The following is a 475,429-nucleotide window of genomic DNA, read 5'->3' as shown; positions in this document are numbered from 1 at the left end:
GACTGTTTAATAGAAGGCGTTTGTTATTAAGATGATTTCAATATATCAGTGATCTGATTACTCTCGGATTTATGACAGTTTTCTTGATCGAGAACAATTTTATTAAGTTACGTATTTAGTTGAACATAAGGCATGTTATGCTGATTACCTAATAATTCAATCACTTGATTCATTTCGTGATTGCACGAGGATCAAGGTAGGTCGACTAGTAACATAAGTTTGAAGCTACCACAAGGCATTTAATTTGTGTTCTGCCAATGACATCTGACGTAGTTGTAGGTCTCTAAAATTAATTCCTCCGTAAATGTGTTCTACAGAATATTCCACTTTGACACAGATATCCGATAAATAATAATAATAGAATCATCTTGCGGTGATTGTATTTGTCTGTTATATATTTGACTGACTACATTCTATTTGAGTGTACAAAACAGTGTTATTACTAACAGCCTACTGCCAACCTAGTAATTTTATCTAAATTCGGAACAATTTTGTAATTTCGTCGTTTTTGTCACTCTGTACCTTAATTTTTAAAACTTTTTGGATATGTTAGAAAATATATTACGTTCATTAGTTTTCTAACGGCCCATTAAAAGGCAACATATTACGTGCTTCAAGTAAATTCATTCGCTGAGAGAGCTTGTTACTAAAGTTTGGTCCAACGAATAGTATCAAGTATTTAAGTTAAATCCACTTCATTAAAGTTCATCTGTGCCGTATTAGTTGTTGGCCAAAGTTAATCTGTAGAAGGAAAGTTGCAGTTACTTAAATCAAGACCAAATTTGTTGGAAGTGTAGCGATGGCGTGTTTGTTTATTTATTTTTACTACTTGAAAATTGATTGTGATTTCTATCTTTTAAAAAATAATATTAATTACGAATAAATAACAAAAAACCTCACTTGATTCTTACACTAGACATTAAAACCAACTAAGCTGGTTAATTATTTGAAAGTGCAATAAGTTTGTGACGTCTTTCGAAGGCGTGGGGTAGGACTTGGCATTTCATTGTTACAGAACTGAAATTGAATTTAAACGGTTCCACGTGTTCGAGCTCTGCGACACATTTTATACAAGGCACTGAAAAGGCTGTTTAAAATAGTTTAAATAGGATATTATCAGTCCATAAAACCTTATAGTTAGATGTTGTATAATTCATTCGTTGTTCAAATATTCAAATTGTCCAATGTATTTTAATATAAATTTCTATTTTTATATACTGACCCTTGTTCACGTCACAAAGCGATTTCGATAAGATAACTTCAACTTAATTAAAAAGTTCGTAAATACTTCGAAGGCGGACCGCATCAGGATCCTTTTAACTGAATTTGAGTTAGAAGCGAAGATAGCCTTGAGATTTGCATGATAATGAAGGTGTTTCTAGTCTATAGCTGTTCTTAAGTGCAAAGTATCTGATACTGAACAAACTCGCTTAAGTCGAAGAAGATAGTACTACTAGTACATTCTCCAAGTCCAAGGGGCATAAGACTGAAATGTGCGACAGTGTGACCCTAGAAGGTTCGCACATTTTCACTTCGTTTTTCATTTGCACAGCACGGACAAAATGAGAAAATCTTTTGTTTATTTAGTCAATATTGTAGTCGGGCGAAGTCGTGCGCTACGGTCGATAACGCCGAACGCGTAAATCCAATACCGGATCATGTTGACTAAATAAACAAAAGATTTTCTCATTTTGTCCGTGCTGTGCAAATGGAAAAAACGAAGTGAAAATGTGCGAACCTTCTAGGGTCACACTGTCGCACATTTCAGTCTTATGCCCCTTGGACTTGGAGAATGTACTAGTAGTACTATCTTCTTCGACTTAAGCGAGTTTGTTCAGTATCAGATACTTTGCACTTAAGAACAGCTATAGACTAGAAACACCTTCATTATCATGCAAATCTCAAGGCTATCTTCGCTTCTAACTCAAATTCAGTTAAAAGGATCCTGATGCGGTCCGCCTTCGAAGTATTTACGAACTTTTTAATTAAGTTGAAGTTATCTTATCGAAATCGCTTTGTGACGTGAACAAGGGTCAGTATATAAAAATAGAAATTTATATTAAAATACATTGGACAATTTGAATATTTGAACAACGAATGAATTATACAACATCTAACTATAAGGTTTTATGGACTGATAATATCCTATTTAAACTATTTTAAACAGCCTTTTCAGTGCCTTGTATAAAATGTGTCGCAGAGCTCGAACACGTGGAACCGTTTAAATTCAATTTCAGTTCTGTAACAATGAAATGCCAAGTCCTACCCACGCCTTCGAAAGACGTCACAAACTTATTGCACTTTCAAAATAATTAACCAGCTTAGTTGGTTTTAATGTCTGTGTAAGAATCAAGTGAGGTTTTTTGTTATTTATTCGTAATTAATATTATTTTTTAAAAGATAGAAATCACAATCAATTTTCAAGTAGTAAAAATAAATAAACAAACACGCCATCGCTACACTTCCAACAAATTTGGTCTTGATTTAAGTAACTGCAACTTTCCTTCTACAGATTAACTTTGCCAACAACTAATACGGCACAGATGAACTTTAATGAAGTGGATTTAACTTAAATACTTGATACTATTCGTTGGACCAAACTTTAGTAACAAGCTCTCTCAGCGAATGAATTTACTTGAAGCACGTAATATGTTGCCTTTTAATGGGCCGTTAGAAAACTAATGAACGTAATATATTTTCTAACATATCCAAAAAGTTTTAAAATTAAGGTACAGAGTGACAAAAACGACGAAATTACAAAATTGTTCCGAATTTAGATAAAATTACTAGGTTGGCAGTAGGCTGTTAGTAATAACACCTGTTTTGTACACTCAAATAGAATGTAGTCAGTCAAATATATAACAGACAAATACAATCACCGCAAGATGATTCTATTATTATTATCTTATCGGATATCTGTGTCAAAGTGGAATATTCTGTAGAACACATTTACGGAGGAATTAATTTTAGAGACCTACAACTACGTCAGATGTCATTGGCAGAACACAAATTAAATGCCTTGTGGTAGCTTCAAACTTATGTTACTGTCGACCTACCTTGATCCTCGTGCAATCACGAAATGAATCAAGTGATTGAATTATTAGGTAATCAGCATAACATGCCTTATGTTCAACTAAATACGTAACTTAATAAAATTGTTCTCGATCAAGAAAACTGTCATAAATCCGAGAGTAATCAGATCACTGATATATTGAAATCATCTTAATAACAAACGCCTTCTATTAAACAGTCTGTGCAGCCTCCTTCCCGCGTTATCCATTATTATTACCTCGAAACTTTCCCGACAGGGGCATTTGTTCGTAACTTTCTGACATTGTGTTTCCAACGGAAAACTCGAGCTAAAGTCAATTTGAGAATATATTTTAAGAATTGTACTATTAAGAAAAGAACATTTTGTAACTGGTAATGTCATGTCATGAATTTGAAGAGAAAATTTTGACACAATTATAAAGACTTTTTCGTTAAAAAAATATAGGAGGATTTATTTTTTTGACTGCACGGATGCTTGTTCTGAGTCTGGGTGTCCTTTTGCATGTGATTTGTATGTATGTAAGGCACCGAGACACAATTAATAAATACTTTACTGCGGAGGTTGTTTTTTAAATAAAAAAAATCCTCCGTTCGGATACGACGGAAAAGTCTTAAAATCGCTCGCAATATTTTAAGTTAAGCTCTTCGAATTCCTTTATGATAATATCCTCCTTACCTCGTAGACTAACAATGCCGTGTCCTCGTTTGTTCTCGGAAGTGTTTCAGGCATCTGAGGCACCATGCAGTCTGAATGCCTGCGACGTGTTCGAAATGTTTACCCGCGGCTCCCGGCCCGACTCCCCGCCGCACCCAGGTGCCTGCAATCCAGACCTTCATTGGCGACAACTGGATCGCCGGCTACGTGCTATCGAGCAACCCTGTAAATATTCACGTTTTTGCATGTTAACAAATTTTCTTTGTAAACGTGCATTGTTTGTAACTGTTAAAAGCTCGTGTTGCAAAATAAATTTTAATACTTTTACCTTAGTATCTAGCCACTAAATGTTTCCGCTGAATACCTTTTTGAACCATCATAAGATTTTATTGACGACCCGAAACTGTACGGTTCTACGTTTAAACGTTTTAGAAGTGTAGTAATTAAATTGTTTGAATATAAATAAACATAAATTATTCTTCAGCATATCTGAAACTGAACGCTACAGGTAAATACCCCAATCTGCATAATCAACGAATTCGTACAGATTATGTAGTTCGTAAATTATTGTTATTAACTTGCATCGCGCGCTCGCGACACGTGAAATGAAACCGTTCATAATTAACCAGCACCCACGGGGCTTGAGCAATAACTTAGTACACTGAGCTCGCTGAGAGCTAGACTGAGCTTAAACTGAGGATCTTATTTTATGCATAAATTCACTCTGGCTGCGTTCCCGTTTCTTATCTAAATGTACAATTCTATATTGTTCTTTATTTGCAGATAATTGATTAAGTATTGTATATCTAACATGTTTAATAATTGATTAGTTTAATATTTTTTTACTTTTGTAAAACGTACGAAAGAACTGGCCATGTCTGCGAAAGGTACTGATATGCCGTTGTTATTTTTTGAGAATAAACAGAAGTCACCACACTATGGGAGCCAACGGATGGACGGCGTCGTCGTGGGCGACCTAGGAAGCGGTGGCGAGACGACCTTAACGCTTACCGCGTAGGCTGGTTCCATGCGGCCCAGAATAGAGAGTCGTGGAAGGATTTGGGGGAGGCCTTTGCCCAGCAGTGGGACACAGTGGGCTAGAGAAAAAAAAAAAACAGAAGCCACGACAAAAGGACAGGACAAGTTCCAAAACCCATCGATTTATCATTCGAAAATTCTTGGATAAAGAAGGATTCTTCTCCAAGACGATATTCCATTTTGTACCTTCTGTTAACATCAAGGCAATTGAAATACATGACATATTTATTCTAAAAATTCGGTTTCAAAATATAAGTTTCTACAAAAGTTTTTTCTATTTCTAGGTTGTTACATAAGAGGGTCAAAACAAAACCCTATTACTAAGTCTCCGCTGTCTGCCTGTCTGTATGATGTATTACTTTTGCTGCTATAAAAACAAATATTAAAATAAAAATCGAGGTTAAGATCAAATTTAAAGGGGACTAGTTTTTTTTTAAACTTACTTTGCTCTAGCCTCAGATTTTATTCGTTTAATACTTTTATAAGAACAAAATGCATTAAATATTGATAGTCGATTCAAAACATGATATGAAATAGGACAGTATTTTACGCCAATTCGCTCAAACTTTTGTTTTAAATAGGTATTTGAAATGTGGTTGTGGTCGTGGCATCTATAATTTAATTAATTTGTAGTTACCGCACTGTTTCGCACATTGTACATAATATTGTATTAATTCAAACCCAAAGTGAAGCATGACAGAGCACCCAAATGTCTGTTAAATTATAATATTTTAATTACGAAGTTCTCCACTTGTTGACTGCATTTTGAAATTTTCTATATAACATTAAATACAAATTAATCCCTATAAATTAATTCTTCCAAGATCAGAAGTTTTATTCATTGATTTCTTAATTGGTTTCAAAGCTATTGTTTTCGTAGACTTAAAATAACTTTCTCTGCACAGCCTGGACAATCAGCTTCGGCCAATCTCGTTGGAGACAATGTTCGAAAAGCGCTTGCCGTTGCGATTCAGCCCGCCGTTCACTTAATTGCTGGAGGGCTGGGCTCACCACGCTTACCCCCGACTTGATCGTGCCCGCTGACTTGGTCAACATGTAAGTATTGGCATATTCATAAGGATCCTGACTCTGTAAAGAATACTGACTCCTATTCTGAAGCTCTTCAATCTGTCTGTCCATCCGTCGAAGGTATTCAAAACACGATACACATATTAGTGAACTTAGACTTCGAAACTAGTTAGTTAATAAAAAGAGTAAAGAATAATATCGAATTAAATCGAGCTCTTTAAAACATTACCTTGTCTGTTTTTTCTCTTATCGTGTTATCTTTGGTGAATTATTTTACATTAGTAGTCTCAATTGTTTGAAAACCTGATTTCGAGCATCCAAGAAAATATGATCCCTTTTGATGCCTAGAAAAGTTAGCTTAATCCTTGCATAAAGAAAGGATAGTAATCCCACGACAGCGACATATAAAACCAAGCTGTCATCTAGATATAGTATATGAATTATACTACTTTGAAAGAAATTCTTTTATTTTATAGCCGACTTTAAAATATTTTATTTTTTGTAATGACATCTAAAAATTGCTGTAATGAGACAAGTCAGACAAGAATCTCAATTTTTGATTGAGAACAGTTGTTTAAAAATATGTTTGCAGTTTTCGTGTTTTTGTTATAAGCAACATGTTTGTTGCTCCCAAACCTTTATAGGAGAACTAAAACCTTAAATTCTTTATAAGCCTATAACTACGGTCATGTGTCACTTTTACCATAATCATCTTTTTTGTCATTGCTACAGCTAAGTATTTACTTCGTCATCATTACACCAATCTTACGTATGTTAAATGGAGTGTGAATAGATGTAAGTTTGTCCCTTTGTCAGTCCAAACAAACCCTTTTGACAAGTAAGCGTCATTGTGACACGATTGAATAGAAGTCGTGTGCTTACGGTCATTTTAAGTATATTTGAAAGAGCCAACTTTGACTAAAGAAACATTAAGTTGTTATGCAACAAGACATTCGTATTTACGTCATGAATTTATTGAGGACTTTCTGGTACTGTATCCGAAAGGTAACCTGTTAACTAAAACCCATTACCTACTACTTAATATATTAGACCTCTATCACCTGGTCATCGAGCCTGACTCCAAGTTCTTCCACATGAATCATTACACACTTGAAGTTCTCGCAGATGATGAGTAGACTACAAAGTTTTCTTCTGAGAAAATCCTTGACATAAAATGAGGTCTCATCAATAAGAGATCAACAATGAAAACAAAAAATCCGTCTAATTCTAAATGCAATTTTGCTACGTCACCTAAATAAAAATCTTGCATGCAGATAATATATTACGAGATGCTATCTGAAGATGTTGTTATCTTATTCGGTTACTCTTACTTTACTGATAAACATGTAATCGTAGAAACATACTCGTACACACAGGTATGTGTGTACCAACGATTGCTGCTGTCACATGTGCATGTTGTGTGTTTTTTTTACCTCTTTACGACTGAACGGCTTCTCCGATTTTGAGAAAAAATGTGGTTTGATGAAAAAAATTAGCTGACATCTTGGTTTAACACATAGGGTACTTTTTCCTTTATCCTTTATCTTAAAGGAGGTTTAAGGATTTGTAGCGATAACCGACATCCAGGCGGTTGAAGCCACGGGCAAGGGTTAGATTAACATAAACATTGAAGTAAATGTAGACCTGCGTTTAATTTGTTCATTCATATAAATATTACTTTTACCCTATCCACAAATCTTCATTATTGTTACTTTATATTAATTGTTTCCAGTGACTTGGGCACCAACAAACTGCGGACGTTACATAAGACGACATTCAAAGGCATGCGTTCTCTGGCCGAGCTGGACATGTTTGACAACCATGTTGAATATCTACCATCCGGGATATTTGACTCTTTAGTCAATTTAAGGATTTTGTAAGTATATAAGTAGAGTATTGAAGAGTGTGAGTGTAGAAGAGAATTTTATTAGGTACTATTAACAAGAAACGTTATACATTATTAGAGATATTAATTAGGTTCGTATTATAAGAATTTACCTCATTAAAGTTCTTCATATAAATATTTATAACTTTTTATGCATGGAACGATTATTGCTTTTATACTACTTTAACAATAAAATTGTTTCAGACGACTTCAACGGAATTACCTGGAAGAAATTGATAGCGACGCGTTCAGATCCACGAAAAAACTATTCCACGTTGACCTATCTAATAATTTTTATACTCTCTCCCGGAAAAGCTATTTGCCAACAATTCGTTTTTAGAAACCATCGATATTTCAAATAACCATATCATATACATACCATCGGATAGCTTTGTCGGTCTCGAATCGTTACAAATATTAGATCTGTCTAAAAATAAAATTCAACCGAATCGAAAATGGTACTTTCTCCCTTAAGACGTTGCAAATATTAAAACTGTCAGAAAACCAAAATATGCAATATAAGTGAAAATGCTTTTGAGAGCCTACAAGCCTTGGAAACTTTATTGTTGGAGAGTAATAAATTACAAAGTATTCCAACACATCTGTTTCGAATTTGGATTGTTTGACCTTCCTTGACTTATCCAGCAATAGTCTAATGAGTGTAAGTTTCAATCTACATTTGTATATGTAAGTCTAGCTGTGACTCCTCGTTAATCAAACTCAAAGTGATGAAATTCTCCTTTTAATTTCAGTTGACTGGTGTTGAATTTGAAAACTTAAAACGTTTTACGCACTTTGGATTTGAAGAATAACGCCCTCACAGAGTTACCGGATTACGCCTTTACGAATTGTACTAATTTGGAGAAACTCGATTTGTCTAAAAATAAACTGAGATTCTTGAACGTCACCACTTTTCTTGGATTGGAAAATCTTACTTCCCTTTTGCTCTCTGATAACAAATTATTCGAAGTACATTTTAAAAACATTTTCAACTTTAAAGATCTTACTACTCTGTAAGTACCGTTGAGATTATTATAAGACAGTAAATATTTGCCGACTCTAATCTGGGAGTGCATAACTTAAATGAAATCTCTTCGTAGCAGATCTTTCCAGAAATAAATTAAAGTAAAAATCATGAAAATAAATCCTGACTATCCGTCATGTTCAAACCACAGAATTTATTCTTTGGAAATCGAATGAGGCCATTTGTCATGGCAAAGCCAATATTTTCTCGTAGATAAACAGCAAGTCATGAAAAGAAAGATCATCTTTTAAAAGCATTAGCTTACTCATAATCACAGGATGTTACATGTATTCATTAACTTTACTTCCAAAAGAAGCAATTATCTCCGTATAATACACCCGGATATTATTTTTCACTCAAAAATATTTTATAAAATCTTCTAAACGTTTATTAATCCGAAAAAAAGGTTTAAACATTTTTTCATTGCAGTCATTTGGACAACAACATGTTCCCCTCATTACCATCGAGGACTTTGGACTATATGCCCAAAATGGCAATCGTCAAATTATCCGGCAACCCGTGGCACTGCGACTGCCATGCATTGTATATTTCGGCGTAAGTATCTAACATTTCATATGCATGCGACATTATCTTCAGATGCAGGTCGCGAGCCCATTTCCGCTGCGCAACTGCAAACGTATCGCCAAGTTTGCATGCAGTCGCGCCTTAGCGGGACCGCCAGGGAAATTATACCAGACAATATGAAGCTCGAAAATAAATTAGAAGGTGAAACTAGAGTGGGTTACCGTCGATACGAACGTACGAATAAAAGGTAACGGTAATAGCGAATGGAAGATCCGATGTCTACTCATTCTGGAACTAGGTTTTATTTTTAAATCGACTCTCCAGACTTCGGTTTATTTTGTTCAGCATTTATTTTATTTTTCGAGCCATTTGTTTAAAGTAACTGCACGGTGGAAATTTAAAGGAATTCTAAAGGATTTAAATAGATTAAAAGATTTACGAGAAGTATCTAATAGTAATTAGCATTTAGCTCGGAATTCTACACACTTACCCAAAACGACCGTACGTAACAGAAACCGTATAAACAAGTTTTTAAATATATTTCCATTTTATTCAGCAATTTAATTTAAGTCTAGTCTTTTTCTGTATCCCGATCGTACTGTCATATTTTTGATCAGTTTAAAAGTAAGACTTTCTTAGCTTACTTTGAGAAACGATAAGGCTGCAAAAGGTTCCAACAAACAGTTTACATCGAAGGTTACTGTTGAACAAACATACGTCCTAGTCTAGCCTAAATAAATAAAGACAAAAACAATATTACAATTACATTTTGAAATCCTTAATAAAGCTACCAATTTCACATTGAAAATTGATGAGTAATTCGATTTATTTGAAAACATAAAACAATAGAATTTTAGTCTGCGTTAGAATGAATATTGATTAAATTGAATTTGATAACATACTTTTTGATTGGAAAGTTTTAAATGTTGTCGTATGTTAGATTTAACAGCAAGCAATTTAATAGTAATAAAAAAATATTTTAGTTTGATACATTTGTTGTTCAAATTATTTTTAACGTATAAAACACGGACTAGAATTAAATTAATTTTGGATGTCGCCCGGACTCGATATTGTTCATACGATTTACTGTTTAATTAACTAAAACATAAAAATGAAATTGAAAACTGTAAAAACAAATTTACTTCCAAATTTTCCTTATATATCAAAGCGGCTAAAATAATTTATCAATGATGCACGATGAATCAGGTTATGACATGTAAATTGTACTAATTGTCCGTAATATAATAGAGACTCAAGACATACAATAACTTAAATGAATTAATAGAAATAGCACTTTCGGTTACTACATTTTTCATATAAAAATCCAATTTCTGTTTCATATCCACCAAATACTATGTCAATGTTTCAGTTGGGTCCGTCTGAACGAAATTAAAATATGGGATTACTCTCCAACCTGCGTGTCGCCTTGGTACCTGGAAGGTCACTTTCTCAAGAAGCTCAAGTTCCCTGAACTGTGCGCCGGGCAGTGGGCGAGCATGGTCAACCTCTCACCCCGGCTACCCATACAACACCTCCTCGCTCTAAACGTCTCCGTCAATAGGAAACCTCAAGACAGCATGGAGCAAAACCATGACGTCACTACTATTGACACATGGCATTGACTCGCTTTGTGTTTTAAGGAAGTTTGAAAAGCCTTTTTATTGTATATTGTGTAACCTATTTCTATAACACATATTCCGTCATAACACAATGTCATAAGGCTTCTTTTGTTGTGCCAAAATAATCATATGTATCAAGTTCGTTAATAAAGTATTTGAAAATGTACCTTTTTATTAGTTATTAACGTTATCTATAGATAAACCTTCAATATCGACGATTATACAGTGACGTGTGAGGTAGATTCATAACCGCGGTAGATGAACTAAAGGAAATTAAGGCGTTATCAGTTGATAATTATTGAGATAACAATGTCTAAATGGCTCAATTATGTTGTTATTTATGCAAATGTGTTTTTTTATTGTGAGTCACTGTAATCAAGATTTAATTACATTCAATGAGATATAAAAATAGTTTTCTGATATTCGTTTTAAAATTAAACAATAATAAGCTAGAAATTAATGTTAAAGGGTTTTGCCATTTGCTAGGGTTTATCGGTTGGGAGAAAAACAATGCAGGTTGTAGTAAAACTAATAAGGAAAATTAAATGGCATACAACTCCTACGTAAACATGTTCCTTTTAAAAATGTAGCGACTAAGTACGGGGCGTTCCCTTTTTATTTGCCATAAATATGTACGTCGATTTTAGGCAAATATTAACTCTTCATATCTTTGTTGATGTCGTTATAATTGGTCTACAGATAATGATCATCGAATTTATTTAGGTACGTATAACATTCAAACTGTGCATACATATAAAACACCTATGGATGCTAATCACAGGTGCAAATGTAAGTATCACAATAATTATGCAAATTAATTCCTTCTCCTTTTAAAAATAACTCCAAACAATACTTTATTTCTTTACGATTCCGGATACCTAATGACATTGTTATCAGGATATTTTCGTTCAGATATCAATACCTAGATATTGTAATCATCAACATTCATTGATATTTATCAACAAAAATTCAGTTCTTTGTGAAGTTTTTTGTATATCTCACGTATACTTAAAACAAATATTTTCCGGGTGTGCAGTTTAAGTGATTGGCCACAAAGTATTAACTAACTTATATTTACTGAGCGATTAAAGCTTTTATGAATCGGTTTTTAAAGTGTTACAGGTAAGTTAGTGTGGCCACGAATGTTCAGTGAATTGTCAAGGTGCAGTGTGAGTAATACCAAGACATTGCACAACTTTTAGGAATGTACACAACTACGCACAAATAAGATATAGCAAGGATGGGGGTTCGGAGAAAAAGCGTTTTATTTACAACTGTACTGCTAGCATGCATCAACTGCAGCTATGGTAAGTCAGAAATTACGTTACCTATATTATTTTTGATAAATTCACTCATTTTTTCAATGAACACACGAACTTTACACATTTTTTTCATAGAAATTTCTTTTCATCGGGTTACTTAATGAATAACACATTCTTTATAAGATATACAGTATATAGTGTCCCCAAGAATATAACAAATATCTCAAATGTATGTGTCGCAATTTCTCTTAATCCACAGAAATACTTTATCAAGACCTTCTTTGTATATTTATACACCAGCAAAACAATACTTAATGCCGTACTTCCTGGTTTAACATACCTACTTCAATACAAATAACTATAATTTGTCCTTTGTATAAAACTCGTCACAACAACAAGTCTTTACTGAAAATTAAAGTCACCAAACATTAATTTTAGGATGTGCAGTCACAGGGGCCATCACTCCGACTCTATTTCTGACTAGTTTTAGAGATGTAGACAGAGGCACAATTATTGACACCGGTACAACAAATATCATAGGTAAGAAAGACTCATTTTAGAAGATTACATCCATATATAATTTCTTTAATAGAATATTGCTAGAGGAAATATATTGAACTAAGGAGTAGAAGTAGGTTTTGGACCAAAAATCTAACTACAAATTTTCAGGTATGCAGATCCCTAATTATGGCGTAGATCTGGGTGGAACTCCGTACATCGTGATAACCTTTGAAAATAATCGAGTGGTAGTTGTTACAAATCACAACTATGGAGATTACGAGAAGTATGAAACGGCCACGTTCATATCAGCCGATGTTACATTCACATGTGCTCCAGGAAGTCCACAAACAAGCCTAACTGTGGTATGGGTATTGATATTTTAAATAAATAATTAACTTTATTTCCTTCTTAGTATCTGATACAAATTTCCATAACGTCTATTTAAAGTTCCTATAAAATATTGAGTAAAAGAAATGAAACATATTTTCGCACAAATCTTAACAGCTGACACTAAGTGCCGTAACTATATACGGCATCAACGACCCAAAGGTCTATATTTCAAGCGCGACCTAGATTTTTGTACTAGATTTAACAAAAAAATCTTATCTGATCGTTGAATGTAAATCTTTATTTACCTTTAGAACTTCATTATGTATAGTGACAATGTTTTCAGACATTCAGGATTGATGTGGTAGATACGAACAATAATGCCCCAGAATTTATACCATCTAGTGGTGTTGTGTATACCATCTCAACGCCAGTGCCACCATACTACGAGATAACAGGTTGCGGTAACGAAATTGTGGTTCGTGATATAGATCTAACTACAAATGCAGTACATTTCACAGTAGACAATCCAGACTTTGAAATTCAGAGCGTAGTACCAACTGAGAGACCAAAAGAATTCAAAGCTATGTTAAGAACTACTACTTTAATCAGAAGTATTCCAGAGGACATCGTTTTGAGGATAACTGCAACCGTAAGAATTATTTGTTTTTATTTTCACATATTTAACCGAGAAATACTTATTTATCCATCGTTTAGGTTAGGATTACCTATTAATTTAAATGTCACAAGTATTTTTAACAAGCCTATAATAATGTACTTGTCTTGTAATTCTGTGTATATATATTATTTACACCGTGATTTTTTAGTCGTCTTGCAAAAGCAGCCCAGTTCATGTATCCAACGAGTAGAACGTTCATGATAAAAAATAGGTATTTATGAAATTTGAATATATTTAAAATGCAATTTTCAATATTATGATGCAATTCGTAGTTTTTTAGAAACACAGCCCTGTTGCGAGCGCGTTCCGAGCCTTGTAACAATGGTGAGGGGCGCGGGCGGCAGCGTTTTTATCATTTTTAAGAGTATATTTCAGATTTTTCTAGTTTAATTTTTCTTCGTACTTATTATCTTAGTTGACGATAAAAAAAAATCGCGCCTAGGGGTATTTTACGGCGGATACATGAACTGGGCTCCTTTTGTAAGAGGACTAAAAAATCACCGTGTATTTGTCTGTACGTCTGTCTAACGAGAAAACTCAAATATCGGAATATGAAATCAATCACTGTTATCACAATAACCATCATGTTTGTAATTATGTGTTTATTTTTTTAGGACGAAGATTTAACCGGAGATCCTCCTTTGACAACTGAAACTATGATTACCATCGCTGGCAACAGGGATTTCTTGATGCCCGATGAATTGGGTTTCTCTCAAACGTTTTATCAGCATAATTACGATATCAATAACAACGCCATCGTGCCTTCTCAACCTATTGTTCTGGAAAATGGTTTTGATGATAAAGTGGACATCTTCTTATATGGAGGTAAATAAAATGTTTAGTAATTGAGTAGCATCCAACATATATTATTATTCACCCTATATCTCGTTAAAAACGATACTTATCCAGAATGTTATAGTGACATAGCTTTGTCTATTAATGTACATGAATTATAAACAAGTGTAACGCTTGACAGGTTCTCAAATGCCAAACGAAGCCCGCTTTTTGTTGTTACACAAATTATGCTTCACTTCCTAACAGATTCGTACAGAATTATAAATTTATAGAAGCTCAATATAGCAAATGCTTCTTTAACAATACTTATTTGGAATTAACACACTTGAATCATCTGTGCATATATTTGCTTTTTCATTTATTTTTATTTTTCAGCAAAATACTTACCTTTTTATCTTAAAAACATAATCACTTAGTAACGATCTTTTAAATATAATATTTCACAAAATTGTTCATTCAAATATCATTTTTTCTTTATATTTCAGGATTATCAAACCACTTCAAACTCGACACAAACGGTAACACGGCAACACTTAGGCTGGAGACTGCTCTACCAGACAGTGTGTTCTCAAATCAGTACATCTTCTTTGAAGTAAGAGCTGAAAGAGAAGACACTATAGGAACTGCTGCCACGATAATAATACAACTACCTGAAGGTAATTATAATGAAGTGTTTAACGGTACTAGTTAACATTTTAAAGCATTTATCACTTTTAAAAATCCGGAACCAGGTCGTTTTTGCTTTAAGTCGACTTGCCCAGTTAAAAAGAATGCCACAAATGAAGAATAAAACCTGAGCTCTAAATCTTCGAACGTAGATTTTATGTAACCGGTCAAATCGACTCCAAGTTTTTAATGGCATTCTAAGAAACAATTTCAGAAAAAAATGTGTATCTGAAAAAAAATATTACGCCGTCAAATCTAATGACTAATTCAAGACAGTAAGTACGAATTACATACAAATACTTTTTACTGATTTAACGATATGAACTATAATGATAGATAGTAAAGACCGGTAATCATTTATTATCAAATATCCGGTATGATTTAATATGTAATTAAGTATTTGTATTTCGGTAAAGAAAAATTTAGAATCCTTTAATTATGATTAATACGGAAGAAATATAATTATTCTTTCAAACGAATACCACAGTAGTACCTACTTGTAAAAATGTGTTGTAAACTGTAAGTACTCATGCCATATTCTATGTTAAATCCATGGTAAGTTTTTAATAATGTTGCCATTATACAAATTGTATACAGCGCCGTCTTACTTTTGCTCTTTTCACTTTCCTCTATATTTCAATTTCTCTTTATTAATCGTGTCTCACTCTAGCCTATCCTATACAGTTCTGTAGACTTGTCTAGACTGTGCCCTTGCCTTACCTATTACAGCCAGAGAATTGATGTTTGAAGAATCATCTTACAGAGGAAGTATTCAGAACAATGACATAGCTCTTGGAAATATTCGACTAGCAGTTGGTTATGACGAGAAAGTAAAATTTGATCTTCATGGAGGTAAGTTTATTGTTTCCGTTAGTTATTAATTGAACTCATAGGTTAAATATACCTCTAGCCTGTACTTGTTTTATTTAATTACTTTCATTAATAGTTACAGATCTTACTGATGATAATGGAATTGGAAAAAAATAATAGAAATTTCGGCTCTATTTTATTGATGTAATTTTCAGAATTCTCAACCCACTTCACTCTAAACGACGAGAAGAACGGTCAAGTAACATTGAATGTAAACCCAACAATACCCGAAAATGTGATATTAGAAAACAACCTCATATATTTGACCGTCACGGCATCGGGGGTCAACGCAATAACGACAACCACAAGTATCCTTCTTGATATAATAAAGGCCGACCATACGACACCTGTGTTCAGTCGTAATATTTACTACGGTACATACTTGGGAAACACAATAGATATACAAAATATTAACCTCATACAGGGTTTCGATAAATACGTGAAGTTCAGGCTGGATGGAGGTAAGCAAACAGTTCAGAGGTCTAAATACTAGATCAATTGCCCTGATTCAGAAACCCGAACTGTTTTAAACTGTTATTATGTCATACGCATTTGTTATACTGTTCACAAATTTGTTGCCACATATCTTTATAACCTTATATGTTGCAGAGCATTCAAACTATTTCCAAATTTCTGGGGAAGACAACGATATGCAGTTGACTTTGCGTCCTGAAAACATACCGGAAGATGTAATTTTCAACGAGAAAGTTTTGGTGTTCAATGTTCTAGCAGAAAAAGCATTAACTGTTGGTGCTCACGCAGTTATTGTGATAAGATTCCCGCCGGGTAAATTAATTACTTTCTTTGAGTTTGTAAATTAAGTTCGTTACATCGTCTCGTGCGTGTAAAACTCACTCTGATGTCGCGAGTCGAGCTGGTTCATCAAACCGCTTAAAAACGTTAAAAACTCCTTTTAGGACCAGAACAAGTTGCGCGATCTGCTGTATTCAATAACTAGTCATGATATAATATTATAAGAGGAAAATAACCTATTCTCGTACCACATTTTAATGTAAGAACTAAAATGGTTTTACACCAGAATCTTTTATAAAAAGTAAAAAACACAACATAATGTAAGAGACTTAAATGTACGTGTACTCAAAAGTATATATGTATTTTTTTTTATGACTGCAGATTTAACAAACACGGCTATCATGTCGTTTTCACAAAACGCATATCTCGGAAAATATGAAAATAATGAACTCGAAGTGGATCAAGTGGTTCTAACGTCAGGATATGCTCCAGGCACTGAATTTATAATAACTGGGGGTAAGGTTATAACAACGAAATAAATACTTAACAAAGAACACTTTCTATAAAGTTACTTCATATAACGATATACTTATTTCAGAATACGAAACATATTTCCAAAGATCAGTAGAGGAAAATACAGTATCACTGGCTCTTGATAAAACTTTACCAACTGATACAATACCAGGCCCATTTATAGTGTTGGAAATAGAAGCTAGAAGGGAAAGGGCTGCATCAGTATGGACAAGTGTAATTATTAACATTGTAGAACAGGAAATTGTGCATCCTGTATTCACTAACGCTTATTATGTGGGTATTTATAATGCTGACACGGAAGTATTACAATTTGATGAAATAATTTCCTTATTTTCTGGCTTTGATGACACAGTAACGTTCCACTTGGAAGGAGGTAATCATTGTGTTAATAAGTCAATTAAATAACCTTGCTAAATGGTTTCATATGTCTGCTGCTATATCTTATTTTAATATTCTATTACAGAACACTCCGACCTGTTTCGATTGGTACCAGGTTCTGATACCAATTCGTACAAAATAGATACTAAAGAATCTTTACCAAAAGATCTACTACTCGATCGAGGACATATCATATTAACTGTCCTCGCCAGAAAGCCAGGAGCGAATGCTGCCCATTCTGCCATTGTCATTGAAATAAAAAAAGGTGAAATATACTTAAATGATTGATAGAACGTTACCTTTAGAACAATATATTTTCTTACACAGTTTGTTAGTGCAAACTGTGTAAGAAAATATATTGTTAACAGTAAGGATTTACGAGTACTTATTACAAAAACTTATTTTTAGAAAGTTTGCAATCTCCGATCATCAGGTTTGAAAGGGTATCTTACGTCGGTTCAATAGAGAACAACTTGGTGAATCTAGTGCCGATAAGACTGACCGAGGGGTACACGGACGACGTCCAGTTTGCTTTACACGGAGGTAAAATCATAACTACATACAAACAAATCGCTTTACTTCCGCCACCTATTAACCAAATCGTTTTATGCTTTTAGCACTTTCTGAATATTTCACGATTCCGAATGACGGACCCGTCATCAATTTACAATTGCCAACCTCCATCCCCGCCGACCTGATACCTGCAAGCAGTACCATTGTGCTCGACATCCGAGCGTCGTTACCGGAGACCGCTACCACGTTTGCCACCATCGTGCTCGACGTGATCACGGAGAACGACGAAAACCCAGCCGTCCAACTAGGCTTTGACGCGGTCTATTACACAGGATCGTACGGCACTAGTGGACTTTCTATGGATTCACGAATCGTTTTGTCGGAAGGATTCGAAGAAGGGGTCCACTTTAGTCTAGAAGGAGGTAAGCGTAAACCTTGGTTCTTACTCAAACACTTGATTATAAATGTAAACGAGTACACTGATTGATTTGTTACAGCCAATGCGCAATGGTTCCGTGTGGTCCCAACCCAGAATGTGGCAACTTTGGTTGTCCAAAGTGGTATACCAGAGGCGGTGCTCATTAGCAACCAGCAGCTCGTGTTCACCATTAAGGCTGAAAGACTTGGAAGCATCACAGCCCAAGCTGCGGTCGTCATTTCTCTGCCAGATGGTATGATCTTACAAATAACATAACAACGGCTTTTCCGTGTTTTGTAAAAGATTGGTTGTTTATAAACCAAAATTTAATCTCATAAAAGTACATGTGTGGAATTCGTTGAAATAATCTAGCTCATTTTTGGTGCGTTTGTAAGTAAACATTGTCGTAGTTTCGTAAAAATGCGAGCAAAACAAAGGAAGCGACACCCTTCACGGTACAAGCGAGTAATAATTAGAGAAACATCATCAAACGTCGATGTCAATACAATTATGTCTTTTAATGCGGAAACTTAATTCATGTAATAAAACACCCTAACTATATTTGCAGAAAATCTAGAAACCTCGACCATAGGCTTTGAAAGAGTATCTTACATCGGGTCAATAGAGAAGAACGTGGTGAATCTGGTACCTATAAGACTGACCGAGGGGTACACGGACGACGTCCAGTTGGCTTTATACGGAGGTAACAATTATCACAACTCATTACTAATTAAAAAAACATCGCTCTTGTGCCGTCATTTAGTGACGAAATCGTTTTTATGCTTTCAGCACTATCTGAATATTTCACGATTCCGAATGACGGACCCGTCATCAATTTACAATTGCCAACCCCCATCCCTGCCGACTTGATACCTGCAAGCGGTACCATTGTTCTCGACATCCGAGCGTCATTACCGGAGACCGCTACCACGTTTGCCACTATCGTGCTTGACGTGATCACAGAGAACGACGAAAACCCAGCCGTCCAACTAGGCTTTGATGCGGTCTATTACACAGGATCGTATGGCACTAGTGGACTTTCCATGGATTCACGAATCGTTTTGTCGGAAGGATTCGAAGAAGGAGTCCACTTTAGTCTAGAAGGAGGTAAGCGTAAACCCTGGTTCTTACTCAAACACTTGATTATTCATGTAAAAGAGTACACTGATTGATGATTGATTTGTTACAGCCGATGCGCAATGGTTCCGTGTAGTCCCAACCCAGAATGTGGCAACCTTGGTTGTCCAAAGTGGTATACCAGAAGCGGTGCTCGTAAGCAACCAGCAGCTCGTGTTCACCATTAAGGCTGAAAGACTGGGAAGCACCACAGCCCAAGCCGTAGTCGTTATTTCTCTGCCGGATGGTAAGATCCTAGAAATCACATATACATGGCTTTTCAGTATTTTATAAAAGATTGGTGGTTTATAAACCAAAATTTAAGCTCAGAAAAGTACGTACGTGAAATTTGTTGAAGTAATCTAGCTCATTTGTCGCGTACATAAATCACGAATCTCGTAAGAAGCCGAGGAAAAGGAAAGAACTTTCACCCTTCAGTAATAATAAGAAACAGACCCGCAAACATCGTTGTCAATGCAACCATGCCATTATTAAATGTGGCAACTTGCTTTATGTAACAAAATACCATAAGAAGTCTGCGGTCGCCAAACATGCTTAAGGCTCCAGCCATTATATTAGACTCCACCAACCACAGTTCCTTTCTAAAGAATCCAAATTCCTACCTAGGATGTTTCGCGAGGCTATTCAGATTAAAAAACACCCTGATTACAATTGAGAAGATGGCTGAAAGATATCACCTACTTGCTACCCAATAATAAATAAAGTCAAGGCCAAACCCAAGAGCAGCGCTACAAGACATCAAGACATAGTGAGCTCATACTGCGTAGGTCGGGCCACAAATAATTATTTAAGGAATGAAGGCAGAACGAGCAACATCTTCTGTCAAGACGAACGTCATCTCAGTCTGCCTGTGACCATGATACTGACGAAACGTCGGAAACTAAAACCTAAAATTAAACCGCGATGAACTCCATAAAAGTAGTTTCACTTCAATGTCTAACATTCGCGTAAACCTAAGAAACAACTAAAATACCAAAACTGTATTTGCAGAAAATCTAGAAACCTCAACCATCGGGTTTGAAAGAGTTTCCTACGTCGGGTCCATAGAAAACAACGTGGTGAATCTAGTGCCGATAACACTGACGGAGGGATACACGAATGACGTCCAGTTGGCTTTATACGGAGGTAAAAATCATAAAAAATCGTAACTATATACAAACAAATTGCTTTACTTCCGCTACCTATTAAAAAAAAATCGTTTTATGCTTTCAGCACTTTCTGAGTACTTCACGATTCCGAATGACGGACCCGTCATCGATTTACAATTGCCAACCCCCATCCCCACCGACTTGATACCTGCAAGCGGTACCATTGTTCTCGACATCCGAGCGTCATTACCAGAGACCGCTACCACGTTTGCCACTATCGTGCTCGACGTGATCACGGAGAACGACGATAACCCAGTCGTCCAACTAGGCTTTGACGCGGTCTATTACACAGGATCGTACGGCACTACTGGACTTTCCATGGATTCACGAATCGTTTTGTCGGAAGGATTCGAAGAAGGAGTCCACTTTAGTTTGGAAGGAGGTAAGCGTAAGCCCTGGTTCTTACTCAAACACTTGATTATTCATTTAACAGAGTAAACTACACCGATTGATGATTGAACTGTTACAGCTGATGCGCAATGGTTCCGTGTGGTCCCAACCCAGAATGTGGCAACCTTGGTTGTCCAAAGTGGTATACCGGAGGCGGTGCTCGTAAGCAATCAGCAGCTCGTGTTTACTATTAAGGCTGAAAGACTTGGAAGCATCACAGCCCAAGCCGCAATTGTTATTTCTCTTCCGGATGGTATGATTCTAAAAGTAAAATAAAAACGACTTTTTCCGTGTATCATAAGAGATTGTTGTGTAGCCAATACGATTTTTTGTTTGTTAACCAAAATAGAATGTCATAAACGAACATGCCTAGAATTCGTTGAGGAAATCTAGCTCGTATATGTTGCCTTCTTAAGTAATAAATGCCGGAGTTTCGTAGGAAGCCAAACAAAACGAAAGAAGATACACCCTTGACTGTTAAAGCAAGTAATAATAAAAGCAACACCAGCAGACGTCGTTGTCAATGCAACCATGCCTTTATAAAATACGGCAAGTTGCTTTATGTAACAAAACAGCATTTACTTTATTTGCAGAAAATCTAGAGACCTCGACCATCGGGTTTGAAAGAGTTTCCTACGTCGGGTCCATAGAAAACAACGTGGTGAATCTAGTGCCGATAACACTGACGGAGGGATACACGAATGACGTCCAGTTGGCTTTATACGGAGGTAAAAATCATAAAAAATCGTAACTATATACAAACAAATTGCTTTACTTCCGCTACCTATTAAAAAAAATCGTTTTATGCTTTCAGCACTTTCTGAGTACTTCACGATTCCGAATGACGGACCCGTCATCAATTTACAATTGCCAACCCCCATCCCTACCGACCTGATACCTGCAAGCGGTACCATTGTGCTCGACATCCGAGCGTCGTTACCGGAGACCGCTACCACGTTTGCCACCATCGTGCTCAACGTGATCACGGAGAACGACGAAAACCCAGCCGTCCAACTAGGCTTTGATGCGGTCTATTACACAGGATCGTACGGCACTAGTGGACTTTCCATGAATTCAAGAATCGTTTTGTCGGAAGGATTCGAAGAAGGGGTCCACTTTAGTCTAGAAGGAGGTAAGCGTAAACCCTGGTTCTTACTCAAACACTTGATTATTAATGTAAACGAGTACACTGATTGATGATTGATTTGTTACAGCCGATGCGCAATGGTTCCGTGTGGTCCCAGCCCAGAATGTGGCAACCTTGGTTGTCCAAAGTGGTATACCAGAGGCGGTGCTCATTAGCAATCAGCAGCTCGTGTTCACCATTAAGGCTGAAAGACTTGGAAGCATCACAGCCCAAGCTGCGGTCGTCATTTCTCTGCCAGATGGTATGATCTTACAAATAACATAAAAACGGCTTTTCCGTGTTTTATAAAAGATTGGTTGTTTAAAAACCAAAATTTAATCTCATAAAAGTACATGCGTGGAATTCGTTGAAATAATCTAGCTCATTTTTGTTGCGTTTGTAAGTAAACAATGTCGTAGTTTCGTAAAAAAGCGAGCAAACCGAAAGAAGCGACACCCTTCACGGTACAAGCAAGTAATAATTAGAGAAACATCAGCAAACGTCGATGTCAATACAATTATGTCTTTTAATGCGGAAACTTAATTCATGTAACAAAACACCCTAACTATATTTGCAGAAAATCTAGAAACCTCGACCATCGGGTTTGAAAGAGTATCTTACGTCGGGTCCATAGAAAAAAACGTGGTAAATCTAGTACCTATAAGACTGACTGAGGGGTACACGGACGACATCCAATTGGCTTTATACGGAGGTAACAATTATCACAACTCATTACTAAATAAAAAGAAATGGCTCTTGTGCCGTCATTTAGTGACGAAATCGTTTTTATGCTTTCAGCACTATCTGAATATTTCACGATTCCGAATGACGGACCCGTCATCAATTTACAATTGCCAACCCCCATCCCCGCCGACTTGATACCTGCAAGCGGTACCATTGTTCTCGACATCCGAGCGTCATTACCGGAGACCGCTACCACGTTTGCCACTATCGTGCTTGACGTGATCACAGAGAACGACGAAAACCCAGCCGTCCAACTAGGCTTTGATGCGGTCTATTACACAGGATCGTACGGCACTAGTGGACTTTCAATGGATTCACGAATCGTTTTGTCGGAAGGATTCGAAGAAGGAGTCCACTTTAGTCTAGAAGGAGGTAAGCGTAAACCCTGGTTCTTACTCAAACACTTGATTATTCATGTAAAAGAGTACACTGATTGATGATTGATTTATTACAGCCGATGCGCAATGGTTCCGTGTAGTCCCAACCCAGAATGTGGCAACCTTGGTTGTCCAAAGTGGTATACCAGAAGCGGTGCTCGTAAGCAACCAGCAGCTCGTGTTTACTATCAAGGCTGAAAGACTTGGAAGCATCACAGCCCAAGCCGCAATTGTTATTTCTCTTCCGGATGGTATGATTCTAAAAGTAAAATAAAAACTATTTTTTCAGTGTATCATAAGAGATTGTCATGTCGCCAATACGATTTTTTGTTTGTTAACCAAAATAGAATGTCATAAACGAACATGCCTAGAATTCGTTGAGGAAATCTAGCTCGTATATGTTGCCTTCTTAAGTAATAAATGCCGGAGTTTCGTAGGAAGCCAAACAAAACGAAAGAAGATACACCCTTGACTGTTAAAGCAAGTAATAATAAAAGCAACACCAGCAGACGTCGTTGTCAATGCAACCATGCCTTTATAAAATACGGCAAGTTGCTTTATGTAACAAAACAGCATTTACTTTATTTGCAGAAAATCTAGAGACCTCGACCATCGGGTTTGAAAGAGTTTCCTACGTCGGGTCCATAGAAAACAACGTGGTGAATCTAGTGCCGATAACACTGACGGAGGGATACACGAATGACGTCCAGTTGGCTTTATACGGAGGTAAAAATCATAAAAAATCGTAACTATATACAAACAAATTGCTTTACTTCCGCTACCTATTAAAAAAAATCGTTTTATGCTTTCAGCACTTTCTGAGTACTTCACGATTCCGAATGACGGACCCGTCATCAATTTACAATTGCCAACCCCCATCCCTACCGACCTGATACCTGCAAGCGGTACCATTGTGCTCGACATCCGAGCGTCGTTACCGGAGACCGCTACCACGTTTGCAACCATCGTGCTCGACGTGATCACGGAGAACAACGAAAACCCAGCCGTCCAACTAGGCTTTGACGCGGTCTATTACACAGGATCGTACGGCACTACTGGACTTTCCATGGAGTCACGAATCGTTTTGTCGGAAGGATTCGAAGAAGGAGTCCACTTTAGTTTGGAAGGAGGTAAGCGTAAACCCTGGTTCTTACTCAAACACTTGATTATTCATGTAAACGAGTACACTGATTGATGATTGATTTGTTACAGCCGATGCGCAATGGTTCCGTGTGGTCCCAACCCAGAATGTGGCAACCTTGGTTGTCCAAAGTGGTATACCAGAGGCGGTGCTCATTAGCAATCAGCAGCTCGTGTTCACCATTAAGGCTGAAAGACTTGGGAGCATCACAGCCCAAGCTACGGTCGTCATTTCTCTGCCAGATGGTATGATCTTACAAATAACATAAAAATGGCATTTCAGTGTTTTATAAAGATTGGTTGTTTATAAACCAAAATTTAATCTCATAAAAGTACATGCGTGGAATTCGTTGAAATAATCTAGCTCATTTTTGTTGCGTTTGTAAGTAAACAATGTCGTAGTTTCGTAAAAAAGCGAGCAAACCGAAAGAAGCGACACCCTTCACGGTACAAGCAAGTAATAATTAGAGAAACATCAGCAAACTTCATTGTCAGTGCAACCATGTCTTTAAATGCGGCAACTCACTTTATGTAACAAAACACCCTAACTATATTTGCAGACAATCTGGAAACCTCGACCATCGGGTTTGAAAGAGTTTCTTACGTAGGGTCCATAGAAAACAACGTGGTGAATCTAATGCCGATAAGACTGACCGATGGGTACACGAATGACGTCCAGTTGGCTTTATACGGAGGTAAAAATCATAACAAATCGTAACTATATACATACAAATAAATTGCTTTACTTTCGCCAACTATTAACCAAATCGTTTTATGCTTTCAGCACTTTCTGAATACTTCACGATTCCGAATGACGGACCCGTTATCAATTTACAATTGCCAACCCCCATCCCCGCCGACTTGATACCAGCAAGCGGTACCATTGTGCTCGACATCCGAGCGTCGTTACCGGAGACCGCTACCACGTTTGCCACCATCGTGCTCGACGTGATCACGGAGAACGACGAAAACCCAGCCGTCCAACTAGGCTTTGATGCGGTCTATTACACAGGATCGTACGGCACTAGTGGACTTTCTATGGATTCACGAATCGTTTTGTCGGAAGGATTCGAAGAAGGAGTCCACTTTAGTTTGGAAGGAGGTAAGCGTAAGCCCTGGTTCTTACTCAAATACTTGATTATTCATGTAACCGAGTAAACTACACCAACTGATGATTGAATTGTTACAGCTGATGCGCAATGGTTCCGTGTGGTCCCAGCCCAGAATGTGGCAACCTTGGTTGTCCAAAGTGGTATACCAGAGGCGGTGCTCATTAGCAATCAGCAGCTCGTGTTCACCATTAAGGCTGAAAGACCTGGAAGCATCACAGCTCGTGCTGCAATCGTCATTTCTTTACCGGATGGTATGCAAATGTGTTAAATATTTCGGACGGAATTCTTTTTTGCGATTATGTTACTTCTTTTGCTAGCAATTGTATTCTAAATCGTAAGATTTGAATAGCTTTATTAATCATTGTTTTTACAGACATAATAATTCGTAAATCATAATCAGCCTTCCAAATTCGTGATTAATAATTATAATAGTCTTTATTACTAACCTAACCTTACAAAACCTTTGCAGTTTACAGCTAAGAAGAAAATGATGCAACAACATTTATATAACGTTCGATATTCACGAATGATGATGTAAGGTACAAAACTGTATGTAGACCGGATACCGGGAAAGTGATCATTTTCCAAAAAAATCCTTTTTACTTTCTTTGACAACGACGATTTTATTTTTACGTTATGCTTCTTTCGTTTTGTGTTCTTCGTTAGAAAAAGGTTTTCTAAATCTACAGTTTTTCATGACATTTGTTAATTTTGCTGTGCTACTATTAATTTCAAGAATATTACTTTTCAGACATTTCTTTTATTGAAACATCGTGTCGTCGGCAATATGATGTGTATTTTTTATTTCAGGATCATACCATTTAACTTTAATGTACATCATATTTTTACAGAATTCTGTACTACTGTGGTTTTCGTTTAATAGGTCTATTCTTAGATAGATATTCACTCTTATTCGAAACGAGCTCTCAACCTCATTGGTATTCATATAGTGTGTGTTTTGTATCCCCACAGGATCGCAGTCAGGGGAAAATTTGACATTCGAAAAAGTTCTATATCGCGGCAGTATTCAAGACGGTCAAGTCGATCATGAGGATATTATAGTCTCGGGATTTGATGGAACTACTGTGACTATAATTGGAGGTAAGTAGAATCTGTTCATAAGTATGTATTACATAAAAGCTATGTTTAATTGATCTCTTCCTAGTCTGATCAGAGTTTTAAGGATATAGTAAGATTTTCCCCTACTACTCGAATATTAAGGGTACATACTATATTTCACTCTGATTATTCACAGAACATTCAGGTTTATTCGAGGCTACCGCGACGAATGGGATGGTGACAGTAAAAGCGCAGGGATCGCTGAACCTCCCAGCTGAAATCACACGAGTGGACCTTGAACTTCGTGCTGGCACAGCTAGAGCAGTGCTTCTCCTTAACGTTGGAGGTACTTATCATGTATATAATTGTTAGACTATCAAAGATAATGTTACTGTCTGATTACATATTTAGCTTCGAGGATAAAAAGTAATGTTTTCAGCTGCACTTTTCTAATAGATACAAAATATGTTTTCCTTTAAAGTATTTCTCTCAAGCAATTTGTGTACTGACTTTCTGCTATAAAACAAAGTAAACGGTTTATTAATTATTTCGTTACTATCACGAAAGAATACAAACTACACATTGCAGCACTACTATAATGTGTATCCAAGAAATTATTCCAGCATACTTAACTGAACCGATACCCTTCAGGCAGCCTTTAGGTCGCCACAAAAAAATACCAACTTATATATTTATCCTCTAATCATCCCTTTTGATAATACCAGAAACAGACCCTGTTCCTGCACCGCCACCTACAGTTACCTTCACTTCGGATTCCTATGCGGTATCTGTGGAGATCGTGCAGACTGGCATCATTGGCAGAGTGTTGGCAACTAGTGACAACGAGGAACCAATCACTTACTCACTGTCTGACCTCAACGGTAAGCATTGTGGCACAGGATCATAGAAACAACAACGGTTTGCACTCCAGGAGTGCCGGCAGAAGAGAAAACTTTAATATTAAGTTTGTGTATTTTTTAATGTTTTGGAATAATTTTCCGTGAATTGCAGTTAACTATCACTACTATCTTTTATGTGGCACACTAAAATATTTATTAATTGCGCTAATGATTAAGTGTTGCGCTAAAGAAGTTTTCATCTTACGAAACATCGAAGTATTAAAAAACTCGTTTCAATTTGTAACTAAAAAATAATCTTTTATGTATGGAGTCTACAAAAAATGGCAGGAATAGTGAACGAAAACGGTGCCTTGTTTTGTATTTATATCTCAAGGGATCAAACTTCACAAATCTGATTCACGGAATCTGTATGTTAATAACAATATCTTCCTACTGTTTGAATTGTTCGAGACAGATATTATAATATTCCTGATTGAAATTCAACTTAAGTAGGTATCCTTGGAGAATTTATTGCTCCTAAGTGAAATATATTTTATCCCTGGATTGTGTAGAACTTGTAAATATCGTAACCACATTAATTTTTAGGGGTAAAATATTCAAGGTGCGGTTATAATCAAATTACGCTGACTAAAATGAAAACCTTAACAATAGATTTCCTTTAGAATAATTTACAATGAAGACTTTTTATCACAATAATTATTTTAGGCGGAATATAAAAGAAAATAGTTCCATTTTTTCATTCCTTTTTTTATATTTTTTATTGATATGAGTTATATAAGTAGGTAACAGTAAAGAATTAAGCGCTATCGAGATTTTTTTATTTGTTAATATTTCTTATATCTCTCTATATTAAAAAAAAATCGTTTAGTTAGTCTTATTTACATTTCAACACATGTCGTTTACCGGGTATCAACGTGCTTTTCTTTGAGCGCGCCTTTAATTCTTTGCAAGCAATGATGGTCTGCTGAGCGACCGTTAGAAAACATTTTTAGGCGCTAACAAATGTATAGGTGCATGTGACTCATCGTAGCACTTTTTACTTGAAAACAAGATTTGAATATGATAGGTCAGAGACCTTCACCTCTGCAAAGGCAAATGAAATGCACCGTAAAATTTTATATTTTCTAGTTTGGTAATCATTTGGTAATAAAAAATCTCATATTGTTCCAGCACATCTTCAGTCTCGTCTCTCAATAAACAATGAGGGTGAACTGTTTTTGTCTGCCCCAGCCAACAGCGGGGTGTACACTTTCCGAGTTATTGCCACTACAGATACTACAGAAGCTACGGCCACAGCCACGGTATGACTTTTATAAGTATATAGTGTTCGTGTTAGTTTTAGTGAGAATGCAATTGACGTCGTAATAGTCTACTGCAAGTGTTTTGACAAGTAAAAGAGGCTATTATTACTTTGTTCTAAACATTTTTATTTTTATTAAGCGCAATAAAACACGAATGGGATACTGTACGGGATATTGATTTAGCCTCATAACGGCTCATCCATGAAACAAATTGTTATATTTGTATTTTTCCACAGGTTCATCTAACAGTGCAAGCTATCACGACATGTGGTGATGAAATTGTGGTGCCGCCGCTAATCACTTTGGACAGAGACGAGGAAGAGCCACACAATAAATTGGTTGTTCTTCAGCCAACGCTACACGCCGGCTGTCATTTCACTCTAAATAGCCTGTACCCGTCTGATCAAGACTGGCTATTTGTCGATGATAACGGACTTCACGCCAGAGTCATTGATAGAGAACACCCATCCATAGCTTTCATGACTCTATCGCAAGTTCAAGTAGAACTAATATTACATTGCGAGAGCGACAACAATATACGTACAAAACGATCAGAGCGAACAGATTGGTTCAGCGAAATCGACTACGGGACGAAAAATTGGATTCTTACGGATTCAATACCGTACAACTCAAGGCGAAGCTTAGTGAATCTAATAGTTAACGATATCAACGATAACGATCCGATATTTGTCGGAAAGGAACACGAACCTATTGCAGTAGGATACCCCATTGATGAGCTCGAAGAGAGAATATTACCTCGCTCCTTAGCTGAGCTAAAGGTGAGTTTATTTTATCCAAAATGTTTCGTATATCTCCGACATGAACATTGAAAGTCGTAAACTGTGTGTCTTGCATTTATATTTTACTTAAGGTTCCCACGTTGTAACATGATTCACGTCGAAAAAGAGGTTTATTTAAAAATATAAAACTGTCTCTACTGACTGAGTCATTGCCGCCCAATGCGATATTATAAAAGAGGTCACTTTATATTCAGTGATCCTCCACCTTCCTTACCCAACTTACCACATAAAATAATAGGTATTGAATTTTTCAATATGAGCCACATTATATTCAATCAATCTCGTCTGTCTAATTAATTACTGTTTAGCAACATCGTAATTTTTTTAAACAACGGTTTATGTCATTCTAATGTCAACGACACTCGATAGTCAACCTAAGTCAGGGTTGTCTGCTAACAGGTATTCAAAATCTCAAAACTTATTGCGGATTTGATTAAAAAGAAACAAAATCTTACGTCAGCATACCTTAGAAATCAGTGACCCGAAATTTCTTATTATAAACGCTTGCAGTAACTTTTATCATAAGCAAAATGACATGGAATGTAGAAAGCTCAATACATTGCGTTATTTGCGCAATAATAGGAAAAGTATAATTGTTATCTACAAATCTAAAATCACATTTATTTACAAAACAGGCAACGGACGCGGATATAGGATGGAATGCCAAGCTGCGGTACTGGAGTTCCGAGAGCGTATTAGCGGTGGCTCCTACCACGGGCTTTGTGCACGTACAAAGTTCTGCGAGCCTCGTGAACAACCAAATACTTACCGTGCATGCTACCGACCGCAACGGAGAAGGAAACTCTGGATCAATACAACTTGTGGTAATTATTTATGTTATTTAACGAGACATGTTTAGTGATACTTTGTGAGAGGTAGTTTGCGGCAAACAAGATCATTAAGTAGCATATAAACATAAATGTATTCTCACAAATAGTTATTAGACGATTTTAAATAATGATGATGATACCTTTGTATTCTTTTTAAAGTCATGACTAATTGAAAAATACCTGCATCTTCATATTTGATTGAACGTTCAGCAACTCACTACGGGAACGAAATCTAAGACCGTATGAATGTACAATTGGAATTGATTTATAACATTAAATTAAACAATATTATGTGCTGGTACATAATACGCACATCTTTTACGGAGTAGTTTGAAATCCGACACATTAAAAAAAAATTGGTTCGAGATGGATACGAAAACATACTAAATTTATGCACTGATATGTATGTAAATCCTAGCTTTACAATACTACTGAGTGTACACGATGTTCATTCTCTACTGAAAGCTTTTAGGCTTTTACAAAATATCTTACTTACTGTAGATACAACGGAGTATCTGTAACATCAGAGTCGAAAAATAAAACTATCTATTAAAGTAAGGTAGCCAGTAGCCATAGCCTTCCTTTAATAAATTGTCGCTAAACTTGATTTGGTGATTAAGAAAAATACGCGTCTTAGTATCCAATTAATTATCATTTGACTCAAGGTTAAGTTATCGTCGTTGAGTCACTGTTATCACAAATCAAGGTTTTATACGAAGCGGAAGTTTTAAAAACAAACAATTTTACAATCTTTTAAATACATCCTTTTTTTTATGATCGTTAAGCCCTGATATTGACCGGTATTCGTATGATATTTTTTTCTCTATTTAAATTGCATTCGTTTCATCCCTTGATACAAAATATACACAGTAAGATTCTCGTAACATAACGTCGTGTAAGAAACTCTTGCCATTAATTTAAAGTAAAATGTAAGTCTCTGTAGAGAAAAACGTCTTCAAAAGTTATTTATTGCTTTTATCCAGTTTTATAGGCCATTACATTTTTAAACGTTCTATTGTAAAGTTTTTACAAAAATATTTGTACATACATCTCAGTTCATTTGAGCATTAAAAGAAACTCATTTTTCTTCAAACTCTTCCGTCTTAGTGTTCATGTGATGATATCATCTTCAATTAACGTGTCCTCAGCAAGGTATTCCAAATACAAACAAACATACAACACACGTTTGTGTTGTATTTTTTTAACCAAAAAGTCAGTTCAACTTTTCGTAATTTGAAATCAGACACATTTTTCTTAAAACTTTATTACACGCGATAAACTTTTTGGAGTAGCCAATCAATGGTACACAAAGCCGACGAAAGGCTGCTCGGACGCTGTTAACAAGCCTGCCGGATGGATTTATACCCTGTTAATATAAAAGTAGTTCTACCACATTTAATTAAAACATAAAACGCTTATAATTTTATACCATCAAAATTAAATAACTAAATCACAAGTATCATAACATAGTTTATTCTAATGACACTCAAACCTACCTATGTATGATTCGGAACAAGTTAGTGACCTTAAATTTTATTAGCTTGCGCGCTTAGTATGATATGTTGTTTCCAGTGCGTTAACCTCATATTTCTTCACTCTCCCATACGCAGATGTCATGATAATATTTTTATTTCTAGGTAAAACTGTTAACTGCGAACAATATTGCTGTAGTGACGGTAAAAAATTCCTTCCTAGATCAAGAAGCTAGTATTTTGGAACGGTTAAGTGCAGCTGTCGGTTATGATGTTAAAACCTTGAGATCAGAAGTAATATCTGAGGATGCAGACCCCGGCCGTCAAGATTCAGGAGCAAGCCTGCAACTTTATGTGTATGGGTTGATCAGCAGAGAACCAGTTGCAGTAGAACTGCTTGTTGAGTAAGTATTTTAAGAAAAAATAAGTTTATTATACAGTTCAGTTAGTTATTTTAAAGGTCATGATAACAAAATATACATTATCTTTGCAGAAACATAAACAGCAATTCAGAAATTGTGAATGTAATAAGTACAGTATCTCTAGAAGATCATCTCGAAGATATTATCGTGATACAACGTAACAATGGCCTGTTGGCTTCTACCATAGCTCTTAGCATTCTACTCTTTATACTAATGGTGCTAATAGCCGTTTGGTACTACCTTAGATGGTAAGTCAACTGTTATTTAAATGCGCTCTTGTACATGTTTTATAAAACACACGCTGATTTACCTTTTCATACACAGGAGGAAAAACAAAAGCTACGACCAATTCAGTGACAAGAACAGTATAGCATCAAGGAATGAGTCACTCGGTGACCTGTCGAAGCCTGCCGAAATCCCGCCAGTTCCCTTGCAACCGAGGTTAAACATTGATGATCTGAAAAAAAGTGAAAGAAGGCTACAAGAAATGTTAGACGCTCCTATTGAAGCGGTCACAGTTGAACCAGTTCCATCGAGATCAGAGCCAACAGCTCCCCCTCTCGAAGCCATCCTTGATATTTCGATGCCTGAAATTAATGTTCCAATAGTCATCCAATCTATAGACAAGCTAAAAGATGCTGAAGAATCGGATGACGAATTTGGCGAAGTTGGTGAAGTTAGTAAAACACCAAGAAAATCTGTTGTGACGTTCAACGAAAACGTTGAAAAGATTATACACGTAGAAGACGATACTGACAATAGTTCTCAGTCCGGCTACGAAATTTATAAGTTTTAAGAACTTTTTCTATCTTCTACAGACTTGGTCAGGACAAGGTACATGGACAAGTCTACAGACTCTAAAAGCAAAAGTTGTTCAAATATTTAAGAAACAAACACAACATTGCTGATCGTGATAGTGATAAAGTAATCGAACTCTTTTTTTTATAATAAATATACAAAATATTAATCATAACCTCATTTTTTATTTACATTTAAAAGTACAACTAGAAAACTACTTATATTAACCATCAAAATGTTGAATGACGAACCCAAAAATAGACCTGCTTCTTTTTAATGAGACTATTAAACCAAATTTGGAACTTTGAGAGGCATTGTCCTATTTGAGTCCCACCTTCAGATGGTATCACACTTCCTAAAGTAATTTATTAAGATCTCTACAATAAACAAGTGTACTCGAGAAAGGCTTTTAGAAAAGTTGTTTGCGATTTCGTCCTGTTATTTTATGCCGTTGGAAAACGCATTTGAAAGTCAATAATGTTGTTTAGTCGATAGAAATATAGTTCGACAACATACGCTAGTGCACACTAATTACTTTCGGCGGTTTGAACGGTTAAAAATACGCTCACATCCTATATATTGTTATTCTGTCATGTTTTATTTATTGCCATTGTGAACAAATAGGCCGCAAGCGATTTTATTTAAAACACGACTGTCCTAAAACTTTACAAGTCTAGAATAAACGAGAGGTAGTGTTGTTGGGTGTAATCGGATACATTAGGATCTTTCCACTGGTCGGACGAGTTTTGGAGACCAACATAGCGAACAGACACAAACATGTACCAATATTATGACTAAACTCGTATTTACAGTTATCCTTCGGTGGACCGTTTTTTTAATGTTACCTACATATAGGATTTAATATTCAAGGCGCACTTGAGATAGTATCTGTGACATTTTCGAACACGGTTGATAAAAAGTGCGAGGCATGGATCATCCAGTACGCCCCCAGCCTGTTGAGTCGCGCTCTATCATTCTAAACTCCAAAACGGATAGTAATTGCTGTCATCATTCATCCTGTAAGACTAAACATTACTATTGTTATAAAATTCAAACAAAAAACTACGTCGATGCATAATTTAGAATCAATACATTATATTTTTTTGATGACATAACATTCCATAAAGAAATATAGGTGTAAAGAGCATTGTGACTGAAAAAACGCTTACATAATTTCGTGGTACTGATGTTAATATATTGTTTTGACAAATGTAAGGTTTACATCACTTCCTAGACACTATCATGACTTACGACATAGTAACTCGTGTTTAGACTATTTAGCGATGAAGCCTCTACCAACGCGTCCTAATTACAAATACAAAGGAATATACAAATATAGAATTACTTTTTCTCAGTATTTGTGGTTATTAGGAAGATTTTTTAGGTGAACATATTTCTGTTGTTTTCATGTGCTTACATAGTTCACATTCATGTATGGTGTTAAGTAATATAATATTTTACTTGCGAAAACTTGCTTCAGCGGCTTCTTTAATCTTAAATTTATAATCGAATTCTTCTCCTTATCACTTAGTATTAAAAGTAACGCTCCTCATTTTTAAATATTGGCAAGACCTGCTCTGTAAACTCCCCTGCAACTTACATTTTTTTTTGTATTTAGAGTGCTGTGGAGTAACAAAATTCGATCACTATTTTTAGCCGCTACAGAGTAAAAAAATCTTGATGTTTAGACTAAGAATTATTCCATTGTTGTCAAATAATTCTAGTCATGTAAAATGACTGCACGTGATACGCTACCTGAATTGAATGTACGAAAACCGGATGAAAGTAGCAAACTAAACCAGAATAAAGCCAAAATTATTAGAATACATAGATATATTTTAATTTTTGATCCTTCATAATATTGTGTTTTAAACATATTCAATCAAGCTTTAAGAAATAAGGTAGATTTTCTAACATTTATTGAACTTTTAAGAAATTAGGTCCAAAAATCATGAATTGATTGTTATTTTGTCAATGCGTTCGACTAATGATGCCAAATAATAAATAACAATGTAAGTAATCATAGTAACAAAAACTTTTTGTTGATTTAATTTATAAATAGCTGTATCTATGATAAATATTTTATTTAAGTTTATACCAAATTAAATTTTCTCAATTATTTTGTGATTCTCTACGGTTTTGTCAAAATATGTAATTAGAATTTAATAGTTACGTTATTATTTAGAATAAAATAAGAAAGAAAGTTATTCATTGCATTTCATTTTGCCCTGACAGACCATTACGCACACATTCATAAATGTTCCTGAAATAAACCATCATTCATGGTGAGTAAAGTCCGAGATAAAAATACCATTCTGTTGCTCTTTCCACCGTAATTAAAAGCAACAGAATGTATATTCATCATATTGTATAAAAATATCACAATTAATCACGAATTCCAGTAAAAAAACCAATAGAAAACGGTTTCGAATGTATTAAAAACTGCAACAATACAACCATACACGAGTATTTCAGTATACCATACCATACAGTCTACAAACATACGACCTCGTGGTATTTACATTCAACTCTTATTCAAAAACTGATATAGCACTGAGAAACAGCATCTAAGATATGAGCAACTCACAATAAGATGCCGAGCCGTTGACATACGTGATACGAGTACAGAGCCGATATTATGAGGACACGGAATGCACATCTCCATCCTTTAAACTCAAATGTTACGAGTATGTCGAGTATAACACTTTTCAAGAGCTGATTCTCTATTTTTAACTTGTATGTAGATATTTATGAATAGATATGAATGTTCTGGCTTTGTGGATCTTTTCTGATAATACCTTAGCAGTCTATTTTATTTAACTCCGAATTATTGTAAAGACCATTCATTAAATACTCGTTGGGTCCTCCAAAAAATCTTGCAGTATAGTCCCACAGCTCACAACAGAATACTAACACACCATCTACAGCGCAAATAATGTTTTTAAAACTTTTTTTTTATTAATACTAATGGTTACCCTGCCTTGGCAAGCGCCATCAGTTCTTCCGGCTTTTGTTGGAGAAATGTAAATATTTTGCAAAAAAAAAACCTTTTTTCAATTTGTAAAAAGACGGTGAAAGAAAAATTTATCTTAATGTATATGTTCCTTACATCAGTACCTACTAACTCTTGGTAGGGTGGATTTGTGCGCATAAGGTTGTAGATCATCATATACCAGGATGTTAACTATAAAACTTTTTAGACTAACATTTCTGTACAGTTATATCTTAGCTGACAACTGACTAATAATTTCTAGATTTCAAAACTTGTCTCGATACAAATTAACGGTTCAATGAACGGATTTATGTTCATGGATACAGGTTTGAACCCCCATTGTAATAGGACCAATATGAAATTATCGAAGTTGAATTAATTTACTGTGATAATTAATCTAAGATTCCGCCGATATTACTGAAGTGACCCTATGACCTCTTTGTTTCTTTCTATGACCTAAATACGTATTGATTTTGGGTTTGTGATCCAAGTTAATAGATAGATTCCAGGACAGAAAATTGATATCACCAGACGCGGTAAAAGGATTTTCGATATTCTTTTGATACATTTGTTTCTTTTGATACGACACAATTTTTTTGTATGTGACACAAAATACAGATACCGATTTTTCTGTCATTAAATTAATTTCGATTTGAAATTTGAGTGGAATAAAAATAGAATAATGAAGCCTGTCCTAAATTTAGCAATTCGGTTCCAGAAATTCTTTAATAATTTTGTATATGCGAAATCGTTTCAACAACAGTAAATTAGGACGTAACAAAATCCAATGAAAAATAATTTTGAGATTATTAACTACTTGAAGAAGAAGCGAAATAAGACGCAACTTGGTGACAGTAAAACTTCAACAGTGGGGTGTAATTATACTATATTTTAACAAATTTAGAAACTATAATTCATCTTTATACAATCTAAATAATACAAAATTACAATAATATTTTAAAATTAAGTGGTAAACACCAGCGGTATTTATATTATTCCCCTTATTTTAATACATAGGTATTTCAAATACGATACCACAAAAAACGGTACTTTAAAAATAACAAGTTTTTAAATACATAATTTACACGGCAGATCTTCGAACTCTCGCCGAAATAAAAAACATTAGCAACCCAAAGGTTTCGGGGCAACCATTAAGAATGTATGATAACTGTTAATTTAGAAATAATGGATAAACTCAGTATCTCATTAATCCGATGTTTAATTTTCAATTATACTAACTTCATTTGTTAATCATAGAAAATTAAGACAAAGTTAATACGAAGAAATTAAACGCAAATTATGCTCCTCCATGTCTTGGGTTCATAAGCTTCTTAGCATAATTTAACATGGTTTAACTTGAACGCGGCTACTGAACTTGGTCCCTCATGTGACTAAATAAGTAATGAACGATAATCTCCAGCTATCGTCTCGACAACTATTTACAAGATGAAAAAGGTCACGTTACTAACGCTGATATTCCTAGCGTCACTTATTGGCTAATTAAGGTCACAGGTTTCAACACACATCACCCTTGCAAAAACAGACGGCAAGTTATTTATTCAACTGTAAAACCTGCAAATTTGCTTTTATTTTTTCCATGATTATTACGGTTATACGGTGAAGTTCGATCCCAACGCGGGCAAAGTACTAATGTGACTTTTTCATAGTGTCTGTGAACTTTCTCAATTATTCGAAGGCGCACTGACAAAAGGTGAAGGAAAACATTGACCCTGGATCCCAAATACTGGCATCAGAAATCGCCGACCCGCAGCGAACTAGCGAGATGATCAATGCTCAACCCTTCCCTGCACGGTGAGAGGCCTGTGCACAACAGTGGAACATACATAAGCTGGTTTTATCATATTATATTACCTAGGTAACAGCAACATACTATTAAACTAAGAATTTTTTATAGAAGAATGTATTAAATTGTTGAATTATTTGAAAACGGATCTCGTTTTATTTGAAACAGTTACTCAAGCAAAATGGCTCTTTCACGACATTGCAAATGATGTTACATCTCACCAACAACCAAGGCCACTTCATAAAATGTTACTCAACCTTAGTTCCGTTTTCTAAAGCGGGGGAAATCACAGTGTTTTCATATACCTAAATTACTCTATTGGAATATTACGTTTATTGACGTTCGTGTTAGTAAGCCTAGGCCAGGGGGCTTTCCGCCATTCCTAGACTTTAGCAGTTGAGGAAGCAAGATAGCGCCATAGAATGTAGAATTGACGTCTTACTTCCACGACCACAATAATTAATTAGTATGTATGTTTACGGCTCTGTGTTAACATGCAAATATTAACATTAAATATTTCTCTATTCTTTTTCGATGTATGTTTTTCCTACTAATAAATATATTTCGGCTTACGTATTCTATAGAAGATCTTAGTCGTCCCCTGAGAAAGCACCGTAAGGAATTTTTACGATGTTTGTAGCGAAAACTCATATTATAATGCAAATGAATAGCTTTTTAATATTCATAATTTTGTTTACAAGTGTTTGGAATGGCTAGGATGTAATTTTAAATGTGAATTTATGGTAGGGCAATAATTCTGCCAATTCGTGCTACCGTTGAAGAATATGTTAAATCAATGTTCAATAACCTTACAAAGAATATTCCTGTCATAATATTCGCATCATTAATTAAAGTGTACTTAGATCAAATTTATCAAGGGCTGGAGTAGAAACACACGGAAGTTAAAGCTTCGGCCTTGGAAAGAGGAACAGGGAAGTTACTGTATTGACGACGGTCTGGCTCGTTAACATTATGGCGGTGAATATGATACGCACTTATAACTTAAGTTTATATAAATTGATAGTGCCTTAAACCTTAAGAACCTAATTTCGAATCGGCTCAACTGTCAACGACTTACAATACATCATTAAAGGTACATCTAGAGCTAAATTAAGTGATGCCAATGTCCCAAATATCAAAATATAACAAACCTAGGGTAGATAGACTAAAAATTAAAAAAAAAACAACCGACAATATACTCCATTCTTTCATTAGAATAAAAGTTATTAACTTCAGCACTAAGTTTAAAAATAAACAAAAGAATAACACCGTCTTATTCACAAAGCGGTTATTTTATTATTCAGTATTTACATAAATAATTATAGCGTGAGTCACAAGTGGGGATTAGCTAGATCTATTGCTTAAGAAAAGCTTTTCTAACCAGCGTGCATCACTGAATGTAGTGTTATTTATTAATATGCAAGTGACGTATATTTTTAGGCTATGATTACATCACTACTCAATATTAGTATCCGTATTTACTTTAATAAGTAGTATTTCGTGATTTTAATAGAAAATCTAACCATTAGTCTTCAAAACAGGTGTGGTATGTTGCCATCAATGTACAAAATTAGCGACATTTACACGAATTTCCTTGTCATGTTTTTACTTTAAAATATTGCACACTTAATTTCGGAGACGCGTCAATTTATTATCGAAATGTGCATAATGGTGAAGCAGCAACATACCAAAGGTGACATTTTAGAGAATATTCATAATTAAGTGTGTCCATAAGTCTGTTGCAATTTTTCCAGTTTTTACCGTTTTAATTGGAATATTTTATAACTTTTATTGAATTATATGGTTAGCTTGTTTGTAAGGTATCGTTAGCCTTCCGCTGATAGGTAACCATAAAGTTTTATAACTCAATACATAATATACAAAAATAGACACAATACTCGAAACGTGAGAGAAAATCTAGCGGAATTGACGCATTCGCTTGTTTGTAATAAGCTTCATACTGAACAGTAAGGCTAGAGCCAATCTTTATCTATAGGTACTAGTATATAAAGCTGAAGACTTTGTTTGTTTGAACGCGCTAATCTCAGGCACTACTGATTCAATTTGAGAAGTATTTTTTTGTTCAATAGACCATTGACCGAGGAAGGTTTTAGGCTATATTCAATCACGCTGCGACTAATAGGAGCGAGGATACAATGGACACAAATGTGGCAAAAACGGGGAAATATATTCATCTTCGAGGGCTTCCGTTAAAAAATTCCTAACTTATATCTTCTAACCACGCGGACGAAGTCGGGGGCAACAGCTAGTTAAACTATATTAAGATTTAAAGAGATTTTAAAGGAAAATATATTTTAAATATTTTAGGCTAAAACGTAACTTGTGTTGTTTGGAAAAAATATTGACTAGCGCTACAGTGGAAGGATATTGGTACGGATAGAAGAAGATCGAAAAGAGACGTTTAGAGTAGTAGGTAGAATAATGAAAACAATCAAAATCTCTAAAAACTACCCAAATATAAATCAAATCTCCTTTCATGATATAGCAATTAATTTTATTAAATATACTACAATAGTCAAATTCCTTAAAAAAAGTTATTCGGTCAATCATATCTGATGTAATTTTCACGATAATTAATAATAATAATATAATAAATAAATGCGGACAACATCACATACATCGTTCTGAACCCAAAATAAGTTGCTAAAAGCACGTTTGTTATGGAATTCAGATACAACGAAGGTACCACAAACACCCAGACCCGAGACAATGTAGAAATGTGAATTTTTACATTGACCCGACCGGGGATCGAACCCGGGACCTCAGAGATAGCGACACCTTGAAACCGGTGCGTACGCCACTCGACCAAGGAGGAGACAGTGTCGACAATACGGTCTTTTACTAGAAACATAATACAAAAGATTCTGCAAACGTATTAATACCAATTAAATTGACTGTCATACTTCATTAGTAACACTACGAATTACATAATTAGTGTAAATATTTCCATAAACCTCAGAGATAGCGACACCTTGAAACCGGTGCGTACGCCACTCGACCAAGGAGGAGACAGTGTCGACAATACGGTCTTTTACTAGAAACATAATACAAAAGATTCTGCAAACGTATTAATACCAATTAAATTGACTGTCATACTTCATTAGTAACACTACGAATTACATAATTAGTGTAAATATTTCCATAAACCTTCCCCTCAATGAAAAATAATAGTTTGATTTTCAGAAAAGTTTTTATACGTAAATATTTTTAATACCATAAGGTTTTAGACAGGTTAACAAATAACACAATTTATCGTCTAGCCAATAACAACGGTACCAAGGACCAAGCTATCAAATTTATATCTCTAAAATAATAGGTAGACAATTCCTTAAAAACGAATAAAAACATTTTTATTGGGGACCGTTAAATTGACCGTAACAGATTGATGGTGAAACACCAAACAGTAATAAAGAGAATAGCTAGTGGACCAGTCTACGAAAGCTGACTAAATAAAATTTAAAGCCCGATCTCTATATATAGGAAAACAATAAATTGAATTGGATATTTACTATGGTAAACTGAGAGTCGTTACGAGGAGTAGGAAGCTAGAAAGTCTGACAGCCAGTCTTAGGGGTCAGATAGACAGTCATGTAAAACACACTGGCATTTAGATGCTTTCGGTTGGACTGGAAGCCGCCCCCCTGAGCCGTCATACTTCACCAAACTAAAATAATATAGCTTTAGGACGTGGAGATTGGCCTCTTTTTAGCTTTACCAGCCAAAAACATGTATAAATACTAAAAGACTTGCATTACAAGCTAATTAAAATTCGGTGGATGTTACTGAAGGTACGATGCGTAATTACTATATTTGGTATAATATGTCAATAACGTAAAAATGTAGTGCGACAAAGAAGCGAATTGCACATCAAATGCAAAAAATATAGGTAATAATTTTATGGATTTACATATTTTGCTTAAAATTGGAATTTAAAAGACTGTTAGTCATAAAAGATTAGGCACAAAGAATAAACACTGTACAAAACCAACAGTAAATTATAAACCTGCAGTATTTATTATGATCGAATTTTCGAAACGACGTTTTCTTTCTTTCGGGCCTAGTGGAAAACTTTGAAATCGTTCACCATTTCCTTTGCAGTAGGCAAACGCATTCCACGATCCAGTTGTCATAAGGTTTCTCTTAATTACCGAGTTCTTGGAACGATACCAATGAAGTGTGTTATTCCACCTCCACAAAACATAGACGTCTCTACTTCATGAAGCGTAGCATTGCCACTTATTTCTGTGACTCTACCGTTCGAACAAAGTCAATAGCTAAACTTTCCTTTGGGCTAAATTCCTTTTAATTATAATAAAAGACTTTTATTAAAAAATAAAACAAAAATACTCTTCTAAATTTAAACGCGTTGAAATGAAATTACTAAAGTTACTCTTTTGTCATTGAATCTGACTGTCGAGACGTAAAAATTATTTTATCTCATATCTACCTACATACAGGATTTTACATATCCTACACGATATAATGTGCTGAGACGACCTGAACCACGTTTTTTTACCTGTTAGATAAAAATCTTGTCGCAGTTAAAATTGTTTACGGTCTACATCCTGGAGATTGCGGTTGTGGTTAAAAATGTCTAAGATTCAGCATAACATATCATAAATAAGGGAATCCTAACAAAATTTCCAACATTAATTTACAATTCAAAATAGTTGGATGTAGGTGGATACCCTCTTTGTCACCCGGGTCATTCAACCTCACAATCAACCGGTGAACATTAGTTGAACAATTTCTATCACGATAAATCGATCGCCAAGCTATTAAGGACCCGCTCACAACGGAACTGAGACGTTAAGCTTGACTTTATAACTGAATAACTATTCTGATGATATAATATATGAGCCTGTTTGTGGACCTAGCGTAAGATAAAAACTGCTTCTGTTATAGACTACGAGCTTACATAATATATAATCATACATTTTTTGGATATGCATTCTTCGTAAGATTTTTTTATCATTGAGTAAATTTCCTTTTACATTTTAAGGTACACTTTGACTTACGCTACAGTCACATAACTTGGTAACAGATAAGTAAGTGCATTCTTTATGAACGTTTGATAAGTTAGCAATTTCTTTGAATTTCAAATTATGTGAGTATCGCCGGTATCTCCGTTAATGGTACTGCGGACATTTTGAGAAAGGAATCTTTGTGAACAAGAGTTTAGAAACAGCATCCTCATTTATCACGCGCTTCAGGACTGCCTTGCGATATGTCGTGTCGATGACCCTTAACGACCATTGAGTGTTTTATTAAATTATATTTTTTTTAATACCACAATATTGAGTCGTCGTTTAATTTATTATCGACTTTAAATCCCTTTAAATAAATACGACCTGTCACCTGTATTATATACCTACCGACGTTGACTCATCTCAAGCCATCAACATACTTTAAATGAAGTCGATTAAAAACCAGAACGACCAGCTGCATAATACATTAAATTCGTATGAAGTGCAATAATTAAGATGAAGTGATTTTTACGCCGGTAAAGTAATTACCATTTAATTTTAGGACCTTGATAAATAATAAATTACTAATGAAACAAGTACTTAAAGGATTCAATAAAAGGAATTCGTTATAGTGAGGGGATACACTTTGTCGATATATTTTTTTAGTAAGTTTGACCACCTAATTGATAGTTATTGAAGTCCGGAACAGACATATTACGTCACTTAAATTCATAAAATCCCCTGAAAACAAAATCGTTAAAATAGCAGTCCGAGTGTAATAAACCGTTAGATTAGCTGGAACTTCGTGGGTGTCATCAAGACCCAAACGACAAAAAGTTTCAACCGTATCTCGACAAAAGGAACGTCATCTGTGTGACATTTCTTTTAATAAATGACTTACACCTTGCCATCGTTATCCATAATGTAGGCAATGAAGTGAAGTGCTAGTCGCTGAACGTGTGTATTGTATGTTTATATTCACGCCTTTACCCCTCGGGACTACATCGAGATGGATAAATCACACCCACTTTTTGCCAGACCCATGTAATGGGGGGCGGGCCTTTTACAATTTATCAAGCTGATTTCCTGCATCCGGGCGGTTATAGAGAATTTTCTACTAGAAAAACCATATTGGCATTTGGCAACCAGGGTATTCAACAATAGACATGAGTTATTATAAGAAACTTGTTTAAGCCTGCAGTAGGATGCATTATAATGGTGTCAAAACTACCAATGACCTTGAAATATTCCTATGCTGATATGATGATAAAACATTTCTACAAAGTTATCAAACGACTCTGTACATCACTAAACAAGCAGCTATTTACAGATGGTAAATACCATTTGACTCTCCTTTACACAAAACTGTCACAAAGCCCTTGTGTTACGTCACTATGTATAAACGCGAAGCCATTCAGGCACAGACTTCCTACTAGGTCTTTTATTCCGACATTCCGTGAGAATACAATGCATTATATCTCCAAGGACAAGTGTTATTATAGGAAAATGGCATTTTACTGCTGGTATAATAACTAATTATGAAAATGCTTAAGGTAAATTGACAACGGCGTGAAATTAACAATGTGTAGGCCTATTATGATACTAATAATTAAACTATTGTATGTAAGATAAGGTCAGGCTTAATGCGTATCGAAGGACAACCAAAAAGTATCAATTAAAATATACTTATCACAAACTGTTATATATGTTTCACAAAACATACACACACAAGAATTGAAAATGAATGCTACGGAATCAGTCATCATCAACGTCATTGATCGGAAACAATTATCTCTATTCACGATTACGTATTCCCTAAAATTAGAAATTTGTATTTGAACTTAATGACACAAACTTCACAAAAAGAAATCAGAATCGCGTTCAGTTCCATAAGTTAATCACACACTAAATTATTAAGACGTAACAAATTTATAAATAAAGCGTTAAGGGAATAAATTACCCGAAAAAAAGACGATCACGAATTGATTTACTTTAAACATGGAGCACGCAATCCGGCGGCGGATGCGATGGTTCTTTACAATCCCAGTTGCCAACCACCACGTCCTAAAGTAATAATACTGGACTTGTGGAAAGGTGACAGCACTCTTCACGGTCTAGATCGGCATCTCTTTTCCACATACGCAAAATTCTGAATTTCTGTTGTGTTTGTAAGTCCAGACCCTTTTTGTACCGCAGCGTCAAATATTACGAGCCTAAATTATTAAATGCCATTATTTAAGAAAAAATCCTTTTGTTAATGTGAATTTTGAAGCTTGCTTAGTAACATTTGAAAAATACCCTTTCTTTTATACCTTACTTACGTATTTCTTATGCATAAATAATGGTAATGTGGGTACATTTTAATAAATACTCCATCCACATTTTGGAACTTATTCATTCTTTTAAAATTCATTTTATAAGAAATACTTACCAGTGAGTCATTTGATTGTAGTCTCAAATATATTGAACGTTTATACCACGTAATCGTGAAATATTTTAACGAAATAATACTTTTCTCATTTCAATTATGGTATATTTATTTAAATTAGGATGCGAACAATTTATAAAACACTTATTTGGATAAAATTAGTATTTGGTAATTGTGTGTAAATTGTCAGTCTCTAAGTAGATTTTTAATAAATTATACTTACTTATTTTGTCCACAGTATTTGAGTGCAGCAAGAATCAGGAAAAGAATCAACTTAATGCTTATAATCTGGAACTGGAACGAATCCGGGTATTTTTTTATCAATTCGTAAATAAAGCGTATCCCAATTGCTACGCAAAAAACGACACAAACGTGTGTTTCCTAAAACGCTTGCAATTAAGCTATTTCAATCTTAGTATTTATAAAAAGTAGACATCTAATTTTTTTCTCATAAAAAGTCAAATTAGGCACAATAAATCTGGTTTAACTTCCTATATGAATAAACCTATTACAACGAAAAATCCAATTATGTATTTAAAGCACGACGAGACAGCGAATATCATTTTTTAGTAATATTCTTGTATATCCATAAATCCTATTTTTAATAAATCTAAAAAAGGTGTTTGTTAATCACGTAAGATGATTTACCAGAACAACTTCGGGCACAGTTCCAAATTGTTATTTCTGTAGATAAAACCGAAGAAACTTCATAAATGTTAGTATTTAATAAAAGTACGTATTTTATCAAAACTTTTTAACAACTTACTACAAAGACTGTTTCTTAGAGCCTCTTTACGAAACTTTTAAGTATTCAGACGCAAATATCGAAGAAGTTTATTATTAATCCGCTACCTTCACAATATTGTTGATATTTATCAAATTGGATGGCGTCAAAGTTAGGGTGAAAGTTTAACTAAGTTTAAGAATAACATTTAACACTACGACAAGTATGGCTCGAGGCGCCAGATATAGTTTTAATGGATTAAGGAATCAAAGATTTATCTTTCCCGACGAAAATACTTTAATTTCAACAGACTCGGATGTCTTTTGATAATGACTTCAAATAAGTTGAACGTAGGTAATTAAGACCTTAGTGTCTTACCTCATAGGTATAAGCATACTGAAAAACATAGATTTACTTAAAATGTTGTCTATATCCAGAGCAAAGAAAGCTCCTTAGTTAGACAAACTAAAATGATGCAATTTCTTATTCACGCGTGTTTTCGGGATTGCCCGACTAGTTCATTTAACCCTTGTGACATATAAGTATGAACCATATTCAAAAAATAAATGACAAAAAAATGATTTTCCCAAACGCTTCATTCCGTTATTCTTATACCTTAAATAATGTGTTTTGAAAGCAATACTTTCTGTTTACCCGAGTATAAAGAAACACGTCAATATCAGTCCTTTTTCTTTATTGTTGACAAAAAGGTCCTAACCATGTCTCGTTGAGGGAATAAGCATTAATCACCGCACACTGAGTACGCGTGGGTGATTTCAGGCCATTTCATCAAGATTCCTTTACGATTTTCCTTGTTTAAGAATAACTTAGAAAGTATTTTTTAACCTACCAATACCAAGACTGGTTAGCATGTGTGTCAAAAATGAAATAAACATAAAATGTTTTTATTTTAATTTAGGAATGGAGGAGTAACCGACCTGCGTGAGACAATATTTAAATTACGACCATCGATTCTCCTTTTTTTATTGGACGGTTGTTAAATGTTTTTTCGCGGTAGTTTTCATTACGTGCGTTACATTATGACGTTGGCCTGTAATACAAGGGAAAATAAGGTGATTTTAGCTGGTCCGAGTCCTTAACTCCGCGCCTTCGCAAGAGCAGAGAAACTTCATGAGGATTTCCCCGGGTACAAATAAGGTCATAATGTTATAATAACAAACGAAATACAATTTAAAATTTAAACAAGCTCAAGAAGAAGCAACTAAATCTATTTACTTCCAAAAAAAATACATAACAACAACAACGCAAGACGAACAATGTCTATTCTTGACTAGTTCTACTTTTAGCGTAAATACAACTTAAACTTGCCTAAATCCTGAGAGAGTTTGATATTATTAAATATTCAAAGGAATGGAAAATTTCATGTGATGATCGAACAGGCAACCTTACGAACACAATACATATCGGAAATAATTGGGGTTTGCATAACAATGTCAAGCCAGTTAGGAGCATTATAATAAAGATGGCGCTTTGTCCCCCTGTTCGACGGTGACACTGTACAGGTTTCCCGTACATACAGAATAAACAATTTGTGCTTTGTAACGGTAATTCCAGCACATTCCTCATTATTCACCTTACATGTAAGAGTAACTACAAAGTACATGTACACAAACATAACATACTGCTTACCTACTTTCTGTAAAACCGTTTGTCCTTAAAACGTTGTTTGTTTTTAAATGTTTTACAAAACAATGCAGTTCTTAGCTAATATTTTATGTGCATTCGTTTCATACAAGCCGTAAGACTTAACAAGGAGCTTTTTAATAACTTATTATTCAACGAAGCTCTATAGTGAACCATTAGTTAATGACTAGGGTATTGTTATTAAAATTAGTATAAAGCATCACATTTTGAAAGCCAAAAGCACAGATTGTATAGACAGCACCTAATCCACGTTTCTTCTCCGTTTCCTAAATGCTCTGGCTGTGAAGAGTAAAGTTTCTGCACAATTTAGTCTTCTGAATCGTGTAAATCTGGAGAAGCAGACCATTCTTCCACCAATTCGTACAAATAAAATAGGTCTGTTGTGTAGGTTTTATTATTGATAGTACATGTACAGTTTATTCTCGGTCACCAGACAGAAGCCATATGACAAAAAACAAAACCCATACGTGATTCTATTCGTCCATTGATAAAGATTCTTCTAAGAACAATACTGCTTTAAATATATTATGCGTTAACATACATAATTCCCACATGCATTAACGCCGGCACTTGCCAAAACAAAACAAATAGTTTGAATGATACCGATTTTAGCTCCAACAAAACTTCTGTACAGAAATCGCCAATTAACAACATCGATAAACTGGTTTTAACGAGTATTTAAGTTATAAAGAAAGTAAAATATCAGTTTGTTAGTAAAGTAACAAGATTTGATAAAATTCTGATCGCTTATCTTGATAACGTTAATGAGGCAAGACTTGAATTCAAGTTGTAATTTCATTGCCAAATAACCGCCAATTGGCTGGAGTAGCCAGTACGGTGGGATATTTCTTGTTTTTATTATAGCACAATCTCTCTTCATGTCCGCATTTAAATTGTTAACTTCTGGCCAGGAGGGCGGGTCTACATGCGAGGTCAACGTACTTACAAAAGGAGAGGAAAAAATCTTACATTTATTGAATCTTGCATTTCTCGTCCTCCAACTGCTTTCGAGGAATGGTCACGGACCCAAATTCATCGTGTTTTTCGGAAAATATACCGCTACCTCGTTGGGTCCCAAAATAAACGTTACACGATACACTATATGCACGAACACTGTAAAAGGGTATTATTTTAAAGAAAGGTATGACTGGTTTGTATTGTATGTCCATTCGTTATCGTTTTTGTCCTTCATAGTGACTTATATTTCTTCGAGCATTGTTCGAAAGTTCTGAATCTAGGTAAAATGATCTAAACGGGTCTAAGTTAAGTTTTGGGACTTGTGTACCTCTACCGAACTCATTTAAAAACAAAATATATGAGCAGCTTTATCAGTACGTAATGTTATTGTGATAGTATTTATCATATTTTATTTTAATCATATTTTAAACTTTTTTAATAATTACTTTTTAAATTTGTTAGAGTATTTGCAGACAGCAATACTTTAAGCGCCTTCAGTTTGGTCTCAAGAAACATCTGAACACGCGTTACATTACTCTCGTGGAGCTAGCTCCATGATAAAAATCTTGATAACACTGTGTAAGCCCATTCGCCGCAAAGTTCATAACGGCATCATACGCCTACGAACTTCGTAAATCTTTAGGTAAATTAATCCCTCCGTGTGTTTCTTTGATTTATAATTCTTTCTTTCTTTGATTTTTAATTTCTTCGCCATCTTTGAACTTTAAAATGGTGATAATATTTCCAACAAAACTGTTTTAATCGAGTTCGTGTCAGACATTTTGGACACAAAAATATTAATTTAGCTGTCTGTCACCACTTGAGAAGAATTTCGGATTTTTTACAAAGGTAATGACGTATCCAATGGCTCAACTATAAATACATGCTGAGTCATAGATTCCGTAAGCATAGACACATTATTACCTACTATAGGTAAACATTTTAAAAGGATTCCTCGTCAATATTCATAAGTAAACGACAATGTTACGTTCGGCAATAAGTATTACGCATACTGTAATAATTACAAATTATATTTAATGTTTACAGCGGTAGTGTCACGTAATATAGTGACAGAACTTATTGGAATCCAATATAGGCTTAATAAAACTATTGAGTTACGACCCTGTTCGTATTGTCACATAATACAAAAAATATACAGTGTGTCCATAATTACGAAAACAATGAGCTGAGTCAGCGGTTTGCGTCAAGACCCCTCACGTATGGAGATACCTGTCTCAGCGCTGTCAAGAGATCAAGCGGACCGTTGCGTTCGACCGCTCGCAATCGACATTAAGGCTGAATTAAAATCGAATGTAATCATGACCGTTGCAGGAATCAACGATAAAAGGAACCTAATTGCAGTAATTCTTGTTTTATTTAAATATGTTTTAATATTTATGAACTGCTAAATTAATTCTCCGTGGAAACATTCAATTAAATCTTAACATAAGACTGTTTCATCTTTAGTCAATGTATATTTTCTCTCTGATAAAAATAACATCACTAAATGTTATAAAGATGTACGTTCTAAATATTTTTCATGGAGTCTTAAATGTGTGTGAATTTTTTGGAGGTATAAATAATGCTTATGAAAAGTTACATGGGTACATGACAGGTTCGACCCTTTGCCTTGCGCTAAAGCGGTAAACTTTTGGCAGACCGTAAGTTTAGTACCTGTAAACTAACACCTACATACGTATATTTTAGACTTCCTTAATAATTTGAATTTAATTAAAAACCGATTTGATGTTTCTCTTCGCCAAAAAACATTGTATTAACAAAAGCCAATCATTATTTGTTATTCTAACTATAATAAATACATTACATACCTACAGTTTCTTTTTTACAAGTCTTATCATAGGACGGTAGATAATAGATCTACCGTCCTATGATTCTCGAAGTCTGATTCGCGTTCACTTTGAGTAAGGATCCGGATTTGGCTAAATTCCAAGGCGCTGGAAGCCAGCTTAGCTTAGGAGAGCTTTAAAAGTAAGAGCTGTAAGGATACATAAGATGAAAAAAGTAGTAATAACTATAGTACCTTACTCAAAAACCTTTCAAGTGCGAGCAGGACTCACGATACTGAGGATTCTATACAAATACGCGAATAATAAAAACAGTAAAATTTTGTTCACCTAATTTAAGGTTTTAAAGTGTTTGTAGATGAAGTATTTTTGCTAATGATGAAATGTTTATAAGTTTAATGAAATTTAAGAATACATTCCCAAAAAGCGCTGCAAAAAGCAACACAAAACATTTTAAACAAAGCAAATTCAAAATACTTAAATCAGGGTAACCGGAAATTTGTACCATGTTGAGATAAACCAACATTATGGAGTACCAAGATTATAATGAAGTGGCCCATAAAACTTGGGTTTTCATAATAACAGGATGACAAAATTATACTTCTAATTTATATAAATGTAGTTGCATTTAATTACACCTTCCGAAATTTAACGTTCAAAGCTTCTGAATAAATCTTATTTACATGTTATTGAACTAGATAAAAACAGCTAAACGGTTGTCTGTTAAAAATATGTATTAATTTATGCGTCCGCGCCGGCGGGCGGTACGGTCACGTTATTCGCGGTATAAGTTCAATATACCTATTTATTAAAACGATGCCAGATAAACAATTTCACCAGAATAGGTAAAGGACATTCTCGAATAAAAAAGTTTTGTGACGTATTTCATAGGATGACGTTTTTATTTTGTAGATCGGACCTACTTTAAAGCAGGATAGACGAAACAGCGACAGTATTTGTTTTTAATAAGAAGAAAATTACTAATTTATTAAATAATTATTATTTGGATGTCGGAAATAATGACTTAAACAAATATAATAATATATTTTAAAAATAATGACATAAATTATTTTTTTCGCCATTATATACTAAGGAAAGCTAAAGATCTGTAAATTGATTCTTCATTTAATGTGAAAAGACTATTACCTAGTTGGTCCGTATTTAATCAAATGAGTAACAATTACAAAACAATGTAATTGGCCAAATGGTTCCCACTTCATAACACATTTAATAAACATCTTCTTATGCGATAACACGAATGACAAAGGTATTTTTTACATCTCAAATGATATGGAACAACGCTCCTGGAATATTAAATGACTGATTTATCCGGCTAGGGGCCCTAAAATGTTAAGATATATCATTTCAAAGATAAAGTGAACACAAGCCTAAATCTGACTAAAATTTACATATCTAGACCATTACTTACTGTAATGGAAAGGTAAAAACAGATGATTAATAAATGAATTAGAGCGATAAGAGATTTACGTTTCTTACTTTAAAATATGGTAAAAGGACACATTCCCTAGCGCACACATTCGCGTGTATCGTTATCACGCGTGTCGCCAAATTCACACACACGAACGAATAATCGGAGGCTTCATCGCCGAAATACACCCACACATGCTCACGGAGCTACACCTATATGCCAAATACGTTGCGGTATCCGACGTTAACGTAAGAGGTAATATAAGAGGCGCATCTTCGGGTTTGCACATTTTAGTTTTAAAAGCCGGCCGTTGGAGAGCGGGTCATGTTAGCGAATTTTAGCGAAGTACATGCTTGATTGGCGCGGTTTAGGCTTAGCTTTGTGTTGTCGGGACTTTGTCACGCGGCAGCCGGCGCGAGCTCCTCGCAAGGCCTGAAGGGCCACCTCCCGTGCCATGGGGCCGGGAACTTTATTTTATTTTTTGGTAAGTCTTTATTTTTATTAGATTATTATTTACGCGAACCGCACTCATTAAAACATTAATTTTATTGAATATTATTCTATTTATAATCAACCAAACCATTGATTTAAATATAAAATGTCAGGTCCTTTTGTTTTATTTTATCATTTATAACTTTTGCATTAAATAATATTTTCTTATGAATCCACTTTTATATTTCACAATCTAGTGAAAACAACAAGATATATAGGTGGTTAGCTAACTTAATTCTTATTCTATGCAAGATTGCAACAAAAGTTTATCATATAACTTACCTAAATGCATAATATTTGAGTTGACCAATAATGTGAGATGTGACACTTTATAGAGCCCAGGGCCCATGCTGTGAACAGACATATAGTTTTGTGGAACATTATAGAATTATATTTTCTTGTGTTATTCGTATCATTAAAAGTCTCCCAATCCCTCAAAGCTACGAGGATGCTATAACTGAAATACAGGGGTAGTTTTTATCTAAAAAAGTAAATTTCATGAAAAGGGAATTAAAAAAACGGGGGTAATGTGTAAGTAGGGTGAAACCCAAATTTTCATTGTATTAATAGTTTAGTAAAAAAAAATTAAAACCCGACATTCGGTCACTAGACAGTAATAGTGTACACAACACAATAAAATAAATAGTTTCAATTCTGTTTACATCCAATACGAACTTAAATCATTCGGCTAATTGATGAGTTTGTTTTATTGAGTAAACACCCTCTGATACCGTTCAACGCGTTGCAGTTGCAATTCATTAACAGATTAAGCTTCAACTCTCATAACAGTTACTTTTTAATATTTTGTTTATAGCATAAAACAGTAAAATGTAATTTGTTTAGATGTGTGTTTGTTATTTTTACACACAAAAACGACTCTACCTTTTTGATAAATTTAGCTCCAATCTTGATTACATGATTATGCTAGAGCTTAACCAGTTGAACATTCCTTTGGGATAGTTCAGTATTTGATATACAAAATATTGATGTGTTGAAGATTTGAATATTAATATGCAGATTAACTACGGATCAGAACTATTCAAAATTCCTGTTACATGTATTCAATAACCCAAGGACATTGTCGAAGCTCTATATATTACTTTGAATATTAATGGCCATAAAACGATAAGTACTTTTTGGGATATACATACAATTCGTTAAAAAAATATGGTGAGGCAGTAATACATTCGTAAAAAGTACTCCAAATTTAAACTCAATTTAGAATGTGTACACTAAATAAAAAGCAAGTGTCAATTTCGACTTTTACGACCACTGTACACGTGACCGTTTTACTGATTCGCGGATCCAATAACTTAACGCCACTCAATAGGTAGATATATAAATAAGCCTCCTTTAATTTGAACTGGTTTAGAAAAGAAACCTGACTGTCGCACAATTTTAACATGTTTTAATGGTTATTTGACTAACTATTAATTCAAGTGTGACTTTCTGGTAAGAGTTTTAATGAGTATATGGAATTTTGATCTAAATTAGGCGTATTCGGGGTTAGTCTTGACACTCTTGCATTGAATATTATTAAAAAGTCGCCTTCATTAAAACTATTATGTTATAAGAATGACTGAAAAAGTTGAAACAGAATCAAACATAAATACCTATAAACTTTTGCAGTATCAATAAATTTTATGCTTCAAAATATCCACAGTTCTAATTTTAGAATAACTACCCTGTTTGGAATTAGTATCAGCGAGTAATGCAACATGCAGTTGGGGGCTTGATCTTAAAAGTCATGTTATTTTCGCGTTGTTTTATTTTGCTACAACTTTTTCAGCTAATTACCGACAAAGTACTTAATTGTTTTAGACGGGCGGATTTCAACTTAATCTGTTAAATTAATTCAAGGAATACAATAACGGTACTGATAATCATGATATACCTTTTTAAAAACCTTGTGTTAAGCCTTTTAATTAGATTAAGAATTAGAATAAAATAATCAGCTAAATTAATCTGCGTATTTAAGAACTAAAGTAAACGTAACACCGATATCGAGCGAAATATACAAAATAATGGCAAAAAAATCTGCTCGATTCTATAAAATAACACAACCAAAGCCAATGCATAGCTTACCATTTTAATTTGCACTTTGATCTAAACCAAGGTCGAGAAGCAAGGAGCTCTCTATATGGTGGTGGGAACGTGTACCACTTAAATAGAACCCGACACTACCGAAAAAGGCTCCCTTACCTATTAACGCAGCTGTGACGTTATTCTCACTTCTAAAAACAACTTATACGATATATTTTCCTATATTAATAAACTAAATGATATAAATTGAACTTACAAAATTGTCCTTGACCTTTCTGTAATACTAGTTTCAATATAGTGTTTGCTTAGAGTTTATCACTTATTTCTAATCAAAGTAGGCATAACATGGAAATTTATTTTTTTAGTTAGCTCTTAAAATTCTATAAATTTGGTCACACGCTAAGTAGCAATTACATAGAGGGGTTTAAACTAAAATCAAAACCAATTCCTATTTTCCATCTTGAATAATCTTGTAGGTATAGTCTGGCTGTTTAAGTTAAAATCGGTTGAAACACGATTGTATTACAAGGATCTCTGCTTCATAAAAGTCGCATTGTAGGAGTATTTGTTACAATGAGAATAAAACATCAAAATACGTAATTGTCATATACAACATGCTAAGGTATATGTATAGATGATTAAATGTAATTTTCATCGGAATGCTCGCCCGTCGGCGCCGGCGTATCAGGGGAGAAATTGAGAAATGATTGAATTCAAACGAGTTAAGATTTATGCAGAATTAGTATTTATGAATCTGTACATTTATTTCACGGTTTTTATAAGGACGACAATTCGTACCGAGTGACTCTTCAGAACTTTTCATAAAAAGTACCAAAAAGTTTATAACGACATAAAGTTATCAGCATTCCTTCATAACGACATGGATTTGTCATAATTCTTCAATAGTTTCTGATTCTTAACCTAACCTAGACACGATAGATTTTGTTCCAAGCAGTACCGTACCCTAAAAATATCATAAATTGCCAAAAAGTAAAGGTTTCTTAAACATCAAACTATTAAAAGCAGTAGTTAGTAAAACTAGAATAACCCGACCCAAATTACTTCGCCTGTGTTCGTCAAGTTAAATTGTATCGGCCATCTATGAACACCATTGTACTTAAAGACAAAGTATAACAGTGGTAACATCATCGATCAGAGTGACATTACTGTTTTAACGAATAAAGTTGAATGACCTTAGCTGTCAGAAACAGAGCATCGGAAGAGCGATGACATCAACTTTATGCGAATTAGGGATGTTTCGACCCACGCATTTTACTTTTGTAAGTTAATTCCGAAATAAACGTGTTCAATCAAAACGGACACCTACGGTAGAATGTGTTTAGGAATTTTGAAAATGGATGTGAGAACTGTATACCGGGAAAATAGGTTTCATGGTAACGGAAGGGTAGTTCAATTGAGTACATACTGAAAACAAGTTTTGTCCTCTTTCTACATAAAATTTTGGCTATTTGGTTCATAAAAAAAATCTTGCTAAACTGGCAAATGAAATTATCAATAAAAATAATGAAGGAACTTAATAATAAAATAAACAAAGCAATAGTGGTGTCTGACTTTCTTTTGTGTATTTTTGCGGATTTAACGAAATTTCCATTAGCTAAAATAGTAAATATAAAAATAGTATACACTTTTTGGGTTTTTTTATTAATTGACATTGTTCATAATTAATGTATTTTGATTTCAGTTATGGATTAGCTTTTTTCTTTGTTTCAAATTTGAATCATCGCTATCAAAACTTTTCCTCGTTGTTTCTGTTCCTTATAACAGATCGACTGAATTTCTTAATTATCTTCCCAGTGTAGCCGCTGTTGTCAGAGGTTTTTAAGCAAAAATCGAATGCTTCACAAGTATTGTATTTTTAACTGTAACAGTAATCACACACAAAAGCTTCTAAACATAGCAACATTAGTCATACCTGTTAGTTAGAACTCAGGCCGGTTTAGTTTTCTTAATTAGTGTGTCATTTTACAATAAAATAGAGATCAATATTTTAACTGGTAAACCCCAAGCAATATTAATTTAACATTGTGTTCACGGTGTAGTCGGGCTTTTCAGTGGCATTCAAACGAGGATTTTTTTCAATACATTCAAAGACAAAAGTGTAAAGAACTGGGTTGGTATCTTTGACATAGTATATCCCAACAGACATCATTAACTTAAACGTTACAACGCATTGTTTGGTTTACATAACAAATGATTGGATAGTGGAGCGTAGCGTCGGGGACTCCGGGACAATGGCACTCCGTTAAGACTGAGAACATAGATCAGTGATTTTGAACTCTATATAACTCATAATAATGACGAATTTCATCTGCACTTGTTCTATGGACTTCCACTCTCGTTGCTTGTTCTAAAATTCCACTTTAATGTGACCCCTCTCTAAAACATTCCCTCTTAAAACACTTGACCCTAACATCTTATTATTGTCCGTCTAATAAACAGGCGATTAATTAACTAGGCTGACCTTTGATTTTCTTGACTTCCTGTTATAAAATTTATATCTTACATTGAAAGATATTATAAAATAACATCTTCAAAACACTACCGCAACAATCAAAGGCTGTTTTAAGTTCAAGTTAAAACTGTAGTGTCTAATCATAATTAATGCGCAATATAAAGGTCGAACGAGTAATGTTGTGATTGGTGTGAAGATCCCTTTATATTATTACCAAAGAAGGTTATTGACATAGAGGTTGGTACAGCAGGACGTTGACATTGTTTCATCTTGAAGTAATACCATTAAGCGTTGTGATGCTGGCCGATGGAGATCTCTCTACTCCATTGTCCCGTCAATCATTTCGTCAAATGTCTTTGGCAGGTTTTAAATTGACTTAAAGCCCCGATTACCTTCACTGAACAAACACCATTTTAATATTATATCTCAATATTCGTTTTTTACTGCCATTTTCGATGTACAGAATGAGCAACATTATTGTCAGGTCCTTAATCAATCGGATTAAGTGCATTTTTAACTCGCTCATTTGAATCAAGGAAAAAGATTGCGTATGTTCTTTATGTATTATAATATTTTAACATTTCACATGAAGGTGAGTACAAAATGTATCTGAAGTTTTGATATCATACAATTCTTTGACAAAAATATTCGAAGCATTGTCAATGAATATTTTAGCAGGCTGCATTTGATACTACTTTTGTTTGCCTCTGTACAGGTTGAGTTAGACAAAATAAATGATGTCATACAAACATATTTAAATATAAAGATACATAAAATCATTTTTAAAAGGTCATCGATTGAGAATGATTTTAATTTATGGAAGGTCACGGGCATGGCCTACACAAAATGCCTCATTTCGTTTAAAAAAAGTTTATTTAAAATGAAGTATCGGAACATAATATGTAACACATTTTCATATTGCTAGGAAATACTTTCTATTTTATTTATTTTTCTAGAAACTGTGTCCAAAAAATAATGTGAGATATTAAGAACAAACTAAGTTTCACTGGGTCTTTCCTACTTACCGTTTTGCAAAGAAGATTTACCTATGAGATTTACTTTCTATTATGCAGGGTCACCGTTAAATTGTGTCATTCTGCACGTAGGAAACCTCTGCCAAGTGCCAACAGGATCCGTAATATCCATGATAAATTACCACTATTTATACAAATTACTAAAACATTGGGTCGCAATAAAAAAGGATTTATATAAAATTGACATTTAAATAACACTTGAAGAATGCGTATCGTTAGTCATCTCTACTTTTACAGTCGATATATAATACACGTGGTATACATCGCTACATGCTGTACAATATTCCATGTACTCGTATAAGGATGTGAATAGTTTAAAGGTTGAGGATACTAGTTCACCTGACATCGATCTTGGGTCACGGTGACGTCAGAGTCATCTTGCTGATGCGACTACAGCGGCCTTTCAAAATATTAACAGCTGAAGGTTCCGTCTAACACTTAGTGAACACCTGTTTAATATCTAACAAGTGCATCATAATTCAAGAGATGATCGACAATTTATTTACACACTTTGCTGATAAGTACCGGCGTTGTAACCTATTTGCTTAGGTACCAAAACTATTGATTTAACCTTTGGATTATCGCATCCTATATACATGCCGCTATTCCACAGTATAATAAACCTATGTAATCTTTGTATTAACAGCCCTCAATCAAAATGCAAAACGATTTCGTCATATCCTAAGTATGTAAACCTGTTAAATGGTTTTGTGAATCAAAATGGTTTTGTGCACACTTCAACGCATTTGAATTCAAATTGCCGAAGGTATTGATTACACAATTGTAATAGAAATAGTTTGACCTAAGTGTGTTGTAGTATGAATTTTAATATGTAAGGTCTAGAGTCCTTAATTATTAACTGAATTATTTAACAGGTCTTTGAAAGTGCATAAATTTAAAAGAAATATATATTGAACTGACGTCTCCTTAGACAGCAAGGGTCTCTTATGTCTAAAATTGATTGGACGACAGAGGGTTTATCAGTTTAGAAGAAAGACGTCGCTCTACGACGCGTAATGTGCTTTACGATGTCACGCTTCGAATCCACAACCATAATAACACAAAAATAGCTTAGTTATATTCATTCCTGGCCAGCGAAATTAAAAGTTTAAAAGCTATACTCATCTACGAACTACTATACAGAGGCCAACTAGGATGGTTAAGAATATTGGAACGAAACATATAGACATGTGCAGAGTAACTCACTTTAGGCGAACAAAAGACGTCTACAGAAAGTAATGTTATGCGAGGTCCATTCAGCCGTGGTCTGTAAATGTTCATTGAGTACAATTTATGCAGAAATTACTTGTGTCGGCACTCAATTAAAGTTCACCAATCTATATCAAAGTCATCGGAACTTTGACGAGCCATCTGTCAATTGTTCCAAAACAATTCGGAGTGAGCTGATGTCAAAATGTTTTAATCACTTCCTTGGAGTTAGGTTCTAATAACTATGTCCTAAATCATTTTCCTTAATCCAATTATAGCCCCCAACAAAACTTTTAGAGCCGGGCCTATTAACGGTGATAGTAAAATATTAATGACCAAACTTTTGACAACATTGAATCACTTAATTAAAACAAAATATAAGATAAGATTTTTTGTTTAGCATTTTAAAGCTATTTTGCAATTTTAAATAAGCAATCATTCACACGTGTTTATTAAAAACAATTTGATTACTTCGAATTGATGCAAAACGTTTTACGTTTTTATTATTCTAAATTTTGCATGAATATCATTACTTGACGGATTGTTTTTCACCATTACAATAGTGACTGACCACTCTGTGAAATTACTTATAATTGCCAAGTCAACTTGTCTGGTGCGGGATCACCATCCATGTCATGGTTGCTTTGTCCAAATCTGTAGTCTGAATTCAAAACACTTGGAAGCTCCAGCGTGAAGACCTCATTTTAGTTAATTAATCTATCTATGTTGATGCAAAATAAATTATTTTAAAACCAGAAATATAAGTATAGTAAACAGATTTTATCAGAAATAATTGGTTAAGTGAGGCAATTCTTTTAAGTTCTCACGCAACGCAGAACGATGTCAGATCGCTAGGTCGTTTTCTTTGGCCCATTCACCCACAGTTAGTGGGTCGGTTTGTACTAGACTAGACAACAATGTTAGGAAAATTGGACTAATCTGGGCGAAGTGTGTTCGCCATCGATCTGTGTAACATCGCAAGCATTATCGTGATCCCTAGTATTAAGCAATCACGTCCAATTCTCACGACGCAACGCCACTAAGACGTGCTGTTTGACCGTTATGAAATTCTTAATGTCCTCTTAATGAACAACGTAAGTAATGAGCAGACAAGGTTAAGTTTACGTCTTGTTTGTTGCTTGTTTATAATAATAAAGTATTAATAATTAATCATAAAGCTTCAGTCATCAAAATGATTTACCTATATAAATCATCAAGGTCCCAGCTGTGATAAAACTATTGACTATTAAATAAAGAATGCTCTTCAGTTCTTTTTTGTCTCCATATTTAATGGCATCTGCATAAAACAAACCGTTGAGAAGACAAATATTAGCTGCAAGCATCGTGAAAGGTCAGAATTAAAATCTCTTTCGTTGATGACTTCATATCTAAAGTTCAAATATCAAAAGAAACTTTATAAAATACCAAGGAACACCTCTAAAAATTACGACATTGGTAGCTGTGATTGACGACAAACATTTGCATAAGATATACGTAAGTGCACATAGTTAAATGTAGGTTACTAGGCGTAATTGGTGTATTGATATCAAAAGTGGTCAATAGCAAAGGTTACGAGAGTCCAACCACTTTCACTGTTAGTCACGGTGGCACGGTGTAAGTAAATAGGCGTGGATGGCGGAGCGGTATGGGTGCCGGGTGCCGGATGCACGCGACCTTCGATCGTTTGCAGTCATACTTAGCGCCTAGATTAGAGTCGCCCGGCGGAGAGTGTGTGACATAACCCAGTGACGTCACCCAACCGCACCTTGACATAATATACATACTGGTAGCCGTCTCGTGATCCAAAGTCTATTTATAATGAAGCTTTTTTACTGTATTTAATTAATCGTTACCAATTTAGATGATGTACATTTAAGATGAGTCAAGTGATAATTAAAATGAACTTAGCTTTACAAAATTCAATAAGATGTTACGAATTTCATAAATAAGCATTTGTCTTTGCTATGTTTAAAAAAGAGTCTGCTTGGAGTCCTTGAAGATTAGCCCAAAATATCTAATAAGCTAACTCAAGTGTTGACATTTGAACTCTAGCCTTAACACACCCATAGGCCATAGCTAATACTGATAGCTGGTTACGAAACCATACACATTGATTAATGACACAAAATTAAATGCTATGCAAAAATTAATATTTACTTTTCTATTATTAAAATAAATTCGTTTGTCAACTTTTATGATGCAATATTTTGGAATCCTTTGACCCTCTTGTTTTATCCGCGAAATATATTTCACAACACAAAAATCCCCCGCAATTTCAGTTTATGGCGAGGACTGTATAGGAATTCGTATTCTGCAATAAAGTATGGAAATCCTTTACAACCGAACTGTACACCGAAGAGCTATTGACGAAATAAAACGAAGTATTTCGTTACGTAAAAGATTAAATCTCGAATTATGTTTATTTTACCATTTATAACCGTTGCAGGCAAATCACGAGATAGCACAACCTATAGGATCGCAAATATTTTGTCGCAAACAATGTAAGAAACATTAGGTATGGTAATTAGTGATTCCACTTGCACAATGTTCGACACCCTCGGCTTAAAGAACATGTTGGTAATGATGCGTAAAATAATGACGTTGTTTAATGTCACGTTAAAGAAGAAAATCACAAACGCTCATAAAAGGTGTTTGCATTCATGAACCGTTTCAAGTTGCAATTAAATAAACACATAACGGCAATGAGCCGAGGCACGCGTGCCTTGAAGATCCGCCTCGAAATAAAACATAACTGAGCAGCCGCCATAAAGATGTCGGGATAATGCGACGTGTTTACTCTGAAACATTTCATATCTGCATGCTTAATAGTTACAACTTGCAGACACATATTGTATAATTGTTGTAACCTACACCAACAAGGAGTGATCGTAAAATTACAACTCACAACTGTTATAGGCTGATGTCACTCAGGCAGTATTCATTAATTCCGGTACCTTACTATCCGTTTTCAATGAATTGGTATGTTGTATGAATCCGACATGGATATTTTGTTGTTAGCTTTCAGCGAACAACTTTGATGATTACAGTGAAGTTGAAACGATCGTAAATTATGAGATATTAGACGAATTATTATGTATTGTTTGTAGAACATAAATTATACAAAGTTTTAACCCCACATACATATAGAGGAAAAACTAACCTTCTACAGAATACAATTAGAGCCAAGTTAACAAAAGATCAGGATATCTAATAAAGTCAATTGAGGCTTTGTTTAATAGTTCGTAGTGTTAAATTGTGGTAAAGATAAATTATAGTATACTCGAGAGGCTTGACATTTTAGTCATTAATTTAAACATGTAATTCCACGCCACGTGCCAGCGCTGTCCGCGATCACAATATCGCAAGTGTAGGTTTCTGTGTCAAACTATTGTTTTGCGATTTTTTCTCTTTAAAATTTCGACGTGACCTGCAAATCCTTTTTAAATGCTTACACGTTTATGTCCCAGATCAAAAAACAATTTGGTTCTGATGCTTGTCTTGTTCGTACGTGAGATTTAAACATAAGGCGACAGTTTTAGGGGGTTACGGTCACGGACAATGACGGACATTGCAAAAGTTTGAAGTGAACGTGATTTGCGTTACAAATGGGATGAATTTATAGACCTCAAACGTTAACTGAATATTGGCTTACTTTGACCGAGTTGATCTTAATCTAGACGATCAGATAACTTTACCAAAATAGAATTGGCACAAAAACAAAACTATTTGATTCGATTGACTTTACTCGCTGTCTAGATTAAGTGTTCGCAATAAATACCATTCACAAATATCACTCTTGATATTCATTAATATTTTTCCATAACCTACTAAACAAAGTTCGTGTTCCATTCACAATAATCCTGTTAGTAATCTCAAGAGATTATGTCAATAAGATGGTCCTCATCTTCAACAATAGCCGTGATAAGCTTACATTCACCACAACATTCATTACAACAATCTATGATAACACCCGTATTAGTACACAATACACGTCAATTTATTGAATATTAGCCAGCATTCAATCATAGCAAAATAATGTAGTTAGTACTAATGTTCCGTTTGTAAACAAATATGACTACATCGTAACTTGGTCAATAAACTTCGAGCAATAACTTGCATTACGTTGTTAAAGTAATATAGAACTAAAGGAAATAATAATTATATGATTTGTGCTACAATACTTAATGCAACGTGGAAGCAAAGTACCATTATTGGTACTTATTCATCAATAAAACGTATAGAGCTTAGCATTTGATATTTACAATGTACATAGCTAAGTGGATCCTTGACGGTTTTGCAATGTTGCCTTGCCTCAGTCTCATGTTAAACCAATGTAAACAAAAAACATTTTGAGATATCAACATTTTAACGCCTCTCTAATAATAAATCACTTGACGATCCTAATTATGTAGACATTGGGATTTCAGATCGGTTCCGAAACTTACCTTTCATTTTTAGTTATCGAAATATTTTATTTGCGGTCTTTTTGAGTGTAAGGACGGATTCCAATTGATTTCACACCCCGATGAGAAAATGACAAAACAAATTCTTTGGAGGACAACATATGTACCATGTTGAGATGACATAGTAGAGGTGCGTCTAGACAATCATATTTGTGAACGATTGCACAGCGCCTAACCCAATATATTTATTGTGCAAGTTGCTGTCGAAACCTGTCAGTACGTCTGAGTTTGACGAAATTCTTCACTTCATACAAACAAATAGACAAAAACATAAAATAAATATCACCTGCGCATGTTTTGAAATCATCATATAATTGCATTAAATCTAAATGCAACACAAAAACAAATATTTCTAAGTGAATATTTTATAGAATTTGATATATCCAGCATATATTTATTTCGTCAGTTTCAAATCATAACCGGATCTTTATAGTAGACTTTATTAGCATAACATTAACGTAGTAGCCAGTTACAAAAACGTCCTTATTTAGTCACACTAAACTTTTCTTTGGAAATGAAATATATTTTACGACGATTTTGATAATATTATCTTATGTTTTTATCTGGCTTAGCACAAATGTAATTATACAAATTTTCTAAATTCTCCTCTAAATTACGAGAACATTACCGGAGGTCCCAGTGACAAAATGTGTTCATAACTTACTAATTAATGTAGTGCAAAGTTATGTTGACCTGTAAACTTGATTAACACGCCAATTCGCGACATGTCACTTTATTACATTTAACAACACATACCTACTTACATTTGAACCGCTATTATAGCGGTTACAAATCGATAATATATGGTGATGAATAATTATTGTAACCAATTACTTTATTTTTTTTATAACTCTAAGAATATAATTATATTTTTTTTGGTATTGTAATCAAAACGCACATTAAACACAACGAATGACTAATATTATACTAATGAGAGCAGTTAGCCCACCCTCTGCGGTTTTCTCAACATTTTAAAACATACAATCCTAATTTAGCCGAACCTTTTTTGTTGCATATATTTTAATTACCTTTCTTTTTTACAGGCCGCACTGGCATTTACACAAGCCAGTGAGGATGTACCAAAGAAGCCAGTGAAAGATGACTCATTAGTATTAGAAGATGCGAGAGCAGCCCGGCAGTATGGTCCTTGGCAGGGTCAACCGGGTCAACCGGACAACGAAGTAGTCGTAGACATCGAAGATGAAGAAAAGAAACAGTATTATGAAACCAACTATGACACAAGTAAGCCATTCTGACGGCAATCGAACCGATAAATGCTGTTACATTTTCTTATAATTAGCAAGATTTTCAGCTGAAGTTCTTTTCTAAGCTGCAATCTCTCATAAATTAAGTTGATCCTCACATGCAGCATTTTTTTTTTGTTAAACATTATGAAAGTCTGCACGTGATTGGCCAGGACAACAATGAAACGGCTTCAAGATCACGTTACATATATTGATCTCATCCGCTCAAACCGGTATTCCTGTATGGCTGGTTACGTCTGTCTCGGATAATATTATATCACTAACAGATATACCTACAGATGAAGGGACTAAATTAGATGCATGAGGTCACCAAGCAGGTTTTATACTATCATTGCGGTTTAAAAAAATACCTCGCTTTTATTTTGGGTTCGGTGTGCAGGTAAGATTGGACGTCTGGAGCTTCTCGCTTTCTGACTCAGCAATGATTGATATTCCGTTAAAATTAGCTGTCTGACTCCAATAAAATATATATTGAAACGAAGTAAGCAGCCTGTCAACAGTTAAGGCGAATAGATTGTTTTTAAAATAAAAACTATTTTGAAGAATAAAGGCGTCACCGTTAAAGGAGAGGAATTTAATAATACTTTATTTATTCGACATTTATCATTTTAGTACGACTATAAAACAGTGTTGTCAGTAGTTAAATTTAAATAAGTATTTATATTTACGTTGTGCAATAAAACTATTATGTTGTATCCTTAAAAAAAAGCATTTAGCATGTTGTCGTTTACATGAAATTATAGTTTTATAATGAAAACATGTAATCGTCATTAAAGTAAACTCTTTTCGAACAGCCGAACGAAGGTTTTTAATTTAATCCATTGTCCCAGGTGGACAGAACTTAATTGTGGTCGAGATTCGTATTGTGAATTTTAATGAGACAGCTTGAAGTGGGTCCCACACGACGAAGCTACATAACATACCTTGCAAACCAAGAAAAATACATTTCGCGAGGAATCATGTTATACCTTTTTATTTTGTTCGACTCGCTGGAATTTAATTAAAACCGGTTTGTTTAAAATCGTTGGAGATATAAGTTTACAGTTGTGTCCCATTCCTCTGGCTTAATGTTATGCAAAATTACCGTTTTCTCCCTTATTTTATTTTTGTCGTCATTTATATATATAAACCCAAAATGAGAAGCCATTCAACTCAAAAAGACTTAAAGGGTTTTTTCTCAACAAACTCGGGCAAAAAGCTAGCTTGCTGACATCATTGCAACCAATGAAAGTTAAAGAGACTAACTCTATTCACAACACTATATAAAATATTATTTACCTTACAAATCTTACGCATGTCTACGCAGCTACAAGCTATTCTATAACTTTACTGACAAGCACTTACTCCATAACATAAAAGTTCAACTTTTACTGAACACTTGGCCCGTGTCAAGAAGCCTCGTTATTAGCAGTACTAGAGAATAGATATGCCACTTGATCACTCGAAACATGGACTTGATTGTCGCATTACCCACTGTTCATCTCACAAGGTGCAAACCGGTATACCTACATTGAATCTCAATACTTGCCAAACAGCTGGTTACGTGTGTCTCGAATATTAAATCATTGATGAGGACATATATAGCATATACTACACAATATATTTCGGAAAAGCCCGGTCATTCTGTTGTTGAAGAAACTTTCTTCATGAAAACTGTTCCCAAAAGTAAAATCTAGTTTAATAGTATACAACATGTTCTTATGTTTTGTATCCTTTGGGTTCAATGGATATATTTTCCTGAAGATTGGACATAATATTAATTTCTGGGAATCCTGAAACTCGTTTTTCTAACGTCTCTCGCGCTAAGAGATTTAATACTTGCTGTCGCGGAGGACTCACAAATAGACCGAACCCATGACACATCGTGCACAGTATACAACTCGGCTACGGTACAATCTATGCAGTCGCATTTCATAGATAAGCTTAGTAGAACATTATACCCCTGGAACCTGTGGGAGTAAGTCAAAGTCAGATTGTAATCGATCATCGGGACTCGCTCGCCTTGGGTGCACTCACTTCAAATGGCTTTTTCGACACACAGATAAAAAAATGTTCTTTCTTTTGAATTTTTGCACTTGGACGTAATAATTGATGATCTTTACGTTTTAGTAGGTTTAAAGAGGGTTTGTTTACGAAGCAATTCTTATTGGTAAATTTTATTACAAAAATTGTTAAAATAATAAAGTAACCATTGACAGTATTTGATTTTTAATAAAAGCTTTCGCGGTACGCTATATTCTTGGTATGCGGAAATTCTAAAGACAATAATTATCTCATATGTAAGTGAAAACCGCAGTTTAATTAAGATAAGGGAGCACTCAGTCACTGCGGCAGCCAAATCTTTATTAGCCGGCTCATTTTACATAAAATCTACGTAATAAAGTAAGTAATACCTAATCTTAGAATACCTGAAACAGCGTACCATAAGTTTGAAATTCATTCAAGAATGAACCATATAGCATTTATATTTCTAGAATAGAAACCAAGTCCTCGCAATCAATCTTATTACATACTTAGAGCGCGATACAATTGCGTTTGAAACATCTCGTTATTTTCAAATTGGATGAATACTGAGATATAAAATGTTATTAAGGCTATTACTGTAGAATGGGGCACATAAAATATACTAAGACAGGGTAACATAAATATGTATACGGGAGTAATTACACTCATCTGTCGTATTCCGAAGTAAGAGGTGCTTGTTGTCAAGTAACAGCTGACAACGTAATTATTTTGTCGTGGGACGTTTGTTACACCTCTATATAAACCAGGACAGGTTTAATGGCCCATAGTTTATATTGTATACAGTTGTAGGAACTCATCTAGCTACTTTTTATTGGCACTATGAGCTGTAGCGGTTGAGCAAAATCGATTCTGTTATAGAGTTTAATAAAGCTATGATCAGAATTAAAATTCAGTCCACTAAATTTAAATACAAGATCTTTGATGTCGCTTTGAATATAGGTTCAGACATGGTTAGATTTTTTACATTCCCAATATCTGAACGTTAAGCATATTTTTAGAATGACATAAGATACAATTTTATTTATTGTTGTGCCATTTATTTTTAGGTAACGTAGTCAACTTGCTATTCAAATATCTACAAATATGGGCAAACGTGTATTTTAAAACCTGTAAAACTAGATTCACAATTTCATAGACATTTACTATACCTACATAGCCTTGTCATTTGTTAAGTTTCGGCGATCATTGGATACGATCAATTTATTAAGTTCCTTCGTTTTAATTTTGTTTATAATAACACATTAAACTTATTAAAACACTTCCTGAAATATGCAAAATGGACTCATTAAGTCTTTTTTAGTAACAGTGTTTTTTTTTCTTTTTTAAAGGCCCTTCTAACTTCATCATTGTTATCCATAACAATGTTGTGCTAACTTTAAAAACTAAATTGGAACGAAACATTCGTTTTTAGCAATAAAAGCAGCCATTTATCATAGTGCACCGCCTGGCGTGATAAATGACCTAAATTCCTCATCACCCGGTATCCCTTGTATCTACTACAACCTTGTAACAAAAAGGTCACAATTAATTTCTACAAAAGCCGCAAGAAACAACTTAGGAATGTCGATTGCTAAATATCACCCGTCCAAACAGGTTTCGTAATACAATCGCTGTTTTCCATCACATTCTTATGTTTCCCTTCTGTTCCAGGCGCATACGGTTTCGGTTACGACGTTGGCCCTAACGGACAGTTCCACCACGAGAACCGCGGTCCGGATGGAGTCACGTACGGTTGCTATGGTTACGTCGACCCCGAAGGCTACCTCCGCGCCACTCACTACGTTGCTGACAGCCACGGATACAGAGTAGTGGAGCCAGAGAAGCCCGTCGAAGTGTTCCCAGATGAAAAATACGAGTACGATGAAGCGTAAGTATACTCAACAATAAATCATTATCCACTCATAAATCACCACTGCATCTTTCGGCTTCTTTTCGGCTTACATATTTACTAATATCTACCATCTAGGATTTAAAAAGGTTTGTTCTTGTTAAATGCTTAGAATGAAAGAAACTCAACCGGTATAGATTAATAACATAACAGATGCTTAAAAGTGCTTTAGGTAATTATATCTATTTTCAACATTTGGGTTGTAAAGCGTCTCAATTTAGAAAATAACTACCTATATTATCGTATTTCTCATAACATTGTATCAAATTACTACTGTGTAGTCATATTCTAAATACTCTTTCAGAACTGATGGACAAGCAGTAGACACGAAACCAGGCCAAGTTATTCCGTGGAAGAAGCTATACTTCCCCAAAGGATGTGGTCGTACACCTGGTGGTGTTCCAGCCAAGCCCCTACCTAAACCCACTCCGAAACCGAAACCACCACGCCCTGTAGACAGTACTGGCCAGGGTAGCATTGTTAAGCCAGTTCAAACTGGTACGTAACGACGTTGACTACTTAATTTCATGTTATTTTTCCAATCAATATACTATTTAAAACAGAATAACATAATTAACACAATATTTAATTTTCAGGACCCAATGGACCTGGAGGATCATGTAAGTTTCTAGATCATGCATTGTAAAAAAAATATAAAACAGATAAATTTAATATCAACAACACATAGATCAAAAGATAGATTAATTGGCTATAACATATTTACCGATGTAACGATAAAGATTACCTGTATTTAAATCCGTTTAACTAAAATGAATGCGGAAATATAAGTATTTTTGAATCCGTTCATATTAAATGATTTGCGCTATTCCTCTATTAATACCCTCTTTACCTCTATTCATATTATTTTGTTTTGTCTAGGGCAAGGCACCCCGGGCACTCCCGGATCTCCTGGCACACCCGGCACACCCGGCACTCCTGGCTCTCCCGGTACTCCCGGCTCTCCTGGCTCGCCTGGCGGACCAGGTACATACAATCCTCCTCACTATAGAACATTGAACATATGACTGGATTCACGCCCGCATTCAGGGTAGTCAGATAGGAAATGTCGGCTCCAGCGTTCTCATAAAAAGACATGTAAAAGTGATGAAATATCCTATTTGCAGAATAAATGATTTCATTTCATTTCCCTATACATGGTTATTTTTCAAAGACCATCCATTTTTTTTCACATAATTCCACAAGATCCACCCGAAAAAAAGTAAATTAAAAAAAAACATCGTCTTAACTATTTGGGAAATTTGGAAATGCATATTTTGTAATAATATCGATTCCATTACGATTCCATTTTAAAAGTTGATTAACAAATTCGTTTGTTTATTAGGTGGTCCAGGAGGCCCAGGTGGCCCGAACGGTCCCACGACTGGTGGATACTACCCAGGACAACCAGGCAGCCCAGACAGCCCAGGTAGCCCCGGCAGCCCAGGAGGACCCGGTTAGTATCTACCATCAGATGACTGTGTACTGTAACGTGTCATGTAGGATGGAAATATTCAACAAAAAAAAACTGGCTTCGTAAATCAGCACACTTAGAAAAGCTAACTTAAACTGAATTACAATTGGTTTATTGACATCAGTTAGGTAAATTAAAAAATATTTATAAGTGATCCTTTCTTATCACTTTAGTTTTCAAGTTGGAAAATGCACAGATCTGGTAAAAATATCCGCTTCAATCGCGGAATTTATATTTTTTGACTCTCATTTCGACCAGGTATTAAATACTGACTATGGTCTCTACAACTTTTATCATTTATTTGTATTCATTTTTCAGGAGGACCCGGAGGCCCAGGAGGCCCAGGGGGTCCAGGTGGACCTGGTAGTACAGATTATCCTAGCGGACCCTCAGGTGGAGTTTACCCCGGACAACCTGGCACGCCGGGCAGCCCCGGCAGCCCAGGATCACCAGGCACTCCGGGAGGACCAGGTTAGTACCGTTAAATAACAAAGCAATCAACTAACCCAAACTCTTTTATTGCGGGCGTTGTGTCAAATTGACATTTTTATTACCAAAATATTTAAATTGTTTTAACAACAAAAACATACGACTTCAAAAAAACTACTGAACCCAGCTTAATGAGATTTTTATGGGACCCACTAGCACCTATTTCACAAAAAAATCTGCAGATTCGTTACTTTCATTCGGAAGTTCTGAGGTAACAAACATAAAAAAATACAAACAAATTGAGCACCTTTCTGAAGTCGGTTATAATGTCTAGATGTGTTTTTTTATCACCATAACCATTTTGCATTTACAGTATGGGTCTTGTAGTGTTTGATTAAATTTAACTTTATTTCTTTCCAGGAGGCCCAGGAGGACCAGGAGGTCCAGGTGGACCCGGTAGTATAGATTACCCGACTGGACCCTCAGGTGGACTTTACCCCGGACAACCTGGCACGCCCGGCAGCCCCGGCAGCCCAGGATCACCAGGCACCCCGGGGGGACCAGGTTAGCGCCCTCATCAACACTCAAATATCAAAACAACCCATATATATATTTGCAAGCCATTGAAAAAAAATATGATTTCGATTACTATTTGTTTTTATTGCTTTTGTGCAAACGTAGTGATAGTAAATTGTGATCCTTGTTTCAGGAGGTCCAGGAGGTCCTGGTGGCCCAGGAGGCCCAGGTGGACCTGGCAGCATAGACTATCCTAGCGGACCCTCAGGAGGAGTCTACCCCGGACAACCCGGCACCCCCGGTAGCCCAGGCAGTCCGGGATCACCAGGTTATTATAGTTAAATAAATCAACACACTGTATTACGAGTATAAACATGTACACAGTGTACTCAAAACGGGGACGATTGTCGGCCATTGCAAAAAAATCAAACCGAAGTCAAACTGGCTTATCGGGAATATGTGGATAATACACGGTGATTTTTTAGTCGTCTTACAAAAGGAGCCCAGTTCATGTATCCGACGTAAAATACCCCTAGGCGCGATTATTAGATATTTTTTTATCTTCAACTAAGACAATAATTACGAAGAAACATTAAACAAGAGAAATCTGAAAATACTCTTAAAAATGATAAAAACGCCGCCGCCCGCGCCCCTCACTATTGTTACAAGGCTCGAACCGCGCTCGTAACAGAGCTGTGTTTCTAAAAAACTACGAATTGCATCATAATATTGAATAAAAATTGCATTTTAAATTTATTTAAATCTCATAAATACCATTTTTTTTATCATGAACGTGTTCTAGTCATTGGATACATAAACTGGGCTGCTTTTGTAAGACGACTAAAAAATCACGGTGTATAATTATGTTGTAATTCAATACAATACGAAAACTCTCTTGTTATCTCCTGACATACATTTCATAATGATTTATTCAACATACATGTTGTCTTGTGTTACTTAAAATAATGCTGCTTGCGTATAATTTTCAATATAAAATTAATTACCTATTTCAGGAACACCAGGAGGACCGGGAGGACCAGGTGGCCCAGGTGGCCCAGGTGGACCTGGCAGTACAGATTATCCTAACGGACCCGCAGGAGGCGAACAGTATCCAGGACAAGTTGGGACGCCCGGCAGCCCAGGCAGTCCAGGATCACCTGGCAGCCCAGGAGGACCAGGTTGGTAACACAGCTAAAAAATCTAGTTAAAAGATCAATTAATTCTATTATATCTACACCTGTTAAATACCTACTCAAGAAAATTTGACATATAAGCCAACAATTTTACAAAACATACAAAAATTTGGAAACGCTGAATCTAAATATTTTACAACTACATAAGAATTGTAAACAATTGTCACAGGAGGTCCAGGAGGCCCAGGAGGTCCTGGAGGCCCAGGAGGACCAAGTTACCCCGGAAATCCGGGACTACCGTCCAGACCAGGACAACCAGGATACCCAGGTCAACCCGGACAACCCGCTACACCAGGACAACCAGGATACCCAGGACAGCCCGGCACATCAGGACACCCAGGGCAGCCTGGAAAACCCGGTACACCAGGACAGCCAGGTTTACCTGGTGAACCAAGTCAGCCCGGGCAACCCGGCACGCCAGGATACCCAGGACAGCCCGGACAACCAGGATACCCAGGGCAGCCCGGACAACCAGGATACCCAGGACAGCCCGGACAACCAGGATACCCAGGACAGCCTGGACAACCAGGATACCCAGGACAGCCCGGACAACCAGGATACCCAGGACAGCCTGGACAACCAGGATACCCAGGACAGCCTGGACAACCAGGATACCCAGGACAGCCCGGACAACCAGGATATCCAGGACAGCCCGGACAACCAGGATACCCAGGACAGCCCGCACAACCCGGTACGCCAGGTTATCCAGGACAACCCGGTAAACCAGGACAGATTGGGGAACCAGGTCAGCCCGGGCAACCTGGCACACCAGGAAAGCCCGGACAATCTGGCACGCCAGGAAAGCCCGGACAACCAGGATACCCAGGACAGCCCGGACAACCGGGATACCCAGGACAGCCCGGGCACCCAGGATACCCAGGACAGCCTGGACAACCAGGTAGCTATTTATTCAACTTTAATTTCCCTAAACGTTTTAAATTCGGCTTTCTGTGTTTTATTCATTCATTCTCTTTTATATTCACAACGTGCTTTGCTTATTAGAAATAAAGAAAAAATTGTGCGAGATGTCATACTTTAATAAAACTTCTCTAAGGCATGAAAATAAATATATCAACAATGTACTGTAGATATATTTATTTAAGAAACGATTAGTGCCCTACTAGTAATACTAGTCAATGCAGCACACTGAGATATATTAATAAGCAGGAAAAGTAGAACAAACATAAACTTCCTTTTTTTATGGCAACCTCCTTAAATAAGATCGTCATTCTATTTTAGGTTACCCCGGAGAACCAGGTCAACCAGGGTCCTCTGGACAGCCTGGGCAACCAGGCACACCAGGACAGCCAGGACAACCTGGATACCCAGGACAGCCTGGACAGCCAGGATACCCTGGACAGCCCGGACAACCAGGAAAGCCAGGACAGCCTGGACAGCCGGGATACCCTGGCCAACCAGGTTAATATTTCCTTTATCAATAAGCTATGCGTACCTACTAGTTAGTTTCTGGCCGTTAAACGACTACGTTTAGCGAGTTCACTAGGCATAAGGGTATAAGATAAACTGAAACTTACCTCTGATGAATAAAAAAATAATAATTGTGTAATCTGACAAGGCATGTACGAAATAATGTGAACTGAACGAAGATATTTATCGCTCAGGTTTTGTACATTACAACGATAAAAGATGTCGATTCGTTTTGCATCTTCGATACCCTTACATAAGCCAGGGTTATTATAATACATGTTTAACATTGGTACAGTAATAACTTAAAGAGTCCTACACTCATGTATTCAACTTAAAATGCTCATTAGACACGAGAATAACTCTATTTACTGTCACTAAGAACATCACATAACTAGCCACTCATATTTTTACGAACAACCCTTAACGCATGAAGATTTCTAAAACTAAACAAAAACAATAATTTTGAAACTAATTCTCTGTTGACGTTATTATAACCGCTAACAGAATGCGGTATTAAAGAAAATTTGCCGGACCGGCCGTAATTTATATTTATTTAAGATGATTATTCATTCCATAAAAGTGTCTCGTTCGACACCTACTAAAGATGTATTCGAAAATATGCGAATAAGTTTCTTTCGAAATAGTACTTAGAAAAGCTTTTTTTTTTAGGATACCCCGGACAGCCTGGACAAACGGGACAACCGAGTAAGCCAGTACAGCCCGGTCAACAAGGAGGACCCGGTGAGCCAGGATACCCTGGACAACCAGGACAGCCAGGATACCCGGGACAACCTGGACAGCCAGGATACCCAGGACAGCCTGGACAACCCGGACACCCAGGAGAGCCTGGACAGCCAGGATACCCAGGACAGCCTGGACAACCCGGACACCCAGGAGAGCCTGGACAGCCAGGATACCCAGGACAGCCTGGACAGCCAGGATACCCCGGACAACCCGGACACCCAGGACAACCCGGTCACCCAGGACAACCAGGACAGCCAGGATACCCAGGACAGCCTGGACAACCCGGACACCCAGGAGAGCCTGGACAGCCAGGATACCCAGGACAGCCTGGACAGCCAGGATACCCCGGACAACCCGGACACCCAGGACAACCAGGACAACCAGGACAACCTGGTCACCCAGGACAACCAGGCAAACCAGGACAACCTGGACAGCCAGGACAGCCCGGCCAACCTGGATATCCAGGACAGCCCGGACAACCAGGCAAGCCAGGACAACCTGGTCAGCCAGGATACCCCGGCCAACCAGGACAACCAGGCAAACCAGGACAACCTGGACAGCCAGGATACCCCGGACAGCCAGGACAGCCTGGTCAACAAGGAGGCCCTGGTGAGCCAGGATACCCCGGACAACCAGGTGAACCAGGCTACCCCGGACAACCCGGTTACCCAGGACAGCCCGGACAGCCAGGATATCCCGGACAACCTGGACAGCCAGGATATCCCGGACAACCAGGACAGCCAGGCCAACCAGGCAAACCAGGACAACCTGGATACCCCGGACAGCCGGGAGAGCCCGGACAACCCGGTCAACAAGGAGGCCCCGGTGAGCCAGGATACCCCGGACAACCAGGCCAACCAGGCTACCCAGGACAACCTGGACAGCCAGGACAATCAGGACAGCAAGGCCTACCAGGCAAACCAGGGCAACCTGGACAGCCAGGCCAGCCAGGATACCCTGGACAGCCTGGACAACCAGGATACCCTGGACAGCCTGGACAACCAGGCTACCCAGGACAGCCAGGCAAGCCAGGACAGCCTGGATCCCCCGGACAACAAGGACAACCCGGCTACCCAGGACAGCCCGGACAACCCGGCAAGCCAGGACAGCCTGGATACCCCGGACAACCCGGCTACCCAGGACAGCCCGGACAACCCGGCAAGCCAGGACAACCCGGATACCCAGGGCAACCAGGACAGCAAGGCCAACCAGGCAAACCAGGACAACCTGGATACCCTGGACAGCCGGGACAACCAGGACAACCTGGACAGCCAGGATACCCCGGACAGCCAGGACAGCCCGGTCAACAAGGAGGCCCCGCTGAGCCAGGATACCCTGGACAGCCCGGACAACCAGGACAACCCGGGTACCCAGGACAATCAGGACAACCAGGCAAACCCGGACAACCTGGACAGCAAGGCCAACCAGGCAAACCAGGACAACCTGGATACCCCGGACAGCCCGGACAACCAGGACAACCAGGCAAACCAGGACAACCTGGACAGCCAGGATACCCTGGACAGCCAGGACAGCCCGGTCAACAAGGAGGCCCCGGTGAGCCAGGATACCCTGGACAGCCCGGGCAACCAGGCAAGCCAGGCCAGCCCGGACAACCAGGACAACCCGGATACCCAGGGCAACCAGGACAGCAAGGCCAACCAGGCAAACCAGGACAACCTGGATACCCTGGACAGCCAGGACAGCCCGGTCAACAAGGAGGCCCCGGTGAGCCAGGATACCCTGGACAGCCCGGACAACCAGGACAACCCGGCAAACCCGGAGAGCCTGGACAGCCAGGATATCCCGGACAACCAGGACAGCAAGGCCAACCAGGCAAACCAGGACAACCTGGATACCCCGGACAGCCAGGACAACCAGGTTACCCCGGACAGCCCGGGCAACCAGGCAAGCCAGGCCAGCCCGGACAACCAGGACAACCAGGACAACCCGGATACCCAGGGCAACCAGGACAGCAAGGCCAACCAGGCAAACCAGGACAACCTGGATACCCTGGACAGCCGGGACAACCAGGACAACCTGGACAGTCAGGATACCCCGGACAACCAGGACAGCCAGGCCAACCAGGCACTCCAGGACAACCTGGATACCCTGGACAGCCGGGACAACCAGGACAGCCAGGACAGCCCGGTCAACAAGGAGGCCCCGGTGAGCCAGGTTACCCCGGACAGCCCGGGCAACCAGGCAAGCCAGGCCAGCCCGGACAACCAGGACAACCCGGATACCCAGGGCAACCAGGACAACAAGGCCAACCAGGCAAACCAGGACAACCTGGATACCCTGGACAGCCGGGACAACCAGGACAACCTGGACAGCCAGGATACCCCGGACAGCCAGGACAGCCCGGTCAACAAGGAGGCCCTGGTGAGCCAGGATACCCAGGACAACCTGGACAACCAGGCAAACCAGGACAACCTGGACAACCAGGCAAACCAGGACAACCTGGACAGCCAGGATATCCCGGACAACCAGGACAGCCAGGCCAACCAGGCACACCAGGACAACCAGGATATCCCGGACAACCAGGACAGCCAGGAAAGCCCGGTCAACAAGGAGGCCCCGGTGAGCCAGGTTACCCCGGACAGCCTGGACAACCAGGCAAACCAGGACAACCAGGATATCCCGGACAACCAGGACAGCCAGGCCAACCAGGCACACCAGGACAACCTGGATACCCTGGACAGCCCGGACAACCAGGACAACCCGGATACCCAGGACAATCAGGACAACCAGGCAAACCCGGACAACCTGGATACCCTGGACAGCCGGGACAACCAGGACAACCTGGACAGCCAGGATACCCCGGACAACCAGGACAGACCGGTCAACAAGGAGGCTCCGGTGAGCCAGGATACCCTGGACAGCCCGGAGAACCAGGACACCCCGGATACCCAGGACAATCAGGACAACCAGGAAAACCCGGACAACCTGGATACCCTGGACAGCCGGGACAACCAGGACAGCCAGGACAGCCCGGTCAACAAGGAGGCCCCGGTGAGCCAGGTTACCCCGGACAGCCCGGGCAACCAGGCAAGCCAGGCCAGCCCGGACAACCAGGACAACCCGGATATCCAGGGCAACCAGGACAGCAAGGCCAACCAGGCAAACCAGGACAACCTGGATACCCTGGACAGCCGGGACTACCAGGACAGCCCGGTCAACAAGGAGGCCCCGGTGAGCCAGGTTACCCCGGACAGCCCGGGCAACCAGGCAAGCCAGGCCAGCCCGGACAACCAGGACAACCCGGATACCCAGGGCAACCAGGACAGCAAGGCCAACCAGGCAAACCAGGACGACCTGGACAGCCAGGATATCCCGGACAACCAGGACAGCTAGGCCAACCAGGCAAACCAGGACAACCTGGATACCCTGGACAGCCGGGACAACCAGGACAACCTGGACAGCCCGGTCAACAAGGAGGCCCCGGTGAGCCAGGATACCCTGGACAGCCCGGAGAACCAGGACAACCCGGATATCCAGGACAATCAGGACAACCAGGCAAACCCGGACAACCTGGATACCCTGGACAGCCGGGACAACCAGGACAGCCCGGTCAACAAGGAGGCCCCGGTGAGCCAGGATACCCTGCACAGCCCGGACAACCAGGACAACCAGGCAAACCAGGACAACCTGGACAGCCAGGATATCCCGGACAACCAGGAGAGCCAGGCCAACCAGGCAAACCAGGACAACCTGGATACCCCGGACAGCCCGGACAACCAGGACATCCAGGCAAACCAGGACAACCTGGACAGCCAGGATACCCCGGACAACCAGGAATGCCAGGACAACCTGGACAGCCTGGATACCCCGGACAACCTGGATACCCAGGACAGCCCGGACAACCAGGACAGCAAGGTCAACCAGGGTACCCAGGACAATACCCAGGTAAATGGTCCCCAAATGTCTAACTGTAACTTGACAATCAAATCACTAATAATCACTAAAAATAAAATTTATTGCACAACGTCAATTGTGAAAAAAAATCTTTATCCAGTTAATACTGTCTAGGTTTTTCAGCTGTTAGAAAATATTGGTAGACCGTACTTTATATTAAATGGCATGTTTTATTTGCCCTTAGATTCTGAAGGCGCACCAACGGGCACTGGTGTGCAGCCGCCTGCGACTGTGCCATCTGGACAAATGCCACCGTTCCCTATCTACGTTATCCCGTATCCACTACCCATTGTTCCAAGCCCTGGATCATGTCCATGCTATCTACTTAACCCAGGACAAAACGGAACAACAACACAAGGTCAGGTTTCTCCGCCACCCAACTATCAAAATCAACCACAGTATGCTCCTTACGGTATTATTGGGTTCGTCCCAGTAGTATTCATGCCATACTGCCCAGGTAACGGCTCAACCATGAATAGCGCTCAACAGAACTTCCCCAATGCAGTTCCGATGCAATACAACTGCGCTCAATGCCAAGCCAACAGTGACATTTACAGATATCTTGGCAGACAAAGCGGAGGACGTAGCACAGGTTTCAAAGATCTCAAAGAAATAAAATCCCTCTCCGAATTAGAGGACCTATTAAGAAATCAAATCAAACCGTTAAAAAAGAGCGTTCGCACAATAGGCGCTAACCCACGAATACTAGACGATCCGAAAACAGAGAACGATAAGTCAGAAAAGAAAAATGCCAAGAAAACTGAAAAAAACAAGCAGTAATAAAATGATAAAAATTTATTAGTTTCGTTGTAAGCCTAGAAGTTTGTTGCACTTTTTCGGGTAAACAACTAACAATTTTGAGACTGTCCGATGGTAAAATAATATTCTTGGACGATCCCAAAATTTAATGAATGACGTCGAAAATAATATTTATTTTTTAAATTTGAGCGTCATAGGATATAATTTTAGAAAGGTATTTAATTTTAGTACGTATATATTTTTATTATTTCACAATACGCTTCTGAGCGGCTTCTGTAATGTATTTTTTTATTGTATGTTGCCATTTAAATTTTTACTGAATTATGCAGTTTCTCATCTATAAGAAATGTAAAGAAATAATAAAGTATATTTTTGAATAATATTCTCAAAGTTCTATTATTTATGTCCTACGCAGAGCATTGTAACATTTATTCTAGTACAATGTTTTTTCGCATAACATAACACACGTCGGTATAAGTAGTATGTTAGGTATCATGCATTGTAAATTCTAACAGCCGTGACTTAAATGCATCGTCATGGGTCACTGCGAGGCACTAGACATTATACCATCATTTGCAGGGTTGTGTAAGGTACAAGAGGCAGTGGACACTACTATTTAAAACTTAAATTACATGTATTTAAAAAAGAAGTTCGCAAGCAAACCCTGTACTCGTAACTCCAATCAAATTTCTAAATGCAAACGATATCAGTGATTACAATAAGAAATGCTTTCCGTTTTCCAAGGGGATTGTGATTTGTGAGGTATATTTTTCCCTTCTAAAATACACGTACCACAGATCAGTTTTAGAGTACACTATCAATATTATGGTATATTTCCTTACAGATACAGCGATGCAGCGGTGTTTATTTTATGCTATTTGCATTTGTATAGGTAACTATGAACCCCTTTGATGCAGGAGCTCCTTGCAAATGCTATTCTTTATGGCTGCAATCAAATCCGATTGTTAGTATCGGTGTCAACTGCATGCAAATGTCATTCTAATGAAAATGAATATCTCTGAATATACATAAGTAATCAAAGATATTCGTTTGAGTATAATTCAGTAGCTGTATTTGTTATTTTCTAGTATACTACCCCATTAAGGGATTAGTAGTCGATTCGCCCAAATTTGATCCGCCCAAATCGGGCGAATGGACTACTTTCAATTTGAATATTATTTAGGGACAGAATCAGGTATACCAAAATTTTGTAAAGAATTTTTCGCCTAAAAACTATTATACCTCAGAAAATATAAATAGGACAGTTGTTCGCTTCGCCCGATCCGGGCGAATCGACTACTGAGCCAATTAAGTTCCAAATAGGACATATGTTAACGTAGATACTGAAAATAAAATAAAAACGAAATTAGTAGTTAAATATAATTAACGTTTCCATATTTAACACGCCAGAGTTCAGTTAGCCACTGTCAGTTACTAAATACTAGTATCTATAAATTGAACACATTAAAATGAATAAAACACAAGTTTCTTTTTTCCAGACGAAAATAACTTTTTTTAAACATAGCTATTAGGTACATAATATAAATAATGTTAGTCATGTCTTGGCCTTGTCCGAGACCACCATACTAAATCGTCCGCCATACTGTTTTTAGGTTTACTCACTCACATAATTGTCACACAAATTGTACAAAAACGACAATTTCGAGGAATTCACAAGATTATAATGACATTGTGCGTTGTTGAATGTATAAACACAAGTTGCTCAAAAATAAAAACATAATAATAATCATGAGACAAAATTTAGGACCCTTTACCTTGAAGCTACTACAACTTCAACTATTCAGATTCAAAGAACCCGTCTTAGCGTGAAACGTAATTTATCTCAGACACAGACTTCAAAAAGAGGAACCCCACGATTGAAAACTCCTACACAATGTGTAAGCCTCCATTCATTTTAAACCGTCCCATTCCAATTGTATTGAATAGAACACAGTGGAAAGTAATCAATTTATTGGAGGTACAGACATTATCTATTTGGGCAGACCGCTCATTACAGGAAACTGCGTAGGTACCTATCGTTTGATCTCAATTCAGTTTCATCTGTTAAATTGCGTTGCCTGCTGCTGTTAATGCAAACACGTTTCTGGCGCGTAATTGTTTCGTGCAAGTACAATTTTATAAATGTTTCAATTTATAAGGTCAATAATCGAAAAGTGAGATTGTACTTAAAAGTTATTTCGTCGGCTAGCTATTTTCTAGATTAAAGAGGCAACAAAAGAATTCGGGATAATAATTATCTTGGGTACGTTTCTTAAAATGCTTCGCTAGTTGCATGATATCGTAAGTACCATACAATGAGATGGTAGTAAAGTTATTTCTTTCTTCTTCTTTCATTGTAACTGCCGACTAAGCCTATGGAAAATGAAAATGCTGTGTATTTTTATTTCAATTTAATGGAGGCGGCTGATTTCACCTTTCTATATAATTTGTATACACGGATAGCTCAGTGTTGCGAGATCGATCCCTGTACAACTTTAATTACTAGTACAAGCATTTGTGTGATCCAGGAATGCTTCCTCATGGTCTGGGATTGTATTTGTGTATGGAACTTGAATGTTTGTAAACGTTTCCGATGCACTATTATCAAATGCCTCACTTCAGGAGTCGTTTCCGTAAATATAACAAGAAACAAAAAATAACTATCGGAATGTGGTAAAATTAGGTTTTTTGAGCATCCTTCACCAGAAACTAAAGAAACAATCGAACGTACGAGCAAGCAATCAATCATTATATTTAATTCATCGACCTATATAAGTAAATTGCACTCGTGTGAACTTTCCGACTTTACGCTTTGAAAATCTGAGTATTGACGATAATTTTTTATTTAAAGGTGTGGATATCAGATAAAACGCAAATTGTGCGTACAATTCATATTATACAATGAAATTAATGCCCATATCATTCCAGTCAGCTGCCCATTTAATCGATTTTTTGAATCAGTTCAATAACATAATGGCTCCTGATGTCGCGTAATTTAATTATACTTAATCGTTCCCAGAGAGTTATATAAAGGTACCTACATGTATACTTAAAGATATACATATCTAGAACAAAGTGCTTTGTTGAGTCACTCACAGTTTCGACAGTTCTTGTTAAGTTTATGTCGCAGTGGAAAATGTTTCCTCATTCACAATATACTGCTCATAGAAGTACATACTTAATTGGGTAATCCTAATAGGGAAACTGAAGACAACGCCCGTCTTTGTATCGTAACATTTAAAACAGAACAATGTGGCTTGTTGCAATGTGTGCATAAACACATACTTACCTACTAAGTAGTTACCTATTAATTAACGTCAACAACTCTAATGACGAATTCCTTAAAAAAGTTTGTTTGTACAAATGAGCCAAGGATGAGTATTGCCTCGTCAAGTCGACCTCCAACACAGCCAATCAACCGTATGAGTAGGTCCCATCTCTTTATGCCTTTCATCAAATGAATGTTAACAAAAACTATAATTATAGTTTTTGTAAATCTATAAACGCACAGTAACAAAAAAATATAAGAGTAGTAATTGAATTCGACATTTTACGACTTAACAGTTAAGGGCCCAACCGGAGTCCAGCAGACGTCTGGTACTGAGTAAATCGTTAGTAAATAAATAATTATAGAAGTGCCTCACGAATGTTAAAAATAAAATATGTACTATACCAGTCAAGTAACTCAAAAAAGTTAAATTTTAAGCTTGTGTTTTAATGAGTTTACCAATCTTCCAAAACAGTACTTACATCTAATTGTTGAAGTAGTAACTTCTAATGTATGATAAATTTATATATGGGTAATGCATATGTTTATGCATAATGCATACATATATCATCGTGATCATAATTTCTTAGTTAAAATCTATTAAGTATAGAAATTTAATTAGTATAGTCTATAAAGTGTAGGCGTAGAAAGTTAATTAAGATACAATTATACCAAAATTATAGATCGTCCTCCTAAAGGGATCTCCCCAAGGGTAAGTCATTTACGAGTGCGCAGGCAGCTATGACGTTAATCTGTTAATCTTGCGAAATGGCCTGAGATGATAGCCTAGACCGAAACGGTCACAATTCACACAATACCTTGCTTTAATGACTGTGATAACTCGCAAACTATTAGGTTCATGTCATACTTAATTTTCGCGGAAGCTATACTCTCTGATATCTGAAAATAAATACAATATATATAATATAGGTTTTGGTGTGTTAGTACGTATAGGTTAGGTAGGATCATATTATGTTAACACGTAATTGTTTTAAATATCGACTGCAATTAATAGCTGTTGACGCGTACTGCGGGTTCGGTACCGTGGGGCTTAAAGACAGCTAAAGTCTCATACTACGAAAATTACAAAAAATCACGGACGCATGGGGTGATTCGAGTACCTTTAAGTGTCTGCTATCACTGGGAAACAGGTGGTCGCTACTTCTACGAACACAATGTGTTTTCCTAAGAACTTAATTAATTTGAGGACCTGGGTTTACTCTCTTTTGATTCCACTTATATTCAAGAACTTCCATGGATGGGATGCCTGAATGAACCGATTATGTTGATTTTTTTTTTATCAATAATTTAAGGTGAAATTAGCCGTCAATTGGTACCATAAGAATTACTGCAAGTATGGTTCGGTAGTTTATATCGGTTGCATGTTCTTGTTGTCAATAAATATTATTAAATACCTACAGAAGCTTTTTTTAATCAATCAATATTTACTTAAAAAAACTTTAAGGTTTTTTTTTTGTTAAAAAAAATGACTGTTGCTTGGACTAAGATGACATAATAAGTAATTAACCGTACAACTTAATACAATAATTAATAAATTCCGGAAGTTAATAATATGATTTAATGGAAAATGTTAACAAAAGCATTATTTAATTCATAAAATTTCCTCACATATAAATATCATGTAAGTATTTTTATGCAACACGAACTGACAATGATATTAATATTAATAGCCGCTATTGTCCATTTCGTAGTCCCAGTGCGAGACTTCGTCAGGGTTAGACCCATCAAACTTCCGCATATTGTCGTGTTTGCAGTTTGGGACCACGCTGTCCTGTGAGAATAGAGGTGTCATTACATGTAGGTAGGTATAGTTATTATGATTGTGCTACGTTTACGTACGTATGCGTCAGTCTTCTTGCCAGAAGGACGAGCTGCCTACAAACGGACTCATTACCTCCCCAGTGACCATTGTCAATTACAAGACAAAAACTCCCACGGTTTATAAAGGTTGGAACGTACGCACGCGTACTCAGAGCGCATCTCCACTCAAAACACACTGCATGTGTTGTGATATACTCTTAGCTGTCTGTGGTACTTAATATATTTTATAAAGTTTTTGAAAAAATAAATCACGGTGAGTATTTCTACTTTTTTTACCGCTTGAGTTCAAATAATTACGATTTGCCCCTCTTCAAAATTGTATTCAAAACCGGTATGCCTCATAATCAGGTAGCATACGCACTTGCGGTAACTAAGGCATTATTCTTTAAGGATTGAGTTCATTTAAATTTTGTTTAACTACAAAAAAATATTAAGGAAAACAGCCAATGCTAATTTTTATTACTAACACTGTACATTATACTATCCGTACCGTAGAGTTTCAATAAACAGATTTGTGTTGATAACGCAAGTTCACTATCATTTTAATCGTTGTACGACACCATTGATACCCTAAATATCGGTGAATAAAGATATCATGATGCTGGGTCATGACGACACAGATTTTAAAAAATGTTTAATAATAATTTCGTTTACCGGCAAATCGGCACATGTTAATCATCAACTATCTCAAATGCTTCTCAAATCCGATGCATTCGGACGGGGGTAGCTACCAAGTACCAAGAATGGTCATCAAAACATTATATACAGGTATCGTATATACAGTTACTATGTATATCCAACAGTGTTTATCGGTTTTTACTTAAAAAATTCAACCAATTACTGCAATTCTACTAGTTCTAAAATGTTAGGTACCCTGATGGATCTACGTTTAAAATATCTACAGTGAAAGTGTTAAAAACAGGAGATCGTATCTATTAAGTGTTATTTATATTTTTTGTACTACCACTTCACTTTTACTTTGGTTCAGGTTAGTGCCAGAACATAATAAAAAAACATGAATTAATGGAATGTTCTCATTACTTATTACGACTGTAATTTGAATTCGTTACAAATCCAGTTTGCTTTATTTTGTTTATTACGTAAGACTTATTTAAAATAAAGTTAATTAACTTTCTCCTGCACATAAAAACATACCGAAGCTCAGGGTGGAATTCTCTAACGTTTAACTAAGGAAACCTATCAAGACCAAACATTATTCAAGAGCCTGGACTTTTGTCTGTTTCTGTTTTCCACATGAGTTCGGACAAGCAACAAACGCAAATGTGGATGAAAGATTAAATTTAGGGAATGACCCGTAAATCCCTTAACTCGGAGTAGGGGATAATACGATGAATCGAAAGGGAAGATTAATCTAAGTGCAACATCTCTAAATTTTACAGAATTTTACGTGTGACTCAGTTTAACACAATGCATGTGCCGTGTCTGTCCGGTCTTGAACCATGACAGTGAATCATTGGTGACTAGTTAAACGCTGGTGCCTGCCTGTTAAGGTTGCGTGAGAAATACATAGGTTACAAACAACGTGATCATTATTGTTTTGAGGGTCGGAAGTGTTCGCGTAATAAACCTTCACATGAAGCTAATTAACCTCCGGTCTCGTGGTTAGAAACGATTATTCTGGGTTCTGGGTTCGAATTCCTGAGTAAATATATACATACTTTCAGTTAAATCATCTATCTTTGGTATAATTTTCAACTATTTCCTCAAAAAACGTTACGTTCTTATCATAAAAACTAAATAAAGATAAACAAAAAATTGAGAATAAAACATTCTCCTTAGCAAAGAGTACATAAGACCCTTACTACAATATTATAAATGCGAAAGTAACTCTGTCTGTCTGTTACGCTTTCACATCTAAACCACTGAACCGATTTTAATGAAATTTGGTACAGAGATAGACTTGATCTTGAGAGAGAACATAGGATAGTTTTTATCCCGGATTGTTGAAGAGTTCTCTTGGAAACGCGATATAACCGACCTCGACGCACGCGAAGCCGCAGGCGAAAAGCTAGTGTATTATAAAAACAATTTAATGTTTGACATGCCATATATATTCATCGTTAATGTTGTTTGATTTACAGATGATCCGAGTCGTCTGTCTACTGGTAGCAGCCGTGCTACTAGAGCTGTCGTGTGCTGCACCAGCTAATGATGCTGCCGGATCTGTGAAATCTGTTGCAAGTTCTCAAGCGTTTGATGACGAAAAGGATGATCTGAAAACTGCTGCCAGTAGTGGATGTAAGGAAATATTGACTTAAAATATTTAATTTATATATTATTAATACCTTATGTTTATTTTCAACATTTCATAGAATCATTTCAAGTAGGTACAGTAGTGCCTTTTTGAATAATATATCACAATTGACATTTTACGTTGTATCTCATAAAGTAAAATTTTCAGAAGGTTTATATCTGTTGCCGATATAACATAACTATGATAAAAATATAAACTGAGGTTAAGCAGCGTTTGTACGGTCATACATTTAGTGGTCGACCAAATTCTTTTGGATATTTACCTCGTCTTACTTTTTCTTAACTATTACATCTTTAGCCTATTTGTTTAGAACCCTAAGTCTAGGAAGTCTCAATCGCACTTCTTAGGTTTTTAATGTTTGTTTTCCGGTTTTGAAAACCGTTGGGCAGCTTTATAATAATTTTACGGGCAGATACCTAATCTGACTTAATTTTAATGTAAGTAATTCTATTTCACAAATTTAGGAAGTGGAAACGCGGGGTCTACCACCTTTGCAACAAAACTAGTTGCGAAGTAAGTAGTTTTAAGAAGCTGGATAACTAATTATAAAAATCGTTCCAGATGCAGCCGATCGCTACTCAGACTGGGGTCGTTATCCCAGCTCAGGTGTAACGGGCTATGGATCAATAGACAGCAGATATAGTAACTATGGAGGCTATGGGGGTTACGACAACCCTTACGGGTACAATGGATATGACGGAGACTACTCAAGATACGGAGGCAGCGGTTACCCGGGAACCTCGGGTTACGGGGGATATAAGGGAGGATACAGCGGCTACGGCTACGGAGGCTACGGGGGCTACGCTGGCAATGGAGGACTCAACTCCTACTATGGCTATAGCAACCCTAACTATCAGGGCGCTAATCACTTAGGGTACGGCTATTATAAGAGACCTGGTTACGGCAATATCTACAGTAGTGGTATTACACCCAGTTTGGTTACAGGATATCGGGGTTATTCTAGAAAATGAAGACCGTCCAAATCTATACCCAAGTTACACCCAAAATAAAATTATTTATTTAGTTTTACCAAAGTACATCCAAAGCTAATCTCTAAGAATATTATATTGCTTAATTGTCATTCTCAATCATTCCATTAATGATATCAGTATTAACTAGATAGATGTATAATTTACTAAACTGAACAAAAAACCATCTCCGATTGGTTCTGAGGGCATAAACTGCGTTAAGCGTGCCTCTCGCGTGTCCATACAAAAACGACCCGCGCGTGCCCATGCGCGTGCACACGCTCGTGAGCCCGTCGCGTGATACTTCCGTGCAATGGGGCACGCATGCACGCGACGTGATCACGCATCACGTTGGACGGGTCCACGCGCGAAGCCCGCTAGCGGGTGCACGCGCGTGCTTGTTCAGTTGACAGCGCTATCTCGAACCGACCGCACGCGCGTGCCCGGCCCATAACAAAAAATTACAAATTTTGATACAGAAAGGGTAATTGTTGAAGTTCAGTGTCGTCCTGCCATATGGGACCAATCAAGCGAAATAATCGTCGTCGCCGTCGTCTTGATAAATAATACAACATTAATTTATCCATAATTACTCGACTGTACACCTCCAACGTCAAAATTGTACTGAGAAAACTGCGTTACGCGGATGCACGCGCCGATGCCCGCGCATAAGCACGCGAACGTGCTCACGTGCGTGCACCAGAAGCGTGGCCCGCGACGTGCTCACGTGCGTACACACGCGTAACGCAGTTTATGCCCTGAGACGCCAGCAGACATATGAAGTAGATGTACCTACAAAAAGAACGAGACGGCGATTTCAATGTAACATCGGTTTTGAAAGATTGATACTAGATGAAACTCGACGTTAAATGAGTTTTACTTTTATTTATGTAAGCAGGTACATTTTCTTGTCAACAGTTACTGTTGTAAATAAGTACAAGTTACATTTAATTAGCTGAATAAAATGAAGATGTATCTACGGTTTTCTTTTCCTACACTATCCTTAGCGTTTACTCCATTTGTTTAAGTGCTTAAGTACTTATTGAGTTTTTTTTAAACAAAATTATTCATAAGCGAAGATTGATTGTCTTCCTAAAGGTAAACTGTAATCAATATGGTGGCTCTATATAGACCCTAAGACAGCAGATCTAGGAACTCGTTAACTAGCAGTGAAGCATAACAAAGGTAAAATACATGGGAGGTTAAAATGAAACAACAATACACAATTAAAATCTTTATTACTAACAATGTGACATACACGTAATCTTAATTAAAATCATACATGCTATTTCATGTTTAAAATCGTAACGTACCATAAAATAAGACAAATATTCTAAGCCACTGAACCTCTCTGAATTCAGTTTTGTGAGCGCGGTGGTATAAAAGATTTTGGGCTAGTCAGACCCAGATGCACTAGTTTGTTTTTTCATTGATTTCAATGCTCTTTCGCGAAGCTTCTTTTCCAAATCTTCGTTATTCACTTTTCCCTCTTCCTCCTCCTCGGCTTCTTCACTGTCAGAAGAGTCATCCTTCTTTTTAGAAGCTTTCTTATGCTTTTTATGTTTCTTATGCTTTTTCGAGTGCTTCTTGTGTTTTTTAGCTTTTTTAGACTTTTTAGGCTCATCACTGTCAGACTCAGAATCGGACTCGGAAACCTTCTTTCTTGCCTTCTTTTTCGACACCTGGTCACTGTCAGATGAAGATTCCTCTTTCTCACGTTTCTTAGCTTTCTTTTCAGTATCGTCCCGAGACTTGGATTTTACTTCTTCGTGCTTTGTTTTTATTACTTTCTCCTCAGCTTTCCTGCTCTTTGTTCCGTCTGGTGAAGTAGCACGCTCTTTAGCGGGTTCAGTTTTCTTGGATCGTTTTGTTTCCTTCTCCGAACTGGAGGAGTCTCGTTTTACAGCTTTTTTCTTGGTTGACTTTTCGTCACTTTCAGATGTGTCATCGTGAGAGTCATCAGTGTTTTCAATTTTCTTGGATTTTTGTTTACTTTCACTTTTTTCCGACCTTGAATGGTCAATACTGGTATCTTTGTTACGCTTCTTTGATTTCTTGTCTACATCAGATTCCTCTGGAATGTTCTTTTGTTTCGATTTGGAACTCTTGTGCTTAACTTCTTCTTCTGAACTCGATTCAGAACTAGATGAACGCGCTCTCTTCTTGCGAGATTTCTTTGCTAATTTCTTTTTAGCATTCTTTTTATTTTTCTTCTTCCGGTCATCTTCAGAATCACTTGAAGAGCTATCTTCTGAATCACTCTCACTTGAAGAACTTTCTTTCTTCGGCTTTTTGGATTTTTTTGATGTTGCCTTATCTTTGCGTTTTACCTTTGCCTTGGTCTTAGCTTTCAACACTTCTTCGCTGCTCTCACTCTCTGACTCAGATTGTTGAGTTTTGCGTTTACCTTTCTTCACATCCCTTGGCTTAGCTTCTTCTTCATTTTGCTCTTTGACTGATACATCATCACCGGATCTGTCAGATTTTTTGTGTTCAATTTCATGTTTGCGCAAGAACGGCGATGGAGTACGGGATAAACTCTTAGAAAATTCTCGTAATGTAGGAATTGCAATGATATCTTCCTTCTCTTCGTCGTCGGATGACTGAACGGGTTTGGGTTGTTCATCGTTTTGCGGAACTGGCTTTTCATTAACTACGGATGATTCTCTACTCGAACTTGATACTGCTCGTTCTTTCGACTGCTCTCGTAACAAAGACACTCGCTCAGAAGACTTCTTATGCAGCTTGTCTAGATTTTCTATAAGACATAAAATTGTGTTTAGCCAAGAAATAAAGATAATACCAAGTGGTCCTTACACCACTTACAATATTGGATAAATTTCTTGAAATTGATAATTATGGGCGGAAGACTATAAAAAATGAAGTACAATGAAAACTTCATTACAATCAGATAATTACTATTTAAGATAAAAATTTGACTTACCTTTACGGGGAATGGAGACGGATTTTTCTAGCCGTTCTTTAATAATGTCACTAGATCTCCTGTCTCGTGATTTTCTATCCCGCGATCTCCTATCCTTAGTGCGATCTTTGGATCTCCTCTCCCTATAATTAAAACATCCAAGTCTTATAATTATCACTCATACTATTTCAAATGCAACGTGATTGACATACAAGAAAGTGTCATTCAATCGCAGGGCCGAACCGCGAACATTTTATAGCATGTATAATTGATTTAGAACAGTTCAGTTCAATTAAAAATTCTGTATCATAATCTCATCTCTGAATTTTACCTAGATCTATCTCTAGAGCGCCTATCCCTGGATCGTCGGTCCCTAGAGCGACGATCCCGCGAGCCACGACCAGAGCGGCGACGAGACCGGGACGCGGTTCGCCTGCGAGACCTCGAACGGCGACGATCACGAGACCTTACAAAATAAAATAAAAACTTAAATAATGAAGATACAAAAAATTCCATACGTATACACCGTGATTTTTTAGTCGTCTTACAAAAGCAGCCCAGTTCATGTATCCAATGACTAGAACACGTTCATGATAAAAAAATAGGTATTTACGAGATTTGAAAAAAAATTAAATGCAACATTTATTCAATATTATGATGCAATTCGTAGTTTTTTAGAAACAGCTTTGTTGAGAGCGCGTTTCTAACCTTGTAACAATGGTGAAGGGCGCGGGCGGCGGCGTTTTTATCATTTTTAAGAGTATATTTCAGATTTCTCTTGTTTAATTTTCTTCGTACTTATTATCTTAGTTGATGATAAAAAAATAATAATAATCGCGCCTAGGGGTATTTTACGTCGGATACATGAACTGGGCTGCTTTTGTAAGATAACTAAAAAATCACCGTGTATATAAATAATTAATTTCAAGTTATTTCACCTTTCCCGTGTTTGACGTCGTCTTGAACGTGACCGAGACCGTCTACGTCTCTCAAGTGAACGACGACGTTCTCGAGACCTACATTAAGAAAAAAAACAATACAATAACCAAATTTTATCAGAATGTTACAGGTATTTAAAACAAATGTAAATGCAATAACCTCTCTCTTCTTTCTCGTTCACGTCGTCTACGTTCCCTCTCACGTTCCCTCTCCCTTTCACGTTCACGCTCCCTATCGCGTCGTTCTATAGACCGACGGCGGCTGCTGCGACGACGTGACTTACTCCTGCAATAGGAATAGTTGGACGGCTCGATTACCCATTTTTTTTTTAAAGTTCCGATTCTTGTCATCAGAACTAATACTTATTGGGTAGGCTTACTATGTAACATGTTTTAAAAAATATTTCGTCTTACCTTTCTCGGCGTGAGCTACGTCTGGGACTAACGCTCGTAGACGAATCTCTGTTGGAACGATACTGGCGCTTCTTGTGTGATGATCTCTTCTTAGCACTACCGCCTACAACATTAACAATTCCAGTAAATAAAATAGGTAAATACTATAGAACAGTTATTCATCTTAATTGTGTGGATCAACGTCAACGAGGTTCAAAAGTGCCATATACTGGTTTAACTGTATTGAACTTACGTGATGATGCAGATGAAGAACGTCTTTCGCTAGACGAGCGTCTAGCTTTCTCAACTGGTTTTTCTTCAGTGGGTTTATCACCATTTGGCCTAAAAAAAGTATTGCGGTTTAAAAAAAACACCTTTTTGCATTATGAATTATAACAAAGATGGAGACATACTTTTCAGGTGAAGCAGACCGAGACTTATGCCCTTCATCTTCAGTTTTATCCTCCTTGAGGACATTCTCTTTGCTTTCGTCCTTAGAAGTATCATTTGAAGTATTGTGGTTGACTTCTTCTTTAACTTCATTATCTTCTTTCTTCTCAGGAGATTTCCCATTTTCTAATTGCAATTAAAAGTGACTTATTTAGAAACATTGACATTATAAAAGAGAATATATGAAAATACTACATATAAACATATGGAATGAAAAGGTACAATTTAACTGAAGAATTTGGAGGAATATGATCAAAATATTTTTTATCACCTTTAGGTTCAGCTGCCTTTACGTCTTCCACATGCGAAGACTTCGACTGGCTGCTCCTGTCCCGACTGCGCCTCCGCGACCGCCGCGGGCTGCCTCCGTTACGGTGTCTAGTGATACAACAACCCATTATTGAATTACTCTAAGAATTAGTTTAAACTAGAGTGGAAAGGCACAGTGAGCGTGCACACACGCGTCACATCAAAATATATGTGAGCCGCAGGACATTGTTAACTGTATTTTGACAATTGTGCCATTTCACCATTCAGATACCTCAGAAGGTGACTAAAGAATTTGTTTTTAACAGATAACAAATGTATTTTGTTTGTGTATATGAAAATGCTCACTTCCTGTCAGAAGAGCGATCTCGTGTCCTGGACCGCGAGCGCCGCCGCTCCCGCGAACGTCGCCGGGAACGCGACCGTGACCGCGACCTGCGACGATCCTTCTCCTTCTCCTTGTCCTTTTGCTGTTCCTCCTGTTGCAATGAATGAAATAACATGCTCAATTTGTATTTTGTGAATAATGAATGAATATTAAAAAATTACTTGACGTTATAAAATTGTTAATGAGTATTGCAAATGTATTTTACCATTCTTTTCTTGATCTCCTCTTTCTTCTGTTGGGTGAATGTCTCTGGAATCCCATTCTCGCTGGATTGAGCACTCAGCAACAGCTCCCACAGCTCGCCCATGAATAGTCGAGCATTTTTGCCATTCAAGAACCCAGTTAAGTTGATCTGCATTTTCTTTGGACAAGGGAACTAGGAGTCGAGGAAACGGGATCGGGAAAGAAAAGATCATATATTATTAATCCTCATCAAATTCGTTATTTTACACCCTAACTATTTGCCCATCTAGATATCTCCTTGCATTAATTTTATTCCTCTTAATCTTTCAGCAGATGTACAAAGTTTTAAGGAAAATAAAAATAGTTGAAAAGCCGCTGAGAGCGCGAACATAATAAAAGCACGAATAAAATAATCAGCACGGAATTGACTCGGGTAAGGAAGCTAGTGCTATGTACATGATATGTTAAAGTTTCATTAGTGCTGGAGCGGGAACAGCAACGACGCCGCGACGGCAGCGAGAAGACGCAGCGCAGCTCGCTGACTGCTACGGAGCTCAGCTAACGTACGCTACGGCGAACGGGGCCCGCCGCTCCACCACGCAGCGCGGTGGAGTTTCTTCTCTCTTTCTTGCATCTGTAAGGGTTTTGCGAACACAACCACATTATGCTGAACGCAAGGCCTAAAAACGGGACTTCCATACCTCGAGTCAAGTCAATCTCTGAACGGCTTTAACAAATCTCTTTCCAAATACATTTTAACATTTATCAGTCGCAAAATAGGGAACTCCACTGCATTTCGAGAGTTAGCATGGTTAAGTATTTAATTTCCCCGTAAATACCGATTGAGTATGCTAAGGGCCTCCGAAAGAGCGGAGCCGGCGGGCGGCGGCGGGGAGCTGGCGGCAGCGGGCTGAGGCGGCTTCGACGGCGCACTAACCGGTGTGGACCATAAAAATATCCATACGCAATCAATATACATTTGACATCATACTTCAATTGCAGTTTCTTTTAAACAGTGTTAGATTATATAAACTGTTTTTACTACTTTTTGAGCAATATAATCTAAAGTCTAACTGAAAAGAAACTGCAATGATTACATTTTGCTATTAATATAAATATTGAATGAAGTAGTGAAAGACTGGCACTCACCTTTTCCTCAAGCTGGTTGTTAACATAGTCAATGACTACATCATCTTCCATCTTGAGAATTTCTGTTATCTTCTGAGTTATCCATGGCTTCAGCACATCCAACTTCACCTTGGACATGTCCACCTAAATGTATAACTTAAATTGAAAATCCATACAGATAATTACAAGAACGTAACTTTTATAATGACTACATAAACAGGTTTCTTATTTGTTAGTAATTGTTTATTGAAAATAAAAACAAATTTATTGCTGAGAATGAAAGATTATTTTATCTTCTCTATAAATTCTCACCTATAAATTCCAAAATTCAGGAGATGCCCGTAAATAAAGAACAATATGTGAGTCTGGGAGTTGGTTTAAGTTGTCTATTAAATGTATGCGTGGAACACGTTTATTAAGCATAATAAAAAAACATGCAAATTCAATAGTATTTTTTGGAAACCATACCTGCTGAGTTAAACAATCACCAAACTTCATCTGCTTCATCAGCTTCTTCTCCTTGTCGCTGAAGCGGGTGTCCTGCTCCGTGCTTGTCCCCTGAAAACATAAGCATTCAATTATTTGTGTAACAGGCTAACGAAATGGGTATAACCTCATTATGCGGATTGCTGACCCTGTCATATACAACAAATGCTGTATCATACGGTATATTGCGAAATATTAAGCATAACCCAAAACCGCGGAAAATACTATGACCGTAAACACGAACAAAATTGACAGAGTACGTAAATAAAAACATCATAGATGGAACGGATTTATAATTTTATGAAACCTAACCACGGGTCTCATAATAATTTTAATCTATATTATGGAATTACGATCTAAAACACGCTACATTACTTGATTTCATTTATTTTTCGAAAGATATGAGACACTGCAAACAACAATGGCCATTATGATATAGAATTATTTACATCAAACAACAAAATAAGAGTAATGCTAACTTACCGTATACATCATCATTTTTTAGTTTAAAGAATAAAATCAATAATTCACACGATGGGGCCTAGGGTGAAGTTCCCCAAAGGTGTGAGGACGCCAAAGCCGCCCTCAAGAAAACTGCTACTACAGGATACTACAAATCTCCAAAAATCTGACGTGTTATTTTCTGCAAGTAATTGAAATTATTGTAAGCAAATTATTCGTACTATTTCACTGATTTACAACAAATTGCAAAGCGTAAAAATGTGACCAACCGCCATATTGGAGGAGACAGAGAGAATAATAATAGATAAAGAGAATAGAGGAGGCGGGGATGAGTTTTGTTCATTTAAAATGGCCGATGGCGGCATATCGCGTTGTTTGCAAACACCACAGACTACGCTGACTTTTAAATAAATACTAAAATAGTATTAAAATATAAAAAAAGTGTACATCAAATATTAATTCTAGTATCGATTTCTTTGTATCAATTAAATTCATCATATTTTCTGCTATAGTGCAACTTGCCCAAGTTTAATGATGAAAGAGATGAGAGACGAGCCTGATAAGAACTACTTATAATTTATAGATCCTTAATTTCCATTGTTAATGTATGTTACAATGATGACTTTAAACGAAGTTATTATTACTTTTAAATGGTCCAGCAAAAATTATCATTATACCTATGTCAGTTTAAATTACCGCTTACGCTATTTATAAAGCAGTCGTATAATTTATACTGAGCGTTAATGGGTTGTTTCGGGGCATTTTTTCTGTTTTTGTTAGTTACTTTAGTTAGTTGCTTAATTTTATCCAATTATATTCAAATCAAAATTATTCCGAAATTGCCCTAATTTTTTTAAAGTCATCTCAAGTGCCACTGCCAGAACTAATCCTGTCTGTCCATAGACTAGCCCATGACCACGGGCGATTTGATCGTGTATGAGGCTTAATTATTTTGATGAATTGATCTCTTTAGTACATTTTTAAGACAAGATTTAATTTTCAAGTAGCTAGCTGGGTTTGCAGAAGATTCCAATAAAAAACTACATAAAAGGGTGCAGAAGCAATACACTCGAACTAGCCTTATCAGACCACACAGCACAATTATTATTTTGTCCAGTGAAACATATGTATAAAAATAACTATTGGTACACTAGTAAGCGTGATTATTGTAAAGAAAATATGGAAAAGTTTATAAACTGCCTAAGCTCTCTTAAATTTAAAGAAATATATGACAGTGGTGACCCTAACGAGGCGTTTGATATGTTTCATGATTTATTTAAGCTATTCTATGATTTATGCTTCCCGATCATACGAATAAAAATATCACTTAGAAAACGTCCTAAATGGATCAGCAAAGGCATAAAACAATGCTCAAAACAGAAAAGAAGGTTATTATGGCAGTACAGGAGGACAAAAAATAAAATTGATAAATCTAAATTTAAAGCTTATTCCAAAAGACTCAATTTAATTATTAAACTTACTCAAAAATCCCAAAATAATTATCTTATAAGTACTGCATCCAACAAATCAAAAGCTACTTGGGAAATAATAAATAAAAATAAAACTAATCTACCACGGGATGTGATTAAACAAATAAAAAAGGATGGTAAAATAATTTCCGATCCTAGTGAAATTGCTGAAGAATTTAATAATTTCTTTATTAATCAAGTTAAACCTTTGACATTAAATATTTCAAATAAAAATAATGTACCAATCTATAATAATTGCAATTCTATTTTCTTAAATCCGACTACACCGAATGACATTAAACGCATTATTCTATCCCTCAAAAATACTAATAGTACAGGCTATGATGAAATCACTACTAAAGTATTAAAGCATGTTAGTAATATAATATCACCAATATTAAGTCATATATTTAATTTGTGTATTTTCATGGTATCTACCCTAATAAATTAAAAACCACAATTATCAAACCATTATTTAAGAAAGAGGACAAAGAGAACATGGCCTGCTATCGACCCATAGCACTCATCCCAATACTATCTAAAGTACTAGAAAAAGTTATATATGAAAATCTCAATAGCTACTTAGAGAGGAATAAAATTTTAGCAGAAGAACAAATGGGTTTTCGTAAACATAAATCTATTAATATGGCAATTATAAATTTTTAGCTAATATCACAAAGAAATTAGACTCAAAAACTCCTGTGTGTGCTTTATACATGGATTTAACAAAAGCCTTTGATTACGTAGACCATCAGATCCTAGAAAAAAAGCTTAACGCCTATGGTATAAGGGGCAACGCACTAGGCTTAATAATGTCCTACCTGAATGAAAGAAAACAAGTTACTGTAATCACAAAAATATGTCCAAGACAAAAGCAAGAACTAACATTTAAGTCTAATGTACAAAACATAAAATACGGTGTCCCTCAAGGGAGTGTATTAGGACCATTATTATTCCTCATTTATATAAATGACTTCCCCAGGTAATAAACTCTCTAATGGTCTTATTTGCCGACGACAGTACAGTTATGTTTTCAAATAAAGATTCTAAACTGCTGGAATCGGAAATAAATAATGGTTTAGTAAATATTATTGATTGGTTGAATGCAAATAACCTTGTTATAAACCTAAGTAAAACTAATTTGATGGTTTTCCGAAATACAGGTAATTCTTTTATACCAGACATTAGTGTAAATTATTGTGGTCAGCCAGTTAAAGAAGTTACGGTTGCAAAGTTCTTGGGTATAAATGTTGACTGCAATCTAAATTGGAAGATACATGTTGAGTCTGTATGTACCAAATTAAATAAATTCTCATATGCGTTACACATGTTAGCAAAAACAGTAAACACATCCACTATTCTGACAGCATACCATGCGTACGTAGTCTCAACTTTACGATATGGTTTAGTTTATTGGGGAAACTCAACAGATAGGCATGCCGCATTTATATCACAAAAGAAATGCATTCGCGCGATGTGTCAATTAGATAAATATGATAGTTGTAAATCTTATTTCCAGTCACTGAGAGTTCTTACATTGCCATGCTTGTATATTTTTGAAGTCATTGTATTTGTAAAAAATAATTTAAATTCATATGAAACACTGCGTAGTAATCGACATAGTCATAAAATAAAAGTACAACCTAGTAGAACCACTCTTTTAAATAAAAGCCTATTTTGCATGGCACCAAAATTGTATAATAAACTCCCCAATTCCATTGTGAAAATTGATACTATTGATAAATTTAAAAAAAGACTCAAAGAATTTCTTATTAGTAAATGCTACTATGATATTAGAGAATATTTAGAGGATAAGTTTTGACATTTGTTATTTTGCATTGTTATTGTTTTAGTTATATGTATTTGTCTTTAGAATTTGTATTTTATAGTTACTTTTGAACTTATTATTTTGTATTTTAATATTTAATATTTTGCATGCCTAATGGCGGAATATGTTATAGAACTATTTTAAACCTTAACATCTTTATTATGTACACATATTCGTAAAATAAATTATTTGATTTGATTTGATTTGATTTGAAACTTTGCACGTGATGATGGTATGAGACCGGCGCGCGACGTGTGTTTTTTTATTGTTCCCCCTGTTCAGCCATTAGTGGGATACTTTTCCACAGTTTCATCTTTATTACTTCTCGCAAATATAGCTATCCCAAATAGCTCGCAAATTTAGGGCTGAGTGGGTCGAGAGCCAAAACTCGTTAGAAAATATGCTGACCCCATAAAAGTATGGGATATCTTAAAAAAAATATGAAGTTTGTCGAATTACGTAGCTTTAGAAAAAATAATAAATTTAACACACTGATAAACTGTAAGCAGCTTGTCATTTGACCACTTCAGTTGCTGTCATTCATCGTCAAACTATAGTCGTACTTGCCTCATTGGTTTGCCTGCTGATAGTGCTGACACGTGACAGACGTCAGAATTCAATCAATTCAACTAATCAATCCAATGTGCGCCCACAACACATCAGACAGCGGCTGTAGGGTATCGTCGTATATATTAATATTTAATTCACTAATTAAATATTTGTCGATACACTTCTTGTTTCAGTTAAAATTGTAGTATACGAATGATGATTATTAAAAATGTACGTATCAAACTTACGAGAGTTCGTGCTTCTTACTTATGGTTTTAATTTTACTTAAAAACAGTAGAATACTTGCACATTTAAACATATATCAATAAAATGTAATAGTAACATAGGTAACCTGTGAGAGTGTAATAAGCACATGGCATTGTTTGAAAATTCAATAAGCTTCAATCAGGCTTCTATCCATAATAATATTGATAAAAATCCATCCATAAAAATTTCAATACCTTAATACATCAGCTTAATGAAAAAAAAAAAACAAATTTGAATAATATTTTTTTCTAGTTCATTTTATTCCATGTCTAAAATAAAAATGAACTAGAAAAATACAACAACACTACAGTACCTGTAATGTATAATATGGTGGTGGTCATAGGTAGTCATGACTTGCTTTTATTATTTAAAATATTTTAATGTTGGCAAAATATCTACCTTCTTTAACAATAGTAAAAACTACCTACTACTTCTCAAACTACCTAACTTGTCATGAATTGTTAACTATATACCTACAGGTAAATTTTCCCTGACACAATAGTTGTTATTGAGCTCCTAAAACTACTGTGTAAATGTAAATTGAGGGTACTTAATAATGGAATTGCATAAGCTAAAGTTGTTTGTCTTTATTTGTTACAGATAACATTCTGTAATTGATAACAATTGAACTTTGACATTGATGTAAGATATTTACAATCAACGTCTATGAACTTCATTCTACAATCATTCCAAATTTAGACTGTGATCAGTTAGTACACGAGTTCAGGATGTGCATATTAAGGTTTTCTCATCTGAAGCATTTAGTGCACATAAGACCAAGGAGATCCTTGAGAAATTAAAACTTGTTGATTCGGATGTAGCAGAACTTTCTACAGAACTCTGTTACCATGTGGAGTTGTGTGAAGGATGTGACTATCTCAACATCAATCAAATTAAGGTTCTCAAGTGGCTGCTCAGCTCACCTTTGCAGCCTCAAGCCTTAAAAAATGAAACTATTTACAAGAATGTAAAGGAAAATCAAGCTATCATTGAAATTGGGCCAAGGTATGTATTTATTTTACATTCTATTATTTATTAGTGATTTAATTGTGCACTAAGTATAATTATAATCATTATTTAAACATTACAGATTCAACTTTTCAACAGCTGACTCTAGTAATTCTGTCCAAATATGTGAAAGTGTGGGGCTGCGAGATGTTACTCGCTTAGAGGTGTCCACAAGATATCTCATTACCTTTAACAGAGCAAAAAATGTATCAGAGAAGTTATTTGAGTCCTTGGCAGCACCACTGCATGATAGAATGACCCAGTGTATCTATACAAAGGATAATCTGCCTAGGTCAAGTTTTAATGAAGGTTTGCCTAAAGATCTTGAGCCATGGTATGTAGTGCCACTACAAAAAGAAGGCAGACCAGCTATGGAGAAAGTCAATACAAAGTTAGGTCAGTGTTTTTTATACAATTGTGTATCTAATTGTTAGGGACAAGTTTGTAATATTTTTTTGTTTTTACCATTTTAGGGTTAGCTTTTGATTCTTGGGACATTGACTTTTATATGGACCTGTTTGTGAATAAATTGAAGCGTGATCCAACTAGTGTTGAGTTATTTGACCTTGCTCAGAGTAATAGTGAACATTCGCGCCATTGGTTCTTCAAGGTAAATAATTGTATTTAAGTCTCTTATCATTGTAAATACTTTTATATTACGGTCGTATAACATTCTTAAATGTTACAGGGAAAATTAATATTAGATGGAGAAGAGATAGATGAATCGCTTATTGATATGGTTGCATCCACTCAAGCAACTTCCAATGATAATAATGTTATTAAGTTTGGAGATAACAGCAGGTGCGTATAAATTCTAATATGTATGTATACGAAGAACAGTTGACAACAAGAGACTTATAATGCAGTCTCCTTTTCTATATGCCAGTTATTTTCAGTAACACGGAAGAATTGGTGTTTATGTTTAAAGCATTCTATGTCAAGTCTATTTTGTTACCTTATACCACAATAACTACTCTTTGAAATTGGCCTGGAACAGTGTGAAAATTGTGTTAACTGACATTTGACAAATACAATAATGAGGGGTTAACAAATGACTTATAAGCATTTTTGATTGCAGTGCCATCAAAGGCTTCAAACATACCAAATTACGGCCGACAAATGTTCGGGTGCCATCTCAGGTTGTTGAGGAACAGACTGAGTCGGACATCATATTTACAGCTGAGACACATAACATGCCAACAGCTGTTGCCCCATTCAGTGGAGCAACTACTGGTACTGGAGGTCGTATTAGAGACGTTCAGGGTGTAGGCCGTGGTGGGCACACCGTAGCTGGCACAGCTGGGTACAGTGTTGGCAATTTGCATGTTCCCGGTAAGTAAAGAGTAGATTAAAGCATAAATTCAAATATGTATAAGTAAAGGTATTATAGTTTGTCATGAAATCAAATTTGTGCATTGTAGGATATGAAATGCCTTGGGAGGACAAGGACTGGGAATACCCTAGCAATTTCGCAAGTCCCCTGCAAATTATCATAGAAGCCAGTAATGGTGCCTCGGATTATGGTAACAAGTTTGGAGAACCACTGATTACAGGTAATATAAATAATCATCTTTTGCACTCAATAAGGGATATTGTTAATAGTTTGCTAATTTGTTTATGTCAACATTTTAGGTTTTGTTCAATCTTACGGTTTGAAGAATGGCGACAATGTAAGGGAGGAATTTGTTAAGCCTATTATGTTTAGTGGTGGTATTGGATACATGCCTCACAATATGATTAAGAAGAATAATCCAGAGGAAGGTACGATGGTTTAAATTTTTTTATTTTTATAGTGATAGTTGACAAGGTAGTTTGCTTAAAATCAATGATAATTAATGGACAATCCATTCAAAAATCTTTTTGTATATTCACCTAGTTCTGAATTGATAGGCCGATAGGAATAAAATAATTCGAGATCTTTTGCATCTAGTTTAAATGTGGTCTATATAATTTAAAATACCATTCATATTGCTAAATACGTATCAGTAACGATTACGACGACGGGGTCACTGCCATTATCGGTAGGAGGTCCGATTGTATAAGCAACATTAAGATAAAGAAAGCTACATAACATATGTTTCTTATTAAAGCAAAAGTCGTTTTAAAAGTATTTTTGTACCTTTTGCCTGATCTATTTTAAGAATAACAGACTTAATGAAACTTCCCTTATACAATTTTTTTACTATTACTTATTATTCTGTTAGATGTAACATTCTAGGTTATAGCGAAATATGTAATAGTAAAAAATCAAAGTGATGTTAATATAATTTTGCAGGAATGATGTTGGTGAAGATAGGAGGGCCAGTCTACCGTATTGGTGTGGGTGGCGGCGCTGCGTCATCCGTTGCCGTGCAGGGTGGAGACTCAAGAGACCACGCACTAGATTTTGGAGCTGTTCAGAGAGGTATAACATCTCAGATGAGGAAATTTCATTGAAAAATTGTTAATGTTAATCTATTGGTCTTAATCTATAGCTAAGTGCATTCAACAGTGTCATATAGCTTTTTGAAATATCCACAGTGATGCAGAAATGGGCAATCGTCTGAATAGGGTAGTTAGAGGATGTTTGGAGGCGGATATTAATCCTGTCGAATGTAAGTACTGGATGAAAGCCTAAAATTTGTTGGCAGTTATAGAGCCATTCTCATTAATAAATACGTCACATATTCATTTATAGCTATACACGACCAAGGAGCGGGTGGCAACGGTAACGTTCTTAAAGAGTTGGTAGAACCAAAAGGTGCAGTTGTATACACGAAGGAGTTCCAACTAGGTGACCCAACTATCACCACGCTTGAACTATGGGGAGCTGAGTATCAGGAAAATGACGCTTTGCTTTGTTCAAAGAAAAACAGGCCTACTCTTGAAGGTGTGTAAAAATGTTTTCTTAGCGTATGTTTCTATTGTTTCAAAACGTCATAAATATTCCAATTGATTGATGTCTAACAAGACTTTATTTGCCAATAATTTATTTCAGCGCGCTAGGCTATTAATTTTTATGTCTTTTCAATTTATGTACAAAACATTTAATTAACAATGACTAAGATATAACGGGCCGGTTATTACCTCATCGTTATCATTAATATGATCTTTACTTTCAGATATTTGTCGTCGTGAAAGATGCCCCGTATCGTTCGTAGGGGAAGTTACGGGAGACGGTTACATGAGTCTTGTAGAAGATTCATACTCTGAGAAATACTTGGACAGGACCGAAAGATTGCGTGAGGCTAACAAGTCAAAGTTGCCCTATGATCTACATCTGGAAGCAGTATTAGGTATGTCATCATTGATGTTGTTTTTTGTTATTTACCACAACTATACCGTGTGACGAATGACGTTCGCGATAGTTACTTATTTTGCGTCACAGATCGTAAAACGAAACAATTCCATACGATAACAGTGTGGTTTGATAATCTAAAAATACGCTTTGCTTAATTATGAATAATTGTACATAATTATTATTGGCCATGTAAGTATGTATTGTGTACTATGTATTAAGATTGTACGTATTGTATACGAATGCAATCATAAAGTCGTAACGATACGACTGTTTGCTTATATTTTAACAATGGATTGTATGCCTGCCTTACCTGATCAATTGGACTCCTTTGTACCTAATTCCATTAGGTTTTCTGTTTTCATCGTCTGAAATAATGTTTTTATTCCATAGGTAACATGCCAAGGAAAACATTTGATTTAGTAACGGAGAAGAGAACCAAACTGCCGCTGACGTTGCCAGAAAACATTACTGTTCATGATGCTCTTGACAGGGTACTGAGACTAGTAAATGTTGCCAGCAAAAGATATTTGACCAACAAAGTAAGTAATTTACTTCAGATCCATGCATACCAAAAAGGTTATTTTATAATAACCTATGTTACGCCAGATTCCTTTCTTTCTTCTCCATTTTTGTCTCTTTTCGTCCTATATAAATCAATTTTCATAATTACAGGTAGACCGTTGCGTTACTGGGTTAGTAGCTCAGCAGCAGTGTGTGGGTCCACTGCATACGCCCCTTGCGGACTGCGCCATTATAGCTCTGTCTTATTACGACCTTGTTGGTTCAGCTACTTCCATCGGTACTCAGAATATCAAGGGGTTGTTGGACCCTGCAGCAGGAGCTCGTATGTCTCTTGGCGAAGCTTTGACAAACTTGGTAAGGACATGTTACAATTTTTTGGGATTTTTTAGTTACCCAGACCCTGATCACCAGCACCACAGTAATACACAACACTTGTTCAATCTTGGTGTGACTTCGAGTAACGACGAAAGCGAAATTCACAGTGCCTCGTCGATTTCGCTCTTTGCACTATACTATGCACTCCCCTTATATTCACGCACTGTGAAATGACGGTCACGGAAAAAATAGTCATATCTAATAATATGTTATTTGATGATGCCCTAGGTGTTTGCCGGCATCAGCTCGCTGGAGGACGTGAAGTGCTCGGGCAACTGGATGTGGGCGGGCAAGACGGGCGCGGAGGGCGGCGCGCTGCTGGCGGCGTGTCGCGGCGTCACGCGCGCCATGGCCGCGCTCGGCGTCGCCGTGGACGGCGGGAAGGACTCGCTCTCCATGTGCGCGCATGTGGCCGGCCAGAAAGGTAGCCAACACACTAGCTAGCACTGCCATGATTTCCACTATCAAAGATATTTGCAAGTGAGCCCGTACTATATATTCAGCGTCATAAATCCTTGAATGCTAACAAATGTACGCGTCGTTTAAAGGCAGCTTAATGCTGTAGGTTTTGAGTTTTGGAATAAAATAACTTATGGAGGTATCTATTTGGTGTATCCAAGTGTTTGAAGCCTGTAACAATACCAAAATACCATTTCAAGAAAATTCCATTAGGGTAAACTAGTAAGATAGGTAGGTGCCACATGAATCGTTTCTAAATACTCATATAACATATTTTGTTGTCACAGTTAAATCACCTGGGACTTTGGTCGTGTCAACCTATGCTCCATGCCCTGACATAAGAGTGAAAATTGAACCAGCTTTAGTAGAAGAAGGCTCAGCTCTCGTTTATGTTCCAGTGAGCTCTGGCAAATACAGGTTAGTAATATCATAGTTGAGGTTTTATTTAGTTTATATTAAATTAGTAGCAACGCCTTACATTTCATTATTTTGCCATAGACTCGGTGGATCTGCGTTGGCGCAGTGTTACAAACAACTCGGAGACAACCCACCAGATCTCGATGATCCAACTGTATTGAAATCTATGTTCAAAGTTACACAGAAATTGTTAAAGGGTATGTACTGACAAAAAATTCTCATACCATTTATTTCCATACCTGAGAATAAATATCATATAACTAAACTCATGCTATTACAGAGGGCAAGTTACTGTCTGGACATGACGTCAGCGAGGGAGGTTTTGTGACAACAGCTCTAGAGATGGGAATCGGTGGTATTCGCGGTTTGAATATCGATTTGCAAGTGGAATCCAATGTGTCAGCAATTCAAGCATTGTTTAACGAGGAACTAGGAATCATAGTTGAAGTGTCCCGCAACAACCTATCGAGTGTTCTGAGTGAATACAAAAACAATGGAGTTGATGCTAAACAAGTTGGTACTACCGGAAAGTACGGAATGAACTCTGAGGTCAGTATCATAATACCGAAAAATAAAATAAATATAAAAGATATAAGGATATAAATAGCTTATCTTAAATAATGATTCTAGGTAACAATCAAAGTCAACGGTGAAAAGGTTCTTAACACGAAATTGGTGGATGTGTTTAGAATGTGGGAAGAAACCAGCTACCGTCTAGAATGCTTGCAAGCTAACTCAGGATGTGTTACCCAAGAATGGAAAGGTAAAATAATAACGATATTTGTTTGAAAATGTTTTTGTATTTTAGATAAAGCTATTGTTATTAACATTCTAACTTTTTTTTAGGACTTGAGAAACGCAAGGGTGTCACTTACAATGTCACTTTCGATCCTTCATCAGCTATTATTAAAACGAAATCAATTAAGGTAGCAGTTCTTCGTGAGGAAGGTAATTACATACAGTACTTATAATTTTATGGTGACCTAATAAATATATTATTATAGCAATGTCGACACTTTAATTGATAGTCATGTTTTGGTATATTTTCTACCAATGTAAACGTTATCTATATCTATACATATAATAAATCTGTAGAAAAGTAATTTTTGTACATTGAAGAAATTTAAAAAAAAAATAGCCAGCGTGTGAAAAGATAAGTAAGAGAACCCATTTCCATCATTTTTGAAATTTTTGTCTGTTTGTCTGTTTATCTGTTTGTTTGTGCGCGCATCACGTAAAATCTACGAATTCAATGCAGACAATGTTTATATACAAAAATTATACGCAACTTGAGGTATAACTTAGTTTTTATTTCATCGAAATCGGTTCACTCTATCAAAAGATATGATTAATTTAGTGAGTTCAAGAAGTAAAATATTACGTTACGCAATTCAGTATAGTACTTGCAACGACATCTTAAGACTAAAAATAGAACTAATGTTGATAGTTGAAATCCAAATCCGATAGATGGCGTTGTGCAAATGACGTCATTTTCTGAATCGCGGTGTTAAGAGATTCCGCGCGAGAATCACGTGGACCGTGTTTACTTGAAAAATTGGGTTTCGTTTGGTGTCTTAAAAGTTCTGGAGTGTGTCGTAAAAGGTCTTAGGTTGCTTGGAAGATAATCGTTGTTCTAAATTGGTCGAAATATAAGTATTGGCTGTTTGGTTTCGTTTGGTCATTGGTTTGAAGTAGGAAAGTAGTATTTTATTTACTTCGTAGTTTGTATCGAATAGTGCCAATCGTTTTACAGTAACTTAGCCAATTCGTTGAGTCACGACCACGAACAGACGATTCGTTGTCATACTTAAGGCGCGTACGCACGTACGAACACGAACATAGCGAACACAAACACCAGACCCGAACATTTGGTTCGTACGTATGGACGGCATATTCGAACACGAACGCAAACATAGTTCGAGTCGAGTTCGCGAACAACAGTCGTGAACTCTATCTTAGTAGCCATGACGGCGCCGTTGGAAGTGGTCGATTGTGAAGTAGCGGAGAATTTTTTGATGTTCGCAGTGATTCACGAAATGTTGTTTCCTAAAGCGGATCCTAGATGGATCCGCACTGCGATAACGGGCCCGCACCCCGCCCAGATCTAGGTATACGAACAGTTTTGTTGCGTAACATTTATTAAAGCTCTTCGAACACCGTCCATACAGAACACACTACAAGGATCGCCGCGAACATGTTTGACGAACAGAGTGTTCGATGTTCGATAGTGGTACGCACGTGCGAACCAAGTTGTTGCGTATCATGTAACTCAACAAATTTGTTCGTACGTGCATACGCGGCTTTAGACTGTTCGACGCACCGTTCTTTTACGTTTGTAGGCTATTCGGTCATAAGTGTTGTTGGTTTTTTTATTGCTTAAATTTTCCTTGAAAATGTCTCAAAGAAAAAAACTAACCTTTCGCTGCATAGCCGAAATGCGAAAAGGATGAGACTTAGTAGGTCTCAGGAATCGGAAGAAGATCGTGAAGCACGGTTATCTGCTAACCGAGAGCACATCGCTCTTTCACGTGAATCTGAAACGTTCACCGAAAGGGAGTCACGTTTAAGTTCACAAAGAACACGGACCGCAACTTGGTGGTCTCAAGAGAGCATCGAGACGCAAACGACGTTGTTTTGTTCTCAACAACCACGCGAACGAAGTCGCGGGCACAGCTAGTGAATGAAAATAAACGTTATTTTATTTGGTCAAATTAGGTATTTATAACTATCTAATACTTAATTTTTATACCAGGAACGAATGGTGACAGGGAAATGATTGCCTCTCTGATGATGGCCAACTTTGACGTTTTCGACGTGACAATGAGCGACTTGCAAAGCAAGAAGATCACATTGGATGCGTTCCAAGGATTAGTATTCCCCGGCGGTTTCAGTTATGCTGGTAAATTATAAATTTTGTTTTATTTTTATTTGAACGTACTGGAATAGACAAATATGTGTGTGTTTTAATTACCAAAATAACTTTTACTTTACAGATACCCTTGGATCAGCCAAGGGATGGGCAGCCGGCATTTTATTCTCAGATTCTTTAAGCTCCCAGTTCGCCCATTTCAAAAACAGAACTGATACATTTTCATTGGGAGTGTGCAATGGATGTCAACTGATGGGCCTTCTCGGTTGGGTCGATCCAGAAACTACAACGAAAGGCGGCAACAGAACTCAAATCTTTTTGGACCACAATTCTTCGGAAAGGTGAGCAATGCTATTGCAATACGAGGCGACTATTTAGCTCACGGTTGCAAACAATTGGAGCAGTACGTACCGCGTTCTGTTCCGCCATCTTTCTACCTACATGTAAATATACATGGATAATTTTATTGCTTTAGATTTGAATGCCGCTGGAGTGCAGTCAAAATAACTGAAACGAAATCGGACGTATGGTTCCGCGGTATGGGCGGCAGTGTGCTCGGAGTGTGGGTGGCTCACGGCGAGGGACGGTTCACGGTGTCCGAGCCGCGCCTGCTACACAAACTGCAGGACAACGGACAAGTCGCCATGCAGTATGTAGACGATGATGGCGCACCTACTGAACAGTACCCCATGAATCCAAATGGAAGCCCAAGTATGTGGTTGTTTTTTTACTTAAGCATATTTTTACCAAATGAATCAATTAATTTGTCGTAAATTTAGGCTGTGTGCTTAAATTGTAAAAAACGAGAAATAACACGACATCAGATCTTATTTCAGCCACTAGTTGACCTGGTCTGTCTCATTCTCATTGTAACACAAGCTGCTTGCTGCAGCTCGATGCTGCCACTAGCAGGGCCGGATCTAGGGGCCCTTAGGCAACAAAGGAGTGGGGCCCCCTTGGTTCAAGTTATTTGCATTAAGTGAAAAATTTATCAAGCTTTTTTTTTCGATGACCCCTGGCCCCTGGTCATAGTGGGCCCCTAGGCACTGGCCTAAAGTGCCTTATGGATAATACGGCACTGGCCACTAGTAGTGAACGTGTATATAAGAACTTTCTACGAACTTACTAGGCACTTGGTGTAATAATAAATATTTTATTTGAAATTGATACATATTTGTGTCTGCAGTCGGTATAGCGGGCGTGAGGTCCCCGGACGGGCGCCACGTGGCCATGATGCCGCACCCGGAGCGCTGCGTGTTGCGCTGGCAGTGCAGCGTGGCGGCCGCCGCGCCGCAGGGCGCCGCCGACCCCGCCAGCCAGGCGTCCCCGTGGCTGCGCTTGTTCCAGAACGCGTATGCATGGTCATCACAGATATAGATAAGAAAAAATGTTTGGCTAGCTGTGGGTTCTTTAAGGCCAATTGCTTAATCATGTGTCTAAATCTAAATCAGGTGCTGTGATTGGTTGTTTTTCTTGTTACACTGTTACACAACCATCACAAATTTCCATAGACAAAAAAATCTGTCAACAGTTGTTCAGAATCCAGGGGTATAGGTCTTAAGGAGAAGGTATTTTATGTTATCGTTATAAGAATAGTTTGATAAGGAAACAAACATTTTTACTTGAAAAATATTTTTATTTTCTTATGCTCGAATATAGTGAAAAATATTGAGCAAAGCTCACTTTATTTTAAGTATACATTTACATTATTATTTTTAAGGTAAGTTTGTTTTTGAGCCATAGCTAAGTTATGGCAGCAAAGCATTTAAAGGTATTTTAAAAGTGCTTAGAAAAAGAAACAAAAGAGAAAAGGTCTTCCAGTTTACATTCCATGTCCAAAAGAAATTGTGCCTTATACATGCATTTTGCATATTTATTGTTAAGAATATACCTGTGTTGGTTATTATAAGTTTTATAAAATTAAATATTTTTATATTTTCCTGTAACTTGAGAACAGTTTTATAGTTATGTATACAAGTTGAGGCATGAAACCTGTTTATTACATATTTACTTAATCAAATAAAGAAAGATTAATCTATTGCTTTTGTTTCATTTATAGAGACTTGAACTCATATTTATATGATTCACATTATACTGGTCATACTTTCTACTAAATTTGATATGGATGGATGTTTCAGCATTTTCTTAGTAGTCAATCAACATATGTATGCGAAGAAAAATTAATGAAGCAGTTTTACTATAATTATTTAAAATATTTATTACTAAAAAAGTTTTATATTACTTTTATGATTTAACTTAACTTTTACTGCTTGAATTGCAGTGAAGTTCATGTTATTCTTTATTGAGTCGAAACTTGATTTATGCATGTAAACCATACTGCATTTTGAACCTAATACAAAAATATTACTTCTTCAAAGACAAAGTTAAATATTCATAGCCATTATATCCTGTATTGACCTGGCCAGGTCTTTTCTTCTACATTTTTCTAAGGCATCACAAAGGACAAAAAACCATCTTTGAGGATCTGCTCTGCTTTCAAAAGCATCCATCAATGCTTTAGCTTTGACAGCCAGAGTAGTATTTTGGAAGTCTATTTCATCAATTTTACTTTCTCGAATTTTCAAGTTTCTTCCTAAATCCCTCCAGAAACTGCCAATTTCTTCAATGATAGTTTCAAAAATCCTTTGCTTTTTCCTTTTGCTTAGAGTATTTGTTACTGGACAGCTAGTGAGAAAACTTTCTTCTATTGGTGGCTCTCTTTTAATATTTTGGGATGATGTCTCTGCAAGATGTTAATATTTGAATTATATATTTGTCAGCGGAAACTTGAATCATGTATCTATGTATACATCTAAATCTAGAAAAGGTTAAAAACAAATACCTTTAAACAATTACCAGAATAAAATATTCATTTTATTTGAAATACTTTTCATTTTGGAATTTTAAATAATAAACTAGAATAAAATTAAAAACAAGTGTAACTTACCATAATAATTGCCATATACTCTTGGAACATGAGAGTGTTCATAGTCCGTTATCTTCTGTATAACTTCCTTTGGGTTTGGAAGTTTTAAAGCTATGCTTTTCAGACACTCCACATTATCTTCAGACAAGAGATCTCGTATTTCTAAGACCTTAAGCAGTTGGCCAATGGTGTTTATTTGTTCAAACCTTCTTACTGAATTTATGGCTTCTCTAAATAACTCTTTCAATGAACTTAATATCATACTATGTCTTTCGTTTGTGCCAACTGAGAAGACTATGTATTGTTTTAATTGGGAATATTCTGATAAAGTCATTTTTTATTAACACTGGATGAGGAAAACTATAAAAGTACAAGTCTACACAAGCAAGTAAGAAATTTTATCGGAAACTTTTGAAAAAAAATATTATTTTCTATTGATTTAGAATAACATTAAAAAAAAAACCTTAGTTATTGCCAAATTACGTGTTTACTATTGCTTTACTTTCAAGGTACCTCCGTATCACAAACTATTAGCGACTGATAAGTTGACACAAAAGTGACACTGACATTTCAGATTATTTACATTCAAATTCACGCTAAGCAGCTTGTATCATGCTTGGCGACAATATTTTAGCAATAATAAATAATTTAAATTATTTTGAATGATCAGTTAATAATAATGCCATAACTAAATAAACACTACCAATTACACGATACTGACAAATACGATGTCGCTTGTAATTGTAGTGAGCACGTAAAAAGGAAATGCTTTAGATGAAAAGTTATTTACGAAAGGGGATTTCCCACTTTCACAAAACATATTACTGTATATTTTAAATTGTTGCTTTGTAAGTTATTCTTGTTTTTACAAACATTGACATAGGATCTCACCTACGAGTATAAAGTTACAATGTTTTTTTTCAACTTGATAATTATTAGAGACTCTTTTGTAGTTATTTAGGAAAACCACGGTAACGATGATTTAAAAGAATTCAATCCAATCTTTTTGCCCGTTAAATAATACATTTAGATTTTCTTTTACCAGAAACCTCTACCAGTAGATGAGCAATTAAGATGGTAACAATTGTGGATATTAAAACCATTTACCTACTTGGAGAAGACACTAACTTTGATTCTTATTAGAACATTCAAATGCAGGGGCACTACCAGTTACCTCGTTTAATAGAGGCAAAGAGTAAATAGCAACGCATTAGCTCAAAAATAGACTGCTGTAAATACTTATTCAATTCTTCAAACTCACTCAGGGCCTCAACTCCACCATTTACAATGTCCAATGGATTAATGGAAATTAAATTAAATTGGCACTATTCTATATTACTATTCTATACTAATCTAATCCTATGTCCATTAATTCATCAGCAGCGGTCTATATGTATTCTAACATTTTGAAAAATTAATGATAAATTAATGGTAATTTTACGGGTCGAATTCATACCTACTGGCTTGCCTATTAAACCGGCTAGGACAAGGTAAGAATAAACTAGATGTAATTTTCAATCAATAACTGTTCACAGTATCCACCCGTGCTCTTGATAATAATTATAATATCGTGGACCGCCACGCAGTTAACTTACCACGTACTTACCATTAGATCATATTTACAGCAAATTTGTAGTCATAGTTAATGTTATTTTCTAATCGTTAGTTAGCCAATATGATGATAATGACCCGGTTTATGACTACAATTGTTTACAACAAATAATAATTACTTACTTATAATATTTACTTATATCTCGTTATCTCCGTACCTACTTGAGAGTCGCTTTGACCCCTGTATCAGTACATCACTGTCGTTTTCGTAAGACGGACAATAAAATGTTCTATACATTTTAGTTCTTGAATAAATTTTAATTAATCAATATGTATAGATTTATAAAACGTGGTTTGGTCCCTAGAACTGCATTTGATCGATTGCAGAAAGACTTTTGCAATGAAAAGGTTTGGAAGCAAGGCGTGAGATGTATCACTCAGAGCACGAAGTCGGATAGTTTGTTTCCTGAGCGTGTAGATTTCCCGAGCAGGCATATCGGGCCCCGGGATCAAGATGTAGTGACTATGTTGGATTTGCTCGGCTATAAGGCAAGTATTAAGCACATGTAGGCTTTTTAGGTGATTTGATATTAAGATTTTGTGATTCGTTAACATTAACTTCTTTTCCAGAGTTTAGATAAATTGACAGACGATGCGGTTCCTAAGAAGATTCAACTACAAGGGCTTATGGATATCAGCGACCCTATGAGTAAGTACATACCTGAATAGTATTCCTCGTTATCTTTTACCATGTCTGCATACAGGACATAATTAAAATTGATGTGCAGTACTAAATATGATTTCTTTTTCTAGGTGAACATGATCTTATCGAAACAGTGCGCAAAATATCGGAAAAGAACCAAATATGGAGGTCTTATATCGGTATGGGGTATCACAACTGTTGCGTCCCACACAGTATAATGCGCAACTTGTTCGAGAATCCTGGATGGTAAAGCTTTGCGCACTGAAAGATGACATAAAAAAAATATTGCATGTGATTGGTAATTTGGGAATTAACCTTATTTTTTTCTAGGACCACACAATACACGCCGTATCAGCCTGAAATAGCTCAAGGAAGATTAGAAAGTCTTCTTAATTACCAAACTATGGTTAGCGATCTGACGGGATTAGACGTAGCCAATGCATCTTTATTGGATGAAGGCACTGCAGCTGCTGAAGCGTTATCACTGTGTCACAGGTACAAAAAAAAACTCTCTTATTTCTAAAGCCTAATTAAATTTCTCGTCCTTTCCTATCACTTTAGTTATTCTATCCTATTATTTTAGTTATCGTTATTGAATGTTTTTTTAAGGTATCTTCTATTTACACCTTTTATATTTTGTAGGCACAACAAAAGAATGAAATTCGTCGTCTCAGAGAGACTGCACCCGCAAACTTTAGCAGTAGTCCAAACACGATTGGATGCTTTAGGCTTAGAAGTGAAAGTAGTGCCTGATGTGCGTCAAGTAGATTTCGCCCAAAGAGATATTTCCGCAGTCTTACTACAGTGTCCAGACACCAGGGGCTTAGTTTATGACTATTCAGGTCTAGCGGCTGCGGCGCACGAACATGGCGTATGTACTTCTTTCAAATATTTTAGAATATATTTCTTAAGTACCATGTTTCTAAATGTATTTTATTATCTGTTATAGACTCTCGTGGTGGTTGCCACAGACTTGCTTGCTCTTGCTCTGCTTCGACCACCGGCGGAATGTGGTGCCGCCCTCGCTGTGGGCACTTCACAACGGTTAGGTGTGCCTCTTGGCTACGGAGGACCCCATGCTGGTTTCTTTGCGGCAGAACATCAGCTCGTGCGTCTCATGCCCGGTCGCATGGTTGGTGTGACTAGGGATGCCACTGGAAGGGATGCCTACAGGTCAGTATTTTATAAAGTTAAGAAGTTTTTGATGGTATAAAAAAAGTTGTGATAACTATGCAACTGTGCATTAACTTTTCCTTTAGTATAGTTAAGGTCTTTATGAACAAAACCATTCAAAATAAACTTTTTTATTTTTAGGTTAGCTCTTCAAACTAGAGAGCAGCATATCCGTAGGGATAAGGCGACTTCCAATATTTGTACGGCTCAGGCACTTTTGGCCAACATGTCTGCCATGTACGCAGTGTACCATGGCCCTCAAGGTTTAAGAGACATTGCGACCAGGGTCCATAACGCCACTCTGGTCCTCGATCATGGTAAGTTTTCACATACCTTAACATTAATATAATTCCGCTTTATATGAATGCCTTGGACCAATATTCACCACGGCGGCTAGTGTCATAGCCAACAGCAGACACTAACTTAGCTAGATATGCGGGACATACTAGTACATAATTATTACAGTGTACAAACATGGAAAAAACTTTCGCTTTTCGTTCCCTTACTCTTGTAGGACGAAGGGACGACAATCTGATACGACAGGAGAGAGCTCAGGCGTAACACTCACATTTTACCTGTTTTGATATTTCTTTGGGATCGAACTTAAGACCTTTGATTAGACAATCCTGCGGCCTTACCAGAACAACTTAAAATAAACGTGGGTAAAACAAATAGAAAAACTTTATTTTTATTTTACAGGTATCAGAAAACGTGGACACAAACAATCGAACGATGTGTATTTCGATACATTACACGTTGTACCTGTATCTGAACATGACGCTAGTGTGATAAAAACCCGAGCTCAGGAGAAGAAGATTAATCTGCGATACTTTGACGATGGGGCTGTGGGAGTGGCTCTGGACGAAACCACTACCATGGAGGATGTTAATGATCTGCTATGGATATTTGATTGCAAGCCTGTTGAAGAGGTTATACAAATAAAAATAACAGAAATAACGCTAGTGAGCTATACTCAAACGGACATGTTACTTATTGCATGAATTTTATGTACAGGTGACTAAGGCAAGTGACGAGGTTAAAGCCCGCAGTGTGCAGAAGGGACCATTCCGGAGGACATCTCCTTACCTCACTCATCCAGTCTTCAATATGCACCATTCCGAAACTAGAATCGTCCGATACATGAAACGACTGGAAAACAAAGACGTATCACTAGTTCACTCCATGATACCTTTGGTAAGTAGCTTTCAGAATTCAATCATACATCGATGAAGTCATTGTAATTATATCGGCTGACCTTTCAAAGACAAAATAAATATATCGAATGTACTTACTTATTTAAATACCTATTTTAAGATAAGAGGAACCAGTGGGGGTCTCGTTATCGTGTTTTGAGATTAAATTATGTTTTGTTGCTAAACGAATTTATTTTGCTTAGGTTTTGTACACTAAATCTCGATGTACATAATGTGAAGGTCGCAAATAACTCTTGTGAGCAAAAATACCCTATTCTATTTTTGTTTTTCTTTTCCAGGGATCTTGTACAATGAAACTAAACTCTACCACAGAAATGATGCCTTGTTCTTTCAAGCATTTCACTGAAATTCATCCATTTGCTCCATTAGACCAATGTCAGGGATACCATCAGCTTTTCGAAGAGTTGGCTAAAGACCTGTGCGCAGTCACTGGTTACGATAGGGTGTCCTTCCAACCCAACAGGTACGGAGTTTCCAAACTTTAATGAATTACAATGATTAGGTAGTAGTAACAGCAAATTACAATGAAATTATACATGTATATAGATACATAGGACTAACCTGCCCGAATCTTTGTTCTTGTGTTATATCATTTTTTTTACATAAATCTTTACAGTGGTGCTCAAGGTGAATACGCTGGATTGCGCACAATCAAGCGTTATCACGAGTTCCGTGGTGACACCGGCCGTAATATCTGCCTGATCCCGGTGAGCGCGCACGGTACCAACCCTGCGTCCGCGCACATGGCTGGTATGCGCGTCTGCGCTATACGAGTCACGCCCTCTGGCGATATCGATATGGCACATCTTCAAGAAATGGTAGGAACGATTCCATTGTTGCTCAGTTTTTAACATATAGCAACAAAAATATTTATAGTTAAAGTACTTTTCAGGTTGAAAAGCACAGTGAGAACATATCATGTCTCATGTTGACCTATCCAAGTACATTTGGAGTGTTTGAAGAGCGTGCCGCAGATGTATGCGCATTAGTTCACAAACATGGTGGCCAGGTTTACTTAGACGGAGCTAACATGAACGCACAGGTAACATTGAACTCTATTCAGTTAATGTGACCTTTTTTGAACCAAATCTTTTTTTATATAACTTATATACGAATACGTAATATCAGGTGGGGCTCTGTCGTCCTGGGGATTATGGAAGCGATGTTTCACATTTGAACTTACACAAGACATTCTGTATCCCGCACGGTGGGGGCGGCCCTGGTATGGGACCCATTGGAGTGTAAGTAAATGAGATTTTTTAACATTGACTAAAATCAAACTTTTTATAATAACTATCGTGAGACTGATTCATTATTAAATGATGTAACGGTTTACTCACGCGTATTTATCGGGGTAGCCCGACTAGTTTCGGACCCAACCGGAGTCCTTAATCATGAGCAGACGCGGCGGGATCGCGAGTCCCGCGAAACTAGTCGGGCTACCCCGATAAATACGCGTGAGTAAACCGTTACATCATTTAATAATAAAATCAAATTTTTCAATATGAATAAATGTGTTAACCAATTTTATCCATCCCTGGTATAGGAAGGCTCACTTGGCACCATTCCTGCCATCGCATCCAGTTGTTGACCCTCTCGCAGACTTAGGTGACGAAGCCCACAGTTTCGGCTCTGTAAGCGCTGCACCATTTGGATCATCTGCCATTTTGCCTATTTCTTGGGCATACATAAAGGTAAGATCAAAAGGGTATTAACAAATAAAGAAAATTACTTGGTTAGATATTAAAAGTACAAACTTGTTACTCTTTTAGATGATGGGACCTAAAGGACTTAGGCGTGCTACTCAGGTAGCTATACTCAATGCTAACTACATGTCGAAACGATTGGAAGGCCATTACAAAACATTATACAAGGGCGAAAGAGGACTAGTAGCGCACGAGTTTATTATTGACGTGAGAGACTTGAAAAAGACTGCTAACATTGAACCAGGAGACATTGCTAAAAGGCTTATGGACTTTGGTAAGACAGCCATTTCTTCAAGTTTTAATTGTTTTAGTTTCGTGCGACCTCACTAAGTCTTGCTTTTGCTACATTAAACTTTAAATATTTTTGCGATTCTATCAGGTTTATATCAACTTTCCAGGTTTCCATGCACCGACAATGTCTTGGCCTGTGGGTGGTACCCTGATGATAGAACCCACTGAGTCTGAAGATCTGCAGGAGATGGAACGGTTTTGCGAAGCCCTTATAGCTATCAGAAAGGAAATTAAGGACATTGAAGATGGAACTATGGACAAACGGCTAAACCCATTGAAGGTTTGACATTTCATTTAAACTTTTAGCCACTTATTAATAAAATAATATGAAAGGTTACCGTTAGACAGAAATAGTAAAGTTATATAATGAATGTCTGCATGTTTAGATGGCGCCACATACACAAGAGGAAGTCATTTCGGAAGATTGGAACCGGCCCTACAGTCGGGAACAAGCAGCTTTCCCTGCGGTAATAATTGCGTTCAAATATTTTTTTTCTATAATACTACATGATACAAGTAGTATAAATTAAAAATACAAAGAAAAAATCATGTAATCTTAAAAAATATATTTCTTTTTTTCAGCCATTTGTGAAGGGAGAGACGAAAATCTGGCCTACCGTCGGCCGTATCGACGACATGTACGGCGATAAGCATCTGGTGTGTACCTGTCCACCAGTGCTTGACGATTTCTAAATAAACAATTATTAAGTGTAATGTATTATAATAATAAATCTTACAAAATTGTTGATTAAATGTGGATGTGTTATAAAAAAGAAACATGTAGACCATCTGTCGCATTATGTATATTTCTTCAATATTGTTGTAGAATAAAATATCGTCTTCTAACAACATAATCTTCTTTTTGCATTTACATAATAAGAATATTATTCTATAGCAGTATAAACAAGTAATTGCCATAAATTATATTGACTTCAAACAGTAATCTATCTACCTTATAATTGTACAAATATTTTAATATTGCGAAGGATTATTATTTATTACGCATAACATTTAAATTGGATTCAAGGCAACGTGTTTGTTTTGTTACTAGCTCAAATAACTATTCGAAATACCAAAGGGTTCACATTTCATAACAATATTAATAATAATTTGTAAACTTCCCGTTTACACTTTATATTTGTGAAACATTTTGTATTTCAAATGTATGTATAATATTTCTAAACTGTAATATTAATAGAGCAAAACTTGCTGCTTTAAAGCTTATCAACCCAAAACGTTAATCAAAGTACGAAACTAGCAGCAGATAAGGTTTAAATTACAAAAAAAATCAAATAATATGTATAACAAACAAAATTAGATAAAACAATAAAAATCTAAAAATCGTACTGGTGAAGTTTTATCTAGATTTTCATTAAAGCAGAAAATATCATATAAAATTATTTTCACGTCATAAAATTAATCTTGAATGTACAAGAAAAAACAACCTTAAAATAGTGTATACCTATTCAATTACGTTTATTTTGGTGGAGAACTGATCACGTCCTTAGGATACATGCCTAACCTCACTCCTAATTCTTTAGGCATGCGCAGCACAGGGCGGGTTGGAAATGGGTGAAAAGATCCCGTTGAAGGGCTACGAGGGTAAGACAGAGAGGACAGAGTGTCTGTTTCTATTAGCGAAGTGATAGCACTACAAGTGTCGTCTGACTCCACTTTTGTCCTTTCACTTCTTTCTGTGTAGTCTTTGGGAATCGTAGGCGTATCTTTGCTCGAAAATATTTTAGGCGATATTGGTGTAGATACTTGATCTAAGGACGTGATTTGACACAAGGTATCACTTGAGTTACTTTTTGCTCCGGTGAGTGAGTCATCCTCTACGGATGGTTCATACGTGAAGCTTATAGAGGAAGTCACAACATGAGCAAAGTCACTAACTTGGCTGGTATCAGTCTTAGACAAATTTTCGCACACCTTCGGTCCTTGATCAACCGTTTTGCTACATATATCACTAGCTTTAGACAGCACAAAGTCATTGTATTTACTTGAAAATGGGTAATTATAATCATCTGATGTAAAACGCTTTTCGTACGTTGAGATATCATTCGGTGGTTCTGATGATGGTAATGTAACTGATGGTTTAGACTCACCAGAAAAGGAATGTCGAGCCCAATCTGGCGTAACCGGCTTGAGTTCCTTATTGGATAAATCACCGTAACTTGACAAGTCACTAGTTTTTCTTTTGTAATCAAATTCGAAGGTTTCTGATTTATCACACTTGGCCAGAAAGCCTTTATTTTCCCATCCATATAAATCGGTCTTATTACCTAAACATTCACTACTAGGACTTTTAGTATTTTTTATGGAAAATGCATCATCTCTAGAGGATCCAGTACGAACTTCTAAGGAAAAGGGATCATCTATCGAAATAGGTCTTATTCGTACAAAGTCATTATTTTCAGTTGTTCCTTGATTATTATTTCTCTTTCTGTAACCAATCCATGAATCAGAAGTAGACTCCTTTAACAGTGGTGAGTCTATTAATGTGCTTTCAACAGTTTTTTCAGGAGTTGTTTTATAGTATGTATCCATACTTCGTTGTTTTTCAAGCACGTTTTCATCACTTTTGGTCACTTGATATTTATTAGGGGGGCTGCTAGCTTCTGCAATATTCTGCTTTGTTAATATTCTACTTAATATTTTGGAATTTTCCTGAATTATTTGTAATGCTCTTTCACTATTTTTCCTCCCTGTTCGCAGTATATAATCCTTTGGTGAAAAAGATTCTTTAAACTCTTTGGTGGTGATTTCAGGCGTCACTTGTTTTGGAACAATGAAATCTTCATCGCTTTCTTTGTAATCTTCGGTAATTTTCTTTGTGAAGCTCTGTGGTAAAGAGGATGCTCTCTCTGCTTCCTCTTTGATAAGTTTGTCGTTATGGTTGGTTTGTAGAGTTAGTGAGTCTGGCTTTTTTGGCAGCCGGGAAAGTCTTTTGGTCGGCCGTCGATTAGGAATATCTATACTATTGGGGTCTGTCACTCGTGCCCCGAAGAACTCGGGACTGTGTTCAAAGTATTTATCAATTTTTAATGGTATCGGCGGTTCGTCTTCGCTGACTATAATACTTTCAGCACCAGGGCTCCTAGGAGGACTTTCAACATCGGATATATTCTTATCAGATAAATCTATATCAGGCACAAAATTGGGATACATCGTGAAGCTGTCGATTATATCTGGGGGTCTGCTCATAGGCTCAATTATTGGTGGTCGCTTAAAGTTAGTTTCAAAATCGTAGTCGTAAGGTGATTTACGACCAACACCACAGTGACACGGAGATAAGTCTATTGGACTCAGTTCAGTAAAATTTTTAGGAGACTTAGTAAAACTGGTAGGCCTAATCATATCTCGACTTGAAGAGTTTTCTTCATACATTGTTCTATTTAGCCGTTGCAATACTTCGTTTCTTTCAGAAGTTAATCGTGGTGAATCTAATATTTTACTAGTTTGTTTAAAAGTAGTAATATCATTACTATAAATCAGACTATCTTTTAGTTTACTTTCGAATCCATCTATATATGTACGCAGTGGTTCCCCAGCAGCTGAATCTAAGTATTCTGAAATATCTTTAATAGGCTGTTCGATAGGACTATTTTTGACTTCTATTTCGGGAGTAAGCGATAAAGCTGTGTTTGCGTTTTTCGCGGTAAGTGTATTACCCATTTTGGTAGTTTTTGTAATTGGGGAGTGTACGGATTTTTTATTCTTACTCTTTTTTTCTTTATCATCCTCAGGTAAATCTTGGTCAGAATCACTACCACGTTCATTTTCATCACACAAACTTGTATCTGTACTTGACTCACTGTGAGAAGAATAAGAGGAGGTTTCACTAGAACTACGAGAACGTACTGAAGCAATCATTTGATTGGCTTCGATTTCGGAAACAATAATGCCATCGCCAGTCTCATCTAAATCAATAGATGGTTTCCTTTCTTTTTCCTTCGTTTTCTCTTTCTTAATATCCTTCCATTTAACTGAATTTCGTCGGCTAAGTGACTTGCGGTGTTTTTCTTCATTCCAACTTATAGTATCGTCTAATCGTCCACGTGATTGGGATTCCATCTTATCCATAGTTGACGAATGCCTTGACGGTGGAACAGCTCCAGGAGGTGGACCTAGCCTACGACCTCTGGAACTGACTATTGCACTTTTTCCCAAAAGTAGGTTGTTGACTGTAAGCGACGTTGGTGAAGTCGGCACGCCCACTGCAACAAAATATTGTTAAGGTAGAAGAAAAGTTGTTATATTCGTATGGTACTAACTGTTTCGACTCTAAAACATGCCGATTCTACCTGCAGCATGACGAGCACAGGCAGCAGCTAAGATAACGTGGGCTTGTCTCTGACGTTCTCTAAGGCGAGCATATTGACGTTTTAAGGCACCAATATCCAAAGACAGCCTATCTCCTGCTGCTAGACGGTCCTCTCGTCTCGGTAAAACCTGAAATAGCCCAGGAAAAAATGAGAACAAACTTTTATTTCTATTAATTAATGGGCGATTTATTTTTGTGTAAAACAGTAAAAACTTACCGTCGTCAGAGCCATTTTACTTCCATCATCACTAGAGTCACCTTCATCTTCTGAATAGAACAACCGGAGCCCGCGTTTCGTCATTGACTGCATCTGGTATAAACAAATAGTAATTTCACACAGTAAGCAAACAGAATGTTTGTAAACATTCATTAATCTTATATTATTCTTTATTAAACTGACAGGAATGTGGTTCATTCTTGACCATTGGGAGTTGATCATGTCTATGGAGGGATCGATCAGTATATACCTACATTGAACCAAAGTATATAAACTACTTAAAATGGGACAGTTCTATATATAACTATTTGTAAAATAAATAACATATATTTACAGCGGACTGTAATGGTGGGTGGTATATAGGTGCAGAAGTGGGTGGTGCTGGCGGCGCTACACGGTATCTGTGCAGGCTGCGCAGCCGGGGCAACTCGGGCGCGGAGCCGAAGGCCACGACCCGTGCGACCAGCGCATCACCCGCCTCCCACACTGCGCCCGCACCTCCACCCATGCAGCTGTAGAACTCATCTGCTGAGCGTGCTGATAGAATACGACTGGAATTATAAAATTAAAAAAAATATTAGGGCGAAAAGTAAGAAAGAGTGTTGGAAACATTATGTATGGTTACTTACTTAATAAGTTAATTTAAATAAATTACTTAATAAGATGAATCCAGATTTCTTTTCTGAAGTTTGATTCCATTATAAATGATTTTTTTCTACCCTTAGGTGTAGTTCCTTTATAATATATGTTTCTTCTTCTAAAGATCTTAGCATACATTATCTCACCTACCGACAACATTGAGAAGGATTAAGAAAAATATCACTGTTGTACGTACTCCTGAAGCATGTCCCAAATGGCTAGCGCAGTAAGTAGAAGCACTTCGTTTCCATCCAAGAGCACAAGATCCCAAATCCGTAGCAGAACCTCTCTCGGCAGCCACGTAGCATACAGAGTTAGGAACCATTGCATAGTGAACACATCTGGTAAAGGAGGTTCAACACCGCCACCTGAAATGTTAATGAATTTGTAAGTTAAAATATTGAACCTTCTTGGAGGGATTTCACTTTTGAACGTGCTGTCCAACAGGTAAAGTTTTGACTCCAGTGAAGGATAGTAAAAGATAATGATGATGAATCAAAACCCAGTTCTTTTCAGATATTTGGGAAATTTTATAACCATCCATGGTTATAAACATCCTTGAAAGAAATTTGTGAAAGATCGCTGAGCTACAATGTCACAAATATAAGCCAAAATATAATAACATGTGATTAGAATTACCGTCTGATATTCTTTGCAGATGGTCCATGTGTTGCGCTAGTCGAGGCAGCCGAAGTCGGAGTAAGTCTCTGAACGCAGCCATATCAGCCGAGAGGCCGCGGAGATCATCAGCGAAGTAACCCTCGGGAAGAACGGCCTCCACCAGGTATATCATTACCTATTTTACGAATTGTTTTTTTATTTTCTCAAACACATTCAAATGTAGTGAAGTAAGTTACGTTAGTCTTGGGTGATCTAAAAAGTATTTTCTTTGTCGACAAACGACGTAGAAATTACAGTTGGCAACATTGCACTAAGCAAAAATATAGAAAAAAGATACAAAACGTAACAATTACCTTAAGGGAATCCGATTCAGACTTGTCCATAACTTCCAGTATGATAGCAGCCAACATATTGAAACCTTGACAGTAACCCACGTCTTTGTTCCATCTAAAATTAAATATAAGAAATTCGATTAGGTCTTGAACATGAAATTATTCTTAACGTAACTTTTTTGAAGTTTCGTCGTTTCTGCAGCAGCATATGACGTACCTTGCGTACGCTAACAGGACTCTTCGAAGCATAGCTTGATTTTCCCGCCCTTCAGTTCCGCAGAACAGGGAACATCCAGTGCGATGTAAATCCTGAAAAGTGTGAAAATTAATTGTTATTATTAAGTGTACTATTTCATCAAATACGAAATTCTATTATTTTCTAGAATGTTATGTTGACGGACAAAATTGTCATCAAAATCGTTGAAGTTTTGAACATTAACTAGTACACTTGCATCACTTTTTTCTATTTCTTTCTTTGTATTCTCACATGAACACTAAAAGATATAAATTACTGTTCTATAATAAATTATCAAAGTTTATTACTTTTAATATTTGCGCGCCAAGTTCTGTGTCATCGGGTTGTGCGGTGCCGCGGAAACAGCCGCGCTCTGCAGACGGCCAGTCGATTTTCCTCGCCGTCAGATGGCGGTCTGATAGTGTCAGCCATAACTGCGATCATAATCAGACACTCGTTAATTACAGGCAATTATATAAGGACAAAGGAGCTAACGATAATTAGTCTCAGTATTATAAGTACAAGGTTAGAAGAATCATTAATTCTTTTTAAAATCTTGCTGTTGCTGCTGTAGCTGTTGCCAGCGGGCCTGTCTGCTACAAATTGAAAATGATCTCTTGGGAACATAAAATGGAGAAAAGAACTCACTGATGTGATGTGTTAATTATGGTTATAAACTATCTGTGTACCAAGTTTCATCTAATTCGTTCAGTGGCTTTTTTGTGAAAGTGGAACAAACATACAAACTTTCGCGTTTATAATATTAGTAGGATTCTCAGATACAAAATACATATTTCGAAACTACTATTCAATGTTAAGTCTTACTTCTAAAAGGTCCATGTAGATCATAGTACCTATTTAAATGAAGCCGTTAGTCATTCAGTCCGTCCCGCGTCGGTTATTACAGTTTTAACAGATATTAACTTATCAGTCCTTATCAATTTTTGCTTATCCGATAACGATAATGCACAATGGGTACTTGGAATATATTGCACTTAGACCTTCGTTGGTTATAAATCTGTATTACCTATGTACGTGTATTTATCTTTTTTTATTGAATGCAGAAAGCTCTAGTCTCACAGAGTCGCATAAAGGACTTTTGTGTACAATTTGAGAGCTAATACACACAAAACAATGTGTATTCATTTTTAAAGTTAATTATTTCTAAATTTTACCATGACCAAAAGTACAAACTTTTTGTTTGTCTTGTTTACAACCCACACAACCTCTCGTGAAGACCCATAGAAGACATTGTTATTCATCCGTGAAATAAGGTAATTGATTAACCCCGCGATACTTGAACTTAAGATGAGTAAAAATAGACGTGACGTCAATTTTAACCTATAAATAAATGGACGATGTTTTTGAACTACGCAGATCATTTCTCGGAACTACTTGGAACTTTCAAGCTCAACTTTATGAAACAATTTTCTGTTGTGTCTTATCTTTGCGAAATCTTCAGTTTAGTAACATAAAGGCAATTAAATGTTTTCTTTTATAATAGGTTGGGGTACTATACAATAGAATGATAACAGTTTGATATTTAATGTATAAATTCGTTCAAATGTAAATAATTAAACATGCTCAAAAATTTTTACCCAACGTTGGACAAGATTCACAATAAATTTGTGCTAAATAGCGACGTTTAACCTTTTTTTTATTTAAATGATTGAATGAATGAAAATGATTCTTTAATCGACCAGTTTAACCAAGCAGTCCTAACACCAGTACTCAAAATTCATATTTTAGAATTTTCTCATTTAAAGGTTTGCTCATTGAATTGTATAAGGCACTATCCGCAAAGCATCATGTTGGAAATAAATAATGTATTCCACCTTTAAGTTCAGATAAAGATGTGTTACACAGATACTAAAGATGTACTTCTATATTTTCTTTTCATGTTTTACTTGTCTATTAGTTTGTTTGTCGACTTTGTGAAAACTGAAACAGCTATTACGAGCAAGTGCTACTGTATTAAATGTACGTTGTCTTAAGTGTAAGCATTTGAAAACAAAACATTCTCCACCTATCAGTCCAATCCTAGCTACCCTTTTATAATTCAGGAGGAGTTACCCCTCATCTTTGTGCTTTACAGTCTGACGTACACATCAAAGAATGTAGGTACGTATTGTACTTAGTAATGAATGGAGTAATGTTTACCTTTCGTCGGAAGTGTTGCGGTACGCCGGCGGGGAGGCGCGCAACCAGGCGCATCGCATGCAGCCACTCGGCGTACCCGCCCTCGCCGGGGCCCTCGCCGCCGCCCGGCGTCACGCCGAAACGAGCACCACTCTCGCCCGCTATTATAAATATAAAATAGAAATTTACTTTTAAAATTAGGTTGCTACATGCCTGTTTAGAAGTCGCTGACAACAAAGAGGTCCTTTTCTCTCGAGACTAATTACTATGCTAAGTATAGTATGTACGACATAACACAACAGATAGTGACACAATCTTTGCGACAAGTGACTATTTATTAAAGGTTCACAAAAAAACAAAGTAAACAGCTTTTCATCAATGTAAAATTAAAAACCATGCTAAAGTATTTTTAAACAAATCGAAGAACTAAAATGTAGTAAAAATAACAATTATTATTAGTAAATCAAACTCAAATGAGTTTGTAAGTTTATATGAAACATGTTTTTCAGTCGACGTACATTGATTTAACATAGTAGATTTACATTTGCGACATTACGCCATTGGTCATTAAAGGGACTCTATTCACGATAAATACATTATCATCAAAACGTATTTGCTCATACTTCGCTGCGCTTTATCAAGTTACTTGATAACTCAAATACATGGTAATAACTTGAATGCTCGTTTTTGTTACAGAAAATACTCAGTAATGTAAAAAAAATCAAAAAGCTCTTGTTTTCCCAGAGATCCTTGCGTCAACAATCAGAATAATTTCATAAGAGTTGTCGATGACAGCTACGTAACTATACATTTACATAATGAAGTTATTTAGCTCACACAATAAGAAGGAGCGTCTATGATATATGATAAACCCATCAACATAGTAAATGAAATATTACTATCGTGGAATTTACATCAATCATAACCATAAAACAACGATCACAAACGGTATACACAAGTAGGTACTTCAAAGGCTTCTTTAGTAATTTCTTAGGACACAATTTCAACAAATGAATGAACTTACCTGATCCGGCCTTCGATGCACCTGCCAAGCTCCTCAAAGAGTTTAGGAGTGCACTCATCTGTCTTGTAAGTGGCACGCATTTGACAATAAACGCATATCTTTAGAACTGCACTAAGCACCAAGTTAACGACCTGACAGTTTAAGGCTATGCAGTGGTACTGCAGGGGGATAAGGACGAGACATCCTTGCGCTAAGAGCACAGTTTACCACCGAGCTTCAGGACCGACGACACTGATGACTTAAAATGAAATCGCAAAAAATTATGTGCCATAATTTGAGAGCATTTGAGACTGCGTAGTCCACCAGCTGATGTGATGTTTACTGGGAAAGTCGTGAAACGAAGCGGCGGGGCTTCTATCCCCGTACTATTGTAGCGAATAAGACCTCCGTTTACGGTAACATAAACTGCTAGAGCCCTCAAAAGGGAAATAGACTCTTGTCAGGTTGTTTAGTGACAGTGTTTCGTGGTAGATGCCAGTGGGCATGCGCAAAGGGTTCCGGGAGAGTTGTCTGTGTGCGTAACGTATCGATTTAGCGCCGCTGTGTACGTCAGTTTTGGAAACAGATAGTCAGGAAAAGCACTTCATACCCAGTAAAGTTAGTATTGATACCAATGCGTAAATCTATTTTAAGATATCATGAATGAAACTTTCATGACGGTACTATTTTATGAATAAACGTTATTAAACATTAAAGTGCAAATAGGATTCTAGAATCAAATCTTTGTTCGGAACTTTGGATGTTAAACAAATTGTTTAATGCGTTTTTGTGACTCTCCTTTGTAGTTTATTATCAATAGCTAATGAAGTTACTCGATCCATTAACAGTAATAATTAGCTGAGGAAATGGATTCTAAGAGATACGGGGGCCCATAGGGACCGAGCCTGCTAATTACATTAGGTAATATGAAGAGTACGTCGGACATTACATCTAAATAACATCGTTTTACTCGCAGTTGTCAAGTTGGGCATAATACAGTTGCTATCGATCAGTGAACAAGTCATGTAGAAGTTAGTTTTATAGAAGACTGTCTGAAATGTGGAAGTTCGATTTAACGAGTTTGTCAGTTAAGAAACTGACGCAACAACAATGGCTGCAACTTTGGATTAGATTGAAATCTGCTTCAAAGTAGTTTCTCATGAAGCAAAATCGCTGTCGATTGAAAATTGAAAATTGAAAATGAATCGTATTTGTTTTAAATTGTGTCTATCACTAGATTTAGATAATTTGCAGTATAATATTATTTATAAAACTAAAGAAGTCTCTTTCCATTACTTAGTTCGATTGCCGCCAAGCCTATCTAATGCTAGCGGTTTTGATACTCCAACGGAATGAACATATCTGTGACCTATATATCCCAGTAAGCACTTACTAATGTGACGCAGTAGGACGGTGAAGGCTGCACAGAGCTTATTCTGTTGTCGGCGTAAACGATCTCGATATTTTACGTATTTCGCAAGACGTTCTCCTGCTGCTTGAAGTCTCTCTTCCCATTCAATTTTTTGTTCCCACAGGTCATTTATGTCTAAAACAATTTAATATTTGTGTAATATACCATAGCATATTTTTTTTCATTTACGGGATAACTTCATGGGATGAATCCCGATCCTTTAAAGGCGTGCAAGAACACACATTTAATTAGCTGAGATATCTACCAGGCATCATTCACATCCAAGCATCCCTATGCAGAATTATTGCATACTATGTGTGTTCTATTCTTACAATACGGTATTTTTCTAAGAGTTTACCTTTTATTCGGTAATATTAGATACATTATTTATTTTCCCGTGAACTTTTAGGAGTCTATCTCCTGAACGGTAATTGCAATATAAAGGTGCGATAAATCTGTTTTACCTAAATTTTCCAAATAACTTCGTTCGATAGCTTCCGTCTGTTCTCCGCAGTTAGATTGACAGGATGTGAGCGACGCCGCTGACGTAGACCTAGACATGTAAATCATAAGTTATTACTGCGGATTGTCTCTTGTTTATTGAGGCTACACGAGAATATTTGCTTTCTTTTTCAGAGAAATTGGGGAACATTTTTTGTTCAATAAATGTTTGATACCGACTATATTGGAGTCGTTAGTTCTACCTACTTATTCGTTTGATTTTATATCGTTAACAATTCATCAGGCGGGTATCCGCTAACTGTATCAGATGATTGAGATTGTAGGTATTTCCTGTTCCTATAAATTCTATATTCTATAAGTCAATGATACGTGCCAGTGCTATTCCGCCATTCCGATAAAAAGGTTTTTCCGATTAATAGACAAGACTAGAAATTTAAATTATAAACCTAATTATTTCGGAAGGAAAGATTTGTTCGTAATATAAATAAGATACATACCCATGACTATAATCTATCCCACTCTGACCGCTCCAGTCACGCTGATGCGCATATAGATCGTCGAGCAAATCTTCTACGAGGTCTTTAACACCCCTTTTCTGCGGGATTAATGAATGATAAATATCATAATCATCTTCAGCCATTCGTTATTATTCAGCAAGAAGCAAGATCAGAGAATAATCAAAATGAGATGGAATTGTTTTTCCAATAAATATTTTTAATTGAAGTATACGCAGTAACAACATTTTAAAATCTTGTGATTTTATAATTTAAAAATAACTTTGTAAAATACTACTGTTTAGATGACTGTTCCTTTCGTAAGATTTATATACTGGCTAATATTAAACTTGATAATATTATTTCTCCCAGTTTACGATGTATTATTTCATTACGTTGAAAAAGCAGTTTCGTACCTGTGATGTGTTTTTTAGCAAAGGCGGAGTCGGTATCGGAGATTGCTTTTTATTGTTGATCTTCGGTATCCTAATTTTCTTGGGTTTCTTATCCGGCCTCGGATTGTCGTCCACAAGTGAAGTAAAATCCAGTTCAAACCTCACAACTTTTAGATTAATTGGTTGCTGCACACTTATCGTTTGCATCTTGTACTTGATTTATACTTATTGATTACTTATTGATATAGATCTTCGATCACAGATCGGTAGACTAATTTATGGCAAAGCCTTGGTAGACTGTGCCAAGGTCAAGGTCGATAGACACTGTGATACGTTCGATAGATCAAGTAAACAAAAAATATTTGGTGATGTTCCACAGTTTATTGTGATTAATTTATGACTTACGTTTAATGACAGTGACGTTTGTTTACGTTGAACTATCTTTGACTGAAATGTTGCTTTTTAATTGGCTTCGTTTTGTGAACATCACTTTTTGTTATGCTTGAAAAAAAATAATTCAATGTTTAATTTTAAACTGATGTTGGTTGATGGCTGGGTAGTGAGTGACACAGCGTGGTGGCAGGAGGCGCGATAGTCACCCACTCGTTTAGTGTCGGTTGGCCCCTGATAGTGTTGATAAGGACTAATATATTCATTTGAATGCATGCCCAATGAGAATATAAGGTCGGCGTACTGTGGCAATGAAGAATAGGGGATTTCTACGAATTATAATAGAATACATAATTTTCGGTATGTTAAAATTTCAATTCAACTTTATTGCGGCATAAAAGTTTAGCAATAAATCATCTGTATCTGTAAATGGGATCTTATCATTTATGACGTACCTATCTATTTATAACAGCGTAGAAACTGACACACTACAACACTAATTACAATGAATTCATATATGTTTCAGAAAGTAACAAATCGATTTAACTTTTTAATTTTAATTATTTTGACTACTTGTAAGCTCTGTGAGCGTTGAGCCCAATATTTTAAGTGCGGAGTTCAGATAAAGGTGCGTGTTTCGCAGAACCCTACTTAATTATAAGCCTCCTTGACTTTCCAATATTTTTCCATCGAACTACGGCTTGAGAAATTTGTTTACTAGGTAGGTACTATTTTTTTTTCATATTTTTCTTGAGAAACTTTTGTACCTGTCAATAACAAGTAGGTAGTCTAGGAGCCAGTGTTAAATTTTGAAAAAAAATGCAAAATTTTCATTGAATTTCTTCTGGTAGAGATTTCTTAAGTTTTAATAAGCTGCACTCTTGTACATCTTGTTCTTGTATCTTGTTTGTTCCTTATAATTACTTAATGTGTCTTAATCAATTACTGAATAAGTTCGTTTCTGTGGCTTCAAACTAGTTGACTCGCTTGTTTTTCTTTAAAATGCGTAATCCAAAATGCAAGATATTATGTTAAATTAATTTTCCCCTCTTTTGGATAAAGCTGCGACTACGTGTTGTATCCAAGAGGTATAAATAATTGCAAATTGTATGAAATTAGGCAGTTTAACTGCTTTCCGAAGATTTATGTTATAGACCTCATAAACAATGACTAAACGGTCGATTGCACCATAAATGACCAAAAAGATTTTTAAACATAAATTTCGTTTTGGGTAGCTAACTCCCAAATAATTTCATAATCAGTTGCTAAGGAAAATAAATCCGTCAAGTTGTCAAGGTAACGCCTTTGTTTGCGGATCAATTGTCCCACTTTAGTGAAATTAATACGATATTCAGATTTTGATTTCGAGACGCTTCGGTGTCGTGTTTGCAAGTTTTTTTTTAAGGCTTTAAAGTAACAATGAGTGACCAGAAGGCGATAGAACCAGGAAAAATGGTCCCTGGGTACTGTTCCGCGACCTGCACTGATAAGGAGAGTATGAGAAAGGAAATTAAAAAGCCGGACGTTAAGACATCGGATTTATTTGTTACCTGCAACCTTCCGAAGAGATTCGAATATCCTCGTAAGTCAATATAGTACCATATCTAATTACTCTTTTCCTTTTTAAATAAAAGCTTTCAAAGGAATCTAATGGTATTAAATTTGGATAAACGTGTGATATCAAATGTGGGGCCTTTAAGGTGTTTTCTTTTTTAGTTTCTTAAACATTTCCTGAGTATTGCCAATACTTACCTTCCGCTAATTTCAGATCAATGAACTGAATGATCTGCTTTGGTAAAACGTGAATAATAATAGTAATTCTGGGAACGAGGATATTTCTGAAAAATCTATGAAACATAATTTGTCGGTGTCAGATTTCTTTGAATTACTTTAAAATTAATTTATAACAAGTTTTCGAAAACAAGGTTTATTAAATCGAATTTCATTCGCCACTCGACGGGACTTTCAAAAGTAATTACGGTTTCGTCCTTGTTTGCGGAGAAAAAAAACAATAATAAAAAAAAAATACCTGCCTTACTTTTAGAATATTTTTTTTTCTACTTTTCTTTACTCGAAAAAATTCTTACAAGTTTACAAAATGCTTAGTTCCTTTTACCTATTATAACTACTTTCATAATCTTATCTCTATAATAAAAGAACATAGTATACATCACCCTTTACCCTCATACATTGTATGTTAGGGTTGAGTACCTACTTAGATGCTTCGGTAAATTAACTGAAGTTTCTAAGTTATCACCATGACGGTCATAGTTTAGAACTGTCGCAAGATACAAGGGCCTTCCCGACAGAGTGACGCCCGTATTATGATACTGGCTTGTGAATGATACGGGAGCCTTGTCGTCACGCTATCGTTATGGGATATCAAAGATTCTAGTACATTAGTCGCGTGATCCTCGACTCCTTTAATAATAAATTGGCCACGGCCTAAATTAACTTTGTAGCCATTGGAACACTAACAACGTACTACACAGCGTAGATTGGCGTCTCTATATCATCATCATCATCATCAGTCTATATTCGTCCTCTGCTTGGCATAGGCCTCCCCAATAGCACGCCTTTGAGATCTATCTTCGGCTGCTCGCATATCACTTTACGACTTCATAATGTAGGGCGAAAGAACGACCCCTAAAACCTCTTAATACTGGCTGAAAAGAAAAGCAATCTTGTTTCTAATTTTTTTTCCTTTGTTATTCAGATAGGCATTACATACGCATTCGTGGTCATTGATCTTTACCCAAATGAAAACATGCGGGTTGTTACTTAAAATCGATATGAACGAAAAAAACGCGGTAGCATTTGTAAACCTAGTATTGTTCAATTTTAGGCAGATCTCTATGTAGCTATTGACTCATTCTTATCTAGTCTTAAGCATAGCTTAAAGAAAATCGTAGCGAATATTAATATTGTATTATCCTCATGTTTGCATGAATGTGTTCAATTGTCATTATTTTCATTATTGCTGTAAACCAGCTGTTAGTGAGTATACCTATTACAATGAAGTTTTCATTTCAGATTGGTTCAATGGTTACGGTTGCCAGGAGAGCAAACAACACCCGTTCTACAGAACAACTGCCAGCGAATACGGGTGGTATCCTCCAGGTAATCATTTATTATGATAATACGTTTTAAACACATATCATGTTCGATTTTGATATCAAGGGGCAATATCAAAAGATTAGAGTAACTAGAGTATTAGAGTAACTAGAAGGCTTTGAGGGCTTTACCTGATCGAGAATTAAATAGACAACTTGATATATGATACCTACTACTGCATATCATTGCTGCCATGTTATGGTATATTGTTAGTGTAATTTCGAAAGTCTTACTTCACCTAGTTAGGGTTCTTAGTATACATTAGAATCTAGACCAAGTTTAAAACGAATATTGTCAAACGTGACAGTAAGTAGAGAAAGCCTAATTAATATTAATATGTTTTTGTTCGCACTGGAAGGTGTGAACGGAACTTGCTCTACATTTATTTGTGACGACTCTCTAGGATACGTCGCGGATGTGTTTGAATATACCTTTAGCTAGATACATATGTATACGTTTAGAGCTGAAAGATTAGCAGTTCATGATGTAGTAGACTTTGACTTATGGTTATGTAGAGTTTGTTGCGCCGCGCGTCCCTTCTTCTTCACAGCTAGAGCATTTATTAGCGGCGTAGGCTGGACGAATGTAACCCATGTCCAATGTAACTGTTCTTCAATAAAGGCTACTGAGTAGCTTCCTTTGAACAAGGCATTTTATATAACCGTATTTAAATGAACATGCAAATTTGTAGAGAAAAGTGAAACATAAATGTCATATTTATTGAACCAGTTTCCCTTAAGTTTAATGAATATAAATGTCAAAATCTAAATGGTTTTTTTATCGTGTGGGCTAAAAACAGGCGCGTAGCAAACGTTAGATTAAATAACTAATGACTACAAGTGAGCAGTTACAAAATATCATTCCCATGGAGAGGAACCAGCAAGAAACTCCATCGGTTACTCTTTCAATAAAATCAATCCACTATTGCTGTTTCTACTGGTTTGGACAAAAGTAATCTCCAAATGTCAATCAATATTTTGTTGTTTATCATGGCAAAAAATATATTGCAGTTTTAGGAGATATGAGATGAGGCAACAAATATTAATTCTACATTTATTTGAAAATGTTTACTACAACGTATTTTTGATGACTGTTTTAGGTTATCATTCAATCCCCAGTGCGTATTACCCAAAAAGTCAACAGTTTTCGAATCATTTGGCTCAAGCTGGCATGTATCGGAATTACTCTCTGAACACTATCTGTGATAAACCGCCCTACAAATAAGGTTTTAATGGAGTGAAAAATTATAGAATATGGCACTTTTATGATAACATTTATCGCTTCTAACATTCGCAAATAGCTACGCCATAAATATGTTTGTTTATTGATATCACGACGCTTATTTAGTTTTGCCTTTATAAATTTTGGTTGTTAACTTCTTGGTTTTTATAAGCAGATAATGTTCTTTATCGGTCGTTTTTAATGCTCACAAGGGATGTAGAGTTTACTTAATACACTTATAGCTTTTTTTCACAAATTCTTTCCTAATAATTGTTATTTTTTGTTTTAATCCTGTGCGTTGCTACACCTGCAGGCAAGCAAACGTGGAAGTTCCGTTGGTTTTACGTTCTTTTGGTTTTCAGAACAGCTTGCCGTGTTTTTGTATGTACAGTTTCAGACACATTTGGATAGATGGCGCTATTCCCTATTATGGTTAAACTAACTTTTAAGTTTTAACTAGCTTTTTAGGAGAGTTATTTCTTTTTAAGTTTCAAGTTCTTATTTATATGTTTTTTATTTATTAGTTTAAGTTTACATGTTTACGTTAAAGAATTTAACTTAGGTAACTACCAAATATGATACTTTATGTGCATGTTATAATTTATTTTATGTTCAGTACGGGTTTTTAGCAATTTTGGTTATAAGTACTTACTGAAGCATGAAAACAATAAAGTTAACGCTCAAAATGTTTTTAAACAAAAAGTTGATATAACATATCATAAATTTAAGTTATAATTAATGTTTATGAATATACTCACTTAAAACATATGTAAGTTTGAAATTCAGAAGTTAAATTTTAGGTTATTTTATTTTAGGACCCCGTCTTAAAGTAATATTATTGCGGATGTGGAAAAGAGATGCAGGTCTACGCCGTGTATAGCGCTGTCCCGCTTTTACAACCATAACAATATTACTTTATGACTAGTTGGTAGACCCTCAGGAATGGTATTATGGAAAAACATTATATTTATCCCTTTTATAACCTACATTGTATTATTTTATTACAAATAAATTTTGCTTTCCTTCGTTTTTATTTCTTTTCTTGACGTAGAGTGTTATTCCATTTTCGTAGCTTATACAGCTTGCTTCATGACAGTGTGTGGTCACATACACCATGTAAAACACTGCTTCGATTGAGCTATCACGATCACCTTGTCCACCAGATAGATTTCCAAAAATCTTTGCTACGTACATATATATTTTTTCATGGCGCAATCAAGAAAGAATGTCAAGGATTAAGCTTGGGTCCGAAAATATCAGGCAAAATGTCTGCTATCCCGAAAAATGTGCTCAAGTAAACCGTTATTAAAAAAGAATAATGATACTGCAAGTTAAAATTTCGTGTGACGTCATTTGCCAGTAAAACTTGCAATGCAACGTTACTATAAGGAACTTCTACATGTTTCACTGTCTTCTTCATTTATTCGTTTTATCTTCGTATTATATATGTGAAATAAAAATGCGTACAAGATTGGATATGTTTTGGAAATCTTTCTACTGGACAAATTGAATTTCTTTCATCAAATATTTATATATATTCAAATACATTTTACTTTCCCCAGGGATATATTCCGTGCCGTCAGTATTCTACCCTGCCGGTCAGACGTTCACGAACCGGCTGGCTTCTGCCGGAATGTACCGGAATTACAGCCTGAACACCGGAATGGATCCCGTGGGATATCAGTAGAACTGACTAGGAGTAGGACCCATCTGCAAAATATTAACTAATTCATAAGATTAGTTTCAGCAAATTTACTGTGTCTTTACCACGTTGTTAATTAGTAGTAGAGAAAATATTCATATTTGGGGCGTATTCTGAAGCTTGCCATCAGCTATTGTTTTAAGAATAATCATAGCTTAAATAGGGCTATGGTTTCGTTATATAACCCAAGTTATTATTGTCGTATATATGTAGATGTGGAGTTTTGTATTTTGATATATTTCGTGCATTTTATTTCAGACATTTTTAAACGCTCATTAGTCGTAACAAAATCTACTTTTTGACTGTTTATCTTTTTACTTAAGGAGATGTTTATTTGGTTTATTAATATTAAAGACTTAATTAGGAGGTCTCGAATTTGTTATTTATCTACTAAGCCTTCTGAAATATTTGTCTTCAAACTAAAAATTACTAATGATAGATGTCTCCTTATTTTATTTGATTTTGATTCAGCAACGCTGATAAACAGCATATACTTTATACATACTATGTAGAATTGTAACAAAGAAACCATGTTTTTAGTCATATACGTTATTAATAAAACAATCATCCATAAAATATTGTTTCTTTTTGCGGGAGTAGGAAAGAAAATCACTCACATCGGTATAGACTTACCAAAAGAGGTATTTATTTATTATTCATATTATATAGATTAACATGCATTCAAATTCCATTAACATATTCCATCCGAACTAGGGCATGGATGCCACAATCACGAGAATTGCAAAAATTTCGTTATTATTTGATTGTCCATTTACCAACGCGTTTGGTAAAAGCGCATGACCGAGTATTTTTATCTCCTGTTGAAATGGATTTAATAAAGTCGTGACACTCCATGCCCATTATTATTACCTATAGAAGATTAAGCCACGATAATAAGATCAATAGGTAAAGGGGCCCTTAATCTTCAGGCCGCGCCCTTACCGTGACTATCTTAAAAAGATCCATCTTCCCATATTGAGTACATATTTGTATAACTTGTTAGCAACAACAACAACAGCATTTATATTAATTTGAGTGTTTATACTATACTCTTAACAATTAACAAACGTCAAAGTCTTCAAACGATACAAATTAAATAAATTATACTTATCTAAATTACAATTAAACCTTCGTACTAACTGATGACACCCACTCTAACGTAATGGAATCGAATCAAGTTTGAACATACATAAATGTATGTAATTAATTAATAATCATCGTAATATAAAATTGCGCATTTATAGACACGTACTTAGTAACACGTATCTACGTGGCTATCCATACTAAGGATTCGTGTCAAATCTAACTACCGGTGCAGACTATCGAGTAAATTATATATTTAGCTAAACGTAACCTAGGTACTATACAGGTCCGCCAGTACCGGGCGCCAACAACGAAGTTATCAAATATTATAAAGGTAACGAACTAAACACAGGTACCTATTGTTTTGCTCAAACTTAACGCCTGCTCCTATTACCACTGCCTTAACGTAATGAGTCATTTAACTTACATTTGTATACGTATATAACTATTTTCGTTGTAAAATCTACGATAACAAGTGGGCTTGGTTATAATATTATCTGTTTGTTATATAAAAACGCTTAAAATTTACTAGGTATTTTAATTTATAAATGTCCTACGAAAGTGTGATTAAATTATATTTCAACTACACATTGAAATGTCTACTTCGCATTAGCTAAAGAATAAGTATAACATTACTATAATGTTTAAAGTTTTAAACTTTGAATAGTTTGAAGCATAATGCACTCGCCGACGTGCGCTCCCAGTCATTCTGATATGACGATCCATCACACTTCGTTGACACACACCCAACAATCTAATGACTTGATTAAATATCCATAATCCATTCCAAATAAGAATAATCATGATATATATTGGAGTGCATACAATATGTAGGTAAAGCATACACATGTACATACAATATCATGACAAAGTAGCATAAAGTATATTGATTTGTCGATAACTAATACACGAAGCGTGATTCACACAGACGAAGATGTACATATGAGTAACAAGATTCTTAACACTATGAAATATAACTAGTAATAAGGTATATATAAAATGTGGATCAATTCTTGCGATTAACAATATTGTCTTCAATAGCATTGCTCATATCCCAATTGCCAACAATTTAAGATCTAACAGGACGACGGAGTAAGATCTTTTTAATGCTGATACAAAGTGATTATATCCAGCATCCAATTTTTAGAACATTTTATTGTTCATTCAAATTCCGAATTGTAAGTTATAAATAAATAATTTTGAAGAATCATTACACGTCGCCGTCTCCACATATCTCCATTTATTGCTTTATAATATTTGTCTTTCACAACAACTATTAATATAGAATAGTGTTAACATTAGCCCATCATATACTGGTCTTACGAAGGTGCAGCGAGTGTAGAAGAGTAGGAGATAGAGAAACACTACTACGCCGAGGCCGCGCGCCTCGCGGTTGCCGAACGGGTTCGATCACAATGCAGCTCAGTTGATTCGTACTTAAACTTATTGTAAAAATCTATCGTTATCATACATTAAACTATGCTTAGAATCCTGTTTCGTACATGGATGTGCTTAACACTCTCTGAGGGATGGTCCCTTCAAACAGTTGTACTTGGCTGGGACGTCCGCATCTTAGAACAACATAAACACATTCTGATTTTCGATCACATCTTATTAGAAGCCAAGTCTTGTCCAGATGTTTAATTTGTATGTTTTACAAGTAATTTTGTTTTATTCAAAACTTATTCCTACATCGAATACACTGTTAAATAACATGAGTACTTTACTAGTGGTTATTGCTGCGGGCAACAGACGTGTAGCGAACGTTTAATTACGTTGCAGGATGCATAAGGGTGCCTTAATTTGGTTCTGAGAAATTGTATTATGGTAATATTTTAGTTGGTTCCAGTACATCGTCTATTGTCCGTTAGTTCGGTAATTGATACGTTTTACATGTCGCCGAATATTCCGGCGAATGTTTTGCGTAGATTCTTCATTGTATCTTCGGCGTCTTCTGTGAGCGTGGCGCTGAGTGAGCCCTGGCGTGCGAAACCACCGCGACCAGAGGCCGAGCCCGAGTTGGGCGCAGCGGCCGCTGGCGCGGTGCTGCTCGCAGTACTTGGCGCAGCTGATACCGAAGACACCGTGGATGATTGAGATGCTGTAACAAAAGCAACGGCTTTTGTCAAGCTCATTATTTCGAGCTTAATACGACTGGAGTCGTAAATAACCATGACCTGATTGAAAGCATAAACGCGTGAGGACGTTCAGCTTGTTAGGGAAAATCCCTAGACCTATAAATGTTCAACTTAAGGCTATTCAAAATCGGGACTTTTTGTTGCATTATATTTCATTATATACCCTAATAAGTATCTTTGCGGCTAAAGTGTAATCCACGTATTTTGAAACCGTCTACGAAAATGATTTGGTTAATAGTTTACCCTGTGAATCACGACGAGTGAGCGGTGGGGGTGGTGGCTGCGATGGTTCGGCGGGTATTGGCGGCAGAGGGCGGTCGATACTGGCAGCAGACGCCAGCGGTGCGGGCGGCGGCACGCTCGGAGGCCCAGAAGTGCCGATTGGCGGAGCGCGCTCCTCCGTCGGCGAGCCAGCCGCTGAACTGCCAGATACTGAGCTCCGTGACGTAGTCTTCGTTATGCCGGGGCGACATACCGCCTGGAAAGTCGAAAATGAGAAATTATTATGATTTTAAGATTAAAGATTAGGATCAGTACATAAAGAGGTCGGCAAAAAAAGTTTTTAGTATAAGAAAATTACCAATGAAAAGAAATGTAATTTTCAAATTGAGTAGTATGTCGTGACATTTCATTCAGTTGAAGACAAAATCCTCCATTGAGTATTGTTAGAGTGTTATAATAATTAAATGCTAGAGCATTTTTAATTTTATCCCAAGGCTTCCAGTACCAACATAGAATACAACAAATAAGTAGGTCTTACCTGCATACGCTGCAACACAAGTTCAGCAAGATGGCGGCGGTCTTCCTCTTGTGTGTCTCCCATGAAAGAAGTAGCGGAGTCATTCAGCTCGATGATGTGCTCACGACCATCCTTGCCTACCACCAGCTCCAAAGCGCAGACTTCCAGACCTCCAAATATCTCGCTTACCTATAGAGAGTTAAAATACTAATCAAATTTTCAGCAATCTGGTACCATTTATTGTAGAATCTAAAAATACATTTTTATTATACATACGTACCTACTAAGTACTCAAAATAGCTAAAGTTTCTTATGTCGTCGATGCTTACCTACATTTTTATCATGCATAAACCACGTACATATCCTCATAAGTCGTGATTTGTCGAGTAAATACACACTCGAACTTTCCTTAATCATGCAGATATCTACGAGTACCTAATTACGAGCATGTCTAGTACTCCACTTAAGAATATTCTGTGTGCTTTCGATTCTCAGATCGAACTCGGAAGTTTTGAACACATAAATTGATATCGTTTGCTAACATTATGCAGCGTTTCTTACTTGAGAATTTATGTGAAATAAATACCAATTAGTCAGTAAATAGGTAAGTTAAACATGAAACCAATAAAACAAAGTTGCAGTTTCCGCGTGTTAATTAATTACTACAATATGAATGTTTATGTTCGCGCCCCTCTTAATAAAGCACGTTTTAAATAATAATAAGTCCCATTTATAATAATGTTTATGATTTTAATTGTAACTTGGACGTATCAAATACAATATAAGCCTATTAACTCTAACTACTACTACTATTACTAAGGTCGTGCTGCTGATATAGATCTGCCTCACGATCGATCAAGCTTTTGATAAAAATGTCAGAATGAAATATTAATCAAAAATATTGCTCAGATGATGGATTTCAAGAATCACAATATTTTTTATAAAAGAACTAGCTCTACAAAAGTAATATAAAAGCCTGACAGGTAGATACGCACCTCATCGATCCACATCTTGTATCTATCGTTCATCCCGATAGCTTCAAGCATCGCAGATCCCTGATTAGTTTTCCAATTTCCCGATATAGATTTGCGCCTGGAAAATGTTTACTTGGTGTTACTATTACCGATACCCAACGTGATATCGCACTTCACACGTCTCATTCATAAATATATGAACGTGTGTTTGCCAACATTCAGGACGCCTGCACTGTTTTGTTTGTAATCAGCATTGCGCATTACTTTGATCTTTACTGTAGGCGCCAGACGAAAATCGATTAAATTTAGTGTGACTGCACTTACATGAAGGCCTTGTAGTTAGTGCCGATTTTTTGTATGTGGATGTCGTATTTTGCATCGATGTATGGCTCCACCGTGCAGTAGGTGCCCAGCATAGCCACGACCCCGGCGATGTCCTAGAAATGGGGAAAACGAATACCTTTACTTCATGCTACAATGAATCACTATAACATTACTGCTAAATTCACTTACTCACCCCTTAAATATTTTACCTTATTTAAATTTTCTGAGTAAGAACAGACATGACATCGTGAGATACATAATGATCCGTGTTTGCGTTATGTCCACAAATAATGTAATGATGAGCATCGTTACCTGGAAGTCAGCCAGGGAGTCCACTTTCACCTTGGCGACGCCGGAGTGCGCGTGCCCTATCTTGATCACCACCGGGAACTTGGGCGCCGTGACCTGCGACAATGATACCGGTCGTTACGTCATTATCGTGATCACTGAGCTCAACCGACGGCTTGCCCGCTCCCTAGAGGACGTTTATCTGTTGCACTCGTATAGCCATTGTTTAAAAATGTATCCATGCAGAAACGTTGAGCACAAGTTTTCTCTTGCAGTTTGCGATTACAAATCGCATTTAAATACAAAATGGAATCTAAAGTCTAGAAGTGTAGTTTTTGGTATAATTCAAACAATCAATTAGTTGTGAAGTATTATTTAAATCCACGCTGTTTACTAGATTTCTCAACTGCTGCGCAAATCTCTTTGAGATCGTTAGTAAGATTTATGTTATGATTATTTTATTTTGACATGAATTATTATTCGATTTCACTTGTTATGGAGTGTGGAATTAATAGGTTTTCCTAATGGTATACAATATTTATAAATCGGGATTTTCCTGGTTCACGAAAAAGGAGTTTAGGAAAATTCCGTAATGCTTATAATAAAACCTATTTTTGAAGCGGTATTGAGAGTTGGCACTTCGAAGTATAATTTTATAGCATTGACATTTGTAAATTATGCGCCACGTGTATGATGTGAGCGTTTCATAACCTTCGGTTAATTTCATGAATACGATAATAATCTAAATAGCTTCATAGCACGACACGATCATACACGTATTGTCACTAGATGTTATCGTATCTGTTAATCTGCACCCGCCATTACGGTGAAAGCCGACTTTAAAACAAAATCTAACAAAACAGAAACACCCATTTACGTGAAAAGTAATTTCCGTTTCTATGAAAGAGTATTATAATGGTTTCTTGGCGAATAGTTATTAGTTACCCGATACCATCTCATTGTAAGGAAATAATACGTTCGGTAAATAAAAATGGTTTCGATCAGACATTTTGCGTGCTTTCTTTTTGTGTAGCTGAAAATTTGAGTTGCGTGCGTAAATACAAACGGAAGTTTTAAATGCAATTAAAAATACCTGTATTCCTATTTAGTTTCAAAATAGACTTAGATAATCAGGCTTAGTTAAGTATGCATATATATTTTAACAACCCAGCCTACATTTATTTCATATATAAATGTAGGCTATGTTTAGTTATATCCCTTAAACATTGAGGTTAGTAGACAGGAATTATGTTTACTAAATACCCGCCAATTACATTGTTTGGATTAAGCCTTACTAAGTACGAAATCTCAAAGATCTTTAAGATAAGCCAGCTTTCAATTTATCGATGTTTGCAGTGAAATTAATAGAGAGTAGGCTTTAGCCTATTAGTATGTTGTGTACTCGATTAGAAACTTAGTGCTCACACCAATATTAGATTAGTATCGGGTTTCACTTTGTCATGCTACTCATCATAATACAAAGTAGGTACACAAGCTAGAGTCGGCGTGCCTCTATCATTAATGCTTACTACGTTAAATTATTTTTAAAAGGAAACTACGTTATTACCGCCGATTAAATATTCAGATTGAATAAATTAAATATAATAACTGCCCACCCTTGCAGTACAAGTCATGCTGGAATAAATTGGCACGGCTTCAATGCATAATCGTTGACTATTTCCGTACGGATAATTTTATATGCATTGACAATTAGGCTGTAAATTGGAATCTTTACTATTTGTTATTGCACGTACCTTACTGTCGAATCTCCTTACTTTTATCAAAAGCAAGAATACCATTTCATTTATTAGTCATGTTTCTTATGTATTGATTAAGGTCGGGAAATGTACGAGAACGTGTAATTGGATCCGCAAATGTAGCGCTGGTTCGGCAATAGTGGTAACAACTGGAGACCGCTGCGGTTTGTTACTTAACGAGTAGTATTGGTTACTCCATAACATCAAACTGTATACGAATTATATTTTGGATGGGTTCGCGTTGACAGCTCCTTAGTTTTTGATATAATACAGCTTTTATTCCTTATAGTAAAGATTCAAAGAGTCCTCTGTAATTGTATTGTGATTCTGTTATTTGTTAAAATTAAAAAGTGTCATACCAATATGAAGTTGGGAAAGGACTGGATAGAAATATAGATAGGCAAGATCAAAGGTGTACGTCAAATTAGAAATTATGTAATCTCACAAATAACTCATGCTAGTCCCTAATATACTAGTATAATAAACTAATATGATAAACGGCCGGATTAGAGCAGTAGGTCGATACTTGCACGGGACAAATATTTGTCGGGCTAGATATAGACTACGGTGGGTGAGATTTATGTTTGAGAACGCACCTACGATAAACCAAGAGAATCCTAGATGTGGGTCACTATGTTGAAGTTACCTAAGGACATACTTGCATTGGTTGAGAAATTTTAAGATACTATTCTTGTAAGCAAGTGTCGTTAATAATTATAATGATCGTTCCTCAAGTGTCGAAAAGAACATGACGACTTGCAGTTCGGCAAGTTTACCTTAGTTTTTTTTTTGTTGTTATGTACGTAATAAAACTAACAATGTTAGGATAGAGACAATATATTTTTGCAAAAAATCTCAATCTCCGCTAAAGCAACATTTCAGTCTAAGCTTCCTAAAGGTATGGTGTGTAATGAATTTCTCTTTCCAGACAAACTCAACAACATGAGCTATAATTGTTCCATGAGCTATCCTAATCCTATATCGGTTTTTCGATCGGTCTGCATTACGTCTGGAGTTAGTATTAATGCGGTGTCAATCACGGTTAGTGCAGCGGTGGGGCGTCGCCGTGGGCGGCTCGACACAAGTGTTTGACTGTTCGCCTCACCAACACGCACTTCCTTCTTTGTACCGATGACGCACGATTCTTCAGCGTAAAAAATCTTGAGTACAATATAAAATACTATTTATGGACCGTCACCACAACTTTAGTGATGTATCTGCATAGTTTAGGGATTTACCATCACTCCTCAATTATTTTTTCCGTTTGGTTATTTGCGTTGGTCCTTTACTCAGAGTTTTGTGGTGTCAGCTTACATACAAATATGGTTAAGAAAACAGACAATGTTTATGAGTAATTGTTGTCAATATTAGTGGTGAGATAATGCTATTAATGTTTCCTATCTCTTTTGTGACGTTCTATGAGCAACGTTTGGTTGCGGAAAAGCCTGTTTTTGTTTCAAGTAAATCAATTTCTAGGCGCCACCGTGGAATGGCACTCATTGCAGCGGCATCATTTTATCTATAAGTTATCTGTTGATCAATCGAACTGATAGCAGCTTGGCGGCTGTGGAAGCATTCAATTCAAATATCGGTATACGCTCGCTGACAATAGTTCTTAATGATCATAAACAGGCGAGAAATAATATCGCACGGCGCTCGATGGTGTATTTATTGTCCGCTGAGGACAAGACAATAATAATTGTCATTTATCACTGTAATTGCCGCCTTTGAAGTTTGATGTTATCTCGCCGCCTTGTATGAATGCGATCATAAATCAGTTCTATGTGATCGGTGCTACATCAACGAAATTGAATGGCCGGCTATGTCATCTGTACCTGTATTCCTGTAATAAATCCGGTAATGGTATCATCGAGATCAATCACGGCTTGCCTTTGAATTTCAACAGCGATCGGATTCCTCTAGACATCATCTCGTGAAGGTATGAAAGTGTTTTCACAGAGCTGGGAAAGTTTATTAAAACCCTTCTTTGATGTAAATTCATAGTCCGTCCAGCGTGTCATTGGAATTCTATTGTCCATACCTTGGAGTGAGAACTTAGCGAGACAAAAGGAATAGAAAGCAGTATGGAAATTACCTGGTGAAATGGAAAATTCCGATGCCAGATTAAGTGCCTACATGAAATTCTGGGCACCTGAGTTATAAGTTTAACTACTCCTAAATTTCTTTGGCCAAGATAATGAGATAGAATTGTCATTTGTAGCAAAAAAGGTGCATATAAACATAGAAATTTGTTTCTTGATACAAAGAGGTAAAACGTCAAGTGTTTTCACTGAGCTATTGCCATTGTTTACTGTATGACAGAAGAAGCAACAGTATTATGGCTAATACATGGATGTGTTAAAGTAAATACTATAATTATTATGATTTAATCTTATAACTGCTGTTGACCTCGCTCAAGGTGAGATATGTATGTATGTGTTCATCGACAGTATTACGTTGGTCATTATCAATGCATATTACATTACGTACATTTCTTACATCGTTGTGTAATAGGTGTTAATTAGGCAAAAACACATGGCGCCAGTCTGTAATGTACAGTTTAGGGTTCTGTGCCCAGATGGTAAAAACAGAAGCCTATTACTAAGGCACGTTTTGTACGTCTGCCCATCGCCAGGCTGTATCTGAAGAAATGTGATAGTTAGATAGTTCAGTTGCTTAAAGATGATGAATTATTGTTGCCGTTAAAACAACAAATAAAAATCGTGTTTAGCGTTGGTTGATGCGGTCTTTAAATTTGTTAGGTGACCAATATTTTTTTCCAAATTTGCTTTTTATTAGCTTATTTGTACGGAGCCCTCAACTTTGCGAGTAAGAATCGTCTTTAGCCAGTTTTTATGAGCATGAAATAGTTATCCGGGATCCGAATGCTGTGATTGTGATATAGACTTCAAATGAGATCATTCATTATGTACTTTAACACGATGTAAAGTGATTACCCTTTGGACTCGCTTATTCGCCTTAAATTCTATCGTGTATGTATCTTAATAGACAGAATTTTTGCTTAACATGTATTAGAATTCGATGACGAGAATATAATAATATAATGTCTCAACCGAATAAACATGCTGAGCTAGTGAAAAAGTTATAAAAAGGTAATCTTTAAACAGGCTTTATTACAGAGATAAATAATGTTTCAAAACTAAAGCGCTATTTAACGTATCAAAAAGTTTATTAAATACAGGCTGTAAATCTTGTGTGGCTCCTTAGCATAACATTTTGAATTTGAAAATCAATCTCAACTGATTGTTAGTCGATAGGGACCATTGTTACATGAAAGCTTGTGTTAGCAGTATTGTATACAAAATAATTTGACAAAGGAGATACGGGCTAAATGTTTAATTATAATGAAAGTACAATGAATTAATGAACACACGCTGTAATTACATTGTGATCGCGTACAGAGATTGGAATGCAGCATTATCATTAATTTTATATGAAATTATTTGGTTTTGGCATTATCAGGACTTATGTTTTTTTTCAAAACACAACAAACGTTAATACCTACATTTGATTACGAATATTTTTTCTGTCGTCTATTAAGTTCTATATTGTCTGACCACGGAACGTATATATCATAATTCAATAATTTAATGTTGCAACCAATAATGAAACTGACTTGTAATTTTAACTCCTATTTTTTTTTCGTTTTAAAACTAATACTTTATTTAAAAAAATAACTTACGAAAGTCATTATTTGCAATTTATGCAAGGCACTGTATAGTAATACCTAATGGATTTTCCTTATTAAAGAATCGTATGAAAATTATTTCTATTGTTAATTCAAAAGGATTTTCCCATAACAGTAGCGGCGGTTACCTACTCTACAGCTTACAAATACAACCTCCATAGTTCAGTAGGTAACGTTTTGTGGTCTAGTTAATACAAGTATAATATAATTTAACTAGAAGACTTGGATAACTGTTATGGGCAAATCTATTAAAATAGAGTAATGAAATACCAATTCATTATATTCTATGCACAATAACAGATTTATATTTCATCATTCATACCCCTAAATGGAATTTCCTATGATAGAACGTTTAATATTACTTATTTAAGTTTTTGCACAATAATAATACGCGCTAGTAAATTATTTTCAAAGGATGCTATCTGTCAACCAAGCTTACTAAGCTGTGAGTAAACGATTTCTTTTCCCACAAATTTTTTTTTTCATTAGAAGTTTTCTATTCCGATTATAATAAAAGTAACACTTATCTTTCATGCTTAGTTAAGGCATATCAGCAGTTGATTTAAGGTCCATGTAGAAGTAACGAGAAATTTAAGTAAATAGCAATAACAGTTATTAATATTTTACATTAATTCCAAATACTAAAATCTCATCAAAATCATCAAATAAATTGGATCCAACGAGTTTATCAAACTGAAAATCAACGAGGAAAGAAATTGGTGTTCGGAATAGACCAATGCAAAACTAGCTTAAGCATCCATAATGTAGCTTTCTGATAGTATCTCCTTAATCGCTGTACGCAAAATAGGTTACCTACACTCGTACAATGCAAGGTACTTACTCCTGCTGTGCATGACTTCTAAGATACGGAATAGTCATGGTTGTACAGCGACCATGTCTATCTGATCTAAGCTGAATATTATTATTAACAGTGCAACTGGCATTTGACCCCCGCAACTCGATACTTGTGGAACACAAATACCGTAAAGCTAGATCTGCCAGCTTTTCAGCCTTTTGATGGTTACGACTGTCATAACCCCCAGGTATTCATATTACCATAGAAGATTACAAGCGAGACTAACAGCTAACTCTAACGGCGCACTCTTCCGATCCAAGAACACGCGAAAGATACCCCTCGTAAAGCCACCAAGCAAATCGAATTATTTCAGGTCACAATAATACAGGCTTGGTAACGTTGCACTATATGACAATAGCCTTATTCAGGGTCTAATACAAAGGAATAAGCATGTCTCAAACAAGCATAACCTTATTTCTCAAATTATATTCCTCAAATGTAGTCTCGGTCATATTGAAGCAAGTAAGTGGGAGGTTGAATATGAGAAATGAAAATAAAATTAGTTATTTAACCTTGCCCTGGAACTCTACAAATATTGGCAAATGGAATCTGAAGTCGTCAATTGTAGTCTCGTAAAAGATTGATGACTCACAACGTTTTCTGGTATTGACGCGAGCGCCGATCGACCGGAAACGAGTCGAACGAGAGCTATTAAGGTACCAATGGTGGCGGTAATCAACTCATATCCGAGATTAATAGGCCACCCGTCACCTGCGAATCCACGCGTCACTCCCACATAAAAGTGCCGTAACGACACGGCGGTTAAACAATATCCGAACAATAAAACCTAAATAATAAACTTAATTGGATTTCAGACTCTACATACGCGTGACGTTTCTTAATACAAAAATTTACTACCGTACACAGGTTTTCGGATATTAACCTTTTGGAAATTGCTGTTTTTCGCATTTTATGACTCGTAATAAAATTAAGATTTATATACACATCGCGTTTTAATTTACATTTTAATCAGAGCTTCTTGGTTTTGTGAATACGATTTCGTAGATCTTTAAAAAATACATTTTTAGGGAAAATTTCTAACCTTTGTGTACGTAACCTTAAAAAAAGAACCCTAGGCTTCATAGACGATGTATTTCTGTGGCTACTGTGACAACTAAACTCCCAGTGTAGCGACACCGACTCGCACTTGACCGCTTTTTAAATGTTTGTTCTAATGTTGGTAACTCAAGACCTTTTGTTTCCTTTATACGAGGATCGATTAAGGTACACATGCAGAAGGAAATGTTGCAGCAACTAGACTCGACCTACTATGATAAGAGATAGCTCGTGTCTGGAGACGGGCTAGTACTATGCGCATCGAGAAAATTATTGTGTCATTTGATATATTGCTCGTAATTATCGCGTTGCGTATAATTGCAAACTAAGTATCAATAAACGCTGAGACACGGACGCAGGAATTGTCGAATCACAATAATTGTTCCTTTTGTCTTGTGTGTTTTGTCTTTCTATTTGACCTTTTCGAACTTATATAATAATCCTACTAGTATTATAAACGCGAATGCTTCTATGTATATGTTTTTTATTTTTTCACACGAAAACCACTGAACATATTTTTTCGAAACTTGGTACATAGAAAGTATATTGCCCCGATTCACACAAACTATAGTTTTTATCCCGTTATGTCCCCGTAGGATTATTTTCGATTCGTAGCGGGCGGGCCCGTGAGCAACAGCTAGTTTAATATAAATGTTTCGTTAGAGGTTTAGTTCCCACATGAACTTATCAAAGAAAACCGTTTCACCTTCTTCGAATATAAATAACTGTGAAACGCTCTCCGATGCTCAAAATTACATGCTTTGTATATTCTAATGCAATAAATTACACACATGGCCTCACGGGTGCAGCTAGAAACTTCCACAAAGCATTTGGACAACACTATGATGCTCGTAGAGGTCAAAATTTATTGTTAAAATATAACAACAAAATAATATATTTCCTACATTTTGACGTGTTTTGGTACCTATACATTTTTTATGCCTATAACATAACATAAAGTCGAGGAACGCACGTAATATAGCACGTTCAAAATACAAAGCAATAAAAAAAGGTTAAAATAGATATGTTTATTTTTCTTATAAAATGCGCAAATACAAGGCATCGTATTGTCAGAAGGGGAACGGATTGTGTCAATGTCGGCATCAGACAGCTCGATATTCCTGCACAATGACCTACTTTCGATGGGTTTCCCTTTCATGGGACAATAAACAAGTCACACATCCTGTTCTTCGAAACAAACATGAAAGAAACAATGTTTTGGTCATTTAGCTCGAGAAACTTCCTTCCAGTATAAAACCCTAATCACACTAATGGATGCAAAGCGCAGTGCTCTGGAAAAGATATGAATAGCGAAATCGCGTGTGCCATAATTACGATGTACCACATTACAGGCGAGCTCACTAATTTAACACCGACGTAGATTGATTCTAAAATTTTAACGAAGTAGGTAATTTTAGTATATAGGCGAAGAACATTTTGTAAACGTCTAAAATTAAGCTTTACGGAAGCGGCAGTTAAGTAGGTAGAGCTCGTTATTGGTTTATAATGGGATCGTCAATCTTAAAATAATTGGAGAGGTAAAATACTTTACGTTAACTTTGGAAACTAATACTGTTGAAGATGACTTCATTGAGCGAAATGCATTGCCGAGCGAATTTTACGATTCACGAATGTTCAGTGTTTATACTTTCGAAAAACGCCTACGCTCCGCGCGTGTACTGTGTTAAGAACCTTAATCGTCTGTTACATTATTTTATTAAGTGTTGTCAAAGAAGGGACAGTGAAATAAATCTTTATTAGAGTTGAGTCAACTGTACTCTCGTACTAAAGCTACCTGTGGACCCTTTTATGGTCATACACATTAACACAGCTGTTAAAATAATGGTTATCTAAATAATTTATTGATTGATTCAGTGTTAACAATTATACAATTTAAATATAATAACATTATTATCGCGCCTATATTTATGACAGCGATTATAGTAAAATGAATTTATGTTTGCGTTATTACGGCACTGGCAGATTTCTCGTTATTACATTATTATTTATAGATCGCTATATACAGTATCAACAAATATAAGCCTATCCTTTAAGGAAAGTGCGCCAACTACGTTAGGAAAATACAAACGGTGTAATGGAACAACTTTCTATATGCAACTCTTTAATTAATGTTTTCTTCCTACTCCGCCCGATCTTATTAGTACAATATTTTTTCTAAACGATTTACGATTAGAAAAAATGTTACATTACGTATTGATTGCTTATTCTCCTATCAATTAGAGTTCAGACGTAGAAACGTTGTGGAAACTTAGAGTTTCTAAGAATTAAATTCACACATGGCTCAGACCAGACTAATATTTACGAAGCTCTTCGTAATACATGATACATAAGACAGGCGTGTTAGACGTAGTTGGTTCGCCGGTAAATAACATGAGCGTGCTGAAGCAGATCGGTTGTCCGCCACAGTATTGTTTACATTGGTCGCATAGCTCGGTGATGTCACAGGCGAAACCTAATTCTGATGAATCATGAGCTTTTTACAGGCGATGCACCGATAAGCGCGTTACCGTGCATGTGTGATATCACGTCGTGTCGGCCGACATCGCCGGACCCACGTGTTTGTGAAGTTATTGATGGCATCAGTGGGCGCATAATAACTCGTCCGACTCAACCAAACGTTCAGTTACTGATTGTCCGTTACGGGGAGCGCGTGTCGCCTGCGATACCGAGCCGGTGCGCGAGCGCATACACGATCCACATTTATTGACATTTAACAATTTGTTTGATCATCGATTTGACAGAGACCAGTGTGTCTTTGGCAGTGTATGTGCTTCTCATTGGATGAGTTGACCTGATCAGCTGAATCGAAACCCTACGAGTGCAGGTGCATTTGTTTACATATTTAAATTGCTGAATTGTTTTTGCTTTCTTGAAGGAATGTAGTGGCATTGTTTTACATCAAACGTTTATCTCAAGGTACAAGATGCAAGAATACTAGTACTAATACTAGGTCAGACGTGCTTTACAGTATTTATGTTTCATTATACTCGGTATTATGTACGCAAGTTTTTTTTTAAATAAATGCGATTCACACATATTTGCCTTCAGATAATCGCTGTATGTATGATGATGCAACGAAGATCCTTATTTTTACTATCGTATAATATGTTTATTTTACGTCGCAACTTGTAAAAGAACTTAAGGTTACCGAGCCCTAAAAAATCTAAAGATCGTGACGAAAATCTTTACCAGTCGAAATTCGTAAACCATGCCTTATTAACGCAATTTTGAGTTTGTTTTCTTTTCAATGTGTAATATTTCACTGGGCAGTTGTTACACAATAGAAAGCAATGTTTACTCTTAAATTATGCGACACTAACAATTTGTTCTTAATTACACAATTGTATGTGCATTCGAGAGTTGGCACCGGTTCGCACTGCAAGCAATCATAAAACCATAACGTCATAGGTAAATATTAGAACATGTCAGATTACATCGAAGAATAACATTTTGCACGCCTGACCGTGGGCCTACCTAATTATACAAATTCAAGGATTTGCTCTTCGGCGTATAAAAACCCACGTCAAACAATAATAAACGAACTATAAATAATATTAAACGTAATCTAATTAAGCTTGTAACTCTATCAGAGTCCGAAAGTGTTTGCGCAGTTGTAGTAACTGATCGTTACTTGTGAAGTGTACGTGATACATTTTGTAAACATCGTTAGCGTTTTGTTAGCGTCCTCGCGACTCTTACCTACTGCGGACTACAGGTTAACTACACACCGTACTTGTTTAGAAACACTACTTCATATCTACAAACAGGTGATATTCTTGGAATATGGTTACATGGTATTACGTGAACTCGATCTCAATACCACACTGCATGTTATCAATAATATACGCGGCTCTCCAGTTTATTACGTTTGAGCGATAATTTTGTGAGAAAATGTGTCGAATTGCCTTTTTATTACAATTCATAAAATATTTAAATGCTCTAGAGGCGCTCAATAAAATCGACTCAAGAATTTGCTGCCCATGAGTTTTCTATATCACATAAATATACATATTAAAATTCATATTTTTATTTGCGTATCATTACGTAAGCACAAAACAAATATTTAACAAAATTAAAACTAGAAAATTCACCTAAAATCTTTAACATTGTCCGATAAAAAAACATCATAGTAATTTGTCAAACCACATCTTAGTTATTATTCATATAACTAGTCGCCTACTAGACTGTAGTAATGGCATTGAATTCAATAAAAGCATAATATGAATCGTGAGAAGTCGAAGTTCTATTTATACGTCGTCGTTAAGTAGAGTCCTCAATTGCAGCGTCGAGCGGGTGCAGAACCCAGGATGATGTAGTAGCCCAATACAGGAGGAAGTGTGTCGTTAGCCGATTGTAGTGCCAGGATACTCTGCTCTATTGATTAATTCAAATGATTTTATTGCATAATGGCCACTTCGAGCGAATTGGTTGACTAGGCGTTTAGATCATCGTACTCTGTTTTCGTACATTGTGCATACACAATGTTTTGATTGTGTTCTGGCCTTTATTTGGGACATGTGTGACATTTACTACATCCGAATTTGGTTGACAGATGTAGATGCAATCTAATATCATTAAAAGTACATGTATACAAATATAAAGTGGCTTACGTCTAGCTTACCTTACGAGTCCGACAAATATGGCAGTTGACATAATGTTCATGTTACGTAAGTTTCATTTAACTCATGTCGCGCAAACTTATAGTACCTAAGCAAGAAGACGTTCTATCTAACTATATTTTAAAAGTAAAAATAATATAGTCGTATTCAAATTTATTGTTCATATTTCATTCTAGTCTAGTAAGAGGATAAATCTCCCTGATTTTCCTTCACCTCTGTAGTCTGGATCCTGCGCCGAAGCCAAGATTACATACATGAATTTAGCTATCAAATGAAATATTCATAGAAAGTTATACAAGGATGTTTCTTTTGTGGAACATTCTATATTGTTTAGGCGCTGAAATACAAAAAAAAACTATGGTCCTTCCTATACAAGTTCAGATGTATACCTAGAAGATCTGGCTTGCAAATACTATGGTTACTCAAAGGATGCTCGAAAAGTCTTTATATTGCATTGTATTTTATGAACCGAATAATTTTAATTGTTCTTCATACCCACGTTGTGTAAAAATAAAATAAGACTAACTTACATAAAACAAATCATAATTCCATTGTTAATCATAAATTATTCAAAAACGATGATGGATTAAAAAAATCCTTATTTGAAGTCATTATTTCAAGAGGGCACATCCTTAAGACTTCGACCTCTGTATTGTAAAGACGATGTGATCCGTAAAACAATGAGCCTTTGAGGAGCTATCAAGACAGATCTCTTATATCTAAATAAACGTATATACGTCAAGCCCTTAATCTTCGCTTCTCGTTAACCTTTAAATGTATCACGGACTCCATCTATCATTCAGTCATTCCGTCCATTTAATAACTATAAGAATCACGTTTCTTTGCCGTGACTTATCAGATGGAATAATTCCGCAGCCACATCATTTTATACATTAATAGAAATGATAACAATAGATGATAAGCTCTACAATTTGTCTACAAAATGTAAAACAAGTTCTTGAGCGATGGCGGTTCGAAGGAATTTTTTTATCTGTTAACGAGCAAACTGAAAGTAATGGGAGGGACTTTTTCTAATCGGAAGGAAAACATGGACCTAGTAATAGTACCATTGACATTGATATACAGGTTGTAGAGAAAAAGGCCTAACATTCCCTCTACTACAACTAATGGGTGTACATAGAAACGTCAAGCGAGCTTTTTCCATCAATTTAGCTGTCTTGCTCCCGACGGTATAAAATATGTTAAAACTAATTATTGCTTTCAGATTTCTCAACCCAATTATATTCATCCGATAAACTTTCTAACTACAATGTTTTATACAGACCAGCCTAGATACATGGTGTGTTTTATCCAAGTTAAACCTCGTTTATGTGTTTATTAAAATGTCCTAAAAGCTTTTGCTAATATATCTGTCAAAACAAAAAAAACGAAAACCTTTTTTCTAAAGCCACTATAATGTATCTCCCTTATAATCTTATCCGTTTTAACTTTATAAGGCCTTATGCAAATATAAAAGTAAAAAATCTCTGTCATTACCGGTCAGTAAATCTCAGAGATGAATAGAATGAACTGTTAAGATTGATTGACATGTTTACTGGTATAATTGAAATGTCACGAGTCAGTCTAAGGATAGGCCGATGGATTTATGTGGTTAGTATGTTCTTGTGACATGCGGACTGCTTCAAGGATGGTCGTTATACGTTGATAATGAACCACAATCTGCGATTGACGATCGGCGCCGTGTTGCGTAAATTACGAGTTGTACAATTGCACATTCGCAACACGGGAAATATTGTTTTAATTTCATATACATTTTCATTACCTCTAATAATCGTTACAGTTATAAATGCTTGCGACATTTATACTTATTAATAAAACCTATTGTGTGCTTCATAATAGGAATAATTGTCCATTACTTGGAAATGTATTTAGCTATTACAAGAAAAGTAATATAGCTGCTACCCATTTATTCAATAAACACATTATTTCTAATATACATTATATTTAAAGTTGATATTAATGAACCGTAAACTATTAAGAATTCCACGTACTTTTCCTCACACTTTCAAATAATATAGCTTGTAATACTCTATTTAAGTTAGGCAAACCGCAATTCAGATCACGCCTTGACCGAAAACCGCAGATTGTTGGTAACTTACATACATACATACAAATAACAGGCAGGTAAACATGAATGTATTACTGTTGAAAGGTCCTTGCGGAATACTCTCTCACATTTTCGAATTTTATCGAGAGTTACTAACCCGTCGATGTTATTACCCACTTACAACTTATTTCGTTTGTGACACTTCATTAAATATATTGGAATCATTTTTCACAAGGGATTTAGGTGGCCAGATATTTTTAGAAACTTTATATTATTGGTAGTATGTCATCTAAATAAGTTTTATTTACGAAACAAAGTCATTGTAACTGGTCGGCATTATGTTACTGGAAACAATAAAGCCATGTAACTATTGATTTGGACAGTGCGGTACCTTCTAGCGATGGTCTATATCAAAGTAAAATAACAGAAATATTTTAAAAATTGAATAATGAAATACCAAACACAGCTATGTGCCACTTAGTCAATCTCAGGTTCCGTGAAGGGACGTGGTCCAATTTGTTTCGACAGTGTCGCTACCGTAACACTACCTATCGATAAAAACACGTTTCAATCATGTCGTGTTCAACTTTTTATGCTAGTTAGCGAGCATGTAAAAAGTCCAACAAAAACTTGTTGATGGTTTGACAGCTAACATTGAACTATGAAACTAATATTGCATAGCATAAACAAGTAATAACTCACATCGTGCGAATTTTCGTATATTAAGCAAAAGTTTGCGTGCATTTGAGGAGGTTGGGGTCATTAGCATCGTCTAGAAAATCACGATTACAATACAATTTTTCTACAAGTAATCATTTTCAAATATTCTCCCATTTCTGCGTTCTTCCATGTTCCCGTTTCCGGGCAAATTTTGAAAGCTTTCGTAGTATATTCCTGTCAATTACAAACATTACGTGAACATGTTAATTGCCTTCATTCCATGATTCCACGTGTTCAGACTCCTTACAAACTCCCTGTACGTAAATAGCATAGGTATGCGACCACAAATCCGTTCGGAATCCGAGAGTTTCCGTCAATATTACCTCAAGACCGCTTATTGTACCGGTCTAAGAATTTCTAGCAGATTCTTGTGAGATATTTTCTTCGTTTAAACGTAAAAAGACCAAACATTCTACACCTACACTAAAATAAGAAAATAAAACTCACAGGTAAACAATGAAACATTATATTTTGTTGGAAAATTTGTGTTCCGCCGAATTTCTGACAGTAATTTTCCCTTATCACTCAAAAACATGAAACAAATACAAATTCGGATTTTAATCATGTATTCCAAATATACACGTAGTTTTGAAACTTTGAAGCGAAAGGAAATTGAAACATGATGTAAATACAAGACTTTATCACGTTTTCACTATCAATACCGATATCGCGACTTTCGAGTGCTTACAGTTTATAATGAACGAGTACATGACTGATCTTTTAAATCAATTTATAACGACATATAACTCTCACTGAATGACACACAAACATTAAAAGCCAGTGTATATAAAATTCCCCTGACATCTTTTGACCAGAAGACGAAATTGCATTCAATGCCCTTTTGTTCGAGTGTTTATAACCATTCAAAGAATGGTTAGGGTCAATCGTTTCTTGCACAAGTCCTAACAAAGCAATGGACATAAACCGCCGTGGCAAAATTAGAAAACAGACGTTTTACTGTGCAATAAACAGCAATGATATGTTATAAACACCAGTACCTACGTAAAGGGTTTTGGCAACTCTTGAACTACGATAAATATTTATATTGTGTGCGTAAAGATGTAAATGGTAATCACTAAGTAAAGGTATCGTATTGTTGGGAGCACAACGTGATCAAAGCTTCGGGTACATGGGAACACCGACCAAGTATAATGTGATTTCGATACTTTAACAAACGTGCCCACAGCGCGCTTTATGTTAGATGCCGGTAAACAACTATAAACACATAATGTCAACATTCACCTCAGGTTTCTCGACGAACCCTGACAAACGAGGTATTGTTGCACCGCCGCGCGGTCGGAACCACGGGTGCGACTATGGGAATGCACCCATAAAATTTCCGCATTGTGATTTTTATCCGAAATCTGTATACACGGCGCGATAACCGCACTACATCGTAGGGGTACAAAAGCCACGGCTGCAGCATTAATACGCAATCGGAAAGATACCACCGAACTGAGCGCACTGCGTTATGTGACTTCCAACTCGCGAGTATGTGAGTATGAATAATTTATTGTTGCAAAAAAGTGCACACTATACGTTTGAATAAACTTTAGGTACCTACCGACTTTTATTCAACATTAATTTAAATAAATACTTTCATTAAAAGAAATTCAAATACGCTTCGGACAATCTGACCCAATGTAGAGTTCTCTCAAACATACTAAACTATAATATTAATTTCACGACTCCTTAATCACCATCTAATTAATATTCGATAATTAATTTGTACGGAGCTACTAATTATTGCTAAACATAAAATATGTTTATTATTTAAGAATATATTGCGTGTCATAGCTAGTGTGTAATTAGTTTCATGAAGTTTGAATGCAAGAACATAGGTAACCTAAATTGTAAGTAAATGATTAATTAAGGAAGACGGTGAATCATGTTGGGTATAATTTGTCTTCGCTAGAAATTTATTTAAATTAAAACTATAAATTAAATAGATAATTATATAACAAGATCTTAAAATGTTTATTGCCGTGTAATTATTATAAAAACGCCTTTGTCATATAAATTATTCTTGTCACTTTTATTGACCAATTAACATTTATAGATGCATAGTTCAAATTGTATTTTTTATAGTTAAGATTTTTAGTTTTTATTTTGTAAAGACGTTTAAAAGGTTATATCGCGTGATGTAAACGTAATCAACTCCGGCGCATTTCCGTGCTCTACCGACGAGTCTGCCTCCCACGTAGGGTCCATAATAACTGGCTTATTGTTCCCGACTAAGCCTAATAACATATTATGCAACACTATAAAAAAACTTTGAAGCGTAAAGAGTATTTTAATCTTAAATAAACATTTTGTGAGCCCATCGTAATACGAGAATCAACAAATCTCATTCGCTACAATGTGCTCTTAATTCCAATGACAATATTTATTTTACAAACGTTAAGTAGATAATCCTTTGAGAATAGAATAAATAACAGGTCGTGAGTAATTCTAACCGAAACGGATTAACGTCAACAATTATAAAAGAAGTTCTCGAGTAACAATATCCGAGACAGATCGTACTAGTCAGCGATAAGCTTTAACAATCTTCACACAAAGCAACATGAACACGAGGTTATGACATGGCGGCACCGCGACGACAGCGTTTTATTCTCGTGAATGCGAAAAATAGTACGTAGTGCGGTATTAAAAATTTATCACCGCGTCGTAGAACAACAGTGTATCAATGGAACAAAAACAAGGCTCGCTCGTAATGTAGGTCACAAACATCAGCTCGCAGTAGCCCAGAGGTGGTTAAGCTAATAAATTATCCGTAACATGCTCTCGCTCCGGCGCGCCCCGATACAAATTGATGGGTTCCTTCGCAAACGTAATTAATTTAAAGTGTGAAGTCTTATATCATTACACGATTAGATTAAAATTCTTCAATAAACAGCTTTCTATTTAATTCATTGGAATATCGATCAATAGAATGTTATGAGATGTAACGAGATATGACGCTGTGTATCTATTCCGTGGACTTCGTACTTTAACTGTAATGGACAGTTTCAGGTTTCATTGAAATGTATTGAAACTTGCCATTTATATAAATATTCTCGCATTATTGGAATAGGAACAGTACTTGGAAAAGCCTACACGAAGACTGACGATCTACTCGTACCATAAACATGTATAGCGGTATTAATAATCCGGTTTCAGATTTGCTGACTGGTTAAGTTCTCACGATTACATGATCTAAGTAAAAAAAATATGTTCTCCCAAATTTGAATTAATTAGAATAAATACCGACGAACCGCCAAGCTTCAGTGACTTAAAATAAAACTAAAAAACACAACCTTCATAAAATATTAGTCGGTACAATCAAAAGAGACAGAAAATACCTAAATTTGAAGCATAAAAAGGATGTCGAGATTCAATTAGAGTTATTCAAGTTGTTAGAGCTCCGTTTTATGAGTGCGGTAGGATGATGACACTACAGATAGTCGCGCTGCGCCAAATTTGTGGCATCCCGAGATGGATCGTTAGCTACGAGTATATGGCATACCAAATGAACGTCCACAAGAATCGTAAACAGTGTTATTGTTTAGTCTCACCTATCTGATATTTACAATTAAATTTGCGTGATAAATGAACAGCAACGTATATAACAATGGTAGCCTGTCTTCGTTAGTATTGGAAGATATTGCGTGGGTTTTATGCAAAGGTCAGGTGTGATGATCTTACATGATGATCGTAGTTTTATTAATAAGTGTAGCAGTGGCCCCAATCAAAAGGCTTTCACACGTCCCGGACTGGAGTACGCATGGTACGGTTATCAATGTGTATTTTGTGTTTCTACGCTGCGTGATATATGGCCAACTGAAACTACCATATGTAAAGGGGCATCATATATTTAGGGACAGTTACAGAAAATACATATAACTGTGTACATTTGTTACAGATCATCAGATATAGCATGCTGACGAGGTGGTTGGCGCTGGCGCTGGTGGCGGCGAGTTATCGCCTCGCCGATGCCTGCACGTGCGCACCCGCGCATCCACAGACACATTTTTGTAACAGCGATTTCGGTATGTAGTAAAAATGTATTTATATAAAATTCCGAAAAACAAACAAGTTCTTCAGTAAGACATACATCTTGAATCTAGACTATTATAATAACTTTCGAAAGGCGGATTCATAATTTTCTGACGCGTATTTATCGGGATCGCCCGACTAGTTTCGGACTCGAACAGAGTCCTTAGGAATCTCTAGTTGTGTCCGATACCCGACAGCGGTCCCGATAAATATGCCTGACTAAACCCTCTATGGTACAGTATTGTTGTAAGAAATATAGTTTTTTAAATTAACTAAATATAAAAATCAGTCTGATTAAGGCATGAAAAACATACATAAAATCGTAAACGAACTAATCTGATTAGAATTCTGAGCATGTTTCAAACGCAATAAGTTTATCCACACTCCCCTTATGTATCCCCCTCTACGTTATTAGTTATTACAACCTTGTTGCGTGCGAGGCGTTCCGCGTAGTTAATTGCATCAGAACATCATACTCTCGTCGTTAAAAAACCGCTCCATCCTTATATTTTTGCAGACGTTATATTATTTGCAAAACGTCCGTACGTACTCGTCATCCGTCGACGTCATCGAACGTATGTCATCGTAGGTGCACTTTACGAAACAAATTATGACGAGATTTGTTTGAAGTGGCATTCCTGTTCCATATTGGTCTGAATAAGAAATTCACAAATTGATACTTTTCTTTCAGTTATCGTTGGAAGGGTACAGAAAACATTTCGAGGAAAAGACTTTTACGACGCATACAAACTGAAGATCCGAAACACTTACAAAGTAAGTATTCAACCACTTCACAGACTAGATACTATGACCACTTAGACAATTATATCTACAATTTGATAACGTGCCTATTATGCACTTGAATATAATAGGTTCTGAGGAAAATCGTATTTGGAAAACAAATGAAAGTTTAGAAAACATACATTATTGTTGTCGATGGGAAAATGGATAAGAATAGAATTCCCCTCTGTTACCCACCGGGAATGTAAACGCAATACTTAGGCGACGAACATATCGGGGGACTGTAGCCTCGATTAATAGCAATAGACTTGCCAACTACAAACGGGACACGAGGAGCGAACGTGGGAGTAAAATAAACTATAGATTCCTGAGCGAGGAAAACTCCTATAACCAACCAAGGATCGAACGAGTAAATAAACATTAGCCTTATGGAAACTAACCAAAATGTGTTTTTACAGGCGACTCCGAAAGCAAAGGTGGCCCTGCAATCAGGCCGCTTACTCACACCGTCACAAGACTCTTTGTGTGGGGTGAGCCTACAGCCGAGGGAGACCTATGTCATTACAGGTGAATATCCTCTCTACGACACGTTTCTAATGGTATTCTGATGTATGAGGAGCCAAGCCATAACAATAAAATGTTGCTACGTTGCGTGTTTGCAAGTCTACTATACAAAACAATCAATGTTCACCAAACACTGTAAAACAATTTGCTAACGATGCACTTGGACTTTGCCTAGAGAAACTCATGCAACGTATAAGTTATTGTGCAAGGAATTTAATTCGGACGTTACGTAAAACTGCTCATTAGATATTTTTAAGCTGACAGTTTTATTCCGAGAAAGTAAACAAGGCTTTAATGCCCGTCCGTATCTTGCTCCATTAGTATTTAAATTTGTAAGGCGCGATAAGCATTGCGGCTATCACTTAATATAGACATTGGAGCCTTTAAATACATTAAGCAATCGCATTAACATACTAGCAACTCTAGCAAGTCTCTATTATGCCGAAGACACAATACCTAATTGGTATGAATATAGTCATGAATTGGTTTCAAACTTTTAATTTATTTTCTGCCAACGTCTGTCTGTCGCTTTGAGAAGTCGGCCTATTTGTCCTGAATAATTTATTCATCGAAAAATTGAACTGATTCGGAATGAGCTTGTTCAATGGAATTGGTAAAATGAATTGGGAATAAATTAGTATTAAGATACTTTTGGAAAGTATCTGTCTGTTCTGCTTAAAATACATTTATTTAGTAAATTGTGTTTCTGGGTAACTACAATTTTGTATATATAGATATTTGTTTACAGTATGCAATACCAAGTCAGACACCATTATTTCTATCTAAACGTGAACTATAACATTTTCAGGTCGAGTAGTTCATTTAGAGGCTCATGTGCATTTGTGCAGCTTTATCAGCAAATGGCGTGACGTCACACCACGTCAAAGGAAAGGATTCCGCCTCCTCTACAAACAGGCTTGCACTTGCAAAGTAAGTCTATAAACTAATACGAACAAGTAATGCATATGTTAATGAACTCTATTTCTAACGAATCAAAGCTGGATTTCCAATAGCGTTCTTGTTGTGTTTCCGATTGCAGATTACATATTTCGATTAGTTAATAAATTGTAATAAACGTCTACGATAACGTAATTATAACATTCTTTTATATATTCATCTCTTACCCTGTTGAACTAGGATTGGGATTGTCTAATAAATACTAAGCAATTTTATGTAAAAATATACTTATCTCCGTACGCGTAGTATGTAATAACAAGTAGTAGGTAATACCAATTTCCTTCCCAACTCTTCAAATAAATACTATTTGAGCGGCATACACTTTCAGCCTTCGTTGTGTATCTACATATTGAACCCTTTATTTATTTTTAATAAGTTGCTTAGGGCCATCCAGTTTAAGCTCTTGTAGTTCCAAGACGATGTAAAGTCATCATTGCGTGATGTCTGCTTATATGATGACGTGATAGTAACTTGATCATGATATGATGACAGGTCCACATGAACCGGCGGCGGACCAAGTCCCCGAACGCCTGCGTGACCGGCTACGACGAGTGCTACGAGCGACATGGCATCTGTCTACACGACCGCGAGCATCGGTGCCGTTGGACAAGGTAGACAACTTAATACTACTAAAAACTTTATGTAGCAGACTCTTTGAATCAAAAATGAGATTAGTCACAGGTATTATCGATTCATGACCTAATGTCGAACATTAATATAGCTGCACCCATAAGGAAACAATAGGCCAATCCTACTACTATTATAAAGGCGAAATAGAAGGCAGATAGATAGATAGAAGACAGGTATAAATTATAACTTATATCTTCTAACCACGCGGCTGAAGTCGCGGGCAACAGCTAGTATGAAATAATGCGGCTCTCTAATTACTAAAACATACGATTCATAGACAATTATATCCATAAACAACCTTGAAAGGCATTACTAATTCGCACTCTATGTTCAAAGTAAGCTTAGTCATACAATGAACGATTTTATGCTCCCATTCAAAGCATCTGATAAACACTTTGCGGTGCATGCCGTAAATGTGAAGCAGTAGGATTTTCATTCCAAACAATATTAAAATGGAATAAACACCTACGTTGTCACTGTCCGTTTATAATACGGGAAACGAGGTACAGTCGTAAACATAAATCCGTTTGATGTTGGTGTACGTGTGGGCGCTGCTAATTGTCACTCAACACTTGTGTTTACATTCCAGGGCTCCCGCTCTCACGCGGTGCCTCCAAGCGACGCGCCTCAACAGCACTATGACTTGATTTACCCACTAAGTTGCACAAGTTTACTTTAAATGTACCTTTTGAACATCTCACGACGTCCGCGCGAAAAATTACAAGTTCATCCACATTCATCACTAATCGTACGAAACGAAGCAGCTGTTATACTAAACCAAACATTAATTATAATAACACTAGATTCATGTCGCGATTAAGTTATTTAGTTGAATGTCGTGTGTGTGAAGTTTAATTAGCCCATTGGCGATTGTAACGAATTTATTGGTTGAAAGTATTCGAAACATGTTACTTTGTGATTTTTCTTTTGGACGCTTCAAAATTGTTGTTTTGTCTTCGCAGACAAAAATAGTCGTAACGTTATTTTTGTATTATTTATTTTTAAGATAATGATTGTAAATTAACTAATTATAGTGATATATAGGTTAAAATAAACAAAATTTAAACGGATTATGTGCTGTTTGATTTATTGGGATTGAACCACCGCCTGATGTTAATTTAATAGCAAATCTGCACTGCAGTTGGAAGCTGATTCTTCACATATATACCGCTGTTGCATATGCAATCGAGTTCGCATCGACTGCTGAATTTAAAACAATTTAAGTATGAAAAGTATCTAGTTGCTTATACATATAGGGAGGACTTGGAAATCTTAATAATCTATGTACTCACCATATCGGTGTGATTATGGTAGTAAGTTTGCTCGATCAACGGGAAGTTTTCTCTGCCGAGGCGCCGTTGTAACTGGAGAAGATGGCCGAACACCCAAGGCCGGTCCTAAACAAACATATTCATATAAAAATGATCTCTCTTCTATATCGCAAACAAGGACTACCCTCGGAAACTATGATTTATAAGTTTCCGGACTCTCAACTCGACCCATCAAAATCTTTACGGCCAATTTGCGGAAAGATGTATATTTAGCTCACTGTTGGTAAAATAATTATCTAAAATTCTGGATGTATTTGTAAATGTGACAATATTTTGTGAAATATCTCACAACCCAAGTTGTAAATTCTTTAGCTCATGAGTCTTTGTCTCTGTCCTTTATAATACTGATCGAAATGTAGTATGGTGTTGTTATAATACCTGGAAGTGGTAAATGGAGTTGAGGCTGTTGATGGCCGGGACTCCGCCGAACTTGAGGCCGAGGAGCAGCGCTCGGTGGTCAGCGCCGGCGTCGCGCACGTTCTGCCTCACCAACACGAAGTCCGGCCTAACAGACATTATACGTTACCACACAGAGAAACTTTTATTTGCTGTTCCTTAGTATATAACTGAATTTCTTATAGTAATCAATAAATATGAATAGAAATGCTTGTAGGTATGCTCATAACATTTTATGGGTTTAGTGATTTTAACTTATAAAGAAATGTAACTTAACGGAGGATGAAAAATAGGGATAGAATAGAATTTGGTTAAATTTTGTTGTAATACTAACATAATTCAAAGAAGTAGTCCAAACAACATTAAAACTAGTATAACTGTTGGCAGGAAATAACAAGAGATAAAGTAAATAACTATTTTAAAGGAGAAAAACAAACTTGGCAGCACCGAGACTGTTACCAAGTATACAGTTTACAAAACAAATCTAACAAAAGTTTGCGTAGGTTTTAAAGTAAAGTAAAATTATACATACTATTCTTATTTATTTATACCATCAAAATAACAAAAAAGTAGTGCTTATATGTAATGTTTTCATAAGCCCAGGCGACTAAACAAAGTACTTGTACGTCGCAAACTTTGTTACAGGTTTATGTTTTTATGTAAATCATCGAGCGCCCACACTTCAATCATAGGAAGACAAACGAACAAAAGTAGTTACAAACAACCATTAACATAAATAGGTATCAAGTTTGAGTCAGCGTTACGTTTAATCTATAAATAGGATTTTGTTAAAGTATTTGTTTGACAGATTATCTCATCGTCTCCCTTATAATGTCTTAACAGCAAGGAGTTCAATTACATCGATTACAAGATAATAAATCTCATTATTTACTTAGAATGAGAACCTGTGCAATAACAAATTAGGTTAATTAATTTCCTGAAATTCCCTTACAAAACAGTATTCCCTTTAACATTTAAAACGAGGTTGAAGTCTGTTTATTAAGTGAGAAAGCGTTTTGAGATGTTGAGTCGTTTGAAGATAAATGTGGCGAGAAATTATATTATACTTAGAAATGGGAAACACTTAGACTTACTTGAAGCATCTGGTGACTTTAGTGCCGCTGCGATAAACGGCCATAGAAACGTTGGCTCCATCAGAATTCGCAGTCACAGTCAATTCCTGTACCAAGCAAACGGTAAAAGTTATAAAACAAATTACGACCGACTCGGGTAATAAACGGGTTGATTTGATTATCCCTTTCAACTTTCACTACCAACCTATGTCCCTAAGCCTGTTCAGTATCCTTTTGCAATTACTTTCTCTGGTCCCTGTACAAAGAACTTCTGAATTTAATGGAATATTTTATGAGTTTCTCGTAGATTCAATTACGAAACTGTACTTAATAATGATTTACTTCAGTTATTTATTACAGCCTTCTTCAATTTTGTTATGATTTTAAATTTATCGTTATTTACAGGAAGTATTCCGTTACATTAAAAACCTATTTTTGACTGAAGACAAAACTACCTCTTTTTCCTGTAGAAAATGGATGAAAATGTCTAGAAACAACCGAAACATTTTCCGCCGCTAACAGACAGTTGTTAACGATGGTCTGACGTTTCGTGTCTATCCTTGTCTTGGGATCACAGTGCCGTTTTATACAAATGTTTTCCGTGTATTTTATCGTAATCTACTGCTACTGACTAGTGCTTTTCGTATCTATGGCATATTCACTGTGATGCTGAAAGTCTGAAAAAAAACTCGTTGTCGTGTCACTTGGGCATTCAACAACTTTATCGAGCAACAGAAATTGCATAAAATCTGAAAACATCACGCAATTCCCTTAATTTTATTTGACATTCCTTTTGTAGAGTCCATATACCTGCCAAAATTTTGCCACAAATCTACAACCAACTGTAAAAATTCAAACAGGTGGCACTTAAAAAGATTTCACGACTCCGGTAAGGGAAGGTTAAACGGGCGTAATTATTAATAAGATCAGAGGAGCTCAGTAAACTGTGTCGCTAACACGGGCCGTGTGCGCTTCAATATTACAGTAGTTTGATCTACAACACCTATTTTGTGGTGTCACTGCATAATTGATTGTTATGTCATGTGACCGCTGTTACTATCAAAGTGTTGATTCATTAAAGTTTGAAACTAAATTATAGGTTAACTTGAGAATCGTATATCATTCTTGTCCACGTGTCATACTTACGTATGAATAACGTAAGTACAACGCGTGCGTAACTCAATAGGTCGGAACGCATTGTGACGTTACACAACTACTAATGTCATCCCTTTGATGTCGTTTATACCTACCTGATTCTACTTGACTCAGTCAAGTAAAAGTAATAGGATAAAATAGCTTAACATATTTTAAGTATGGACTCACCCTGAATTCAGCTTGTTCGACACGGATGTCCCACTCGCCGGGCAGACGACGGCCGCGGAAGTACTTAGACCAGTCGGTGTTCTGGTCATCCACGACAAGCAGCGTCACGCATCGGTCCCGGTTATAGCCACGACCCACCGAAGCCACAGACGTCACACTCCCTAATTAAAAAACTTTCGATCTTCTATCACTTTAATACTATGCCAACTACCTTTCTATTATTCTAATGTGTTATTAAAGTGTCCTTCTGTGAATTTGTATATAAATAAATTGTTCATAAATAATAATATTATGAAACAGAATGTGACTCGATTGTTCTGCGATCGGGACCACAATTTGAATCATCATCAAAATGATGAATTTTGACTATAAAGACAAATACGACATTACCTAATAAATTGGCGCCTTGATCTCTTGCGGCGCCGGTGAGCGATTGTACTCGTTGAAGGAGAGACTCGCGGGACTTCGCGGGGGAGGAGGGCGCGGACGTGCCGCGCGATCCTCCCCGCAGGTTGAGCGACAGGTCGCCGCCACCCGCCGCCGCCGCTGCTGCCGTAGCTGACGGCGCTGGAGGAGGGCCTGATGCGCTGCCGATGCTGCCCCCGGTGGCTAAAAGGAAGGGTAATATTGGTACCAGATTTATGTCCCAACCTTCGGATAAGTCAGTAATTATTCTATCAATCAGTAATTATAATTACATTATGTTCTGTTAATTTAAATCTATTGGATTCTATTTTAATATTTTTTAGCATCTCAAGTTTTTCTTACCCTGGGAGGCCGGCCTTTGATTCTGCGGCTTTGGTTGACTGGTAGTAGCCGGGCGGCCGGTGTAGGGGTCCACCTCGCCCTCATCACACTCGGACTGCAGGTCCCCCGAGCTGAATCTGCGCAACGCCTCCACTGAGCTACTCGCCGCACGCCACCACCACGCCGCGCCAGATTACAGGGACACGCAGAGGAGGGACAAAACCGACACACAATGTAGCCACTCATGGTCACCTAACTTTAACAACTTGCCGATCGACGTGACAATCGCCATGAAAGCTATCTTTAACAGAATTAGCTCCTATGGTGCTGAAAAGCTCACTACCTTAACTTAAGGTACCTATCTTATTTAATCTGAGTAAACATTGCTGTTTAACGAAATAGAAGGATATCTTAGGTATAACGCTGACTCTTGGTAAGCGGCAACATCGAAAATACGACAATGACATTGAGAGGAAAGCGCCATGCACAGAACGTAGGTAGTCCAGAACTGTTATTTGTTGGAAGACGAGGTCCCAACAAGTAGCAGCAGTGATGTGGTCACATACAATCACAGTCGAGGCTGATGAGTGGTGCTACACGGTATGTAAAGTGGAGCGGCGGCGGGGGACGGGGGCCAGGCGGCGGGGAGTGGGAGGGTCGAGTGCCGACGGGGGTGGAAGCAGCGCGGTGAAGCGGTTCGGGCTTTTACGGTGTCATAAATTTATTTTATCCTTAAATTATAAACTGAGCTTTAAAAATTATAATAGAATTTTCCAACTACCGTTGTCAGAGTGAACTATCAGTACAAAATTAAACATATAAAAAAGTTAATTTACTAAATAAATAAATTACTTTAAAAAATCGATACGTTCAGTTAAAAACTAAAGCCAGGCTTACGGCAGGGTTGGTGCTGCTCATAATATGACTGGATAACCTAATTATGACATCCGCACGAGTATCTCATAATACACTTTATCATTCATCACGATGTAACGACCAAACTGAAAAAGCTTCAATACAATATTAAACATGCACACATTGGGAACAAATTAAGAGTTTCATTAGAGGGTTAGAGAAACAGGTAGCATGCAGTACATACCTTCGTTTCAGGTAATTAACATTGGTGGTGAAAGAGTTTCGGAAGCTTGAGAAAGACAGGGTTGATGTGGTCGCGGCCTGCGGGCCACAGATCCCAGGACACCCCGACCGCTCTATTTTGCCGCCCCCTTGTATAAAAAGCAAATTTTGACTGAGTCCGCTATATTTTCTTACTTTCATATTTATGTCTATAAAAAGAATTAGGGTTTTATCTAGTTTTAAAACCAGCATTCTTTGTTTAGTTTCTTCAGATTCAAGGCTTTTTACTTTATGCTTACGCATTGATCGTTGCCTTTTCAACATAAAAGCTTACAAATAAATTAGCAGTTGAGGCTAGGTGCTGGTTTTATTTGATTTAGCGGTAATATCTCATTGCAGACTTTATAACCTACTTAAAAGTATTACAAACATTATACACGGAATTTCCGTAATGCAACATTTGAGTAACAAAGTAAAAGTTCCACAAACTTCAAAATGCTGTGGAACAAATTCCAGAAATTGCTCTTGGCTCTAGCAAAGGAATTCTAATATTCCTGCATATTTACGCATTGGAGGGGAACATTTGTCACAGTAATAAACAACATTAAACTAGTTTATTACTACGGCTATAGCTATTACAGCAGGAATTACAAATGTCCCGCAATACGCATAGCCTATAAGTTCAGGTGATGAAGATGCGCTTCTACGGAGATCCGGGTTGGTGTAAACATATAAACTGCATATAAAGTTGGTTATAAACTGTTGCTTGCATTTTCATGTTCGAATTAGTGCTGCTAAGCGGCCGGATTAAGTAAGCTAACAATGTTCGGTGGATTGGACGATAAGCTTTACAAGTCCTATCTGTATTAAATGAAGCTTTGATACACTTCAAATTTACCACGTTACGAGTAAAAACAAAATTTTACCTGTAAAATTATAAAATACTTTAAATTATAAAGTCTATTTGTTGCAAAAGACCTCAAGCATCAGGTAAATGGTCTGGAAGTCTTTAGCATGACAAAAACAAGCAAGTGGTACAAAGGGGGCAAGTGGATGTTAAGTAGGTACCACTCTACCCCTTTTTGTCCCGCGCCCCTTACACACTCAGACCGGTTAGGGTTTACAAAATAGACTAAAACTTTTTGTTGTGACAAACAGTTACAGTTTAATTTTATTTTTCGGTCGAATTCCTGTGGAGCCTTGGTGAAGGATAACTAGATAAGCTCTATTATTTAGGCCGAAAATGATACCTATCGAAAGTTTCCTTTCAAATGTAAAGTATTTATTTGATTAGTTAGTTATTTTAAAGTGATAAAAAAATATGAATCAGGATAAAACATTACCCTAATGATTGAAATGAAAATACTTTTAGGGAATTTATTGCGGTTTAATTTTAGATTTTAGTTCCCGACCTTTCGAAACCTTTACAGGTATCATGGTCACTTACAGTCTGGTATCCGTGAAGTCGTTTCATTTCAATGTCTCACTTTCGCGTAAACCTAAGAAACCTATTACCCTAGTGGTCTTAAATGTTTAAAAGCCATTTAAATTCCAGACTGATTTACCATAATAATACAAAACTCAAAATACTTGATCTACAAAGACAACATTTCATGGATCCGTAACAGCTTTAGGTAAATATAGAGGCTGAAACGTAAAGCCGATTAAATAAAGCGGTAGAACAGCAAAGACAACCTAAACCGCCTTCGCAATAGGATCAATTTACGTTATATGCTGCTTAGGTACCTATGTTGGATGTTTACGCAGCATGTTCTTTTACACAGCGAAGATTTTGTGAGATACAAGGTAAATATGCATGAACTTACCTCGGGAAATCTACAGGCAAGTGTCGCCGATGTCAACAATGTTAATGGAATAAAGACGGTTGTGTGAGCAGCTTGAGGGGTGGATACTGAAGTACGCGACGGGGACTACCTGCCGACAAAAGAGAAACATTTAAAAATTACAACATTCACAGTTACCTACATAAATATAATTTCAGTATGTTAGTTTGTTCTACTGATCAAGGCGTCTGAAAGCAGACGACTGAGCGCAGTAAAAGACCAATGGTGGAATTGATGTACGAGTGTTTGTGAGAATCACTCAATTATTTAGTTTTTAACTGTTCTTCCTTTATTCCTTCAACCATCACCATATTAGTTTACAATTATAGTTGAGTTATTTACTTATGTATATTAAATGCTATTCACGTTCGTTGCCAATTTACAAGCTAATTGTGTTCGTTTGGCTAACATTTATTAGAATTCGCAACGCATTACAACGTCCCTTTGGCTTTTAAATAAAATTATCCGCGGTGTGCAATAAAGAATTTTGGATAATATCCCTATCATCGCACAAAAATGTAATTAACATTTGTTTCCATTTGTATTTCAGTCGTGAACTAGATGTGACACTTGCAATAATTTATTTCGAAGCTCCGTCGAGGGCCAAAATACAATGCCACAGTACGACTGTTATCTTGGGGGCAACGTTTCCTTTTTTTAGGTTTGAGGGGATACATTTGCACTGTATTCAAGAAAAGATTTTCTACTGTAATAATGTTATTTCTATATAGGATGTACTGCCGGGCTTTATCGAAAAACGGAGCGCCCTCAGAAACCTTTCCATGTATACTAAGTATGTTTTTCCAAAAATACTTCAATCAGTTTAGTTTTTTTAAGTGATTCAATCATGAGGGATGCGTGCAAAATCGGACAACTTATTAAAGCGGCAAGAATAATAAATCATCTGTAAAAATTTCAACTAGGTATCAGGTTATAACGGCTTATAATATACAGGCTGGTATCAGACTGACGGACAAACGAACGGAAAACGGTGCCTCCTTTTGGTACGGAACATTAAAAATGATAACTATCACAAATGTAATTTATAGGTCTAACGTTGTTTCCAATTCAAAATGTCTACAACATTTGTTTCGTTCAACTGTACTGGTATTAATTGGCCCGCTTCAAAATCTATTACAACTTTTCTGGTACCGATTTATTCGCACTCTCACTTGACAAATTTCGTTCCCGAACACGTCTAGCTTTGGCGTCGGGCCAGCCACCATCCCCACGAAAACGTCGCCTGTTACGCAACCAACCCCCGCATAACCCCATTATTGGGGCATTCACTTACCTATATTCGGACAGCACGAGTTTTCTCTCGTTCAATTGTACAGTCGGAATTTTTGGTTGGAATTTCAGATGTAACAGTTTTTGATGTTTTAGAGAGTTGAGAATTTAAAGTACATGTTTTTTATAGAATTAATGGGAGCACGTATTTTATATATAACGCTTCACTTCTTTTACACAAGCTAGATTTTGTATAAATGTAAGGTCGAAACGAGGAAAGCACGTCTCTAAGGAGCTAAAAGGATGGCAGCTACTAATGTTTCAGGCAACGTTTTTGGAGGCGCTACATCAACTGTGACGTGACCTCTAGGGGCACATTATTACCCTTTACAGCTATTTCTATCCTGTTAAATGGAGCAGGTGAAAACGTCCTCTGAACCGTGGCTCTCTTTTATTTTGGATACGAATCAACTGTTGCAAATGTCACCGGTAGAACAATTGTTGAAAATCTATTGTAACACACGTTTTAATACTTAATTAAGAAAAGAGCTCCAATATTACTTAACACAAATTAGAATGAAAATTTACGAAATTTATTAAAATGTTGTAAGTTAGAAGTACGCACTACGGCTCGGTTTTCAGATATTAATTTACTTAAAGCTCTTAAAATTAATTAAACACTGGAGTGGTTGAGAACTGCTTGAGAGACCGCGACTGCGACTAATACCGGGAACAGAATTGTAAACATGCTGGAAATAAAAGGAAAACAGAAACCTAAGGGACTAGAAAATACAATAAAAGTAATCAAGAATTTCCTTCAACTAAAAGACAGTCATGAGGGACCATAAAGTAAATACAGAGGAAAAAAAAAGTTTTTTTGCGAAATAAAAACTAAAAGCGTCACTTTTGCGGGACACGTTCAGTCATAATGATTTTGGAATTAGAGCAGCCGAGGATAAAAGGGTCAAGAATGTTAAAAAGGTACCTACGCTAAAAGGTCTAATAATAATCTTACTCGCCTAATCACTCCGGCAAAATTATGTTAATGCTATTAAATTACTTTAGGTACCTAATCTCGTCCTTTAATACATAACAGCTTCAGAGGTAGGGTAGGTTTTCAAACAGAATGTTTAATAAGTATACCAAAAATAGACAACACCACCCTTAATTAAAAAGGAGAAATAAATCTGTCCACCCACCGACAAATAAATAATCGCGTGGATAAACAGGGTGCTAGATATGAGCTGGACGATTGCCAGCCTTGTGACGTGGTAGTGTTACGCAAGGATCGATCTCAGGACCAGAGTGCCTAATGCTGGCACATTCACAAACAACCGACAACGTGATTCAGCATTAAATTGGCACGCAAACAATAGGTACCACAGTTATAGGTACTCTAACAATGTGGGTCCCAAAATACGACCGATTTATAAATACATGAGCCCTCTCCACAGTGACGATGTTTCATGTTACCATCCGTGTAAAACAGCGAGTGAAATAATGGTATGTTCGCGTGCTACTTTTTGCTATTCGTTTTATAACAGGAGTCGAGAAAATCTGTGTCGTTACAAATTCGAACATAATAGCTGAACAGCGCAGAAATAATTGAAAGAGCAAAAGAGCTTTATTAGGCAATAAAGTAATAAACTGATAGTTAAATGATCTAATGCAGTCATTAAATATGTAGAATGATGGCATTTATTCCGTCTGCGATGGGATATGTTCAAACTAATAAAAAGTTACAGCTGCTTCGGAACACCGAGTAATTGCACACTAAAACCTGGTGGATGACGACACACTTTTCTTAACCGATTAAAGGAATTAGAAGTGACCTAATATTGTCTATGTGTAAGTCGCTAGTTAACCCAATTTATTTGTAGAGTTCGATGTTTTGTGAAAAAACTAGTTAGAAATTTCCTCGAAGACAAAAACCCTAATGCATATAAATTCACTTTTTCTTTCGTCCCCTGAGGCTTGACGTAAAATAACTTTCTCTCGATCTATTTATGATTCAATGCGGTACCTAAAGATATTAGCGAAGGACTTGGTATTTATATTTCTATACCCATGTCACCTTTATTAAGTATCAATTTGAAGTGCTTTACTAGAGGAACCAGAAATGTATACTTGACAATATAGTTGAACTCCGAACATCTAAATTATTCGATTTTTTTCAGTGAAATCTATATACCTTATACTATATTTTGCCACACCAAAGATGATCATTAAAATTTTGAAATATTTCTGCCGAAGGCGCGCTTTGCTTCTCCTAGCGATTTGTTTAGTCAAAACTGATCAATAACTTTTTTTTATCAATCCATTTTACTATAATGCACCATCATTTTCTGTCTTATTCATCCACAAAAATAATAATGTACTCTACAAAATTACTATTTAATTTTCACACAACACATTTTATCCTTTAAATAGTACCTTTTATCTTTTTAATTCAGTGAATGACGAAGACTACTTTTACTGCACAATCGTAATTTAAAAACGCCTGAACACGAAACTTTTTAATTTACTAAAAGTAGTAAATATTACAAAACATTAAAACTAAGTTATAACAGTTTTCATTGATCAAATCATTAATCATTGTTTTAATACGTTTTGGGGAACAGCAAGCCCGCCCTACGAGGTCACAACCCGACTTATATACCCGCTCTAAGTTGACTGTGTCGTAATACTTTCCATCTATTCAGCACATATCGGGAGAATAATGAATGAAATCAAGTCTTGAAAAATGATTAAAAAAATTTGCTGCGTATTATTTATCATAATTAATTGGTTTTAAATGGCTACTCACAGATTAGTTCGATAAGTCCGGTGGTGGCGTAGAATCCGCTTATAGAGCACTGGTTGCGCGTGAACTGGTACGTAATGTGGGCAGTAGGGGTGCCTTCTGAAACACTGATGGAAAATCGGCGGGACGGCGCACGCCACACGAGATATTGATTTTGGGCGGCAACGTGCCCCCGCCGCACTCACGACATCTTTACCTCCCGCGAGCGTTACACGCGAACCTTTGCCCGACTTCTCGTGTGGCCGAAAGATGGCGCTGTAACCCATATGTCGTCGAAGTAAATAACCACACCGAACTTTGTTAAGAGCTTATTGAAAGTTTTTTGATATTTCAGTTTAGTTGGAAAGAAATACGATTTGCGATCTAATGAGACCGTTAAAACCTTACTTAATTAACAACATGAAAAATAACAAAATTAATATGATTAAATTTTATAAATTCTTTCAAAGTAGTTGTTTCAGGTAAAAAATATGATTTATAAAGCTATTAAATAAAAAATTGATTTAAACATAAAATATGTAAATAATGCAATTCGTTAAAACAGAATGAAGAGTCTTAAACCCAGAACTCTACCTTTAATAAATTTTAATTTTGCTTTAGTCGGTTTACCAATCACTACCGACCTCTCTTCATTATGACCTCTCAATGCGACACAAAAAAAGTAAAAAGAACTACGATCATAAAAAGTCTTACAATAAATCTACGAAACGGTTCGCGAGCGCGTTGAATTCTAATATTTGAGCTACGCTAAACCGCCTGCTAAGCTACGCAGTAGCAATTTCAATGGCATAAAATTAATTCTTGAAAATAATACTACATTTCTTCTACAATACACATGATATTGTAGGTCTCGGTCTAGTTTATATTTCTACTAGATGTAGGTATGAGACCTTCGGTTCAGTCAAGGTTTTTCTGCGCCGGAGTCCGAAGTCGTATGCGAAAAGGAAAAATAAAAAGTATCCGTCGGGAATATTATCGGTGGGATCTGTGTGGTTTACCTGGAGCTGTGTGTGTGTGAGTGTGCATCGGTGTGTGTTACGAGAGGTGCAGGTGTGGGCGTGTGTCGTAACACCCGCCGCCGCCGACGCGCGACGCAGCGTTGCGTAGCCGCAGAGTGCACACTGGAGCTATATTGCTATTGCCAGTATTTAGTAGAAGATAAGGCTATTTTATATACACCTTATTAATGAATATTTTTTCCATGTTTAAGAAAGTAATGCTTGTTAAAAAGCAGATATAAATATTATACTTGCTGTTTTATACTTGTGACTGAATACTTATTTCCATAACATTACAATTATCTGAGTACTAACTATACGAGTCATCTTACAATATCCAAGAATAACTTGGAAAGGACTCGATTCGAGTTCTTATATTATCTAGCAAAACAGATGTTATAGTTCTACAAAAAACAATCGAGGCCTAATAATTCTAAAACTCGAAACGCCGTGTTCACAATGTCAGTAACATTGTGAACACGGCCGCTCACAGAAAGTAAAGTTAGCGAGGCAGTGGCGGCGCAGTGTTGCTTCGAGCGGCGCGCAGACCGGTCCGCCATGCCGCGCTGACAGCCCGCGCACCTCCCGTCAAACTGACAACTATCTGACAAGTGTAACAATGTGGCCAGTGATCACCCTCCTCGTCGCCGGCGCCCTCGCCGCGCACGCACAGGTAACCAAGTGCAACATTACAATAACGACTTTATAATACTATCAGTCCGCTCTGTGTACCTGCAGTAGCCCAACTATTCTGTAACTAAACGCAGCCCTATGTTGTATTCTCTGACTTAACTCGACCCTATGGTGTGGTCTGTGACTTAACTCCGGTCTATGTTGCGCGTTGTGCGCCAATTACTCGATGTCGTCACAACAAAACAATAGAATAAGAAAAAAACAGCTGAACATCAAGTCAAAGTCATTCAGAATGACTTTGGATTAGATTAGTCACAAGTTGTAATTACGTTCACCGTAAGTCCTGTTTGGTTTGTTGAAGTTATATCACTGGTACAAAACCAGAACTCTACACATAAATATTACTTAATTGCTGTTGTCTGTCGAAAGTAGGTGCGTATTTTAAATGCCAAACTATTTGCGTGGCCTTGACAAAATTATAGCAAAGTTTTACGACTTTTAAATAAACTATAGTAATATTTTTATGAATACACGAACACGGTGGAAATTGTCTAATAAACGTCGTTTCTGTACCTGATATATCGTTCAAGCACTTTTAATAAGGTTTATTAAAATTAATATACGTATAATAATCAATTTTAATCGAACTGCAGCTAGTCACATACGTACTATTATACAACACATACCCGTAGCTATTACAGAAAACCTAATATTACCTTGTTGAGTTTACGCCAAGGCTATATTATTCAATAATTATTTAAGATACTTTGCACGGCATAAATTAGTACGGTCTAGTTGCATTTCGTACGTAACTGTTGTAACGTGTTATGTTAGTCAAACGTAACTCATCGCAGCCTACATAGTGGCGTGAAGCACTTCACACCATGCCCCTACGTGTTTAATCAAAAGCCATAAGCAAATATGGGGCATGGAGTATGTATGTACTTATAGATACTCATACAGGTATGCGATGTTTTATGCTAATGTGTTTGAGGAAGGTTGATCAGCTGTATAAATAGCTGTTCGATTTAATACGCCTCTACATTGTTTTTTTTTAAATACTTGTCATTATAAACTGTGTCCTTCGAAACATTATTACTGTACAAGAACACGCTAATAAATTTATGAATTGTTTAAAGCTATTTGATTTGACTTCTTGATTTAACTAAGATATTTAGATACGGATTTTATGAGTGTGAATTGTTTTGAAAAATAAGAAGCTATAACTGCTAAGATTGGTATCGCTTGCACAACCAAGACATACTAATTGGCTGCCGTTTAAATATAACCTTGACGTCATATTTAATTTACTTGCACCTACGGCATTTTTAATTAAAACAAAACATACTCAATTTTTCTATCATAAAAAATAGCCTCGAAACTTTTTCCTTGATCGAGACGATTAAGTCACGTGTGTTGAGACGACCAATATTTATAACAGAAGTAAGTAGACACCCAGCCACGTATGTTAACATATAATGTTAGGTGTCTACACTTACTGGTCGTACAGGGTATAATGCAGGTACAACAAGGATAAGAGCATAATGCTGTCTATAGTTCCTTTGAGACCAATTTATAACTGACATGTTTCCATTTTAAATCTCCCAGCCACCCTTAGGCCGTAATCATTCAGTCCCTCCACGACATGTACAAATAGGATCGTTTCTTAGACATCGTAAATATTAATGTGAATCCTACCTTATTTACACTATTTATAGAACTCACATTAAAATGCATGATGTGGTGTAATTGTTTTCAAATGTTATGTATAAGGATATAAGAACGTAAACAAAACTACACGATAAGAATGATAATGTCGTAAACAGGAAGAGTTCGGTTTGACATATATTATGCAAACTGGATAATACTGGATTTATTACACTTGATTTGGTCAAACAATACGGTTAGCAACATAATATACGAGTATGAATATAATATATCATATAACGCGGTATAGATTTTATACTGTTTGAGGTAGATTATGTTACAGAGTTTAATTAGGGACTGGCTTCTCAGTTTCAACCTCAAACAATCAGTTTCGTAAATAATAGATCATAATAGTATAGTGCACCGGGTTACGCAACAGTAAATACACAAGTTTTGCATTAGTAACTGGTCATAACCCAGTTAAACCAATAGTTAACTGAGCACAATACGTCCGCTTTACTTTATGTATCAACAATATACAATATTGCACAAATAGCTGTTACATATACTCTGTCATACATTTAACTATTAGAAAACAAAAGGAAGTATACATTTTGAAAGTAACACGATATATCAAATTTTATTGGTCATTTATAATCAAAGATTTACACGGTCTTTTTTTAAATATAAGTTACTATAATACTATAGCACATAATATACATCTTCATTAATCATAGGCAAAGAGGATATCTAAAGAAAACATCATTCTTAGATTGTCCTCATTAAAATCATTATCCTCTTAATACTTCATTTGAATAGGTATAAACCTACAAGTAGTTTAATTGCAATAATAGTCTTGCCTTAACCATGATCGGATAAAGCAAACGTGTTTTAAGTACATATGTAAAACAAACCCCGCCAATTTAGGCCATATTAGGTCCAGTGTGGCACGCCAATGCCAGGCGGGCGGCGCGGGCGCAGTGAGGCAGTCGCAAGGTCACGCGGCCTACGCATCCCACGCTTTAGTACACCAATGCCTTCATCAAAGCATTGGCGTTAAGAGCCAAGAGTTACTGCCCTTTTAAGACACTTAAACAACGTTTTACTATGCAGTTAAATGTTTATGTCTAATTGACCGTATTCTAAAAGATGCAGAACGATTTATGCCAATCGATCACGTTGTAAATCAAAGCTGTAAGGTATTGTTCTAAAATTTTTATCTACGAATCATTTAAACGTTATCTGTAACTATTTAACAATTCGTTCTACATTTCTTTGTGCTAATTGGAACGGGTGCTGTTCCTACAATATTCCATAAAGCTAGCTAATTGTCGGAAGGTGTAGACATATGTCGTAGGAGCTGCATGCCAAAGTTACTATTGTTCATTCATTCAAGGAAACCAACGGTGACTCAAATTGCGATATTGACTCACGCGGTGCAAAGGCACATACATATGTAAACTATTATTAATACAGCCTTAAGTGAATCACGGACGTAAACCTAGGAAGAAATAAGAAGAAACTCCGTAATATTAAAGCTTAAAATTACCTCAGTCAGTCACTTCACCTATCAGTTAAAAATATCGGCTTCAATAAACATCCATCCATTGAAGACATCCTTGTCTATATGTCAGGTGCAAACAGATGTGTTATAATTAAGTTAAATTACCGCATATGTAAGTTTTTTAGCAAAACAAAAAGTTTGAAAAAGAATCTAGTCGGTTGTTACAGGATGGAAAACGTACTTAATAACAAAGTTACCTACATCCTTTTTAAAACATATTTATAGAGCCTTAAGCACATTACATAAAGTTTTATTGTAAGTAACATGAACGGTTTGGTTTTGACAGTTCTATAATTTTGACAGGTATGCCATGAGTAAACGCATGTAATAAATAAATAGAGTAAGTAACAACTTTTCTGTTTCGTTGGCACCCAGTAAAGTAAAATAAATCACAAAATTGTTAAAGTACGCGCGCTCTCAATACTTTTGTGCCGAACTGTTGATACTTTCTTACGAATCGTTCTAATTTCTATGTCAATCTCTCACCATTACCCGCTATGAACCATTACATTACAATCAATTTATTTTTACTGAGTTTTATTGCGCACAAATCATCATGCGGTTTTGGTAACTAGAGGAAAGATTCTTTTCATTACGAATACTTACTTACATACTTTTTATAGAAAATGTTAATCTAGAGGTCTAGAGACAGGAAAATTAGGTATTTTTAAGAGGTCTCAGGAGCTAGCTTTTGCGCGGGCTTTGACTGCTTCACCGGACTTCAAGAAGAACTCCATAAAGTAGGTTTTAATCGTCAATTACATTTTAAACAAGCTCGCTTCTGCTGTATTTTGATTGCGAGATAAGTTTACAAAACTTAGTAACTTATTATTTGACTGATAAGTACCGAGTTTACATCAAAGTAGGTCAAATTTGTGCTAACTCTTAGACAAACTGACGAACTTACAAACTGATTTTCATCTTAAAGGATTGACAGACGGAAGCTTCGTTACGAAACTCGACTAACTAAATATTAAATAGCGACATAGCTACTGCTTAAGTATGTTGTTTTTATTATTTATTGGCATATTTACGAAACGTCTTGATTCTATCCTCTTCTTTTACTTAAAAGGACCATATTCGGACTTTGACTTAAAATTTATTTATAAAACAAAACAATAACTTCTTTTACATCAGATGCATTGATGAGTACATGACATCACGTTGGGGCTTGAACAAAAAGGACATGAAACAAACTGTTGTACGCGCATCGCATATCTATGTGACACTCAAGGCGATATGACAATTAACTCTGCATTTTTACACATACCTCGCACGTTTTGTGTACAGCAAGTTTTTTATAACCGACCCGTGTAACCAGCCGAGATAAACAGTTTTATATGTGGCTCACGCGTCTGAATAATTCTTAATTTCACTTCGTTTTGTTTTAATTTCATATCTTATTTAATATACAAAGTAGTAGAAAACAGAACATAAAAGATCAGACCTAAAGGGATGGTGCAAGTCTCGGACAATAGACCCGCAATAAAAGAAGTAGTTTACATCGTAGGACTTAAAAAAAGTATCAGTTCAATATTCCAAACCTAAAAAAAATTAAAGGTGCTTCCTATTTAGAAAATGCATTCAAAACATTGGTATGATGACTAATCTAATCATTAAATTGCGTCACCCATTACTTTAATATACACAAACAAACATACATATTGACAAATGCGATAGACACATCATAGTAAGACAATGACTAGTACTAAACAAAACAGGATCTAGACGTTACATGGCATTACAATAGAAATACGAAAGTATCGGAAGCCAAATATTTTTCGACAAGTGACGTGACTTCGAATTGTAAGTTTAATACATATTTGAGTGATTCGTAGGCCTCAGCATTTGGAATAATGTAACTTGTCAACAGGCTTGTAAATTTCCATGTGACTACTACGAGTGCCACCAGTCGAAACGCGCACGATACCTTGTTTGCATTAGTATTGTTATACCAGCTGTTGTAATATACCTGTATCGATAATATTTTGGGGTGTCCACCCGATCAAGGGACATTGTTACATATAACAATGCTTGTAATCGATAGACTGGATAAACATTTACTATTGCTACAAAAACAGCCGGTGTAATACGGAAGGGTCAGGCAGTTAGCGGCCTACTGCCGTACTTCATATATATTATTTCTATTCTTTACTTACCAACTGTTTTGGGTCGAGATCCCTTAGTTTCCTTTACGGAATGGCCGGGGTTAAGACCCATTTATATTAGTTATCGCTTAGATTGATGATGTTATTTTTTGCTCCAAATGTGATGAAACGTTCCATGGGGAAAAACGAATAAAGTTTTTGATTTTTTCCTGACAATTTTCAAAAAAAAAAGTCCTGAATGTATAAGGAAAGAGGCGACATTTATCAAGTAGGTGACGTTTCATAATGTTCAGTATTGATTATAGGCCAGTCTGTAACTGGAGCACACACGATAATAAACCTCTATTACATTTATTACACAATGCTTTACAATGTTTTAGCAATACGCTGCATGACTGCATTTGTTGTGTATCTAGTTGCATGTATTGTTTCAAAAACTGCACGGCATATGAAAGAGAAAGTTATAAGATAATGAGTTAGTGGTTAACACTTTAAAATACATCAAGTTTACGTGATTGGGCTAAGTGATGGCACGCCGCAGTAGCACGCGGCCTCCACGACACGAGCCGAGGTCGCATCTTCCTTTGCTCATTACCTTGTTAAATTTATGCTTAGTTTCATCATTACCCAGTTAAATAAACACGCAATAACTATGATATAATATTCGTAATTATTAGAGCATTTAACGGATTTAAATCTAAATAAAAATCATATCCATCATTTTGAATGCTGACATCATAAACCGCGTTCCCACGATGTTACATTGCTCGATTATCTGATAGTCTCAAATCTGGTCTATTTTCGGCGAATATGTTATTGTTGGTGCTAAGACATTCGCTACGCATGCGCAGTGCAAGCCTCGCTCTGATTATGATTACGAACGCTCGCGGAAGCATCCATTGCCCCTGCAGCACCGCGGTTTAGTATATTAAAGCGCAACATCTTCCTTTCTATCTATTACATTTAAAATGTTTCGCAATTTCCAGGAAAACTGATTCTTGTCCAATGTTATTGCTCTTGAAGGAGCCCACTTAATCTTGTTGGTTAGATTTGTAGAAACTATTAAAAACAAAACCTTGGTGCTTCAAAGAACTTGTTGTGTTTATTTGTCAGAAAGCATGACAACACTTTGTTAATGTGTGAATAACATAACCAACATAAGGCATCCACGAGATTGGTCACGATTGGTTCCTTACGTCACGGCTCGTCGGAGTTGTTTTGCGAACTTATCTGATTAGCAGGCGTGTCCGTGACACATTGTCATTTTCTAAAATGTTTGAAAGAGGACGAGTTACAAAAGGCACTTCAAATTTTGGAACAACGCTTGGAAGCAGTCACAAGTATTGTGTCTGACGTTTTCAATTTTCTGTCAGACTAAGGCACATTGGTCAACTAAAACTAATTACCGAAGGACGTTGAACGACATGTTTTTAAAGCTTAATTGTGCAAAAACAAACTATTAGTAATATCCATGCTAGTCATTGTTTATTATTTAAAACCTTGTCCTGTCTAAATCCCACACAGATACAAAGTGTTGAAAAGATGCAGCATTGATTCGCTTTATGTTTTGTATACAAAGTTATTGAAGCCTATATTGTAAGCTGTGACATCATACGATTTCATCTAAACAATGGAGCTGTCAGGCCTACTGAGCCTTAATCGAGGATATTTAGTTACACAATAGGACGTGAACCTACTGCGATAGACGAAACACCCATTTTATCCACATGTTTACATAAACCATTGAAGTCGTTACTGGCAGAAATTGCGGCCGAGTGCGCGGTTGGGCTTACCACACATCGTAGTTCAGACACACCCTGTCGATCGTATTGTGTTTAGTGATTGGGCAACACCAGGTATCTTCAAGAGTAGATTGAAATTGTTTGAATTATATAATGAAAAGAAAATAAACCATAGCGAGTATTTTAAAGAATATGTCAAACGGTACTCAAAGCTCTTCAAGAGAGTCTGTGCTTCGGCAAAATCAATGTACATTAGAAACAAGATTAAAGTATCTGGAAACAAAATTAAAACTACGTGGAATATTATTAATACTGAAATAGGAAAAAGTAAAGTTAAAAATACAGATTTCCATTTAAAAATTAATGACGTAGATATAAGGGCGGATATGGAGGTAGCGACTGAGTTTGAAAAGTTTTTCACAAATATTCCGATCGTAACAACCAGAACTCTGTTGTCGTCTTCCAGCTCCGCTTACTCGATACTCCGAGAATGTGTTGAGGAGTGCGGAACAGGTTTTGAATTCACATTTGTTAGCGCCAAGGAAATTTTAGAATCATTTAAGAATATTGAAGTTAAGAAAACTGCTGACCTTTGGGGACTCTCTGTTTATATTATATCTTCAATAATTAAATCAATCGCCCCATTCCTAGCAATAGTATTCAATTCTTGTATCGCCTCCGGTGTGTTTCCAGATTTAATGAAGTTAAGTAAAGTGATTCCATTATTCAAATCAGGAAGTACAACCGATCCAACTAATTTTAGACCAATCTCAATTTTGCCCACTTTGAGCAAAATTTTTGAGAAATTAATTCTGAACCAAATGCTAATTCATTTCAATAGACATAATCTTTTTCATTCTAAACAATTCGGATTTACCAAGGGTCGGTCTACTACTGATGCGGGTGTGGAGTTACTCAAAAATGTGTATGAGGCTTGGGAGAATTCACAAGATGCTTTAGGTATATTCTGTGACTTGTCCAAAGCCTTTGATTGTGTCTGTCACGATACACTTATCAGAAAACTGCAACACTATGGCATAAGAAATAAGTCTCTTAGTCTATTAAGCTCTTATTTAAAAAAACGAGTTCAAAGAGTAGATGTAAATGGCAAAAAATCTGAAGGAGCTCTTGTAACTATGGGTGTACCACAGGGTTCAATACTAGGACCTTTTCTATTTTTGATCTATATTAACGATTTACCCTTTCATGTAAGGGATAATCACAAAATTCTATTATTTGCTGATGACACATCACTTGTTTTCAAAATTAAACGTCAGCTTCAAGACTTTGAGGAAATTAACTTTGCCCTTGCAAAGGTTGTTCATTGGTTCAATATAAATAATCTACTTTTAAACCCAAGTAAAACTAAATTAATAAAATTTTCAATGCCGAATGTAAGGCAATTAAGTACCAATGTACAACTGAATGGGCTAGAATTGGACCCTGTTGAGTCAACTGTCTTTCTTGGCATAACTGTGGATGCCAAGTTACAGTGGGGCCCTCACATTACTAAGTTATCAGGCAGGCTAAGTTCAGCGGCCTATGCTGTAAAAAAAATTAGACAGATAACTGATGTGGATACAGCCAGAATAGTTTATTTCAGTTATTTTCATAGCCTTATGTCGTACGGGATTCTCCTCTGGGGAGGCTGTGCAGATATTCATTCTATCTTTGTGCTTCAGAAAAGGGCTGTCCGCGCCATTTATAATTTGGGCCCTAGAGTTTCTCTCCGAGAGAAATTCAAAGAGATAAACATTCTGACTGTAACTTCACAGTATATATTTGAGAACTTAATGTTTGTTCATAAAAACGAATCAAACTTTGTGAAATTGTCCGATGTTCACTCAGTTAATACAAGGAACAAACATAATTTAGCCGTACATGCTACTCGTCTCCATAGAGTAAGCAACTCGTTCATGGGTCAATGTATACGTTTCTACAACAAGCTTCCCATTCATGTTCGTAAGCTACCGACTAGGAGATTTAAAACTTTTATTAAATTAAAACTATCCGGAAAAGGATATTACAAAATATCCGATTATGTAAATGATAAAAACGCTTGGGATTGAACTGCTCGCTTATACAGCTATAATTATTTGTGTTTATAATTGTTGACATGTTTTGTGCTTTTGCATATAATCTTTTACAGTTTTGTCATTTTTTGTGCTTTTGCATGAATTTATTTTTACTAATATTAATTATTATTTAATCCAATATGCAACTTATTTGCGGTTTTTTTTTTATCTTTTCCAACATATATTTATATTTGTAAGTATAAACCTTATGCAGGTATATTATTATCCATTCCATTGAAATACTCTGCATTAGTTTATACACTTTACTCATATTTTAAAACTGTCTGGACTTTAAAAGAGACTACGACCCCATGAGTTTGTTTCGACATTTCTTCTCAGGGTAGTCAGATAGGAAATGTCGGCTCCAGCGTTCTTATAAAAAGACATGTAAAAGTGATGAAATATCCTATTTGCAGAATAAATGATTTCATTTCATTTCATTTCATTTCCTGTAACCACGTGACTTGTCCCTGTCATTTGAGTGTTACCAACGTGCCCGGCGCAACAGCAAATTTCAGACAGCGTGTTCCACATTACACCCGTATATTTTCCCTCACGACTGTGCAGTGTTCACATTATGCGGTCGATTTGACCACATTCTGAGGTTCAAATACTTTGCTATACGATCTCTAACTGCGACTAATGAATATAACCGTTACGTTTTATTTCCCGAATGAAAGAGTTTTCTCGTATTTATTTATAGTGGAATAACTAGGATGTGCACTATGTGCAGGTGAGAGCTAAACACGGAGGCGTCACCTTTTATTCCGAAGTAGGTACTTTAGATGGAAAAGGAAATGAATAGTGCGAAAAGTCACTTAGTTTTAACGTTCACCAACCTTTACAGAGACCACTCTAATATTGATTAACTCTTTTTTAGATATTTTAATAGTCAGGCAATTCATGATTAACACAGCTTGTTACTAAAAACAATAAACATGTTTATTTATGGCAGCATAAGTACATAAGGTGCTGCCAAGCTTTGTTTCGAAAACGGATTTTGAAATTCGTTTCTTAGTCTTACTATATATCACAGCCCCTTTTATACCAGCCTACAAAATGACAGTACCATTAATCGTAACCAGTTGTTACCATCAATCATTAATATACGGTAGTGGCGAAATATCCTAAAACAATTGGTGTTTGCAAAATTTTGCTGTGGAACGTCATGTTTCTGTGCAATTTGTCGATTTCTGGGTGGCACATGGGCGGAGCAGCGTCAGCCAAATGACTTGTCATTATTTACGTCGATCGGTTGGCAATCACACTGGCAATCGCCATTGACCGCTTCCTACTGGCAGTACTGGCCAATTGTACGACACTAAGTCGCAAACAATACGCTTTCCGTGGGAAGTCACAAATTGGGAGTCACGTATTACCTACTTTAGTTTTTTTACACCTCTCTTTTCTTTAATGATCTTTTTTGTAGGTCGAAGGTAGGTACATATCAATTGTATTTTTTTTTCATTAGAAAGCTCGTTAACTCTACATACTTATAGCAATCGTCATCCTACTTTTATTACAAAAACATTAAGGCCAGTATTACTTTAAAAGTTGGGTGACAGACAAAAGTAGGCACTGTTTTCCCTTAACTTAACAAATATTTTCACCTGCTATTGATTGCAGACTCTTAACATATTTCTGATGAAGCTTTCGTGCTTGATTCCAATCTTATCTATCCCTCCATTTAATTCAATAAACACTGCTATTTTATAAATGTGCTGTGGTATAAATATTAATAACATTGCAATGGTAAGCATCATCAATTATCAATTCATATTTAGCAATAGATTGTATAACAGTCGCTAATGAATAAGACCACCTGTAGAGCCTCTTTATAATTCAAGAATACTTGAACTCTACCTACGTATTGCACAAAAGATTGTGCCATTTCGCCGCTGGCAAAGCTCGGGCGATAATCCGTCCGCATTTTCCGTCGTCACGGTCAGAATAAAACTCTCAAAAATGGGACAATCACGGTTCAGACGAGAGACTCCGATCAATACTGCGCTTGCAAAAGCGGAAATTTGACTCTCCAACAATAATACAAAGAAAGAAATATGATCGATGATATATTTGTTACTCATTTTGCACTTTTATTTAAAATACCATGTTCCCAATTTAAATGAAATGCATTCCTTGAATGTCAACTGGCCTCTTATTGTATTTCGTTAACATAGTATTTTGATATCTTTCTTACCTACTTAAAGAATCAATACCATGTCGGTCAAACCCCTTTGCAACACGGTGAACTTGCACCACACATGCACTTGCATTGCAACAAACTTAAGCGAGCTAACACATAAGCTGAGTAAGCCGAAGCAAATAAAAAACAGGAATAAGTCATTAGCGCATAACTTGGATCGAGCTTCAACTCCGTTCAAAGTTCCAAACAAATATTACTTAAGCATACCTTGAAGAAAAAACGCAAGCGCCATATGTAAAAATGGTGTGTAAATGAATCAGTATAGCACGCCCACGGCATGTGATGACGTAGCCCGGACAGATATATTGGGGCCGTCAGAACCAGTCGGCCCAGTATTGCATCAAACTCCATACATATGGGAACGAGAACTTCGGAGCCGATATTATATAATATTCATGCCAATTGTTTGCGCCACTTTTTTTCGTAGTAGGTTTTCACACTTAACCTTTTCGTTACGGAGCACGGAACTCATTGTTTGCGAGCTTTTTGTTCCAACTCTTGGATATCGTCGTATGAATTTAATTCCATTTACATAATATATACGATATGGATCAGATATAAAACCTATTCTTCGACCGTAAGTTTAGTGCAATAAAACCATAAAAAAGACTAAATATAAATTAAGTTTAAATTTAAAAGCCGTAGCAATACTAAAAGCACTTCATTATCTAATGTCAGATTATGGTTATTACCTCTATTACACTATATAAATTAAAGCCACTTTGCTGTACGTAATATTCCGCTAGTCTAGCTGATTGTATCCAAAGCAGACAGAATATAATGACGGCCAAGAACAGTTTCAGCTTTCCAATTACGATACTCTCTGTACAGCTAATACGGACCGAAAATGTAGGTAATGGTGTTCATAATTATATAACTCTAATATAGCTACATCTTTATTTACAACTACTTCATATTCCATTACTGAAGTGTTCAATTATTGTAACGGGGTATACTGTGCAAATAGTTCTGCTTCTGGCGGTCTCAAAAAGTGAGCTAGTCATGCGATAACATAACGCCTATTAAGAAACCCCATCAATTTGAAACAAACGGTTTTATGACATCTATCGCTGTCTTACAAATCGTTTGCGTACAACGGATGCTCAGGCTTCTTGTTCCTTCCTCTATTTACAAGAAGTGTATTACTGTTGGGCTTAAGTACTAATTATAATTTTGAATACAAAGTGTGTTGACCGTTAAGCAAATAGCGGCCAAGCTCCATAAACGGCCTCTTCTACAACACACGTTATTATTGTTAACGACCATTCTTATATCATTAGATACAAGATACATCACTCAATGGCTACTAATTACATTATCTGCATAGCCCTAATACGTTTTTTTCGTTTCCGACTCATATATTTAAGCTCGTTACTTTTATGTGTTAACTATTGAGCCGTTATACAAATGAAGTATAAATATAGAGTACTCTACATCATTAGGGTACCCTATCACGTGATTCAAACTGTTAAGTCATCTGAGAGTATGAGGCAGTCCTTAGTTGGTACAGTTATAGGGTTTGACTGGCTCTTAAAAGGTCACGTGCCCATAACAGGAGGAGTGAAAACTGTAAAATATTAGATACATTTTATGTCAAGTACTTATTCTAATGGGATTTTTGTTAGGTTATCAAAAGTAGATTCGTTGTATTTACTGTAAACAGCTTTAAACAGGTGTTTATTCCATTTTTGTCGTATTTGAGCTAAAATAGACAGACTGTCCTATAATGATAAAGTACATGTAATTATTAATTAAATTAAAACCACCTTTTTGAATTAAACGGATTTATCAAAAAAATGATGACAGTTTTGATCACCTTTTAAAGTATTTAAAAACAAGACGCTAGCTATTGCTCAACAATAAATAATTGCGGAGCTAAAATACAATGAGTAATTAGTTACCTGCACCCAAATGTTATCGCAAATCTGAGGTCAATCAAATATGTAAGTATGCGAATGTCTTAATTAAAACAACTCTACAGCCAAGATGGGCGTCAAAAATATTGTTTTGAGAGTTATCTACTATTTATTTGCTGGTAATAATACCAGGCTATATATAACCCACTGCTGGACAAAGGCCTCTTCCCATAAAGAGAAGGTTTGATAATTTACTACAACGCTAACTCACTGCTGTTTGACGGTTTGGGATTTTAATATTTGGAATCAAGGTTTCCAAAATATTATTCGTAGCAGTGTATTTAAAATTAAAAAATAATGCTTCCATTTCACTTATGAACTTAATATTCATCATTAACTGCTAGATACGTAGTAGAGTTTTATTCATGAGCATTTCATCAAAAACAAATGTGGAAAATATACTGAATATTAATAGGTCGATCTACCCAATAAATAACCACAAATACAGCTTTAAAATCTAACAAATAGCGGACACCAATAAGGAACATGCAGCAGTAAAGAGGAAACATTACAGAAATACCTAAAATAGTGAAAAGCGAATGTTTGTAGCTGATTCATCTGAGCTATCTAAAATATTAAATTCCTAACGGAACACCTTCATGCGATTATAAAGGGTCTAAAGTTGGAATGCGGAGTTTGCCTACTGTTCCACTCAAGAGGTGAATTAATCTATGTACCGTCTTGTGACTAACACTTACCACGTGCTGAATAGCATAATGATTAATGTAATGTTAATACATCAGACCGCCTTATTTTCCCTGAATCACAAGAACTCTACTAAATGCGGAGCTTGTTATTAATAAATACTACTCTAGTTTTATGTCCGCCATATGAAAGAACTATTCTTATCTAACTGATGTTCTTGAAAATCTTTGTATTCTTTTATTCTTTTTGACAGTGTCAAAGACAGAAAGACACTGGAAGACGAATTAATACTCAGTCAGTATCGATCTGAAACAGAAGATATTTTTTTTTTAAATACGAATTTTTACATTTTGGCATTCAACATGGAGATAAAGTTAGAGAGAGATATTTCGCTTTAGCCTTTTTTATGAAGACAGTATAATGCATAATGCTATTACATATTCATGTAGTACATAATCTCCTGTAATGAACACGAGTAGCGTCTTAATGAAGGTTAGATTATGTGCTCAAATATGAGTTCTTAAACGTAATAAACAATTTGTAATAATACTTTACGGTGTACCTCAAATGTCTTTACGAGTTTCATGAGTAGATTGCAATATTTTATAGTCTATTTATTTAATAGGTAGTTAAGTGTGGTATTAACTCGAATGTAGAAGATTCGACGAATGCAGAACATGACGTAATCTTAGATAGCTATTGCTTATAAAACCGAACATATATGGAGCACTTGTTTGACAAGCTTTTAAATTCCTACAAAAAAACATAAAATATTAAATGACTACAATAAATTGTATCAAGGTGGAACAGACTCTAGGAACAAATGGTGCGTATTGTTCTATAATATTTTTAAGAAACCGATGTTGCGAAGTGACCTGGGTCCCGGCGGCCGCCCGTCCGTTGACCCCGTCGTGCCCGCAAACATCCACATTGACAATTGCCGACGTTATTTTACGAGTACCACTGGCGTCTTGCTGCATGCACGCCTGTCGTATTTTCAATAAAATCTGCATACACTTTTTTTCTTAAGACTCATGAAGACGCTGCGTTGTAAATACTAAGTAGGCGCTGCGCCCCAACTAAAGAAGCTAAGGATTATAATAATAATCCGCACTAGGTCGAGAATACATTAGCATTGTTGTAAGCGTATATATTAAAGTGAATATTTATGTGATACTGAAACAGCAACAAGCCTAAGGAACTATTTATCTCGAAAAATACGGAGATTACGGAACCCTGTTTATCCAAAATGTCACAGAAAAACTGTCTCGTTTGGAATTAACTTCCTTAAAAGTACATTTAGTACACAGGTTACGAAACCATATCATTAAAAATGTAAACAAATTTAAATTAAATATAACACCTTCATATTTACTTTTTTTATATATTAAGCAAATCTCGTCATATGACTAGAATTTCATTAAAAAAATTCGTGAACAGTGGCAAATATTTTAAAATTAATTCAAATATTGATACATTGTTAAACGATAGCATTGTTTTAAAATTTGCTCTTTCTTAATTCCTTACTCTTAATTGTTTTAAATTCCTGAACAACATACAACAACAAAAAAGATTGTCAAATACTAAGTATAGCTACATGGCAACGAAAATCAGAAAAACAATTTCATGGTCATTCGTTGTACATTATATACATTGGGGATGTCAGACAGCTGTCAGGCCACAGTTTAGTTACGTAGATTTGGCCTTCAACACAATGACTCGTATATTTGGTAAGTCTTGTTCGTCTTGGCTAGATCAAAAATCTTTCTCAAAGTTAAATAATGCAGATCTCAAGGCGGATCGTGAGCTCTACAAACAACAGCAATCAGCGCAATCATCCTCTTAAATCTCTTGAGCCCTAAGGTCCTCGAAGTCCCTCGTTTTCTACAAATGATAAATGTGAATTGTCTAGCGCAGAACATTTCCAAATAAACAAACAGTCACTTCCTGATGATTATAATAACAACTCACAGCCAACTGTTCAAGTAATTAGTGGCATCCATTTGAGAACTTTATAAATCAAAATTAGAGTATTTAAGGTATACAGAATGAGAGACGTAGAAAATTAAACTGTTTAGTCACGCTACGAGACACGTGATAATTTGCTTCATAAATGACATAATTCTGTAGCACAAGAACGTTCTTATTCATTACATAACAATATGTAAGACCGTGTCATGTAATGGAAAAAATGGATAGACTATGATTCTAAGTTTAATCTGCTCTCGGCACAGATTATTCTAGGAAGCTATCAAGTTTGGTCGTGTGGATGGGATCGTGCGCGCGCGTCGCCCTGAGGGCGCGACCCTTTATGGCCCGTCGGTTTATATGGTGGAGCCGTCATGCGACTTTGCTTACAACTTCCTTCATTCTCTAAGATCATTAGATAATTATCCCCCGTATGCAAATAAGCTCTTTGTAGTACATCTCCCCCGGGGTAATCTCGGGAATCCAAAGCGCAGGGTGATGCAACAGAAATATCCTCATAATATTTTACAGCCTCAACATGCCTTACAAAAGCTTTTGTTAGCTTATTAAACGAGATCATTTTTTATGCTTTTTCACAATACCTATCTTGAAAATGTATGTACGTGTACGGAACAAGAATGATAACAAATGTGCTCGTACGCTTTCAACCATAAATCTTGTCAGAGAGCTACATTTTAAAACTTATATGAACGATATTTTAAGCTATCGAAACTGGAGTTCAATCGGATAGGCCTTAATCGAGAGTTATGCTGAAATATATTTGGGTTTTCCGAATGTAAATTTTCGATATATTCCCGAATGTACCATTCTGTATTTATTATGAATCATTCCTTGTTATTTAAGTATCTTTTCATACCGTCTTTTGAATTAAACTTTACAATAGTCATAGAAATTGAGCAAATGAGTACACGTACAGCAAAAAGACATTCACGTATCGTATGATCTGGTCGGCAGTCGGCAGCCCTACAGCTGGTAAGGCCACGAACCTTCCACGATACAAAGAGCAGTGATTTGTTGTCGGAGATTTTACATTGTGGTGCCCGTGTCGTAACGGTTTGTTGGTTTATTTGTCTGCTACACTGAGTTTACGGACTTTATATATGAGATCGAAAATAGAAATTCATTCCAGATCAAACTTACTATCTAGTGCAGCTGATGTAACGTTAAAGAGCACATGCCATCGTAGTTTGTACTTCATGCGAATAGTTTCTTGGAATCATACCAGCTATCGATCATGAAGATGCGCGTAATGATTGTGCAACGTTACCTGACAAAGTTTTTCTGATAATAAGTCGACATAATGATGGTAACGCTTCTGAGGACTGCGTAGCCATTGTGAACATATAAATCAGAGAAACAATGCGAGTTGTACATGCCGATCGATCGCGTGTACCCACCGTAGAAGGCAAGCCTGACGGTAACGAAGACTACAGGAAGTCCTTGTATATCGTTCCTTATGAGTAAACTGAACATGTTATAAGTGATATATTAAGTGCACTCATTGCATTAATTATTACTGAAGAACTATAAAAACTGATGAACGACGTTTTCATTCATGTAGCGTTCCATATTTTACGTTAAAGTTATGAATGCGGATTGTATTGCATTTTAATGATAGTACCTAACGACGCTAACAATTTTCTCCAGCCGGTCTTATTATTTTTCTCTACGACAGTAATTCGAGCGCTAGACATAATGAATAAGTACCGGGAATAAGAAAGAACAGTAAATAGTTTGGCCCTTATTTAATGACCAGGAAACAACTTGTGATTATTCTTAAAAGAGCGGTAATATGTAAAATGTAGTCATAATTTCTTAAGAATGACCGGGGAAATGAGCTCATTTACATGAAGCATTTATAACAAAGTATAGTTCCTTTCTGTATCAAGAATATAATTCCTTATAATTGTAGGTCTGATTAACCCTCTATAAAATTGTAATCACTGCAAAACTTAAGTTCAACTACAACAGCGGCCCTTTTCTAAAATTCGTCTCTTTTTCTAGAATGCAGAAAGTACGGGCGATTTCTCGCCTGTGGTCACGGCGACATGCAAGACCGGCATCATGGCGATCAATATATCCTTCAACCAACCATTCAACGGTGTTACACATGCCAGGGAATTCAGGTAACACTTTCATTTGGCCTTAGAAATAAGCATTGCTTCACCTTTACCTCCTGAAAACTCTCATAAGTACATCCTTTTCTGATTATTTTATGTTGGAAATTATTGCAATTATTGTAATTGAGATTTCATTTTTATATTCCTTGTATATTATATTTTTATATCTTTTATTTGTATTAAATGTTTTTGTAGGTATAAGTTATTAATGTTTTGCTAATAACTTATATTTTACATGTACTATTCAGTAACGTTATTAGTTTTCACTCTTTCATATGAGCCTTTTTTTTTTTTTTTTTTTTAAATGGGACTAGCCCGCCACACATGCCCGTCATTGCAACTCCTGTAAGCCAGGATCTACAATGAAACCAACGAAAACCACCGAAACACTTAAGTTCGGTGTGTCCCAGGGGGAACAATTAACTGCCTTGGAACCCGCAACGAAATTAATCAGAAATAGTAAAGAGGAGGAGTAGGAAAAAATGTTCCACTTCCCTCCATAGCAAGCGGGAGACAAAAGAAGAAATAGCTAGTTTTAGCAAAGAAAAGAGATTGACAACTGAGTTAGGCTCAGTTATCAGGCACCACGGATATAAATTTACAGTTTAATGGGTCCTATAATTTAGGAGCTGTTATTTTGATTCCAATAATAGGTATGGCAGAAACGTCTGAAAGCACGGAAATTTGCTCTGGTTGCAACAAGGTCCTCATAGTAGACAACACCGGATGTCGGCTGCAAACTATTTAATAAGATGTTACGTTCGTCTTGCCGTAGACCACACTCCCACAGAATATGATGTGCAGTTTGCTCATATTCACTGTTTGCCGTTGAACACTGACATAATGGGGAAACGACAAGTTTAAATGAAAATAATTTGCTTTTAAAGTTACCATGACCTGTAAGGAACTGGGCTACACAATGATCAATCTCTATCCAAGTCCTCTCCAGCCGCTCATGAACGGACGGAAAAAATTGGTAGAGGTGACGGCCCTTAATAGACGTTTCCCATCTAACCTGCCATTCCACCATCAGTTCTTCGGAGACGTCTGTTAGCGGTTTAAATAATCTGTCGATCTTTCTACGGTCACGATAAAACAGGAAGTCGTTTTTCAAAAATTCTCTAGTGGAATAATACATAGCCGCGCGACGTTGTATTTCGAGATCAACCGGTAAAACACCTGCTAAGACGGGCAGGGCTTCAGTACTTACAGTCCGATAGGCCTTACACAAGAATATCAACGCCAACCGTTGGCTTTGAAGTAGTTTACGTCTTGCAGCGCCTATTGTGGCCCTATCGGCCCAAACCGGCGACCCGTAACAAATACATCCCAGGTATGTTGCTCCGTATATGATCTTCAAGGTGTTGAATGAAAGTCCCCAAGTTGACGTGGAAATCCTTGTCAAGGCATAAAAGTTATTTTTTGCTTTATCTCCGATGGATTTTATGTGCTCAATAAATGTAAAGTTTCTCTCTAAAACAAGACCGAGATAACAAACGTTATTTCTTTTTTTAACTGTTATTCCGTTAAATTTAATACTAGGCGACGATTTTAGATTGCCTTTGAGAAGTAATTGAAACGTTTTGTGTGGTGCAAAAGTCAGACGGTTTCGTTTACCCCAATTAGATATTAAACTCAAACTTGTATCGGCTAAATTTTCGAGCCCGGCGCGAGTATTTGATTTAATGAGCAGAAGTCCGTCATCTGCGTAACCCGTAAGTGAGCAGCCGCGAGGTAAAGGAATCGCGAGAAAATCATCGAACCCTAAATTCCATAGGTAAGGGCCTAACACCGACCCCTGAGGACATCCCAAGGTCAATGCCTTCGACACAGAATGATGACCAAGTTTAAGTTTGGCTGATCCATGTAAAAAGTAGGAGTAAATGAGTCGGTAGATGTTACCGCAGCAGCCGCGTGATTTTAATTTAAGCAGTATCATTGGCCACCATGCGTTGTCGAAGGCACCGGAGATATCTAGGAAAATACCCAAGACGTAGTTCTCGTCTGACAAATGCACCAGTCTCCTAACCGAGATTGCCGCGTCTACAGTTGATTTCCCTATTGTAAATCCGAATTGATTTTTGTGGAATCTTGGTCCGTCCGGCAGTAATCGTGGGACAATAAGGCGCTCCAGCAATTTACCCAATGATGGTAGCAGGGTAATGGGTCGATAAGATTTGGGGTCGTCTGGCGCCTTATCGCCACTTTTTGGAATAATTCTAATAAAGCCCTGACGCCATATACAAGGAAAAACGCCTTCAGCAATACATTTGTTGAATACCGTTAAGATACAATCTCCCGATACCTTGCATGCCTCCTTTATCATCCTGTTAGAGATTTTGTCTTCCCCAGAGGCTTTATTAAGAGACAGTGATCTAACAACAGCGACAAACTCGGCAGCAGATGGAAGGTCTGACATTGGAGTCGCAGGAACATCGGCAGCGAATGCTCTTATTTGCTGGTGATAGTCATCGTCGGTGTTTTGGTGGTCATCCGGTATAAGTGCGTTTAGAAGTGCCTCTGTGGTCTCCTCGATCCCAGCGGTGTGCATATTATTAATTTTGATGTTATGTACAAATGCCAGATTTAATGGTCTGTTGGCCTTGAACTCGTGGTATAAAGGAGACCACGGGCCCTCCTTGTCCAGTTTCTCGACTACTTTACGTAATAAGTTTCCCTTTGATTTTTCAATGGCAGCTCTATAACGCGACCGCGCGATTCGAAAGGAACTCAAAGCAGCAATAAACACGTCTCCCGTTATTTGACGTTTCTTAAGAACATTAAGTTTTTTACGCGACCTACGGTACAGTTTACGTTGTTCAGTGAGGTAGCCGCTCCACCAGTCACATCTGTGTATATTGGTCATAGATCCGCGACCAATGGCTACATCAGCACAGTAAGTGAAAGTAGCTGATAAAATCTCAGCACTCTCTTCAGCTGACAGGCCGTCACGGGTGAAGTCTCTGGCATGACATTCAAAACATGTTCGAAAGAAGTCCCAATCAGCATTCTTTGTTTTGTACCTATAGTCGCCCTTGACGTAATTACAATGAGAACCTCGCGCCACTCCTGACGCAAATTCGTACACAATCAGGCGATGGTCACTACAGGACGCATCTGGAAGGACACGCCATTTGTCTAAGCGGACGTCTGCACTTGAAAGTGTGACGTCAATAGAAGATTCGCCCATTTGGCTGCAAAAAGTAGGTGGTGCATCAGGGGTGTTGTGAATTGATAAATTCATTTCAGCGATGAAATCCTCGACGGCACATCGTCGATCAGTATCGGTAGCCCTAACTTTGCCATACCATAACGATGATGACGCATTAACGTCTGCGCCTATAATAATCTTACAGCCGGCAAGCGACCGCAAGACATGGCGAAGATGGTGTATGTGAGGAGCAACAGGGTCAGAGTATTGAAAATAACAGCTCACAACGTAGATTTTAAAAGATGCAGTTGAGACCTCCGCTACGGCACAGTGTGACGTCATTAGATTTTGCATCGAAGTCACCGTGAGGTTACTTGTACGCGAAACGTAGATTCCGGCTCGTGCCTTGCTATCCAGTTGCACGACTTTATTACGCAAACTAGCATTTTGGTATTGTTCTTGTAATAATACATAATAATTCTTGTATTAATACATACATTCATATGAGCCTTTCGATATGTCGCGTAACGTAAGAGGCGTAAGAGCCTAGTGCAAAGAGCGTCACCCATACTGCTTTTGGGGCAGTCCGTATCCATCCGCTAACAACCTTTGAATCTTCGTACTATCTACTTAGATACTTGTATGTATATATGTACTTACTTTGCCTCATAGAAATAGAACGCCTTGCCCAGATGACCTCATTCAAAATCTCACTAAATGCTAGTACTATGATCGTTGGTCGAATTGTAGTTCTATGTCATACGTTATAAATTTCTTGGAATTTAAATGAAATTGTTCGTGTCAGAGCCATATCAGTCAAGGTGGAACTAATTAAAATGACGCGAAGGGATTTACGTCTGACTGATATCGTGTTTTCGGTTTTGACAATTAATTTTATTGTATTAAACCAATTTCAATTCTCTTGCTTATCAGTGAAATAGCCGTAAAACCATTGTAAACAGTTTACAAGTATACTTAGCAATCGGCCAATCCATACAGGATATTGTATTACTGTCGGGGGAGATACAAAAAAAATCTGTTATTAAATCACTTGACGTAAAAAGCTCAAAAAGCTGTTCTTAAAATTAGCACGTTTCGACCATATCAGAATCTACTCCAAACTTATCTTCATGATCTCATATTGATGAGAATAAAGCGATATATCTTCAACAATATTGTTGTTCGCTTTACAGAACACCAGCGTGCATGGCTCTGGGTAACGGCAGCGAGTCCCTCAGCTTTGACATCAACCTAATGGCAGCACAGGGCGCCCCGGACTACTGCGGAGTATTCTGGAATAATGTATGTATTAAGATAACTGTATTCGGTTGATTTTTCTTTCATTAAGCCTTTTATTACGTTGAAAGCAAGTTTAGCATAGTGATTTTCATAACCCGAAGTGCTTATTTTTCTTCTCAAACCATTAAACATAAGCTTATACGAACATATATTCGCAAAAACTCCTCTGTATTCTGAAATAATCATTTAATTCTGCAGTTCTGAAGACTTAGACTAAAACTTCTTGTGATGCGGAAATTTAAAGGAAAACGTCACATTCATAATTAATTAATTATATAAGTCAACTCATAAGCGAATGTATAACTCTGCTTAAGGTTACTTAAAGTTCAGCTGTAACAAAAGTTAAATTACACGCATACCTACGTGTTAACATTTTTAGAGTTTTATGCGTATTAAAGAGTGAGCCAAAGCAAGAGTGAGAGTGCAGCCAGTACCTTGATCTGAGTACGTTTATAAAAGTAACTAATATTCTATAATTTCCTGAAAAAAATCTTTAAGAAACTGTTTTCTATTTCATACTTTTAAACGCAGACCTTGATTTTACAATATGTCCACATATATTTTAGCGAACCGACGAACGATCCCTGCCGCTAGCAGTTCGTGTGCACCGCACTTTAGAGTTGGCAGACGACAAGTTTTACGTCATCACTTGCGGGAAGGCTGGCTTCAGAAATGCACGGTATGACTTGTTATGTTATTTGAAATTCTGGTAGGTAGGTACATAAATATAGGACTACTCTGTACAGAAAGACGGTAAGCAAACATGAAACTTATATCATGATAATGGTAATGTTTGCCTAGTATATTACTTCATGTTTCCGTATAATCTGTATATTTAAACTTTTAAACCAAAACAATGGTCAAAAATCCTTAGCAACACAGTAGTTTCAAAACAACCAAACAATAAATATGCGAGTTGTTTTATCTAAACAATAAACGTTGTACGTAATGTTATAAATTTACATAATGTATCTAACTTATTTATATTTTGTTATTCGTTATATTTTCAGAAACGAAACTTCGCTTGTGTCCCTGCGAATGTTGGACTCACAAGGCCGAAAAGTATTGAATGCAGCGTTCGGTCTGCCTTACACGCTCAGAGCCGAAATCAGCAAGCCTGATGGTTAGATCTCTATCAATATTACGTAAATTACATTATACAATAACGCAATTAATTATTATTTTGATGATTTACGTTGTATTACAGGAAGCCACGGTATCAGATTGAAGAACTGTTTTGCATTCAACATGCGAAATTATACCGTCGATCTATTGGACAATAGAGGGTAAATAAATGGAACAATATTAAAAATGGAAACCTTTGCTTTTTCAATGTGTGAGATGATGTAACAATAAACATGTGATGTTTACAGATGTTCAGTGAAACAACAGTCGGTGGTTGTGAAGTCGGAGACGGGCGCGGCGGAGCTCATGATAGCTTCAATGTTCCGGTTTCCGGACTCCTCACAAGTCAACTTCCAGTGCGACGTAGCTGTTTGTAAAGGTAAATATTGTGTCCTGATAATGTTGTTGGGTTTAGAAGTGTCGGCAAATAGTCAATGGGAATGCTTTTGTAGATACAATCGAATGGGGTTACAATAATACATTTTAGATAACGTCAGACTTAAAAGTAGGACATTTATTATAATTTAGGACCAAGATTTGGAGATATTTCTTGAATTATATGCAATTTATATAGTTGTTTAAGTAAATGGATATCCAATTGTAATAAATAGGTACAACACCATAATAATCGTTGTTAAAGATAAGTAAAAATATGTTATTTCATACCCTTACTGCTTTGGTAATTTTTTAATGGCAAACTTTATAATTTCAGGCACATGTTCAATGATAGACTGCAACACAGAAGCTCGCTTCGAGAAAACTGATGAAGAGAGCACCGTCACTGCTTCCACTGGCATCTTTGTCTTGGACCCGAACGACAATACAGGTAATTAATAATTGCGTCTACTAATATAATGTACCACAGATTATAATCCTTAACAATACACCATTTAATAAGGTTCCTACTTAAAAAGGTGAACAACCTTGGTGTCTTTATGACCATTTTTTTTAATAGAATAAATCTCGTTTAGGTACCTAATCAAATATACCACTGAAATATTAAATCATTTGTTCATTTAATTAATATATGTTTGTATAAAAACACCTTTCCTTAAGTAGATAGGTACAGTTACTATGTAAAATAGAGACCGTTTCCTTCACCACAAACCGCAATAAGACCATATTTTTAATTGGTATCAATTAAGCTCATCTTTTACCTATATGCATTTGGTAATTTGAGGCCATTTTCAAAGCTACTCAATTTCCTTAGTTCAAATATAAAGGAAATACGGTTATAAATTTTGATACTTATCCTTATATCGTAACTAACAAGTAAAGAACAATGAACATAATTAGTTACATCATGTGTATTTTATTGACTTAGTCAAATCAGGTAAATAGGATTAGGACGTAATATTTCAAAACAACATTATACTATTATTATTCATTATAACTATTTTAAAGCTTGGGCAATAATCACATAGCTAATTAGTGTTGGTAGGTCCAACCTGTATAATTTAGCGATTAAAATATGTAATTAATTCGAAATTGTTAATTAATCGAGGCGAACCTTACTTATGTAATAAGTTATAATTTAAGTACTAAAAACTAGTAAACGTTAAATATTATGTACTCGAGCCACTGGATTTCCGAGGAAACTGAAACGATCGATTAGTCCAATAACCTATAGTCAACATAATCTTTAAACCATTAACTTTGGACCAACGACAACATTCCGTGGTTGTAACACTACAAATTGAGTGATGGACGTTAATTTCTTAGAACTTACCCCAAGATTTGTTGTTAATGTTTTTCTTACTGTTTCAGTCCTAGCTATGTCTTGCTCTGACGGCAGCGTGCGTCCGTTGTGGCTCCTGTACCTTGCCATCGCGCTGGGAGTCATGTTCGTAGTCATGCTGCTCATCAACTGCTTCCTATGTACTGCCATGACGTGCTCATGCGCCAGAACTGACGTGAGTCATACCACACTTGAACCATGTATAAGTAGTATGTAAATGAAATTCGGTCTTTCGTTTGTCGAGAATGTTAAGATAAAAATAAAAGTTGCCATCTGGCAATTTTTTTCCGTATTCAGAAAAAATACTAAAAAAAATGGACGAAACAATATGATTCACAACTTAATCCAATTTGTAAAACTAACGCACCTGTCCATAACATTTTGCTGTCCGAAGTTGTGTTATTCAATTTATTCTTCTTACTTTTTGTAATATTATTAATTGTCTACTCGTATGCTTACAGGTGATTGAGAAAGACCCGTCTGTGGTGGAAGACTACGATCCATACCGCAGTTGGCACGGCAGCCAGTATGGCAGTCGATACCCGTCCTCGACCATTCACTCAGCAAGGTAAAAACTTTTTAAATCATGTTGATATTTTCCAAAATAAGTTAGGTAAGATTCATTTTAAAAGAACGCCCAAAGAGGCACCTTGTAACTATTCATATTTGTCAAATTCATATAACCAAGCGATAAAGAGAATAATTATACGTAACCGAAAGGGCTCCATCAATGTTGCCAGCATGCTAACATTTCCACAAGACTAAAAACTAAATATTGTAATTAACAATAAAACATTTACAAAGCTATATTAGGTAGTATCTAGCCAAAAAAAAAAAGTTTAAATAAAAGATGTAGGTAAGTTGGACTTGGGTAAACAAAGATTTAATTCAAATCAAAATATAACACCGTTATTTCTTGTGTCGCGGCCTGTTCACAAACATTCAAGTCACATGCACAAAGACACCCAGACTCAGAACAAACATTTGTGGACCACGCAAATTCTTGTCCTAAGCGGGGATCGAACCCGCGTCACGTCGCGCACAGTGAATCTGACGTGGTGACCTCCACCACTCGGCTAACCGAGCCACAATTTGATAGTAGTTTTCAAGAATGCATTGTATTTACAGGTCAGTTTCGGACAACAGTGACCACTACGCTATAGTGCAATCAAGGCCGGGCAGTCGACATTCCGGCATGCACCGAAATAGACATTAATCAGGTACACTAACACCACTTAACTAACAATAACTAACATTAATGTGATAATAGAATTGTGACTAAGAACTTACATCTCATGTGTCTGAACTAACATTAGGTACATGTAAATACAAAAGTCATAAAGCCTTTTTTTATATTTAACAGACTTAAAAAAAGAATGGAACGTGTTTAATTTGTCGGCGAATCTTTATAAATATATTTGATATCTGATCTTCGGACTATACGTACCGATACAACCGATTTTGTTTTTTCCAACAAAAGTTTAATTCAGATAGGATTAGTAGTTAAAAAATATTATTATTTAACTTGATTTTGAAAAGGAAATCTTGAGCCCGGCACAGATTTTTGTTCCCGCAATGAACAATAAATTAACAGAATGTTTCTTTTCACAGGAGTTAGTGACCAATGTTCTGTGATGCGAGCGAAGACAATAACAATTCGTACAAACTTTGGGACTATACGTGGACTACCAAAAGTAGCGTTTGTATGTTACGATCAGTGGATAAGTTAACTACAAATCCTTAACATTTTTCAATCAAATTATACATATATTTACACAATTACAATATTTGAATACGATTTGGTGCTTTAAATCACAAATAGTTAACAATACGCTAGGAGATGTTACCTTAATGGAAGAAATGCGTCCAACTCATCAGATGAATTTTACTTGTGCCATTATATGCATGTACCTTGTGGTTTGTAAGATGTAGGCAATACTTTACTTTATATATTGATAATATCCTTTATATCAATAGAATACCTGAATCGATACAACGAATACGTCCAAATTCATGTGTCAATTATTTAAATACATTAGCCGTAGAGTGATAGACATAATCTTAGGTCCTCACGTTTTGTGAAACTTTAATCTTAGAATAAGGTTGTGTTTGTACATTTATATAGAAAGTATTGTTAAGCATTTACTTGTGTGATGCACTTTACTGACTGCAGGCATTGTTATCACATGTAGAGTATTACGAAAGTTAAGAATTTTTTTTTGGAAAATTGTTCTAAAAACTAAACAAATATTCCTAATTTTAAGGGGTTCCGCACCATAAGGGGAGAATTGAAACTCTAATACTGAGGGTTCGCTGTTGAATGTTTTACAGAAATAGTATTTCTATTGCCGCTAAAACAACTAAAACGAAAAATCGAGTTAAAACATCGTCGGTTAAAGTCATCAAAAAATTTATTCCATGTCCAAATAATTTGTTTTTCTCTAGCCTATACCTATGTACGGAACCTAGAGTGTCAAGGTTTAAGAAATGCAGATAAATATAAATCTACATATTTTTGCTACAAACATTCATAGTATTAAAGTGGGTTTAGCCACCAGAGTTGAGACACAACATAACTAAACAATTATATAGTATAATATTCAAAGAAATACGACTTCAATTAAAAAGTCGGATATAGTTCTACTGAAACCCTAGTTGTAGATAATTTAAATAAATACCACATCATCACTGTGAAATAATATTTAGAATAATATGTATAATACCTTTAACATGATAATTATTTTTAAGAGTGATTTGTTAATTTTTAATGCGCGATCGGGATCTTTTTGCTTATTAAAATGAGTTCTCAAAATGGATATTTTATGAAATGTAACAAAGAAATTTATGAAAGGAGGTATGAGTCAGTGTGAATATACTTTAAGCTCCAAACTTACGTAAGTATTATGTATTTAGATGTGAAACCAATAAATTCTTAACACTAAGGGCATGTTTTTTCTTTTACCTAATAAAGTTAAGTTTTTAGGCCCCAATTCTGCTATTTACGATGGCCAAACTGGAAACTATTTCTTTTCAATTAAGCATTTTGCCAACAGAATAATTGGTAATTCATTGTATTTACAGTGAGTGTTCGAACCCGTACTTAAATTTCCAATAATTGCTTTGTTTCCAAATAATGAATTTAGGGTTCCGTAACACGGCGGGTAAAAAAAATAACTAAGAACCCCCGCCTGTAAAAACTCACCCTCACAACTTTTAAACGGCTCTAGCGATCTTAATCTAACATGTCTAAAAACACTCACTGAATCACCATGGATACAAAAAAAACTAACTTGAGATCGTTTAATCTGCTCGGGAGATATGATGCCACAGACAAACACGCCAAACTTATATAGCCCCTCTTTTAGCGTCGGGGTTTGAAAAGGTACGTACCCAATTACTAAGGCTTCGCTGTCTGTCAGTATACCCGTCTGTCAGCAGGCTGTTTCTCATGAAGTTTACACCAGATACACAGATGACGTACTTCTATTGTTTCCTATCAAATACTAAAAAATCTGTGTTGCAGATCTTAACGTTTATAGATTAAAATAAATGATAGATGATGCACGTCACAACAAAGGTATTAAAACAATGTAAACAACCATTGCACACAGATCATATTTTATTGAGATGTCTTACATATTGAAACAATTTAGAGAATATATCAATGTTTATATAAATTTTAATATTTATTTTAACTACAAATCAGATATACATATAAGAATAATTACTGGTGCTCAAACTAGCAGCATCAAACAGGTATCAATTGTAATAAATGACCTATGGCGATGAAAGCCCCAAAAATATAACAATAGATATCTGTTCCTAAATATATGTATTTCTAACTATGTTAATAAACTGACGTAACAATTATTATGCCCACCGATATATTATATTAAAATATCTTCTAAGTTACGTACACTCGACAAGGACTACAAAATTGGACTAAAAAGTTTCTGCTTATGTGCAACAATAACCGTTTTATTAAATTACAAACTTCTAAAAATACATTTTAATATGGGTCATTGATACTTGGGCGTCCGTTGTTGAATCATCTCGCATACGCGTGTCTTTTATTTTGAAAAATAAATGTTTTAATATAAATAATATTTACAAATAAATTATCTACTCTATTCATAAAAACTACCAACAAATTGACGCCCATCTTCAATAACAGTTGTGATTTTATTTCGTTCTACCCTCTGTCTACACATAGCCAGCTATGGCACATCGTATTAAAAAGTTCTTTATAAAATTGATGATGTCATTGAGGCAGTAATATATGTTTAGTGTTGTAGGTAAAAGTATCATAAAAAAGTGTTTAACAAAAAACCTTGCATATTTTTAATTACGCCTAATAATCTAATTACAAGCTTATATACAAACAATTGGAAAAAACGGGTCATTTGTAGTGCGGAGTTGATATATTTATTGTTTGGCTGATTCCTTTCGGTCTAGCATAGATTTGGCTACCTGTTCGTAGATAGATCGTTTGTATATCCGTGGTTGTCCGTCGCGCAGTCCGTGAGGGTACAGTCCAAAGGTAGTCTCATCATCGAACCAGCTAGTTGTAGGCTGTAATACAAATACAATAAATGTACAATGAGTTATTACAACTTTGACCCAATTTATTATCTAAAAGGCTATATAATACATGATCAATAGTAGTTGAAATAGAAGACGGAAAATTTTAAAAAATAAGTGAAACTTTTACGACTTCCTTTCAGCTCGTTGTTCGACAAATTTTGCTACCGAATACGAGGATTAGGAAAAGTAATTGGATTGCAGGATTATCTGCGAATTCATTATCATTCGACAGTACGGCTTTTAAAAATGCTTGTCAAGAGGTAGCCTACTACAGAATAACGATAATAGATGCGATAATCGTGTGAGATTAACAATGATATTGGCTTCACGATTGTCTACTTTTTGTCACTAACTTGTACGACCGAACCCAATATTTTCCGCAACCATAGGTGGGTAGCACAGACAAACCCGAACTTTAAAGATTGACCGATTTAGATAAAAAAGCGATACGTTATTATTAGAAGCTTTACATTCAAGGTCAACAACTGGCATATTGATAGTGTTATCTTTTTGTAATTGTACAGTCGACTGCCTATAAATTATAACACTTTGACATTTAAGTGCTTTTATTTCAAACCAGTAACGTTGAATCTCGCATCGAGCGTTCGAAAAGATATTGGTATCGATTTATATAGTGTACATATTTGTGTACAGTGGTTTTAAATCAATGGGCATGGCATGCGTTGCGCGGGACATTGTTTAATATCAAATACGTGCCGTATAACAGGACAGAAAGAATTTGGTAACAGTAGAGGTTTGTATACGGATTGTCCTCCAAATACAATGGTTTTGTGCACGTGTAGCATCATCGTTTATTGAAAGGTTGCACGTGAGAGAGCACTTGAACTGTTGATAAGGAGGTAATAATAGGTGTTAAGTCAGCTCATACCGATGGTGATGGATGGTATCTTTATTATCCATGCAGGTCCATCTCTAATAAGAAATTTAGACAAGTATATAATAACATGTCGAATAACTTGAACGCAATACCAGAGTTTACAGTGCTCTAGTTTGGCAGTATCGTGGTTGCCCATTTTTTAATAAGATCCGCTTTTGTGTAGTCCAGTCATTGGAAAAACGATTGTGTTTTGTTTTCTGCACACAATTCACTGTATGTAACAAATAAATGCGGGCTCTGCGGGTGACGGGTGACCCCACAAATTATTGATTATCCTGCGCTAAAGTACGTACGACATTAATTTGACATCGGTTAGTTAATCGCAAGTGAAATGCGTGGGCATTGCCTGCGTCAAAGCTATCCAAGCGAAGCTTTCTGACGCAGGTGTGACGTCTTTTACGTCGCTCGCAATTAAGTTAATTTAACACAATGAGCACTGAAATGTAATATGTCAGCATATATAATTAAGTGCCTTACAATGGTAGTAGGTACCTATTGTACATTTTCAGTATTCCAAGGTTTGCCTATTACTTATACTGTTATAAAGGTTCTTACTTGACGCATATTTATGGGTCAGGACTTGTTCAAAAGAGACAACGATTATAATAAATCTAAATATATGTATATATCTGTATATATGAATACATAAAATCATCTTATTATTGTGTCCTTTGACTGAATGACAGAATGAATATTATAATTCAATAACTTCAGTCTTGTTTGATTTTTATCTATGAATTAGGTAGGACTGTATCCTGATAAATATGAGTGAGTAAACCGTTATTTATTTTTCCTGTCTAATAATACTATAACCAACACTAACTAACAACCTAGAGACACGTAACTAGTAAAAAACTCACCTCTAATTGGAAGTTGAGTACATGTGCGGCAGTCTGGTGTCGGGGCACAGTGACGACTCGCGACACCGGGAAGTAGCCGGGGTGGCTCGCCGTCACCTCGTAGTGACCCGGGGTCAGCAGCCGATAGTAGTCGCCGTACGCAGCTGTCGTAGAAACAAACGTATGATAATCTTAATAAGTACTTACGTGTAACTATTTATGTAGGAATTGTATACATGTTAGATGATTTTGATAATGGAACATTTTTTTTTTTGGCGTAAGTTGCTCTGCGTGGTCAGTAAGGATTCTACTCCTTGCTTGTACTCTTTTATTCTTCGTAATTGTATCTTTACGCAATCTAATATTCAGTTGGGTATTTTCATTTCATTTGTTTATATAACACCCTCAACACGTAAAGCTTTGGTATCGGTATAATGCATTTACTATACCGACATCGACGCTTGACAGAAATCCATCAAAACCGCAATATCCTCGGCAATAAATATAAACTATTTGTGGCATCATCATACCTACCTAATCAATATCGGAGCAATTATGCAGTCACGTGTTTATTAACAACGACATTATTTAACTGTGCCTACATCTGTTTAGGTCTGTTGATTAGCACATGTTGTCATTGCCTTTGTGTGCAACAGTGCGGAAGATTATAAATAAAACAAGCCCTACGATGTCACAGTGCATCTCCGTCAGACAATATTTAATAACTACATTGTCCCGGGATTTCAACATTGATGAAAGTTAAACAACAATCACATTGTTAAGACGTGCCTACATCTTTCTTATCAAGTAATATAAACTGTATTAATCCTTGTTTTTGAAGTCCTTCACACAATGGTAGTCGCATAACTACCTAAAGGCTTTATCACTCAATGATATACAAAAGTTACGATTATTCAAGGTTGTATTGAATTAAACCTTCACTTGTCTGAACGTAGAAACATTTCTATTCAAGGAGAGTGTTAACGCTGTTTTGTATTCTATCAAGATGGCAACCCATTTTAACACTGTTACGAAATATCACTAAAGTGTTGCAGCAACATTCAAACACTGTATAAATCCTTTGTAGTTGAACCTCGATTAAGGATAAATAGTTGTTAAGAATCCAATGTCTTATATGTTTATGAGGTGAATTTTTATTTTGTGAACGCGCGTAATCGGCCGATAACCAATAGAAACGGCTACATGCTGGGTTTTGCCCTTAATATGAACAAACGCGAACGTCTATATACCTTTATATGAAAGGACATCTGTTTGTTAATTAATATACATTTGGCTACGTTTGTTGCTTTGATATAAAGGAACAAGCCCAATAAAATAAATATGAGCTATTACGTGCCTGTATACAGTATCTATTATGGTCTACGTTTAATCAACACAGAACGAAAGTCGGAGGGCAGCCGAAGACATGTCAAGATAACAAACTGCAACAGGTCGCAGGACAAATGCTACGAAATGAGTCAAGATGTCAGAGTCACGAGGAAACACTTAGTTACACCAATCAGTCTCAATTTAGTGAACTGAATGCAAACAACTATTAATTTCCTTGCACCGGATAAGTCCACGTTTAAATTCTAGCTGTAATTAGGTAACGCATTGTTCTAAGAGCAATAACAATTACAGTTTTGCCGTTACTACTCATGTAGATTAAAACATAAAAATATGTTCCTGATTGTGACATCTAGCTACAATACAAGTCTGCAGTAAGGACTAATAAGATGGGTATGTTTGAATAAATGTGCAGAAGAATAAATGCACATTTGCATAAAATAACTCACTGCAGAATTAAGAGTGTAACGCCAATAATTATAATTAAGAGTGTAAATTAGACACACTTAATTGGATACATTGCAAGAGAAAATGGCAAAAATTGTGTTGTAGTACTCACCTGTAGTGACGTCATGACGAATGGGTCTTGGTACAGGTCCTGTGATGTTTACGACGGATATAATAGCATTCTGAATGAACCCAGCGTCGTCAGACACGATCCCCTTGATGCCAGTATGTGCCTTCCATATGTAGGCTAGCAGAGCTTCACGATTCCTCTCCCATTCTTGCTGCAACACGCTTGCTGGTGGATACTTGTCGCAACCCAGTTCAAGAGTGATTTCGAACGCGTTTGTTGCAAGATAGTTGAAATCCTGCATACCTGGAAAGGACACTAAATTGTATCTGTGAACCCTAAAGTTTAGATGACTATATATTAGAAATACCATATTATTATCCGGCAGATATCGAATAGGGTTTTGCCTTACAAAGAAAATATCATTTTAGAGTTTCGGTCTATCTCAGTCTTGCCGATGATTTTGTAATTAGTATTTTGTTCTTCTGCAAGTATCTTTTAAGCAGTGTTTTGTGAAAGTGAAACTGATGGGGCTTAATTAAAATGAATTGAGATTAACGAGTGCATTTTTAACCAAATTAATTAGGTATTGTCTACATAAATTCATGTTGCCCTATCAGACAAGTCGTCAACAATCCTTGGTGAATGCGTGCTGTCTCATAGTTAATAAACGTTACGATTAAAATGGAGCGAACAATGCAGCTAAAATTAGCATTGCTAAGCCATCCGTGTTTCACGGTCAACTCCTGTTAAACGTAAATGCCAGAACATAAACTATCAAGTCAACAATTACTTACGGTACTTCCTGCTTTTTATACTGCCTACATTATTACAGAACAAAAGTTTCCAAAAGGGCAACTTTGCTTTTATTTTAAAACCAATTACCAAATGCGGCCAGTGCAGGTGTAATCAGTAACAATCGTAGTTGTTTAATCTACTGACTTATTTTTATTGTGGTCGGTAACAAGTATCGAACATAATAACGAGGTGACTTAATACATGCTGTTGAGCTAAAGTTTCATATTGGTTCTCATAAGATCTTCTTAAATCAAATGGAATTTTACCTAGCCAGGTTTTTTCTTTCAGTTTTTGCTGAGAGTAAATTAGTAGCAGTCAACTATTTTTTTTTCACATAGATTTTTTTAACAAAAATACAAGAAGATCATTATGCAAAATTGTGATGCTTCATGTCTTACCTCCTTTCAAACTGTACCAAGCAGCACCATTAGTGACTCCACCTTGCTTGCCGAAGTTGTAAGAAGCTGACTCTTCAGAATTGGTAGTGTGACACCCGCGCCGAGTTGCAGAAGCCATATCGGCGTGGGCTGACGCATACGCCATAGCTAGCTCCCTATTAGAACATAGCATACCTTATTTATAAATTCCTGTTTCTTTTTCAATGAGTAAAATTACAAGAATTTATTCTTTTATTATATACTTTCACTTGACACCTGATAACGGGCAAATCAATCCGATAAGGAACGAATTTATTAAGAAAATTCAACATAAAACATATGATATTAATACTGCAAACAGTATACAAGTACACATTTTTTTACAAAAAACACAGTTACAACTGTTAAAAAAGTTTGTTGATTTATTCACCTGAAAGTATCATCATCTGGACTTGCAGAATACTCTGATACTGGAGCACCACTCCGGCTCTCATCATAAGGGTAATTGGCAACAAGATCACCACCATGCATTGCAGCACTCAATACAAATGGCACCGACATGATCCATCTCATAACAGCCCTGGTCTCAGGTTCCAGCTAAAAGTATTAATTGAATTGAACTCATTTCTAACAATTAGTTTTTGTTGAAAAAATGTATTAAGCAAACATTTTTTTATGAATTTGTATTTTATATTTCAGTTTAAAATTATGATCACTGAGTAATTTAGTACTATTATGTTTCTCTAATTTAAAAGGAACTTACCGGTGCAGCAAGTCGAGTTAAATCTTTTAATAAGTGATTGTTGTGATTAATTCCCTGGCGTTCAAACTCAAATGTTATGGCATCTAGGTCTGGGAAGTTTCTATTAAGGTCCACTGAATGATTATTGGTCCGGCCAATTAAATAATCAACACAGCCCTGTCAAAATTATAAATTGTATTAATATTTTTCAAAACTTTTATAATTTTTCAGGGAACTATGGTACTTACGGTGTCTGTAGACAATTGCCAGCCATCTGGATTCATAGCGGGTAACAAATGAATTCGAGTAGAATGAATCAGGGTTCGAATTCTACGATCATGTTTGTTGTACTGCTCACACAGGTAGTGAGCAAGACCCAGCAGTAACTCGCGCCCTAACACCTCATTTCCATGGATATTCCCAACATATTTAACTTCAGGCTTATCTGCGTAAAGAAATAAAAGTATTCTGTTTTTACACGCACTTGCGAAATAAATTCTTACGGGGATTAAAATAATTTTAATTACTTACATGGCTGGTGGAATCCAGGTTTGTCCGAAAACTCTATAACATATAAAGGAACGCCGTTTACTGACGGTTCCGTTAAAGCATAAACTCTTGAGATGTTGGGACATCTTGCATGGATATCTTCAAGGATCACGGGTAGTTGTTCATTCGTGTGATGTCTCCAAACGAATTCCGCCGAAGTCGTTAATAAAAAAGCAAGACACAAAACCAGATAAGATGCCATGGTTTTCCTAGTCTTTTTAATTTTATAATTACACACCGTTATTTAGCGGATCATTATTTTCGTAATAAATATGTAAGGAGACAACGCGACAACACGTCGAGCCAACCAACCGAAACAACTAAACAAGTATCGATCGATTTTCCCGCCAGCACTCACTCACACATACATCGCGCTGCTGACGCAAATGCCCTACCGCTAGGGATGGGGTATAGTTACCCGACTAATTCTTCAAAGTCGACTATTTATTTGCTACATTTCAGTTTTTGGTTTCGAATCTTTGTGCAATGTAAAAAAACATTTTAGTAATTAGTTTATAAAACAATATAAAAGAGCCGTAATATGACTAATACCTATTTAATACTTAAGTATAAAGTATGTATTTGATAATTGAAAAACAAAACGACGGTTTGCACTTTGGGAGTGCCGGCAGAAGTGAAAACTTGTATATTAACGTTGTGCATTTTTGATATTTTGGAATGGTTAGAGAATAATTTTGCACGACTTGCTTTAATTGTCAGTTGAGTACTTTCATTTATGTGGTAGAATACAATATTTATTTATTGCGCTATCGTACACAAACATGACAATTTATATTACATTGAAAACATTATCTCTTTTGTTTTCGTCTTACGAATTTTCGATCAGCATTAAAGAGGTTTTCACTTCAAAAATAGTACGTTAGTTAACAAAAAAGGGAACTTTTGATAAACTTTCTGTCAACTGTCATAGACTATAAAGCACAAAGTATTCGTAAAATGCTAATTTAATAAAAAACGTTAAAAAATGCAGTGATTTAACTTTTTATCTAATTGTAAACATATACAATATAATGAAATTATTGAATGCTCGAATAATTAATTGTAAAAAATAATTGTTTTGAATCGTTTTTCAATCAGTAGAAGGGCTTTTCGTAATATTTTCAAATCAATAATTATAATTAGGTATTTGAAGGGACTTTAGATATGATATGGTTAAAAGAAATTGTTTTTGTATGGAGCCGCGGTAATATTCAAATAACTTTTTCACAATATTATTGATGGAAAAAGGGGTTACATGGGTCAATATTTTAGTGCATAATAAGCAAGCAGGTAAGTAATTTTATTAATATTGTTTTAAACAAAAACATACGAACGACTGAGACTTACTAAATGAATAAATTTTATGGGACCAACTGATAGCTACGCACGAAATAAAAAATCAAAATCGGTTCTGAGGGCACACAAAGAAAAGAACCGACGAAGTGAGAACCGCCTATTTTTTGACTCTGCATACTCTCCTCCTTTCTGAAGTCTTATAAAACGACGACCCCTGTTAAGCTACTACATACAGTACATAGTTACCACCTAAATAATTCGTTTTTTTACGTTAATTTTTTTGCCAAATCGTAAACGCTAGTTAGAAAAGACAAATTCTGATACTCGTGATATGTACAAATATGAATGCATAAAATACATTTGGCGCTAAATACTTCTAGCCACTAAGTTAATGGTTATTCTCGGTGAAATATTCTTTAATCTAATGATTCCAAATGAGTGAGCTCCTTCTTCACTTTTCGTCGATGCACGTAGATCTCTGCCAAAAAAGTTGCACAGGCGCATATTACGCCAACTACGTATATGATGAAGACTCCCTGAGAACATAATGTTGTAATTATTTGATTACTGTTGAATTGAAATAAAATTAAAAAAATGACTGCATCAAGATGAACGCACCATAACATTCCCAAGATTCAAAGGCTTTGTGGTTCCAACGTCGTTCTTGGATCTTGATAGTCTAACTTCAACTTGCACTTTGTAGTTTAGATGTTTTAAAGCGACCTTTAAATGATAAGCATTCGTAAGCACAGTTATTTTAATATCATAATTCATACGTAAAAGTGCAGTTTACCTATATCGTTGATACCTTTTAACAAAACACTTGGAATACGGATCCTGTTTTCCAAAGGTGTACAAGAATCGAACCCATAATAATTATTGCCTCATCCGTAAAAAAATCTCTTAGCATAAAATATATTATAATTCTAACGAGACATTTTGCTAGGTACTAACCTGTGTTTCCCATGCCAATAGAAGACCAGACTGATGTAAACGTCCAACCAATTCACTGACTTTAGGTGTATATGGAGAACTCTTTCTCAACATTATAACACACTGCTCGTAATAAAAATCTTCTAGCATTATCATCATATCTAGTATTGCTTCTTGGGTAACATATTCTCCTATGGCAAAGTTTCCTAAAAATAAAAAAAATGTGGGGTAGGTAGTAACGAAAAAACGTAGTACTAAACGAAATTCGATTTCGCTTGAAATCTTGCTCACCATTAATATAAAAAATATTTTACCTAAACCTACCTGCGGGTAATTTTTCAATGCTATACGCCATGCTTCTTGTAAAACTTTTTCTCTTTAATTCATCAAACGAACGTATTCGAAATTGGCTTACTAACTGTTTTACTAGTGGCTGCAAATATGAGAGATCACAATGAAATTTAATTCCTGGTTATTAGGGTTAGATATAAGATGAAGTTTTAAACCTTACTTCTGTAGATAAAGTAAGTGAGAATATCCAAGCGTCATGCGTGGCTCCCCATTCCATTTTTCTGTCCACAATGTCTTGTACCGTGTCAATAGACGGCTCATATCGAGGAACTGTGAATGTAGAGGCAAGACCAGCACCATAGGCACTGCTTAATATTAGGCCAGCTATAAGTAGCCAGCCTGTGACTCTTCGGATTGTCCACGATGCGCTATCGTCGTAAAGAGACTGAAATCAATACGAGAGGTCGTTGTTTTAACATTTTAAAATGTAATATTACTATTTTATACCTTTCACTACTGCATTTTACTATATTATGAACGAATCGCATAAAAATATTATTTCTCGCTGATATTGATTATGGTAAAGTGATGTATACTTAGAACTTCTCCCTACAACATTACTATCAAAGCAAATTAAAATGTATTTATTTTGTTTCATCGTCATCGTAAGTTAACTTTTTCTGTTAGGAATAAGCCTCTCTATGTATATTTCACTAAATGTTACATACTTGCCCTATCATCATTCCAAGAACATTCAAAAAGGGGTATGATGTCGTAACACACCCGTGTGCAATCAAAAGTCCTATGGATGCGCAGAAATATGTAAATACAACAGCAAGCCACATAAACCATGTGAATGGCATTAACGGCATTTCCCAACTTGATAATAATCTGAAAATAATTAAAAATACACATGATAAAACAGTAATAGTATGTACCAACATTTATAGAATGATCAGATTCGATAGCACTATTACAACCACGAACCCAAACGATTTTAAACGTGGCTTGTGGGTTCGTGGCTCGTGGCTCCAGTTGCGCTTTTACTGGTCCTGACTGTTGTGACTAAACATCAACAATTCGCATGATGATTGGCGTAATTTACTGATTGAAATATAGAAGGTACCTTGGTGCTGGGGCGATGCAAGTTATAGCAGTCCTCACGCCAGCGGCTGAAAAGTCCATAACGCGATATTCCTCAAACCAAGAATATAACGCCGCTGAAATAAATGTGTAACTTTTAAATAGGTATTAGAAACATTAACGGATAAACAGGCTCAGATATTTTAATTAGACTTATCTAGTTGTGACTAAGACATTCTGGAACAGCCTTACAATGACTTGATCGTCAAGTCAAGTCAAAGTGTTTATATTATTCAAACTAAGTGTAAAAGGGTGCTACAAAAACAATTGGTACAAGATCTAGGGTAAATGGAAGCTGCATATCACTTACTTATTCCTAGATCAGCTCGATCTTCTACAACACTTCCTATAACTCCAATGCCACCGGTTTGGTTTTCATAAATTTCTCCCCACTGATCTTTGTCTTCCCGCACAACTTCCACAGTGCAATTAATCCACCTAAGATACAGAAATAATTAGCACGTATGTATTTTATTATTGCAGTTCTAAGATGCTTTCGCTCTGCACAACTGTTAAAATATTGTCTGAGTTGCCTTAGGCCTTCAATTGCACTAACCTGCAAAATTCATCAACAATCCTGACCTCCACGCCATCTCTACCAAGAGGTTCAATAGCGGGGTCTATGTCCAACAGAACATAAGGCTTGTAAGTAAAACAAGCCACCTTCACCGTTTTACCGTACAAATCTGTCATGTCATGGGGAAATAAATTGGCTTGATTCTCGAATTTCTCTGTACACGAATTCCAACGATCTAAATGTATCGGCAATTGTATTTCATTATCTGAGCCAACAAATTTGTGTGTTATCAAATCAAATAACTTGCAATTTGTGTCACTTTTATAGTTCTCGATCATCAACATATCTGCAACGAAATGGCTCTCCTTCATAGAAAACACCATAGAAGGCAAATCTATTTCTCTGTTTTCGTTGTAGTCCTCATCATATGGCAGTATTATAATCTTTCGATCACTTCTTCTTATGTCTCCTATATGAACAACACGTTCGAACGCAACCATGAACTTTTGCGGTTCTTGCATTCTCACAATGTAATCAGAACACCCAATTTCGGACACATTCAAAATCTGTTCTACAAGGTACTGTTCGTTTGGAATCAAATAAGTTAAGCCTGTTGGCAAAAAAACATTAAACGGAACATCAGAGACAAATGTAATGCAATACGATGTAGTTAGGTATTGTTCAATAACTGTTTTTACAAGTATCTCTAACGGTAACAAAGATGATGCCGGGACCAACATCGTGGAAGAAATGTTGGTAAACTTGCGGCTAAACGGTCATAAGCCGATTATTTCAAGTACAAACACACTTAAATATGTTAGGAATCCATGGTTTATGTAAAGCGATTTATAAAATTGCCATATTGTTGTAAGTAGTATAATTATAGTAGCTCAATATACTACGTAAGTACTAAACTCATTTAATACCGACCAACCACTTAGCTACTTTATCATACACTTTAGTACTTCAAGTATTAAAAGACCTAGGTATACATTCAGGGGTAAAAATGTTCTGCGATCAAAATAATTGATTTCGCTAATTTTAGTAAAGTATATTTCTAATAAGTAAGTAAATACATCACGTTCAGCTTTGTCTAGAATAAAACATATTTAATCCTAATCAAGCATGTTAAGGTACTTACCTATTAGTCGATAATCATATACCTACATAATTATGCATTACAAAAAAATAGCCATGAGTAAAACATACAGAACCAAGTATCAAGTTTAAAGTAGACTTACTGAAGTGATAGTATTTAACGTCAGTCGTTTGTAGATTATAAAAAATACATTTCACAATACAATCGCCTTCTACAACTACCAGTTTTGTTTACCTTCATTAATACCGTAAACAGTTTCAAAGAAAATTTATGATTAGTAATTGTAGTCGTAACAAAAGGTTTTTATAATGATACCTATTGGGTCAACAACAGTAGAGTAAAACGTAGCTCGATAAATGGTCTTCGCATTAAACAAAATAAAATATGAAGATGATTTGTTTAAGAGTCGGCTGCACTAAACAGAAACCACTAAGGCTAATGGATATTTTGTTATTGTTTTGCGACATGACACACGCGGTTACGCCACCTTCACGTTTGCGATTTTTTTTAATTCGAAACTTGGTGAGTACATTTTTTCCATGAAATAAAGCTACAGCAAATAATATGCACAAACCTTTTGTTGACTAAATGACGGTATTTGTACTTTGTGTTCAAATAGACATACCTACCGGGCAAGTCTCGATATATATCTACTATCTACTTATTGATCTCCATATCCCATGTATGAAGCTCGTACCTTGATTACACGTTTGAATTTTATGTATTTTTGAAGAATGATTTATTATTTTTTTAACAATTTGTGTTTAGAAAGTGGACGATATAGTATAACTGCAGTCTTGAAGTAGATGGATGTTTTTTTTTAAGTCATGATCTTCGCCTTCTCAGTTAGACGTTAGACGTAGTACAATATAGTACCTACACATATATATATATATATATAATATTATAAATGCGAAAGTAACTCTGTCTGTCTGTCTGTTACGCTTTCACGTCTGAGCCACTGAACCGATTTTAATGAAATTTGGTACAGAGATAGAGTCGACCTTGAGAAAGAACATATGATAGTTTTTATCCCGGACTTTTGAAGAGTTCTCTTGGAAACGCGATATAACCGACCTCGACGCGGGCGAAAAGCTAGTATTATTATATGTTTCAATGTAATACGTATGCAGTATTATGTACATTATATTATATTGTCCTTTTTTCACAAAGTTAGATGTTTCCACAAACTAGCTCCTAGTCCGGAATTAGTAGTATAATTTATTTTCATTCTCTACTTTTTTTTTGTTAATTTTTTTAACGTTTTATCAAAAAGCGGATTATACTAGTATTTTTACCCCAAATAACAAGTTTGACGTGTCTGTTTGTGGCTTTGTAGATCTCAAAAGGTTGAACCGATTTTAAAATTGTTTTATTTATTTTTGAGACATAATTAGTTCAGATTGTTTTTAGGGTATAAAATTATATTGCTTGGAAGGTTGCATCAACTTTATGGCAAAAACCAAATCTAAGCGGCGTCGGAGGGTAAAATATGTGATTCCCATTACGTTTTTATCAATTTATATGTCAACTAACTATGTAACTAGCTAATTGCACGGATATCCGAAATAGCCGAGTGGTTGAGGTCACCACGCCAAACCCATTGCGAGTGTCGTGTCGCGGGTTCGATCCCAGCATAGGACAAGCATTTTTATGATCCACAAATGCTTGTTCTGAGTCTGGGTGTCATTGTGCATGTGATTTATATGTTTGTGAAACCACCCGCGAGGACAAAAAGATTAGTGTGGGAGTCGTTTTAAAAAAAGTCTTTTTTTGACATAATTTATCGATCAACTTTCATAAATGGAGAAGGATGATTTGGCGCAATCGCAAATAAAACAAGTAGATAATTGATATTTATGTTTTAATAATACACAAAACATTTAAAGCAGCACATTTTCGTAGCCTCATGGTTATCAGATATTATTCAAAATCCTAATTAATCCAAATAAGTGATCTCTTTCTTCATTTTGTTCCGATGCACGTAGATCTCACCCAAAAAACTTGCTAAGGCGCATATTACGCCCACTATGTATATGACGAACACTCCCTGAGAACATAATGTTGTAAAATATTTTAATTTTGATTAATTGTAATCACGATATAAACTTTATTATTATAGTTAGTGGTCGAAGATAGGCAAGAGCATCGGCGTAATCAGGGGTGGCAGTTGCCACCCCAAAATGTAAACAAAATATGTCTAATATAATGATACTAACATTTTAAACAACCCGCGCTACAACAACGAATAGATGTAGACAGTCAGAAACTGATTGATGTTTTCAACTCAGTGCACAAGAGATGCTTACCTAAATTTCATATATTTGTATAAAATAAAGGTTTTTTCCTTATTTTACATTTGTACTCCAACGAATACTTACATATATATCTATACTAATATTATAAAGAGGAAACCTTTGTATTTTTGTATGTTTGTATTGAATAGGCTCAGAAACTACTAGATGGATTTCAAAATTTCTTTTACCATTACTTAGAGGGATTCTTCCGAATCCGTATAGGCTATATTTTATCCCGGAAAATAAGTTTAAAAATAAATATCCATCCGTGCGAAGCTAGGGCAGGTCGCTAGTCTACAATATTGTGAAAAACACTTGGGAAATAGCTAAAAGAACACTATTGACCGATTGTTGCCAAAACATCCCGGGGCGTGGTCCCCCGGACCCCCTTTCCCCTGGAGTATTTATTACACATAGTTCCTTAATTCGAAATAAAACCTCATTTCATAGATAGGTTGAAATCCCTTACATGACACCTAGTTACTATTCGTGTCGATACTGGCATGTCATATGGGGGATGTTTAATTAAAGGTGGAAACATACTACTTAAACGCGAAGCCGGGCCACGCGTGTCAATCCTCATAATCATAATAATCATCCAATCAGTCCCATATGGTAAATGGTCAGAATGGTACGTAAGTTGCGAATAGGCAACACGCTATGCGTTGACATGCCATCAAACGCTAATACATCCAGGTAATAAGACAGCTGCATCATGATGAACGCACCATAACATTTCCAAGACCCAAAGGCTTTACGGTTCCAACTTCGGCCCTCGACCTGGATAGTCTGACTTCAACTTGCACTCTGTAGTTCATGTGCTTTAATGCTACCTATAAACCAACATAATACGCTTTAATATTCAATAAATTTTAAATTATCATTAGTAAGTTTGCACAACCTATACCTTCAGGATTATTTTACACTAACAGTAGTATTTTAAAGTCAAGTGTCAATTTGACAGATAAGTAATTTCCTTACCCGCTTCTCACAGTGGGTACTGATAATTAGGCTGACTAGTGACTGCCTTTAATTATTTTTTTTCGTTACTATACATAAGTACGTACGTTATATTACAGAATAATAGTAAATTAGCGTGATATACGCAATCTTGATTTACTTTATACACCGGCCTCTAGAACCACCTACAGGCAAAATTCTTATCACATCAGAGCGTGCCGGTCGTATAATGCAACCTGCAGGAAAATTGATATTGATCTGTTCAATACAGGGTTAGGTAAACTTAAAAGAACTCTGTGCAAGCACTTTTTTGCTCATAATCCAAACTGATCATTTAATATGTCGCTACGTGCTTTTGGTTTGCTTGACATACTGTCTGTATTTTTTTTATTTTTTTTTTCTCTCTACTATCAGTGGAAACTTTTAATTGGCTTTAGTTTTGCTAAAAGCTTGTTCAATCTTTGTTATTAGCTGTAAGTTTTCCTAATATAATAAAATAAATAAATATTCAGCAAAGTCTTACCTGTGTTTCCCACGCTAATAGAAGACCAGTCTCATGGAGACGTCCCACCAACTCGCTCAGTTTAGCTGTGTACGGAGAACTCTTTCTTAACATTATAACACACTGTCCGTAATACAAATCCTCTTGCATTAGCATCATACCAAGTATAGCTTCTTGAGTAATATACTCTCCCATACCAAAATGGCCTAAAAACATAAATCTGCATTGTATCTTTAGCACTAATGAAAGTTATGAACTGCTCCAAACTAACCTTTTTTTACCTGCACCTACCTGCGGGCAGTTTTTCAATACTAAACGCCATGCTTCTGGTAAAACTTTTTCTCTTCAATTCGTCGAACGAATATATTCGAAATAGTCTTACTAACTGTATATCTAGAGGCTGCAAATATAAAAGAATCCAATAAGATTTTTTCCAGGTTAAATGACGTGATAAGGTATAGAACGTACTTCTGTAGACAGAATAAGTGAGAATATCCAAGCGTCATGCGAAGCTCCCCATTCAAATTTTCTGTCCACGATGTCCTGTGCCGTGTCAATAGACGGCTCATATCGGGGAACCGTGAATATAGAAGCAAGCCCGGCACCATAGGCACTGCACAGTATTAGTCCGGGAATAAGTAGCCAGCCTGTGACTCTTCGCATTGTCCACGATGCGCTGTTCTCATAAAGAGACTGAAAGCATTGTATTTACCAATATGTTTTGTGTGCATTTATTTGCATTCTTTTGTTTTTTTTTCTGGAATTAATTTAGCTAGCTAAATGTAATTGAAATGTAGCATGAGATTGTTTACTTGTCATCTACTTCATATTCAAATCCTGTTATTTTAGCCCCTTAAAAAAAATATTACAGTTTGTTTCATATTCTATCGTTCAAATCAACTGTTCCTGTTAGGAATAAGCCTCATTATTGTTGTTTTCGAAGATTTTACTTACTTGTCCTATCATCATACCAAAAACATTTAAGAAGGGGTATGATTTAGTAACACACCCGTGAGCAATCAACAATCCTATGGATGTACAGAAATATGTAAATACAACAGCAATCCACATAAACCATGTGAAGGGCATCAACGGCGTTTCCCAGCTTGATAATAATCTGAAAGCAAATGAAAATGTACATGATTAAAACGCGGTTGTGGTGGGTTATGGCATTTACCTACGTTTATTTAATGATCAGATTCGATAGCACTGTGTCAGACACGAAACAGGGCGAAAATTAATGTTTTTTCGCTGTTCGCTTATTTTTTTTTCTGATTAATACTTCTAAACATCAATATATTTATTATATTAATAAGTTTATGTGTACCTTGGTGCTGGGGTTAGGCATGTTACAGCTGAAAACACGGTAGCTGCTGAAAAGTCCAAAGCGCGATATTCCTCAAACCATGAATATAGCGCACCTAAAATTAAATAGCCGAATAATTAAATGTCAACAAGTTACCAGAAATCTAAATAACTCAACAGGCTAAGAAATAAAATTAGACAGACGCAGCAATATCTAGGCGAGAGAGCAGCCTTATAATCAATGGTCTGACCACTTGCCTTTTAATGAGGCATGCCTGCTAATATCAGTGAAAGCTGCATATAGGTACACTTACTTATTCCTAGATCAGCTCGATCTTCTACAACACTTCCTAAAATTCCGATGCCGGTTTGGTTTTCATATATTTCTCCCCACTGGTGTTCGTCTTCTCTCACTACTTCGACAGTGCAATTTATCCATCTATGATAAAATAAATATTAACACTTGTTCGATAGATAATTAGCTGTCGGACACGAGTTAAATAAAAATTACAATTATAATAAGATTTGAGATTCTACCCCCACCTCCTTAAACAATAGAGACAACAAAAAAAGACGCTATCACACTGCCACAACTACAATAATAATGCTTTACGAGTTGAGGCCCCCACTGAACTGAGCTAACCTGCAAAATTCTTCAACCATCCTAACCTCTACGCCATCTCTTCCAAGCGGCTCTATAGCAGGATCTATGTCCAACAAAACAAAAGGTTGGTAAGTAATGCAAGCCACCTTTACTGTTTTTCCGTTTAAGTTTGTTATGTCATGGGGAAACAAATTGGCTTTTTTCTCAAATTTCTCTCTACACGAATCCCAACGATCTAAATGTATCGGCAAATGCATTTCTTCATCTGGGCCCACAAATTTATGTGTTATCAAATCAAATAACTTGCAATCACTTTCACTGTTTAGGGTCTCGATCATTAACATATTTGCAACAAAATTGCTCTCCTTCATAGAAAACACCATAGAAGACAAATCTATTTCTCTGTTTTCGTTGTAGTCCTCATCATATGGCAGTATTATAATCTTTCGATCACTTCTTCTTATGTCTCCTATATGAACAACTCGTTCGAACGCAACCATGAACTTTTGCGGTTCTTGCATTCTCACAATGTAATCAGAACACCCAATTTCGGACACATTCAATATCTGTTCAACAAGGTTCTGTTCGCTTGGAATCAAATAAGTTAAGCCCGTTGCTAAAAAAACGTTAAAAGGAACATCAGAAACGAATGTAATGCAATATGATGTAGCTAGGTATTGTTCAATAATTGTTTTCACAAGTATCTCTAACGGTGACAATGGTGATGCCGGGACTAACATCGTGAAATAACGTGTTGGAAGGAATGCTGGTTAACTAGCAGCTAAACGGTCATGTGCCGATTAGTACAAGGACAAACACGCTTATATGTATTAGGATTCCGTAATTTATTTAAAGTGATTTATAACGTTGATTAATTTACACAGTTTTGTAAATAGTGTAGTTATGCTAGCTTAATCTATTTACCAAAATCATTAAACTGGCAAGGGCTCCACTAGCCTAATTTTATACACAAACACTATAGTAATTGAGGTAAAAGCTAATGAAAAATCAAATATTTGTTTCCAAATGATGTGATTTAACCTACTTTGATTTCAGCTTAGGTATTTCGGATGTTTATGCATATAGACACTTACTCCCAAGTATTCCACAAAAACTGTTCAAAATACATAGGTACAATAAATGGGTAAAATTAATATGCAATAATATAACATTATTACATTTATTACGTTTAAAATGTACAGAACCATTTGTCAAGCTTAAGTACGTAGCTGGACTGCTGTGACAGAATTTATTTATATCAGTTGTGTGTACATTTAGTTTAAAGTTCATTTCACAATACAGTCATTTTGAACAATAATAATAAAGCCCTTTATTCTGAACTAAGATATTACAAAAAATTATCACAAAACTTATAGTAAAAAGTCTCTTAATTCAGTGTGCCTTTTGGCAAAGGCTCCTCCAGTGATTTCCATTGTTGCCTGTCTTGGGCAACCCTTCTCCATTTTGGTCCGGCTGTCAGTCTGAGCTCATCTTCCCACCTTACTTGTTGTCTCCCTCGATTTCTTTTACCATCTCTAGGATACCAATCTGTGACTTTCCAATTCCATTTTCCTGTTTTATCCCTCATCATGTGGCCAGTCCATCTCCATTTCTGGAGGTCAATTCGAGTGAGTATGTCTGTAACTTTTGTTATTCTTCTTAGATCGCTGTTCCTAACCTTGTCTTGACGTTTACAGCCAATCATACTCCTCTCCATTGCTCTTTGTGTGATTGCTAGTTTTTCCCTGTATGCTTTTGTGAGGGCCCAAGTTTCACAACCATATGTTAAGACGGGTAATACGCAGGTGTTGAAGGCTTTCCGTTTTGTAGACATGCTCAGATCTTTGGATTTCATTATCTCTTTTAGCGACCAGTATTTTTTCCAGCCCGTTGCAATCCTGAGAGTAATTTCTTTCGTCATTTGGTCTTTTGTAGATATCATTTGACCCAAGTAGATATAGTCTTCGACATATTCGAGAGCATCGTCTTTAATTCTTATTGTAACTTCAGTAGTGTTTGTGATTATTTTGGTCTTCTTGGTGTTCATTCTTAACCCGACTTTCATACTTTCGTCGTTTAAATTGTTAATCATGTGCTCGAGACTTTCAGGGTTCCTCAAGTAGTATTAGGTCATCAGCAAATCTAAGATGGTGTAGTCTTGACCCATTTATATTAACACCGTAATCATCCCAATTTAATTTTCGAAATATATTTTCCAGTACAGCAGAGAACAGTTTCGGGGATAGAGGGTCTCCTTGGCGCACTCCTTTTTGTATACTAGACTCTTTTCCTAGCGTTTCCAATTGTATTCTAGCCTTACTGTTGGAGTAGATACTTTTTATGATGTTGATATAGGTTTCTGGTATTCCTTGTTCTTCTAAACTTTCATTTTGAACAACTACTCACAAATTTTATTTACCTTCATTAACACCGTAAACAGTTTAAAATAAAATTAATGATTAGTAATAAATTGCAGTCGTTACAAAAAGTTCATTATGACGCCATTATGATTGGGTCAACATTACATATTGCACATTAAACAAAATAGAATATGAAGATGATTTGTTTCATGAGTCGGCTGCACTAAACAGAAACCACTAAAGCTAATGGATATTTTGTTATTGTTTTGTGACATGACACACGCGGTTAGCGCCACCTTTGTGTAGAGCGATTTTAAATTTTGATACTTGTTGAGTGTTTTTTAAGCAAAATGCAACCGTTAATTTTTACATAAAACTGTAAAACAAATCTTTCGTTTAGTAAATGACGATAACGGCTCATCGTCCTTGCCTTTTCCCAATTATGTCGGGGTCGGCTTCCGTAACAATTAGTAGTATTTTAACTTTTAGTAAGTGTAGTACTTAAATGTAGTATAAAATAGTATTGTTTTAAATTAATAGTGTGGTATGTGACACTATGAAATAATTAAACAGAGCTTTTTAGCGACAGCATTGTTCAATGGGCTTTTTATTAATTTTGCTTTTTATTCGGTTTCATCTGACCATTAGACGTGCATATACCTACGTATTCTTTTACTTTTTTGAATCATAGATACGTCCCCGGCCCAAAGCTCACATCAATACATTGTTTTTTTTTTACTTAAACAGAGATGGTTTGAAATTGATTTGTATATTTGTAAAATTGAATAAAAAATCAAGACTGCTTGGTCACACTACTAACCGTGTGTGGTCGGCAGCTTCCTTGCCGCCGACGGCTAATTAAGAAACTCCCGAAAAAACTAAAGCTACTTCACACGCACCGGCTGAGCCACTGAAGACTGAGATTACATACAAAACCTTTTAATGTATGAAAAATATTAGTCTAATTTACTTAAAGGATGTTTAAGTTTTGTGGAAAATTAAAATTAGAACGTTTCTTGTTTCTTGTAAGGTAATATTGTTAAGAGTTGAGCACGGGTAGAGTTTGAGCTTTTTAAAGGACTAACGAACGGAATTGGATGCTTGCATTATGCGTACATTCAGTTAATCAGATTTGTGATTTTGGAATGATCTTAATTTAATTAAGTTTTTTAATAAACATTTGCATGTTATATCTTTTTTAAACGTAAATATCACTAAACTTGGGTTCCAAGCACATAAGCGACATACACACAACACCCATAAATTATTATAAATCATTAGAAGATCCAATCATATTAATTGTATTGTCACCTAGTATTATTTCTTTTTTTAGGTTTAAACATAATCTTATGTTTTCTTTCCCCCAAAATAACAAATTCAATATCGAGAGACAAATTTTAGTCTTCTGAGGCAATTGATGCCTTATTTCGATTGGCATAAGGGTAAAAGTGTCTTATATTTGACTAAGATATATCATGAGTCCCTTAATCCATGTTCATAGCGCAGATTGTCTAAACAGAAACTCTATACGGTGCGGTGACAAGCGCCAGAGTGCTGCACTGATGCGTAATACGATACATCTGTGTGTATTCCGCCTGTTTTTTAAACAATGTTTTATAAAAACTTTTTTTAATCACATCAGGACTTATGCAAATATCTGTAGTGATTACCAACGAATAACACCTGTTTCTCGACTGGAACATTAACGTTACAACGTTAAATGCAGACGATGTCTATCAATATCTTGGTTGAATCAACGTCTCTACAATTAAACACATTTTAAGACCTCAACCTTTATTGCCTTTTAAATAAAATAAATAAGTAAACTTATAAATTAATCCTTCTTCCTCAATTTAGCGCTGGAAATTTCAATAGCTTCAAGCCAATGTTTGATTTCCTCGGGACATTCCGGCCTTTTATCAGCTCCGGGAATCCCTTGGAACAGTCGGTCTACCTCCACGTTGATGAGGTTCTGGCGGGAGAGTACAACAGCACGGACGAACCCGTCGTTCAGTGTGATGAACTTCTGTTCAATGAACAACGTTTTGTCTTCCCAGTACACCAACTGGAAAAATAAGAGGAAGCAATGAGTACAGGGAAGACATATACAATGAATACGTAGGTCCTTTATTGTTGTCCCACTTGTGAACATTTAAAAACAACATCGGAGCAAAACGATTTGAACGAAAAACTGCGTAGCTCTGTTTTCCGACGGCACACTTTTACACAAGAAAGCGGCCCGCTTGCCGTCTACGGGCAAAAACTTGAGTGTTCATAATATTGCTTATAAAGTTTTAAAATATATGAATTTTCTTACGTACCGATCTCATTATTTAATGTAATTAATTTACAAATAGGTATTGTTTTGTTTTTCCTGCTTGAGTCCGATATGTTCCTTTCAGCTAATTTTGACGCAATTGTCTTATGGACCATAACAGTATTCATATTTTTAACAGGTAGGCCAAAACATCGATATCCCTTAGTATTTTGCCTGATAACGGATTACAACAAGTTCCTTCTCTATAGTTTATGCATCTTCTTTTGCGTGCGATTCTGGCAGCTTATAAAGGTCGGACTTTACAAGTACATTTTTTTTTGGAGAATTGAATTTTTTTTGCTACGTTAATTCAAGAATTTAATCTTCTTTTTGGTTTAGGTGCCGAGACTGTTTCTGGCCATTAATTCCTCTCTCCTTCCTTCAATATAACTAGGTACTGTAAACTATCGTATGCTCTTAGCCTTACCTTAGTCTCAACCTTGTAAGCTGAGAATATAGGGATAGTTCTTCTGTACCGGATGCTTGAAGCCCCCTGAAGAGCGTGCCCATCAACTGCTTTGATGTTCGAGTAGATACCGGTGCGGTCGTAAAAGTGGAATCTGGCGAAATCTAGCTCTCGAACATACCGTGCATTGTTCATGTGACGTAGGAAAATGTCCACATCTTGGGTGGTGCAAAAACCTGAAATGAAATACGGTAAAAATATATTTTCATTGGTGATAAGACTTTAAAGTAATCTAAACAACCTAACTGATTGAGAATTTATTTATTTGATAAGAACATTCACATAAGACATAACTTATTATCAAAACATTTGTAACTTATACCTAGTAGATAAAACATATAAAAGAAATTACTGCCTGAAATGCTTACAGAGAAAAAGTGAAAGAACTAAATGTGCCTATTATTCGGACTAACTAAGAGTATCATTAGTCAGTCGATTTCATATAAATAATAGTTCATAAAAGTCAGCGTTATCATTTTATTTCAATACATTATTTCTATTGTGCAAAACACACACTTTTTGTATTAGTACCATCGACAAAAAGTGTGTTTTTATGTAAATAATATTTTTCGAAGTCTAATGATGATAACTTTTTTACCATAGCCGTCATAAACTATGGAAAAATACAGTTCTTTACTCATTACCAAGTACTTATTTACGAATTAGTTGATTGCACCTATTAAAGGCAGGTACTTTCTAAAAATTTAACAAACATGCAGTACTTATGCATGTGCATAGAAAACGAAAACATATACATAGGTATAATACAAGTAATAAGAATGAGAAATTTTATTATTATCTACGAACAAACTTATTTTTTGTAATGAAAACTCCGTTATCCTCATTCATAGTCAGAATACAAATTAAAATCATATAATTAGTTGATCACTTACCGTAAATGGTAGTCGTATCATTAATACCACATTTCTTTTGGAACAGACGTCCAAGTCCTATAGTTACACCTATCCTAATAAAGTAATTAACGTCCCAGAAGATGTATGCAAGAGCTATTATAGTCACTACAATACAAAACATTGTTGTAAATTAAATAAGAATCTAAATAATTTGAAAAGTAATGAGCGTAGGGTCACTATAGATGTTATAACTACACTGAATTGTGTACGCGGAACAAACGTAATATAAAAGTTTTTAATGCATATTCAAGCATTTTAGAAGAACATAACGTTTGACTAACAAAGATAGAGGTATTGTGCCTCTTCACTCTTGATAAAACCGTCCTTGTTTCACATTTGACTTGTTGCGATAGTGAAAAAGAGATAGCATAAGTAACCAACCTGTTTATACCAACTGTATGTAGCTAGCCAGATGTGTTGCGGTTTGAACAGAGTCACCGACCACTTAACTAACAGTGTGAAGTTAGTCGCATGGAGTAAAAATAAACATAAACATTAGACTAGTCTATAGAAAAAAAATGACAAAATACCGAACTTGGCCTGATTTCTTATCAGGCCTAAATTATGTTTATCGTAAGTTTGCAAAATGATGATATGAGTTTATAGGTGAACTCGGATACAAATTGACAAAAGATAAAGTATGGTGGTTCCTTTTCCTTTTAAAATAAAAATCGCTATTCTCATCCTAAATTAAATACAGATTAAGACATCGTCGACAACGGTTCCGGCGAATACATCTCAAAATAACTACTGAAATACGCAAGTGACTAATAACTTGATGAGCCGGTAAATCCTACGAGATAAGCCAACACTAAAGTTGCTATATATTACACACGCAAAGATATAATACTTGAAATAACTATACATAACAAGATTTCTGGCCCTCTTATTAACACGCTCTCCGAGGCCCCAAATATGTATGACGACATTAACAGTCACGGAAGATTCTTAATAGAAAATCCCGATGAGAGTTTCCAATCATAAGAATCAAACTTATCAGAGGAATGTAAAACAATATTGACGGGTTTCCTAAATAAAAAGCTAGACCATATTCTCTATAGTTCATTTATTTCACATCTCTTTAGTTTCGCACTAGATATTTGCATACTACGTAACCAGTGTTCTATGTATTCTGGACAAGGAGGCTTAATATGTGAACCTGGTAAGTCACCAAGAAGAGCGTTCGTAGAGTCTCCATTTCTTCCTATCGCATGTTGTCTTGATAGCAAAACTGAGCGAGTTTTACCATCAAGTATTGTTATCACCTCGTGCTCCAAGAAAAGTGAGCGATCGTCCCAATACACAAGCTGAAAAAAGTATATTGCAGTTAAATCCGTCTACGTAGCATTACCAAGACTGATAAGCTAAATTAATTGTAATTAAATCATAAAAAAATATATTATGAAACTTGACTAAGTTATGGATAAGTAGTAATAGAGATATGAAACATCACATTCTAAACAGCAATTGAGGCATTACCTTAGTATTAATTTTATACGGTGCAAACAAAGGCACAGGATCTGAGGTAACAGTAAGTGTGCAACCTTGCAATGATTTAATAGACAGCTGCCGACTTCTTTGATAGATCCCAGTCCTCTCGTAAAAGTGATATCTGGCAAAATCTAGATCTCGAAGTAATCGGGCCACTCTGATGTGCCTGAAGGTTATGTCGCAGTCTTGAAATGTACATATTCCTACAAAGTAAATCAATTATAATACAAATATATTCGGAGCATTCATATTCACTACTAACAATACTGACTTCGTTAACCTAACGCTAGTCTGGTAATAAAATTGTATTTTATTGAATAATTAGCAAAAAAAGTATGTACCTAAACTTTAAGAGATCACAACAGTGCAAAATGTTTATTTTTGTACCCATAAAATCAAATGTAAGTTGTATCTTCAATAGTTTATTTGTAAATCATTAGTCTAATATGTTCACATCAAAGCCACCTTACCGTATATGGTAGTAGTTTCACCCAACGAATATTTACGCTGGTAGAATCGACCACTAAGAACAGCTATTAGCGTTCGTATTAGGTAATTGATATCACAAATGACGTTCAAACATATAAAAACTAACACTGCACTCACATACATTTTGGTAAGAAAGACTTCTGGCGAACTTATAGGTAGGTACTTGAAACAATTCGTAATCGAAACACTGGACAATATTCATTGTATGCAAATTACTAAGCCCATGTCAGCTGTCGTAATGACCTTTGAAAAAACTAATTTCTTTGCTCAAGCCACTTCTAACAATAACCACTTACCTATTCAATAAGAATGCGGATTATAATTCCACTTACCTACGACTTTTCCTATCATTTTACCTAAGAATTACACTGGTAATACTCTATGTACAGCGGACAGAGGATATTTTATTTGCATATGAATTAATTTTATGAAAGCAGAAGCGAGCGAAGTTTTCTGAATGTATTAAAACCGAACTTAATATAAGGAGAGGTTAGTTAAACGATTTATCCCGGCCAACTCCAACATTTACAGGATTAAGTATGTAAGATTTCGATCCTGATAACTCTCCCCAATGTTATTAATTTTTGCATGACATTGAAAGAAAAACCCCAAGTATTTTTTTTCTTCAATTTCATTGGCATTAATGTTAATGTGTGACTCAATTACCTACCTTCGTTTATTGGATTGTCAGGCATTAGTTACTGCCAAAATAAATAGCCGCAGGCGTACGGGGTCAGAGGTTGTTTGATTTTATTATTGCGTTAAGCCTTATCTCGACTCTGAATGTTTCTTCACTTAGGTTTATATCAAATTACAGGTAAGTAAATGAATAAATCAATACTACATAAAACACAATTTTAATAATAACAACACAGATATAAACATAGTCAATAAAAAGCTTACAATTCTTTGGCGTTTATGCGTAGATATAAAGAGAGTAGCAGATTCGGTACAGATAAATAAATATGGCTTCTCGAGACACAAATGTGCCAGAAGTTAATGATGATTGCACTGTCTGCAGTCCGGAGTGCAAGGGTTGCGCGGTACAGGTGGCGCGTGAGGGTGCTGCAGTGGAAGAAGCAGTGGTCCTGAGAGCGTGGGCAACGCTGGCATAGGTATCAGCCAGTCAGACCCGCAAACCCTGCCCATGACTAAGGCTGGCAGTAAAGGGGCTCGTGGCCCCACAGGCCGGAACGCCGACCACCGGGACTCCACTTCTTCGGTACTTGATACTGAAGCCTCATAACCAGAGCTGCTTGAACCAATTCCGGGAATTTTGTCTCGATGATCCTGTTAAATTGACATAGTTTTAAGAAAATATTCAAGTCTCAATTCTATATTATTCCTACTAATATTATAAATGCGAAAGTAACTCTGTCTGTCTTTCTTTCTGTCTGTCTGTTACGCTTTCACGTCTAAACCACTGAACTGATTTTAATAAAATTTGGTACAGAGATAGAGTTGACATTGAGAAAGAACATAGGACAGTTTTTATCCCGGACTTTGGAAGAGTTCTCTTGGAAACGCGATATAACCGACCTCGACGAGGGCAAGCCGCGGGCGAAAAGCTAGTGATAACATAAATTAAATATGACGTTATACAAAATAGTATTTCTTAAGTTTTGTAAACTGACCAGAATATTTTGGGTTTGATTTCATTTCATCCTTTATCCTAGATTAATTTACTTACGCGAGTAGCATTAAAGTGTTCAACGGCTCGAAGCAGGTCGTGGTTGCAGCGGCGTAGCACCAATTCCAATACAGAACGCTTCTTGCCGGGGAACAACTTGCGTAACATCTCCAAACCCGCTGTGCTCACGGCGTTCTCACTCTCAGAAGCTTCTTCACCAGCGCTGGATAATAAAGTGTTAATTATTGTCATGAAAACGGCATGACAGGGCAACTTTAATCCTTCGTGCATGTCAGTAATAAGATTTATATCCGTACTGAATGATACGAAGTAATTCTATAAGGCGTATGAAAAAGTTTGGGTGGCTTTACGACTTACGTAATAATGGGATTCTGCAAGTTTTTTATGGTTCTTACTTAATATTTATTAGACTTACCGCATAGAATTTGTTGCCGAAGGATTTCCGGCAGAATCAGGAGAAACAGTGCAACAATCCGGCAGAGAATCACTCGTCTCACTGTCGATGTGGATTGGCTATTAAGAGAAGTATTCATGAAGTAGAATAGGTATGTTTAATCCATAATTATTATTCACTGAATTCAGAACAATAATTTAAAATAACTTTTACTGTGTAAAAAATACATCATTTTGCCATAATCGAGCTTTTACGCAATGTTAATTCTAGAATTTCTTAAGAAAACTTTCATTTGGATTTGTTTTCTACATTCTTATTTAAATGCAAAGAGCTTAAATAAATGCAACATGATTTTTACCGTGTGGTCATCAGCCACTGAGTCGGGCTCAGGTCCAGGGCTAGGACAGGGACCGGTGACCCGCATCCCGTATATCCTCCCCGGGGGTAAAGCTTCCAAAGCGGTCCCACTTTCAACAGAAGCCAGATGCAACGCTATCTTGTCTTCAGCAGCTTGTTGACGCTTCAAAGCCACCTGATGACAAAACAAAAGCCAATAAAAATCTCAATTTCAACTGAAAGCTTACTGATATTAACTAAACTAAACATTGTTTAAATTATACACCAATAATAACAATTCGCCAACTCAATTCTTATTATACCTATTTCACAGTTAGCTTAATAGCTGTAAAAGAGCTTTTGCCGTACCTAGGTCCATGTCTAAAGAACTAACGTTCCATAAAAAATATAAAGTGAAGAAAAGACGAAATTCCCTACACTTCACCGATATCCAAAGAACGTTTTGATATGCTACTCGCCTCTCCAATTCTCTAAATCAAGTTACTCCTAAACAAAATGTGATATATCAGTGAGCTCAGCCAGGAAATGTAATACATACTGTTAAATTAATTTAGCGGAAAATCAATGACAAACACTTGGTGTTTATATTTGTTATGTGGCCACCCCAGGGACCGCGACGGACGATCGCCGGGCAGGGCGCCAGTGGCCCGGGGCCCGATACCGGCTTCATTGGAAACGTAAACAAAACTCAATCTCTCGTAAATCAAATAACACGATGCTGACTTGAATTTATATGAGCTTCGTCACCTTTGCTTAAGAAATCCAAAGTTGGATGAAAATGTCCTATAAAAAAAAAACACAAATAAAATGAATCCGTCGAATAAATCTAGTATAACGTATAAAGCTTTCAAAATAAGATCAATGCAATGAAACTAAACACCGCGTAAATTCACAATGTGATTTATCAAAATAGATTTATCTCAGTTATCCCAGATTTGATGCAAGTGGTGGGACATCGACAGCGATGCATTACTGTGTAAACCGATCGATGGTTCATCCGGCGTCTACGGTAAACACGTGCCACTTGTTTAAATAAACCGAGACACTGCATTAGCTGTTCTCGATTTCACTACATTAAAACACATTAACTCCTCTGAATTGCGTGTTATTTCTGTACTAAATATGGTATTGGCTGAGAATTTCCTTGTGCATTAGAATTCATTTGGGTAGCTTTTATTTTTGCTAATTAGAACTTTATAAACAAAGTTCCTTTCAATCATTCTGGCTATGAGTAGTAAAAATCCAGTTAGGTATCTAATGATGGTTGATGGTTGCGTAAAAGTATATTTTTGCATGGAGAAAAGAACGGTTTTTATTTTTTGCATTTATCCCCCCTATGTGTAAAAAATAAAACCAGTCAAGTGCGAGTGCAGATTGGTGCGAAATAAATTTTTAGGGAGGGTGCCCTACTTCTAGATTAACCTCATCTGTAAAAAATCAACTCTCTAGCTATCACTGTTCTTAACATACAACATGATGATAGACGGATAGCTAGACCACATCCATATCCCCATGACGAAGTTGATTAAACTTCCATTGCGCAACTAAGGGAGCTATGACCGCTATTTTACTTCTCTTCAACTATACATTCAAAGCTGAATTTTGTTATAAATTGATTTAAAGAAAAACAACTCCCACAGTAAAAATTGTTATAGTCTACAGTATATACTAGTATCTACAGTATATGTTGTTACGACAGTAGACATTAAATTTCAGACGGTTAACTATTTTGCAGTGCTTAAAATGTGAAAAACCTTAAAAATTTGAACTCAGAGCAACAACCTGAGGCGTTTAATGATTGATTTTCAGGTGGTGTTTTAGCTCTGTTATGGTCTGGTTTTTCTAAGAATTTACTCGTCGTGTTTCATCGCTGCGTGCTTTTCCAGTAACTTAAGGTTAAAAAAATGGTTCCCGCTGTGTTATTCCCGGTCCCTATCGGTATTCCTAAATACACAACATTAAATTTATAAAAATGTGCGACTCATCTGTGCTTTAATTAATAACTATTGACTTTTTACATTACTCATGATTTACTATCAATTCAGCCAAATTAAAGTCGCCCACCGATGGAAAGAAAATTAATTTGATTCCTGCTTTGTTCTAAACTTTCAGTTCAATTAGAATCAGTCATAATTTTTTTCTTGATAGAGATATACAGAATAGTTTAATTTTAATTTATAAACATAGAGACTGGTATCAGGTATTGGTGAAACGTGTGTTGCTATTTGCTATGTACATATTCAACTGCATTTGAGACGTTTAAATACTCATAAAGCTCGAATAAAGCCTCGATTTCTTTGTGTTAAGTACTAACTTAGAATTAAAATAGTCTAAGACTTCATTTAGTGCTACGAAGGCTACGCCGTTAACTTAGGTAAAACAAAGGCCAAGGGAAAAACCTTCGAAAGAAATTTATATTTAAAACCTTGTTTTAGAACAAAAAAAAAATCCTTCAAAATCGTTATAGTGAGGCAACCATATAAGATAGACATATCAGCATATGTCCATCTCTTATGGTGGGCTCACTACTCGCAGTTCTTTTAGAAGAATATTTCGGTCACACATGATTTTTATTAAATTATAACCGTTCACGCAGCGCACACACAATATAGGTAGTGACAATTTTTTCCGTACAGTAAAATTAATAATCGATGCTCTGCTCTTGCTGATGATACGAGTATATTGCTATCATCAGCAGAGTAATAGTAAATAGTAAGACTATAGTCTACAGCTTTTCCTCAATAAACAAGCTATCTAACATGAAAAAAAACCTTCAATCCGATCTTCCTCCTTCATAAACTAGCCTTTACCTTAATTTTTCCTGAGACTAGCGCGTTCAAACAAACTCTTCAGGTTTGTAATGATCATTATAGATATAGAGAGGTTAAAAAAATCCCAGGTTTCTTTCCAAAGAATCACTCTCATACCCAACTGAAAGAAGATTAAATCTCGTGGACACGTATCTAGTCCAGAATTAAAAAAGAACTAGGAATCTATTAAAAAAAACTGATATAGTAAATCAGAAACACTTCAGGCCCGCGAGGCCCACGGTACGGCAATATGGTATCACCTATTTATTTGATTTTTTGGACATTAACTCATTATGACAACAAATACTAATCTCTGAGCGCGGACGCTCTTAAATTCACCCATTACTAGTAAGGGTTAGACAGCCTTCGAGTCAAGGGTTGGGACCAAACGGCATAAAAATTCGACGGTAACATTTACATAAGCAGAAAGAATCTCAAGCAAAATGTGAATAAAAATGTGTTTTGGTATACCTGTGTACATACCTGAGCAGCCATTATGCGCTGTCTCTCCTTAATCAAGCCGCATTTAGGGCACTGGCAGAGTCGGTATGCACAAGCTTTTTTATGGCCTCGAAGACTGGAGATCAGTCCATGGTTCCGACAGCGAGCACACTTTGGGACTCTGGCACGTCCACTATTCATTCTTTATCGATATAATGCTTAGATCAGCAATTTATTAAATTATTCTGTGATTTTATTCAACGGTAAATTTCCACAGTAACACGGTCCGTAGCAAGCTGCGTCAATGTTCGGTGTTGCCGAATTTTCTTTTAGAACTGTTAAAAAATTGTATCCATTTCGAAAACAAGAAAAAATTACATGTATCTTAATCACTGAAGTGCTCGAAAACAATAAAGTCACATTTAACACTGTTTCACATAATTAACTGTACACGAAACGTAGAGTTAAGCCGCCCGCCCATATTACACTCCGCCCTGAAACTAATATTGTTATGAAAACTGGATGCTGGCGATGATAGATGATCGAGAAATTGGGAGGAGTAACAACTGCTTAAATCAATGAAGAGAAGCACGGGAACATAAACTCCATCGTCTAAGAAACAAATGCCAAGTTAGTGATTACTTGCGATACAACGTCGCAACATCCCGCTCATCCCGAACCGCCCTTCTCGAGAGATCGACCAATAGCAACGTGCAGCCGTTAGGATTGGTTACATGCATGGAAAAACATCGGAAGCTGATCCTTTATGATTGTGTTTCATTTAAACAAGCAACAGTATAATGTAAATGTGTGAACAAACTTTTTCTGAAAAAGCATTCGTACTCCTAGCTAACCTATCTTTTACTTCTTTACGAACAGAAAATAAGACTGAAGGTGAGTAGGTAGGTCCCTCATAAAATGCTTGAAACAATTATATACTATATAATTTTTCCGTATCTTTAGGCATAAAATTAATAAAATATTCCATTTTTTTTTACTTCTTCAGGATTGTCACTGCAATTCATTCTCCACATTACATCAACTGGCTATATCGTTTGAGCTTGAAACGCAACAAACAAAATCTTTGGTTTAAAGGGTTCCATACCTCGGTGTCTGAGTAATATAGGGCTCACCTTTCATAACAGTTGCTTAGTCTAATATAGATTATTTATAAATGTTGTTACAGCGGCAACGAAACTTAAATTACAGCTGCCTGGTGATAGAAGATAAGACAGCGGTGCCTGTGAAAACGAAACCGAATAAATATCGACGTTAAGCAACTGTTACGGCCATAAAATTATTTTTCTTCAGTCTATTTGTACGGAGTCCTCAGTGTCGTTAGTTCTTGCACCGGCATGGTTTTGTTTGCATGTTGCTGATGTTGCATGTTTTTATTTTTATAAGTTAAGCGTGGAGAAAGTCAATCAATGGTTTTATTGAAGTGCTTATGGATATTTTTGATAGATGAAAATGCCGAAACCTAGGTACATATTACTGATTTCCAATAACACGTCAATATACCTAAGTACATAGGTGTAAATATTATTATTGCCAGAGGCAAAACATGATTAAAAAAGATAAAGACAAAGAAGCAGTTATCTCGTTCGATAAATGTTTTTTTTTTCTCTTTTTTAATCCTGACTTAAAAAGAAAGTATTCAACTCATCCGTTTTAAAAATAGCATTGATCAAAATCAGATTATTTTGTCGGTTATTAGACGTTGACGTCTTCAACATAGTAGGGTAAACATATGCAAGGCTACCTCAATACATGATTTTTTCACTTACCTACGTAGACGTCTAGGTATTACTATAAGTGTCCTTGGTGAATATAACCAAACACCTGCCACTATTGTTTTACTAATATCTGTCTTCAGGCACATGTATCGCCCGGTGACTACTGTGTTTGCCTACCAGGCTAGCTCACAACTGAATGTGAACTACAAAAAAACCTGACATAATGGTGGACCCACACATATCCAGTCCGAGTGTGGCACTCCCGAACAATGTAAATGCAAGCTGGAGGAGTTCCTGAAATCACCCCAACCCTCCACTTCAGAGGACTTCAAACTTAATGTTACAATCGGTGTCACAGATTCCTGCGAAAATCTTATGTAATGGGAACCATCAACATCAACACATGTGAAGACGACAACCAAAATGGATCAATAATTTGCGTTTATGAATGTGACAATCCAAGGAGTCAGCTACAGCCATGCAAGGTTTCATTGTAATTCTATTAGTCTTTTGGGCGTGAAGAGGTAACAAAAGAACACGCAAATATATGGAGATGTTCACATCCTTTCGCATTTATTATATTAAGTGTAATTATTTGAAGTAAGATATTGTTATAAAACAAAGAAAGCTTGCAAAGAATAGAGAGGTGTGAAAATGGAATGGGGATACCTTTGCCCAGCAGTGGGATCAAAAGCAGGCTATATAAAAAAAATGTTATACCATTTTTCCTATTTTTTATAACTTCCCCATCTACTGTATTTGGTTCATTTGGTATTTATTTACAGGACCAAAAAAACGTGATTTTTATGAAGGAGTAATATTTTATTCTATGTTACATTGCTTACTTTGATAAACTGAATAAACTTACATGTTATTAAAAAAGTCTAATGGACTACTTAGTACATTTAATATGAAGACAAATACACTAAAATGTTGTAGAATAAAATGGTATAATATATACAAGAGATATTGTTTCATATTGAAATACAAGACTTGCAAGATTATGAAAATGTTTAGATACTACAAATTACTAAGAGATATTAAACAAGCAACTTGTCATCTATTATTTAATTATATTCTTATAAGTCTAAATCTTATAAAATACACTACTTTGAAAGTCTTTTTACTTTGTTTCATTTAGAATGAAACAAAGCAAGCTATCATCATTTAGAACTTTTTTTCTTCTCATGCTGTTTCGCTGCCTTCTTCTTCATGATCTGCAATCTCTTATCCGCTGATATAATGTTAATGTTAGGAGTCACCACCTTAGAAGGAGATGACGAAGAAGAACTGCTTGAAGATATCTTGACCGGAGTTGTAGATCCTGATACATGGGATGGTGATTTAGCTATGGTTGTAGTCTTTACAAAGCCTGCAGCAACTCCCTGGGATGACAGGCAAGAGGCACACTGCCAACCAGTGCCAATATCATTGTCACTGATAACCGGTTTGTGGCAGTCCTGTAAACAATAAATGAAATTATTAATGTCATTTCACCTCAAAGTGGTCAGGCTTGTCACAAAAATATTGCTTGATTTTTGTTATAATTATCAGTCTTGTAAGTGTATAAGTAACGTTTTACCTGATGATAAAGAGCACAGCAAGCATCACACTCTACTAAGCGGTTTCCAGCTTGTACTGATATCTGCCTGCACACAGCACAAGTCAGATCTTCTTCTAACAAATCCAGGGACAATTCTCCATCCATGACCGAACCGTCATCATTTTCACGTTCAGGTATTTGTATTTGTTGAGGGCTTTGTTGTGGCAATGAAACAGTTTTAGTACTAGACTTATCGGTCTTGTGCTTCGATCTGGGAGACTCAAGTTTTTCTTCAGTCAAGTACTTTTTCGGCAAAACATTCCCCAAAGTTTTGGCACTGCCGTAAGTTTGACGAATATGATCATCCAAAGTTAACCGCAATTGTTCGGTGGAATCGGTCGCACTTGAATGTAAATATTTTAAGCACAACTTTATTGCCGGATCGAAGTCTATTGACGACATTTTAATCAACGCTTGTCAGTGTACTTAGTTGTATTACTGATAATGGTAATACATAGAATCCAAACAATAAAACAGATGGAATACTCATGAATACTGAGTCAAACCAATGAACGGAAAATCGAAAATGTGACAGATGAATCATGGGGGTGACAGTACAGTACTTTGAGGACAAGAAAACAAAATGTATGGAAAGTGGTGCCATCTATGCCACAGGGCAAGTCAACTAAGGCATAATATTCCCTTAAATATTACTAGATGCCGCTACAGTAACTGCTTTCTTCAAAATGTTATTCTTTTAATAATTTAATAAATATTATTTAATAAAAAGTAAACTAAAAAAAATTAAAAAAAAACTGAATCGCCTTTTCGGTCTTCAATTAATCTTATACGCAATTTTTATTTTGCTAATGACATGACAGCACTGATATGTTTTGAAAACTTTTCACTCAACGTTCGTTTCTTGTGCCGTGAGTTTACCAAGTTTTATTTTCGACTTATTTGCCTATTATTGACCATCGCGTGTTTTCTGGACCTCGAAACTGCTTCCTACGTATTTACTTGGCTTCTCGTGAACGGATACCGACGAATATATTTATTTCTCTTGACCCTGGCATCGTTTAATGGACTACGACGTGTGTTTACATTACTTGATTTAAAAATTTGGCTGCGTTTTTTACGGATTACGATGGCGAGATTACCGAAATACTCTCGCACTCATTGCTATTTTGGATGTGAAGAAGGAGGTAAGATGATTATTGATGATAGAATAAGTGATCTTATTGTAGGAACGATCCGATCGAAGTTTGTACTATTATATATCACTATATTTTTAAAACATAAATTTCACAACCTGCAATTAACTCATTCTTTCTAATTTCAGGTACATTACATCATTTTCCTAAGCCAGACTGTTATAATGAAAGGTTTGAGATCTGGAAACAAGTTTTAGACGATGATATTATAATGAAAGGAGATACATACATCTACAACCAAATAAGACTATAAACATTTTGAGAAATACTACATAGGTAAAGGAACGGTATTAACGAGAAATGCAGTGCCAACCTTTTACACCAGCCTTATCCCATCAGGTAAATAAATATATTTGCATATTATAACATCCAATTTACATGTAAACAAATATGCAATTAACATTTTGGCAGATGTCTATTAAATGTATGAAATAACTGTGAAATCTGCCCCTAAGATGAACCACAGACCAACAAGTGCTGTTTCAATTTTATTTTCTGTCACCTAATCATCGCAAATGAAGTGCATTAACTGTCCTGTTGGTCTAGTGGCTAGTGTCTTTTAGTGCTATGCCAGAGGTTTTTGGTTTGATTCCCAATCAGGAGAAATATTTGTGTGATGAGCATCATCATTTTGTTCTGTGTCTGGGTATAAATTATTTCTATATTTAGAAAGTATGTTTATCAGCTGTCTAGTATCCATAACACAAGTTCTGCTTAGCTTGGGACGAGACAACATTGTTTGATAGTTGTGAAATGTTATAATTATGTTAAAATACTTCTAAGTAGTCTTTTGTAGAATTGCACAATTATATTAATAGGTTTTAAAGTATGTGCTTAGTCTTTTCTAACAAGATTATTGCTACTTTCTAGATACCACCAGCTCATCTGCAGTTGCAGAAGTATCAGTTGAACCAGTCGCTTCAGTTTCAATGTTGGAAGATAAGGAAAAGGACAGGGAGCAAACATTTGTAGAAGGTATGTTGCAACTCACAATGAAAATCAGTTAAATGTTTTGATTATAAGTATTTTTTATCCATATAAATCATACATATATACTTTTTCTTGTGAATACATATATATACATATATATATATTTTGAAATTGATTATATATATATTTTGCATAGGAACATAAATAACCACAAACATTAATGATGTATAATTATATATATTTTTTTGTTTCAGAATGCAACATATTACTAGCTGAGTGTGAAGAAACTGTAGATTTATTGCTGATTTTTGATAAATTATTTGATTCATTTAATGGCCACTCACACCGTGATACAGCAAAAATACTCAAGGGATGTCTTAAAAACAAATCACCACATTTCCCGTTCCGGGCAGAAATTAAACCTGTTTTTAAATCAAGAGGAATTTGAAAAAATTGTAAAAAGTCAAGATGGGTCTCAAACAGTTAAATATGATGATTTATAAAATCTGATGATTTAGATTCTGATTTTGCAGTTGATTCCTTAATTTCAACAATGAGTCAAATTATTTTTAGTAATTTGATTTTGCATTCGGAAGCGAAGAAATATGTACCCTGGATATATAATAAAAAAAACTAAATCTAATATATTTAAAAATTGTAATTGTATTGTTGATTTACTTCAACAAGAAATTGAACCTAATGCATTTAATTGATGCATGATTGATTATACAAAAAAATCACATGTGATTCATTTATTAAATTACTTAATGAAATATATTTTATGATTGAGACTTCGCCCGAAATAATAAACTTAAAAAAATAATAATTGTGTTTTTTATAAATTGCAGATGTGATTTTTCAATTATTCAATGCGATGAACATAAATTGATTTTAACTAATTATATAATTAATTTGTTCATCAACTTAATTGTAAATAGTTGGTGTACGGGTGTAAATAGAATTTTAACAGGAAAAATTGCTGATTTTGATAATAACGATACTTAAATTACAAGCATACAATTTCTATAAAATTCATAAAAAAAGGAAATAATGTGAATGATATTTAAAACCTTATTGTTAATTAAATGATTTGATTGATTTAAATCATGTGATTTTTGATGGGTGGCCATTTCCAACCATCTACTTTATTTACATCGATAAATAAAATAGAAGGTTCTCAATTATACCCTAAAAATTTAAAAATGGTTTCTATTAATGTGAATTAATTGGTGATTGTAATATACCATAAGTGTATTATGAATGTTAGCCAATGAAATTAAACCATATTACGATTTTATTAGAGAATAATTTTTCTACAGAAAATCATATTACTTAGTAAATTATAATAGTAAAAATGTGTCAAAGTAAAAGTGGTTTAATTTCAATAAGTTGTAGACGTTAATTAATAAATTGTATAAATTATCCGTATTTATAAATAAAGAAAAATCTTTATATTTTTGTTGTATTCTTTTTTCTCTTTAGTACATTTTATACACGGCAAAAATGCTGTACTATGCGTAACTACCTATAGCAACCTATAGATATTATGTAGATGAGTGCATACATACATATAGCTATAGATCGCTTCACAGACGCTAGCGCCATCTAGTTTACAGGGCAAGTAGTGAAAAAAAGAACTGATCTGTCAGTGTCTCATCTATACCAGTATTATATGTATTATCTATGAGATGAATGAAGGTGATGCTGACGGAGACTGAGATCAGACCGACTGACAGTGACAACCAAGTAGGAAACACTAGCGATGTTTATTTAGTAACATTTTGAACAAAAACTTAAATTGAAAATAGTCTCAATTTTGAAGAGAAAAACAAATGAATCAAATTGAAATAATGCTGAAACAAATTAGTTGGATTTACAAACATGTGCCCTTTGTCAACATAGTGATTACTTAAATTCTGATATTATTGCTGGCAATACAGGCTCCTTGATGTAAATACGGATATTTTTGAAGTTGATATCATAACAGCTGTCAAGTTTGAAAGTTATTGTTGGACACATTTTTAAAACCCAGTGTCTGAGTGTTTTATTGTTACAAATAAATTATGAATAAAGCATCAGTTTTGTTTGTTTGCTGCCTGTACATTAGCTCGTTCAGCAAATGCGATGTACTGGATGGACCAGACCCATGGAATATAAAAGCACAAATACCAGATACAATAGATGCAACTGCTTTACCACCAGATTTAAGAACACCACTAAAGAAACAAAGGCAGGTGGACACTAAACTGGGCTTTGGAGAGTGGTGGTTCAAAAGATTACTTGCTATAATGCTAAAAAGTGGACAGTTGAAGGTTAGAAGAACATATTAGTAGCCAATGTTTCAAATAATTATAATAATAACACACAAAATTAGATTATGCTTTTTTGTGAAATTATTACGCTCACGTATATAATAAAAATGTTCAGTTCATCTTGCATACTTCCCTGCATGATTTATACAACTTCCTTTTCAGTTAATATACTGTTTTTCCATACAAACATATCTTATTTTTTTAACACTAATAATCAAATAAAATTATGTATGCTAATATCTAAATGATATTTTGATTCCAGAAAGGTGAAGATGGAAGTGTTGATGTATCTCTACAAATGAGATTTGATGAAGAGAGATGGGTCATGTTGGAAGAAAGTTTAAGATCAGATAATGTACTAACAGATGTAATGTTCAGACGAACAGTTGGGTATGTTGAAGAGGCTATTTACAAACCAACAATTACTGAACAAATTGTAATGGCATGGAGTGAATACATACAATTTTATCTCATGGAATATAAGGTGAAAATTACAATTGTTTGTGTACCAAAATCACTGTCACATCAGCATCAGATGATAAATATTTTTTATTAATTTTGAAGTCAAAATAAAATACAAGTTTCAGAAGTAGATTTTTAGGGTTCTCTCTCTGTCACCAGGTTGTATCTAATAACCATGGTAGCTAGGCAGTTTAGAATCTCGATTGTGCATAGGCAACGCTGGTTATTGTCGTAAATTTTATGGGTGACCAACTGCAAAGTCATACAGGTGATTAGTCAAAGTCAAACTAAATATCTCTTACAAGTTTTATGTACAGCACATAATGCAAGTTGCCAGTTAAGATCTACATTATCATTTTAGTATCCAAACATGGACTGTAATATGTACAGATGTTCATAAATAGTTGCATCATTGGCCAACTCATGTACTTATTTATCAATAAAGAATTGGTACATAAAAATGGTATGTGGTGTAAATACAGGAAATAGAGGACATTTACCACTTTGGCCTGTTGGTTTAGTAGTGGCCTTGGCTGCCATACTGAAGGTTGTGGGTTTGATTCCTACTCTGGACAAATACAGTGATGAACACACTCTTTTGACCTTAGTGTAATTTACCTATAATATGTATGTATATGTATTTAGAAATATATAAGTATGGTTATCTGTTGTCTATTACTCATAATACAAGCTTTGCTTCATTTGAGAGTAGATGGTGTTGTGTGAAAGTTGTGGAATAATATTATTATTTTCAGATGTACATCACTGTCTTCTTCAGTGCACTAGCAGGAGTAGGAGTTCTGAGCTGGCTCTGGAGGCATGTCTCTCACAGACATATTATTATCATCGTATTTGCCCTACTATATATTTATGAAGTGGTTATATCTTATAAGGTGAGTATCTTCTTCATAATTTTTAAGGTTGGTTTTATAGACACACGATATCAGCGCCGAGTGATAGTGTGCGATCAGCAAACCAGCCTATATGATCACAGACTGCATTATAATTAAGTCTTTTTTTTTCGTTTTATTACTTTTGTAATTCATTAAGAAGCCTTTATTAAAAGAAGGATCCACAGCTCACTAAGTCAATAAACCTCATAAGATAATATAATTAACCATATTTTTACAAAATCTTTCTGCATATTCTCATATCCGTTTAATTTCAGGAAGCTGAACAACAGGAATACGAGAAATTTGTGTCAGCTGTGAATACATGTAAGTGGTACTTCTGGACCTCGGAATGTACGATACCACCACCTGATCCACTTGTATTTTTGAAACACATGAACCCTATGAAGATAGGCATCAGGATGTTTACGTCGCTGATATCTGAACCCCTACTTGTAATGAACTCAACTATAAGGATAACTATTGAAGGTGTTACTGGTAAGTGATATTAACAATTAACTACAAAATAATAATTATACAATAAAATTATGGTAGAAAATTTACAAGTATTTAATTTGATAAGTAGTAGAAAGGATATTTTTTTTTTCTTTTCATAAAACATATAAATTTTATAAAGTGGAAACTTAACGAATTTATTTCTCTTTCAGATGGACTGTGGTTCCCGTTCAACAAAATTCTGTGCGGCTTTTTAATACTAATCGTTAATATCTCATTGATATATCTCCTAATCATGGTAGTATTTAATTTTATATTTAACATTCCATTTAATTTAAGTTTTTTTAATCTTGTAAGCATTGGCGTCGAACGCAACAGGCCATCTTTGTTTTCCACGAATGCAAGTGAACAGCAAGCACCACAAATTAGGGATACAGATAGAATAAGCGGAGAAAGACTAGATAGGCTCCTAAACGTGTGTTCACTTGCGTTAACTAATGTCACTAATGTGCATCGTCCGATAAACACAAATGCAAGATTAACGAACATTAACAGTAATGCTAACTTACCGCAAATAAAACGGTCAGCTAGCACTGGACGGTTACCCGACTGTTCTTATGAAAACAACAATGATCAACTATCTATAAACGGTAATTTAAGAAGAAGACAAAATCTTGGACGTGGTGATGGTGATCATATAAAATAATATTTATTAAAAGTAACCAATATATTTTTCCTTGTGATTGCAGCCATATCTCTAGTAATTTAATTTTAGAGTCTAGCTACGTCAATTTTTCTTATACGTTAGCTTTTGTTTAACTAAAAGGCAAAACAGTTTGAATCGAGACGCATTTTGTTGAGGATTAAACCCTTGGTTTAATGCGTATTAAAATGAAAACAGTTTTTAATTAACCTAATTAACATTTGAGACATCAGAATCTATTAGTTTGTTCAGAAAAAACTAACAAAACCCTTTTCATCTGATTTTACGTTGTATGTTATTTAACTACTGTTTGTTAGTTTTATAGGTCGAAATTTTATTCCTTTAATATAAATGTCTCGGAGTCAAAGGTTAAAGGATTGTAGCAATGCTTTTTTTAACAAAATTACGAATCAGATGTCCAGTTTTAACATGAAAAAAAACCAATGAATTCCTACCAAAATGATGGTTACGTAAATTACTTATTACTTAGAAGGTTCGGTTTTATTTCCCGCATGTAGGTAATTTGACAATAACGTTATTTTCAAAATGGTATATTTTTAATCAATGACTGATGTACAAAAGCAAAATCTTAATGCTGCCTATCTGATGTTGTACTATTTTATTTTTATATTTTAAACATTTTACTGTGATACAATAAGTTTAACTTAAGCTTTGAAAAATGAAATGTGAACTGTTTAACCATGGTGTAATATTTTTTAAGTGTAGTAGTAATGTTTTTTCATTTTATTAAAAGACATTATTGTAAAGTACTTCTTTTTATCGTTATCCCTTTTAAATATGATGTTCAATACATACGCTACATAATGACATTTAAGCTAGTTAGTTATTACACCTTGTTGGAATTAAATCAGAAACACATGGAGTAACACGAATCCCCTAGTTATTAAAGCAACTACATTAAAGGGATTATACCAAGAAATAAAACTCATTGTGTTTTTTATATTTTTATTTTCGTGATGCCTTAGTGAGAAGTGTCACAAGATCAATTCAAAATATTTAAATACATAATTGAAAACATTCAGTTCATTCAACTAAGCATAAATAAAGATGTTGTCTGTATTTAATCATTGAAGTACCTAAGAAGCCAAGTCTAGTCTTGATATTTAATAGACGCTAACAATCAATTTTGCTATTGGTCAACAAACATTCGCAACCTCAGTATACATAATTAACATTTAACAAAACAATATAATTATTTACAATATAACGAGAACATCAACTTCCATCGAGGAGATCAGACGTTAATATACGAGGCCAATTATTGACATCAGTGACGAGTCATTCTCTTCTCACAACATATTTAACACTTAATGACATGGTCCTCGTTAAGCTCTGATCTACCTTGAACAAACTTTAATCGTGAATCAAACGAGGTGCTTCTATCATACTATAATCGAGATTAATAATAACTATATGTAAATATTGGATAGGTACTTTAAAGATGGACGTATGATCAATGATTAAGCACATCGCATTACCCATACACGAGTTTACAATCTACAATCGTAAATTGCAATTTATTGAAATGTATGAAATTGGCAATATCATGAATAAAGCTTACATGCCCTTACCTATTTTATGACCCTATATTATAAAATTCAGGTACATTTAAATGATGGTTAAAATGCAATTTAAATATTGTAGATTATCGACCTGTTCTGGGTGGGAACATTACAAATGTATAATAAGTTGGCATTAAAATAATGAAACGCTTATGAACTGGATAAATTTAAACATATAAATACCTGTGATAAATCTCAGAAAACGTAAGCGATACTTTAACTACATTATTAATTAATATTTCTAGTATATTTTTCGGATTCCTATGCATTCTAGATATAATTGGTAAGACTGCAAAAATGATGTTGATAATTATTATCCTATTACCTACTAACTATATTATTGCCGTGTCATACATTGGGCACCATTTTAGAAGATCATAGAGAGAAGAGCAGATAGAGACAGTTTTTGTAAAAACATAAACATGTTTATGTATAAATAATGCAGTAAATATGTAGAAATTTGTATCAAAAAATCTATAATACGTAGGTTGTTACGTTACCTATGTAAAAGCGTGTGCTATATTGTTATGTCACTTTCAAAGCCTCAATTCATTCCCTTCAAACTTAATATCGACTCAACTTTGGTGGTAACTGTACTCTTGGTTAACCATTCGCTCAATGTAAGTATACAATATAAAACGCTATTTTGACTATACTATGTTGATCCTTCGTTGATTACAGAATTCCACTAAAATCTAGCTACCGGCACTACGATTTCTAATTCATACTTTTAAATAGCATTACTATAAAGGAATGTCAAAGTACAACTTACTAGAAAATTGAATGAAAAAGGTAAAGGTCATGTTATTTTAAAGAAGTGAAAGTCAAAAGTGTCGGGCTGGATATCATAGAGTTAAGAACGTTTAGAAGCATTTTATTAGCATCTGGTTAGTTCGAAATTTTTGTGTCATACGATGTTTACGAGACCCTCATGGAAAACAGGGATTAGGAAACAAAGATTACTTTTTATAATTATGATTTCTCAGTTTGCACAAATAGTGTGTGCTGACAAAATAAACCGATTTTTTTTAATTATAATAGAGCAATATGTATAAGTAAGCTTCAGAAAGTTTACAACACAACAATAATGAAAGATGTACGTGTGAAAAGCATGGTCTTACTTTAATAAAAAAATATTATTAGAAATAGGCAAAAATTTCATAGTTCATTAGCTTTTGAAGTCAAGTAAGTAAAGACAGCATAGGTAAGGAAAATAACAAGAAGTAAAGAGACATACGTACTACACTGTTAACTTACGTCAATCAACACGAAACAACTTTGGTCCAGCTATAACAATTCAGTGTTTAACAACTTTTATCTCTATAAATACGATACTTTGTAGATTCTGCCAATAAGCAAATATTCGTAATTAAATCGTGCAAATACATTACCAACTTATGTGCATATATATTAAAATGTCTTTTAAAAATACATTGAAACCGATGTTAATATTTTTTTTTATAAAATAGGACTGAAATCGAGATATTCACAAAAGTCGGATTTTAATTGGCTTATTTGTAATCTAGCAGACAGGTATCAAGTCCGCCATTACATTTCGTTTTACGTGTAAAGCAACCACACACAACTCAATCGCGTTTATCATCACAATATAATTTACACAATATAAATAACATACAAAACGGGTACATATTGTTGTTTGAAACATATTCGACGAAATTAATTAATTTTCACTTCGAACTTCTTCACTATATATATATATCATAATATTGACGTTCGACGATATCATAATATACAAAGGATTCATATAAAACCTCAAAGAACATTTACCTACACAGTGTAGGAGGCGACTTGGATGTTAGAAAATAAATAGCCAAAAGCATGGCTATATGGCTAAATGTGCCTTGGGTTTTAGACACTCCATTCGCGTTAAACAAATCGGAATATTTATATTTAACAGCCATTTTTAATGCATAATAATTAGGTATATTATTTTCCATGTGATAATAGACTAGATATATTTTGAACAAATCTAATAAATTGGATATGTAAGTGAGTGATATTAAATAAAGTGCATTGTATAACTAGCGACAGCTACTTTTTAATATAATGACTAGATAAGGATTCAATAAGACCTTTATCACTTATTACTAATAAATGTTTAAACTTAACTACCTATAAATTGTAATAGATTAAATTGATAATGTCATTGCGAGATCATAATAAATGTACTACAGGAAGTATATATTGTCAATTTTCAATTAATTATTTCTTTAATACCTGAAACAATTGATAATATTTTTTCCTTTGCCAATCTAATGATACTGATGCCATTGACGCCTTGTTCCAGTTTTAGCCACATATTAATAGTAGTAATATACCCACCTAATTAACTTCATCAATATTACTATTATTGTATTTAAATTCGAAGCACTAGCTATAAATAGTGCGGTGTTAAAAAATATCACATCAGCCAATAGACTTAACTATTTTTTGATAAAATAGTTTTTCTCCCTTGCATTATGTATTCAATGCAACTACCATGTTTTTATGCACCAGGCTGACTGGTGCAGAATACGTTCCAACAGTGTACATGAGGATGCATAAAATATTTAATAATAATTCTAGATTAATACACTAGAACTGAACTTGTGAACTTTGGCATTTGGCACTGACAAAACTTCCTATAGTGACATTATCCATTTACCAATGTAAGTACAATAATATATACAATTCTGCTTGTTTAATTATAAATACCAGCTTGTCCTAGTAGTCCAGGCAAACGCTTGGTAAATATAATAAATCATCAATGAATGTCATTAAACATTTGATTTTAAACTTCTATAGCTCAATCAACACAATTTGTAAGGCTTGAAAAGAATCTTTCATACAGTACAGATATCAGCTTTCCATGGCACTATAAAATAGCTACAACCTTAGATACTGTACATGGTATAACAACATTAGCTAAGTAATTATGCCCCTTCATTATTGATTGCACCCACTACAAAATGCTGAAGTTGACCCTTCTGTCACTTAAATTAAATAAATTGAAGAGTAAACAGGCTCCCTCAATCCATATACTATTATCTCAGCATGTTCATCAGAACCGTATATATAATTGATTAACAGTAAGTCCTAAAAGACTTCATTTCGTTGTATTTTCACACTAACAATATATGGAATATTTCTCATCTCTTGTCATGTCAGTCATTATTAAATTATTAGTAACTTACTATTAGCAAAATATGAAGGTATTTCATGATTCCTAAGCTACGCCATAATGGGAACTAATATTATTTAAAAGGCATTGTAATTACTATACTACTTCTGGCTTTTAAATGCAATATGGGTAATTCTTAAATTCTAAATCCGTGCGTAACTCGGCCAGGACATGAGTTTAATGACTAGGATCAAAATGACTACGATTTACGAATTATGTAATATGATTGGTGGGATTAAACATTAATGGAGTTTATACCATATTTACATCACAAGACATTTTTCTCTTCCGCTAGCAGATGCTTCACCTCCATCTTTTGTTGCTTTGTCTTTCTTTTTCTTGCCTTTCCCATCCACTTGAAGTGACACATTTCTATTCTTTTCCATGTTTAAAAGCTCCTAAAATTTCCATTATATGATTGAAAACATATGCAGTATTATTTTCAAATTTGTTACATATACAACTTTAAATTCTAAATAAAATTATAAATATATGTCTAAATTATAGCAGAAAAAGTTGCTTGATGCATGCAAGAAATCTTATGGGTATTTTTCTTATTTAAAAAAAACAATGGAGTATATTAAATTGCTGTATGAAATAGTCCAAACAAAAAAAGGTAACAGGTAAATGTATGTACCTGGAATAATTGTGTGACATTGTGGTTTGTCTTAGCAGAGGTCTCCATAAATGAGATACCCCAAGTCTGGGCCTGGGCCTGTCCCTCAGAAGCTGACACTTCTCTTATCTCTGGACTCTCATCACATTTGTTTCCTGCTAACATCACAGGGATATTTGGAAGCTCTGTGCCTTTTATTTCTTTTATTGTTTGCCATATTGGCTTCAGTTCTTCTAAAGACTGCCGACTGCTGACAGAATACACCAATATAAATGCATGGCCCTGTAACAGAGTAAAAATAGTATGAATTTCAACTTTATAAAACCTTTATTTATAATAGATACAGCTGTAAAAGATATTTATTTCACCAAATAAATTATCAGTGTTGCTAAGATATGTGTTTACCTTGCTAATTGATAATCTTTGCATGGCAGGAAACTGATGTGAACCTGTTGTATCAGTTATTTGTAATGTACATATTGTCTTGTTACTGCTTATGACCTGAAAATTATATAAAAATATATGAACATTTTCGAACATTATTTAGAAGTAGATTATGTTAGGAAAACATTTAGTTCTATGGAAAGAAAAAACCCCTTGGCAAATTACCAAGTTACTAAGTCAGGCCTTTGGCAGAATTTCAATGGAGTCAAGGTTTTACTTCCCTATTCATTTTTTTTTCTTTTTATGATACCCTTGACTATCTTGACTATCTACCCTTGACTACATTATGCCTTTAGTTTTTCACATGCAAGTAAATATATTATGTCCTTTGGAATTAAACAATCTATTTTGTATAACAAATAACATTCAATATTATTCGACATTATGCATGTTTATAGGTACATAAAATACAAATATTACCTGTCTGTACGTGTCCTCGATGGTCGGTATGTAAGATTCTCTAAATGTTCCTTTTACAAATCTTAGTACAAGAGAACTTTTACCAACACCGCCCGCTCCGAAAACTACAACACGGTAATCATTACTTTGCTCCGGCATTACTTATTTTTGATAAAATATCCTTCCAAATCAAGTCAATTCACGATCGCAGAGTGATTTCTTTGGGTTTGCTTCAAAACATTATGAATATAAGAAGATCAACATTTATATGACCAGACATTGATAGTTGTGACATTTAGAAATATATCCCACGCTAATTGCCCATCTTTTCTTCTATAGATTCTGTTCTAGTTGGATTTACAACGCCCCAGTCCTACGCAGTCCTACGCAAACCAACACAAATTATATACACACTGTCATTTACACAGATACCTAAAACTTATAACTTTAAAAGCTTGACAGGAGACCAAGTTTTATCACGCGCACAAGTTAGTCGATATTCCAAAAAAAACACAAAATTTAATATTAAATGTATTTTTTTATTTATATTTATAATTTCTTTATTTATAATAATTATAATTTTTGTTTGTAATTATATTACATAGCATATTTTTTCTTTGGATCTCAAAGAAAGCTGTGGTGAGATCCCATGGTCTTAGTGTTGGAAAGCCCGAAGGCTAAAACTATTAGTTTGTCTTCCAACGAAAGTGTAACATATATTATGTATTTATTGGAATGAAATTCCTTATCACGCTTTGTGAAAGAGGGCTAGACGAAGAAAATTAGGACTAGAAGTAGTAACGACAATTTTTGCTATGCGCTTGTTTTTCGGTCGTCTCTCCTTATAGAGCAAGCCACTTTTCGTCTTTCTATTTCGCATTAAACAGCGTGGTGGCACGGCGATTAATTTTATTGAATGTACACAGGTTTCTTGTACATAACAAAAAAAAACATATAAACAAAGAGACATTTAAATAATATAGCATCCCAACCGTATGGTTCCTACTTCAGTTACAACAAGCCAATTATTTTAATTAATTAGCTCAAATTGAGCCTACTGGTTAAGTTTATATTATTTATAAAATTATTTATTGTTTTGTTAGTAATAAAAAAATACAATTCACTAATCGAAAGGAACTTCGTTTTGTCCGGGTGCTCTTTGACACCTCTCAAAGTTTAGCCTCTGGTTATTGATCCCGTGACCAGATTTGTCACCGCAAACGAGCAACGAGCGACTGCAAAGGCCGTAGTTCAACATTTTCAGCTTTGTCACTACCTGTCCTGCAACCATATTTTGACGCTTTTTCGAGACGCGGGAAATTTAAAATGGGGTCGCGAGATCAGATTTGTCGCTGCAAACAAGCGATGAGTGACTCATGAGGCTACACCTTCAAGGTTTTTGTTTTCTAAATATTTACAAATGTACTGACCAGAAACGTGACTTCTGCTATTTATTCAGTAATGGCAAAAAAATGAAGCATCAAAATTAATAATTGTAGATAAACTTTAGAGATTCATGTCCGTTATCACCACTATCACGAACAATATCTGGCAGGTAACAACCGTAACAATGTGGTCTAAATTCACAACTGTAGTTCAAAACCTTTAAAACTAAAAATATTCGAACACTAATACCTTACTGCAATCACTAGAATTATAATATATATAATTCAGGTTTAGAAAAAGACTTAGTCTCCAGGCATAAATAACTAGGTCTGTGTTTTAAAAATCGCCTAAAAACTTGACAATCGAATAGAAGACTATAAACCATCTTGTCCAACTTGCTGGCTCGTAGCGACATGGCTATTAATTAAAAAAAATAAAATACAAATGGCTTCCGTTTTTAACTTACGCCTATCGTAATCCTCTGTTGGTATGGTTTTTTAGTAAGGTCGGGCAGTTTTTTCTTATTTTCATTGGTTTTTCTATCTTAATTTGTGTACAGTAGTTTTCACTTAGAAGTAGAGTTGATCTTAACGAATTTGACCTTCACTTACTACGAGCCGGTAACTTTCGTATCCTACACGATTTGGGCTTATTTAAACTGTAATTGTTTACGATTGTCTTAAAACTCTTAATTTTTATCTATATACAATATCAATTAAACTGATTATCTTGAGTTTTTGATGTATTGCAACTATTGACCTGCATACCGACAAATATATTTTTTTCTCTTTCAGGCTACTAATAATTCATCGTGACGAGCGTGTTCGATCGAATAATTTCATCGTTTATTTTGAGCCATGGGCATACAAGATCTTCAAACGTTTTTAGAAAACGAGGGGGTCGGCGTTGACTTGTTTCGAATTGCTAGAAACCATGCCGGCGGGTTCCGCTTGGTTCTTGACGCGGAAGGATGTTTAGATCGACTTTATGGAGGATACTTCTCAGGTAAACCCATTTCAATATATTTCTCTTATAAGTATGTTTTTCTATTTAGACTACATGTTACAATATTCTTAAATAACTAGCGTGTTTACCCTCTCAGTCGATTATAATCAACTAGAATTATATAAACAATATTAACTTATATTATTGAATAATACACAACAATTAGAATTAATATTTTTCTTGAGATTAGCAATTTTAGCTTCTTTATTTGTCATAGATAGTGTTTCATTTTAATTTCGCAGATCATATTTTAATAAAGCCCTGTTTTTGCAGATTGGGCATGTGGTGGTCAGTGGGCACGTTGTGTCCAGTTTCTGACCACACTTGCACAGGCTCTTGCTGAACACCAAGTTGCTTTATGTGTATGTTTCAATGGAGCACATCCAACCCCACCAGCATTGCCACACCATTGGATTCAAACTCAGGCTACATATCGACAGAGGGTCAATTCTGTTAGTGTTTATACTATCTAATTAAAAATAAACTTTCACAACATGATTATTTTATGTTCATTAGCTTAAGTTATAACTATTTTAGCAGTAATGGAAATGTAAAAAAATTGCGTCAGTGTGCCTATTTTTTAGTATGATGTTTTAATAACACTAATAATAATACAGAGACAAATTTTTAAGTATTTTAACTCACTATGCAGGTCCTACGTCACATTGTTACGAAAGGAACCCCCCCTCCAAAGGTTTGGTGGGTACCACCAATGGGGTTGCATTCCTGTTTGAGAACTGCACTGAGATACCTTAATATTCCCGTTGTAAGTATTTTTATCATTTACTATATTGTTTTTGTACATATGAACAGAAGGTTAACAAGTAATTTACTCACTTTTTCACCTGTAAGTAGATTAAAGCTAGAAGGTAGAAAAAAACTATTATTTGTAATTATTGCACAAGTAATTTCTTTCTGAATGAACAGATAAGCTATAAAGTGCTTGATTGAATTTCAGATGGTGTCTTCTGATGATCATTGCCAGGAAGTTGTTGGTCTGTGTCGTGAGAAAACATATGCAGGACTCGTGGGTTGCTCAGGAGAATACTTAGTTTTCCAACCACCCCGATACTTCAGTTCATCACAGCTTAAACTGACATACAGGGTAAGTTACAAATCTAAAGCTATAATTATTGTGTTTATCTTGTCTATACTGTTTCACTTCTGGTTAAAGAAAGGGTTACACCTACATTCTGTACAGTGACACAGCATATTCACTTCCTATTGCCAATTTTATTCTATTAAGAAAGTAGTCCAGCATATCCTGAAACAAAGTATTTTCAAGACTTAGTATCATGACAAACCAAGATCAACATACATTAAAAACTAACAAACCAAATTATTAAAAAAAAAATCTAATTTCAGTCATCATTAGAAACCAAGGAGTATATGGTGCATGAGTTGCCACAAGTATTAGAAGTGCCGCAGGATCGGCTTTGTCTGATGGCTGCTCTGCTTGGTGGGACCATCCTTTCTGAACAAAGTCTCACAGATTTTTATAAGCGCCTGGGTATTACTCCTAAGAAGGTGAGTCATTGTTTATAAGAACACAAAATTAACTCTTATCTAAGAAACAATGGGCAAGACGACAATTGTTGAAAATGTGTTTTAAAATGTTCCTAAGCATCTACTATTACTAAAAAATATAAAATTTCTGTAATTTAAAAACTTATTATTTAAAAAAAAATGTTTAATGAAACGTTCATTTATACGCGCCAAAACGCAGTCACCGGCGTTGACATTGCTGTGACGTCAACCCTCAGTAAACTTGTAAACATTAAAGATCAAAATGTATAGAACTTGACAGTGACAGTATTTACGGGGGGCTGACGTAATACACTTCGATTGGCGTTTTAAAAAGCATGGCGGATGGCAGTATTTTGCAATTTTATTTTCTAAAATAAAATAGTAATCTCGTCTTAAATTTTAAAATGGAGATTTTTTCCACAATACATACACAATATTTTAATGATTCCGTCTTACTGTAGTCTTGCCCATTGTACAACACCAAGATGCAGTTAATTTTTTAATAAAGATTCGAAGATTTGATTGTATAGCTAGCATGTTATAAGAAACGTATCACATGGCAAATAAATAATAATATAACGAGTTCCTCCGTGTTTCGGAAGGCACGTTAAATTGTGGGTCCTGGCTGTTATTCCTACATCTTTGACAGTCGTTACAGGTAGTCAGAAGCTTGAAAAAGTCTGACAGCCAGTCTAACCAAGGGGTATCGTGTTGCCCAGGTAACTGGGTTGAGGAGGTCAGATAGGCAGTCGCTCCTTGTAAAACACTGGTACATAGCTGAAACCGGTTGGACTGGTAGCCGACCCCAACATAGTTGGGAAAAGGCTAGGCCAATGATGACTTGGCCGAATAACTCGGTAGAAACGCCGAGTGCACTTTGGTTAAGAAAAGCAACATGATTAAATTTAAGGATATGTAATCAGAACAACAGTGATCTTCAAAAAGCTTTTATCACATTCTCAGATAAAAAAATCAATATTATAGTAATGAACGAGTAGTAATGAGACTGATCTATTATTAAATGATGCAACAGTTTACTCACGCGTATTTATCGGAAGCGCCCGACTAGTTTTGGACCCAACCAGAGTCCTTAATCATGAGCTGACGTGATGTCGTACGTCGTACGTACACGCGTGTGATTTTTTACGCGCGCTAAATGGGTATTTGATTGCATAGAAGTACTCGGCCGAGTGGTACTCGTTTCTTGGCAAGTGTTACTCTGCACAACTATAGAAAAATCTTTACATGAAATATTCGGTTTCCTATTTCTAGTGTAACATTATGTAGCTAAATAGGAGTAAACAAAACAAGTTATTTTTGTCCTGTATGTCACAGCCTCATTTTTCGAAACTTAAAAAACTATGCTATTCTTCTGACTTCTAGTAAGTAGATTTTATTCTGCATCCTCAACAAGATTTCCAAATAGATAGAAAAAAAAGGAAAATTTAGAAATTTACTTTTCAAACCCTTATGTATCGTGTATTTAAGTATAGGTCTGCAAAAGTGATGTTGAGGTTTCTAACATGTTTTTTTCGAAGCTGGGAAGTTGGAGCGAACGAAACTTCTATAGTGGTAAAGTGGGAGTTCCTCTCCCCTATAATTTCTGAAAAAAGACTATGATAAAACCACAGAAAATAATATCATGTAAACTACAGTGAAACTTCTACCAACAATTTGTTTGAATGAGAACGGGGAACTTGGCCGTTTTTTTAATGTGTATTGACTTTCTATGTGAAAAGGAATGTTTTAATTTACAGCAAGTTCCCCCTGAAACCCTTGTCAAAGCTGTGTGCCAATATGTACGGGAATTGCCTTCGTCTGATGTTGATTCTGCATGTATTGACGTTTTTGGTGACCTTAACGATCTCCGAGCTGCCAAATTGAAACAAGCTGTACAATATTACTTGAATGGTACTAAAGATGGATTCTTAAAATATAGAACTGCTTCTGGTAGGTAAACATGTGGAAATGTGTTGCGTATAATGTAAATACATTTACTTAACGATTAATATTTATTTGTAGGTCGTCGTCCTAAGAATAACAAAAAAAATCAGAAGCCTGATTTAAGCCCACAGGCTACTTCTGCAGATTTAGATACTTCAAAGCTGGCTGCTGAGTCATCTGAACATGAGGTTTTTATACCATATTAAGAAAAATCCATTGCTATAGTCATCCACGCCTTTTACATCGTCATCAAAACCCATTGGCATCCATTGGCAAATTGACAGATACTATTGCATGATCACTAGTTCTAAATTTAAATAACGATTGTCTAAGTGCGAGTGACCCTTTTTATTCGATTTATGTTTATGTTCCCTTTAATCTTGTATTTATTTTCATATTTTTTGTTATTTGGTATTTTTATTGTATTCATTATATTATTTACACAAAGCACTTTAGATAGTTAGAAAAACTGCAAACTCAATAAATTGCAGCAAAAAGGCTTGGAAGACTACAAATTGGCTACAGCAAATGCGTCAATTAACGCCGACTTTAGCATGGAAGAAAGGGCCGTTGAGGTACAACATGGAGTTGCAGCCATGTCGCTCGACTCAGGGGACGCCGGACCAGCCAAGCAGCAATCTTTCACTACAGCTGATAAAAATGAAAAACCGCAAATCACTGTAAAAGAGGTCTGGAACTATGTTTTTGCGTGTATCATGAACCCTTTTTTAAACGTGTTTAGAAGTTTCTAAATTTTATTTGTAAACACTTGGGTAGTTCCCAGTAAGGCCTAAGGAGCTGTTCATTCCACTCACTTTATTCTATACAGTGAAGAAAATGGTTCAATCAATTTTAAAAATTAACATGCCTATGGAGTTTGGATTGTTTTGACAAATTTACTTATTCTATAATTTATTAAAAAAAAAACCAGTTCAGTGATATTTTAGTCTACAAATGCCATACAAATTGTCATAATATATATTAGAGGTGGCCCTCTTACTGCGGACTCTGTAGTCAGAGGAAAAATTAAGTGTTTCAAAATTATCATTCAGAAAATTCTAATTCTTAACATGACTTTGCGTTTTGTCTATACTAGGAAAGTGATGTTAACCAAGGATGTTATGGAGCTCCGTATCTGTACCCAATAAGTTTCAAATACTTTCGGAGTTAGGTGGAGTTATAATAGAAAACGTTTATCCGAATCTAATAAAAGTATATTCGTATTTTTAAATAAAACCGAAATTGTATATCTATAACATCTCTCGTGTTAACCTATACATATTTGCTGTCTTTTTATTGCACTTGCCAAAATACTTTTTTTGTGTTTACAGGCTCGCCCTAACATAAAGCCAGTACAAAGCGAGGACAATTGTCCACCAGCTCCAGCTGAAGTCCTGCGTACATGCGCCGAGCGACACGCGCGTGGCCTCATGCATCCTCATATGTTGTCGATCTTAACACACCGTCAAGTAACTCTACCTGTCCTTATGGAAGATGACAATCATCGCGAAATACCCTCTATACATCATTTCTTTAGGTCGATTAGACAGAATGTTTATGCCATTTTGTATAACATGCATCATCATCGATTTATGGCGCAGAAAGCGAAAGGTAACAGTATTGCCTGATTATTTGAAGCAATAAAGAACAAAATGTCCATATATTATAATTAATCTATAATAATTTCAGAGGAAGGCGCTACAAGTACTTCTACGAGTGCAGATCGTCCATGCACCGTTCAAATAGCAGAATGGATATATTCCCGCGTTAATCCTGGCAAGAGCCCGGAAATCGTGCCGGGAGTCGTACTTGATTGGCCTGTACCTACTGTGCAAAGGCTTTGGTTCGGGTGAGCTTATATATATCAGGTAGTTAGATCGATATTAGTCTTCTCCTAATTCGATTTTAGAGGAATTCGAAGCAAGTATTATTAAATTAATTCAATTAGGCAATGAACCGGCTCTCCTTTACAATGAGGTTATCACAGAGCTTACGCTAGTTACGCTTGTAATTCTTGGCATGGCAAGACTATATAGCTCGAAATTATTACGACTTCACACGCAAGCAGTAACATCCCGAGTCTGACAAATAAGAAACATTAAATTTGAGTAAGCTTTTGGTGATAATATAAACTTTCCACTGGCTAATGTTGTGTGTAAGGATTATTCATTTGGTTTATTTGAAAAATGTTGTTACAGAACTGCCCAGGACGACAAGTGTCGCCGTATGAGAGCATTCCTTTCTTGCATGCGTTCAGATACTCCATTGATGCTTAACACATCATACGTTCCGCAACATTTGCTTATTTTAGCTACGGTGTTAAGGTAAGGACGATTGAGTCAAATTTCAGCACTCCATTTATAAAACTTAAATAACAATAACTTTAAAAAACAAAAAAGATAATGCCAGTTTCCTTTTTAAAAATAGTATGTGTGATTTAGTTTGTTCTCATTTTGTCATATGAATTTTATCATTTTTGGTCTCTTTTTTATAAAGTAATTACCACCTGAAACTGGAAAATGAAAAAATAGTAAGATAGGCAATCAGAGCACATGTTGATTTATAATTTGTTACCTATTACAGATTTATCATGACATCTCAAATTCAGATTTTGAGGCGACAGGAGTTAGACGCCTTTTTGGCTACAGCTTTCTCAAACGATCTCATGAATGCACTTCATTTGCAAGAAATGACCGTAAGTGTAAAAAGTGTTAGTAATCTTTTATAAACCTTGTGTAATTCTTTGTTATACTAATTCAAAATAATGATTACATTTGTTTATTAGGTTAACGGTATAAACTCTCGCGGTGTGCAATTGGGTGCATTGGTAATGGCGGGCGCGGAGGCGGCGCTGCTGGCCAACGACGCTTGCGGCGCGCCCGTGCCCTGGCTCGTGGCCGCGCCCTGGCTGTTCTTCGACGGCAAGCTGCTGCAGCGGAACCTGCATCGCGCCAACCACTGCAAGCACCTCGCCCAGCTCTGCGATAACCACCTCGACACGGTGGTCAAGGTCGGTCCCGTCATGTTGCATGCCCTTACAATGTCATGATCAGAAACCATCTTATATCTTGTTAAGAAATGAGCTAAGTGAAAGATCGGCTGGGTGTGCGGCAGGTGGAGCGCATGCGCAAGGCCATCCTGGAGGGGCTGGAGGTGGAGTTCGCCATGCCGCCGCTGCCGCTGGTGGCGGGCGTGGTGGGCGGCGGGCTGGGCGCGGGGCTGGGCGCGCTGGGCGGCTGGGCGCGGGGCCGCGGCCGCGGGGCCCGCCTCGAGATAGCCGGCGTCGTGGTGGGCCAGTGGGGCGGCGGCAGCTACCCCACGCGCACGCCGCGCTACCCGCAAGTAAGCCCGTTCGGGAATTCGTTGCAATCTTATTAGGTTTAATCGTAGTCGACAACGAATCAGTCCTGAAATGGTACTAAAGAACAAACCAATTTTGAGTAGCAAACGCTACGATCAAGTAGCTGGCGATCGATTAGCGCTAGAATCAAATTCTAAATGCCAATAGATCTCCATTCGATCGAAATTGAATTCGATTTCGTCGATTACTTCAATATGGACACGTCTATTTGAAATTTCGGTGTCGTGCCCTTGCAGGTGAGCTACGTGGGCTACACGCCGCCGCCGCGCAACGCGTACGGCGGGCGCGGCTGGCGTGGGGCCCGCGGGGGGCGCGGTCGCGGCCGCGCGCGGGGCTCGGGCCCCGGGGGCGCGCGGCTGGCGGGGCCCGGGGGCGCGCCCGGCGCCCCTCGCACTCGCCGCTCGCGCCGCGACCAGGACGAACCCGCCAAACCTACTACGCTCACCGTTAACGGGTAATCTATACAAAAGCTTTAAATGCCCAAAATAACATGCAGCATAAAAGTACTAACTAGCGGTTACTCAGTGACAGAGGTTAAGAGATACGGGCATCACCTCCATGCATGGACACGCGTGTGTACCTATTCGATTTCTTGTAGTGTTCGAAAGATTGTAATTTTTCTAAAGCAAACTCCGAATTGCATAAGAATTCTGGTTAAGCACGTTATTTTTGTAAAGGGAAGTGAAAATATTCATGTAGGTATTACATGCATCACTACATTTAATCATGGTTAAAAAAACTATAAAATCTTTTAATATCTTGAATTATTCCTAAACTTTATTTTTGCTATTATGTATATACATAAGTATATTGATTAAGCTGTCACTATACCATCGGAGTTAAAACTCGTCCGCATTTATCTGGACCTCGGTATAATAATTATATTAAGAATATTCCATAACTTTCACACAACGCCAACTAAACAAAGCTTGTATTATGAGTTCTAGACACATGATCGTGCTAATCACACAAATATTTGTTCTGGTTGGTAATCGAACCCACGACCTCCGGTATAGCAGTCAGGGCTACAAACCACTAGACCAATGGACATCACTCACGCATTCATGAGAAACTACGCTTGTACATTTCAGATTGGTGATTCCGTTTTAAAAGCGAAATCTTTAGTAAAAATAATTGTTATGACATGTCTCGTGGTCCGATATTCACTATAACTTCGGATTTGAAATGGCTCATGGAATATCATAATTCGTTTGTCAAAAAATAGTGACAGTTGAACCAATACATGTTTGTTTTATTACAGTAAGACTGTAAGACCAGATGAAATGGGCCAGCAAGAGGAAGGCAGCCCGCATGAAGACATTCTAGTCACCGAAACCGACGCTGATGGTTGGTATTAAGCTATTTTCAATATTTAATAAGATAAACTAGGATTTTCTTTTTGTGATGAAAAGTTTTAAGCTGAATAGTTTGTTTGATGGTGATGATTATTGTATAACTAGTGAAAGAATGATCTGTATAGGATTCCTTCTTCAGTCAAAAAACCGGGACTTCACAAGTACAAACAAAAATTAGAAGCTTAACTCAGAAAAGATAGTCCATCCATCTCCATCACATTCATAAGTACTTTATCCTTAAAATTAGTTTGACATCAGCAAATATCCATCACATCAAAAAAAGTCGAATGAAAATGAAAAGGGGCACAATAAAATTTGTCTTTCATAAATAGTAATAATCGTTTTCGTCTTTCAGGTAACCAACCTCAAAAATTGAAGACTGCTAAAAATGCTAAGAAGAATATGGGGAAAGGAAAGAAAAAGAGCTCTAGCCAGAAGTCTGATCTCGCTCAACCACTGGAGGCTAATGGCCCGCTCGATAAGAATAAGGTGACCGCTGAATAAATTACGGCAACTGCACAATAATGACACAACAAAACACGGGATATTACAACAAACTTTATATTTTATTTAGTAACTTTCTCTTTGTTACGTTTTGTAAATTATATCTTCATTTAACACCATGATATATTTTAGGTGGCGGAGCAATGCCACAATTCTGAAAAGGAACACATTGGTCAAGGTGATGCACCAGTATCAAACTAAAAGTATTTATACCAAAAGGTAACTGCGTTATTGTTTTATTTTTATTTAGTATTGATTTGAAATCAACTTAGTTTAGTATTTTCGTGGCTTGTTTTTGTATTGTAGTCCAGTAAAGTTTTATAACATTTGTGAAAAAAGCTTGCTATTAATATAGCTCAGTTTTACAGAAAAAAATGCTAATAACATTTTGCAATATCTTACGGTTTCAAACCGATCGATCGATAAATAATATAATACACAATCAAAATATTTGTGTTTAAACACTTAACTTGGGAAATATCAACGGAATGTGATTATTTTAGCACGTATTTGTGAGGTTGCATAATAATATATTCCTAAGCAAAATAATAACCAAATCTATTTTAGAGATTTTGTTATAGCTTGGATGGTGAGTATCCACCTGTTATAAAGTATACGTGCCTGAAGATCTTAAAAGACTTCCCTATTTTGAGACTGATTTTGTATTACTTTAATTGACACGATATGTGTGCAATTAATAATATTATTAAAGACAAGTGACATTATATTGAGGCACATTTTATGCCACAATTAACCCTAATAAGACAAATATGGCTCTGGTTATTTTGTATTGTATATGAGACCAATAATACTGATGTAAACTGAAAGACAAGATCTATATTTCTAAAGAAAAAGTGACCAAAGGGAATTAGGTTCTATTATTCGAGGTAGAAAAGTATCTCTTAGAATAAATAATTAGGACCGGGAAGTACCCACTATTTGACAAGTGATATTTAAAGTATAATTATATATTACAAAATTGACCTGTTGATTGTTAAGTCATGTTTTATTGAGAAGTGAGATGACTTAGTATGTAATATGTTTTATTTTAAGCATATAAAAGTACTGAGTCAATTTTATTTATTAACACATAGTATATTTACAATTTACCAAAATCATTATTTTTTACTTTTAGGATGGTTTGGTCTATGAAATCCATGTTTTAACATTAAAACTATGATGTCAAGCATGAAATTTCATTTTATATGCTATGTTACTAGGTTAATTGTTTTAAAAAATTACTATATAAATTCCCTGTTTGATTACATAGACTAAACCAATATGTTTTCAGACTTGTTTTTGGGATTTCTTGAGTCATTATTTAGGCGTAATTGATGTGTGTGTGAGTGTGGTTTTAAAAAATAAAACATGTCTGAATAACCTTTATATCGCAAGATCTCTACAAATGATGTGAGGGTACAACAGGCAATATTATTGTGGGTACTATGATTACAAAATGTATGTTGTTGATGTTCCAATAAAGAGCTAAACTCAAATGGAACAATAAAAGTTAGTATAAAAGTGCATTTATTGAATGATTCTTGGTGCTTAGAAATCTGTGGGACTGCCTGAAACGAGTCTGAAACTCATAGATTTAAGTCTAACGATAAACGTTTATCGAAACTGAATGAGCATTCGCATTTTGATTTTCTTCGTAATATAGGGTATTATTTCGATAGGAAATCGTAGATTTGTTATTAGTGATATATTTATATGCATTTTTGGGAATTTCAAAATTGCGAATGTTCTTCAATTTATATGTATTTTTGTAAATTTGTTATATTGTTATACTTAAATTTAGCTGGAATGAGAAACAATAATAGAAGGACAGTCTTACTAAATAAGTCGAATGGTGAGATGACTGTCGCAATTGGTTACATAAATTTACATTCCATTAAGATCCTTTGCAGTAATTGCACAGTTAACGCCAGTCGATAATGGAACTTAATGAAGACTTTACAATTTGAACGCTTTGAACCCTGGCCAGAACACAACACAAAATATGTTGCTACAATAACATACAATTGATTGAATTAAACAATCTACTTATGAACACAACTTGAGTGCGATGCACACATAAAGCAGCCACTATGCTGTTCCAAGTGACTAAATGCAAATCAAAGTATAATGCCTCTGACTTTGTAACGTCGCCACTGAAGTGGCATGGAACGGGGGACCGCAGTCCTCCGTCCTGCAGCACGAGCGTCCCTGTATGTGTGGACGCTCATATTGCAAAGTATTCGCAAGCTATCGCCCAGTGCGGTACGCACTTTATAATTATACATTTAAACATTTATATAATTATTGCTTGCTTATTAAATAGACACCATGTTAGCGTTTAGAATTTTAACTTCAATGTATTTTGATTTGTTTAAGAATTATGTATAACAAGCATGTAAAAGATAATAATCTTATAATATGGGAGATAATAAGTTCAGAATATAACATTCATTTTATCACTGGAAGGTAATCTTAGATTCGTAACATTGACATTCTATTTCAATTGTTAAGATCCCTTGTTATTCTCCATTTTCATGTTATACATTAACACAACTTTAAAACTAGATATGGAGGTAGTAGATTTTATTTTTTTCTCTTTTAAATCCATTATTCACTATAGTTTTAGATTCTCAACAATATGATACCTTTTACTATCTACATTATATAAATTTGTTTGCTGACAAAGGTCATGATTATCAACATATAATAATAATCGAAATATATTAGAATACTTGTCATGTAAAACATACATTTTTCGTAATTGAAGTAGCAAATGTGGAACTGTGGCTTTTTGAAAACACTTATAACTAAGGAACCTACGTACGTAAAACTGCTATGTAAAAATTTAAATATTGTTCACTAATTTAGTTTATGGACACAAAAATATTGGATGAAATTAAATTGTAAACAGTTGTATTTGTCTTCAAATAAAACGTTCCATTAATATTAACAGATTTTTTATTTATTCCTTTAATTGTAATCTCTTATGGATTTCAGTAACAGTTGTTTCTTCCAAATTTGCCAAGTGATTGATGACTACTTGAGTAGCGTCTTTAATGTCATTATATTGATGTAGCAGTCGCATCTGGACGTATTTCTTTTCTTTAAGCATTTGGTCGATTGCGGTTTCCGTCTCAATAAGCTTGTTGTATGTTGCCTTTATGTTTTTTGACATATTTGTTCTAATAATCCTGTCAAAATAATATGATTGTTAAAATAACATCTTAAATACTGTTTTCAACGGGGATGTGCAGGATACTTTCGGATTTCTATTTGTGATGGACTAACTAATCGCAAAACGGAATTCCCCGCATGACTCGCTATTATTTGAAGTGGATTAAGCTCGCGGAGCGCGTATATTTCTTACGTTTATGCATGTTAAAATCCACACGTTTGTAAAAACCAAGACTATGATGTTACTTTTATACCACAGTTACTTTACTCACACGGCGAATCGCAGAATTATAATTATTTCTAATGTCATTAGTGAATAACAAACACATTAATCACCCAGCAGACCTAATAATAAGGAATTAGGCGCAAAATAAAAATCTCAGGTCAGGAAAATGTGTTTATTAAAGATTATCAATGTCAACTGGTTCACTAACACCCATAGCACAAGCTAACATACTATTTATATGGCGGCCTTCTTTAGCCTTAAATACATATCCACAAGATTTGTCCACTGATTTGCTAACACTTAATAAACTTTCTTCTTTACATAAATTAACCAGCTGGAACGTTACCAAACTATAATCCTCGATTATAGACACAAATGCCCTATTTAATTTTTTATGTTTGTTAGTAAAAGTGTCAGTGTCAAGACATTCAAGTAAATAATTTAAATCGAGGACTTCTGTGTAAAAATCTATTCCAAACTGTAATTTATCCATATGCTTTTTCAATAAATCAGCTTTTGTCAGTAAGTTTATATGAGGCAATCCAATTTTTAACATGGCATTCAATGAGAGCATTAAAGCTGCTATAAATTTTCCAGCATCGGAACAATGATGTGAGTCTACTAAATGCACTACACTTAACTGTATGTTGCCATGATTTGTCAGCTTAGAAAAAATGTTGCTCAAACTCCTGTGGTGACAGTACAATTCTACTTGTCCAGGCAAATCAAATATAAAGTTAGTGTAATTTTCGCCTTTTATTTGACTTAGAAGCCAATCAATATTTTCTTCTAAATACTCCATACAATATAATAGAGCTCCATTGGGACCAAGATTGTACTGATCCATAACTTCTTCTAGTACAATTAATTGCCTTATATCAATATCTGGTTTATAGGACATGGTGTCGTTAGCAGGATCTAAATTAACCACAATGACTTGTCTTCCTAACTTTTTTAAAAGTTTAGACATTTGATAAGAGTATGTAGTCTTTCCTGCTCCAGGAGGACCCAAAACCAGTTGACCATAGTACTTATCTATAGATTTAAATCGTTTTGCATTAGAAATGATAGAGATGGTATCCATCTAGGATTCTTCAGGTTTCTTTAAATCCAAAATAATATCTTTACAAGCTTTAACAGTCTCAATATCATATGATTTCAGATTTATGAAAATGCAGAGTGGTTTTGATATTTTAATTGCTTCTGCTAAGTATCTTGCTGCAACTTGCTGCTCTTCTCCTGTAGCACCAAAAATAACTTTTGTTGTATAAATGTCATTAGTACCTAATGGACTCTGAACTTGGTCTTTTTGTATCATTAACATACTTCCAATCTTCTGATATTGTGATACAATAAGTAAAATTTTATCAGTATACTCAGCTAAAACTATTTCAGTTGGAACATCATCTATATCTGCAGCTATGGATTTAAACAGCTGCTGTTCACTGTCATTTGGTAAATGTTTTATAGTTAAATTTTTCATAACATCTAGAAGTTCCATAGTGACAGATATCTAAAATAGAAACATCAAGAAAGTCAAAACAAACTAAAGTATCAGTTGCTAAAAACACTTTGTAATTTAACTTTTTTGTTAATTACTAGGAAATAGAATAAGTGTATGGCTAGATGGAAAAAAAACTTAACATAATATTAAGTACACAGAAAACAATTGATAGTTTTTTTTAATTATAGTGGTAATTATTTTGTAAGCTAAAGAGTCAAGTCTAATTTAATTTAGTAAATTGTGTAATAAAATTAATAATAAATCAGAACCAAGTTTAAACATAATCTATTAATAAAAAAAATATTGAAAATAGTTTTTCAGGTCTGTTGGTGTGATTAAATGAAAAATGTTAACAAATGTGTTTAATGATCACGATACTGAATACACAAGTAGTTTAACTGATAATTACATGATAGGTAAAATGTTTATACCAACCTGTTTTTGAGACCTCCTTTAATTGCTTATCAAAACAATGTATAGTTACAGTATGTATCTGAAACAGAGATATAATAATGATTTAATCATAAATTTCTCACTTTTAACTATGATAAAAGCCTATTGTTTGGCTAAAGACATTTACAAATAAATATAATTGTGATTTTTAAAAAGACTATTTCTGTACTAGGTACACTATCGGTTCAATTTGTGATTTGAAGAACATATTTTTTTCTCAAATATGGCCTAGCTACAGGTCTCATTCATGATGTAGTTTGCCAAAAGATGACATTCTCCCTGACTTCTCTCGTACAATGTGCCACATATCAGTTTTAAATGGTTTCAGAGTTGATTCTTTATATGAACCAATGGTAATCTCTTCATTATTTATATCTAGGGAATCAAATGGTGGCAAACACCCTGATTGTAAGTTCTCTCTTGGAATGTGCAACAAATCAGTTTGAAATGTTTTAATAATTGATTCTTCATCATCAATTGCTGAGGGGATTCTCTCACTTTTGTACAGCTTTTGCCAGGTCAATAGCATAGTTTTTCTCTTCTATTCATTGCTTCTTCATCTTTTCCTGTAACTTATCTTGATTTTGTTGTGACAGAGACTATTAATAGTGGGACTGGCACCCTGATCTGGTAATCTTTGTGGTGGCGGCGAAATCTTTATAATGTCGCACAACCCCTTCATAGAATAGACCTCTAGATCTAATTGAGCCGAATCACAGTCAGACAAACTACATTTCGATAAGTGACCCTCCAGAGCAGATTGAAGTTACCGTGTTACACACAAACAAGTATTAGGACATTACGTTCTGACTCGATATCACAACAAAGCACTAAATAAACAAATTAAAACCGTTATAAGCTATTAAGAAACGTAAAAAAAGTTAACCATTTAATCAATCGCAAGCTGGATGACTTGTTGAAAGTTGAAATACAGGAAAATACATACAGCAACGAAAAGTTGTGATAAAGTCAGTCGCGGTGGCTTTGATACATTGCCAGTTCCCTCATAAATGCGACGACTTCAGCATTCTCGTTCCGTTCCTCGTTGTTGACTTTGACACAAGTTGACAGTCTAGTGAAAAAGAAATGTCGCCAGTAAAAATAATAACATTTAAAAAAACAAGGATAAAGCGATTTTTTTCGATGCGCGCTATCTATTTAAATACCTTCGATTAAATTATTTCACAATTAGCGAAGAACAAAGATAAACCTTTTGGTTTGATGAATCTACATCGCAGTTTTCGAAAAGTTAGTTTTATATTTTTAAGCAGGTCTTTTTTACATCTAAAACTATACGAGGATTGAAACTGAACTTTGTGTAAGTTGCTGTTATTTAACTACACAGTTAAATTCGTTTTGAAGCTAAGATGTGCAGTGGGCCCATGTTGGGAATTCAGACTTAGGACTTGACGGCTTCAAGTCCTAAGGCCCTACGTCACCAACATAGAAAAAAGGAAAGGCGATATGGTTGCTACGGTTTTGATACATTAACGATGAATATGCGTAGAGTAACTTGATAATGACCTCCACTATGTACCAGTGACTTTTAAGTTTTAGTAATGAAGGTATGTATTATAAATAGATGTTACAGCACTATACAAACATTTGCGGCTTTTCATTGAATAAAGAAAGAAATATCACAGGGAGGGTCGACACTAAAGGCGTAGCCTCACAGTCTCTCGTCGCTCGTTTGCTCCAACAGATCTGATCACGTGACTCCATTTTAAATTTCCCGCGTCTCGAAAAAGCGTCAAAATATGGTCGCAGGAAAGGTAGGATAAAGCCAAGATAAAGCTCAAAATGTTGAGCTTTGTCGCTGGGAAAAGATTATAGGTAATTAATACACTATGGAATAGAGAAAAGAAAAGAAAAACGATCGAGAGCGAGTGGAGAGACAAGTCGATACAAAAGTGGTCCTGTGACGGTCTCTAAATTAATTCCCGTAAATAACAGAATCGAAAAATCGAAAAAAAAACACCACGCAATTTTATTTCCTTAATTTGCATCACTGCCGGTACGAATGAGGTTAGGAAATCAGCAACACAGGTTCGCATCCTGACTATATTTATCGCTGCAAACGAGCGACAAGCGACTGCATGGAGCAGCGACTTTTCGAGTCGCGGGAAATTTTAAAATGGGGTCTTGTGATCGGATTTGTCGCTATGAACGAGCAACTAGCGATTGCATGCGGCTACGCCTTAAAATTGAGCTTGCAAAGCTTTGTGAACCTGTACTAGTATTGGCAGTAAAAAAAAGTCCGTCTAGATTTCGTTACTGTCAATATTAGGCTTCAAAGAGCGATCTGGCAACATTGTATGAGTGCTCTGACAGAATAAGGTTCTCTTGGCTTGTCAAATTCTGACAAGATGGTAGGTTTTAGTTTTTGTAATAAAAATCTAATTCAATCTTAAGATTTATCCAACATTTCTTGTGTTATATATAATGGCGACTTGTGTTATAGCCATCGGCATCAAGTGCAACGTATATTAGTGAATTACAGATGGGTTTTGTCTCATAACCTCTAATGTTTATTTCAGACGAAGGGTACTTCGAGCTTTGGTAAGCGTCGTAACAAGACCCATACCTTATGCAGACGATGCGGTAGATCATCGTATCACATCCAAAAATCCAAATGCGCACAGTGTGGATACCCAGCAGCCAAGCTGCGTTCATGTAAGTGAAATCTTCAGATATTTTCTTAGATGTGACTGGTGATTATATTATATTTGAATTGTCTGGTTTGATATTAATCCATGAATCGACTCCACTCAGACCTGTGACAAACTTATAGGTACTTGATTACTTAAAGAATAACTTACTTACTGTACTTACAACATGCGGTTTGTCAAGAAACTGTTTGTAAAAAACATCTATGTGGGAAGTTTTGGAATTCAATTTATATTTTTGTCCGAAGGGAATCTATGGATCCCACATTTTAAAAGTTTTAGGTACTGACAATACCGAGTAGCCTTTGTAAACAATGTTTTTGTCTTCTGTTGTGGCTTGAAATAAGTACTTGGGACTATTTAACTTGTGAAGACTTTTTAGTAACAATATTTGTTGTTCACAGTTATTAGTGAAAGCAGCATGTATGATAGTTGTGCTGAAAGTTATGTATTTATAAATGGACTTATAACCTTGTGGACTTCTGGCCACGATGTGTAGCCGGGCCTGCTAGCTAGGCAGTATCTAATGGTTTGACCAGCCAGTGGCACATCAAAGATATTTGTGTGATTCAGTGATGTGGCCTTATAAGAACTTAAAATTGTTGTTTACTACCAAAGGTCTAGAGACTAGATTCATCCTCTTTTAGGATAGGCATTCAGGATGATTATTTCAAAGATAGTCTTATACTCCCAGACTGATGTTTAACTACATGAAGATTTCAGAGCATCATTTGAGAATCCTTTGCAAAAAAAATCAATTAAGCTGTGATAATCCTGTGTGAGCTTGTATTACCCAAAATAAGTATTGCTGCAACTAGTGTGAACAGACTGAAAACATAGCACTTGTTTGAATACACACACATTGACTGCGCTGCCTAGTGCACAGACTCCTCCGGTTTTGTTTTACTAACCGCATGGCCAGGCTGCCCTTCTATGTTTTATGATGTGATTAGGTCAAAGAACTAATAATTTTCATACATTTTTGCCAGCACCTGATGATCTGTTACTAATACAGCTATCCTAATTGTTAATCCCCACACCAAAAGTTTTGAGTAATACAAATCTGTCAGCAAAACACCGTTGTGTTTTTCTAAGCAATTAGTTGGGAAAAAATGTTGAGTTGTGGATGGTTGTTATTTTGTGCCATATAATAACCATAATTCTTTCATGTTCCTATTTTTCTTGTGAATTCTGTAAATTTGTGAAATGTAAATAGATTTTTTTATTTAAAAATATATTACAAGGCTATTAAAAAATACAACAGAAGCCACTGTTCGCTAGACAGGATTACACACATGGGAACAAATTGTAATAAAAATCCTACTCTGATTTAAGATGTATTCACTCTCTAGGATACTTCTTTGTATAATGTAGGTATAGTATTATGAAACCAGATCATGATTAATGTTTTCACTATTACATTTTTCCTCATTGATGGTTTCTGACATTTTATGGTTTAACTTAATTTCTTCTTTAGTGATTTTTTTAAGATAAATTTAATTTGTTTTTTTTATATCTTTGCAGACCACTGGTCAGTGAAGGCTAAGCGCAGGAAGACCACCGGAACCGGCCGCATGCGTCACCTGAAGATTGTAAGGAGGCGTTTCCGCAATGGCTTCAAGGAAGGCAAACCTACACCCAAGAAAGCTGTAGCCTCATCGTAAATTTACTGAAAAACTAATAAAAAAATCACATAATTTCATGGTTTTTCTTTATAGATTACTGCCTCCTGTTCTTATTTTTTTTTTCTGTCATTATAGTATAGTATAGTCATTTTTCCTGAGGATGGTTCATATATATGTAAATAATGCAATCACCAGTTTGTTATCGGTATTGCTTGACTAGTTTTTCTGCTCCAACTGGAGTCCTTTATTTTAAGCTGATGCGGCGGTGGGGTTGCGAGTCGAATTGACGTCGGCGTCCGCGTGCGTCTGGCAATTCCGAATAATTCTGATATGATATAAATGACTTGCTTCTAAAATTTCTGTTAAACAACAGATATTTAAGCTTGAAGAGAATGAAAATATTACACTATAAACGACTAACATGCCCGCGAGCCCGCCCGCTACAAATCGAAATTATTAATCCCGGTTATAAACTATTACTATACCAAGTTTCGTCTAAATTCGTTCAGTAGGTAGTTGTTTACCCTTTCAATTTCCAGAAGTAAAATCTTGAGCTGTTGTTTTGCATTGTCAACCAATGCAACCCAAAACAAAGCATATGCTTCTGGTTAAACGATATTTACAGAGTTTATTACGGATGTATTAAAAGATAAACGGCGTTACAGGGCCCCAATTCTGTTATTTACAACGGCCGATGAATTAATGAAATTTGGCTTAAAATGACATTTTTCGTATTCTCTTAAGCATTTTTCAACACAATAATTATTGTGAATTCAGTACGGGACGGTACACTCAAGGTCAATACAAAGAACTTCAATAATTGTATTGGCAAAATTCTTAAGAGAATAGGAATAATACATTTCAAATTTAATCCAATTGCCATTCATTCATCGGCCATTGTAAAATAGCAGGATCGAGGCCCTGGTTTCGGGATTAAGACAGAATAGTTACTTTTTTTGCAATTGACTTGATATTAATCTCAGACATAATGCTTACCAGACAGATTTATTAGGTACCTCTGAAGGGAAAAGCACATCCTTCTTATAGTACTCTGACAAGGTAGTTCCGAACGTCCTCATTATGAACTGGGAATCGCCAATGCATTGACTACCAGGCGATGCTAGCTCCAATTTTGAAAATTGTGTGTTGTTTTGTGCATACTATATACGTTTACACACTTTACACCCGACCAGTTAGTTACTAGCATTTAGTACTTGTAACATTTGAATTGTGTACCCTTTAAAATTAATAGGTAGACACAATTTCAACGCCGATTTCGCAACTATCTTTTCTTTGATTATATCTAATAAAAACTATCATAACTTATTTAAAGTTAGGTAAACAACTACTAAGTTATAAAGTATGCAATAAAAACGAGATGAAACACCACACCGTTAGTTTCCAGATAGTTAACGAAGACAGGTTCAGGCAATTGTAATCGAATAATTTTAATGACGTATAGGCGGCTGATGCGGGAGGCGCGGGCGCGCTCGGTGTTGTCGTAGAGCCGTCATAGCATTGAACAGGCGAGGCGGCGAGCGGCGACCTACAGCCAGTCAGTCGGCCGTGTGTCCCTTGAGCGCGCTCCGTGTCGTTGCTCGCTCGATGTGTACTCTCGATTAAACATCGCATAATCTTACCCAATATCGCTATTGGGTGATAACTTATCATGTGCTATGACGCGACGGTACATTTTAAAGTTCTCCCAAGATAAGCGACAGTGTAGTGATTAAAATTTTATTGTGCACGGTTGGAGAATGTGCGCGCACTGACGTTCTCGCTAAAGGAAAACGTATTACCGTTACGTAGTGCTCTTTTACTATGTCGTTATTTAAGAAGAAGGCTCCGAAGTATACGCCACCCCCAGTGCCTCAGTCTCCCACGGAGGACCCTCACCAGCAAGCCAATGGGGTGGACAACAACAATGGATCGCAGAAGTCACAGTTGGTGTTTCACTGTCAGCAGGCACACGGCAGTCCTCTTGGACTAATCTCCGGGTTTTCTAATGTAAAGGAACTGTACCAAAAGATAGCAGAATGTTACGACTTTCCACCTGACGAGGTAAGACTAATTACATATTTTGATAATGAAATGAGTAAGCTAATTAGAAGTCCGGAGACAGCATTTCTTACGAACAAGTTTTTGAATCATTGTGGCTTTATGAATTATACCTTTAAACCGTGAATAGGTACCTTCCTACTGTTTGTAGTAACGGGTTCATTCCCGGATACCTAGACGCTCATATAGCTTATAGTTACCAGGCACAGTCTTACCGTGATAACATGTTAACTTGCATAATTTAATTACGTACACGCAATAAAACCCACCAAAAAGTACACCTAAGCGTTTTCCAAAGAGTATTGATGTCCATATTTATTTAAAATATATACATAAATAGATAACTTTGCATAGTTGATTGATTATGCTGTCGCAAGCCTTTCATGGACAACTGCTAAGTAAACTGTGATAAGAACACAGGTATTTCTTTCATGAGAATGCGTCATGTATTTTTAAACAGGCACTTCTATTCCGTACTCAATATTATATGATGCAAATATAGCTTATTGTGGGCATTGCATGACAAAACCGTAGATAATTTAATAGATAGTTTTCTGATGACACCAATGCGCAACGCCACATTGTAGCATGTTTTGCGTCGAGATGGCAGGTTCGTTCCGATCTGAAACATCTTTGCGTAGGAAGGTATATTGTTGTTATATGTAATGTATTTGATTACGTTCTAATACCTATAGCTTCCTATTGTTTTAGAGGTTTTAGAGCATCTTACTCAAACCTAGAATAATCTCCAATTTTTAATCTACTGTCCTATCTAAATTAACTAAATGTTAGTAGAAAGAGTAGTCTATTTCTCTAGAGTAGTGAAAAGTATGATTCAGTATATATCAATAAAACTTTCCTATCCGCAAAACATATACGTACATAATCAAAATTTATTTATAATAGGTTGGTTTCTACTACCGCCTTCCTAAGATCGCCAATCTAAGATAATTCCATACATAAATTACAAAAATGTAGAAACCAGGAAAATCTTGAACAATCTCCATCCGTAGTAACTATCTTAAGTAGGTAAACAAAGCTCATTATCAGTTTTGAAATCAATAGTTTTATCATAATCTTACAAGACTTTAGCATAAACTAATAATCCGTATGATATAAGTTTAGCCAGGTATTGATAATGGTGTAAGTATAAACAAGTTGCTGATGCAGCTGCCGTTCGCATCCAAAGTTAATTAACTCAGATATAAATAACTTGTATGCACATGCTCCTTTCATCCTATCTAGATACTTGTAGGGCTGTCAAATGAGTTTCGTATTAGGCTTCTACGCGCTTATTCATATTATATTATAACGTATCGTATTAACAAAAAATATCTTAACATTCAATGACTGCTTAAAAAGCTAAGTCGCCATGTCACACCTCTTAAGACCACCTCTTCAGGTAGGATTGTTGCCATCAGATAGACCCACCAGAGAAAAATGGCATTAGTCTTATCTAACTAACGAAATCAATCAATGTTAAGACGACATGGACGTGTGGATTCTATCGTTTGGTGTAAATATACGGCATCTTATAAAAACCATCATCATATATAGCGTTTAAACAATAATAATTATGGTTATTTATAACTTCCATGACTTATTTTAGCGTGAAGTGAGTTCTGTAGCGATAACTCTTAATATCGATCCCATAAACTTGCTAATATGTGTAAAATGTGTTCACTCCACAAATGGCAGTGTAATAATAAGGATGTTTATTTCCAATTTGTATCGTCTTTAAGGTATTAAATAAATTTTAATTATATTGTTATTTACATCACTGTTATTTTTACTATCAGTGCCCAAATAAAACTTGTCAAATCAATTCCTTTTCGGCAGATATAGTTTCATGAATACATTTAATGATAAGATTTTAACTGATAAAAATACTCATACTTCGTTGCAACGCTGTTTGTGTACCTATAATTAAAAAGGTTAAATAATAAAGTACCTCGCTTACGATTACCTACTCGTTAGTAAAGAAAACTCTGAATTGGTATTCAAAAAATAATGTTGCAATAATTTTCGTAATGTTCCTCATTAGCTAAAGATTTTTAATGAATCACTTGCCTATTTAAATAATCACCATGATAAAAATTCTTCATATACCTACTTGGCAATTATTGATGTTACCAGTAATCAAAACGGTAGACGCTATCAACTAAGAATTGATTGTTATCATTGATTTGGTGTCAAGTTGGTCCATCGACCGTTAATACCATAAAGGTCACGCCGAAAATGGTACGTCGCTAATTTCCTGATATTTCACGGGTTGTGAAAACGCTCAAGGCTTTCGTTGTCAAGGCCCAGTCGTGAGAATGAAGATAATAGAGTTTACACGGTTTCAGACTGCCTGTAAACTATGTATATCTGTATGCATACTGTTTCAATGTAAGTGTGAGATGTTACGTAAACGATGCTAGCCAAGCACTGATTTTAGTAGTTATTATACTTATAGAAAGTATGAGATCGTGAGCAGATAACAAAGACATTTTATTTCCTAGCGTAGTTTTTAAGTAATTTGATATTACAGTTATATAAGTATTCAGGATTATATCACTTTTGGCTCACAAATCGTAATTGCGAAGCAGAATGCACGACGCTGAGAATTTGTAGAAAGAAGAAACAAAATAAAGTTTAAAGAAGACTAGTTACTTCAAGAAAGTATTGATTATTAAACTGTTTTCTCGTAGGTATATAAATTAAAGTAATAATGTGTAAGTAGGTTGTATTTAAGGTTTAGGAACTTCCAAGAAATGAGTGAATCCTATCTAGACGTAGATTTATCAAAATTGCCATTAATTTCGTGGTTAAAAACTTACCTTGGTAAATTGAATAGACAGATAAATATGCTCTGCTAACAGTTTAAACGCGTGAAATGTTGTATTGTGAATTCTATGTATATGTGACTATGTTGGTAAGTATAAAACTGTCACAGTGTGCGGATGTACGCACGGCTGAGCAGTGAGCAGCCAGGAAGTGGATCAGCCCAGGGGCGCAGTCTCTCGTGTGATATAAACGCGGCAAGTGGCTGCAGATACGCTCCGCCGACGTGTGTATGTGCGATGGCCCACTACACCTGGGTCAAGGACCGGAGCCGGTACCCGGTCATACCTGCGACGCATACCTCGCCATGCGACCATTTCGCACTTACACTGACACACTACGATCATCGATCAATCGCGCATTGTTAACAAAACTTGACGTAGGTATTTTAAGTTTGGTATATAAAAGCCAAAGAAAAACGTTACTTATCTAAAATCTGATGACAGATTCTATGACTGATTTATCGCCATCAACATTAGATAGTTAATTAATTGTAAATAAAATCTAGAGATGTCTAATCCTATCATTTCCCTTGTAGTTTTATTTATCAACAAAACGCTGTGACTTGCGTGATAGCTAGATTAGGTTATTAGAATATAGTGAGTGAATGAAATACACTCATTAAAATTATTACTAAGCCTCTATGGTTCAATGTTTTTAATATTTGGGTTCTTTGGCAATAATATGTATGTTTTAAATAGAAGACCAAACTGTTCGAACTTCATAGACGTAGGTACCACATAACCCAAATGTAGGAAAAAATTAAAGTTACACGCTTTCATGATACAATTCGTTACATTGTTATTTTCCTACTAGTACACATCACAAATTTTTGACCCAGTGGAAAACCTCCAGGACTTCCTTCGCCCTGTGGAAAGCGAAGGATTGGGACGGATTCTTACCGGCTACACCACTGGAATGCTCCCCCGTTCATTTTACGGGATCAGGAACGCTTTCGCAGTCTACCGCAAAAGTGCACCTCACACCTAGAAGGTCTAGGTGTGACGTGTACTTGGTCAACGGGCTTTTTGTACCTTATTGAAAGACTAAGACTAGTCTAAACAGGCTCTTAATTTCGGATCTATCGCCAGTTACAAATAAATTATGGATTGCTTTTGGCCACGCATTCAGGAAGGCGTGGTTAATTAGGTTAGTGGTATTATGATACTTATCAATACCAGCTATAACTAAACATTGTATTTCATTGGTTTCAGATTCTGTTTTGCACGCTAAATACCCACAAAGTGGATATGAAGAAACTCCTCGGCGGTCAAATAGGATTAGAAGATTTCATATTCGCGCATAGAAAGGGTCGTCCTAAGGAAATAGAAATAGTTAAGACAGAAGACGCATTGGGACTAACAATAACAGATAATGGAGCTGGATATGCATTTATCAAGAGAATAAAAGAAGGTTCCATTGTAGCCCGGATACCGCATATCGAGGTAAATACCAATACATATTTCAATACCAACGTACAATAGTGAATCATGTTCATATTTATGTACCGATACGGCATACGTTTGTATCAATACGGCTGTATTAATCATACATTGATGTGGAAATAACACTCTCAAATAACATAAACGTAAATGTCGATGGTAATTTATTGTCAGAAACAACAAATTTCGATTGTATATAAAATGTCTTCGATACTCATACTTTGTAACAATACAGGAAAAAGTATGATATTGATAAAATAAAAATACCTTGAAATATCAATGTGCGCGAAGTAGTTACTTTACTAATATGTGAATGCTGATAAACGTCGGCTTTGTATTAATACTTAAATGAATACCATATGAAAGCGTTGCCACTAATACGAGTGTGTTACACAATAAAAAATGAATCCGAACAAACATTACCTACCATACGTACGTATTGTACAAATACAAAATATGTTACTGTTTGCAAACAGTTCGTACTGTGAGTAGGATTGGAATGTGATTAGAGGCATAAATCTACTGACTGAATCATATCAGATAGATACTCGAAAATACTGATAGACACAGTGGCTAATCGTGAGTATTAATGAGGTAGGTGCTATGGATATCAGCTTTATTCCGAGTTTATGATTTGATAGAAAAATATCGATGAATGACTGCATTGAGTATTCAGATATTTTTTACTAGTTATGCAAATGTCTATGCTTATGCTTACTCATTTTAATAAATGGGAAAGTGGACTCGTCTGTTACCTCATCACTGCAAAAGAACTCTGCTGATGTTGACGTAAACTGGCCAAGAAGAAAGCTATAAGAAGAAGAAAATATGATTCTTATTTAATTCTTGGTACGTATCTACTATGCAGTTCTCGTGGGAACTTCGACATTTACGCAGAAAATCACTAGCAAAAGCTTTTACATTTGAGTGTGAGATTCATACTGTAAGAAATCATAATATCGTGAGTGGCAATCGAAGAAATTCTTAATGTGTGAACTGAAGCTCAGTCACAAAATCTAATTTACATAATAACAAAGTAAAAATACTTGCCGTAAGACGATCTTTCTAAATTCCAAGTCGTGTGTGAATCACGAGACCATCAAACCATAGACGAACTAGTTTACGGGGAAAGGGCCGGGCTATCGTCAAGGCTTTGGACAAGGTCATTTAATCGACCCTCTTTACCTTTAACAAACTGTGTTTATTCAGCAGTAAATTGTATATATTATATAGGTTTCAGAAACTAGTGGGCTTCTCATTCATCCGAATTGTATTAAATTAAAGATTGACGTATCTTTAATGCTCCAAAATTTTAGAAATGAAAGTTTTGGGCCCCAAATTTCTTAAAGATACAAGAAAAAGAACTGTTTTCACATCAAAAGTAAACAAACTTTATCATCGTAAGAAAATATTGTCCCTAACAACTTTGGTTGGTGTAAGTTATTTGGCGATAGCTCTACAAATTTAGGTTCAAAGCAATTTTGTAACGCATTATAAGTCAAGTGGACCTGAATCTGAAATTTAAATACTAAGTATTTGTTGATCGAGTCCACATCTCAATCGCATTTCTCTATTTTGTATTCGACAGCAAGGATGTTCGAACTTTAGCGAAAGCGGGTCAGTGTGTCTCACTTTACGCTCCATTTTCAATCATGACCATGAGACTCTCAGGCTATTTGACAGTCTAGCCTATACTTCAAATCCTATTTGTTTTTATATTTAGGTAGATACTTAATAGTATTATACCATTTCCCCTCGTCAGATCATTAAATTATTTCCTACTAATCCTAATATAGCAGACCACTTACGTGGATTTTCCGTTTTTTTCTGAAGTTGATCTTGTTGTTGTGCAGAATAATAGGAATGACACGTAATAATTACTTAAAGCAGACTTATACATGACTAAGTTATTACATCAGCAGTGTGGCTGTATAACCTTTGTATAGTAACCTATTTACCTCTTTTGTTTTTGCGGTGTAGTGTGTTTCCTTAAGTTAATGTACCAATAGCAGCCAAAAGTAATTGAAATTTGACTCAGGACAAAAATAATATAATATAACCCTTATAGTGAGCCATTGGCTATTGTTATTGAAAAATGAGGCTGCAGTTATCGTACTTACATAAAATATAGTGGATTTATAGCATCAGGGATAGTAAGATCTAGATTACCTAATTGTTATTACCGTTGCGAATTGGATATCTTTGGGACAAGGCAAGAAAAAAGACTCATAAATCTTTATCCCCTCAACGTTTAGAACGTACAAAGATATTTGCAAGCCGTGCAGCTCACAAGTGTTTATAACTAGGAAGTGCATTCTATAATCTATCCAAATAAGATTCTCATTAGCCAATATGGAGTAGAGTTATCATATATGTCTATGAATCCTGTCCTGCCATTAATTATTATGTTACGCAGCTGGTACACATTGCTGCGTTTACAAATATAGCTGCCTTCCGTTCCGTGACTATCAACACAAGTATGTGTAGTTGAAAATAGGTTTAATGCCGGTTCATATTTTTTTATTATCAGATCGCGTTATACTGCTAAAGGGCTAGAAAACATTGCTTTCTTTAAGAAAGTATTTATCAGTAACTGATTCGGTAATCTGTAAAGTTAAGCCATTAGGAAAGTGGGCAAAACTGGGTTCTGTCCAATGTATTTTAACTTTCAAAACAATATTTGAGTTTAGTTTATACGTGTTCGTAGTTTTGTTGGATGGGCGTTCGCGGGCTTATGCCGCCTGAGAAAATTTCTGTTTTCCCTCGATTACTGACTGTGTTCAATCGAAATTGGTAATGGACCAACAAAAAAATGAAGGAAATAACAGAATCTAAAAATAACACTGATAAATGTATGATTTGTTTCCTGATGAGATTAGAGCATTCGTTACATTGCTCATCGCGGACTTGATTAACACAATTTTGGTACAGTGTAGATAATATTGTGGGCGTTACGACACAATGCCTTTTTATGTGACATTGGTTTATATCGAAAGAGCTCTCAATATTGCGCTAGCCACCTCGTTATTTACTGATGTTACCTTTTTAGATTTTAGTGACTAATCCCAACCTACGTGGATTTATTAGTTAACTTCAGAGCATCCATATGATTCAGTTTTGATCAAATAAATCTTAAGGGTGAGGTAAAGTTTGTTTAATTATATAAATCCTTATGATTTAGGTCTTTGGATGGACAGTACTTTCCTTCATCTCACACAACAATTTATAACAATTTTGTCGCTTTGTACGGATAAGCTAGCTTGCGAATTGGGTGGCCAGAGAACATACAGACCATGCATTATCAGTTATCTCGTACAAACAGACTTTTAACTCAAATACAATAAGCGAGCTTTATTAACGCGGCTCTCTGAATGTGCCAGCGGTCGTTGCCCTGGTTAAGAATTGTGCAGGAAACAGACAATTTGTGCTAATAAAGATGTCCACGTTTCAGGTTGGAGACCACATTGAGAAGTTAGATGGAGAAAATATGGTTGGGAAGAGGCATTATGAAGTCGCTAAGATATTAAAAGACATTCCAAAGGGAACTACATTTACAATTAGATTGGTGGAACCTCTTAAGAGCGGTTTCGGTAGCATAGGACCAAAGACTAGTGGTGCAAAGTCTGGAAGAAAACAAAATTATGGATCGGGAAAAGAAACTTTACGGTTTAAAGCCAATGGTCAAGCTACAATAGAAAATGATGTAAGTTACTTTTTTGGCCTAGTTTATGTACACGCAATGTGCATGTTGAGTGATTGAGATATTGTGTGTGTGCATGTTACTATCACATTTTAATAACAATTACAGATTCTAGAGGCAAATAACGTCAGTATAAAACTACATATACAATATTCAACGTTTGCCGGTCTTTACGTATGCCTGTAATATTCTTATTTGTTAGACTAACGAATGTCATAACAATTGTGTTTTGTAACGAGGTACTAGGATATCAATAAATAAGTATCAGTGCATTGTTGTCGCTGTAACTCACTAAAACTGAATATAAAATGAAATTGCCTTGACTCAAAAACGTATTGTTCTGTATTGTTTTTAAAACCTGAAGGTTAATGATTAAGGTATTCAGGTGGTTGACATAACTTATGTGTGCATGTGTCCAAAACAGGGTATAATTGTGAATTTTTGAATTGTCGGATACAATAATTAACAGTGTTTGTTTGATATCATTGGCCTAGCCTTTTCCCATCTATGTTGGGGTCGGCTACCAGTCCAACCGGTTTCAGCTAAATACCAGTGTTTTACAAGGAGCGACTGCCTATCTGACCTCCTTAAACCAGTTACCTGGGCAACACGATACCCCTTGGTTAGACTGGCTGTCAGACTTTTTCAAGCTTCTGACTACCTGTAACGACTGTCAAAGATGTAGGAATAACAGCCGGGACCCACAATTTAACGTGCCTTCCGAAACACGGAGGAACTCGTTATGACAAAGATGGTCACCCATCTACAGACCAACCGCGTCAAGCATAGCTTAACCTGTGATCGTATCACTTATGCGGTTATAGCTTAGCCACGAGCTCCTCTTGTTCCCAGTGTTTGTTTGATATAATCGCATAAAATGTAGATTAAGGACTTAAGGAAAACTGTATCCGCGTGATAACACGAAACGTTAATAAGATTGAAACGAAGATGATGCCAATAGTTAACAATAGAATTGAAACAAAGGTACTAAGTACAGGGTATCTGCAACGGTTTATTCCACGAAACCTTCTTATTGCTGGTGTTAATAACTCGTAGCGGACTTCCTCTAAGATGATTATTCTAGCAGCGTTGTCCTTAAGCCCTACTGCTTTTCCAGGCATGACGGGTACCACTAAACGTAGCTACACTAGCTTCAGCAGCGGCTGCCAACCAAATGCTAAAAATGCCTAACATCAGTACATTACCTTTGTCAAGGTTTTTATTTGTTCATTGAAACAATGAGAGATCACTAGAATTGTAAAATTCCTCATAAATAATTAGGAGCAGGGAACTGGATTTGTTTATTCCGGTGTGACATAATTTTACTTCTCATTTCAGCATGATGACAAATCGAAAGCCGGTATTGAGAAAATAAACAGCTTGTTAGAATCATTCATGGGTATCAACGACTCGGAACTGGCAACACAGATGTGGGATCTCTCCGAAGGAAAAACAAACTCCATGCAGCTAGCAGACGCCATCGACAATAGTGACTTACAAGAATTCGGTTTCACAGATGAGTTTATAATAGAATTGTGGGGAGTTATAACTGATGCTAGATCTGGTAGACTCAGCTAAAGAAATGTAGTAAACATAGTTAATTGTGTAGGAAAATACTGATTGTATTTTTAAACCTTGAGGTACCGACTTACAAGAGCAGAGTGTGTTGTAAGCAATTATAATGTCATTCCAGCCTAAAAAGATCTTTGGTAAATAAAATTGTAAAGTTTATTATTCACTTAGATAGTTATTACTCACACGAGCAGTTCAAATATTCATAAAATACACTGTTCTTACTTTATCTTCGGAGTTGAAAGTGAGTAACCTGCCTAATCTAAACTGGGTCAGATATTATAAGATTGAATCTGCTGGTAAATATAACGAATCTATTATGGATCACAGATGTCTTGGATTTATCCCGGCTACACGTTGTAATACAATGGTGAAATTAATAAATTGAACAGTATTTGTTTTGTTTCGGCAAATTATTCGTAGCAAATTATGTTTGATAACAATAAGTGTTAATTATGCAGATTAAATAAATCAGATAGTTGATTTGTAAAAGAGGTTGGACAGATTGGACCAACCTACTTAAATATATCTACAGAAGTATCAGACCTACATAATGATTAATGTAACTTTGTCGAATTATTTATGACTAGTTTTATTGAAGTTTACTATAATTATACTAAGATAATTTAAATTTGGAAGATTTTTCGATTAAAAAGATTTATTAATCAGTCGAAATAATGCGTTGTAGTCATACCGTGTATTACTTTTAATTAATTATGTACGTTTATATCATTATTCGGGCCTACCATCTCGTGAAGTTTGTGTAATTTTGTTTAATTATGGCGCCAAAAATATTCAGTTAGCAGGTACCTAATTTTTTGTCTATATAATACATGTACTTCATCCATCGAAACGCAGTATTTTTGCGCTTGTCTTAGATGTATCAAAAGTTAATGTACAAAATTAAACAGTGCAAATGGTGGTACAAATGTTTTATGTAGTAGTTCACTTTTGTGATTGTTGTGCATTTAAATGTTTGTAGATAATATATGAACAATAGGTGTATTTTGAATCATATATATTATTTTTTGTCTATTCAATTGATGTCTTCTAATCGATATTCATTCCTTATCTATTTGGAAAGAGGTGCTCGTAGTCAAAAGATTAATTATTTTCACCTTAAGTATTTATATTAGTAAAATACCTACCTACACATCAGCTGTAATTCATTGAATTGTGAAAACATAATTAAATTTCTGTTATCTACTTTTTTGTTGTTAAAAAAAAAGTTACAGAGGATTTTTTTGTATAATAAATTTTAGGACTCCCTTGCGCTATTAGTGACAAAGTCGAAAGGAGCATTTCAACAGATTGCTGATAGATAGACGTCACTTCTAATTTGAATCGCATGTTCTAGACATATTATTACAAAACTTCTTACTTTGATATTTACAAAACTTACGTTTTGAAATCAAAACTTTACTAAATGTACAGTCATTAGGTAAAATAGATACGTTTATAGCAAATAGAGAAAATGTTTAATTAAGTTATTCTTAAGGTAGTCATGATGTAAGAAAATAAATATTTTTCTGTACATTTACTTGTTTTATTGTTACGTACCTACCAGCTAAAACCAGTATACGTATACAACGTATACCAGCCAAAAAAGCCTAAAGTACCGTGCTGTGACACGAAATCAGGCAGAGCTTAAGCTCATAATAAGTCTGTCCTAATAGTTCTGGCCTTTCTAATTGGAGTTAACCCATTTCTTTTATAAAATGATGGCAAATGTTTTTTTTTTAAGTTTTTATTGTTAATGAGGCTTCCAGGCACTTTCGATACGTTATAATATTGACTGTAGATGCAAACTCAAACTTGGTCAAACTATCAATCTAATAGTTAATTAACATTGTGTCCATGCTTTATAATTATTTAACAAAACTAGACAAGGAGGATTTTAACAAGAAAGACGTGTTTTTTATTCAAATTATAAATAAGTCGCAGCAAAAAGTTGTAAACAGGGCGCGGATGCTTGCAAGCCCTGTTGACCTCGAGATTGTGAGACAAACAAGCGACCAATTCTCATCCAGTTTTAGTCTCTTTATCTCCTTTATCGTCGTTGGTAACACAGCGCGTGTTTATCAAAAGTTATTTGTCGTGATTGAAGTCGACTGTACTTGTTCAACAATTGTCACTTTTAAAATGCAGTATTTACATTTGAATTGAATGGACTTGTGTACAGACCTCATTTAATTAAATTTAAATTCGTATGTTCATTATAATAATTACGTACGGATTTCTGAACAGTGTTTGCGAATAATGTTAACGAGCGTGACATCAACTGTTTTCTAATTATATTTTATCTACGTTAACTAATTACAAGGTGTTTATGTGACTGATAACGCCGAAATATCGTAGGTAGTGTAATATTATTTGAGCAATTAGTAATTAAATACCATGGCGACTACAGTTTTAAGCAAGTTTTTTGTTATAAAATCACAAATTTACTCGAATTGTAAAATATTCGCTATTACTAAGGTAAGCCTTATTTTTCTAATTACTTAACTAAACTACATAATTCGCTAAAATCTTTACTATCTAAGTATTAACCAAATATTATTTTGCACAGATATTATCAAGTTCTAGCTACAGCACTGCAGTACGCAAAAGTAAAATATATGAGAATGCTAATGAAGCTGTTAATGATATTCATGATGGATCTAAACTCTTAGTGGGTGGGTTTGGATTGTGCGGAATACCAGAAAACCTTATTGCAGCTGTCAACAAAAAACTCGTTACTGGCCTTACTGTGGTCTCTAACAACGCAGGTACAGTGCAGATAATTAATGATATACAATTTATATTGTGTCAACAAGTTGTTTATCACATAGTTGTTTACTATGGCATATTGCCATTTTAATTTACTAAAGTTGTTTACAATAATGTTGTTATTGATGGATACAGTTTAATGTCTTTCAGGTGTTGAAGATTTTGGTCTAGGAGTTTTACTAAAGAGCAAACAAGTGAAACGCATGATCTCATCCTATGTTGGTGAGAACGGTGAATTTGAAAGACAATTTTTGAGTGGAGAATTAGAGGTAGTTATGTAGTAAAATACAAAATTGTAACTTGTAACTGTAGTATTGTAGCTATTAATTTATGTGAAATCTTTTGATTTAAAGGTAGAATTGACACCTCAAGGCACATTAGCAGAAAGGATCCGAGCAGGAGGTGCAGGCATACCTGCTTTCTTTACACCAACTGGGTTTGGTACTCTCATACAAGAAGGTGGATCTCCTATTAAATACACTAAAGATGGCAAGGTGGGTTTAACAAAGTCTACTACTAGTTTGGAAATGCCAAAGGTTGAAGATTTGTATATTTTCACACAAGACAAAAAACAGGTTTATTAAGCTCAAATACTTTGTGAAGTCTATCATATCATAAAAATAATATTTTAAGTATAAAATTTTATGATTATGCATACAACCTTATCACAAAAAATCTATCATAAATGTTATCATAGTGATATGAAAATGTATATCTACTTTATCAAAACTATTTTGTAACATAATATTATTTGGACAGTTAATTATTTAAATTTGATCTTTTAGATTGACATCCCAAGTGCAGCTAGAAATGTACAACAATTCAATGGAAAGGATTACATCATGGAAGAAGCAATTACCGGTGACTTTGCTCTCATCAAGGCTTGGAAAGCAGACAGACATGGAAACTTATTATTCAGGAAAAGTGCCAGAAACTTTAACCCTGCTATGTGCAGAGCTGCTAAGATTACAATTGCTGAAGTTGAAGAAATTGTAGATGAAATAGATCCTGACTTTGTGCATGTTCCATCAATATTTGTGCACAGAATAATTAAAGGAGTTTCCTATGAAAAGAGAATTGAAAGGAAAACTATCAGCAAACCAGCTGCAAAAGGAAAGTCAGTAGATTCTACTAGGGAGAGGATTATTAAAAGAGCTGCTTTGGAGTTTAAAGATGGAATGCATGCCAATCTTGGTATCGGTAAGTAGGTAACTTAAAAACGAATAGTGGCTAACAAACCAGTGAGGATTCACTTAATAATAAATTAATGTACAAATAGTTTAATAGGTTTTTAATCGAATTTATTTTTATTCAAGGTATGCCTATGTTGGCGAGTAACTACTTACCAAGCAATGTGAAGGTTCTGCTGCAGTCCGAAAACGGAATACTTGGTCTTGGTCCATTCCCTACTGAAGAAAATGTAGATGCTGATCTTATCAATGCTGGAAAAGAAACTGTAACAGTTCTGCCAGGTGAGAGGTCTAAGTTTATTCTAGTTTGAATATCAGCATATTAAGGTTTGTAAATAAGGATGAGTCAAAAGCAAAATTGATTCATACAGCTTCCTCTAAGTTATTTACTGGAGCTATGAGACAAAAAGCAGAGCTTGAAAGCCATGACCCAAGTAGGAAACCTTGTGGTACTCCACCCCAGGGCAGAGCAAAAACATTTAATTTTATCTCAGTCATAATTGCTTATCTTATGTAAACTTTATATTGTGTATGTTTACCTAAGATGTTAACTGTATTGTTGCTGTAGGTGTGGTCTTATCATGTAACATTGATTATTTTAGGTGCATCATTCTTTTCATCTGACGACAGTTTCGCAATGATCCGTGGGGGACACATTGACTTGACTATTCTAGGAGCTATGCAAGTTTCACGATACGGAGATTTGGCTAACTGGATGATACCTGTAAGTATAGAATAGAATACTCCTATTCTCGATCACTTACTTAATCAAGAATATTGGCTACAAGAAAATCTTTTTTTTAGGGCAAAATGGTAAAAGGCATGGGTGGTGCCATGGACTTAGTATCGGCTCCCAGAACAAAGGTTGTAGTTACCATGGAGCATACCGCTAAAAATGGCGCCCATAAAATAATTCCGGAATGTACACTACCGCTGACTGGGAAAAACTGCGTTGACATGATTATTACAGAAAAGGTAACTAATTTCATTGCGTACTGGCATTTTTGATGCCAATTACCAAAGCTTAAAAAAAACCTTGTCATAAAATACGTTATTCATTTTATTTTATTTCAGTGCGTGTTTGAGGTTGACAAAGAAAAAGGTTTAACCTTGACTGAGCTGGCAGATGGTGTTACTGTTGAAGAGGTGCTTGTTAGCACTGGCTGTGAATTCAATGTGGCGCCAAAACTCAAGAAAATGGGTGATATCACTCAACCGGAGAATAAATCTGAATAAATTATAGAATTATACAAGCATGTAATCAAGTGCCTTAATGCGTACTCACAATGCACTGTACTAAATACATTCTTTAATATTACGTATCCTAGAAGTATTTTAAAACGTAAATAACGATAAGCTACGAACTGCCGAGCTATGGCAACAGTAATGAATTAAAAGCGTATTTATGCAAATACTCAAACAAATTCTAATCGGTTTTAAACTAAGTACCTATCTATCTACCTACTTAATTTTGTAGGTAACAATCAAAACTTTCGAAAAATCAAAATTGTGTTCAAAATAATATTTATCTCAACGATCATAATAAAATTATGGTCGTTGTTTCCGTTGTTTAAGTATGATTAAATCATTAAATAATGTTTTGGTTTAGGTAAGGGAATATTTTCTAATGCACTTAATAAAAAGTATGAATGAAGTTCTTACAGTGTTTTAAAGTGTTCATCCTATGTACTCTTGCAGTGTATAACCATTTTTATTATTTTGCCAAAATCCGACGGTGCAATAATGTTATGAAATGTTTCCTTTCTTTTTTTAATAGAATAATCGTGATTCTTAAACATAATGCAACTTCAAGATGTTTTACTTTTTGTATTTATTTATTGTTTTTTATCTTTAATTTACATTCCCGTAATTACTTATTAATCTATTTCATGATATTTTCTAGTCTCAAATTAAGTTTTACTGTTACTTACATTTATAAATACACATTTTTTAGGGTTCCGTACCTCAAAAGGAAAAAACGGAACCCTTATAGGATCACTTTGTTGTCCGTCTGTCCGTCCGTCTGTCCGTCCGTCCGTCCGTCCGTCTGTCAAGACCCTTTTTCTCGGGAACGCGTGGAGGTATGAAGCTGAAATTTATATCAATTACTCAAGTCTACTGTCCCTTGAAGCTGTGAAAAAATCAAACTTCTAAGCCAACGCAATCAAAAGATACAGCCGTTCATGCCGCAAATTTTCGACACTTGCAAGGGAATCAAAACCTACAGGGTGCTTCCCGTGAACTCAGAATCTTGAAATTTGGTACGAAGCAACGTCTTATACCATAGATAAAGGAAAAATTACAAAAACCATAAATTTTTAGTTACATCACATAATATTTTTTTTTTAATAATTTTAAACTTACTACCTATTTCCTCATAAACGCGTAGAGGTATTAAATTGAAATTCATACCAAATACTCAGGTCTATAATACCTTTAAGCTGTAACAAAATCAAACTTCTATGTCAACGCAATCAAAAGAAACAGCAATTTAAGCTGCATATTTTGAAACTCGCAAGTACTCGCAAGGGAATCAAAACCTAAAGGGTACTTCCAGTCGACCTAGAATCTTGAAATTTGGCACGAAGCAACGTTTTATAGCACACATAAAGGAAAAATTCCGAAAACCTTAAATTTTTAGTTACATCACATAATAATTTTTTTTTTAATAATTTTAAACTTACTACCTATTTCCTCAAAAACGCGTAGAGGTATTAAATTGAAATTCCTACCAAATACTCAGGTCTATAATACCTTTAAGCTGTAACAAAATCAAACTTCTATGTCAACGCAATCAAAAGAAACAGCAATTTAAGCTGCATATTTTGAAACGCGCGAGTACTCGCAAGGGAATCAAAACCTAAAGGGTACTTCCAGTCGACCTAGAATCTTGAAATTTGGCATGAAGCAACGTTTTACAATCGAGTCATATATATTTATATGACTCGATTGTCGTAATGAACGAACTTTGTAAACCTTGCAGGTTTGTACGGAACCCTCGGTGCGCGAGTCCGACTCGCACTTGGCCGGTTTTTTTATAACTGAGGTATAACATAGAAAATGACGAATTTGTTATCTTTTACTTGCTTATCGTTTTGCTGAATACTTTTTATATAAACACTCTTATGATTTTATAAAGTATACTTTATATATTCATATTTGATACAGTTTATTTTATTGTTTTTAATAAATGGACTACGTCTTTGAAATAAAACATTGTTTACTTTTAATAATGAAATATGTGCTCAGCGGTTGTTGGGTATTTTGATTTTTAGGGGTGTAATGTGTAAATGTAAATGGGTTCTAAGATGTTACGAAGCTTTGCAATTTTGCAAAACGATTGTTTTGTACTGGTGCCGCGGGCCCGCCCGCTACAAATCGAGAATGATCCCAAAGGAACATAAAAATCCGCTAGTAGCATTTAAATCAATGAAATATGCGAACCGCGAAAGTAACTCTGTCTGCCTCTCTGTAAACTGAAGTTCATGCGGACGGAGTCACAGCTAGTTTATTAATAAATCTTACCGTTTAGAATATGTCACTATCAACACCTGTAAACAATTTAGTTTAACATGCTGGTTGATTACCGGTTCCATATTCTATTTTCCAAGAAACATACCTTAAATCACGGTCACTTACCTATTTCTTATCGGGAATAAAAAACAATGAAATCACTTATCTATGAAATCAGTCGACATGTGACAAAAGTGTCATGTTTAAATTGATGATAGATTTTTACGGCTGAAGATATTTACAGGAAATCTTTTAGGTTTATTTTATTTGTGTACGGAGTATTAAATGTGATGACGAGTCCAAATCACCCCTTTGTTGTATGGGGATCATGCTACCTATGGCTAGCTTCGATGTTTGCTATAACGTGGTCGTTACTTCTCTTCATTTGTAAGTTTCTAATACGTTTAATAGTAGCTGCGTCGGAAAATTCGATAAAACAAAGTATGGAAGGAGCAGAGGTATGATAGAAATTTCCCACTCGGCTCATATCCATTGACTACAATGGAATGATAAATCTATAGGTTGCGAGATATAGTACACGAAAGTCCATTGAAAGATTATAACATAATAATTATGTACCTAAGCATCGAATCAGGTGTAACTTAGTTACAGCCTGCTTTGGGTACCGGAAACACTTCTCGTCCATGTTAATGTCTATTCGAAGCTCCAGTTTCATATACTGGGTTATTTGGTAGGTAATAATTTGTCCATCATCACTATTGTAATTTGTGCTTTCAGGTGTGGGAGATATGTTATTATTAACAGGGACAGATATAATCAATGCAATCGTCTTACTTTCTGGAATCATTATGCTCCCAACAAACGTGCATATTTTGTGTAATATTGCCAATGGAAGAAAAATTGAGTATGTTGTACAATAACTTCAACCCTATTTAAGCTAATTTTAACTAGGCAGGTTGCACGTATCGTTTAAGCGTTTAATTTAATTGGCAAGGAAAATCACGATTGGGTCCTCGAGCCCGTGGTATTGTTATATATATTATGTTTTTCTGCCTAAACTTCTTATACTTATACACATTCTTATATACAGCCAGATAATTATAAGTTAATATTTTTTATTTCCAGTCATAAGTCCAAAGTAGTCTGCTGTCCTCTGTGGCTGTGTATCGTCTGGATAATAATAATAAATTGTTTGGGAGCAGGACTATGTATGCACAAGGTTTACTCTTTAAAACAAACTACCGCTGAAAAGATGAACAAAACTATAAAACATTACCGAAGTGTGCCGAAATATAAGCACTTTATAGATAATCTGCAGTGGTCTTTGAAATGTTGTGGGGTATGTTCTGATGAATTTCTGTTAACCATCATAAAATTTATACCATCGAAAGTTTCGTAATTTCTGGTTAGATTCGATTGGTTATAATTGAAGTAATATTTTGTCTAACTGCTTTCAATTGTGGTTTAGGTGTTAGGTACCTTTGTAAATAAGTACTTACCGAAAAAATGGTAGCAATATGAAATCCGGTAAAAGCAATATAATAGCAGGCAAGTAGGATGTTTTGCCTAAAGTTAATTAAAGAACCCTTAATCTAAATCAATAGAAGTCACGTGGTGATTTGAATGTTAAGTTTCAAATGAATATGCCCGCAAAATTAAAAAAAATCCCATTCCATAGAGCAAGGTTGTAACTTTCGAACGCTTTGAATGCTTCTGCCGTTTCTAATGGGGTACAATAATGTGTAACATTATTTTTGGGATTGATTAAAAAGTTTTATGACATGACTTTTTTCAGTTTAATTCATACAGAGATTGGTTTGAACATGACTGGTATGACAAAATACGTGATTATGAGTGGGATCCTCAAGTAAATAAACAGTCCTCGAAAGGGGGGCGAAGAGACGTTAAGACAGTATCCGACAGCGTTCCATTAAGGTTTGATTTGCAATACTTACTTTTAGTTGTAAATTAAATAACCTTTCGGCATCAATTGAAAGAATATATTTCAATGCGCAGAGATATTGAGAGGGAAAGTAGATTAGATATCTAATGTTTTCTAAGTGGATATGATTGGTTTAGTTAGTAGTTTTTATATCTTTTCAGCTGCTGTAAAAGTGGATCATGCATATCGAACTATCTTCTAGAGTTGGGAACTCATTCTATTAATACAAAAGGATGCGGAAAGTTGATGTATCGGATTATACTATCGTCTATGATAGCACATCTTATTATGTTTCTTTCCGTTGTTATAGTTGAGGTACCTTTCAAGAATTATTAGACTAAAAAGTTTTGTTCTCCAAGAGCTGAGAGAGTACCTAATTGTGTTTAAAATAAGTTAACCGTATTTATCTAATTTGCTTGTACTTTTTTTTTAGGCCTTGATTTTGAACATTATTACCCGTAAAGAATTACAAAGTGAGGACAAAAAATCACGAAGCTTTAATGTAAGACATATCATGTCTGTAAACGATCATTTTGGAACCTCCACGCCTTCAATTCAAATAAATCCAGATGAAAGCGATGAATTTGATAAAGAAATTCAGTACAGACATCCGATAAATACATCTTCTAGACAAGTGTAAGTTAATGAAACATCTCTCTTTCATTACTATTACATAATTATAGAATATAATTAAAACTGAAGACGAAAAAGTGGACACCTGTACTATAATTTTGCGTTATTTATAGAATGACTATGGAACCTGTAATGATTGATGACGAAGATTCTGAAAGTCCTAAGGAAGCGAAAAAATGGGATGATGATTAGGCAAGCGTGATACATTGATGTATTAAGATATTTTTTTCATAATATTTAGTTTTAATAAAGTAGTTGATTGATAAGAAAGCAGTTTTATGTTTTTATTCCAATTTCATTGAGATAACTCTGCCCGACTTTTGAGCCTTGATATAATACTTACCAGTTTCATTATTCACACGCAGGGGTACTTAGGTACGTAGGTACGTAGGGGTAGACGATGAACATGCCATGATACAATGAACTTCAACAAACTGTCATAGAAGATAAAAGATAAAAATACTTGTAGCTAGATATAAAACGTTCACACACTTAAAAAAAGCTTATTGTGACACTTACAAGTGACACTTGACAGCTGTCATCTGTGCAAACTAAAACTGTTTCTGGACTGTTGAATCGTTAAAAATATTTAATCAATCATACTGTATCTGATTAAAATTGTACGAGATACCTCTGAATAAGTAAACGGTTTCTTTAGAATTGTGTTACAGTCTAGCTGTAAGTAATTATCGAGCTTTTGTTAAGTAATCATTTTGATAAATCGATATGACCAAATACTAACATAACCTATTTAATTTCAGCACACAATGGTATTTCTGACTGTAGCCAATTGGGTTCGTAGCCGCGGACCTGATGAATTTTGGAGAAAGAGGAGGGTTTTTAGGTTAGCCGCACATTACATTGGTCGGCGAAGGAACTGTTACTCAATAGCTGTGCGAAATGTACACCGAGCCTTAGTTTACGCAACCAAAGCCAGAAAACTGAAGAAGCAAGATATGATCGATCTCTGGAACACGAGAATTAACGCAGCTTGTGAACAACACAATATCACATACTTTACTTTGAAAGAGGGTTTAGACAGGGCCAACATCTTATTAGACCGAAAATCATTGTCAGATTTGGCATGTTGGGAACCACGGACATTTGAAAGTTTGGCTGCTGTTGCCAAACAAAAGATGAACTACGATGGTTTTATTGACAATGCGGATAAAAAACATCCTACTGGTGTGAACCTAAACCTTAAAGATGTTATGTTAGAAGCTTGGTTGAAGGAAAGAAAGCAGTGAAATAATTTAGCACTTTATTCACCTATAGTCTAGTTATTTTAGTTCAACAATTAGTTTTGTAAAAATAAATATTATCTAAGTCATTGTTGTTCATTTTGACTAGTTCCCCAATTCCTTTTTAAGTTTCTTTGTTAATTCATTTTGTTTTTCTAATATGTAAAGGTTTTCAATTTTTCTTCTTTGTTGTCGCTCAACATCCTTAACTACACCTTCATGCATTTTTTCTCTGTAAATAGAACAATGCTAGTAAAAAAACAATTTGATGATACAAACATATTTAAGTTCAGTATTGTAAAATTCACCTAACATCTTTGATCTAAGTAATTAGACTTTTTTTATCAAGTAAATAACTACTACATTTAATTTTGTGCATTCATTTGGAGCTAGCAATTTATTTATTTTAACAAAGTTTATAATCTGGTAGATAAGATTTTTTACTGTCACATTTTCATTCATAAGCCCAAAATATGTATTAAATTTACGTAAAATCTTGGAATTATCTTTCTAACTATAAGAGAATGCAATTATTTAGAATTAAGTTAGAATTACCTGTCTGTTTGCTGCTTGATATGAACATAAGCTACAATACCCACTGTTACGGAACAAGATAGGGCTAAAACTAGTTTTGAAGTAGGTGATGACATCTTTACTCTTATGTCTTAGCTTTTATTTGTTCCGTTCAACATATCATTATTATTATTTTTATATTTATGAGTTCTTGACGCTCTTGTACTTTTCGTTTCAGTAGGACATGCCTTGTATGACTTTGACAGTTAATGTCAGGTATAAGTGACATTTGACAAATGTCATAGATTTTATCATTTACGTTACAAGTGTTGCCATCGTAAAGTTAGTTTAGTTTGTTTATATTCATCCCCACTCTCCTATTACCCTATTTATCTTAGTAATAATATTATTCCTAGTGTGATATTTTGATATGATAAATCAGATAAATGCCACGATTTTGAGTTAAACTTAGTACTTGACCTCCATCTTTGCAATCCAAGGAGCAATACTTAATATTGAAGGTTCCCCTGTTCCGATGGACTGGATTTTTTTAGAGGAATGAATTTACCCAATGATTATTATTATTATTGAAATTACAATGTAGTTTCGTCTTATCAGTTGTATGTCAAGAAGGTTACCCGTGTAATAGGTTTCTGTTCTTGTGCTAGGAAAGGAAGGAGAGTAAGTTTCAGGAATCTTAAAAAAAATAATATCGGAATCAATTAAATAAATGTTTTATTTCAGAACTTGTGCTAGAGCGGCATAAGACTCGACTCATGTTTTAACGATAACAGATAAACATAAGTTTTAAAATTAATGTAACAACACATTAAAGTAACTTATTATATCATTTAAAGAATATTTGTACAGTAACGTAGAAAATAAATCTAGTTAGGTATTGTACCTAAAATTAGGTACAGCATTAATGTAGGGCCAATTAAGAAAGAAATAATCTAAGTACCTAGTTATTATGTTCGTTACAATAAATTGTACTAATACATTTTGTTATCAGTTAAAACTAAGGTAAGAGTAGAGTCCAGATACATTGTGTAATTTTATATTTTATCCAATTAACAAATTGCTACAGCGGCTTGTCATTTTTAAATTATGACGTGTTCCAGAGATGCTATTTCGTAAATTGTAATTTAAGACAATTAAATCATGTAGGTATTATAATATGTATAACTTTAAAATGTGTTTGATATCTAGAGATATTTTGGCGAAATTTACTTCATCTTAAATATAAATAAACACAGACAAATATAGCCCGGCTTAAAGTCTTACAAAAATAAATACAAAATTCTAATATTTACAAGTCCCTACGATAGTTATAATACAAGAAGACAAGGTATTGAGTATTTTACTACGCTTAACATTAAATACTTATAACTTAATACTTAAGCCCACTTGCGCTAATAAATTAAATTAAGAATTTACCTACACTCTACAAAATAGAGCTAATATATTCAAAATTTAGTTTTTTGGTGATAGTGGACTACGATTCAGTCAGTTTATGACCTTTTTTAGGTAAATAGTCACAAATCATACTAATCTTCAATAACTATTTTGAAGACTATTTACAAAATTTTTCATTAATAAAATTGAGCATCGCTTGATGTTGAGCTTTTATGAATTAGGTCATTGTGAGAAATTCACTGGTTCACAAAAATGTATAGCGAATAGAATCAATAAAATTGTTCATAATTTAAACGAACGCAGCCAACGTTCACCCCGCAACAACCTCTCGGTAGTCAAGTATCACTAATAGCTTCACTTTGACTAATATCGTTTGCTCCGGCCACTTTTAATTTAAAGCATTCTTTCGGAGTCTATCAGCACAGACTGTAGTGGAAAGCCTAAACGTATGTTATGGCACAGCTACCTGCTGCAGTTGTCATAAAAACTGGCAGAGCCCCTGTTGGGGATTTCGGCAAATTCACGTTTCGGTGTACACAATTTCGTGCTGAAGTCAACGTTTCGCTTGCTGTAAATCAAACATGAAATGAGAAAATTAGTATGTAGTGCGGGGGGCATAAGCTTTTTTAAGTATTGTAGAATAAAATAAGCTTTAGGGAGTGAGGCTACAGTTTTTAACAGGAGTTACTATCTTACCCTCTGCTTGGCAGTTCCATTTGATCGACGAGAACTGACTTAACATATAGGCGGTCGTTACACCACAGTATGCAAAGCGATCGCGGCTCCAGTACATTCATGTCGTACTCCCACGATAACTCCACCTAAGGATTGCAACGAATAACATTATGATACGTCCTTCATTATTCAATTGATTTGTGTATAAGTAGGGCAATGATGGAATACGACCTAAAGAGGCTATCGCAACATCTTAAAGTAATATTATTGCAATTGTGTAAGAGAGACACCTGTCTATAGTTCGCTATCACATTTCTGAGACTAAAATAATGGTAGTTCTTGGGTCAAAGAAAACTAGCTTTTCGTACGTGTTATGTGAAAATATTTAATTAATTATTTATTCTTGGTCAGAGAGGACGAACTTATCTGTTACAATGCAGTGTTGTGGAGTTGCGTAACATTACGCTTGTGTATGGGTAGCCTTATAAGTCCTACTGACTATATAGGTATGGGTATCACCAAAAATGCGAATAGTGCTGTGTTTACTAGTATTTGTGTAGCTCTGTACTATGTTATGTTAAAATTGTAACTAAACAGATTGTTGCCATGTATTTAGTCGTTACTTTCTTACGAATAATGTCTTTGATCTCTAAGAGAATGATAAATATTTACCTTCCTAACTTTTCCACCTAAGTCCATCGGGTGAGTGACTACTATGGTGTAAGTGGTCCCGTGCTCTAATCTGGAAAAAAGTGGTATAATGATTACAGGTACAGCAATAATGTTTATTTCACTTGTATGTTTTATTCGCTTTATACTAACTTCACGTAGTTGTTTGGTGTTAAGTCCATTCCTTTTATAACACCTCTGTCGGACAACAGAGTTACCTTTAGGAAACCCTGTCGAATAGAATAAATATAAATTAAGCATTATCTCATAGACCTATGTGTAAAATGCTAAATATTAAATAGTTGTAACATACCTGCACCCACGATTCTGCTCCCTTAGGATTTGCTAATTGAATGGCCACTCTGTAATGTCGCTCTGAAAGATTACAAACAATGAGTACAATAAAATAAATCAATGCGTTGATAGAAATCAACGTACTTTCAACCTTATCGCCTGAAAGTAGCGTTATGTTTATTTTAAATCCTTGTTACTATGTAAAAATAAGCTAAAATGACATACGGCAATACGGTAGTTCTTTTCCAGTGCTGAGGTAATACTTCGCTCCTATAGTGTCATGTTCTTCCGATGGGAACACTTCGTTCTCCGATTGATTGTTCTTGTTCGTTATTAATCCTGGAGAACTGTCCGCATGGAATCTATGAAAATTAATAATATTGACATCATATGGAAGAATAAAATAAAAGTCGCCAACAGCATCCTTCTTTAAAATGGAAATGAATGGATGAAAAACGCACCCCATTATTGCACAACCGTGTCCGCAATGGAAACATTTTCCTGCCATAAAGTGTTGGTATGACGGGCATTGGTGTCCTGGAAACAGATTTGTAAGAATTGAAGTGTAATAAATCATTTAAATGTTGGCGTAAGTGCCGAGAGCTTGCTTTTTAGAGTTCCTATAAGTATGATACATGTTTCAGGCGTTGTGTGCAGGTATTTACTGTGAGTAATGTAGGCCAAGTGGTGTAAACGCATGAACTGCGTTGAGAGAATATGAATAAAATAAAATACTCACTTGTATACTAGGTTACATACATTTAATTAATTTCTTACCTATATACGAACACTTTCCATTGATAGATTCAGTGAACAGTTTTATGGCTCTCACATGGTTGCAGGCCACTAGTACTCTGGAGGCTTCCTCGAGACCTTGCTTGACAAGAGTTAGCGGTACAAGAGGCCCCTCAGTAAGGTCACATCCTGGCTGCTCTTTCCCATTGTTCGGATAGAAATCCAGATGTCCCACAGGTTGGGACATTCCATATCCTGCCATAAATACAAAATCTGTCGCACGCGTGAAATAAACACGTCGTTTAATTAGTTACCATATCTCGCAATAAATATAATACTATAAAATATAATGGTCTGTACAATATGTATAATGAATTGAAAAGCAATGAAGCGTATGGTACATATATATTTACATAATAAATACATATAAAATATATAAGGGTTAGTAGTTGATTAGATGGTTTAGCGACTAAGCTCAAATTCATTATCAACAAATGTAAGATTATAATTATTACGTGATGTGAAATGTACATGAATGTGCGGTGTGTATTATAGAAGCATACGTGCAATACGACGTATATACCGTAGTTACGTCGAAATGATTACCTAAAAGGAAAATGCTTTTTCCGTCAGTGTGGATGACGTCGACGAGTTGCGCGTCTGTTGGGTCCAAGCGGACATGTGTCGGCATCCCTTGGAAGTAAGGTTCAGCTGGATCGAGGCCAGTAATCCTTCCTAATCCCTATGAAATAAGGAGCTAGATCAAAGACAATATGCAAACTGAATACATTATTTTATGTATCGTACGAACTTGGTTTGAATGTTACAGTTGTTTGCACTTACTTGAATTCTTTCTCCTGCATACCCGGCCGTGTGGGCTCCTAAAGAATGGCCTATTATATGTACATCCAAGGGATCCAAGCCGTGATCTTTCTGCAATTTAAAAAACATTAATTTGTATATTTAATCCTTTTAATTTTTTTTTGTGTTAAATTATTTTTTTGGTGTTTCCATACCTGTAAAGTGTTGATGAAATGTGCTACTTCAAGTCCTACAAGCCTTGTGTTTGCTGTAGCCTGAGTATACAACGGTAAGCTTCCACCGGCCCAGTCTACTATAACAACATTGAAGTCGCCGGCTTTCACGAGTTCATCTTTCATTTCACTGACCTGTGTGACAAATCAATCAAGGTTAATAACCTCTAATGGCCTAGAACTTTCATATAATATAACAAATCGGTCCTCCAGTCGGTTCTGAAGCAAACATTAAAAAGAGGAGTACAGACGAATTCAGAACATGCTACTTCTTGAAGTCGGGTAAAAATATTTCAAAATTGCATTTATACATCGTTGGTTTAGTTATTTCAATGGAATACATATTTAGTCAGTTTGCTGATAGAATTTGTTTTTGTGGTACATTTGTTGTACTATTAGTTCTAAAATGACCGATAAAATCCGTTACACGTTTCTAAAGTTTGTTTTGCTAAAAACATAATTATAATATACAGCACCCAGTTGGAGAGCGGCGTGTCGATAAATCCGTGAATAATCATCTTAGTGAGACGCTGCGGATTGAAATTGGACTTCACTATGGTTTTGTTCACGTTCACATTTAACAGTTGGCCGTCAGTCGGGTTCTTTTTTGTGTACAGAATAAATCTGAAATTGAAATGAATTTTAGTATCGTAGAAAAGAAAAGAAACGTTAGAGAAATCTATGTAATGTTTTAATTCCTGTTCGACTTCATAAAACGTTTTGCAGCGTATTTTTCTAATGAGCGATTTACCTTGTGTTGATAACAACTCTTGGAAGAGGGAATACATTGAAGGGCCTGTGAATGAGATGATACCAACTCCTTGTGATGTTTAGGCATCCTAGATCATCATAGCATCTGGTTTCATTCTCAACTGAAAATTAAAAACACCGTAAAATATTATGAGTACTAATCATAATTCGAAAAACTATTATTCGTTACTCATTTTTATTAAGTACAGAAAGTAGAATAAAACTCACATGGCAACCACGGAATGTTGACCTCTATTCGGTCAGAACGCGCCCAGTTAAAGGGGTCAAGGATGCCAGCAAAAGCCGGCTGCAAGCCGAGGAGAATGCACCACAGCATCACGCGAAGGTGACTGTCTGTCAGGTGGAGCCGTAGCATGCTCTGCTGGCGACCTGGAAGGATAAATTGATAATTATTACTAATAAACGGATATTTTAAACCTTGGGCGGTCTGCAATCAAAAACTTAAGAGGAGGATACCAACACATTAATGATTAAAAAGACGACGGAGACGAAAATATCCATGTGAATGAGCTATGAAATCGTTACTACACGGGACCTACCGTCACTGCTTCAAGTAAAACAGCTGTCGTTAAGAAAGCGATGGTGTATTACACGAGCAGATCTGCGACAATATACCATAAGTGTAGGAGAGTTATTTAGTTTACTCGGGGTGGCGGTAGGCCCCATGGTAAACATAATCACATGTGCTATTACAGTCTTTGCTTAGTGTAGTAGGTTACGGGTCTTGTTATTACCGCCGAAGAATGAAACGTAGTTGCCAGTGCTTTGGCGAATATTATAAACAGTTACTTATGAAATGTACGTAGCTGAGTAATTTTTGTGAATTCTGAATAATTCTGCCTGAACAATCATTGGTAGAGTAGTTAATATAATGATTTTCACATAGCTTATAACCAACCTAATATATTTTAATGATCAAATGATACCTATTTACGACAGTCATTTATTCTATACATTAATAAGTATTATTATATTGATTTACGGATGTTATGTTTTTCTAGGAAGTTAATACACAATACTGTATTAAATAATTTACGTTTGAGCATAATAAAAACATAATCATACGATCGTTTCGTATGGTTATGTCTTTACAAACCAACAATAATAACGTATTTCTTTAATTTGCATTTTTTTAAGGAGTAAAAATACCTACCGATGGAATTGAACCGAAAGACGGTAATGTTCTTTAATGGTAATGAGTAGGTACGGTTTGTTCACTTGTGGCACTAAGCTCATAGGAAACTAGAGACTGAGAACAGAAAATTGATTGTCAAAGTTGAAAGTAGTTACGGAAACTACAACCACTGTTGCACAAGGGAGCAAGATGGCGCCCAGTGCGGCGTAGAGCGTCCCCCAAGAAACGTGGGTAAAGTAAACATATATCAGCGTTTTGAACTATGTAAAGGTATTGAATCCGTTATGATAGAGTTTCCTATATTCCCTAGCGAGTGTTGTACTGGCTTCCAGTAGCGTAAATTGAAAGTGAATAATATATTCAAAGTTAGTGTCGCGTCGTGATCCATGTGCTGCAGTAATGTACAGCATGTTCAGATTGTGGGTACTGATTGGTTTCCTTTGGCTGGCGGCTTGTTTCCTTGCGCCCGCGCCGCTCGCTCGGGCACGCGGAAGACATCCCCCCTTTTATTCTTATGCAATTGGTAGGTGTACACGATGGTATTACGATATAATGTGTTAATATACTGAGAGGGTTGGTTTTCTACAAAATTGTGTTTTATTTTCATTCTTTCTTGTTGAAATAAGCGAATGTATCTGAATAAATACGTTAGTTAAGTGTATAGTATTAATTAGATCCATAGTGAACCGTAGTAACTTTAAAATATTTGTTTTCTGTCAATATGTGCTCGTATCTACTACAAATATTGTAAAGTTCGTTAGTATTGGAACTACTGTTGCTAGAGTTTATTTTCAAGAATTAATTTGCATTCGAATCTGTACAATGCCTACTATCACCGATGTACATTTTGAGTAATGAAAATTAATTACACATTTGTGGATCTCAATTACTAGCTACTAAACTGGCAATGTAACCTGTTATATTTAACCCTGTGAAGTATAAATTAATTCTTACCAAAAAAAAAAAAATTGCGGGAGCATTCTCAGCTTAGGGGTTGTAGCTATTTGTAGTAGGTTTATAACAATGAGGTGCTTTTTTATCTTAATAATAACACCCAAGTCATATCCAAAATCGCGACTAGATTACTAAAGAAATTCCGAATGAGTGCATGTTACTTTTGATATCAAATTATTGCAACGTTCATACGAATTCGACAGCAGTTTTATTCGAGTAACCTATATTGAATCGCTGTTCAAGGCAATGCGATATTAGTATAAAGGTCTATTACGAAAGTATCATTGTTAACAATTCACGACACGTGATACTGCCCGTATTAGTATCGCTAATATATGCGAGTACAATCTGAGTGCCTAATGATTGCCAATAACAATAATATCATTAAAAAGGTAGCAGTTAAAATGATCAAACTCTTTACTGTCAAAGCAAAATAAAGACGGTAAGTATGGATACATGGATGTTTGTAACTCTTAAACGGCTTAAAGATAAGTTTAATAACTTTTCTACACGAGTATATACTTTATTTATCAAATCATCGTTTTATATTTTTTTAGCTTGGGGTGAAACGCGGAAACCTCATTTTGAATTCCTGTTTGGGACCGCTATTTGGTCGTGGTGTGTAACAGCCAATTAAAAAAAGCCGTTCCGTGATTGACACCGCGGTCAAAAAGTTTCGTGGTCCCAACCGGGAAACACCCTGTAAATCATATTAATATTCACACAGATGTATCTGTTGCGATGTCGTCGAGTCTAGGAGATCATTGACCAGATTCAAATGACCAAGGTCATATCCAAGTCCCTAGCAAATGTGATTGTATCATAGCATTAATGTAAATGGCCGCCTAGCTTCTAGATATTTTATACCTTATTATCATACAGGTACTAGTGGTTGAAATTATTGCAAGGGATCGAACGTGGTACTCGACAGTGTATTTTTTTCAGGTCTTCTTTGTTCGACAAGAGGCCTTTGCTGACCCCAACGCGTAGCTAGTATTTAGAACTTACATAATACTTGTGAGATAGCATTAATAGGCCTCGACAGAAACTGTGGTAAGAATTGAATTATAGATTACAAGAAAAATAAATGCGTGTTTGTTGACCTTCCGAAAAACTACGATGTTGTGATAGGTTTAATGGTATTTAAATTTCACAATAAATTATTTAAATTGTGTCTATTTGGTTAGGAGATTTTTGTTGACGACGATATAGAAATCTATTTCTAGAACATTCCGAATATTTTTACCGATCAACATTTAGTGATGTAATGCACTATTACGCGCGTAATTATTTCAATGTTAAACAACTACTTTACTTGCAACATTAATTTTCGCGAAAGTTGGGGGATGTGCTTACTTTAATTAACACTTTTCAATGATAGTTTATGATTTATATTTTATAAAATCTTTAAAACATGATTGGTTAAATGAGTTGTATAATGTAATTAGATGGGACATTTCACTTTCACTCATCATTAGAACAAGAATTGGAGCTGATTGCGTTGCAAGATAAATATAACCGGAAGACTTCAACCAGCTCATCAAATGATTCGACGAAAAAACTAAACCGCCATCGAGTTACAAATAAAAATAAGCCACTTCCCGAGCTGCGCGGACGCCGCCGCTTCGTACGGAAGTACGGTGATGCAATGCAGTGCAAACGCATTGTACCTTAACCTGCTAACTCTGATATAACTGCTAATGTCAGTGTGCTCGACTTATGGCAACTTTATGTAAGCCGATGCGACTTTATAAGGCTCTTGTTAAACACACGTCAATATTGATTTATCAACAAACCTCTTTGATGTAACCTAACAATGTTTACGCGTATCTTCATGTCATAACTACACATGGTACGCACTGAATACAATAGGATGATTTAATAAAGTACTTGTACCGTACTCTTCAATGTTTTGGTTGTATAATATTTTTGCATTTGTCAATGTCCGTATTACATAGTCCACAAATATTGGATGGCGACCTTCTTCTGCATTCGGTATCTTGTTGACCTACATTTACTGTCGTTGTGGTCAACGTATATTTAACGTAGAGAATGCAACACCCATGACCGACAGATTAAAACTTCAAAGATTATGACACTGATTATTATTTGGTGATAAATACTTGTCAAGCGGGTTCAGAAAGAATTAACTTAATCAAGGTTTATGAATGATGTGTATTAAATCAAATGACGTAATCTTGATTATTGTGTTATTGCTGTATTTCTTAAGTAAACAATATTTATTTATGTCGTAAAGATAATCTTTGTGTACAAACGTGGCATAATCTAGGAAATACGTACGTAACACTTGATTGATCTAAAATCTGTGTTGTGCAGGCGGTTGCAAAAGATGTTACACTTCGCACTAAGGCAGTCTTGGAACTGAGCTCGTCATTGCAAACTGGGCCTAAGACCAGTATTGGGACAGAATTAAGACGTGAATGTACTACAGTTGTTCTGCTGCATCGTTTACTTTTGTTGCGCCAGTGGCTGCTTATTTAGGACACGGATCACCGCCGCATGCCGCATTCGGTTTTGCATATCGTATAACTGTTTTACTGCAACTGATTACTATGAAATTATAGCTGGTACGACTCGTTTCGTTGACCTCTTACGCAAGATACTAATGAAAATGTTGTTAATTGAAGATTCGCGGCTCGATTATCGTTTATTCGAATTGAAAGATTATTTTTTCGTCTCGCATCAATCCATTTGAAGGAAATCAGTCATTATGTCGCATTGAGTGGTTGGGCGTTTACAATTGGTAATTATGCGCTTTGGCAACTGTTTTGCATGACATAGCTGGGCATACGTGGCTAGTAACACTGGTACTAAAGCGTGTGGTAACATGGCGCACCTTACCGCTAAGGTCTGCCTACCCTGGTAATGGCATTCTGTAAGCATTTCGATTTTGTAGGATTGCGATACTCTGTTGTAACGTAGAGATTGGACGAAATAGAATGATCTAGAAGGGTGTGAAATCTTGACCGAATAAACTGAAATAGCCCTTTTTATTTAGAGTTCCGTACGGCTCGTTTGCAACCGTAAAATGTTATTAGGTGTTGGCAATGTCTAATAAAGAGTAGAATTCTGTAAAAGTTTGATTTTAAACCCACCACAAAACTCCTAAAAGACCTTAGTTGTGATATCCCCTCGTTAACATAAATTCACCTTAAACAATGCCTTTTTAGAACCGTCACAATGTACGTACAGAACTCTAATTAGAAATTCATGTCGCACTTTAGTGTTCACAGTTCTTCTATTGCAATATTCTTGCACTCTTGTGTTAAACAGAAACCGGCTTGAGCAATTTGTTTATCAGTGTAAATATTACCTTGACATAAGGCTGTTTCAAGTGTTACGTAAACCTTGGGTTGAATAACTCCAATCTGTCAATAGTTACTCATCATGCGATAATCACTAAGCCATATTGACATGTCTATAAGCTCTATCTTAAATTACTATTTCACATTTGTTATTACAGACATGTCGAATAAAATAATAGATTAACTACCAAAGCCAGTTTATGCGGCGAAAGTTAATAGGAAATTGGTATGGACAGCCGGTATTGAACTTTATAACTTAAAAGGTTCTGCAAAATGCATGTAGGATTGAATAATATGGATGTAAATAATATTAACAGTTTTTTTTATGAGCTTGTTGCTACGAGTAATATCGACGAAGAGTTTAGTTGTGCCCGCGACTTTGTCTACGTGTAAAAGGTTTCTTTTTTCCAGTGTTTTTTGGATATGTCTTTTGATTTAGTTTGTTCAATACTGAATTATAGCTTTTAGAGGTCTAAGCTGCGGCCAATCTTGTTGATAGGAGAAATATCGACGAGGAGTTTTAGTTCACATAAGTAAATAGTAGAGTTATTTGTCTGTATGTGTCTGTGTGAACGAAGCATGAAAGTTAGTGTTCTTTCTAAAAGAATGCGATTTACTGCCTTATTAATTGTATAATAAAATGACGTAACTGAAAAATAGTTAAATGCGACTGGATTTAGTGGATCTGCATGTTATTTATTAATGTTCAATGCATGACTTAACATTTGTTCAGGAAATGACGAACAAAAGCAGGCTTATAGGCTAAAATCGTAAAAAGTCCGACAACCGTGAAAAAAAATACAATTTATTAGTAATTTTATGACACTAAAATGCTACCCGCTTACAATCTTCATGTAACCCATATTCAGACTTTTTTTCATTTAACGAGTTTTGCACTAAGGAACTAATTCCATGCGTTGCATCACATGCTTAAAAATGCTTAAAAACACCCAGACTCCAGGTCAAGCGGTCCTGGATCACATAAACTCCTCGGGAACCGAACTCACGACACATCGCACAGTGTTGGTTTGGCGTAGGGACCTCAAGCTCTCGGATATCTGCGCAGTCATAAAACACATTGAACCAAATATAAAACGGGAAAGCCGTATTAATTAAGTTTTAAATTAGCATAAAGAGGCCTTACTTAACAATATGCGTATGATAAACACGTAACCTTGTTTGGTTCTTGATAATACTATATTATTTTTAGCATACGAGAATATCCTGTAGTAATTTATTTTACAACAACGCTCCGTAATGTGCAAGCATACATTTTGATTATCGCTAAATTGGTGCACTTTCACCAGTTGCTCGTATTAATTTGATACATTTTAAACAGGTTTATATACATTCATTTACTTTAATTTTTCGTTATCGTTTAAATGAATTGCTTTGATAAACGCACTTACTTTCTCATGTTATAAATTGTTTACAGACTTATTCCTTATAATTTAGTTTCGTATGACAAATGTACTTAGTTTACTAACTTTATTTGAATTTGCCGTTACAAGTGTTAAATAAACTTCGCAAATTTTAGGGGCGCGAGGCCCCTGCAAGAGCGGCCTCGGGCGATTGCCCTGTTCGCCACCCCCTAAGGCCGCCACTGCTTTTCGTCACGTCTTAAGCGTTACTAAGTAGACGTGTAGGAACATTGCTGCATTTATTTTAACTTCCGTGTCATACAACTATTTATTTAGGTATTCTAAAACGATGACGAACGTACATAAAAATCTCATCCAAATAATGTTCGGAAGATTAACGAGTATTTAACATGGACTAACAAAAAGTAGGTTAGACTGTCAATTGCAGTAATGTTCTGCGAATCTATTATTGCAATATATCGAGTGTATAGTATCGCATGAATATCTAATAATGTGAAGCCAACTAACGCTTCATTGCTAAAGAATCACTTGAGATAATGATTAACACATTGCTTGATGTAACCGCGTCATCGGTTTTGGCAACACAACAGGGCCACGATTCTGCTATTTTACAATGGCGGATGAATGAATGGCAATTGATTAAATTTGAAATTATTACTATTCTCTTAAGCATTTTGCCAATACAATTATTGGAAGTTAATTGTATTGACCTTGAGTCCCGTACTGAATTTACAATTATTGTGTAGAAAAGTGCTTAAGAAAATAAGGAAATTTTTATTTTAAGAAAAATTTCATTGATTCATCGGCCGTCGTAAATAGCAGAATTAGGGCCTTGGTGGACAAATGCCTACCAATGATTTAAGAATGATGTAGATGTGATAGGAAAAGATTTTGCTGTACAGTGTAGAGAGTTTGGTGTGCTGTCATGTCATGATAATAAAGTGGACGAAGTGCGACATGTAGTGTAAAAGTCTATTTTCAAAATAGCGGTAGACAATGACGGACAAACAAAACTGTAATTTGATTTTAGTACATATTTTCATTTTCGACCCGTCACAAGATCGAAAGAAAATCTGTCCAGTCAAGCTTCTCAGTCTTATATCAAAGTACGAAATCAGGGACAACCTCATCAATCAAATCAATATCTACCATCATCTTAGCAACAAACTGAGAAACAATCACAGTTAACCTACAATTACTGTCAAAAATGTAATTTGTGAGTAATTAGCGATAACAATAATGCTTCATTGCATGACTCGTCGTTTAAGACGTTATGTAACTGACACATAATCACACATGTGTGTCATTGGCAGCTTGACCGAAATGACCAGCACTTTAAATCAATACAAAAATATCATACCTATCGTGTCTTTTGTTAGTGAACTTTACGATATTACGTAATACGTAGTTAATTACTAGACTCGTTAGTGAATTAGGTCTAGTTGAGCAATGATGAATAATGATGAATAAAACAAATGAGTAATGTTCCTACCCTTATTATGAAATTTCAAATACTTATTTTTTTCGTAAAAGCTATTATTTATCAAAAAATATATGTGCACGGCTTATGTGTAATTCTACGTAAAAATCTTATATTGTCAAAACAAATGACTGTCTAATAATTATTGTACGCACTACTTAAAATCTTTACAAGGAGTTTATTGTTTTTGTTGAGCAATTGTGTCTTAAAGTATCGATTACTCATTCCACTCAACTGCTTTACTTACGCAGATGCGTACGCACAGAGACGAGTCATTGACATCACTTTGTTTACATTTACACGCATTGAGGAAATGACTTGCGTTGAATAACAAATTGACAAACACCGCATTTCTTTGCGACAGATACCGTTCACGAAGACGTTTTTCCCTATTATAACTCCCATACCAAACCTTGGACAGTAGAACTTGGTAACTATCTAATGTTGTACACAAAAAGGTAATGAGTTCCATACACAGAAATGTTTGTAATACAAATGGAATCGCACGACTGCATTACAAATCTCTCGATATCGCAATTCTTATTACATTGTCTGATATAAGATATGAGTGGCCTTGAGATGCAACATTTTTATCTTAAATCTTTAGGTAACGTAATGTACTTTTACATTTTTAGTATTAACAATGTATTATTTTATTGAAATTTATTATACATTTCCTTTCATGTTAGGCGTAGCGCACCAGTTACTGTTGCGTTAATAGAAGACATCAACGCGCGCTGAAATCGTATCGCGTAGCATGTTTACATGCTAACTTAATACATGTATGTACCTTGTAATGTTCCAGAATGAATACTATCCACGTATTAAAGAGAATTATTATGGTAATAAGAGAAATGCATATAAAAAAATAACGAATAATATAAACAATTCGTAAAAAAATATAATTTAAAATGAATATTTTCTCGAACGTGTTTATCGTTCCGGTATTCTAATAACTTCATGCATTTAAATAAAAATAAATGAAATGTTAAATTTATGTACACGAAACTCCATACTTTACTTAAAAAAGTAATGTACAAATGGCTCATTATTAAAATAGAATTTCCTAATAAATTACTTCTATCGAAAGGTGCATTGTGATGACAAAATGGAATTCCGATTGATTATTGGCACAGGCCACGATTGGCACACGAGTGCGAAGGAGATGGTGCAACGCGCATGCGCATGTAGCCAATACTTTCTCCTTTCGCACTTGTCAAAGCGGCAACTGTCACTTTTGAAAATAGAACGAAAGCTTTCGTCGCCCCGATATTAGTTAATAACTTTTGCAAGTCTAATAATAGCCAAGAAACTATATTGACGAAATCTTTATCGATAAAGCGAAGGACGTTGTTCCTTTCTTTTATTGCTTAATTGAAGAAAATAACTGCATATACTATTAATATAAATTTTGCAATACAATAAAAATCATGGTTCATATACCCAATGCAATGTATAAGTCTGTTTGCAATTTTTTATTGTGACTAGTATTATTTTGGTATTGTCCGTTCGGTTTTGTAACCGTTTGATCCATATAAGTCTTGAGTATACGCAGGTGAAATAGTAACATTGATTCGAACGCATTTTAAATACAAAGCAGGAGGAAAACCATATTTAAGTAGTCACATCAATCTTGTACTTCTAACTATCTTTATCAATGTTTTTTTTTTGTGTTTACAAAGGCTCCTTTTAAGGATAGACAAGATTAATGATTTACTAATACAATTAACATTATTCTTTATACGAAAATATTAAATCTGCAAAAATCCGTTTTTCCATAGTGTATCTAGTAAGTTTGAAGGTTAGATAGACGTTATAATGTATTTATAAGCGGCGACGTAGGTCCTAAGTGTCTCAAGAGGAATTATAAACTACAGCCGTTGAATCAGATCTTCATTCTGTATGAAAATTAAAATTAATCACATAACACACTAGTTTAGAGGTTATAGGATAACATACATACTTTATTTAAAACTCAAAGTGACGATCAGAACGACACGTAATGCACACACAGAGCTTGTGTAAGCTCAATTTATAACTTATTTTGTTAACATTTGTAACGTTTACGGTCAAAGTCAAAACTATTGGTTATATAACGTTGAGAATAAAGTAAATGACGATAAAACAAATCAATATAATTTTTTATGCAGCCTTTACGATCTTATTGGTCTGGTTTCGTTATTTGCATCGTGAAGTATTCGATTCCTGGGTCAATTGGTTTAATGTGTTTCAAGAACTTCTTTATATTTGTAGTTTATTATTTTTAAAGTTCGCAACTTTGTGCTGCCTGAATCAAAATCATCTGACCTTTGACTTTTGTTTTGTAAGCACAGCTGACAGCCTATCCATTTACTTTCAATACTTGGTTTTCACAGTCTTTACTGCATTTTTTCTTTTGCCTAACATGACCAGATTGGGAAGTAAATGAATACTATCGTCACACCGAATAGAGATGATAGTTTTGTTTTCATCACTTAAGTAACACTTTATTTTACGATTATGTCTGATCGCATCATGCATTGAGACTAGTAAGCCAATTTAACATGAGATGAAACTTGAAAATATCAATCTGTGATAATTAGACGGGGTATTAGTGTTCAGACCATCTTCTGTCCTAAGGCCAAACATTATATTTCGTGCATTACATTGTATAACAGCCCACTCGCTCATGGCATTTCCCACGATGTTTCATGCTGGCGCGCTAAATAAGCGCAAAGTGTGTTATAATTGAGGTACTGAACACACGTTAACACTTAAAATTGTTATATAACATTAACTATCCAACGATAATATAACTTTAATTTAAAATTTCTTCGAATTTATTACTTTAGCGAGTAAATTGTAAGGATGTTGACGCATGATAATTACGATAGGACGTCAATATATTATTCAAATGGAAAGTAATAATTTTTTTAATTATTGCTTGAATAATATACATTTGAACATTTGAATTATTGCTTGAATAATATTAGTCTTACATTTGAATTATGTAATTTTATTTCCATCTGTAAGCCTATGCAGGTTGGAAATGTAACTAAGATAATACGATAAGCGACTTTCTCCGCACGATTTGGCAGTCCTGTATAATTACAAGTTTACTACCAAATCACGAGTAATATACGATAAAAAGGTATGTTATTAAAAGATAAGAAAGTAAATTAAAGATAAAAGTAAAAATAAACTTTCGGCTTTTAAGCAAATAAGTTATTAGTTCTATTTATACTCACTTAAGGTGTAATTTTATTCTGTTTTAAGTTCAATTCACACAAGTACTTATGCAATATTTTAAAGCCAAAATCGTGATTATTATTTAGCAGGATTTCGTATTTACAAGATGTTTATAAATGTCAGTTTGCTTAATAAATAAATTATATTTTAACTTATTAAACGTACGTACATCTTCGACTACATATTCATACACCTAATTTAATATTAGAACAGGCGGTTTCTATTCAACTGACGTACGGCTTTGCATGTTTGTTTTTTCATACTTTAGTAAATTTATTGGGTAGGTTTATAGGTTATATTTTCTAAATAAAGCAAAAGTTGTTGTTAAAGAGGACATAAGAAGGAGTACGCTGCAAAAGATTGTGAAGCAAAAACCTTTCTGCTAAACTAGACGACACGTGCCCTCCTCGTAAATCTTCATTTTTCAGGTTAATAAATACGGTACGAGTCACGACAGTCACAAAGATTGACTTTTTTTAAGATGTATTTTTTTTTCAAAATGTGTTAAATAGTTAATTAGATTATTCCCTATAACATCAAAAATGTACTCTAAATAATATTTCAATATTTTTAGGGAAAGAACATTTGTTAAGTTTTTGTCTTTTAATGCGAGTGCAGTAGTCGCCAGCATCGGAGTTCGCATGAATTAGAATTGCACTTTAAAACATGGTTATCCTCTATAATTCTACAATGTTGTTTGTCCTACCACTGTGTTGGACTATAAACATGTTTGCATCCGTTCAAAACCAGTTCTAGTTATCTAGTTTTGCACTGAGCAGCCAAGTTTTACTCCGGTTTTTAAATCGGCTTCATATTGTTTGTTTAAATTGACTATTATAGTTAGATCGTGCTGTTCTTGCTTATTTAGACAAGAAATTAATCTCCAGGAGATACGGGGACCCAAATTTAGGTAACATTTATTATAAGAGCAACTTTTAGGTAATTTATCCTGACCTTAAATGTGGTAGGATTTAATTGAGTGAGACTTGAAATAAATCAATTAAGTCCAAGCCTTGTTATTATTTGGGTCAAGAGCATCTGTGTGCAGGCTTGGCTCTCGTTGAGAAGACGTGTTCACAAATGGGGTCACAGGTGCAGAGAAAGCTGCCAGCGCTGTACTTTACGGATAACATAAAATGAATTGTTGAGTTCATTTCTACACTGGGGTGAGTGACCTCATGAAGGTGAGGTTGAATTGATCAATAGTTTAGAACATTCGATAATCTGTTTTTTTTTAAAGAAATATTTTTATTTATTTATATTTTTTTTACTAGGTGTAACATCTTTATTCATCATAATTTTGTTATAAGACAGTATCATCTTGTATGACTAACTAAAAAATAGGAGAAATTTCAATATAAATTGTGTTAAAGTAAATCGAGTAAATCAAACGATTTTTAACTAACTATTTATATGCACTTCGTAGAACAAAATCCATTTGTTAATTTTGCTACAAACGGGACGACGCTTCCCGAACACTTTTTAATTCCATCTTAAGCTATTTTTAAGGCTATTACTTTAAATTGGTCCTCATATACTTTATATTAACGAGTCATTTTCACAATCGTATGATCAAAATATCAACAAAAGTCATTAAGTCCCAGCCGACAAAAAGTTTTTATCTTTATTAACTTTATAGTTAACTATCAGTCAAACGAGGTTTTACTACAGATTATTTACAGATTATAACCCTCACGATGTTATGTAAACCTGCAATACTTTCCAAACACGTAATAGTTTATTGGACACTTGGACACTGAGTAAAGAGACTAGGACTTATTGTTTCACGTAAATGTATTGAGTATGTCGCAAAGTAATTGATTAGTGTTATGCAGACAGTTAGTTATGTGTTAAATAAATATATCACTGAAAATGATTTAAGTTTTTGACCGTCTTCAAAAAAAGGAGGAGGTTCTCAATTCGACAGTATTTTTTTTTTATGTTTGTTACCCCGTAACTTGCGATTAGGTGAACCGATTTTCATGATTCTTTTTTTATTTGAAAGCTTGTGCTTCCCGTGTGGTCCCATTATCACCATTTCATTTGAAGTCGTTTTTTTTTTGTAAAAATTGTAACTTATTATATTAATACATAATCATAAATATGATTAAGCGGCCTAAAGGTAAGGATAACTTGAATATTGTAAAAAAATGTTTTTTGGGTAAAAGTCGTTATTTAGATTGAAAATATCAAGAAAAATAAAGGTGAAAATTATGGTAAGTTAAATTTTGTGTGATACTTCCTATCAAAACACTTTTAACTGACAAGCTTATTAGCCCCGACATCCAAACGTTTCCCCATCTTTGATGCTCTATAGCTTCGTATGTGTCCAATATTTTTAGAAATATTCCTGACTGTCTGTCTAATTGGATATGTTATATCAGACACCCGATCTCTGATTAACGAGAGTTGTGGAGATATAGGTGGCAAATAGCCAGCTGATAAAATAATTGTGTCAAGTAGTGTCTCGCATCCAAAACTGCAGCAGTGGTACTTTCAGAGTAAAAATAATAAATAAACTACTACGTTTAAGTTTCGCCTCATCAATGGTACAATGTTATTTTCTTTTTATATTTATATGATACCTGCTGCGGAAACACCAGGGGTCCAAGCAGTCGAACGACAAAAAGTTGTATGGACAATAATTTCTAAATTCAAAATTCGTTTCGCACAACTAACTTCAAGACAGAATTTAAATGAAATACCTACTACTGAAACCGGACAATGTTTTTGTACATTGGAGTAAAATTCATGATAAACGCTTTGTTTTGGATTAAAACACGTTTGTGTTATCTCCTTATATTAAGGTAAGTAGTAGTGAGTACATTTGTGACAAATATTGATAACTAATTGTAAATATTGCCATATCTTAAACTAACAACCTATTTGCATGTCTTACTCCATGTATCAATCATGTCCATCATAATGCAATAATCCTGTAATTATCGGCTATTGTTTTTCTCAATGATGTTCCATGTCCCAAAATGGCTGTCAACTGATTGCTCATTGTACCTATCGTATATATTTACATTTCGAATGCACTTTTTTTATATAAAGCGAATAGAGTGTTTTAGATTTAAATTACTACTCAATTGATTGCAATTCTGTCAATAGGTGTACACATAATACATGAAAGTACGTGTTTTTATTATTCAAATTAAAGTTTTAGATAGCAACATTCATCAATAAAATTAAAGAAGAAAGTGTAATAAAACTGTCGCTGCTGTCTATTACATAAACTCCGGTACTTGAATTTGTGTATTCATGTAAGAAATTTACACACAGCCAGTCGTAATAATATATAATTTGTATGTGAAGTAAATAACAATTATCTCAATTATCTAGTTCACAAACTTGCATCGAACAAAGACTAGAAACTAAGACAAGCCGTTAATCATATTTTTTATAGAAGGATTAACTTGATGGCATTAAAAACCTGCTCCAGTAGTCTTGTATAGAGAAAGTATGAGATAGTTCTCACAGTAACTTCATTTGCCTTTTATTTATTACATAAACATCCATAGCTCTGAACTAACCCGAACAGTATCTTGTAATTTAGATTGCATAGCCGCTAATAAGATTAGACAACTAATTAATTAAGTCGAAGTCTTGCTGGTAATAGTTTGCAACCTATTCCGTAAGTTTGATTGTCTTTGATTGAGTAAGTACAGTTGTAATAATATAAATATGGTATCAGCAATCATCCTAATGAATGTTTATTTAATGGATGAAAAGGATGAAATGAACAACAATGAAACAAGAAAACTTGCTTTTGTTCCATTTATAAATAAATTAGTTTAAGATATATATTATGTATCACACATTAATCTAATTTAAATTCTGCAAATATGAAAAACTCGTGGCTTATTTTCATTATTTATTTTTTAAAATCCTCTGCACGTATGTATATAACTCACATGTATGTTGCGTTTTATCGATTTATATACGTACCTATTATTACATAAACTATGAGAATAAAAAGTGCTACATATTTCTGTCGTAGTGTGCCTCTCTTCATGATCGAATTGGTGATTCAGCGACTGCGATTGCTCATTGGTTCATTGGTTTGTGATAGGAACTTTAGAAATGTACCTCTTTTTATGGGCTGATTGAATTTCGTACAAATAAAATAAAAAGACACGGATGTGCGTTCGCCGGTCAAATTACTTCCTCGTCGTGGGTGGTGCGTAAATCTACTATCTATTATTGATTTCGAGGAATGTAATCTTAGAGCAATCATAGAAAAGATTGGGCTCAACGTCGTCGTGTTGTTGCGTGTTTTAATTGAAGAGACACTGAAAGGTTTATGGGTACAACATTGTTTCATATTAAAGGCGAACATGTAGTGAATACTAACTGAAATAGATACTAATTAAAAATTGTAATGAATAAAGTTACTGAACGAGTAACGTAATACACAATTAGACGGAAAAAGCTCCGGTTAGGCGGGTGTTGGTTTCTAGTTTTGCTTGCTCACCTAATTCTTTGTTACTTTTTTTCATATGAAGTATTTAGCTCGACTTGGTTGTTAAACAGTGATTGATTGACTTACGATTTTGTTTAAACCCGGTTATTGAATATGGTGTTTTTTTAAAGAAGTGACGAATATTTTAGTGAATTTCAATAAGGATTTTGGATTGAATTAAATTATTAGATAATAATTATTTATGATTATTTACTGGATCAAAACTATACAGCGAATTCTGGACTAGATCATTCGATCGTAAGTACATTTGTACAATTTTCACAGATAAACCTTTAAATTTCGGAGAGAAAAAAACAGAGTATCTTGTAAATTTCTGTTTCTGTAACAAATTGTTAAAGACAAGTTGTTATCAGTATTTTTTTTTATATTTTCACCACTCAAAACTTGTTTCTCAAAAGAAAGGTGAACAAAACAGTAACACCTGTAAACTTTCTCTACAATAATATTCAGACGATTTTTTTGGAAATTTAAGTAATCAAAATTTTTTAATATCTTCGTTTATTTGTAATATTACTTAAAAGGAATCTTAATGATGTTTACTTAAAACACTTAACGGCATTTGCATTGCAATAGGGATAAACATTAAATAGCCACTGCCGTATGAAATCGAAAGTATTTCCGGAGGAAATTATAAAATTGTTATTAACCAGACAGTATATGAATTTAAAATATTTAACTGCAATGAAGAATTTTTTGTATTATAGAAGTGAAAAAATGTTAACTACGTAGTTAAAATTTAACGATATGTGTGAAATAAGTGTTATATATTCGCATGAGAATGTTTATTACCAATATATTGTGCGAAAGCAATAAATTTGGCTTAATACATTCCAACTATTATAAGTTGTAGTGACAACCCTTCTACAACCATAATGCAACTGCCAAAGACATTAACTGATGAGTCGGCCTGTTGCCGAGAGAGTTGGCTAGAAGTGCAACAGAAAGTCAAGCAGAGTGCGATGACCTTGTTGACGTCACAGCATCTGTCCCCAGATTAGTAAGGCACGAGGTCGACACGTCTCGAACTTTACGGAAAACAGGTAAATGGAAACAAGAACAACATAGAAAGAGCTTTCTTTAATCACGTTCAGATAACGGTATGGATTTCGCTCATTTGTTTTTTGTTAAGCGTCTAGGTATTTCTTTTAAGGATATTTTTGCTTCGAGAGAGTGAGACTCTACAAAAGAAGACTGCGGATAGAAACTGAGTGATACTGTAGTCTTGGACTCACTAATACTTATTTATGTCACAAGATTAATTCATGCGTTTTATCAAATCTAACTGGATCACTGTACGAAACAAAAATAAAATCACTGTCTTTCATCGCTGCACTTTTGTCTGCAGCGATGAAAGACACAGGCATTTTATAATAAAAAATAATCCTTTTTAAAAGTATTAAGTTTATAGCAGCGTGGGTAACAACCCTATTGACTATCTTATGTAAAACATTTTAGGAAGTTCCACTGAGTTTTCTGACATATCGATTGCATGTTATTACGTTATGAAAGTAACTATTTACAGCATTACCGGTGAAATGCGCGCCGAGGAAAATATTATAGGTACTTGTTGCAGCAGAAAAATGTGTGGTTTTAATTTAAAAAAAAAGAACATTAAAAAAAGTTTCGATTTGATTCCTATTTCTGATAAAACAGGTCAAATCAGTTCCATTTTTAAACTTAAAAGTATGTCTTCAGCTGTTTTCGTTCTTGTGCAAATGACAAAGACAAATATTATATAAACATTGCGAGAATGACACTTGTTTGTAAACAATGGAGTTTCATTTTCGGGCGATTGTCATAAACATTCACACACTACTAAATACCAGAGCAAAAATGCAGACTTCTTTTGGCTGACACAAATAATTGCAATCTTTTAATTAATAAATATTCATTATATAGAACTGTGCAGTGTGTGTTCCGTACTTCCATACGAATTGGCTAATTGAACTCTAACTACTAAGACATTTGTGTAAAGCAAGCAGGTGTATTCTTAACAATACACGACATTTACATGTTTACGCCACACTGGGAAACTTTTTCTAAATGTTTTATTGAACAGAATGTTCTATGGAAAGAAATTAGCCGCGTTGAAAGCAGCTCTAATTGTTGCGTAATGAGAGACATGTCATGTGAAAGAATGGTCTAACATTTGTATTACAGACGTTTAGTTTTGGAGGCGTAGGCGGTAGGAGGTTGTTTGTTCTGAAGCTGCCTGTACTGCCAGTGGCTACAGGACTGGGTCAGTTGGCAGACAGCGAAAGTATTTGTTTTCTCTTGAGAGTAGTTCTGGTTCAACTTCTCCAGTGGCGACCGTATAGAATTTCTTTTACCACGATGAAAGTTATTAGAAAATTGAAAGTTATTAGTTATTGAAAATTGGTTGGAGTTGAAGATTTGATATATTAGTAGGAAATAGAAAACCTGTACATTTTATCATTGCGGATAGGGAAAATAGACAGATAATTATAAATAAATTATACGAATTACCGGAATGTACACCACGCATCAGAACATTGAACGTGCAGTATTTGAATGAGTACGTGATATGAACACGATATGAATAATGTGATTATGTCATAGAACAGTAACAAATGTGTTTTTAATATTGGCATATAGACGTCTTAATTAATGGTTTTTTTCAGTGCCAAATAAAGTCAAACCACGTATTTCGGTGCGGAACTTTGTTACTTAGCAACCTACTACCATTTTCTTTTGAGGGACAAAAAATAGTTAAAGTTGCTACATGGCAGAGACATAAATCATGTTATTTTATGTTTTGTAAAAAGAAACGAATTACTAGTAACTGCTTCATACGTAATAGAAAAACGAACAACAACAAAGTCATCCGTCGCGATTACATACAACAGATGTTTAAGAAAAACGTAATGACACATCCAGGAACGTTGTTGATTGTGCAAACATTGTTGGTGCGCGGCTATTAACATGCAATAAGCGTTTGAGCTGAAACCTCGATCATTGCTATGTGCGAAACGGTCTGATAATCCAAATAATGTATCATCGCATCTAGGAACGTTCTCAGCCGCTGACATATGCGATGGGATTTTACGTTACAAATAATAAATATTCATACTTTGATATCTGAATAATAAATATTCACTAACTTTGGCAACCGGCAGCTGTTGACTAACTGCTCTGTTTGTATATCATTTGGCGTTTCGTTTATGTCAATATTTTATCTCTATAATTTGTAAACCATGCAAGTATGAGAAATAAGTACATATTATTGATATTAATTGGTATACTTTTAAATGGGTTAATACAAACTTTCATAAATCTAATCGTAGCCATCTGGCGCCAGAAGTTGACAATTAATTAAATGTAACCAAACACAATTGTAGCTACCGCAATGAACTGGTTTTCCTACTCGGAGAGATTTCAAACGGGAACACATAATTGCTCACATTTCTACAGCTTATTAATTGATAAATATGCATCTTGCTTTATGGACCTATTTGTTTAATTCAACGTTTACGCTCAGGAAGGAAGTAAAGAGGAAGTGTAGGGTAAAATATAGTAGTAATATCGTTTAACATAATCCTATCATAAAGTAAGTGCTCTTGACGGAAATAGATGGTAATGAAAATATATACATCATGCACAATGCTTGGACATATGAGTTTGTGATGTTTACCAATTATTGGCGTATTTTATTTTTCATTTATTTATTGAAAAGCATTCTCTGTTATATGTATTTTAAATACACAGAAACCTGTAATATATTGAATTGTAAATATGTGCTCTCCACAGAGGGGAAAAAACAATTAACATATTTTTAACAAAACTCTACATAAATTGTCGACCTTAGATTTTCATTTGTCCTTTGTAAATACGGGCGAGGCAAGGTTGTTAAAAAAATTAAAATACAAATACATGGCCAAGACAGCCTACTGATATTGTTAAAAGAATTCCAACAAGTCAGTTTCTTATAATAACTACACGATGTTATACCACAAATGTATGCAGTTTCTTAACGTTTCTTCATGGATTTAATGTATGTATTTATCTTAAAGCAGTCATATTCTCGTTCGTTAAGACTTGATGTTTTCTAAGCACTCATGTATTTTAAATGTCAAGTTAATTTACTTTGACTAGAACTTGTCAGTTTATTTATGAAAGTCGTATTGAGTAGGTACTTATCGTTAACCCTGTTTTTTTATCAAAAGACTTATCGCCACTTTATTCTTGTATTAAATCGAGACATTTTGGTTTTTAATATAAATTTCTGAATTTTGTCTCCATAAAAAGTTTTGGTTTAAATATTGTAGGTAAATTTATTGTGTTTCAAATTTTGATTCAGCCTTTTGCAGCTCAACATTTTCAATTAGTGTCTCTATGTTGCAATAACAACTATGAGCAAAATAAACAAACACAAGATTACATTGTGAATTAGCTGTTGAATGTACGTTGTTATAAGAAAATTGTCTTTTGATGCAACAACAAGGAAACAGTTGCAATCCTTGCTGTATAGGGTATTATGAGACACAATAGTTTGGGAGCATCGGACTAGAACTCGTTCGTAACAGTTATGAATGTTATGTCACGCACATATTAAGGTCGTATACTCGTATGTCGGTAACGCCGGTCATTAGGCCAGGAGGTCTACTACCACGACTTAATATGAACTTTTGAAAAAGAGACAGCGCTCTACGCTTTATATGCGCTGTCGCACTTCCTCAACAATAGTATAAGTTTAAAAGATGGTGTTATGTTTCTGGGTCAGAGAAAAAGAGATGAATTGTTGTTCCACATTGATAATGACTTTTTAAATTGTGTTATTATTAGAAAACCAATTCAATTATTGAATTTGTTCGTGTTATGTAACTTGTTAGCAGGTGGTGTGGTTTTTGAAGTTTTGCTTGTAGTTTGAATTAATTTAAGTGGTTTCTTTGTCATGGTAAATTAGGTTTGAAATTATAAAAGAGATTATTTAATAGTTTATTAGCTATAACATCTTTTGATGGAGTGCAAATCATGAATCTTCAATTTAATATTTACTCACTATGTTTAAAAGAGTTTTTTAATAGAAATAGAAATCAAATAATGCACTAACGACTTAATATTGTATTTCTTATCATATTTAATAAGTTTTGTATTTAATAGTATTCAGTAAGTATATGTTTTCCATTACGTGTGTACATAAAAAGCTCATTAAACCCTGTTGCAATTATTGCCTTCATTTCAAATGTAATCTATGTACGAATAGCCGAGTAAGCCACAAGGTCTATACAGCCCTTTTGTAATGGTGTCCGTAATTCAAAGAACGTGACGGAGGGAAGGTTGAAGCCGAATCATTTGTTTTGCGGGACCCTGGCATATCGAAATATAAGAGGGACTAATAATTTACACGATCAATCTCATTCATGTTCTCAATTCTCATCATTGTGCCACACTGATAGAATGGGAACAGCTGTTTTTTTACATGTTTACAAACAACGTAACTTCGTAACAAGGTACCACATTTGCCTAATGATTTACTAACAACACTACAAATAATGGCACTGTGTGTAGTAAACAGTAGACGATAATCGAATGAATAGTAAAACAATAATTCGATATTGTTTTAATCACGGCACCGCTCGTATGTCGCGATTAAAAGAATTTCGAATGCAGAAATGAAACAAATTAATCGATAAGTCAAGTAACTAAGCCAAGGTAGTTCAGTTTCACGTATAAGGTGAATGAGATTTTTGTGAAAGCCAATCCTTGAGTCATCTAACATAATCTATTCGATTTTAACTAAAAGGCCTCGATTGCCTTGGCATGATAGTGTTGAACGCGACATTTGTGGTTAGCTATGGGTTTAGCTATTTTGTATATTTGCTTTTAATTAAACAACATGACCAAAGGACTTGAGGTTATCGAATAAGGGACCAAAAAAGGATGGTAACGTAACTTTACATTTTTCAAAGTAATTCTAATTTTTAGAGTTTTTTTTTTCAACATTTCTTATAAATTTGCGTTGTAAGAAAACCGTACTTGTGTTCATGAAAAGAAAACAATTATAATCGTCTTCATCTGCCGTTCGATTCCAAGAAGAGAAATGCAGAGGTGTTAAGTCTTTCTAATAAAACTTTAATTAGCGACAACAATTTCCTTGATAAGTACAAACAATAGATTTATCTGATCCAGATAGTCGTGCGACCCTTTTTGTTGCAGTATATCGTTCAATCTTATAGTTTCTACTACAGTTTTCATTGTGTGGAAATTGATGAGTGCTCGAAAGGATAAACAAATAGTCATATCACGTAGGATTTTGCATTACAAATGATCCGTAGTTACCGATTGATGATTGATTCAGTTTATATACTAGAAGTCGTATGTTAAAACTATCGTCACAATGAGTTTCTCTTTGTTATGATTTACTACCTGGGAAGCAAATACATTGTATCTGTTTATGTACTTTTGTAGATGTTATATTACACTGTGTGAGTCCGTTAATGATTTATTTGTCTTGTATTTTTCTACAAAATTTACTTTTTTATTATTACTTTTCATAAGTATTTATGTTATAACGTAATTGTTTTCTGTAGTCGTAGTCTGTAGGTAATGTAACAATTATCATTTTTTGTTCTCTAAAATATTTTAAGAAGTTATTTTCATTTTATTCTATTTTAATTATATATGATTATATGATTTTTTTATAATGATTTTAATATGTACCTACTAACACTAGATATTAAGTTAACATTGTTACTAACACTATGGACATGTCCTGAAATAAATGATTTGAATTGAATTGAATTGAATATTTAATAGTGTTGATAAAAATATTTACGATACGCGTAACAAGGATCAAACCTGCGACTTTTGACTTCGTAGACCAACGGTCCTACCGCTAACTTAACACAACTTCCTTTGAAAGTACGTTTGTAACTAATCATCTCTTTACCGTTCATAATTCTTAAACCAGAAAAGTGAACTTACAACTGTATCAGCACCGCAAGTCAGACCATGCGGCAGTTATTATGTTGTTCGCTAACTATTATTTAAGTTAGACTATAATAGCTAAGTAATGAGACGTAATGAGTGAGTAAGATTATAGATTAACGGGTACGTAACTCGCTATCGATACTATAATGTATTACATTTTAACGTATCTAACAATTATCATCTAAATTCATTGATTGATGACTTGTATCATATGTTCAGTAAAAAAGTTGAAACCGGATTAGGTACACTTGTACCCATTTGATCTAATTTTGGAGAGGTTAGTTTAGATGTAAGTAAGAGTGTTAAGGTGTTATATTTGTTCAATTAAGTATAATTATTCATTGATGGCAGCAGCAATATAAGCAGTTAATCAGAATCATTTTTGGAGAACTGTCTCCAAGAAAGTTTTGTCTGACAAAACTATGCAAACAAACTTACTTTATCATTTGTCTTATTCAGTATGAACATTTAAACTACAATCTTAACATGCCAATTGTTGTGACACACAGTTGCAATTGACCCAAGTAACGGGCCTATCTAACATGCTCGCAGTTCTAATGCCGTAATGCAGAAGCGGGGCATTAAAACGCAGGGACGTAATGCACTGCAATGATTACGCAACTCATTTTACATATTCACCTACTGCACTGCACAGCTGCCGTATCAAACGATACCGTTGTGTAATTCTCTATGAACTTTCACACTTCACCGACTCTTCCTAGCCGATTGACAATCTTACATTAAAATGTTATTAAAACAACATTAGGTTGTGATAAAAAAAAATATTGTGCCCCGGTAACACCTAGACAGCACCGAGTTGTGACGACGCATCTATCACTTTAATTATATGTTATTATTATTTATCATCATGCAAAGATCATCCTGAAATTCCGATAGTGCATTACGGCTTCCTTGTATAACATTAGCGGTGTTTCGATATGGATCAGTGAACATAGCACATAGCTAACAATGTTATAACATGCGGAAAATAGATAGGTACTCTACAACTTTCCTTATGTTTGGTGTTGGAGGATATTATAATAAATAAATATCAGTGATTCCTCTAAATGAAAAATAATTTTTATTTTCAACCTTTGTTTAACCTCCTAGACGAACTAGTTTGATTTAAATAAAATTGCAGGAAACTGAAGTGTTAATAAGCATTTGGTGTAATCAATTATGTTCTCAGCTTTCTAATAACAGTTCGTCGGTTACATCTTCCAATTATTGACTGAGAACGCTAATAACTGACTGTTGTAGTTTCCTGTCAGTCATGAATGGTCGATGAGAAAATGTTTAGTGATGGGGACGTCTGCACTTGTACATGTCTACAACGTTCGCGTGTGAATTGGCGCATGTATTAAATCACATGCCTAACGCCTACAAAGAAGTGAAGTACGATGTTTTATAATTATAGCACTTTTCTGCATTTTCGAAGGTTCTAGTGAATAGAAAGCGATGCGTTTTGCAAGCGGCTAGTCGCTGCGGGCCCGCCGGCATCGGCACCTACTTGCTTAATGCATCGCACGTGCTTGGCGTGCGCACCACACACTACCAAGGATTCACGACAACAAACATTGAGTAACTGTCGATTGTGATAATGATCTATTGATATATTCAATTAAGTGCAATCAAACTGATCTGGGAGTAAGCCTTGTTGACTACCTGTTGCGGAATCATCTGTTCTCGAGTTAATCTTAGATTAGTTGCAAGTCCTAAGATATCGTTAAATGATTTAGATATGCATTTAAGTAGGTACTATGATATAATGTTTAGAAAGTTACTAATGAGACGACATGAAAATTGTAATATCCTGAAATTCTACTTCAGAAAAACGTTAAATGTTGACGGAGCATTCACCAGTGAACCTAATTTAAACAAATTACAATTTCCATTCGAAAAGCGGACGATTTCCATCTTCACTAGCTAGAAGAGTTTTCAAGCAAATGAAAGCTAGAATGTAAACTATTAATAACTTACTCTCAATAAAATCATGAGAGGCTTACAATGTGGCAAATTTAGATTTTAAGATTTGATAAAAAAAGTAGCTGAGGAATCGGGAAATCGGGAACTTCGGCAGAGTTCCCGATTCAGGTGGCTACGATACTACTACGAGTACGAAAGCAAAATATTAGAGTATTCTTATTGTGTCATAAGGGAGCCTACGGGAGGTGGACACTAAGATTCACTTGCGTAATGAGTCCATTGTACTATGATCTGCTTCCCGTCCCAAGAACGTAAGTCTTGCAAGACTACTCATCCGTTTCCGGTCTATGGCCCATTACAAGAGAACGGTGAACCTTTTATGATAGATAATTGCTTGCTATTTAAGTTTAGGAATTCAATTCTTTAAATGAACTTTGGTGCTGAAAGATTATTAATATTCACGCTCTAGTAATTCTAAAACTTCGACAAATTAATGTTAACTTGAATGTTTGGGAACCAAATTGTCTTCCCTGTCTCTACCTTCTGTTATTTCAAAGAAATTAGTTTTACAAAACATAAATGTAAATTACCCAAATAACAAGTATTTACACGTGTAAGTTAAATGTAGCCATTATTAACATGTGATTCATTGTCATGTCTTCTAAAAATATTTTATGAGAGTGTTTTATGCGCGAAATTTATTTTGACAAACAAATCTTTTTTGACTGAAGTTTATGTAATGTAATGTTTATAACTGATAATTACATTGCCGGTAACTGTTATCGCGATACCGTAGTACTGAAGTTTTGAGTGATTACGTAGGGACTTGGAACATGATTGCGGTTGCCATTCAGGCGTGCATAGTTTTTTCGTAATTAACTCTTTTCGTTACGAACTCGGAAACATTTCCTCGATTCTAAAGCTTGTCTTGACATAACGTCGCCATTGTTTTTTACATTAACATTGGCCTCATAATCTAGTTTCATTTTCGTAACATCGCGCCAGTCACCTGATAAATTGTTGTTGTAATTATAATTAGCGGTGTTGATATGTATTACATAAAAATATGTATACAAAACAACAAAATTATTTTTTTTAATAATTATATTAAACATATATTTCTGTAACATTGCTACGTATTTGTAAAGAGCTGTGTAGTGGTGCGTACACGCTGTATTTAATGAATGTTGCACAGTCGTTCATTTAAGTAAATAGTTCGAAAGTCTGACAAGCGTTTCTCAGGACGTGGTTATCTTCTAATGGAAATCTGCGATTCGAAACGGATTCAATTATAATACGAATTCAGACACACTTGATAAGACTTAATTCTTACCAACGTGAAGATAATCTAAGATTTCTCACAATATGACTATCAGGTAATAATGCGGTAATTTAGATTAACTTTTTGCGGTTCTATTACATTATACTATGATGTAAATAAAAAAAGTACGCAGCCAACCTCGTGTAAATAAATACGGTTACCAGTTGGTTAATATTTGTAATGTATTCACTGTACACAACGCAGAATTAATATTGTTTACAATTTACGAAGTTTTATTTTGCAATTAGATTGTGAACACTGATGCAGACTGTTCGAAAACTCGTTAAATTGCTACACATATTGAAACTTATGTTTACATAGAATTGTGATTAGGTATAATAATATTTAATTACTGAGCATGTTTTATATTTTTGATGTAATTTTTTATTTCTTTAGATATTTATTTTAGTGTTAATAGGTAAGAATTGATAAAAAATTAAAACTAAAAACAAAATAAAATGTAATTACCTATATTATTAATAAATAATTAAACTCACCCGCGACCCTATGTTGATCGTGTATATCGCTTGCTGCAATTTTTCCGCTTTTCTTGTCTGTTTGTAGCACCGCTGAAAATTGTCGTGTGTAACACACGAGGCTCACATAAACAACCACGGGATGAGACTGAACAATAGCCTGTTACTCAATAGTTTTTATATAACATGTGTAATGTGAATTGGTCGAATTTACTGTAGATACACTTTGAATGGGAATGGCTTTAAATGGAATCACGTAATTTCGGAGCGTTTCCGAGTGTTGTAACAGTGGTGTTGGTACGCGCGTGCGCGGCTCGGGAAAGTGCTGCGTGGACTGGCGGCCGGCGAGCACCCACTCTGCCAGACCGGCTGCAGACGCCGCCGTACCACTTTCATACCTGGGGTGTGCAACAACAGCCTCCGAGACGTTTCAGATCTACATGAAGTAATTTATTTTGGTGATTGCTGTCTACATAATTATTTGTGCTCGTAAACTTGTTGATGGAGATATCTAACGTAGCCTTGTAATTGTTCATAGTTAAGTGCTTGTATACAGCTATGGCGTGAATAAGAAACTTTCTTCAGTTGTTTATGGTCTAGGTATACAGCCGCTGTCACCTATCAAGTCAATTTGTGTGGACTTCGCTTCGACAATTAAATATTTTATGGTTTGTTTTGACATTTCTCATTTCGTGTTATTCATACGTAGGTGCTTTCTGTCTGAGAGAGTATTATTTTAGAAACCAGGAGGAAGATTTGTGTTCACGAATTAATATTTTTTTGTATTTAAGTTCTTTAAGGAGATTAAATGAATTAGAATAATAATCAGATGCTCATATCAACAGGTAACTGCTTAATGTGAACTAATTCCGTTGACGACATGCATTGAATTATTTGATTGGAATGTAGAGCCATGGTACACCACAAGTTGTGAAGTTAAACTTTTTGCTGTTGCTTGTCAAATAGGGACACCAAACAGAGCGTAAAAGAAGCAATCTAATAAGCAAAAACAAAACAAAACTTTAACGATGTTCGTAGCCTTGACATAGTGTTCTGAGGAGTACCGAAATGTACTACTTAGTTAATGTATAATACTTTAATTACATAATTTATTAAATAATTTGTTGTCGCTTATTGAAGATGAACAATAAATATATGCAGTGATCTTTAAAATAATTAATATTTGAAGTCGGGTATGGTACCTGATTCTATTTCCCTAATATTTAGTAATGCTGTTAAATATGAGTATGTTATTGCATTGATCGTAATAACATTTAAATTATACATTTTGTGCTTGACATTATAAATTAATCTTAGAGGACATTTAGTATTAATGAAATGTATACCTAATATTTTAAAACATAGTTTAAAAAGTGGTGATTAACCATAATACTCCTAATTTTTTAGTGAGTAATTTAATTTGGTTAAAGAACTTTTATATCACATACTTAAGTAGTGATAAACCGATTTTTATTCACGCTGTTATTTAAATCCCACCAAAAACATTAAATGTAAAAAAATGCCAAGTCTCTCGATGCAGTCTTTCCATCGTAAAAAGTTTTGAGATCTCATAGAAGCCAAGTCCTATTCAAAATATTTTGTAGTTATAAATCAACATTTAGTAATTGTATCAATAGTTTTCTTTATATTATAATTATAGTGACTTGGCAATGAGCACAAGAAGAAACAAATAAAACGGCATATTTGTAGGAGTTGAAAGTTACACACACCGCATGCGTAAACATTAATATCACAAAATTAATTTTCTTTTGGTTTATCCGTGTCGTCCCAACCGAATTTCGGCAACGGCAGTCAGTCTTAGTGTACTCTCGATTCATTTACTTTCATAAAGCGATGGCCCGTAAGGTATTCTTAATTATTGTATTGGAGCATGTAGTCGGTAGTGACCATCATGATTCACACATAACAAATAATCTGATCACTGGTCTCGTCAGTAACATTTGCACATAATTCCAGGCATCAAGCAGCTTTTAATTTGTGCTCATTGCCAAGTCACTATAATTATAATATAAAGAAAACTATTGATACAATTACTAAATGTTGATTTATAACTACAAAATATTTTGAATAGGACTTGGCTTCTATGAGATCTCAAAACTTTTTACGATGGAAAGACTGCATCGAGAGACTTGGCATTTTTTTACATTTAATGTTTTTGGTGGGATCTCATTTATTTTTGTAAGTGTATTTCTTTCTTTTTTTTTAGGTGTCATAATTTCTAGGACTTCAGCTACTGCTTTGCTTAGAACCCATTCTCTATCTCTACCTCTTTTGTTTCTTCTCTGAGACTTCGTTACTTCTAATGTAAACAAGCTTAAACTTATATATATATGCATATATATATCTACTAACTTACAAACTATAGCTAAACTAAACTAAATAACACGTAAAGTTCTCCGAATATCAATTATCACTACAATATTTTTTAGTTTCGAAATGGTTTTTCATAGACAGGTGGCGCTATCAAATGAAAATTATCGAATTATTCTGAAGTACTACTTAGACTGCGCTTTGTAACGAAACCATAGCGCGATTCAGACACGTACAACGCCATCTATCGAGCGCGCATACAATATTTATCGCAATACAATGGAGTTTTAGCTTTATTAATTTAATGAATTATGAATTTTATGTATTAATTTGTATTAATGATAGTCTGTGTATTACATTTATATTATTCTTTTCTATTCTATGTATGTATTCATCCAATTGAATAGGTACTTAAACAACGAACAAAGTTAACAATGCAGTCAAAATCCATACATAATGTTCTTGCCAAACCGCAAATATAAAATTGTTTTCTATGGCATATTATTTTTTAATGTTTTTATAATTTTTCCTTTATATGTGGCTAAGGACCTATCTTGGTGCAAAATTTGAAGTTTCTAAGTCTGCTAGAAGTACCTTAGATTTTTGATGATCTGTCAGTGAGTCAGTGAGTGACAAAATGGTGTAACTTTGATCGACCGTAACTCCTAAACCATTAATTCAATTGGCATGTAATTTCGAACTTAAGCTTGTTCTAATGCCTACTATTATTCCCCGAAAAGCTAAACTCCTAGCTTTGTCCACGTCGAAGATACAGGGGGGGCGAAACAGCCGCGAATCGCTTCGAGAAAAGATGGTACGGCCGTGCCCGTTTTGCTCGAGACTTGGCAGGGGCACTGCCGTGCCCTCAGATATCGATAAAACGAGGCTTTAATGGAGAAACAATAACGATGCAACGAACTAAGATTCAAATTTAATTATTTAAATAGGCATGTTGCTGAAATCACTCACAAGTCGGAGGTCTAACATTAAGATCAAAAGCTTTGATGTCAACATACCATTATCTGTCTGACCCTCTTTATCCTCTCTCCAAGACGTGCATACGTAATAATGATGCAAAGAAGACGACAAACTTATTCGCCAAATTGCGCGGTTGCACGCCATGCAGTTCGTATTTTACATTTCCAGTATTTTAACTATAATCACCGGTGTTATTAGTTATATAACATAAAGAAGTATTTTCTACATATGGCCATACACCTCTATTATCTGCCTAGCCTAACCTGTTTGCACGCAATGTTCAATAATTTGTTGCAACAATCTTATAAATGGCGCCAGTCTGCACTAAAAAAATTGCAAAATATCGGTTAGGTCACTGCTTTTCAGATCACGCGCGATTTTAATATTGCCTGTTACTGTCTCAATAAAATAATGATGCTAAATTGAAATCGGAATTTACTGCTGGTATGAAGTAATGTGCTTGCGATGATATTATTGTGTTACAGCATTTTATTGAACTGTATGTGAGAGCTTTGTTCGCTTTGTCGACATTGTATTGACAAACCAGTCTCGTTCTTTTAACCCCTTACCTATAGGTGCTTGTGCAACGTATCTGACCGGTAGTCTTCAGCAAAAACAACCATTACTTAGTAGAAATGCAGGTATTGTGTGTATAATAGAGCGAGGCCTTATTCGTCATTAGGTTTAGTCATAGTAGTATTATTTAGATTTCTATGGGTTTAGTATTCTCTTGATTGTAGGTACTATTGAAATCTATCGAATCTAAGCTTATTTACAGAAATTTTAATTCAGTAACGTCGACATTCTTCATTAATTTGTCATTAGAATTAGAAATTCTTTGTTCGTAATTCGGAATGAGTTCTCATTAAAATTAAGAGTTGAAGGAGTTTGGAAGACGTTTTTGAGAGAAAAACTATATGATAAAATTGGAAAGGCTTTTGTCCCATAATAATGTAGCTTGTTTAATTTGTAAAAAGTTGGAAGTGCAGCTAGCCTTTAAAGAGAAAAACATTTTCTGTTCAACCGATTTATCATCAATGTGCGTCAACGGGTAGGTACAATAGATTCCTACAGTGGAAGAATATATCACGCTTTTCTGTGAAAAAAGGTTTTCATTAGTAAGGCAACTTTCCTAAATTCTCATAGGTGTTGATTTTTCATACATACGGCACATTTAATTCTCAATACTTAACTACCATTCGTTTAGAAAGATCAACGTATTTTTAGATTATAATTAAAGGTCAAATATTAATTTGCATCGTTACCAGACATAATTTTCTCCTTTTATATTGTCTAATACCTTATAATTTGCCGAATAGACTTTCTCCAATTTTATTAAAAAGACTGCTTATTAATTTAACTATACAATTAGTCTTGTGTGGTTGTGTAATGATTGTAGACTTAATGCATATTATTTCATTGATGATGAAGATTAAACTCCTTTAATTTTGTGTGTAAATAATATTATACAAGTTATAATTACATAAGGCAGTTGTCCATACAGTCACGTATTAAATTAGTGGAATTTGTTCCTACAAGTGACCATTAACGGTTTGTAGTTTAACTTTAAACTGTTGTTTATTTTCTGCGAAATACTTATGGAAATGTTACGATGTTGTAATGTTGTTATTATGTTCACCATTTTCAAATGATTTTTTATAGGTACACTTATTAGGCCTGGTGACATGAATCAACACGCAATGAATAATTCGTATCGTACTGCGGGATTCGATCACCGCATAAGACTGCACGGATAAACGAGTGGTTGAGGTTACCACGCTAAACCTAGTTGCGCTTAGTGTCGGGTTCGAACCCCGCGTAGCACAAGCATTTGTGTGATCCTAAGCTAAAGCTTAAGCTTGTCCTTAGTCTAGTCTTTGTGCATGTTATTTCAGCGTTTGTCAAACCATCCTCGGCACACAGATTAAATTCCTCAGAGCGGGAGTTTTATTAAGGAACTAAGAACTAAAAGAAAAAAAATCGACTGCGCTATGTCTTCCAGTACGGAGTAAACGAGAGATGCCGATCTCTTTACAGGTGCAATAACAACACTAAGGTCACCCTTAGCAAGCTTTGGTATTAAGATTACTGAAATATCTGACGGTACATTTAAAATTCTTTGAATTTCAAGTCAAGATACTTACTTATAGAATAGTTTTGTTGTTTTACTATTAGCCTTGATTGCCAGACACACTGCAACGGTTATATAATAACGTAGGTAGGTACCTTCAGACTCTAATGAGTGTTTAGATTACGACATCTAGGTGCCAACGATTTGTTCTACTTGGCATTTTGTTTTATCTGGACGCTAATATGCATGAGTAATTGATACTTATTTGTCATTTAGTTTTGCTTATTATATTTTTTTCAATTGTGGGTGACTTGTTTGTGAAACCTCCCGCGACACAAGGATTAGATTCTTTAGTGAGAGTATCCTTTTTTTAATTAGCTCGATGTTTATTCGGGTTAGTGAAATAGTGGTCTGCTAATCACACTAACATGATTTAGTCGAATGTTGTTAAGTGCGTTTGTTACTCCTCCACATTGTCCAATTTAGACAAACTTTATTAATTATTATGTAGTTAGTTGACACCCAAGAATGACATCCTTTTTCAATGATATTGGTCGGTTTCTAGCTCCATCTGGGATCTAGAAACCGACCAATATATGAAAACCCCGGCATCCATATGTGAAAACCCCGGCAATTGTTTTATGTAGGAATTGATTTTGAAGTCCAGTCAAGCCTCAGAGGCGCAAGCACCGTGTTCCTACGACGTGCTACATTAATTAACTAATTATTTAGTTAGGTAACGACGCGTCTATGTAGATTAACGCATTGCTTGTCACACTATTGAGTATTTTCCAAACACTGGCCATCGTAACAAGCGTACTTGTTGGGCACGTTTAAGTACGTTTTATGTAATCACTAAATACATTCGCTTGAATATTTGTAGCCGTCCTTACTTAGACCTCAAGGCATTTCTAAGAATGATCGTTAATAAGTAATTAGTTTCGTGAGTTATTCATAAGGATGTTATGTTAACGAGATATACACACCTTTTGTGAGAATATGTAATTAGTGCTCCAGACTTACCGGACTTTATCTTCAATACTGATATACCTAATATTATTGCAGTAAGGAAGAGAGGCGCCACTCTACGCCATGTGGTGTCGCTGTTGCGGTCTCACAATGTAGTTGCCCGACTCCCCATCAGGAGCTAGAAAGTCTGTCAACCAGTCTAACTAAGGGGTCTAAGTCTAATCGCGATGACCAAGTACCTGGGATAAGGTCAGATAGGCTAACTCTCCTTGTAAAATGCTGGTATTTAGCTGCAACAGGTTAGACTGGAAGCCGACCTGGTATAGGCTAGGACGATGACTCATATTCGCCAAAAATAAAAAGCCGATTTTATAAGTATATAAATCTTTTATTTGTACAATGAGTATTTGTTAACCCAGCGTGATCATGTTGTCGGTAGTCTCGGCGTGTAGCTGGTGATTGCTGGACGTAGATGCCGCCACCTCATGGTGTGGGCCGACAAGACAGTACTGGAGGTTACAACCGGTATCTACCGTCGCACCGGTGTACAAAACACAGTCTTGAAGCACACAACTGTGAACAATTATAAGTTAGTGCTTCTTACTTGTTGTAATAATAACAAAGATTGAATTTAAAGTGCTATAGTTTCTAGACAAATAAAATAAAAAAAATATTCTTTTTAGTTTTAGTAGCCTACTAGCGCCATCTAGTTGATTCCGATCGGATCGATCAACGAAATATATCTTGAATGTTTGTTCACGATTATCATGTGGTTTACACGCATTTCACAAATGGAAGTAAAAGAAATGTCAAGAATATAATGTTTAGGTGAAACTGGCAGTTAAGTTTGAGAAAGATTACAAAAGAAAATGGTATCTAATTGTTACTTACCCTTCTTTAATTGTGACATTATTCATCAAGATACAGTTAGTCAGCCTCACTTTGTTCTCAACAGTACAGTTAGCACCAATAAATGTGTTTTTGATAGAAGTTTTCTCACTGATAATACTTTTTTCACCCACTGTACTTGATTCATCAATTTGTTTTGTCTTCACTTCACTGTCTGGATGGATTCTGTCAGTTAGAGGTAGTCCTGTTAATTGTTCCCATTTTGATAAAATCTAAAACAAAGATTAAATATAGTACACTTACTTATTATGTGAGAAAACTAACATAATATATGATGAACTCATAATTTTAAAGAATTAAAAACTTCTTGCATCATTGTGTTGCCCAAATTATTGAAATGACCTGAACAAATTTATGGTTATATTAAAATGCAGTATAGAAAATCCATATTACCTTATTGTTAGATAAATAAAAGGACGAAAGAGTGTTCACTCGGATACCAAATGTGTTTTTACTTGGAATATGAGCGTAACATCTTAATAGATCATTGTAGAAGATACCTTTGCTACCAAGCATATGATCATTGAATGCCGTCATTCCTCTTATCTTACTCTCATACCCACTCTCCACAGCAAAGTCAAATATATCTTTTGTAATTTCAACATTTTTCTCAGAAGTTCCTTTTTTCTCTGCTGGGTTTTTAGGCTTGGACAATTGCTTTTTGACAATATGGGGTATAAGCTCTCCTTTTACTGATGTGAATCTATCACACTCCACTAAATAAGAAATCACCCATTGCTTCATGACATACACATGAGCATCTAACAGTCTGCTATACATGCTAATGGCATCAAATTTCTTTACCAAAATTCTAGGTATGGTAACATTTTCTTCAAAGTCACTTGCACTTGCTAAGAAGACAAGCCTCTGTGTTTCTTTGTCAATACAAACTAAGTCTCGGTCCGGCTTTGCCTTGGTTTTTGGGCCCGGTAGCTCTATCCATTCTTCTGGACCATTGTTGAAGAATAAAGTAGTGAGTGCTGCATCATACTTTCTATGAACATTCAATACTTCATTAAGATTGATGTTTGTGATAAGGTCTCCGGAGATGACAAGAAGGTCAGTTGTCACTCTGCTGCTAATGTGCTTTAGTGAGTTTGCTGTGCCCCAGTCTTCATCCGATGGAATAACTATTAACTCATACTTAATTTTTAATGGACATTTTTCTAATGCATTTAGGATGTTAGATTTGTCTTCATCGAGGACTACCACAAGAGTTTCTGAAATTGATGTGCAATATTTATAATACACGGTTGCTCAAATATATTCAGAAAGCAGCTGTTTTAATTGGTTATTAAATGCAATAATTATCACTTAATTCAAACTGTAGATTTTCAGTATCAAACCATACCTTGGAAACCTATTTTTTCGAGTAAGTTTAGTGAGTACCAAAGGACTGGATAAGGCCCTACCGGTAACAGACACTTTGATACCGATCCGCCGACATCTGGCAGCCGAGAACCCCTCCCTGCAGCCAACACTACTGCTTGGAATTCCAGTAATTTATGCATTCTAAACACCTTTATCCAGCTGGAAATAAGACATTAAATATTAATTTACAGGTAGATAAGATAAATGATTTAAATTGTCACAAAGAAGTAAGGATAAGTTTACCTTTATCATTAATTTCAATAAAGAAACACCGTTTTTTATAAATATTGCATCATAACCCTACAAAATTCACAATTTTCTTACAAATACGTGATTGAAATTGACACAACTATTGACAAGTGACAGTTACCTAAAAGAGTTGCCACTGTTGCCAGTTCTGAGACATGGATACTTTTTTCATCTTGTTTATGGTGCGACCATTATTTTAATAATTAAATATGAATTGAAACATATATTATGTATAGAAAATGGGATGAACCTTCATATACATCTCTACCTGCTCCTGTGGACCATACCCATGACTAAAATTAATTAATACTTTCTTTGTTTTTGTAAATGTTCATATAATTTTGGTTTGTAGTTTGTATAGAAATTATTGACAAACATCTGCTCAGATATAATAAATGTTCAGATATTAATGGTAACTTGTAGCGAATAGAACTCATTGACATTTGAAATTGTTCCGAAGTATTTGGTCACCTTGTTTGCTACGATATATCTGATGGCGACTGTACTTTCATGGTAGTTGCTAAATACTACCTTCGTATTCTGCTGCTACCTGCTCTTGGTACTACCCTCATGTAAGGAGAGTTTGGTTAGTAACAAATGTTATAATTCGAGAACGGCTGAACCAATTTGCCTGAAAATTGGTTGGGAGGTAGCTAACAGCCAGGGGAAGGAAATAGGATACTTTTGATCACGATTATTGCAGGGAAACCACTTGAAACAGCGACTTTCAATTTTAGAGTTAATTTGAACTTTATTCCACAAAGGAAAGCAGGGAGCAGTATACCCGAAGGCGGTACCAGGTGAGCAGGTAGTGTTCATGAGGGTGGTACAAGGAGAGCAGTATTTGATTACGGTTGTACCAGATCAAATAGTAGTATTTCATGAGGGTTGTAGCTGGGGAGCAGGTAGCAGTAGTACACTATAATAGTATAGTACATTTACGCTAAATTACACATATATCCATAAGCGGTATAACCTACAAATTATTGAAGATGACTTGATTTTGATAATAGAAGTTAAAAACCGTAATATGTTAGATCATTTCTGTTTAATAAAAAAAAAACAACAGTATAAAAAATGGCTATAAAATTCCATTTGTAATGCAAGTGATTAATTTGTCAATTCTGGGACAGTTTGATCCTGCAGTAATGTAGGCTCGCCACTTCCAAGTCCTGCAGTCATTTGCGAGTCTGGAGGTGGTGTGACGTCAGCGTAATCGACTGTAGTTGGATCTGTAGAAAAAAAAACACTTACATCGCGAAATAAATCTTAGGTGTCATCATTATGTTAAGTTGTATGTAAATTTTAACCTTTAATTATCTCTGTTGGCGTAGGAGGATTTTTCTTCAGGTTGCATGGTTTACATGGAAATTTTTCAGGGTTATCGACCACATACATCTGAAATCGATGATAAATTAGAATACACATTCTCTTGACATTGCAATACTAGCATAGGCTAAATTTGTGCAAGTGGTTCAACCGACTGGTCAGTAATTAATGTTTTTGAGCGTACGCATACATATACATTTCTTGAAGCCGCAGTGGATAGTTTTGACATAATAATTAGAGAAATTCGTCAAAAAATGTAAAGAGATCAGTATACCATATTATTTTACTTGCTTCAGAAAAATTTAGGAAACTAAGTTCTGCAATCAAAGTTCTTAATTGTTACATTGAGATCCTTGGTGAAAATAACCTCATGCCTCTTATAATAACTATTAAGATATGTTTTACCCTTCCGTCTGTTCCCTCTGCCGTGGTAATTTCTCTCACGACCTTCACAACATCTAATCCCGGAGGTGGCCTGGGTGGTGCGTCGTTTATTAAAGTATGCGAACCTCCACAATATCGCGTACAAATGTGCGATCTGTTAAAATAACACAATAAGTATTAGCCCTTTGGTCTAAGATAAATATCGTATTTTTGGTCTAATTTAATTCAAATACCTTGGATCCCTCGGATGTGGTAAAGGCAAACCAGGATAACAAATTCCATGGTCACCATCTCCTTTAGGCAGTCTAGCTTCTGCACCTTCCGCTGGTTTTCTGCCCGAATGGAACTTTGGTAAAGCCGGTACAACACAGGGTTCTTCATGGTCCATATGGGCTGGACTCCCACAGGAGAGACACGCAGTGTCTCTGAATAATTTTCTTGAAAGCATTGCAGATTTTGGTTCTCCCACAATATCAATCAAGAATTGCATACGACCCTTCATAATATTGAGATATTTGTTGATTTCGCTCTTCAAAGATTCCACTTGAACTATATCCGCTTTTTCGTTAAGTTCCCTTACGAGGTCGTCAATGGCTTTCTGTGTACGAAATTACATTTTAATGAAAGTGATATATTACGAACAATATTTGAGTACACGTTGAGAATCAAAAGCGCTGGAGTATTCCATATCATGTAGATACACGCAGAAAATAAGTCAGCACTTCAACGGATTAGAGATTGCTTATTACTATTTTACGAGAAAAATAACTGAGTAAATAAAATAGTCAATTACTTACTTGCCAAATTACTTCTTGGTTATTAAATTTGTCATAAGCTGCAGCGATGCGCTTTTCGAAATCACCTCTTACTGCCTCAAATTGATGTAACGATACAAGTCCATTTAATTCACCTATACCAGCTTTGTCTCTTAGGGCATCAACGACTTCTTCGCGATCAGATTTAATGTCCCTCAACATTTCAATTTGTTTCCATAGACCCTAAAGCCGAAAATCGATTAATTACCATTGAAAATCTAAAATGGTGCTGTCATTTCAAGCAGTAATATTAAATTACTTACTTCGAGGTCAAATGATATTGATTCAAGACAGTCCTTCAACTCTCTTTGTCGATACAGCATATTGTCAAAGTCCATTTGAAGAGTTGTAAAATGTGAATTAAGCTCAGCAACCGCTAAAAGTGAAGAATTTTGGTTTTATATTATTTATATTATATAACTTGTCATACCTCTGTGAATGTTATCCGCTGAAATACTTACCTGCTGTATCTCCTCCTGTGTTAGCTAGAACTTCAGCCATTGTTTCTAACCCAACTTCTAAATCATGCTGCATTTGTGTTAACTGTTCTTGATAATTGGTCATCTACAGTAAAACATATAATAATATTATAAACTATGAGGTACATCTTAAGATGCGAACAAAGTTGCGGGCAAGTTATTGATATTGTATAAATCTTTTCAAGTAAAACAATCAAAATATTTTTACCTGAGACGAGAGACCAGTATCTAGAGCGTTAATTTGAGCTGCATACTGATCGACAAGGTCTTCTAGCGTATTCATTCGTGCACTAGCTACCAAACCTGCTTCGAGTTTTCCCTCTGTTTTAAAAATAAATTTTAATTAGTCCTTTTTTACTACCTATAACTAGACATGTATTACTAATTATATAAATTATAGTAACCTAAACTCGAAGCTAACTTGAAGGCATTCTCGGCAGTTTTTGTAGTACGTTTCGTAATCGCTGTTACTGTATTAAATATGCTGGTGTGCAATTCATTCATAGCTTCACTGAAAACATAAAAAATACGATACCTAATTAATAATTAGGTTTTAATGGAAAAATCTTTTAGATATAATTAAAAAATATTAGACACGTATTTTGAACTTGTCTGAACCATAGCAATTAACACATAAATTGCTTTAAAGTTTAGGGGCTTGTGACGGAAAGACATCGTAAAAATTATATAAACCCGTAGCACTAGTACTAGTATACCTAAACTGACAGATTAGGGAGAAATTTAAAATTAGGTGCTAGTATGTATTTTGGGCTGTGCACCTGGCACAGCACAGAGTAGACATTTCCATTAGTAACCTCCGAAAACAGATTTAAATATAATTTGCTTAAATATATTTAATGTTGTAAGTTAGTTTTATCTTTGCCGCTAAGCATTTAGATATGCACCGTGTAGCACATACACACACACTTGGCGTATAGTAATTAAACTTACTTATCAATTCATCTAAAAACGCTTTCTACACGTACTATTATTTGTTAATTAACATGGATGGTAAATATAGTGAAAATACCTAAATTGGGAGTAAAGGATATATTACACTTACTCCAAAGCTTGGAATGTGACGTGTTCCACTTTTATTGCAAATTCGCTTGAAGCCTTTGATTCATCTGTTACTTTCGAATGACCTGTTCCCGTTTCTTTAGATTCAGTAGTATCAGTTGCTGCTTCGGATGTCTCTTCTTGAGATCTTGGATGTGTCGAGTAGTGTTTTTGTGGGCTTCTATCACTTTGCTGAGTTGTGTAAGTGCCTGCCTCGGAACCAAAGGTGCTCGTTGCAGTACTCACACCTCCAGATTTAATACCGTGTTTTCCATGACGTCCAGCACTTCCACTCCCGGAGCTCCCCGATCCACGGCCACTACCAGAACCCCGACCACTGCCAGACGTAGTGTTCGGGGTGCCCGCACGGGCACTACCTACTCCACCGCCAGTTACTCCACCGGCTCCTGTATGCCCACTAATCCCTGACGCACCGCTTGATGGAACACCACTTCCAGGTCTAGTACTACTACTTCCAGGCCTAGTACTACCGCCTCCCCGGTAACCTACGCCTCCACCTACACCTTCACCGCCGTATCCGCCTCCGCCGCCAATGGCCCCGCCATGAGCCATCGCTCCTTCAGGACGGATACCAAAATGAAACAATGTTTCCTGCGAGTCAAAAGTTAAAACGCATTATTGAACTACTTCAAAAAAATTACAGGTTTGTACAGTTGTCTGAGTGCAGGCTTGACTGCTCCTCCAAAATTTAACTGCCATTATCTTTCCTTCCTTTTAAGACCCTCACTGAAATATTGAACAATTGTTCATATACTTACTCAAGTTTATATTGAAATATACTACTTAATAAATCTATATCTATACTAATATATAAAGCTGTAGAGTTTGTTTGTTTGAACGCGCTAATCTCAGGAACTACTGGTCCAAATTGAAAAATTCAATTTTTGTGTTGAATAGACCATTCATCGAGGAAGGCTTTAGGCTATAAACCATCACGGTGCGACCAATAGGAGCGAAGATAGGTACAATGGAAAATGTGAAAAATCAGGGCAGGTATAAATCATAACTTATAACTTCTACCCACGGGAACGAAGTCGCGGGCAACAGCTAGTTTACTATATCAATAGATAACATATTATTGTGGAGTTATTTATTTTGTGCTTACGTCTACAACTACGCCAGGCGTTCTTTTAGCTAATTCTGTGACCATTCCAATGATATGTTCCAGTCCTTTTTCTGTCGCTTCTAATCGAGCTGACAGTTGTAATGCCGCCATGGCATCGGTGAGAGAAGCACCTTTACGAAGTTCTTCCATAAGTTCAATGTGCTCCGGAAACGTCGGAGTACCGAGAGGCAAAAGTTTGCGTTGAAGCTGGCGGACCATGTCTGCCAATTCTTCAAATTGTTCTTGCGTTACAACTGATATCCGCGGCATGTGCCCGTGAGCTGTAGCATAAATTTTCAAAAAATCAGAAATTAGTAGGTACTTAAGGCACGCAAGATCGATATCCTGATACCACTATACTACTCGGGGCCCAATTCCGCTATTTATAATGGCTGATGAATAAGTGGCAATCTGATTAAAATAACACTATTCTCCTTAGAATTTTGCCAACTTAATTATTGGAAATTCAGTACGGGGTGAAATACTCACGGTCAATACAGTTTACATTAATTCATCGTGCCATTCATTTTCAAGCAAAAATTAAAGTAAGTGTGATTGAATAAAAATTATGACGTGTCTTGGATCGAGCTATGCAAATAAACATTATTATATTAGAACTAGCTGACCCAGCAAACTTTGTTTTGCCTAATAAATTATTTTCAATGCCACACACAAAAATTCCGTCCAAAAAATAAAATATTTTTTTTTAGTGTGAGCAGCCCTCAACACTGAAGAGTATGAAAAATAGATATTAGTCGATTCTGAGACTTACTGAATACGCATATAAAATTTGGTCAAAATTGGTTAAGCCGTTTCGGAGGAGTACGGTAACTAATATCGTGACACGGGAATTTTATATATTAGAAGATTATTAATATTGCTGTAACTACGGAATGAAGTCATAATATGTGGTAGGTAACATTGTGTTCGTTGGGTAAATAGGTATATTTCATGATTAGATATTTGTAGACTTACCCTTTCTTAACTCCTTACTAGGCGTTCTGTGAACTGAAAGTTCATAAAGTGGAGTATAATATAAGGAACGTAATGTATAATTGTATAAATGTATACATATTCTTTTAATATTAGCTAGAATATCTTACCGACAAGTAATTTTTCGTAGTGCGGCTCTGTAAATGCAAAAGGTATGGGAATTAAGAAAATGTAAAATGGTATATCAAAAATGGTAGCTAAGTAAATTAATTACAATGTCCGCTTTTAATTACCTAAAGATTCAGCAGATGCCATTGGGGTGGGTGTCTTATTTGATTCCTCGAAAGAGTCAGCTCTCTACAATTATTAACAACATGTTTATACAGAGTGCGGTTATAGTAAAAAAAACGCTATATGTGCATGAAAATGAATTATATCTTTCGCCAAGAAATCAATACTCTATTAGGATTTTTTAGCTGCCATATTATTTTTTAGTTTGTGTCTACTTTGTGTAGTGATCACTATTTATTCCTCGTTTAATGTTTTTTTTTTAATAATTAGGTATCTAATAGTTTCATTTTCGTACATAGAAACGGCCCTCAAAACATGATTTGACCTTGTTTAGATATTTTCTATAGAATAAATTGGCTTATGGCTTATATATTAATCGGTTATAATATTAGGGGCCTAACATTACAACTCATAATAAGGCAAGTATATTTATTCTGTACAATAGTAATGTTTTTCAGCTAACGGATGACCAAGTTCATATCTGTATATTGAAGAATACTGTAAATATGGCACATTTAGAGTGAATTAATTACTGCTTTAATCTTACTTTTCTACTTTTGTTTAGAACTTTTCGGGCGATGAAAAAAAAACACTTACTTTTCTGTAATTGTCTAACTTGCGAAAGCAACAAAGTTTTGTCATTATTTAAATTTTCCTAATTTTGCCTATGGTTATTAATATTTATTACAATCGTCACGCGTTTTTCTAACTAGCTCATCCAAATCGATGTTTAAAAGAGAAATGCTTTACTGCTAAACAAAAATAAAATAAAAAGAGGATTAAAAATAGAGTTCATGTTACGATTAAATCAGGCACCTGATGTATGATACGCAGAACTTTTTCCTTTTGCTCCTCCAGTTGATTCAGGTCCACAGGACCTAGCTGCAGATTACTGTGAATTATTATTTTGTTTTTGTTTGCACTAAAGTGACTACCTATCGATTTGGTTATGTTTTGGACTGGTTGTATCGTATTGACACAGAATTAAAAAGTGAGAATTGATTTTGAATTTCTACGTTTCTAGTTAGCACGTGTGGGCAAATATTTAAACTAACCTGCACAGCACTGCCACCCCCACCACCAACACCACCACCGCCGCCACCAGCTTTGTGCGTTCGCTTTAGAGAAGCCTTGTCAGCGTCCCCTTTCCTTGAACCTTTGCCAGATGAAGTAGGTGACTTGACGCTCGACTTATCTTTGCTCGATGACGTAGTTTTTGAAGAATACGTTTTATCAGTTGAAGTTTTATCTGAGGAAGTCTTGTCTGTTGAAGTCTTATCTGACGAAGTCTTGTCTGTTGAAGCTTTATCTGTTGAAGTTTTATCTGATGATGTTTTATCCGTTGATGTTTTATCTGATGAAGTTTTATCCGTTGATGTTTTATCTGATGAAGTTTTATCAGTTGATGTTTTATCCGTTGATGTTTTATCTGTTGAAGTTTTATCAGATGAGGACTTGCCGCCGGATGAAGTTTTATCAGTGGAAGCCTTATCGGACGTAGATCTACCAGTTGAAGTTTTATCGGAGGTTGACTTGCTAGTTGTAGTCTTATCGGAAGTTGACTTGCTGGTTGAAGTTTTATCCGCGGTGGATTTAGCGGATGAAGTTTTATCAGTCGAAGTTTTGTCTGATGTCGACTTGCTGGACGAAGTTTTATCCGTGAAATTTTTATCCGTGGAAGTTTTATCCGTGTAATTTTTATCAGTGTAAGTTTTATCCGTCGAAGTTTTATCAGTCGAAGTTTTGTCTAATGTCGACTTGCTGGATGAAGTTTTATCCGTCGTAGTTTTTTCCGACCTTGCAGAAGCAGTCCTTTCTGAAGGGGATTTGACGGATGCAGCCCTATCTGTAGTGCCTCCTCCAGTTTTCTCATAAGCATTTCTACCCGAGGAAGTCTTATCAGCTGAGGATTTTCCAGACGATGTCTTTTCTGGAGTATTTTTGTCTGGAGCTGAACCTCCAGTCTGAGCTTTACGACCTTTGCCGCCTTTAGTCTTTCGTTTGTCGCCCTCATCCTCACCCCCTTTCGTTTTCTTTTTTTTCTTCTGCATTGTATGTATTTTGACTTCAGTTACAGACAGAGAACTACCAGTAGGAATCAAAGGAAGCGGACCCATCTCTACCTCCACCCGCCGTTCTAGAAGTCTTAGTTGTTTAGCCAGGATTAGAAGTACTGCCTGTACAAGCTTGAAATTCACGGTGTTTTTCTTGAATAGCAAAGAATAAAATTTGGTAATTATTATGGTTGGCAGAATAAGTGAAAACATCTTCATGACAGTTTGTTAACATCGTAGAACTTACCTCGAAATCACCGAAAGCCGTGTCAATAATTTCTTTAACATTCATGATGCCAGGGTTTTCGTCAATAACAGCAAATGGATCCATTTTAAAATTCTTACAAAACAAACTTGAATTAATTAATTAAGCACCGTCGATCTCGATGGTTTTTCATCTGACGTATCCTGACATTTAAACTTATTGTTGGCAAAAAAGGATTAATACATGGAGGTAAAATATTATATAGATATCTGATATGGCACCTTCAAGTTTTGATGGAGAATCTTATATTTAAAATTCTTGTGTCTTGGTGTACCGAATTTTGTATGCATATTGGGTAGGACTAACTATCGGGCAAGATCTATTTTTCTTACCACCATCTTTTTTTTATAGAATTCATTTGTGTGGCAAAATAACGTTTGCAAGGACGGGTAGTCTTCTATTTAAAATTCTCGTGTAACGGTGTTTTATAGGCAACAAAACTCCTATTAAGTAATCTATATAATTATTAATATTTCCAGGGAAGAAACAACTTTCATAGTATCAATAATTATTTTTCACACTGTTCGTTATGCAATGAATAAAGGATATTGTTTATCGACAATTACGGAGGCAAAGCCACCAGGTTCAGTTAGAAGTAATATTACAAAAATGTAGTTAAAGAAAGCAACTCTGCTTTCTTTAACTCGCTGTCGGGTCCACACAATTCTCTTTGTACATAATGATATAAGGTCCACATAAGGAGAAATAAAGTAAACGTATAGAAACATCAAGTATATTTTACGATATTTACAAGGTTTCCTTTATAAATATCTATAGGTACTTACAAAAAGATGCGAAAATTGAAAAAAATACAATTATATGAATAAATCAAAATCCGTACATATTTACAATATTTATAATAATTAAAAAAACATAAATACAAAAGCTCCCTTTGAACTGGTCGAAAAATGATATTTGCATGTAAGTAAATAAGAGAACTGTAAACAAGTATAATAACTACGTGAATGCAAACAAAGGGTATTTATGGAATTTTGTCACACCTATTCAGAGGGAGCTTAATAAACGATTTTCTTATAAGAACACAAAAACATTCAATTCTACAAATTCCCAGTTTTTATTTTTAATAAATCTTGTTGATTTAAAGAGCTACTGAAAAATTGTTAAAAATTTTCTACCTACCTAAATATGTAACTAGGCATTTATCTATTTAACATATAAAGTGAGCTAATTTAATTAGGCACGAGTCCGACAGTTAGTAGAGCGCGAAGTGGCGCAGGCGGGCGCCTCGAGGAGCGGCGGGGGAGGCGGGGGCGGCGGCGAGGCGGCGGGGGGCCCCCGGCCCGCGCCCGCGCCATGACTAGAGGTTGTCTGCTGCGCAGACGCCGACGTCGGCTTGGATTGCTCTATGTTGCCAACATTAGCTTTGTGATCACTGTGAGTATTATCCACAACTAAATAATTTTTAGACGTTCTATCGTGTTTGTTATATTTATTTAGCTCGTGAGGCACTAGCACCGCAACAGGCGGTATTGGTGGTATGTACGCGCTAGGCTCGTAGTTATCATCCACGTAATCATTAGGATTCCACGCGGTGGTAGTAGTTGCTACTGATTTCTCACTAGCCGGTTTTCGTATGGTTGTTGCTTGAGACGTCACGGATACTATTGTGACTTCAGATTTATCTGACATTAATTCAGAAGCCACAGTGGCTGTGGACGGAACAGTGAATATATTTCTATTTTTATAAGATCTAGTTTTTCGTCGTTTTTGTAGTTTTGGCACATCGAGAAAGAATGGATCAAAAATCAGATCAGACTCTTTATAGTCATCATAGTTTATCGGTACTATCGGTTTCACAGCACTCACAACGTTGCCCACTGTATAGTTAAGTCTTTTACCGTTACTGTCACTGACTGATGCACTGGCCGTTACGATAACGCGTGGTGGACTTTTCAATTTGATAGGTGGTTTTTCTGTTACATTTGGTGGAGCAACCGAACGCGCTGATAACGAAGATTCCGTTCCTGGAACTATTTCATCACTTCGCTTTCTTTCGTAGTAAAAAGGATTGAACGGCAACGGTCTCTGTGATGGCAATGATTGAGGATACGATTGAGGTCTATTTTGTTGCTTTACTGATGTTTCGTGTCGTTCTGAAGGTTGAGACGTTGGACCAGGACGTAGTAATTGGTCACGGGGATCTAATGTTGTCGGTCGGAAAGGTGCTGGTTGAGGTCGTTGAACAAAAGAGTTGGGCCTTTGAGCGACCGGCCGCGGTGCAGTTCTTGAAGACTCATATTGAAAGTGATCGAACTGTTGCGGTGGCGCATGCGTTATGTAAACTCCATCAGCGGGACGAAAACTTTGGCGTTGAAAAGAAATGGCCTCGGAACCTGGACCTCGATGGCGGTAGATGAATTCTTGTGGAGATAGTAGGGACGGGTCCAAAGTGGGCAAGTTTGATGGAGCAGAAGGCGCAGATGGTGCAGACTGTACAAAAGGTGCTGATGGGGCAGAAGGGGCTGAAGGCGCAGAGGGTGCCGATGGAAGTGAAGGAGGAAATGAAGGTAATGGAGGGGACAATGAGGAGAGTACTGGTGACGGTGAAGATATAAGATGGGGTATAGGAGATGGAGATCGGGTCGTTGATGGCAATAACGTGGTTGTCGGAGGTCTGGGTGTGGTTGTCGTAGTTGTGGTCGTCGTTGTGGTGGTACTTGTTGTAGAAGTTACATGTTTCGTAGTTGTGGTTGGATGGTGTACGTAGTCATCGTAGTCAGTGTCTTCATCTTCTTGGTACTCTGTAATGTACGATGGTATAATGTTATTTTAATTATAATTTAAAAAAAAAACAAAACATCGAATAATTTTGCAATGGAATAGCAATACGGTTATACATACCTTCGGTAAGTTCCTCATTATCTGACGATAGAAGCGTATGTGTGGGCTTTGCAGTTTGTTGGACTTTCGGTTCATCTCGTTTTATGTCTTGAATGGGATCTTCAGTCGAATCGATGATATCAGTCGAATGTGCTAAATTTTTGTCTTGTGTTGTTGTTGGCGAATCGTCTATTGAAGGGTCATTTTCAAGATTTGGTTTAGTGTGCTGTTGTGACTGTTCAGTTGGTTGTGCTTGAGGTTTCACTTGGTCTGGCTGTATGATGGATGGCATTGTGCTGCCGTATAACTCTAAATTTAAACTGTAGAACTTTTCAGACTTTGTACAATCTACTTCGTCAACTCTCTCACAAACTCTTGTCTCCTGAAAGATGGAAATTTAACTATTAGTGGTGATTTCACTTGATTTAATTTTATGACATTTAAGATAGGCAAATCTGTGTATCTTGAATATTACATGAGTTTAAAAATGTATTGCGATAGTTTTACCTGATCAAACACAGTGCCATTAAGGCACAGGAACTTAATGTCCATGGGCTCGTCATTCTGGCCCACCGTGCACACGTGGAACATCTGGCACGAGGTCTCCAGGTCCGCATAGTAGCCGCCGATCACCTTGCCAGCGCACGTGAAATTTGTCTCGGGTAAATTGTCGAAGTCCAAATACTGAAATCGAGATAAAAACTTTTTGAACAAAAACTTTATAGAGCATTATATAAGAACAGGCACAATAGAATAGTTTCAAGTATATGACAGAAGGATTTTTTGTCAACGCACTTGGTCACTATGAGCGATCAATCTAATGTAATAAAAATGTTTAATTGATTGACAGTTCGACAGATATTGGGATAAAAAATTGTATTGGCCGGATTTCACAGTGTCAAGTGATCAATACTGATTTTAGAAAGCTTAACTTTTGAAGAGGTTCCTACTTAAAACAGTTCTTGCCTGCCGTGAAATTGTGTTTACCTATAAATAGTAGTGTCACCTTAATATTTATGTGATATATTTTCTTAATTTTAATTAAAATGTACTCACACCCGGCTGAATAGACCTGGATATTCGAAACTCGTTCTGGAATATGAATATCAGCAACCACAGCCAAACTGGAAAGGGAAAACATTGACATGATTAATATTCTACTCTCAGATTCGCAGAATTCGTGTTAATCTAAGAAAACAAGTTAATGTAAAGTTCGAAAATAAATTCGTAGCCAACGTCACATCCAAGGACAACAACCGAGTGCCATTTGCCTATAAGATTGTCACATTCGCTTGTTTTCCATAGTTCACAATTCACATAAAATGATTCGTTGTTCAGAGACATTTTAAGAACAGAGTTAAAAGTAAAGATCGGTAGCTACGGTAGAGTAACAGTGGAGGTAAGGTAAAAGTTTAATCATAAAATATAGCCATTTGTTCTATGAATAAGTGTAATTAACATAAATCTATTGTCAAGTATGGCACCTTGCAAGGCAGAGGCGGTGCGTACGACGAGCGCGCCGCCGCCTGAGATCCGAGCTTGCCGCCGCATCTGAAATCAACAGACAGAGATATATTACTTAACAATATATTATAACAATAAAATGCGTTCATTCCGACAACACAGATCCGAACTACGAACATATAGGTACATGAGTAAAAATAGAATACCAAATAGAGACCAGAGATTTAGTTAAGTACTAAAAAGGTATCTATGATTTAAGTCAGTTATGAATTTCTGTCTAATTTATTTTTTGAAATTGTTATTTAACCTTTGGACTTTATTTTTTTTAGTTTAAATATTTTAAGTACTCTACATTTTTATGCGCAGACTTAAAGTTTGAGACTAAAAACGGAAACGGACAAAAAAACAGAAGTTAAGTAAGAATATACGGAAGACAAAGTTGATTGTCCTAAAATACCATCATACTTTTCTTCCTTGTTTGTCGTGGAAATGAAAATTAATCTTTTCTCCTTTTACATAGACAGAGGTGTTAACAAAACACTTGTAAGAACAATAGGTAGGTTGAGTTGTTCGCACGCGCATCTCGACGCCGCGGAACAATCACGTTGCGACACCCTCAATTAGCCATTTACAATGAATTGTTCCGATAAAATTACATAATCTTATACCTAATTATGTATAAACTTCGACACTAAATGATGATCTACTTCTTATTCCGTCTTTTTTCCAAAAACTCCAAACATGAATATTTGATAAGATGCGGCCTTGAAACTACTGAGCGATTATAAACTGGATGAAAAAATACTTAAACAAAATTAGTAATGAAAACGGGATTATTTTGCCCTTTTTTATTTGATCTCCTTTGTAAATTCTAATTGAAAAAGTTTAATTAAACGTGAGTTTATGGGAGAAACTTTTAAAAAGATAATACCTTTTATTCAATTGTAAGTACATTAATTGGTTGAAGATTGCAAATGTAATGCTAATAAAACATACAAATAATAATTCGTAAAAAGAAATCCGGGTGTTAACAAAGTAGCCACTTAGCTCTGTATCATTCTGTTTTATCGACGTGACGAGAAAAAGTGACATAGACTTTAAAAAATGCTATTAAATGTCAAGGTTCTAGATTTGTCAATGTTAAAGAAAAAAATATTTGGAATCTGATACAACTTTAAAAGGCTCAGGTGGTTTTGTTTAGGACCGCACGAACGAATATTGATTACACAGGTAGGTACAGGAACAGTATAATAATTAGATATTTGTATGCTCGTTACGATGCCTAAATAATAATTAAATTACAATCGCACGGCGTATAAATAACACCCTGTCCTTTTCTTACAGTGCTTTTTAAGGAGTTTAAACAACAGAAGGTACGTATTTTTATTCAGCAGAATAGAATTTAATTCTACCTGAATTTTTGAGACGGTGTGCAATTTTAACTATTTTAATAGGTTATATTTCTATGATATATACACATTCTACTTGTCTAAATATTGATTGTAAAGGCATATCTAATTTAATGTTTTAATCTTTGCTTGCATTATAATCAAATCCTTATAACCACTAGCCATAACGACTAATATATAATTATTTATGAAGCTGTAGATACACAAAAATGGGCGTTCACGAGTTCATATGAAGTAATAATGACGGCACGTTTAATGTACTATTTTTTATATCTTCAGAACGTGAGACTCGGCAGATCATTTGTTTAGTTGCTCATGTAATCATGCGCCTTTCTACTCCAAATGTCTATCTATACACATAGCTCTTTATACAGAACGTGCACGTACAACATAATAGAAATTTTATTTCATGTTGATCTGAAATATAATTGATTAACAGAGTAGTATTCCCATTCGCTACTGTGTGGCATCGCGAATTTTTTCAGAGAATAAAAAAAAAAAAGTTTTTTAGTCTATGGCAACTCACAACTAAACGTCACTTTCTTTTTTCGCGACTTAACGGCATCGTGGTGATTTTGTTAATTACACTTTAATTACGTTATTTAAATAGTTTTTGGCATATTTCAAGTCGAAAAAGTATTGCCAAGTGATACAAAAGCCTTGAAAATACTGGCCAAGATGTTTAAAAGTGATCTTCGAGACTATAAAGGCGCTGCGGAGTTAATGCAGAATGCGTGTACGCAGCCCTTGCCCTAGGTTCATCGCCGTGGGATGGAACCCCAAATTACGGAATATAAACGATGGAACACTGACCCATAACCTCAAAGAGGGGGGCCAACAGGTGAGGTTTTCTCTGATTTTAGGTTCAGCGAACAAGGACGCAAATATGATGTGAGATGATGCGAAATACTAAAAACATGCATGAACCGAGCGGGTCCGAGAGACTTTAGCTCGAAGATCGGGCTCTTCGCGAGACGTCGTAGCTCTGATAAACCCTACTGCAAAGTTCGGGACGCGAGCCCGCAACTTTGATAGTACACAAAACAACATGCATTACGTATAACCGAGCTAGTACGCGATGCTCCACGCTCGATGTTAAATTGTGGGCGCCCCCAAATTACGGAATATAAACGATGGAACACTGACCCATAACCTCAAAGAGGGGGGCCAACAGGTGAGGTTTTCTCTGATTTTAGGTTCAGTGAACAAGGACACAAATATGATGTGAGATGATGCGAAGTACTAAAGACATGCATGAACCGAGCGGGTACGAGAGACTTTAGCTCGAAGATCGGGCTCTTCGCGAGACGTCGTAGCTCTGATAAACCCTACTGCAGAGTTCGGGACGCGAGCCCGCAACTTTGATGGTACACAAACAACATGCATTACTACAAAGTTCGGGACGCGAGCCCGCAACTTTGATGTTACACAAACAACATGCATTACTACAAAGTTCGGGACGCGAGCCCGCAACTTTGATAGAACAACATGCATTAAGTATAACCGAGCTTGTACGCGAGACAGCTCGAAGATCATAACTTCGTACGAGATACGACAGTTTTGATGAAGAACGTACTATGTTCACTGGTTCTCACAGTCCACAACAAGAACCAATGGTGACACTCTTCGAGGTGGATTCGAGGCTCAAGATAGAAACAAGACCAATGCAACTATCAAGAATGTATAACAAAAGTTATAACCGAATACCACCTCTAAACCTAAGCAAGGACTGTGGAAAACATAAGTGGTCCGGCATCAAACCAAAGTGCTAGCACAGCAAGGTGGACCCAAGAGTGGTATGATACAACTGTGACACCCTCGCTGAACAGGACACAGGAAGGGTGGCCCCGAGAGGGTACACCATGCCATGCATCCAGCAGGCAATTGTCAACCAGGTATATGTAATATATCTAACTGTCTTTCATGTTGTGAACATACCACCACTAATGTACCTTAAAATACTTGAACATAACATTGTTTACATAAACAATATACATATAAATGAAATCAACAATATGTGTCAGACCATCAATAACTCATGAGTTAGGGGCTGTACAAATATGCACTCACAGTAAAAATTTCTATCTATATACATATATGTCTAAAGATTTAATATTCTTAAGACCACCAAACTCAACGGACAGATCAGATTTGTTCTTAACTGAAAACCAAAAATATATATAGAAAAATATTATAGTTTTCAAATTGTGGATATGGGAACCTTGGACCATCAATATCACATGTCTTGCACAGTCTTAAGATAAAACTGATTCCTTAGGTTCAATAACACCTAAACTCAGAAGAATTAATCCGCTTTGAGTTTGAAAATGTCATATAAATTTACTGCAATTCCATGTAGTCCATGTACAGCACCCACAGTCCTTACAGACTAGAAATTTAACAAACTGTTGTCTGAATGACCACCCATTGGTTAGAATCAGTATAAATGTCTGGCTGACAGAGGGGCTACACTCACATTTATCTAAATGATTTTCCCTCATTGTTAACTATGATTAAAGTATATTAGTGCAATAAATACTTTAGGTTTACTATGAATAGAGACTAGTTAACATCAGAAATACAGCAAGAATGCAACTCCTATAGAGATACTAAATATCAATGATATTAAACATTGCCCAATCAGCAAATTGGCAAGATTGTTGGGAACCTTCTGTGAACCTGCCCAAGAGGTTATGTTCAAACACACACAAAAAATAATAGAACAAGTTAAGTACTTAGCCTTGTTGCATAACAATAGCAATCTTGATGCTGTCAACTGACCTAAGATGGGGCCCCATTACATAATCCGAAACTATAAGAACATTATAGAAAATGTATACTAGAACTAGTTTCTAAAGCTTTCCTAATAGAATGGTGACACATTGTAATGGCGAAAACAATTGTAGTGTGGTGCCTTGTTTAGAATGATGACTTGCATTTAATACATCAATTAGAACATAATATTAACTGGATTAAAACACATTGCAAGATTATACAGCCAGAGTAACATGGCTGCAAATACATAAGTAAGATAAATAGTGCTCAGTTCCACATGTAAGTCAATGAAAAAACCATACTTGTTTCGTTATCAATAGATTTTGGGCCCCACAAGTTTATCTATAGCAATAAAAACAATGTGACACACACATCTCTAAGAAGTGAGGCACCCAATAACATTAATGCTACTAAACACTAAATGTATATGCATCAATACTTAGTGGACATGAATATGTTTTTTAAGCATTCCCAACATTTGTTTACCTTACTAAATGTTTCAGAATATTAATAATGACAAAGCAAAAAGTCACTAAGTTCTTATTCACCCAATTTTGGGATTTTTAACCGACAACACACACTGAGCAGACTAGGTGCCCTGACAAAAAGCATCTCTTAGGGGAAGCAGTTAGAAGCCAACGTTAGATAGCTCATTAACCATCATGTTACCATCTGTGTCAACAAAGCAGTAACCGGGATCCAATTTTGATCTTCACCCTTATTAATTAGGAAACATTAATAGAAAGTTTAGAGAATGGAGCTAGCTTCAAAACCCTAAATTTCTACAAATCAGCATTGACTCTAAAGATGGGAGAGGAATTAGGCATGGATAACAAAGGATTTCTGAGAGGCTTACTCAGATTGAGATTTGCCTGTATTACAGAAAGCCAGAACCCATATTTTGTATTGAACCAGCTAACTCATCTGCTAGCTGCCTCAAAACACAATATTATAAACATATTGCTTATCGGTTAAGAAAGTATAGATGGTTATTAAATAGAACTTGCAACAACTGGTTACAAGCAACATGATGACAAAATAGGCTAGAACATAATTATATGGCACAGGAATAACTCTGTTGACAATAGACACAAACATACATATATTATGTTAATGAAACATACAATACACCTGTATCTGAAGACACAGAATTATTTAGTTATTTATTTGAACCAAGACACAAAAATCTTCTAACTCCTAGCTTGGATAGCTGCTCAATGGGTACTAGCCGCCCTCTCATACATTAAACTAAATAACATAGCCCATGTCACACCCTGACAATTAATAAGATGAGAATTGTGATAACCAACCTTACTCTCAGTAAAAAAGGAAAGGAACCATAATGTACTTTTTACTTTTAAGATCATAAATTATGGCTAACTTCTAAGATTTAAAGATCCTTGTAGCCTTAACCAATACCTGAAATAAGTTAACTTTACCATATTAAAAGTTTTACCCTTGGCCTTCAAAACAGTTAATCAGGTATCAAATTTATACCTGCTGACAGCTGTATCCCACACTCCAGCAGTACATCTGCAAGAGCAGCAGGAATGCTCTTGAGTTTAATCAGGGAAAAAGGTGGTTTGGTTGTAGGTTCTACTACCTTTGCAAGGCCTTATAGCTCATGTCTTAGGAACCGACAACTGCAGTGACAAAAATTTTAATTTAATTTTAATCATAATTGAGTGACTTACAAACTGCAACTGACAGTAAATGGAATATCTCATTATCATCTTGTTATTTCTTATTAATAGCTTATAAATAAGAAATATTTGCAGTACCTTAAATACTCTTATTATTACTGCGCTAAAAAAGAGCAAAAATTAGTAACTAATTATCTAATTTTATGGCAAAATTAAAACAATATGAAGAAAATCTGTATTACAAAAAAATCATAATTACATTGTAAATAATTAAAAATAATTATCAAATTGTTTGACACAATTAACACAATGTGTAGAAAATTTGTTACTAAAAATTTATTGTTACATTGTTAATAATGAATAATTAATTATCAAACTGTACACAATATCACTATGTATTGGAAATGTGTCTTACTCAAAATCCATAGTTACATTGTTAAAAGCTAATGGTTAAGTATCAAATTGCACAAGGTGCAGGAAATTTGTATGACTTAAAAAAAGTCATAGTTACATTGATGTCAAAAAGAGCACAAATTGGAAATTAATAGTCAATCATGAAATTGGTGGACACAGTCTCCACAATATGTGGAACAATTGATAAAGATATATTTATTTGCATAAACATGTGTAACATAACATAAAATTTGTTCATTGTTCCACTTAAAAACTCATATTACATTAATCTCAGTAATAGAACAAAGATAAAGAAGTATTTATTTGCCTAAAACATGTATTAAACATTTTTTGATGTGGTGAAAATATAAGGACAATATATGCATCAACATGTTCTGCCCTTTTGGCTTACAAATTTGGCATTTAGAAAAAAATGTTAATTACTACAGACTAATTTTATAAAAAATGAAAATTAATAGTTGATCAATAATCAATGTGTATGACAGAATATATGTATTAAACATTTTTTGATGTGGTGAAAATATAAGGACAATATATGCATCAACATGTTCTGCCCTTTTGGCTTACAAATTTGGCATTTAGAAAAAAAATGTTAATTACTACAGACTAATTTTATAAAAAATGAAAATTAATAGTTGATCAATAATCAATGTGTATGACAGAATATATGTATTAAACATTTTTTGATGTGGTGAAAATATAAGGACAATATATACATCAACATGTTCTGCCCTTTTGGCTTACAAATTTGGCATTTAGAAAAATTTGTTAATTACTACAGACTAATTTTATAAAAAATGAAAATTAATAGTTGATCAATAATCAATGTGTATGACAGAATATATGGAAAAAAAACAAATATAGATACTAATATTAGGATAATATGCCACTATAAATAGATATCTTAATAATTATAAAGCCTTAACCGTTATTCATCATATCCAGGCTTATAAGATGTACCCATTATGCCTCAATCTCTGAACAACTACTCTGTTAATCAATTATATTTCAGATCAACATGAAATAAAATTGAGGATTGGATTAACTTACCTAAGTGACATCCAATCGTAATTTTATGAAGGTTGATCTGAAATATAATCACCCACCCGAACCCCAGCATCAATAGCTGAACCCTGGCATAATGGGACCCACAAAATCATGGTTAGCTCTAAATCAGTGACGTTTAGTTGTGAGTTGCCATAGACTAAAAAACTTTTTTTTTTTATTCTCTGAAAAAATTCGCGATGCCACACAGTAGCGAATGGGAATACTACTCTGTTAATCAATTATATTTCAGATCAACCTTCATAAAATTACGATTGGATGTCACTTAGGTAAGTTAATCCAATCCTCAAGTATGTCCGACTTTTATTAATCCCTTTTTACTAATAATGCCATTAACAACACTATTATTGTGATGTAACATTTAATTCGGAACAAACTGATACGCTTTATTTACAAGGTAAATTTATGATATCGCCAATGCGTGCTTTCGAACTAACGATCAGTAGGTAATCGTTACGAATATCGATTATGAAATATAGCAAGTTGAATCGAACGAGATTACTCGGAATATAAATCTAGATCCAATTACTTTTTTATTGGTCACAGTTCTACACAATTTGGTGGATACTAAGTCATGACTTTGCATACGTTTCAGAACATTTTATTTAACTTGGTTTGTTTCTATTACGAAATGTAAATACGTTAAAAATTTGTATTCATTTGATTACATTACCATTTAAAAAAATATTAGAATAGTTGGTTATTAAAGATGACAATATTGCGTGAATAAACGTCTGGCTATTTATTATGGCAATTATTTGAAATCTAAGTAAACCAGAGTATTACGATAAAATGTTGTTTAGTTGTAATGACAGGTCTACAACGCAAGAAAACGTCTCGTAATTGTCGGTACAGTTTCTATTCCTATAATAAAAATATTTAACAAAACCAGTGATTTGGTCATTGGTGCTCGCGACATATAATACCGTTGAACGTTATTCGATACCGTGAAAGCTGTTGCAATAAGCAGTTGTGTCAGATTGTCCTAGGGCGTGGTTTCCTTGATGTAAGCAGTAAGACCGACGGCAATGGACCGGCACGAAACTGGAGCAGTGCGAGTGACACAAACGCTAAGGCTATGCGCAGATAACAGTGCGTTTAGGACACTGCCTTAAACAGACTGTCTGTAAACTATACACGTAGAGGTCAATCCCATATAAAGCGAAATATACACTATTTCAGCACACATTCAAATGCAAGTCTATCGTAGAATTTCTCAAAAAATTAATATTTAAAATCAGATTTCTAACTCATCAAAAAATATAAATAGGTATTTAAATATCATACCATTTCACGAAAATATTCGTAGTCTAGAAATCAACAAGCATTGCCTAAAACATCATATATTTTCATAAATTATCGCAGCAGACATAAAACTGTCTAGAAGTGTTTGTAAAACCGGTCTCATAATCTCATAAAGAACGCTCGACAGACATTGTTCTTGCTGCTAATGGCTAAACCGGAAGTAAAATTAGGCGTATAACAATTAAAATTAATGTTCAAGCAGGCTGGATTAGTAATGGCGGCAATTTGACGTGCCCTTATCTGGTGTCATTAGGACGGGATCAATGACAGTTATTCATGTAGATTGTGAGTTTGACAAGCTGTAAATCGGGATTTAAAAATAAATAAAATACTGATTTATTACCGTGCAAAAGATCTCGAATAGTGATGTTAAAACGTTTTGTTTAGAATGTTAATTGACAATTCACAATAGATTATATTGATCGGCAAAGATAACATCTTTTGTATTGAAAAAGCTCATTAAATTTCGATGTACTTACGTTCATTCAAGTGTACCTACTTAGTCTGTCTTTGATTGATAATGAAGTATGTATTTAAACGGTATCATATTTAATAGCTTAATTGATACCATTAGTAGAAAAAACCCTTAGTACGTGCAATTGTTGCATGTTTCTTTCTTTAAAGGTTCAAACATTCTCTTTGAAGGGTAATATTTTGCGAAACGCTACTATTAAATAGGCTTGTTTTAAACAGTTGCCAGTATTTGCTGTTATTTCCTTTTACGACAGCAATACAGTCTACATTCGATAATCCCCTCAGGCGTACGCAAACTAAAATTTTACTGTCTGTAAAGAGCAGAACGGTGGCAAATCATGACTCGGATATGTGGCAAATGTTAAGAATAATATTATTGTAATTCGGAAGCGAAAGTATCGTATTTGGCTTTGGCATAAAGAGGCCAAAGTGTAATAACATGAAACACTATATTGGACGGGTATAAGGAAGCCGACACCATAATATTTCGTAATACAAATGATAAATTGCGAGAACTTTTATCAAAACAATTGAAGCAAATTGCTGATTGTTTATCTATTCGTATATCGTGAGTACAATTAAAGAAACAATCCGTTGAGAAGATATAATGGCTTTATTATGCTTAAATGCAGTTGAGATCATATAGTAATTAATCTGAACTCGTAATTGGTTGCGCCGACTGTTCCAGACATGCGCACTCGTTAGTACATTAGAAGTAAGTACTTTAAAGAGGACACTATAATTTCATTTTCAAAGGATCCCTGCAAAGTATAACTATGAGTCTAATTAGGCATTTTAGTTTATTGTAGTCATGTATTCTTTTATTAACCTATGGAGCTTTTTGTTAGTTCTTCTATATGTGAATGACATTTCGAAACACGGCGCGTATATTCGGTACCTAGTTCTATAATGTAACATTACTCAATCACGAAGTTTAGGTCTACTTAAAAAAAAATGAGGGTAATTAGTTAAAAAAAAATCGAATAATCCAATTAACAACTAATTAATAGATAATTATTTAAAATAGGTGTAACATTTATGGCGTTGTGGTCAAGCTATGATCTGAGCGCTGATATGTATTTTGTGGTCAGTGTAATTTTACCTCTCGTCATTTTCACACTAGAAACGTTTAACACCACAGAAAACGAACGCAATAATTGATAACATTTCGAAATATATTTTTCTAGTTATAAAACGTTGCGTGTCGATGGGTTATCTAATAATTGAGCGTTTGAGTTGATTTTAATCTAAATATATTTATTCTACTCGTATTGCCTCCACTATAAATGAAAAATCAATTTCCTTAATAGCCTTTATAAATTATACTTGCATAAGCCACATTACAGTAACAGTTTGTACGAGGAAGAGTTGTATGGATTATTACACCAAATAAGGATCATTTATAGCTTTCCATCTTTTTGCAATTTTAATTGGTAAGCAGAAAACCAAGGTGGATGAGAATTCTTGGTGATTAAATCGTAATTTAAGCTTAATTTCATTGACACGTTATTGCGACGTGTTGAAACTTTAGGCTTGAATAAGTTTACAAATAGGTATTTATATGTTTCAATTAATTTGATTAATAAATAAAACAAACTCCACGAACTCCATCAGTCTGATTACCTGACCTGACAGGTTATTATTATAATTGCCACTCCTATTGTTTTGTTAATTAATATGAACCCAATCTGATACATAAATACAGCTTGTCAACATTTGATATTATTGCAATCACTCTACTTACGTAGATCGGGATCACGTCTCGCAATGTTGCCAGTATACTTCGTTTATGTAATCGTTATTGCTATAGGATACAAATTGATAATCGTTTCTTAATACACGTACAATTAAATTGAAATCGAGACGTGACTTCGTACTTATATCGATCGATTCGTTTTTTTTATTCATAGAGCTATCGCTCAATTTAGTGTAATTTGACCTGCTTGAAGTTGGAATCTAGAGCTTTTAAACGGCAGCAGATTATTTGAAGTCATCAAATGATCAATCGTTATTGGTTAACAAATACTGATTACTGGGTTGGTCCTCTTAACAGTTTGCGTAATGTATTAATATTTCCAAAATGATCAATGTTGTTTTTATTGTATTATAAATAGGCACGATGCACATTATTCACGAACATTTGTCCCTTATCATCAATTTCTCAACACATTCATAAAAAACATTGCATTCCAGTATAACGCCAAATTAATAAGTCATGTTTAAGGATCTTATCACGTATAAAATCAGCAATATAAACGTACTCATATTTTGAAAGATATATTCAAGGCTCTATCCTACTTAAATTTTACCTTCAATAATTTGATTAACTATTTTATTGAAATATATGTGATCGAGATTGTTTATATGACCACTATTGCGTGACTTAATCATGTTTGCACAATACTCGGCTGAGTCTATTAGGTATGGTGTTGTTGAGATAGGAGTACAACAAAAAAGCTACGCATGAACGGTGTTCGATGTAACGGGTCTGCCGCCGTCCGCCGTCAGCGCGCACTCCGTTATGTCATCAAGTATGTCGAGAGTAGCGTCCCAAGCACCTGGCAAGCGCAGTATGGCGGTCACGGTGTTATCGCGACACTACCACACAACAATACCCACCTTTCCCCCTTTGAAACAATAAAAAAAGAAAATCAGGTGAGATAATATAGCTTGTCTTTTGTTTACGGTTTGCGGATGAGTTTGAATAATGTTGCAGTCATTTTAGTCGAATATTCGCGGCAGAGTCTTCACGATTCGATATGTCACGTCTCTCCGATGCCGCTCTCGTAATAAATGACACCACCTATGTACTGACATCCAGTGACGGACATTCACGAAACGTCGATCTTACCCACAAGATCCTTTCATTTAGATTATATTGCCTCAATATGTCAAATTGTATCACAAGTGATATTCAGGAAGATAATCACGGGACAATATAAAAGAGTCGTTGCATAACAATAGCTTTTGGACGACGATATGTTCTGACCACATTGGCATGTCAAAGTCGCTTTAGTGAACTAGTTTTTAGGGTATTATAATTGGAGTCTCGTATTATTTCGAAACGTTTTGGCTGTCAGTATAAATATGGAATAAGTCAGGTCTGAGATAGAGCAGGCGATATACGTAAGTAAACCACGAACAATGGGTCGCCTACTCGCTAAGACAATTAAGTTAATAATTGTGACCTATGTCGACACGCGTGGCGAATATTACCTGTACCATATTAGGACCGTTTAACTACCGGTTGTGTACTTAATCCCGGGACTGATTCACGACACGATTATCCTTATCAATTACAGACGCGTTCTCGCCTACACCACTTGTATGCACAATTGTTGAACGTTTATGGAAGTAAGATATTTAAATTGTTTCATCTTAAATCACATCTGTTCAAGTTTCGAAATGTCACTCTAAGGTCGGAGTGTATGCAATTGTAACGGGGCACTCGTAAAAGCTCTCTACTCACCCGGCAGGTCTAGTCGCGCTAGTTTTCGTAATATGTTGTGGCGTAGCTCCGAGAGGCACTGTTTGTAGAATAATGTGGATCGTGAACGTCTGTCCTATTATACTTAGTGTCAACACTAAACACGGGACACTATTGTTTATATACTTATAGCAGTACTAAACCGAGTCTGTAGGGTCTTCGAAGCTGATTGACAGTGACTCACTTGTTACGTACGAAACTCATATTAACAGGATATGAAACAATTTATATTTAACATCTGAGTATGTCGTAGGTTTCTTTTATTGTGTTAGGTACATAATATTTATTGCGTCTCTCTAAAGATATAAGTACCAACATCTTATGGAAATTAATTATTCATTACAAACAAACGTGGAAATGAAAGTAGAACAACTTGCCGTACATACTCTTGCATTTATAATTATGTTGAGATAACGAATTGCGAGTGTTTCTGCTAATAATGTGGTATTAGTGGATACTAACAAACATAGTACAAGTATATTGAATGACATAGTAGGATGACGAAAGGTACTACTGAAAAAAACATTCACAGACATGTAGGAAAACAGTCGATTGTCTAAGAAGTGAGTTGATCTAAGAGTTCGTTGTCCGCTAACGACTTGGCCAATAGTGCGTATCCTGAATGACTGTATGAGACACGGCGGAATGCAGGATGAAGGTCGGAGAAACACGCACGCGCCGGGATGAGTAGACCCTGCGTGGGTACTGAGCGGATAAGACAGCTGTTCGTCATGAGCGGTAGCGGAAAAATAAATTGTGTCAATCATGTCAACAATAATTTTGCTAACGGGCAAAATATTGTTCATTGTAATTATACCAAACTGTAAAACACGAATTAGGATCAAGATAATCATGTTTTTTTTACCTTCGCTGACCTAAAGACTCAAGAAGACCTAAAGACTAAGACCTCAAGCATTAGGTAATTTATGGTGTCAAGAGTGACTTTTTACCGTAGCAAATTTGTGTTGTCGCGTATGTGAACTGAACACAACCTGCAACACAACAACACACAAATAGAAAAGGCAATCTTCAAATCATGGAAGTAAGTTTACAAAAAAAACTAGATTAAACTAAAATTAAAAAAGGAAAATGTTAATAATAGGTTCATGATATAAACATCAAAGTATAAAAACCGCTAATCGACCTCACTAAGCGCACCTCCATTACGCCTCCTCCGCCGCATTCCGCGACGTTTCCTCTGTCATTCATAAGTTTTTTATTTGTCTTTAATTTACGATGATAAATGTAAAAAAGAACTCAAGCAACTAGTAAATTAACCGTATAAGAGTGCAACAGTTCTTCGAAATTGGCGTATGTAAATGTCAACTATTGCAGTTAACAGATTTACTTCACTGGCCAGATCATCTTCACGCATAATTTACAATTATTATACCTAATACATATACTTACTAGTTTCGTACATGTTCTGCTGTTGGCATTTAGATACTAGTAGCAGTTTCGAAAGAAAAGTTCCCATGCGTCCGCTAACAGTTGTATAATATTTTAGCAGAAGACCGCATCAGACATTTGACCTTACTGATTATATTACTTTTCGTATTCCGACACGAGTTGCACTTACATTTATACCTGCACTGTACTTACAATATTCTATGTTTAAATTTATTTGTGTTTAGAAATAAACATTTATTTCTTAATATATGCAAATACATATGTTAAATATAGGTTAAAGATATAATAAACGACTTTTAAAAGTTAAACTAGGTGACAGTAAGACATTATGTCACACCATTTATGGATTCTAAAATTTTTATCTTTTTGATAAATACCACGTAGGCGTCAAGCGATTTGTGAACTGATTGATATCCCAGTAATAAAACCTTCATATTTTATCAAACGAACCGCTTAGAACTTACATTAATTTTGTGAAATGATTTAAAAGAGGTTGATGAAATAAATCACGTTTCGAGCGAAGAAGTTATGTGATCGATTGATGTCTTGACTAAGACGATGGATCAGAAAATAGTTTGTAAGCTTAGCTATCATAAATATATAATATTAATTCTCCATGGCGCTATAATGACATAGAAATTGTTTAGGCTTTCGACATAACATACTGTATCGAGATGTGTCCGCGTTTCTTATGTAACATACATTTTCCTTTGTCGGTTTCGCTCAAGTTTGTTCTACATAATAGAAGGATCTTGTTTCGCAAAATTTCTTTTAAAGAATTCCAAGTGTGTTTTAAAGCACCCGAAGTGGATCACAAAAGGTCGTTGCCGACGATTTTGTTAGCGATTGTACTTTTTATTGCAATAAACCGTGTATTATCTAAGATACTGTTCAAAATAGTATTTAATACTTTTTTCCTTATGTTTCGAAGGCAGATACGTACGTATGGGTGGAGTGTAAATCAATAACAGGTATTGACAGTTTTCTAAAAATACGCGGGTGGGGAACGTATGTGCCGATCTTAGAAAGTAGTTAGCGTTTATTGCAAACGACTGGTCTTCAGGACAACAACATAAAGGTTTTTATTACAAAAACATACACTTTAGGTTTGAGCTTTTTTAACAATTATATGATTTCCAATAAACTGTGTACCGACCTTTACTCAAACAAATGTTAATACTTCGTTTTTATAGGTCATCAGAATATCATATAATTCAATGTTTTGTGAGTCTGATTGTGTATCCGAGATTTCAAAATAATCCTATGACACATCCTAAGACAAAAGCACCGCCCATTTGTTTATTAAGACTCTATATTTCTCCATCACGCCTCTAACAATCATAAAAGACCAAGTGAAAACACCCGAGGTCAACTCCAAGTGTTCATTGCACTCTGCCTTTATTACAAATCCCATGTATCGAAATGCAACACCAAGGTGTATTATGACTACACTAGCAATTAAAAGTTTTGTCATTCAATCCTCGGCGTGATGATCGCGGCTCCTCCGCGGAAATCGTTCCCATGACCTTTTGTTTCGTGGCCATACGCTAATCTTTTTTATTTACGGCCAGCCATTTACCTTCGGTTTATGTGTATGGATGTTATGTAGACAATTTTGATACCTAAACATATGGGTCAAATGTACTATTTCAAGATTTAATGTTTTACAAAAGGATTTATATATTTAGATTTCATTTAGAACTTACTTTGTTAAACATAATTTAATCTCCCATCAATCAAGGTATTAGAGACTAAAGCCCTTCAGCTAACCTCAAAACAATGTCCTACCAAGGTCTTCAGTTGTAATTTAAACAGTTTATTAGATCATAACCGCAGACAGATCATTGCGAACATTTTAACAATTATGTATCTCGCACCATAATTCACGGATTTGATATTCAGTTGACAGGTTGAGTCGTCAGGTTCTAATGACTTAGAGTAACTATATTAATTTATAGCCTATGAATGGAAAGGTCACAAATGGCACGGATAATTTCTCAATAAATACACAAAGTTATCATTTCATATCGATCTAGCCAGTCAATAAAAACGTGAGTACAAATACCAGTTGGCTGTCGGTTTGCGAAAGTTTTTACAGTCAATTATCAATACACCCAACTAATACTATTCAATTGAGGGAATGTCGCAAAGGGTTTAGTAACAGCAATCTATCATCTTTAGACATTAGTTTCTTAGTCAGGCAACAATGCGTGGATATAGGTACCATGTTTCGTGTTACGGCGAATTAAAAGGTAATACACACTAGCAAAATGCAAGTGTCGTGATCACACAAAAAGTAAGAATGCAATAAAAAGACGTAATGTGATATAATTAATGTTACAATTGGTGTAGGAAACTTCACGGGCGAGCAGGCAGGCGGCGGCGCACGCTACGTGATGGTGCAGCGCCGCGACTTCCGCGCTCGACTAACGGACCACGATCCCATCGACAAGGGATGACGTGCAAATTGTTTAAACATGCCTCACATTGCCTTTATTGCATGCAACCAAACGTGAATGAGCGCACATGAAAGGGAAGTTGAGCACATCTGATACGTGCGCGATAAATCTTCTGCTTTAAATTGCTACGAAAATTAAAACCTTAACGAATAAGCTTGTGTTCTCTCGTATATCTTGGTTATAAAATATCTTTAACCCCAATTTAACGATCATCTTTTTGGCTGATTTTATACTTTATATTCAAGGTTTTTTCAAAAATTCTAATTATGTAATTTAATGTATGAACGCATGTTTTGAATAATCGAATGCAATTACAAATCATTAGATGCAAATAAACAAAATAATGCTATTGTTATTCAATGAGGTAGGTGTTATTGTATAGGCAAATCATAAGAGACAGGTGGTGACGATATGTGAGGCGTGTTTACGATGTGTGGTTAGCATGCGTTACACAAACAATGGTGAAAGCAAACCATCAATCGAAATCTACTTGAGAACAAACGAACAAACGCAGCGATGACAGCCTAATCAGCCTCATTGTCACATGAAATTTGGCTTTTTAATAGCATATACAAATAAATATAGCTCATTATCGTCTCCTCTAGTAACTTTAATTATACTTTTCGATTGTAAATTGTTCACATGCTAGTTCGTTAGGAACGACGTAATAAGGTGAAAGTAGTTTGTCATATACTGAGTTTTAAGTATATTTTCCAAATCTCGAGAAACAAAGTGTATTTTGGACTCTACACGAAATATTTTATATTGTAGAGTATGTAAGTATATGTTTTTGGGCTACCTCCTGTTGCTGGAAAAATGCATTTTAGAGGTATTAAATAAGAGATAATAGGCTGTTTCTAAATGACAATACCAAGTCTAATATATCAGAGAATAGTAAAATAAAAGCTCTTACATATATCAATGGCATTCCTATGATTCATTCATTGAATTCAAAACTGCGATGGGTGGCGCTGGCGCGGTGCGCATCGACTGCAAATCATTGTAGCTCCAAGGGCATAGTATTCTATGTCTTATTGTAATCTTCAAGGCTGTTTTACATCATGTATATACGTAGATTGACAGATAAATTGCTTATTCCTAGATGGATGGACCCGTCAAGTGTGAAGATGAAGATTACTCATGTACACACGAATCTATGAATGCACAATGTAACTTGTTAGTTTACAATCAGATGTTGGCTAATTTATTTATTTTTATACTGTGTTTAAAATTGTTCTTACTAGTGTGTTTTGTCAATTAGCTGTTAATTTGAAAACAGCAAATATTAAACGATTTCTTTACAAATGAATTAACTATTTTTTATACTTTTCTGAGTAAGTAGGAAGATTTATGATAAATACAGCTTAGAAGTAGTAACAAACAAAACAAATCATAATGATATTTATAGTATTACATCACCCATAATGAATTACTATGCATGTTATTCAATTCTAATGAACAATTATCCTTCTATTATGTCATTATAGCTACGATTGGCAAACGAATTAGAGATTCATTAGCTATGCTTGATTCATATGATTCATTTTGAGAACCGCCAGAATATTTCATCAGAAAAAAATAAAGTACGAAATATAGATTCATAGCGATTTATAATTAACGGAAGCAAGCATTAACATTTTAGCCCAGTAACCTCAGAAGAATCTCGATTCATCAGACAGCCTTGCCACAAATAAGCAATAAATTCTCTCCAATAAAAGGTTTATCAGTAGCAACATCGGCTGTCAGTTACATATGTTCATCATATTATAATACAACCTCCATATATTTCCGTAACAAACAGTTTGAGCCACCTGCATCCCATGACCTCTTCAAGGACTGCCGACAATTCAACTACCGTGTCCCACGATCATTTTTATATTTCTTTAGTCTTTGTAGCTGAGTAGTATAGTTATTAATATACATGAGCTATTACCTCAATGTTCCACTGACCGACTTGGTGAACTACAATGCTTTTGGAACAGGCGATGTCACTAGCACACTAAACGATTCTTGGAGGTCAATGACCTACTTGTCCGGCAGAGTGGGTTTGGTGGTTATCGGAGAAGGAATGCCACGATCAGCTGTTGAGCGGTGGTCAGTGGTCATTGGTGGGCACGTCCGGAGCGGTCGCGGCGGGCGTCGCGGGCGGCGCGTGACGGCGGCGCGGCGGCGCGGCGCAGCGCGCCCGCGGCATTGCGCAACAAACAACGCACTCAACCCGCTTTTACTCGCCGCTCGTTTACATGGAACGCTTCAATTACGTAAAATTGTATCAAAAATTGTTTAAATGTACCAACTATCACTTGTATGTACTCGCAATAACCAGTTACCACACACGTCTATAGAAATTTTGATAATAGAATTGTTATTTAATTAACAGTCTACAAAATTTGATACAAATGGATATATAGGTTGAGAAATTGTAAGTACATCGCATTGTGAACGTGCGTAGACGTCTAATAATCATAGAGGAACATAGCTATTCATTAAAACAATAATAACATGTTATGTTGGTAATGATTCAGCTTAGAATTGAGTAACATTCCTTTTACGCTTGCATAACAATCAGGAACCTTAATCTCAACATCACACGACTTTCGCATTCATAACAATAACTTTGCAGGACTCGACTCACTCGACAATACAATAAAGTATATTAATTTTATTTCATGTTGATCTGAAATATAATTGATTAACAGAGTAGTATTCCCATTCGCTACTGTGTGGCATCGCGAATTTTTTCAGAGAATAAAAAAAAAAAAAGTTTTTTAGTCTATGGCAACTCACAACTAAACGTCACTTTCCTTTTTCGCGACTTAACGGCATCGTGGTGATTTTGTTAATTACACTTTAATTACGTTATTTAAATAGTTTTTGGCATATTTCAAGTCGAAAAAGTATTGCCAAGTGATACAAAAGCCTTGAAAATACTGGCCAAGATGTTTAAAAGTGATCTTCGAGACTATAAAGGCGCTGCGGAGTTAATGCAGGATGCGTGTACGCAGCCCTTGCCCTAGGTTCATCGCCGTGGGATGGAACCCCAAATTACGGAATATAAACGATGGAACACTGACCCATAACCTCAAAGAGGGGGGCCAACAGGTGAGGTTTTCTCTGATTTTAGGTTCAGCGAACAAGGACGCAAATATGATGTGAGATGATGCGAAATACTAAAAACATGCATGAACCGAGCGGGTCCGAGAGACTTTAGCTCGAAGATCGGGCTCTTCGCGAGACGTCGTAGCTCTGATAAACCCTACTGCAAAGTTCGGGACGCGAGCCCGCAACTTTGATAGTACACAAAACAACATGCATTACGTATAACCGAGCTAGTACGCGATGCTCCACGCTCGATGTTAAATTGTGGGCGCCCCCAAATTACGGAATATAAACGATGGAACACTGACCCATAACCTCAAAGAGGGGGGCCAACAGGTGAGGTTTTCTCTGATTTTAGGTTCAGTGAACAAGGACACAAATATGATGTGAGATGATGCGAAGTACTAAAGACATGCATGAACCGAGCGGGTACGAGAGACTCTAGCTCGAAGATCGGGCTCTTCGCGAGACGTCGTAGCTCTGATAAACCCTACTGCAAAGTTCGGAACGCGAGCCCGCAATTTTGACAGTACACAAACAACATGCATTACTACAAAGTTCGGGACGCGAGCCCGCAACTTTGATGGTACACAAACAACATGCATTACTACAAAGTTCGGGACGCGAGCCCGCAACTTTGATGTTACACAAAGAACATGCATTACTACAAAGTTCGGGACGCGAGCCCGCAACTTTGATAGAACAACATGCATTAAGTATAACCGAGCTTGTACGCGAGACAGCTCGAAGATCAAAACTTCGTACGAGATACGACAGTTTTGATGAAGAACATACTATGTTCACTGGTTCTCACAGTCCACAACAAGAACCAATGGTGACACTCTTCGAGGTGGATTCGAGGCTCAAGATAGAAACAAGACCAATGCACCTATCAAGAATGTATAACAAAAGTTATAACCGAATACCACCTCTAAACCTAAGCAAGGACTGTGGAAAACATAAGTGGTCCGGCATCAAACCAAAGTGCTAGCACAGCAAGGTGGACCCAAGAGTGGTATGATACAACTGTGACACCCTCACTGAACAGGACACAGGAAGGGTGGCCCCGAGAGGGTACACCATGCCATGCATCCAGCAGGCAATTGTCAACCAGGTATATGTAATATATCTAACTGTCTTTCATGTTGTGAACATACCACCACTAATGTACCTTAAAATACTTGAACATAACGTTGTTTACATAAACAATATACATATGTATAAATGAAATAAACAATATGTGTCAGACCATCAATAACTCATGAGTTAGGGGCTGTACAAATATGCACTCACAATAAAAATTTCTATCTATATACATATATGTCTAAAGATTTAATATTCTTAAGACCACCAAACTCAACGGACAGATCAGATTTGTTCTTAACTGAAAACCAAAAATATATATAGAAAAATATTATAGTTTTCAAATTGTGGATATGGAAACCTTGGACCATCAATATCACATGTCTTGCACAGTCTTAAGATAAAACTGATTCCTTAGGTTCAATAACACCTAAACTCAGGAAAATTAATCCGCTTTGAGTTTGAAAATGTCATATAAATTTACTGCAATTCCATGTAGTCCATGTACAGCACCCACAGTCCTTACAGACTAGAAATTTAACAAACTGTTGTCTGAATGACCACCCATTGGTTAGAATCAGTATAAATGTCTGGCTGACAGAGGGGCTACACTCACATTTATCTAAATGATTTTCCCTCATTGTTAACTATGATTAAAGTATATTAGTGCAATAAATACTTTAGGTTTACTATGAATAGAGACTAGTTAACATCAGAAATACAGCAAGAATGCAACTCCTATAGAGATACTAAATATCAATGATATTAAACATTGCCCAATCAGCAAATTGGCAAGATTGTTGGGAACCTTCTGTGAACCTGCCCAAGAGGTTATGTTCAAACACACACAAAAAATAATAGAACAAGTTAAGTACTTAGCCTTGTTGCATAACAATAGCAATCTTGATGCTGTCAACTGACCTAAGATGGGGCCCCATTACATAATCCGAAACTATAAGAACATTATAGAAAATGTATACTAGAACTAGTTTCTAAAGCTTTTCTAATAGAATGGTGACACATTGTAATGGCGAAAACAATTGTAGTGTGGTGCCTTGTTTAGAATGATGACTTGCATTTAATACATCAATTAGAACATAATATTAACTGGATTAAAACACATTGCAAGATTATACAGCCAGAGTAACATGGCTGCAAATACATAAGTAAGATAAATAGTGCTCAGTTCCACATGTAAGTCAACGAAAAAACCATACTTGTTTCGTTATCAATAGATTTTGGGCCCCACAAGTTTATCTATAGCAATAAAAACAATGTGACACACACATCTCTAAGAAGTGAGGCACCCAATAACATTAATGCTACTAAACACTAAATGTATATGCATCAATACTTAGTGGACATTAATATGTTTTTTAAGCATTCCCAACATTTGTTTACCTTACTAAATGTTTCAGAATATTAATAATGACAAAGCAAAAAGTCACTAAGTTCTTATTCACCCAATTTTGGGATTTTTAACCGACAACACACACTGAGCAGACTAGGTGCCCTGACAAAAAGCATCTCTTAAGGGAAGCAGTTAGAAGCCAACGTTAGATAGCTCATTAACCATCATGTTACCATCTGTGTCAACAAAGCAGTAACCGGGATCCTATTTTGATCTTCACCCTTATTAATTAGGAAACATTAATAGAAAGTTTAGAGAATGGAGCTAGCTTCAAAACCCTAAATTTCCACAAATCAGCATTGACTCTAAAGATGGGAGAGGAATTAGGTATGGATAACAAAGGATTTCTGAGAGGCTTACTCAGATTGAGATTTGCCTGTATTACAGAAAGCCAGAACCCATATTTTGTATTGAACCAGCTAACTCATCTGCTAGCTGCCTCAAAACACAATATTATAAACATATTGCTTATCGGTTAAGAAAGTATAGATGGTTATTAAATAGAACTTGCAACAACTGGTTACAAGCAACATGATGACAAAATAGGCTAGAACATAATTATATGGCACAGGAATAACTCTGTTGACAATGGACACAAACATACATATATTATGTTAATGAAACATACAATACACCTGTATCTGAAGACACAGAATTATTTAGTTATTTATTTGAACCAAGACACAAAAATCTTCTAACTCCTAGCTTGGATAGCTGCTCAATGGGTACTAGCCGCCCTCTCATACATTAAACTAAATAACATAGCCCATGTCACACCCTGACAATTAATAAGATGAGAATTGTGATAACCAACCTTACTCTCAGTAAAAAAGGAAAGGAACCATAATGTACTTTTTACTTTTAAGATCATAAATTATGGCTAACTTCTAAGATTTAAAGATCCTTGTAGCCTTAACCAATACCTGAAATAAGTTAACTTTACCATATTAAAAGTTTTACCCTTGGCCTTCAAAACAGTTAATCAGGTATCAAATTTATACCTGCTGACAGCTGTATCCCACACTCCAGCAGTACATCTGCAAGAGCAGCAGGAATGCTCTTGAGTTTAATCAGGGAAAAAGGTCGTTTGGTTGTAGGTTCTACTACCTTTGCAAGGCCTTATAGCTCATGTCTTAGGAACCGACAACTGCAGTGACAAAAATTTTAATTTAATTTTAATCATAATTGAGTGACTTACAAACTGCAACTGACAGTAAATGGAATATCTCATTATCATCTTGTTATTTCTTATTAATAGCTTATAAATAAGAAATATTTGCAGTACCTTAAATACTCTTATTATTACTGCGCTTAAAAAAGAGCAAAAATTAGTAACTAATTATCTAATTTTATGGCAAAATTAAAACAATATGAAGAAAATCTGTATTACTAAAAAAAATCATAATTACATACATTGTAAATAATTAAAAATAATTATCAAATTGTTTGACACAATTAACACAATGTGTAGAAAATTTGTTACTAAAAATTTATTGTTACATTGTTAATAATGAATAATTAATTATCAAACTGTACACAATATCACTATGTATTGGAAATGTGTCTTACTCAAAATCCATAGTTACATTGTTAAAAGCTAATGGTTAAGTATCAAATTGCACAAGGTGCAGGAAATTTGTATGACTTAAAAAAAGTCATAGTTACATTGATGTCAAAAAGAGCACAAATTGGTAATTAATAGTCAATCATGAAATCGGTGGACACAGTCTCCACAATATGTGGAACAATTGATAAAGATATATTTATTTGCATAAACATGTGTAACATAACATAAAATTTGTTCATTGTTCCACTTAAAAACTCATATTACATTAATCTCAGTAATAGAACAAAGATAAAGAAGTATTTATTTGCCTAAAACATGTATTAAACATTTTTTGATGTGGTGAAAATATAAGGACAATATATGCATCAACATGTTCTGCCCTTTTGGCTTACAAATTTGGCATTTAGAAAAAAATGTTAATTACTACAGACTAATTTTATAAAAAATGAAAATTAATAGTTGATCAATAATCAATGTGTATGACAGAATATATGTATTAAACATTTTTTTGATGTGGTGAAAATATAAGGACAATATATGCATCAACATGTTCTGCCCTTTTGGCTTACAAATTTGGCATTTAGAAAAATTTGTTAATTACTACAGACTAATTTTATAAAAAATGAAAATTAATAGTTGATCAATAATCAATGTGTATGACAGAATATATGGATAAAAACAAATATAGATACTAATATTAGGATAATATGCCACTATAAATATATATCTTAATAATTATAAAGCCTTAACCGTTATTCATCATATCCAGGCTTATAAGATGTACCCATTATGCCTCAATCTCTGAACAACTACTCTGTTAATCAATTATATTTCAGATCAACATGAAATAAAATTGAGGATTGGATTAACTTACCTAAGTGACATCCAATCGTAATTTTATGAAGGTTGATCTGAAATATAATCACCCACCCCAATCCCAGCATCAATAGCTGAACCCTGGCATAATGGGACCCACAAAATCATGGTTAGCTCTAAATCAGTGACGTTTAGTTGTGAGTTGCCATAGACTAAAAAACTTTTTTTTTTTTTATTCTCTGAAAAAATTCGCGATGCCACACAGTAGCGAATGGGAATACTACTCTGTTAATCAATTATATTTCAGATCAACCTTCATAAAATTACGATTGGATGTCACTTAGGTAAGTTAATCCAATCCTCAATTAGACGCTTGCATAAAATTATCGGTTACAAAATATATGATCGAAAATTAAAAAAAAAAACTAGGTGTGGTTAATAGAAAATTTAATATGATTTGGTAGGTATATAACACAAAGTAATTCTATGTTATCATTTGTATACTTAAGGTGTAGTGAGGAAGCCGTTGCTCTACATAATTTTCGCTAGCATCTCTACTCTAGTCTAGTATTCCGCTGCCTGTGTCGATAACTCGGGGCTACTTATGCAAGACAACGTTACTTTTACTTTCATCGTGACGCGACTTGAGAATTTAAAAAAAAACAAACATTTTCTCACAACTTTTCTAACATTGCAGTTAGCAAAATAGTTTAGCCGCATCAGTCCGCATTAAGTTGAACACAAGATACTTAGCATAGATTGACATTGGCCCTGATATTTGAACCGTAGTTTAGTGTGATCGATTATGTCAAGTGCGGCTATAAGGGTAATTATGTGGCCATTAGCTCGTATAAGTATGAACAGGCAGCGCGGCGTGGCAACCATGGTGATAATATTAACATGTGTGACGTCACTTGGTAGCGAGTTATCAGAACCCAACCCACTTGACTGCCACATAAGGGTTTGTGGTACAAGGCTCTTTAAAATTCACGTCGGGATAATTTTAATGGAAAAGGAGTACCTATACCGTCGCGGGATTAAAGCATAAATATTTTCATAAACAGTTTCCTCGACACAACAATTCTCAAAAATTTAACATAAAATCTTCGTGATATACTTAGATGTGCCGTACATTACATAATCAAAAGAATGTGGCTAAATCAAGGATATAACAGATTTTATAACCTTATAAATTTTAAATAAAGCGACAATTATTCATCATGAAGAATGTTTGATATAAATATTAATGAGAATTTGTAAGCGAGCATAAATTATACTTTTAATAACTAACATTTCTTCAGTGAAACAAAGCTGTGCTTTTAACGGTTGGTATCGCTCCGCCCTTGACATTTCGTTACACTTCTCCGGTCGCTTCGCTCGCGGCATCACTTCAACAGACCTTTAACTAAATGCCTTCATATTCTAAATGAATACATTAAAACTCTAAATTGTAATTAATTATTCAAACGCACGTCACTGGACGCAGTTTTGTTATTCTTTTCATATCTTGACGACAGCCAGATGCGCTTTGCAGTTCATCAAAGCAATAAAAATTGTCTAGTTTCTTTTTTACCTAACAAATGCTTAAAAACCTGATTCCATGAACAGGTTTCGTGCTGTTTATGAGGCAGCTAATTTTCTTAATAGAAACTAAACAATAAACATTATTACCTCGCTGTTTTGTGAGCGTATAACTTCAAACATTCAGGTAATATTGCCAATAAATAAATGCAACTGCATATACATTTGGAGGCAGAATAATAAAAATGATGACATCAAGGTTGTCATAAAGTTTGCGTAAAAGTGCAACAATTCTTCCACAAGCTTCGACAAGCAACCCAGTTGATAGCTATTAGGCAATATTACTTAAAGTCGCACACTTTCAAAGCATTAATTATGTATTATATTTTTTGTAAGTGAGTGATTTGTGTTGGTGTTGGGTGCGGACTGTACGTGCGTAGTTCGCTTAGATATGATAGTGTTTATTAAGGACAGTGCTGTACCGGTATGTGAGTTCCGGTAGCGGGTACAATCGCGCTCACAAGGCCGGCGCCGCTCGCGCCCACTGTTTTGTTACCTGTCAATCATTGGTACTCACACCTTTAGCTTTGGAACAAGTGTTGTGCGGTGAATTCCCTTGTGAGTTTCTACGTTGGTTAGTTGTTTGATCGACATTGCTTTATGTACTTTTTTTGTTTTAAGAAAATACTTTGTATATACCTACTTTACTTTGACTGACGATGTTAAGTACTGTTATTTTTGTGTTATTCTGATTCCTGATTAGTAGATCCGTTTTGTTAACAATGAGCGCAAACTATTTCCATAGAATAATCTCAATTCTATATTTATTTATAACTCAATAACTAAATTGAAGAGCCAATAAATAAAATTTAAAGACCGAAAAGAAACAAAGAGAAGATAATGGAATGCAATCATATCGGGCTATAAAATTAGTTTCGATAGCTTGTAATACTCGTATATCGCGGGTTGGACTCCTTAGCTGGTGATCGACATCTCAGACACGCTGTGTAATGGGCACAGGAGTGAAGTACTCTTACCAAAAGTGGGACCTTTCGGGATTAAGGGTAAAAGGCTCTGTTGTGAATACATTACCCTTTATATTACGTTTTAATATAGTAAAATATAACCAATATATATGTCTACTTCTTTCCTGAAGTAGTTAGTAACATTTTCCTATTGATAAAATATACATTGACGTCAAATTACTAAGCATTCCTTGCGCTAATGCGTACATGAAGCGATTACTTTGCAGGAAAATTGTTTGTAATTTCTAACAATAATTTGCGCGTAATTAACTAATTGCATGAACATGAACACTGTCATTTCCCTCAACTTGTTTTTAATTTAAGCAATTAGTTAAAGAAAGGTAATCGATGATTTGTTTGTTTATTGAGTTGTGAATACCATTTTGCTTCGTTTCGGGTGAATTGCACGATCAACGTCGAACTGTCCATCAAATGTATTGTATTTACTGTAATCAGTATAGACCGCTTTGTTTACTTTTCTATAAAACTTCTTGTGTGTAATAAGATTTTGTTTACACAAAAGAATATAAACCACTTTTATTTAAAAAAAACTACCGCAATTGATGAAATTTTTAGGGGACCTTATGACAACTATTTCTCGTTAAATAAAAAACAAAATCGGTTTATCCAGTACGAAGTTCTAAGTTCGAAGTTAAAAAAAAAATCAAGGCGAATTAAAAACCTCTACCTTTTTGAAGTCAATTGAAAGCCATTTCATGTTGAAATACGTAAATGGTATTTGATCTATGAATCTTTCTAATCGTGATCGAATGTTGTCACGTTGCCTCACACTATTTTTCGTAGGAACACAAACAATATTTCTAATACTATTCAAATAATTGCAGTGTTGCTTTATGTCTATCAACAACGTCTGTAATTATATTCAGATTATGTTGAATTGTTTGGTTGTAATGTACTTTGGTGGTCCTTTTATCTATTGCCTCGTTTTGTGTTGGTCTTTCGGTTTTGTAAGAGCCGTCAATAAGTACCTTCAAAGATGGTAATAAATCTTTAAATGATTGTCTTAAATGGATTACAGTCAGTCGTGACGTAAGATGTTGAGTTATGATGGTCGACAAGTACAACAGCCTAAAGGTATGTTATAAAACGATTTAGGGTTTTGAGAATTCTACTGAGAAGATGAGACTGTTTTCATTCATTTTAGTTTTTATTAAATGTTATGATATTTAGTTGAATTTGGATTTTGGATGTGACTATCAATACAGTTCAGGCCTTTTTTCTCAAACTAGAAAGCGTTTTTTTTTTAAGAAAATTGATAACACAGACATTTTTGTGGAAAGCTAGTTTTTCCTTTCATTTAAACATAGCTTCCAAATAAAACCAAGATCAAAAAAAGCTCAACTATTAATTTAAACCAACGATTGCACTTACATACTCAATTTAAGTTGATCATTGAAAGGTCAATCGTTACTCATCCTAACAAAATTGTTCTTATTTCAACTGTGGTTTTACCCACATGCAACTTTCGGGTATTTGCAGATACATTCGAACTCTAATCGTGACCATGACTTTCTCAATAGCCCAAAGTGCAAAAAGGTTGTATTGCATGTAATACTGATCTCATTTTAAGTAAAGGAGGTTAGTACCTGTCTGATACAGTTGATACTTGCTTTCAGCACGGTGAAAGCACTAAGGTAAGTGTGTAAGTGAGCCGTAGCACAGCTTGCAGGCCTTGTACTAATTAACAACCGTTGTATCTGGTTATTTGGCAGGTGGTCGAACAGGCCGGCCAGATTTAATAAGATCATTTTAATGATAACGTTAATAAATTAATGTTTGTTTCTTTATGGTTTAATTTGAGACGGCCTACTGGGTTATTTATTTGTAAGCTAATAATAAATTTGAGGCATATACATTTTAGCTTTATGCATTTCTGTGGATAGGTAATTATTTTTGTAATTTAATACATGATGATTATGTTGATATTGGCAGTTCTATTTGAAGGCTTAACTAAGTTTTTTCTATTTTGCGTGATTGTATCGCTGTTATTGCGACATTTTTCCATTATTTAACTGTCGTTCGTAATTTCATTGTAAAAAATAGAGTTGTCTGATAGGAGAATGATTTGTAGCCGAATACTAATCAAGTGCTAATACTAATACATTCTGAACTGTCTAGTACCTAGTTTTTAACATAATTCATCTTGTTGATATGAAGAAATTTATTAAACAACTGATAAACGTTCATTATCACAATCCCAGTTACTTATGTCTGTCGCAGTTGAAACAGCTCCTGCCCTAATTTCAGAAGTCCTTTGTGATCGTATCTCTAATTAGAATGCAATAGTGATAGTTGGTTGTGTTCCGCGGTTGTTTTGTACCGGCGATAAGATTACCAAGATAGACATTCTCTACAGGATTTAATTTGGTCTTAACTAATTCGTACCACCATTGAAGTTTGATTATTGGGTGTTTGCAACATTGGTGTACCGACTGGGGACCGATAAAGTTTGGTGCAATGTAGTTTGCGGCCAAGATACTACTGTACAGGTTTCGCAGTTGTAAACATGACTGTTTGATGTTCAGAGTCTGATTCCCAGGTATCTACGAAAGTTTGGATCAATAAGACTCTATGAAGCCTCTATGATAAAATTTAACCTCCTTTTTTCCTTTTATTTAATTCATGCAATTTAGTAAATAAAGTAGTATCATGCATTTTATAAAATTTAGTGAATCAAGGATATACTGCGCTTCTTAAGAAAACCTCTGAGGAAAACCCAAGACGTGGATTCGAGGAACGCGCAGGTTTTAGAAGCGGAACAAATTGACAATCGAATTACGAATTCCTACGGCGCCAGTATTTTACAAACATTACATTCTGAGTGCAAAGTAGGTCGTGACAATATGGTTTTGAATGTCTGATGTTACCGTTCGCGGGCGTCATTAGCGATCATTCGTACGTTGCGCCCAACTATGATTGATGACTTTGATGAGAATCGATCGTAATAATATCGCAATCATTTGCGATAGAATAGAATTATTGTTTCGAAGATTTGTATGAACATTTAATAAGTTCAAGTGAAGATTCTCAGATGTGATTGCTAAATGTTACGAGAAATACGAGACGCGGTTTTGAGAAGCAAGTCTTTTACCAGGGTGTTAAATTATGTTAATATTTTCATTCTGACGCAACAAGTCATAGGAAGTATTTCAAGTTGAGACTTAGGATACCTACTTCCCTAGTAATAATGTTTGGAATATACCAAAATAAGATTGTTGTCGGTATTAATTTTACATGGTTGTATAATTTACTGAAGTAGCTTATTGTTAGTCTGCTGCACAAACTAGCATGCAGTTAAAATAATTACGATCGTTCGTGTCTTACATAATAGGTATACCTACTTATAATATTGTTATGAACTAAAAAGCCAAGCAATTAGGCTCAGAACGAGATATTGTTTGTCAGTATTAAGTATATTATTAGATGAATATTCTATCTACCATGTGTGATACGTGACACGTAAAGGGGTCAATAGGCAGCCTCATACAATACTATATAATATTGAATCGTATAAAAACTGTTTTATAATTTCACGAAGCATTACGTGCAGTGTTGTGACATTCGTCTGTAACGATTCAATTCACTTTAAGTGGTAGTAAGGCCGCTAGTTAGTGGCGTAGCTTTGCGGCGTATATCATAGCGTCTGCAAACGTGCAATGACTCCGCTTTAATTAATTGCAGGCATGACGGACGCTCGCGTTACAGACCATTACAGTGGAATGGCTCTTATCAAAAGACATTAGTAAATGGACCTAATTTTAGACCGGCGTCGGCTGGCGCGACCAGCTCGTTGACCTATCAACTTACAACTGAACTATTCATTCGCAACATTCAAAACCAATGTTATAAGATGTCAAGCACAATTGCAAATCGTGTCCAATTCTTTTTCTCATTTGCCTGAACCCTATTTTGCAAGCATGCAATTATGAAGAGCTTGGAAGCGCAGTGAGTAGAATATACTTGATTGGTGAATGCTGCAGTCGCATAAAAACGTGACAAACTGTAAATTTGTAAACGCAGCCGGTGCTACAAACTCTCTCTAGATGTAATATCAATTTGTCCAGTGGCCTTGGCACACTAACGTGTTAGAGTTTCTCTCGATAAAATGGGGCCAGAACGTTTTGTTGGAAACTCGGATGGCAGGTGACTCGTCCGGGAAACCCTAGCTGCAGCCGCGTTGGTATTACTCGTTTCATCGAGCCCCTCATTAAACACTCTATGCGAAGTTTGTCGCAATGTCTGCTCACCTAAAACAGTCTGTTTACAATGGTCCTTTGAACGGCTGTGGTTTGTCAATATAACTTGCTAAAACAAATGGGCGCGTGTTTACTTATTTGGTGACTATATAATACGTATGGCGTAATTAGTTAGCATGTTACCAGCGCATATTTCTTTAATGAAATGTTTTAAAACCAATTTCTCAGACTTATTGGCATATTAATTGCATGCAACTGTTTTAACAATGCTTTTGTCATGACTATGGTGTGCAAAACCCATATATTGTATCATGTGAATTTCGTAACCCTAGCCTCATTTCTATTTGATAGGTGTATGGAGAACGCTACATATTCAATAGTAATTACTATCATGATATTGGCAGCACAAGATCGTGATAAATGCTGTGAGAACCACGTTTGAACCACGTTTTATAGATTGATCACGCTAATGATTAGCATTGAAATAGCTACCTGTAATCAAACGCTCTTAATCAGGTGGCATCACAATGTCCGGTCAAAAACCGTCGCAATATTGACATAATCCGTTCGAAATCAAATCAAGTCATATAAGTGTGGTTAACGAAATAAATGGCCTACATAAAAGTAGGTTGATCTCCATGTAAGGCCGAAGTTAGCAATCGGGTGATTAGTGTGTATTTATCATCCCGGTGTGAATGCCTGTAGATATTGATCGTGTTTTGTCTCACCTCAGTATAACAAAAAGCGCAATGAGGCCGCGTGGCTAGTCGGTGGCAGCTGGTGAGCTCGTCCGCATGGTGCCGGCTCTTTACGTCATAGCACTACCACGCGACACCGGTGCACCCAGCGGATCATGTCCTGGAAACAAACATATGTTATTTTTTGTAACTATAACCGCGTTAGTGAATTTAATCCTTGTGTCGCGGGAGGCTTAACAAGCATTCAAGTTATACGCATAAAGACACCTAATACCTATTATGTTATATTCATTACGGTTCTGTACACGAAGAGTGCCGAAAGAATCCTACTTACAATCTTTGGTTGTGTGTCATCGTATTTCATGAACCGAAGATGATAGAGTTGACATATTTGCAATCTATGAAGAAGAATTGTCAGTTAACTGGTAGGAACTTTTACCAATTATGTATAATTTATTTTGTAAAGAGAACAGTCAGTATTTATTTCCTTCGTGGGAATCAACTGCAATTATAATATGCTTGTCAACACGAAATGCCCGCACGACCTGTCCACAGGATTTAGGTTTCGTCACAAGCGAACACCTTTTCCGTACTCCCCACCAGTTGATGTGAACGATAGAGCCATGTTTAACATTTAACTAGTTATGTGTACATTATTATTATGTAAGCTATCTACTTGATGTATGAATGACGATTTCATAAAGTTGTATAGTTCGACCCTCCAGATAATCTTAAGGTTATTAAAATGTTAAATGTATTCAAGTGCGTGTATTAAGATCTCATTGTTACTAAGTAGAACTTTATTTCGGATTAAATTTATAAGTTCTGTAGTAAAAGTTGTATTGAAAGGGAATTTATTTGACAGGGCAATCACCCGGTGACCATGTGGCAAGGTGATTGATACAGTTTGGGAAATACACGAAACTTATAGTAATCAAAATATTGTAAAAAACTACTTGAATTTTTAATGATATTCATAAACTATCTTATAATTGCTTTTTGTGATTGTATTTGACTTAATAAGTCTTCAAAGATCAACCACCGCGTTCTTTGATTTGATTCACTGTTTCTATTTACTGAAAAGAAAAGTGTCAAGGGTTTCACACAAATTATTTAATCTACATCAAGTTCTTACAAGTAAAACAAAATATACCGCGTATTACCAAGTTCATTGCTTTATATTATTCTTTAAATTCATGAAAGTTCATTTGGATACAGATACATAAGGTCATAATACAGTTCCGTTCACTTATCATATTTCCATGTAAGGTGAGTCGCACTTGTTTTCCACAAAACTTTGTTTACTAAGCAACTTAAACAACTTAAACCATTTGTAAATGCGTGTGGTCATGGAAGCCCTGTGCTTCCAAAAACTAAATTATAAACTAAACTAAAAAAATGAGGTACTGGTATTAAATATAGTGTATCCTGAGTGAATTTCCCGCCACACCAGGCAACTGCGTGAGATATATTCCAACACAGGTTTTCTCTGTGTTCCCTTACTCTCACAGCCCGACGGTACGGCAATCTGATACGCCTGGAAAGAGATCAGGAGCTGGACCCAAATTTATACGTGGCTTCCGAAACACTAAAGCTATTCGTTCCGCAGTTGATATATTTATTCTACAATCTAAGTACAAAAAAATCGAAAAGTCGGTGCGTGTCGAGATCTTTGACTTGTCAGTCCTGTGGTCTTCCCACTAGGTGAATATAAAGCCTGTTACTACAATAATAATCTAGATTTCCATTAGCAGAATCATTTTGAGAATTGGTTACAGCGTCCCGAACTTTACCTATTTATAATATTTGTATAGATAAACAATAATTGATGGAGTGAGTTAGTAGTTCCCGCAGAGATTCAAATTGAAATTGTACCACAGCACGTAGCGCGGGTTTGGCTACATTTAGTTTAGTCGGCGTATTATTCCATAATCCCATACCCATACTATAGGTCATCAGTCTATGTAACCTAATATTAGAAGCATAATAATTTAATATATGTATTTTGTAAAAGCAGACTAATTACTTGGATGAGTCCAAACAATTTCAATTCTCTTTAAATTTAAATTAATATTCTATAACTATGATAATTTAAACGTTAAAATAATAAATATAAAGGGTTCCGTACGAATATGCCAAAGAAAAGAATTTTGCGATAAATATAATGTAAGCCTTCAAATTGACGACCACACACCATTGCCTGTATTTTTTTGAGTATATTATTTGTTGTTATAGCAATGACGGAAATATATAATCAGTTAAGTCGATCTAGCTATCACGGTTTGCAGACAGAGGGACCGACGAATGTAGGGACAGCGGAGTAGGTACTACGGTTCAACTGTAATAAGGTTTCGATTTCACTCTTTGGATACGGTACAATTAAAATGGACTAATCTCCTGAGCTATATAATTTCTTAATTATGTAGGTAGTTATTTACCGCGGCGCTAGACGATAAAGCACTAAGTTTGCATATATTGTGTCGATAGACAGTCACGATTGAACAATCGTGACGTTACACCACGTCTGTTCAATTCATTAAGCCCAAAATAGCAAACTATAATGAAGTAGACAAATAATTACTGATTCCAGTAAAATGTTACTTGTTTTTATTTATCTTTCAAATGTTTGATGGATTTTAAGTTTCGAATAGACATTATTAAAAAAGTTTTCTAATAAATAATTTGGAGCATCATTTTCTGGCTGGTAAGAAAAGTTTTGGCAGCTGTCCTGTAGCGTAAAGAGGTCTTAAGCAAAATAAGATTTTATTATTTTATGTGTGCTCCAGTTCGTTTTGTAGTCTGTGTCAATGTTTGAGAACATTATAGAAAAAAAAACATTTTTTTTATAATATCTTGGCCGTTCAATTATTTTTTATGGCTATCTATTTATAGTTCAGCAACAACGTAGCTTTGTAGGCCACGGCGTCTTTACCTATGACCTTAATAGGGGTCACTTTGCACGACTACAATGCACAACCTGTCAAAGCTATTCGCCAATTGTTGGCTATTATCTGATGACTTTTACATAACACAAATTCATTATAAATTATACGTCTTTGACAGGCGATTATGAAAATATGTAATGTTCGTTTAATAAACGAATAAAGGTATATTTTATACAGACGTAATCTAACTTAAGAGAAATGCGTTCGTCGGTGTTGCACGTAGTCTGCACACGAGAAGGACATTAATCAAGTAGCTCTGTTCACATACTCGTAACTTGGTAAATTCAATTTTCCTTAGTTATTTTCACAGCAAAATGTAGAAAAAAGTATTATCTTTCAAAATTATTTCATCAAAGACAGTAGAAACGCCTTTTCTTTATTTTTAAATTGGCAAGATTTAAGATTTTGAACGAGAAAACAACAGGCAACATAATATGTTGATAATATTCAGTCTTGACAAATATTTGATATTTTGAAAAAGCAACGCACCTTAAATATCGTATTTGGAAAATATGTACGAAATCCATTAAAAGGTCACATAACTTACGTGTCGTGTCTGTTTTGCCGACTTTTTGGATGGAGCGCGAGAAACCGCCAGTATTTCTATGGGGACAAATAATTTGCAGAAATCAAGTTATGTTTAATGGGCGATGGCAAAATAGGTTGGGTCATCTCATTAAGGTGATTGAGAATGTTAAAGTTGATAACTCGTTGAATGCCATCAGACCGGTTGTTGGGCGGTGTAAATGTCGCCGGGGCTCGCGTACACGCATCTAGTGTGAGATAACTTATATTTCATGATTTTTTAACGCGTCTGTCTATCGCCGAGTGGGCAGGCCGATATGTGAAAGTAGTCAATGTGTTAATAGGCAATAAGCGCAGGCCACGAGGTCGTACTGTTTAGATCTATAACTAATATAACCAATTGTGAATGTGGGAGTAGGTACCTAATTTAGACTTCTAGATAAATTATTATCGAGAAAAAATAAGCAGTTTAATCTTACAAGCACTGAACGTTTTGCTTTATATATGCTTTTAATTTAATCATAATGTTCAGTGTGTTTTATTAAGAACTTGTAGCAAGTCATTTCGGGTATAAAAATATTTCACAAATCGACACACGGCACTTGAATCGTGATCATATCCGAATACGGAAATAACGTATCGGCGATAACCGATCTTTGAGATATATTAATGAAAGTGAGATAATTTAATCTGGGTGACCAGACTATTGTCTGGTACAAATGGCCGACCTCAAGACAGTGCGGGGTCGCAAGCCTCACGCCCCGACCTCGCCTGCCAAATAATAACCAATCACAAAATGCAATAAATGTTCACCTACTGAACCGCTAATACATAATGAGCAAACATTATATCAAAAGTATATCATGCTTCGGTTGCCACGTGGGGCGCCATTAACAGATAGTAAATTCCTGCATTTCAATGACAAAAGTATAGTTAATATCGCCTAATGAAGTATTGTTCGAAATTATTCAATATTAAACGTGCACTACATATTACGTTAATATTTTTAACCAAGGTAAGCTAATTGAATATAACAAGACCTCCTTTTAATGGTCGATGACCGTAAAAAGAATTCCTTAATTGATGAATTACTAAATGTTTCGGTAAATCGGATTGCGGGAGATTACCTTGCACGGGCACACCAGAAGATTCGGTCGGCCGTTCAAGTAGATTATGTGCGAGCTTACTGATTGCTAATACTATGTTTGCTAGTACACTCCATTAGCGAAACGAATCGTAATTTATGTTATTTGCACGTTTCATCCTCATTGTTTGTGAGCCTTGAAACCTTGACGAAACAAGATTAAGGCTATTCTTTGCTCAATTCAGTAGGTGCGTTACATTCGACGAGTTTCCGCATTTCAAAATCAAGCAATAGTTATTTCAGAAAACCGCATTGGTGAACAGTGAGACTAAATTAATACATACTTTAGATTTAGAATTATACACGGTGCAAGAAGCTTTTGAAATTGGCCAAATCTAAAACATATTAATTCTTTGAGATAACTGACCCCGAAAATTCTGAATTGTATAAAAGCGTTTAGCTACCACGCAAATCGGCACATCAATTTTTAACGTTCATTTAAGTTAACAAACAGAATGTTAAAGATAACGAGCGTATCAATAGCGCCAATCGCTTACTCTATTGGTATTTGCAGCAATTATTATCGAGTTTTCCTGGTGTAATAATTTCCTTCGAAGGAATTCCTATACCGACGCAGGCGTAGCGTTTTCACTTAAGTGCGGCTCTTGGGAAACTTTGCACGCATTGCTTAATCGTCATCGTAAATTTATTGAACAATACTTATTACGCTTCGTGTATACACAACACACAACACACAACAAAGTGACGTCACGAATTCACGAATTGAAATGTGCGCCAATGTTAAGCACTTCATCAGACATGTGAATGTAATAGCAAAGTGATGCAACGGTAATTGTTTAAAACATGTATTTTAAAAATAACAAAATTAATAAATGTAATGGTTGTTATAAAAAGTACAGCGTTATGCTTTTATTTAGCAATGTAACTTTAAACTATAAAATATTACTTGTTACGTGTACTCTACTAACTGTTCCATATATCCGGCACGTCAAAAAGTGCAAATTTTTGATTCTCTGCACAGCTCAGCCAGAATTATGCAAACATCTAGTACCTGTTTACTAAAGCTTTTGTTACAGACAAGGAACATAGAAGTTTATATATTTATTATTGCTTATTCAATTATCATTTCAACGATTTCTTCTTTAAAAATAAATTCATGTTTGAATGCTTTGGCTACTCACAGATATTGCATTAATCATATCAAATAAAAGTTTGCATGTTCATCTTCTGTGAAGCGGACTTAATTATTGAACTAGACATACAATGGGCGCAAAATGCTGGCCGTGGGAATCGAGGTGGCATTTAGCTGCGTGCGCGACCGCGCAGCGTCTTCGGTTACCTAACGACACCCGAGAGAGACGCCATACATCTTGTAAGGGCACACCAATCATTAATATACTTAATGGTTTCACATTTACATCGATGTTCTGTGACACAGATCAGGTTAGACATTGCACAAGCTTCGTAAACCTAATTTAAAGTTCAAATGTAAAACAATAAAGAAGAAATAATTGCTCTGTACTGTCACTTTAAATTGCACGTTATTCTTTTACGAAATTAAAGTTAAGAGAAACTTCTTTCATAGTTTAAGGTATAGTGTAGTTAGAGTAGCTGGAAACTTTAACGATAAATTAAACTTACAGAAGTTATTGGACGTCAAAGAATGGAACAAATTTTACATTATGGAATCCGAAAAGAGGCTTATGAATACCATTGACGGGTAGATTAACGATGACTGTAAACATAGAAACGAGACACAGCAAATATTACAAAACAGTGAATACAAGTACTAAGCGCTGATGTGATAATAGCTTCTAATTTCACGCAAATACTTGCAAACAGTGTCCATACAAAAGAGGATTCTTAAACAGTGGCTCTCCTATTGTCACGGTCACGTCAGGCTAATGTCGCATCATTTGTAATACTTTAAAATATTTTTGCTTGGCAAGCAGCTAAATGTGTAAAGCCGACAATTTATGCGGCAGTTGGTAATGTTTCGCGCGTGGCTTACGAAACGTTGGCGGTCCGTTGATGGAATGTGTTTGATATGTGCTAAGTAATACTGAACTAGAAGTAAACACGAGTGGGGATGCACAATACCTACACATCAATTAACTTAAGTTTGTCTTTAAAGTATTAATTTGTATAATTGTATTGTACGTGTTTACATATGTCACTGTGCTCCTCCTAAACGTCAAGACCGATTTGACAGCCCGGTAGCGACTGAACAAAGTTCAAAGTTTTGTTTTGTTTGTTCAGATAACTTTAAATAAACTATTAAGTTACTAAACGGTGAATAAAATATTTTGATATATCGTTTTCAGAAATACTTTCCGAGCAAGAGCCTCGAAAGAACTCTATCCATTTATTTCCTTATTTGTGCACAAAGTATATGAAACCAAAACGCGCAGATTTTTCTTTTCAAAGGTTTGGAACCATAGACGTCGTAGTACCTCAAACTATGCCTTCCTTAGACCTTGACAAAATCGTTTGTCTAGATATACCTATTAGCCTTTGTACCATGTTAGCACAATTTGGAAATACACCGAAATACTTTCAGATATCGTATTTTACATAACAATCTAAGAAATAACACTGCAAGAAACTGAAACAGGTATTTCCATTATGTAACTTTTCATCAAGATTTTTTCACACAAATCTCATAACATTAAGTTAAAGACAGCAGTAGGTATCTTAAATATGTTTCTTAAGAACTAGTAAATTTGTAGCGATTTTTAAAATAATCGCAACATAAAGTACCTACTATTTTGCAACATAGTATTAGTTGTCTGAAGAAAAACAAATACACAGCCCAAAACATAGGCTGTTTCATTTTTTTGCAGTAGATTAGTTCAAAAGTTGTCGAATCGGCACTTAAAGTTTGACCCGGGGAAGAACAAACTGACTAACTCTTGTGAAATTGATGTTACCACTTAATGCTATATTTTTCCATAGTTACAAAATTATTCTATTTAAAAATTTTCGTGCACCTTCAAAATGATTTCGAAAGAATGTGCACAAGAAAAGTTAAATGGTTCAAATGGAAACATGGTGTATGTAATCTGATGCAAGCAGGTACAAGTGCAATTCAATGAGGTCTATCACAACTCCATAAATGACATAAGTTATTCGAATGCTCTGAAGATACAACTTCGAGGCGCAATCGATTGACTCGAGCGAAGTACTCAAGTGAACCGGAAGTCTGTACATTTTAAACATGGTGTTGTGTAAAATACGTTGCAAAATGTAAACATGATCAGAAAATTACTAGTTTTCAATGTAATTAGGCGGCACGCAACAGTTTTCTAAGCATTAACCGTACCCCGCCTTTATAGTTGTTATTTCATTGGTTTTTATAAAACTTCTTGTGTTTCGCTTAAAATAGTTATGTAGCCACTTTGTTCAGTTTTGTTCAAATTAGAGTGGTTTCCGATACACAGTTATATTACTGATCAATTATTTCGCACCGGCGCCGCGGCGGCGTGAAGTCATTACAATCAGAAAATGAGCTAGGCTTTATGTTCCATTTTTCACAAGTTGTTAACTTAGTAGTACGTCGACAATTACGGAGAGCCTCTAGATTTGTAGTAAAACTTGCTTTATTTGCTAGTCGTTTCGTTGAATTTCCTATCATTCCTTTATTTTGCCTGCCTTTATTACACTAAAAGGCCAACTTGAATCGTTTAAAAAGGTCAAGTATTTAAAAGCTATTCATTCAGTGTCATAAAACTCATAGAATTTAATGTCTGTCATTGATAAATTGAATGGGCACGTCTACCGGATATGTATTAGAGGTAAAAACAAAAGAAAATCAACGGGGCAGACAATGCAGTCAGTTTTAAAAATAGTCATCATGTTTGACGCGACGGCTACGAATTTCACTTGAAACTAGTCACGACTTCTTTCAACTTCTGCTTGCCACTGAATTTTTTACTTTTTGTGACACCTGGCGGAAGCCTACCGTCACGATACAGCTATTAAATCCGGCAGTCTGTTATTGCGTCAAGTTGAATAACATTTTAGATACGCCTACATATACTCGGGCGGTGCGTGTCCGCGTTGCCTTGCATTATCAACTGGTAGTAGACTCATTGGAGTTTAATCTTTCAAAAACAACTCTCATATTTGATAACGGTGACGTGCGACGACTATTTTTCATTTGTTTGTTTTCGATAATGTCGTCTTATGAATTTAATATTGAAAGGAATACAGATAGGAAGGTATACATAAAAGGGTTTCAGATTCTATTTTGTTACTTTTGCTGCTTACTGCCAAACAATGTACGCATTAACAATAAAATGCCACAAAAGGATTGCATTTAATGTTGCATTGTGTGGTATAGTTTTGAAGGTGCGGTGAATATCAGGAGATCTGTTTCGAGGTGCTGCGGAAGGCGAGTGAGTAAATATGTCAAGAATTCCGATGTGTAAAGTTTAAATGGAGGAACAATAGAGTTGTGGCGGGTCGCGTGAATACCGCGGCGTTACACCAAGGAATGCGGTGCTATTTTGAAAGGGGCACGTGCAAGGTCAAAAGTGCAACTGGCAACCGTCAGACAGTTGTGTCAAGCTAAGTATCCGTTCTAATACGTCTGCGTTAATTATTCTCTTGCAACAACAATTGCTAACACTTACCAATAATATCGCTCGATAAATTATTCGTTGTAAATAAATCCCGGCTATAATCGACTTTATCGACACTCGTAATTATGACGTTATTTATAACTTAGCCCGTAATGGTTGCGCACTTGGGCTATTATTACATTTTTGTCAAAGAGGCCATCTGTAGACGTGTATTTAATAGATTCTTTAGTGCTTTTTATATGTCATTTGACAATCGAGGTAGTTGATGATAGAAAGTTAAGGATGGTAATAATGAGCGCGCTCGTGACTGGCGTCGATGGCGCTAACTTATCACGCGGACACATGAACAATTAGTCGCCTGCGCAACGCGTTGCTATAGTGTGCGCGGATCGTGGCGCATAACGTATGCAGCTGGTATACCCACCAGAGCATGGCCTACACACATTAATACATAATGTGCGCTCTACAACTGCTTTATGGGCACTACAAGATGTTTAACGTTGTTTTCTATTACAATTACTTTTTAGTTTCAGCAACAAGTGCAAGCCGAAGTGTGAAAGTCAGAAGGGTTAGTTTCTTAGTCTAAACTCTAACCTAAATAAAGTGTTCGGCATTTCATCATCACAGTCTTAATATTGTAAAATACCTTAGACTCTTGATTTTATAGATATTTTCCTTACGAGTGAGCACCGCAATCCTATATTTAAAAAAGAGTGACGTAAAACTATGTAGGCGCAAAAATTGCGAAGCACGCGTTCACTTTCACTATGCATTTATAGCGTTTACGTGCACCAAAAAATGAGAAACGACTCTATACAGCCGCTGCCAAAATAGCACAACCATATTGGTTCTTTAGTGCAAAGTTAATAAGAAAAAGTGAGCATGCGACGGCCGAACCATCAAGTTCGCAAATACAACGAAACTCTACAAATGGTGATTAGGTAAAATGAACTTATTTGTAACGACATTGGTTTTCAATTACAATGGAGTGTACAGAGGTGGCATGCGGCGTCACCGCTGGAGTATTTACACACGGTGTGGGTCGTCGACCCGCGCATCTCCGCCGTCGCGTGAGCTACCGCCCCGTGATTACTTATCGTCCGTTATTAATAGCAAATAACAATAAATAAAATTTCATTATTTGTGCACTGGGCCAGGTCTTTATCGCTGCAATTATCCGAATAGGTATGTTATACATAAACTTCACAACTTATCGTAACTAAACAATGTAATCCAGAAAGCGAGTGGTAAGGACAGGCATACTTTTCAGTGGTATTAAATGTTTTGAAAAATGTCGCAGTACATAAACGAACGTTAAAACAACAGCAACAATTAGTCTTGACTGCCAGAAATGACAGTGGAGACGAGATAGGTAGCAATTCCCCGTGGTTTCATTTCTTAGCGTATAATTACTGCAAGCGTTTCTGGCTTAGTGTTGTGCCATCACAAATAGGACAGCAATTCTCGAGCAGAAGCAACTATTTAATAGGGGAACTTTGTAATCTTACTTATTAATGTGCAATCTTGAAATCCGATCAGTTTTGATAATACGTTACAGTAATCAACTGCATTGTTAGAAAATTAGTTTTTGCACAAGATTACGTGTTATTATGTAAAATAATTTTATGATCTGAGATCACGGTTAGTTGTACTAATGTTAAAAGCATAATGCAGTTTATTTTATTTTTTGCAAGTAAAATTTTAACCGGTAATTTTACATACAAAATCTGTTTGTGTAACAGTTGATAATTGAAAGCGTTTAACCAAAACCATTTAGCTATATTATGGTATAATATCTTCAAGACTTTTCAGAGTTACCAAAATCTTCTACAAAATCAAAGAAAATTCGCAATGAGGTCAAGGCACACGTCACGGCACTACATTTTAAACGGGTTGTCGTGTTAAATAGGTCGTCGCTGAGTGCGGTGGCACGTACAAGCACGTAACATTGCAGTTGCTTCACCGCGCTTGCGTCAGAACGCGGTGCGCGGGCGCATCGGGGTGTCTTCCGCGACCCGCCGACCTTCACGACCAACGAACGTTGGCATGAGTATGAACTATCAAATCTTAAGTGCAAGATATTTGTGACGTCAACAGATTACGGAGAAATCTGAGGTGATTAAAAAATCTTTATTAAACTTTGATACTTTGTGCCGTCAAAAGTTAAAAAAAACAATAGTTTATTGATATGATGTTTACTCGTAATGTTTAATTATATCGATAATGGCACATCACAAATCAAATAAAAAAAATCCACTTCAATCGTAAGATATACATATTGAATACCTGCTAAAGTTATTCAGTAGACTATCGACAAATCGCGTTGGAAATTCAATTTTATTAAATAGTTTGATATTTTTGACAGACGACCGGCCTAAACTTGTTTCAACTTTGATTACTTATTAGAACTTTGTGCCATAAATTAATTGAATTGTTGATTAGAATTCAATAGAATTAGTATTTAATATTTATGGATACAATTAAGATACTTAAATTAACAATTTAGCACGCGTTCAAATCGCAGCTAGACAAAAAAGTTATTAAAAATATATGATTACAAAAAAAGTGAAGGCCGGGATGAGTCAAAGTCATCAGACATTAGAGAGCTGATTCGAGGTCGGTGTGTTAGTCGCATGCTAAACACCTGTCGAAACACCTCGTTATCCAATGTTGCTGACAGACAAACAAACAGCTCTATTACACTCCTGGACGTTGCGACTTACTAGTTACTTCGATTCATTGAATTTGTTTTAGCCGTTTATTTGTAACAAGATTAATATTTAGGACTAAATGCTTGCAGGTGTAGACTTAAGAGTGGAGTATTTGCTGGAACGAATCTAATAGACAGCAATCAAGGTTATTTTTTGAAATTTCAGGTAAAATCATTTTTAAGTTTAGCTGCACGCGCTGGGGTCGTGGAAAGTGTGCAGTGAAGCGAAACACGAATGCGCGTATTATTAGTTACGCCACGGCTTAGAGGTCGCAGATATCGGACATGATTGATTGCCTTAATTGAAATACTTTGTTATTATTTTAACATAATTAAATCAATTATCCGATTATTGTTATTTACTTAAGTAAGAGGCAAAAATCCGATCGCTCCAATTTGCTCATAGTACGGTTTACAACCCATTTCCTCACATCGACTTAAATGCAATTTCATAAGATATTTAGAGCTCAAATGTTTTGAAACGTTCGACTTGATACCCAAGTAGATTTCGATCTGTTACAGTTAGAATAGGTACTTTTATTGAGAACTTAATGATTCATATGTAATGTATGTACTTAACATTTTAGTAGAGAATGCAAGAATTTAAATGCGAGCAATATTGTTTTATGACTTCGACGGATCTTGTGAATGCAAATGGTTGAGGAATGTGGGGTATTGCGTATAAAATCTAAATGTTTTGTTGAGCTACGTGACTCGATTGTCAAACGCTTAAGTGGCAGACATTTTTATGTTTGAAGATCAATTATAAGCAACATTGATCGGTCATAATAACTATGTTTAGATATGCGGATGCACTATGAACAAGGAAATGTTAAAGGTAAAAACAATCTAGTTCTTTTTTATTCAGACAAGCTTTATGCACAGGCATGGATCACTTGTATATTTATGAAGGGAAAATAATTCAAAAAACGGAGTCGCAGTTAAATGTAGCGTTATTGTATCTATTGCATTGCAAATCAGTAGGCAGGGGAAAGCAAAATAATCGTGTAGAGATACAATATTCGTGAGCAAAATATGCATTAGGCGGCCATGGCCTTGCTTTCGATATTCTGTAGTCCTCTGGGATCGTTTGGTTTTACATACGTTAGTGATAACATTCAGTATTGTATTGTGTATTTATTGGTTTATCAAAGTGTTTCACTAAAACTTTGTTTCTGTCATGATAACTGGAACCGTACAAAGCTAGGTATAAATGTAGTAGGTGCGATACGATTCAATAAATGTAGAGGTTGTTTTAACATTGCTCTCTTCATTTCCATACAAATTCCGTACATTCTTTACATGCATTGACACAAATGCAGCTAGTTCGATACATAAACTTTGCGTGATTGTGCATTCACACATTTGCGTGATCTCATAGTATGTTGTTCACTTGAATTATGCAAAAAACGTTTGTTTTTTTAAGAACTAAGCTGGTAACTTTGTCATCCGTAAAGCTAACATTATTAGGTAACAAATATCGTCGGACAACGTAATGCTTATTTATAAAGAACCTGTTAACTCAATCAGTTTCTCTTGGAAACGGATGGCGTTAACATACAGAATACATCATAACCTGCTATAGAGACGGCTCAGGCTGGAGATCTATGATGAATAAATATGAATTGAAATTAATGTGCAAATTGGATATAACGGATGTGATAGGTCGAAGATCGACCGGTAGTTGTGACACAACATGGAAGAGCAACAGTTAATGATAGACCGATCCACAGAAAATTTCAATTTGAAATTTCATATTTTCCGGGTATATTCTGTGTGTTTACGAACTAAGTACGGTGACATGCCCAGTGGGTAGTAGTAAGCTGGCGACACGTGTCTACAATAACTTTAAAACCAGTTCTATGATCCGATTGCAAGTTGATTTAATCACTCGCTCACCGACTGGCCGGGTGACCACATAGCAGCCAGGCGGGACGCACGACCACTTTCATCACCTCATTAATAATATATAAGGACGTTTGAATAAATAAAAAGGTATGCAATACCTTAAAGTAAAGGAAACGCAGCTGAGAACAAGCGGAACTAACTGATAAAACTCAGATGGAAGGTTACAATTAAATACCAAACAAAAACAAAAAATACTTACGTTTAAGTGAGCGTAACATCCAATAAAGCCGGCAAGTACAACAATTACTTAACTTACAAAATATTCAAATTCTCATTAACGTTATTGAACTTTTGCGACGTCATAAAATAATACACGAAAGTTAAACAAATCACATCTATTTATCCAATAGAATTCACCGAAAAAATGTCCAAAACGCGACACGTAGCGTAAAACTTTTTCGAGTGTCTACAAACTGCCACTGACGTCGATTTCGATGCCCGAAAAAGTAAAAGAGCGATGTATGGAAGCGCGCGGTAGAGTTGGCGAAACTGACGTACGCAGCGCGCAAGCGCCGCCAAGGTATTGTTAAAAGTTACTTTTACTTAGGCGACTTGCGGCGCGCGGCGTGCTTGCGCTTGCGGCCAGCCGCGCTCGCGCCGCCGCCGGGGACCTTGCGACCGTCGCGCCTCCCGTTTCACTCTTTACACGACCACGAAAGAGAAAAACAGAGTTCTCTCTCTTCATCTGTCACAACCGTTCGGAAAATTTATTTTAGCTGTACGCCTAAGAATACATAAGATTATTTGTGCAAGATTAAATTATTGCTATGCAAACTACCTAATGGATGGTTACGGTTCATTGAAATTTTAGGTGAGTATTGCCTCATTTCCTTGCGTGGTAAAGCAATGGAGGGAACGGAAAACTAATGATTACCAGGGCGTCAAACACCTTATTTCTTGCATAGAATATGTTAATTACTATGAAACAGACTAATGAAATGTATTTTTTTATAATTCAGTTTTCGTTATTACAGACTTGATTCACCTTATTTGCATCAACGCCATCAACAACCAATGTCACGTGAATGCAAAGAATAAAATGAGTGTTTAATAATCTTTGATTGGAAAATGGTCCGTTACCAACTGGATATGAATGACTCTATACTCGTATACACGGTGATTTTTTAGTCGTCTTACAAAAGTAGCCCAGTTCATGTATCCGACATAAAATACCCTTAGGCGCGATTATTATTTTTTTTATCTTCAACTAAGAAGATAAATTAATTTTAGCAAATAGGTACGAAGGAAAATGAAACATGAGAAATCTGAAACATCCTGTTAAAAACGATAAAAATGCCGCCGCCCGCGCCCCTCACCATTGTTACAAGGCTCGGACCGCGCTCGCAACAGAGCTGTGTTTCTAAAACTACGAATTGCATCATAATATTGAATAAAAATTGCATTTTAAATTTATTCAAATCTCATAAATATGTACCTATTTTTTTATCATGAACGCTTTCTAGTCATTGGATACATGAACTGGGCTGCTTTTGTAAGACGACTAAAAAATCACGGTGTATTTACAATATGAGTGCATACTTCATAGTGAAACAACTCTTCTAAAATACCCAGTAGCAAGTTCTTTATGTTTAAAAACAACCAACATGTTGCATTTCACGTATATCGGAATTTATTGGGATTTGGTTTTTCGATACCAGACCTTTTTCAACAAGCTTCTATTTACAAAAAAAGAAACAAAATGTTGGGGAAAAATTTAAATATTGTTTTAAAAATGTATATTCGAATATGTTGCCAACCGGATCACGATTGCTTTTATCACACTGCTACAATTATGATCAGGCGTGAGTGCGTAGTCAATGAGTCAAAGTGCATTATCGTTGACACATACCTTCTGGCAAGGTTGATCAAATTGCCAAGTTAGCTAATAAGCTATGTTTAGAGGCAAAATGTTAAAGGACTGGTGTTGAAACCTGCTCAAGGGTTTGCATCAGTCGTATTGTCTGAGGTGATGGAGTGGTAAGCTTGGCTCGGTCGTGCTTCAGGTGGCCTCGTACGCAACCGAATAATCTGATACAGTTGATACACCCGCATCGATTAAAGCCGAGTATACACTGCCTTTTGCACCATACATTGTATTTGGGGAACATGGTTAAACGTAAACATTGTTAACTGTCCAAACATTGTCGACAATTCGACATCATAAACATCGTCAAAAAATCTTAAAAAATAGCCTTCTAATAAAAAGAGTGTCTACTTGTCTAGTCAAGCAAGTCCTCTATTTGCTTAGCAATTAGTAACACTGTGTAACCGAAGCCTAAGAAACGGTAGATATATAAACGGTCCGAAATTTCACTAAACGGCTCAAGTACGCGACAAGTGTTTTAATTCGTCTAGGTTTAAATATTTTGAGGCAATTGTGATACCGTCGGAAGGAATGCTGTAATAGTAATGTGAGGCCAGAGATTGAACAGGATATCTATGTAGGTAACTATTTGGTATGTTTTACAAGAATACTAGTAGAAATCATGAATAGTTATTGATACTGGTAAATAAGGTACATTATACGAATGTACTTGTGATGTGTAACTGGTTATGTGTGATTGATAATAATTATGTATAATCGAATTTGTAGAGTTTCATTTATGCGAGATTGATCCTAATATGTCATACTAGATAGCTGTCATTATGCTTTTATATAATAATAAATAATATTAGGGTAGGATAATATGTAGAACCACTTGAGTAAAGAGCTTGTCAAGAAAACTAGTTCAATGTAGAGTCGACAGCACATCTCTCTAGCATTTCGATAAAAAAACATCTTTATAGCAACGCAGTAAAGTTTATTTTCCTCAATTAAAGTTCCTTCTGGTCTGCCACCTATTGTACGTATAGAGTCGTTCTATAGTGATATGATATCGTTGACAGCTCACAAGGGTCGCATCTCGAAAATAAGATTTCGCTTAAAGAATTATGGATACGAAACGGAGTGGTCCAGTGATTTATATTTCTCTCTGTAATGATATGGCGTAACTTTTTTCAGGTCATTAACCTTGGTTTTGCTCAGTAAAGTGACAAAAGATACCCTCGATTTAGGGTCTCTATCTACAAGCAATATTTTATGAAAGAAAAATTAATTGCCTGGTCTTTCAAAATGTACCAGATTTTTCTTAAAAAACTCTGCTACCTATATTAATTTGGGTACAAAATGAAGTTGAATTATTTTGAGGTAAATAATAAAAAAATACTTGATGAGTCACGAAAGTAAATGTGGTGAATCAGTGACCTAATTTTCTTATGCAGTGTATGTAGCAAATTGGATAAAAAATATATAATTTTTATGAAAATCCCATAACAATGCGAGGGGTCTACGAATACTATTTGAATATACAGCAGTCTTAATGTAGTAAAAAATCGAGGTAGCAACAGTATGTACAATTAAGTTTCATTCCCCGTCCAGTTACGAATACCTGGCGTTCAATGAGTTTCCTGTCTGCGTCGCCTGCCACTTTTTATGTGACTTACGCTTTCCTGAGTGTTATATAGGTATCACCTATTATGCGTCTAATTATGGTTTCGTAAGTGGATATTACTTAGCTATTCAAGTAACAGTTATATACTATAACGCTTTTAATGCAAATCCTTAGCTCCAGCCGGAATGCTAAGCGAAATAATGTTACATAATCTTTTTGCTGTGTTCTCTTTGATAAATAAACGTTTTTCCTTCCTCATAATACATTACTACAATAAGTTTAGTCATAAAGCGCGATCGTATAAAACAGACTAATATATTTCTCTGGAATACCTTATAACTTTATTAGTTTTTGTCACTTTAGGATTGAAAGTTTTAGAACATAGTATTTACACATCATCACGGTCACCTAGAAGATGTTGACTGATAAACCTTCTTCATATATTATTAGCTTGTGTCTAAACTGGTACTGCTAATTATGTATAGAGACAAGAATTCAAGTATATCAGTTCACACATCGTGAGGAAGCCTACACGTTGATAATAAATTCCGTAGGTGTGTGGCGCCATGGCATAGGTTGCGCCACCTGTCAAGCCAGGCACGAACTACAGCCGTGACGGTGCCAGCAGTACGGTACCAAGTATTTACCGCGGGAATTGACATTCTATTGAATATAAGTATGTGCAATGAATGATACTTTTTCTCCCAATAAAGCGAGAAAAAAATATTTCGAGTTGTATTGGTGTCTAGTGTATTTAATAACTACTAGTTGTATGTTAATTTGTTGGACTGCTTATAAGAAAAAGGTTTTATTAATTATATTATTTTCAAAATACAACGAGCAAAAAGTAATAGTCAAACAAATTGTATATTTGGATAGAGGTACATTATTTATTAGGGAAATTGTCATAAAGAACCGATAGAGCCCACCTTGAAGGTAGAGACAGAAGTTTGTAGAATTAAAAAAGATTAACTTAATCAGTGGACGAAAATCAATACAGAGTCCTAAAAATAACATACCCACATGTTGATTAATACAATAGCAATTAAACCTAAATGACAGCAACATCTAAATAGATTGCCTCTACAAAGCCTTAATAATTACATTAAATTACAAACTCACGTTTTAAATAACACATAGTTATTAATAAGTCAGGTACAATAATATTATCGTTAACGACAACGCTATAAGACAAATCAGTTACGTTCATTGCCATATCGCGTTCATGGTCGTTAAGAAAGTCAAAGATAATAATGATAGGTTGTTTTGTCATCTCTACAAAACGCGACTCATTAACATTACTCAGTGATACTGACATTTACTGAGATTAGTCTGTCTGTTTGAAAGATTTAGTCATCGCCATACCTGCGACACGTGAAAGGTCAATGCTATATTGTTCCACCTTTATTATTCATGGCAAAAATATTAATATCCTATAGGAAACGGAGACAATGGATGAAAACAAAGTGATTAACTTATCCTGCATGGGACAATAGCGATTTATCATTCGTTCAACTAAGTTAAAAGTATTTTTTTATAATATTCATGCCAAGATGTTTTTTATTTTAAGGAGGCTATGCTAGTGTAGTAATCCAAAATATAAGTTTTGGTAAGGGAGGTAATCGTGTAACATAATGTTTGAAGATATCGTAAACGTTTTAGTTCGTAAGTTGAAACAGTCTTAAATTTGTTGAAACATATTGGAGAGCAGTATTCAGTTATTAATGTTATAGGTAAAAATAAAATCGAATTAAATTTGTAAACAAAAACTTTTTGCTATTTACCTGGTACTTTAATTTTAAAGGAAGAACAAAAAAAACAATTCGAAAAGAATATATAACATATCATAGCGGATATTCGTACTCGATAGACCGGTTAGCAGATTATTAGCATAGAAAATCCAATATACCTACAACGATTGTTCTAGGCATTATGGAACAGACAGTTCAACACGTTTTCAAGGTCATCCATCAATCTGACCTGACCAACTGAACTGCGACCAACTTTACCTTGTAGATGCAACGATCTGGCTTAGAGCCATTAAGTTATGCAGCTCTAAAGGTTGTTGCTAAGGATTCTGTCGACGTTTCAGCTAAGCAACTTAAAGCTAATACAAAATGTATTAGAGAATATCATTTGGTTTCCGAACAGAAGTAGTATGAAATATAGAGTGAGATTTGTTTTTGATACTGAAAGAATATGAATAGATCAATATTCAGCAACATTTATTATACGTGATCCAGTCATTAGTTTCGGAAGGTTTAAAATTGTTGGTTTTGCTTTAAATCCGCAGAGGATTACGACGGGCTTTGTCTGAATTTCTTAAATTCCCGAATCATTCTAGATAACCATTATAATAGAGTATTATATTTACCGATAAATAATAAAATTTGCAATGTTTTGTTAGAGATAATTAAGTGCCACCCAATATATCAATTCAATAGACCTTGCACCGATTAAGCAAATCAGGTTTTGTTAGATTTGTTTTAGGTGGGTGCGCATTAGGTAAACTTTAAATCGGTCAAGTGCGAGTTAAATTTGCGATACCGTCAGTTGTTGTTAGTTGTTCATTGATGCATAAAAATACATGATTCATAACTACATAAGTAGAAAACGCGTTTCTCAATTTCAGGTTTTGCGTTGTTCATTATTAAGTCACTAATTAATTTTGTGTTCTTTTTATATCTTAACATGTTTATGTAATAATTTGAAATCTTGGCTACTTTGTATTTTCTAAGGTTCGACGGGAATCGAATTTTCATGTTGTGTCTTCTACATTTTAGTCAACAACAAGGAAAGTTTAATACTTTGGTTCATTCCTAAGAGAACGTCAAACACGATAGAAAACTTTAGACATGAGCTTAGTCTTGGGCATCCTTTCCACGTTTATATGCCAGTATAATATTCTAATATACTTCTTTTTTGGCCAGAACAAACTGTATAACTTTGCGAAACATATAATAATATGCTTTGTGCCAAACATCCAAACCCTAAGAAAAATGAATTTGGTATCGAGACAAGCAGACGCCAAGCTTATTTGTGGCTCTAACTAAATATTTATATTGAATAAATTATAAAAGCATAGTTTTGGATATTGATTTACTTAATTTTTATATTTATTTGATTAAAAGTACTGGCATCTAATATGTTGAAGGTCTAAACTTATCATAGTTTGTAAAAAGCCACTTATTTAAGAAAAGTAAACCAGTTTAACTATATTCACATAATTTAAATAACACGTAGGTACCGAACCAGCTTTCGTAGTTTTCGTTTTTTCATTTAATACATATAAGAACAAAGTCTTATGCCACAGCTGTCAATACTAGGTTTTTGTTAAAAGAAATATCAAATATCTTGGCGATATTATAATAAGATAGGCAATGATCGAACTGAATTAATATCAGAACAAGTTTTTATTAGACAACATATTCTGGCGGCATTCCAAAATGAAAGATAAAAGTTTGTAAAATATTTGAGGGATATAAGATTATATATTGCGTACATAGAACATCACAGAGAATTATAACAATAGATTTTCTGCAGCAGTAATTTAAAACGAATTGTCCGAGAGAAATTCGGAAGCATTTTGTAAAGTAACTGTCAAGTATAATGTTGTATTATTAATTTTAACGATTTGGCTCATCAGTGTCGTAATCGAATTATGCCTCGGGGAAGGCAGTATGAGTCTTCTACACTAATAAATCAAGCTATTTAAAAATCGAAAATTGCAACAGTCCGGCATTTATTGTAATTGGCCGTGCATACTATTATCTCGGGGCATAAATTGAATAGTAATTTAGTGGACCTACCTAATCTATGCCAGGAATTAATTTACACTGTTCGCTGGACTACTTAGGTACTGCGTTGAATAATTTGTAACTTGATGTTAGTAAAATAATCTACTTTAGTGCATCTTTGCTGCCTTACCGATTTGAATTTGAAATTCTTTAAAAAAACTTTGTCGTAATGTTATTCTTTAGTTTATTTATAATGCATTATGGTAGAAGCAAATTAAAATAGTTTAAGATATGTAATTGATTTTAGGTCGATCATATAAATAGAGAAATAAATCATTGTTTCAAATTTCTCGTTTTTAGCAGAACAAATGAGTCATTCAATTTCGTATACTATTTTTTTAATGAAAATTGATATCTGTAAAGAAAATACAATTAAAATACCCCTCTTGATACATTAACATAAATGCAAAGCTATACCGACGGTCAAATATTATTATTACTGCAAAGCTTTTATTAAGTACGTATTAAATGGAACCTGATAATAATTTTATAATATGCAGCCATAAAATATTTTGTTTGTGAACCCTTAATTGGTGATTGAATACTGTTTTGCATGTAAGTTGTAATCGGATAAAGTGTAATTACTTTTAAATATCAAGGCATGCATATAAAACTTTATGTTTAACGTATTTTTTACTATTTGAATGTAGAGTTGTGTTTCACTATCAATATACATCTCTACTTCTTCGTAACAACTCCTTTCGTCTTTTAATATACTACTTCAAATACTTTCTTTTCTAAAACCTTAAGTAACATTTTTCATCGTAATTTTAATTAAGCTAAAATAACCAATACTATGTACTATTTTATTACATATTGAGACATCATTTCAATGTTTGTGCTAACCCTCCTTATATCTGTGAACTGTGTCTAGGTATACGTATGTAGATATTGCAGTATACAGAGAAGAAGGGACGTCATACTGATCCCGTGGTCCAGGGGTTCTGGACATGATTTCAGACCCCCTGCGTTGGAATTTTTCATCGGTCTTTTCATGAAAATTACATTTTTGTTTCCACCCTGTATTTTAGTTTTGTTTATATTATACTGAAGACGTCGTTTTTTTGTAATTGTTATTAAAGTCTAGAAATCCACATTTACATACTTATCTAAGATTCTCGCAAATTCTGGAAACTTTTGACTGTTGAAACGGACTTTTAATTGACGCTCAAAATCTTTCTTGTCTTAATGTAATTAATATTATTTAATGTAATTAATAATCTTTCTTGTCTTAATCTAATTTTTGTGAAAGATAAAAACTAAAATAATTTGACATTAAATATAAGAAATTAACTTAATTCTGAAAAATAAAAGTTTCTGAAAACAGCCCTCCTACAGGTGATATCAAAAATAGACATAAGCAGACGTGTAATAGAATGTAGAATATTAAGAATGTCGACAAATCCAGAATAATTTCAAAATATACATTCAAATATAGTATTTAACAGATTCATACAAAAATTTAATTGAAGTTAGCTCTTCTAAAATTGAACTGACCGAAAATAATTGAATATTACAGACATCCTCAAAAATTTCATCCTACCATTACAATTCAGTATAAAATGTTAATTCCAGTATTGTTTAATGAATACCAACATTGTTTTATTATTTTACGACAGAGCGTTGTTAATTTCCATAATACCATGTTGCAGTTTAATATGAAACAGAAGACACTCGTACAATGCAAATAAAACCAAAAATGCGAAGTCGATAAAGTCCAGTGTACCGTGCTGAATCGATTTAACTGTCTAGAAACTTACCGCAAATTATTTAGAATAGAAAATGGGGGTGCGAAAACGGAATTCCCTTTTCCCCCGTCCTCAAATAAGATTAGTAACCTACCTGCCTACTACATATTTTCATGCCAGAATATTTTGAACTTGCCACTGGGACCATAAAATTTCCATACGTTAGAACACGTTTGTAGGCTTATTCCCCATAGAAGGACGGTAAATTTCTTTCTTTAGTGGAATTTAACGACTTCACAGAGATAAGGCGCTGATTTATTTAACCTGTGAATTAGCTTAGTCAAGGAGAATAGGTACAGCTTTTATAAATATTCAACTGCTGTCAGTTGAGCATTTTCTTTCGTAGTTTTGTAAGTAGGTAAGGCAGTCATAGCTATGGACTTTAGTTTTAAATACAAGCTAAGGCGGATAAAACATTTATTAAAGATTACGTTTTTTCGGATGCCTATGCAATTGGAAGTTATTAAACGTTATCAACATAATTTGAAACATCATCGTCAGAACTGGTCAGAACTATTCTTGTATAAGTTCTCGCCTCTTCCCCCCAATATTACGCGAATGTCTTATTTATTTAAATTATCTTTCTCAGAAACTTTGAACATTTACGTTTTTTATACATTTCCCGGAACGGTATTGTATCAATTGTATGAGTGATATTGGCATTTGGCTGTAACCGGAGTCGAATCGAACAACACGAGAATACCTATCTTGTGAACATGTAGTGAACGGCAAGGTCGCGGGGGTATAAGTTTCTTTCCAATTTTATACACACTAAGTTAGTTATGTATGTGTTAATAGTGACGTTAATAAATATTTTAGAAACAGGTATTCACTTATTACCAGCAACTCGGTAGGTACGGGCGTGCTCGAAATCGATTGTTTATGGCATACGGTATTTAATAAATGTCATTGTTATGACATTGGAATGTTATATTTCGTAATCACTTGAGCAGATTGGCTACCATTAGGGGAAATAATTGCCAATGCCGCAGATTCAACATTGCATTTAATAATCACATGTTATAAATTAATTTAGAATTAAATCACCCATGAATAACAGTTGAGTAGAGTTAGAACGAAAGTACTCAATCTACAGTCACTGTAAATGTAGAGTTAAAACCGATAAAATCCAGACTACTTTAGCATGTAAATGCGAGCTGCAAGAAATAGGGGTCCTTAATTTTATGCCCAGTCGGCGAAATGATTTGTTGAATTAAAAGGTACTTATGCCTTAAGTACCCCCTTTTTTCGTGATAACGTAATTACGGTCTGCGTGGCAATTCGAAATCCTCCCCTGCTCAAAAATTCTTGGCCGTGACATTGAATTAATGGGTTACTTTTTAAAGTAGGTATGCATTTTTGTGTGTCCAGATGGCCGTTAAGATAATAATGTTAAGACTTAGCGTCATTATATTCAGCTTAGTAAAGCTGTTGAAATAAAAAACGATAAATATCATATTATTGTTTATAATCAGAATTCTATTTTTTTGAATAAGTTATCGAAGTAAAGCCCTCTTAATTGAGAGAAGTAACCATTCTTTCACGTTTTCTTAAGCTTATTTAAGGTTTAAACAAAAGCTGTCTTCAAGAGTCTCTCAAGAGAACTTAATAAAGATATAATCTTAACATCTAGAATGAGACTAGCTATCTATCTCTTTGTATCTACTAGCGCCATCTATATAGATAGCGCGTAAATAATCTCTTTCCTTCGTTTGCCGTAAGATCAGACTTCTGCCTCACAAGTTCTTTATACATGTTAAATGTAGAGGCCGTCTGGTACGACTTTTGTTTCAAACATTAATGTGTCGAAGACAATTATCTAATGGGATTTAATAACGCTTTTTAATTTATTGAAATTGTTTTCAGATTTCATTGTCAGTAAATTGCTCGAAAATTGTAAGTAATTATTTATATATTTTAATATTAAATAAGTGTATTTTGCGAATTAAGTTTGTATTATACATAGAGTTACTCAATGTAAGTGTAAAATGGGTGGCTTATCATAAAAAAGTGTGAGTTGAATCTGATGAGACTAGAAGGCGTTTTTAGAAAGGCCGGGAAAGAAAGTAAAAGAGTAGAAGGCATTCGGCTAAAATAGTTTTTGCTTATTTTTTGCTTAAGTGAAAAAAGTCATAAACGGCATAAAATTTAAGACCTTTAATATTCCAATTTGAAGTACTTTATAAACAATAACAAACAAGATCGAATAATAAGTTTAGCAACATAACTGAGTTTTGGTACTAGTGGTCACCAGTGACCTATTTCCTAGTTTCTAGCTTGAGTAGTAATCAACGTCGTAACTAATTTTATTTGCATGTAAATCTGAATGCACTGTTACGTGTCTTATGTACAAGACATATTTAGTTCTGAGTGAAACTTTTTAGTCCCCAACTTGAAAAGATTGATCTTTGAGTAGGTTAGAAACTTTTCATTTAAAGGCTCTATTTAAAAGGAAGGGTTAAATTTGAATATTATTTTAATGCCATTCTCAATGATTAAAGTTATTTTATAGAGGTAAAACTAAAAATTCTAGTATAGTCAGAAAGCATTATAAACATCTAAAATCAATTGTACTGTACCAGAAAATTATAAGCTTCTAGAAAAAAAAAGTCCGTATTTCGCAAAGGTGTTTAGACCTTTAGAAAATACAATAAAACAGAATACACATTTCATGCGAAGCGGATCTATAAACTAACAATATTATTACGATTGCTAATGTAGCGTTAATAATTTATCTAATTGAATTTCGGTAGGTAATCAGAACACAATTTGGCGCTATTTACAACCGCGTCGAAAATTACGCGGCTAACAAACCGTGTAGGTTCATACGGGTTTCAATACTTTAGTAGAGTACGTAACCCTAGTTTTTGTTCAGAAGTAGGGTTCAGAATGGTACGTACTTCAATATTATATTAAACTAGCTGTTTCCCGCGACTTCGTACGCGTGGTTAAAAGATATTATGATTTATACCTGCCCTGTTTTTTCCACATTCTCCATTGTATCTTCGCTCCTATTAGTCGCAGCGTTATAGTATATAGCCTAAAACCTTCCTCGATATTTTTTTTGGTCTATTCAATACAAAAAGAATTTTTCAATTTGAACCAGTAGTTCCTGAGATTAGCGCGTTCAAACAAACAAACTCTTCAGCTTTATATATTAGTAAAGATTGAATATTTTTTTTACATTTCACGTTTATTTTTCTTGTCCTAATAAGAAAATCCTGTATAAATAAAATTATGCAAAAATAGTCCGGGTTTAAATTAATATATACTTTTAGCATTTGTGACGTCACATAATCTAGTCCTTTTAATCAAATATCCTTATAATACATTACTTACATAATATCTGTTATGCTACTACAGTTAGGGTCAAGCACAAGAATGCTGTTGTCAATGTTAAAACAATTACATACAACCGTTAGCGACATCGTAACTATTTGCGTAATCAAGTAACTTAAATAGGACGTAAGTTTGCAAAAAATAAACAATTACAATTCCACATTTCTGTGTTTTGTTCGTACACTTCATACATGAATAACCAACCCAACTTTGAGGAACTCGCTAACGAAAGTGTAGCAATATTTGTAATTTATTTACAAGCAACCTCGCCTAGAGCATGTTACATTAAATAATACATTACATATAAGGTAAAGCCACAGCACGTAAAGTTTTGTAAACAACGGTACAATGTGTTCAGTTATATATTATGTAACTCACAGGGACTAAGTCTGAAATTCTTATAGTTCGGTGAAGCGAGTGGGAGTTCCTGATCGATCATATGGTGGTATCAAGTTCGTCGAAGGAATTCCATATTAAACTTCCACGAGACGCATTCACACCCAATGGAACGTTTTCGTTCTAATAAAAAGGGTCATTGGCTTTATCGCATTCGAGTAAGTTTAAAATAAGAATACCTAGCTTTTACGCCGTGTATTGGACAGTTTTCAGCTGTCCTTTCACGGAATGTCATCACTATGGACGGTCTTCATTTCACAATTGTGTTCCTGCTCTGCAAGACTTAATAAACTTTTAATACCAGTCCCGCCGGGACTTACATCCCTATATTTATTTCAGACCCCACGTACTATACACACACTAATATAATATAGCTTAGAATTACTCGTACAAAGCTGCCTAGAAACAGGGAATAGAGCCATTTGTAGAATTACTTTCTACCTGAGCGCGGACCACGTCATAAGGATACGCTTAGGTAAGTTCAAGATTTTCCTTACCGCTTTTGTGGAAAAACATGAATCATCCCGTAAGGAAGTTGTTCCGAGGAGACTACTTAACATCATTTCTATTAAAAAAATATCTCATTTTTTGTGTAAAAGCAAACAACCATATGAAGATAATAAACTTGAGTATTTTAAGTGTAATTGTAATATGCTTTGTAATTATGTGAAATTCAAATACGTAGCTAAAACAATTGTCGAGGGTCTCACTTCATTTTGCGGGTCCTTTCCACTTCATGAAATTTTGATAAGCACACACGCTCTATATTAATTGAAGGCATACTACATCGGTGTGGTCCGGTTGAAGTTGTCACCGAAGATGAAAATTGAGGAATTTTAATCAGTATTGCATGGCTGAGTTACGTTTTTCATCTCCGCCCGCTCTAAGTATAACAAATTATTTTTTTGTCAAGTGAAGCGTGATAATCGATTTTGCAACGAAGTTTGTTAATTATCGAGTTTAATCGATGTCGCCGATACTAAGCGACTATTTAGAAGCAATATTTAATGTGAGAGGTATTTGAATAAAACGACTATGGTTTAATCTGTTTGCCAGATTATTCGATACACAGCGCTAGTCAATGATTTAATTTGCTTACCATTTTCATTGCCAGAACAGTTTATATCTTTATATTGGGCTATAAAGAGTTCTAGTCAGTGGAAATAGAACCCATTTATTTTTTCCGGCCTGGTGAGGGGTACAATTGTATTGTCTGTGAGTTTCTTTTTAGTACACGAATACAGTTGGAAAACAACAACTATGGGTCACAACACTAAATTATCTAGATGTGTCTCTAAACTACTTTCTGTCATGAATTAAATTTTCTTTGGTACTGAGGAAGTTGAATAATTTTGAAGGGTCTGCAACGAAGGCGCCGTGCAGCCGGAGCCGACTTATTAGTTTTGACTCCGAACGTAATGCAAAGTGCACAAAGTTATTCCTATATTTACAAGACGATTTAAATTTACTTCGAATCCAATTTACGAATTTTGTGTAACGTATTTCTGCCGCTCATATTCATATTTATTGACAAAATAGGTATATCGAAATCAGATTCAAGAAATTAGATCTTAACTTTATGATTTTTACTTAAATACCATACGGTATTATTTCCGAAACATTCCTTCCCTTCGTGCTACCGAACTCAATCCTTGACCCTCGCCGAAAAAGTGTGCTTAACCTTTCCTAATACCGCCAATTAAAGTACTTTTAGCTGTCACGATGAGCAATTAAATGAAAAAAGACATTTCTATTTTTATAGGGACCCGAGTAAAATTACAGGTGAATTTACGTGGACCCCTTAATTTAATAGTCACCTAACAATCTATGCGATGACACTACGTTTTACAAATCTCTTTTATATCAGTGTTCTTTATGTGTCACCTCGTAATGGGGAGCTTCCGGAAATTGTGCGATAAAGGTGTAAAAGATTCCTTTGTGCACACTCAAACTTAATGGGAACTGTTCCAGAAATAATAAACACATTTGTGTCACTCATATTGTCTCTAAGAACAGTACAGAAGCGATTTTTAAACAAAACTATTTTTTCTTAGCATTATAAGCTAAATACTGGACCAGAAAACGTTTTCGTTCCTGTAAAAGGTTTTTATGAAGTGTAATTCTCACTAGCGACTGAACTCACTGGCAATAGATATCAAAAATATTATTTACATTATTCTCCTGACAGTAACGACTACGCAAGAGAAATAATAGTATATTACTCGAGTGTGCAAACAGAAGCCCTCTCTATTTCCTCTACGATTGGAGAGAGATTTTTCACGGCTTTACGTGCTTTACGAGCCACAGGGGTGTAACACGACCAACTCTCTAACTTCAACAGCTGAGATTTTGATGATAGAAAAACCCATTAAGTGTTTTGGCTCGAGTTTAAAATATTGCTCGCTATTTAAATTTTCTGTGAACACATAAGATTATCGTTTTTAATTAAATTAACGCCAAATAATGTTTTCATGACTCTAGTGGTTTTTATCCTTCATGGTAAATTAAAATATAGCGTACAGTGTTTTCGTATTTAATTTTTTTTATCAGCAATAAGTTACCTTAACAAATATATTAGTTTACCGAACGAATTCTTGGAAACCTTAAAAATAAAACCGAGTATTTTTCAAACAATACAAAGAGACTTTATAATTCTTCCCTGTAACACGTTTAACGGCGTATTAATTAGACGCTTTTCTTTTCGGACGTAAAGTCGTGGGATTATTTATATTTAATTTCAGTATCTAATGGCCGCAGACCGGTTTACTGCTTTGTTCCTTCGCTATCCTCGGTCAGCAAATTAAAGCAATAAAAAAGTTTGGCTAGCCGTCGAGATTTGAACTAATCAAATATTGGCCAGGTTTCTACAAAACAAAAATAATAAGAGAATTCGATTTTTTTTTGGCATTCACTTATGCAGAAATTATAATGGACGGGCCTGTTGGTCTAGAGGTTAGCGACCCTGACTGCTATACCGGAGGTCGTGGGTTCGATTCCCGCCCAGGACAATTGTTTGTGTGATGAGCTTGATCATTTGTTCTGGTGTCTGGGTGTAATTTATCTATAATATGTATGTATTTAGAAATATATAAGTAAGTTTATCAGTTGTCTGGTTACCATAACACAAGCTCTGCTTAGCTGGGGATCAGATAACCGTGTGTGAGTTGTCCCAGGATATATATATATATATTTTATTATAGCATGTGGCAGACTACCGAAAAAAAAGAAGTGTGACTTTTTCTTTCGTCAAAGAAAAGTGGGGTGGCCTTGTCCAGCTGTGGGACAGCTTTAGGCAATCCATACGTAAGTAACAATTATCTAAGTTATGTTGTAGTCTTTATTACGTCATGTTGGAGGTATTTTATTTATTTTCCATTCCTGGGTAATGAAAAGGATATAAAACTAATGGAGCATGTTTCATTCGTGCCAGTAGGACACCATTTCTTTCAAGGTTCTAGTAAAGAAATCCATAATATAGAGACCCACTTATATGTTATTGCCTAGGGCTCTTTGTTGTTTTTAACAATAATTAATCTCCGAAAGGTATTTAGTTGAAAATAAAGGGTTGGTTGTATTAACTCAATATATTTTCATGGTCGTCAAATACACATACAGATACAAAATAGTTTCGAGTTTCAAAGGTATTTTAAGTTTAGTGTTTCTTGTAAACACAGGGTTAATTTTCTATCTAGATTTTAGTCTTGTTTACAGACGCGTGGGAGCTATTGATTTGGGTGTAGTATTACATGGTTTGTTTCATACTACTATGAACAGTTGGCGTATGAGTCACGGGAGCGAGTAGGCTGCGTAACGAAGCTGAGCGTGTCAAATGGGGGTGTCGGGGCTGAGCTCTGAGTCGGGCGGCAGTGTGGCGGATCCCGCGTGACGTCAGCGTCCGGGCGCGGACGGAGGCGCGCATGCGCGGCAGCTCCGCCTCCCGCGCTCCCCCCTCCCGCCCCGCGCGCCGCCGTCACCCTCGCCCGCCACTTCTCGGGCGGCGTGTGTCACCTGCACCCGCTCGGCCGCCCGCCGTAACTTTCGCCTACCCGCGCCGATCAAATAAAATAAACTTTCCGTTAAAAGTGCGTGTGGGATTACACTGGACTTGGACTGAAATTACTTTCAGTGACATTGCGCACGACGCTTTTTCAGTGTTTAGTTTTTGTTCGGATGTTTTAAGTTCAGGTAAGTTATATGGCGTAGTTAGAAAAACACATTGAAATTATAATTTTATTAATTTAATAATACAATTATAATTTATTTAAAAAGTAAATGATTTTAAAATTATATAATATTTTATTTCGTTGTCGTTGAATTTTATTTAACGTTTCTATTAAGTCGTATAGGAAGTACGTATGTCCCCACACATGGAAGAGAAAATATTGTTTTATCCCTTTTTTTGCGAAGCGTTTTGCGAGCTCGTGCACCGCAGCGGCAAATTGCATGCAATAGATAAACAAGCGTTATTGGGCACCGGTGTCAAGTGCATGGAGTGCGGTGGTTGCGTAACCGGCTGCGCTGAGATCAAATCCGCGACCCAAGCTCCTGTTGAACCAACTACTGATGTTAAATCTCTAAGAAAACAACTTTGATATTTTCGCTTCGAATAAAACAATTGACTGTGTTCTTTCCAGCAGTTGAGTACCGCAGTTTCGTCGCTTAAAATGTACTAAGCTTTTTAGTCTTGTTACGTCGGTAAAAAATGAGTTGGCAAAGGATTCCCGCCGCGCGGTGAGAATAGTTTCGATGCCAATTCTAGTATCTTTATCGCCGGTGATATAAACGGAGGACTTAGTCGTGTTTTGTTTCAAGAGAAATATATAAGGATTCCAACTATGTTAAAATGTGTATCAAGTTTATTGTTGTTTATTTTATTGTGGTTATTAATTTTCCGATGTTTTAATCGACAACAAGCGAAGTATTGTAGTCTTTTAATTTGACAGTCTTGAACAGAGGACTCATTTGTTTAGACTTACTCAGGTATTGTGATTTTATACTAATAAATTCTCATACATCGTGTCTTGAATATTTATGTAGCATTGGACGCTTACAATGATTCAGCACATTTCCCTTGGAAAATATGAACTTTCCTTTTCAGAAATTGCTTAAAATATGATTGTCAGAGGGAAATGAGGTTACAATGTGTGCGAAAGCTAATTTATTCGGATGTTTGCTAACGTTATCGGGTCACAAATAAGGGTACATATATTATTATATTATTTCCGTTTTAGAAAAATGCCTTTATCAAAAAAATCCTGAATCGCTCATGTAAGAATACGATAGTCGGAATTTAATTAGTATTTTAGTAGAAAATATAATATAGAGATGATCAGGGCGACACGTGGTTGGGTTTGCGCATGTGCAAAGATTCGTGAATAACAAATTAATTAATAATGATATATAAGCCTTAGCTCATAAATGGACTTATAGGACGGATACCGGCAACCTGTTAGCGAGTGAAATTAAAAATAGAAATAGCTGACACTTTTTACCATATAAAGAAATTATTTTGTGTCAGTACTGAGGTAACACATCTAATGCTTATGAGACAAACGCGGATCAGTGTGAATACAACATAAATAGGTACCTCTAGATTTTAACAACTCAAATGATATTCTAAAAAGGTTCCCAAAAATATTATTTGCATTGTTTTCCCCAGGTTTTTAATGGTAATTATTAGACCGTTACAATTTAAACCCTTGCGTTAATTACTCCGTTAATTGTTTGGAGTATTTCAGAACTTGTCATTAACCATTGTAAGCGAACAAAATAATTCCATTAAACATCGTCTACAGAAGTTTTAGTCGCGAAAGTCTTGTTTTAGACCGTCACATTTGTACACAAAACAACAAGTTAATTAATTTTACTGAAAGGCATTTCGAGCTCTATTAAATCGCTATATCAGTTTCTCTTCTCGAGGTTTAAAGAGGAAACGCCTATGGGAAATATGTAATTAACAGCAATCACGTTCTTCGTATACTAATTAACATAATTGCCACAACCCCTACGGATCACTTGGTTTTCATTTTGTTTGTTTTTTGCAATACCAATACGTTTTCGAAGTGGCTCTAAAGGTTTAAAGATTTCGTCTTCTTTCTTGGTATTATATTATAGTAGATTTGTCTGTAGTTTATATACAGCGTATTTTAGTTTTGGATATATTTTTTTAAGCTAATAGCAGGCTTAAAACGTTACAAAGCGTGGCAGTAAATGTATAAGATATATGGATTCAGAGACCTAAGGTTAAATACCGTTGATATTGTTGTATGGATCATAATCATTTTCTTTTTTATTCTTGCATGCCAACTGGTTTTTTCTTGTGAAATATACCGATTTCTACATAAAATGGTGATGCTTAAGTTGTAGGGATAAACCAGTAGAAAAGACCTTTCTAAGACGGATTCCCAGGTAAATCTTACATAACTTCAAAGGTATCGCCACTCGAGAGAACTCTTTACTTCCATCCTATTGTGAGGTGATTGATGAAACCGTTGAGTGACCTAATTTCCTGAATCGGATTTTTATTTCACGCTATTAGGTTTTGATCGGAAACGAGTTTGGTCTCGTGTATTTAAACAACAGCCCACTCACGTACGCTCGGACAAATACATTGACCAAATGTGTGCTTGACTGAGTCCTATATTTGTATACAGGGGCCCGCTTACAGATCCATTCTTGCCAGTGTTTGTAACCCGTATTTGATGTGTAAGCTTTTTTCCTACAACACACCTTAATCATACCAGTTGGTACGTCATATTTTTTGCGTTACACTTTTGTTTTTTATTGTTCTATGTTATGTCTGTACTAATAGAGCGGTAACATTTTCATAGTGTTAGTAAAAAGCCTTCGCGATGATGTTTATTATATTATGCTAGTGCTTGAGTCATGTCATAAGTCTACAACATACTCGTAGTAAAATATACAGCCATGTTTGTGCTGTACAATATAAGTCTGATGGTCCGATATAGTTTATTTTGAACTCTAAGAAATTAAAAAAGGTTTTTAGCTTAATTAGTTTCCGTTTTTGGTGTATACATTCACAGTAATGTTTTTTGGCATTGTTCCTAACGTAATAGTTCTGAGATATTCAGTTTTATACCTTTTATTTTTATTTCTGTGTATACGAAAACACAGTGTACTTACGATATTTGATGTCCGAGTTAAGATTTCGTCTTCAAAGATTGGTTAAATCATTACGTCAGTAAGTTATCTTTCTGAAAATCAGGAAATATGAAGATACAACCATTAAAATCGCAAATCTCTTACGTTTCCAGATGGCTAGCTCTATTGATTTAAATGTAGGTTGGAATAAGATCTTTTCACCCGTAATTAACATTTTATTGCATTCCGTTACTGGATATATACCCAAACGTTCTTTTTAAAAAAACTTAATTTAAAATCGCAGCAGTTTCCTTTTACTTCAATCTGAATGAAAAGCTTAATAAAATAACGAAACTGTTATTCCGAAATCTAGAACGCTGTTAAAAGATTTTACTGGAGTTAATTCTCTAAAAATCAAATGTAAATTAGCTCTTTGTGATTAAATCTTGAAAAGGTAAAGTAACAAAAAATCTGTGGGAGCCGGTAAGCTTTCACGGCGGCTTGGGAAAGCTAATTGCACCCATACAGACAAAAACCACGTTTAATAATCCTCAGACGGGAATGATTCCTACTGTTATCCGTCCTCAGTTATTGTCTTCCAGTGTATCTTTATCGCATTCCTCTTTATGATTGAATTTATGAGAACACCTTGCTTTTATTTGGTATTTTATTCGGCAGGTATGAGTGCTCGATATAGGTTTAATACATTTTCTCAAGTGTGTTGCTGTGGTCATATCCGTATAGCCTTAAACCTTAATAAGTTATCAAGATAACTTGACAAAGATAAAAAGAAAACTCTCAAAAACATATTAAAATGCATTAAAGCAAATCTTCTAGTTTGGGGATGAATTAACTGAGTATTATGTAGTATGAGGTCCAAAAGCATCAGTGATCTGTAAATTTTCATCAAATATTCTGATAAATAATATGTATTGAGACCTATATAACTTCATGAAATTCTGTATAGTTCATGAATGAAATTAAGCTTTCTCTTTTATTTTGACTTTCATGGCAACGAATATCTAACGAGTTAAAAAACGTAGCTCATGCATATTGATGACGCCCAAGTTATGATTTGAATTTATTGTTGACATAGTCTGTTATTTTAGTTAAAAGCTTTAAAAATCCTTTGTTTCTGTGTTAAATAGCCAGTCTTCCTTCCTAACGTTATGTTCAAATGTCAGATAACATTTCAGTGGTCTAAAAGTGGTCTGTGGGTTGTAAGTTTACCTCGTCCCGAGAGAATGGAGTTGAAACAAAGCAATTCCATAGTGACGTTATTTCCACAGTTTTGTCTTCTTTAATCCGATGTAAACTTTCATAATGTCGCTTTCGTCCTTTTATCTTAAGTCGTCGTGATTTATTTGTTGTTCACCGGACTTGGGTGGTGATAAAGAATAATAATAGACTTGTTATATTGAGAGTTTATTTATAATATTAAAGCGACTTTTGCAGTTTTCAAGTCTTGTCCTTTAATATACGAGTATGTAGGTACTGCTGTATGAAGCAAGGAATAAATTTCCATATTCTGAAATTAAAATATCTCAAGGGATGTCTGTTTATAAACTGTGATTGTTGATAATAAATAGCTATAAAAAAACTCTTTGAAAATAAAATCTGAGGGCACGGCAGTGCCCCTGCCAAGTCTCGAGCAAAACGGGCACGGCCGTACCATCTTTTCTCGAAGCGATTCGCGACTGTTTCGCCCCCCCTGTATCTTCGACGTGGACAAAGCTAGGAGTTTAGCTTTTCGGGGAATAATAGTAGGCATTAGAACAAGCTTAAGTTCGAAATTACATGCCAATTGAATTAATGGTTTAGGAGTTACGGTCGATCAAAGTTACACCATTTTGTCACTCACTGACTCACTGACAGATCATCAAAAATCTAAGGTACTTCTAGCAGACTTAGAAACTTCAAATTTTGCACCAAGATAGGTCCTTAGCCACATATAAAGGAAAAATTATAAAAACATTAAAAAATAATATGCCATAGAAAACAATTTTATATTTGCGGTTTGGCAAGAACATTATGTATGGATTTTGACTGCATTGTTAACTTTGTTCGTTGTTTAAGTACCTATTCAATTGGATGAATACATACATAGAATAGAAAAGAATAATATAAATGTAATACACAGACTATCATTAATACAAATTAATACATAAAATTCATAATTCATTAAATTAATAAAGCTAAAACTCCATTGTATTGCGATAAATATTGTATGCGCGCTCGATAGATGGCGTTGTACGTGTCTGAATCGCGCTATGGTTTCGTTACAAAGCGCAGTCTAAGTAGTACTTCAGAATAATTCGATAATTTTCATTTGATAGCGCCACCTGTCTATGAAAAACCATTTCGAAACTAAAAAATATTGTAGTGATAATTGATATTCGGAGAACTTTACGTGTTATTTAGTTTAGTTTAGCTATAGTTTGTAAGTTAGTACATATATATATGCATATATATATAAGTTTAAGCTTGTTTACATTAGAAGTAACGAAGTCTCAGAGAAGAAACAAAAGAGATAGAGATAGAGAATGGGTTCTAAGCAAAGCAGTAGCTGAAGTCCTAGAAATTATGACACCTAAAAAAAAAGAAAGAAATACACTTACAAAAAATAAATGAGATCCCACCAAAAACATTAAATGTAAAAAAATGCCAAGTCTCTCGATGCAGTCTTTCCATCGTAAAAAGTTTTGAGATCTCATAGAAGCCAAGTCCTATTCAAAATATTTTGTAGTTATAAATCAACATTTAGTAATTGTATCAATAGTTTTCTTTATATTATAATTATAGTGACTTGGCAATGAGCACAAATTAAAAGCTGCTTGATGCCTGGAATTATGTGCAAATGTTACTGACGAGACCAGTGATCAGATTATTTGTTATGTGTGAATCATGATGGTCACTACCGACTACATGCTCCAATACAATAATTAAGAATACCTTACGGGCCATCGCTTTATGAAAGTAAATGAATCGAGAGTACACTAAGACTGACTGCCGTTGCCGAAATTCGGTTGGGACGACACGGATAAACCAAAAGAAAATTAATTTTGTGATATTAATGTTTACGCATGCGGTGTGTGTAACTTTCAACTCCTACAAATATGCCGTTTCATTTGTTTCTTCTTGTGCTCATTGCCAAGTCACTATAATTATAATATAAAGAAAACTATTGATACAATTACTAAATGTTGATTTATAACTACAAAATATTTTGAATAGGACTTGGCTTCTATGAGATCTCAAAACTTTTTACGATGGAAAGACTGCATCGAGAGACTTGGCATTTTTTTACATTTAATGTTTTTGGTGGGATTGTAAATTATTTTTGTAACGCAAATTCAACATCAATGAAATAACTAGCACTGAAAGCTATATTGAAGGCACTTAGATGAAATTTAAACCACCTCGGAAAATGTCGACTAAATTCTCTAATATCATTTGATATTTTCTGAGCTCTTAATATCGTATTATTTATCCGGAGTGTGCCCCGCAGGGTCATATTTTAGTCAAAGTCCGTGACACCCGGCGTAGAAGGGATCGTTTGTAACGGCGCTCGTGGTCATTATCTCATTTCATTTATACTCTGCGAACAATGCTCTTGCTAGATGTCTAAAACAGGCCATTCCACGAATGAATATTAATGATTCTAGTTCGAAACGATGTAGTGTACATCACTCATTTGCCGAGCCCCTATTAGACAAGAATGCTAAATGTATTTGAAGCGACAAAGGCAATAAAACAAATCTAATTAATATTAAGACTTTTTGTGTGAGGCAAAAAGGCGGACAAGAATTAACGCAGACAGCCGACCAGTGAATTTTTTTCATTAATTTGAAGAAGGAAAACTTTTGGGAAAATTAAAATACTCCTCAAACCCCGAGATGAATAAGTGCTGAAAGTTGTTCGCGATTAAAAAATATTATAAACGTTGAATATATCACTACAACATTAGCTATCTTATTAAGTTAAAGAATAATACATTAACAAGTGAGATCGACTGAACTGCGTAGTTAGCAACAAGAAGTCTCGTTGACCAAGTCTAAAGTAGGTGAATTTATGTGAAGCAAGTTATGTGTGGTCCATGTTTGTGTGCAAATAGCCCGTTTTGTTAAAGCAGTGAAAGCGAGACGTCTCGCCAAGTGGTTCTGTTAAGATTTCCACACGGCTGAAGGGTAGTTAGGTGTAACTACTCAACGTTTGAGACCACCTGCGTTGCTGTGAATGCACTCTGCATTCGAGCGCCACAAAATTCCCTCGTACCACTTAATTAATGTCTTCGTCTGAGATGCTGGCGCTTCACGTAAATTGTTACTGTTTTTGTAAAGTTATTGATGGTTTTTGTGAGATATTCGTATTAATCATCATTTTCATAAGAATACTGTAAGCGCCTGACAAATATGGAATAATTTTACTTTTAGTAACATAACTTTAAACCAACAAAACGTAGACGTAGGAAGGTATAATTATCCAAAAAAATGTAAAACAATTAAGGAATAATATTTTTGCGAAAAATTTGCCTAAAAATTATAATGGAAAAGTCTTTTGGGGCTTTTAAGTTAAGACAAAAACGTACTTAGTTACCAAACACTTGAGCGCTGGAGTGACGTAGGTCGATGTAAGTTAAAAGCTTCAGGCGCTTAGGAACGCGCCGTACGAAAGTTTTCGTATTTTCGTTTGACTTGTACAGTTATTTCGTGTCGTATATAACATTTAATATACCCTCTGTTACCACCGAGAGGAATGACTTTGTATTTGCGAATAATTTGTATTCCGTACTGTTTATTAAGGCATCGTGTTAGTTTACGTAAATAGTTTGTGGTCTTTGAATCAGTAAATAATGGTAAAAGAACGATTATTGTGACGTGACGAACGTTGCTTTGTGTATTTCTTTCTGCTTGTTCTAGACGAACTTTATGTTTTCTTTGTAAATATGTTACATTTAGTCATTAAAATATAAGTTACTTAGTTCTAGATGCATATCTATATTAAATAAGAACAGTAGTGCAATCAGACAGTATTGGAGCTATAAAATTCCAGAGCTTCGGAAAGTATTGTGGCTTCAACTAAACGGTACGAGAGGTCAAGTCTCACAACCATTGCAATGCTGCCTTTGCTAAGTGCTCTTTTGTAAATAAATCTTGATGGAGGTTTCATAACTTTTATAAAACCGAAGTATATCTTTTATATGTTTGTTTTTGTTTTCATTCCAAATTTTGAATGTGGAATTGCCAATCATGACAATAATAAATTTACGATTGTATGACTACAGTTGCTGGTTATTTGTTGAGACAAATGGCATTTAAGAGAACAAAATTGTTGACGGTTTTACTTTCATAAAACAGATAAATAATACCGGTTATAAAATAAAATTGAAAACGATTATTTTATATTTGTATTTCTTAATTCTTAGGAATATTTATTCAATACCATAAGAAAGTGTTTTCTGCCCTGCTTCGATTGTTTCCTTTTTTATTTCATTTTTTTTTGTCTTTTAATACTTAATTTCTTCAACAGATTTTTATTATAAACTATAAATATTAGTTTTTAATTCCATAGCAACTATTCCATCAGTACAAAAACTTTGTGATATTGTACATATCAGTATCTTCCAAAGAGACAGCAATTTGTCCCACATAATCCTCCTTAGATTAGGGAGGACAAATGGCAGTCGTTTCGTATAAAGTATCAATATTCTCGGTTAGCCTATAAGTGGCACCCTAAACTTTAATATAACAGATAGGTAACAGTAAATATTGAATTTTGTTTTTATTATAATTCGCATTGTTATTCCTAATATTGTCTACCATTATTAGTCACGGTCTTTTCAGTAAAATATCGACTGCATTAATACTTAGATTAGTATTTACAATCAGAAATTATACCTTAAAATAGAATTAGATCTGCACTGCTTGATGAGAAAAGACTTAACAAGAATTGTCTAGCCAATTTTGGTTAAAATCGTCGAAACAATTGAAGAAGAATGTATTACAGAGTGCTGACATCTGTGGGCCAAGTTAAACGTTAACTTGTACCACAGTGCCGCTCGATCTACGAACGTACTCTCTTTGTAACAGTTACGACTAATTGCTATGCGGCCCGCACGCTATTAGAGAAAATTGATCCGTTTTACTCAACTGTTATAACTAAATAGGATTTAAACTGGAACAGTATCGTTTTATGGCTGCTATACGAGTTGACGACTTCATTAATACAAATGCTTTTATGTTCTTTCGCTTCGCACATGGGGCTTGTCTACAATTTATCGACGTCGGTGATTTTAATGCAACTAAAGTTTGAATTAAGTAATCCAATAGAATGTTAGTTTGAACTAAAGCTGTTTGTATGTATAAATGTATTCTTGTCTTTAAATAAACTGCATGAAGTTCGAGATAAAACTACAAAGAGTTTAAGAAGTTTAGTAGTTTGAATGGAGGACCTTTTGTATAAGTTGACATTTATTCTGAGAAAACCGATGAATTTAAATGAGTAGATTTTTTAGTTTTGATTAAAGTTTTGCTTTACACAATGGTCACACACAAATCGAACAGCGAGCAGTGAAACCACCCGGTCTTCTGTTACAGTGAGTGGGACGCATTAGTGGTTTACAGGTACCTACGTACATTGATTTGCATCGGCGCTGTGGAATGATTTGGAATTCTAGTTTAATGCCTTTCAGCATTATGGTTTCCTATTGAATTCAAATGGCAATGCCGCATCTCTGAATGCCTAATGAACAAATATTATATTAGGTACCCATTAATGAAACGAAAACAACAGAAGCCTTTACATTCAAAAGGATGTTTTTATCAAGAATTTAATGTTAAGTATCGTAATAAAACGAAAGGTACTTATACAAATTTATGCTTAAAAGTGTTCGAAATACTCCACTGAAATATTACGACGAAGTGGATTTGTAACAAACAAAAGGACGCTAAGAAAGGCATAAGACCCTTATATTAATGATGAGAAAACTTCTGTCTCGTGATTATCCTTCAGCGCCGTTTTGTCATTAAGTATCATTATGATTTTTTAAAAATGTTTAAGGAACTCGTGAATAAATTGATGGGTTGGATAAAATACTTTCGTTAAATGTTCTTCAATTACAATTTAAAATGTTTAACCTTCTAGAGTATAGAAGAAACTACACGAGAAACACTAATATATTATAAGGAGTTGACAAAGGTGTCACATACCCATGTTTCGCTAATTACACTGTTAAGTCCTATGTAATATACGACCCGCATCTTGCCATATATCTGTAATTTCGAAACTTCTTGACTGCTATAGAGAATTTGAAAACATAACGTATGTATATTGCATTATCAAGAACAAACTTACCTACACTTCTTAAAAAAGCTCTAACGGGCTTCATATTAGTATTATATATGTAATATAAATGTATAGTTACCCTTTCTCACCCTAAACGGTAAGTTCTGCATGGTCAAATAATCTCTTAAGGCGACTTTAGTGAAAGCCTTCGCACAGATTAAGTTACACCGCAATAACAACAGAATCCTAATTATTCCCCGAAGCTAACAATGGAGTATAAACAGAACCGAAGTGTTCCTTACTTATGAATTAATTCAGTTAAATTGAAAGAAAAATTGAGGAAAAATAACAATAATTATTGCAGTTTGTGTAGAAAAGGAGGGGAATGTTTCCAGTTTTTGTTAACATTATTTTTAAGGATTGTAATCCGATTAGCATAAACTCTTATAATAAAATGCGAGCGATTTGTTTCTTCCCAATGACTCTATTAATTTGAATATTAGTAAGACTTAGGTTACCGAAAAAGGTTTTCTGTAGTTAGGCCAATTTGCTGAAATATCTGCAAGTTGTAAATGGTATATTGCGGTTGGCACAAAAAGAATAAGGACAATTTTCCTTAAGCTATATTTAGTATTAAATTTTTTTTATAAATTTTAACTCTTTTACGGTTTCCTATAGCAAATTTTTTATCAAAAAAAAATCAGACCTCCATGATTTCTCTTTTATGTAATTTAGTTGGGGTTCCGTAAAATAAAGATCAAATAATACGATTGAATTAAGCTGATTAAATTCTTAATAAGGTTTGGATTGCTTGGGTTTGTATTTGTGCCTGATAAATAGAACAAGCTACAAAGGAGGAAGGGTAGGACGTTACACTTGTAACATATTTCTTTTAGATAACGTTATGTAAAACCCAGATTCGTGTGTATGATGAGTTTTTGCGAACGGTTTTCTTTTATCTTGCCGTGGATGTAAAGTAATAATAAGTAAAAATAATTATAATCTCTTTTTTTTCTAAATCGGTCAATGTGTTTTTTCGTGACGGCATGCAATATACATAATAATACTATTATTACAATATACACATGCTAATGTTTTCGCACTTGTTTGTGCGGATTTCATATATATGTATAGATATATTATATATGTAATTGTTATTTCATGTGATGTTTCATATTAAGGCGAATTTTCTTGTATTGAAAATATGCTTTGATAAGACACATACTGTTACACAGATTAATGGTAGATCAGATGTTTCGTATGGAAAACTGAAGAGAGCATCTCGCTATTTCGCTTTGCATTGAGTCAAAGCTATATTTTTTTTACGAAATATCTGTGGAAAAGATATAAATAATGACCATAAATACCAGATAATAAAAGAGGGTAAATACTCAATGACGGCAAAAGTTCGCGGCGAATTTCATAGCCTACTTTATAAATTTAAATAGCCTGTTTATTTCGCATTGGTACATTATTTTACTCCGCGTCATCGGTAGTGTTCATTACACGAGCCTTTCATAAATTCAATTTCAGATCGCAGCTTTTAACACAGATCGCGTGAATTTACATCGTTAGGTGCTGTTAATTACAGATAATACCTTTATTTACTTCTAGCTTTACTGTGATCTCATTCGTAAGGGGTTGATAGATAGGATATTTTTTTTCAAAGAAGTAATATGTATGAATTATTGATGGTTGAGTTTCTTGTCCTTTTTTATAAATGCTGTTATTGCTTTTGGTTTTTGGAATAGACAACTCGTAGTTAACGTTAAGTGATTTCCAGTGTACTAATAATTAAAATTAAAAGCCCCTTAAATGACATGACAAGCCATCTTTGGAATTACCGAGACAGAAATGTAGCATTGGTATTTTCGATTGACAATCGGATTTTCATACCCCATAACTTCCCCATTTTACTCCTGTAAACTTTTAAACGGCTGAACCAGACAGACAGATAGACAGACAGACACTTCAAATTTCTAACAAAGGGGTGTTAGAATTTTGCCGAGGGATAAAAAGTTACTTAAAAAAATATCTTCGTGATATATCAAATCCATTGCATATTATGAAATTGTAAAGTGCACTGTATTTTACGACTGCACCTTCTTTCTTGCGGTAATATAGAGCTGTCTTACTCAGACCACATTCGCAGCTTTCTACATTTCAGAATAATTTAGATAGTCTACAGCCATTCTACTCCATTCCCGGCCATCTGGCTGGTGGTTTAACTGAAAGTCGTAAATTTCTCGGCGGCCACCATTAGTAGACATCTTTGGTCCACGGTCTGTCACAACGGCCCTCGAAATGTCAACTGAACAAAGTGAATTAAGACGGAATGTGGGCTACTAGCGATATTCTTTTGTGGTTCGGATATAATAATCTATTTTAGACTTGTATTCTTATGAAATTTTCTGTGGGTACTCTGTGTAGATGTCACACAATTGTTTCTGTTGCTTTGTATGTCTTTGGTATATTTGGTACTTTTTACTCCCTGCAACAGTTATAGAGGGAGAAACAGATTTTCGCAAAGCTTTAATACATTAGTACCATGAACTACTGGTGGTTAAATACATATAACCTCATTTTATTTTCAATCTATATAGCCTAAGTCATAATAATGATCAATTTAAGTGCACACAGCGCCTTCAGCACTTAGTTTAGTCATTGACCGTTTTCGTGAAAATTGCTATCGAGCAATTGAAGCGATTTAGCTAAGTAAAAACGTAAAGGGATTGGTGTGACATTGGTTTTATCGTATATACTCATTTCGCCAGGGCCGACGAGGAAAATCGTAGGATTCCATGATTACCTATTGCGTCAAGACAAAAAATGCTGTGTTGTTTTATATTTCTATATCAGATCAAAATGATTCGTTTGCTTGTAATATTTTCTTCTATTGAATTCGTGAGTAAGATAACAGTTTTCTGGTAAAATAATAAGTTTACATTCGTTATAAAATTAGCAAAAGCTTTTCATTATATTTTGTCTATTACTTGAATAAATTGATCAATAATTAGCATGACCGAGGATTATGTTATCAACATGATTGTTGTAAAAATCAATGTAAGTAATTCCAGATTGTTTTTATCAAGAATCAAACATATTTGGTTACCAAGAAAATTCATGACCTTAACGACGTTCCTTAACCTCGATCTTTATTTGTTGTATTAAACCGGAATAAAAAAACTGTGAAAATTTGAAATGTGAAGCTTCCAAACTCTATTTGTGGTATAGAGTCTGACAGCAGACGGAAAGACTCTCAAATACCGGGGCCTCAATAAAATGAAAACTTAAAAATAAAATTAAATAATGACTATTTTTGGAGGGCATTTTCATAACGTAACAGGTAGTACAAACCTCCACCAAAGCAGAAATACTTTCTTTACTGGATCTTTTGCCTTAAAAATTTCGTTTCTTAGAATTTCTTCAAAAGGAGTTCGGGATGTTCCTATTTGAATTAAATTGGCCTTAAAATGTTTGCTCCGGGCTTTTAGTTCCATTTTCGAGAGAACTTTAGATAAATACGCCGTTAGTTTATTTTTCTTATTTCCTCTGTAAATACCGAGGTAATTATTGATTTATTAATGATACGGACATCGGTCGTTGGGTAAATAGCCATAAAACACAAATAGGTCAGCCAAGACTCGGAGGGGACGCCCGAAAAAGTTCCGTAACAAAAAGCTAAATGTAATTCTTCGCTCTGATTCTTATCTCATGATTTTTTCTTCGTAATACAAACGTTTTTAGGTGTATATTTTGAAAAAGTGTCGACGAGGATAAACCGTCTACATTCAATTACATTTGTAAATTTAACGTCAGTTTCTCCGAAATGGCAACAGCTTTTTTTATTTTCTGCTGCTCTGACTGTTAGGATTTAAATAAAAGAGGGAATTTTTAATAAACGTAAAACATTTTTGGATTTTATTTTAAAATAAAATTGTTCAAATATTTCCACGATCAAATCGGTTGTAGAAATGCGTTATTAATTAAAAACAGACAAACTGGAAACATTTTCCATAACAGAACAGTTTTTATTTCAAGTGTACTTAATAAAGTTGTCCCATACCGGGTGTGTTTTATATGTAAAAGTATTATCGAGTTCAGTATTCGCAGGGCGGGAGTAGCGAAACAAAACACGGCTGACAGCGTTTGTTTATCTGGCCTACTATACTAGTGGCCTATTTTCTATAATCGAGTTACCATTGTACAGTAACGTGGAGGGATACCTCTAATGTAGAAACTTATCTCCCAGAACCAGATCAACCCGGAAATAACCATTTCCCGTGGGGGCGAAGGTTATAAATATTATATACAATTGAATAAGTACAAAAGTCCCTGTATAAAGTGTATAAGATTAACTTGGTATAGGGTAAGTGAGTAAAGAGGAATGGAGAATAAGTAAAATGTTGTATTTTATTAATCTTGACTCATCTTTTTTCAGAGAAAGGCAAATTTTGCAATTGAACCAAAAATGTATTCGCCCTTTGATCTTAAATCAGGAAGGATTTGAGAAAGATATTGTTGTACTACTAATGCTCATATAAGCCTTTTTTAATTACTCTAGTGTAATTGTATTTGAATGTCAGTGCCAAGCCCAAGTGCAAGACCCTAGTTAAATATGAATTTTATAACGGAATCAAAAACGATTGAAATTTGCTTCAATATACATTCTGTATACGCTTTATTTTACATTACACCCTACTGTTGTGACGTAGGTAAAGTGGGTAAATATGGCAGGTGGGATGGACGTCTAAGGGATCCTTTCACCCCTTTTCATATCCATAATAACATTTAATATAAAAATAAAAGAAATCTTTATGCAATGAAAGTTTTCCCACAGTATGAAAGCACTCGTAGTTCAACCTTGTATTCAACTTGCACCATAAGCCGAACTTGATTGGACGATTTGGAATGCATCGAACTGAGTTCTCACCGAGTTTCCTAGCACTTGGAGTTAGAATTTTCAGGATTTTATATCAAATCCGTGCGCGAGCATAAACTTACTTTGGGTTTTATTACGTCATGCATATGCTTATTATAGTTGGTTTAAACGATACTATCGTATTTTTATTTCCGATCGTGAGTTTCAAAAGTAATTGAGCCAGTGTATCTTTTAATTTTTGTAGTCTGTTAATGAATCTATTAATCTTGATAGAAACCGGTTTTCTTAGTAGTAGACGAGAGTAGGATGCAATACAAAAATATCTGTCAAAATATGTGTATTCCTTAAACTTTGGGTAGTCTTCCCGTGGGAGTACTGGCATAACTAAAGGAGTTCCGGTTGCAAAGAGTTCGTATACCTTCGCTTGCTTTATACACAGGGTATATAAATATAACCTCCATAGGCTGTTGTGTACCTGTGATATTATATTTAATAGATTGGAGTACCTGTTCCAATTTTAAATACTACGATAAATTGTGACAATTATAAATAATACTACCGCTATTGTACTACGACATTCAAGGGTTAGATCCGTTTATATTGTTCTACTTATCTGAACAATTTTGTTTTAGTGCGCCCGTTATGAGCAGTTTCAAAATAATTGTTTTTATGGTTATTACGCTTAAAAGGACAGCGAATAGGCGGAGGAATATGGGTTATTGCACAATATTATGTTTAACGTTTTATCATGATCGCTTATAAGGTGTGTTTTAAATATAATAATTTGTTCGTATATAAGCTGGTTGTTAGAATTCCAATGACATCTTTTATAGCATATAGTTTAGCTATACACTGTGAAAGTACCAAAGAATCTATATTTTATGAGCCGTTGGTAATAAAATACATACCCACGGTGACAGGTTTGGAGTGAGTAGTGAATATGGTGTTCTTTTGTTTACGGGAAGTCATTTTGATAAAATAAATGAGCTTAGTCGTCAAAAAAATACAATTAAAATAAGTCAAACTGAATAATTACAAGAGATTTACCTATTTATTATTATAAACAGTATTTAATATATGAGTGGTGTTAAATTCGAACACATTATACTACTATCTCGATAATCAACTAAATCAATATAATTAGACCATTGGTCCGGTTTGATCGCACGAAAACTCATTAATAAGAAATTCGTAGACGCTGTAATAGGGGTAAGGCATTAGCCAATAAATGCCAGCATGCTCACCCGTAACTAAACGGGAGTTAATATTGTCTTTGGACAAATTGGTATGCAGCTGTACATTTCAGTTAAGCTTGGCAAGGATTTAGGAATGCGTTCCGAAATTTCATGCATCGTTTTTAAACGAATAAAGATGTTGACATTATTTTCTATCTCTGTTAAGTTGATTAAGAAATAAAATAGCCCAATTTTTTAATAAGGAAATCAATGGTGTGATGTTCTTGTTGCTTTTTTACACAATGAACCAGAATTTTCAAGTAAATAGATACAATGTAATAGATACGTGCATCGGGGTAATTTTATGTTATTTTTATAATGTTATCCCTCCCACCCGAATTTGAAAACACAGATTTTTTTATTTTGTACCATCGAAGTGCCGGAATAACTAAAGTTATAATAAACATTCCTCGTAATTTATCTGCACTTTACACTTTTCGGACACAATAATAAGCCATAAAATGAAACTGTCATGTGAATATTGTATGAATTCGATTTAAATCTTTACGATACGAAATATTCTAGCTTGCGAAATAAGCAAACGGATTGAGAAGAAATTTATTTTTCATTGTATTTTGAATCCCGTTATTCCGATCAGCATAAAACTCTGATAATGTGTTGATCCTCAATAAAGTGGTACAATTATTTGTTATTTATTTGATGAACCAATCAAAATACATGACGTTCGATTTGACATTAAATTAATTAGATAAGCCTTTAAGAAACCAACCAGTCCTATAGATATCCTCAAAATTTGACGTCTCTTGGTATTTACAGTGTTTATATAAACTAGGAATACATCCATACTTTACGTTCGTATAGACAGTTTGCTATCATTAGACCCGGCTCTGATTAAGCCGAGGTGCGATAAGTGTATGTCAACAAGGATTAAGACCGGCGATAAATTGCTTCCTTAGCTCGAATATTCTCTCTCGAATTTTTTGGTCCTTTACATTACTTCTATTAAGACGGCAGCAAAACATAAATCATTAGGGTAAGAATACAATGTAGTTCTTTTTCTAATCCGTTTGTAGCAAGATTTTTGGTACATTTAACAAAAACTGGAAATAAATCTTCTTTTTAGAAAGTAACAAAAATTACTTACAGGCTATGTACGTTCGTTGAGTACAACATTTGTTGTAAAGTTTCTTTATTGAAGGTACATTTTATAAATTAAAAACAAAGGTTGGCAACACAACTACCTGCGACTTAATAATATATCAGCTTTTGCTTGTTTGCTTGTCGTTCCGGTTCGATTTTCGCAACTCAATTTTGAGACACTTCCCGATAAGCTGGCATGCTGAAAATATCTGGGTAGCTTCAAACCCAAAGACATCGCAATTTACAACTATAAAAACGGCTGGACCGATTTTTATTCACTTTAAAAAGTATTTTATGCCAGCGTCATTTAAAAACGTGAGTTTTTTGATTTTTTAAATCTATTAATTAGCCATACAGTATTCCAAACCCGAAAAAAACACTCTTCTCTCTAAAGCCACTAAAATACACCGCGTTGTTTTTAATATTGAAAATCATATAGCTTATTTTCACACGTGCGAATATAATTCAATGTATCGTGCTTGTTATATAACAATATTCAAAATTACTCGTCCTTAGGGCAAAGATTTGCAATTTCCGTTTGATTTTTGAATATCGAGAATTTCCATTATGTGGAACCCTCTCAGAATGTTCCCTGTCCTATAAAATGGAGGGAAGTGTAAAGATAATACTATTACAGGCTCCCACTTCACTTATGCTGAGGGCACGATTTGCCCCTGATATCGTAAGGATGGAAGCTATTCTAATTGAGCCTAATGGATAGGTGGTGGTCTATGTTATGTATGTTCGCACATAACACTGGGGCAAATGTGCAAAAACACTTGCCAAAATGACGAATTTAGGTCATTCACAAATTGGTACTTAGATTTCATTGATCGTGGCCGTCACTTCAAAACATTAGCAAATTGCTTATTGTGTGAACTAGCTTTTGGAAGTTCTTAATCAAACCATTTTAATTGATTAAATTGAAATGACTCGATCGATGTTACTGTTTGTAATCTGCACTGAGTATCAAATAAATTTTACTCAGATAAATTTCTGGGTAAACGTGATGATATGTATTCCGAGAAAAAAAATATTTTAATAGCAATTTCCTGTAACAAAATATTTCCTATCTGGAAAATGGTTGCTTAAAAAATCGCGCCATCCATGTTCTTGGAATGCATCGCTGAAGGTTTAAATGAAACAAGTATTCAATATGTTATGTAAATATATAAAATGCCAAACAATTTTCAGGAGGCCAAATATACTTTTTCTTTTAGAAAAGCATTGAGGTCTTATATAATTCATGATAAATGAAAACCATAAATATCGCCCACTGGATCATGACAAACATATTTCTCAGCGATAGATTTCTCGTTTCTTTTATGCGATACGTGGACCTAAGCTATAAGTCTTTAGCTAGTAACTCAAATGTATGACTGAGTACACCCATTCAATTTTTGCTGGAGGAAAAATGAGAAAAGGAATTCTCTTTATGCTGTAATAGATGATAGGTTTTTGTCGTGATTTAACAAGTTATGGTAGAAAATGTTAAATGGAACGATTGATTTTATTCTGCCAGGTTTTTTTACGACATTTGTTTATAAATACGAGAGTTTTTGTCCCATAAGCAAACGCGCGTTTTTCATATAAAACAATACAGTCTATCTGTCCTACGTTTCCATATTGTCTCATACTTCATATAAAAGTAAGATGGCAAGAATAAGGCACCTACGCGGAGCGCGATAAATTCTGTAAAAGGCGCGTAATGCATTGAAAATGGCGTCGCGTGTCGTCACCTGTCTTCACTCGAGGCATGAATTATCGGCGCAGCGTGTATCGAGAGTCATTCATCCACCACGATGACTGGCACTTGAATAATGTATGTAGGTACTTTTGTTTATCCCGAGGGAAAGACGGTTTTATTCCACTTTACTTATATTGCTAATACGGAGTAAGGAGACAAGTCTCTCAGTAAATGGACGGAATTTGATATTCTCTGACATGTGGTTCTTTTCCTTCAATTCAATTGTTTATTCTTACAAGGGATATTTAATAAAGTGATTACGTTTTTGTGTATTGAATGTTTTCTTTCCGAAATTAAGTGGTAGCTGGGTAAAGCTCGTAAAAATGCCTAGTTTAAAAAGAGATTAGGTAAGGAGTCTGAGTATGGTTATAGAACTACACAAAAATGGAGTATAAATATGAGAGTGACAATAATCAGAATAAATAATAAGTACACGCAGCACACGTTAGCTAAAATTCTCTAAAATACGTCTTGTTCATCAGTAATAGCGCTGAGCAAGTTAACTCATTAATCAAACAACTTGAGTATTGGGTTACTTGTTAGTGCCTATCTACCTCTAGTGTACAAACGGATACAGCAACTTCAAATTTAGTGAGCTCACGTCCGCATATATTCGTTGTACAGATTACAACATACGCAAAGCATTTTTTTACCCTTTTTCAAAATACTATGCTCCGCCAAATTGGCCATGCACGTTACAAATAAGATAAAAAATCGAACAGGAACTTTTCCCTGCAATATTTTCGGACCGATAATTTTGTTCCAATGCTATAAATCAGAACGTAGTAAGCCCCTGATAAAATCGATACCCCAAGTCGAAAAGGATTCGCACAAGAGTAAAATACGGAATACCGAAAGTGTTTCCAAACATATGAATGTCTTCGACGCGGTTGGCGTCGTTTAGCATTCTATCAGTACTACGGAGGACATGATAAATGGTGCTCTGGGTATTTGTCGTTTTGTTCACGTCCGAATATGAAAAACATGTATCTATACATTTAACTTCTTCAACTTAAATTATTAATAACTTTTTATTCGTAAAGTTAAAGAGTTTTTATAAAATTTTCAGACAGTCAAGATTTCGCCCGGGACTTCCCGGAACCCCAATTTCAATTTTAATTTTGGAACAGTGTCACGTAGGTCGGGTCGAACGCGCCCGCTTTTACACGGTTATTGATAAAATCACACATAATTTACAATTGTGATAAATTGTGGCCAGTGACGACCAATGGAATGGTTTTTGTGTAATTGACTCAATGAATCATGGATTTTTTAAATAAAACGTAACTGAAAATAAAATTTATAGATTTTATTCCAAAGAAGATAGGATTCTCGGTTAAGCTAAAAAGCTGTCACACTCAGACCGCAAACAGCTTATTTTCGTGGTGTCAAATTGGCTGACACCATGTGGGCGAATAGATTTTGACAAACATTTTATTCATTGCTTTTTGACCGACGTTCATAGTAAAAAAAAACTTAATCGTCCACTACTTGTTCTTAATAATCACAATAGTAAAATACATATCATTTTCAAAAATGTTAATTTAATCTGTTATTTTTTTTAATGATTATGGTGCTAAATATTAACTGTATACTATGTAATTTTTCAAAAAAAAAAGTTTTACATAACATTCAAACTACTATCACATATTTTGTTCCTCGGAATTATTTCGTTACAATTTCCTTAGCTATTTTCTCATAGCAACAATGTTTTGGGCCTAAAGTTTTGGTAATACAAAGATAAAGATTTAGTAATCCCAATAAAGCAAAGATCGGGGTTATGTTTCAGGTCAGGGAATGTAAACAATTAAATCTGTTGGGTGACGGCTTGCCCGGCTGCTACCCGTATAATCTGCCCAACATAGATACTGTGCCATTGAACTACACAACAATTCTGACACAATTTATATGCCACAAGAAGTACTAGAAACTCTTTCAAATTAAAAATGTATGATGTAATGACTTCATGTACGAAAATCATGTTGTTTCCATTGAAACTAAGAGATTTTTCATTACAATCCTTTCATAAAAACTTAGACTGAACACAATTTCCGCATACCTAGGTATTAAAATACTCATAGTGTTATTTTTCCTTGGCTTTTGTATTTCAAGCAAGGAGATAAGCTCGGCAGCTTATCGTATGTTTTTGCGCCATCTCGAGATCTGGACTCAGATAAAAATCCTCGGCTCTAATGTTATTCTCATTTTATAGCTGATCTCCGTTTTTCTACAACGTCATCTTTGCAATGTCTTATAATACAACCAATGTATGGCTAGTAATACATTATATCCGTACGAGTATCTACATATATAATACATGTTGTGTCTGAAACTGTAACATTACTTTGTACGGCTCAACATCTCTCCAAGGTTTGAAAAGGGTCAATTGTTAAAGGATCACCTGCTCGACTTTACCTGATAGTTCTTGATTTATATCTGAACGTTTTGGGATAGCAACAAAAATGTAAAATATTTTTGCTACATTTGTACAATTTTAGATACTCATTTACACGGGCCAGAATAAATAATAAAAAACACAGTTGGGCTGGGGTGAAAGGGTTGGACTCAGCAAATGTTATTGAAGTACCGGGTTAAAGGCTCACAATATAACGCTGCTTCAACCCTCCCCTTCTCTCTCACCATCAAAATTTACATTTAGAGAAGCCAGTGGCACCGTGACGTGTACCTGCAACTTAATATCATTATTTACTCTCTACTTTCCTATACAAAATTACACCATAGATTGAATACAGGAGTACAGAGTAAATCGCAAGCACTTCTGCAATATTATTTCCCTAATATGGCCAATGTTCTAAAAATTGAAGCTAACCCCAAAATTAAATTTTATCTAAATCGGTGGATTTGTTTGTCAGCAAACGCATTACAAAAAGATATCTTGCACATCTAGAATATTTCTAAATGTATTTGTAATCCATGATATAGCTTTAGTTTGTCTGAGGCGTAACATTGATAAAACGTTATACCAAAAAATATAAATTATCTAGGTAAATTTCGGCCCTTTTATCAAGACGTTATGTATACAAAAATATTTAAACCTTATTCAATTAGGCAGTAGGTACACATAATGATAACGAGTCGTATTACAGAAACAAACTTTCCCGACGCTTGTACGCCCGCGGGCTGGGAAACCATCGAGTTACTGGCCTAACATCGTTAGATCCTATCTACTCCGAACAATATACCAAATATTATAAATTAATTATTAAGGAACGAATATTTATTATTACTTTGATGTTTTTTTTTGCTGGTGAGCTATAATTTGTTGTCCGTGTTAATTACTTAATGCATTTCTTCTGTATCACCTTCCTTCTAGAAAATTATCCTTGTCAGTATAGAACCGTAGTTTTTAATCCCTGTTTCTAATTAGTTGTTCTGCTCGTATAATGCTATTAACCTTATGCCTTTTGGCGCGACCTTGTGTTAATGTTTGAATGTCAAGTAAAAAAGAAAGAGAAAATATTATGACGGGGATATTTTTACGAAGGGTTAAAGAATTGCCCACTCCTCGTTATTACTCCAAAATAATAAACAGAGTAGCGATATCCCGTTGCTAACCCTCATAAAAAATAACATTTATGCACGGATTAACCATATAAATATTGCTGATTAACCAGAAAAGTTAAAGCAGAAAAGCGTAAAACGCTTTCAAACGTTTGTATAGAGGTCTCCCTTTCATGTCCTATTTTGGAAGAGAATTGACCTCTGGCGTGCTCCCATTTTGTTGGTGATTAATTAATAATACAGGTTAACTTTTTAGCACGTAATTAACCTCAACCTGAGAATGAAACTGATTGTGAATACTTTCGGGTACCCAGGAAGAGGATTTTTGTTCATTTAATACGGGAAAACTCTGAAAAGGCTGGACTGATATAAAACGGACTCTACTGTTAGATAGGTGATAATGTGTTTAAAAAAGTTTTTAAAAACTTCTAATTAAATCTCCGCTGCATACATTGACAATCTTTAAAACTGGAACACCGACAAATTCAGGGGTGAACTGCTAACAACTCACATTAGTGTTGTTAAACAACCAAAATAAGAAAATATTTCAAAAATTACCATAATGTTTGCGGCATAATACCAACACATACATATTGGCAAGTTACGTGTAATAAAACGGTACTCTTAATTCAGTTTTATGGATAAATCGCCGCATCAATTTATTTTTAAAGGCTTTGCGAAATATTTTGAACATTCGATATTAAATTGTGTTATTATTTAAAGTCAGTCATGCATGTACTTATTTACAATGAGTTTGAATCAATAACGTGAGTATGAATATTACTGTTCATACCAATTTAGTATTTTATATTTTTGTTATTTTAAATCGAAACACAACATAAATGTTTCATAATTGTTGTAACGTTTATAGTAAATATAATTATTGCTTTTATTATTTAGGTAACATTTAGTATAAAGATTTTCGTAAAATAAAGTTGTAAAAATAATTGGAGTATATTTAAATAAGTCCGCTTTCGCATAATAAAATTGGGTCATTATGAATATTTCGTTAACTTTTAAGCCATCACCATGACTACAAAGAGGTGAAAATCGTTATAAAAGTTGTTACTCCCCCGTGGTATCTAGAACAACGGTATTATTTGTCGAATGGCCACAATCAGGGAATGTTTACTTGTACCTGCGAGAAAAATGTTTGCCCGTAGCGTACAGAGCGGTGAGAAAACAAACATGGAATTAATTCCAACATGTCGACTGCGCGCTGTATCACAGTTTATACTACAGAGTACACATGGTTAATCGAAAGGATTAAGTTTGTTTGTAGATAAACATATTCTTTTAAAACACTGTCTTATACGGAAGGAAAATAACCTCAAAGCTATTCTTCGTGTTATATGTTCAAAAACTGTTGTGTCTAGCTTTGCGATTTTGATTTTCAGTTAGTTGCATTTTATGTAAATTAAGCTTATAACATAGTAGATACACGTACGTATTATGTTCGTGGTTCAAATTTATAGTTAAAAACCTGACTGTTGACTTCGAGATCTGTATTCAACGGTACCACAGTGTGGTCATCTGATTGACCGTCAAATTAGCCCAGCTTGACGGCGACTGGCTTCCTCCGAATTAAGGATTATTATTTCTTCGTATTATAAACTTCCTACGGAAGAAAGTGTTAGATTTCAGAACCGGTCTAAAGGAGAAAAATTGTACTGATAGTCCTTTCCGCTTTAGTTCGCAACAGAACGGTATTGGGTGATCAATTTCACCATTTTTTGCGCAAATTCATGTCTTGATTGGAAACGAACTCTTGTATGACTGTTTAAGTGCTCGGAAAACAGAGTTTCGACTATGTCTGTGAAAAAAGTACATTTGTTTCAGTCCTGAAATCAATAGTAGAAAAATATGTTATAAAAATGTTTGAAATACATAATTTGAAAAAGTTAAACTTGAAGTCTTAGTCCCCGTATTTACCTATAAGGTCATAATAAAATGAATGCGACCCCAATATTTTTACTTAGTGCAAACAGCAGATTGTCAAAAGTCAAAGGTATTCGTTCTTCTTTCATTTTGTATACAACGTTCAGGGGCTAATAAATTGTAACTAAGTACCATTATCGATTAAATGGATTCAATTGTAAAAGAAATTTATCGCTGTATACAATTTAATCTACATACTTTTAGTAAAAGGTTCTGAGAAAGCCTTAGTGTGCCGACTGCACTATAATATTTATGTGATTGCCAGAGATGTATCTTTTTTTTATTAAAAAAACAACTAAGTATGTAAGTTAGCTTTAATCCTTGAATCGCAATCGGTTTTACAAAAAAATAAGTCACATCACACAAATGCTTGTTCTACGCAAGGCTCAAACCCGCGACACGTCGCGTTCTGAGTTTGGCTCGGCTATCCGTCAAATAGGTCGAATAGAAGCTCGAGTGAACCCTAAATCTGATAATATAATACTCGTCTCTTCGCAAGTCTCGCCGTAGTATTTCACAGAATATTCCTATGTGCAATCTAATCAGATTTAAGGCTTTAATCTACTTCCCTCCGTCTGACATTCGCAAACGCTACGCATCCTATATCACTAAGCATGTTCAGGTTCTACTGGAATAAGCATTATGTTTCTGTAATAAATATTATAGGATCAGTGTGAAATGTGAAACAGTGTAAAATAATAATTTATTGTTCAAGTATATCTAGTGTTGTTTTAATGAATTAGAAGAGACTATGGTGATATTGTTATTTGAAATTAAGGTTGTTTTTTACTGACGAAAATATCAAAACGTGGTGTTATGCGACGATTTCAATCATTACAACGTTGTACGATTCCTTTTTCGTGATCAAAAATGTGATATTTTTATTATCTACCTGATAGCCATTACAGAAATATTATTCACACCCCACATTATCATGTGTGGCAACATATTAGATAGATATAGTCGAACGACATCATTAATATGAGACAGTAATATATTTTTTATTTGTCAATTAATAAGGGGTGTTTTATTATGTCGATTTATGTGGCATGAAATAAAATTCCATCGCCAACGCAGGCGCCATACTTGACATAAATCATGTTTCAATGGGACGCACTCGGCCCGGATTTGTTTGCTCTTGCTGTTAATTTGGCGTATTCTCTGACGATCATTAGCAATGACAACCGTATTAATTGCGAGCTTTGTTTCGATCGAAGCGGGTTTGCGACGACAAAATCAATTTAAGCTTAAGACGAAAAACGTGGGTTCATTCGACAGTTCCAGTTTGTCAAACCGTATTGGCTGTGGTTTAGAGCAAGTTTTCTATGATGAAATTGGATCATGTTGTTTTTCATGAGTGGCCTCTTACATTTGTATTTTAAAATCAGTATCTAAAGCATTTAAAAAATTTGAATCGTTACGCAAACAATAACGAGGTTTCGATATTTGAATAAGATCTCGTCACGTCCGGTTATATCAGTTATTAAACAAGCTGTTTCAATCTTTAAGCTACGCCTTCTGTAATAGGGGTCGATCCCATTTACGTCCCTCGGATAGTTGTGCCACATTTTATAGACCTTATAGATCCCAAGGCTAACAAAAATCGTTCCCACCAGACGTTACAACGGTTAAACTCAATACTGACAGCGTTTTTTAACATCTTGACTTTGTTATAGTACAATTTTTGTTGATCCCTGTTTGTGGGGCTATTTTATTGGATTTATAAAAAAAAAAAATTATTCACATTGTAACTATATCTTATGACTGGTGATGATGATTCATGTTAATCTTTGTCATGCATTTAAGTATTTGAATTGTTGCAAATCATTTATAAATAAATCTTAAAATACAATTTTAATAACGTATGTTTTCATTTTGTACAAGTATTTGTCATATAAACTGCAGCATGAAATTAATTTAAAATCTCAAAAGTTTCTAAATATTTCCTAGAAAAATGGCGAGAAAAAGCAAAGTGTTATTTTACGTAACCATGTCATCTCGCTTGACTGACGGCGGATAAACTTTGTGGAGTGCCCCAAAGGAAATACCTATTCGTCAAAATATTTACGAAGCCAACAGACGTGAACATCTGAAACCTTGTTTACCTATCCGGCCGATATATCCATGACTTTTTTATTTGCTTTGTAAATCTTGTTTTGGTTTTTTCTTCGGATAGCCCGACGAAAAACGGGGGTGTTAGGATGGACCAATAATTGACTTTCGGCGTGGCTCAGATCCATCATAAAGTTATGATTTTGTTTGGAAGGTTTGAATAAACATTGAAGCCTCCAAAAATCTCGATCTATTTGAAATCATTATTTTTCTGTATCATATTTATACCTCTTAAATAACCTGTCGCAATATCTGGACCACTGTAAATTACGGGTCTGGGCCACAATAAATAGGTCCAATGTAGACGTACGAGGCGAAGGGTCGGACATTCGTATTGTATCTAGGCGATGAAAACGGAATATCGTGAAAAGGTTAGAAATGACTGCGTTGCGCCGCTCTCAGTTGGAAAGTAACAATTTTTGACCCACATATTTCTTTCGTTCCTTTCTGAACAACTTTAAACGAAGTCATTCCACGCCACTAGGGATTATGAACGTTTTTAAAATGAAATTTGTTTAACTTTGTTCGTGAATCGCGAATCGCAATTTTGTTTTATTTTAGAAAAGGAAATTATCATGTTACACGTGTCACGAACCATTATACCGAGCAATAAATCTTCCAATTGTTCAAGGTTAAAGGTTTGGTATTTTTTATGTTTTGCTAACTAGATTTACATGTTGTAGATATAGTATAATCCAATCTTTACATGCAAAAATCACACTGACAAATTGTATTAGAACTTTGATCATCAATCACTGCTGAAGACATTCCGTTTTATATTAAATACGAGAGAAGGTCGGTGGAGTGAGGGAATTTCCATAAGGTGAAAGTGGCGCGCATAAAATCATGTAGGTTGAAGGTTCGTTGGCGGTAGTAGTACTGTCCCTCGAGGCAGCGAATGGGAGTCCTCATATAGATGTGGAATAGAGAACCCTCCCACCACAATAGTGATTTATTTTGATAGATGCTACGTTGCTGCCGAATATCTTCTCGGGTCTGGCAATGGCTCATCTCGCTTTAATTAAAATAAAGCAACTTACTAAACATTTTCTTTGCCTCAAGTCTCACGACCTCATGGTCAACAAACTCAACACAGAGTGAACTATATTTGTAACATAGTTACAATACAACTAATCGGCTTACTGTTAATTATGTTTCGCGTATGTCGTTAAATTTTTATAAAGTTCTTATCTAGTTTCGTGAACTGTAATGTTGGTCAAACTACGTGCTCACTAAAAGAATAGAGAAATGTTTTGGGCATTTGAGTGGGATGCAGAGCCTATGATGTTACCCGTGGGACCATAAAATGGCGGGTTCACAACCATGATAAAATCGAGATTGCTTTGGTTGAACGTGACACGATTTATTCGTCGGCTGAGCGAAGCTAAATGGCTGAAGACAAATGCATTTGTATTTGTAAGCGGTAAAGAGTTATCCAAGAAAACATCACACGAGTTTTTGTTTATATCTGATTAATATTACATTCCAAATGTTCCATTTACTTTCCTTTTATAATAATCTGCAGATCGTTTTCTTGCGGATGCCGCAAACGCGGGAATTCTTTCCTTTTCGTTACACAAAAAAATTGTTTCTTTGTTGTTTAGCATATTTTACATTTGATAAGCGTTGTAGCGTAAAATAAAAAAAAATACCCTGAAAGAATGATGGCGGGTCCCGAAACAAACCCGTTGTGTGTTTGTTATGCGGTAAAAATATTTTCACGTCGTAAAATGAAGGTTTTAGTGTTTCGTTTTGAAATGACATGTGTACACATGTGTATAAGATGAGGCAACTTATTGTTTGTATATCATTTATGTAAAACATTTGTTTCAACAGAATTAAACAGTGTGTATTGTTATACTTGGGCGTGTTAATTTTATACGACTTTTGCATGTTTTATGAGGCCATATCCCCTCCATGGCATTCATGAATATAAACATGAGAAACTAATGGTTACAAATGGACAATACAAAAGAAGAAGGAAAAAATACATGTAAAAATATGTAGGCTGATACAAGTGCTTTCGGGGCTATAAATTATCGTGACCTCATAGCATCAATGAGGCGTACAATGAAAAAACCGCAAAAGTAGCCACCAGGCGTAATAACGCAGTTTTGTATGAGCAGCGGTCAGTCCGTGAATGTTTTCGAGCACCCACGCTTGACTATACCACTTGAACACTTAATGATGTGACATAAAAAATCCGCATCCAAAAATGTTTCTCCTCAAATAAACAAGTCAAAAGTCTGCAACTTTTTGTAGCACAATAAAACATTCATCTCTTGAATAGATCTGTCAAGTGCGACAGAATTGTGAGTTATAGATACCATTAGCAAAACAAAAATTGCTTGTATTTAGTTAGTAATACACGAGTACCTAATAAATAAAAGGTTATTCGTATTTAATGAAAGTATTTATCTTGCTTATTTGTTGGGGCTACGGTGATCTATGTAGCGTTTTTGGAAATGTTATAAAATAAATAAATCTTAATTAAGAATAGAGCTTTTTAAAAACCTTTTATTTTTTATTTATTTACTTTTCTTATAAATTAAAAGCCGTGCAAAGGCTGGCTTAATGTCTGAGGCAATCAAAGGGTGATGCAGAGATATCAAGAAGTATGTATAAATCTTTATGATCACATTGCAGGTTGAATTGGCCGCAGTTGTAAGTGAACCTATAGCTGCTGGTATAATGTGACTAAGGCTCGATTTTCCGAATATATTCAGAAACTAGCAATTTCAGGAACATATCGAGCAACCAGGAAACGTACACTTGTTATATCAGTGAAATGTATTTGTCAAATCCATGGAGAGTTTCTTTAAAGAAACACAAACCTTGTTTCACGTAAATCTTTTTTTTCCTTATTGACGAGACCCTAAAAGTAAGCAAACTTTTTTGTAATAAATAAATATCAAAAGCATTTCATTCGAATACTTTATCTTTACGTTGGTATGTTTTATTTAAATAAAGTTTTTGAAAAGGTACGGAGTTGGACTGAAGTACATATTAAATACAGTAAACGAATTATTCATTTAAAAAATATTAATTATTTTTTCTTAATTCCATTTTAATATAATCATATTATACAATTGGCATTCCATTGATCCCGATAAACTTCAAATTATAGACTTAATAATGAGACTATGAGTACATTTCGAACTATTTCGTGTCCAACTTGCATATAAATGTTCATTCTGCATTGAAATGTTTTGTGCAAAAAGCATCGATTTCCCGTTTGTTTATTTTACTACAAAATCGTGTTACTAGCGTAAAAGAACGTGACTGGATGTTTTGACTGCGATTCTTATCTTTATAAAGCTGTTGTGGGGTGACGGTACTATATATGCAGAAGTAGGGATAACATATAATTTCAATATCAATATGTAGAGCCATTGTTATGTATGAGATACATTATACATACCAATAATAATGAGGATCGAAGCTTTTCAAGCGTCAGTGTTGTTGATAGCATATGAAGCTACTCGGATTATTTGTCGTTGTTGAATCAATATACAATATATAGTTCATCGAAAAACCGTTAACGTAGTAAACAACTTTTAAAGCCTCTCTGAATTTATTTACACGTGCTGTATGGTGAATAAAACCATGAAAAAGCTTTATACGTGTCTATTCTGAAAAAGTGATATTTACACTAAAAAGCAATCCAGCTGTTTTATTGAACCTGAATCTGGTGTAACGCAAAGACCTTAGGACATATAATAAAATGAAATCACTTTATATTTTTCCGTATATTAATAATATGCTCACATCTTTAAAACTGTTTTTTTTCTCTTACATTTCAAAACGCTAGCTGAACCTTACTAATGTCATATATTATTTTGATGTAAAGTGATTGTACACTTAAAAAAGGTCTACATCAAAATCAGCACCAGCATTTGTCTATAATTTCAAGTTCGCACACTGGAATTGTGCCTATAATGTATGACACTTCAACAATAGAGGTTAAAAAAAAAAGATTTAAAAACTATCTCCTCAAATCTTCATAGCCACGTGGATAATGACGCGGGCAACAGATAGTAACAAATATTTTTAGGCCACTAATAAACATTTGAATTTTATGAAGAACTCGTTGAGTTACATTCGATTCATTTTTGTTTTTCATCGACATGAATTCATAATGAAATGAACACTGAAACAAAAGAACTCGAGATGTGTATCCTAGTTCCACCATTGTGTTTCAGTAACGAATGTAAGTGTCACCCAAAACAAATAGACCCGGAACTATTTGGTGAAATGAAAAAACAACAGGGTTGTCCCTTTATCGCTAGTGGAGAAAGTCTTTAGAGGATGGGCGACGCCCGTTGAAGCTCGTGTCCGGACAACGTATCCATTATCTTTGAGGCATCGTGCTCTGGAAATGAGTGGATCGCTGAGGCAGCGCCAGCCCCTTCAACTGTGCTCACACACACTTATTAAGTTCGCCTAGCTAGAGGACGACGAGGCGGAGCCATCGTCTATTAAACTACCTCTCACGCTATAACTTCAAGCTCTTTTATAATGACATCCGTGGCTAGACGCAAAAGTATAAGTACAGAACTTTTTGGAATAGATTACTGTGAACAGTCGTAAAGTATAATGAATCTTCTCCAAAGGCTTCAAGCAAAGTATTACATTATTTTACTTAAAGATTAGTTTCGTTACTATTTTCTTTTTTAGCGAAATGTTTAGTAACTTGCTTGGTTCAAGAACCTTTTTATTTTTCATTTCTGTCGCATCACGACACGACAATGACCTCGTACCTAATACATGTTTCATTAAGTTTGTTTTGGTTTACGTTTTTTGTCTGCGTAAGTCTTCGGGCGCTGTTAAGAGGTTTTTGTATAAAAAAATACTTGCTAAATACAGTATAAAGTGTCTCGTTCATAATTGTGTAAAAGTTTTAGGAGCGTATAAGTGAGCCAGCCTTGTTATATTTAACAATATGACCCATTTCTCTTGAATGACTTTCATAACTTACGCTCGAAGCCAGCACCCAGCAGCTGTTACTCAACACATATATAAATTGTAAATATTTTAAATCACAATAGCATTCGTGTATTTATAAATACCTATAAGAAAAAAAAGTTCAGCTATTTTTTGATACAATACACCGTTGATATGCACCACGTTTTTTTTATGTTTGGTACCTAAGTATAAACAATTCACAGAAAAATCCTTGTAAACGGAGGTAGAAGAACAATGATTTAAACTCATTCGATTGGGTTCGCAAAATTGATGTTAATTTATTAATTGGCACTATTTTAATTTTAATTATAATTAATTCTGATTCCGAGTATTCGGGTTATTGTCTGTGTGTAATATGAAATTCATGCAACCGAAATTCTGTTTTGTTAATATAATTATATTATATTTGAATGTTTGTATGTTTTTACTCTAGTATATCGTATAGTTCATTCATCGTATTATGAAGTATGTTATTGACCCGAATTCAGAACAATAAAAAATTGCAGAATAGCCGTTTAAATAAATGTATAACAAAATTATACCGAAAACACTGTCAGCAATATATTATTGTGGCTTATTATGGCTTAGTGTTATAAACCTACAAAGCGCTGTGACGAAGCCGTGGAATAAATTGGTATTTGTGCGAGAAGTAAAGACCTTTCTGTCGACGTGCCGAGAACGAAGAAATCATTTGAAAGCGAAGACCCACAGAGGTTTTCTGTATCAAGGCTTAGATCCGAAGCTGCGCTTGTTCTACGGTTTAAAGCGAACAACTAGACGCCACCTTTGTTACTGGAGCACACCCTTTACAGAACAAATACCTAGATATATAATACCAACACACCTCCTTTCAATTCTCTTAATATTTAATCAAGTTTACACGCTTGCACTTTAGTATTATGGTTTATGAAGGAGACAATGTTTTTTGAAGAGCAATGGATTAAAGAACCGTGTGTGCTGCTATCGGAAAACAATGTATTGAGTCATGTATTCATACTTTTTTCAGTTCACTGAAAAGGAAATAATTACTATCTAATTTTAATAAGTAGATGCATTAGCGGAATTGTTAGTTGCATTATTTAGAGCTAATGTTCATGACATAAATACTTAAAGCTTCCATTTCTCTATACATAGTTTGAATGTAATGGTTTTTGGTTGAGCATTACTAATTACTACGTGGAAGTACCACATTCATTTGTTTCATATAATTCAACGTTGTTAATATGTGAATTAATTTAACGAGAATTTCAGACAGTGCTTAAAGTGACTAAGGCATATTGGTATATTGTGGGACTAAACGAAGAAATTAAATCATAACTTGATTAGAATGGATAATAAAATGATGTACATTAGGTAAGTTGCACATAGGTAATGAGTCTTTTGGAAAATTGATAGATAAGGTTTTAGATTTTCATACAGAACTGCAACAATTTCAACACTTTTTCAGAGATCAAACTTATTCGTATTATAATGAAAACCTCTCCCATATTTAAATGAAACTGATACCGCAATTTGTAATCTCGGAGGGGTGAAAATAGATATGAAAAACAAGCAGACTCTCGTGAAAACGAAAAAAAAATGTAAATAATATGGAAATTTAATACAATTCAAATTACGGAATAATAACAGAACAAAATTCATTCAATTAGTTAAACGTAACGTAAACAAACAGTAGTTGAAAATCTACATTTCAAAGAATATATAAGAATGAACAATATTTTTAATTTGAAAACCACGGAGCGGGTCACGTGTGGACCGCCGACATTGTTCCTCAAACCAACGTTTATAATTGCTACATTTAAAAAAATAAATTATCTCGCCGACCTGCGGGTTGTTGGAAGTTCCCATAAAACTCCACGAACGTGGTAAATTGTGCTGACAATTTAGGCGGACTTGACAAATTAATGGTAATACAAGGTCACAGGTTAATTGGTCAGGATATTCCCTCTGCGTAGACCTATTAACGTCTTAAGGGCTCAATTTGTCAGATAGTGACCGGGACATATTCTAATTAAATAAGGGTTGTTTATTTATAGCAACTTGTATACCAAATCAGCTTATTCATAATACTTAACTTTAGACTTTTCTAACTTTTGTGATGTCTTGCTCTTTAGACATCCTTCAGCACAATATGAATTCCGTCATTATAGTTGCTCTATTAAATTTTTTATGCTACAAAGCGATCACAAAATCATAACTTGTAGATACTTGTGAAGAATTCACATACTTGAGCGGCAAAATCGCTAATACCTCACTTGACTGACCGATTTCCAGGTGACCGACTTAAAATACATTACTGACAAAACGTTCACCGCCCGCGGTCACTGCGTCACATTTTATTTGAACGGAAAGTTATTACTGGGTATTAATCATCCACACTGGCTCTATTATGTATATGTGAGTTCAATTTTTCATATCGTTGGTTTCCTACCTATAGCTTTTAGGTACACAATTTCCTTTCTTCGTAAAGGTATTCAATATTTTCCGATGCCGCATTCAAACTGATATTGCGTGATATTTTTAGATTGCCACTGTTTATATTGCAAGGCAATCGGTTTCCATGTAAATAATTGTGTTTATTTATGACGGTGTAGGTAAGTTTTTTATTTTCACATCCGTCACTCACCTTTCGTTAATAAAAATAGCATTTGCATATAAAATATTTAGTCGTATACATTTATAGGTACATTAAAATATGCGTAGGAAAACAACAGCCTGATAACTTACACAGACATAAAAATCAGATTACGAAATTGTTGGAACGTAATGTGAAAGAAAGTTGAAATCGCAAACTGTCGGCAAACTTTGATTTATTCGTACTTGCGGGATAAGTTCGGATTCACGGCTCCGGTGTGAATGTTGATTCTTGTATAAGCTTTCATTTTCTACGCAAAAATACTCGATACACTTATATTAAGATAGGTATTTTTTTTCGGGTAAATAATTTTCAAGCGTAGTCGAGAAATGATCTATTTGATACGCTTTTTAGTCACATTTAACTGAAACTGACTGTTTCGTTTCACAAATAGATCTTAAGCAATAATTTTGTCAACAAGTCTATTATGACAGAGACTGATGAGATTTAATCATTACCGCATAAATAAATAATTCATAAAAATTTAATTGCTCTCTTGTAACGAATAAAAAGTTCTTTGATAAAAAAAAATCAATCAAGGGAATGTAGGTTAAGTTATAAGTTTAATGAAACAGATTCTGATGAGTTCTATAAAATATTTTTTTTTGTAAGTAATGATAGGAAATATACAGGGATATAAAATGATTTTGCTGTTAGTAATGATAGGAAATAGTCAGGGATAAAAGAATCCTTAGTTTTTATCACTAAGCGTTTTAGCCTACAGCTTTTGCGTTACTTTTATTCTTATTAGCTGGCTGGCTGCATTCCAACTAATTAGTTCCAAGCCATTAAATGAACACCACTCCTTCGGAAGTAGTATCGTTGAAAAGGCTCCACGGATTTATGTGTAATATAACAATGTTCAGTGTTACGTCAAAAGCTGCTTAAGGCAATAATAACTGAGTATTGTATTTCACCGAGTTCTGAATATAATTATATTCCCCTTAAGCAGTGCTCGCGCTTTCCTTCAAAATTACTTCTTTGAACTCGTTGCTGAATATCAAATTGTGAAGTGAACGTGAAATTGTATTGGTATATTAATGGGTTATTATAATACCGGGGATCCGACTAAATCAGAGATACGTGGGAATTATTGCAGGTATCCGTTTGATTAATAACTTGGAGATACATTGTATTGATTCGTAAGTTGACATGTACCTATATCTGTATTAGTTTATAATCAAATGCAGCCATTATAACTATAGAGGTATCATGTTTAAAATAAATGATGTTAATGGCTTTGTTAATCAAAATTTGCGTTAGAATTTTCATCATCTCATAAAAACACAAACTGCGCTATAATTCTTATACAAGTTTTGACACTGTAGACGGCGTAAGTACTATTATCATAAGTCGCAGTAATAAATGTAAAGTTGGCATAACGGGCGACTTTTCTACCGACTATAAAAAATATAAGCTCTTGTTCAAAGCATTTGTGGTACTTGGCTCAAGCGTAATCTGTTTAACTTTAAGCAATTGTTGCTTCTTTTATGCAAGCAATTGAACTTTCTCGCGAATACGCGGTCGTATTTTAAATATGGTTAAATAAGGTTTTGAGGATCCCGAATCTAATGATATTTTAACTTCAATTTACCGGAGATATATTAACTTTCGAACCACCTTAGTATAAGTCGAAATATTTTGCGAATGCTGTGCTTTTTATTTAAGTAAATCAAAAACGCTGATATTATAGCTAAATAAATTTTGATTTTCCATTTAAGTAACTTGTAACAATGAAATTGTCCACAAATTAATAAACACTCCTTGATACAGAATTCCCCACAGATAAACCTTCATATCTCTCTAGGAGTATGCTTTCACCGTCCTTTACTCACATGTCCACTGTATCGTGTAATAGGAATCTAGAGCTTTAAGGCAACTCGTCGACAACATGTGTTTCCGATCCTGCACTTGCCATCTTGAAGTGTTCAAGCTTGTCTACCACGTCACGTGCGCTGAGATTGCAACGATGCGCTCGTCTAGTTCCACATTCATATTTATACACTTCGGAATGCTCATTATTTCCACTTCTCTTTTTAACTTCCCCCTTTTATCATCTACACGTTCCCACTATAAATATAACGCTGTAATTTATGGTCGCGTTTAATTTTCCTCGTATCTATGGTAAATTGTTTTTAGTTGATCGGGTTGGTCGTACATGCATTCTAATTGAATTAATTTGTAGTTTGCAAACAAGCTGTATTGGTAAACTGTTTTAGTACCATTGTTAACTATGATTAATTGGCGTTATAAGCTTGAGTAAATTAGATAATTCACATCTGTTTGCACTTTTGTTTATGATTGTATTTTTATGTGACAGTCTTTTGGACAAACTTTGTAGTTTTCTTACCAAGATTAAATGTAGTTTCAGAGTTACGGTGGAAGCTAAATCACCCTTTTCCTAAATTGCAAACACTATGTGACGCCTTCAGGATCGTAAAATATAGACTTGATAAACAAAAAAGTGTGTGACAAACGGCGACGTAGTAAAATGCCAATGACGTTATTGGCAGAGTACGGCCGGTGGGTTATATCACGCTTAACCTACATAAAGAAAAATAAAAATATCCGCTGCGTACACCACAATATCTAGCGCGAATTGATGTTTTATCAATACATGTTTAATACGCTTATATAAAACCAATTTCCTTCTGACAGGAATTCTATTATAAAAGAGAATACAAGTATAAAAACTTAATTTTCTTCTTTGTGACTTCATAGAAACAAGTAATGCTATTTAGCAAACCACGGTAAAATGAAATCAGCATTTCCTAGGTCTCACATAAACGCTCGCAGCTCTACGCGTCACATTCAGAGCATCCTCGTTTTATATTCAGGTAACAACAGCGAAACAATAAATCCGCATTTGAATGTTTGTAATTTGTCACGTGCCGTTTTACAAAGTCATTATAATTCTATTGTCGAGTTTACCGCGACACAACATTGGGAAGTGAAAGCTAGGTATCATAAATCAGAGAAGAAATTCGGCTGGATAAAATCGATACGAGAGCGGACGTTTTCTATAGAGGTACAAAAAGAGCCTTTTGCCGTGAAACATAAAGGCTTAATACCGACGACGGTTATCTTGAAGTTGTTAAAGACGGAATCCTTTAATGAGTTTTTGTTAACCTCTCGCAGATGTTGGTTATCAAAAATGACTAAGGGCGTTATCTGTAGGGGTTTAACTTAGTTTGTGCTTATCTTGTTCTCCTTGTGCTATTGTAATGCTTACCTACATAATTTGAAGGCTTATTATGATATATCGAGAGCTTAGTACATATTTTTGATAAATCCTGCTTAAGAAGGTACACTTCTAATCAAATACAAAAACGTGGTGTTAGTGATATCTTTCGTGGCTGATTTTGTCAATGTATTTTCTGGGGAAGTTTTTAGGATAAAATATCCCTTAGGACGTGATCTTTTTACCTGAATAAATAAAGTGTAGGTTTTTTTTTCCTAACAAGAATAGATCTATTATAACAAAATGTAAGAACTCTTAAATTTGAATCAAAGCTACGACGGTAAACATCGGTTAGGATCGTGACAAGCTCGGCTAAACTTATGGTTTCGTAGCCAGCTGTGTCGCTACGCCGTAGCAAAGATCCCTTTTAACAGTTATTCGCTTGCTTTTCCAGAGATATCAAGCATTGTGTTTAGTGTCCAGTTAGTACATAAATTAACTGATGGTCATGCACATATCGTAAAATTAATTTTACTTGTACATGTTTTTGTATTATTTTAACAAACTATATTCACATAATTTTTCATCTCAGTTTAGTGTTGTTTCGTTTTCAATATTGTTTTGACATTTCAGTTTACAAAAGGAGGACATAAATAAAACTACAAAAAACTTTCATCAGATGTGTTTGTATTAAAAGCTTTGGGTGAAGTTGTTTGATTAATGAAGATAAGTTCGAGAGCCGCCGATACTTGAATATGGCTGAAAGAGTTTTTAGGTCGCGAACATTCTTACAGCAAAGGCCGAAAGAAGCTAGCGCTTGTTCTCATTAAACTTACTACGTCACGTCCTTGAATAAGTGAACTCGAAGACTGTCAGAAAGTATCTTTAGAATGCTTTTAGTATTCCACCAGCATTTACGTTACTCGACGCGGTTGATACTAGTCTGAATGAGAATATATAAGAACATATTATGGACTCGATAAAATCGCAGATATTTTATTTTGTGTGTAAAAAGTAATTGCCATATATTCGCAATAAAAATCTTATCAGCCAAATCAAACGATTCGTCGGTGTAATTTTTATGGGGCTGTAAAAACAGCGGACCTTTTCACAAATAAACACCTAAACTCTTCGAATCCAGTTTCGTTAGCGTGAAGTACCGACTTATGTATCTACAGCCAGCTCATGTATAATCTATAAGATGGGTTAGGTTTTATTATTTGTGACGTCAGTTCTTTTGTAAAAGTAGAAACGTTAACGATCACTTAACCTTGATACATAAAGAGCGGTTTTATTGGGATATATTAAGCGGTTTTCGACCAGACGTCTAGCTTATTTCTAGGCTCAGAATATATACAAGGCAGCGGTCTCCCACATGTATTAAGTTACGCAAATAGATACATAATGGCGAGTTTATCTTAACTAAATAGATTGCTAGTACCCAAACCAAAGTATGGGTGGATAAGTTAGATTAATTACAATCTTAAGTAGGGGGCAAATAGCGACCAACTCATTACGTTAAGACGGTCAGATAATACTAACTCTCGACCGCAGCCCTCGTGTATAGCGCCACTTAGGGTTGTTCTATATTATTGTGTACACTTAGCCTTTTACTTTGTTCGTATGTTACGTACACAGAGCAAGTAGTATGCTACAAATGATAAATTCTTAATGCGGTGATATTCAGTAAATCACCAGTTCGATTAATATCCGAATTTATTCTCTGAATGGTCTACCAGACCAGGGTGCGTTATGCAAAGATTTAAACATCTTCTTAATATCAGACAAATGTCAAAACCGTCGGTTATTTGATATCCCTCGAGAATTTTTAACGGGAATCTTTTACTTTTTAGGCACGGAAGTCACGGAACGTGGGCAATCATTGAATTTAGATTTCCTCATTTGAATCTATCATTTGCCAAAGAATGAAATTTGTTCATAGTAATCTTTTTAAATTGGCATTCCGGCTCCGTTTGTCGAATCGGATTTGTAATCGCAATGCAAACGATGTGATATGGGTTTTGTAAGACGTTTAATATTTGTTGAGCTTGGTTCACAGTTATTTTGGAAACTAGAATGCGAACCCCCGCAGTGTTTTGTAAAGGATACACAGTGCAATGGCAATTTCAATTAACCATTATCAACCTCAGTAATTGAATCTTGTAATATTTATCTCATTGAAATCTTACTGATTATTGTTAGCATTTTCTCCTAGCATACGTATATTCAGATATTAATGTACGTATAGTCAAGTGGAATACATAGCTACATCAATTAGTACAGTGTCGACGTGCAGCTATTTTATCATTGCGATCCATAAATCCTTGTTTTTAGTATGGGTGCTCTGTGTTTATGTGAATTGAATGTTTCGAAAAATAGATTATAGCAGAAGTCTTTTAAAAATAAGTTGTTAGTAATGTGATATGTTAATAACTCATTAATTTAATACTTGTGTATGTTTACCCTTGCAAGTTTTAAATGTGACAGCGTAAATATTAATAAGCAAGAAGTTTACAAATTTCATGTTGGAATATTCACATGAATGTAGCGGGTTTATTTTTAATTACTGTTACATTTTTATGAAGTGAGAGAACGCTTAAATACAAAATTAACATCAAACTTAATTGCGTGCACCTCGGCAGTTCTTTTTAACATTTTACGAGTTGTAAGTATAATAGAAATGGCGATGTAATATTAAGCTCAGGAAGCGGAACACCTTTACTTTTCCAGTTAAAAATATAGACTTATTTTTTTAGGTCAACTGTGTTTGGCACAAAGTACCCTTTTTAGGTCTGATAGACGGATCTTGCTCCATCTACTGTTGATCGTGACAAAGACAAATGATCGCGTAAACTGTGTTTTATTAAACGGAAATCTTTTTCTTTAATATTAATCTTAATTTGGTCCTTGTATTTTTTTATTAATGCTATTAACACGCTGAATCGAACAAAGAAGGCAAAGTGGAGAAGAGTTATTTGTGTCGAGTTTCCTTAAGCCCAATAAGCACCTAAACATTTATTTTTTCCTGAAAGCAAATTTATAACATCCCGTGAGAGAGTAAGGAGATTAAGGTTGATTTATTTTCTAGTGATGTTTTTTAACAAATTATATATCTAAGCTATTAAAATACGACGACAACAAGGAAATTAACTGCTCACTCTTTGTAAAGTTGAGAAAATAAATAGCTTTACACGACTTGTTAAGACTTTCTGTTATCGTATGTAAGTTGGAATTTATCCTCGAATATATTCGTCGCATTACTTTGAAGAATGTAGCTCCTCAAAAACTTGCAAAGATAACAACCTTTTTGGGCGGTGACGTTGAAGTGGAATAATATGTATTTGTATCGTCATTTTGGGACGAGGAAGATGAAACGCGGCGGACGGCGACGGGTGCTATGAAGAAGTGAAAATTTTTTACAGCATAAAGAGCACAATCAGTGTGAATTTAAAAAAAAGTATTATGTGACTTGATAAAATGAAAATGGTGTTTTTTCTTTGTAGATTGCTTCTGAATATAATTTAAGCAGTATCACTAAATCAAAATAAAGCGTCCTAGAATTTGTAAATATACAGTACACTGGTGTGGAACACAGCTCAATAATGTTTATAAACATACCTATTCGAAGAAAAAACAATTCGGAAATTATAAAAAAAAACCTAACCGTAATTATTTCAATACCAAAAAAATCATTAATTATGAATTTAAGCTCTATGAAATTACTTCGTCAAATATACTCAGTATGTCCTGTATTTATACAAACAAAGCTCTTAAGTAGGAAGATCTTATAAAGACCGTTCATTTCCTTTTATCTTTCCCGTTCGCAAAGGATGTTCAGTAACTGATACATATCCGGCATTTTTTATTTCTCAGACGAACATTAAATAAAAATAAAGTGGCTTTGTAATAAGCATTAAAGCAAAGTGGACGGATTATGAACAGGATGGGATATAAAAATGGGATAAGCAGTAGGAAAATGGTCACGATTGAGCCTCGATACAGAAGACAATATCCTCAAGGACGAACGGTAAAAATAATGTTCTCGAAACTCGGCCTTCGTATTGAAGTGCTTGAAGCGTAAGTATTTTGTTAGAATAATATTTTTGCTTTTTCATACTTTATTGTATGAAATCTCACTGGTTAGGGAAAGACTTCCACCCACCTAAAGGAACAAGCATCAATCACTATGCTTGTTAAAATGGGGGTTAACCTCCAGTTTTCCTCACGATGTTTTCTTCCACTGTGTGAGGCATGATTTGAACATCTTTAATGGTTTTCTTTTATTCTTACTTAGTTTAAAGACTATTTTTAAAATAAATAAGTTAGTATTTTGTACTGTAACTCAATTGGGTTATTTTATAATCTTCAGCTTCCATATTCTTATCAAAATGAACGATGAAGACTTTAAAATCACTTTAAACATCAAAGTATACGTGAACAGGTTCATTTCATTAGTTCTTTTGTGGATAAAAACAAAATCGTGTAGTCAAATCCTGCCGTAGTACAGAGTATTTTCTATTTTCTTGGCAAAAATCCGCCACTTTCCCAGCTAGTAAACAGCTTTTATCCACGTCTAAACACAGAACAAGCTTCCTAAATTGCATGCAACTTAAATATTGCATAATGGAAATTAGTTTGGCGCTTTTAGCATCAGGTTGCGCGGTTAGCCGTAAAATACTTTTTGCTAGCCTCAAGTTTCATCCTGCGATAAGCATATACAACTTGGTTTTTCTTAAAAAGATCAGCTTGTAAACTATGTTGCTCTCAGTGTTAACTTTTCCATTAAGGCTTGTATCTAGATAGAGAGAGAGATAAGTACTAGAACATAATTTGTAGGCGTCTACTTGATACAGAATAGATTATCCATTTATTCTATCAGGGTTGTGGAGAAATAAAAGTGTATTGTACGTAGGTGTCTTAGAGCACTCCCTTTGCTCGTTAAGGATGAAAGCATACCTGTTATGTTATAACATAATGTCGTACTAATGAAACTGTAAAGGCACTTCAAAGATAACACCTACTAAGCTTAAGGCTTTATGTTATCATGTTGTATAGGTATATATCCTTGATTCTACAAATCGTTAAAATTTCACGTCACACATGTAACAGGCGCGCGGCCCCAAATTACGGAGATTAAGGGCGTGTTCTAACACTCTGCGTGAAGAATGTTGTACTTTATAACGTGCTTAGGTTGTCTCAAGGAGGTGTGACGTGTCAACGATTTACTCCTCGGGATTTTTAAAGGGCGCCACATCGATCTTTCTCTGCTTTAACCATAGGGGCTTTGTGGATACGGTAAATGTATGAGTATATTTTTTTTCAGGTTTTTACAGAGAAACAAATTACCTATTATTATTATTTAGTTTTTCTGTACATTAACGTCTTTAAAAGAAACTATTTGAAGCTGTTCCATTAATATAAAAGAAAAGGATATTCCAGACACTGTTTTTCTAACACATTCGTAAAATATTTTCACAAGTAAAGGGGTTAAGTGTATTTCAGCGACCCAAATGATGGAGCGGCTAAGAGCATTGTTTTATATCCTAAAGGTTTAATATTATATGAGTTTGACACAAATCTTTATTCTTTAAATAAACGGTAAAAATTTATAGCGCAAAATAGATTAGGTACTGAATCACGAAGTAGCTAACTGTTACATTAAATGGAATCTAATGACACTGCCAAATACGTAGTGAAATACTGACAAATCCATATCCCAAAACTTATTAGAACTTAATTAGCATTCGAGCAAATGAGATGGAATAACGATATTTACGCTGATTTTAGACCTCATTAATATTGGAACGGGGATAGGTGATGGCACAATCTATTATTATAAATACCTGTTGAGATCAAAGATTAAAATAGGCAAATTCAGTTCACTAGTTGCCATGTTGTGTATGCAAATTCCATGTCCATATGTTATAGGCTCATAGTTTCGCTGTTGCTAAGTTGGATGATTATAACTTAAGCTTGTGCTTGAAAGCTCAAGTCCCGGTCGCAGTAACTAGCAACAGAACTTACTTATATGTTAATTGGTTTAAACCGCCGCTTAATGGTGTTTCACGCAAGTTTTATTTTAAGATGAAACTTGTAAAAGTTTTTCATTTAAATAATATGTAATTGCTTTTCTGCTGTGCAAGATTTTTAATTTATATGCTAAATGAAAACTATTTTGTGCCAGTAATAATATAATTTGTGATAATAGCTTTTGCAGCTATAAACCGTAATCTCGTCTTAGAAGAGTCTTGCATTTCAAATGTGGAACACAATTGCATTGAAATCTCCATTTTGTCTGGATGCACACATCAATTGATTTTTAAAGTGAGAATAAATTGGCCAATCTTCGCGAGAGCTTTTTTGCTGAATGAATAATGTGATTTTAAATGGGCCATTTTTGTCAGCTTTCTGATTTCGTGCAAAATGCACTCAAAAGATTATTTGGTGAATATGAAGGGGATCACGTAAAGCTGCTCTAGCAACTATTACTATTGTGAGTTTTATGTACTGTATTGTGAAGTTCTACTTTCTTTTGTTACAATATTCGGGCAGCTTTTGTTTTTGTGTTTGGCCAGTCGGTAATTAAATCCCATATCGAAATACCCCACTAGGATCGTAGAAGCATTGAACGTAGGAGTACAATACAAGCGGGTGAACAAACCGAACAGCGCACAGTCTACAGGAAGCCACACGCTCAACTATTGCAGCTATCGGATCGTTACTTATTTGTTCACGAGTAATCAGGCCTTTTTAAAGGAGTCTTTAGTGAACGCTCTAGTAAACGCTTTGGTTAGAGCTAAATCCGATTTCATATATCTAACGATGATATTTACAGTCATATTGGGCATGAGTATTTTGTCAATATAAAATATATGTTTCTAGGCACGTTTAGTTTTAACGGTCGACCCCTTTATTCTTCGACATGATATATTAAATAAATATATCTGATCTGCGTTAGGAAAATTATCAAAAGCAGGTACTGAACAAATATTGTTGTTAAATCATGATAAACAAAAAATACATCGAAGGTTTAAATAATGCTTAATGATCTAATTCAAACCATCTACATATATACGCGTATTCAGTCAAAACCAGGCTGCGAAAATCAAATACAAACTCGAATGCCTTCGTTTTATCCAGCAGAAACTCAAATGAACGAATATTTACGTACCTGCATACCGCTAATTTACTAGAAAGGTTTGCACAATACTGACTAAGGATTTAGGTGGCGTACATGTGGATGTGAGTGTACCTTCTCGTTAAATTACCTCGATGTCCCTTCGTTAGAAATGTTGACAGAGGTAGCAACTATTTAACTAACTCTAGATTTTTAGTGTCCTGTACGTACATGGTAAAACAGGAACTGTGTAACTAAGTCTCCACTGTGTGTCCGTCCGACACCAGGCTGTATCTTATGAATAGTATGAGCTAGGACAACATTTATTCGGTGACAAATAAATTTGAAGATAGAGAGAGAAGAAAACAAACCAGTTTGTTTCTCTTTAGTCTATTTTTACGGAAATTACGAACGAAATTACTGTATTTCTATAAAAATAATTATATGTATTCTCTAAAATACTTACGTTCACACCATATTAATTCTCTAAGAAAAAGTATCTACGGAAAATTCATAATTGACTTTGAATTTGTAACTAAGAAATCAAATTTCAGATTCAGACGTAACAAAAATTTAAATCATAAAATCATTCACCCTTTCAAAGCTAAGTAAAGCAGCATGTCAAACAAAACCAAATCTACAAAATTCAAAGTTATCCAGTTCTACGAAGTTAAGTCAAGATTAAGGGTTTGTGTGGTCGAAATATAGCCTCTGTCTGCCAACTTTCCATGTAAATAGCCGTGTGTTTTGTTAAACAACAAAACTACCCGTATCAGCGGCTATGACAAAGAGAACAAATAATAGTCCTATGTAATTTTACTTCAGTAAAAAGTAAACAACAACTCGACGTGGGAATAGGTAATGACTCTGTGGGATAACATACACATACATATACATACCCATACAATGCGTAAACATAGACATACCTAGTAGTAGTTATGCGTGTGTATTTATGCTATCCGATTCCAAAGTACAAATAGGTCACATGAGTAACCCTTTGTGTAATAATTATTGCGATCATGGAAATGCGCATAGCATGAGTGCTGTCTACAAAATACTTGTATCAAATCGCCGTAGTTTGTGCGTGGACTGAGGTAAACAGTTTATTAACAAATACTACAGCGAAATGAAACTACTTTTACGGATTTTATCGCGGTTTAATTTTAGATTTTAGTTCCCGACGTTTCGAAACCTTTGCAGGTATCATGGTCACGGGCAGACAATCAATGTCTAACTTTCGCGTAAACCTAAGAAACCACTAAATACTACAGCGTCATCGTACTATGGTATGGCTTTCTCACTATGCTCGGGTCGGATTACAGAGTTTTTGGATCTGATCCTGTTAAGCATCAAAGCCACTTCCTAGTCGACCTACTTTCTACTACCCACCGACCCATTACCTATTATAATGGGTCCTAACCACGCAGCATCTGAGAGTGAAACAAGCTGTAATGATGAAAAGTTTGGTACTATCGTGATTTACAAATTGATGTTTCTATTTTATTGATTTATTAATCAACCTGCTTTGTAGCATAATTATTTTTTATTTTTAGCGTAAGACAGAGAAAAACATCGCTGACGTTAAATAATTATACCAGTCACGTTGATAAGCACGAAAATAAATAATAAGAAAAAGAACGGCTAGTTCGAGATTAAAAATGAATAATTCATGTTATTATTATTCTCAGGACAAATCTGATAGTAATATAAACTATTATTATATAGGAATATCTCTAAGGATGGGAGGGTGGATAAGAGAAACATGCTTTTGCGCTCCTATGGCCTCGGGCGCTCGCTGCGGCTTTGTTCCAACGTGGATTATTTTTTATTTACCTCTAAGATAATTTTGAGTAACACAAGCTTGATACAATGAAATAAAGAAGGTTTTATATTCAGGTTATTCATCCTATTTTGTTTAAATGTTTTCATAAATAAAGAAAAGAAGAACGTTCTTCAATTTTTTTCCGCCGTCATCTTTTTCACAGCTAAACTCACGGTTTCTCTTATTACTTGGTTTGTAAAGTCGTAGCAAGATGTTAAAACCCATACTAATCGTATCTATAGTCTTTATTAAATAATTTAATTAAAACAACATATTTGGGTGTCATCAGATGAATGATATCGAGACATGAAATAAATATCATAGCAATTAGAAAATCTCTAGCAACTTAAATACATGTATACAGGATACATTTCACCCAAATATCAAAGCATTACGTTAGACGATCGTTAAATCATGTATGAAACACTTGGTAATCCCCAAATGTTTTTCTTGCCAGCAATAATTAACTGAGTAGTTTATGTGCGAGGCACGTAAGGCAAGAATGCCTTTTATTACGATGAGCCTCTGAGTTATAGCCCTATCTATATATCGCAGCTTTTTGCACTTGATTGTAGCTGAGCTTATTTGTATTACACACATAGAAAGTCTTATGAAATATATGACAACTTCATAACAGATACGTGAATGTAAACAGTGGAATATATGAATATTGCGTTAGGTATCCTTTTTTCCTGTCTTTTAGGTGGAGTGCTGTTATTTTGTACTAAGATAAAATATAAGAAGAATTAGCACCACAATGACCGCCTCATAAGTGCTAGGTAAATGTGTATAATTTTAAAACTGTTATACTGAAATTAATTATAATTCGTAATGTGTCTTAAAAGAACAGCCTAGTACTGCGACTACTTATTCTGAACATGTTCTTCAGCTTTAATCTCTCGATATTTAACGCCGCATAGTGACTATTACAATTTCTAAAATCCAAGTCAAATCTGTCTAACGTCGTAGTATACGTCGGTAAAACAGAACTTCACAAAATCCTTCATTCATGCTTTCTATGTACCTACCTAACAAGTTTAAGCTCTCATTTAAATATGTTCACATAACATGGTTACAATTTCATAGGAAATTCCTCACATTTGCTACGAGCGACAGGATCAGTTTAAAATTATCCGGCATGTGACTCTATTCTGACACGCTTTAACGCTCCAACTTCCAGACTCGTCGCTTTACTCACAACCGTCTTACAACGTAAATATGTATTGAAAATAACTCTTGTGCATTTATTTCTGGGGTAAAAAGGCGTTTCAATTTACAGAAGAGCAAAATGATTTAAATTTCTCTATACTTTTACATGAGTGACCTTGATGTCCCAACATTACAACTTAGTTTCAGATTAAAATTTCATTGAGATAGATCGATAGAATCTGTTTTATGTTACACTAAGGAATTAAATGTTTCAAATACATTTAAGTCACATGCACAAAAAGACCCAGACTTAGGCCAAATTCACCGGGATCGAACCGTGGGGGGTGTGGCGTACTGGTCGCAACCACTCTGCTATCCGTGCAGTCACATTGAGAACAATGGAATCTACAACATAATTTGTATTAAAATAGCGAAACTTGACCTTTTTTGAAGCTACACGAATAAGTTTATGAATATAGAATACTCAAAATTGAATGAAAGTACTAAATTGTGTTACTTCGAATCTCTAGATGTATGAATCCAATATACATAATATTGTAAGATGTTTGAATACCTAATATCCAGGTTCCACGAAAAGCATCGTATCTCGAAACTCTCAACGGGCTTACCAGATGCTTTCGCGAAAACAACTAAATAAGGATCACGTGTGGGGAATCGATACGGGTTCTAGGGCACAACGGAACCCAGCTTTCATTTTCAGAACCTTTTCTAACTAATTAAGTTTTCACAGTGATATTCTATATAGTATTTTTCCGGAAAAAATACCAATCCATTATACCTCTCCCGCTCTCGTTTGCTACTGAAAACTACTTCATTACTTTACATTCATAAGAGTATTCCTAGTAACTTGGAATAAATTCTTTTTTTATTTTCGTCGAACTAGACTGCAAGTAACCACAAACGAATCCTTTTTTAATTATCTCAGCATTGTTATTCAGTTCTCAAGAAACACATATATAAGTATCGATTACGAAGGATTATAAGAGACAGTTTTAATTTATCACACGTAAACTGTTCAGATATGCAGGGGCATTAGCGTTCGGCCTTCAAAGCGGTAGTTCGGCGCGACAGAGTAACATTGAGCCACTTGTCTAGAGTACCGACAATTTTGAATATGCATGACGACGATGCCTAACAGAAGCTCATATAGACTAAAACAAGTTTCAAACTCACGAATACCTGAAACTGGAAAGCAACTAGAACAAAGACGAATGTATCGTTCAGTTCAAAGTAAAATTAATCCCTTAGGCGACCAAATTTGGCAGACATTAATAAATGAATATATAGCGTACTCTGTGCAATAATTTCTATAAACACTTTGTGCGTTTAAAGCTTAAATTTAAAGCGTCCCGTGTGGTGCCGGGCTAGAATTGCACCACCCCATTTCTTCTCGTGGGTGTCGTAGGAGGCGACTACGGGACAAAACAACACCGGGGGCGGGCAGCAGCGCCCCACGGAGAATAACTATACCACAGAACTGCGGTCACCAACCCGCATGCCAAGCGTGGTGACTACGGCAAATCCCCCCCTTATGCAGCACAATTTAAATTCACGGCCCCCAGTTCCCGGTAGCTGCACTATTCCTGGCCATGGTACCGGCCACGGTAACGGTGCAGTGGGGGGTGCTAAGAATCCCCGGGTGACGGCAGGGTACCTACGCAAATTGACTTTGGCGACGTATAACGGACGTACACTACGGCTGAACGAGCACGTTGCCGAATTGGAAGTAGAGTTAAGTCGTATTAACTGGCATATCGTAGGGTTATCAGAACTTCGAAGACAGGGGGAGGAGACGATAACTCTCGAGGCTGGTCACTTACTCTATTTCCGAGAAGGACACCAACCATCTCAAGGTGGCGTCGGTTTTATGATCCACAAGTCACTCAAGGGCAGCATTGTGGAAGTTGGCAGTGTGTCGGCAAGGGTGGCATACCTTGTTCTTAAAATAACGGAGCGTTACACTTTGAAGGTCATTCAAGTGTATGCCCCAACGTCTTCGCACCCAGACGACGAAGTCGAGGCCATGTACGAAGACATAGTGAAAGCTATGTCTCGTACCAAAACATTCTACACTGTTGTCATGGGTGACTTCAACGCCAAAGTAGGAGTACAAGAGAATGGCGAGTCGAGAGTGGGTCCCTTCGGCTTTGGGCGCAGAAATCACAGGGGGCAAATGCTGGTAAACTTCCTCGAGGCTCAGGGGCTCTTCCTGATGAACTCATTCTTTCAGAAGAAGCCCCAAAGGAAGTGGACCTGGCGGAGCCCCGATAACGTGACGAGGAACGAGATAGACTTCATTATGTCAAACAAGCGCCAGATATTCAGAGATGTCTCTGTGATTAACAGGGTCAATACCGGTAGTGATCACCGACTGGTAAGAGGCACTCTGAGTATAAATCTCAAAATCGAGCGAGCGCGATTGATGAAGTCAACTCTCAGACCAACCCTGCCCCAGGTCGAGGCTGGCTGCGAAAGCTTCCAGTTGGAGCTACGAAATCGATTCGCTATGTTGGAAACTACTCAGAATATTAACGACGCCACCGATTGTCTGGTACGGGTTGTCCGTGAGGTGGGCTATAAGTATTTTCGACCGATGAGTAATGGACGCAAGTCGGCACTCACCAGCGAGACCCTGGAATTGATGAGGAAACGGCGAGAAAACATAAACGCAACACCGTCTGAGCGTCAGGTACTTAACAGGGAGATAAAAAAGCTGATAAGACGCGATACTCGGCGTGCGAATACCCGATCCATTGAGCAAGCTATAGAGCGGAACCAAGGCTCAAAAGTATTTTCCAAGGCTCATATCTCCCGTTGTCACCTGACAAAACTCAGTACGTCACAGGGCACTACCGTTACCTCGAAGCCAGAGATACTCGCTGAAGTCGAAAAGTATTATGGGGACTTATACTCACCAAAATCGAGCCCGCCCCAAGCACACAGCGCGGATGACCCACGAGCCAGACTTACACGCCACCTTACAGACGAGCTTCCCGACATTGACATGGGTGAGATTAGAATAGCTCTCGGACAGCTACACAACAACAAAGCTCCGGGAGATGACGGAATAACCACTGAGCTGCTCAAGGCAGGTGGAACACCTGTCTTGACAGAGCTTGTTAAGCTCTTCAATTCCGTCATCCATACTGGCATAACACCGGAGGCATGGAGCAGAAGCGTGGTGGTATTATTTTTCAAAAAAGGCGATTATACGCGGCTTGAAAATTACCGCCCCATTTCACTTCTGAGCCATGTGTCTAAGCTGTTCTCGAGGGTTATCTCGAATCGTCTCGCCCAAAAGTTCGATGACTTCCAGCCACCGGAGCAGGCCGGGTTTCGAAAAGGCTACAGCACCGTGGACCACATACGCTAAGGCAAATTATACAGAAGACAGAGGAGTATAATCAACCTCTATGCCTAGCGTATGTGGACTACGAAAAAGCCTTCGACACCGTCGAGACCTGGGCTGTGATGGAATCCATGCAGAGATGTCTCGTGGACTGCCGATATGTCGAGGTGCTGAGGTGTTTGTACAAGGCCGCGACAATGACCGTTCAAGTACAAGAACAGAGCACAAAACCAATCCAATTGCGTCGAGGAGTAAGACAGGGAGACGTAATCTCTCCGAAACTGTTTACAAACGCATTGGAGGACGTTTTTAAAACGCTTGATTGGAAAGGACGGGGATTGAACATCAACGGTCAGTACATCTCACACCTGCGATTTGCAGATGACATAGTCATCATGGCGGAATCTCTGCAGGAGTTGGAGCTGATGCTTAACGGCCTAAGCGATTCTTCGCGACGTGTGGGTCTCGGAATGAACCTAAATAAAACTAAAGTCATGTACAATGGCCTTGTTCTTCCGAGACCCGTGGTCGTAAATGGCGCTGCTCTCGAGGTTGTGCAAGAATACATATATCTTGGCCAAACCATCCAACTGGGGCGACACAACTTCGAGAAGGAAGCGAGCAGAAGAATACGTTTGGGCTGGGCAGCATTCGGGAAGCTACGTCATATCTTTGAATCGTCGATACCACAATCCCTTAAGACCAGGGTCTTTAACCAGTGCGTCCTACCCGTAATGACGTATGGAGCTGAAACGTGGACACTCACCGTGGGCCTGGTCCATAAATTCAAGGTTGCTCAGCGTGCGATGGAGAGAGCGATGCTCGGGGTATCTCTGGTGGATAAAATTCGTAACGAAGTCATCCGCCAGAGAACCAAAGTTACCGATATTGCTCGCAGAATCAGCACGCTGAAGTGGAAATGGGCCGGCCATGTCTGCAGACGGACAGACGGTCGATGGAGCAGACACGTGTTAGAGTGGAGACCACGTTTAGGCAAACGTAGTGTAGGACGTCCTGCGGCACGATGGACCGATGATTTGAAGAAGGTGGCTGGCAGCGGATGGATGCGGGCTGCCCAGGACCGGGATGGTTGGCGCTCTTTGGGGGAGGCCTACGTTCAGCAGTGGACGGCGATAGGCTGAGATGATGATTGCCGAGTGATATGAATTTTAGGTAGGCACCTAAATACCACTGTCTATTTGGTCGTGTTTTGCGTTCACGTATTTACTAAATGTATTCATCAAAGGGACATTGGGAATGCATTTGTAGCATGTTGAAACGTAAAAGTATTTCGCGTCACGAATGGACAGATTAAGAATTCAGTCCACTTCTAAGCCGATGTATTTTTTGAGGCACGTCCTAAGAATGAGAAACAAGACTCTGTCTCTGACTCCAGCTCGTGAATTAAACAATAAGCGATTTCATTCTTGTTGATGACCCAAACTCAATTCAACTGGGAGTCTTGGTTCATATAAAAGCATCGCGGATTTATCCTCTCGCACTGGTATATCTGGTGGCTTGCGCCCATTGGGACAAAAGCAATTTTCGTTAAAAGGCTATTTGGGGGCTTGCAACGTGACTTTCGCGGGCATCTCTCTATTTATTCGTTCATAAAATGTAGTTTTGTACATTTATGATTAAACAACAGATAAAGAAGCATATTCATGAAATGAAAATATTACCTAATAAATTGGTTATGAAGCGGCTACTGAAAGCATAAAAGAACATGAAACACCGACTGCGTGTAACAAAGCGATGCAAAACAACAAAAGTTTTCATTAATTAAATACAACTTCGCAACTGGCCCATTTATTCTAATTAAGAACTTTTAATTTTATAATCTGATAAACCAACTTTGATTTTCATCCCTGGAAAATTTAATATAGTTCTTTCAGAGACGATCCGCTCCGGGTTCGTGCGGTGTAGTCAAAGCACGTTTTTTTTCTTTCAATAAGAATGCACGTGTCATGTGGTATAATACATCTGCAGTTCGTGACGTGACTAGCCACCTAACTCGAGCATTGTTTCAAACTTTCATGTATTTTCACAGACGCTGTCCTGGGAAAATAAAATTGGATTTATTTTTCAGACTAAAACACTACTTCTTTTATAGTGATTGGAAAATAACCTTTAGGTGTATAAAAGCTGCTATTATCCTGCCCAAATAACGTTACGGTCGGAAAAGGAAGTACACATGCCCAATTTCTTTTTCGTAAGGATAGCTTTACCTGCCGATTGTTTGACCGATTGTCGTATCACTTTCCAGATAGGATTAAATAGCAAATGCACGCAACAAAAGATATTTACTGCATTACATCAGTACTTTGTAAAAAGGAAATCTTCAAATTCAGCGCTGTCGACAAATAAGAAATTTAATTTATATAGCTATTTGTTTAAAATGAAAAGCGCACTGCCCTCGCTATTTGGGAATAACTCATTAATTTTGTCACCAAGCGGTGAAACCTAGAAAGGATTTCAATATTTATTGAAATAACAGTTTCAATATTACGCTGTAATTTTACAACAAAGAGAATAATGATATTTAATTATACCAAAACGTTAAATATTTCAGTGCTAAAAAGTGATAATCCGCTCTTGGTTATCCATCATAATTAGTTAATTAAATAACAATTGTTACACTGGTTCATAACTTATTGGTCAAAATTTCGTACCTATTTGAAAAATATGAACGAGAATTTTAATAGGTTATTTTGTAAATAGTAAACATAATAGGTGCCTATAATTCTCTTAAAATTAATTGTTTTGATTATTAAAACGATGTCTATAGTTAGGTATAATATATTTATACGGAATAATCATGAGTATTCAACGGACTGGATAATCCCCGTCTCCTTATTTCCATAATCACGTCGGCTGCTCCATTCAGTTCGCTCGACAAAATATTCTTGACTCTTAATCCCAATCTAACAGATAGTGTATACTAATACTCTACTAATATTGTTTTTAATTAAATTTATGGAGTTAGGCTAATTGGATAGTGAAACAAAGGGCGGTAGCAATTTGTGGTGAATCTATGTTGTATTTAGATGTATTGCATCGATTATTTGGTTCAGTAAGACTACATGTTGAAAATGAATATCCCCATAGTAGTCGTAATATCTCGTCTACTGTGGATTCCTCAAAAAAACTACGCAACATTTCGTCTTAAATATAAATTTTAATATTGAATCTGAAGGATAAGGGCTTGAATTGGTTTAAGGGTAGGTTTCGTTCAAATTACTCAATATTGAACGTATTTCATTCGTCAGTTTAACAAAACATCATTCTTTTCAAATTCATTTAATATATCAGCTTAAGCACGCCTAAATCTTATTTAACGCTGTCCGTTCAACGTATAAACGACATAAATCTTATAACCTTATCACAAATTATTGACAAATTGAATCCTTCCTCTCAATTAAATTTCCGTCCGGCTCTGTTGAACAAGGGTATCATGATCTGAAACTGAAATTACTCCTTATTTGTAACGAAATATTTACGTAATTAAATTAAATGCATTTCGTGCGATTACATGAAACCTACTCGTCTCATTTCAAAGGTGTTTTTATGTTTACGTGTAAACGAAAGAAAGCGATCGTGTGAAAGCTTCGAATAAAACAGTAAAAGCGGGAGCTTAGACCGCCTTTCTCAAATACGTACCGCCTATATTGCGGAGAAACGATGGTGTCATATGTTTGAAGCTCCTGTCAGAGCGTTTGACAATACGGATTTAAATGAGTCTTCCTTTGTTCGCGAACTGGAATTTTCTAGGCATTTTTAGGAGTCTGTTTCTAAATAACGTTGTCGTGTTATTAAGACCGTCTCAAATGAATGTTTTGAAATATTTATTTCTTAATAAAATACTAAATAACCCAAGTGAACAGTTCGTACGTCGTTCGTTCGAGCATTTATTGACTAGTGTAAGACACAACCAGAGTTGTTAATCATGATCTGAGGCGGCGAAGTCACCTTGCAGGGAATTCTGAATACGCATAAGCAAAAAGTTGCATTGTTGAAGTACTTAATAGAACTATAGTCTATATGTCAATTATGAAAATAGTAGCTAGTACAGTTCGTCAACCAGGTGACGTCGACATCGTGCATACAGCTTTATTCGCTAGGATTACGGCGCGTCAAGTGTCTGTACTTGACACGCTTCACGCTGTGTAATCAATTTTAACAATCGACTACCGCAAAAAGTATTAACGCAAAATCCATTCCATATTTAATAATATGTTCATAATGTTTTCCAAACAGGAAAATTGCATATTTTGATTGTTTGAAGTGTACAATAATTCCTGCGGTAATATTTTATATGTCATTGTGGCGGCGAGTGTCACGCGATCGGGGTTGTGTGATATCCCGCCCTGTGGACGCCCGTAAATATCACTCTGTTGTAATTGAAATATTTCCAGTGAAAATACTGGTTTTTTTTTTCATTCATGTCCCAGTTATGAGATATTTCGTAATGTGTACCTCGAAAGTATGCTTTGTGACTTCAATACCATTTTAGCGAAATTAACAGGAAACGGAGATAATGTTTTTGTCATTTTGTTTTTTATGAGTTGAGTTGGAAATAAATTCACTGATTTCACTAATATTAAATACCTTCATTCATAATTAATTCTGCTGTATTATTGACGCGAGTATATGATGCTAAAATAGAATTGTTACTAATCTCAAAATCGCTACATTTAATGTTTATACCGACAATTAATTGTCGCGAGTGAGTGGCTAGTGTTGTATACGGTCTGTACTCGAGTGAGTGTCCTGTTGAGGTTTGACGGGTCGTTAAGCTCCCTAAAATATGGGCTGGCTGCTCTCAGGCTGCGTTTCGATTTGCGTGTCATGCGTATCGTTTGTTGATGCGGATTATGTTCACTCAGGATTTACATGCGAAGGCTTCTGTTATTGTATTTGCGCAGGTGTTATATATTAATTAACGTTGATTTATGTTTAATTCCGCTAAGGGTGTTTCATGATATTTTATAACTCACTAATGTTATAGGTTGTAGAATATCTATTTAAGGGGTTTGAAATCAGTAAAACCATGAATGAATATCAATATTGGCCCGGTGATATTAACATCGAACACTGCAAATGAATAATTGCAATTTTAATTAAACTACAAACCTTTAGCCGGAATATTATGCAAATAGTGTAAAACAAATGTACCTAAACAGATCCACAAAATACGTCGGGATAGTTCAGACGAGGCGAACCAAATTAATGGTTTATTCCGCTGACTTTTATTTTTTTTTAATTTGTGCGTGGAACACATTTTGTGCCGGTACTTTTTGTGGATATAGCCGTGTTGTCGAGTTACACAAGCCATTAGGGGAGGATCTTAATGGAACGACACCCGAAACGAGATAGTCCGTTGTCGTAAATTGACGTTCTGCCACAGACTTCCTATGTTCTCAATCTTGAGACAAGGATTCCTGAACACCTATCGGGTTTCTTATGTATTCTCATCAATTCAGGATGATTTATTTCGTTTTTCTAGACGTTAATAGCCTTGATCGTGTTTTGACCTTTTAACTTGAACCTGAACATGATCGGAATTTGTTAGTACTTGTATTAAAATTAGCAAATTTCGACAATTTCTTATTGAAAAAAAAACTTAATATGCTTGTATCCTAAAGTTAACCTTATGAATTTTTAAATTGAATGTTTGTAGGTACTTTAATTTGAAGCAGAAGTATTTTATTTGAACTGTAGGAATCTTTCAATGTAATCTGTCAGGGGTGTAGAACGAAGAACTTCGGTTATTTCTTAAAGTATCTCTATTTTAAGCAAACTTCTAATATATGGAACGGTATCAAGTAAAACTTAATTTGAGTTGTAATGTTTGCCGTGGCACGGAACAAGTTTGTCTGACAGTTTAGCATAGTTTCAAAGAAGATTCACAAGATTTAAAATTCAAATGGGTCGGTAATACGTAGATATTGTGTGGATGTCCCGGTGTCTCGCACAACTTTTCTTGCTATTGAAAATTTTCTGTGGCAAGCATATTTTCTAGGTGCATGCACAAACGATACAGATTTCCCCTTTCCATGATTTTCTGCTCACTTTAAAATCAAACATTTTGAGAATGAGTGCTATTAGAAATCACTTAGAATATAATACACCCCAAAGATTCATTCAACCGGGTAAATTAAAAAGGGTAACTGGGCGGTTACCGTTCGAGCAGTTCGAATTAACTGAAATCCGAGAGCAGCTTCTGCCAAATCGCGCCGCTTTTTCCTGCTCACAATTTTTAACTTTTGCGAGTTCCAAAACTTTTATATTGTCAGATATCGTGTTTTTCACTGCTATCTTTAAAATACTTATTTATGTCAGAAAACTCTTGAGTAATCATATTAACAGAGTTTTAAACTGTTCTGGATTGATTTTTTAACTGTCATAATAATAATGACTTTTGTGATTTAAAGAAAATTCACGATTGCAAATCTAATCCAGTCTCATATTAAAAAAAAAACTCGTTATATTCATCACACAAAGAAACATAAACTATGTATATTACGAAATTATTATTTTGTATTACTTACTTAATTGCTATTTACCGACCAATTTTAATCTGCAATATTGACCTAAAAATACGCGAAATCAATTAATCAAGTCACGAGTCTCTAAACAAAACATTTGATAACATTTGCAATGATATCGGGTCGACTGAGCAAAGCCTTTGTAGCGGGTGAACGTATTCACTGAAAATCACACAAGCCTCCCGCAACTCGATGGCACTCATAGAGCTGTGACGTCATTGTTTATATTTAGATATATTATATTTGTATTAAAAATTGCTTATTCGTATAATGTTCATTAAAATAACTATTTATTTACAGTTTTTACTTTATGCATGAGCATGAATCCATAGGATCCCGAAAATGAAAAAAGAAGTGAAAACTAAAAGATTTTTTTTTTCAAGATATAATTATTTATTTTTGTTAATTCCGTTAATGGTTAGGTAGGTATTTCCCGTTTTCGCAGTTTCTAAAATACTACAAAAACAGCCAAATAATGATAAGCTAAAACGTTATCATTCCATTCGTATTCTAAATCAGCTTGACAAATTCTACCGATAAATCGCAATATTCCGTCCCCTATTACATGGGACTAATAGTGTACGGTGAATGTGGGTGTGCAATAATAGCCCACCGTAGCCCTCGGGGAGTGATGATCACGTACAAACATAACACTTAATAGTCAAAACGCATAGAACCTGCTTGGTTATTAATGATCGACACTTCTGAACCCCTTAGGTTCACCTCTTCAAATTAGAGAGTTGCAGTTGGGAAACAAGAGAGAGAAAGGGTACACGGTGTAGAGTGCCGTCTCTTTCCCTCAATAAAAGATTGATCTAAGAGTTGATGGCAGGCTTGTATGTGTCAAGTGGCCTGTTGGTCTAGTGGTTAGTGGCCCTGACTGATAAAGCGGGAGTTGTAAGTTCAATTCCCACCCAGGAAAAATGTTTTTGAGCGCTGAGCACGATAATTCGTTCTGTGTCTGGGTATAATTTATCTATCCTAGGTAAGTTTTTAGAAATGTATAATTATGTTTATCAGTTTTCTATTTCTCACAATACAAGCCTTGTTTAGTTTGAGATTAGATGGCTTTGTGTTAAAGATGTTTATATTGTGTCTTAGAAACAATATTGTAAAAAATGAGAAAGACGAAACGGCTTTACAAAAGAGAATTTTACGAGTGAGGTCGTATATTTCACATTTGGCAGGATCGGAATGTTTGCACCAATGACTAAGAAGCCGTTTTTACTCATTTTGTATGTAACGACCATAATAACAATTCAAATTTATTGGCGAGACACTCAATTTTATATCAACATTTCTTTATGTATTTATGTTGGAAAATGGTCGTGTTTAGAGTTGTTAACACCGTACTATAACTGAATATGTAGGCTGCGTTATGAAAGCTTTTTTTTTTGTTTTATTCAAAAGGTGCTGTATGTTTTTCTAACATCAATATGTCTCATTCAATACTTACTTTCAATTATATAAACCTGCAGCTGAGCTCAAAAGAAATATAAGAATGTATAAAGCAATATTAAAATGCATGATTTAACTGAAACCTTTATTAATTTTCAACTTTGCACTGTCGTAAAAAAACGAGGCGACAAACAGTTTTCAGTGTAAAAGAAATCGAATAACTAAAATAAATTGCAGCGCGCCAGCGGCTCGCTACGAGGAAATAAAACAGTTAGACGATTACAAACAGAATGTAAACTAAAATATACATACGTGGTGAAAAGTTAACTGTATGTTGTAGAGGAAACATAGTTTGACCCTTCAAATGGCTTAATAAAACTACGATACTCTGCACAGAAACATTTTAAGAGCCGTCATTATTATAGGCCCAGTCGGTTACCCCGACCGATTCCCTTAGCGAGAGTTGTAGTCACGACCGATGGGCTAGTGAAGTTTTCTCTAACGACCGCGATTTATTTGATGTACACTCTTTTTGTAACACTGCTCCCCTGGGCAACAAGGGACCGAGTTTGCGTCTACACACGTTTCGCTATAATAGGGCTACATTGATTGTCACACTGTCAGATAGACTAAGAGATTTGTTTTATGAGATAAGTATTTTGCTCCCTAATAGTTCGTACTACAGTTAATGACGGAAACGTGAAGAAATAAGTCAATTTCAGCGTTTCTGAGAACTTGTCTTAGTCTTTAAGCATTCAAATAAGCAATAAAAGGAAGTTGGTCTTGTTAAAAAACGGCTTTAGACTCCGGTACTTTGACGGCTACGAACAGGCAGTCTCAAAGGAAATCGAAGCGTCTTTTCCGAAATTACTCTTGAGACTATTCCCAAAAGATTCCAATGCTGTCATCATTTTGAACTTTAGAAGTAAGTCAAAAATAATACAGTAAATAATCCTGTTGCTGCCGATGTACAAAAAGATTGAATAAATTTTTATATACTAAATTTAGTATACTAACGTTAACACGAAAGAAAATAACTAAATTATTCTAAAAGCCGCTTTCAGCTATCCAAACCCTATTGGCTTTCCATGTCGTTTGTCCGTCAACTTGAATAGCTATTGCTATGTCGTTCACAAAGTAATCGATTTGATAGTCTCTGAGGCTTAGTTTCACTAGTTCAAAATGTGTTTCCACTTTGAATCTCACTTCATTATCCGTTC

General features: G+C 35.4%; 33 protein-coding genes and 1 pseudogene across 71 annotated transcripts; 16 read left to right on the top strand and 18 right to left on the bottom strand.

Moving 5' to 3' along the window:
- Nucleotides 1-3,618: 3,618 nt before the first annotated feature.
- Nucleotides 3,619-10,885, top strand: LOC113502615 (annotated as a pseudogene).
- Nucleotides 10,886-11,942: 1,057 nt separating this feature from the next.
- Nucleotides 11,943-35,053, top strand: LOC113502598. 15 transcript variants are annotated; one of them, XM_026884225.1, is made up of 42 exons: nucleotides 11,943-12,133; nucleotides 12,527-12,628; nucleotides 12,758-12,951; nucleotides 13,263-13,568; nucleotides 14,210-14,420; nucleotides 14,876-15,046; nucleotides 15,786-15,908; nucleotides 16,082-16,387; nucleotides 16,536-16,712; nucleotides 17,061-17,195; nucleotides 17,278-17,586; nucleotides 17,677-17,856; nucleotides 18,000-18,134; nucleotides 18,209-18,526; nucleotides 18,602-18,775; nucleotides 19,091-19,225; nucleotides 19,312-19,629; nucleotides 19,712-19,885; nucleotides 20,650-20,784; nucleotides 20,872-21,189; nucleotides 21,277-21,450; nucleotides 21,791-21,925; nucleotides 22,012-22,329; nucleotides 22,412-22,585; nucleotides 22,901-23,035; nucleotides 23,122-23,439; nucleotides 23,522-23,695; nucleotides 24,036-24,170; nucleotides 24,257-24,574; nucleotides 24,657-24,830; nucleotides 25,145-25,279; nucleotides 25,369-25,686; nucleotides 25,774-25,947; nucleotides 26,669-26,797; nucleotides 26,952-27,101; nucleotides 27,481-27,636; nucleotides 28,786-28,916; nucleotides 29,153-29,695; nucleotides 30,352-30,540; nucleotides 32,184-32,422; nucleotides 32,512-32,688; nucleotides 32,765-35,053. In XM_026884225.1, the coding sequence occupies exons 1-42, from the start codon at nucleotides 12,067-12,069 to the stop codon at nucleotides 33,234-33,236; spliced, it is 8,856 nt and encodes a 2,951-aa protein (XP_026740026.1). In that variant the 5' UTR covers nucleotides 11,943-12,066; the 3' UTR covers nucleotides 33,237-35,053. The 15 variants fall into 15 exon arrangements, with proteins under 15 accessions (XP_026740026.1, XP_026740037.1, XP_026740036.1 ...); XM_026884236.1 differs by lacking the exons at nucleotides 18,602-18,775; nucleotides 19,091-19,225; nucleotides 19,312-19,629; XM_026884235.1 differs by lacking the exons at nucleotides 19,091-19,225; nucleotides 19,312-19,629; nucleotides 19,712-19,885.
- Nucleotides 35,054-52,066: 17,013 nt separating this feature from the next.
- LOC113502325 (collagen alpha-1(III) chain-like) lies at nucleotides 52,067-79,761 on the top strand. Of its 9 annotated transcripts, none has more exons than XM_026883855.1 (18): nucleotides 52,067-52,514; nucleotides 64,788-64,986; nucleotides 68,685-68,901; nucleotides 69,227-69,420; nucleotides 69,519-69,542; nucleotides 69,802-69,906; nucleotides 70,265-70,375; nucleotides 70,712-70,864; nucleotides 71,243-71,386; nucleotides 71,532-71,666; nucleotides 72,352-72,516; nucleotides 72,701-73,429; nucleotides 73,771-73,950; nucleotides 74,629-75,969; nucleotides 76,231-76,266; nucleotides 76,582-77,499; nucleotides 77,869-78,609; nucleotides 78,803-79,761. In XM_026883855.1, the coding sequence occupies exons 1-18, from the start codon at nucleotides 52,485-52,487 to the stop codon at nucleotides 79,396-79,398; spliced, it is 6,018 nt and encodes a 2,005-aa protein (XP_026739656.1). In that variant the 5' UTR covers nucleotides 52,067-52,484; the 3' UTR covers nucleotides 79,399-79,761. The 9 variants fall into 9 exon arrangements, with proteins under 9 accessions (XP_026739656.1, XP_026739659.1, XP_026739657.1 ...); XM_026883856.1 differs by having other exon boundaries at nucleotides 52,068-52,514; nucleotides 74,629-75,141; nucleotides 75,538-75,969; nucleotides 76,582-78,609; XM_026883854.1 differs by having other exon boundaries at nucleotides 52,068-52,514; nucleotides 74,629-75,141; nucleotides 75,421-75,969; nucleotides 76,582-78,609.
- Nucleotides 79,762-84,620: 4,859 nt separating this feature from the next.
- LOC113502288 (prisilkin-39-like) lies at nucleotides 84,621-88,037 on the top strand. The gene is made up of 3 exons (XM_026883798.1): nucleotides 84,621-84,740; nucleotides 86,590-86,746; nucleotides 87,324-88,037. The coding sequence occupies exons 2-3, from the start codon at nucleotides 86,590-86,592 to the stop codon at nucleotides 87,731-87,733; spliced, it is 567 nt and encodes a 188-aa protein (XP_026739599.1). The 5' UTR covers nucleotides 84,621-84,740; the 3' UTR covers nucleotides 87,734-88,037.
- Nucleotides 88,038-88,951: 914 nt separating this feature from the next.
- Nucleotides 88,952-95,700, bottom strand: LOC113502287 (peptidyl-prolyl cis-trans isomerase G-like). Of its 3 annotated transcripts, XM_026883796.1 has the most exons (15): nucleotides 95,618-95,700; nucleotides 95,370-95,529; nucleotides 94,869-94,958; nucleotides 94,422-94,544; nucleotides 93,295-93,465; nucleotides 93,050-93,180; nucleotides 92,706-92,812; nucleotides 92,398-92,560; nucleotides 92,238-92,326; nucleotides 92,006-92,108; nucleotides 91,752-91,877; nucleotides 91,592-91,669; nucleotides 90,985-91,119; nucleotides 90,675-90,796; nucleotides 88,952-90,488 (listed from the first exon to the last, which is right to left on the bottom strand). In XM_026883796.1, exons 2-15 carry the CDS (start codon nucleotides 95,382-95,384, stop codon nucleotides 89,125-89,127), a joined length of 2,817 nt encoding a protein of 938 aa, XP_026739597.1. In that variant the 5' UTR covers nucleotides 95,385-95,529; nucleotides 95,618-95,700; the 3' UTR covers nucleotides 88,952-89,124. The 3 variants fall into 3 exon arrangements, with proteins under 3 accessions (XP_026739597.1, XP_026739596.1, XP_026739598.1); XM_026883795.1 differs by lacking the exon at nucleotides 95,618-95,700 and having other exon boundaries at nucleotides 95,370-95,604; XM_026883797.1 differs by lacking the exons at nucleotides 94,869-94,958; nucleotides 95,370-95,529; nucleotides 95,618-95,700 and adding an exon at nucleotides 94,112-94,204 and having other exon boundaries at nucleotides 94,422-94,513.
- On the top strand, nucleotides 95,421-110,429 carry LOC113502690 (phosphoribosylformylglycinamidine synthase-like). Its single transcript, XM_026884342.1, has 24 exons — nucleotides 95,421-95,535; nucleotides 100,172-100,466; nucleotides 100,552-100,865; nucleotides 100,943-101,079; nucleotides 101,158-101,270; nucleotides 101,548-101,801; nucleotides 101,891-102,022; nucleotides 102,102-102,230; nucleotides 102,745-102,873; nucleotides 102,989-103,063; nucleotides 103,147-103,338; nucleotides 103,571-103,744; nucleotides 104,140-104,288; nucleotides 104,422-104,625; nucleotides 104,875-105,070; nucleotides 105,393-105,522; nucleotides 105,604-105,719; nucleotides 105,803-106,071; nucleotides 106,153-106,285; nucleotides 106,369-106,470; nucleotides 108,275-108,421; nucleotides 108,516-108,732; nucleotides 108,867-109,102; nucleotides 109,578-110,429. The coding sequence occupies exons 1-24, from the start codon at nucleotides 95,421-95,423 to the stop codon at nucleotides 109,766-109,768; spliced, it is 4,149 nt and encodes a 1,382-aa protein (XP_026740143.1). The 3' UTR covers nucleotides 109,769-110,429.
- Nucleotides 110,430-110,583: 154 nt separating this feature from the next.
- On the bottom strand, nucleotides 110,584-111,871 carry LOC113502307 (fas-associated death domain protein-like). Its single transcript, XM_026883823.1, has 2 exons — nucleotides 111,339-111,871; nucleotides 110,584-111,134 (listed from the first exon to the last, which is right to left on the bottom strand). Exons 1-2 carry the CDS (start codon nucleotides 111,649-111,651, stop codon nucleotides 110,776-110,778), a joined length of 672 nt encoding a protein of 223 aa, XP_026739624.1. The 5' UTR covers nucleotides 111,652-111,871; the 3' UTR covers nucleotides 110,584-110,775.
- Nucleotides 111,872-113,005: 1,134 nt separating this feature from the next.
- Nucleotides 113,006-118,806, top strand: LOC113502413 (glycine dehydrogenase (decarboxylating), mitochondrial). The gene is made up of 18 exons (XM_026883977.1): nucleotides 113,006-113,417; nucleotides 113,499-113,577; nucleotides 113,682-113,817; nucleotides 113,902-114,066; nucleotides 114,214-114,442; nucleotides 114,521-114,744; nucleotides 114,886-115,061; nucleotides 115,444-115,673; nucleotides 115,759-115,938; nucleotides 116,237-116,421; nucleotides 116,575-116,776; nucleotides 116,851-117,000; nucleotides 117,087-117,199; nucleotides 117,505-117,652; nucleotides 117,731-117,938; nucleotides 118,063-118,235; nucleotides 118,342-118,422; nucleotides 118,538-118,806. Exons 1-18 carry the CDS (start codon nucleotides 113,199-113,201, stop codon nucleotides 118,646-118,648), a joined length of 3,009 nt encoding a protein of 1,002 aa, XP_026739778.1. The 5' UTR covers nucleotides 113,006-113,198; the 3' UTR covers nucleotides 118,649-118,806.
- On the bottom strand, nucleotides 118,741-131,353 carry LOC113502412. The gene is made up of 14 exons (XM_026883976.1): nucleotides 130,252-131,353; nucleotides 129,839-129,936; nucleotides 129,344-129,432; nucleotides 128,862-129,014; nucleotides 126,487-126,626; nucleotides 124,635-124,760; nucleotides 124,309-124,400; nucleotides 124,113-124,206; nucleotides 123,778-123,934; nucleotides 123,335-123,506; nucleotides 122,834-123,050; nucleotides 122,500-122,592; nucleotides 122,263-122,410; nucleotides 118,741-122,175 (listed from the first exon to the last, which is right to left on the bottom strand). Exons 1-14 carry the CDS (start codon nucleotides 130,435-130,437, stop codon nucleotides 119,432-119,434), a joined length of 4,509 nt encoding a protein of 1,502 aa, XP_026739777.1. The 5' UTR covers nucleotides 130,438-131,353; the 3' UTR covers nucleotides 118,741-119,431.
- Nucleotides 131,354-131,892: 539 nt separating this feature from the next.
- Nucleotides 131,893-136,673, top strand: LOC113502449 (UPF0691 protein C9orf116). Its single transcript, XM_026884019.1, has 3 exons — nucleotides 131,893-132,202; nucleotides 133,654-133,740; nucleotides 136,518-136,673. The coding sequence occupies exons 1-3, from the start codon at nucleotides 132,040-132,042 to the stop codon at nucleotides 136,640-136,642; spliced, it is 375 nt and encodes a 124-aa protein (XP_026739820.1). The 5' UTR covers nucleotides 131,893-132,039; the 3' UTR covers nucleotides 136,643-136,673.
- A 602-nt stretch (nucleotides 136,674-137,275) lies between these two features.
- LOC113502689 (synapsin) lies at nucleotides 137,276-170,084 on the bottom strand. The gene is made up of 13 exons (XM_026884341.1): nucleotides 169,906-170,084; nucleotides 168,828-168,964; nucleotides 168,450-168,668; nucleotides 168,060-168,220; nucleotides 166,758-166,843; nucleotides 165,646-165,772; nucleotides 165,229-165,333; nucleotides 142,228-142,320; nucleotides 141,916-142,028; nucleotides 141,613-141,709; nucleotides 140,639-140,806; nucleotides 140,122-140,356; nucleotides 137,276-139,841 (listed from the first exon to the last, which is right to left on the bottom strand). Exons 1-13 carry the CDS (start codon nucleotides 170,082-170,084, stop codon nucleotides 139,630-139,632), a joined length of 1,932 nt encoding a protein of 643 aa, XP_026740142.1. The 3' UTR covers nucleotides 137,276-139,629.
- LOC113502445 (tissue inhibitor of metalloproteinase) lies at nucleotides 152,213-164,713 on the top strand. Of its 2 annotated transcripts, none has more exons than XM_026884015.1 (7): nucleotides 152,213-152,426; nucleotides 160,911-161,037; nucleotides 161,736-161,818; nucleotides 162,244-162,352; nucleotides 163,158-163,279; nucleotides 163,799-163,917; nucleotides 164,526-164,713. In XM_026884015.1, exons 2-7 carry the CDS (start codon nucleotides 160,926-160,928, stop codon nucleotides 164,581-164,583), a joined length of 603 nt encoding a protein of 200 aa, XP_026739816.1. In that variant the 5' UTR covers nucleotides 152,213-152,426; nucleotides 160,911-160,925; the 3' UTR covers nucleotides 164,584-164,713. The 2 variants fall into 2 exon arrangements, with proteins under 2 accessions (XP_026739816.1, XP_026739817.1); XM_026884016.1 differs by lacking the exon at nucleotides 152,213-152,426 and adding an exon at nucleotides 158,444-158,504.
- A 7,143-nt stretch (nucleotides 170,085-177,227) lies between the features above and the next one.
- On the top strand, nucleotides 177,228-205,659 carry LOC113502439. Of its 2 annotated transcripts, XM_026884008.1 has the most exons (12): nucleotides 177,228-177,431; nucleotides 195,288-195,409; nucleotides 199,748-199,856; nucleotides 200,420-200,532; nucleotides 200,864-200,976; nucleotides 201,061-201,139; nucleotides 201,227-201,357; nucleotides 201,691-201,804; nucleotides 202,746-202,891; nucleotides 203,178-203,284; nucleotides 203,845-203,936; nucleotides 204,328-205,659. In XM_026884008.1, exons 1-11 carry the CDS (start codon nucleotides 177,378-177,380, stop codon nucleotides 203,930-203,932), a joined length of 1,176 nt encoding a protein of 391 aa, XP_026739809.1. In that variant the 5' UTR covers nucleotides 177,228-177,377; the 3' UTR covers nucleotides 203,933-203,936; nucleotides 204,328-205,659. The 2 variants fall into 2 exon arrangements, with proteins under 2 accessions (XP_026739809.1, XP_026739808.1); XM_026884007.1 differs by lacking the exon at nucleotides 203,845-203,936 and having other exon boundaries at nucleotides 177,259-177,431.
- Nucleotides 205,660-206,317: 658 nt separating this feature from the next.
- On the bottom strand, nucleotides 206,318-213,733 carry LOC113502436 (carboxypeptidase E-like). The gene is made up of 8 exons (XM_026884005.1): nucleotides 213,347-213,733; nucleotides 213,064-213,260; nucleotides 212,837-212,992; nucleotides 212,504-212,670; nucleotides 212,095-212,249; nucleotides 210,944-211,204; nucleotides 209,059-209,201; nucleotides 206,318-207,288 (listed from the first exon to the last, which is right to left on the bottom strand). The coding sequence occupies exons 1-8, from the start codon at nucleotides 213,564-213,566 to the stop codon at nucleotides 207,142-207,144; spliced, it is 1,446 nt and encodes a 481-aa protein (XP_026739806.1). The 5' UTR covers nucleotides 213,567-213,733; the 3' UTR covers nucleotides 206,318-207,141.
- Nucleotides 213,734-214,419: 686 nt separating this feature from the next.
- Nucleotides 214,420-219,535, bottom strand: LOC113502435 (glutamate receptor ionotropic, delta-2-like). 2 transcript variants are annotated; one of them, XM_026884004.1, is made up of 10 exons: nucleotides 218,959-219,535; nucleotides 217,584-218,154; nucleotides 217,338-217,465; nucleotides 217,011-217,104; nucleotides 216,613-216,775; nucleotides 216,105-216,329; nucleotides 215,918-216,026; nucleotides 215,615-215,799; nucleotides 215,279-215,383; nucleotides 214,420-215,196 (listed from the first exon to the last, which is right to left on the bottom strand). In XM_026884004.1, the coding sequence occupies exons 2-10, from the start codon at nucleotides 218,063-218,065 to the stop codon at nucleotides 215,077-215,079; spliced, it is 1,611 nt and encodes a 536-aa protein (XP_026739805.1). In that variant the 5' UTR covers nucleotides 218,066-218,154; nucleotides 218,959-219,535; the 3' UTR covers nucleotides 214,420-215,076. The 2 variants fall into 2 exon arrangements, with proteins under 2 accessions (XP_026739805.1, XP_026739804.1); XM_026884003.1 differs by lacking the exon at nucleotides 218,959-219,535 and having other exon boundaries at nucleotides 217,584-218,612.
- A 2,443-nt stretch (nucleotides 219,536-221,978) lies between these two features.
- On the bottom strand, nucleotides 221,979-223,294 carry LOC113502447. Its single transcript, XM_026884018.1, has 3 exons — nucleotides 222,871-223,294; nucleotides 222,694-222,802; nucleotides 221,979-222,608 (listed from the first exon to the last, which is right to left on the bottom strand). Exons 1-3 carry the CDS (start codon nucleotides 223,063-223,065, stop codon nucleotides 222,409-222,411), a joined length of 504 nt encoding a protein of 167 aa, XP_026739819.1. The 5' UTR covers nucleotides 223,066-223,294; the 3' UTR covers nucleotides 221,979-222,408.
- Nucleotides 223,295-224,091: 797 nt separating this feature from the next.
- On the bottom strand, nucleotides 224,092-225,053 carry LOC113502441. The gene has a single exon (XM_026884011.1). The coding sequence runs from the start codon at nucleotides 225,049-225,051 to the stop codon at nucleotides 224,317-224,319; it is 735 nt and encodes a 244-aa protein (XP_026739812.1). The 5' UTR covers nucleotides 225,052-225,053; the 3' UTR covers nucleotides 224,092-224,316.
- Nucleotides 225,054-228,448: 3,395 nt separating this feature from the next.
- LOC113502446 (protein THEM6-like) lies at nucleotides 228,449-230,671 on the bottom strand. Its single transcript, XM_026884017.1, has 3 exons — nucleotides 230,348-230,671; nucleotides 229,416-229,630; nucleotides 228,449-228,736 (listed from the first exon to the last, which is right to left on the bottom strand). Exons 1-3 carry the CDS (start codon nucleotides 230,487-230,489, stop codon nucleotides 228,506-228,508), a joined length of 588 nt encoding a protein of 195 aa, XP_026739818.1. The 5' UTR covers nucleotides 230,490-230,671; the 3' UTR covers nucleotides 228,449-228,505.
- Nucleotides 230,672-231,415: 744 nt separating this feature from the next.
- Nucleotides 231,416-232,476, bottom strand: LOC113502444 (protein THEM6-like). The gene is made up of 3 exons (XM_026884014.1): nucleotides 232,330-232,476; nucleotides 231,848-232,062; nucleotides 231,416-231,675 (listed from the first exon to the last, which is right to left on the bottom strand). The coding sequence occupies exons 1-3, from the start codon at nucleotides 232,469-232,471 to the stop codon at nucleotides 231,424-231,426; spliced, it is 609 nt and encodes a 202-aa protein (XP_026739815.1). The 5' UTR covers nucleotides 232,472-232,476; the 3' UTR covers nucleotides 231,416-231,423.
- An 845-nt stretch (nucleotides 232,477-233,321) lies between these two features.
- On the bottom strand, nucleotides 233,322-238,889 carry LOC113502440 (doublesex- and mab-3-related transcription factor A2). Its single transcript, XM_026884009.1, has 5 exons — nucleotides 238,044-238,889; nucleotides 234,752-234,925; nucleotides 234,415-234,512; nucleotides 234,039-234,201; nucleotides 233,322-233,638 (listed from the first exon to the last, which is right to left on the bottom strand). The coding sequence occupies exons 1-5, from the start codon at nucleotides 238,200-238,202 to the stop codon at nucleotides 233,345-233,347; spliced, it is 888 nt and encodes a 295-aa protein (XP_026739810.1). The 5' UTR covers nucleotides 238,203-238,889; the 3' UTR covers nucleotides 233,322-233,344.
- Nucleotides 238,890-240,790: 1,901 nt separating this feature from the next.
- On the bottom strand, nucleotides 240,791-242,046 carry LOC113502442 (integrator complex subunit 12). The gene is made up of 2 exons (XM_026884012.1): nucleotides 241,320-242,046; nucleotides 240,791-241,197 (listed from the first exon to the last, which is right to left on the bottom strand). The coding sequence occupies exons 1-2, from the start codon at nucleotides 241,740-241,742 to the stop codon at nucleotides 240,901-240,903; spliced, it is 720 nt and encodes a 239-aa protein (XP_026739813.1). The 5' UTR covers nucleotides 241,743-242,046; the 3' UTR covers nucleotides 240,791-240,900.
- Nucleotides 242,047-245,385: 3,339 nt separating this feature from the next.
- LOC113502437 lies at nucleotides 245,386-248,678 on the top strand. Its single transcript, XM_026884006.1, has 5 exons — nucleotides 245,386-245,736; nucleotides 245,999-246,220; nucleotides 246,954-247,091; nucleotides 247,367-247,586; nucleotides 247,757-248,678. The coding sequence occupies exons 1-5, from the start codon at nucleotides 245,488-245,490 to the stop codon at nucleotides 248,248-248,250; spliced, it is 1,323 nt and encodes a 440-aa protein (XP_026739807.1). The 5' UTR covers nucleotides 245,386-245,487; the 3' UTR covers nucleotides 248,251-248,678.
- Nucleotides 248,679-249,199: 521 nt separating this feature from the next.
- LOC113502443 (GTP-binding protein Di-Ras2) lies at nucleotides 249,200-254,950 on the bottom strand. Its single transcript, XM_026884013.1, has 4 exons — nucleotides 254,492-254,950; nucleotides 254,033-254,128; nucleotides 253,649-253,909; nucleotides 249,200-253,409 (listed from the first exon to the last, which is right to left on the bottom strand). The coding sequence occupies exons 1-4, from the start codon at nucleotides 254,627-254,629 to the stop codon at nucleotides 253,275-253,277; spliced, it is 630 nt and encodes a 209-aa protein (XP_026739814.1). The 5' UTR covers nucleotides 254,630-254,950; the 3' UTR covers nucleotides 249,200-253,274.
- Nucleotides 254,951-256,244: 1,294 nt separating this feature from the next.
- LOC113502610 (constitutive coactivator of PPAR-gamma-like protein 1) lies at nucleotides 256,245-268,502 on the top strand. 4 transcript variants are annotated; one of them, XM_026884255.1, is made up of 19 exons: nucleotides 256,245-256,361; nucleotides 256,651-256,861; nucleotides 257,135-257,313; nucleotides 257,514-257,627; nucleotides 257,820-257,966; nucleotides 258,227-258,388; nucleotides 260,146-260,338; nucleotides 260,411-260,520; nucleotides 260,824-261,021; nucleotides 261,664-261,943; nucleotides 262,022-262,181; nucleotides 262,531-262,656; nucleotides 262,916-263,027; nucleotides 263,118-263,342; nucleotides 263,447-263,674; nucleotides 263,930-264,147; nucleotides 264,955-265,040; nucleotides 265,404-265,537; nucleotides 265,685-268,502. In XM_026884255.1, the coding sequence occupies exons 2-19, from the start codon at nucleotides 256,714-256,716 to the stop codon at nucleotides 265,751-265,753; spliced, it is 2,889 nt and encodes a 962-aa protein (XP_026740056.1). In that variant the 5' UTR covers nucleotides 256,245-256,361; nucleotides 256,651-256,713; the 3' UTR covers nucleotides 265,754-268,502. The 4 variants fall into 4 exon arrangements, with proteins under 4 accessions (XP_026740056.1, XP_026740059.1, XP_026740058.1 ...); XM_026884257.1 differs by lacking the exon at nucleotides 256,245-256,361 and adding an exon at nucleotides 256,368-256,476; XM_026884256.1 differs by lacking the exon at nucleotides 256,245-256,361 and adding an exon at nucleotides 256,368-256,516.
- A 161-nt stretch (nucleotides 268,503-268,663) lies between these two features.
- Nucleotides 268,664-271,982, bottom strand: LOC113502612 (GPN-loop GTPase 2). 5 transcript variants are annotated; one of them, XR_003401370.1, is made up of 3 exons: nucleotides 271,796-271,982; nucleotides 270,892-270,949; nucleotides 268,664-268,743 (listed from the first exon to the last, which is right to left on the bottom strand). XR_003401370.1 is itself a non-coding variant. In XM_026884259.1 (3 exons), the coding sequence occupies exon 3, from the start codon at nucleotides 270,034-270,036 to the stop codon at nucleotides 269,128-269,130; it is 909 nt and encodes a 302-aa protein (XP_026740060.1). In that variant the 5' UTR covers nucleotides 270,037-270,465; nucleotides 270,892-270,949; nucleotides 271,796-271,978; the 3' UTR covers nucleotides 269,111-269,127. The 5 variants fall into 5 exon arrangements, 4 of the variants coding, with proteins under 4 accessions (XP_026740060.1, XP_026740062.1, XP_026740063.1 ...); XM_026884259.1 differs by lacking the exon at nucleotides 268,664-268,743 and adding an exon at nucleotides 269,111-270,465 and having other exon boundaries at nucleotides 271,796-271,978; XM_026884261.1 differs by lacking the exon at nucleotides 268,664-268,743 and adding an exon at nucleotides 269,111-270,191 and having other exon boundaries at nucleotides 271,796-271,977.
- Nucleotides 271,983-273,169: 1,187 nt separating this feature from the next.
- On the top strand, nucleotides 273,170-275,273 carry LOC113502613 (60S ribosomal protein L37). Its single transcript, XM_026884264.1, has 3 exons — nucleotides 273,170-273,278; nucleotides 273,447-273,582; nucleotides 275,100-275,273. Exons 1-3 carry the CDS (start codon nucleotides 273,276-273,278, stop codon nucleotides 275,237-275,239), a joined length of 279 nt encoding a protein of 92 aa, XP_026740065.1. The 5' UTR covers nucleotides 273,170-273,275; the 3' UTR covers nucleotides 275,240-275,273.
- A 1,452-nt stretch (nucleotides 275,274-276,725) lies between these two features.
- LOC113502262 (PDZ domain-containing protein GIPC3) lies at nucleotides 276,726-288,334 on the top strand. Its single transcript, XM_026883756.1, has 4 exons — nucleotides 276,726-277,261; nucleotides 281,299-281,529; nucleotides 284,978-285,229; nucleotides 286,565-288,334. The coding sequence occupies exons 1-4, from the start codon at nucleotides 277,022-277,024 to the stop codon at nucleotides 286,802-286,804; spliced, it is 963 nt and encodes a 320-aa protein (XP_026739557.1). The 5' UTR covers nucleotides 276,726-277,021; the 3' UTR covers nucleotides 286,805-288,334.
- Nucleotides 288,335-288,865: 531 nt separating this feature from the next.
- Nucleotides 288,866-292,485, top strand: LOC113502260 (succinyl-CoA:3-ketoacid coenzyme A transferase 1, mitochondrial). Its single transcript, XM_026883755.1, has 9 exons — nucleotides 288,866-289,276; nucleotides 289,368-289,566; nucleotides 289,718-289,836; nucleotides 289,921-290,061; nucleotides 290,353-290,767; nucleotides 290,884-291,039; nucleotides 291,360-291,481; nucleotides 291,562-291,732; nucleotides 291,832-292,485. Exons 1-9 carry the CDS (start codon nucleotides 289,196-289,198, stop codon nucleotides 291,991-291,993), a joined length of 1,566 nt encoding a protein of 521 aa, XP_026739556.1. The 5' UTR covers nucleotides 288,866-289,195; the 3' UTR covers nucleotides 291,994-292,485.
- Nucleotides 292,486-294,009: 1,524 nt separating this feature from the next.
- LOC113502483 (photoreceptor outer segment membrane glycoprotein 2-like) lies at nucleotides 294,010-297,079 on the top strand. Its single transcript, XM_026884071.1, has 7 exons — nucleotides 294,010-294,657; nucleotides 295,009-295,135; nucleotides 295,357-295,570; nucleotides 296,027-296,166; nucleotides 296,335-296,488; nucleotides 296,607-296,809; nucleotides 296,920-297,079. Exons 1-7 carry the CDS (start codon nucleotides 294,561-294,563, stop codon nucleotides 296,996-296,998), a joined length of 1,014 nt encoding a protein of 337 aa, XP_026739872.1. The 5' UTR covers nucleotides 294,010-294,560; the 3' UTR covers nucleotides 296,999-297,079.
- Nucleotides 297,080-297,331: 252 nt separating this feature from the next.
- On the top strand, nucleotides 297,332-298,136 carry LOC113502484 (39S ribosomal protein L20, mitochondrial). The gene is made up of 2 exons (XM_026884072.1): nucleotides 297,332-297,484; nucleotides 297,568-298,136. Exon 2 carries the CDS (start codon nucleotides 297,574-297,576, stop codon nucleotides 298,051-298,053), a length of 480 nt encoding a protein of 159 aa, XP_026739873.1. The 5' UTR covers nucleotides 297,332-297,484; nucleotides 297,568-297,573; the 3' UTR covers nucleotides 298,054-298,136.
- A 1,136-nt stretch (nucleotides 298,137-299,272) lies between these two features.
- On the bottom strand, nucleotides 299,273-331,656 carry LOC113502515 (pancreatic triacylglycerol lipase-like). 2 transcript variants are annotated; one of them, XM_026884118.1, is made up of 15 exons: nucleotides 330,841-331,656; nucleotides 304,362-304,523; nucleotides 304,135-304,255; nucleotides 303,860-304,007; nucleotides 303,366-303,518; nucleotides 303,193-303,282; nucleotides 302,956-303,091; nucleotides 302,392-302,622; nucleotides 302,076-302,151; nucleotides 301,840-301,976; nucleotides 301,634-301,695; nucleotides 301,474-301,550; nucleotides 301,324-301,393; nucleotides 300,673-300,797; nucleotides 299,273-300,544 (listed from the first exon to the last, which is right to left on the bottom strand). In XM_026884118.1, exons 2-15 carry the CDS (start codon nucleotides 304,507-304,509, stop codon nucleotides 300,439-300,441), a joined length of 1,680 nt encoding a protein of 559 aa, XP_026739919.1. In that variant the 5' UTR covers nucleotides 304,510-304,523; nucleotides 330,841-331,656; the 3' UTR covers nucleotides 299,273-300,438. The 2 variants fall into 2 exon arrangements, with proteins under 2 accessions (XP_026739919.1, XP_026739920.1); XM_026884119.1 differs by having other exon boundaries at nucleotides 302,392-302,604.
- A 5,879-nt stretch (nucleotides 331,657-337,535) lies between these two features.
- Nucleotides 337,536-339,773, bottom strand: LOC113502516 (translation initiation factor eIF-2B subunit gamma). Its single transcript, XM_026884120.1, has 5 exons — nucleotides 339,692-339,773; nucleotides 339,429-339,607; nucleotides 338,471-339,297; nucleotides 338,060-338,289; nucleotides 337,536-337,741 (listed from the first exon to the last, which is right to left on the bottom strand). The coding sequence occupies exons 2-5, from the start codon at nucleotides 339,586-339,588 to the stop codon at nucleotides 337,579-337,581; spliced, it is 1,380 nt and encodes a 459-aa protein (XP_026739921.1). The 5' UTR covers nucleotides 339,589-339,607; nucleotides 339,692-339,773; the 3' UTR covers nucleotides 337,536-337,578.
- A 955-nt stretch (nucleotides 339,774-340,728) lies between these two features.
- On the bottom strand, nucleotides 340,729-348,581 carry LOC113502513. 2 transcript variants are annotated; one of them, XM_026884112.1, is made up of 18 exons: nucleotides 348,415-348,581; nucleotides 347,866-348,320; nucleotides 347,169-347,745; nucleotides 346,930-346,995; nucleotides 346,116-346,179; nucleotides 345,993-346,019; nucleotides 345,865-345,897; nucleotides 344,890-345,170; nucleotides 343,768-344,375; nucleotides 343,109-343,215; nucleotides 342,913-343,025; nucleotides 342,687-342,789; nucleotides 342,489-342,601; nucleotides 342,208-342,408; nucleotides 341,644-342,008; nucleotides 341,432-341,564; nucleotides 341,008-341,095; nucleotides 340,729-340,929 (listed from the first exon to the last, which is right to left on the bottom strand). In XM_026884112.1, the coding sequence occupies exons 1-18, from the start codon at nucleotides 348,496-348,498 to the stop codon at nucleotides 340,808-340,810; spliced, it is 3,540 nt and encodes a 1,179-aa protein (XP_026739913.1). In that variant the 5' UTR covers nucleotides 348,499-348,581; the 3' UTR covers nucleotides 340,729-340,807. The 2 variants fall into 2 exon arrangements, with proteins under 2 accessions (XP_026739913.1, XP_026739912.1); XM_026884111.1 differs by having other exon boundaries at nucleotides 347,169-348,320.
- Nucleotides 348,582-349,266: 685 nt separating this feature from the next.
- Nucleotides 349,267-398,959, bottom strand: LOC113502514 (mucin-5AC-like). 3 transcript variants are annotated; one of them, XM_026884113.1, is made up of 7 exons: nucleotides 398,591-398,959; nucleotides 384,646-384,775; nucleotides 352,758-352,824; nucleotides 352,330-352,397; nucleotides 351,781-351,957; nucleotides 351,295-351,655; nucleotides 349,267-351,194 (listed from the first exon to the last, which is right to left on the bottom strand). In XM_026884113.1, exons 3-7 carry the CDS (start codon nucleotides 352,822-352,824, stop codon nucleotides 349,627-349,629), a joined length of 2,241 nt encoding a protein of 746 aa, XP_026739914.1. In that variant the 5' UTR covers nucleotides 384,646-384,775; nucleotides 398,591-398,959; the 3' UTR covers nucleotides 349,267-349,626. The 3 variants fall into 3 exon arrangements, with proteins under 3 accessions (XP_026739914.1, XP_026739917.1, XP_026739918.1); XM_026884116.1 differs by lacking the exons at nucleotides 384,646-384,775; nucleotides 398,591-398,959 and adding an exon at nucleotides 365,292-370,475; XM_026884117.1 differs by lacking the exons at nucleotides 384,646-384,775; nucleotides 398,591-398,959 and adding an exon at nucleotides 353,669-354,155.
- Nucleotides 398,960-475,429: the final 76,470 nt, after the last annotated feature.

This window comes from Trichoplusia ni, chromosome 17 (assembly GCF_003590095.1).
Source record: "Trichoplusia ni isolate ovarian cell line Hi5 chromosome 17, tn1, whole genome shotgun sequence".
Taxonomy (NCBI): domain Eukaryota; kingdom Metazoa; phylum Arthropoda; class Insecta; order Lepidoptera; family Noctuidae; genus Trichoplusia; species Trichoplusia ni.
The sequence above is the reverse complement of the archived record's forward strand: the minus strand, read 5'-3'. Positions and strand labels throughout refer to the sequence as shown.

What these genes read in the sequence shown, in the direction of transcription:
- LOC113502447 (XM_026884018.1), bottom strand. Translation starts at nt 223,065, where the DNA reads ATGCGAAGAGTCACAGGCTGGCTACTTATTCCCGGACTAATACTGTGC. An exon ending in CACTTATTCTGTCTACAGAA is followed by an intron (nt 222,803 to 222,870) that starts GTACGTTCTATA and finishes TTATATTTGCAG; the next exon opens with CCTCTAGATATACAGTTAGT. An exon ending in TATTGAAAAACTGCCCGCAG is followed by an intron (nt 222,609 to 222,693) that starts GTAGGTGCAGGT and finishes TTATGTTTTTAG; the next exon opens with GCCATTTTGGTATGGGAGAG.
- LOC113502262 (XM_026883756.1), top strand. Translation starts at nt 277,022, where the DNA reads ATGTCGTTATTTAAGAAGAAGGCTCCGAAGTATACGCCACCCCCAGTG. An exon ending in ACGACTTTCCACCTGACGAG is followed by an intron (nt 277,262 to 281,298) that starts GTAAGACTAATT and finishes CATTGGTTTCAG; the next exon opens with ATTCTGTTTTGCACGCTAAA. An exon ending in CCCGGATACCGCATATCGAG is followed by an intron (nt 281,530 to 284,977) that starts GTAAATACCAAT and finishes TCCACGTTTCAG; the next exon opens with GTTGGAGACCACATTGAGAA.
- LOC113502483 (XM_026884071.1), top strand. Translation starts at nt 294,561, where the DNA reads ATGACGAGTCCAAATCACCCCTTTGTTGTATGGGGATCATGCTACCTA. An exon ending in GTCGTTACTTCTCTTCATTT is followed by an intron (nt 294,658 to 295,008) that starts GTAAGTTTCTAA and finishes TTGTGCTTTCAG; the next exon opens with GTGTGGGAGATATGTTATTA. An exon ending in TCCGACAGCGTTCCATTAAG is followed by an intron (nt 296,167 to 296,334) that starts GTTTGATTTGCA and finishes ATATCTTTTCAG; the next exon opens with CTGCTGTAAAAGTGGATCAT.
- LOC113502436 (XM_026884005.1), bottom strand. Translation starts at nt 213,566, where the DNA reads ATGGCATCTTATCTGGTTTTGTGTCTTGCTTTTTTATTAACGACTTCG. An exon ending in ACCTGGATTCCACCAGCCAT is followed by an intron (nt 213,261 to 213,346) that starts GTAAGTAATTAA and finishes TTCTTTACGCAG; the next exon opens with ATAAGCCTGAAGTTAAATAT. An exon ending in TTGGTACAGTTTGAAAGGAG is followed by an intron (nt 211,205 to 212,094) that starts GTAAGACATGAA and finishes TGTCCTTTCCAG; the next exon opens with GTATGCAGGATTTCAACTAT.
- LOC113502440 (XM_026884009.1), bottom strand. Translation starts at nt 238,202, where the DNA reads ATGAATAGTGGACGTGCCAGAGTCCCAAAGTGTGCTCGCTGTCGGAAC. An exon ending in AGCGCATAATGGCTGCTCAG is followed by an intron (nt 234,926 to 238,043) that starts GTATGTACACAG and finishes TTTTGTCATCAG; the next exon opens with GTGGCTTTGAAGCGTCAACA. An exon ending in TCGGCAACAAATTCTATGCG is followed by an intron (nt 234,202 to 234,414) that starts GTAAGTCTAATA and finishes TTTATTATCCAG; the next exon opens with CGCTGGTGAAGAAGCTTCTG.
- LOC113502516 (XM_026884120.1), bottom strand. Translation starts at nt 339,588, where the DNA reads ATGCATAAATTACTGGAATTCCAAGCAGTAGTGTTGGCTGCAGGGAGG. An exon ending in CGAAAAAATAGGTTTCCAAG is followed by an intron (nt 339,298 to 339,428) that starts GTATGGTTTGAT and finishes CATCAATTTCAG; the next exon opens with AAACTCTTGTGGTAGTCCTC. An exon ending in AATGTCACAATTAAAGAAGG is followed by an intron (nt 337,742 to 338,059) that starts GTAAGTAACAAT and finishes AATTGTTCACAG; the next exon opens with TTGTGTGCTTCAAGACTGTG.
- LOC113502442 (XM_026884012.1), bottom strand. Translation starts at nt 241,742, where the DNA reads ATGTCGTCAATAGACTTCGATCCGGCAATAAAGTTGTGCTTAAAATAT. An exon ending in GCTGTGCTCTTTATCATCAG is followed by an intron (nt 241,198 to 241,319) that starts GTAAAACGTTAC and finishes TATTGTTTACAG; the next exon opens with GACTGCCACAAACCGGTTAT.
- LOC113502444 (XM_026884014.1), bottom strand. Translation starts at nt 232,471, where the DNA reads ATGTATGTGAGTGCAGTGTTAGTTTTTATATGTTTGAACGTCATTTGT. An exon ending in TGAAACTACTACCATATACG is followed by an intron (nt 232,063 to 232,329) that starts GTAAGGTGGCTT and finishes TTTACTTTGTAG; the next exon opens with GAATATGTACATTTCAAGAC. An exon ending in CGTATAAAATTAATACTAAG is followed by an intron (nt 231,676 to 231,847) that starts GTAATGCCTCAA and finishes TACTTTTTTCAG; the next exon opens with CTTGTGTATTGGGACGATCG.
- LOC113502514 (XM_026884113.1), bottom strand. Translation starts at nt 352,824, where the DNA reads ATGCGGCGGCAAGCTCGGATCTCAGGCGGCGGCGCGCTCGTCGTACGC. An exon ending in ATGGCACTGTGTTTGATCAG is followed by an intron (nt 351,656 to 351,780) that starts GTAAAACTATCG and finishes TCCATCTTTCAG; the next exon opens with GAGACAAGAGTTTGTGAGAG. An exon ending in TAATGAGGAACTTACCGAAG is followed by an intron (nt 351,195 to 351,294) that starts GTATGTATAACC and finishes CGTACATTACAG; the next exon opens with AGTACCAAGAAGATGAAGAC.
- LOC113502449 (XM_026884019.1), top strand. Translation starts at nt 132,040, where the DNA reads ATGAGTGACCAGAAGGCGATAGAACCAGGAAAAATGGTCCCTGGGTAC. An exon ending in GAAGAGATTCGAATATCCTC is followed by an intron (nt 132,203 to 133,653) that starts GTAAGTCAATAT and finishes TTTTCATTTCAG; the next exon opens with ATTGGTTCAATGGTTACGGT. An exon ending in ATACGGGTGGTATCCTCCAG is followed by an intron (nt 133,741 to 136,517) that starts GTAATCATTTAT and finishes TACTTTCCCCAG; the next exon opens with GGATATATTCCGTGCCGTCA.
- LOC113502439 (XM_026884008.1), top strand. Translation starts at nt 177,378, where the DNA reads ATGTGGCCAGTGATCACCCTCCTCGTCGCCGGCGCCCTCGCCGCGCAC. An exon ending in GCTGGCTTCAGAAATGCACG is followed by an intron (nt 200,533 to 200,863) that starts GTATGACTTGTT and finishes TTATATTTTCAG; the next exon opens with AAACGAAACTTCGCTTGTGT. An exon ending in GATCTATTGGACAATAGAGG is followed by an intron (nt 201,140 to 201,226) that starts GTAAATAAATGG and finishes TGATGTTTACAG; the next exon opens with ATGTTCAGTGAAACAACAGT.
- LOC113502307 (XM_026883823.1), bottom strand. Translation starts at nt 111,651, where the DNA reads ATGACTTTATCAGAATATTCCCAATTAAAACAATACATAGTCTTCTCA. An exon ending in AGTATATGGCAATTATTATG is followed by an intron (nt 111,135 to 111,338) that starts GTAAGTTACACT and finishes AACATCTTGCAG; the next exon opens with AGACATCATCCCAAAATATT.
- LOC113502435 (XM_026884003.1), bottom strand. Translation starts at nt 218,284, where the DNA reads ATGTTGGTCCCGGCATCATCTTTGTTACCGTTAGAGATACTTGTAAAA. An exon ending in TGCATCGCCCCAGCACCAAG is followed by an intron (nt 216,776 to 217,010) that starts GTACCTTCTATA and finishes AATTATTTTCAG; the next exon opens with ATTATTATCAAGTTGGGAAA. An exon ending in TGAATCTTGGGAATGTTATG is followed by an intron (nt 215,197 to 215,278) that starts GTGCGTTCATCT and finishes TTATGTTCTCAG; the next exon opens with GGAGTCTTCATCATATACGT.
- LOC113502690 (XM_026884342.1), top strand. Translation starts at nt 95,421, where the DNA reads ATGGGGCCTAGGGTGAAGTTCCCCAAAGGTGTGAGGACGCCAAAGCCG. An exon ending in TGACGTGTTATTTTCTGCAA is followed by an intron (nt 95,536 to 100,171) that starts GTAATTGAAATT and finishes GACTGTGATCAG; the next exon opens with TTAGTACACGAGTTCAGGAT. An exon ending in AAACAGGCCTACTCTTGAAG is followed by an intron (nt 103,339 to 103,570) that starts GTGTGTAAAAAT and finishes CTTTACTTTCAG; the next exon opens with ATATTTGTCGTCGTGAAAGA.
- LOC113502598 (XM_026884225.1), top strand. Translation starts at nt 12,067, where the DNA reads ATGGGGGTTCGGAGAAAAAGCGTTTTATTTACAACTGTACTGCTAGCA. An exon ending in CCAATTGGCTTTATACGGAG is followed by an intron (nt 23,036 to 23,121) that starts GTAACAATTATC and finishes TTATGCTTTCAG; the next exon opens with CACTATCTGAATATTTCACG. An exon ending in CTGGATCAATACAACTTGTG is followed by an intron (nt 30,541 to 32,183) that starts GTAATTATTTAT and finishes TTTTATTTCTAG; the next exon opens with GTAAAACTGTTAACTGCGAA.
- LOC113502613 (XM_026884264.1), top strand. An exon ending in AGCAGCCAAGCTGCGTTCAT is followed by an intron (nt 273,583 to 275,099) that starts GTAAGTGAAATC and finishes ATATCTTTGCAG; the next exon opens with ACCACTGGTCAGTGAAGGCT.
- LOC113502287 (XM_026883796.1), bottom strand. An exon ending in ACAACCAGCTTGAGGAAAAG is followed by an intron (nt 93,466 to 94,421) that starts GTGAGTGCCAGT and finishes CTCGACTCCTAG; the next exon opens with TTCCCTTGTCCAAAGAAAAT. An exon ending in GAACGAGAAAGAAGAGAGAG is followed by an intron (nt 91,670 to 91,751) that starts GTTATTGCATTT and finishes TTCTTAATGTAG; the next exon opens with GTCTCGAGAACGTCGTCGTT.
- LOC113502441 (XM_026884011.1), bottom strand. Translation starts at nt 225,051, where the DNA reads ATGTTAGTCCCGGCATCACCATTGTCACCGTTAGAGATACTTGTGAAA.
- LOC113502484 (XM_026884072.1), top strand. Translation starts at nt 297,574, where the DNA reads ATGGTATTTCTGACTGTAGCCAATTGGGTTCGTAGCCGCGGACCTGAT.
- LOC113502610 (XM_026884255.1), top strand. Translation starts at nt 256,714, where the DNA reads ATGGGCATACAAGATCTTCAAACGTTTTTAGAAAACGAGGGGGTCGGC. An exon ending in ATCGACAGAGGGTCAATTCT is followed by an intron (nt 257,314 to 257,513) that starts GTTAGTGTTTAT and finishes CTCACTATGCAG; the next exon opens with GTCCTACGTCACATTGTTAC. An exon ending in AGCTTAAACTGACATACAGG is followed by an intron (nt 257,967 to 258,226) that starts GTAAGTTACAAA and finishes ATCTAATTTCAG; the next exon opens with TCATCATTAGAAACCAAGGA.
- LOC113502513 (XM_026884111.1), bottom strand. Translation starts at nt 348,498, where the DNA reads ATGGATCCATTTGCTGTTATTGACGAAAACCCTGGCATCATGAATGTT. An exon ending in TTCTGCGTATCATACATCAG is followed by an intron (nt 346,180 to 346,929) that starts GTGCCTGATTTA and finishes TAATAATTGTAG; the next exon opens with AGAGCTGACTCTTTCGAGGA. An exon ending in GCCAACAGAGATAATTAAAG is followed by an intron (nt 340,930 to 341,007) that starts GTTAAAATTTAC and finishes TTTTTTCTACAG; the next exon opens with ATCCAACTACAGTCGATTAC.
- LOC113502288 (XM_026883798.1), top strand. Translation starts at nt 86,590, where the DNA reads ATGATCCGAGTCGTCTGTCTACTGGTAGCAGCCGTGCTACTAGAGCTG. An exon ending in AACTGCTGCCAGTAGTGGAT is followed by an intron (nt 86,747 to 87,323) that starts GTAAGGAAATAT and finishes AAATCGTTCCAG; the next exon opens with ATGCAGCCGATCGCTACTCA.
- LOC113502689 (XM_026884341.1), bottom strand. Translation starts at nt 170,084, where the DNA reads ATGAAAGTAAGAAAATATAGCGGACTCAGTCAAAATTTGCTTTTTATA. An exon ending in ACTCCCTGGCTGACTTCCAG is followed by an intron (nt 142,029 to 142,227) that starts GTAACGATGCTC and finishes CCCCATTTCTAG; the next exon opens with GACATCGCCGGGGTCGTGGC. An exon ending in CACTCGTCGTGATTCACAGG is followed by an intron (nt 139,842 to 140,121) that starts GTAAACTATTAA and finishes CTTTTGTTACAG; the next exon opens with CATCTCAATCATCCACGGTG.
- LOC113502612 (XM_026884259.1), bottom strand. Translation starts at nt 270,036, where the DNA reads ATGGATACCATCTCTATCATTTCTAATGCAAAACGATTTAAATCTATA.
- LOC113502260 (XM_026883755.1), top strand. Translation starts at nt 289,196, where the DNA reads ATGGCGACTACAGTTTTAAGCAAGTTTTTTGTTATAAAATCACAAATT. An exon ending in AATACACTAAAGATGGCAAG is followed by an intron (nt 290,062 to 290,352) that starts GTGGGTTTAACA and finishes TTGATCTTTTAG; the next exon opens with ATTGACATCCCAAGTGCAGC. An exon ending in ACATGATTATTACAGAAAAG is followed by an intron (nt 291,733 to 291,831) that starts GTAACTAATTTC and finishes ATTTTATTTCAG; the next exon opens with TGCGTGTTTGAGGTTGACAA.
- LOC113502446 (XM_026884017.1), bottom strand. Translation starts at nt 230,489, where the DNA reads ATGTTTTGTATTGTAGTGACTATAATAGCTCTTGCATACATCTTCTGG. An exon ending in TGATACGACTACCATTTACG is followed by an intron (nt 229,631 to 230,347) that starts GTAAGTGATCAA and finishes ATTTCATTTCAG; the next exon opens with GTTTTTGCACCACCCAAGAT. An exon ending in CTTACAAGGTTGAGACTAAG is followed by an intron (nt 228,737 to 229,415) that starts GTAAGGCTAAGA and finishes TTATTTTTCCAG; the next exon opens with TTGGTGTACTGGGAAGACAA.
- LOC113502445 (XM_026884015.1), top strand. Translation starts at nt 160,926, where the DNA reads ATGCTGACGAGGTGGTTGGCGCTGGCGCTGGTGGCGGCGAGTTATCGC. An exon ending in AGATCCGAAACACTTACAAA is followed by an intron (nt 161,819 to 162,243) that starts GTAAGTATTCAA and finishes GTGTTTTTACAG; the next exon opens with GCGACTCCGAAAGCAAAGGT. An exon ending in GGAGACCTATGTCATTACAG is followed by an intron (nt 162,353 to 163,157) that starts GTGAATATCCTC and finishes TAACATTTTCAG; the next exon opens with GTCGAGTAGTTCATTTAGAG.
- LOC113502412 (XM_026883976.1), bottom strand. Translation starts at nt 130,437, where the DNA reads ATGCAAACGATAAGTGTGCAGCAACCAATTAATCTAAAAGTTGTGAGG. An exon ending in TTGGCGCGCAAATATTAAAA is followed by an intron (nt 124,401 to 124,634) that starts GTAATAAACTTT and finishes CACACTTTTCAG; the next exon opens with GATTTACATCGCACTGGATG. An exon ending in GTCCTGTTAGCGTACGCAAG is followed by an intron (nt 124,207 to 124,308) that starts GTACGTCATATG and finishes ATTTAATTTTAG; the next exon opens with ATGGAACAAAGACGTGGGTT.
- LOC113502443 (XM_026884013.1), bottom strand. Translation starts at nt 254,629, where the DNA reads ATGCCGGAGCAAAGTAATGATTACCGTGTTGTAGTTTTCGGAGCGGGC. An exon ending in AAAGATTATCAATTAGCAAG is followed by an intron (nt 253,910 to 254,032) that starts GTAAACACATAT and finishes ACTCTGTTACAG; the next exon opens with GGCCATGCATTTATATTGGT. An exon ending in ATGTCACACAATTATTCCAG is followed by an intron (nt 253,410 to 253,648) that starts GTACATACATTT and finishes TGGAAATTTTAG; the next exon opens with GAGCTTTTAAACATGGAAAA.
- LOC113502515 (XM_026884118.1), bottom strand. Translation starts at nt 304,509, where the DNA reads ATGCTACGGCTCCACCTGACAGACAGTCACCTTCGCGTGATGCTGTGG. An exon ending in CAACATTCCGTGGTTGCCAT is followed by an intron (nt 304,256 to 304,361) that starts GTGAGTTTTATT and finishes TTTAATTTTCAG; the next exon opens with TTGAGAATGAAACCAGATGC. An exon ending in AAAAAGCATTTTCCTTTTAG is followed by an intron (nt 302,623 to 302,955) that starts GTAATCATTTCG and finishes CGCGTGCGACAG; the next exon opens with ATTTTGTATTTATGGCAGGA.
- LOC113502413 (XM_026883977.1), top strand. Translation starts at nt 113,199, where the DNA reads ATGTATAGATTTATAAAACGTGGTTTGGTCCCTAGAACTGCATTTGAT. An exon ending in CTGCGGCGCACGAACATGGC is followed by an intron (nt 114,443 to 114,520) that starts GTATGTACTTCT and finishes TATCTGTTATAG; the next exon opens with ACTCTCGTGGTGGTTGCCAC. An exon ending in TGGCACATCTTCAAGAAATG is followed by an intron (nt 116,777 to 116,850) that starts GTAGGAACGATT and finishes AGTACTTTTCAG; the next exon opens with GTTGAAAAGCACAGTGAGAA.
- LOC113502437 (XM_026884006.1), top strand. Translation starts at nt 245,488, where the DNA reads ATGAATAAAGCATCAGTTTTGTTTGTTTGCTGCCTGTACATTAGCTCG. An exon ending in TAAAAAGTGGACAGTTGAAG is followed by an intron (nt 245,737 to 245,998) that starts GTTAGAAGAACA and finishes TTTTGATTCCAG; the next exon opens with AAAGGTGAAGATGGAAGTGT. An exon ending in TTTATCTCATGGAATATAAG is followed by an intron (nt 246,221 to 246,953) that starts GTGAAAATTACA and finishes TATTATTTTCAG; the next exon opens with ATGTACATCACTGTCTTCTT.
- LOC113502325 (XM_026883850.1), top strand. Translation starts at nt 52,485, where the DNA reads ATGGGGCCGGGAACTTTATTTTATTTTTTG. An exon ending in CAATGGACCTGGAGGATCAT is followed by an intron (nt 69,543 to 69,801) that starts GTAAGTTTCTAG and finishes TGTTTTGTCTAG; the next exon opens with GGCAAGGCACCCCGGGCACT. An exon ending in AGGACAGCCTGGACAACCAG is followed by an intron (nt 73,430 to 73,770) that starts GTAGCTATTTAT and finishes ATTCTATTTTAG; the next exon opens with GTTACCCCGGAGAACCAGGT.